This window comes from Homo sapiens, chromosome 11 (assembly GCF_000001405.40).
Source record: "Homo sapiens chromosome 11, GRCh38.p14 Primary Assembly".
NCBI classification, from domain to species: Eukaryota; Metazoa; Chordata; class Mammalia; order Primates; family Hominidae; genus Homo; species Homo sapiens.
In genome coordinates, this window is record NC_000011.10 from 69,920,124 (window position 1) to 70,474,979 (window position 554,856).

General features: G+C 49.9%; 5 protein-coding genes, 8 long non-coding RNA genes, 1 other non-coding gene and 2 pseudogenes across 105 annotated transcripts in view, besides 68 other annotated features; 7 read left to right on the forward strand and 9 right to left on the reverse strand.

The window, feature by feature from the left end:
- Nucleotides 11,990-12,966: an enhancer, noted in NCBI's record as "NANOG-H3K4me1 hESC enhancer chr11:69778215-69779191 (GRCh37/hg19 assembly coordinates)". NCBI's record gives its function as "activates a minimal SCP1, AML or CMV promoter by ChIP-STARR-seq in primed H9 embryonic stem cells {active_cell/tissue: H9 hESC(primed)}" and the evidence as "EXISTENCE:reporter gene assay evidence [ECO:0000049][PMID:30033119]".
- Nucleotides 23,060-23,961: an enhancer, noted in NCBI's record as "H3K4me1 hESC enhancer chr11:69789289-69790190 (GRCh37/hg19 assembly coordinates)". NCBI's record gives its function as "activates a minimal SCP1, AML or CMV promoter by ChIP-STARR-seq in naive and primed H9 embryonic stem cells {active_cell/tissue: H9 hESC(naive and primed)}" and the evidence as "EXISTENCE:reporter gene assay evidence [ECO:0000049][PMID:30033119]".
- Nucleotides 28,199-29,398: an enhancer, noted in NCBI's record as "P300/CBP strongly-dependent group 1 enhancer chr11:69794428-69795627 (GRCh37/hg19 assembly coordinates)". NCBI's record gives its function as "activates an origin of replication core promoter dependent on BRD2, BRD4, P300/CBP, MED14 and CDK7 cofactors, with strong dependence on P300/CBP, by STARR-seq in HCT116 cells {active_cell/tissue: HCT116}" and the evidence as "EXISTENCE:reporter gene assay evidence [ECO:0000049][PMID:35650434]".
- Nucleotides 44,642-45,425: an enhancer, noted in NCBI's record as "H3K27ac-H3K4me1 hESC enhancer chr11:69810871-69811654 (GRCh37/hg19 assembly coordinates)". NCBI's record gives its function as "activates a minimal SCP1, AML or CMV promoter by ChIP-STARR-seq in naive H9 embryonic stem cells {active_cell/tissue: H9 hESC(naive)}" and the evidence as "EXISTENCE:reporter gene assay evidence [ECO:0000049][PMID:30033119]".
- On the forward strand, nt 45,874-269,407 carry ANO1 (anoctamin 1). Of its 21 annotated transcripts, none has more exons than NM_001378092.1 (28): nt 65,784-66,043; nt 158,419-158,591; nt 167,629-167,961; nt 182,943-183,041; nt 183,876-184,027; nt 185,611-185,665; nt 188,230-188,281; nt 191,003-191,068; nt 191,584-191,639; nt 196,335-196,376; nt 204,227-204,291; nt 205,938-206,072; nt 211,796-211,956; nt 229,587-229,669; nt 232,327-232,338; nt 232,934-233,005; nt 235,788-235,865; nt 236,824-236,898; nt 241,038-241,239; nt 241,499-241,610; nt 243,160-243,217; nt 245,347-245,447; nt 247,119-247,264; nt 250,764-250,916; nt 259,881-259,933; nt 262,379-262,563; nt 265,467-265,572; nt 267,615-269,407. In NM_001378092.1, exons 1-28 carry the CDS (start codon nt 65,986-65,988, stop codon nt 267,879-267,881), a joined length of 3,150 nt encoding a protein of 1,049 aa, NP_001365021.1. In that variant the 5' UTR covers nt 65,784-65,985; the 3' UTR covers nt 267,882-269,407. The 21 variants fall into 21 exon arrangements, 20 of the variants coding, with proteins under 20 accessions (XP_047283141.1, NP_001365021.1, XP_047283137.1 ...); XM_047427183.1 differs by lacking the exon at nt 65,784-66,043 and adding an exon at nt 157,895-158,002; XM_047427182.1 differs by lacking the exon at nt 65,784-66,043 and adding an exon at nt 157,895-157,967.
- Nucleotides 46,210-46,993: an enhancer, noted in NCBI's record as "H3K27ac-H3K4me1 hESC enhancer chr11:69812439-69813222 (GRCh37/hg19 assembly coordinates)". NCBI's record gives its function as "activates a minimal SCP1, AML or CMV promoter by ChIP-STARR-seq in primed H9 embryonic stem cells {active_cell/tissue: H9 hESC(primed)}" and the evidence as "EXISTENCE:reporter gene assay evidence [ECO:0000049][PMID:30033119]".
- Nucleotides 57,308-57,807: an enhancer, noted in NCBI's record as "H3K4me1 hESC enhancer chr11:69823537-69824036 (GRCh37/hg19 assembly coordinates)". NCBI's record gives its function as "activates a minimal SCP1, AML or CMV promoter by ChIP-STARR-seq in primed H9 embryonic stem cells {active_cell/tissue: H9 hESC(primed)}" and the evidence as "EXISTENCE:reporter gene assay evidence [ECO:0000049][PMID:30033119]".
- Nucleotides 61,047-61,769: an enhancer, noted in NCBI's record as "H3K4me1 hESC enhancer chr11:69827276-69827998 (GRCh37/hg19 assembly coordinates)". NCBI's record gives its function as "activates a minimal SCP1, AML or CMV promoter by ChIP-STARR-seq in primed H9 embryonic stem cells {active_cell/tissue: H9 hESC(primed)}" and the evidence as "EXISTENCE:reporter gene assay evidence [ECO:0000049][PMID:30033119]".
- Nucleotides 61,770-62,492: an enhancer, noted in NCBI's record as "H3K4me1 hESC enhancer chr11:69827999-69828721 (GRCh37/hg19 assembly coordinates)". NCBI's record gives its function as "activates a minimal SCP1, AML or CMV promoter by ChIP-STARR-seq in primed H9 embryonic stem cells {active_cell/tissue: H9 hESC(primed)}" and the evidence as "EXISTENCE:reporter gene assay evidence [ECO:0000049][PMID:30033119]".
- Nucleotides 65,960-66,777: an enhancer, noted in NCBI's record as "H3K27ac-H3K4me1 hESC enhancer chr11:69832189-69833006 (GRCh37/hg19 assembly coordinates)". NCBI's record gives its function as "activates a minimal SCP1, AML or CMV promoter by ChIP-STARR-seq in naive H9 embryonic stem cells {active_cell/tissue: H9 hESC(naive)}" and the evidence as "EXISTENCE:reporter gene assay evidence [ECO:0000049][PMID:30033119]".
- Nucleotides 105,388-105,786: a silencer, noted in NCBI's record as "fragment chr11:69871617-69872015 (GRCh37/hg19 assembly coordinates)". NCBI's record gives its function as "represses an EF-1alpha promoter that drives an FKBP-Casp9 reporter gene in an ReSE screen in HepG2 liver carcinoma cells {active_cell/tissue: HepG2}" and the evidence as "EXISTENCE:reporter gene assay evidence [ECO:0000049][PMID:32094911]".
- Nucleotides 115,016-115,555: an enhancer, noted in NCBI's record as "H3K27ac-H3K4me1 hESC enhancer chr11:69881245-69881784 (GRCh37/hg19 assembly coordinates)". NCBI's record gives its function as "activates a minimal SCP1, AML or CMV promoter by ChIP-STARR-seq in naive H9 embryonic stem cells {active_cell/tissue: H9 hESC(naive)}" and the evidence as "EXISTENCE:reporter gene assay evidence [ECO:0000049][PMID:30033119]".
- On the reverse strand, nt 136,107-145,248 carry LINC02753 (long intergenic non-protein coding RNA 2753). 2 transcript variants are annotated; one of them, NR_120529.1, is made up of 2 exons: nt 143,800-145,248; nt 136,107-136,412 (listed from the first exon to the last, which is right to left on the reverse strand). It is a non-coding gene; the product is annotated as a long intergenic non-protein coding RNA 2753 (long non-coding RNA). The 2 variants fall into 2 exon arrangements; NR_120530.1 differs by having other exon boundaries at nt 143,560-143,801.
- Nucleotides 150,536-151,054, forward strand: LOC105369371 (uncharacterized). Its single transcript, XR_007062760.1, has 2 exons — nt 150,536-150,575; nt 150,697-151,054. It is a non-coding gene; the product is annotated as an uncharacterized LOC105369371 (long non-coding RNA).
- Nucleotides 152,037-152,214: a silencer, noted in NCBI's record as "fragment chr11:69918266-69918443 (GRCh37/hg19 assembly coordinates)". NCBI's record gives its function as "represses an EF-1alpha promoter that drives an FKBP-Casp9 reporter gene in an ReSE screen in HepG2 liver carcinoma cells {active_cell/tissue: HepG2}" and the evidence as "EXISTENCE:reporter gene assay evidence [ECO:0000049][PMID:32094911]".
- LINC02584 (long intergenic non-protein coding RNA 2584) lies at nt 152,311-155,225 on the reverse strand. The gene is made up of 3 exons (NR_103835.1): nt 155,199-155,225; nt 154,813-155,083; nt 152,311-152,816 (listed from the first exon to the last, which is right to left on the reverse strand). It is a non-coding gene; the product is annotated as a long intergenic non-protein coding RNA 2584 (long non-coding RNA).
- Nucleotides 152,759-153,372: an enhancer, noted in NCBI's record as "OCT4-NANOG-H3K27ac-H3K4me1 hESC enhancer chr11:69918988-69919601 (GRCh37/hg19 assembly coordinates)". NCBI's record gives its function as "activates a minimal SCP1, AML or CMV promoter by ChIP-STARR-seq in primed H9 embryonic stem cells {active_cell/tissue: H9 hESC(primed)}" and the evidence as "EXISTENCE:reporter gene assay evidence [ECO:0000049][PMID:30033119]".
- RNU6-1175P (RNA, U6 small nuclear 1175, pseudogene) lies at nt 155,240-155,346 on the forward strand (annotated as a pseudogene).
- Nucleotides 169,536-169,706: a silencer, noted in NCBI's record as "fragment chr11:69935765-69935935 (GRCh37/hg19 assembly coordinates)". NCBI's record gives its function as "represses an EF-1alpha promoter that drives an FKBP-Casp9 reporter gene in an ReSE screen in K562 erythroleukemia cells {active_cell/tissue: K562}" and the evidence as "EXISTENCE:reporter gene assay evidence [ECO:0000049][PMID:32094911]".
- Nucleotides 171,893-172,105: a silencer, noted in NCBI's record as "fragment chr11:69938122-69938334 (GRCh37/hg19 assembly coordinates)". NCBI's record gives its function as "represses an EF-1alpha promoter that drives an FKBP-Casp9 reporter gene in an ReSE screen in K562 erythroleukemia cells {active_cell/tissue: K562}" and the evidence as "EXISTENCE:reporter gene assay evidence [ECO:0000049][PMID:32094911]".
- Nucleotides 173,316-173,817: an enhancer, noted in NCBI's record as "H3K4me1 hESC enhancer chr11:69939545-69940046 (GRCh37/hg19 assembly coordinates)". NCBI's record gives its function as "activates a minimal SCP1, AML or CMV promoter by ChIP-STARR-seq in primed H9 embryonic stem cells {active_cell/tissue: H9 hESC(primed)}" and the evidence as "EXISTENCE:reporter gene assay evidence [ECO:0000049][PMID:30033119]".
- Nucleotides 173,818-174,317: an enhancer, noted in NCBI's record as "H3K4me1 hESC enhancer chr11:69940047-69940546 (GRCh37/hg19 assembly coordinates)". NCBI's record gives its function as "activates a minimal SCP1, AML or CMV promoter by ChIP-STARR-seq in primed H9 embryonic stem cells {active_cell/tissue: H9 hESC(primed)}" and the evidence as "EXISTENCE:reporter gene assay evidence [ECO:0000049][PMID:30033119]".
- Nucleotides 179,124-179,883: an enhancer, noted in NCBI's record as "H3K4me1 hESC enhancer chr11:69945353-69946112 (GRCh37/hg19 assembly coordinates)". NCBI's record gives its function as "activates a minimal SCP1, AML or CMV promoter by ChIP-STARR-seq in primed H9 embryonic stem cells {active_cell/tissue: H9 hESC(primed)}" and the evidence as "EXISTENCE:reporter gene assay evidence [ECO:0000049][PMID:30033119]".
- Nucleotides 196,133-196,633: an enhancer, noted in NCBI's record as "H3K27ac hESC enhancer chr11:69962362-69962862 (GRCh37/hg19 assembly coordinates)". NCBI's record gives its function as "activates a minimal SCP1, AML or CMV promoter by ChIP-STARR-seq in primed H9 embryonic stem cells {active_cell/tissue: H9 hESC(primed)}" and the evidence as "EXISTENCE:reporter gene assay evidence [ECO:0000049][PMID:30033119]".
- Nucleotides 196,634-197,134: an enhancer, noted in NCBI's record as "H3K27ac hESC enhancer chr11:69962863-69963363 (GRCh37/hg19 assembly coordinates)". NCBI's record gives its function as "activates a minimal SCP1, AML or CMV promoter by ChIP-STARR-seq in primed H9 embryonic stem cells {active_cell/tissue: H9 hESC(primed)}" and the evidence as "EXISTENCE:reporter gene assay evidence [ECO:0000049][PMID:30033119]".
- Nucleotides 203,240-203,878: an enhancer, noted in NCBI's record as "H3K27ac-H3K4me1 hESC enhancer chr11:69969469-69970107 (GRCh37/hg19 assembly coordinates)". NCBI's record gives its function as "activates a minimal SCP1, AML or CMV promoter by ChIP-STARR-seq in naive H9 embryonic stem cells {active_cell/tissue: H9 hESC(naive)}" and the evidence as "EXISTENCE:reporter gene assay evidence [ECO:0000049][PMID:30033119]".
- Nucleotides 208,668-209,500: an enhancer, noted in NCBI's record as "H3K27ac-H3K4me1 hESC enhancer chr11:69974897-69975729 (GRCh37/hg19 assembly coordinates)". NCBI's record gives its function as "activates a minimal SCP1, AML or CMV promoter by ChIP-STARR-seq in naive H9 embryonic stem cells {active_cell/tissue: H9 hESC(naive)}" and the evidence as "EXISTENCE:reporter gene assay evidence [ECO:0000049][PMID:30033119]".
- Nucleotides 214,216-215,415: an enhancer, noted in NCBI's record as "BRD4-independent group 4 enhancer chr11:69980445-69981644 (GRCh37/hg19 assembly coordinates)". NCBI's record gives its function as "activates an origin of replication core promoter dependent on BRD2, P300/CBP, MED14 and CDK7 cofactors, and independent of BRD4, by STARR-seq in HCT116 cells {active_cell/tissue: HCT116}" and the evidence as "EXISTENCE:reporter gene assay evidence [ECO:0000049][PMID:35650434]".
- Nucleotides 220,656-221,469: an enhancer, noted in NCBI's record as "NANOG-H3K4me1 hESC enhancer chr11:69986885-69987698 (GRCh37/hg19 assembly coordinates)". NCBI's record gives its function as "activates a minimal SCP1, AML or CMV promoter by ChIP-STARR-seq in naive H9 embryonic stem cells {active_cell/tissue: H9 hESC(naive)}" and the evidence as "EXISTENCE:reporter gene assay evidence [ECO:0000049][PMID:30033119]".
- Nucleotides 221,470-222,281: an enhancer, noted in NCBI's record as "NANOG-H3K4me1 hESC enhancer chr11:69987699-69988510 (GRCh37/hg19 assembly coordinates)". NCBI's record gives its function as "activates a minimal SCP1, AML or CMV promoter by ChIP-STARR-seq in primed H9 embryonic stem cells {active_cell/tissue: H9 hESC(primed)}" and the evidence as "EXISTENCE:reporter gene assay evidence [ECO:0000049][PMID:30033119]".
- Nucleotides 235,221-235,721: an enhancer, noted in NCBI's record as "H3K4me1 hESC enhancer chr11:70001450-70001950 (GRCh37/hg19 assembly coordinates)". NCBI's record gives its function as "activates a minimal SCP1, AML or CMV promoter by ChIP-STARR-seq in primed H9 embryonic stem cells {active_cell/tissue: H9 hESC(primed)}" and the evidence as "EXISTENCE:reporter gene assay evidence [ECO:0000049][PMID:30033119]".
- Nucleotides 235,722-236,222: an enhancer, noted in NCBI's record as "H3K4me1 hESC enhancer chr11:70001951-70002451 (GRCh37/hg19 assembly coordinates)". NCBI's record gives its function as "activates a minimal SCP1, AML or CMV promoter by ChIP-STARR-seq in primed H9 embryonic stem cells {active_cell/tissue: H9 hESC(primed)}" and the evidence as "EXISTENCE:reporter gene assay evidence [ECO:0000049][PMID:30033119]".
- Nucleotides 242,404-242,570: a silencer, noted in NCBI's record as "fragment chr11:70008633-70008799 (GRCh37/hg19 assembly coordinates)". NCBI's record gives its function as "represses an EF-1alpha promoter that drives an FKBP-Casp9 reporter gene in an ReSE screen in K562 erythroleukemia cells {active_cell/tissue: K562}" and the evidence as "EXISTENCE:reporter gene assay evidence [ECO:0000049][PMID:32094911]".
- Nucleotides 250,410-250,911: an enhancer, noted in NCBI's record as "H3K4me1 hESC enhancer chr11:70016639-70017140 (GRCh37/hg19 assembly coordinates)". NCBI's record gives its function as "activates a minimal SCP1, AML or CMV promoter by ChIP-STARR-seq in naive H9 embryonic stem cells {active_cell/tissue: H9 hESC(naive)}" and the evidence as "EXISTENCE:reporter gene assay evidence [ECO:0000049][PMID:30033119]".
- Nucleotides 250,912-251,411: an enhancer, noted in NCBI's record as "H3K4me1 hESC enhancer chr11:70017141-70017640 (GRCh37/hg19 assembly coordinates)". NCBI's record gives its function as "activates a minimal SCP1, AML or CMV promoter by ChIP-STARR-seq in naive H9 embryonic stem cells {active_cell/tissue: H9 hESC(naive)}" and the evidence as "EXISTENCE:reporter gene assay evidence [ECO:0000049][PMID:30033119]".
- Nucleotides 252,028-255,113, reverse strand: LOC101928473 (uncharacterized). Of its 2 annotated transcripts, XR_950276.3 has the most exons (4): nt 254,999-255,113; nt 254,692-254,780; nt 252,846-253,023; nt 252,028-252,221 (listed from the first exon to the last, which is right to left on the reverse strand). It is a non-coding gene; the product is annotated as an uncharacterized LOC101928473 (long non-coding RNA). The 2 variants fall into 2 exon arrangements; XR_247259.4 differs by lacking the exon at nt 252,028-252,221 and having other exon boundaries at nt 252,234-253,023.
- Nucleotides 254,330-255,035: an enhancer, noted in NCBI's record as "H3K4me1 hESC enhancer chr11:70020559-70021264 (GRCh37/hg19 assembly coordinates)". NCBI's record gives its function as "activates a minimal SCP1, AML or CMV promoter by ChIP-STARR-seq in naive H9 embryonic stem cells {active_cell/tissue: H9 hESC(naive)}" and the evidence as "EXISTENCE:reporter gene assay evidence [ECO:0000049][PMID:30033119]".
- Nucleotides 271,790-271,849: an enhancer, noted in NCBI's record as "active region_5161". NCBI's record gives its function as "activates an Ori minimal core promoter by ATAC-STARR-seq in GM12878 lymphoblastoid cells {active_cell/tissue: GM12878}" and the evidence as "EXISTENCE:reporter gene assay evidence [ECO:0000049][PMID:35858748]".
- Nucleotides 275,980-276,274: a silencer, noted in NCBI's record as "tiled region #13422; HepG2 Repressive DNase unmatched - State 12:CtcfO, and K562 Repressive DNase matched - State 12:CtcfO". NCBI's record gives its function as "represses a minimal TATA promoter and a strong SV40 promoter by Sharpr-MPRA in HepG2 and K562 cells {active_cell/tissue: HepG2 | K562}" and the evidence as "EXISTENCE:reporter gene assay evidence [ECO:0000049][PMID:27701403]".
- Nucleotides 276,608-277,107: an enhancer, noted in NCBI's record as "H3K27ac hESC enhancer chr11:70042837-70043336 (GRCh37/hg19 assembly coordinates)". NCBI's record gives its function as "activates a minimal SCP1, AML or CMV promoter by ChIP-STARR-seq in primed H9 embryonic stem cells {active_cell/tissue: H9 hESC(primed)}" and the evidence as "EXISTENCE:reporter gene assay evidence [ECO:0000049][PMID:30033119]".
- On the forward strand, nt 283,173-287,267 carry FADD (Fas associated via death domain). Its single transcript, NM_003824.4, has 2 exons — nt 283,173-283,622; nt 286,010-287,267. The coding sequence occupies exons 1-2, from the start codon at nt 283,337-283,339 to the stop codon at nt 286,348-286,350; spliced, it is 627 nt and encodes a 208-aa protein (NP_003815.1). The 5' UTR covers nt 283,173-283,336; the 3' UTR covers nt 286,351-287,267.
- Nucleotides 283,583-283,662: a silencer, noted in NCBI's record as "silent region_3699". NCBI's record gives its function as "represses an Ori minimal core promoter by ATAC-STARR-seq in GM12878 lymphoblastoid cells {active_cell/tissue: GM12878}" and the evidence as "EXISTENCE:reporter gene assay evidence [ECO:0000049][PMID:35858748]".
- Nucleotides 283,712-283,903: a silencer, noted in NCBI's record as "fragment chr11:70049941-70050132 (GRCh37/hg19 assembly coordinates)". NCBI's record gives its function as "represses an EF-1alpha promoter that drives an FKBP-Casp9 reporter gene in an ReSE screen in K562 erythroleukemia cells {active_cell/tissue: K562}" and the evidence as "EXISTENCE:reporter gene assay evidence [ECO:0000049][PMID:32094911]".
- Nucleotides 288,387-292,349, reverse strand: LOC124902705 (uncharacterized). The gene is made up of 3 exons (XR_007062761.1): nt 292,166-292,349; nt 289,027-289,134; nt 288,387-288,454 (listed from the first exon to the last, which is right to left on the reverse strand). It is a non-coding gene; the product is annotated as an uncharacterized LOC124902705 (long non-coding RNA).
- Nucleotides 292,676-293,485: an enhancer, noted in NCBI's record as "H3K27ac-H3K4me1 hESC enhancer chr11:70058905-70059714 (GRCh37/hg19 assembly coordinates)". NCBI's record gives its function as "activates a minimal SCP1, AML or CMV promoter by ChIP-STARR-seq in naive H9 embryonic stem cells {active_cell/tissue: H9 hESC(naive)}" and the evidence as "EXISTENCE:reporter gene assay evidence [ECO:0000049][PMID:30033119]".
- Nucleotides 293,486-294,295: an enhancer, noted in NCBI's record as "OCT4-NANOG-H3K27ac-H3K4me1 hESC enhancer chr11:70059715-70060524 (GRCh37/hg19 assembly coordinates)". NCBI's record gives its function as "activates a minimal SCP1, AML or CMV promoter by ChIP-STARR-seq in primed H9 embryonic stem cells {active_cell/tissue: H9 hESC(primed)}" and the evidence as "EXISTENCE:reporter gene assay evidence [ECO:0000049][PMID:30033119]".
- Nucleotides 294,296-295,103: an enhancer, noted in NCBI's record as "OCT4-NANOG-H3K27ac-H3K4me1 hESC enhancer chr11:70060525-70061332 (GRCh37/hg19 assembly coordinates)". NCBI's record gives its function as "activates a minimal SCP1, AML or CMV promoter by ChIP-STARR-seq in primed H9 embryonic stem cells {active_cell/tissue: H9 hESC(primed)}" and the evidence as "EXISTENCE:reporter gene assay evidence [ECO:0000049][PMID:30033119]".
- Nucleotides 299,646-300,346: an enhancer, noted in NCBI's record as "OCT4-NANOG-H3K27ac hESC enhancer chr11:70065875-70066575 (GRCh37/hg19 assembly coordinates)". NCBI's record gives its function as "activates a minimal SCP1, AML or CMV promoter by ChIP-STARR-seq in primed H9 embryonic stem cells {active_cell/tissue: H9 hESC(primed)}" and the evidence as "EXISTENCE:reporter gene assay evidence [ECO:0000049][PMID:30033119]".
- Nucleotides 309,225-309,725: an enhancer, noted in NCBI's record as "H3K27ac hESC enhancer chr11:70075454-70075954 (GRCh37/hg19 assembly coordinates)". NCBI's record gives its function as "activates a minimal SCP1, AML or CMV promoter by ChIP-STARR-seq in naive H9 embryonic stem cells {active_cell/tissue: H9 hESC(naive)}" and the evidence as "EXISTENCE:reporter gene assay evidence [ECO:0000049][PMID:30033119]".
- Nucleotides 350,152-350,701: a silencer, noted in NCBI's record as "silent region_3700". NCBI's record gives its function as "represses an Ori minimal core promoter by ATAC-STARR-seq in GM12878 lymphoblastoid cells {active_cell/tissue: GM12878}" and the evidence as "EXISTENCE:reporter gene assay evidence [ECO:0000049][PMID:35858748]".
- PPFIA1 (PPFI scaffold protein A1) lies at nt 350,567-464,273 on the forward strand. Of its 33 annotated transcripts, none has more exons than XM_006718716.4 (33): nt 350,567-350,791; nt 352,050-352,313; nt 404,279-404,380; nt 404,724-404,888; nt 405,377-405,451; nt 406,139-406,240; nt 406,474-406,695; nt 410,050-410,196; nt 411,837-411,971; nt 412,899-412,973; nt 413,347-413,430; nt 415,440-415,571; nt 417,242-417,304; nt 418,251-418,330; nt 419,048-419,183; nt 423,546-423,769; nt 428,066-428,297; nt 429,800-429,916; nt 430,871-430,900; nt 434,178-434,329; nt 435,516-435,688; nt 436,038-436,131; nt 441,972-442,053; nt 442,165-442,365; nt 445,250-445,312; nt 445,818-445,844; nt 452,092-452,267; nt 452,354-452,451; nt 454,795-454,970; nt 456,409-456,477; nt 457,907-458,072; nt 461,965-462,035; nt 462,880-464,273. In XM_006718716.4, exons 2-32 carry the CDS (start codon nt 352,050-352,052, stop codon nt 462,021-462,023), a joined length of 3,921 nt encoding a protein of 1,306 aa, XP_006718779.1. In that variant the 5' UTR covers nt 350,567-350,791; the 3' UTR covers nt 462,024-462,035; nt 462,880-464,273. The 33 variants fall into 33 exon arrangements, 32 of the variants coding, with proteins under 32 accessions (XP_006718779.1, XP_011543611.1, XP_011543609.1 ...); XM_011545306.4 differs by lacking the exon at nt 350,567-350,791 and adding an exon at nt 351,070-351,196; XM_011545309.3 differs by lacking the exon at nt 461,965-462,035.
- Nucleotides 350,742-351,171: a silencer, noted in NCBI's record as "silent region_3701". NCBI's record gives its function as "represses an Ori minimal core promoter by ATAC-STARR-seq in GM12878 lymphoblastoid cells {active_cell/tissue: GM12878}" and the evidence as "EXISTENCE:reporter gene assay evidence [ECO:0000049][PMID:35858748]".
- H2AZP4 (H2A.Z histone pseudogene 4) lies at nt 358,492-359,280 on the reverse strand (annotated as a pseudogene).
- On the forward strand, nt 363,832-363,947 carry MIR548K (microRNA 548k). The gene has a single exon (NR_031624.1). It is a non-coding gene; the product is annotated as a microRNA 548k (primary transcript).
- On the reverse strand, nt 377,742-394,849 carry LOC107984346 (uncharacterized). Its single transcript, XR_001748288.2, has 3 exons — nt 394,750-394,849; nt 380,954-381,042; nt 377,742-377,959 (listed from the first exon to the last, which is right to left on the reverse strand). It is a non-coding gene; the product is annotated as an uncharacterized LOC107984346 (long non-coding RNA).
- Nucleotides 382,146-382,645: an enhancer, noted in NCBI's record as "H3K4me1 hESC enhancer chr11:70148375-70148874 (GRCh37/hg19 assembly coordinates)". NCBI's record gives its function as "activates a minimal SCP1, AML or CMV promoter by ChIP-STARR-seq in primed H9 embryonic stem cells {active_cell/tissue: H9 hESC(primed)}" and the evidence as "EXISTENCE:reporter gene assay evidence [ECO:0000049][PMID:30033119]".
- Nucleotides 390,446-390,947: an enhancer, noted in NCBI's record as "H3K27ac hESC enhancer chr11:70156675-70157176 (GRCh37/hg19 assembly coordinates)". NCBI's record gives its function as "activates a minimal SCP1, AML or CMV promoter by ChIP-STARR-seq in naive H9 embryonic stem cells {active_cell/tissue: H9 hESC(naive)}" and the evidence as "EXISTENCE:reporter gene assay evidence [ECO:0000049][PMID:30033119]".
- Nucleotides 391,556-392,451: an enhancer, noted in NCBI's record as "H3K27ac-H3K4me1 hESC enhancer chr11:70157785-70158680 (GRCh37/hg19 assembly coordinates)". NCBI's record gives its function as "activates a minimal SCP1, AML or CMV promoter by ChIP-STARR-seq in naive H9 embryonic stem cells {active_cell/tissue: H9 hESC(naive)}" and the evidence as "EXISTENCE:reporter gene assay evidence [ECO:0000049][PMID:30033119]".
- Nucleotides 392,452-393,345: an enhancer, noted in NCBI's record as "H3K27ac-H3K4me1 hESC enhancer chr11:70158681-70159574 (GRCh37/hg19 assembly coordinates)". NCBI's record gives its function as "activates a minimal SCP1, AML or CMV promoter by ChIP-STARR-seq in naive H9 embryonic stem cells {active_cell/tissue: H9 hESC(naive)}" and the evidence as "EXISTENCE:reporter gene assay evidence [ECO:0000049][PMID:30033119]".
- Nucleotides 393,412-393,928: an enhancer, noted in NCBI's record as "H3K27ac-H3K4me1 hESC enhancer chr11:70159641-70160157 (GRCh37/hg19 assembly coordinates)". NCBI's record gives its function as "activates a minimal SCP1, AML or CMV promoter by ChIP-STARR-seq in naive H9 embryonic stem cells {active_cell/tissue: H9 hESC(naive)}" and the evidence as "EXISTENCE:reporter gene assay evidence [ECO:0000049][PMID:30033119]".
- Nucleotides 400,309-400,490: a silencer, noted in NCBI's record as "fragment chr11:70166538-70166719 (GRCh37/hg19 assembly coordinates)". NCBI's record gives its function as "represses an EF-1alpha promoter that drives an FKBP-Casp9 reporter gene in an ReSE screen in K562 erythroleukemia cells {active_cell/tissue: K562}" and the evidence as "EXISTENCE:reporter gene assay evidence [ECO:0000049][PMID:32094911]".
- LOC105369373 (uncharacterized) lies at nt 404,685-407,131 on the reverse strand. The gene is made up of 2 exons (NR_188532.1): nt 406,977-407,131; nt 404,685-405,004 (listed from the first exon to the last, which is right to left on the reverse strand). It is a non-coding gene; the product is annotated as an uncharacterized LOC105369373 (long non-coding RNA).
- Nucleotides 409,249-409,385: a silencer, noted in NCBI's record as "fragment chr11:70175478-70175614 (GRCh37/hg19 assembly coordinates)". NCBI's record gives its function as "represses an EF-1alpha promoter that drives an FKBP-Casp9 reporter gene in an ReSE screen in phorbol 12-myristate 13-acetate-treated (for megakaryocytic differentiation) K562 erythroleukemia cells {active_cell/tissue: K562(+PMA)}" and the evidence as "EXISTENCE:reporter gene assay evidence [ECO:0000049][PMID:32094911]".
- Nucleotides 421,303-421,881: an enhancer, noted in NCBI's record as "H3K27ac-H3K4me1 hESC enhancer chr11:70187532-70188110 (GRCh37/hg19 assembly coordinates)". NCBI's record gives its function as "activates a minimal SCP1, AML or CMV promoter by ChIP-STARR-seq in naive H9 embryonic stem cells {active_cell/tissue: H9 hESC(naive)}" and the evidence as "EXISTENCE:reporter gene assay evidence [ECO:0000049][PMID:30033119]".
- Nucleotides 421,882-422,459: an enhancer, noted in NCBI's record as "H3K27ac-H3K4me1 hESC enhancer chr11:70188111-70188688 (GRCh37/hg19 assembly coordinates)". NCBI's record gives its function as "activates a minimal SCP1, AML or CMV promoter by ChIP-STARR-seq in naive H9 embryonic stem cells {active_cell/tissue: H9 hESC(naive)}" and the evidence as "EXISTENCE:reporter gene assay evidence [ECO:0000049][PMID:30033119]".
- Nucleotides 442,521-478,339, reverse strand: CTTN-DT (CTTN divergent transcript). 2 transcript variants are annotated; one of them, NR_186321.1, is made up of 3 exons: nt 477,975-478,339; nt 452,070-452,411; nt 442,521-446,595 (listed from the first exon to the last, which is right to left on the reverse strand). It is a non-coding gene; the product is annotated as a CTTN divergent transcript (long non-coding RNA). The 2 variants fall into 2 exon arrangements; NR_186322.1 differs by lacking the exons at nt 442,521-446,595; nt 452,070-452,411 and adding an exon at nt 464,208-466,079.
- Nucleotides 464,237-464,743: an enhancer, noted in NCBI's record as "H3K4me1 hESC enhancer chr11:70230466-70230972 (GRCh37/hg19 assembly coordinates)". NCBI's record gives its function as "activates a minimal SCP1, AML or CMV promoter by ChIP-STARR-seq in primed H9 embryonic stem cells {active_cell/tissue: H9 hESC(primed)}" and the evidence as "EXISTENCE:reporter gene assay evidence [ECO:0000049][PMID:30033119]".
- Nucleotides 468,838-469,609: an enhancer, noted in NCBI's record as "NANOG-H3K27ac hESC enhancer chr11:70235067-70235838 (GRCh37/hg19 assembly coordinates)". NCBI's record gives its function as "activates a minimal SCP1, AML or CMV promoter by ChIP-STARR-seq in naive H9 embryonic stem cells {active_cell/tissue: H9 hESC(naive)}" and the evidence as "EXISTENCE:reporter gene assay evidence [ECO:0000049][PMID:30033119]".
- Nucleotides 469,610-470,379: an enhancer, noted in NCBI's record as "H3K27ac-H3K4me1 hESC enhancer chr11:70235839-70236608 (GRCh37/hg19 assembly coordinates)". NCBI's record gives its function as "activates a minimal SCP1, AML or CMV promoter by ChIP-STARR-seq in naive H9 embryonic stem cells {active_cell/tissue: H9 hESC(naive)}" and the evidence as "EXISTENCE:reporter gene assay evidence [ECO:0000049][PMID:30033119]".
- Nucleotides 471,151-471,920: an enhancer, noted in NCBI's record as "H3K27ac-H3K4me1 hESC enhancer chr11:70237380-70238149 (GRCh37/hg19 assembly coordinates)". NCBI's record gives its function as "activates a minimal SCP1, AML or CMV promoter by ChIP-STARR-seq in naive H9 embryonic stem cells {active_cell/tissue: H9 hESC(naive)}" and the evidence as "EXISTENCE:reporter gene assay evidence [ECO:0000049][PMID:30033119]".
- Nucleotides 476,736-476,924: a silencer, noted in NCBI's record as "fragment chr11:70242965-70243153 (GRCh37/hg19 assembly coordinates)". NCBI's record gives its function as "represses an EF-1alpha promoter that drives an FKBP-Casp9 reporter gene in an ReSE screen in K562 erythroleukemia cells {active_cell/tissue: K562}" and the evidence as "EXISTENCE:reporter gene assay evidence [ECO:0000049][PMID:32094911]".
- Nucleotides 477,702-477,771: an enhancer, noted in NCBI's record as "active region_5162". NCBI's record gives its function as "activates an Ori minimal core promoter by ATAC-STARR-seq in GM12878 lymphoblastoid cells {active_cell/tissue: GM12878}" and the evidence as "EXISTENCE:reporter gene assay evidence [ECO:0000049][PMID:35858748]".
- Nucleotides 478,022-478,071: a silencer, noted in NCBI's record as "silent region_3702". NCBI's record gives its function as "represses an Ori minimal core promoter by ATAC-STARR-seq in GM12878 lymphoblastoid cells {active_cell/tissue: GM12878}" and the evidence as "EXISTENCE:reporter gene assay evidence [ECO:0000049][PMID:35858748]".
- Nucleotides 478,172-478,681: a silencer, noted in NCBI's record as "silent region_3703". NCBI's record gives its function as "represses an Ori minimal core promoter by ATAC-STARR-seq in GM12878 lymphoblastoid cells {active_cell/tissue: GM12878}" and the evidence as "EXISTENCE:reporter gene assay evidence [ECO:0000049][PMID:35858748]".
- Nucleotides 478,406-516,452, forward strand: CTTN (cortactin). Of its 6 annotated transcripts, NM_001184740.2 has the most exons (19): nt 478,406-478,491; nt 485,142-485,238; nt 487,175-487,261; nt 487,395-487,468; nt 489,708-489,837; nt 494,419-494,529; nt 495,540-495,594; nt 496,890-497,000; nt 499,623-499,733; nt 500,277-500,387; nt 502,817-502,872; nt 505,209-505,278; nt 508,928-509,076; nt 511,068-511,157; nt 512,978-513,155; nt 513,524-513,595; nt 514,903-514,996; nt 515,343-515,621; nt 516,159-516,452. In NM_001184740.2, exons 3-19 carry the CDS (start codon nt 487,175-487,177, stop codon nt 516,283-516,285), a joined length of 1,905 nt encoding a protein of 634 aa, NP_001171669.1. In that variant the 5' UTR covers nt 478,406-478,491; nt 485,142-485,238; the 3' UTR covers nt 516,286-516,452. The 6 variants fall into 6 exon arrangements, with proteins under 6 accessions (NP_001171669.1, NP_005222.2, NP_612632.1 ...); NM_005231.4 differs by adding an exon at nt 501,347-501,457 and having other exon boundaries at nt 514,903-516,452; NM_138565.3 differs by having other exon boundaries at nt 514,903-516,452.
- Nucleotides 479,263-479,332: a silencer, noted in NCBI's record as "silent region_3704". NCBI's record gives its function as "represses an Ori minimal core promoter by ATAC-STARR-seq in GM12878 lymphoblastoid cells {active_cell/tissue: GM12878}" and the evidence as "EXISTENCE:reporter gene assay evidence [ECO:0000049][PMID:35858748]".
- Nucleotides 480,620-480,914: an enhancer, noted in NCBI's record as "tiled region #1776; K562 Activating non-DNase unmatched - State 14:Gen5'". NCBI's record gives its function as "activates a minimal TATA promoter and a strong SV40 promoter by Sharpr-MPRA in K562 cells {active_cell/tissue: K562}" and the evidence as "EXISTENCE:reporter gene assay evidence [ECO:0000049][PMID:27701403]".
- Nucleotides 484,056-484,235: a silencer, noted in NCBI's record as "fragment chr11:70250285-70250464 (GRCh37/hg19 assembly coordinates)". NCBI's record gives its function as "represses an EF-1alpha promoter that drives an FKBP-Casp9 reporter gene in an ReSE screen in K562 erythroleukemia cells {active_cell/tissue: K562}" and the evidence as "EXISTENCE:reporter gene assay evidence [ECO:0000049][PMID:32094911]".
- Nucleotides 495,102-495,303: a silencer, noted in NCBI's record as "fragment chr11:70261331-70261532 (GRCh37/hg19 assembly coordinates)". NCBI's record gives its function as "represses an EF-1alpha promoter that drives an FKBP-Casp9 reporter gene in an ReSE screen in K562 erythroleukemia cells {active_cell/tissue: K562}" and the evidence as "EXISTENCE:reporter gene assay evidence [ECO:0000049][PMID:32094911]".
- Nucleotides 499,422-500,621: an enhancer, noted in NCBI's record as "CDK7 strongly-dependent group 2 enhancer chr11:70265651-70266850 (GRCh37/hg19 assembly coordinates)". NCBI's record gives its function as "activates an origin of replication core promoter dependent on BRD2, BRD4, P300/CBP, MED14 and CDK7 cofactors, with strong dependence on CDK7, by STARR-seq in HCT116 cells {active_cell/tissue: HCT116}" and the evidence as "EXISTENCE:reporter gene assay evidence [ECO:0000049][PMID:35650434]".
- Nucleotides 523,764-524,597: an enhancer, noted in NCBI's record as "H3K27ac-H3K4me1 hESC enhancer chr11:70289993-70290826 (GRCh37/hg19 assembly coordinates)". NCBI's record gives its function as "activates a minimal SCP1, AML or CMV promoter by ChIP-STARR-seq in naive H9 embryonic stem cells {active_cell/tissue: H9 hESC(naive)}" and the evidence as "EXISTENCE:reporter gene assay evidence [ECO:0000049][PMID:30033119]".
- Nucleotides 535,320-535,389: a silencer, noted in NCBI's record as "silent region_3705". NCBI's record gives its function as "represses an Ori minimal core promoter by ATAC-STARR-seq in GM12878 lymphoblastoid cells {active_cell/tissue: GM12878}" and the evidence as "EXISTENCE:reporter gene assay evidence [ECO:0000049][PMID:35858748]".
- SHANK2 (SH3 and multiple ankyrin repeat domains 2) overlaps nt 547,731-554,856 on the reverse strand; it is a 785,381-nt gene continuing 778,255 nt past the window's right edge. For all 32 annotated transcript variants that reach the window (NR_110766.2, NM_001441030.1, NM_001441032.1 and 29 more), the window contains one exon: nt 547,731-553,316. Coding sequence is in view for 30 of the 32 variants with exons in the window: in NM_001441030.1 (NP_001427959.1) it covers nt 552,746-553,316 (571 nt within the window). In the remaining 2 variants the exon portion in view is untranslated. The remainder of the gene's footprint in view (nt 553,317-554,856) is intronic.
- Nucleotides 550,117-550,326: an enhancer, noted in NCBI's record as "active region_5163". NCBI's record gives its function as "activates an Ori minimal core promoter by ATAC-STARR-seq in GM12878 lymphoblastoid cells {active_cell/tissue: GM12878}" and the evidence as "EXISTENCE:reporter gene assay evidence [ECO:0000049][PMID:35858748]".

Below are 554,856 nucleotides of genomic sequence, written 5' to 3' on the forward strand. Positions count from 1 at the left end.
CCCTCCTGGGATGCGTCCTCCCTCCTGAGGTAAGTCCATCCTTCTCAGGGTGAGTCCTCCTCAGGGTGAGTTCCCCCTCCTAGGGTGACCCCTCCTTCCTCAACCCGGAGTTCCCCTCCTGGGGTGAGTCCTCTCACCTCTGGGTGAGTTCCCCCTCCTCAGGGTGAGTTCCCCTCCTGAGGTGAGTCCTCCCTTCTCTGGGTGAGTTCCCCTCCTGAGGTGAGTCCTGCCTCCTCAGGGTGAGTTCCCCTCCTGGGTGAGTGCCCCCCCCTCTAGATGAGTTCCCCCTCCTCTGGGTGAGTCCCCCTCCTTAGGGTGAGTTCCCCTCCTGAGGTGAGTTTCCCTCCTGGGGTAAGCCCTCCCGCTTCTGGGTGAGTCCTCCCTTTTCAGGCTGAGTCCTCCCTCCTGGGGTGAGTCCTCCCTCAGGTCCACCTCCTCTCCCCAGCCGGCTTCCATGGGGCTTCTTCAGTGGTTCCAGCTGGCGTGTGCCAGTCCCCCAGGAGGTCCAGGTCCTTTCTCGACATTTTCCTCAGCTGCTGGGGCTGCAGGGGATGCACCAGCTGCATGGACGGGGTGGCATTGCCTGATCCCACCTCCCACAAACGTCTGTGCACCTGCCCCTGCCCCAGTGCTGCAGCCTCAGTGTAGATGTGGCCACACAGGGCCTGCAACCACTGAGCTCCGAAGCCCCAACCTGCAGCCATGGGGCGGGGGGACATGAATTCGAAGCCCTGTGGCATCAATAGGGTAATGTGGCGGGTACCAGGTGGGGTCCTCCTGCTGCCCCAGGAGCGGGGCCCACCGCGGCCTGCAGCAGCCACAGGTGCAGGAGGGTGGGGGAGGCTGTCAGAGGCTATCAGTGCCCAAGCTGCCTTCTGCTTGGGGACAGCCCTCAGATGAGTCCCTGGGAGCCCGGTGCTCCTCAGCGAGGGCCTGGGCTGGGGTTTGGGGCTGCTCCCTGGCTCTGCCCATCAGCAGCATGACACAGGCAGGCCGGGCCACTCAGGGCTCCAGACTTCTCAAGGTGCAGTGTGGCAGGACAGCCTCCCTGAGGGTGTTCTGAGGACTCGGAGCTGCCTCTGAAGTTCCTACTCACTGTTCACTCCAATACATGAGGTTAGGGTCAGGTCGGGTAATCAGTGAGACACCAACCCCCTGCCACCCCTAGGAAGGTGGGGAGGGCCAAGTCCTGGCTGCTCATGGCATCCTGGCTTTTCAGGAGCCCTTCGGTCAAAAATAAAATGATCTGCTTGCCCTACAAGAAATAAAGCTGGGGTGACCCAGAGAGGCTGGGCTCAGCCTGGGAAAGGGGGTGTCCCAAGAGAAGGAGGAGGGTAAAGGGCTGTGGCCTCTCCGGAGGGGGCCACCGGGAGTCACCGAGAGGCAGCAGGACCAAGGGGGAGGCTCTGGGCATCCTGCCGAGAGCACCACAGGTTAAAAAACCCTACCCAAGGCCTTTGATCCCCTGCTGGGGAGAGATTGGATGTCCCTTGAACCCCAGGAGGAACCAGACCTCGGGCTGGATTTTATTCTGTGGAGACAAGTGAAGCTTCGTGACATCCACGGCGTGAGTCCTGGGGAGTGGAGCTGTCCAGCCTGTGGCTCTGGGCCTGCGTCACGCCACTTGTGGGTGGGCCTGTGTCACGCAGCTCACGGGACAGAGCCAGGACACCCCGAGGAAGGCTGGGGCAGGACAGCCAGGCCCCCATGCTCTCGCTGGCTTCACAGTCCAACTGGGAGACAAGAAAAATGAAAATCAAGGTTCAGGGCTGGCGGCACGAGGACCCTGGGGCTCCCTGGTGGCTGGATTTCAGCTATGGGAGGAAGAGACAGTGCGTTTCTGGGTAGTGAGGGGCCCAGCACAGACAAGGCCTGGAGGCTGGAAAGTTCGGGGTGTGCCCCGGGACTGGGGAGCAGGCAGGGATGGTGTGAAGTGGGTGTTGGCATCTCTACACCCGCCCAGGGCAGGACTCGGCTTGAGCCACGCCTTCTGGATCATGGGGTGCGGAAAGTGGGGCCCTGCTGTCTGCGGGGTCGGCGTGGGGTATGTGCCTTTAGGAGAAGATGGGAAAGTGACTCATGATGGGTGGCTCCGCAGCTGCCCCTTCCAGGGACTCAGGCACCTCCCGCTGTCACCATACCCCTCCCCACTTTCTCTACGTGGCTAAGGAGTGGGGATCTCAGGCCAGCGGGGGGAGCCCAGGGCACAGCTCCAGCAGGGCTGGCCCCTCAGAGCTTCCAGGCTGCAGCAGGCAGGGGTTGGAAGAGGTGAGAAGGAGCAGGGCAGTGAGTGTCCCAGGAAGCCCATTCCCGGAACAGCGTCCTTGGGTTGGTTCTGGGAACTGGGGACACCAGGAAGGCCCAGGGGAGTGGGGCTGCTGGGAATGGCCTGGGGGAGGCCACGAGGTGGGTCAGGGGTGGAGCTGGGTGTTCTGGGCGGGCCTTTGAAGCCCACTGGCCTTCAATGCCGGGCAAGCGGGAAGGAAACCCACAGGAGCTAGGGTTCCTCCAGCTGGGACCCAGCTCCCCTTGCCCCACACTAGCAAGTGCTGAGGAGGACGGAGGTCCTGGGGGTGCTCTGTGGGAATTTAGGCTGGGCAGGTGTTACAGGCTGAATTTCACCCACCCAAGCCCCATGTTCATATGCTGAAGTCCTAACGCCAGGACTCAGAACGTGACCCTGTTGGGACACAGGAGCGTTGCGGATGTGATTAGTGAAGATGAGGGAGCAGGGTGGCCCCTGATCCGATCTGTCTGGGGTTCTTCTTCTAGAAGGGGGAACTGCAGGCATGTACACAGGCGAACATGGCAGGGAGACTAGGGTTCTACTGCGGCAGGCCAAGGAGCCTGCAGAAGCCCGCAGAGCTGCTGGACACTGACCCTGCCTCCACCCGAATCCTGGGCCCTCAGCTTCCAGCGCTGAGTGTGCGTGTGTTTCTGTGGTTTGCGCCCCTCTATGGATGGGACTTAGTTGCAGGAGTCCTAGAATGCAGTCTGGCTCCAGAGTTTGCACCCTTCACTCTTTGCTATACTGCCTGAGAACCAGATGGATCAACACAAAGGGGCCATGAAGGATGCAGTGGAGTGTGCCAGGGGAAGAATGCAGGGAAGAACATTGTGCACAGTGGGAACAGCATAGGGTTGTGAGGCAGAGCGTGACCTGCTCCAGTCACTGGCGGGTGGTGGGTCTGGAAATGCATGTTTGAGTCACTGGGAGGGCTCTGCGTGGCTGGATGGAACCCGTGAGGGAGGAGGCAGGGACATTAAATGACTGAAGGGATCACCAGCAGCCCAGCTGCGAAGGTCCCCAAAGGCAGAGTTTTGACTTATTCCTGGGATGATGCGGCCCCAGCAGAGGAATATGCCAGATCTGGGTTCATGAAATGCAGCTGGAGCTAGGACAGGGAGGAAAGATTTGAGTTCAGAATACAGGTTCCATGGAGACGCTGAACTGACCAGGCTCATGCTCCAGCAGGATGGGTCTGGATTCGGGAAACCCACACCCTCCTGATCTCCCTTTCTCTCCAACTGCTCCGGGCCTCAGATTTCCCTCCTCCAACAGGCCCTCTCTAGGTGGACTCATGGGTCCTGTGGGTTGAACACGTCTAGACCTTCATGGTCTCCAAACTCATAACTCTACCCTCTCCCCTGATCACCGGCCCAGCCTCCAGTGTCTACTCCACAGCTCCGTCTGGATGCCTCAGAGGCCTCTCCAGCCCAGCCCCCTGATACGGAGCCCTGAGGTCCCTGCCAGAGCTGCCCCTGACTGTCTCCCTTCCTGAGGACTGAAGCTTGGGCCATCAGTGGCTGCAACCGAGAATCTGCGGTTCACCATTGCCCTCTTTTTCTCACGCCCTCAGTGAATCCAAGCAGATCCAGGAGAGGCCCCTTCTTATGCCCCTGTGCCATGCCCCAGGTTGGTGTGGACAGCAGGCAGCTGGAGGATGAGGCCACACTGGCTCTAGCCACCTTGGGTTGGAGGTTTCCACAGGGCAGCCAAGCAGGCCTGTCCGGCAGCAACAGAAGAGATTGTCTGGGGCTCGGCAGCGGGCAACTGGCTTGGGGAGAGGAAAGTGAGAGGCAAGCACCATCCCTCCTCATGGCTCCCCCTGGGACCACGTTTCATCACCCAGCCCCTCACCGACACCTGCAGCCACAAGGCCAGCTCCTGGCATGGGGGGTAGGCAGAGGGAAGAGGACCAAGCTGGGAGGGATGGAGATGTGTCCAGCTCCTGCCTTCAGTAGAGCCCATGAGACCCTCCATCCCAGCCTGCTGAACTTCCTGGCCTCCCAACACCACATGCTAAGCTCAGAGCTCTGCTCCAGTGGGCCAGAATGCCCCTCTGCTCCTCCCATACTCCAGACTCACAGACCTGCTTCCTTCCTCTGCCTGAGATTTCCCACCCCACCTGTTATAGGCTTTGCCGACACTGCCCCATCCTTCATTCTCAGCTTGCATGTCACTTCCTCAGAGAGGGTCTCCCAATTCCCTGTCACATGCTCCCTCTGCTTCTCCTTCTTCATGTTCCACACCTGCAATTTCTCAATGCTCCCCTCGCCTTCTGTCAGCCCCACTGTTGGCAGAGTCTGTCCTTCTTGTCATTGGGTCCACAGCAGCAGACCCAAAAGGGTCTGGTACCCAAATGAGACCCAAAGGGTCTGGTACATGCTGGGCTGCAGTAAATCTTTAATGAATTGATGGATGGATGAGTGGATGGTTGTATGAATGAATGGGTGGATAGATGGGTAGATGAATGGATGGATAGGTGGATGGATGGATGGATGGATGGATAGATGGGTGGGTGAATGGATAAATGGGTGGGTTGGTGAGTGGATGGATGGGTAGATAGATGAATAGGTGGATAGATGGATGGTTGGATGGAAGAATATATGGGCAGGTAGGTGGATATAAGGGTGGGTGGATGGATGGATGAATGGGAGGATGGTAGGATGGGAGGGTGGATGTATGGTTGAGTAGGTGGATGGATGGGTGGGTGGGTGGGTGGATGGATGGGTAGATAGATGGATGAATGGATGGATGAATGGATGGATGGATGGATAAGTGGATGGATGGATGGATGGATGGATGAATGGATGGATGGATGGATGGATGGATGGATGGATGGATGGATGGATGATTTAAGTGGGTGGATGTGTGGATGCATGGAGGGTAATTCCCCCTCTGGTCTCACTCCTGATCACCTCATCTGGAAGATGCTGGAGGTACAATTGCCATGATTACTAATTCAGGAGATACTCTCATCTGAATGACCCTTTTGGCCAGAAGTATCCAGACTGGCACTGGCTGCTGCGTTTGTTCAGTCATACTCCAGCAATTTCCCTGCCAGCTGCACAGTGTGGGATTTTTTTTCACTACTTGTCCCCTGACTTAGATATCCTGAAAAGCAATGGAGTCATCCCCGACCGTGCAAGACAGCGGCCTCCCAGACCACAGCAGGCATCCCAGACAGCATCGTCATGTGCCCCCAGGTGTCCTGGGGAGCCCACTCCAGATGTGCCAGCCTGAGAAGGGAGCTTTGCCTCACCGGCCCATGGCTCTGGGACAGATTTCTAGACTCGGCTCTGAGAAAAAATAAACTTATGACAGAGTTTATCTGAAGGAGGAAGCAGCAATAAAGCGTGACACCCAGGGAGCAATGAACAGAGAGCTCCGAGACAGACACAAAACAGGTACCGACAAATGTGGAACGCGTTATTTAAAATTCCCCGGGCTGACAGATCGGACAGCATAGCGGGCCAGACGCCGGTTCGAGGAGATGAAAAGAGTTCATTTCCTTCCTCCAGATAAACACACTAGCAGCCAGATCTCTCTGTGATGATAAATGGCTTCCTCCTGCCATCAGTGGGGTTGTGGGGGGGCAGGTCACACCTCATGGCTGGTTGGAGCCTGTGGCCATCAAAGGCAGGAGAAAGGCAGCCGTGGGGAGATGCGCCCACGTTGGAATTCCCACAATCCCGGCCTGTCCTCCAGCACCAGAATGCTGCTTATCTCATCCCAGGGCCCCCACAACTATCAAAATACATGAAGACACAGAATGAACTGGGGGATGTAGCTATGGCCTCCTGCTCTTCCCAGGGCTGTGGGATTTAAGGACCTCCCACCACAAGCTGGTTTCTAGGAGGGAAGGAGCCAAAGGCAGGAGAGGGGGCGGCCTGTTCACTCCCATGGGGTGCAAAGATATGGTGCCAGCCCCTTTTTCTGGAAGTCAGGACCTAGCCCCATCTTTAGCCTTCCTGCTCCCCAGGAACATGGACAGGCTTTGGTTGAAATCTGCATCCTCTGGCTGGTGGGAAGATGGTCACCCCACATAAGACAAGCATCACTGCCCAGCCCCAGGGCTGTTTCAGGAGGAAATTGGTCTTAAGGATAACCGGAGCCTGGAGCAGTCCACCCCGGCAGTACTCTCAAACAAAGTCCAAACAAAGCTATTTATAAAAAGCCAAATTGCTGGCATCTGCACTGACTCCTGGGGCTGGAGGGGAGGAAGGAGATGGAGCCCCAGCTTGCGGCTTGCAGTGATCCATTTGCTGCTTCTGTCCGTCCTCAACATCCGAGATACATTTGTGGTTTCCTGTGCCCAATACTCACCTGGGGGCGGGCAGGAGGACGCAGGAGAGTAGACGCAGGACCGCAGAAGAGAAGTCCTAAGGAAAGCCGAGGTCCCTTCCCGGGGGCCAGCATTCAGGCTGCAGAGTCTTCACTCCCCACTAAGAGGTGTCCTCTCAGTGTGGCTTCCCACTCTGTAGAGAGTGTATGTGGGAAACTACGAAAAGGAATGAAGCCCTGATAGCTGCTGTACGATGGATGCCCCTGGAACTAGTGTGCAGAAAGGAGCCAGACACAAAACGCCACATATTGCATGCTTTCATTTGTATGAAATGTACAAAAAATTAGCCGGGCATGGTGGCACGTGCCTGTAATCCCAGCTACTCAGGAGGCTGAGGCAGGAGAATCACTTGAACCTGGGATGTGGAGGTTGCAGTAAACCGAGATCATGCCACTGCACTCCAGCCTGGGTGACAGAGCGAGACTCCATCTCAAAAAAAGAAAAAAAAAGAGGCCGGGCGAGGTGGCTCACGCCTGTAATCTCAGCATTTTGGGAGGCCCAGATGGGTGGATCACGAGGTCAGGAGTTTGAGACCAGCCTGACCAACATGGTGAAACCCCGTCTCTACTAAAAAAAATACAAAAATTAGCCGGGCATGGTGGCACATGCCTGTATTCCCAGCTACTTGGGAGGCTGAGGCAGGAGAATTGCTTGAACTCAGGAGGTGGAGGTTGCAATGAGGCAAGATTGCATCATTGCACTCCAGACTGGGTGACAGAGTGAGACTCCATCTCAGAAACAGAAAAAAAGAAAAAAAAAAAGTCCAGAACAGGCAAATCCACAGAGACAGGACTCACAGTGTTGGTTGTCAGTGTGTGGGGTTAAGGGGTGGGATGGGAAGTGATTACTTGATCGGGAAGGGGTTTCCTTTAGGGTGGTGAAGATGTTTTGGAACTTAGATAGAGGTGGTGTTTGCACAGCACTGTGGATGTGCTGAGTGCCGTGGAACTGTGCACTGTAAACTGATTAATTTTGTCACGTGAATTCCACTTCCATGTTTTAGAAAACTGCATCTGGGATCAGCAGGGCCTCTCAGGAGGACCTGTGTGGGGCATCTGGCTCCTCGGCTCGGGCAGGTAACCTACGCGTACAGGTATGTTAGGAGAGAGGCACGGACGGCCAAGCCTTCGACGTCAGCCCCTCCTTCGGCAAATCCTAGCATCAGTATCCTAAGCTCAGGACACGGGACCTCCAGGGACTTCTGGACTCACACTCAGCTCCACCGCTGTGGGTTACTGGGTTGAATGACTAAACTTCAGGAGCCTCAGTCTCCCCATCTGTAAAACGGAAGCCACAGATGCAACGTCTGGAAAGCACGTAGCCCAGCCCCAGCACCACACCATGGTAGAGGCACAGGGCCATTTTTATCGCCTTGTTCCAAGCGATGGTTCTGATTTGGGTCCATCTTTCTCACATCCTTTCACACTGCCAGTTTCTCAGAGACAGAGATGTGCCTGTCCTGCTTTGCTGACCCCTGCAGCCAGGATTCCCAAATGCCAGGCAGGACAGGCTGTCAGCATCTCCTGGGAGCCCCTTCTGCAAAGTCAGATCCCTCGGCTCTCCCGCCAGACATTCAGCCTCAGTGCACCTGTGCGTGGGTGTGGGGGCTGGAGATCGGCATTTTAACAAGTGCCTCTAGTGACGTGAATGCAGAGCCCGGTTCAGGAACCTGCTCCCCTCCCTCCTGTAGTGAGGTGGGAAGGAGGGGGAAGGAGGGCAAGACCGTTGGCTTGGTTGGGTTTTGGTCATGCAGAGAGCTCACACCTGTCATCAGGGGTGGCTGCAACAGGCACCAGGCCCCAGGAGACATTGTTTGCCTTCACTTCCTCAACACGCAGCAGGATCCTGCCCTTCGTCCCAACAGGGAATGATCTGTTGGAAACTCAGAGGTATAAAAAGAAGCCTGTTAGGCTACTGAAGAAACTTGTCAGCCTTTTTTTTTTAAATGAGACTGGGTCTCATTCTGTCACCTGAGCTGGAGTGCAGTAGTGACATCATGGCTCACTGCAGCCTCAACCTCCTGGGCTCAGGTGATCTTCCTGCCTCAGCCTCCCAAGTAGCTGGGACCACAGGCGCATGCCACTACATCCAGCTAATTTTTGTAGTTTTTGTAGAGATGGGCTTTCGCCATGCTGGCCAGGCTGATCTTGAACTCCTGGACTCAAGCAATCCTCCCGCCTTAGCCTGCCAAAGTGCTGGGTTTACAGGCATGAGCTACCATACCCAGCCTAGCTTTTTTTTTTTTTTAATATGAAAAAAAAATGTTTGGAGCCTTCCCACTAAGGAACAATAAGATTAAGGGATTTAAAAGAATTGATTAGTGACATGCACATTGCTGCCCCAGGAGAAAATTCTGCTATTACTCATGAGAAGAGCCAGCATGAAGAGCTCTGTGAGGTCTGAGGTCACCCTTGTAACTGCGCTCGGGGATGTCAAAGTCAGCATTGACACAACTGTGACCATAACTCACCTGTTCCAGGCTCTCCTGTGTACTGCACACCCATCCTCCTTCTCAGTGTTCCCAGCAGCTGTAGGAGCTAAGAAGAGTGAAAGTAGCTATGAAAGACACCATCTGTAGTTTGTTTGTTCCACAAACTCCGGCCTCTTTCCTCTTGGGCACACACTAACCTGCGTGTCCCAGCCCCTGGCAGTTAGTGTGGCTGTAGCATGTGGGTGGAAATGATTCAGGTATGGCCCACAGGAAGCCCCCTGTCATTCTCCACGTCTGCCTCTTCCCTCATCTACAGAGGACTCAGGGAGGACTCAGCCACCTAAGAGAGCCAGAAGCTGGAAGGGAGCTGGATCCCTGAATGACTGTGTGGAGCAGAGTCCCCTCCTTACCACCTGCCTCCATTGGATTGTGACATGAGAGACAAAGAATCTTTCTGTGTGAAAGCCATTGCCATTTTAGAGTTATTGATCACAGTAGGCATCTCACTCCATGAACTAATGATCTTAGCTACAATCAACTGCACTCTTACCATGAGCCAGACACAGCCCTGAGCATTTTTTGTGTATTGACGCACTTAATGCTCACAGGAGGGGAGGGGACAATGCAACCCCTGCTTTCTCTGATCCAAGGTCACCCAGCCAGGAAGGGACAGTCCTGAGGTTGGACCTAGGTAGCCTATCCCTAGAGCCCCCTTTTGCAGAGGAGACAAATGAGACTCAGAATGGTCAAAGGCATATTCCCAGGGTACCAGCTGGTAGTTCTGGGGGTGCAGGATTTGAACCCCTGGCTCCAGTGCCTCCAAAGCTCATGCTCCGTGACCACTTTGCTGTTCTGCGAAGGAGGGAGCCAGGAGGAGCAGCGTGAACCTGCACAGAGGCCCCAGTGTGCCCACTGAGGGGAGTCTCAGAGTGGAGGCAGCCCCTTCCCACCCTCCTCTGGGCCAGCCTGGGTTCTCATTGGGGACAATCGTACTCCAAGCTGGGATGGGGGTGGGGGTTCCAGAGAGCCCTCTCCAGTGACAGCCCCATCAGCAGTGGCCTCACCTTACCTGCAGCACACACAGCCCTTCGCCCAAGGCCAGCAGGCCCTTCCCTTCAGGCACTCTGGCAGGCAACCAGCCAGCACAGGCCGAGTCCCAGGCCAGTGTCTTCCTGAGTCCATGGGCTGGCCAGAAGAGATGAGGACTTACCTGGCCATCTTGGCCACCAAACTCCCAGGGACCCCGGCCCCTCATCCCCATCAACATTCTCCTTATTGCCCTTCTCAGACACCAGCTGCGACCAGCTTAAACAACAACGGCATTTTTCAGATGCCAACTTGGCAGCCTGTGGGCCTCTCAGGAGCCTAGATCCAGGTCCCCCGGCAGGAGTCTCCCTGACCTCTAGTCTCGGCTTCTCTCTGTAGGCCACCACCGCCTCCACGGTGGCAGCTGCACACACACCTGCCTCGGGCTCATGGCACTGCGGTCTCCTCTTCCCTGACATCCCCCAGACCCCTGCAGGCCTCGGCTCCAGCGCCAGCTCTGAAAAGCCCCTGGGATACAGCCCCTTCCCCCAGGAGCCCCCTGGTCCTCCTGCATAGCCCCATCCTATTATCCATCTATTTGCTGCTGTCTCCCCCAACCTTGCCCCTGCCACATGGGAGCCTTCCAAGGGCAGAGACCCTGTGCATCAGAGGCCCTGATGCCCACAGCGCCTCGTCCCAGCACCGAGGGGCAGGGGATTGGCGTGCACTGCATGGTCTGGAAGAGCAAACCCGCCATGACTTTATGACCCTTGTTATCACCTCCTTCTGTGGTCCAAAGCCCTGGAGCAGGGATCTGCGCACACTACAGACAGAGCCAGGCCTCACCTGCCCAGTGGTTAGGGTGGGGTGGGGAGGTGGGGCCGCAGGAGGGAACACTCTGGGTTCCCTCCTCCTCCTCCCTGGGTGTGGCCTACCCCCACCCCCCAACCCTGGCCCCTGCACGGGGCTATCTTGGGCCACCCAGTGCAGGTGGCTGAGCCTCTGGCGATGGCTTGTGACTGGCCTGGGGCTCATCAAATGCCCGTTGCATGAAGCCTGCCTGGCTTCATGCATTGTTTTATGTGCATCTCAGGACTGGGGCAGCTGCCTGGGACAGAGATGCCTGCCAGGTCCCAGCCGCTGGGAATGGGGCTGTCTGACTCTCCTGCAGTCCCTGCTTCCTCTGGTCCTGGCATTCAGCAGGAAGGAGGCTCAGGGATCAGTGCCCAGGCAGAGCAGGGTCTCCAGGGTCCCAAGGACATGGGCCAACTAAGGTAGCCCAGGACATGGTCCCTGGAGTCGCCCTTCCTTGTGGCCCAGTATCCCCGGTCACTGCCATGTCCTCTGGGAGCCCATCTGACAGCCCTAGCCGCAGCCTTCCTGTCCTGCTCCCTGTCCCTGGATGAAGGACTTGACCCCAGTTAGTCAAGTCCTTCATCCTTGACTTCCAGACCAGTTGTGCTCTCAGCTGGCACACCTGGCCTGAGCCGTGGGGCCCTCTGCCCACAATGCCCCCCACCCATCTGCACAGGGTGGGATCCTAGGGATCAAGGTCACCTGGTGGAGATGCCCCCTCCCCATCCACCTCTTGGCTTCTCACGTCACAACTCCATGTGTGTTTAGGGCCTCACTCACTTGTGGAAAGGACCCTGATGAGGCTGTGGTGGCCAGGTCCCTCCTCTCCCAAGTGGCTTGAAGTCCAAGTGACTGGGGTGCCCACTGGGGTCCCCCCCATTTCCATCTGATTCTATTTCCTAGAAGAAACAATGTGCACGACAGCCAAAGAAGACAAACAACCACAAAATCAGAAATGTGTTGTTTCTGCTGGATTTTTTCTTCTCTTAGAATTTTAGGGGAAGGAGGGCTACCGGCCACCGGTCTCCCCAGGTGAGCACCCTGGGTCCAGGCACCTTGTCCAGGCCATATCAGAGCCAGCCAGACCCTCCAGTGGCTTTCCCAGCAGCAGACTGCTGCTCCCTAGCCTCTGCCAGCAGGGCCAGCGGGGGTCCTGGCCCTTCGAGGCTCTTTCAGTAACATTTGCCTGCAGCTCTTAGAGCCCCATTCCTTTCTCTCTCATGTAAGATCTTGTTGAGGTCTGATCTGGGGTTTTAGGGCAGAGTTGAGAGACTGAATCAACATTTCAACCTGTCTTCAGTTTTGTAACTTCACCTGATCCCTGTGATCCTGGGAAGGGGTGTTTAAGGCAATAAATGGCAAAATGCAAGCCATGCAATTTGATCCCAAAGCCCTGCTGACTCTAAGCAGCTCTTCAACTCATTCCTCCACGGTACACCCCTCCCAGCCCCAGCTTCTCTACCTCCCAGGCCGCTGCAGCCAGGCCGGTGCCCGCCACCTGCATTCCCACCCCTTCCAGTCCATTCTCCACCTGCAGCTGGAAGCATTAGGGCCTCGCCTGGGCCTGCCAAGGGCTGGATGCAAAGACAGGCTCTGACAGAGAAGAGGATTTTGGGGGAGGAAGCAGGAGAACATGAAAGAGGCTTCAGGCCACAATGAAGAGGCGACCCGCATGGAAGGAGAGAAGGAAGGAAACAGAAGTGGACAGGAGGAGTCTCAAACTGCAGTGCTGTTCCACTAAGGTTCAGCCCTGCTGACTCTTTCAAGGGGGAAAAAAAAGCAGCTAAACTGGCTGAAGTAATCAAGAGGAAAAGGGGATAAATGCATACACAGGCATACACAGAGTAAGAGAATACAAATAGAGAGATAGCAACAGACACAGAGAGATAAGAGCATCACAAGAGAATGCTTTGATCGGCTCTATGCAAATAAGTTTGTAAACTCAGATGAAACCAGTTCTTCCTGGAAAAAAAAAGAAGTAAGTCATAAAACTTAACTCTAGAAGAGACAGAAAAAAGAACAACTCCATCACCATTAAAAAAAAAAAAAAGTTCTTAATCCCCCTATCCCAGGCCGAAACATCACCAGGCCAGTAATTTCACATGGGAGTTCCATTGTCATTTGAGAGAACAGGAGATTTTAATACCATGTAAGCTGTTTCAAGGCATGGAAAAAGTAGAAGAGTTTCAAAAGTCTTTAGAAAAAGCTAGTGTAACACTGATACCAAATTCAATAAAGAGAGGACAAAAAGTTTTAAAAGGACCAACCAATCTCTTAAGAAAATTACAAATTTCTAAAATAAAATATTACTAAATACTACAGAGTGATCGATAGATGTAGGAAAAGCATTGAACATAATCTAACATGCTTTCATGATAAGATATTCAGAATCAATAAACCAGGAGCAGAAGAGAACTTCCTCAACCTGATAAGAGCCATCTATGAAATTCGTATCTAACATCGTACTTAATGAAAAAAGAACAAACGCCTTCCTCCTAAAATCAAGAACAAGACAAGGATGTCTGCTCTCACCCTTCCATTCAACATTGTACTGGAAGTTCTAGCCAGGGCGATTAGGCAAGACAATGAAATAAAAGACATCCAGATTGGAAAGGAAGTAAAAACTGTCTGTATTTGCAGATGACATGATCTTTTATGCAGAAAATCCTAAGAAACCCACTGAAAAAACTCTTCAAACTAATAAATGAGTCCATCAATGTAGCTGGAAGCAAGATCAATGTACAAAAATTAATTGTATTTCTACACACTGGCAGTGAACTATCTATCTAAAAATAACATTAAAAAAATCCCAGCATGTGAGGCAAGGTATAGGCAAATTAGCTTGATTTAGCCATTCCACAATGTATCCATATTTCAAAACATCTTGTTGTGTACCATAAATATACACAATTTTGTTTGTCAACTTACACAATAATAAAAAAATCCAATGGAAAAAAAGAAAAAGAAAACAACCCCATTTGTAATAGCAGCAAAAAGAATAAAACACTCAAGAATAAACTTAAACAAATACAGTACTTGTACATTAAAAACTGCAAAACATTATTGAAATGAAAGAAATAAAAGATTACAATGAATGAAAAGATATTGCTTGTTCCTGCTCATAAAATATCATTGCTGAGAAGGCGATACTCCTCAAATTGATCTTCAAATTCAAAGCAATCTCTATCAAAATCCAAGTTGAGTTTTTTGTTGTTGCAGAAATTGCCAAGGTGATCTTTTCTTTCTTTCTTTCTTTCTTTCTTTTTTTTTTTTTTTTGAGACAGAGTTTCACTCTGTCACCCAGGCTGAATTACAGTGGCATGATCTCAGCTCACTGCAACCTCCACCACCCGGGTTCAAGCGATTATCCTGCTTCAGCCTCCCGAGTAGCTGGGATTACAGGTACCTGCCACCACACCCAGCTAATTTTTGTATTTTTAGTAGAGATGGAGTTTCACCATGTTGGCCAGGCTGGTCTCGAACTCCTGACCTCATGTGATCCATCCACCTCGGCCTCCCAAAGTGCTGGGATTACAGGCGTGAGCCACTGCACCCGGCCATGATTCTAATAGTCATATGGACCCAGAGTAACCAAAGTGATCTTGAAAAAGAAAATGTTGGGGGGCCACACTTCCAACGGTTCCCTCTCCACAGGGGACAGATATAGCAGTGGGGTTGGCCAGGTGCTGGATGATGCCCACAGTTAACAGGACAAAGGAGGACGCATTGATTCTGGAATGGGGAATCTATTCCCACACAAGGCAGCAAGCCCAGGGCTGACTGTGAGGACTTGACTAGAACATTGAACTTGCTACAAGCTGCAGTAACCAAGACTGGCACCGGCATGAAGATGGACATAGAGGAATAGAACAAAATAGAGTCAGAAATAAACCCTCAGATTGACAGCCAGTTGATTTCTGACAAGGGCACCAAGGCCGTTCGTCAAGCAGGTGGGAGCTGTTGTTCGTCACCAGGTGCAGAGGTCGGAGCGCTGCTGCTGGCTGCATCTTGGTATCAGAGTCACCAAGAAAATCACAAGGCAGTCAGGCACTGGAGGGAAAACATTTCACTCACATGGAAAAGGGATGGAACAAGACCGGTCAGTGGTAGGCATTGGCCCCTCGTGGCCCAGTGGGTCCCTCTCAGCAGCCAATGCAGGGCAGTCGGCCTGCAGGCACCTTTCTTGTGCTGGGGTAGAAGGACCTGGTTCCCTCTCCACAGGGGACAGAAGGGGTTGGCCAGGTGCCAGATGATTCACACAGTTAGCAGGACAAAGGAGGACGCATTGATTCTGGAATGAGGAATCTATTCCCACACAAGCGGCAAGGCCAGCGCTGACTGTGAGGACTCGACTACTTGATGAGAAAGTGTGCCAGGCCCACAGCCCTTTCTTAGGTGGCTGGGCCTGGTCAGACTGCATGCAGAGACTGCCTTCCTGACACGATGTAATGAGGGAGGGACGGCTCTCCAACAAATGATGCTCAACAATCGGACATCCACGTGCAAAAGAAGGAAGCTGGACCCCTTCCTTAGATCACAGACCTAAATATAAAGGTTGAAATTACAAAACTCCTATAAGAAAATCTAAGAGTAGGCTAGGCGGGGTGGCCACGCCTGTAATCCCAGCACTTTGGGAGGATCACTTGAGGTCAGGAGTTCGAGACCAGCCTGGGCAACATGGTGAAACCCTGTCTCTACTAAAAATACAAAAATTAGCCAGGCGTGGTGGCGCATACCTGTAATCCCAGCTACTCTGGAGGCTGAGGCACAAGAATTGCTTGAATTCGGGAGGTGGAGTTTGCAGTGAGCTGAGATCATGCCACTGCATTCCAGCCTGGGTGACAGAGCAAGACTCTGTGTCAAAAAAGAAAGAGAAAGAAAGAAAGAAAGAAAGAAAGAAGGAAGGAAGGAAGGAAGGAAGGAAGGAAGGAAGGAAGGAAGCAAGGAAGGAAGGAAAGAAAGAAAGAAAAAGAAAGAAAGAAAGAAAGAAAGAAAGAAAAGAAAGAAAGAAAGAAAGAGGGAGGGAGAAAGAAAGAGAGAAGAAAGAAAGAGAAAGAAAGAAAGAGAGAAAGAAAAGAAAGAAAGGAGGAAGGAAGAAAGAGAAAGAAAAGAAAGAAAAAAAGAGAAAGAAAGGGAAAATCTAAGAGTAAATCTTGATCTAGGAAAGCCTTCTTAGATACAACAGCAAAAGCACAAGTAGGAAAACACAAACAGATAAATTGGACTTCATCAAAATTAAAAACTTTTGTGCTGCAAACAATATCATCAAGAAAGTGAAAACACACCCTACAGAGTGGGAGAACAAAATGTTAAGTCATATATCTGATAAGGGAGTCATTTCTAGAATATACAAAGATCTCTTACACCTCAACAATAAAAAGATAAATCATCCAACCTAGAAATGGGCAATTGAAGAGACATTATATTTGAATAGACATTTCTCCTAAGAAGATATACAAAATGCCAGTAAGCACATTATAGATGTCTAACATCATGAGTTTTTACAGAAATGCAAGTCAAAACCGCAATGAGATGATACCACTTCACACCCACTAGGATGGCTTAAATTAAAAAGACAGACAATAGCAAGTGTTGGCAAAGATGTAGAGATATTAGAACCCCCATTCATTGCTGGTGGGAATGGAAAATGATGCAGCCACTTTTTAAAACAGTTTGGCAATTCCTCAAAATGGTAAATGTAGAGTTACTATATGATCCAATAATTTTGATACCCAAGAGAAATGAAAACATATGACTACACAAAAACCTTTACATGAATATGCATAACAGCATTATTCATAATACTCCAAAAGCAGAAACAACCCAGATGTCTGTCAACTAATAAAGTGGAATATTATTCAGCCATGAAAAAAGCTGGAGTACTGATGACACGTTGCAACACGGATGAAGCTCAAAATCACTGGCTAAGCAAAAAGAAGCCAGTTACTGAAGAGCACAAATGGTGTAATTCCCTTTATTGCAGAATAGGCAAATCTGTAGAGGCAGAAAATAGATTGCATAAATGATTGCCTAGGGGTAGAGAAAGGGGAAGATGGGGAGTGACTATAAGGGCTATGGGGTGTGTTTTTGGGGTGATGAAATTGCCTAAAATTAGACTTTGGTCACTTTCTACAACTCTGTGAATGTGTACTTTAAATGGGTTAATTTTATAATATTTAAGTTATCACTCAATAAAGCCATAGAAAGAAAAGGAAAAAAAGGGTCAATTTTTCATATATATATATATATATATAAAATCCATGACACAAAAATGGATAAATTTGACTATACAAAAATTGTCATATATTAATGGCAAGGGATTCTGCAATGTCAAAAGAAAATAACTATATAAAATACAAGCCACTCGTAGCATAGATTGAGGGCTAATTTCTCTAATGAATAAGAGCTTTTATGAATTGATGAAACCAAGCGCCAGTGAATCTGGGGTAGGTTATGCAGCACTCACAAAACAGCCCGCAAATTGCAGTGGCTTAGAACTGCAAGGGTTTTTTCTGGCTTGGGGTACGTGTCTGTCTAGGGTTTGTGGACATTCTCTGCTCGTCAGGTACTCAGGGACCCCATCAAACGTTGCCAGTCCACCACACCAGGTAGAAAAGAAAGAGCTCCAAGGGCCTCCAACCGTCCATTAAATGTTCAACCTGGTAGTGAAACATTTGTAGTTACCCCATGTATATCTGTATCCCTAGGCAGCAAAGTTAATTGCAAACTTTTGAATTGTATATACATGGAAATATACCATGTGCTTTCTTCTTATTTTATTTCTTTTGAGACAAAGTCTTGCCCTGTTGCCCAGGCTGGAGTGCAGTGGCACCCTCAGCACACTGGAGTCTCCGCCTCCCAGGTTCAAGCGATTCTCCTGCCTCAGCCTCCTGAGTAGCTGGGACTACAGGTGCATGTCACCACACCTGGCTAATTTTTGTATTTTTAGTAGAGATGGGGTTTCACCATGTTGGCCAGGCTGGTCTCGAACTCCTGACTTCAGGTGATCCACCGGCCTTGGCCTCCCAAAGTGCTGGGATTACAGGCATGAACCACCATGCCCGGCCTACCAAGTGTTTTTTTCTGTTGTTTAGTTTTTTGTTTTGCTTTGTTTAACCTAACCCCCTGTTACCGACATTCATTCCAGTTGTGGCTGCACCAGTAATTCACTCATCGTCCTGGCTGCATAGTACCCCCAACGGCATGACCACGGCTGTGTATCCAGCCTTCTCCCACTTGGTTAATCCCAAGATTTTGCTGTTACAAGCAGAGAACAGCCTTGCCATGACAGCGTGCTCCGGGGACTCACTGGGTCGCAGCCCACGTGGCTACTTACAGCCCAGTGGTACCTATTTGTCTTCCAAAGTGTGATTCCAATGGACCCAGATCCCTCCACCCCGCTCTGCAGGTAGGATCTCCAGGTGCTTCCCAGCACTATTGTCAGGCATTGATAAAGGCAGACTCGTGACCTTTCAGCCGTCTTTTTGGTCCGTCTTTTTGGTACAAAATGGAATGCCTTTGTCGTGTGAATTCGCCTCCCCTAATTACTAATGAGCATTTCACCTGCTGACCGGCCACCCAGGCGTACCCTTCTCAGAGATCCCTGGTCACCTTCTTCTGTTCCCCTTTTCTATTAAATTGCTTTTCTTTTTTTTTTTTTTTTCTGAGACAGAGTCTCGCTCTGTCGCCCAGCCTGGAGTGCAGTGGCATGATCTCGGCTCACTGCAACCTCTGCCTCCCAGGTTGAAATGATTCTCCTGCCTCAGCCTCCCAAGCAGCTGGGATTACAGGCAAGCGCCATCACACCTGGCTAATTTTTGTATTTTTAGTAGAGACGGGGTTTCACCATGTTGGTCAGGCTGGTCTCAAACTCCTGACCTCGTGATCCGCCCGCTTCGGCCTCCCAAAGTGCTGGGATTACAGGCGTGAGCCACCGCGCCCGGCCTTAAATTGCTCTTTTATATCTTTTGAATTTCAAGCATGGGCACTACCTATTCAAAAACAAATGTAAAACACTGAATATATTATGGAGCTAATTGGACGTTAGAGTCCCCCATGGGGTGGGGTGGGTGATGTCATCATGCTGTGGCGTTCCCTAGGGACCTGGTCTCCACCCGGCCTCTGTCCTATCTCTGCTTTATTTTAACTTTCAAGGATGGATGTGACTTTCAGATGACTGATGGTTTCAGATTTTTTTGCTCCTTTTTTTTTTTTTTTGACATTATCCCCGGATCTTTTCAAAATAGTAATGACAGTAAAACAACAGAAAAGAACCATGTCAGAATTCTGATCACCATCATTATTAAACACACACATTCCTTTTCCTTCAACCAATACGGAGCACCTCCTATGTGCCAGGCCCCGATTTAAAGACTGCACATAAGGATATTCCTGAGCTTTTGCTTCTTTTTCTGAGCTACCTTAAGCATCCCTCAACACACACATTTCCCAGGGAGGCAGTGGCAGCTCAGAGCTCAAAGCCGTAGAGGTTCTCAGGGCCTAGAGCCCGCGGAGGCGGAACCTCAAAGCCGTGTTCATGGACTCAGGGAATTTTCAGGCTCTGCAGAGACAGTCAGACTCCCCGGCCCAAGCACCCAGGGTGTGCTGAAAGTTTAGATGTCACGTCCCTAAAACGTCAGCCTGTCTGTTTCCAGCCCACGCCGCCCCAGGCTGGACTTTGGGAAGTTCTGAACAGCCCCAGCTTCGCTGCATTCCCCAACTCCCTGCAACCCAGCGTAAACAACTCTGCACTCAGCCGCTTGGAGAGGTTGCTAGGATATTATCGCTTTGGGAAATGCAGGAACCAAGTTTGGAGAGGCTGCACAGCAGAGGGAGGGGACACAGCTGCAAAGCGCCCATCCTCCAGCCAGGCCCTCTGGGGGTTCGCCGGACCCTTGGGTGCCCAGGGTCCGAGGCAGCGCGTGGCTCCCCACCTCCCCTGGCACCACCCACACCCCCTGGCCTGTGTGCTGTGAGAAGGGGTCACTCAGTTCTGGGAGAGCCCGTGGATAGCCGAGGCCTGGGCGCTGGGCAGACTCCCAGGCTCGTTAGCGTGGCCATCCCTGGCGTATTTCCGGCCACAGTGCGAGAATGGGGAATGTTCTCTTTCATGGGCAGTGACCCCAGGATTTGCCATTTCTTATGTTTAAAGCTTGCGTTGATGGTCTGGCTGCCACCAACATTCTTCCCCCAGAGATAATGAAGTACAAAAGCCGGATGAATGTGAGCTGGGGACCCAGAGCACCCAAGGAAGGACAAGGGAACTCAGAAGAGCGGTCACTGCCCATCCCCTCCCTGGCTGTGCCTGGTCTGAGGGGCTCCAGGGCAAATCTTTCCCATTCTCCGCAGGTGCTTCCTCGGAGCCTGCACACGCACCTGGCCCTTCTCCCTGGGTTGTCTTCCATCCACCCCAAAGCCTGTGTCCACTGGGCAGGTGGAACTTCTGCTTAGGAACCTGCCCAAAGTGGGAGGAAGCTGCCCCCTGTCGCCCCCATGACAGCAGGGACCACACTAGGCTGCAGCTGCCCCTGGTCTTGACTCTGTCCCCCTGACATGAGCTCTTCCTGCACGCTTCAATTTATATTCTCCTTAGTATTCCTAAAGCTCAGCCACTGCCCACCACAAATTTTTTGTTTATGGATGTCCAGAATCTATTCAATCATTTCTCCTGTTTGTGAATGTTGAGGTTGTTTTTTGTCACTACATAAAATGCTTCAATATGTATTTCTCCAAAGTGGGATTTGAGATTTTAAAACGTGCTTATTTTTATTAGGCGTGGCCAAATTAGATTCCAAGGATTATGTAGCCCAAGCAATATCGAGCAGTATCTGTTTCCCTTATACTCCCACCAGTCCTAGGTGATGCTGGTATTTTTTGTTTTTTTAGTTTTTATTTCCTGGTTGTGTGATCGGTAAAAACAATACATCTTCGTATCGTTTTGTTTTGTTTTTAATTTTTTTATTTCCATAGGTTATTGGGGAACAGGTGGTGTTTGCTTACATGAGTAAGTTCCTTAGCGATGATTTGTGAGTTTTTGGTGCACCCATCACCCAAGCAGTATACACTGCACCCAACTTGTAGTCTTTTATCCCTCACCCCCTTCCTACCCTTTCCCCCGAGTCCCCAAAGTCCATTGTATCATTCTTATGCCTTTGCATCCTCATAGCTTAGCTCCCACTCATGAGTGAGAACACACGATGTTTAGTTTTCCATTCCTGAGTTACTTCACTTAGAATAATAGTCTCCAGTCTCATCCAGGTTGCTATAAATGCCATTGCTTCATTCCTTTTCATGGCTCAGTAGTATTCCATCGTATATATATCCCACAGTTTCTTTATCCGCTCATTGATTGACGGGCATTTGGGCTGCTTGCACATTTTTGCAATTGTGAATTGTGCTGCTGTAAACATGCGTGTGCAGGTATCTTTCTCATATAATGACTTCTTTTCCTCTGGGTAGATACCCAGCAGTGGGATTGCTGGGTCAAATGGTCTTTCTACTTCTAGTTCTTTAAGGAATCTCCACACTGTTTTCCACAGCAAATTTTTACAAAAGATGGAAAAATAGTGGACTCCTGCTCTCAGCCCCAGAGGGGCCAATGTGAGTGCAGGGGAATCACAGGAATCCCAAGACCAAGCCGCCCGAGACTGGGCTGGGCTCCCTGGGGGTGGGGCTTCTCACCCTTAGCACTACTAACACTTGGGGCTGGAACCATCTTAGTTGTAGGGGGCTGTCCCGGCCTCTCCCCACTACATGCCAATGGTACCACCCAAGTTGTGACAACCAAAAGTATCTCCAGACATAGCCAAAGTCCCCAGGGGGCAACTTCTTCCTGATGAAGAACCCCTGACCTGAGCAGCCCACCCAATCCCTGGGAAGCTCCGCAGACCCCAGATAGCAGGAAGGAGGGAGGGAGAGAGCAAGGGTCCTGTCCGGATGTCAAGCTCTGCCTACCGAGGCCCTGGCTGGGCTGCTACCTCCCCACCCACTCAACACAGGAGCCGGAGGCTCCTTCTCAGGCCAAGTGGTTAGGGTTGAGTGGGAACGGCAGGGCTGAGTGCACAGTGCCTGTCTGGAGCCGGGCAGAAAAGCAAAAGGCCTTTACGGCAAAGGGGTGCATAGGAGTCGGCCGAAGGAGGGCTGACTCATTGGGGGAAGCCATGGCAGGGCCCCATGGCCCAGGACCACTGCCTGGGCAGCATCGTCAGCTCAGGGTACCCCCGTCCACAGGCGGTGACCTTGGAAAAATCAGCAGAGCAAAGGCCAGGGACAGCCAGTGAGGGGGAGCCATGGCAGAGCTCAGACACAGGTGGTGACCCTGGAAAAATAAGCAGAGCAAAAGCCAGGGAAAACCGGCGAAGGGGGGCCATGGCAGAGCTCAGGCCGCATTCATGCTGGAGGTCAGGACCAGAGCCTGCTGCCACCTGGCTCATCTCAGGAGGGAAAGTGGCTCTGCAGAGATGGCAAATGTGTCTGCTCTCCCCCACCTGCGCCACACTGCCCCGCAGCATCACTTCCCGCCCTACACCTGCCATGACTCCCTAGCTGCTCACCCCACCTCCATCCTGCCCCCTCCGATGCATGCCCCACCCCAAAAGCAAACCCTGCTATGCCTTTTGGAGGCTCACCTCCTGTCCTCTGCAGCCTTCAGGCCTCAACTCAAGTGTGCCCTGCCCTCCCCAGCAAGGACAAATGCGTGCAGGTGTTGGGGACCACTCTGTCTCCATCAACTCCAGATGTTGTTTTCCACGTTTGTGTACATTTTTGATCAATGTCTGATTTCCCATTGGATTTTAATCTCCAGGAAGGTAGGCTGGGCTGTGGTTTGCTAAACTGTCTATCTCCAGCACCAAATAGTAACTGTACCATAGGCTGGGCTCCACAGTCATTGGGTGGGTAAATGAATGGATTAAATAGGCGTGGACAAGGGCTGTCTCTCCTGGCTGCAGAGGGCAAGATTCCAGACTGCAGTCAGCTCTTGAGGGCACCATGCAGCCCAGACACTGGTGCCCCAAGCGGCTTCTCCTCTAGATGGTGGAAACCTTTGAAGGCCGGCGATGGCACTGGGGGACCATCTGTAGGACAGTGGGGAGCCTGAGGTCTCAGTTAGGTGTTGAGGCTGAGCCAGGTGTTGAGGCTGAGGTCTCAGTTTGGTGTTGAGGCTAGATCAGGTCTACTCCAGAGAAGGGAAGGCCACTAGGGGTCACCAAGGCTACTGCCGTGAATTCAGTCCACTGCTGAGACCTGGCAGAGGTTGGGTGAAACTAGTCTGGCAGGCAGGAAGCAGGGAACACAAAGGGATCCGTGAAAGTTGAGCTTTGTGAGTGGAATTCCTTCAGAGCCTGAGGCCTGAGGAGTCTCCCAGTGGCCTGTGTGAAAATGGGAAGTGGCGTGGGGGGAGTGGATGTTCCCACTGCACAGGGAGGAGACACAGAGGACAGGAAGCTTGCTCTGCCCAGGGTCCCTCCTGCCTCCTGGGGAAGCTGACCTGAGCGAGGTGGGGGCCACATCCAAGGGGCCCTGAGGCCGCCTCAGCCTGCTGCTGTTTCCCACGCCTCGTCCTCAGCTGCAATGGAGAGACCAGGTCCCAGGAGGGAGGCTATTACAGGGCTTGACCCAGGCAAACCCGGAAGCCAGTGCCGGGAGTCTCCGAGGACCAGCCCTGTGAGAACAACCGTAAAGACTCCCCGCTGAGAGGCTTAAGAGACTGCCTCAGTGCCCACTCTGTGTCTGCCGGGCACTGGCCCCAGAACAAGGCCCTGTCCCAGGCTGGCCCCCGGGCTGGCTTCAGATCTTGGTCCCAGGATCCTGGAAAGCCCTTCCCAACTTCAACCCTTGGGCTCCAGTCATTGAAAGAGAAGAAGCCCGTTCTCCATGGGTGTGCTGGAGGTGCTGGGGGTGCTGAGGGTGTTGTTTGAAGGTGGGAGCCAGGGGAGGGCCCTCTGGGTTCTTCCAGCTCAGCAAAGGGTGGGGTAACAGCATAGAAACGTGGTGTTCTTTTTGCATGACCAGGTGGAAGATTAAAATCGCCCCTGGTAGAAAGGAGTCTAGTCTTGCCAGTGCTGCAGATTCTCGGTAAGATAACTTCAAATGCTTCTGCCACCAAGTCTCCCGACAAACACACATCTCCCTGGAAATGCAGACTCCCACTGATAAAGCCATCAGCACCTCACATGACAATGGGGTCCCTCCTTTTTACTCACTCTGGAACTGTGCCTGCTCAGGAGCCTGCAGGGTGCGGACAGGGCAGGAGGGTCACCTCCCGACCATGTGGTGCCGCATGCTTAGTGTCTAGGGAATGGAAAGGGCTGGCAAAGAGTCAGGCCCCCAGACCCCAGCCAAGCTGCACAGGGTTTTGGAAGAGGCTCCTAGCCGGGGTGCAGAAGGGGCTGGAACACTAGAGGAACTGAGACAGAAGCCCCGTGAGCAGAATGAGCACACACAGGGGAGTTCACAAAGGCTGCTGTTCTCTAGGGCTCCGGAGGCCAAGGTCCTCACTAGACCAACCCTTGGCAGCACCAGCCGATCCACCACCTGCCAGTGCCAGGGGCTCTGGGCTCTGGGCTCCAGGTCAGAGAAGGCCGGGGCTGGGAGAAGACCTTATCCCCCACACCATGGAGGAAAGCACTCTCAGGACCCCACGCCTGCTGTCTGTGGGCCTTCCTTCTCTCTGGTCAGATGTCAGGACTCCCTGGAGCAAAATGGTAGCAGCAGTGGGAAGTCTTTCTCAGTGTCCTCTGCACCTTCCGTTGAATCCCCGCCTCCCTCCTTCCTCCAGGCCTCATCATCTCCTATAAGACAGGGCTGGCTCCACTGCCCCACCTGCTTTCACATTTCTGTCACTTGGTGGAACCATGTATCACGTTAAGCATTTGAAGTGATCTTACCAAGAATCTGCAGCACTGGCAAGACTAGACTCCTTTCTACCAGGGGCGATTTTAATCTTCCACCCGGTCATGCAAAAAGAACACCACGTTTCCATGCTGTCACCCCACCCTTTGCTGAGCTGGAAGAACCCAGAGGGCCCTCCCCTGGCTCCCACCTTTATTGAGGGACCTCAATAAAGAAAGATTCATTTTACAGTCAACAATAAGCACGAACAGTAGAGATGACAGGTGCCTAGCAAGTATTTGCTGGATGGGTAGAAGGAAGGAAGAAAGGAGAGAGGGAAGGAAGGCAAGGGAAGGGAAATGAGGGAGGGGAAGGGAAGGGAGAGAGGGAAGGAGGGAGGAAGGAAGGAAGGAAGGAAAAGAGGAAGGAAATGAGAGTAATGGATGGATGAGTGGGTGGATGGATATGTGGATGGATGATAGATGGCTGGCTGGATGGATTAATGGATAGCTATGTGAGTGGATGGATGAACAGATGATGAATGGATAGATGGGTGGATGGGTTGATGTGTGAATGAATGATGGATAAATGGATGGGTGGATATGTGGGTAACTGGATGGATGGATGGATGGGTGGGTGGATGGATGGATGGATGGATGGATGGATGGATAGATATGTGGGTAGATGGGTAGGTGAAAGGCTGGGTAGGTGAGTGAGTGAGTTATATGTTTCAGGGATGCTCCAAATCAGGGAAACCCAACATCATAGAAAGGTGCTTCACAGTGGACTAAAGACTAATAAAAGATACCTTCCAACAGCAAGATTGCTTATGGTTTTAATTTTCTTCTTTGTGCTCCTCTGTATGAAACAAAATGGGGAAACTCTACTTACCAGAATGCCTGCCGGGGAGTGCAGATGTAATTAGAAGGCATACTATGGTAAGCCACGGGGGCAGAGGTGGGAGGGACATGACCCCTCCAAGCTGAGGCTTAAGCTTTAACATGGTGGTACCCCTGCTCTGTTAATAGGGAGGCCTCTCAAGGAAGCAGGCTTATCTTTGCTGAAGGAGATTTGATATCATGTGGGGGAGCTGAGGACTTAGAGAAGAGGCACTTGGCAGGAGGTGGGCAGAGAAGGTGGAGCTCTGATGGCCACAAGAGGGAAACAAGAGTAAGGACTCTACCTGTGGTAGAGAAAAGATGTGTTTATGGGAATGTTTGAGGCCATTTGCCATGGAGTGCTATGTGCTCGTCTGTCTTTTTAGCTTGATGTCTTGTTGCTGAGGGGCTTAGCAACAGCAGGCATTTATTACTTACATTTCTGGAAGCTGGAAGTCCAGCACCAAGGTTCTGGCAGACACAGTGTCTGGTGAGGGCTCACTTACTCCATTCCTAGTTTGCAGATAGCCGTTGATATGGATTGGCTGTGTCCCCACCCAAATCTCATCTTGGAATTTTACTCCCATAATTCCCACGTGTTGTGGGAGGGAGTCGCTGGGGGATAATTGAATCATGGGGCAGTTTCCCCCATACTGTTCTCGTGGTAGTGAACATAAGTCTCATGAGATCTGAGGGTTTTATCAGGGGTTTTGGCTTTGGCTGAAGGGGATCTGACATCGTGTGGGGGAGCTTAGGACTTAGAGAAGAGGCACTTGGCAGGAGGCGGGCAGAGAAGGTGGAGCTCTGATGGCCACAAAGAGGGAAGCAAACAAAAACAGACACCTGTGGTAGAGAAAAGACGCGTTTATGGGGGTGTTTGAGGCCATTTGCCTTGGAGTGGCAAATTCTCTGTTTGTCTGCTGCCATCCGTGTAAGACAGGACTTGGTCCTCCTTGCCTTCCGCCAAGATTGTGAGGCTTCCCCAGCCATATGGAACTTAAGTCCAATTAAACCTCTTTCTTTTGTAAATTGCCCAGTCTTGGGTATGTCTTTATAGGCAGCATGACTAATACAGCTGTTTTCTCACTGTGTGCCCACACGGTGGGGAGAGAAACAGAGACAGAGACACAGAGACACAGGGACATACAGAGACACAGAGACACACACAGAGAGAGACACAGAGACACACAGACACACAGAGAGACACAGAGACAGAGACACACAGGGACACACAGAGAGACACAGAGACAGAGACAGAGAGACAGAGACACACAGAGACGGAGACACACAGAGAAAGCATTTCTTTGCCTCTCTTCTGGTAAGGACTCTAATCCCATCATGAGGACCACAAGCTCATGACCTCATCACCTCCCAAAGGCCCCACCTCCCAAACCCATCTCATTGAAGATTAGGGTTTCCACATATGAATGTTGGGGGTACACGAACATTCAGTCCATAGCAACTCTTCCCCTCTGTTCCTTTATTAATTATTAATTATTAATTATGAGTTATTATTAATTATCATAGTTAATTATTAGTTATTAATAATCATAATATTAATTATCTATTAATTATAATATAATTAGTTATTATTAATTATATTTTTAAATATATAATTAATTATATTATATTTTATATACAATATATTTTAATATATTTTTAATATATTTTAATATATAATTAATTATAATAATTAGTTATTATTAACTATAATAATTAATAATACAAGTATTAATTATAATAATTAATAATACAAGTATTTATTATGAATTATGAATTGAAAATTACTAATACAACCTAAATATAAAACCTCCAAGTTCAGAGTTTGCCTGGATTTCAGTGGAAGCCGCGCCCCCACATCGGTATGCATTTTGCCTTGCAGGAGAGTGCGGCACCTTAGGAGCACTGTTCTCAGCACAGGCACTGCACCTCTGCATCTTTGCATGATTTTCTGCTGGGTGGAAATGGTGTGTCTTGTAGAAGGAGCACTTTGATCTGACTTGCATAAAGTTGCCACAACTCTAGAAGCAATCTAGAGGCAAAGCCACCTTTCGTGTGAGCTCAAGACAGAATTCAGAAGCCTAGAGGCAGGGAAACCCACGCGTCCAGATTCCATCCTTCCCAAATGTTCTACATTGTGAAACAAAGAGATGAAAACCCGGAGAGGTCAGTGGTCCCGTTCAGGCCCATTGAATACTCTGAAACATTGGGGCAACCCCAAGGCTCTGAGCATTACAGCTCATGGAAATCTCCCAAGGGCCTCAGCTCTGAGTGACACCCATCCCAGTTCACCTGGGTGTTCCTTGGCACAGGGAAAATGGCCGGCCTCGCCCCATCCCATGGCACCCACCTGAGCTGACCGGCTCGGCCCTGCAGCCAGCGATGGCCATATCCAGGCCACACGCCCCAACCTCCTGTACTTCAGGATCCTTCGAGAACTTTCTTGAAATCCCTGGAGAGTCTGGTTCTGTGGGTCTATGAAAGGCCCTGGGTACTGGTGCTTTTTTAAAACTCCCTGGTATTTTTGACTCACAGCCAGGTGGAGCTGCGGTTCCTCCTGGTTGCCAGGGCAGCCTTTGCCCCTCACAGTGAGCGTGCACGTGGCGTCCCAGAGCCTGTGCTGGGTGGGCAATGCTGAGTCCACAGACAGCCTCAGCGAGCCCCCACCCTACTGCTCTCCTAGACGTGCCCACGAGTGAGTGCGGAGTAGCTTCCCCAGCCCTGCTCCCCACCGGCCTCCAGGTCCTGGGTCTTCCCTGCTGATCTGAGCCCCTCCATTGCCTGACACCAGCGAAGGGGGCACAACTTCACACTGGGCTCACTTCGTCAAGGGGACCCTGAGTCACCAGGGTGTGTCCAGAGAACAAAGACCGGGCAGGGGAGGGGCAGGACAGGACAGGGTGGCTCAAACTTCCAGGAGCGCTGGGCTGGAGGCCTCCTGATATCTGCGAGGCTGACTCACGGTGGAGGGAGCAGCCGGCTGTGCTGTCCTCATGAGCAGGAGTGGCCGTGATAAGGGACAGATTTTAAACGATTAGAGAAAGAGCCCTCTGGCAGCCTGTGCTGCCCGGCCTCCTGGAGGAATGAGGCCCCATCCCTAGAAGCGTGCCAATAAGGAGGGGTGACGGTGACCCACCCGAAAGGGGGATCTGAGAGAGTGTAATGAAGGGACTATTATAAAAGGTGTGAGCAGAGAAAGGGGAAACCCAAGGAAGGGGGCGTGCCCAGAGCCCCCCCACTGGCAGCAGCAGGTGGGAGCTGTGGAGTCTTTCATCCCAAAGGGGGCCGAACAGGCTGGAGCCAGGCTGGAGGAAGGACCACCCAGGAGAAGCCACCTCCTTTAGCAAAGGAACCAGGCCATGGCAGACAGGGAGCCAGGGACACATTCCTCAACTTCTCTCTCCCCTGAAAATTATTCTCCCATCAGCCAAACTGAACAGAGGACACAGGGCAAGGAGGATGTGGGGGCATGCACAGCCCTGTAGGTCAGCGCCCAGGGCACAGGGCTGGGGAGGAGGGTGGAGGGTGGCTCTTAGGGACCTGGGGTGGCCCATTAAGTCCACTGCTGGGAAGAATTTGGGGTAAACCAGGCCCTGGCTCCTAGCAGGATCAGGATGCGGAGCAGAAGCTCACGGATGTGGCCATCTTCCCGGGCACATGCACTGCTTTGGAATTGGCCATCGGGGCTTATGGGTCAAGTTGGACTTGCTGGGTGATGTCACCCCCAGTGCAAAGAATCAGGCTCCCCACCGGGGACTTCTTGGTGACTCACACAGGCCAGCCCTCTCCCGGAGTGGTGAGGCAGCTCTTTGGATGACAAACTGGGCAGGAACAATGAGACAGTGTGGGCCTGCATTCCTGAGAATGAAGGGATTTCCCTTCCAAGTGCAAGGCTGTCCTGTGCTGGCCTCACCCATGACCCTACTCTGCCTCTGGGTGCTGCAGTGTGGCAGGTGCCCACACTGGCCCCCAGAAGGGCTGGAAGGAGGCAGGGAGGCTGGCTTATTGGCTCACCATTCAGCCCATGGAGCCAGGAGACCCTGAGAGTGACCGAGGGACCTTGTCGAACACTTTGGAAAGTCACAAGAACTGGATGCGGCTGACCAAGTTCCACAGGTCATGGGGGAAGAGAGAGAGAGCTGTTTGCTTCAGCAGGAAAATGCATCCCAGGAAAACAAAGTGCCGGGTCCAGCACCCACACACGTGCAGCCCATGGGGATACGACTAGCAGAATGACTAGGACCCACCTAGATATGGGTGCAGTCGCTTCCTAAACAATCGATTCATTTTCCAATTCATTGTACCATCATTGCCCATCTTAGCTGGAAGCCTAGACTCTTCCTCCTGAAGACTCACCCACTGATGTAGACCGTCCAAGAACATTAGGACTTACACAGCCCATAGGATTCACTCTGATTTCCAAGCCAAAGACAGAGGGCACTAGACCATCAATCCACAGAGCCCCTGGTTTGACCGAGGTTGTTTCTGTTGCCACCACAGGGTGTCGCTGTTGAACACTGGGTTGTGCATCCAGGCTCCCTGCCATGGGGGGACCTGCTCAGGCCCTCCTGGTGCCCCATGCTTGGCTCCAAAGGGCTGTGGATTCAAGGCTCGCCACTGTTCCCCATCAGGAGCCCCCATCGCTACATAGGCAGGACCAACTCCCTGCAACCTTGTGCTCAGCTGGGAAGCCGGTGGGTGGGGTCCCGTTGAGCACTGTGGGTTCTCAGGGCCCTCTACTGTCCGTGAACCTCAGTTGGAACCATTCTAGTCCATCCAAGAGTCTCTTAAGGGGGCCAGGGCTCCTACTCCCATCCCACCAAGAGGCTCCTTGCTCCCTGGACAGATCTGGCCACGTCCTTCCCAGCAACCAGCTCAACAGGGGTCCTGGAGAGAAGGAGATTGTCAGGCACAGAAGGTTCTGCTCTCATCCTCTCCAGACCCCACAGACCTAGCCTTTCTCCACGCCACCACTCTCTTTATCCCTCCAGTCAGAAAAGCAGATAGCACCTTCCCACCCTTCACCACAATAAAAAAAAGTGACATTTCACTCCACCTGACACCCTGCCAGTTGGAACTGAAGTCTGACGCTGATGATAACGGCCTGGATCCTGAGTTCTGGGAGTAGGACCCTGGGTTGGAGGTGGAGGAGGAGTAGGGGAAGCTGGGCAGGGAGAGGCACCGGGGGAAGGGAAGAGAAAGAGGAGGAAGAACAAGTTCTCCTTTCCTCAACTCAGGACCGCACTATTAGGAACATTTTGAAACAGAAGAAATGGGACTTTGTCCTCCTTCCTCCTTTATTTGGCAGTTTTGTTTGTCCCAGTGCTGCTTGCTCAAGCTCCCACGGGTAGCACTCACCTTCCTCCGTGTCCTGGGATCCCAGACACACCCCAAGAGAGCCTGTCCCAGCAGTGCAGGGCATCTTCATTTGGGTGTTAGCAGGAAAGCACACTGCACAAACAAATTCACACTAAAGTGAGAGTGGCTGATAGATAGTGACCCCTCTAAGAGCTAGGAGCATTCTCTACAGAAGTGGTTTCAGAGCCTAATTATTCACTAATTGGTGGGCTTCACACCCAAGTCAAAGGAAACATGGGCAGTGTTGGGGGGATACCTGGAGGGGGTGGGTGGAGCAGGTCACCCCTGGAGCCACAGCCTCAACATCACTCCTGCTCTTTGTGAGTTCCTTCCTCCTCTCGCCTCTGCACCGAATGTTTCTGTCCTGGCCCCCCATGAGGATAGGGGGCCCAGGTAGGATGGTGGACAGGTGGCCCTGGACTGAGGCCTCGAGGGACTGAGCTCTGGGCAGGTCAAGGGGATGCTGGCCTCCACACCAGAGACCCTAAAAGGACTGCCTTCTGTGGACCCTGAACTCCGCAGCACCATCCTGAGATCCTCGCTGCCCCCAGAAGACCCTCCGTTTTCACCGAAGTGAACTTGGCCAGAGTTAAGCTGCCCAGGAGTAGCATCCGGAGACTAATTTGAATTCCCAATGCCCCACCCATCCTCAGTGGTGGATCCAAAGTGGACAGAGCCTGCCTTTACCCATAGGGAAAACCACAGGGCTCATACCTCCCTGGGCCCCAGGAGCTCAAGCCCTTCTCAGCCTCCCTTGGACAGTTTCAGAGACATGGGGGTCACTCGAGTGACGCAGGGCCAGCCTTGCTTACAGAAGCCCATGACTCACCATGGTGGCGTCCGTGAAGGGCTCCCTGACCAACGTGGGCTCCTTCTCACAGGACCCTGCCTTCGGGGGTCAGGGACACGACCACCAGCTCCCCACCACTCGGCACCCCTGTCTCCTGTCAGCTGGGAGGTGGGCAGAGGGCCCCTCTGTCAGCTGAGCCCAGTGTCCTGGCATCTCCTGACTCAGGGTCAGGTCAGGCAGGTGAAGGCCCCACAGATGTCTAGGAAGCACCTGGTCTGCCTGGGCCAGGGCAGGGGTGGGCAGAGCCAGGCTCACTGAATCAGTCACTCAGATTCTCAGAGCTCCAGGTGCCTCATCTGGAGAACAGGGAGAATGAGAGCACCTCTCTGAGGATCCACGCCAGAACCCAATAGCCAAAGGGATTCACAGGAGCAAGGGAGGGTGAGTGAGGTCTGCAGCCCAGCAGGCAGACGGGGCGAGAGCCCGCGCGCCGTGAGCACAGCCAAGCACCGAGCTCATGTACCATATACGGTTTACGGGGTGAGAAGAGCTGGTGGGCTGTGAGCACAGCCAAGCACTGGGCCCATGTACCATACACAGTTTATGGGGTGAGAAGAGCTGGTGGGCCGTGAGCACAGCCAAGCACTGGGCCCGTGTGCCATACACAGTTTATGGGGTGAGAAGAGCTGGTGGGCCATGAGCACAGCCAAGCACTGGGCCCATGTACCATACACAGTTTATGGGGTGAGAAGAGCTGGTGGGCCGTGAGCACAGCCAAGCACTGGGCCCGTGTGCCATACACAGTTTATGGGGTGAGAAGAGCTGGTGCGCCGTGAGCACAGCCAAGCACTGGGCCCGTGTACCATACACACAGTTTATGATAAGAAGACGATGAGTGTGGTCATTATGGTTTCCCTGTTGTGGAGCAGGCAGATGAACAGGCAGCTCTAAAAAACAAGGAAAGATTTGAGAAGAGAGAGAGAGACAGAAGCAGACAGAGAGAGACACACACAGAGGGAGACAGAGAGACAGAAAAAGAAACAGAGACAGAGATAGCGAGAGAGAGAGAGAAACAGAAATACAGGCATAGAGAGACAGGGACAGAGAAAAGGAGAGACAGGTGAGAGACAGAGACTGAGATCGAGAAAGAGACAGGGACAGAGCAAGCTAGCCAGGGAAGCCCAGAACCCTTACAAGGAGGGTCTCCCAGATGGGGAAGGGGGAGAGGGACGGCATCATCTTCACAGACAATTCGGCGCTGGAAAAGACCAGCTTGAAGAGGAAGCGGGGACTTCTGAACTGTGGGAGAGGCATGTTGAAGCCCACATGGTTTGTCTTGGTGGCCAGGGGTTCCCCAGCAAAAGAGAGCCATGGTTAGGGTGAGGGAAATGTGGATGGGCAGGAGCCCATGCAGGAGCAGAATGTATTTTATCCTGTGGGGATGAGGAGTCCCTGAAATCATGAGCCAGCAGCACCTTTGGATGGAACAATCCAGTTTAGAGCTGGAGCTTTGCTGGCAAGACTGGAGGAGGGATGGAGGCTGAGTGAAGTCCGCAATCACAGCGCAGCTGGGCAAAGCAGGTGGTGCAGGAATGAACGCTGTGCTGAGGGACCTGAATCCTGGTGGAGGGAAGGCCCAGGCTGCTCCACTCTCCGGGGCAGAGGAGAGGCGGGAGGGAGCAGACACCTCGGTGCCCCACCTGTCACAGGGCACCCAGGTAGCAAAGTGGTCTCCTGTGTTGTGGCGCGAATGAATGGATGCATTTACTGGAGAGACATTCATAAGCAAAGAGCCCTGTAAGAAGGCAGATGAAAATCGGGCCAGCCTGGCTACATGGTTTGCAGGGCCCAGTGCAAAATGAAAATGTGGGGCCCCTTGTTCACAAAACAGAGAAAAGAAACATGACTCAAGGCACAAAAGTAGACAGCTTTTTCCTCTCATCTGCAGCCCCTTTCTTGGCTTCTTATGATGTTTTTTTGTTTGCCTTTCCTGTTGTCATAGAGCAAAGTTAAAATGTTAAATGATTGGCATGCATCTCAGCATGCTCATGTTTACCTTGCAAGATGCAACTAGAAGAGCATTTAACACACGTGTAGAATCATGGAAATTACACCATTCGGATCTCATAGCTCATACATACCTATATATTTTATTTATTTATTTTGAGACCGAGTTTCACTCTTATTGCCCAGGCTGGAGTGCAGTGGCACGATCTCGGCTCACCGCAACATTTGCCTCCTGGGTTCAAGCGATTCTCTTGCCTCAGCCTCCCGAGTAGCTGGGATTACAGGCATGCGCCACCACGCCCAGCTAATTTTGTATTTTTAGTAGAGATGGGGTTTCTCCATGTTGATCAGGCTGGTCTCGAACCCCGACCTTAGGTGATCCACCCGCCTCGGCCTCCCAAAGTGCTGGGATTACTGACGTGAGCCACCACGCCCAACCTGTTTTTTTGGTTTTTTTTTTTTTAGACAGGGTCTCACTCTGTCTCCCAGGCTGGAGTGCAGTGGCGTGATCTTGGCTCACTGTAACCTCCACCTCCAGGATTCAAACAATTCCCCTGCTTCAGCCTCCCAAGTAGCTGGGACTACAGCACCCGCCACCAAGCCCACCTAACTTATTTCGTGTTTTTAGTAGAGACAGGGTCCCATCATATTGGCCAGGCTGGTCTCGAACTCCTGACCTCAAGTGATCCGCGCACCTCAGCCTCCCAAAGTACTGGGATTTCAGGTGCAAGCCACTATGCCCGGCCTACCTGTGTATTTTAGATTCTGCAAGAGTAGTGGAAGCACAGCAGAAAATCATCTCAGCTGTTTTTATTTCACTTCTTTTCCGTCCCCTCTAGGTCACCATTTCCAGTGTCAGGGGCCGGCTAGCAGTAAGAAATGACAGGATGGCCTGCTTGGTCGTCTGTGTTTCTTAGAACTCTCTTGCCTTCTTCTGTGAATTCTGGCTTGAGTGGAATACGTGGCCCGAGGGGCTGTTAGGGTCCCGGGCACTCAGCCTTCGCACACTGACCTTGTCCTCACTTTGGGCTCCACTGAACGCCCAGGCATCGCGGGTGCCTCGGACTCTGTGCTTTATGAGTATTTGTACCAGGGACGCTGTCTGCAAATGGGTGGCAGTGAAGGGTGAACATCTTTGCACACCTGTATCCTTTGCTCTCGTGCACCCTCCATCAGCTCTCACTCAAAACCACAAGGTCAATGACAAAGTAATTAAGAGCTTGCTGAGCATGAAACCAAGCGTAGGGCCTGCCTGAGGCAGGGCTCTCTGGGACTGCAGGGGTCCCACGCCTGTGAGGCCGGCTCTGAAATGAGGCATTCTTCTCCTTACCTCTTGGGACCCCCTGGTCTGTGTGCAAGGCCAATGGGCTTACCTGAGATCCGTGTGCCTTTGGAGCCTATCTAGGTCAAAAATCCTATAAACGATACGCTCCTCCGTTAATGAGTACAGTTACTTCCCATTGGGTAAAATTAGGAGCACAGATTTAATTTAATATCTTTCTTTCTTTTTTTTTTAACATCAAGGTTTCTAGACCTAGTAGGTTCTTATTTTAATTTCAATCTGCTTTTATCCAAATCCCTGAAGACCAGGAGGAGAGCCGGCCCACATCTCCAACAAGCTTTGGTATGGGGTGGAAGGCGGAGATATGCGAGAGAGAGAGAGGAGGAAAAGAGAAAGCGTGGACCGGGAGCGGTGGCTCACGCCTGTAATTCCAGCACTTTGGGAGGCCGAGGCGGGTGGATCACCTGAGGTCAGGAGTTCAAGACCAGCCTGGCCAACATGGTGAAGCTCCATCTCTACTAAAAATACAAAAATTAGCCGGACATGGTGTAATCCCAGCTACCCGGGAGGCTAAGCCAGGAGAATCGCTTGAACCCAGGAGGCAGAAGTTGTAATGAGCCAAGATTGCACCACTGCACTCTAGCCTGGGCGACAGAGCAAGACTCTGTCTCAAAAAAAAAAAAAAGAAAGAAAGAAAGAAAGAAAGAAAGAAAGAAAGAAAGAAAGAAAGAAAGAAAGAAAGAAAGGAAAGAAAGAAAGAAAAAGAAAAGAAAGAAAGCAAGAATAGAAGGACATACCAAATAACTCGTGGGCAGAGGCAGGCACTTGGTAAGAGAGAGAGCAGGGGGCAAGCACAGGCTGGTCTGTGCAGGGAAGGAGGTCCTGGCAGAGGTGTGGTGGGGAGGGTCTGCAGAAGCCCAGACACACTTGGGCCAAGGTCAGGCCGGGTGAGGCCAGTCCATACCCACCAGGACGAATGAGGGAGCTGCCAGGTCCTCTGCAGGGCCTCCTTCGCACCCCATTTTTAACAGGGAGAAGTCAAAGCTGTTGCACAGCACCAGCGTGTGGCTCGTGCACCCTGGTGTTTGCAGATGCCTGCATCGGCGGGGCAGGCAGCCTGAGCACAGCTTGCGGCATTTATTTATCCTTTCAGCTTTAATGCATGAGCTTCCTGAGAAGAGACTGAAGGCTGTGGGATGGTGCATTCCTGGACGCTGGCATCACAGCTGAGGACCGGGCAAGGGTTGCAGGCACAGCTGTCACCAGGAGACAAATCAGTCTACTCCGGAGGCAGCCAGCTCTGCCACCTCTGACTCCTGGAACGGCTCAGGGGTGGAGCGGTGTGCAGAGGGAAGACCCGAATGTAGAAGCGCCTCTGTGCCCAGCACCACGGCCTCCTTTCTCTTCCTCCCCAGACGTTTCCCAGACTGTCTCCTTTGTTTTCATCATGGCCCTAGGAAGGACCAGGGACAGCTGGCGTTCACCGAGGGATGCCCGGCCACCTTTTGGCACATTTACACTCACAAACTTCTCTCTGCTGTGCAGCAGCCCTGGGAAGGAGGCGCCCTTATTGCCCCTATTTTACAGATGGGGAAACCGAGGCTAGTCAGTGAGGAAAGCAGGATGCGAGCCAGGCTGCCAGCCCAGTCAGTGGGAGCAGAAGCCTCCTCCGGGTGTTGGGCCTCTCAGTCCCCCACTTACAGGCCCAGGGGCACACAGCTGACAGTGGCTGGGGAGGAGCCAAACCTGGGTCTGGCACCAAAGTCAGGACTCCTTCCCCCAAACCAGATGGCCAAGGAGGCATGGCCCCTAAGATCACAGTGAGGAAGGGGTGACCGCACACTCCCCTCCACTCTTTCCCAGCAGGCCAGGCCCCAAGCTCCCCTTCCTTCATCCAGCCCAGCATGGCAGTGGGAGGGTGCCCTGGCCCTTCAGCTGCTGCTGGTTCCAATGGCTCCCACCCCAGCCTGCAGGGGCAGCTCAGATTTCCCTCCCCCTGCCTCTGACAAACACAAACCTACCTTCTGTCTCTATGGATTTGCCTATTCTGGGCATGTCATATAAATGGAGTCATGCATTGGATGGTCTTTTGCGACTGGCTTCTTTGAGTTGCACAGTGTCTTATAGGTTCATCCATGCTGTGCCCCATGCCAGTGCATTATTCCTTTTTTGTGGCTGAATAACACCCGACTGTGTGGATGGGCCACATTTTGTTTCTCCATCCATCCATCAATGCACACTTGGGTTGCTTTCACCTTTTGCCCGCTGTGAGTGGTGCCGCCATGAGCATTCATGTAGCAGCTTTGGTTTGAATGTCTAACAAGGCATCTAACGGGACGCCTGCCTGTCTTTGATTCTTTGGGGTATACACCTAGGAGTGGAATTTCTGGGTCATAAGGTAACTCTATGTTTGACTTATTGAGGAAGCACCAATCTGTCTTCCACAGTGGATGCACCATCTTATATTCCCCCGCCACCCACCCCACAGAAAAGGTATCTGAAAAGCTTCCCTTGCAGAGCTGCTGGGGAGACTATTAGCAACAGGTCAAAGCCTCTGCACTTTGCATCTAACAAATGGTGGAGAGTGGCTGGGGGGTGGTAGGACCAGCTGTGCAGGCACCCATCTACGCTCAAGCTCTAGCTCCAGCACTCCCAAGCTGTGTGCCCTCAAGCAAGTTACCCAACCTCTCCGAGCCTCGGTTTCCTTGTCTGTTCAATAGGGCTGTTGTCAGGACTGAATGAGCATGCGAAGTGCCTGCATCAGCTCCGGCCCATGGCCAGTGTTCCCCAAGCCTTGGCTCTCTGTACTCTTCCCAAGATGCTCAGCACCAGGGACTTCCTCTCTCTCTTTCACAGCCTCTTATCTTGTCCTGCACCTCTGGTGACCAGCACCAGCACCTTGCAGAGAAGGAGACAGTTCAGAGAGGTCATGTGGCTCACCCAGGCCACACTGCAGCCCCAAACTGTGACCAGATCCGCTGCTACCTCCTTTCCCTTCTGAGCTCAGCCTCCTAAGCCATTACCGCAGCAGAAACCGGAGCTCCGACATGGTGCTTAGAGTGACTGTTTAATGCCCATAAAATCCAAGGAACTCAATAATCCCAAATAAGGTCTCCTATGCATTCCCCCAGGATCCCAGCCCAGAAGGCAGAACCCGGGACGGTCTTAGAAGGGGAAAAACACTACACTTCAATTTTTCTCAAGTCTCTCAGTGTAAGACAGCTATGATGGTATCTCTAGGTCCAAACAAAAGCATCTAATGGGATGCCTGCCAAACCCTGCTAGCTTCAGGCATTCTTGCAGACAATTCAAAATAACCACATAATGTGTAGGAAAATGATAAGCAGGGTTCAAGTTTAATGGGCAGAATGAAATCCACTGTTCTTAGTTATGGGAAGGGTTTTTGGAAAAGGAGCAACTCTCAGATCAGATGTTTGTACCATGAGAGCCTCTCTACTTAATCACTTAATGACCAGGATTTTTTTAAGTTTCTAAAGAGATGTTTCTGGAAACCCAACAACCTCATCTCAACCAAGAATGAGCCCAGCCCAGCCAGGTGCAAGCTCCACTGTCCTCAGGGAGGCAGGGATGTCGGGACTGGTGGGGGTGGGGGGTTTCTGGCCTCCTCAGACTCAGACACCCCACAGCCTCTCAACACTGAGACTAGCCTGGAATATCCAAATCCAGGTCCTAGTGCCACCCCTTCACCAAGAGGCGATTTTGGTCAGTTGCTTAATTTCTTCAGGTGTCAGTTTTCTTACCAGCTAAATGGGTGTAAGTGGGTTTAAATGTCAAATGAGAAATTGAGGTTTGTAAAAGGGCCAGGCATCCTTTGAAGCTTTAGGAAGTGTCCACTGTCCAGCATCTTTATCATCATCAAGGTCACCTCCTTCATTTGACAGATGTTGGGGCACAGGCTCAGTGGCATGTGATGGCTCAGGCAACATCTCAGGTCATGGTGGAGATAAGGCAGCTCTGCATGCCAGGGTGGGGCTGCCTCCAGAACCCTCTGCTCTCCCACACTGCTCACCTGGTCTCAGCTCTGCCCCAGGTTTTTCACTTGTTTTGTCGTGACAACACACCCCAGAATATGGACCCGAGCATCACCTTATTCCACAGATGAGGAAACCAGAGTAAGGAAGTAAATAACGTCTCCAGAATCACACGGCTCACAAGGGACAGAGCAAGGATGGGAGCTGGGCATTTCTCCTCCCTGCCCCTGACACACGTGGGTCAGCCCAGCTCCATCCAGAGAGGAGGAAGAGGCAAGGCTGGCCTCACCGGGGGCTGGAGCCAGCAGCCGAGCCCCCAGGAGGCACTCCTGGCCTGGAGGTCAGGCCCTGGCAGGCTTCATCCCCAGCTGCGAGGCTGCTCTGGGGCGAGCCTCTGCAGCTGACGTTTCACTGTCCCAGAGCAGGTGGTGCAGGTAGCTCTGTCTGCTTACCCGGCCATTGCCAACTGTGGCCCGGCAGATGGGGTTCTAGGGAAGTGAGCAAGGCTCGGGCACTGGAGCAGCCAGGGTGGCACTTGGAGGGCTGCTCCAGGCCCTGCCAGCTTGTCATTCACTGGGGGCTCCCTTTTCTCCCAGGAAAAATGCCAAACTCCTCCCTGTGGCCTGTAGGGTCCTGCATGGGTGCCCCCATGCCTGCTTCCTCTCCCTCTTACTGCAGCCACACTGGGAGGCTTCCTTCAGTTCTCTAATGGATCAGTCTCCTTCCATCCACAGGGCCTTTGTGCCTGCTGTTTCTTCTGCCTGGAATTCCCATCGCCTCTTTGCCTCGCTAAGTCATTGTGTCCTTCCATTTGCAGCAACAACTTCCTTCTCTGGTATAGCAAGTCCAATAGTGGCCCCCCAAAAGACACGTTCAAGTCCTAGCTCCTTGTCCCTGTGAATATCACCTTATTTGGAAATAAGGTCTTTGCAGATGTCATTGAGGTAAGGACTACGAAATGAGATAATCCGGGATTAGGGTGACCCCCTACATCCAATAATGGCTGCCCTTGTAAGGGACAGAAAAGAATAAGACTTGGAGAGACATGCGGGGAAGGCTGTGTGATGCTGGAGGCAGATCAGACCCACATGTCTGCAAACCTGGATGGCCGAGGATTGCCGGCTACCCCCAGAAGTTGGAGCGTGGCCTGGAACAGAGCTTCTAGAAGGAACCCACCCTGCCGGCACCTTGATTTTGAGCTTCCAGTCTTCAGAACTGTTTAAACTGCCCAGTTTGTTGTGATTTGTTATGGCAGCCACAAGACATGAACACACTTGGAGACTGCCCTACAGTGACCAATCAGCCGGTTTTCCAGGATGAAGGGGGTTCTCTGAGATGTGGAACTCTCAGGGCTAAAACCAGGATGGTCCCAGGCAGAGCGGAATGGTTGGTCCCCATAGCCTGCCCTTACCACTCCTTTCTGGCCACCAAGTTTATGATAGCCCCCATTTCACACACCCGCAGCTCTGTGGGCGTCTTTGTGGTGCTTGTGGTCGTTACAATTAATTAGCTCATTGCTTTCATAATTATTCACACTGTAGTGGTCCTCACTAGAAAGTGAGCTCCTCGAAGCAAGGCCCTTGCCTGTTCCTGTCCCCCCACTGCCTAGTATAGCACTGCAGAGCTCAGGTGCTCTGGGAAGCTTTACCAGAATGAAATAATGAGGAGACTGGATCTCCTGGATGCCAAGGGGCAGACACAGGGTGGAGGAGGATGCCCCAAGGCATACAGTTGGTGCTCAGCTGTGGGAAATGTTTCACAGTATGGGGAGCTGGCCGAAGATGATCAAGCTGTGAGGGAGGTGGTGAGCGCCACGTCCCTGAAAGCATTTCAGTAGAGGCTGGGAGATGTCACGTGGCACAGCCCATGCTGGGGAGAGCTGCAACCAATGCTCTCTGAAGTCCCCCTCAGATCCCAGGATTATGTAAGAGTCCCACTCTGAATGCTGAAAACAGGGGAGGACAATTGGCCTGGGGCAGGGAGCACAGTGCAGGGGGTCATGGGGAGGGCTGGGTGTCCAGAGAGGACAGAGTGAGGATGCCAAATGGTGACAGTGGGTTCAAAGGCATCACTGCTGGGAGGGGCCAAAGACGGGAAGCTGAATAATAGTTCAAGCTGGACCCACTGTGAAGGTGAAAAACCAGCAGCAGAGGGTAAACTCACTTGTCCTTTACCCTGGAAATTGGATCTGGGGTCCTTACCTCACTTTTGCAGAGCTCCTCATAGTTCCCAAAGTACTTTTATGCACTGTCCTAGGCAAAGGAAACTTGTTCATTTTCCATGTAAAAATCCCAGGGTAGGCCTGGCCCGGTGGCTTACGCCTGTAATCCCAGCACATTGGGAGGCTGAGGCAGGTGGATCACCTGAGATCAGGAGTTCGAGATCAGCCTGGCCAATGTGGTGAAACCCCATCTATACTAAAAATACAAAAATCAGCCAGGTGTGGTGGCACACACCTCTAATCCCAGCTACTCCGTAGGCTGAACAGGAGAATCACTTGAACCCAGGAGGCAGAGGTTGCAGTGAGCCAAGATCGCACCACTGCACTCCAGCTTGGGCGACAGAGCAAGACTCTGTCTCGAAAAAAAAAAAAAAAATCCTAGGATGCACGAATGAGGATGGGTGCGCCCGGTTTCAGACACAGGCTTCTCACGTTTTGCCGCTCTGCGTTGCGAAGTCTCCATGCTCAAAGCCACTTCATGGCTTCATGATCCCAAATGGCTGCTGTGGCTCCGGCCATCACAGCCCTGCCTCAGCCAGAAGGCACTGGGAGAGGAAAGGGGAAGAGAATGCCCCTTTCTTTAGGATACTTCCTGGAAGCTGCACTCTCCTGTGCCATTAAAATGAACTGTAAGTGAAATAATAGGGAATTCTGGAAAATTTAGGTGGCCTTTTGTCATTTAATGTATTAATTAATCCCACCATCAATTTCGCACTACTGGCCTCTCTGCAATACCGATTCATCTTAGGAATTTCTCACTGCAGCCCTCCCAGGCAGGTCCCAGCAAGCCTACTTTACAGATGAGGAAACAGAGGCTAAGGAAGAGCTGACTTGCCTGTGGCCCCCACCGGGGGACGTGGCCCCCACTCGGGGACATGGCCAGACTGAAGGCTGAGCCCAGGGCTGGCGGATGCAGACCCCAGCTCCACCCCGCCCATTGCTTTGTGATGTCCTCCCGCATCCAGGCCACCCAATGAGTCATGGCCCCTTTGTACTTCCTCTTCCCTTCCGTGAATCACACTGTCCCCCGCCCCTGGGGCAGTGGTTCAGTCCATCCCAGATTGTCCCTTAGAGGAAACACCCAGGGATGGGAACAGCAACTGAGCCTACAGAGACCCCCATGATGGCTCCGACCTGAGGAGAAGGGCCCCCAGCAATAGACCACCCCTCAAGAGATGGCCACCAGGGAAGACCGCTTTTCCAGAGAGGCACAAGGGACTGTCCTATGCCTGCACCAAGGGGATCAGGCAGCTGGCCCCACAGGGAACTTGCACGGGGCCCTCTCTGGGCAGCCTCCTCAGCAGATAGCTACTCCTGGTGGGGAAGGAGAGTCCTCTGCTTGGTTCCCAACAGGGCCCAAGTTCAAGCCCCAGGGGCTCAGCACAACAGCCCCTCCAATGGAAACCCATCATCCCCTCCTCTACGTAATGAGCTCTGTCCAGGGTGCATGGTAAGTGGCAAGCCCTGAGCCTGATGGTCTTACTCTCGCTTGCCCTGCCCGGGTTGTGCATTCCCTAAACACCACAAAACCCCAGGGACACCTTCCATCCCTGAGCCCTGCTCTGCTCTGAGACACTCAGCTTGGCTTTATAAAATCTGTGTAAACTGGCCAGCCATGGTGGCTCACGCCTGTAATCCCAGCACTTTGGAAGACCAAGGCAGGTGGATCGCTTGACCCTAGGAGATCCAGACCAGCCTGGGTGGCATAGTGAGACCGCATCTCTATAAAGAATTTTAAAAATTAGCCAAGTGTCATGGCGCACTCCTGTAGTCCCAGCTACTGGGGAGGCTGAGGTGGGAAGACCCCTTGAGCTCAGCAGATTGAGGCTGCAGGGAGCTATGATGGCCCCACTGCACTCCAGGCTGGGAAAGAGCAAGACCCTGTCTCAAAAGAAGAAGAGGAAGAGGAAGAGGAGGAAGAAGACGATGAGGAAGAAGAAGGAGGAGGAGGAAGAGGAAGAAGAAGGAGGAGGAGGAAGAATAAGAAGAAGGAGAAGGAGGAGGAGGAGGGGGAAGGGGGGAGGGGGAAGGGGGGAGGGGGAGGGAAAAATCTGTGTAAGTTACCTATACATTGCACCAAAAAAAAAAAAAAAAAAAAACCCCACAAGGCTCTTCTGACACCTGATCTGGTTCTGCAAAATCCTCCAGGTCCTGGGATCTGGGTCCTTTGCTTCCCCAGTGCAGGCAGCACCCCCCGCTGCGTGCATGAAAAATGCACTAAAAGCCCATCAGACCCTTGGAACTCCATCCAAATGGGGGGCCTGAAGCCTGGGCAGCACGCACACTCCCACTGCCTGGCCAACAAGGACACAGAATTAATCGTTTCTCACAAAGTCAAAGGCAAAGAGGCCTCTGCAAGCGATAGGTTGGCTCTGTGACCAAATAAGGCAATATTACATTTCACTGTTTATAGCAGACCCTGGACAGGGCAGCTTGGAAGGCACTGGGAAGAAATGCAGTTCTCACTGGGGCTCCATTCCCAACATCCAATAACTCTGTCCAAGGCCAGTTATAATTTCTTTACAGAAACAACCATGTGTCACTTTTTAAATACACACTAAAACCCGAGAGGTGACCCAGTCTCAGCCCCAGGCCGTCGGTTCCCTTGAGTGGCAGCACCTGGCTTTGAACTTCCACATTCATGATTTAAAGGTGGGGAGAGCCCCTGAAAATTTATTTCAGGGCTTGAGTGAAAACAGAGGCATTTCTTAAAGGGCAAATTTCAGAGCTCCATTTGTGAGGTGCCTTTTTCTCCCCTGAGAATTTATTGCAAACTTTCTTTTGCAAATAAGACCTGTTGCTGCTGCAGCTAATAGCCTTGGGCAACATTTCTGTCCCGACAGTATTTATAAAATGAGAGACACAGTTGGCAGGGTGGAGTTTTAGTAATTGGTATTAATAATAAGACAAGTGTAAATGTTTAAAACCCATTAGGAGGCTTTAAATGCTAAACAAAGCTTCAACTTGCTGGCATTTGCACCCTGGATGGGGCCTAGCCTAACCTCCAGCTAAGAAAATTCTAAGGGGATTTCTAGCAGCTCCAGCAAAACTCTGTACTGTCTGCATAGACCACATTTACAGAGCCGCGGTGAGGGCATAGATTTACAAAATGGAACAGCATCAATCTTACCTTCAAAATAGGATTTTTACCTGTCCGGTGAGACCCCGGGCACTTCCTCAGGCACTGCATGAGGTTGGGAACTGCGTCTACTTTGATCCCTTCTCTCCATACCCGGACACCCTTTCCAGAACCCGTGGGTGCTCAGCAGAGGTTTTCTCTGAAAAGGAGAATGGACGAATGAGGGAATGAGTGAAATGTATTATTGCATCTTTTGCCAATGACAGCTTCTAATTTACCTTCCTCGAATCTCTGAGGTCATGTAGGATGGATCCGCAGTGGCTGAGGTAGCCAAGCAGAATAAAATTCTTGAGCCCAGAGTGGACCTCTGGGGAGGCCAGCAGCAAATGTGTCCTCAGCTGTTCTGCCTGCTACCCCCTGGCAGTCACCCTTCCAGCTGAGAGCTGCCCCCAGCCCCTGGAGGGGTCTCCCACCTCCTCTCTCACGGCCCCACCAGATGTGCACAGCTTCCCCACCAGGTGAGCAGCATGTGTGCAGGGTGACCGTGCTGTCACCGCCGTCACTGCTGCTAGGGCTCTGCCATCCCTGAGTCTGTGATGATGGTGACTGTCAGGCAGAACAAGTGGCCCATGGGGACAATGAAGGGCACAGCCCCTTGGCCACACCTAGCTACTGCTGCCTTAAACCCACCGCCCGAAAGAAGGGCAATGTACCTTCCCAGATGACCAATAATACCAGGGACCCAGTGTGACTTTTTTTTTTTTTTTTTGAGATGGAGTTTCGCTCTTTTCACCCAGGCTGGAGTGCAGTGGCAGCATCTCCACTCACTGCAACCTCCACCTCCCAGGTTCAAGTGATTCCTACCTCAGCCTCCCCAGTAGCTGGGATTACAGGCACGCACTACCACAACTGGTCAACTTTGCATTTTTGGTAGAGACGGGATTTCACCATGTTGGTCAGGCTGGTCTCAAACCTCAGGTGATCCCCCAGCGTCGGCCTCTCAAAGTGCTGGGATTACAGGTGTGAGCCACTGCGCCCAGCCCCCAGTGTGACTTCTTAAAGGAGCACATCACTGGACGTGAGACCCACCCGGGGCAAGCCTCTGGCCTGCACAGACCTTGGGCATCATCATTCATCCAACAGAAATTCACCCAGTACCGGCCACGTGCTGACCATCAGCAAGCAAACCAGGCCAGGATTCCTGGCCTGCTGGACACAACCCCATGACATGAAAATCAGCCAACATTTTTTGAGCACCTACTGTGTGCTGGGACCCCATGCTCAGCATTCTACTCTCGTTACCTCATTTAATCCTCAAGACAGCCCTGCAAAGCATGTGCAGCTGTGACCCCCGTGTATCCGTTGAGGAAACAGAGACCCCAAGGAAAGAAAGAACTTGCCCTGACGTGTTTTCTTCCTCGCTCCTAACCAGCTCTGCTGCTACACACAGCCCCTCCCGGGGCCCTACCCCAGGCCCCTCCCCAGGCCCCTCCCCAGGCCCTGCCACGCTGCTTCATGAGATGGAGATATACAGCTCCTCAGGGCAGGGTTGGTGAGAATATCCAAAAAAAAAGGAGGTTAAGCACCTGACACTGCTTGGGAAACAAAGGAGGCACTCAGGGTGGCCCCGCAATGGAAGTCGCTGCTCAGGGGGTTAATGCAGGCTGTGAAACAGGGCCACCTGCAACCGTGGCTTTTCAAAGCTGAAGCCATACCCTGGAGGGAGAGAGGATCCTTGGGCACTGACCCTGGCTGTCCACAGCTAAATGATCATGGGACACCCATGACCATGGGCGTGGCTGGAGGAGGCCCTGCCCTCAGGGGTCTATTGGCATCCAGGGGAAGTGTCTACGGGGTAATGATTAACCCACACCTGCCACCTGGTTTTCAGCCTTCTTGCCCTGCTGACTCATTTTGCAAATCCCACTTGCAAAATTTGGGAGCAGCCTGGGTCCAGCCCCCGCCACGCCACCTCACCTGAGATTCCAGCAGTGGAGGTGCTGCGTCGCCGGGTGGGGTGGCCCTGGCATTCGGACCTGCCACTGGGAAGCCCGAGGCCGGCATGTGGGAGGCGAGTGGGATGGAGGAAAGAGCGATGGAAGAGCTGGCGATGGAGGAGACAGCGCTGGACCCTCTGCTGGCAGGTAAGGATGGGGTTGGGGCGTTGGGGTGAGAGGCAGGGGACAAGGAGAGCATCACTTGCTGTCAACCCTGCCTAGGCAGAACACCCAGCCTGCCCCCTGGGACCCTGCAGAGAGCATGGGGAGGACCCAGAGAGCAGACTTCTAAGCAGTGTCCCACCCTGCCCAGTTGATTGAGGGCAAGAGAGGTGCCCCCAAGGTGGGCAGGGCCTGACAGTGGGTGAGTTGATGCAAGCACCTTCTAGGGTGGCAAACAACCCCTCCTGAGAACAATGATCACAAACCCTAGAGCTGCTCAGCCTCAGTACTGGTGACCCTGCAGGGGGACAATTCTTCATCTTAGGGGTGTTCTGGGCACTGGGAAATGTTTACAGCATCCCTGGCCTCCACGCAGTAGAGGCCAGTGCACCCCTACCCTCTGTTGTGACAACCTAAAAATGTCTCCAGACATTGCCCAATGTCCCCTGAGGGCACAGTCCACCAGCTCCCTGGAGAACCACACGCTGTCTGTATCGCACGTTAGCTAGCATCAGGCTCTGAGCGCCCGTATCGCACGTTAGCTAGCATCAGGCTCCGAGCGCCCGTATCACACGTTAGCTAGCATCAGGTTCCGAGCGCCTGTATTGCACGTTAGCTAGCATCAGGCTCCGAGCGCCTGTATCGCACATTAGCTAGCATCAGGCTCTGAGCGCCGGTATCGCACGTTAGCTAGCATCAGGCTCTGAGCGTAGCCTTCAGCCATGATGCACCTGAGCTTCATCAGGTCCTAGGAGGTTGGTCCGATGCTGGTGGTGACTCAAGGCTTTGGGGCCAGGCCCCCGCATTCCATCTCAGACTTCTTCTTCATGAGCTGGGCCACCCAGAGCCAGTTGCCTGGCCTGTCTCTGCCTTAGTTTACCCATCAGTAAGCGGGGCTGATAATGCCATCCACCCCAGAGGACTCTGGAGTAGGGAAAGTGCATAAATGAAAACATGTCAAGGGCTCTGAGCACAGGGCCTGGCACCTGCTAAATGCTGTCACGGCCCCCGTTTACACAAGAGTAAAGCTGAGGCCTGGAGAAATCCAGTCACCTGCCCGAGGGCCACACAACTGGTCCGGTGAGGGCTGTGAGTAACCCTGGATGTCCCTCTGCAGAGTCTTCTGTGCAGAGAAAGGAGACATTGAAAAGAGGGGCTGAGAATTCAGAGTCCTAGCCCGAGGCCTGCCCTGTTCTACCTGTGTGGCCTTGGGTAGTTCACTCCCCTCTCTGGGCCTGGGTCCCTGTTGGATGAGAGATTCCATTTTCAGCAACACTCATGGAGTGGCTGCTGGGCCTGCTGTGTCTCGCATTGATCTTGTCTTACAGGGACTCCTGCTCAGTGGAGGTGGGGTGTCTGAGGGCCTTCCTGGCATCAGGGGTGGGCAGGGAGACTTTGGGGTCCACTATATCTATCCGACCAGCCCCATCCTTCATCCCAAGGTTTATCGAGTGAATGAATGAATGGATGAGCAAGTGAGGAAGCTGACCACCTTCCCCTGGCCCTGTGGGAACTCGGGAACACTGGCTGGAACGTCCTCTCCTGTAGTACAAAGCAGGAGGAGGAGGCCATTCTTGGTGCCTCCCTGAGAGAGGCCTGAGCCAGGGGTGGTGGTGGGTGGGGAGCTGCCTTCCCAGAGACCCCTTGGGCCAAAGCAGGAACGACCCCCAGGGATGACCCTCTGCCTCTGGGGCCCTCTGGCCTCCTTTGGAAGCAAGTTCCAAAGGCAGAGGCAGACAGGGTGAGCATTTGCAAAAATGAGCAAATTCGCTGGAAAAGAACGGATTTTTATTTTTGGTTTGTTCTCGACGTGTCGGAGAGTCAAGACAGAGGGAGGAGGAATGTGAATTAAGCAATAAAATGTTTACCAAGGAGCCCTCGAATGACTCCGGCGTGCTGCCAAAGTTCTGTGATCCCTGAACTGAGATTGTTCGAGGACCCGTTTCTTCCTCGGTGGCCCCCGATGGCCCTGCTGAGATGCAGGGATGCGGTGGCATCGCTCTGTCATTCCTCAGGCAGGGTCCCTTCCCAGCTGGTCTGAGCCACTCACACCTAGAGGGCATGAGCACTTGGACCTCCAAGGGCAGAGGGGGCTCAGAGGCCAGCCTCCACCTCTCTTTCGTGGACAGGATTTCTGTCCAGGAGCAGCAGGGAATGGTACTCTTATGCCAACTACACAGCCCGCGGACTTTGGACCTAGCCTTCAGTATGTGCTGGCAGCACAGGGTTGTCCCTTGAGGGAGCCCTGGCAGGACCCTTTGTTGCACTGTTGGAAGCTGCACCCTCCAGTCTTCACTCCTTTGTCACTAACCTCTAGGTTCTCAGAGCCTGGATTACAGCTCCAGCCTCTCCAGAGAGGAGCAGTTAGATATGTGGCAGTCAGTCACACTCTAGTGTAAATGAAGCCAGCCGTGGTCTTTCTTGGTGGCTGCTGCCTGAATGGAAGTGGGATCCCCTTCAGGATGTTAGACAGCCACGGGACTGCAAGGGCTGCAGGGCCACGGGAGGGTCCCTCATAGGGGCCGGGGTGCACAGCTGCCGGTGGAAAGCCGTGCCCCTTCTCCTGCTGTCCCCAAAGCCCCAGGGAATCTCCTTCGGAGCCATGGGTAGCCTTCCTCCTAGGGCAGAGGCTGAGAAGGGTGGTAGGAGAACTACATGATCTGGTCTGAGGTGTGGCTGGATCCTGGTGCTGGGACTGACCTGGGGCAAATCTGGGGAGTCTCTCTGCACTCAGCTCTCTCTTCTGGAAAAATGGGAATGAGACTCCTGGAAGGACTGGAGTCAAGCGGCTGTGCTTTCTCTGGTGATGTTCACGGTCTGACGCTGGAGATGGAAGAGGCTTCTATCTCTGGCTACTGCCCCCGTCTCTCTTTAGACTAGGAACCTGAGCATCCAGCTCTCCTGGGAAAGTGCATCTCTCCTGCCAAGAGAAGTTGTGAAATGCGGCTGCCGGGTCGCAGGGTAAAGAGAAAGAGGCAGTCTGGGAGCCTCAAGAGACCCGGATGCGGCCAGGCACGGTGGCTCACACCTGTAATCCCAGCACTTTGGGAGGCCGAGGCGGGTGGATCACAAGGTCAGGAGTTCGAGAACAGCCTGGCCAATATGGTGAAACCCCGTCTTTACTAAAAATACAAAAATTAGCCAGGCGTGGTGGTGGGCACCTGTAGTCCCAGCTACTTAGGAGGCTGAGGCAGGAGAATCGCTTGAACCTGGGGGGCAGAGGTTGCAGTGAGCTGAGATCATGCCACTGCACTCCAGCCTGGACAACAGAGTGAGACTCATCTCAAAAAACAAACAAACAAACAAAACGAAAGAGAGACCTGGATGCAGGAGCATGGCCAGGATGAACTGTGTCCCTCCCCATCAATCAGAAAGGGGGTTCCCCGGTGTGAGAGGGGAATTGCCATGCAATTGCAGGGGTGAGGGTGACGTGTTCTCAGAGCTTCAGAGAGAATCCCTGCTAACAGGAAATGCAGACAAACAGGAAGAGAGGAAGGGGAGGGCAAAGGAGGGAAGGCTGGGGGAAGTTCTTTCTCCCGAGGAGACCCCAAAGAGGTGAGGCTCCACATCAGAAGCCCGAGCAGAACCCCGCGGCCACAGTGCGCACGGCTGCAGAGAGCCCAGGCACTGTGCTTCGGTCCCAGCCCCAGCCTTGGCCTCAAGGGAAGGGTTTTCTCAGACCCACGGGGAACAGCAGCCCCCGGAGCCCAGAGCTGAGCTGACAGCACCGTGGTGTTCACTTTCCAAGTGCCACCAGCCCCATCGATCAGTCCTCCTGGGAATGTCATGTTAGGAAAGGTTCGTGAACTGTGGTCCCGACCAGCACGCGGGAGGCAGGGGCTGTTTGCTTTAGCAACAACTTCACACAGGTCTGAAGCGAAATGTTTACATAAGGGGAACTCTGTGACCTCGGGAAGGTCACTCCCCTTCTCTGGGGCTGTTTTTTCATGTCTGTCATGATAAGGGAGGAGTTCAAATGTGGCCTCGCAGGGAGTGGGGACCCAGGGAAGGCCTCCATTGATTCTGCAGTGAGAGGCAGAAATGCCACCTTTAAAAGGGTGGAAGTTAATTTCTCTAACAGAAAACAAGTCAAGAGGTGGGCATTCCAGGATCCCAAGGCTGGTAGGGGCCTCATGCAGTCATCGGACACCCTGTGTTCTCTCAGGCCGCCCTCCCATGCTCAGCACGGATATCCACCTTGTGGCCCAAGATGGCTGCTTGGGCTCAAGTCATCACATATGCGTTCCAGCCAGCAGGAAACAGAAAGGGCAAAGAGAGGCACTCTCCCTTCTTGGAAGCTGCCCCCTGGCCTGAACTTAGTCCATGGCCACACCTGGCTGCAGAGAACAGGACATGCAGTTTTTGTTCTGGGTTGTCACATGTCAGGTAAAAACTAGGCAATCTCTTACTGAGAAAAAGGCCAAGAATAAATATTGGGGGTGGGGAGGAGAACTGTCAGTCTGTGACACAGGTTCAGGACAGAATTCCTAGTCCCTGTGCTGGGGGGGCACCAACTAGCTGGAGACCTGGGGTTTCACTTCTTCCCTCTGAGTCTCAGTTTCCTCATCTGTAAAAGGGGAGAGTTGGTCCCCATGGTCTCTGGGTCCTCTCCAGCCTAGACCACGTGTGATTCTATGTTCCACACAATTTGCCTCATGGAGCTTTCTAGATTTGAAGCTCTGCTAGGACAGAGAGTTTTGTGTGTTCTGTTCTCTGCTGTATCCTAGAACTGTGCCTGGCACGTGGTCTGTGTGTTTGCTGAGCAGCTGAATGATGGCTGGTGTTTTAACAGGTTGAATTTGTATAGAGGCCACTTGCTTTTGCTCTCTTCTTTAAAAAAGAGAAACTTCTAAAAAGTTTCTAAGAAAAAAACTTTTCATTTTTTCTTTTTCTTTTTACTCCTCCTCCTCCTCCCTTCCTTCTTGTTTGTTTTGTTTTTGTTTTTTAGATACTCAGACTTTTCCTCACTGGCTGCCTCCCTGTCTTCCTTCCCAGACCATGGACTGGGGCTGTCGGAGGAGGCCAAGTGAGAGAATCAAAGCTCACCCTCACTTTCAGAGCTCCAGGCCCGGGGAGGCCTGTGGCTAATGCTGGATGAGCTTTGACACCCAGTAGGGGTGTCCTCCCCGTGTGTTTATGTAACTCTCACCTTCACGACTGCCGGAAAGGTGACTCTTATCCCATCCTTACCTACTTTGCAGAGAACAAAACAGACACTGACTGCTTCAGTCTGTGAGATGACAGAAATGACTCCCATTGCAAAGAAAAGTGAAAGCGAGGCTGGGCGCGGTGGCTCACACCTGTAATCTCAGCACTTTGAGAGGCCCAGGCGGGTGGATCCCTTGAGGTCAAAAGTTTGAGACCAGCCTGCCCAATATGGCGAAACCCCGGCTCTACTAAAAAAATAAATAAATAAATAATACAAAAATTAGCCGGAAATCGCTTGAACCCAGGAGGCAGAGGTTGTAGTGAGCCAAGATCATGCTACTGCACTCTAGCCTTCATGACAGAGCAAGACTCCGTCTCAAAAAAAAAAAAAAAAAAAAAAAGTGAAGGTGAAATCAGAGAAACCAGTATGCCAGGGCATTGACCAACAGGCTACTGTTGAAAATGCCGGCGTTATCTCAGCCTAAAATGTACAGTATGAGCCGTGTGTGGCTAGACTGTCTTTGAAATGAGTGCCCAGTCACTCGAGGACACACTTTTCAGTCCTGAAAGTCAGGAGTGCCACTGCAAACACACAAGCAGCCGGCATCAACTCAATGATGAGACAACCGCCTTGCAGACAATGCAACGCCTCGTTTCCTGGGAGGGGTGTACAGGCACGCACCTGCTGTGTACGTATTTCCTTTGAAAACTGTAAAGTGCTATAATTAACATGATATGTATCGTCTTCCTGGAGCTGTGAAACAATTCATGACCCACTGGGTTTTGTTGTTAGTGCTTTCACTGTATTTTGATAAGACGGTCCTGTGTAAAGACGCTGTATCAACATTTGCCTGGAGACGTAGTTCACAACCCTAAGAAGACTCAGGTCCTTACCCTGACAGCACGCCTCAGAGAGTTCGGCATGTTGTAAGGCAACAGCCAGCTGCACTCAGGGCCTCTGCGTGGTCGAGATGTTCTTCCCCAGATGCCTGCAGATCTACCTGCCGGCCTCCATTCAGGCCTCTACACACACCCATACTCAGTGGGACCCTCCCTGGCCTGGCCCCTATCTGGCATTTTTTTTTCTTTTTACTTTTCTTTTTCTTTCTTTTTTTTTTGAGACAGAGTTTCGCTCTTGTTGCCCAGGCTGGAGTGCAATGACAAGATCTCAGCCCACTGCAACCTCCACCTCCCGGGTTCAAGCAATTCTCCTGCCTCAGCCTCCTGAGTAGCTAGAATTACAGGCGTGTGCCACCACACCCAGATAATTTTTGTATTTTTAGTAGAGATGGGGTTTTCCATGTTGGTCAGGCTGGTCTTGAACTCCTGACCTCAGGTGATCCACCCACCTCAGCCTCCCAAGGTGCTGGGATTACAGGCGTGAGCCACCGCGCCCAGCTCTGGCATCTCACTCTGTCCCCTCACCCTGCTTCATTTTTCTTCAAAACTCCCTCGTGATCTGGCATGATATATTTGCTTATTCTCTTTCTCCCCCATAAAAATATAATTTTCTTAAAAGCAGAGACTTTTTCAAAAAATCACTGTATCCTCAGCACTTCGACCTGCGTCCGAGGGATCGGAGGTGCTCCAGGAAATGCTGATTGGCTGACATCTTCCACTTTTCTAAATATTTTCCACTGGCCCTGAAAGACTCTATTAAACAGGAAAAATGCTTTGGCTCCTCCTGTCTCGGGCTCTAGGGAGTTATCCTTGCTAGGCGGTGCGAGGCATCATAGAGCATCTTCTACTTTATTGCAGGCCTTTAGATTCCTTCTGGTTCCTTAGCCGGGCGCGGTGGCTCATGTCTGTAATCCCCGCACTTTGGGAGGCCGAAGCGGGTGGATCACAAGGTCAGGAGTTCAAGACCAACCTGGCCAACATGGTGAAACCCCATCTCTACTAAAAATACAAAAATTAGCCGGGCGTGGTGGTGCGTGCCTGTAATCCCAGCTACTCGGGAGGCTAAGGCAGGAGAATGGCTTGAACCCGGGAGGTGGAGGTTGCAGTGAGTCGAGATCATGCCACTGCACTCCAGCCTGAGTGACAGAGCAAGACTCCGTCTAAAAAAAAAAAAAATTGGATTCCTTCTGGTTTCAAAAAGGTTGTAAGATAGCTTACCAACATATTTTTAATTCCTCAAAAAATAAGACAATCTGGAAGTTCACAGGAAAAAATGAGGCACAGGGAAGATAGGGTTCAGAAAGTCAGATATTAAAAATAATATTTAAGGCCAGGCACAGTGGTTCATACCTGTAATTCCAGCACTTTGAGAGGCCGAGGTGGGTGGATCACCTGAGGACAGGAGTTCGAGACCAGCCTGGCCAACATGGTGAAACTCCATCTCTACTAAAAATACAAAAATTAGCCAGGTGTGGTGGTGGGCACCTGTAATCCCAGCTACTCGGGAGGCTGAGGTGGGAGAAACGCTTGAACCTGGGAAGCAGAGGAAGCAGAGGAAGTGAGCCAAGATCATGCCACTGCACTCCAGCCTGGAAGACAGAGCCAGGCTCTGTCTCAAAATAATAACAATAATAACAATATTTAATTAACACTTAGAGATGGTTACTATGGGCAAGACACAGGCTGTTCCACCTGGTTTTGGTCACATGTTCTCCATGACAAACCTTGGGCTAGGTACTATCATGAACGACCGCTTTACAGATGAGGAAACTGAGGCACAGAAAGGAAAGGGCGTCTGCCCAAGACGGCTGAGCTGGTTCAAGGTGTGCAGCAGTAGTCTCTTGGCCAGCAGAACCTCATGCTCTTGGCCCTGACCCCTGGACCCAGGGATGGGGGACCCACCTGTGGATGACCTGGAGCCCTAAGCACCTGCTCAGTGTACCTCCCCACATTGTCTCTGAGCCTCCCAGCAGCCAGTTCTAGGAGAGAAACACAAGCTGTTCTACAATTTATGGTGCCTGTGAAATCTGGCCACACCTGTGGCTCAGAAGGAAGATGCCAAGACCAGCAGCCTTCCGGGCAGGAGAGCTCTGCTCTCTGTGGATCAGGATTCCTGGCTGCAAGCAACAGGATCGGAGTCCGGTTCTTATCTGAAAAAGACTAGGATGCCTCCGTCTCTAAAAAAAAAAAAAAAAAAAAGAAGAGATTAGGACACACACACAGAGGAATGACCATGTGGGGACACAGGGAGAAGGTGGCCGTCTGCAAAAAGACTAAACTGCCCTGAGAGGCAGCTACGGAGGCAGCCTGGGAGGGGCTGGAGCTGGAGGGGCTGGCGTCCCACCCCACGCTGCTGCAGGACAACCCCACAACCGCACGTGGCTACCATGGCCACTGACGGCACCAAGGGAATCCTAACCTGCTCTCTCCGGGTCAGAGGCTGAGCCTCTCACAGGTGCACCCGACAGGCCAAGCCTGGGTCCCATGTCCATGTTGTCCAGTTGGCCCAGCTGCCAGGGAGATGGAGCAGTGGCCTCCCTACCCCCTCCCCACAGTGGGCTCTGTACCCATCAATCTGACACCAGTGGGGGATCCCCCAGATGGAAGGAGAGTTTGGTGCTGGACAGCCCCCCTCCCCAAAATGGCAAATGCCTACTACGCCCTCCCTGTGAGTCCCCAGAGGAGAGCTGCCCGTGGACCCACTAACAGCCACAGGCTCTCACTGTCTTTGAAGCGGGGGATGAGGGAGCTGGCACCTATCTGTACAAAGGAGGATTCTAAACTGAGGGAGCTGAGCAAGCCCCTGAGGACCACCCCTGGAGCCCCCTTCAGGGGTGATTTGGGCTCCTTCTAGCACAGAAGCTTGTGGGCAGTTGGGGTGCCAGAGGGACACCCCCTCACTTGGTCCTAGGAAATGTGCAAACCATCCTTATGGGGTTTATCCCTCCCTCCACTGGCAGCTGTGGGACTCTGGCTCCGGGATCCGCTCTCCAGGACAAACTTCCACAAAGCAGCCCCCTGGTCTTGAAACCAGAGCTCACCAGCCAGCGAAACCTGTCACCACCTGGCAGGTAGTATAACCCACATTTTAGCGCAGCTGGTCCAGAATCCCATTGACTGGTAGGAGCACGGCAGTTGAACTTTGCATGATTTTGTTTTGGTTGATGGTGTTGCACACATAGGTGGGGACAAAACACTCATGTACCATGCTGTGTTGAGACCCTCGGTGCCCCCAGCCCTGCCCTTGGCCTTGCTGTCCTCTGCGCCCTGGGGTGCGGGAAGGACTGGCCCTTAGGGACCGTGCCCGCCTGTCCCCACCATGCTCTGGGCCTTGGATGCACTGCTGGTTGCCCTTCACCTGGGCCGTGTCTCTGTAAATGGTCCTTTTAATAAATCCTGTCATGAGTTGAAATCTGTCCCCTTACATTCCTGTTAAAGGCCTAACCTCCAGGACCTCAGCATGCAACTGTATCAAGTTAAAATGAGGCTGTTAGGTGGGTTCTAATTCAGTCTGACTGGCCCCTTCTAAGAAGGCTCACGCCTGTAATCCCAGCACTTTGGGAGGCCAGGGCGGGCGGATCATGAGGTCAGGAGTTCGAGACCATCCTGGCTAACACGGTGAAACCCCGTCTACTAAAAATACAAAAAATTAGCGGTGCACGGTGGTGGGCGCCTGTAGTCGCAGCTACTCGGGAGGCTGAGGCAGGAGAATGGCGTGAACCCGGGAGGCGGAGCTCGCAGTGAGCCGAGATAGCGCCACTACAGTCCAGCCTGGGCGAAAGAGCAAAACTCCGTCTCTAAAAAAAAAAAAAAAAAAAAAAAAAAAAAAAAAAAAAAAAAAAAAAAGAGAGAGAGAGAGAGATTAGGACACACACACAGAGGAATAGAGGAATGATCATGTGGGGACACAGGGAGAAGGTGGCCATCTGCAAGCCAAGGAGAGAGGCCTCAGGAGGAACCAGCCCTGCGACGCCTTGATCTTGAACTCCAACTTCCAGCCTCTAAGACAATGTCTATGGTTTCAGCCACTCTATCTGTAGCATCTGCTATGGCAGCTGGATAAGAGGAATGCAGAGCCCCTGCAGAGAGAGTCACCTTGGCTGCCAGGCCCTGACCGGCCCGGGCCATGACAATTACATGACGGCTAAGAATATCAGGGGCTTGAAATGGGTCAGGCCTGGTGTTTGCCGGGTCCCTGGCAGGGGTGAACGTCATGTTCATCCCCCCGGGAGATGGCTGCTCCAGGGGCTGCTGTTAATCCTGGAAGATGGATGAGAATTCTGCTGAGGGTCTCGCAGTGAGTGATGAGGCCAGCCCCAGGCGGTCTGATGCACACTCACTCTCTTCTGCTTCTCTAAGCGTGAGGGAGCTCATCTTGCAGAGCAGGGAGGCGGCCAACCAGCTTGCCAGAAATGGTGTGAAGTCCTTTAGGGTGAAATTAAAAGAGGGGGGGACAGGTGTAGCCCCCCAGGTGTCACCCAAGTTGTCATACCAACCCTGGCTTGCGTGACCCTAGCGAGTCCGGTTCTGTGTGCACGGTCAGTCAGAAGGTTCCAGTCCATCCCCAGTGGTCCCAGCCACCACACTCAAAGACCACGGAAGTAGTCCATATGCTGTAAGCACTCAGATGTTCTAAACCATGAAACGTGGTCACGAATGGACAAGTCCCACCCACAACCCCAAGCTCCCTGCTTGCAGCGAGGGCCTGAGCACCTGGGCGTGCTGCCGACAGAGCAGTGGGCTGACAGATCCTGGTGTGAGTGGGTGGGGGGCAGGGTGACCCTTTCAAAATGAGATGGCCCCCAGCCCTCCCAGCCTGCAGAGCTGACAATGAGCAACCATCAGCCATGGTGGAAGTGTGGCCCTTAGGTCTGAGGACTGGGCATTGCCTGGCTCCTTCCCTGAGTGAGAGATCCAATGCGTCCTAAGGGGGACAGTGCCCATCCCTGCCAGGGTGGCCTGGGGACACGGACTTACCCTCTGATTTCAAGGACAATGCAGCCAGCTCCTCACCAGGGGAGTCCCCCAGATGACTGCAGCCCCGAGGCTTTGTGTGCTGAGACCCAGCGCTCTGAAGACAGGGGCAGAGGCTGTGGCTGCTCTGAGCACTTTGGAGTGATCTGAGGTCGGGTTTAGCTTCTCCTTCTCAGATTCCCTTCAGATGTCTGGGAATGAATTATCTCCCCTCTCCAAAGCGGGGTTTTGTGAATGGTCCTCTCTTGAGGGGCTGTCATTTGCATACTGTGGCTGAGAGGGGGTCAAGGAAAGCTTCCCAAAGGGACACTTGAGGAGGGTTTCTGAGAGCAGAGGCGGGGCCGGTGTCCCCAGGGCAGCTTGGCCCGGTGTTTTCTTTCCCTGGGAACTGGCATCCCCTAAACCCACATTAAACCAGAGGCCGGGACCCTGGGGACAAACGCTGCTCCCTGTGCAAAGAACCCACGTAACTCTGAGCTGTGCTGTCCTGGTTTCTGGAAGGGGGTGGCATTTGGAGCCACTCCGTGGGCCTTTTCACCAGGCTGCCACCTCGGGTCCGACGAAAACAGCAAGTGTTTTTGTTGGCAGAGCACCTCCGAGAGGGCCCAGCCCTAGAAGCGGATGGACTGGGTGCCTGCAGGCTACCTTCTGTGTTTTTTCTTGTTTTTTGGTTTTTGGTTTTCTTGAGACAGGCCTCACTCCCGGTAGTGCAGGCTGGAGTGCAGTGGCACGATCTTGGCTCACTACAGCCTTGACCTCCAGGGCTCAGGTGATCCTCCTAGCTCAGCCTCCCAGGTAGCTGGGACTACAGGTGTGCGCCAACACACCCAGCTAATTTTTGCATTGTTTTTAGAGGCAGGGTCTTGCCATGTTTCCCAGGCTGGTCTCCAAATCCTGACCTTAAGCAATCCTTCTACCCTGGCCTCCCAAAGTGCTGGGATTACACGTGTAAGCTACCGCACCCTGCCCAGGCCTCCTTCTTGATTGTCCTATTTGTAAACTAATCTCCATGTGAGGTGTCCCCTCTCTTGAGTCATTCTCCCATGGACTCCTAGATGGAAGCCTAATCTCTCTATTCAGGACGAATTGAATTATTCCTGCAACCATGTGAGGAGAAAACCCCTCAAGTGTGTTCAATTACAGAAAGCACTTTCTATATGAAGCTACCATCCTCAAATAATGACTTACAAGCCTATTTAGAGTTCGTAATCTCAACTCTGTCTTATTGCCAAGAGTCTTGGCATTGGTGCTATTTATGCTGAAACAACCAGGCTGTGTTTTCTTTGATCATATATTGAGTGTAAATATTTGCACCATTAATTAGAGTCAGTTTAATTCCAAAAACTCGAGCGATGCGGGCAACCTCTAATGGTAAACAGGCCTCTAGATGTTAGTCATACCTGCAAGATTCCATGCTGAGAGGCCTCCCTTGAGCCTTTCACCTGTCTCAGCCCTACAAACAAACAAAGGTTGAAGAGAGGCCAAGGGTCCGGAGACAGATTTTGAACGTAGTGAATGACAGGGACTAAAGATGAGCTTTTTCCTATTATTTCCATACCCTTCTTTTTGCTCCTGGTAATAACATTTTGCAACTGGTGTATTGAGTTCACCCATGCCAATTCCAAATTCCAGAGAGATAAGCAGAAGGTTGGCATGGTGCTCTGGAAAGAGCTTTGGAGTTGACTAGAAATCTCTAGAATCAGTTGGACCCGGATTTTAATCCAAATTCTGCCGCTTACCAGCTGCATGGACTTGAGCAAGCCATTCTTCCTCTCTGCGTCAGTTTCCTGAGCTATAAATGGGGACAATAATTCATACTTCATACGAATGAGACAACAGAGATAAAAATAATAAAGTGGATATTTAATTCTAGCTGTATGGCATTGCCCAGGCTCTCTGAGCCTGGGGACTCCTCCCTACATCTTAAAAGGAAGATATCAAGTATGCGGGACTCAGGGTCAGCTCACAAAGCCTGCGTAACACACAGAAGCAATCCTCATTCTTCCTTTTCCTCCAAATGCAGCAGCCCAGCCATGAGTGTCCTGCAAAACACTTTTAGGGGCAAAGGGAGCCAACGTGAAGTGGCACAAGAACTTGGCCAACAGGAGAATTGCAACACGTGGTGAGAACGTAGTTCACTTGCCCTTCTCTTTCTGTCTTTCGGGGATGTCATGGAGAAAGTCTCAGCTTGGTGCCAGGAGGTCCATCATGCCTCCATAGCACACCCGTCTCCCTGGCCAACTGTGCCGTGCCGTGGTTCAGGGCCTCCCCAGGGTATCCCAGGGAATTGAATAACATTAGCTCATTTTTATGGTGCTTTATGAAACTTCCGTTCATGGCCAGTGCTTCTTCCTCTCCACTTTCAGTAGTGATATTGGGTTCTTTAAAAATAAAGTTCGATAAGCCCTAAAAAGGGAGGAAATTTTGTCACAGGCTACAACATGGGTGAACCTTGAGGACATTACACCCACTGAAAGAGGCCAGTCCCAAAAAGATAAACACCACATGTTCCAATTCATCTGAGGTCCCTAGAGCAGCCACATTCACAGAGACAGAAACTAGAATGGTGGTGCCAGCGCTGGGGTTAGGGAAGTGGGGAATGGGAGTGAGCATTCCACGGGTGCAGAGCTTAGGTTTTGGAAGATAAAAAAGTTGTAGGGGCCAGGCATGGTGGCTCACACCTGTAATCCCAGCACTTTGGGAGGTCAAGGCGGGTGGGTCATGAGGTCAGATCGAGACCATCCTGGCTAACACGGTGAAACCCCGTCTCTACTAAAAAATACAAAAAATTAGCCGGGCGTGGTGGTGGGCGCCTGTAGTCCCAGCTACTTGGGAGGCTGAGGCAGGAGAATGGCGTGAACCCAGGAGGCAGAGCTTGCAGTGAGCTGAGATTATACCACTGCACTCCAGCCTGGGTGACAGAGTAAGACTGTCTCAAAAAAAAAACAAAAAACTGTAGAGATTGATGGCTGTGAGGATTGCATAACAATGTGAGTGGTCTTAATGCCACTGAGCCGCACACTTAAAAATGGTGAAAATGATCAACTTTATGTCATGCACATTTTATCACAATTAAAAAATAAAGTATGGGCTGGGCACGGTGGCTCACGCCTGTAATCCCAGCACTTTGGGAGGCCAAGGCGGGCAGATCACAAGGTCAAGAGATCGAGACCATCCTGGCCAACATGGTGAAACCCCGTCTCTACTAAAAATATAAAAATTAGCTGGGTGTGGTGGCACATGCCTGTAATCCCAGCTACTTGGGAGGCTGAGGCAGGAGAATCGCTTGAACCCGGGAGGTGGAGGTTGCAGTGAGCCAAGGTCATGTCATTGCACTCCAGCCTGGTGACAGGAGCGAGACTCCTTTACAAAAAAATAAAAAATCAAAAATAAATAAAGAGTGACCTAGTGAGCTGGGTTAAAGAAAAATATGAAGGCAGTTATGGCACAGGAAGACCATGAATCTGGCTCAAACCAGGGACATGGAGCTTGGAAGACTGGCATTTTGGGAAACGCTGTGTTTCTACCTTACGGTAGCAGAGCACAAACTCTGGAGCTGGGCTGCTTATGTGCAAGCCCCACTCTCCCACTTACTGCTGTGTGACCTTGGGCAAGTCACTTCACCTCTCTGAGCCTCTGATTCCTTATCTGTAAAGTAGGAATGATAGGAGCACGTACTACGTAGACTTGCTGCACGGATTCGATGAGCCGATATTTATTAAGCGCTTGGAACGGGGCCTGGCACACAATAAGTGCTCTCTAAGTGTTTGTTAAATAAACAGACTTGCCTAAGGAGAAGCCCAGGCAGAGATCTTGCCTCTTCTGTCCAAGGGCCCCTCTGCAAGTTTAGCCTGCTTCAGCTGCAGGTCCTCTGTATCAGAGCGGAGGACTGTCACTCCAGCAACAGCGCTTTGCTGCTGGGAGCCCCTGGTATCAGTGGTGAGCAGCTGCCTCGGAGGCTGGGCTGACAGCAGCTGCCTCCAGCCCTCCTCTCCCGCTAGCCCTGCGCAGCCACTGAGCTCTCTGCCCAGCCCCACCCCAGCCCCTGCAGGCGCCTTTGTGGGCTCTCTCTAGTCCCTTCCAAAGACCCTTTGGAAACAGTCCAAATGGCTATCCAAGAAGAAATGGATAAACAAATTGTAGTACACCCAGACCATGGAATATTATTCAGCCATAAAAAGAAATGCGATTCTGATACATGCTATAATGTGGAGCAAACTCCAAACATAATGAAAGAAGCCAGACACGAAAGACCATGTAATGTATGATTCCATTTATATGAAATGTCCAGAATGGATAAATCCATAGAGACAGAAGGCAGGCCAATGGTTGCCAGGGACTGGGGGAGGGGGGAGATGGGGAGTGACTGCTAGCGGGTTCGAGCTGTACTCTGCGGGAATGGGAATATTCTGGATAGAAATGTGGGTGCTCAACACTGTGAATGCACTAAATGCCACCGAGTTGAACACTTAAAAATGATCAATTTTATCTTATGTGAATGTCACCCCAGTGAATTGTTTAATTACAATAAGACCCCCTTAACCCTGTTGAGTATAGCCACCAGGGGCCCCCGTTACTCGCCAGATGCCCCACCTGAACCTGCTACACTGGGCTGCTCCCATCCCTGTCTGGGTGCCCACTTCTCCACCTTGGTGCTTCCACCCAGCCTCTGCCAGAACCCCCTAAAAGTCACCGTCCACCTTGAAAAACCCACCCACTCTCCGGTTGCCCCAGGGCAGGGGCCACCAAGAGCTCCAATCGGCTCTTCTGGGAGCAGCCTCCACCTGCATTTCAGTGTTCTACCATGTTTCCCTGTCTGACTAGGATGAATATGATGCAAATAATAATGCCCTCTAATCCCTACAGCATGTCAGGTTTTGGGCTGGAAGCTGAATTCTTGTCCTATCCCTACAGAATTCCAACCTGTTGCCAAGACCCATTTTACAGATGCACAAACCCGGGTGCTGAGAAGAAGCTTGTTCCAGACGGGACTGACTCTGTTAGGCTGCAGAGGCCATAGGCCCGGCTTCTGCACCAGCTTGCTCACTCCTCCAGGCTGGAGGCTGGACCTGGAGGGCTGGGGCTTTGTTTTGCTCCCTTTGCGCCTCCCATTCCCCTTCCAACCTGAGAAAGGGCTCTACCCATGGCAGGCATTCAAAGAGCCAAGCCGAACTGAAAACAGACTTCCTGAGATCATGCGAAATCAGCATTTAAATGACCTGTGGCCTTGTATGTGTTCTGATGATGAGTGACAGTGGGGGCAGGGTGTACGTGACAATCTATCCTGTCCTGAGTCATCTGAGGGTCCAGAGAAGGTCAATGAGGAAAGGAGAAATGCACAGAGGGAGGCGTGATTGCAGGTGGTGCGCCTGTGGGCCGAGTCAGCTCTGAGCTGACATCTGCTGAGACCCAGCAGCATTGGGGAGCAGAGGAGACCTGCATGATGGTGCTGGTGGCCTTGATGAAACCACAGCAAGATCAGAGTCCCTGCAAGTCCCCAGCATCTGATCATGCTCCGGCTTGGGGTAGGTCTGTGCCTACCCCCAAGCCAGGCCCAAGGCCTCACCCTACGAAACCTATTTTAAACCCCGCCCAATTCAGGGGATGAGTACCAGTGCTGGCCTCACCAAGAGCTGCCTTCTCTCCCTCCCTCGCCGCCTCGCCAAAAAGGGAAACCATTTTTCTGTAATTACAAGCATTGTGCTGTGTGATTACTGTATTCCGTAATGACGGCTGTGTGTTGTAATGACAGGCACGCCACCTCCCCGAGCCAGTGCACTGGCCCCACTCTGCTGTTGACATAAATATCTTCCTGCCATGCCCAGGGTGTCGGGGAGGCCCTCAGCTTCAGAGGGTCTGCAGCGTGGGGTTCCCCAGAAAATAAGCAGGGTGCTCCGGGTGCTCCTCTTCCAGGCCACCCTCTCCTGCGGGCCACATGGGCAGCCCAGCCTTCCCCAGCCTGGCATCACTATCACGTGATGCCACTTACCAAAATAGCAGCCGAGAGCAATCTTTTTAAAAATGAGCTGGTTCAGGTATTTACTAAAATATCACTTTTAAACGTCTGGGTCTTCGACTGGCATTTTTGCATATGTTGGCCACAGCTGAAGGGTTTCATCCGAACGCAACTTAATTGGAGCCAAGAAAATGAAAAGAAGAAAAAGCGGCTTCAATCGGAATGAATCAACATCTATTAATGGCTGTTTAACATATTTCTGCTAATAATCATGCATTAAATAATGTGTGCATTTTAAATCTGGCTAAATATACAATAGTCCATCCCTGCCCCAAAAAGGTAAATAATGACAGTTAAAAATAGTCCCAGGACGTATTTACATTTTTTTTTCCCCCTGAGCCTTTTTGGTTTATAGTTCATCATTCCAAGGGTAAGAATTCTAAAATTTTCTCTGTGTATTTACATAACTGAGCAATTGCCATGTATCACATTGGCTATCAGACCCTTCCAAGAAAAATGAGTTTTTATCTCGACTTCTGCACAATGGTCAGATGGAAAAGTTCTGTGAAATGAATGTAGCCCCTGCAAGGGTCCAGGAAGGCTCTGATTTCCATCCATCCTCTTTTGCCCTCCTGGGGCACACGTCCCGGGGCTTCTTGGCATGCTCTCCTGAGGGTGAGCCTGCCGCCCACGGAGAATAAAATCCCACTTGAGTGCCTGTGTGGGATTTTGAGTCCGGACTGAAACGAGATCATTTCTGAGTCCGGACTGAAACGAGATCATTGCTAAGGAAAATGGCAGGTCACCTTTCTTTCAGACTCAATGCGAGGAAGGAATCTTGCCTCTCGTCTCCTTTTACAGTACAGCGCTGAGGTGGGGGCGGGGAAGGAGACCCGGCAGGAAACATGTCTTTGTGGGTTTGCCGCTTCAAGAGCAAGCGCTTTCCTCCTGGGGCAGTGTCCTCAGGTACCAATCCCAGCAGGCCTGGTGGGGAGGAGGACAGCTCCTCCTCCATCCAGATGCCTTCCGCGGGGATGTGGTCTGTCCTCCAGGGGTAGCCGGGTCTGTCTCCCTCAGGGCCCAGCCAAAGCTGGGCACTAGGTGAAGTGTTACCTTGGCAAGTGATCCAAGGGTCCCTGGCATGGGCTGGTCCTCAGCACCAAACCAGCTCCTCCCTTGGGGTGCAGAAGTTGTCAGATGACCTTTCAAAAGATGAGGCGGCTGCCCTGTCCCCCACGGCCTCTCCTGTGGTCACGGAGCCACTTAGCATTCTGTTTATGGTAGTTCTGCCTGAGAATTTATGGTATTTATCTGGAGATGTCAGGGGTGTGAGGTTTGTGGGTACACAAGGAGGCGCCGGCACTGCAGTTCCCCACGCCCGCCCTCCGTAGGGCCCACATTGCTGCTGTCTCTGAGGATGCTGAATTGTCCAGACCTTGGTTTCTAAACCCCACAGGGCTGGAGAGGGGCAATCCCGGCTTCCTGCCCTGAGCCCATGAGGCGGGGAAGAGGAAGGGTCGGGGACAGGCTGTGCATCAGAGTCCCTGCCTCGTCCCTGGATGCACCCCCGGGTCCAGTCCTCTTAGCCGCAGTTAACTGGAATCTTCACATAACAGGACATTCCCCCACTTTGAAACCCTTCTCACTTTATCCAGATTTCTACATTCTGCACAGGCTGTGGCTTGCGGGAGGGAACCCGGGGAGGGGAGGGGGGTGGGCAGAGGCGAATTTCTGGATTCAAGTTCAGGACCCCAGTGACCTGTAACCTCCAGCTCTCCTTTCCATCCCTGGGCTTCAGCCTCCTCGTGTGACAAATTGACAGTGATTCGTCGGGGTCCTGCCGCCTGGGGGAGGGGGCCAGGGCGCTCTTCTGATGCGGGAACCAGGGCCACTCACGGAACCGCCCCGCGCCCAGGGCTGCGCCCGTCTCTCGGGGGCTGGCTCAAGGCCCCCTCCTGTAGTCAACACCCCTTCCCTGGGGCCCTGGCTGGGGGTGCACCTCGCAGGGCCGCTCGGGGCCCCACTGCCCGCCCCAACTGATAAGACGGTCTGGGAGCGGTGGAGACGCGCCCCGCGCAGCGGGAGGCCGGGGGCGGGCCGGGACCTGGGGACCAGCCGCTGCTCCTCTGCAGCGTCCCGCGCCGCTCGCTGGGAGTCCGGGGAGCGCGGGGCGGGGCGAGGGCGGTGTCCGCAGGTAACCCCCGGGGGGTGGGGAGGTCTGCCCGGGACCCCCAGACCAAAAAGCCGAGGGGGAGGAGCGGCGCGGCCGTGAGCGAGGGCAGCCAAGTTTGGCTACAGCACGCGCGGCTTCGCTCCTGCCTCTGGGGAGGAGAGAGGGGACAGTCCCCTCCCGAGCTAGGCTCGGACCTTGGCCCCCAGAGCCGCCGCAGACCTCCAGGGGTGACTTCGTCGCTCCCTAGTCTGGACTCGCTAGGTCCCGGGTGCACCGGAGTCGCGCAGCGAACGCGCCATGCAGGAGGGCGACATCGGCCTGGAGGGGCTGCCCCCCAGGGAAGTCCCCACAGTCGGTGAGTATCCAGGGCGGCACGGGGGGTGAGGGACCGCGAGCGCGGCCGCAGTGGATCTGGGACGCCCCAGGGGCAGTGGCTTGCGGAGGACTCAGGGGCGCACGAGGAGCAGGAGGCAGGGACCCCCACCTCTGGTGGCGGGGACAGTCCTCCCCCCTCCGCGCTGCTCCCGGTGAAGGCGAGAGGGGAGGGACTGTGTCGGTCACAGGTCGCTGGGGCACTGACAGACAAACAGACGACAGACAGAGCCCCGGGGCTGGGCTGGGGCTGGGGGCGCCGCCGGGCAGGGGCCCCTGCGCGGCCCCTGGGGAGACATCTGCTAGGCCGGCCCAGGCTGTTCCCAATCCCGGGGGAGCGTCTTGCAGCGGATACGAGGTTTTCGGATGTTTTTACAGGCGCTATTAATACACATAATATTTCCGTGCTATTCTGGAGATTTATTTGTGATATAAAGTCACTACTATGACTCGAAATCATAATGGAAACTGAGAGGAACTTAGAGAGCCGGAGACAAATGAGGCCTGGACGCTAGGCCGGAGGGGGAGTCCCTGACTTCCTCCCCCCTGGCTGCACATAAATCACCACCCAGGATATTTTTGTACCAATAATTTTAAAATAAATGACCCAAGCCCTGTTTCCTGGATGATTCTCCCCTCCCAGTTCAGAGGTTATTAAATAAACCTAAGAGTGGGATAGTGACAAGGGGGCCGCAGTGTGCAGTGGGTTTTATTTAATTACACGCTGAGCTCTGCCCTTCTGAAGCCCTGGTTAGGAGGCAGTGCCCTGCAATCAGGATGCCACCGCCAACCCGGGACTGCTAACTATAGCATGGGAAGCCCTCCTTTTATTCTTCCCCCCTCCCTCCCCCGACTTTTCTTCTTTTCGAATTCCCATGGAGAAACTTATTCTGATGCGTGCCTTTCAAACAGCCGGGTCTGGCTTCTTTCTAGAAGTGACACTGTATACTCATCAAATTAAAGGCCCAGAAGAAAGAGAAAGGGGCCCCTCCAGCCAGAGCAGGCAAAAAACCTGGGCGCTGAAGTGGGCCACCAGGGCCTACTCTTGTGCGGCCAGGCTGTCCTGCCTTCCTGAGCGGCTTCCTCAAGCTCACGTGTAGAAATGATCCGTTCTGTGATCCACTGGAAACACAGCCCCAGCTCACTGTGTATGACCAGCCCACCAAGCTTCAGGCACTGATTCAAATGCTTCACACATTTATCCTCAGTGCTACCCTGTAAAGGGGTGTATAATCCTCCCCATTGTGCAGACAAAGAAACTGAGGCCACACAGCCAGTAACTGATGGCACCAAGATTAGAACGGAGGCCTGTTGTCCCGGGGCTACCTGAGGGGCTGAGGCAGGAGGATCGCTTGAGCCCGCAGTGTGCCTAGATCTTGCCACTGCACTCCAGCCTGGGTAACAGAGCAAGACCATGTCTCAAAAAAAAAAAAAAAAAAAAAAAAAAAAAAAAGACTAGAACCCAGGGTGTCTGAGTCCAGTTGCTGTGAGGCCACTGCCTCTCCCTTTCCCCACCCCAGGCAGAATCACCCAGCAATGCTTCTAGGACATCTTGAGGAAACCGTTCCCTGTGCATGAGGGTGTACTCTGGAGGCCTGTGCTTTGGTCTTTATAGGCTTTACATTTGGGCATGGGTCATGTCTCAGATGTGAGGACCTGGAGTGTTCCTTACTGGAGGATTCAGCTCATCAGATCTGAGCTGTAATCATGGATGGATGACGGCCACAGCCTCCACTCCCGGAGAGCAGGCCTTTCCTGTCCACCCCGCTGCACCTCGGCTGTGTGTGGGGTGGAATCGTGCCCCCTGCTGTGGGTAGCAGCCGTGTCAGGAGTAAGACCCCAGGACGGGTGTCCCAGCCTCGGTTCTTGGGTTTGCTGCCAGATGCACCATTCCACCGCAGTAGGCATGAAGAAATTCCATGGGAAGCCTCACAGCACCACGCCACTTTCGCTCTGTCCATGTCATTTACACCTGGAGGCCGTCAGTGGCTTCGCCCGTAAATAGGAAATTTAAAAAGCCACAGAGTTGGAGAACAGAAAGAGGTCTGGGTTCCCACTTTTTCCTGCCACCGGCACCCAGACCCAGAGAGAGGAAGCACTTATCTTGTGAAGTACAGAGAGCCCCAATTCTAGAGCCAGCCTCCCAGGTCTCAATCCCAGCTTTGCCGCCTGCAGCCCTGTGCCCTCGGCCAACTTACTTAACCACTCTATGCCTTATCTGTAAAGTCCGGAGGGTGGCTGTGAAAAGGACTTGAGTTCATAGCCTTTCCAAAGTGCCTGGCTCTGTTCTGTGCATGAGTGAGGATTATCATCATTGTCATCAATGTCATCACTGCAAGCTTCATCCATATGACCCAGGTGTGAAGTCACACCGAGTGCTCTGTGACTGATCCTATAACCTGCTCATTCTCGCTCCCCTGCAAAACCACAAGCCCACTCTCCCAGGGAGCAATTGATTGGTACAGATGCCCCCTCCCATTCTGCCTACTTAGCAGCTCCTTAGTTATTCTTTAATAAGCTACTTATTTATACGCTTGTGGTCTGAACCTCCCACAAGGGCAGGTGGAGTTAGGGTGAGGTCTGCGGCATCCCTCCACTGGGACATGTCTGCCCAACTCACTCCTGCACAACCCTCAAAACTCAGCTGGTATATCCCCTTCTCTTGGAAATCAACCCACATGCCTCTCTGCACTAATAGTATCCTGGGCACCAAGTGAAGGAGGGAGGGAATGAGGAAGGAAGGAATGAGGAAGGAAGGAAAGAAGGAAGGAAGGAAGGAAATAGACAGGGAAGGAGGGAAGTAGGGAGGGAGGTAGGGAGGGACGGAGGGAGGGAGGGAAGGAAGGTGATGTTAGCTAATGTTGGTTGAGCAGGTGACTGCGTGCCAGTCACCCATGGAAGCCCTGGTACCTGCATCATCATGTACAATCCCCACTCACTGTATGAGGTGGGTCCCATTGTTTCCCCCCATTTATGTTGAGGAAACTATGGCACAGAGAGATTATTTAAGGTCCTGTAGCTGGTAAGTGGCAGAGGCAGGATTTGAACTCCAAGCAAGCAAGCTGTTCATTTAATCATGGTGCTATCTTACCATTCAGGGAGGATAGAAAGAGTTGTCCCTCCTGAAGCTTTCACCCACAGAGCTATTGAGCACCTACTCTGTGCCATTGAGTGGGTGGTGTGGGAAAACACCTGAAAGAGATGGGGGAAGAACATTCCAGGCAGAAGGAACAGCCAGTGCAGAAGCCCCAGCACGTGCGTCTTCTTCTTGAGTGTGCTGGATGGATTCCAGAACCAGCCAGGAGAGGGAGGGAAAGAGGGAGCAGGAGGGGCAACCCAAGAGGTATGGAAGGTGTGGAGCCAGTGTGGGGGTCTCCAGGGCCACTGGAACCATGGGAGCTAAATAACACTCCCCACCCCCTCCCCACCACCTGCTACTGCAGTAGGGTTTGGAGCAGGGAAGGGACCTGAGCTGACTTGGGTTCTAACAGGTCCCTCTGGCTGTCCTACAGAGAAAAGGCTGATGGGCCAGGGGCAGAAGCCTGCTCAGAGGCTCTTGCAATAATCCAGGTGCACGAGGCAGGTAGGGGAGGGTGACCCTGGGTCTATTTTGAAAGTAGGGCCCACAGGAATTGCCAGCACATGGAATGTAGGGGCTGAGAGCAGGAGAGTAGTCAAAAATGGTTCTGAGATTTCCAGATTGAGTGGCTGGAAGAAGGAAAAGACCACAAGGAGAGGTTTGGGTGGGGATAAGTGAGAGGTTTACTACTTGTTGTTTTGTTTTGTTTAAAATTGTGTTAGATATTATATATACCATAACATTTTAATCATTTTAAGTGTAGAATTCAGTGGCATTAAATACATTCACGATGTCATACAACTATCATCACTATCTATTTTCAAAACTTTTTCATCACCCCAAGTAGGAATTCTGTATCCATTAAACAGTCACTTCCCATTCCCCACCCCGCCCTGCCTCTCCTAACCCCTGGTAACCTCTATCTATTCTAATTTCTGCCTCTATAAATTTGTCTATTCTAGATACTTCATATAAATGGTATCACAAAATATTTGTCCTTTTGTGTCTGGCTTCTTTCACTTGGTATGTTTTTAAGGCATCCGTGTTGTAGCATATATCAGTAATCATTAGTTTTATGGAGGAATAATGTTCCATTGAATGGATATACCACATTGCGTTTGTCCATTCATCTATCGACAGACATGGGTTATTTCCACCTTTTGGCTATTTTGAAAATGCTGCAATGAGCATTTGCATGTGAGTGTCTGTTTGAGTTCCTATTGTCAAATTTCTGAGGTATATACCTAGAAGTAAAATTGCTGGATCACATAGTTTTATCTTTAACTTTTTAAGGAACTGCCAAACTGTTTTACACAATGGCTGCACCATTTTACAGGCCCCCTACTAGTGTATGCGGGTTCTAGTATCTCCACATCCTTAGCAGCACTTGATATATATACTGTTTAATTACAGCAATCCTGTGGGTGCGAAGTGGTATATCATTGTGGCTTTGATTTTCACTGCCTAATCACTATGTCATTTATAGATCATTTGTTTATCTTCTTTGGAGAAATATCTACTCAATTCCTTTGTCTATTTTCTAATTGAGTTGTTTGTCTTTTTGGTTGGATTGTAGGAGTTTTTATAGAGCTTGGATATTAAACTTTTATCAGCTGAATGATTTGCAAATATCTTCTCCCATTCTGTAGGTTGTCTTTTCACTTTCTCCATAATGTCCTTTGATGTACAAAATTTTTAATTTTCATGAAGCCCAACTTACCTACGTTTTCTTTTGTTGCTCATGCTTTTGGAGTCATCTCTAAGAATCCATTGCCAAATTCAAGGTTGCAATGATCTACCCCGATGTTTTCCTCTAAGAGTTTTATGCTTTTAGTTTTTATATTTAGGTCAGTCCATTTTTAGTTAATTTTTGTATGTGGAGTACGCTAGAGAGCCAAATTCATTCCTCTGCATGTGAATATCCATTTGTTTCAGCACAATTTGTTGAAAAGACTGTTCTGTAGGGGTTTGCTTTTGAGCATGTTAATAATTACAACAATCACAAAAGCTGACATTTGGCACACTTCCTGCACACCAGCTGTCATTCAGAGCACTTGGTGTATTTGAACTTGGGGTAGGTTTGGGATGCCCTGTGGACATTCACGAGGAGACAGACTCAATGTTAACCCCAAGCCCAGAGACAGATTCCTCCATTGACAGCAGGGGTAGGAATGACCCATCTAGAGAGGAGCCTGCCCCCCTGTCCTCTGTGACCAAATGCAAAGGCTGGAGGAAGCATAGCCCAGGGGACCACCATGCCACCTGCAGTGATGGGCAAGTACCAGTTGTGAACAGAACCCGATGTTCTGTGGAAATAGTTCACACAGTGAGTTTCTCTTCCATATTGTGATGTAAATAACTGAGGAAACTTCTGTCTCTGCAATTGGATGCATCATTCAAATCAAACTAAACAGACATAGATGCATCTCCTTTAGGACAGTTACAGTACCAGAAATGAGGGATACAGTGTATCCACAATTCCAGGAGCTGGGATATAATGTAGCCATAGGACCAGAAGGTGGGGATACAGTGTAGCTATAGCCCTTGCTCTCATGGAGTGCAGTCTATGCAGCTTTATATTATGATCTGTGTTGTAGAAGGGTTCTAATTCTGGCTAAGTAAGCTCTGTGTGCCAATAGTGGGTCCACCCCAATATCCCAGGCCCCCTCCCTCTGTGCTGATGCCATGCGAGCTCAGCTCCCACTTCTCTTAGAGCATGCAGCAGCTTGGGTCTCAGTTAATTTCGTCCACCACTTCTGTCTCCCTTGATGGACTTGGTTTACTTGGTGGCAAGAAAAAAGTCTCGTTCATTTCTCTAGCCCTAGCCCAGGGCCTGGCCATGGCAGGCCTGGTGAAAGTCAGGTGGATGAATGGATGGATGGATGAGTGATGGGTGGGTAGATGAATGGATGATGGATGGATAGTAGGTGAATGGATGGATGGACGAATGGATAGATGGATGGATGGATGGATGGATGGATGGATGGATGGATGATGGATAAATGGATGGATGGACAGCTGGATAGATGAATGGATGGATGGATGGATGGTAATTGATAGTTGTTGACAACTCATTTTGTTCTAGGCACTATTGCAAGCCCTTTACTCATGTCATTCCCTTTAATACTCACGTTAAGTTATATTAGGAGCCACTTTGAACTCCAGACAAGGAAACTGAGGAACTCAAAGAGCAAGGAATGTGCCTAATTTCCCACCTCCAAGAGTGTTCTCTTGGTGAATCCATCAGGATGGGCCAGCCACACCTGGCTGGGCAGGGGAGGACCCTGAGACTCAGATGCTGAGAGAAAAGGCCTACCAGTTAGGTATGGCAGGATAAGGACTGCCACTCTCTCTCCTGGCTCCAACCTAGGTCCTCACTAATTCAGCTGCTGCCTCCCTAGCTCTCTGGAGAGAAGATATGTCTCTGTGATTGCCTTGTTGCTGCAGGAGCCACACTGGAGAGGCTGGACTGTTTGGTGAGGCCTTCGTCTCTCCCCGTGCCTGCCTCTGCCTGGCATTGTTCCCCTCGTCAACGTCTATCATGGCCCTCAGCCTTCAGCACTGGGCACACATGCCAGGGTTTTCATGCTGTGTAATGAAGCATTAAAAGCCTTCCCAGCCCTCAGAGATCCATTTGACAATGGTCACATGGCCATTAGGTAGACAAATTACTAGTTTCATCTATTTAGCCCTGGAAGGGGACCCACACATACAGTAGATGCCCTCCTGGTAATTTCAGCTTCCTTTCTCATGGCAGCTCATGGGGACATTTTGCCTCCTCTGGGCCTTTTGCCATGATTCGTCTGGGCTCTGGGTCCCCACATGCAGCCAAACCCACACAACCCTGGGAATGCCAGCCCCACCCCAATGGGGCCAGCCACCCCCTCCTGAGACAGCGCCCTGTCTTCAGCTGCACCCTTGTTTGCCCCTGGGTGTGGTGTGCAAACACTACCCTTGATACCCAAGACTTAATTCTTTCCCTTTTACACTTAATCAGAATTATTTCTGCCCACATATGGCCTCTGGTGTGTAATGATTTTTTAATGCATTTACATGGCACTTCAACACAAAAGTCTGAACATGGTGGAAATGGAGCTATTGATGTGAGCAATTAGAAAGGAGGCATAATCTGGCATAATGTTTATTGCATTGTGTTTCCTGGACCATCAACAGCTGGATATTGGGACAGACTGGGAATTCAGGGGAAAAGGGAGAGAGCCTCGGGCTATATTCCAGTTCCTGCTTGCCAAATTGATCAAGGTGTGTGCTAGGCCAAAGGTAGCGTTTGCTTCCTAGTCCCAGCTCGGTCTTCAGATCTCCCCAGCCTCCATCCCTTATTCAAGTCACAAAACTGTGGGCACCACTGTATCCTTGCCCCTTGGTTTGTGTCCCCACTTCCAGCCCACCACCTGGTGCAGCTGGCGCCCCTTCCTGTGCATTTTTCGAATCTGTCCACTGCTTTCCATATCTACAGACAAACAAGATGACTTCACTCTTTCTGTCTTCATGGCCTGCCTGCAGGCGGGGCTCACCTGCCTCTCCAGATTCCTTTTTCTCCCCCAGCTGCCCTCTCCATCTGGCCTCACTGGCCTTCCTATAGCCCTTCATCCCCTCTTCCCTGCTCCTGGGGCCTGGGCACATATAGCCCCTCGGCCTGTAGCTCCATCTCTCCCTCTGCAATGCGGCACAGGCCCCTCTCCCTGGGCACTCACGCATCTGCCCCACATTCATTTTCATGAGGAGTTGGTCAGTGTCACTCCCCCTGCACTTGATCAAGTTCCAAAAGGCAGGTCCAGGCTTGTTTTTGCCAATTTGATTTTACACCCCCAATTTGTCGTTAACCCCCCCCCACAGTCACAGCTGGAAGGGACCTAAGCGGTGCATGGGCTAGCTGAGCATCACCTCTGGGGTTCAGGAAACCCTTGCACCGTGTTCTTGGTCTCAGAAGACTCCTGGGAATTAAACCCACCATTTTGTTTCATTTTTGTGCTATATGATAAAGAAGTGATTTTAAGCATAAATATTTCATTTTGGATGCTGATCTATTATTGAAAGGTGTGAATTGGTGTGTTCATTCGCCTCTCCCTGGGTGGATGGGTGGATGGATGGGTGGATGAATGGATGGATGGGTGGGTGGATGGATAGATGGACGGATGGATGAATAAATGAATGGATAGAGAGATGGAAGAATGGAGGAATGGAGATAGACAGATAAAAGGAGGGAGGAAGAGAGAGATTTCTATATATTTTGAATAATATAGATAATCTCTATAGACATCATCTATATATATATGATGGCAATTTTTAATTTTCACTCATTTAGCAAGAAAAGCTCAGTGCTAACTCTCTTCAATACTTGGTAAACAGGAAGCATGATTTGTCAAATGCAAACAAGAAAGTTCATTTTATAACTGGTTTGAGGTGATGCTGTCACATCAAAAATAGACCCAAACTGCTTCCATCAGCTTGCATGTTACATTTCCAAAGTCAGCCAACTGGGTTTTGTCTTTTTCATGACTTGTTTCTACATAATGACACAAGTGGTGTGAGTTCAGACTGCTTTTCACAATCTCTTCCCCACCAGACACACACAGTAGGCATGAGACGGGCTCACTTCCAGCCAGGTATATTCACATCAGATTGTAATCATCACCATCATTCCTTTGTTTTTGTTTAAATAAACTTTTGCTTTTAGAACAGTTTTAGCTCTACAGAATTATTGCAAAGATAGTACAGAAAATTCCCACATACTGCACACCGTTTCCCCTGTTTTTAACATTTTATGTTAGTGTGGTATATGTATCACCACTAATGCACAAATGCTGGCACTGTTTTTTTTTTTTTTTTTTTTTTTTGAGATGGAATCTTGCTGTGTCACCCAGGCTGGAGTGCAATGGCGTGATCTTGGCCCACTGCAACCTCCACCTCCCCAGTTCAAGCAATTCTCCTGCCTCAGCCTCCCAAGCAGCTGGGACTACAGGCGCGTGCCACCACACCCAGCTAATTTTGTATTTTTAGTAGAGATGGGCTTTCACCATGTTGGCCAGGCTGGTCTTGAACTCCTGACCTTGTGATCTACCCACCTCAGCCTCTCAAAGTGCTAGGATTACAGGCATGAGCCACCATGCCCGGCCACTGGCACGTTTTTATCTAAAGCCCATAGTGTATGCAGATGTCCTTGGCTTTTATCTAACATCTGTTTCTGTCCTAGGATCCCCTCCAGAACACCACAGTGCATTTAGTCCTCATGACTCTTTAGGCTCCTCTTGGCCATGACAGTTTCACAGATTTTCCTTGTTTTCTGTTGACTCTGATACTTTTGAGAAGTGCTGGTCAGGTCTTTTGTAGACTGTCCCTCAACTGGAACTTTCTTCTCATTATTCAGCTGGGATTATTAGTTTGAGGGAGGAAGACCACCGAGGTAAAGAGCCATTCTCATGGCATCATATCAAGGGTACATACTGTCACCATGACTTATCACTGCTGGTATGGACCCCGATCACCTGGCTGCTTCTCCACCGTCAGGTTACTAGCACTGGTGTTTGAAGTACTGGAGATTTCAGGCCGGGCGCAGTGGCTCACGTCTGTAATCCCAGCACTTTGGGAGGCAGAGGTGGAGGCGGGTGGATCACCTGAGGTCAGGAGTTTGAGACCAGCTGGCTAATAGAGCGAAACCCTGTATCTACTAAAAATAAACAATTAGCCAGGCATGGTGACATGTGCTTGTAATCCCAGCTATTTGGGATGCTGAGACAGGAGAATCGCTTGAACCCAGGAGGTAGAGGTTGCAGTGAGCCGATATTGCATCATTGCACTCCACCCTGGGCGACAGCAAGACTTTGTCTCAAAACAAACCAACCAACCAATAAAAAATGAAGTACTGGAGATTTCTTAATAGACTATATAGAAGGATTTAGATTGGAACCATCAATCTATGAAACTTATGAGACCATCCTGAGCTGAATTTGCTGAACATTGATCACACTGGGATCCTCCTTAACTAGTATGTTCACATCAGCATTCCTCATTCCTAACTCATTAGAGTTATCAATTAAACAATAGGTGAGTAAGAAGAAAAACAATTTAAAATGCTCCCTTGGCCAAATCTCTGCAGGTGGTTAGAAGTGTTCGGCTGAACAGTAAGTTGTGCCCTGACTTCTACTGACCACCTCATGATACCCACAGAGGCTCTCCAACTTCCATTTCAAAGGGAGAAATGTTTAAATGATCATGTTATTGATTTTAATAAACAGTCATTGGAACAGGTGTTTTTCTGCCCTTAAAGAGGCTAATGAATGGCCTGCATTTCATCCAGAGACCCCTGAATGAGATAGCCAGGTCCAACCTCGTCCTTGAACTGGTAACAGGTGGAAAGTAGAGCTCAGAGAGGTTGAGTGATATTCCTCAGGTCACACAGCAGTTTGGTGGCAGGAATGGGTGTACTGGCTCCAAGTCCAGCATTCTCTCTCCCCAAATACCAAGTCAGATGAGGAGGTTAGAGTCTGAGGACAATAATCCCTGAAAACCTCTCAGGAAGGCCATCTTGGAGACCCATCTCTAACACAGATCTAGCACCTAAGTGTTTCCTCCTGCCTGTCTCTGTAACAGAATGCCAGATGAAGTTCTAAGCTTGGGTTTAGAGGGAAGCTTGTACGGAAAATGCACAGGTCACCTGGAACACAAAGATCCCAGGGTGTGGGGTGATGTCTGCATGCTGAGAGTCACCAGGCCATGAGACCTTAATGTGGAACAGTGGGGTCACCTCCTGCAACTCAGGCACCCTCTGAGGAGTCTGCTCCCTGGGTTGTGGGTGGTGGGTGGAACAACTTGCAGTGCTTAAATTTTTGCTTTTATCACTGTTCTTTTGGGGGAAAGCATCCATTCTAGTTAAATCTGAATATATTCACTGCATCCACAGGAAGAATAAGGATGGCTCCAAAGCATACTCTGAGCTGGTTTACATTTTACACTTCATTCTGCATTTTAAACATTACCTTGCCCTGTCCTGCCATTACCCCCACCCCCACCTCCACTGCATAAAATATTACAGTCAGTTTATATAGGCGGGTAAAATATAAGAAAATTGCTTATAAATTACATCAGGATGAAAGACAAAAATAAAAGAAGTCAAGGATGGGGGCAGGAAGGGAGCATGCCAGGAGTGAGCCCCAGGACCATGGCTCTGAGAGGCCAGACCTACTGGTCCCCCAGGCCACAGGGCCAGACATGAAAATCAACCCATGGCTCAGGAAAAGCTCTCCCCCAGCCACTCTCCCCCCGTCCCAACGGCAGCCACAGGGCCTTTGCACAAGCATTCTCCTCTGATATGGTTTGGAGCTGTGTCCCGCCCAAATCTCACGTTGAAATGTAATCCCCAGTGCTGGAGGAGGGGCCTGGTGGGAGGTGACTGGATCATGGGGGCCGTTTCTCATGAATGGTTTGGCAACCGTTCCCCTTAGCGATAGTGATAGTGAGTTCTCACGAACCAGTTTTCATCGGGTTGTTTTAAAAGTGTGTCATACTTCACCCTTTCTCTCTCTCTTGCTCCTGCTCCTGCCTGTGAGACGTCTGCTCCCCCTTTGCCTTCCGCCGTGAGTAAAAGCTCCCTGAGGCCTCCCCAGAAGCAGATGCTGCCATGTTTCCTGTACAGCCTGCGGAGCCATCAGCCAAATTAAACCTCTTTTCTTTATAAATTACCCAGGCTTCAATATTTCTTTATAGCAGTGCGAGAATGGCCTAATACATCCTTCCCAGAGCATCTTTCTCCACGCCTCCTCCTCATTCTCTTGGCTTAAAAGTCACCTGGACAGAGACCCTCCTGGACCACTCCATCCAGCTGTGAGCATGCATTCAGCACACTCCTCACACGGGTTTCTCTCCTGTATAGGACTTTGTAACTAGGTGTTTTAGACTGAGCTGTAATTTACATACAGTAAAATGTCCAGATCTTAAGTGAACAATTGGATCAATTGTAACACAAATCTAAACATCTACACCCCATTAAGATATAAAATAGCTCCATCACCCCAGAACGTGGCCTCTTGCCCCTTCCCCACCAATCCCCCCGCCCCATTGCCCCATGGCATAATTCTGCCTATTCTAGCTCTTCCTATAAATAAAAGCATGAGTGCAGATTCTCCTGTGTCCAGCGTCCTCGGTTCAGGGGAAATGTTTTGGTGTTCATGAGTAGTATGTCCCCCAGTGCCCCATTGTGTGGGCGTCCTCATGGGGTATCCATTCTTCTAGGAAGATCCTGGGGCTGTTTCCAGTTCGAAGCCATTATTAATAAAGCTGCAAGGAAGAAATATTTTTATGGATGTGTGTTTTTATATCTCTGATAAATATATTCAACTGGAATCATTGGGTGTATTAGGCCATTCTCCCATTGCCAAAAAGAAATACCTGGCCAGGCGCAGTGGCTCACACCTGCAATCTCAGCACTTGGGTGGCTGAGGCAGGTGGTTCACCTGAGGTCAGGAGTTCGAGACCATCCTGACCAACATGGCAAAACCCCATCTCTACTAAAAATACAAAAATTGGCTGGGCGTGGTGTCAGGTGCCTGTAATCCCAGCTACTTGGAAGACTGAGGCAGGAGACTCGCTTGAACCCAGGAGGTGGAGGTTGCAGTGAGCCGAGATAGCACCATTGCACTGCAGCCTGGGCAACAAGAGCAAAACTCTGTTTGAAAGAATAAAAGGAATACCTGAGCCTGGTGAGCCAAGATTGTACTACTGCACTCCAGCCTGGGTGACAGAGTGAGACTGTCTCAAAAAAAAAAAAAAAAGAGATTTTTTAAAAAGAAAGAAAGAAAGAGAGACCTGAGTCTGGGCAATTTACAAAGAAAAGAGGTTGAATTGGCTCACGGTTCTGCAGGCTGTACAGGAAGCATGGCGGCATCTGCTCAGCTTCTGGGTAGGACTCAGGAAGCTTACAATCATGGAGGAAGGCGAAGGGGAAGCAGGCATATCATATGGCCAGAGCAGGAGCAAGAGAGACAGCATGGAGGTGCCACACACTTTTAAATAACTGAATCTCATGAGAACTCACTTACTCTCATGAGGACAGTACCAAGGACACACTATTAACCACGCTTGAGAAACTGTCCCCATGATCCTATCACCTCCCACCAGGTCCCACCTCCAACAGTGGGGACGACATTTCGATATGAGATTTGGGCGGGGACAATGTCCAAACTATATCACTGTGTTATGACATAGGATGAAAGCGCCTTTAATGATTTAAGAAACTCCCAAACAATTTGCCAGAGTGCTTTGCTAGGTTCCGTGCTCACCAGCAGCATCTGAGAACATAACAGGATTCTAATGTGTTGGCTTTACGCACCATCTGGCCCTCCTCACCCGCTAACATAAACGCCAGGGGAAAAGGGCCATGTCTCTTGGGCTCATCTCTGAATCAATGCCTAGCACAGGGACTGTCACTTACTAAGTGCTCAATAAACATTTGCTGAATGAATGAGGCATTTGTACTGCAGCTTTTCTTTCTGCTGCAAATTGGCCAGGGACCCACGTGCCTTACTGAGGATCAAACAGGCTGGGGTTCCTATCCTTTTGTGAATGTGGAGGCATTGGAGGCAGGAGGGAGGGCTATCACATGGCCACCCTGGGGAGTGTCTGATGAGAGTACTAGGGGTTTCCCTAGCACTGGGAAAAAGGGAAGGGAGGCCCCAAAGAGTTCTATTCAGAGCACGGCCCATACTGCTTTATTGTGAAAGTTTCTGAGCCAGGTGTAACCAAATGCTCGCTGCTGCCAAGATAAAGTCTCAGGAAGGAACTTACAGAGGACTCCCAGGGGAATTCCCATAAGAAAACCTTTGTAACTGCAACCAAGTGAGGTCACTTTTTGGATGGAGATAATAAAGTGGGGACATAGCTACCCAAAATGAGCCCTTGGGAAAAAAAATGAACGGAGAGGTTTTCTTTTTGCCTGTAATTAGCTAGATGTTTCATTTGTGTGTTTGAGGCACTCACAGAGGAAGAAAATGGAATGTGACATCTGCTTTATAAGGGAAAGCTTGTTAGTGAAAGATAGAGATGGGCCGGGGGGGGATGCACACTCCCCACCAATCTAAAAGTCATGTCAGGTCACTAAAAAGCATTTTAAAGGAAAAGGCCTGATAAGCATAAGAAAAGGCACTCAAGTTCATTAGTCATCAGGAAATGCAAAGCAAAACCACCCTGAGATTACCATCATACACCCACCTGAGGGGCTGAAATTTCAAAGCGCATGAGATACCGAGCTTTGGCAAGAACATGGAGCAACTGGAACCCTTGCCTACTGCTCATGGGTGTGGAGACTGATACTCTGGAAGACTGATAGGCAGATTTACTATTGAACAAACACATAGTCTGTGGCCCAGCAAAGCCACCCCTGAGCAGTTACTCAACAGAAATGCACACACATCCAAAGCCATGAGTGAAAGTGTCCCCAGTAGCATTGTTCATGATAGCCCGCAACTGGAAGCTCCTGCAGAGACTGTCCACACTCAGACACTAGGATGGATGACTATCCCACGCTCCCTTCCCACCATGTTGCCCTCTACAGCAACAGGAGGAACAACCTGCAACTGCTCCCAGCAACCGCAGTGACTCTCACAAATCACACGTTGAACAAAAAAGGCCAGCACAAAAGGGTACATGAGATACCCAGCTTTGGCAAGAACATGGAGCAACTGGAACCCTTGCCTACTGCTCATGGGTGTGGAGACTGATATTCTGGAAGACTGATAGGCAGATTTACTATTAACAAACACATAGTCTGTGGCCCAGCAAAGCCACCCCAATCCCTGCACAAGGGTAAAAGGCCAGCATTAGGGCAGTTGCAGCAAATGTTGGACACTTCTGGAGGCTGCTCCTGGGATGTTCTATGGCAGAGCCATGGCCAGAGGCCACCTGCTCCTCACATACAGCTGTAGTCTGAGAAACCCCAGCTTGCTGCTTGGTCAGGCAGCTAGCTGGCCTACATTCTAAATAGAATGCTCAGTAAACAAAGAGGCAGAGGCCTCTACTCATGGGTAGTTGAGATGAGAAAACTGTACCAGACCCTTAAGTTCAACAGAAATGCACACACATCCAAAGCCATGAGTGAAAGTGTCCCCAGCAGCATTGTTCATGAAAGCCCGCAACTGGAAGCTCCGCAGGGCCTGTCCACACTCAGACACGAGGATGGATGACTATCCCATGCTCCCTTCCCACCATGCTGCCCTCTACAGCAACAGAAGGAACCACCTGCAACTGCTCCCAGCAACCACAGTGACTCTCACAAATCTGACGTTGAACAAAAAAGGCCAGACACAAAAGGGTACATGATCCCGTTTCTATCGCACACAAAAGCAGGCAAATGAATCCATGGGGATAGAAACCAGAAGAGTGCCCTGAGGGAAAGGAAGGTGCTGCCAGGTGCTGGGTGCATGGGCATGTGTTAGCAAAACATGCTGAGTTGCACACGTATTGCAGGTGCTTTTCTGTATATATCTGTGACACTTCAATAAGATGTGTGTGTGTGTGTGTGTGTGTGTTTTGTTTTTTGTTTTTTTGAGACAGATTCTCACTCTTGTCACCCAGGCTGGAGTGCAGTGGTGCAATCTCAGCTCGCTGCAACCTCTGCTTCTCGAGTTCAAGCAAGTCTCCTGCCTCAGCCTCTCCAGTAGCTCGGATTACAGGTGCCCACCACCACACCATTTTGGAAGGAGTGTTTAAATTACAGCCATGTGCTGTAATGATGTTTTGGTCAATGACGAACCACATACAGAGCAACGGTGGTCCCAAACCGTCCCATAAGATTGGATGGCCTCAATCTGTGCTATTACAATCTTAGGTGGTCCCGTAAGATTGTAATACCATATTTTTAATGTACCTTTTCTATGTGTAGATATAAAAATACTTACCAGCTGAGCGCAGTGGCTCACACCTATAATCCCAGCACTTTGGGAGACCAAGGCAGGTGGATCATGAGGTCAGGATCCCAAACCTGCCCAATATGGGACCAGCCTGCCCAATATGGTGAAACCCCATCTCTACTAAAAATACAAAAATTAGCCAGGCATGGTGGCATGTGCCTGTAGTCCCAGCTACTCAGGAGGCTGAGGCAGGAGAATTGCTTGAACCCGAGAGGCAGAGGTTGCAGTGAGCCGAGATAGAGCCATTGCACTCCAGCCTGGGCAACAAAGCGAGACTCCACCAAAAAAAAAAAAAAAACACCAAAAAAACACTTACGATTATGTTGCCTACAGTATTCAGTGCAGTAACATGCTGTGAAGGTTTGTAGCCTAGGAGCAATGGGCCACGCCATACAGCCTAGCTGTGCGGTGGCTACGTCATCTCAGTTTGTGTAAGAACACTCTATGTTCACACTATGATGAAAACACCTAATGACACATTTCTCAGAGTCCCTGTGGTTAAGTGGTGCATGACTGCATTTTCTAATTCAGTTAGAAGATATAGGTCAGGAAACAGCTTTAAAGAAGTCATGGGTGCCGTCGAGCACTTCCTCTGTTGGAAACGGCCAACAACCATTGAGGGTAAAGCAAACTCTGGTTCCTGTCTGATTCTATACCCCTAATACCCCAAAGTGAGTTCCAGGCAAAGTAAAGATCTGAGTGCAAAAAACAAAATCATTAAGTATAAAAATAAAATTATAAATATTCTAGAAGAAAATAAGATGGACACTTACATTATCTTCAGGAAGGATTTTCTGAGCACAATACTAAACCCAAAAACTGTCGAGGAAAAATTTTTAACTTCCACAGATTAGAAAAAAAGAAACAACACCGTAAACAAAATAGAAAGAAAAATATCAAGCTGGGGGTAACTATTTGCTGAGTATCCAATAAAGAATTGTTTTTATCACTCTAAAATACACATATTTACAGACCAATTTAAAATGAAAGACCAACACACCAATGGGAAAATCGGCATGACCACAATAGGCAACTTACCACCAAAATGGCTAACTATTTAGAAAAGACAGCTTTACTCATAATCAGAGAAATCCACATTATAGGATCTGAGATGCTCATCAAACAGGCAAAATCGGTCAATATTACAATGGTTCAGCCTGTGGAAAACAAGCTGTCTCCTGACTCTGATATGGTCCCACTGGTCTCAGGACAGCTTGGCAGCATGTCGTCACCAATTCTCCCACAGACTTACTGTGTACCTCCTGTATGCAGGGCATTCTTGTATGGAAAGTGTTCCCTTCCACAGCCCTCTTCAGGCTGCAGGAAGCTTACTCTGTGCTGGGAGGGCATATCACCCTTTATGTCCAGTGCTTAGCACAGAGCTGGGGCTTAATAAATTGTTGGTGGATGGATGGGTGGATGGATGGATGGATGGATGGATGGATGGATGGATGGATGGATGGATGGATAAATGGGTAGATGAATGGAATGGGTGGATGGATAGGTAATTGTATTGATGGAGAGGATGGAGTAAATAAAACAGATGTTTACCACTTGATCAAATCACTCCAATCCTAGAAACATATCCTACAGAATTGATTGAGCAGGTGGATAAAGACTGTTTCACATAGAACAGTGAAAAAGAAATGACCCTAAGTAGGGACTGGATGGCTACCTGTGGACACCCCACAGGGAATAGTGTGAGGCTGCTATATCCTGGCCCTCAGCTCCTGCCATGTTCTCCCAGCCTCCACGTGCCAACCATACAGCCTCTCCCCACTTCTGGAAGAATCCAGGCACACTGTCCCGTCCAGACCACCCACGAGCTCCTCCTTCAGCCTGAGGCACTTTTCCTCCTGCTCCGACCCTTTGGACCTCCCTCATAACCTCTTCCCAGTCCCCAGGAGCCCACCAGGGGCTCCTTCAGCGGCCCCCAAAGCCCCAGGTCCTCACACAGTGGTCTCACCACCCTGCACCCCACCTGACTTTGTCTTCACAAGGGCAGCGCTGTGTTCCCATCTTGTTGGCTGGATGTTTTTCAAGCATCTGGTCTGTGCTAGACGTGAGCTTTAGAGTAGTGAGATGTAGTCCAGAACACAGTTACATGAGAGAGAGTGTGTGCAAAAAGAACAGGTTACAAAAAGATACAGCTATTAGAAATTACAATGGCTAATATTTGCTGTGTGTGACCACACGCCGGATGCTTATATGTGCACTTTTACAGGGACCATCTCATGACTAGTCATTGTGCCCTTCGAGGGAGGTACTGCTCCTTCCCCAATTTAAGGTGAGGCAACCTCTCACATGGTTGTGATGTGGTGGAGCCAGTGCTCAAATCCACACAGTGGGAACACAGGGTTCCAGGCCACTGTCAGATGGGGGCTATGAGAATAAAGCGTGTCGCGACGTTACGCAGCATCTCCTGGCTCTCAGAGCTTGCAGCCACAGGCTTCTCCATCACACTGCCCTCAAAAAATATCGTGGAGCAATGGAGATATCTTTTGTGTGGCTGCCCTGCTTTCTTCTAGACTTGGCAAATAAGCTTTCAGTGCTACTGGGAGAGATTTAACACAGTGGGCACAAGTGAGGTTGATTTACACTAGCGCACCTTTGAACAGTCCTTGACTTGGGGAATTAGAATTGGTGACAGAGGCCGGGCGCTGTGGCTCACACCTGTAATCCCAACACTTTGGGAGTCCCAGGTGGGTGGATCACCTGAGGTCAGGAGTTCGAGACCAGCCTGGCCAACATTGCAAAACCCCGTCTCTACTAAAACTACAAAAATTAGCCAGGTGTGGTTGCAGGTGCTTGAAATCCCAGCTACTCAGGAGGCTGAGGCAGGAGAATTGCTAGAACCTGGGAGGCGCAGGCTGCAGTGAGCCGAGATCGTGCCACTGCACTCCAGCCTGGGTGACAGAGCGAGATTCCAACTCAAAAAAAAAAAAAAAATTGGTGACAGAAACATTCTTATCATGGGTGCATTACAAATGTCACCACTGGCTACTGAACATCTCTTTAGTCTTTAGAACTTTATTATGTGTTTATGTTCTCATTTACTCCACCCAAATCCCCTCACAGATTGATATCATTTTCATTATTTTACAAGTGAAGAAGCTGGGGTTCAGAGAGGTGAAGTAACATGGCAGAAGTCACACAGCCCAAACTGATATATCAGAGCATAAGGCTTTTCTCTGCCAGCTTCAGAACCAGGGAGGAGATGGCATGTTGCTTAAAATGTCAATGGAAATAAAACGTTCTTGTTGGCACACTGTCCTGAATTATTCTAGGACACATCTGTGAGAAATTCCTAGGGTTTGCAATCTCCGCTCCTCTGTGGAGTCAGCCAAACATGGCCTCATTGTTGATCTTCAGAGGCATATTTTTAGTGTGAGGTGGGTTGTGTTTATTTATTCGATGAATAGCAAAATGAGGTTTCTATAAATAAAGCCATGTCTTTCTCCCCCTCATTTTATTTCCTGTGCACGATTCACAAGTGAGTTGACCAATCCAATGAGTTTACCAGCTCCAAAGAATTCAAAATGGAAAAATTCCTGGGACTGACCGAGAAGGGACAGTCCAGCCTTTAAAGTGTCTCTCCATCTCGACCACCAAAGCTGTGGCTTTTGACTCCTTGTTAAGAGCAGACGTCTGTCCTGTCTGGGGATGGATTCTGATCATTTTTAGTAGTAATTACGTGAAGACTCTTCCTCTTTTAACTGACAGCAATAGAACAGTTGTGGACCAAGTGATAAATCCATTTCCACTTTTCAGTCTGTAAAACACTTTGCACCAGTCTGGGGAAATAAACACCAACACATACAAGCTTTGCAAACTCTGGGGTGGCAGGTGTAACCAGCTAGGCAACCAATGACCACGTTTGTGGGAAGAGACATCTTCAGCTCTTACCTACGTGGAGACACGCTCCGGTCCCTAAACACACCTACCCAGCTGTCTTATGTGCCATCTCAGGAGTGAGGATGCCCATCTCCACCTGCAAGCCAATTTCCCCACTGGGCATGTTGTCCAGTGAGCAGGAACTAGTCCAGGACTTTCACATCCAATTTGATGCTAAAACTTTCTTCCACCCAAGCGTGTGTTCCCATTGTCAACCTGGTTTTCCCCCTCCCATCATGACATTTTATCCCTCATGGCTTCTTCCTGCCTACAGCTCTTCCTTATCTGAACTTGACCCCAGCCCTGTAAGCAAATTTGCAAGTCCAGGGACTGCCTGGGGTGGGCGCGCCCAGGCTGACATGATGCTTGCCCACCCACCTCCCCTACCTCTGCTCTCTGCCCTGAACCCCACACACAGACCCTGGCCTACAAATGCTGATCTCTCAAACAGCCTGTATTTCACTCTTTCTTTCTTCCTTTCTTTCTTTCTTTTCTTTCTTTCTTTCTTACTTACTTTCTTTCTTTCCTTCTTTCTTTCTCTTTCTTTCTTTCTTCTTTCTTTTCTTTCTTCTTTCTTTCTTTCTTCTTTCTTTTTTTTTTTTTTTTTTTTTTTTGAGATGGAGTCTCACTCTGTGACCCAGACTGGAGTGCAGTGTTGCGATCTTGGCTCACTGCAACCTTCACCTCTCTGGTTCAAGTAATTCTCCTGCCTCGACCTCCCAAGTAGCTGGGATCACAAGTGCCTACCACCAAGTCTGGCTAATTTTTCTATTTTTAGTAGGGAAGGGGTTTCGCCACGTTGGCCAGGCTGGTCTCGAACTCCTGACTTCAGGTGATCCGCCCGCCTCGGCCTCCCAAAGTGCTGGGATGACGGGGGTGAGCCATCACACCCGGCCCATTTTAATCATTTTAAATGTACAGTACAATAGTATTAACTGTATGCACATTGCTGTGCATTAACTGTATGCACATGATGCTGTGCATACTGAAACTCTGTACCCATTGAACAGCAACTTCCCCCTCCCTGAGCCCCTGGCAACCATCATTTTACTTTCTGTTTCTGAGAGTTTGGTTGTTTTAGATACCCCATATGAGTGGAATCCAACAGTAACTGTCTTTCTGTATCTGACTTACTTCACTTCGCATAATATCCTCAAAGTTCATTCAACTGGTAGCATATTGCAGAACCTCCTTTCTTTCTTTTTTTTTTTTTTTTTTCTTGAGACAGAGTCTCGCTTAGTCACCCAGGCTGGAGTGCAGTGGCGCGATCTCAGCTCACGGCAAGCTCCGCCTCCCGGGTTCACGCCATTCTCCTGCCTCAGCCTCCCGAGTAGCTGGGACTACAAGTGCCTGCCACCACAACTGGCTAATTTTTAGTATTTTTATTAGAGACGGGGTTTCACCATGTTAGCCAGGATGGTCTCGATCTCCTGACCTCGTGATCCGCCGGCCCATCTTGGCCTCCCAAAGTGCTGGGATTACAGGCGTGAGCCACCGCGCCCGGCCACCTCCTTTCTTTTTAAGGCTTAACAATATCTCATTGTATGGTAGACCACATTTTACTTCTCTATTGATCAGCTGATGACTAGTTAGGTTGTTTCCACCCCTTGCCTGGCTATTTCCAATAACGCTGCAACGAACCTAGGTGTGCAGATGCCTCTTTGGGATCCTGCTTTAAATTCCTTTGGGGAGACACCCAGCAATGGGATTACTGGATCAATTTTTCATTTTTTTAGGAACTTCCATGCTGTTTCCACTGCAGTGACATTACTTTACATTCCCACCTCTAGTACACAAATGTTTCAGTTTGTCCACATCCTCATCCAAACGTGTTATTTTATGCTTCGGGTTATTATTACTTTTTTTAATAGCGGCCATCCCAGTGGGTGTGAGGTGGTATCTCCTTGTGGTTTGGCTTTGCATTTCCCTGATGACTAGTGATGTGGAGCATCTTACCATGTGCTTCTTGACCATTTGTGTTTTCTTTAGAGAAATGTCTATTAATTCTCTTGCTCATTTTAAAATCAGAGTATTTGATTTTGTTGTTGTTGAGTTACAGGAGCTCTTTATATATATTAGATATTAATCCCTTATCAAATATATGCCTTACAAATATTTCTTCTACTCAGTAAATTGCCGTTTCACTCTGTTTATTTCCTTTGCTGTGCAGAAGTTTTTGAGCTCGATACAGTCTCATTTTGCTTTGGTTGCCTGTGCCTGTGGTCTCATATCCAAGAAACAATGCCAAGTCATGTCATAAGTTTCTGCCCTGTGTTTTCTTCTAGCAGTTCTGTATTTGCAGGTCTTATGTTTAGGTCTTTAATCCATTTTGAGTTCACTTTTGTATATGGCGTAAGGTAAGGATCCAGCTTCATTCTTTTGCATGTGAATATCCAGTTTCCCAGCGACCTTTGGCAAAGAGATTGTCCTTTTCCCATTGAGTGGTCTTGGCACATTTGTGGAAGATCATTTGACCATGTCCAGGAGGGTTTATTTCTGGGCTCTCTGTTCTGTTCCATTGGCCTATGCGTCTTTCTTTCTGCCAGTGCCAACTGTTTTACTCCTTTAGCTCTTTTTTTTTTTTAAGGCGTGATATTTGCCTTCATCTTTGGCAACATGCACCTCAAACTGCTTCAATTTTTGCCCAACTTTTAATGAAACAAGTGCCCTTTAGATTTTGTGGCACATGATGACCATGGACACCTTACAAAGAGTGATTGTGCCATCCAGAATGCTGTCCAGGTCACTGGCCATAGGGAAGGCCGGCTCTCCCTTCCCTCTTGTTGAGTGGGGACCTTCACAGACACTCCAGGAGCACAGGTACCTGTCCAGGAGACCCACATGGATGCAGCCTGTGTCCCACACATCTGAATGGGAAAATGTCGAGGAATCAGTGGGATGAGCGTGGCCCAGCCTCAGAGTTTCCAGGCAGACTAAGGCCTGTTCCACATGAGGTTAACATTGGCCCCCGGAGAGTCCTTTTAGGACCTCCACAGACATTTCCCGCATTCCTGGTCATCTGGAGACAATGGAGTGTCCTTAGCAGGTTTTTATTATTTCCTTCTCTTAACACCCAGCAGAATTTATGCCAATTTGGAAATCAAAGGACAAAGGGACACAGTGGAGTGGTCTCTCCCTATGTCACCGAGCACGAGCCAAGACTAGCTGGGAGCCCACAGATCAGGGACAGTCTACGAATGTGGTTGTGTGAGGTCAAGCATCTCTTTCTCGGGGAGGGAGGATAGCAGCTCTGCCAGAGTAGTTCCTTGAAACTCTCAGAGGAGGCAGGTGAACAGTGCTCCATGACTGGAGTCCCTGGTGGCATCACCTGGGGCCTCTGACATCTGCTGCTGTCATGTCTGACTGTACCAAGTGACTTCTTCTTTCCCTGGACCTGAGTTCTCCATCCTCATGTGGGTCCAGCCACACTGCAGGGCAGTGGGAGGAAAGAGGATTTTGAGAAGCTTTTTGAAAAGGCCTGTCTTGGTGCATTTTGCGTTGCTATAAAGGAATGCATGAGGCTGGGTAATTCACAAATAAAAAGGTTTATTTGGCTCATGGTTTCAATGGTTGGGAAGGTCAAGACTGGACATTTGGTGAGACCTCAGGAAGCTTCTACTCATGGTGGAAGGCAAAGGGGATGAGCCTGTGCAGATAAATATGAGAGAGAAAGGCAGAGAGGGGAGAGGTGTTGGGCTCTTTTTAAATTATTATTTCAATATTTTGGGGGAACAGGTGGTGTTTGGTTACATGGATATGTTCTTTAGTGGTGATTTCTGATATTTTGGTACAGCCATCACCTGAGCAGTGTACACTGCACCCAATGTGTAGTCTTTTATCCCTCACCCTCCTCCCACCCTTCCCCCAAGTCCCTAGAGTCTATGATGTCATTCCTATGCCTTTGCATCCTCATAGTTTAGCTCCCACTTATAGGTGAGAACATACAATGTTTGGTTTTCCATTCCTGAGTTACTTCCCTTAGAATAATGATCTCCAACTCCATCCAGGTTGCTGTGAATATCCTTATTTCATTTCTTTTTATGGCGGAGTAGTATTCCATGGTGTGTGTGTGTGTGTGTGTGTGTGTGTGTGCGCGTGTGTGTGTGTATATATATATATATATATCACATTTTCTTTATCCACTCATCAGTTGATGGGCATTTAGGCTGGTTTCATATTTTTGCAATTGAGAATTGTGCTCAATTGCACACATGGAAACATATAAACACAGGTGTGCAAGTGCCTTTTTCACATAATGACTTCTTTTCCTCTGGGTAGATACCCAGTACTGGCTCTTTTTAACAACCAGTGGCTCTTGTGGAAATGACTAGAGTGAAAGCTCCCTCACCCCTAGGGAGGGCACAGATATATTCATGAGGAATCCACTCCTGTGACCGGGACACCTCCCATTAGACCCCACCTGCAACACTGGGGATCACATTTAAACATGAGGCTTGAGGGACTAACCATAGCAAGGCCTGAGGGCTTGCATCCTAGGCAGATGAGGGGCTCAGTGGTATACAGGAAGCTGCACAAAGACAGGGGCTGCAGAGAGGCCTGGGGCATCATGGGAGAGATGGACAGACAGTGACTCAAACAGCAATGGAATCAGTAGCCTCATCACTGTCCCTCAAACACTCAAAGCCCCCGCTCCCACCAGGGGTCCTGGTCCCTGCTATTCCTCCTGCCTGGGATGTGCTCCTCTGGAGAGGGGCACAGCCCATCTCACTTGGCACAGCCTCAGAGATGCCTTCCTCAACCTCCCACATCTTCTGAGGATTCTCCTCCCCTTCTCTGTTGTCCATAAGACTTACCACATATTTATAGTGGCTACTGTTTCCTCCACAACCATGTGTGCTCCCTGGGGCAGGGACTGCCTGTCTCGCTCACTACTGCACACCCAGTGCCTGAACAGATGTCTACACTGCTCTGTGAATGCAGATAGAATATACAAGGGATGTGCCCAGTGCCATGATTTGGTTGGGGGAGAGTCTGACATGATATGTAGAAGAGTACAGGAGGGCCTCCTGGAGGGAGTGACCTTTACTCTCACAACATGCAGAATGAGTAGGAGTTAGGCAGAAAGGTGCAGGAAGGGTGTCGAGGCAGAGGGAACAGCGTGTGCAATGGCCTGGGGTCGGGGAGTGGAGAGCAGGGTGGAGGAACTCAGAGACATGGAGTTTGGCTGGAGTGAGCAGGGGAGGGAAGGATGGGAAGTGTCCTTCAGCAGTTAAGTGGGTGTCAGGACATTTAGTGCCTGTCAGCCAGGTGAGTTTAGGACCTACCCCATCTCTGCCTGTCTGACCTTGCAGCTCACACAGGAGCACCCTTTGGGCTTCTGGTACCCACAGCAGCCATGCTGCCAGTATGTGCCAGCTTCCCACACACCCAGGTACTCAGACCAGAATCTTTTCACATCACCCACTCTGGTACTGGGGACATATCCTTCATCCATTTTCAATAAATTCCACTCTCCCACAACCCCCCACCTCTACAACTTCTATATAGCTGGAAGGCCTCATGTAGGGATTCTAAGATGAAGCATCTCAGTTAGGAGTATTTTCTAGGTGTTTCCAAACATTAGCAGTTTAAGAACATAAATATTTGAAGAGGTCCACTATTTGCCTCATCGATGAAAGCTTGGAAGTGTATTCTTAGATCATCCCCTGAAAATCTGCAGAGTGCTGAGTGTTGACTCATTCTTGCAGCATCCACGCACCTCAAAGGATCAATAGATGGCTGTAATAGCAAAGTCGTTGTAAATAAGAATTGTTACTTGTGGAAGATCTATTTACTGAGAATTGATAGCCACCAATCCAGCCATTTTTCCATAAGTTCATTCCTCCATCCATTCATCCAACCAACCAGCCATTCATCCATTTTTCCATCTATTCATCCACCCATCTATCCATCCATCCATCCATCTTTCCATCCATCCATCCATCCATCCATTGTTCCATCTATCTATCCATCCATTGTTGGATCTAACCATTCATTCATCTATCAATCTGTCTATTCATGCAGACATCCACATATCCATTTGTCCATCTATTCACTCATCCATTCTTTCATCCATCCATCCATCCATTGTTCCATCTATCTATCCATCCATTGTTGTATCTATCTATCCATTCATCCATCCAGCAATCTATCTATTCATTCACACATTCATCCATCCATTTGTCCATCTATTCATCCATCCATCCTTTCACCCATCCATCCATCCATTGTTCCATCTATCTATCCATCCGTTATTCCATCTATCCATCCTTTCCTTCATCCATCCATCCATCCATTATTCCATCTATCCATCCTTTCCTTCATCCATTCATCCATCCATCCACCCATTACTCCATCCATCTATCCATTCATTCATCTATCTATTTGTCCACAAATTCATCTATCCATTTGTACATCTATTCACTCATCCATTCTTTCATCCATCCATCCATCCATTGTTCCATCTATCTATCCATCCATTGTTGTATCTATCTATCCATTCATTCATCTGGCAATCTATTCATTCACACATTCATCCATCCCCTTTGTCTAGTCATCCATCCATCCATTGTTCCATCTATCTATCCATCCATTATTCCATCTATCCGTCCTTTCCTTCATCCATCCATCCATCCATCCATTATTCCATCCATCCATCCATCCATTCTTTCATCTATCTATTCGTCCACACATTCATCCATCCATTTGCCCATCTATTCATCCATCCATACATCTATTATTATTTCATCTATTCATCCACACGTCCATCCATTCATTTGCTTTTTCATCCATCCATCCTTTCATTCACAGTGAGCAGGGCGGTCCCACTGGACAACAAGACCAACCATGCCCTCAGAAAGTTCACTGTGTAGTGGGGAAGGCAGACAATAGGCAACAATATTTCATTTATTTCCAACTGAGAGGGGCGCAATGAAGGAAAAGGGCAGGTGCTTTGAGAATTTACACCAGAGGGATCTGACCCAATGTGGGATCAGGAAAACCTCCCTAACAAAAAACCACATTTAATCCGGGACCTGAAGGATGAGTAGAAACTTGCCGGGCAAAAACATGGAGAAAGTGTGTTAGGCAGAGAGGCCAGCAGTGCAAAAGTCCTGAGGCAGGAAGTGCCTGGCATGTTCAAGCAACTGAAATGAGGTCAGTGTAGCCACAGCAGTGGCCAAGGCTAGAGAGGCCAACAGGGGCCAGATCATACTGGCCTTCAAGATCACGTTGCAAATTTGGACTTGATCTTAAGAGAAGACAAGAAGCTAGGGGAAGATTGCAAACAGCAGGGCCACACCAGGCTTGCCTTTTTTTTAAAAAAGGAGGTTTTGATTGAATCTATCATACATAGAGAAAAGCACACATGTCCCAGGCATACATTATTGGTCATCGAGGGCTGCCATAACAAAGTGTCAGCTGGGCGTGGTGACTTACACTTGTAATCCCAGCACTTTGGGAGGCCAAGGCAGAGGCAGGGGGATCACCTGAGGCCAGGAGTTTGAGACCAGCCTGGCCAACATGGTGAAACCCCGTCTCCACTAAAACAAAACAAAACAAAACAAAACAAAACAAAAAATTAGCCAGGTGTGGTGACGCATGCCTCAAGTCCCAGCTACTCAGGAGGCTGAGGCAGGAGAATCGTCCAAACTCGGGAAGCGGAGGTTGCCATGAACCGAGATCGCGCCACTGCACTCCAGCCTGGGTGACAGAGTGAGCCTCCATCTAAAAAAAAGAAAAGAAAAGAAAAGAAAAAGTGTCACTGACTAGGCTTCAACAGCATGAATGTGTTGTCTTACAGCTCTAAAGGCTGGAAGTCTGAGGTCAGGGCGCTGCCAAGCCTGGTTCCTGCTGAGGCCTGTCTCCCTGGCTTCTAGATGGCCACCTCCTCCTTGGGTCTTCACTTGGCCTCTTCTCTGTGCACGGACAGAGAGAGAGAGAGAGAGATCTCTGGTGTCTCTTCCTCTTCTTATAAGAACACAGTCCTATCTGATCAGGGTCCCATGGGGCCGTAGTTTAACCTCAGTTTCCCCCTTAAAGGCCCTTTCTCCAAATACAGTTCCATTGCGGGTGAGAGTTTTAACATATCAACTGGGGGGGAAGCACAATTCACTCCTTAGGAGCTCAGCGTATTTTCACAATGTGAACTCACTCATGTGACTAGCACTAAGATAAAGGAAAAGATTGCAACCCCCCCACCCCCCCACCAAGGACAACGTGCAGGAGCTCTTCAGGGCACCCCACTCCCCGCCCCTGAGCCGCTCCTTTGCCTCCAACACCATAGAGCAGTTTTGCCTGGTTTTGATGTCAACATCAATGCCGTTGCAGAGCTTATCCTTGTGTGCCCGACTCCTTTCCCGCAAGCCCTCTGCTCCCGAGATTCCTCCGTGCTGCTCTGTGCAGTTCTAGTTCACTCACCGTCACTGCCGAGTCCTCTTGCACTTGGGAGTCCACCACACGTGGCCTGCCCAGGCTGCTGCTGCTGGTCTGTGGGTGTTTGGGGTGACTGGGAGCAGTGCTGCTCTATCTGGTGGTCTTGTGAAGGTCTCTTGGGGAACGTCTGGGAACACTCCTGTTGAGAGTATGCTGGGAGCAGGATTGCTGGGTTGTGGGTTCATACAGTTTCGGCTCTAAGAAATGATACCTCGCCGTTTTCCAAAGCAGCGGTTCCAGCTGATGCTCCCACAGCCCTGCAAGGGAGTTCCGGATGCTCTGCATCCTCAGTACTTGTTTGTCCTTTTTTATTTTTGTTTTTGTTTTTTTTTTTTCTTTTTTTTTTTTTTAGAGGCTGGGTCTTGCTGTCGCTCAGGTTGGAATGCAGTGGCACAATCTTGCCTTTATAAAAGATCGCTTTGGCTATGGCATGGAGAGTGGGCAACAGGAGTGGGAAGGCCAGACTGAGGGTGCTTCAGGGAATCCAGGGGAGAGAAGAGGTGGCCAGGTCTAGGGTGGAGGCCGGGGGGATGGAGACACGTGGACCAATAGCAATTCTCAATAATTGTGCCCAGGGCTCGGCAGGCCACTGTCCCTTTTGGCTCGTAAGTTTTTGTGCTAGTGTCCATCTCTTTGGTCTTTTTATCGTTCCATTCATGGAGCCATTTTGGGCGTTTTCATGGTTGTGATTGTCTGCTGAAAAACCTGAAAATCCCCAAGCCACAGAGAAAGGCAGGTTAAATACCAGAGAGTTAATTTCTCAGGAAATGTTTTCCCTCCTCTTTGGGCCCAGTGACTAGATATTTATGTATTGATGACCTACTCTGTGCAGGGCAATTTTTTTTTAAACAATCCAGGTGCTCCCTGCCCTCAGGGGGATATGATCCAGAAGGCACCGGGATATGGCCCAGCGCAGGTTCAGCCTCATCGCAAGAAGTGTCACCCGGCGTGCTCACTCACTGACCCGGAGGCAGCCCAGCCCTGGGCGGGTGGGGCAGAGGAGACCCTGTTCTTGATGTGTCTGAGGGTGGTGGGACTGCACTTTCCTTTGGCCCTGCCTTGGAGCTCACTCTGATACGGGCTCCTGCTGGTGTCACCACTTCCACGTGGCTCACTGGGCCATCTGGAGAGCTACTTTTGCCCAAGCTGTCTTCTCACCTCTGTCTAGGGCACTGTGCCGAGTGGTCGGAGATCACCTCCTCGGCTCCTGGCTCATCACTGGGAAAGATGGGAGCACCCAGGGACTGCAGCAGCTGTGGTCCCCAGGTCCTCGGATACGTCATCCTGCAGCCCCACAAGGGACCCAGAAGGGCCTGGGAGAGGGTGCTGGGCAGGGTCCACGCGACTCCACAAGGAGAGATGCTGAGACATGTCCACAGCCACACAGCCGTGAGCAATGCACTCCATTCCCGGACACACTATCCTGCCTCCCTGCCATCTGCGCTGGTAGACCTTACAGCAACAGGGGTGCAGACGATGAACTGCTTGGCTTCCTTGGGATTTCTTTTCCTTTCTTTCTTTTTTTTTTTCTTTTTTTTTGAAACGGAGTCTCACTCTGTTGCCCAGGCTGGAGTGCAGTGGTGCAATCTCGGTTCACCGCAACCTCTGCCTCCTTGGTTCAATGAATTCTCCTGCTTCGGCCTCCTAAGTAGCTGGGACTACAGGTGCACGCCACCACGCCCAGCTAATTTTTGTATTTTTAGTAGAGACAGGGTTTCACTATGTTGGCCAGGCTGGTCTCAAACTGCTGACCTCATGGTCCACCCACCTCAGCCTCCCAGAGTGCTGGGATTACAGGCATAAGCCACCGTGCCAGGCCTGACGTCCTTGCAATTTCTATGTGCATTTTGGCAAAAGTAATGGAATTTGAGAATGCGTGATGGGAGTGAAAACCAGCAATCGGATATGGTGGCGGCTTACCTATGCTGTTGAACCTGGATCTGGAAGTGAAGAGAAGATGAGGTGGTCCAAGCACCATTCCTCAGCCCCTCTGGGGTCATGTGATTGTGGTCACAGGACAGTGGCCAGCCTGGGATGCTGCGGATGGGGAATTCCACAGAGAGAGCTAAAACTAGGACGCTGTAGGGGCTCCGCTCTGCCACCGTCAGGCTTGGGAGCTCCTGGGAGCGCGGGGCATGCATTTCAGTGGCAGCCTCATTTGTCTTCCTGCACAATCCCGCCAGGGACCTCAGGGTCTGCAAAAGAGTTGCAGAGGGTCACGGCTCAAGCCAGGCCCCAAAGTAGGGCTGTGGGGCTCACCCTTAATCTGGCTGCACTCTAGACATTGTGGGCAAAGGAGATAGGGAATCTGCTATCGATACAGGGCTTCTACCAAGATCTGTGACTAAACCAGGCCATTTCCCAGCTGCTTGTCTCACACTGCAGCCCTCTGTCCCTCAGACATCCTGCCCCTGCTTAACTCTTCTACCAAGTGTCACTGTGCTTCGTACTAGAGATTCTACTTAGTTTACTTTCTTTCTTTTCCCGGTCTTTCTTCCCCTCTAGAATCCAGGCTGCCGGGGGCAAGGATTCCTGTCTGCAGGGCTCACTGCCCACTTCCTTAGAAAGATGCCTGGCACAGAGCAGGGCTCAGCCAAATACTTGTTTGATGAATGAACAAAATCCCACGCGGGCCAAGGTGTGTCTTCTCTCCCCATCCGGAGGAGGATGAGGCTTAGCGGTCCGAACAAAGGCCAGACGCCCTAATAATGCTTTTCTTGTGAACTTACAGTTTTTGTGGTTTCTTTTTCCCCTACCCCAACGGAACTGCAAAAAGTCTACACAATGAATCATAAAGGAAACTCTTTGGGGATCAAATGAAATTCTTTTTCAGCCCAGAGCGTGTTTCCCATTTTGATTTTCATTTTTATTTTTTTCACTTAAGGCCAGGAGTTCAAGACCAGCCTGGGCAACAGTTTTCTTCCTTCCTTCCTTCCTTCATTCCTTCCTTCCTTCCTTCCCTCCTTCCCTCCCTCCCTTCCTCCTTTACTTCCCTCCCTCCCTCCCTCCTTCCTTCCTTTCTTTCTTTCTTTTTTGTCTTACTCTGTCACCCAGGCTGGAGTACAGTGGCATGGTCATGTCTCACTGCAGCCTTGACTCCCAAGCTCAAGGGAGCCTCCCACCTCAGCCTTCCGAGTAGCTGGGATTACGGGTGTGCACCACCACACCCAGCTAATTTTTAAATTATTTTTGTGTGGAGACAGGGTCTCACTATATTGTCCAGGCTGGTCTTGAACTCCCTGGGCTCAAGCAATCCTCCCACCTCAGCCACCCAAAGCTCTGGAATTACAGGCATGAGCCACAGTACCTGGCCTATTTTCCCATTTTTAATGAAGCCTTTTACACAAACAAACCCATATGCCTATCCTCAGTGGCTCATGGGCAGGTTCTAGCTACCCCCTGCCTGCAACTCCAGCCCCCTTTCCCTGATGGTCTCTGAGAGTTTTCCTCAATCCCCTCCAAGAAAGATCAGCTTCCCCAACCATCCATCCCATCAGAACCAGTTACATAGTTTGTGGGGCCCAGTCCAAAACAAAAATGCAGGCTTTGCTCAAAACTTATGAAGAGGCCAGGCATGGTGGCTCATGCCTATAATTCCAGCACTTTGGGAGGCTGAGGTAGGAGGGTCTCTTGAGCCCAGGAGTAAGAGATCAGTCTGGGCAACAGAGCAAGACCCCATATCTACAAAAAAAATTTTAAATTTAGCTGTGCATGGGGGCACACACCTGCAGTCCCAGCTACTCAGGAGGCTGAGGTGGAAGGATCTCTTGAGTCCAGGAGGTCGAGGCTGCAGTGAGCTGTGATCACACCACTGCACTCCAGCTTGGGCAACAGAATGAGACCTTGTCTCTATGAAAAAAAAATAAAGAATTTCAAGACCCTTCCAGCATCATGGATGGATGGTGCTTCCTGGCCCTTTGTGGGCAGGTGGGCTGTGAGCTGGTCCTAGCTCTCAAGCCGTGAGTGGAGGTGACATGGCTCGCTTCTGAGCTGGAGCAGTTCTCCGCTGCTTCTAGACTCCACTGCACTCTCTGTGCCTGACAGTGTTTGGGACCGTAGCTGCACCACCTGCCCAGACCCTTCCAGACTACACTGAGCAGAACCCCCTCCCAACCTGGCTTGGACATTGGAAGCACAAGCAGAAAATAAAGTGTTTTTGGAAGTTCTGAGGACCAGGGCATGACTGTTGCTGCAGCAGGATGTAGCCCATCGGACAGATACTCCAAGGCAACGGAAAGACTGAAGAACAAACCTGGGCCTCAGGCTGAAGCCCATCCCCTGAGTCTGTGCCAGCAAGAGACCACACATTCATTATGCATCTGTTCATCTGGTGGGAATATTTACTGAGGACCTGCTAAGTGCTGGGCATGGAGCTCAGTACCGGGGACATGGCCAAAAATAGGCAGCCTCAGTCTCAGCTGCAGAGGAGCTTCCTCCCAGCCGTTCACACACAGTTAGAGTCCATGGAAGGGAGAAAATCCTGCGGCAATAAGTACGCAAAGTCCATGGCATTGTGCAGCCATGTGGCGGAGGGGGGCCTGTCCTCACCTGGGTGCCAGGGAGGGCTTCTTGGAGGAGGTGCCCCATTCATTCATTTATTCATTCGTTCAACAAATGTTGAGAGCCTGTTCTGAGCCAGACCTAAGCAGGCCTCTGTGGAAGGGGTTTAGCAGTGATCAAAATAGTGTGCTGTTCTCCTGCACCTTGGGATGCAGGGGAGGGAAAGAAGAACCCCCCCACACACACACACACACACATTCACTCCCCCGTCTATGGACTCACAACCCACGCTACACACATGCCATGCACATGCACACACACGCACGCACACACACATGCACACACGCATGCAAACATAAAATGTGAGGAGGAAAGGGATGTTCTAAAGGGAAAGAAAGCAAGGAAACCGTTACATTAAGGAACAGGACTCGAGAGGGTGCCGCAGGAAATGGTCCAGGTTTTCCCCCAGTGCCCCTTCAGACCTGCCCTCTGGGTGTGCAGGAGCCGGCTCACCCAATTCACACGGGCTCACCAGGACTCAGCTCACCCGAGCCAATTGTATCTTCCCAAGTATGCATTCAGTGACATCACCCTGGGAGCTTAAAATGGGCCATGATGGGAAGGTTTACACCTCCGCAATTGGCAAACACTCTAAGTCAGCTTTCATGTGTTTTCTTTCCAAGGGCCAGTTTACCCACCCACCACTGTCTGGGGCTGGCTCTTCTCAGCCCCTTGGGTAATTCTAGGGCAGGCCTCATGACTTCCTGGTCGTCTCATAATGAAAGCTTTCCCAGCCACTTTTAATCACAAAAACATGGTCTCATGTGGATCACTGAAATGTCCAGTCCCACGCACGTCTTCACTGAAAACCGTCATCTTCCTGGCTTCACCGGCCCAGCCAGCCCCAGGCTGAGGCCTCGGAGTGGGAAGGGGGCCGAGGGCCCCTGGCTCTGGGTCTCTCTGCTTCTGCTTCTCTTCCCTCTCCCCTCCCCAATCTCTAGGCTTCCCCCGGACCCTCCAAGGTTGGGGAGAGGCCAGCAGGGCAGGGAGGTCAGGCTTGGTGGGCGGGCGCTAGGTGATCTGGTGGGCTTCTATCCCCCCAGCTGGGGCAGATGTTTAAAGCTGACTCATTTGAGGGTACTCTTGTGGATTGTTTAGTCCATGGGGTAATGAAAACATCCAAATTGGACCCCATGAGCACATGTGTCTGATAGCGAAAGCTTGGGACCCCTCACTCCTGCCAGTTCCTGCCCAACAGCCCACTTCCTATCCACAGGAAATCCCCCACACCCTTCTTCCATCCTCACCACCCACCCTCATCATCTCTGCTGGTGGTGGGGTCAGTTCTCACTCAGGACAGCCGCACTCCACTGCACAGGACACTTATGCCACCCTCTTGCCAGATGCCTTTGAAGAAAGAGTCAGACTGGTCCACCCTCCCCCAGCCCCTGGGGCTCCTTGAGCCTCTCTCCAGCCTTGGCAGGAGGAGGAAAAGCAGCACCTCCCTCAGACAGCTGGAAAGGCCCTCTTCCTTCCCAGCTCAGTGGGTCCGGCCAAGGGTCACCAGACGGGTATTTGTCCCCACCTCCCTACCAACCCCAAGAACACACTCCACACCCCTCTTCGCTGCTGCGGTGTGAAGCTTCAGCCTAACCCAATCCCACAGAGTCCATCTCGACAGCCTGGGATGACATGGGTTCCCCAGAGGGGGACAGAGTGCTGGGTGTGGGTGCCAGTTTAGACCCAGGGGGCAGACTTAGAGGAAGCCTCCCAGAGGTGTCTCAGCAGAGAACTAAACCCAGAAACAAGCCCGAAACGCATTCCCATTCTCCAAGCATCAAAAGGCTGGACTATTCAAAACAAACAAAGAGCTAACCTTTTTAGAAAAACAGGCCCAGTGACCATTCAGCCTCTCATTCGTAGTCATCGTTCGCGGTCGTAACTGCTACTTACCGAGAGGTGCTTCGCTGCGGGCGTCGGGCTGGGTGCGTCCTTTACAGACAGGCCATAAGTGAGCACGTGGACTCGCTGTGGGAATTCATATTTCTTCTGCAAGGAAGAATGACTCATATCCAAACTCACTCAGCTGCCAAGGGGGAGGAGGGATTCGAACCCCCATCTTCTACGCTCCCAAACGCATGCCCATAATCCTCCTGTCCCCATGGAATTATCTAGTGGAGAAAAAATATTGATCAGCAAAAAGAGAAAGAAAAATGATAGAACTTCCTAATATGCCAAACATTGTCATCCCGCTTAAGACTAAAGCTCTGTTTCATCCTAAACTCCAAATGCCAACGTGCTCACTGACTTGACGAACGTTGGTTAGGCCTCGTGCATGCGAGGGAGCGTGGTGGTTGCAGGGGGCTGTCGTGACCTATACTTTTCACTCCCACCCCTTCTTTTTCTTTGTAAAGCTATATACCAACTTCAGTTTTTAGAATAAGGAGAGTGCTTTTTGTTGTTGTTGTTTCTTTTTTTTTTTTAGCTCTATCAGAAGAAATTAAACAGAAACAGAATGGAAAATAAAGTGTATTTTTAAATAAACTGAGGACGTGGTTCCCATTGTCCCCCGGAACCTGGTCCATTTAAAGCGGCCTCATTATTTTTAATGCATCCACTTCCTGGTCCCTCTCTTCCTCGGTTTTTCCCATGTCGATCGTCTGAGAAATTCCAGCGGTGACATTTGTTAAACATCAGCCCAAGGCTGGGCAAGGCCTCGGGAGCCAGGCTCTTGCCCAGGAAGGCTCCAGAGACTGAAGCCAGAGCCCTGTAAACTCATCCCTCTGTGTCCACTGCCCTGCCAGGAGCCCCTTCACATCCCACTGCCTGTGACATTCACAGGCAGGAGCGTGCGAACTGAATCCCAAAGAGTGCGCAGAGTATTTTAAAACTGAGCTGCTGTCACACAAGAACTTGTTCCCCCAAAGACCAGAATGTCCAAAAAAAGGAGCAGACGAAACCAAGCATAAGGTGTGCTGCTGTGTGCTCAGATCAGACCCAAACTGAGAGAGTCCTGCTTCTCCCTGGGGTTGGGCCCCTTCCCTCCTTGCTCCACTTCCTGCCGCTTTGACATCTCACGTTGGGCAGAAATCCCAGAGGAAAAAATGCTTTCCGAGACAGGCCCATGGAAGGCCCAACTCACCCTCTGGGACTTATTCAACTTGGATTCATCTGTCTGCTTTTGCCTCTATTTTAACCAAAAGACCCCATGAAGGTAGGGTCTTGGTATGGCCTCTTCACGACTCTGGACCTCAGCACACATCAAGGTTCTGGCACACAGTAGGTGCTCAATAAGGACTTACTGAATGGAAGCCGGGTGTGGTGGCTCACGCCTGTCATCCCAGCACTTTGGGAGGCCGAGGCAAGTGGATCACGTGAGGTCAGGAGTTCAAGACCAACCTGGCCAACATGGTGAAACCCCGTCTCTACCAAAAATACAAAAATTAGCCGGACGTGGTGGCAGGTGCCTCTAGTCCCAGCTACTTGGGAGGCTGAGGCAGATGAATTGCTCAAGCCTGGGAGACGGGAGATGGAGGTTGCAGTGAGCCGAGATCATGCCACTGTACTCCAGCCTTGGCAACAGAGTGAGACTCCATCTCAAAAAAAAAAAAGAATGCAAGAGTGAAGCCACTGATGGCCCCATAGAGCCAGCCTCACCTAGCTTGCTTTCCCCCAAATTTGAGTGTGTTCACTTAGTGGGTGTGGCAAGCAGAATCACGACCCCCAAAGATGTCTGTGTCCTGATCCCCAGAACCCGTGAATCTCTTTTATTACACTTCAAGGAGGAGTTAAGGCTGTAGATGGAATCAAGGCTGCTAATCAGCTGACCTTGAGGCAGGGAGATAGCCCCAGACTATCTGGTGGGCCCAACATCATCACAGGGAGCTTATAAGTAAGAGGAGGCAGGGGAAGCAGAGTCGGGGAAGACATGAGGACAGAAACAGAGGTCAGAGGGATGCACTGCCAGCTTGAGATGGAGGCAGGGGCCACAAGGCAAGGACTGCAGGTGGCCTCTAGAAGCTGGAGAAGGCAAGGAAACAAGCTCTCCCTGGAACCTCCAGAAGGAACAGCCCTGCTGACACCTTAGCTTTAGCCCAGTGAGATCCATGCCGGACTTCTGGAATTTAAGATAATAATCATGTGCTGTTTTAAGCCACTAAGCTTTGTTGATCTCCCGCTGCACAGTGGGAAACTCGTGCGCTGGGAGATGAGGGGAAATGCATGCCATGGCTCTGAGGCTTAATCATTGTTGGACCGGCATGTGTTAGTGCCTGCACCTTTCCGCATTGACTCCATTTAGCAGGAGCATGGCCATGTATAAGTCAGACTCAGTCTCTGCCCTCCAGAGCTCGCCATTTGGGAGATCCCAGGCTAAACCATGTCTAGTGGATTTGTTCATGGCACGTCTTGTCAGAGGCTTCTTAGATGCCAACACAATGAATGTCCAACAGTGCAGAATATAGCCTTCCCCAAATGTAGATGACCATGGAGCATTTTGGGTGGGAGTAGGGGCACTTTCTTTACTTCTAGGGGTGAGATTCGGCCCAGTACTGAGATGGTCTAGTCGCTGCCAACATCAGGGCTTAGGGAAGTTGGCTTTTGTTCTGTCCTGGTTTAGGAGTTGTAGCCTCATGCTCACACTGCAAGGCTGCCCATTGGGGAAGATCTGTTTCTTTTAAGAAATGCCAAATATTTAAACCATCAGTAGATGGTTAAACAATAAAGGCCATGTTAATGTACCTTTCCTTCCCAGCATCTGCATAGGAGTGTGTGTCTTTATCCCAGCCATGTGTGGGCCAAGAATCAAAGAAAGAAAAGAGTGGTGAGAAGAGGATGGGGAAGAAGACTGGCCTGTAGTTGCTCTGTGCTTTACATTTCAGGGATTTCAAGTTTACCAAAGTCTTGTCGAGAAAATGCAGGTGGTTCACTGCAACCTACCAATACTATCCAGGATTGCTTGGGTTGTAAAAGACAGAAAACCCAAGACCAGCTTCAGACATAGCTGAATCCGGGGGTCTAATGTTTCCAAATCTCCATCTCTCTCCTCCTCTTGGCTCTGCTGTTCTTTGGGTTGGGTCCACCCTCAGGACTACTCTCTTAGTGTCCAGATGGCAGGCACAGCTCCTGGCTTTCACCTTGGGCAGCCCCAGTGGACAGAGAGCTTGCCCCTGGGCACTCCAGCAGGGAGCCCAAGGCTATCTCTGACGGTCCTGCCTGAGGTCTTTGACCCTCCCTAAATGAGTCGCAATGGCCTGGGGGATGCTTAGCTGTGTGTACCCACTAGCAGATCCCTGAGACCATCTGGAGCGGGGGGACACATAGCCCATAAACCACATGGGCTGAAAGGGGGCAGTGGTGTTTCCTTAAGGAAAACCAGGACAAGAACGGCACAAGGGAGGGAGTGAGTGCCGGGCAGAAGACATTCGCCCGCTAGACCTGCTTCCCCTGCAGAGAATAGCTCTTCTCAACGGAGCTTCAGACAGTGGCCCAAAGAGTGGTCCCAGCTAAGGTTTCTTATGCCAGTGATGGGCTTGGCACTGTGCCAAGGGCTCCCTGGGCACCGTCTGCTTTCATCCTTGCAATACCCCTGGGAAGCTGGAGTTTGTGGCCCTCTCCCCAGTTCACAGATGGGGAAACTCGGGCTCAGAGACCTTGATTTTGACTCGGGCTCCCAAGTTCTTCGCCACCACCACCACTCTCAGCAGCTTGCAGAGCTGCCTCTGTCTGGATGGTCACCAGGCACAAAGCCCCGCTGACAGCCTGGACAGACATAGGCGGATCCCACCGCCCGAGCTGCCTCCCCTGAAAGGAGGACCTGGGCCTAGCAGGGGGGCACATAGATAGACTTGTCTGCTTCTCCTATTGACTATGAGCTTGTGAGACAGGGACCACACAGGCACACTCCAAGGGCAGCAGGGAAGCTCTGTTGAGCCAGGGAGTTGTGGGGTGGGACAGACAGCTGCAAGGACTTGGTGCTGAAATGCTGGGCTCCAGTGACATCTGAGCATCTGAGGGTCTCAGTTGGAGGAAAAAAGATGGACAAGAAAATGAAAATAAAAGCCTTCCATGGCTGTTCAGGAAACCACATGGGCTGGAGCTGTGCCTCAGAACACAGCTTTGGCCTCAGATCTGAATTCCATGCCCAGCTCTTCTCCTTGCCAGCTGGATGACGTTGGGCAAGTTACTTCACCTCTCTGGTCCTCAGACTTCTCATCCAAACAAGGGCATGTGACAGAATGTACAACTTATAAGGTGGTAGTGAGGGTTAGACAGTAGCATCCAACACCTTAGCACTATGCCTGTTATGAAGGAAGAACTGGTGTCTGCTGCAATCATGATCATGATAATGATGGTGGTGGTGGTGATTGTGATGATGAGAATAATGATGGTGGTGGTGGTGACAATGATGACGATGGTGCTGATGGTAATGGTGATGACAGTGAAGATGATGATGATGATGGTGATGGTGGTGATGGAGGTGATGACAATGATGGCGATGATGGTGGTGGTGATTGTGATGATGACAGTAATGATAGTGGTGATGGTGATGACAATGATGATGATGATGATGGAGGTAGTGATGACAGTGATGATGATGATAATGATGGTGGTGATGATGGTGTTGATGATGGTGGTGGTGGTGATTGTGATGATGACAATAATGATGGTGGTGGTGGTGACGATGATGATGGTGGTGGTGATGGTGATGATGATGGTGGTGGTGATGGTGATGATGATGATGATGGTGGTGGTGGTGACGATGATGATGGTGCTGGTGGTAGTGGTGTTGACAGTGATGATGATGATGGTGATGATGATGGTGGTGGTGATGATGATGATGGTGGTGGTGATGGTGATGATGATGATGGTGGTGGTGATGATGGTGATGATGATGATGATGGTGGTGGTGGTGACGATGATGATGGTGCTGGTGGTAGTGGTGATGACAGTGATGATGATGATGGTGACGATGGTGGTAGTGGTGGTGATGATGATGATGATGATGGTGGTGGTGATGGTGATGATGATGGTGATGATGGTGGTGGTGGTGATGATGATGTGGTGGTGGTGATGATGATGATGATGATGACGGTGGTGGTGGTGATGATGACGATGGTGCTGGTGGTAGTGGTGATGACAGTGATGATGATGATGGTGATGATGGTGGTGGTGGTGATGATGATGATGGTGGTGGTGATGGTGCTGATGGTGATGATGACAGTAATGATGGTGGTGGTGATGACAATGATGATGATGATGGAGGTGGTGATGACAGTGATCATAATGATGGTGGTAGTGGTAATGATGGCATTGATGATGGTGGTGGTGGTGGTGGTGGTGGTGACGGTGATGGTGGTGGTGGTGATGACAATGATGATGATAAAAATGACAACAATAATGATGATGACAACAGTAATAATGATGATGGTGGTGGTGGTGATGACAATGGTGATGATGGTGAAGATGGTGGTGGTGGTGATGCTGGTGACAATGATGATGATGATAGTGATGGTGGTGGTGATGACAATGATGATGATAAAAATGACAATAATGATGATGACAACAGTAATGATGATGGTGGTGGTGGTGGTAGTGGCGACTGATATCACCCTTGCTGCCATCATTCAAGAGACCAGGGTCACTTTCTCAAATTGATGAAACACACTGTAGTCAGGAGGTTGCAATGAGCACACAGACCTTGAATCAGAGTTCTGTTCCAGGCTTCTTACCAAGTGCTGAGCCTTTCTGAGCTGCGGATCCTGCACCTCCCCAGCTCTCGACTCTCCAAAGGCCCTGCCTGGTCTGGCACTGCCACTGTGCTGACCTCACATCCCAGGGCGTTTGCCTTTCACTCACCACCACCCACACTGGCCACCTTAACACCAGGTCCTCAAACACCAGGTGTGTTTCCACCCCAGGGCCTTTGCACTTGCTGCTGCCTCTTCCTGGGACACTTTTCCCCTGTATCCATGAAACTCATGGCCTCCCCTCATTCAAGTCTCTCTGCTCAAATGTGACCTCCTCAGTCAGGTGTGTCCTAAGTCCTCCTCAGGATGACAGCAACACACTCCACTGGACACTTTCTATGCACTTTGCCTGCTTCGTCTCTCTTCACGGTACTCATCACTCCCAGACAAACCATATGTAGATTCTTTTTAACTTATGATGGGGTTACAGCTCAATAAACTCATTGTAAGTTGAAAATATTGTTGAGTCAAAAATGCATTGAGTATGCCTAACCCACCAAACATCCTAGCTTAGCCCAGCCCACCTTACCGTGCTCCAAATGCTTACATTAGCCTACAGCCGGGCAGAATCATCTCACACAAAGCCTATATTATAATAAAATGCTGACTAGCTCATGTAACTTATTGAATACTGGAAGTGAAAAACAGAATGTTTGTGTGGGTACCCGAGGTACAGTTTCTACTGAAGGTGTCTCGCTTTCGTGCTTTGACACATTTGTAAAGTTGAATAATCCTCAGCGGAACTACCGCAAGCCAGGGCCCATCTGGGTTGGATGGCTTTTCATTCATCAAACTGCAAACACTTAAGCCACATGGAGGTGGGGACTCTGTTTTCCCCCAGCATGTGGAACAGGATCTCGCACACAGTAGGTCCGCAGTCTGTAATTGAATCAACAGCAGTTGCCATTTCTGTCACCTGGAAATAGTGACAGTCAGGTCTGGGCAGGAGGCACTGTTGTGGCCACGTGTGCCAGGGCAGGGGTGATTCCAGGGAGGTGAGGGATGACAGTGAGCTTCCTAGGGGTGGAACACGCCCTTCTTGCTAGTGGGGAAAGGTGAGGTGGTGCTTGCCTGCACTGGACGTGGTTAAGCTGCCACCACGGAGGCGCATCCTTAGAGCACAGCTTTAGGCACATCATAAAGATCTTCGTCTGTAGAAAGCCATTTCAATATTTGTGTTAAGTCATCTGGGTTTTGGGTCTCTGTGGTTTTTTGTTGGTATTCAAAATAATTAAAGTACACCCGTGGGTTTTTTAAGAAGCATTTTCTTTTTGTGATCTTAGAAAATCGATTTCAATAAAAGTTAAGGTACTACTGATTTCCCTCAGAAGAAATAGATCCGAATAAGCGCCAATTCTGGTTGCCAAAGGGAGATGAATACATTTTAAAATCTGTCAGGTGTGACCCGAAGTGTCTTTAAAGATGAGTCTGTCACATTTAGGCCCTACTAACTGTTGATAATTAGCAGGCAGTGCCTGGGGATTTAATGTTTATTTCAAGGGGGACCGCTGGGTTCAGTCCCCTCCCCGCTCCACCAGGCGCCTTTCTCTGATGCTGAGCTAAGGGTAAGGGCAGGTGCCTGTGCACCTCAGTCCATGTCCGGATGTCAAGCCCAGAGGTCCAATTCTGAAGTCCACACTCTGCCACCCCAGGGACAACATGCTGACTTCACTCCCCTCCTGACTGGCTCCTTCTGCCCTCCCCCACCCCCAGTTCTACTGCCTGATCCCTGACAGGCCAGCACTGAGACTTTAAAATGACTCAATTGATGGTCTCTCCTGGACAGACACTCCCTCAGCTCCATCATGTCTGAATCCCCAAAATCCAGCTCCTGAGTCTTCAGGCTCCCCAACCCCCACCACACCCCAGAGCTGAAGCTTCCCCTCCTTCTCCTAATAGGGCCTCCTTCCTCCCTGTCTGGGTCTTGAAGGGCGCGAGCATAGCAGGGGCAGACTTGGGTCCTCTGCTCCGTGCTCTGACAGATCGTGGAGGTGGGACCGCCTCTCTGTCAAGCCAGATCCTAAGTTTCTGGTGTTTTGCTTTTTGAGATGAAATCTTGCTTTGTTGCCCGGGCTAGAGTGCAATGGTACGACCTCAACTCACTGCAACCTCTGCCTCCTGGGTTCAAGTGATTCTCCTGCCTCAGCCCTCCAAGTAGCTGGGAAGACAGGCGCCCACCATCACGCCTGGCTAATTTTTGTATTTTTAGTAGAGATGGGATTTCACCATGTTGGCCAGGCTGCTCTCGAACTCCTGACCTCAGGTGATCCACCCACCTCGGCCTCCGAAAGTGCTGAGATTACAGGCATGAGCCACTGCGTCCAGCCCAGATCCTAAGTTTCTTGAAGGCAGGGCTCTGCTGGGTCCCTGGCAGCCCCTGTGGGTGCTCGATGCATGAATGGCACAAGCTTCACTGGGGTGATGGGTGAGCAAATGAGGCACGAGCAGAGCCTTCCATGCCTGGTGGTGGGGTTGTCCTGTGGTGCTTTCCCTCCTTTGCAGGCAAAGGGGCACCCTCTTCCCTCTGCACACAGGCCTGCTCTGCGCAAAGATGAGGCCTCCCCCATGAGCTGGGCCTGTGCAGTTGCCCTGCCCAGGGGAGAGCTGACTCATTCACAGCCCTCAAAAGCCCACTCGGCTCATTTGCTTCAAGAGCCATTTGTAGGGGGTGTTTCCTGGGGCCAAGTGCTGCTGCCAGCTGAATTGACTGGTGCTGGCTGCTGGCAGGGAGGAGTCTCCACCCCCAGATGACCTCAATCCTTTCTCCCAGCAAACTTTCAACCCACCAGTCACTGTAGCCTGATCAGGGTCAAAGCCATGAAGGTCACGGCCACGGCACAGGCCTCTGAGGGCGCCCAGGTGCTCTGGAGGGACAGTGTGTGTCCCGCTTCCTGCAACGACTGTAACAAATTTCCACAAACTGGTGGCTTAAGACAGCAGAAATGTGTTCTCCCACGGTTCTGGAGGTGAGAAGTCTGGAATGAGAGTGTGAGCAGGCCACACTCCCTCTAGAGGCCCTGGGGCAGGGCCCTTCCTGCCTCTTCGAGCTTCCCGGGCTCCAGGCGTTCCTCAGCTTGAGCTGCATCACTCCAGCCTCTTCCTCGGTCTTCACTGGGCCTTCTCTCTCCTCTGTGTGTCTGTGTCCTGTGTCCAAATTTCCCTCTTCTTATAAAAACTCCACTCATTAGATTAGGGCCACTGGAGGAGTGGGTCAAGAGGGCACTCCCCTCTGGGGAAGGCAGGCTGGCACAGCTTTTTGGAGGGAGGCAAATGGCTCCTAGGTGGTGCCACCAGGAGGGGTGGGGAGGGTACCTTTGCTCAGGGCAGAGGGAAACAAAAGCAAAAACCAAGTCCTGCTTGTGGGAGGCCCTGGCCCTCTCAGGGAAGCGAAAGTTGCTCAGTCTCCAAAAACACTTGGCCTGAGATGACCGAAGACGCCTTGGGGGCTGCAGCCCAGGCTTATTGCTTTGGAAGTCACCGGCTGTGGGAAATTGGCATCTGGAGCCGAGAGCCAGCCAGGGCTGCTGATGTGGCTGCCGGGGATGAGGACTGGGCAAAGGTATCGGGTTCTCCCTTCTCAGCCCATAAACCGGACTCCTTGAGCCCAGACTGTAGCTCGGAGCTGCTATGTTGGTTTCCTGGGGCTGCTGTAACAAATGAACACACACTTAGAGGCTGAAAACAATAGAAATTCATTCTTTTCAGCCCTGGAGGTCAGAAGTCCACAGTGAATCTTAGGGGGTAAAACCAAGTCATCCGCAGGACTGGTCCCTTCACAGGCTCCGTCCCTGCCGCTTCCAGATTCTGCTGGTGTCAGCGACGCTGGGCTGGTGGCTGCATTACCCAGCTCTCTGCCATGTCCTCTCTGTCATCAGCTCTCCTCTGCCTCTTGTGTTACAAGGGCTCTTGTGGTGACATTAGGACCCACCCGAATAATCTCCCCATCTCAAAGTCCTTAATGTCATCATATCTATTAATACAAAGCACTTTTGCCACGTAAGGCCACACAGTCACAGGTTCTGAGGATGGGAACATGGACATCTCTGGAGGCCAATATCCAGTCGATGGCCACCCCTCCACCAGCTGGAAGGATCCCACAGAGGCAGAAGGAAGAGAAACACCCCCCGTTTTAATTGACAAACTGTGGTTTTATGCATTCACGAGGTTCAATGTGATGTGGTGGTTTCGTTTTGTTTTGTTTCTGGCTTGAGACAGAGCCTCACTCTGTCATCCAGGCTGGAGTGCAGTGGCACAATCTCAGCTCACTGCAACCTCTGCCTCCTGGGTTCAAGTGATTCTCGTGCCTCAGCTTCCTTAGTAGCTGGGATTACAGGCATGTGCCACCATACCCAGCTAATTTTTGCGTTTTTCGTAGAGATGGAGTTTCACCATGTTGCCCAGGCTGGTGTCGAATTCATGGTCTTGAGTGATCCTCCCACCTTGGTCTCCCCAAGTGCTGGAATGACAGGTGTGAGCCACTGATCCAGGCCTCAATGTGATGTTTTCATATATGTATACAACATGGTATCATCAAATCAAGCTAATTAGCATATCTATCACCTCATCCTCCTTTCATTGTTTGGGGTGAGACATTTGAAACATTTGAAATTCTCTGCTATTTGGAAATGGGTAATAGCATACTATTGACTGCAGTCCCTCTGGTGTGCTATAAGTGGAAAGGCCCCGTGCCTCCTGCCTATCTGAAACTTTGTATCCTTTGATTGGCAATTCTCCTTCCCTCTTTCCCATCCCCTTGCCTCTGGTTGCCCTGGTTCCACTCTTTACTTCTGTGAGTTCAACCTTACTAGATTGCACACATTCAAGGTGAGCCGTTGAGGGCCAGAGTGGGGACCAAGAGACTGGTGGGAGGGAGGGACCTCGTGCCCAAGCCAGGGGGATGAGGGTACAGAGATGAGCAGGATAGTCTCCAAAGACCCCTTCAGTGCTCTGAGGCGCAGTGGCTGTCACTGCCGCTGTCACTACAGGTGTTGACCGGGCACCAGGGCACACCTGAGCACTGGCCAGGCCGCCAGCCGACTCTCAGGCATCAATTTCCTTGGATGCTTCCGACGTACATCCACACTGGCCAGCAAGCCTCCTCTGGCATCAGGGAGTGTCCTTCCTGCCTGCAGAAGCACCTTGAACTCCCGGGGCCCAGGGAATCTGTGTGGCACCGGTCCCCTCACTGGCACCCAACCCCCCCTCCTCACGGTCCATCATTTACTCACTGCTTCGTTGGACATATTCACTGTGGCTACTCTGTGATAGGCCCTCTGCAGGGTGCCAGACACTCAGGGAGAGGACAGACGTGGCCCCTGCCCATGAAGCTTGCAGTCCAGGGAGGAAGGAGGAGGCAGGAAAGGACCTGGGCTGTTAGAACCATTTCCAACTGTGGTCTGTGCTGTGAAGGACGGAAATGCAGGATGAGGTAGTGGGTCCTGGGAAGGCTGGGGCAGCATGACCCCAGATTAGGTCTGATCATCTCCTCTGTCAGGAGAGAAGCAGTCTCATTGTGGACGGACTGCAGGCCCAGGGCTGGGAAGGGCCTGGCAAGTTTGAGGACCAGAAAAGAGACCCCAGTGATGGTCGTCGGGGAGAGGCGGGTGCAGGCAGGTGCCCCTGGGAGAAGCTGGGAATCTACCTCAAAGGCCCAGGGCAGCCTTTTCAAGTAGCTGAAGAAGCTGGTGTGATTCTGTCTGGAGAGGACTCCCTGGGTGGGGAGAGGAGATTAGTGGGAAGGGAGCAAAAAAGATGGGAGAGTGAGCAGAGGGAGGCGGGAGAGGGGGGGGGTCTCTGAAGGGTAGAATCCGCAGAACCCACTGTGAAGGGGTGGGCAAGGGAGGAGCCCACAACAGTGTCTGAGTGGCCAGTGGTGCCGTTTACTGAGACGAGGCCCCCGGACTGTGGCTTCTGCCCATCTGGAAGAAGGAAGAACAGCTCCAGGGTCCTTGCGCTGATTTAACCTCATCTGTTCATCTGGGTGTGAAGGAGAGCTGCCTTTTTTGTCTTCAAATTGGGAAGATGATGCAGGTTCTTTGTAAAAGAAAAAACAGAACACATAGGAGGAGGAGGGAAAGAAGTGGAGGGAAAGAGGGAAAGTAGAAGGGTGGATGGAGGGAGAAAGAGAAGGAGGGAGAGAGAGAAGGGAGAAAGGGAGGAAGGAGGAATAAATGAACAGAAACTGAACCACCACAGAAGGAATGAGTGAAAGCCTCCCTGGGTGAGGACCAGGCACACGGCGTGCCCGGTTCCCTTATGGATGCTCTTTCACGTGGTACAAATTTGCACAGGTCCCTTTAACGACATCTTGTGATCTTGTGTCTCCAGCTCGATGGGTGTGAGCCAGGGAAAGACAAGAGCTCGGTGATGTAGATCCAGGGGTCAGGCTCCGGGTTTGGGGCCTTCACGGGGCGGTTTCACTTGATCTTCTCATCAGACCCTGCCAAGGGACCTGCTTGCTCCCGTTTTCCTGACAAGGAAGCTGAGACTTGGGGAAATGAAGTCATTTTCCCAAAGCCATAGAAGGCGCAGGTGGGACTGGACCCAGCTCTTCTCTGTGGTTCCAACAAACCCTCCAAGATCGAGAGTCTACATCAGCAAAACCCGCTTTCATTCATGATTCACTTCGCCACTGAGTGCGTATCTGTTCCACTCCTGCCTATGAGGGTCTGTGGGAATGTGAGGATGAATTCCACCTCAGTTCCCTCCAGGCTCCTGCCTTGGGTCTCTGATATCGTGTTGCACTATGATGCTTCTGTGTCCCCTCCAGCCTGAGGCGTCTATGAGGACAGAGAATAGCTTTCTCTTCTCCCTGTGGCCTTATGGTTAGCACATGCCTGGTGCATAGTAGGTGGTCGGCAAAGCTTTGTTGGATGGATGGCTGCAGGAGCACATGGATGGGGGATGCCTGCCTTCAAGGAACTCACAGATGTATAGAGCAGGGGATGGCAAACTCCCATCCATAGGCCATTTGTATAAATCAGACTTTATTGAAACATGGCCATGCTCATTCATTCCATATTGTCTGTCTGCTTTTGCATTAGAGTGGAGTCATTGCCAAGAGGCCAATACAGGTTCGCTTCGTGGGTATGTGACCTGTACAGTTGTATAGTTGTATGGGGTCTGTGTCACCATCTTGAACATCTGCTGTCACTATCTTGACCATCTGCTGTCACTATCTTGAAATAAGTAAGAATTCATACAAATGGCCTATGGATGGGAGTTTGCCAACCCCTGCTCCGTACATCTGTGAGTTCCTTGAGGGCAAGCATCCCCCATCCATGCGCTCTTGCAGCCATCCATTCAACAAAGCTTTGCCAACCACCCACTACGCAAACCCTGTAATTTCATTGCGCATGGAGCCCCACCCATTACGTAGCAGGTCCTCTGCATATGAACCATAAAGCCTAAAAATCTTACCATCTGGCCCTTTACAGAAAAAGTCAGCCGATACCTAGCCTAGAAAATCAAACAGGCCCCTGACTTATGACAAATTCAAGCTAGAAAGTGCCACATGCTGTCGGGAGGGGCAGGCACAGTGTCTCAGGAGTCTGCAGGACAGAGAAACCCCTCATAGCTGAGGGGCTCAGGAAGCTTTCTAGACGTGATGACTGCAGCAGCCCTGGGCACCTTGAGGCATCCGGCGGTTGGGTGGAAGACACAAATATGGACAGACCACAAGGGCAGCTCAGATACCACCATGCCAGGAGAGGGAGTCAACCTTTCTTCTTTCATGATCAAAGCAAAGTATGTAAAAAACCAACAAAAATTATTCATCTAGAAGAGAAGAGGAGCAATTATGCATTGATTTCTGTCCACCTGCCCTGGCATTTATTTTGCTGTTGTAGCCGCAAGCTTGGATGGTCTCTACTGCAGGAGAGGGGCTGGCTGCAGGCACTGCATATACAGAGGATATAGGCAAAGGGCATCAGAAGGAGAAAATCCCTGTGAGGATGAGCAGAGAGCTAAGGCACTCTTCCCAAACCCCCCACATAAAGAAGCGCAAGGTTCTGCACAAGTGATAGTTTAAAATATTGGGGCTTTTGCACTTAACGCAAAAGACAAAGACAAAAAAGAACATTTGAACACACAGGGGCAGCCAGAGGCAGGAAAGCCTGAACAGAGCCCAGCAGGGACTCTGCTTAGTCAATATTTGCTGTATTGACAAACTATTGTTCTTGCCGCATCCCAGACCAGGAAGGGGCAGAACAACAGGATCTAGTGGGCCACACCTTCCTCTCTGCAGCCAAGTGGGCTCCTATGTTGGGGGACCCCATGGGACTCGGTGCTGTTAGACACTCCAAGGACCAGGGGTGCAGTGGTACCACAGCCCCTCTTGGCCAAGCCTCCTTTTCTTTCCTGGAAATCCCCAGTGGGGCTGTGCACAGGGAAACAAGGTGCTGCTTTCCAGCCAGCCGAGAGCTATGACCCGTGGAGCTGCCTGGCAGCGGGACCAGGGCTAGTGTCAGGTCCAGCCCTCCAGGAGGATTGTGTCCACCCATGCAGACATCAGCTGCCGATGGCCAGCTAGGAGTGTGTTGGGAGAAGACTCAGCAGCTGAGCGTGTGGAGAGAAAAGGAAGGGGCCAAGCCCTGCGCTGGCGAACTTTTCACTTATTATGACCCTGCTTTTTTTTTCTTTAAGCAAAACCAAAATAATAATTCATTACTTTGTAGATTATTTCTTCTTTCTATACATATTACCTGACCTTTGTCCTATTCTTGCAAATTCTCAACCATTTTAACTGGTAGCCCAGTAAGCTGTTGCTATATATATATATATATACTTTAAGTTCTGGGATACATATGCAGAACGTGCAGGTTTGTTACATAGGTATACAGGTGCATTGGTGGTTTGCTGCACCCATCAACTCATCATCTAAGTTTTAAGCCCTGCATGCATTAGGTATTTGTCCTAATGCTCTCCCTCCCCTTGCTCCCCACCCCCTGACAGGCCCTGGTGTGTGAGTGCCCATGTGTTCTCATTGTTCAATTCCCACTTATGAGTAAGAACATGCGGTGTTTGGTTTTCTGTTCCTGTGTTAGTTTGCTGAGAATAATGGTTTCCAGCTTCATCCATGTCCCTGCAAAGCATATGGACTCATTCTTTTTTATGGCTGCATAGTATTCCATGGTGTATATGTGCCACATTTTCTTTATCCAATCTATCATTGATAGGCATTTAGGTTGATTCCAAGTCTTTGCTATTGTAAGTAGTGCTGCAATAAACATACATGTGCACGTGTCTTTATAGCAGAATTATTTATCATCCTTTGGGTATATACCCAGCTGTAGGAGTCTCCTGAGACTGTTGTAACAAACCACCATCAACTGGGGGCCTTCAGCAACAGAAATTTATTCCCTCACCATTAGGAGGCCAGAAGTCCAAAATCAAGGTGCCAATCAGGCCACACTCCCTTGGAAGGATCTGGAGTAGAATCCTTCCTTGCCCCGTACAGTCCCTGGTGACTCCAGGTGTCCCTTGGCTAAGGCACATCACCCCAATCTCTGCCGCTGTCTTTACCTGGCCTTTTCCTCTTCTACCTGTGTCTCTCCTCTGTGTGTCCTTTACAGTTGTCCCTGGATTTGGGGGTCACTTGGATAATCCAGGGTGATCTCATCTTGAAATTCCTAATTACTCTATAAAACCCTCATTTCAAATAAGTTCACGGTCACAGGTTCTGAGGTTAGGGCATAGGCTCAGTTTTCTGGGGTACTGCTCAGCCCACTGGTAAGGAAGGCCTGCTCGGTGACTCTTCCTCCTTGACAATAAAGACAAAAAGGGCTGAGGACCCTCTCTCTTCTATGCTGGCCCTGATGTCTGACTGTGTGTGGTTTGTTTGTGTTTTTGTTTTGTTTTGTTTTGTTTTTTTAAGACAGAGTCTCGCTTTGTCGCCCAGGCTGGAGTGCAGTAGCACGATCTCGGCTCACTGCAAGCTCCACCTCCCGGGTTCATGCCATTCTCCTGCCTCAGCCTCCCAAGTAGCTGGGACTATAGGCACCCGCCACCACACCCGGCTAATTTTTTGTATTTTTAGTAGAGATGGGGTTTCACCGTGTTAGCCAGGATGGTCTCAATCTCCTGACCTCGTGATCTGCCCGCCTCAGCCTCCCAAAGTGTTGGGATTACAGGCGTGAGCCACCGTGCCTAGCCTGTATGTGGTTTTTTACATGCCTGCCTTTCTCTCCCGAGGCTGGGGCCATGTCTCAGGCATGTCTGTGTGCTCAACATCTCAGGCAGCAGCTGTGCCTGACTGTCACTCAATAAACATGTGTGCAACGAACAAATGAATGACTTGTAGGGTTCCTTCCTCTCTCATCTGTCGGCCTTTAGTGCCATCCATCTTCCCTAACACAGAAGTCCCTGCCTTCAAGAGGTACACCCAGGTGGAAGTGCCTCTCGGAACTCCACCCTGAGAAATCCAGCTTAGGCGGCCCAGCCTGTTTTGCTCCTCCTGATTGAGATTTGCAGGCAGGGAAGGACAGGTGTGACAGGGACCTGGGCAATACTCAGTGGAGCAGGGCAGGTGGGGGTTTGGAATTGGTCTCAGGAGCTGTTGGGAACTGTGGAGAAAGAGAAGAATTGGGATTTGGGAATAGTTAATGTATAGGGGTGGTTGGAACAAATGAGCAAGATATGATTACAAATGGGGCTATGGAGGACCAAGCTCACCTTCTGAGGACACCACACGCAGAAAGCAAGCAGAGAAAGGAAAGGCAGGAGACCATCGCGGGGCAGAGGGAGGCCCAAGCATGAAGGTGGGTCACAGACGCCAAGGAAGGACCCAGGTGGCCTAGTGGGAAAACACAACCTTCAAGGGCAAGCCAGCATGGATGCAAACCTGCCTCTACTGCATGACAGCTGAGGGGTCCCTGGGAGAGGCGCTCCCTGAGCCTCAGCTTTGACTTCTGAAAAGGTTGCTTGAAGACTTGAAACTCTATACCCGAAGCACCTCATGGAACAGCTGCCAGGAAACCCGGTTTTTTCTGCTTGTTGAGTACTCACTAGGCGCTGGGCTCTGGGCAAGTAGTTTACCACATAGTCATTTGACTCTCACATCAACCCCTGGGATGAGCACAATTACTGCCATTTGCAGCTGGGGAAACTGAGGCAGGTAAGAAACTTGTCTATGGTCACTCATCTTATTCCATGGCAGGGTCTTGAATTACAACCCAAGGAGAAAGCAGTGAACTGCTACTCCTGCTGCAAAGAAAAGGTGAGTGAGCATGAGGATTAAAACGTGACTGTCGTGGCCAGTCGCAGTGGCTCATGCCTGTAATTCCAGCACTTTGGGAGGCTGAGGCAGGAGGTTTGTGTGAGGAATGGAGAAGTTCTTCTTCAAAGTTTCTTAAAACCATAAAGAGCTTGTCATTTCTTTGCTCTATGCATATCTATATATGTTCCAATGCAGCTGCTCTGACTTGACCTGGCATTCTTGGACAAGGTTAAGCAAGACCCAGACCATAGTGCATGCCATTCCTTATTTGGAAACCCTCCTGACCCTCTCATGACTAGCTTCCTCTTTTCTTTGTTCTCTTTCCCCTTTGCCTATTTAGAAAAGTTTCAAGCTGTTAGCCAATCGGGTCAAGCTTAGAATGTGAGGTCCCATTCCGACCAATGGAAATGTGACACAGCCATAGGACAATTGCATCAGGTTACAAAGATTATAAACATCCCCATCTCCTTTGTTCGGGTGTGCTCTCACGGCAAGACTGCTAGTGAGCAGCACCCTTTCTGCAGAAAGTAAACTAGCCTTGCTGAGAGATCCTTTGTCTCAGTGTTGATTTTGCGACACCGAGCACCCATTTCCAACAATTTGGTGGGCCATACAGGGACTCTGTTTCCCCTCTGGGACAGTCCTTGGTCCTCTCTTGTGGGGAGGTGCCCTGCCACCCTATTGCAGTGGCCCCCAGGGAGAGAGCCAGGACTTACCTGGTGCAAGAAACACATTTGGATTCTCAGCAATGCAGGGGAGAAGGAGAGACTTTCAAAACCGCAGGACCAGAAGACCTCGTGCATGAGCCAAGGTAGGAAAAACCTCAGAGGAGCAGTAAAGTACTTCCTTGATGGTCAGTTCTCGAAGGGAATGTGTGTATGAGTGAATGGTTTCAGTTAAGACAGAGTGAGTGTGAGAGGAGTGTGTATAACCTTCGGGAGAGAAAATAGAAGGGGGAAGGGTTATCTCCCAGGGAAAAAGCAATACAGGAGAAAAAATGGAAGAGAGAAAGGTTATCTCTCAGGGAAAAAGGATACAGGCAAGATATTTCTGGGGTAAGAAATTTAGCCTTAAAAAAGCCATTAAGGATAGGACAGGCAAGACATCCCTGGTCTGGAGGATCTGGGGGATTGAGTCTGCTGGGAAAGGTTTTCATCCAACATGGGGAATACTTCTAGTAAGTCTGGAATAGGAAGTAAGGCAGGTAACAAAGGAGATCAGAGTGATCGAATCCTTCCTGATAGTCCTTTAGGACTCATGCTTAAACACTGGAAAGAGAACAAAAGGACCAAACATAAGAAAAAGCAACTAATGATTAAGTACTGTTGCTTTCTTTGGACCCAAGAGCTTATTTTGAAACCTGCCATCTTCTGGCCGAAATATGGCTCAGATGAAGACCAGGTATGCCAACTTTTAATAATGTATGTTAATAGCAAAACTCCTGCATCCTCAATTATGCCCTATGCTGGCAGCAAGGGCAGGTTTCTCTTTATCCCTTGAAGGACTTAAAACAAGAAATAGATGCAGGCAAAAAGTCAGAAAGTATCCAGTAGGACCCTTTAAACCATCTTCCCCCTTTTCTAGTCCCACCTCCCCTTCCGCAGGTGGTAGTCCTACCTCCCCTTCCGCAGGTGGTAGTCCTACCTCCCCTTCTGCAGGTGGTAGTCCTACCTCCCCTTCCGCAGGTAGTAGTCCCACCTCCCCCTCCACCTCAAGTGACTATTCTGATTCTGGAAGAGGGCGTCCAGAAGTCCCTGAAGAGCATGATCGCTGTCATTTCTCTTCAAAATGAGGACTCCAAAGAGCAATAGAACAATGCAGAAAGGATATTCAGAATCTTCCCTTTCCTCCCACTTCCAAAGAGCCAGCTTTTCAGCTCTTTCCTCTAAAGGAAGTGCCACAAGGTGGGGGTGCAACTGGATTCATAAATCCCCCCTTAACTGCTCCTGAAATTCAGGGTCTAAAGAAAGAACTCAAGCCTCTGCTAGATGACCCAGAAGGAGTAGCAGAGCAAATCGATCAGTTTTTAGGTCCCCAACTATATTCCTGGACCAAATTAATGTCGATCCTGGGTATTCTCTTCTCAAAGGAAGAGTGAAACATGATTCACAGAGCTGCTATGGCAGCCTAAGAACGTGATCACCCTGCCAGCCAAGATAATCTGGCAGCGGATACCAAATTCCCTGCTCAAGACCCACAATGGGATAATAATAATGCAGCTCATTGGGAAAATATGGAAGATTTGTGTGAGCTAATCATAAGGATTAAAGAGTCTGCACCCAGACCACAAAACCTTACTAAGGTTTTGTGTCTTACTAAGGTTTTGATGTGCAGCAAGAGAAAGACAAAGGGCCCATGCACTTTTTAGACAGGTTGAGAGAACAGACGAGAAGGTATGCTGACTTAGATCCTAATAGTCCTCTAGGGCAAGGTATGTTAAAATTACATTTTGTTACAAATTATTGGCCAGATATTGCAAAAAAGTTACAAAAGATAAAGGAGTTCGAGAGTGGCCTGGCCAACATAGTGAAACCCGTCACTACTGAACACATAAAAATTAGTCGGGCATGGTGGCACGCACCTGCAATCCCAGCACTTGGGAGGCCGAGACATGACAATCGCTTGAGCCTGGGAGGCGGAGTTTGCTGTGAGCCAAGATTGTGCCACTGCACTCCACCCTGGGTGACAGAGCGAGACTCTGTCTCAAATAGAATAAAATAAAATGTGACTATTGGATGAGGCAGTTCAGAGCCCGGTCGAAGGACACTGACTGCTGCAGCACGATCTGTGAAGACAGGTCAATCAGAGCAGATGGAGCTGCCTTGGAAAGGAGACTATGAAGCCATCTGAAGGCCAGGGCTATGAATGAACAGCTGCACAGATTCCATGTGCTGTCAGAAAACAGAACTTAGAAGAAAAGGTGTAAGTCTTAAAGAAGCCATCAGCAAATGTCAAGTTGAACAAAGAACTTTCTAAGCATCATAGCTCGAGGGCCCTGTCAGTGGAGAGGTTCTGGGAGCTTGGTGGGGACCTGATGGACAGGGTTCAGGCACTGATTAAGGTTTAAAGAAGGGGGACTCTCCATTGCCCTCCAGCCCTGAGACTCCATGAGGCTGTGATGCTTTGGGGCACACCCACCCCACCCCATGTGTGACAGTAGGGGCAGGGGATGCCGACCTCAGCTCCCCTAAATCACAAGCAACATTGGCAACCACATCACATTTCAATTTATCTGCAAAAAAATAAATGGGTCTTGTGAGTGCTATTTGGCAGTTGCAAACAGGAGAGGGCAAGTAAATTAATGTTTTCTGTGAACCTTGACCCCTGGATCACAAAGCAAGGGTTTACCCCTCATACCAATATTTACTCTTTTTATTCGATATTTCACATCTGGGTTTGTGTCATTGATTTTTTGCATGGGGACATTTATACATGGAATATTGAGATTGGAGATTTAAATTTACACACGCACAACTATTTAGGCTGGGGGAAAACTGACCTCTAGACTCACACACACATTTAAGTGATGGTTTAAATTGCCACATTTCATCCAGTTGGCAGAACTATGTAGAAAGAACTAAACTGACTTTCATGAAAAGATGTGAGCTCAAATAACAACAACAGCAGCAACATAATAGCAGTAGGTATTCGTGTAAGCACCACAGGGGCAGACATTTTTGTCTGTTTTGATAGCTGCTGTAATCCCCAGCATCTAGAACAAACCCTGGTGGGAAGGAGGTTCTCGGTGAAAATATGTTGAAAAAACAGTAATCCTGCTGTACTTCCTTCCCTATTAGTAGAGGATGTTGGAGGAAATTTTCTGTAACCTGCAATGTTTTCTTTCAAGAGGAAAGAACAGGGGAACTCTCCTCAAGTTCCTGGTTATTTTCCTGCTGTGGGTTAAACGCATATGTCTTTAATTTCTATTTTTAAAAATTTACCAACATACCATCAGCAATAAGCATGCCTATTTACTTGGATTGTGGCTTCTAACTATCATTCTCCATAAAAAGGAACTAGGGCACCTCAGAGAAATGACTGATACCTGGGCTGAGGTAGGAAAAGCACAGGAGAGGCTTGAGCATCAGTGTGCATGAGAAAGCAGGGGTGAGCTCGATGGTCGTAAGAACACAGCAGAAGGATGCATGAGAGGCTCGCAATTCTGACCATAATGTAGTAACAGGGGTCAGACTTAATCTGTCCCTTCCCCAGCCTTAAGCAACAAACAGACAAAATATAGGAAGCAGTGGCTTTGAAATGTGGGACAGCAGCCCTGAGGCAGCTCAGGGCTGATTCCTGAGAAAAGTGAAGCAAACAAGTTGAAGGCATGAAAATTGTCCAATCTTCCTTCCTAGAGGTAGTTTTCAGGCTGCAGCACAGGGAGAGGAACTCAGGCAGCCAAGCAGTCTCACTGTATTGAAGACAAAAAGATTAGAGTTCAAGGAGCCCAAAAAGTTAAAGTGTGTGAATCAGAATACCCAAGAGGGGGATGTTGCATTCATGCATGCGTGCGTATGCACGCACACACACACATACATATACACAGAGAGAGAGAGAGAGAGAGAGAGATTGAGAGATTGAGAGAGAGAGAGAGAGAGAGAAATCTGCAGAGAGGTGCCCTTAAGTCTTTGGCTGAGTACTAATCTACATAAGCATGAGAGGAAACTACCCAGGGCTAGGGAAAGAACCACCAGAAGATAGTAGATTCAGCACTTCTGAGGGCTTACAGAGGGCTGGGAATAGCTCATGGTCTCACCAGCTGAGGTGAAAAGATCCACAGGGCATCACTGAGCAGGATTCCCAGAAGAGTATCATCGGGATTCAAGGCTTCTCTGTATCTGCCCTATCAAAGTGTAGGAGCAAACCCTGAATGGATTCGATGGATTCTAAGCAACTTAACTGCATGCTCATACAGATTCTAACACGAATTAAAGAACAAGCAACAAAATCTAGCACTCAACAACATAAAATTTTAATGTCTGGCATTTAATAAAAAATTAGCAGGCAAGCAAAGAAGTGAGAGAATATGACACATAACTAAAAGAAAAAATAATCAATAGAAACAGACCCAGAAATGAGACAAATGATAACACTGGAAGAAAAGAATATTAAAATGATTAAAAGTGTGCTGCATCTGTTCAAAAAAGTAGAGGGAATCATGAACTGATAAGGAAAAGAATGAAAGCTATTTTTGAAAAAATCCAAATGGAACTCCTATGGTTGAAAACTACACAGAATGGGAGTAACAACAGATAGGGTACGGCAGAAGAAAGGATCAACAAAATTGAAGACATAGCAATAGAAACCCTTCAAAATAAAACACAGAGAGAAAAAACACTGGGAAAAATACACAGAACACCATAGATTTGTGGAACAATACCAAGTAGTCCAACATACCTGTGCTAAAAGTCCAAGAAATGGAAGTGGGGTGCAGAAAAAAGTATTTGAAGAAAAAGTGATAAAAAACTTTCCTTTGTTAATGAGAAGTATAAGCCCACAAATCTAAAAAGCTTAATACATTTCAATCAGAAGAAACATGAAGAAAACACACCAAGGCACATTATAATCAAACTGCTGAAAACAAGTAATAAAAAAATATTAAGAGCAGTCAGAGAAAAAGGACATATTATGTAGGGGAAGAAGAGTTTGGCATGCTTCTCATCAAAGTATATGCTAGTCAGAAGACAATGGAACAATATCTTTAAAGCATGAAAGAAACAGAACGCCAACCTAGAATTCTATACTCAGCAAAAATATATTTCAAAAATAAAGGTGAAATAAAGACTTTTACAGAAGAACAAAATCTGAGAAAATTCATTGCTAGCAGACCTATACCACAACAAATGATAAAGGAAGTTATTCAGGCAAAAGGAAAATGATAACAGATGAAATTGGGATATACACAAAAGGATGGATTGTACCAGAATTAGTATATAATAATAAATGTGCATGTTAATATAAAACGTTTTCTCAATTTTAATCTCCTTAAAAGTTAATTAGCTGTTTATACCAAAAATAATAACTGTATTATAGCACTATGACATACATAGAAATAAAATGTAATAGGACAGTAGCACAAAGGAAGGAGAGAAATGGAAGTATATTGTTGAAAGGTTTTTAAACTATATGTGAAGGGGTATAATATTTGAAAATATACCATTATAAGTTTACAACTATGTTGTAAACTCAAAAGCGACCACTAAATAAAAGTAAAATAAAGCAAAAAGTGCTAAGAATCCAACAGTAAAGATAAAATGGAATAACAAACAATATCCATTTAATACAAAAAAAGCACACATGTGCTGTATATATATTATATATCAAAATGGTAGATTTATATGCACGTTTATTAATACGTTAAATGTAAATGGTCTACACACTCCAATTAAAAGGCAGAGATTATAGTTTGAATCAAAAAGCAAAACCCAATTGTATGCTATTTCCCTCAAAGGGACAAAGAAGTCAGCTGGAAGGTGCTACCATGGGCCAGGTATAGAACAAATTATTCATCAAAATAAATAATGATAGTACTTGATTGTAACCCACTGAGTAAAATAGGAATCTATTAGTCCAAATGGAAATAAATAATGAAGAAGGAAAGTTATTATTTACAATAGAATGCCAACTTATAAATATAGAAGGAAACAATCAATAGATTCTAAAGCTAGTACTGATAGTAAATGTTTGATGAGGAACAGGATATTTACATAGTCATGAAGTATCTCCTCATCAATTTCTTATTAATTACAAAGGTCAAAATAGTGGCTGGCATATATTCTTTAAAACTGTTATGATCACAAAGGCTGTTACGATGATAAAGGCTGAAACTGTTCCGGATTAACAGAGACTAAGAAGACATGACAACTCCCTGTAATACTTGATCTTAGATTGAATCCTGGACCTGGAAAAACAAGCTGTTAAAGACATTATTGGAACAGTGCATGAGATTTGAATAAAGACTATAGATTAGATTACAGTATTGCAATGTCTTCAAACATAAAGAAATATTCAGTAAAGTATGTAGTTTTTAAATTACACTCCCATGTTTTAGGGGAAAATGCATAGATATATACAAATATAAAGATAGAACTAGAAATGGGGATATGAGAAGACAGAAACATAAGATAGAAGGCAAGTAAGAAATATAAGGTAGAACAAACTGATAAAGAAAATGTGGCAAAGCATCAACAGCTAGTGAATCCAGGTAAAGGCTAAACAGGCATTCCTTGTGCGATCTTGGCAATTTTTCTATATGTTTGGGATTATATCAATATAAAGAGTTACCAAAAACATACGTGACATACACATTTTTAAAAATCCAATATTTCCTTTTTCATTGGTAGAAGTCCAACTCACAAGTACTCTAGAAGCAAAATTTCTGAAACTGCCATGATGCCCTAGAAGTAAAATCTCTGGAACTGCCAGGATGTTAAGAAGCTCTGCTTATATAGAAAGAAAACAAATCTGAAGAATACGTTTTCTTGAGAGAAAAAATATCATCAATAATCTTCCACTCGGCCCTAAAATTCTATGATTGGTGACATTAAAGAACAACAGCAACAAAATCAGAAAATATTCCAGGCCAGGCCACCAGGGCAAATGCTTGATCTGTTCATCGATGGAGGGTCTAGCTTGTCTGGATGTGAGGCTGGACATGACTCATACAACTGATTTTTTTTTTTCCGTATCATATGGGAAGGGTGTTTAAGGGAAGATCTTCACTTTCCAAGGCTCTCTTCCCACAATATCCACGTGAAAAGATGTTTCAAGATGAGCTCTCCTCAGCAGAGCCAGAACCATACTGGCTTCAGACCAAAAGGAGGACTCCTGTGTTGTGTGAGATGGAATGGACTCATGTTAGAAAAATTGAGAAAGATATGAATGTAAGATGGTGAGGGTTTTGTTCATTTGGGAACTGGACTTTAGAGAACAAGGAATGTGCCTCACCCCTCCATCCAGTCTTTTCTTGCTCTGGACATCTAACTCATGTCAACTTAGACGACTGTTCAAAAACCAAGTGAGGGAGAGGATGGTGGAGCTCAGTCCCCAGATCACTGGGACTCTGTCCTTGAGTCTGGCCATGATTCAAGTTAACATGGGCTGCAGAGGGATGAGCAAAAAGGACTCGATGCATGACAGAGGTGCAGGAATAATTATGAAACAAAGGTTGAGCTCATTGGGTTCAGCAAAAATGCCCAGTGTTAGTCTATGTCATTGTGCCAATTTTCTGATCTTTTTAATAAAAGCTTGTATGGTTCCCTGTAAAATGATTTGCAGGACTCTTGGACTCTTTTTATTTATTCAAGCATTTGCATGCCAGGGCAAGATGGCACACACCATAGCTGGTCATTGACTGCTGTCAATCTAAGACTTCACGCCTGGGGGTGGGAGGCTGTTAACATACCTGCAGCTCTGAGACCCCCGTATTCCAGTGACAGTGGACTTGGGAGACAGCTTAGCAAAACCTACCAGGGCAAAAGAAGAGGCTAAGAGTATCTCAAAAGCAGTAAAGTGTTTGGAAGAAATAAATAAAATGTAGCTTGTTATTTCAAGCTTTTCTAGGAATATGGCCATTTGAGATTCATGAGACTACCCGGCCACTGAGAGAAGTGGCCAATTCCAGGTCCCAGGGCGAGAAAGGACTTAATGATCCTGGAGGATTTTGCTCTTCCAGGTGGCAAAGAACTCCTCAAAGCTGAATGAGTCAGGTCAGAAAGACACAGGGGCTCTTGGAGGGGCTCTTCTTGGCCAAAAATGATGCAATTTGGGCATCAAAAAGAATAATGATGTAAAATGGGATCCTGGAAAGAAAAAGGACATTAAGCTGGGTGTGGTGGTTCACACCCATAATCCCAGCACTTTGGGAGGCTGAGATGGGAGGATCACCTGAGGTCAGGAGTTCAAGACCAGCCTGGCCAACACGGTGAAACCCTGTCTCTACTAAAAATACAAAAAATAAGAATTAGCCAGGCCTGGTTCAGGCACCTGTAATTCCAGCTACTCGGGAGGCTGAGGCAGGAGAATCACTTGAGCCCAGAAGATGGAGGTTGCAGTGAGCCAAGATCACGCCATTGTATTCCAGCCTGGGTGACAAGAGCGAGACTCTGTCTCAAAAAAAAAAAAAAAAAGAAAAAGAAAGAAAGAAAAAGGACATTAAGTAAAAACTAAGAAAATCTGAATGAAGTATGAGACTTTAATAATAATATATTGTGATTGAGTATAAGGCTTTAATAATAATATATCAGGATTGGTTCATTAATTGTAACAAATACATCATCCTAATGTAAGATGTTGACAATAAAGAAAATTGGGTGTTGGGTATGAAGAAGCTCTCTACTATCATCTTATTTTTCTATAAACCCAAAAGTATTCTACAAAAATAATTTTAATTATATGGAGAAATAAGAATTATGGCTACAATAGATTGAAACACATTGGAGATATAACAATCTTTGAATGATGAGAGAGAGAGCTAACATGAGAGGCCAAAGCTCTCATAAACTATGAAGAAGATAGAAAAATTGGCTAAAGAACTCTTTCCCTTCAATGGGGATAGAGAACAAAAGACCAAAGAAAGACTCTTGATCAAGAATAACTTCTGATTATATTTTGGATCTCTAAAGAGTTTCTTCTTAACTGAAAACAGAGACAACATTTTCTGTACAATGGTTTGAATCATAATGATTCTTTTTGCCATTCAGCCTTCTCATGACACTCTAAAATAATTTTGATGATTGCATAATAAAATCATTTTTTAAAGACCCAGAAATATCTCAAAAATGGAGGCATCAGCATCAATTAGAACAGTCCCCATAGGTCCTGCCTTTTTTACCTGAGACAGGGCAAATGACAAAAAGGAAGAATGGTATTTTCTTTGGAGACATTAGGGTTTTACAAGTACTGCAGTTACAGGCAGTTTCTGGCTGGTAGGACACTTTTTGAAATAAATTGTATCGTTGTGGAATGAGAATGTTTTAAATCATAATCAAAGCCCGCTTCCAAATGCTCCAGCTTCCTGGATTCTGCTGAAACCTTCCTTGCAAAAGTTATATTGAATCTAGGTGTCCAAATTTAAAATAAAATGGCTTTTCCAAATATTTTGGTGAAAATAGAAACTTTCCGTTTTATGAGATATTATTTTTGTCTTCCATTTGCACTCAAAGTAAAACAAAATATTAAGGCTTAATTCCATTTTATTTCAACTGTTTAACTTTGCCCCTGAACTTTTAGATAAACATTTACCCAATGGTTGAACTGGTGGATTTGAATTTTTGAAACATAGTAAACATTTTCCTATTTAATAATCTATCTAGTTTCTATAAACTCTATCAGATATTTATCAGATGTTTTAGCTTCTTTTAAGGTTGAATAAAGTTTAAGGTTCACATAGATTTTTTTTTTAACAGATCAGTTTCTATTCTTTTTTTCCCCCAACTTGTTTCAAAAATGGTTATGGAAGTCATCTCTGCTTGCGCTTAATCAAGTTTTTGAGATTAGGCAATGGGGGGGTGGTGTGGTTTATCGATTAGACATAAGATTGAAGTTCAGAAAATCCAAACCTTGAAATAAATTTTGTCCTGGGATGTCTCTGTCTCTCTCTCTTCCTCTCTCTCCCCCACCTCCCTCTCTCTTTTCTACTCTGTCTGTCTCTCTGTCTCAGTTTCTCTCTCTCTGTCTTCCCACACTTCCCGCCCTCCTCCCCTTCTCCCCCTCTCCCCACTCTTCTCCACCCCCCACCGCTGACCACCCCCCAGCCCTGGTTACTGATGCACAGTTACCTTTTCCGGCCACTAGGTGCTGTTTTGTGCGTGCCGGAGACCTCTCCACATTGGTGATTGGTTTCTGCTCCTCAAGAAATTATATCCCTTGGGGGGGCCTACTTGCCTCAGCAGAAAGTGGACAGACAGGATCCTGGACAGTGTGTTTGCCAGTGGAAACAGGTTCTTCTTGAATGTCGAGGGCCACGCCTGGTGTCTTTGGATCTGTGTGTGTGTCCTGTGAACAACTGGGCATACGCTTCCCGGACAAGCAGGATGCGTTTTCTTCCTGAACCACAACTGTTTTTCACAGCAATTGCCAATGATGCTGGCCCCTGATTGCTTTCTGGTGGCTTATGAGAGGAGCTGGCTGTGACATCTCCTAGGTGGAAATCTAAGATGCATAAAGATGCCAAAAGCCCACCTCAGCAGGCTAAACCATGACCCGACATGAAGTGGGAGCTGGAAGCTCAGCTCCCACCACCAGCGCTTCTCAATGCTCCCAAGTCACCCACCGGAAACAGCAGAAGCCCCTGTAGTCATATGGCCAGCCGCTCTGGCTTTGCAGTTGACAGATCAGGTTTCAAAGCCTGACTCTGCTGTTCACAGCCAGGTGACCTTGGACAAGTGACTTTGCCTCTCTATGCCTTGGTTTCCTCATCTGTCAAACGGGGATATGATTGTCCCTGACTCAAAAGTTGTCTTGAAGATGACCAGAACAACCAGCATGAAGTACAATGCCTGCCACATAGCTGGCATGGAATAAGTGGCAGTTGGTTCATTTATTCAGCAGGTCATGCTCTGAGCACCTCCTGTGTTCCAGGAGCTGTTATGGGCAATGGGGATGGAGGATAAATGCTAAAAGGTAATGGTGGGGATAACTATTCCAGGAAGTGAGTGAATGAACGAATAAGTAAGCAATATGTCTACCTAATCTTCTATGAATCTACATGCGGTCTATGTTTTTTTGTTTGTTTGTTTGTTTGTTTGTTTGTTTTGTTTTTGTTTTTTTGAGGTGGAGTCTCACTCTGTTGCGCAGGCTGGAGTACAGTGGCGCAATCTCAGCTCACTGCAACCTCCACCTCCCTGGTTCAAGCGACTCTCCTGCCTCAGCCTCCTGAGTAGCTAGGATTTCAGGTGCCCACCACCACGCCTGGCTAATTTTTGTATTTTTAGTAGAGACAGGGTTTCACCATGTTGGTCAGGCTGGTTTAGAACTCCTGACCTCAGGTGATCCACCCGCCTTGGCCTCCCAAAGCTGGGATTACAGGCGTGAGCCATCACGCCCAGCTGCTGTCTGTGTTTTAAGCAATAGAGATGGCACCCTGGGCTGTTTTAGGAATGACTCTTCCATCCCTGGAGATGACAGACTGCATTCTGGGAAAATCTCTTGAATGTTGCCTGGAGCTTTTCCTCCTGACATGGTCCCTTCACCTGGAAACCCCTGTATCCTATTCGGGGTGCAAGATACATAATGACAAAACTAGCCAAACCCTGAAATCCATGGCAGCTGTGGTAACAGAGCTGTTTAGTACCTGTCACAGGTGAGGTTTGAATTTCGGTGACTATTGACACAGAAGTGCTGGGAACAGGCTGCAGGATTGGAGGGCCAGGTCCTCCGCCCCACAGTACAGGTGCAGGCCACGGCCCACTTACTTAGTACCTGGTCACACCATTGCTCCTGCTGCTTCTCACCCGGAGCCCCCTTCCTCGTTCCCCAGGCAGCTCCCAAGCCCAGCCCTATGGCTCCTCCTCCCTGTAGGCTTTTCCAACTTCCCCGCTCCCTGTGCTTTTCCTTTCCTTGTTGAGCTTGGTCCCACCTCCACCATCCTCAAGGTAACTGCTGCACCACTGTTGGGGGCCCCAACCCTCTCTCCTGCGCTGCCCTCAAGCTTTTCCTCCTAACTTCTATAACATCAGGAACAGTGCTCCCTGAAGGCACCTCACAAATGTTTAGTGCTTATGGTTCTAGTTCCCCTCAGGAGTAGTTAAATTAAAAGGCAGAAGACGTGGTATTTGAAGATAGGACCTGGGTTCAAATCCTACTCTGCTATTCTCTAGCTTTGTGACCTAGGGCAAGTTCACTTACATCTCTGACCTCAATTTCCTCATCTGTCAAATGGGGATACTAACAAGGTTATAGGAAAACTAAGGGAGAGGACATGCTTGGAAATTCTCTTGAGGATGGAAAGCAACGTGATGCATGGCTGACCACCAGTGTCAGCATTTACCTGGGCTTATTTGTGCTTCAAGAAACTACCATTGCCATATGCACTTTTTTATTTCAGAGCAAACAGTTTTTATTGCAGTAGACATTCATGAAAGTGTACAGATCATAATTTTACAGTTTGATGAATTTTTACAACATGAATGTATCTGATGATTACCACCCAGATCAAGCTAAAGAACATTACCAGCTCCCCTGAAGCCTCCTTTATGATGCCCACCCACCCCCAGTCATTACCCTGCACCCATCACTGTGGATTCAACTTGCCTGTTTTTGAATTCAGGTGGAAGCAAGCTTTTGCTCTAACCTCATATGTTAGATTCTTCAACATAGTTACATGTAGAAGTCCTTTATTCTTGTTGTTCTAGAGTATTCTGTTGTATAAACACACCACAGTTTTCCTGTTGATGAGCATTTGGGTTGTTTCCAGTTTGGACTCCTATGTAACAGTGAAATTTCAGGGTCGTAAGACAAGCTTGTTTCCCTTCAGGAGTTGCTGCCAAGTTTTCCAAAGTGGTTGTACCAATGAAAACTTATGTCAGCAGGTGTGTGAGATGTCTAGAAACGCCACATCTTCCCTGCCACTTGACATTGTCAGGTTTTGTTTTGGGGTCTGGTTTTGTTTTGCTTTCAGCCATTCTGGTGTGTGTGTTGTGGTATCTCATTGTGGTTTTACGCTGTGTCTTTTGAGGACTAATGCTGGTGGTCACCAAATCATAGGCATATGGATCATGTGAAGAGCCTCTTTTGAGGAAGTGCTCATGCAAGAATTTTTTTAAATTGGGTTATTTGTCTTTTTCTATTCCTTTGTAAGAGTGGCTTACATATTTTGGAGACAAGTCCTTTGAGATTTATATGTATTTCAAATATCTTCTCCCACTCTGTCTTCCCTTTTCACTTACTTAATGTTGTCTTTTGATCAACAGAGTTTCTAATTTTATTGAAGATTTATCAGTCTTTTCCTTTATGGTTACTGATTTCTGTATTCTGTTTAAGAGATGTTTGTGCATCCTAAGGTCATGAAGGTAGCCTCCTGTGGTATATTCTAGAAGCTTTATGGTTGGCCTTTTTGCATCTGGAATTGGCTTTGTGTATGACATAAGGTCAAGGTCCAGCTTTCTCCCTATGACTCTCCACACCATTTATTGATTCCACACCATTTATTGATTCCACACCACTTATTGATTTCACACCACTTACTGATTACACACTATTTATTGAAAACACAGTCCTTTCCCACACTGCACTACAGCAGCACCTTTGCAGTAAATCAAATTGTGGAATATATGCAGGTCAGTTTCTAGAATCTCTGCTTTGATCCATGTATCCTTGAATACCACACTGTTATAACTATTGTTGGTCGATATGAATATCAGATAATATATGTCCTCTGACTTTTCCCTTGAGGGAGTCTTGAGTCTTGTTGGCCTTTGGCATTTCCACATAAATTTCCATATCAGCTTGTCAACCTCTCTTACACAGACACACACACATACACACATGCCTTCTGACATTTAATTGGGATCATATTGAATCTATAGGTCAAGACCAATTTGGGGAGAATTTCTTTTTCTTTTCTTTTTTTTTTTTTTTTTTTTTTTTTTTTTTTTTTTTTTGAGACAGGGTTTTTTTCTTTTCGCCCAGGCTGGAGTGCAATGGCGCGATCTTGGCTCACTTCAACCTCTGCCTCCCAGGTTCAAGCTATTCTCCTGCCTCAGCTTCCCAAGTAGCTGGGATTATAGGCAGCTGCCACCACACCCAGCCAATTTTTTTGTATTTTTAGTAGAGACAGGGTTTCACCATGTTGGCCAGGCTGGTCTCAAACTTCTGACCTCAGATGATCCACCCATCTTGGCCTCCCAAAGTCCTGGGCTTAAGCCACTGCGCCCGGCCCCAGTTTGGAGAGAATTAATGGTTATACTATATTGAGTCTTCCAATCCATGAACATGGACCATCCTGCCATTCATTCCAGTTTTCTTTTGTCTCTCTTAGTAATGTTTGGTGATTTTTCTTTATTGAAGTCATGCATCTTTTTTGTTTGTTCTTATGCATTTAATTTTTTTAATGTTGTTTAAAAAGGCATGAGTTTTTAGGATTTTGTTTGTTCTTAGTATATAGAAGAACAATTGACTTTTGAGTGTTAATCTTGTATTCAGTGACTTTGCCAAATTTACTTTTTGATTCCAATAGTTCATCTGGTTTGCCAAATTTACTTTTTAATTCCAATAGTTCATCTGGATTTTCTCCTTTCAAAATCATGCTTTTGGGGATAAAGTCAGTTTTATTTTTTCCTTTCCAATCCATAACTTTTTATTTCTTTTTCTTGCCTTATTACATCCCTAGAACATCCAGTGCAATGTTGAATAGGAGTGGACGTGGCAGACATCTGTGTTTCAATTCCAACATCAGGGTACAGCTTTCAATACCTTACTATTTAACATGCCATTTGTTGTAGGTTTAGTCATTTCTCTTTAATTTGCTAAGAGTTCTTATACACAGGTGTTAAATTTTACCAAATGCTTTTTGTAGCACCTACCAAGATGATCATTTGGGTTTTTTTCTCCTTTATTTTGTTAATTTTTGAGTATTAAACCAAACTTACATCCCTGAAATAAGTTCAGTTTGGTCATAATATTTTAACCTTGTTAATGGAATTGGTTTGCTGGTATTTTTGTTTAGGATTTATAAGATATATGTATATTTATAAGAAATATTGTCTCATCTTGTAATATCCTTTTCAGGTTCAAATTCATTGGGAAATGGTCTCTCTCCCTATTCCTGGAAGAGTTTCTGGAAGATTGGTGTTATTTCTTCCTGAAATGTCTAGAAAATTTTACCAATGGAGCTCTATGTGCCTAGAGTTCTCTTTGCAAAAACAATTTTAATTAGAAATCAAATTTATTTGTAGATATAGGACATTGTGATTGTTTACCTCTTCTTAGGCAAGTGTTGGGAAGTGGTGCTTTTCTGGAAAATGGTCCGTTTTCTCTAGATTTTCCAATGTATTTGAATAGTTATTAATAATGTACTGACATTATCTTTTTCCTGTCTGTAGAAACTGTCGTAATGTCTGCTTTCTCTTTCTTGTTATCTATCATTTGTGTCTGTCTTCTCTATTTCATACTCTGTCTCCAGTATGGCCCTCAGACCCAGGCAAGAGGGGCCCCTGCCCTGCTCTGGTCCTCCTCCTCCTCACCCCTCGTCACAGGTGTAAAGTCCATGGAGCTAAGGAAACTGCACACCCAGGGCCCACACACCCCTTCCGAGACCATGCCTAGATATTCAGACCATGCCTAGATGTTAATGGACCCCAGCCTGCTCCCAGAGCCTGCAAGTCATCCCCACTGGGTTTGTCCTTTCAAAGGCAAGCCATGGGAACATGGTGTAGGCCAAGAAGGTAGCTAAGGGGCAGATGTTGTGGGGCTGTGGTCAGACCTTGGAGGCACAGGCTCCTCACAGTGCAGGACGGTGCCAGGGTAGTGAAAGTGGGTGGCAGGCACCAGCTCCCCACCACCTCAGCTGCTGGCACACATCTCCAAGGAGTCTGAGACTCCTAAATTTGAACCTAGCCTTCTCTGTTGTAGGAAGGTATATTTGTCAAAGTAGAAACAGCAAATATGTCATTCAATTGTTTGCTAGCTTGATTTATAACTTAACTATTTAGACATGTGGCATGTGGTCTCCACTCTTGTGAGGGGCAGGCCTGAGTCTTGATTGAGTTTTATCAATTTTATTAGTCTTTTAAATAAGCAATTTTAGTTTTGTTGATTTCTCCATTATAAATTTGATTTCTAAATTGTTGGTTTCTGTTCTTTATTATTTGTGTCCTTCTACTTTGGATTTAATATACAGTCCTTTTTTAGCTTCCCGAGTCATAAATTTAGATCATTAATTTTCAGCCTTCTTTTTAGGCTCAAATGCATTTAGGGCTGTACAATTATTTTCAAACACAGATTTAGCTACATATGATGATACCATAATACGATATGGGATATCATATTTTCATGAAATCCAGTTCAAACTGTTTCTAAATTTTCACTGTGATTTAATTTTGTTTTATAGATAAGTTAGAAGAGTATCACTTAATTTCCAAACGCTGAGTTTTTTTATAGTTGTCCTTTTGTTATTGGTCTTTACTTGTTTCTGTTGTTATCAGAGGACAAGATTTCAGTCCTTTGAACTGTGTTGAGGCTGGCTTTATGGCTTAACATGGTCTATTGTGGTAAATGATTTTTTGTGCACTTAAAAAATATGTATATTCAGTAATTTTTGTTGATTTTGTGTGTGTGTATGAAATTCTATGATTTCCTGAAAGAGTTGTGTTAAATTTTAAGTTAAAATATACAATCACAATTAATGGTTTATTCCTTATTTTAGTTCTGTCAGTTTTGGGTTTATGTATTTTGATATATACATAATTTAAAATTATTATATCTTTCTGTTGAATAGATGTACCACTATAAAGCATCCCTTTTTATCTCTAGTAAAATTTCTTATTTTGAAATATATTTATTTGATATTTCTATAGCTGCAGCAAGTTTCTTTCAAGTGTTTGCATGGAATATTAGTATTTTTCCATCATTTGACTTTTAATCATTCTGGTTCTTTTTATTAAAGTGTGTCTTCTGTATATAGTATATAGTTGAAGTTTTAAAAAATTCAGTCTGATAACTTTGTCATTTAATTGGAATATTTAGACCATTTATATTTATTATAATTACTGATATATGTCTGGGTTTACAACCACTATATTACTATAAGTTTTATAGCTGTACCATTTGTTTTTTGGACTTTTTCACCTCCGACTTTTCGGTTAATCAATTCTTTTTTTTAATTGCCATATCTCTTCTATTATTTCGTTAGTTATACATTTCTTTATTATTGTTCAATTGGTTGCACTAGAATTGCCACATGCATCCCTGGCTTTTTAGAGTCTTTCTTAAAACAATATTTACACCACCTTTGGACAATGTGAAAACCTTAACTTTTAGAAATGCTTTTAACTTCATTTACCTTCCCTCCCACCCCACCTTTTGTTTATTTTTGTCATGTATTAATATTACTTACATTTAATCCCCACAAGACATTGTTATTGCTATTTTAAACAATCAATATTCATTTAGCTTTACTCACATATATATTTTCCTTTCCAATGTTCTTTATTCTCTTCTACCTTATCATACTTTCATATGGGATTATTTTCCCTCTGTCTAAAAATTCCTTTTACTATTTCTTTTAGTGCAGGTCTGCTGGAAATGAATTCTCTTAGTTTCTGTTCATCCAAAAACATATTTATTTTGTTTTCATTTTTGAAAGATATTTTCTCTAGATACAGAACCCTAGATTGGCAGTAATTTTCTTTCAGCAATTTCAATATGTCACTCTATTGTCTTTGGTTTCTATTGCTTCTGTTGAAAAGTCAGCCATTTGCCTTATTATTAATCTTTTGAAAATAGATGTCTTTTTCCTCTGGCTGTTTTGTCATTTTTCCCTTTTTTTTGTTTTCACCAATTTTGCTATGATGGGCTGGGATTATTCTGATAGGGTCTGGGCCATACTTTTCAACATTGTGCTAGATGTCCTAGGAAAAAAAATAACGCAAGAAAAATAAATAAAAAGCTATGGATTGAAAAGGAAAAAATAAAACTGGCATTATGCAAATATACCCTGTTTTGGGTTCATAGAGCATATCATATTCTTAACTAAACATGGCCTGGTGTCTCTCATCAGTTTTGGAAAATTCTTGGTCAGACACTTCAAATATTGCTTCTGCCCCATTTTCTCCCTTCTGTTTTTTTCAGAGTTCCAACTGCACATAGGTTAGGTATGTTCAAAAGACTTGGATGTCTCTCATGGTCTTTTCTGTGTTTTACATCTTTTTTTTTTTTTTTTTCCTGTGCTTCAATTTCAATGCTTTCTGTTAACCATCTTTCAGTTTAACTAATCTCTTATATTCTGTCTAATCTGCAGTTATACCTACCTTTTGAATTCTCATTTTTGGCTTTGGAATTCCCATGGATTCTATCTGTACATTCTCATTCTCAAGTGAAATTGTCCATCTTCCCATTTACTGTATTCATCATATTAACAGATGTGTCTAATTACCCCAATATCTGGATCTGCTGTTGGTCTGTTTCTATTGCCCTTTGGTTTTTGTTTGCTTGTTTTACTTTGTTTTGTTTCTGTGGTTCTTAATCATTTAGCTCTGCTTCCTGGCATGTGTGGTGATTTTTAATTGAATCTTGGATATCACGTGTGGACAATGCGGAGGCTCCAGATGATGTTCTCTTCTTCCGAGAGGATTCTTGTCTTTTTGGCAGGCAGAATGCAGAAAGACCAGCTGGTTTCTCTCAGGGTTGGAGATGATTTGAGATTAGCCTTAAGGACTTATGGAAAGCAGGTCTTTTTCTGAGTTCTTGATTGAAAGCCTGGAGAGTTTACTAGGACTCCACCTCCTTAGAGTACCCTGAACTCCAATTTTGTGTGTGTGTGTGTGTGTGTGTGATGTGTGAGCAATAAAGCTTTTTAATCACCTGGGTGCAGGCGAGGCAGACTGAGTCCGAAAAAGGAGTCAGCAAAGGGAGATGGGGTGGGGCAGTTTTATAGGATTTGGGTAGGCAGTGGAAAATTACAGTTAAAGGGGGTTTTCTCTTGCAGGCAGGTGCAGGGGTCACAAGGTGCTCAGAGGGGAGATCATGAGACTCATTGTCCAGGGGAGGAATGTCACAAGGTCGATTGATTGGTTGGGGCGGGGCAGGAACAAATCACAATGGTGGAAAGTCATCAGTTAAGGCAGGAACTGCCTATTTTCACTTCTTTTGTGGTTCGTCAGTTGCTTCAGGCCATCTAGATGTATACCTGCAGGTCACAGGGGATATGATGGCTTAGCCTGGGCTCAGAGGCCTGACAAAACAAAACAAAACAAAACAAAATAGTGGAAAAACAAAACAAAATAGTGGAGAAGTGTTGGGGCAGCAAAAAATTTTGGCTGTGGTATGGAGAGATAATGGGCGATGTTTCTCAGGGCTGCTTTGAGCAGGATTGTGGTGGCATGGGTAATTAGAGTGGGAGAGATTAAACTGAAGAAAGATTTTGGGGTAAGGGGTGATATTGTGGGGTTGTTGGAAGGAGCATTTGTTGTATAGAATGATTGGTGATGGCCTGGGTGTGGTTTTGTATGAATTGAGAAACTAAACAGAAGACACAAGGTACAAATAAGAGAAGGAGAAAAACAGGTATTAAAGGGCTAAGAATTGGGAGGACCCAGGACATCCAATTAGAGAGTGCCCAAGGGGGTTCAGCATAATTATTTACTTGGATGGCAAGTTTTTGGGCTCTATCCTTGAGTTTTTTTATGTTGTCATATACTAGGCCAGATTGATTTAGGTAAAAACAACACTCTTCATTTAAAAATATACAGAGTCCTCCTTTTTTAGCAGTGAGTAAGTCAAGGCCTTGGCGGTTTTGGAGGACAACCGCAGCTAAAGAGTCAACCTGGGCCTGAAGGATTAATAAAGTTTGTGATATGTCTGCGATGCTAGCAGAGAAGTTATTAGAGAAGCTACGGAAGGTTGTGAGAAGATTAGCAGCCTGGTGAATTTTCTGTCTAGCCTGCTGGAGGACTGGAAGATAGTTGCCCAGAGGGCTGGTGTCTGGAACAAGGTTGGGGCCAAGCAAGAAAGCACATCCATATAAAAGTTCAAAAGGGCTGTACCCTGTAGCATCTCAAGGACAGGCGCTAATTCTGAGAAGGGCAAGAAGTAAAAGTACTGTCCAGTCCTCTTTAAGTTGGAGGCTGAGCTTGGTGAGGTGTGTCTTTAAAAGATCATTAGTCCATTCTACCTTTCCTGAAGATTGAAGACGGTAAGGGGTATGAAGGTTCCACTGAATACCGAGAGCCTGAGAGACGGCTTGGGTGATTTGACTAATAAAAGCTGGACTATTGTCCGCCGAGTGCGGTGGCTCACGCCTGTAATCCCAGCACTTTGGGAGGCTGAGGCGGGCAGATCACGAGGTCAGGAGATCAAGACCATCCTGGCTAACACGGTGAAACCCCGTCTCTACTAAAAAAAAAAAAAACACAAAAAATTAGCTGGGCGTGGTGGCGGGCGCCTGCAGTCCCAGCTACTTAGAAGGCTGAGGCAGGAGAATGGTGTGAACCAGGGAGGCAGAGCTTGCAGTGAGCCGAGATTGTGCCACTGCACTCCAACCTGAGCGACAGAGCCAGACTCTGTTTCAAAAAAAAAACTAGCCAGGTGTGGTGGCAGGCGCCTGTAGTCCCAGCTACTCAGGAGGCTGAGGCAGGAGAATGGCATGAACCTGGGAGGTGGAGCTTGTAGTGAGCTGAGATCATACCACTGCACTCTAGCCTGGGCGACAGAGCGAGACACTGTCAAAAAAAAAAAAAAAAAAAAAGCCGAACCATTGTCAGATTGAATAGAAGTAGGGAGGCCAAGTCGGGGAATTATATCTGTTAGAAGGGAAGGGATGACTGCAGTAGCCTTTTTGGAGCTAGTGGGAAAGGCCTTGACCCATCCGATGAAGGTGTTGATCCAAATCAGGAGATACTCAAATTTACGGACACGGGGCATATGAGTAAAGTCAATCTGCCAATCTTGTGTTGGAGTAAATCCACAAGCCTGATGCGTAGGAAAAGGAGGAGGCCTGAGAAAGCCTTGGGGGCTAGTGGCATGGCAGGCAGAACATTGAGAGGTGATGGTCTTACGGATGGATTTCCATGAAGGGAAGGAGGAGGTGGGTAAGCCAGAGGCTTGTATCCCACGTAGAAGTGATCATGAAGGAAAGAAAGAATGGACTGAGCTTGTGAGGCAAGAAGAATGAATTTTCCATGATCGAAGGACCACTTGCCCTGAGTTGGAAAAGACTGGTAGAGCAGGTTTTCAGAAGAAGAGTAGGTGGGACTGATAAAGGAGAAAGAAAAATACTGGCCTTCTGGAGTGGGGGCTGGGATATTAGCGGGTGTGGAGGCGTTGGCCTTTTTTTTTTTTTTTTTTTTTTTTTGCTGTCCTCTTGGCATAGACATTTTCCTTTGCAATAAGATCAGTAGGTTTCTGGTGTCCTTTATAATGAATGACTCCAGCCTTGGCGGCAGGAGAGCAGTCTTAAGGAGAGCCTTTATTAGGGAGGCATTGACAATGAAAGAGCCTTGTGTGGTAAGGAAGCCTCTTTCGGCCCAGATGGCAAAATGGTTATGGAGGAAGTGGAAAGCATATTTGGAGTCAGTATAAATGTTAATGTGCATTCCTTCAGTGAAAGAGAGCACACGAGTTAAAGCAATCAGTTCGGCTTGTTGGGAAGTGGTGGAGGGAGGAAGTGCAGCAGCTTCCATAATGGAGGTGTGGGACACGACAGCATATCCAGCTTTAGCTGGTGAAAATTGATTGGGTTTAGAAGAACTGCCATCGATAAACCAAGTGTGGTCTGGGTTTGGAATTGGAAGAACAGAACCCTGAAGAAAGGGAGAAGATGCTATATGTATTAGGGAAACACAGTCGTGTGGTTCAGGACTTGTGTTGGGTGCTAAGTGAGAAACTGGGCTGAAATTGGGCCCATGGTAATAGCTACTGTTGGAGTTTCAACAAATAGTGAATAGAGCTGGAGGAGTCGAGAGGCAGACAATAAATGTGAAAGGTGTGAGGAGGATATTAATGCTTGAAGGTTGTGAGAACTGTAAAGGGTAAGTGGAGCATAGCCTGTGATTTTGAAGGCCTCTAGAAGTATTAAAGCGGCAGCTGCCACCACACGCAGACATAAGAGCCAGCCTAGAACTGTGAGGTCAACTTGTTCTGATAGAAAGGCAACAGGTCATGGGCCTGGGTCCTGTGTGAGGGCTCCAGCAGCACAGCCTTGGATTTCAGCTGTGTGTAAGGAAAAAGGATGGGACGAGTCAGGGAGTGCTAGTGTGGGAGTTGTCTCCAGGGCCTTTCTGAGAGAGCAAAAGGAGGAATGGGGAAAAAACTTAGGGTCTATGAGATCAGTTAAGTTACGCTTTGTGAGTTTGTAAAGTGGTTTGGTTAGGATAGCAAAGCCTGGTATCCAGATACAGAGTCGGAAATATCCAACAACGCCTAAGAACTAAAGAAGTTGTTGTTTGGTGGTGGAGATTGGGGTCTGGGACATTAACTGAACGTGCAGGAAGGGTGCATGTATGCTGATGGGGGATTATACCGAGATAGGTAACGCTAGGGGAAGAAATCTGTGCCTTGGAGGGGGATACTCGGTACCCCTTTGAGTAGAGATGTTGAAGAAGCAGGATAGTGTCCTGCTGGGAAGATTGGTAAGAGGGGCTGCAAAGAGGAAGATCATCAAAATATTGAATAAGGTGGGAGGCAGATGGGCGAAAAGAAAGCAGATCATGAGAAAGGGCCTGGCCAAATTAGTGTGGGCTGTCCCTGAAGCCTTGGGCAGAACATTCCAGGTGAGTTGTTGGGATTGGTGGGTGCCAGAACTCCAATTTTTGCCTCCTCTTTTCTCTCTCCTTCTCTCTCTCTCTCTCCCCACCTCCCCCTCCCCCTCTCTCTTTCTCTCTCTCTCCCCTCCTCCCTTTCTCTCTCTCTCCTCCAGAATGTTGAGCTTATTTCTCTGAAGCTCCCTTCTCTTAGCCCTCAAGTCCTGTCTGCCTTGGTTTTCTTCCAATTCCTTCTAGCAGCTACCTATAGCAGCTGAGTTTCTCTGTTTGTTTTTTAATCCAGCCTTTATAGATGTTCTTGACACAGCAGCTACTCTTTTGTGGCCAGAAGCAGAGCTCCCCATGATGCTTCTTAACAGTTGCCTACTGGAGCACCTTATGCCTTAGATGGTTGTACACATAAAGGAGTGACTGTGACAGCTAGAGCTTCAGACCGACAACAGAGGAAAAGTCTGATCTTAGGGTCAACCAATTAGGGGAGGGTCTCTACCTCTGTTGCTTCCAACTGCAAGATCTTGAGTAAACCACAGGAAGTGTCAGGGCCTCAGTTTCCTCATCTGCAAAATGGGTCTAATAATACAAAGGCCATGTAATTCATAGACTTTGTGTGAGGATGAGCAATAGAGTATGCAACCAATGGTACTTTGGAAATAGAGAGGTGATTTTTTTCTCTTTCCTTCTTTCTTTTTTTTTTTTTTTTTTTTTTTTTTGAGATGGAGTTTCACTCTTTTTGCCCAGGCTGGAGTGCAATGGTGCAATCTTGGCTCACTGCAACCTCTGCCTCTGAGGTTCAAGCGATTCTCCTGCCTCAGCCTCCCAAGTAGCTGGAATTACAGACGCGTACCACCACACCTGGCTAATTTTGTATTTTTAGTAGAGATGGGGGTTTCGCTATGTTGGCCAGGCTGGTCTCGAACTCCTGACCTCAGGTGATCCATCCGCTTCGGCCTCCCGCAGTGCTGGGATTACAGGCGTGAGCCACCACGCCCGGCCGAGGTGATTTTTTTAAATGATGAAAATACAATGGACTCCAAATATAGGGACACATTCAGGACAAGAACCATTTGCTGTGTGAGGATCCTGCACCCCCCAGTAGACACAGATGAAGCAGAACAACTGAGAACTTGTGTGCATGGGGGCCGCATGTTTTGAACGGACCATGCTGGGGTGAGCTGGGGGAGGGTTCAGGAGCTGCTTTCCCTCTGGAGCCTTGCCCAGTGTCCCCCTCCCCTGGACTACCATGTGCTCCGTGCCTGTCTCAGCAAGGGGGTTCTGGCATCACCGTCACCTGTGTGCATGTCTCTCCTCCATGAGACTGGGCAGGTTCCCAAACCTGCCTGTCCTCTGGGCCCACTAGGGACTGTTGAAAATCTCTGAGCGGGAAGTACTAGAATGTGGATATTTGAAAGCTCCTTGGGTGAAGCAGTGACTATCTAGACGAGCACTCTGTAAATATTGGGCAAGACGTTGGACTTCCCTGGGGCACGAAACTGCCATAGACCAGAATGTGTCTATTATGTTGTTTTTTTGTTGTTGTTGTTGTTTGTTGTTGTTGTTGTTGTTTGAGACAGAGTCTCACTCTGTCACCCAGGCTGGAGTACAGTGGTGCAATCTCGGCTCACTGCAACCTCTGCCTCCCGGGTTCAAGCGATTCTCCTCCCTCAGCCTCTTGAGTAGCTGGGACTACAGGCACATGCCACCACGCCCAGCTAATTTTTGTATTTTTTAGTAGAGATGGGGTTTCACCATATTGGCCAGGCTGGTTTCAAACTCCTGACCTCGTGATCCACCTCCCAAAGTGCTGGGATTATAGGCGTGAGCCACCGCGCCCAGCCGATAATGATTTTTACTGCATCAATTGATGTTTGTTGAATAAAGAGCAGGGAGGGGAGGAAAGAATGGGATGAGGGTAGAGAAAGGCAAGATCAGGGAGAATTTCAGCTCCTCGGGCCCAGACCTGTCATCTTATCAGAACAATCCCAATCCCCTGACAGTGGTCTGGAGACCAGTGACCCTTCGGCAAGAGCATTTTAGCTGAGGAATTTTTGCCTTTCTTAAAGATAAGATTAAATTAATGTGACTCCAAGTCTTACCACAAGGACATTGCCCTTTGCTGGGAAGCCGAGCATTCCCATGTACCTCACCTATGATGTTCTTGGTGCCTCATTACACATGGTAGCAAAAATGCCAAAAGCCCCTAAGAGGACCACTGTGATCCTCTGAAGATGGGGATTCCTAATCCCGCGAACCCAGTTCTTCAGAACCCCGTTTGTTCTGGAGAAATAAGAACTGGTCATACCTAGTCTTTGTTTCCCTCTCTTTTGATCATTTTTTGGATGAGTCAAAATCAGGTCACCACCAGCACCAGGATGTGACATGAAGGGACACGCCTCAGCCCCACAGGGTACATTCCTGCCCTCTTCCCAGACTCAGGTCTTCCCTGCCTCTGAATCTTGCTCTCTCTTTTCCTTGTTCTCACTTTTCTTTCTTTTATTTTCTGCCCTTCCTTTGTTTTCTTTGATTCCTCTTTCTTTTTTACCTGGGGAAAAAGTCTTCAGACTTCTGGAGTGGATTCATGAGTGTGAATGGGGTGTAGCCCGCCAACATCATTTTTTCCCAAGGCACAGAGGCTGTTTCTGTGGCTGGGCACAGCTGAGAGGACCGTCTCATTGTACTGGGGGATTGATGGCTGATGGAGGGAAGGAACATCAGGCAGAGTTTGTCCTGCTTCCCTCGGGCTCCCTATATCATGTTGATGGGGTTGCAACCCTGGCCTGCAGGAGTAGGTCTGGCCTGATGGAGGCTGGGACATCTGGAAGCCAGTGGCCTCTCAGCCAGCCCCTGGCTCTCACGCACACTCTCCGGGAAGAGCCCCAGGTCTCTTCTTCACCCTTCTTCACTCCCCCTCACCCTCCTGGTGGGGGTTCTCTGACCCCAGCCACACAGATGGGCAGGGAGGCATCTCCAAAGGCCAGACGCTTAGCTGAGAAATCATTTCTCAGTTCCTGTGTGGTCCCTTGCTCTTAGCCTTTTTCTCCTTTGTTCTTAGTCCTGTTTTTGCCCTGATTTTTCAGATGGGCGCCCTGGACTGAGGCAAACTTTAATATTGCCCCTGGGATCAGACACACGCTGGCCCCCTCTCTGGCTATGCTGGCCTCCCTGTTTGGGGCAGCAGGTAAGGAAGAGCTGGCTCAGTCCAGGCCAGATGAGAAGGAAATAAAAGTTTTCCTTGTCCCCCTTCCTCCAAGCCTCTTCCTTCTTCCCTTTCCCCTTGCCGTGGGAAGTTCTCTTCCTCCACTCCTTCCATCCCTCGCCGTCTGTGGGCCTGATGCTGATTGTCCTGTTCACTATCAAAATGATCTGGGAGAAGAAAGTCATTTATACTTTAGTATGAGTTTGATCCATAGTTTGTCTTTCCTTGGGCTATTTGCTCTGTGAGTCTCACTGGCAGATGAAAAGTTGAGGGATGCATTACAGACACTCGGGGCCATCACAGAAGAATGGGGGTGGGGGATGGGGAGGCGCTGACAGTAGAAGGACCCTCCAGAGCTCAAGCAGTCACACACACAAGCTGCCACCCCCAGTCCTCAATTGGTTTCCATGCCGTTCATAGTCTGGGACAAAGGACTTAAAAAATATGTGGTTGAGAGTGGCTCTGAGCCCAGCCAGGTACAGGGAGCAGGGGGACCTGAGGCTGCTTGGCTGGGCAAGGCAAGAATGCAGGGAGCTTTTTAAGACGGCTGACTCTGTAGCTCTGATTTTTTTTTCTTATGAAGGAGCAATCCTGTTTGGCTCCAAGCCTAGGGATGGGGCTGGCTCTGTGGAGCAGGTTGCCTTTGAGCCGGGTGGGGCTGCCCCAGGAGTCATCGGCTGCCTCTGGAGGTGGCGAGGTTTCCATCACAGCGGTTGGGGTCTCCTGGATTCAACCATCATTAGAGGAGGCTTTGCATATTGCCGGGGTTGTGCCAGATACCTGGGGGCCTTGACTAAAATGTGTTTCCTGGGCACTACCCCCAGCTCGCTGAATCCAGGAGCAGCCCCGGGATCATTGTGACCTCACAGTTCAGACAGCATCGGTCCCCTGTGGGGGCCACCTTTCCAGCCCCTCCTCCCAGCAGAGGATCCCAGTGCCCTCCTGGCCTGAAGGCCCTGCAGGCCTGGCCTTCCCAACTTCCTCTCTGCCCTTGTCCCCCGTCGTCCCTCTAGTTGGCCTGGCCCTCCCAACTTCCTCTCTGCCCTTGTCCCCCGTCGTCCCCCTAGTTGGCCTGGCCCTCCCAACCTCCTCTCTGCCCTTGTCCCCCGTCGTCCCCCTAGCTGGAGGGTGCCCCAGCCTGGCTGACCTCAGTTCTTGTCCCCAGCACACACAACTCTTCCCAGCCTCAAGGCCTTCACCTGGCTGTGCCGCTGCCTGCAATGTTCCTCCCCAGTCTTGTCAGGGCTGGCTCCTGGGGAGAAGATCTCTGCTCAGATGTCACTTCCCCGGAAGGGCCTTCCACGGCCACCCACGTCGTGTCTCCCCACGCCTGCCCCCACACTCGCTAGCCCGCCGTCCCCTCTTCCTGCTTCCGTCCTCCACAGCAGTCATCACCATCTGATATTCCTGTGTATGCATCGGTTTGCCTTTCTGGCTCCTGGTTTTGCTCTGCCTCCCCGCTGGAAGGTAAGCTCTGTGGGAGTAGAGCAGGGACTTGTTTGCATTGTTTATTCCGTGACCCAGCCCCGGTTCTGTGTCTGGCACATAGAAGTGTCGCTGAATGAATGAATGAATGAATGTCCATTGTGTGAATGAAAGAGTGACAGGTTTGGAGGTCACTGGAGCAGATGGCCAAGTCTGTGACAGCTGTGATAATAAACAGTGATTACAAGCAGGGGGTCAGATGCCGAGCTGCCCTCGTGGGCACTAAGGGTCCCAGGCCCTGAGCTTGCATTCCCAAGGGACCCCATGCTTGGTGTTTGGGGCCCACTCTTAACATCTCAACAGCCTGTCTTCTTATTGGGACTGAGTTGGAAACAGGGGTCCCAGAGCCCACATGACTTGTCCAAAGACACCCTGCAGGGTTGCAGGGACAGAGGGGGAGGAGGCCTGTGCCTGGCACCCATCATCAGTCTCTAGAAAGTTCCATTCTGATAGATGAGTCAGCCATGCCCAACAGTCTCCTGGGACAATCACCCCCACAAACATTTGCCAAATGTCTGCAATGTGTTGAGGGCACATGGAGTCCTCCTCTCCTTGGTGATTTGGTGGCGGGGGCGGGGTGGGTGGCAGCCCTGACTTTGGCCTCCCTGAATGACGGCACAGCAGAGACGTCTGGTCTCCCGTGGAGATTAGACCCCCTTCAGCGGCAGGGATGCTGCCAGCTCCATCACCGTAACTCCACGGTGGAGCAAAGCACCCCGGAGGCTGTCCTGGCACAACCTGACCACAGTCATAGACCAGTCAGCCCCAGGAGGGACACTCTGCCCCGGCCTGGTTGCTGCCAGCCAGGCCCATGGATGCTGCTAGTCCAGCCAAGGAAGTGCCTGTCCCCACTCCCAGGCCCATGCAAAGGGGCCCAAAACAAACTTGAAAAAGCAGCCCCCCAGCGGGGAGGCCAGTCTGTCCGGGGTGTCCAGGGATCATGACCGGCACTGCTGTTTTCCTAACTCATGTGACCAAAAATCCTTTTATTTGTATAAAAATGGAGCCTGGTTGTCTAAGTCTTCCCAAAGTTTCCTTATATCAAGCAGTCATGAAGGGCCCCCCACAGAGCAAGGTCTGTACTGGCCACCATGAGAAACTGCTGTTCCCACCTTCCAGCCATGTCCAAACCCCTCTACCCCGTGGGGCTTAACCACCTCTGAGCATCCCACCTGCCGTGTCATTTGCTTCTGTTTTGTCGATGGTCTGCCTGCCCCTCCCTCGCTGGACAGCAGCTCCAAGGGGACAAGGAATCGTGGGTGTTTTTTTTTTTTTTTTTTTTTTGAGACGGAGTCTCCCTCTGGTGCCCAGGCTGGAGTGCAGTGGCGCAATCTCCGCTCACTGCAACCTCCACCCCCTAGGTTTAAGCAATTGTCCTGCCTCAGTCTCCCGAATAGCTTGGATTACAGGCGCCTGCCATCATGCCTGGCTAATTTTTGTATTTTTAGTAGAGATGGGGTTTCACCATGTTGGCCAGGCTGGTCTTGAACTCCCGACCTCAAGTGATCCGTCTGCCTCAGCCTCCCAAAGAGTTGGGATTACAGGCATGAGCCGCCGCACCCGGCCTGTGCGTGTTTTGCTGGCTGCTTCTTCCCCAGTGCCCGGCAACCTTGAGAAGATGCTCACAGGCACCCGGTGGATGCACAGGCAGCCCCAAGGCCCTTCCCAGCCTTCCCGTCCCTCCAGACCTCCCGACCCCCTGCCCCGGCTTGGGCAGTCGACCCCTCCTTTTCATCTTCCTAGTTACCAGTGACCGTTTAGGATTCAGCTGAGAAGCCACTCCCTGTGCAAAGTCTTCCGGAATTGACCATGACCTTTCCTCCCCTGGTCCTTCAGCATTTTTCTGTGGCTGTCAGATTTCTGACTTCCTGGCAGACTATCAGCCTCACACCTGCGGGTCTGTGCCCTGGGCTCACAGCTTAACACGTAGAAGGACCTTAATAAATAGGCTGATTGCCCCTGTGGAGGGGACACGCTCCTGCCAGAAAAACCCAGCCCACCTCCTCCCTGGACAGGAGCCCTCGTATTGGAGAAGGCGGGGCTCTCAATGGGGCTTTTGTGGTGGGTGGCAGTGGCCTCAGCAGCTTTCCCCAGCAGCTCCACCAGCTGGAAAATGTTAAGACAACAACTCCATCCTTGCCCCTAGGGAGAACCTGTTTGTTTAGATTCCACAGCCTCCTGTTAAGAGGCAAGTGTCCGTGCAGGGGTTGGTTGAATCGGGTAAAAATTGACCTGTGGGTAAACTCTTCATTGTCCTCCACTAGGCGGGTGCTAGAATCTGTGGACACCGACAAAGGACATTAGCTCATTTGTTCATCCTTTCAAAGGATACTTTGCATACCTACTGTGTGCCAGGCTCCGCTGGGTCCTGAGAATACAGAGAAAACAAAAAACAAAGGTCCCTGCTTTCCTGGTGCAGGGAGAATAATAAGTTGTCAGATAACAGATGCGGGGAAGCAGTGGAAGGGGCTGGGAGTGGGGCCAGGGCAGACCCTGGAAAGGTGGTTTCTTAGCAGAAGGCTTGGAGACGTGAGCCAGGAGGGAAGGAGGGTCACAGCTCCCAGGAAACATGAAGTCCAGCCCAAGAGAATACAATTAACTCCTGGGAGGAGGAGGCCATTAGCCTATGTCTGCTCCATGGTAAGGGGCTCTCTCGCTGGCACGCCCCCTACTCTTTCCCTAGCCCACTCCTCCAACTGTTCTGAAGTGGTGGGAAGGCGGGTAGGGGCAGTCCCAGTGGTCATCTAAGGGAAAACTGTCCCCCTCTGTTTGGTCCCCAAGCTAAACAAGGCTGTGACAGGCAGCAGTAGGGAAGGAAGGCTGTTACCATGCTCTCTGCAAGCTGATGGTCCCCAATGTCACCAGCCGCTGCAGACTCATCCAGCTCCAAGGACCAGGGGGGCCCAGGCCCATGTATTTTCTTAGGTGCATCTACAAAGGCTGGGCTTCATGCCTCAGGACCTCCTTGATGAAAGAATATCCCCCTCCACAGGGTCCCCCTGCCTTGTGAAACAAGCCATATGAATCCACTCACAGAGGGCCCGGGGCCATCTCTGAGCATGGGCTGGGGGTTCTTTGCTTTTACCCTGGTTTCCTTTGGGAAAGAATTGGAAGCCCCACCATCCTCCCTGACCAAGGAAAGGGTCCGCTTTCTCTTCTGAGATGTGGCTTGAAGGAACCAGGGAGTGTGTTCTGCAGAGAGATCCAGAAGGAACCTGTGGCTTTGAAAGAGTCCCTCTAAGGTTGGAGGAAAGACTTCTCCATCAAACTGGAAGGAAACAGGAACAGAGGAGTGGACGGCCAAGCACGTCTCAAGGTGCTTGAGCTGAGAGTCAAATAGTGGAGTGAAAATTGACGAATAAACTCCTTCCGATGGGTTTAAGGGAAAACAGCCCCACTCTGTTTGGTCCCCAAGCTAAACAGATTTGAGATCTGTTTAACACAGAGGATCTGGGCTGTGATGAGCTTAAAGGGGGAGGAGGACACTTGATTTTTCAGAAAGCCTGATTTCAGACGTAATCGTTCATGTTTAAGAAGCAGGGATGCTGACTTGATTTTCCAGAAAGCCTGATTTCAGATGTAATCATTCCTGCTTAAGAGGCAGGGACACTGAGTCTTGGGAACAGCTTTTGGAAAACGATAATCTACGTTAGAGGCGGGGCAGGCAGCCCTGTGGCCCCTGGGCTCTATATGACTATGTGTCTTGGAGGATCTGGGCTGTGATGAGCTTAAAAATCTTAAATATCTGTATTCAGGAAGAGCTTCTGGATGGACACTAGAACCACTGATTATGCATGCCATTGGGGAGGAGATCCCATGTCGGGTCCATTTTTAACCCTTTGGGGATGAGTTGTCGTATGTGTATGCATGCAAGGATGTGCATGCATGTACTTACTAACCCTATATGACACGGATCTTTGGATTTTGTCTACATAAGCGAAGGGATTGAAATGACTTAATTAATTTGCTGTTGGCCATTAATGCATTTTGCAAAGACAGGCAGCCACTGTCTGTCACAGAGGCCACTCTGTCTCATGCTCTCTCTTCCTTATGTTTTAAGAGTCAATGCCTTGGGGCTCAACTTTGTTGGATAGCTGGTTCAATTCTGTGCATTTTTCTAGGTCTCTGTGGCTCACGTCATTTTCAGCATGAAAATGAGCGATCAAATTATGACAAAATCACCTGGAGCCGCCATTCTAGCCAAGGAGGGTGAGGGGAGGCAGAGGGAAAACAAGATGATGAAGCGAACTCCTCTGCAGATAAGGGGTGGCGGATTCTATGGAGAAATACAAAGTCAGGAAGGGATTTGAGGAGGTAGAGGTATAAGAGAATGAGTGAATGAGGCTGGGCACAGTGGCTCACACTAATCCCAGCACTTTGGGAGGCCAAGGTGGGCGGGTCACCTGAGGTCAGGAGTTCAAGACCAGCCTGACCAACATGGTGAAACCCGGTCTCTACTAATAATATAAAAGTTAGTCATGACGGGTGCCTGTAATCCCAGCTACTTGGAAGGCTGAGACAGGAGAATTTCTTGAATCCAGAAGGCAGAGGTTGCAGTGAGCCAAGATCATGCCAATGCGCTCCAGCCTGGGCGACAGAGTGAAACTCCAAGTGAATAAATGAATTGTGAGTGCATGGTGAGTGGGTAAGTAAGTGGGGAATGGGGTGAGCCAATGGGCGAGTGAGCAGGTGGATGAGTGGACAAACACTTGAGCGAATGAATGAGTATGTAGCTGAATGAACCCCTCACTCTACCAGAAAAGCCAGGGGAAGGGGCCTGAGCATCTCCTTCAGGGGTACCTGCCAAGGCGGAGTCCTGGAACCCCTGCCCAGAACTGCTCGTGGAGGGCATCTGCGTTAGTCCCCTGCTCCCCAGCGCTGCCAGCCCCTGCCTCAGATCTCTTACCCAACCGCATCGCTTCCACTTGGCAAGGTAGATGGCCCATGTACTGGGAGTACTACATGGTAGGATCCCTGGGAGGGTGCCCCTGGGTGTCCTCCTGGATCTCTTTCTGGTGTGAAATAGGGCGCTCTCTTGGCTTCTTCAGTTGAACACCTGTGTGACCAGCTCTGTCATCAGATATGTTTTGTAATTAAAGGCTACTCTGTCCTAATATTTCGGGAATGTGCTGTGATTGGCCTTTAGGCAAAGGTGGGTTTCTCTACATGTGTGCTGTACAGAGAAAAAGCTGTTCAACTATTTTTCCTTAAATAGTAAAAGGGTCCAATATGAGCCCACAGGTTACAAAGTGTGTCAGTGCCTTAAATAATATCACCCTTTCCCTACCTATCAACCTATTTCATGTCACTGCAGAAATCTTACAAAACAGAGGAAATGACAAAGCAGAAAATAAAAGCCATCCAATATAATTTTCCTTAAATAATAGGAAAAGGCTCTGTAGCTAAGCAGTCCAGCCTGGTCGCTCCTTCCCACATGTGACTTTGAGCCCTAGAAACGTGGCTTTTCTGAAATAAGATATGCCGTAAAGTAAAATTCACATACCAGATTTCAAATATGTAGTTGGAAAAAAGAGAATGGCCAAGGTCTGATTAATAACTTTTTTTTTTTTAATTTTTTTTGAGACAGGGTCTCGCTCTGTCACCCAGGCTGAAGTGCATTGGTGCAATCATAGCTCGCTGCAGCCTCAAACTTCTGGGCTTAAGCAATCCTCCCACCTGAATTTCCCAAGTAGCTGGGATTATAGGCACGCACCACCATGCCTGGCTAATTTTTTTTTTCTTTTTTAGAAATGGGATCTGACTGTGTTGTCCAGGCTGGTCTCTGACTCCTAGCCTCAAGTGATCCTCCACTTCAGCCTCCCAAAGTGCTGGGATTACAAGTGTGAGCCACCATGCCTGGCCAGGAACTTTTATACTGAGGACATGTTGAGATGATATTCTTTATATAACAGGTCACATAACATAGATTATTGATTTCCCCTGATTATTTTTACTCTTGTTAGCGTGGATAGTAGAATATCTCAATGACACACACTCCGCAGGGCCCAGTAACGCACACCTTTATTGTACAGAAACGTTGCATCAGGAGGACGAGGTCTTCGGCGCCAAACCCAGAGGGCCTTGAAGGTTCTGATTCCCCAGCGCAGGGTTGGGACAATTCCTCCACTGCTGGTGATGCTCCTGGCTCATGTTCCCATTCATTTCTCCCACAGACGTGAGGCCCGGAGTGTACAGCCAATGGTTGTCACACACAGTATCCCCCCAAGAGAAACCTGCAGCCCAGCAGCTCGGCTGCAGTACAGAGACCCCCAACCTGGCAGAGGCCTTGACACAAAACAGTTTTGCACCAAATGATGCATACGTGAAGGCACAATGAAGTGAACAGCAAGCGTTCAAGGAAAAGGCCTTGCATGGCATAACAAAATTCTGGAACATCTTTTATTCCAACCACAGGGTTTTGCAGGAAAGCGTCAGGATTTCCTATAAAGATAACTGAGCCTCACAGTCGGCCCAGGAGGTGTGGCTTCCTTGACTTTGGGGAGGGGAGGGTGTGATGAGGCCCCAGAGGATTCGCCCCAGAGTCAGAGGCTTGCTGCAGCCAGTGCCTGTAACGTTAGGATCCATCTCAGGCATTAGACTTCGGTCTTTAGGGAAATCAGGGGCTTGGGCCGGTCACCAACACCAGGGGAGGGATGCAACTTTGGTGCACTCACGCCCGGCGTACACCCCGTGGAAGGTACAGGGATGAGTCTGTGGCTGAGAGCGGCTCTCATGGGGTTCTTGTACTCTCAACAGTGCAGGGGTGCCAACCTATGTCCCAGCTCCACGGTCTTGGGACCTCAAGTCACCTTCAGCCCCTCAGGCCAGAGGACAGGAGGACCAGGACCTGTCCTTCTCTATCAGAAGCTGTATCATGTCTAGGGAGAAAATACATAATCAGGACAGGGGCTCAGAGGAAGCCATAAGGGTCACCCTTGTCTCCCTGGAGTGGCACAAGCTCAGACTGAAGCCGCCCGCCTCTGCGAGATGGAAGTTCCTTATTCTCAGGAAGTATGCTGGTGAAAGGAAATTGCCAGGCAATCTGGAACTTTTACTCTTTCAAGCCCCAGGAAGAAGAATTGAACCAGTGGCAGGCAGCTAGGTGCTCTGTTTGGCAGAGTGGGCAGGTGCTGTCCCGCTGCGGGGAGTCCGACCCTGTCCCCCTCGGCAGGGTTTCCGATACCAATGCACCCACCATCCTGGGGAGGAAGGCTGAACCTCCTGCAGAGTCACTGGGGAGGAAGCAGCTGTTTAAGATTTCGTCTAAACTTCTTCCCACACCTCATGAGAAAGGACCCAGGAGGGTGCGTCCGTCCGTGTGAATGCACTTGCAGATGGCTGTAATCACCCTAACCGCGCGACTTAACATTTGTAAAGAGCTTAGCACGGTGCTGGCTCATAGTAAGCGCTGCGCAGCTGCTTGTTAAATAAATAAACATAAATGGGGAACATCTATAGTGTGCCAAGGATGGGAAGGAGAGTAAAGAGTGCAGAAATGAAGCCCAAAAAACTGAGGATGGTGGGCAGAAGGGAACGTGAGTGGCTGGAGTCGAGGATGGAAGGAGCAGAGGTGAGGGATGCCGTCTGAGCTGGACCAGAAAGGCTACCAGGAGGAGGTGGCCTAGCCAGGCTCTCAGCTACCCCAGGTGAGCTTTAAAGCTCTTGGGATTCTCAGAAGGCAGGCCTTGTGTTCACAAAACACATTAAGAATCTGAAAACCCTCCTATGGAAACTGGATGTCCATGGATTCTGTTGGAGGAAAAAAAAATCCGCACCCTCCCCCCGCCCCCCACCCCCAAGACAGAACTTCATGCTTTGGCTGCGTTTCTGAGCTTCGGCCGGCAGTTTCCGAGCCCATGGAGTCCCGCCGTCAAGCTGCGGTTGGCCGGCCTCTGCTCGGGCACTGACATCATGCAAGGGAAGGAAATGACAGTGGTCCCGTCTCCCGCCCACCATATCTCAGTTGTAAATTCTCCAGGCACGTCTTCCCCGGGGTAATTATAGCCCAAGTTGCTTTTAGGAGGTGATATCATTTACCTGTTTGGCCTCTGTTTCTGTCCTACGCGGGTTGCCGGGCAGCACGGGGCTGGTGTGGGAGTGGGACGGGTGGCCATTGGCGCTCACAATGGCCTTGAGTCATGACTGCTCACTCCTTCCATGCTCCTTTCCCTCCCCTGGGCTGCTCATGAGTCAACAGCACTTATTAAACCCCTCTGAATGCAGAGATTTGTACTGGGCCAACCGAGGGGCAGGGCAAGCTCAGTGCACCCGGGCTGTGTGGGTGCCACGACCTCTACCAATGGAGGGCAACCCTGGGCACCTGTGTATTTCTATTTTGTAAAAAGAAACCCAATCTCCTTTCTGCCACCTCTCTAATTCTAGATTGTGTGTTGAATTCATGGAGTGAGCTCTGGTTTGAGGGGTGGGGGTCAGGAGAGCTAGACTGAAAGCCTAGTTTGCTCTCCTGCCTGACCTTAAGCCAAGTACATCACCTCTCCAGGTGTGTGCACCTGTGAAATGGGGACTGATAAAGCTGGCCCCCCCAGGTCCAGTTGACATGCAGGTGAGGGCTGCTGAGAAATCTGAGAGCAGTGGTGCTCAACTGGGGCTGGTTTTGTCCCCTGGAGGATATTTGACAACATCAAGAAACATTTTTAGTTGTCACACTGGGGCTGGAGGCAGAGGGTGCTGCTGGCATCTCATGGGTGGGTAGAGGTCACCAGGGTGCCTGCAAAATGTCCCACACTGCACAAGCCAGCTCCCACCACAGAGGATGATCCAGCCCCACACATCCACTGTGCTGAGACATCCACTGTGCCCCACGCTAGAGCTCCTTTATTAGAAGAGACCTTTGCCTCCCTGGCCTGGACTCACCACCGCCAGGCGCTGGGCCTCTTGGTCCTCGCCTACCATCCAAAGGGAGACACTTCAGCCTCACTTTACAAAAGAGGAAATCTAGGCACACCAAGGCCATGCGGTTGGTTAATGGGGAGCGAGGTTCTTGTTCCGGTCCATGGTCTTGGTAACCAGTCCCTGTGTCTCCATAATTTGGGGCACCTCGTTCTTCCTCCCTTTGTAAAGTTTGGTTTGTTCAACTTCCCACTGAGTTGCAGACAGCTTGGCCCGTGCTCTGAGGTATTCTTCCCTGTGGGCAATGCCAACGGGATGGAAATAAAATATCGTTGAAAAGGGCTCCCCTGTGCTGCCTCCTACCAGGAAGCCACCCTCCTGACAGCTTGTTGGTCTGCGCTCCTTGTCACCTGATGCTTGCATCCCCGGTGACTATTAAAATGTCCGCAAAGTGCTCGCTTCGGCAGCACGTATACTAAAATTGGAATGATACAGAGAAGATTAGTATGGCCCCTGCGCAAAGATGACACGCAAATTCATGAAGCATTCCATATTTAAAAAAAAAAAAAAATCAGCAAAGACACCTGTACCTGTATCTGTTGGCACATGCCATCAAATGACACTGAAGAGCAACACTGTGGCCAAACAGGCCAGCTGGGAGGCCCGGAGCTTCCCATAATGAAATGCACCATCTAGACGAATTAGACAAGGGTTTTACTAATTCATGAGCAGGGAATTAATCCTGCCCACAAAATCTGTCCCTGTGGGGTTTTAGTGATAAAAATCACTGAGACAAAAAGAAAACTGGGTGCAACAGTTTATGGAGAGCCCCCACGTATAAGCAGTTAGTGACTGGAGTGGAGAGAGAATCCCAGCAAAGTGACCCATAGGACACAGGCGGGGACAGGGAACCAGAGAAGAGAACCATCTATGGAACAAAAAGGACCCTGTAAACTTGTCCTGGCTTGGGAGATATCTCCAGCTACAGGAATTCTTTTCCCGCTCCTATTTTGGGGGGCTATTGTTTTTACTTTGTGTCGGTCCCTGAAATCCCTAGACCCACGAACCCCCGGCGAAGGCCACGAGAGGCCTGGAGGCAGAACTGGTCCTCTCTGGCCCTTGCTGCACAGAGGCCACGCTGCATTTCCTCTGCCCTTGCTGTGGCATGTCCACACTGTCCACCTGGGAAGACTTGGGGAAGGGGCGAGAGGAAACAGAATGTGGGGATACTGGAGAGAAAAAAAGAAACATAGTGGCAATAGCAAAGAAAGTGGAGTCTTACAGGCAAGCAGATGCCCTGAGCCTGGCTACAGTATAAATCACAGAAACTAGAGGTTAAGCACTGTTTCTTGAGTAAAGCCGCAAGGGGTGCTGTTGGGGAGAAGGTGGGGCCACCTTGCCTAGGAGATGGCCCCCCAGCAGGCAGCCCCCAAGCCCCAGAGCCCTCTCAGGCCAGAAATGTCACTTCCCAAACCTTTGGGAGCACCAGTGTGTCCAGATTTGGCCAAGTATATTTTTACTCTTTTTTTTTTTTCATGCAAACTGCACCTCATAGAGCTCTGGAAGGTCTGTTGGCACTCGAACACAAATTTGAAAAGACAGTACATTAGTATTACACAATGTTGGTTGTTTACCAACAAAGATAAGTGGATGGAGTTACATAATCCTCTGTACATGCGTGTGGGATTCTCCCAGCCCTGGACACTTGAACTTTTAAGGAGCAGAGGCTGTGGAGCACTGTTCCTGGCATGGATTTGGCCAGCCTGGGGCACTTCTCCAAACCCTCTCTCGCTGTCCAAGGTGCAGACAAAGGGTCCTTTAGGGCCACTCAGTGCCCGTTGGCACCACCAGCCTGAGAACCAAATAGCCTTCCTGCACCGCCCCAAGTTCAAGGAAGTCACAGACTTGTGCCTAAATGGGAGAGTCTCACTGAGGCACCAGGAAAGGGTAGGTCATGACAAGATGACATTAGTAGTGACAACAGTCACCATTGCTAAGCCTGGCAGCTTCAGGCACGCTTAAAACTCCCATGAGAAGGCAGAGGCTCTGAGGCCCAGGAGGCTCTGAGGCCAAGGAGGCTGGCACAAGGTCACAAGGCTGGAAGGTGCCAGAGCTGGAGCTAGACCCCACCCCTTCTCTCCAACCCTATCCTAGCTGACTCCAGGTTCCATGCTTGGAACCATGGCACGCTGACGACATCGTGGCCTTTAAAGACAATTTTCTAATCACTTCTGTAGGCCTTGAATGTTCCCCAGTGGCCATTTAACAAGCAATTATTGAGCATCGGCTGTGTGAACCTGGTAGACAACCCACTGTAAAATGAGACGGAATAAATGAAGTGCTAGTTGGGGTTCAGGCAGGTTCTTTGGATAGACAGGAAGGCCTGCATATTTGGGTGGGAAGGGGACAGTAGGGGAGAATCCAGCAGGACTTCCTGCAGGAGGTGCTATCTGATGCACACCGTGAAGAACTCATAGGATGTGAGAGGCAGAGGGACACTTTATTTCCACTGGATGTGGTGGCCAGCATGGCCCCTGGGGCTTAACCTGAGTATGGTCGTCCCCTGGGGACCTGCCTTATTCTCCTTAGGGGAAGAAGACTTGAAGATCTGCAGTGTGCCAGACCCCTGCTAGGTCCGGGGGTAAGAGAGATCAAAGCCACCATCCCCCCCGCTCCGCCCCTCCAGAAAGCAGGACAGCCTTGCCCAGCAGTGGGGAAAGCTCTGCAGGAGCCCCGCCCCACCTCAGAGGATGCGGACTGGTCCTTGGCCCTCCTAAGCCTGAGTGTCCTCTGCAAAATGAGGACCCGCATTCCAACCTTGCAGGTGCGGGGTTAAATGAGATGATACACACTCACGCCCTACATCAGGGACGCTGCACGCACCTGGGCACAGAACACTAAGCACTCCGTAAACTCGGGGGCACCGGTAACATCAGTGGGCTCCAGGGAGATGACTGCCCCGGGAGAGACTCCCCCAGGAGCGCGGGCAGCTGGAGGGGGCGGGTCGGCAGGAACCAGGCAAGCTCCCCGGAGGAGGTGAGTGCTGAGTGACAGCAGGAGTTTGCCAGGGTGGAGGGAAAGGGGCAGAGATCCAGACTCCAATCTCAGAAGCTTCACTCCCCCCGGAGGCGGAGGTGACGCGCCACAGAAGCGCCTGCCACTCGGGGACTTTATTTCAGGTGGGGCTATTGAAAGTTCCCCCCTTTCACACCCGGTATGAAAACCCTCAAAAATCCAAAGGGGCACTTTCCCTGGATAAAAATAAAACTTGGAGGGGCCCGCAGGAATGGAATACTTTTTCTTCCTGTGTTTAAATTTCTACGGAAAATCTGACCGGCGCGGCCACCGCCCCTGCCATAGGCGGGCGGAGAGCGCTTATATCTTTAAGGCAAAGGCGGGCCGGCTGGCGTCCAAGTTCCTGACCAGGCGCGGGCCGGCCCGCGGGACCAGCAGCCGGGTGGCGGCGCGATCGGCCCCGAGAGGCTCAGGCGCCCCCCGCATCGAGCGCGCGGGCCGGGCGGGCCAGGGCGGCGGGCGGAGCGGGAGGCGGCCACGTCCCCGGCGGGCCTGGGCGCGGGGAGGCCCGGCCCCCTGCGAGCGCGCCGCGAACGCTGCGGTCTCCGCCCGCAGAGGCCGCCGGGGCCGTGGATGGGGAGGGCGCGCCGCCCGGCGGTCCCAGCGCACAGGCGGCCACGATGAGGGTCAACGAGAAGTACTCGACGCTCCCGGCCGAGGACCGCAGCGTCCACATCATCAACATCTGCGCCATCGAGGACATCGGCTACCTGCCGTCCGAGGGCACGGTGAGTGCGGGCGGCCGCGACCCGGGCGGGAGGGCCGCGCACCTGCGCCTTGGCGAGGGCGGGAACCGGGCGGCGGCAGGGCCTCCTGGGACCCCAGGGCGGGGGCCGCACCCTCCGCGCAGGGTTCGCGGCGCCCACCCGCGCACGTGCGTGCCGGGAAGGGCGCGCCGGCCCTGGCCAAGTGCGTGCGCCCCGCCTGCGCTCTGAGCGTTCCGAGCGCGGCGCCCACTCCGCCCAGCGCAGCGCCGGGCCCCCAGGCATGGCCCGGCCTCGGAGCTCTGCGGCCCCGAAGCCGCCTCACCCGGGGCTGCAGCTCGGAGCCCAACCAAGAGCTCACGGCTGGCGCCCTGGATGGGACCTTCCCTTCCTGGCTCGCGGCCAGGGGTACCTGTTGGGGCAGCCAGGGTGAGGGTGATGGTGGGGGTCTTGGGTGAAGGCCAAGTTGGTCGCCACTCCACGATGATGGTAACTGCCAGGCCCCACTGCTTCACTATCCTCTGGGGCCAGAGTCCCGAGTCCTCACTTGCCAGAAACGCATATTGTGCCCAGGGCACTGGGCCTGGTACCCTGGCATTGGCACCGAAACTCTCAAAGCCCAGGGTGTCAATCATTGGAGATTGCTTTCTACCCTCGCCCCTGTCTCCCCTGGGCGCCCAGGCCTGGTTCAGGTGGGGGCACTGGTTGGAAGCCAGTCATGTAAGTTGGGGACCCCATCCTGAGGTCCCCAATATCCCCACCACCCTCCCCAGGGCCAGACCCAGAGGTCTAGGTAACCCTATGTTTTAGAGAGGGGGGCAGAATTCTCCCAGGAAGGGTTTGGCTTGAAGGACAAAGTTTGCCGGAAGAGGATAGGACAGGGCTGGGACTGGCTATCTCCTCTTGGGGTGAGGGAAGCTCTCAGCAGCAATTTGTGGGACCTAAGGACAGAAGCTCCCTTCTACCTTCTTCCCATGCAGACCCCATCAAAGCCCCTCCCCAGGCGTCAGGCCCAGCAGGGCTGCTTCAAGCAGGATGAGGATGGCCCTGGCCTGTCCCTCTAGTCTCTGGAGCTCACAGAGAGGCAGGGAATGAAGCGGGAGCAAAGCTCCTGCTTTGAGTCTCTGTTCCAGCGACAGCAGGGACTCTGGCCTTGGTCAGGCCTTGCACCCCTTGGGTCACAGTGGAGGGGGGTGGCCTGGGGGCATCTCTTCAGGAAATGAGATTGCACAGAGCTGCCAGGAGCACTGGGAACAGGTGTAGATGGAGAGGGAGTCTACCTGTGACTCACAGGACTGGCCGGAGGAGCTCAGGGATTGCCATTTGATCAAAGCCATGTGCCAGGCCATGCTGGCCCCTGGGCACCCTCAAAGAATGAGACAGGGAAGGCTCCGCCCATCTGGAGCTTACTTAAGAAATGGTGATGGAACGTTACCCGTTATCCACGGCAGTGACAGGGACTATTCCATAGTGCTGGGCCAGTGCTGTGTCTTAGCTCATTGAACTCTCACAACGTGTGAGGTAGGTGCTATTGCTACAGGCAAGGAGACTGAGGCCCAGAGGGGCAGGTGACCAGCTCCAAGTCACCCATCAGCTGGGAGGACAGTTAGGAAGGGCCCAGGACACAGACCAGGTAGCTGCAGAAAGCCTGCCTGAAGAATAAACATTCTGGAGAAGGAGCTAATTCTACCCATAATGGGTAGGGACTGAGTCTTTCAAAAACATTGCATACTCAAAGTCCCAAAGGTGGGACCATGGAGGTACCAGCCAGGAGCCAGGGGATGGTAGTGGTGGCCAAGGTGATGGAGAAATGGATGCTCTGGGGGTAGACTAGACAAGACCTGATGGTGAACTGAATGTTCAATAAGAAATGGAGCCTGTCATGAATAGCCCCCGGTCTCTAGAGTTTTTGTTCCAGGACCCATTGCTTATCCAGACCCAGAAACTATCTGCCTCCTGCAAACCCAGGTGAAGGCCATAAAGTCTGCAAAGAGGCAGCTGGGCCCAGATGAGACCATCAGCTCCTGGGTTCCACACAACACTTCCGTTACACATACTTTGTTTTGTGAGCTTGGAAGGCTGAATCAGAGGCGCGCGCTGTGGGAGGCAGACCCTGGGAGCAGCATCTGCCGGTAGATGGCCAGACAGGCTGGAGGCTGCAGCCATGGAGCAGGGGCCTGTTGGTGCAGGGCAGGCAGCATGGCAGGGAGAGCCTCCCAGGGCATCCCCGGCACCACTCAAGCCAACAGTTGTTGCTCAGTCATTACCCTGAGTCACCCAACGAAGGCGGCTCTGTACACACGAGGGCCAGAGGGCGTGGGCTGCATTTCAAAAGTTCCTATCCTGTTCTCAGGTGTGAAACTCATACATGCACAAGTCAACCACAAGATAAGTTCATCCAATTCAGGCTGCGGTTCCCAGCCTGTGACTTTTGCCTCTCTTCATTCCCAAGTTCAAGGGTGGAAATGACTTCATTGTTTCTGTGCAGAGATATAAGAAGAAATGACTTGAAAGCCAGAGGCCAGGTTGAATGCAATTTGTTTCCATTTCCCTCTGTTAATCTTTGAGTGTTTCTACTTTCTTCCTTGAAACTGGTGGTTGTCCATGGTCTGGGATCTGTGTGCCCCAAACAAGCCCAGACACTCCAGAGATACCTGATTTGCTGGTATCTGCCCAGTATTTCCTGGCTTATCTGCTGTGGGAGATGATCTGCTTGTAGATTATGGAACGTGCCCCATAATCGTACATTGATATGTAGTGACCTGGTTTTAAAATTTTTTTAGAAGACAAAGGAAGTTTAAAACTGATGTTCCCTTCTTAACTATAATTTGAAGAGTCTCAAAACCAAAAGAAATTTTACAGGCCACTGATTTCATTTAGCCCATTTTCAGAGAAAGTGAACATTGTAGATTCCCTTGAGTGATCAAGATATTTCATATGGATATGAATTCAGTTCCTGGAGTACCAACTCCAGAGACCAGCGGAAGAAACCAGAGCCCAGAGTCCCAGGACAGTATTAAAGGTTAAAGGACATAGGATTGCTTTCCCCCTTCTGCCCTTTTGTTGGAGTTTGAGGAAGGGGTTCATAGAGGCAGGTGTGGACCAGATATAGGCTGCCATTCATGGCGCCTGGGACAGGTCTTCCAGGACACTCCTGCTGTGAAGGGAACCTTTGTCCTTCACATTTTCCCATGTGGCCTCAGGGAAGTATTTCTCTTCCACCATATTCCTATCTTCCTTAGGGAGGCACCTTCCAGGAGTACCTCCCTCAGTTATGCAGAAGGAAGTCTTCAAAATACCTTCAGATCATCGATCACATTTTATCCCCACAAGAATCCTGTGACCTAAGTCCAGATGTCTTTGTCGGCATCTCACAGATGAGAAAACTGAGGCTCCCAGTTGGGGGTTGTGGTGTTTAAGTTGCTGGCCTGCCTGGGTCTCAGCTTCTGTATCCTTGGATCTGATGGCCACAGCCAGCCACAGTATACAAGACCCAGCCTCTGTTGTTCATTCACACATGCCTGCATTCATTCATTCATTCAGCAACCACATATTCAGTGCTAACCATCAAAAAGATGAATAAGAGGGCTGGGTGCCATGGCTCACACCTCTAAATCCAGCACCTTGGGAGGCCGAGGCTGGTGGATCACCTAAGGTCAAGAGTTCAAGACCAGCCTGGCCAACATAGTGAAACCCAAGTCTCTACTAAAATTATGAACATTAACCAGGCATGGTGGTATGCACCTGTAATCCCAGCTACTTGGGAGGCAGAGGCACAAGAATTGCTTGAACCCAAAAGGTGGAGGTTGCAGTGAGCCAAGATCGCACCACTGCGCTCCAGCCTAGGCGACAGAGCAAGAATTCGTCTCAAAAGAAAAGATGAATAAGAAACTCCTTACCCTCAGCAAAGGTGCACCGAGGGGTTGCTTGCCCCTTTCTTAAGAATACAGAAACAGAAATGTTCTGAAGCTTTCCCAGGCCTTCGAATTTGGAAGTTATGCACAAAGTCTCACCCACATCCCTCCCACTGCAATTACATCTTTGCCTTTTTGTCCCGTTCTACACAAGAAAGGCACCCACTCCACTGCTCCGTGGAAGGGCACCATAAAGTCACACGCACTGGTCCTTGCTATGCATTCACCTCCCGACTCTCTCCAAGCCCAGCTCAGGATTGCTCTCCAGACCCTAGGAGCCTCCCAGCCTTTTAGAGTGTAGACGGGAGAGAGCCCACACCTTAAAAACTAATACCTAAACAGACAAAGCAGCTTATCCAGGGTCACACAGCAAATCAGTGACAGAGTCAGGCGCTGGGACTCCCACACCTGTGCTTGGTGCTGCCTCCTGCTGGTCCCAGCATCACATCCAGCTCCTTTTGTAACTTTTTAAAGTCTGGATTTGGCACTGCTACCATCTTTCACTTGTGGTCCACTCTGGCCACAAGATTTTTTTTCCCCTGTCCTCCCCTAGTTCTTTATGTGCGTGTGTCTCAGTTCCCAATTAGAGCAAACTTCTGTTGAAGGTTCACTCTATGCTAGGCCCTGTTGGAAACTCTTTACAAGATATATTAACAGGTTTCATCCTTCCAGCAACCCCATGAGGGAGGTCATATAACATGAGGTAGGTCTTAGGGATATGGAGAGACAAAAACACGAAGCTGTGTGCCTGGGGTCACACAGCTGGTGAGTGGCAGAGCTGGTGTTTGAACACAGGTAGGAGGATGCCCACTCTTGATCAGGCCCCAGTGCTGTCTCTCCCTCCACCATGCATGGGAAGTTAGATGATGTTTCTGCTCTCCCAAAGACTGTAGGCCCCTGAGGGTAGGTGTGTCCCTTGATAGGCCCCCAGTGGACAGATGATGGGGGTTCGTATTGAACCTGGTAGCCTTCCCTGTTTCAACTTGATAGAGGATTTTTGGCCACTCCTTAGTGTAATTTCCCTGCTTTCTGGCTTGGAGGGATCCCTGTGGAATTTCCTCCCTGTCTCTAAGGATTTGTTTGCTATTATCATTATCCCTGCCAACCAGGAGTGTTTATGGAGCCCCAACCAGGTTCTCAGTCCCTGTGTACTGAGGTCAGGTTGGAGCTCTGTCCTAACACATCTCTAGACAGTCCCTGGCCAGGCCTCCGGGGTCCTGCCATCCAGCTTTGGGGCTAATTTGCAAGTTAAGAACTTGTGGGTAGATGGCTCAGAGGCAGTCCCAGCACAGAGAGACCTGCAGAGGCCAGAGGGGCTGGCCACCTTCAGATCCCAGAGGATGCTGGATTTGCCCTGTGCCCTGAAAACCAGGTTGAATTACAAAGGGCTGAGAAGGACAGAAAGGGCGTACAGGGAGGGACACAGTGTCTGCAAAGGCAAGGAGGAGGGACTGGGGAAGGCCTGGGGGAGGGGGAGAGGAGACTGGGGAAGGCAGTATGGGGAGGAGATGAGGAGGAATAGCCGAAGCCCTCAGGCGCACCTGGGACTCAGGCAGGTGTGCCCTCCGACCCCTCGAGACCCTGCATTCACCTGCTGGGCACTGGCACATTCCCTGCACATGGGCTTCTGTCTTCCAAGAGCAGCTTCCGGTCGGGCTCTTTTGCCCCCTCAGCCATGGGGAGAGAAAAGCACCTTTAGTCACCAGCTCCCTGTAACCCTGCCCTTGTTTGACCTCCCTGAGATGTTGAGGGGAAAGCGTATCTGCCATTGGGTGGCCATCAGGGTGACGGGGATGGCTCCCAGGTGCCTGGCCCCAGAATTAGATGGAGCGTCCATCCTGGCACGTTCTGGTCAGTGTGTGCTGAGCTTAGCAGAGACCATCATCCCCTCAGTGAAGCCTCCCGCTGCTCCGCATTTAGCAGAAACCAACCCTGGGGCTCAGAGTGTCCAGAGCCTCCCCCAGGCCTTGCAGCTGGAGAGGGGCCAAGCCTAGATGTAGACCCAGGTCTGGCTGACTACACGGCCTGCCATGAAGCCAGTGCCCTGTCCTGGGCTGGCCTCACCTGCTGCCCCACACTGTCCAGACATACCTGTGGCCTGGTGTTGCCCAAACCTCCCGACTAGCCTGTGCTTATCTGCTGTCTCTACTGGCCCTGCTTAACCACTGCCCCAGGCTGGGACAGAACTGAGGCCTGCTAAATTGCTGCACTCTCCCCATGCCCCTCAGCACCAGAGACAGAGCCCTGCACTGGGGTCAGCCAGCAGGAGTCTGGTACTCAGGGCCACTGAGCTGGGCAGCTCACCCGTGGGAGCCTCAGTTTCCTCCAGGTCAAATGGACCTAACTATAGTAACCCCCTCATAGGGTCAGCTTGTGGGGACTCAGCGAGATGACATACCTGGGCCGAGAAACAGCGTCACCCTTAGTCGCGGCTCCTACTAAGGGGGGCCGCACCTTGGGCGTGCAGATGGGACTTGAGGCTGAGCTCAGCCTCCCGCCTGCGCTGTAACCCGGGCTCTCCTGCCCTGCTGGGCCTCAGTTTCCTCCTTGGCGAATTGAGAAGAATAGCTCTTTCGTGCTTCTCCTGCAGAAGGAATGCAGGCCCCCCGTGCTGGCTACAGACTTGCGATACTGGGGTCTTCCGTGAACCCCGTCCTTCATGGGGCTGGGCATGGGAACCCACTGCCCTCAAAAGCCAGCCCTCCCCCACCCTTCCCCCTGAGCCCTCCCAAGCCACCCACCCACATGGGCGTGGTCGTGGCCCCTAAGCACCCTCAGACTTTGTCACAGAGGGCAAGGTGGGCGGGGCACGCACACTGAGTCCAGGTCCTCCTGAAGGTCACCAGCACAGCGGGGCCCTGTGTTACTGTAGAGAGAAGTCAGTTGCTTAGTTTCAGCCTCCTGCCGGCACCAGATGCTGACCAGGCCCTCCCAGGTGGTGAGCAATGCTGTTTCCAGGAGAGGCATCCTAGGGCCAGAGAGGCCAAGGTGCCAGGGACATGGCCCCAACTGTCCCCTAACCAGGGGTAGAGGAGTCTAGACCCTTGACATCAACACCTATGAAAGGTGGGGCAGCCCCCAACCAGCAGCCCTGGCCCAGAGCCTCCTCTCTCCTTCCCCTACAACTAAAAAGGACAGCCTCCACTCGAGGCCTTCCCTCCCCCTCTCCCCCACTGCAGTGCTGACTGTTTGGGGAGGGGCTCCACCCTCCGGCTTCCCTGATACACTTTGGGTTGTATACAGCCCACCTGCCTCGAATGAGGGATTCTGCCTGCCCCTTTTCCCGACCAGTGCACAGCCATTTAGAGCCATGGTGCAGCCGGAAGCTGCCCAGGGGCTCCAGGCGACCACGTGGGGGGACCCTCCAGGCCAGCGAGGCCCAAGCACAGCTCTGTCCAAAGGCCACAGGTGCTCGGGCCCTGCCTGGCGCAGCATGCCGTCCCTGCACTCCATCAGGGAGGCCCTCTTCTCGGATGATGCCCCTCGGGAACTGATAGTGCCCTAGGGAGCGTCCTCACGTAGCCACAGGAAACTGAGGTGGAAACCAGGCGGCCAGCTCGAGGGATGAGGCACAGCTCTGTGGACCATTAGCAGCTTGGAGTTGCCTGTTAGGTTCTACCCAGCATGGCTTTTTTTATTTTTTCTTATTTCGGAAACCCAGATTGCTGATCGACCTGTCTGTCTTGATAACCGGCCAAACCCCTCGGGAATTCCAGCAATGCAGGCTTGGCTTTAGCAATGGTCCCATCACACTGCCACTGTGGGAATATCTGGTTTTTAAACAAACTGCTCCATACTGCTATCTCCCGTGGCCCCCTAGAGTCCTTCAAACAAATAAGGAAACTGAGGCAGGGCAGGCCCTGTTGGAGCCCTAACCCCGCCCCCTTGGTCACCCCAGGGCACCCACCAGCGGTGCCCATCCATACCAGTGGCTCACTGTCCTCTGCACCCAAAGGTGACTGACCGTGCAGGTGCTGCCGCAGGCCACGTGTGGGGAAGGTGCAAGCGCAGGGTCATTAACACCCCAGGAGTGACCCCCAGCCAAGAAAGGGCCAGAGCGGGTGCATGATCACCCAACTTCCTCACCCTCTGGGTACTGGCAGTGGGATGTGCCCTTCAAGGTCACTCCGAGGGTCCCCAGCAGGACGGACCCCAGCTGCACATAGCGGTGGCCGCTCCTTAACCCACCCCTGTCAGCCTCCCTCCCCTTCACCCTACTCTGGCACCTGAGATCACCTCCCAAGTAAAACGCTTGCACCCCTGGCCTCTGCTCAGGCTCTGTTTGGGGGAGAGCCCTGACTAAGACAGTGAAAGCCTCACCTCTGGACACACAGCTAGTTAGTGGCCCTGTGGCCACCTTGACATGGCACTGCCTCTGACACTGGCCATCAGAGATTGAGATTTGCACGCACAGAACCTGAGCTCAGCTCTGCCTCAGCCCCTATCCATGTGCATGGGGAGCCCTCATTCACTTGGTAGCTTTTGCCATAGCTTTTGTTGCTGGGGGATATTTTGTTTGTTCATTTAATTTTTAATTTGGGTGGGTACATAGTGGGTGTATATATTTATGGGGTACATGAGATATTTTGGTACAGGTAATGCAATACGTAATAATCACCTCATGGAAAACTGGGTATTTTCCCCTCAAGCATTTATCCTGTGTGTTACAAACAACCCAGTTATGCTCCTTTAGTTATTTGTCCATGTACAATTAAATTATTATTGATGATAGTCCCCTGTTGTACTGTCAAATACTAGGTCTTATTCTTTCTCATTATTTTTTGTACCCATTAACCATCCCCTACCATAGCTTTTTGCAAGCAGCCAGGGAGGTTCCTGACATCCAGCCTGCTCTAGTTCCATAGACCAGGAGGGCTTCTGGGGGACCATATGTGGCTTGGCACCTTCATGAATGATTAGCAGTGAATACCTCCTTCTCGAAGTTCAGCTCCCTGAAGGCAGGGTCTTCTGCTGTGTTCCCAGGTGTATCTCAGGCCCTAGGACAGTGCCTGGCCCGTGGAGGGCGCTCAGGGAGTGTTTGTTGAACGAGTGAGTGAGGAGTGAGTGGATGAAGGGAGCAGCGCACCCTCCAAAGGCCCATCACGAGCAGCTCGATGGTGAATGGGTGTCTTTTCTTCCACCCTTAGCTGCTGAACTCCTTATCTGTGGACCCTGATGCCGAGTGCAAGTATGGCCTGTACTTCAGGGACGGCCGGCGCAAGGTGGACTACATCCTGGTGTACCATCACAAGAGGCCCTCGGGCAACCGGACCCTGGTCAGGAGGGTGCAGCACAGCGACACCCCCTCTGGGGCTCGCAGCGTCAAGCAGGACCACCCCCTGCCGGGCAAGGGGGCGTCGCTGGATGCAGGCTCGGGGGAGCCCCCGATGGACTACCACGAGGATGACAAGCGCTTCCGCAGGGAGGAGTACGAGGGCAACCTCCTGGAGGCGGGCCTGGAGCTGGAGCGGGACGAGGACGTAACTATCTCACTGCGCGCTGTTTGTGGGGGGTGGGGGGTGGGCTGCGTGGGGGGCAGTAGGGGGGCAGCTGCTTCCATAGTCAGAGGGTGCGAGGCTGGTATCTTGTTTTAGCTTTAAGCTGTTCTTAAAGAAGGGGCAGACGGGCCAGACGCAGTGGCTCACACCTGTAATCCCAGCACTTCGGGAGGCTGAGGGGGGTGGTTCACGAGGTCAAGAGATCGAGGCCATCCTGGCCAACACGGTGAAACCCCATCTGTACTAAAAATACAAAAATTAGCTGGGCATGGTGGCATGTGTCTGTGGCCCCCCTACTCGGGAGGCTGAGGCAGGAAAATCACTTGAACCCAGGAGGCAGAGGTTGCAGTGAGCGGACATCACGCCACTGCACGCCAGCCTGGCGACAGAGTGAGACTCTGCCTCAAAAAAAAAAAAAAAAAAAAAGAAGAAGAAGACAGGGCAGCAGACAAAAACACTGTTCTTGTTAAGGTGGGGTAGAAATTGCTTTTGAACAGAGTTAGGGAGCCCTGACCTGCTCCTCTGGCCATGTCTGCTCTGGGAGAGGGTCTGGCCTTCACAGCCATGACCTTCAGAGTCAGAGCATCGCCTGCTTCTGGTCAGCTCCTTTCCTGGGAAGATTTGCCAATCGGGGGAGGGAGGACAAAGCTCTCCTGGGAGTCTTCCTGGATGGGGTCGGCCCTTCTCTGGGCCTCAGTTTCTCGTCTGTAGAGTGAGATGTGGGTCCAGCTGAGCCCTGGGAGTCGTTGGTGCTCTGAAGTCCGTGGCTCTGTAACACTGTGCTCTGAAGCCCTGCTCCCTAGCAAAGCCTACGAATCTTCCTAGAAGAAAGATTTCAAAAGAGAACAAAAGGTCGACCCCCCTCGAGTGCCTGGCTGCTGCGGGGCCGAGGGTGCAGCTGTGTGCAGAGAGAATGACTTTAGCAGCCCTAGCACAGCGGTGCTTCCTTCAGCGGCTCTGCTGGCTGCTGTGTGCTCTCTGGCTGTCATCTTAACCTCTCTGTGCACGGGAACCCTTCCTTCCATGAATATTGGGTGAAGGGCCCCAGCCTACAGAGCCATCACTGTGCGGATTACCCAAGAATCGACAAAGTCTCTAAAACACATCGAAAACAGAAAAAGTTGTCGGCAGGTTAACTTAGAAACCATGGAGTCCCCAGTGGATGTTGAAAATGAACGTTGGCTTTGGTTTGAAATTTCATCCACAGGCACCACCATGTCCTTAAATGCTTTTGGTCCAGTGATAAGAATGTCCTCGGAGTATTTAGACCAAAAAGCAGGTTAATTAGGGAACCTGGAGTGGAAACGCCTCTGTTTTGTGACAAGTAGATATGACTTTCCTTGAAATCAATGGAACGTGCTCCATGGGGCCTCCCTGGACCTTGGCCTAGTGAGTCAAAGGGTCTTGTTGAACCTGGGGCATCTGTCTGGGTCTCCTTTCACCTTCCTGAGGTCTGGCCACCCGGCAGGAGATTGTGAGTTCGGCCACCCAGATGGGTCCCTCTGGAGTTTTGAGGGCAGGTGAGGAGCCTTACAAGTTTTGATGATCAGGAAGCAAAGTTTGATCCTGACAAGGATTCAGAGACTTTCTCCCTGCCTTTGGGGGCAGCTGCCAGGGAACAGTGTCCTGCCCGACTTTGTCTTAGACACTTGGAACAGGCGAGCAGTGGATTCCTGATGGGTTTTCGCACGGTCCTGCCCTCCAGCCCTGTGGCTTTCAGAACAATGCGGCTACTATACAGGGTTTGTTTCAGCATGTCAACTTAGAACTGGAGGAAGGAATCGGCTCCATCAGGGAAGCTTGGCGGCCGAGGCCACTCTCTGGGAGCTGAGGCCGAGAGAGCTGGATTTTGAGCTTCATGGTCCTTGTGTCTCATCTGTTCCCCAGGGTTTGTTTGTTTGTTTGTTTGTTTGTTTGTTTGTTTGTTTGTTTGTTTTGAGGCGGAATCTCACTCTGTTGCCCAGGCTGGAGTGCAGTGGCACAATCTCGGCTCACTGCAAGCTCCGCCTCCCGAGTTCACGCCTTCTCCTGCCTCAGCGGGACTACAGGCGCCCGCCGTCACGCCCAGCTAATTTTTTGTATTTTTAGTAGAGACAGGGTTTCACTGTGTTAGCCAGGATGGTCTCGATCTCCTGATCTCGTGGTCCGCCCGCCTTGGCCTCCCAAAGTGCTGGGATTACAGGCGTGAGCCACCGCGCCTGGCCCCTCCCCAGGGGATTTTACACTCCATCCTCATTCTTTCCTGACTACAACTTTGAGATCTTAACGCTCAACAGGAACTTCTGGGGTCTAGTAATTCTGACTGACTTCTGCCAGATCCCAGACCCTCCACTTATCCTGATGGAAAAGCTAGGCCTCAGTTTCCCCATTTGTAAAATGGAGATAGCAAGAGTATTTGCATCACTGAGTTATCATAAGTAACCTTTGCAAAGTGCTTAATTCAGAGTCTGGCCTGTGGCAGATGCTTGGCTGATATTGTGTCATATATTATTGTTCATACTGAAGCGGCAAGAAGGACGAGAAAAGACCCTTTCCAAGTCTCATTAAATACTATCTCATAAATATCTTTTTAAATATTTTATATTCTCTATCATGACTTTGAGCTAAAAAGCAAAACATAAGGACATTGGTTACTGTCACCAAAATGATCTAGTTTTTAACCAGTGAAATGACCCCAACTTTTCACTGGTAACTTGGCTCAAGGGCTAAAAGAGGCTTTTCAGCAGTTGATCTGGCCATGTTTAAGATGAAACCGTGATTGTGGGGTAGAAACGTCCATTCAAGTTTTCAAAGGGCTGAAGTTGAGATGTTCCCACATCCCTGCTGGAGCCTCTCAAATCATAAGCTGTTTTATGAAGGCTTCCTGGAAACCCCAGAGCTCTCATCTGAGCTGCACCAGCCCCTAGGGCTGTTGGAAGGAGCGATGGTTTGGGCGGCCTGTTCTCCTGGAGAGGGGCAGAGCCAGAATCTATTAAAAGGCTGCTTGGGCACACGCAGCGTCTGAAGTGTGTGTGGGCCCCTGCCAGCGTGGTTAGCAGACAGAGCTGCTGCCGTGTTCATTTCAGGGGGAAGAAGCACTCTTGGGAATGAACCTTTCCCGGAGGGGTGCTCAGATTACAACGAGCAAAGGGTTTGCGATTTTGAAAATAAGATCACCTCCAAGAGAGTCCAGTTGCACAATCTTACCCAACTGGAAGCAAAATTCAGGGCTTATGTGAGCTTTCCTGGGGAGAAAAATCCACAGAGTCTATCAGATTCTCACACTGTCTATGACACCCACCCCCAAAATTATGACTGGTTGCTTTGAAGCAGGTGATATTTAACAGCATCCCCGGCCTCTACCTGGCCAGTAGCACCTCCCTCCCCAAGTTGTGAAAGCAAACCAGAAATGTCCCCAGACATTGCCAGTGTACGTGGGGGGCAAAACCACCCCCAGTTGAGAATCCCTGCACTGAAGGCTGGATGAGGAGGCAGAGGGAGAAGAGGACATGGAGGGAGAGAAAGGGGGACAGATGAGCAAGACGGTCCCCTGAGGGGTGCCAGCCACCTCTGGGACCATCTGCTGTGGCCAGGACTGTGCAGCAGTCATGGAGGCCACTGGCTGTGCAGGTGTGACCTGGCCTTTGTTCCTGGGGCGCCGGTGGGTGGGACACACTGTGTCACTCCTGGGCAAAGTGTGCTGCGAGCCCCACACAGGAGTGAGCAACCCCTATGCCCCGTGCGTGCCTCCTCACTGAGTCGGGAGGTTCATTGTGTTGAGACATCTTGTGACAACCTGGCAGATGGGCTTGGCTGAGTGCACAACGGGGCCAGTTCTTGGAGATCGGATAACAGCTATGTCATGCCCTGCACCTGCACAGGCTGGGGGCTTAAAACAACACAGATGGATGCTGTCATAGCTTTGGAGGTGAGAAGTGCACAATCAAGGTGCCAGCAGGGCCGCGCTCCCTCTAAGACTCCAGGGGAGGATCCTTCCTGCCTTTACCAGCTCCTGGGTCTCCAAGTGTTCCTTGGCTAGTGGCCGCATCACTCTAATCTCAGCCTCTGTGGTCACTCGGCCCTCTCTGTTGTGTGTCTCTGTTGTGTGTCTTCTTCTTGTAAGGACACCAGTCATTCTATTTGGGGCCCACCCCTACGACTTTATCTTAACTCGGTTACATCTGCAAAGACCCTGTTTCCAAGTGAGATCACATTGATAAGTGCCAGGAGTTAGGACTTGAACATATCTTTGTAGGGGACACCACTCAGCCCACTCCAGTAGCTGAGATGCTGCACTGGGCAGGTAATCCTGGAGTTGGCTGCCTTGGATGGGGCAGGCTGGAGCACGCGGGTAGCAGCATGGGGCAGGGTCATGGCTGAGGGCCAGGGAAGGTCTGGGGGAGTGACAGCTTCCAGCTTTGGCCTGGTCTGCCTTGCTGCAGGACCCAGGATGCACACAGGAACTCCTGGGGGTCTTGTCAAAATGCAGGCTCTGGCTCAGCTGGTCTGGGGGACCCAGCACCTGGGGTGGCTGAGGCTCTGGTCCTTCCCAGACCATGCTTTGAGATGTGAGGAGTGTGGGAAGGGCCTTTTGCACAAGCCAGGAGAGGCTTCCCCAGAGCAAGACCCCCAGTATCCACATGAGCCCCTGGAGCACTGTGTGGTACCCCAAGGGTGACCCCAGACCAAGACCCCAGGGCCGGCTCCAGAGAGCCAAGAGCCTGTTGAGGTCGGAGCCATGTCCCAAAGAGAGACCCAGGGGTGGGTCAAGAAGGCATGGGCACTCAGATCCACAGGGCGGCCTTCAAAGTGGGTTTACAGGAGGGGCCCAGAGACCTCAGGACAGCACTGCAGGGCAGGAAAGGGCAGGAAAAGAGAAGGGCCCTGAGGCAGGGCCTTCCTTCTCTCTCTCCCTCCTTCTCTCTCTCCCTCTTGATCTCCCTTTCTCTCTGTCCTCCTCCTCACCTCTTATTCACCTCTACCTCTCTATCTCTCTCTCTCACTTCTCTCTGTCTCTCTCCCTCTGTCTCTCTGTCCTTTCTCTTTTCCTCTCTCTGTCTCTCTCTCCCTTCTGTCTCCTCTCCCTCTCTATCATTCCCTTTCTCTCTTCTCTCTCTCCTTTCTTCCCCCTCTCTCTCTCTTCCCACCTCCCTCTTTTTCACTCTACCCCCTCTCACTTTCTCTCTCTCCCCCTCTCTCTCTCCTTCTCCCTCCCTCTCTGTCTCCATCTCTTTCCCTCTCCCTCCCCTTCTCTCTCCCTCCCTTTGACAGCCATGGGGTCAGCTTTCAGGGTTCCCATTAAAGGGACTAAAGAAGATATGGCCAACATGTTTTCTTGCAACTAAGACCCATTAGCCTTTTTGAAGTCCAGCCTCAAAGCCTGCTGGACATTATTTATGTCCATGGGGTCATTGCGGAGAACGCCACACACTAAACTCTTGGCTGTGTGTGCTGGGGGGCGGCTGAGGCCCACACTGCCCTGATGTTGAACCTGACCCAGGCTTTGGTAGATCCTGAGAAGGCCGTGGACATTGGAACCCTATAAAAGTCTGTTTGCTTTCATGTCGCTGCCCAGGGCTCAAGTCTGTACCCCACTGGCTCGCCGCTGGTTCTCCACATGCATCCCCGTAGTGGGTGGGGCTGTCCCCGCAGCAGCATCTGTTCGCCATCTTCATGGATGCTGCTTTTGAAAAGCAAGTGAGGGCGGACTCCATGGGAGAAGGGCTGCTTTCAGACAAAGCCCACGGCTGGATGCATAGGTGGTGGAGACGCAACCTCGGGGCTCCGAGTGCGGGTTCAGACCCCGCCCAGCCCCTCTGAGAGCCCGGTATGCGGATGTGGACCCAGCTCAAACTTCCTGGCTGAGCAACCCTGGGCAAGTGGCTTCACCTCTCTGGGTCTCAACGTCCCCATCTGTAAAATGGAGTTGATAGTGTGACCTTCCTTGTGGAGTGGTGGGTGAGGGTCAAGAGAGTTAATCCTCGAGCCCACAGAGGGACAGAGCTGGCCAGCGTTGGCTGTAAACGCCCCTTACCCACAGGCCTGGGGCAGAGCCCACTCCTCACCACTCCCAGGGCCTGACCCTGCTCCTGCCAGAGGGGAACCGCAAGTCCCCCTTGGAAGAGAAGGGTCTCCCTGCATGTGGAGACCCCGCCCCTGCCCGCCGCCAGGTGACCAGGGAGGGTGGTGGCAGGGTTGCCATGGCCTCAGGACAGGGAAGGGCAGCCATTTCTTGCCATTTCCCATGGAGGCCTTGTGGATGTGGGCAGGTGTGGGAGGCAGTCCTGGGGCTGCATTCATTGTCCACAGGGCCCTGGGCACTGGCAGGGGCTGGGGAGAGGCCCTCACAGATTTGAGAATCGGGGGTGGGGGCCTGGAATTTGAGGAGTCTCGGGCCTAATCCCAGCTCATCAGCACAAATAAAAGCAATAAACATGCTCATGAGACTTGTCAGTTCCCCACTCCGTGTGGGCTTCCTACCAGAACCATGAGTAGGTAGGGCAGAATTTCGATCCTGAGCTGAGAGTGGCACGTCTGGCCTTTGAACCTGGCCCCTAACCTCACCCAGAGACTCTGCACTAAAACTTGCAGTCCCCGTTCTCCCCCAGGGGAGGAAGAATGGGCCTCTTGCACGATGGGATGTTAGGAACCTCTAGTCTATTCATGAAGCTATTTCTCTGCTCTTCATTCCACTGTTACAGACTTCTTTGGTCCCTAAAGATTTTATGCCTCCCCAGTCTTCAGCTGAGGCGCGAAACAGATTGGATGACTTTTATCATGGCCTGATTTTCTTTTGGCTTGTCTTGGTTTCATGGAAACATATTTCTTTTAAAGTGAATTCTGGGCTGGGTGCCATGGCTCATGCCTATAATCCCAGCACTTTGGGAGGCTGAGGCAGGAGGATCACCTGAGGTCAGGAGATCAAGTCCAGCTTGGCCACATAGCGAAACCCCATCTGTACTAAAAATACAAAAATTAGCCGGGCGTGGTGGCTGGCGCCTGTAGTCCGAGCTACTCAGGAGGCTGAGGCAAGAGAATTGCTTGAACCCAGGAGGCGGAGGTTGCATTGAGCCAAGATCGCGCCACCACACTTCAGCCTGGTTGACAAAATGAGACTGTCTCAAAAAAGAAAGAGAGAGAGAGAGAGAGAGGAAAGAAAGAAAAAGAAAGGAAGGAAGGAAGGAAGGAAGGAAGGAAGGAAGGAAGGAAGGAAGGAAGGAAAGAAAGAAAGAAAGAAAGGAAAGAAAGAAAGGAAAGAGAAAGAAAAAGAAAGAAAGAAAGAAAGAAAGAAAGAAAGAAAGAAAGAAAGAAAGAAAGAAAGAAAGAAAGAAAGAAAGAAAGAAAGAAAAGAAAAGAAAGAAAGAGGGAAAGAAAATTCATTCTGGACCTTTTTAAAAATTCATGTTTTTAAAGTGACCCCAAGACCATCATTGCACAGCTCTGCCACAGGGCATCCCAGGCTGCTGGGGTGAAATCTTTGCCATTCTGGCTATAGTTCTGAGGTCCTCATCTGTGTCCAGGCCCATGGTGTGCTGGAGTCATGTCCTTCTGGAATTCTGCAAGCTGGTTGTTACCCGTTGCTGGCTTGAAATAGGCCACGGTGGGGTATTTACACCATGGGAATTGGCAGATGCTGCAAATCAGGGCTTCCCTCGCCCCCGCAGGAGCCCCTCACCCCCGCCGGAGCCCCTCACCAGCATCTTCTTGCACCAGCCCCATGTGCCTTCTTGTCTTTGGAGGGGTTGAGCATTTCCCAACATATCTGTTGAGTTTTTAACTCTTTTTATGATCTTTTTTATTTCTAGGAGTTCTATTTGGTTCTTTTCCAAGTCAGCTATGTCATGTTTTAATAGTTTCCTGTCCTTTGCAGTTCTTTTCTATCTTGAGGTTTATGTCTTTAAACGAGTTAAGCATAGCTGATTTATTACCCAGCTCATCCTTTGCTAATCCCAAGCTGAGTGGGCCGATTTCTATCTCGGTCACTTCAGCTGGTTCTCCTCCCGGGGCTGTCTCTTGCCCTGGTGGGGGCGGGTCTGCTTCGCTTGTCTGCTAGTCATTGACCTTTTATAATCTGTGGGGTTTCCCAAAGCCTCTGATAAAGGTGACCTTGTCCAGAAAGGTTTGCAGCGTTATAGATGAGAGCCACCTTGAACCAAAGCCACAGTCTGAGGTGCCCAGGTCTTCACAGGCGCCATGGCTGTAGGGGCCAGAGCTTCTCAGGGTGGGTTCCAGTCCTCCTTTTCCTTCTCTTTCTCTCCTCCTCCTCTGCTGGGCACCCGTATCGGTCCGTGGCCTTTTAGGAACCAGGCCCCCCAGCAGGAGGTGAGTGGTGGGCCAGCGAGCATTCCTACCTGAGCTCTGCCTCCTGTCAGATCAGCAGTGACATGACATTCTCACTGGGAGCCCAAACCCTGTTATGAACAGTGCATGCGAGGGATCTAGATTGTGTGCTCCTTGTGAGAATCTAATGCCTGATGATCAGAGGTGGAACAGTTTCAGCCGGGAGCGGTGGCTCATGCCTGTAATCCCACCACTTTGGGAGGCTGAGGTGGGAGGATCACCTGAGGTCAGGACTTCCAGACCAGCCTGGCCAACATAGTGAAACCCCGTCTCTACTAAAAATACAAAAATTAGTTGGGCATGGTGGCACATGCCTGTAGTCCCAGCTACTTGGGAGGCTGAGGCGGGAGAATTGCTGGAACCTGGGAGGCGGAGATTGCAGTCAGCCAAGATTACGCCACCGCACTCCAGCCTGGGTGACAGAGTGGGACTCTGTCTCAAAAAATAATAATAATAATAATAATAATCAAGGGGTGTAACAGTTTCATCCTGAAACCCCAGCATTGTCCTGTGGAAAAATTGACTTCCACAATACCAGTCCTCCCTGGTGCTAAAAAGGTTGGGGACCGCTGTTTCAGGTCATTGAATTTCTTGTTTCTTTTCCTGTGGTGCATTCTTTACTATGTATCCTGGGAGGGTTGATCTGAGTAATCTACCACCTTCAACAGAAGCAGGAATGTGAAATGATATTTCTGCTGACTTACCTATCATTTATTTCTTTAACAAGACATCACTGAGCAGGCCTAGGACCAGACCCCATGGCAAGGGCTGGGATTAAAGATGTCCACAGCCCAGTCCCTGCCCCATGCTTGGGGAAGAGCAGTGGCGCCTGATCCACCCACGGCTGCATTCCTTGGGTCCTCAGCTCGCCTGAGACTCGAGTCTGGAGACTGCGTCAGGATAATGGGGGATGTATGCTTGCTCCAGAAGCAATCCCTCAACTGTGCTTCATAGCAGTGTCCCTGCTATGGGGAGCCAGGTCTTCCTATGCAGTGTGGACGTGATCAGCAGTAACTGTGGCGTGGGAAATACCAGGCACCGGCAATGACCTCTCCAGGCAGACCCCTGCCCAGGGACTGAGAGCATCTCCCATCTTGCCCGCGTGCCCTCTGGAGCCGTGCGGGTGGAGGGTAGGAGTGAGCATTGCAGGGTCAAGGTCAGGCTGAGATTCCTCCACATCTACTGTTCATGGGCCTGGGACAAGGGGCTCTGGGCCTTCCCTGCCCCCTCGTCCATATTTACTGAAGTGGACACATCCATAGCTACCAAAAGGTTGGAGAGAAGGCGGATGGTAGTCTGAAAGCCGGGGCTGTCCTAGGCTGGCACAGAGTAGGCGCTTTATAAAGTCGGGTGCCTTCCCTCTGCCTTCTCCCTCACTCAGTGGACATCACTGAGCCTCTGCTCTGTGGCCACTGCTGTTCCCCGTCCTAGGGATACATCAGTCAGCTAAACAGATAAGCCTGGCTTCAGACCCAGTGTGCCAGCTCCTATCCGTGCTGGAAGCTGGTGCCAACGGGGAGAGACAGGCAGATGCCAGGGCTGCTGAAAACTCGCCTGGTCATGAAGGGCTGACCAGGGATGTGGCACTGGGCGTCACATGCCCCAAAAGCCTATTTATGGCAGAGAATGTGAACCCCTTGGGGCACCCGCCAAGGCTCCTGGTGTCTGCCCCCGAGTCCGACGGCAGGAGGATTAGACCACAGCAGCCCCGCGTCCTCGTGGACAGACAGGGTCAGAAGAGTCCTGTGCCTTCCTAATGGGGCCACACGGCTCCCCGCAGGGCTGGGTGTTCTCCTCCTTGGGAGCTGAGGAAGCTGCAAACAGGGAAACGGGGATTTGTCCAGGTGTTCTGTGGGTGCTCGAGGGCCTTCGGGCCCAAACCCCACCAACGATGAGGCTCCTGGGCTTTCCCCTGCACCCAGTGGCCTGGACTGCTGTGCACAGCACACACCCATGGTTCCTGCCCGATATGGGAGGTGCCTGGCCTGCTGTGCACGGCACACACACCCCATGGTTCCTGCCTGACACGGGAGGTGCTGTCTGGGGAGGCCCCTCTCAGTAGCACTCTGACCTTCAGGCTTCAGCCCTCCAGCACCCCGACGCCATGATTGAGGGCCAGACATCCATAGTGAACAATGCCCTCCAGGGTATGAAGCGGCCTGTGAGGACCAGGGTAGGTGAGGAAAGAAGCTCACCCCCTAGGAAGCCAAGGGCAACCCGAAAACCACCCAGGTCTGATCTTTAGGGGTGCAAACCTTCAAATCTTCTAGCAATTTCGAGCCCACGCTCCAGCTGCAGGGAGTCCCATCCGTGGCCAAGACTGGATGATAGAAGCACACAGGGCCACCGCGTGGACTGAGGGTCTAGGCCCTCGGGCCACGGGGGCTGTAGCGGGGACCCTCAGCATCCCTGCCCACTGTGTATCCACCATGGGGACTCACTTCTCCTTTCTGTTTGTGATTTTCTTCTTTCTTCTGAAACGAAAATGTCAGAAGCAATTCCAGGAAGGTCAGAGTTCTTCTGGGCTGGGTTCAGAGGGAGGTTTCCGCCGGCATAGTTAGTCACTGCACTAAGGTCAGCATCTTCTGCCCCCTCTGGTTGGGGGCTGTCTGGGGGGCTGACTCTGTCCCCTTGCAGAGCCCCATGGTCTGGCCAGATGGGGCCTCACCACCCCCACGGCCGTGGCTCTCGACAAAGTAGGTTCATGAACCTCAAAGACCCCAGCTTGAGGGCCAAGAGTCGGGGCAGAATGCACTCCTCAGGGCGCTGGCTGGGGGCGAAGGGGACACGGCTGTCACTCCCAGTGTCTTCCTGCTGGGGACAGGCTGTGGTCAGCCCGGGCACCATGCTTTAAAACATCCCACATGTGTTTTTGCCGAACTGGTCTCATGACCCCTTTCCCGAATCTCACCAGATGTTTCCCTGGGAGAGACCCTGTTGCTCATGTAAACGGGGGTGCATGTTTTCCCAGGGAGGCCAGCAGCAGCCACCGGCTCCTTGACCACCGTGCAGAAATCCTCATGGACTCAGAGGAATATATTTTGGGTCTTTGCATGTGAGTGAGCAGAGCCCAGAAATAAATCTGTGTCTGCAACAAGAAAAGACAGGCTCTCCCACACGTGGGCTGTCTTTTCTCCTGACTCAGAGGTGCCCCATGAAGTCAGTGCTGTTCCTGTGGGTCACCAGGATGGAAGACCTCCACCTCTCCAGCCTCAGTGCCCTCCGTGGCTCCCCAGCACTGAGGAGGTGGCTTCAAGCTTCTTGGCCGAAGGAGTCTGTGCTTGCACAGGCAGGGGCTCAGCTGGACCAGGGCTGCCAAGAGCACCAGAGGCTCCCCTGCTGGGAAACAGGCCTTGTGATACCCAGTTTGCGATGAGGAAATGTAGGCTCAGAGAGATTAAGTCACTCTGTGGAAACCACACAGGGGCAGGGCAGGATTCCAGCCCAGGCCACGCCGTCCCAGGCCTCTAAGCACAGTGCCCACTCAATCTGCCCCTCGAGGGCCACAGAAGGATCTGGGCTCATCTTGCCGGAGCCCCTGGCACTGCCTCCTCCAGTTCACGCTGAGATCATCAGTTCTCAGAGGGAGCCCAAACCCACACCTTATGTCCTTCAGCCCTGGGCTCCCCTACAAGGGTCCCCACGCCGCACATTCTCCAGTCACCGTGCCTGGGGCAGCCTAGTCCTGCTGTCTCCCTGAAGCAGCTTCAGGCCCCCGCTCCTGGGTCCGTGCTCCTGCAAAGCTCCCCTAACCACTGGGACAGGCCCCTGCACAAAGCCCTGCAGGACCGCAACCTGCAGCTTCAGGGTGGGAGCAGAGGCTGAGCGGTGGCCCCCGATCCACATGCTCCTGGAGCCTGCGAACGTGGCCTTGTTTGGAAGAAGGGTCTTCGCAGAGGGAATGAAGTTAAACATCTCTGGATGAGATCATCCTGGATTTAAGGTGGGCCATAAATCCAATAGCAGAGAATGGCAGAGGGAAATTTGAGACCCAGCGAGGAGAGGAGGCCATGCCATCAAGGAGCCAGCAGCTGGAGCGATGTGGCCACAGCCAGGGGACGCCTGGAGCCCCCGGAAGCTGGGAGAGGCAGGAAGGATCCTCTCCTAGGGCCTTCGGAGGGAGCATGGCCCTGGAGACACTTTGACTGTGGACTTCAGGCCTCCAGAGCTGAAGGAGAATGAACACCCACTTTGGGGTCACGTGTTACAGAAGCTGCAGGAGGATCCCGCAATGGCCAGCATGGCACACGCCTCAGGGCCTCAGTTTCCCCAGCTGTGAAATGAGGATGATGACAGGACCTGCCTCACAGGCTTGCAGTGAGGATAAAATGAGTTGATATGCATGGAATGCACGCAGCAGGGACCGGCACGGAACTGACATTGAGTGGATGTCAGCCTCTGTCAACATTACTATTACTATTACTGTATTATTGCCCTTCGTTCGTTCATTCCATAAATATGTGCAAAGCGGCTGCTCTGAGCCTTCCGTGGGCAGCAGGGCAGCACAGAGGAGGCCTGAGCGGTGGTGCTGGGGAGAGGATGGCGTAGGGCAGGCCTCGTGGACGCAGCCGGGGGCCTCACCATCAGCATAAGCGACCACGGTGGGCTTCAGAAGGAGCGATGAGACAGGATTCACCCCATTGCCATTTGCTTTTCTATCGGATCAGGAAGAAGCATGGGATGAAGCTGGGGTGTCAAGGAGGGTCTCCCTTCCTCGGTGGTCACCTGAGGTGCTGGGGCCCCACCTTTAACTCTCTCTGCTGGACCTGGAAGCTTTGCCCAGGTCCCTGGGACCGTCGCGTTCACAGGCTTCCACCGAGGCTCTCGCTGGGTACATTGACTTGACCCACTTCAGATTTTGTTTTCTTAAAACTCATCCCCAAGTACACTTTGGGAGGCCGAGGCAGGCAGATCGCCTGAGGTCAGGAGTTCCAGACCAGCCTGGCCAACATGGTGAAACCCCGTCTCTACTAAAAATACAGAAATTAGCTAGGCGTGGTGGTGCATGCCTGTAATCCCAGCTACTCAGGAGGCTGAGGTAGGAGAATCGCTTGAACTCAGGAGGTGGAGGTTGCAGTGAGCTGAGAACACGCCACTGCATTCCAGCCTGGGAAACAAGAGTGAGACTCCATCTCAAAAAAGAACAAAAAAATGATTAAAAACCAAAAAAAAAAAAAAAAAAAAAACTCATCCCCAAGTGACTTTGGCTTCATTGCTTTTTGTCAACAAGCTACAATGAACCTATGTACTTGTGTCAGACACTCAAGGGGTCCAGAACCCAGGTCAGGCCCTGAGCCTGCACCTGGTCGCTCTGCACCCGGAGGGGATGGATGAGGTCCCGGCCGGCACTCGCTCTTCCTCCCGTCTGCCTTTTTGCCAAGACTTCCCATCCCTTCCTTTAAGGCTCAGAATTGTGGAAAGGAGACGTGGATGGGACCTCAGTCTGGAAGCCTCTGTCTGACCCCCAAGCCCCGGAGGACCAAGGCCCCCACTGCCTTTAGGCAGCTCTGGCTCAGGGAGACTCGGCACTGTTTCCCTTCTCGTTGCGTCAGCACCCTGGGCAGCTGGGTGGTCTCAGGGTGACAGGAAGGCCGACTGATGTGACATGTGTCTTTGATGGGGAAATACGTTGTGGCTGCAAAGATGCTGCTCATTTGCTAAAGGGACTCTATTAAACGCGAAATCCAGAGGGGAGAGGGAAAGCTAGAGACGCTGGGGCCATCTTTGCATCTGATCCCCGATTAAGAGTGGGGAGTCAGGGCAGTGCTGCCTGTGTTTGAGCACAGCTCCACCCTGCTAGCAGCAAGACTGTAGGCTGTGGTGACTTCATCTCCCCCAGCCTCAGTGTTCCCATCTGTAAAGGGGGCCTTTCTCATCAAGCTGGCCATGAAGGTTGATGGAGTCGGTTCTCATGAAGCCCCTAGCTGGTGCCGCATCCTCGCCAGCCAGCGCTCGGTGACTCTCTGCTGTTCACTGTTGCCATTGAGGACCAGAGAGAGGTGACTTGGCCAAGCTGGCAGCTGTTTAGGGAGGGCACTGGACTTGAACTCGGGCCTGCCTTCAAGCCCATGCACCAGGCTGCCATTCTCTTTAGGATGAAGTCAGTGCAGATACAAGGGAACCCGGGCAGTGGACCTGGAGCAGGCAGAGGTGTGGCCCTGACCCACAGGGGAAGATGCCCAGAGGGGGGACCATCTTCAGTCGTCCCCTCCTCGGCACTGCTCAGGGACCCACAGGTCCCTGAGTGATTCCAGGTGGAGGCCGAGGGGCCTGGGCTCTGCATCCTGAAAGGTCCTCTTTTGTGGCCTAGCCTGCTTTGGGGGCCCTTGGCTAAACCCTCCTGAAAACTTCCCTGGTGTTTTGGAGTCTATACCCACCGGGGATCCTCCTCTAGACCCTCCTGGCTCTTAAAGTTTCCCGTATGACCTGGGGGAGCTCCCACAGCCCCCTGCACTTCCTCCCACCTTCTGCTAAAGGGAATTCTAGCTTTGCCTCAAAGTGTTGTCAACGTGGAATGAGGCCGCGGTAAAAGCAGCCATGCACAGTAGCTGCTCGATAAATTGTGGTGGCCTCTGAAGATCAAGGTGGTTTTCCACAGAGATGCACCGCCCCCCCTCAACCCAGAACTTTCCTTCTCTCTCCAGACTAAAATCCACGGAGTCGGGTTTGTGAAAATCCATGCCCCCTGGAACGTGCTGTGCAGAGAGGCCGAGTTTCTGAAACTGAAGATGCCGACGAAGAAGGTTGGTGTTGATGGTCCTGCTCCGAAATGAATCGCCAAGTCTAGAGGTCACTTGGACGCCTGGCAGTGAAACATGCCGACCTCGAGGCCCTGAGTTTTATAAAAAAAAAACCCAGTGGGCTTCACGGCTACCCCTGCAAAGACCATGTGGCTCGATGTGACAAGGCCCCCAGGCTCTGGGGTCCTGACCGTGGTGAATATGACCCAACCCTGGGTGATCTTTAGAGACCCCAGACCAAACCCCACCAAGAGATGGTGCAGGCAGAAAAGCCCACCTCTCGGCCCCCGGGGAATTTACTGTACTTGCAGACACAGTTACAGTTCGGGCCGTGGTGCTTTCGTGTTTGTGGCATCTCAGCTAATTTATCAGATTCATTTTAATTACATTTTCTGGCTTACGGGGATTTTTCTTTTTAATCTGTGAAAACTTTGTATCTAAAAAGCAGTTTGACAGTGTGTTCCCAGAAGCTTAGCTTGGAGTCGGTATTTACTCTGGCAGGCGGACGGGTGAAGCCGGGCTAGGTAGTAAATCAGCCTCCTGCTTCTCGCGTCCTCAGAGACCACTTGGATTACCTCTTTTGAAGCAAAAGTAAAGTTTAGCGGGGAAGTTCTCTGGAATGCATTGTAATTGTGCTTTTGGCTGGGCGCTCCTGAAACTCTGGGCTTTCATGGCGTGGGCGGGGTGGGGCGGTGCATTCTGGCCCACCCAGGTGCTCTGCTCTCAGGACGCCCCGTTGCATGGGGTGGGATGGTTCTCTGACCATCCGAGAACAGATTCCACGGATCATGGTCCAGCAGGGTGACGCAGCTCCCCGGTCCCTTGTCTTATCTGCAGATGTACCACATTAATGAGACCCGTGGCCTCCTGAAAAAAATCAACTCTGTGCTCCAGAAAATCACAGATCCCATCCAGCCCAAAGTGGCTGAGCACAGGCCCCAGACCATGAAGAGACTCTCCTATCCCTTCTCCCGGGAGAAGCAGCATCTGTAAGTGGGGACCCCCAGCCTGCTCCCCAAAGGGTCCTGTGTGTGGGGATTTAACCTTCTAGCATGAGAAATGCAGATTGATTATCTGTCCCCCAAAGAAGAGCGTGTTCTTGTAAGAGCTTTGTGGTTGCTGAGCCCAGAAGAGGCTGTGGAAATGATTTCTAAGATCACCGTTAACTGATGAGTTAGGGGGACACAGCATCTTGTTCTGCTTGGTGACGCAGGAAAAACTTCTTTGGCCTGAGTGAGGACCCCAAAGCAGTGGTCTAGACATGCCTTCCCACCCGCTCCGCACCCCTGCCCCGCCACCCCATCCCCCTCCAGTGTCTGGCCAACCAGGCCTCCTGCAGCCCAGGCAGCCTTGAGCCCCAGTAAGTCTCACTCCTTGTGGCAGAAATTGAAAAGCATCCCCAGGCAGGAGGCCTGAGGCCCCAGGGACTCACCGCCAGCTGGCTTGCCTGGCAGGGCCACGTCTATTCTGGAAACTTCCCTCCTCCCGAGGGGCAGTGGGGCGTAGCCACCTGGGTCAGCAGTGACTGCAAGGCCTCTGCTGGCCTCACTGGGCGGAGCTGGAGTGTGAGCAGAGGTGGGAATAGAAAGCTTGAGTCATGGGAACCCAGAGGGACTTTGGATGGAAGCTCTGGCGGGCAGGAGGGCTCCTGGACAGTGCTGGCCTCACAGGGTCGGGGGCATGGAAAAGCAGACAGGGAGGACGAACAGGTGCCTCAGCTCACAGGGGCCCTTGCTTATAAATGTAGTAGGGGTGGAGCCATGAGCATCACTGGATGCATTTACCAGGTCCTGATTCCTAGAGCGGACAGGACATGCCACCAGAGAGAAGGAAGCAACCCCCAAGCCCAGCCCTCTCCTCCAGATCCAGAACAGGGGCTTGGGGCATTAGAGGAAACCGCCCTCCTTCCAGGACCCCCGCCGACCTCCCTCGTCTCTGCCCTGGGTCGACTCTGTCAGCCCTGCTGCCTGGACAGGGCTAAGCTCACCTCCAGGCTCCGTGGAGGTGGAAACTGGCCCAGCCGCCCTCCCCAGCTCTCCCCGAAGTGCCTTGGAGAGCAGGGAGAGCAGGGAGTGTGTTCCCAAGATGCCCCTCCACCCTCAGGAAGCCTCGGGCCATCCCTATGCAGCCCATCAGGACCCAAACCATTGGAAATACAGGGAGATTGTTTTCAAGGTTGGAGCTGTCTGATGGTGGCGGTGATACTGCCCCTGTCCCCCGCCTTGTTGAAACAGAGACTTTCAAAACTGCCCACTGAGGATGTCATCAAAAGGAAGCAGGGATCTTCTGGGGGGCTGTGGGGGGTGGGGGGCTGGAGGGTGGTCTGACCGTACTCGCCTCCTAGGTCACTTCCCACCTATGTGGGTCTCAGGCCTCGCCCAGGTGCGGGGGCAGTGAAACAGTCTGTTCCAAATGCCCAGGGGCGGACGGGTCATACCTGGCGTGCGGACAGAGTTCTGTCCATTTCACGGTCACGGCTAATGGGGACAGTGTGGTTTCCCAGGGCCTTGAAACCCAGAGAACTGCCAGCTCTGGTGAACTGTGTCTTGTTTCCTTCCCGATATTTCCACAGATTTGACTTGTCTGATAAGGATTCCTTTTTCGACAGCAAAACCCGGAGCACGATTGTAAGTATCGCACGCGCCTGGAAACGGCTCACTGGCAAGATGGCCCTGGGGATCCAGATGATAATTTCATTTTGGTGAAACTCCTCCCGGTGGAAGCCGGCTCTAATTGTCTGTGACAGAAATAATTAGAATAATGAAAGGGAGAGGGCAACGAGGGGCCCAGGGGATGGTCGTGCCCCAGGCAGGGGCAGCTGAGAGGAAGGGAATCAGCACAGAGCTTGGGAAAGCAGGAGGGAAGCCAGACCCCTGGAGTGATTTCAAAGGTCGGTGTTTCTGGATCTGTGCAGCTCCCAGCACATGTCTCAGAGCCGCCTCGTGGTGGGATTGTGCGTGCCTGACCATCAGGCCACGATTCGGGGCTTTCAGGGCAGGCAGGTGTGGGCAGGAGGGAGGGTTGGTGGAGGCAAAGGCGCGTGGGTTGAGATCTCTTTCCAGGCCTTTGCCAGAGGAGCCAACTGAGGTTTGAAATCTGACCAGGCCACCCTGCCCTATTCAAGGCACTGGCTTCATGTTTATCCAACCTGTCCACCAGCCAAGCTGGGGCTGTGCATGGCTCAGGACCCAACTTCTATCTAAACAAGAAATTAACCTGGCAGCCAAACTTTCGCTGTTATTCTCTATTCCCTGCCCAGAAAGCCCAGCCTGGCCGGGCAGAGACAGAGGGCTGGGAGGAGACAGTCAGGGTGACCTTGTCCAGACAACTACTCCTCATGACCACCACCTGAGACTGGCAGGCAGCCAGCAGGAGGTCGGTGCAGGTCGTACCAGCACGGGGGGTTCTGAGCCACTGCTGGGACAGACAGATCTGGGGCAGGGAGGAGGGCATCTCTCTCCCAGAGACCCTGGAGGCCAGTTTCTAAATGGCCAACATGCTCCAAAGAAACTGATAATTCATAGCTTTGGCCTTGGTTAGTCAGGCCTAATAGTCATCAAAATCCAACAGCCTGCAGGGTTGGCTGAGGTTCTAGGCAAAGCCGTGGAGAACTGACAGCCCTTCCCCACTCCTCTCCTCCACACCATTCAATCTGTCCTGGCATTGGGGTGGTCCAGTGTGCAAGTGGATAGGAGTCAGAGAACAGCAGTACTCGATAGGGAGAGGCCCACTGTGCTGGTCTTGGATTTTAGACCTTTGGCCTGTGGGCGCTGGGGAGCCATAGAAGGTTGTGGAGCTAGGTTGAGGATGTGGTGAGATCCGTTCCAGAAGGATCACTGCCAGTGGCCAGCTGTGGGAGGGTAAATGACTGGTGGATGAGGGCTGGTGGCAGTGGTCATAAACATGGGCCATAACTGCATGTGGAAGGGAGGAGGTGGTTACAGGAGAATCAGCAAGGTCAGAACCGATTAGATCTGAGGGATGATGGGGAGGGAGCCATTGAGAACAGCCTAGTGGGCGATTCCTTCCTTCATTCAGCAGGGATGTATTGGGCACCTGCTGGGTGGGAGAAAAGAGGCACTGAGGACATTTATAATCCGGCAGGTGGGGAGAGGCAAGCTGAGCTAGAAGACAGAGCCACCGGGAGGGTGGTGGCCTCAAGGCCTGGTTGTTAAGGGGACCCTGGACCTATTCCAATCTGAAGGGGACAAGTGCTTCTGGGAAAAGGAACAGCCAGGGCGGAGGCCCTGTGGCTGCAGGAGTGAGTTTGGAAAGTGAGAGAGGCAGCCAGGGGGCGGGGTTGTTGGGACAGGTGGGTCCAGTGGAGGCGGCGGGGCGGGGAAGCGGTCAGATGGCCTGGGCCAGGGGGAACTGGAAGGACGCTGGCCTTGCCTGAGAGAGTGGAGGCAGAATTGGCATGCTCTGAAATGCACGTCTGCATAGCACGACCAGTTCTTCTCACCCCAGTTTACAGATGGAAAAACTGAGGCCGGGAGTGGTGATGTCGCTGGTCCAAAATCACACAGCTGCAAATGGCAGAGCTGGCGCCAGGTTCCAGGCAGACAGACTCCCAAGCCGGAGCTGCTGAGGCCACCAAACAAAACACGTCACTAGTCAAGGGGCAGGCAGCCGGGGGGGAATCCCTTCAGCAGGGCTCTGCCCAGGCACCAGGAACCCAGAGCCCGATGATGGCCGCCTCCTGCCACCGTGGGGAATGGATCCCAAGGCCCGCCCCACCACCACCACCCCTGATCCCCCAGAGTCCTAGAACATTCAGGGCTGTGTCCCAGAGTGGTGCTGTTCCAACTCAGCTCTCAGCACGAGGGGACCGTAAATCCACCAGGCAGGGTACGTGGCACAGCTGTGACACAGGACACCAGCACTAGGCCCAGGAGGGCACGGCAGTGCTTTGCTGGGGCCAACTGCCATGACTCCCACGTTGGGAGGTGAAAGATGGGAACTGCAGGTGCACCTGTTTCTCCCTGAGAAGCTCAAGCCTTTGACAGTGTTGAGAATCCGGAGCTGGGTCAACCCTCCCTGAATAAATGCCATTGTCTTTCCTTGGAAGATAGCACCAAGGAGGTCTTCATGCGTAACGTGTGACCAGGTCCTCTCCAGCCACAGCAGACTGTTTCTGCTCGTGGAAGGTGCCTTAAGTAACTGCTCACCCCCCTTCTTGTCTCTGCAATAGGTCTATGAGATCTTGAAGAGAACGACGTGTACAAAGGCCAAGTACAGCATGGGTAAGCACGTTTTTGGGGCTTGAGATCAGCATTGGTTTCCAAGTCGGAATCTCACCTCCGAGTCATCTCTGTGGGAGGCAGGCAGCCGGCTTGGGGTGTTTAAGAGGGTTTTGATTTAAGCCTGTGTAACAGTTCCAGACAAGAGGGCTGGGTTGGGAGCGTGCAGGGCAGTTTTATGGCCCAGCACTTTTAAACACAAATGTATCCTTCACTTTGGCCTGAGGGGTTTGTGAGCGTGTGGACAGGCTCTCCCTGCACGGGTGGTAAATCCAGGCTGGAAACAGACCAGTGTTAGGGATGACCGGGGGATTCCTGGCCCTCTCTTGACCCTCACGGTCCAGTGGGAAGTAATTGGGGTTCCAGCCGGGGCGGCATCTCCATGTGGCTGTTCCGGACCCTTAAAAGCACAGCTGGGCTTGCTGAAAGCAGCGCCCCCTGACCAGGCACCACCAGGTACAGACAGCCTAATTCCGGAAGCTGCCACAAAACCATCCTGACCAGGCTTTCTGGGTACCAGTTTCCAGAACCCCTTAAGCCGTAGATACAAAATCTTCCCAATTAAATTGTGTAGCTGGGAACCACCCCCCACAGTGGGTCCCTTGCCCACAGCTGCAGGCAGTTTGTGAAAGCCAGAACATTGCAGAGCAAAGGAATGCCATTTCCAGCCTTTCCTCCCCTCCTTCTTGAGCTGTCTTATGACCTGCTGAGAGCCGTGCCATAGGGTAGCATCCATCACTCTGTAGAAGCCTCTGAAAGGATGAGGCCATGGCTCCCGGGGGACACAGCAGGTCTGGTGAAAGCTGGAGTCTGTGCATACAGGAGGGACCATCTTGCTGCCTTGGCTTCCCGTGGTGGCAGGAATGCTGTGGGAAGTAAAATGAAGAGCAGTGGGAGTCAAGGGCTCGGAACTGGAATTCCTGAGGTCAGGCCCGGGAGACAGAGAGAAGACGAACCCTCGACAGCTCTGGTGGCTGCTTGGCCCCAGACCATATGGCCTGTGTTCACTCACAGGGATACCCTTGCAGGCCTGAAGTCTCTAAGTCCATGTCCTAAGGCAAGGGGAGTGTGGAGGAGTCCCATCCAGGGTCAAAAGGACTGAGATCCTCTAGAATGGCCAAGCCCTAGTACACACGACTGCAGTGAGGTCAGGCGGAAAGGAAGGTGACGTTGGGAGTTTGGGTTTTTGAAATTGCTCCTCTAGGTCACCGCTGCCAGGGCACAGCCTTGGAAAGGTAACTAGAGGTAAGGAGGAGGCATGGTTCTGGTCCCAGGGCCGGGTCTTGGACCTCGGTTTCCCCCCTGGGTCCCTGCAGCGTTCCTTCCAGTAGAAACGTGTATGGTTGCAATAGAAGTCCAGCGTCTTCAGGCTGCATGGCCCAGGCTGATTCTCTGCTCGGGTGGTCCCTGGGGACACAGGGTCTCTGTGTTCCCACCGGTTTTGTGGCGGGGCTGGTTCCCTGCACCTGGTGACGGGGCAGATAGATGCGGGTCCTCCTCTTCAGCCCTGCTTCACCATGACACCTTGTCTGAGAGTCGACCCACCTCTAAATTCATCCGCAAGTGCTGAGGATTCCCGTCACCTGCCAAGTTGTGTCCCATAGTCTTGCAGGATGAGCAGGGTGGGGCTAGCTGCGGGATTTAGGAACTGTGATGAGAGAAGGCCTTCCAGATGGAGGGAGTGGCACATGCAAAGGCCCTGCGGCAGGCAGCACCAGGTTAGCAGCATTCCAGCAACAGGAAGGAGGCCAGCGAGCCTGGCTGAGGGCCTATGTTCACTTTCTTTTTTTTTTTTTTTTTTTTTAGACAGAGTGTTGCTCTGTCACCCAGGCTATAGTGCAATGGCACAATCTCAACTCACTGCAACCTCTGCCTCCTGGGTTTAAGCAATTCTCCTGCCTCAGCCTCCCGAGTAGCTGGGACTACAGGCGCCCGCCACCACGCCTGGCTAATTGTTTGTATTTTTAGTAGAGACGGGGTTTCACTGTGTTAGCCAGGATAGTCTCGATCTCTTGACCTCGTGATCCACCTGCCTCAACCCCCCAAAGTGCTGGGATTACAGGCGTGAGCCACTGTGCCGGGCCCCCATGTTCACTTTCTATTGCAGACAAACTTTTCACTCACACATGTGGCTTAAGCCCCTTCCTCTGGTTTTGACTTCTAAGCATCCCTTAGTCCCCTGATCATTCCAGGTCATTGACCACAGAGATGGCCCATTTTCAAGGGGATTTCGGGAGGTCATTTTCCCGCCGCTATCAGGTGGAGTCTCAGAGGGTGGTCCGCCCAGGCTGCTGTGAAAAACTTAACGCTCTTACTGCCTAGGAAGCCTCTTCAGCCAAGCAGGGGGTTCCATGAGCAGCAAAGGGCCCCATGGAAACGCCCCCGCCTGGCTGGGCCCCCACGATGTATTTGGAGCAAGATCTGATTTCCAGGAAACCCTTCCCCACACATGGCCCTGGCTTTCCGGTCCTCTCTCGCAGTCTCCTGGGGCTGGGCGCCCGCATGCGCACCTGTTAGGACACACAGGCATGGTGTTTTTATAATGTGCCCAGTGCAGGCCCTGGGGGCCACGTAAAAAGGGGCCCTGCCAGCATTCCACTGCCTCCAGGAGCACTGGACGGCTGTGAGTCCGCCAGAATCACTGGCCACTGACGCTTGCTGCCCCAAATGTAGCTTTGATCCTGTCAGGCCCTTCCACCTCACTAATAGCCAATGTATAAACAGGGCAAGGCGAGGGAAGAAAGAAGGACTCCGCCCTTCTAAGTAAAAGGCGGAAATGTGGGAAGTATGGTAAGTGTGGGCCTCCTCCGGCTTTCCCAATCAACCTAAAATCTAATTCCAAATTGTATGTGTGTTTTCTGACACCATCAATTTTTCCATCCGTATATTTCCTCATGATTCAGCTTCTCTAACCACTTACAATCCACCTTCCCCATCTGCAGGCTTGCCCTCGGACAGGTGGGGGGAGCCGGTGAATCGGAGGCTTGGGGTGACAGTGAAGCCATGGTCCGCTCACACCGCCTGCCTCTGAGACAGAGCCGCCTCTTGGGGTTTTCTCTGTGTCTTCCTAATTCTGCCAATCGAGCATGTGTTTCGTCATCTCCTAGTTGATAGATCAATAACCCAGCTGCACCCTGTCATTCCTGGGGAAGAAACCCCAGAGGTGGCCGGGCTCTGCGTAGTCAGGTTCGTTTCATTTTGAGAAGCTCTTAGTGGCTGAGATGGCCCTGTGACCGCTGTGACTTTACAATGGGAAGCGGGAGACCCGCCTGCCCCATAACCTTCTCTCTGCCTCTGTTTTTAAGGCATCACGAGCCTGCTGGCCAATGGTGTGTACGCGGCTGCATACCCACTGCACGATGTAAGTAACCTTGACACACGATTTATCTCTGCGTCATTTGACTCCCCAAATCCCGCCGGGCCACACCCCCCCGGGAGCTGCAATTATCCTGTGGTCACAGCTTCCTGCTTGGCTCTCGCTGTAAATGTCAACTGTACACAGGCCTTCCCTGTTCCCCGGGTGGGGGCCAAGAAGTTACACACAGGGCCATCTTTTCTTGCAAAACAATCCCACCAAAACGGGGGCACGGGTGGCAGCTGCTCCTGCCTCGACTTCCTCTGAACCTCGTAGCCAGCGGGTCCACAGAATGTCTTTCCTGGCCTGGGCTCCCCTACCCCCAGCTGGCCCGGGGCTCTGGCAGAATGACCAGGGCTCTGTACGTGTCTATTTCTGCAGAGCAAGTGGCCAGCTTCCTGAGCTGAATCTCCAGATCCCACTGGTATCCCTTTGACAAATATAGCCCATGTCAGTGGCTGACTTGGGGTGGAGAGAGAGAGAAGATTGTCTTCTTGTTGTCTCTATGGAAACAGGGACTCAAGTTCAGCAGGGCACTGGGAATGGGCCTCCGGGCCTGAGCAGTGTGGGAATCCCAGACAGAGGAGCTCTGAAACTTTGCAAATGTGCAAAGGCCAGGAGCCAAGAAGCAGGAGAGAAGGGACAGGCCTGGGACTAAGGAGACCCAGATTCCAGTCCCGGCCACTTACCTGCTCCTCCGCCTTGAGTGGTGGAGTCAGCCCCTTGTCTCACTGAGCCTCAGTGTCCCCATCTGTGGGTCAGGAATCATAACTTGTCCTAACTCCTCTTTTCTTTTCTTTTTTTTTTTTTTTTTGAAACAAGACAGAGTCTCGCTCTGTCATCCAGGCTGGAGTGCAATGGCATGATCTCGGCTCACGGCAACCTCCACCTCTTGGGTTCAAGCAATTCTCCAGCCTCAGCCTCCCAAGTAGCTGGGACTTCAGGCGTGCACCGCTACACCCAGCTAATTGTTTGTATTGTTAGTAGAGATGGGGTTTCACCATGTTGGCCAGGCTGGTCTCGAACTCCTGACCTCAAGTGATCCACCCACCTCAGCCTCCCAAAGTGCTGGGATTACAGGCGTGAGCCACCGTGCCCAGCCTAATTCCTCTCTTCTTGAGGAAGAAACAATGGATTAGACAAACTTGAGGTGCAGGGATCCCGCAGGGCAGTTCAGGGGTGTATTCTCCAGACGGTTGACCCCAAGGGAAGGAGTCTAGGCAGATCTGCTGCCCGTCACCTCGTCGCCTCCCTGTCAGGGCCTCCTCCTCACTGTAGGTCCGGGGATTGGGGTGGTTGAGCAGCCCCGCTTCCTCCCTTCGTGCATTCACACATGCTGTTCCTTCTGCTACGGTACTCTTCCCCGCCCCACCCCACCCCAGGCGGACAGAAGCACCCACACCACGCCTGCCTGTTGCCTTCCTCCCCAGGACTAGTGGCTTCTTCCTCCCTTCTCTGGGCCTCAGATGGTCCCTGTCCTGCAAAGACACCACCGTCTGACCACCTTTAGTTATGTGTGTCATCTCAAGGAAGCCCAAGCACTCAGCACTTAATAAGTGCTCAATAAACGTGGTGTTGATTGAGATTGGATTGAGTCGGTTTGCCTCGGCCAGCGACCTGCTGTATGGGGAGGTTTCAAGGGCAGAGTTCAGGCCCCTAGACCAGGGCAGTGGCTCCGGGTTCCTGCCCTGAAGCCCTGAGTCTGGAGGAGCCCACTCCTCCATTCTGTCAGGCTTTCCTCCAGAGGACCCAGCCGGTCTGGTTGTTCTGTCCCACCCTGTGTAGGCTCCGGCTGGGTGCCAGGAAGACAGCCCTGCCTGGCACAGCCCATGATCCCAAGAAGGCAGCCTAGAGCTACATCCATGCTCCTGATTGACCTTTAAGCAGGTAATCCCTGCTGAGAGGCTGAGGCACCGAAGCCAAAATGTTTCCGGCCCTCCCTGCTTGTTTTGAGTTAGCCCTTTAAGTCTTAAAAGGGAAAGGGGAGAAATGAACGTATCTGAGCACCTACTGTGTGCAGAGCCCTCTGTTTAGAAGGAACTGTACCTCATATAACCTGTGCAGACACAGAGACTCAGAAAGGCTTAGTAATTTGCCTGAGGTCACACAGCCCCTTTGGAGGAGCTGGGGCCAAAAGCCGTCCCTAGTGACACTCTGCAACTCCAGTGCCTCGCTGTGTCCCCACCTCATCCCGTCATGGAGGCCAAATGCATCCCTCTTCTTGGCAGCCACTACTGCATTTGTCTTAGGGATTGACTGTCAACAGTTTAAATTGACTGGCGCAAAACTCCCTCATCAGCTGGATCTATTTATTGTCAGAGAGCCAGCCTCACAAGAAGCATCTCCAAGATCCATGCAGACAATCTCCTCTTTCAAAATCTTCATCGTGCCTTATGCAGCCATGTGGGGTCTGTTCCCACCTTAAAGATGGAGAAACAGGCTGGAGGAGCTCAGACCACTTGCCCAGGGGCGCACAGCCCAGAAGGAGTGGAGCTCGGAAGCCCTAGGCTGTGGGTGGCAGGTATCCTTAGGGAATATGGAAGTTTACAGCCACAGATTTTCCATATGACTGAAGGGCGCCCGTGCTGCTAAGTACCAAAGCTGATGTTTAAGCATTTGGGGAGATGACTGGTTCTGGCCTGAGCCGCGTGCACCCATGTCCTTACCCAGAATACTGACTGCAGGGAAGTTCAGGCTGGCCTCGGTGGCCATGGTGAGGCTCTCACTGCATGCAGTGTAGTTCTGGCTTTACATTTTTGCTTCCATCTTCCTCCCCATGAAGCTGTCCTGCATCTTACCCCCTTCCAATCCTGTGCTTACTGCATTCATTCATTCATTCATTCCTCAAGAATATCTGGTCGGTTGGGCACGGTGGCTCACGCCTGCAATCACAGCACTTTGGGAGGCCAAGACGGGTAGATCACCTGAGGTCAGGAGGTTGAAACCAGCCTGACCAACATGGCGAAACCTCATCTCTACTAAAAATACAAAAATTAGCTGGGCATGGTGGCACATGCCTGTAATCCCAGCTACTAGGGAGGCTGAGGCAGGAGAATTGCTTGAACTCGGGAGGCGGATAACAACCTGATAGAGTTGTGTGTGGGTAAGAGTCACATGCTCCAACTGAGACCCTGAGGAAGTCTCCTGGAATCAGAGTGTATCACCCGTACTGAAAGGACTTTGATATTTATGTTGGCTACTTGGCGGCCTTTTGGCTTTCTTCCTGACTAACGAGGTCACCAGCATAAGGACCTCCGTATAAATGAGGTGCTGCTGGGATCGCGTGGCTGTCTCATCCATGGAAAGAAACTGGGAAACACTAAAAGGAGTCAGGCTTGGGTGGGTGAGGATCCCCTGAAGACTTAGGAGGAAATTGGTTAAACTGCTCTCAGAGCGTCTTCGTTCCAAGACCACCTGCATTTGGTTGCTTGCTTGAGTGTGTGGTCAAGTCGTCCCCACCTGGCAGGGGTTAGAAGGGGTCATGGAAGTTGCTGGTGAGGGGAGAGGGCACTGGACAGACCCCCAGGAGCCCCATAGCTTTGTCTGCCTGGATATTCTTAAAACCCATTGGCCAGGCCAGGCGCAGTGGCTCACACCTGTAATCGCAGCACTTTGGGAGGCCGAGGCGAGCGGATCACTTGAGGTCAGGAGTTTGAGACCAGCCTGACCAACGTGGTGAAACCCTGTCTCTACTAAAAATACAAAAATTAGCCGGGTGTGGTGGTGGGCACCCGTAGTCCCGGCTACTTGGGAGGCTGAGGCAGGAGAATCACTTGAACCTGGAAGCGAAGGTTGCAGTGAGCCGAGATCATGCCACTGTACTCCAGCCTGAGCGATAAGAGTGAAACTCCATCTCAAAAACAAAAACAAAATCAAAACAAACAAACAAAAAAAACTATTAGCCAGGCCAGGCCAGCCATGCCCTGAACCTCGACAGGGCCGCTCCCTTGCTGCTCCTCCCCAGTTACTTTTGTCAACTGTAGTTATTTGGGGCTCACTGAATGACAGTTAAGTATCATTTTGAGTGTTTGTGAGGGTAACGTGCACATAGCCATAGGCAGTCTAGACCCATGATGTTCCAAGATGGGCTTTCAACCCTTAGACCCTTCTCTTCCTTTAGGTTTGAAGGTCTGGATCCAAGTCAGGGTCTGACCGAACTTAGGTGTGTGTCCTCAGAAATGTCAGTTTGCTTCTCGGAGCCTCAGTGATTCCATCTGTAGAATGGGAGTTTTGGACTCACTGATTAGATGACAATGACCTTGTCATTTACTGTCCCTCTTGGGATGCTCCACAGTGAGAAGGGAGCAAGACACGGACTGTCCCAGCAGAGTGGGACATATACGCACCCTATTGATACGACTCTTCCTGCCTCCAAAAGCCCCCTTTCATTTGTGTTTCTGGTTCCAAGGACCCGACCGTGGATCCTCTCCTAGAGTCCCCTCTGTGTCGAGGGAAGAGGCGGCTCAGGCCGTCCTGGTGGTGGAGGCCAACAGGGCGGCCAACAGGGACGTGCACGGCCTTTCTATCATAACGGGGGCACACCTGGGCAACCCTCACACTCTGTGTGAAATGTTGCCCCAGGATGATCTTAATTTGTGTCAACGAGAGCTGCTGGGGTTTATGTTTTGAAACATAATGGATGTGAGCGCCTCCAAAGCTCCATTGGATGATAAGAACGTCCCTTTCCTCTTTTTTTAACAGGGAGACTACAACGGTGAAAACGTCGAGTTCAACGACAGAAAAGTAAGTTGATGGAGCGGAGCAGGAGGTGGCTCTGTCAGAGCCTGGAGGCGTTCTGGGGCGGGGTGGGCCTGCAGCTGGACCGAGGACTTACCGGCCTCCAGGGCCTCCCCAGGGCGCTCGCTGCAGGGGGCTGAGAAGCGGGTGTCCCCTCTCACCTTTTCAGGAGAAAAGTCCGTGAGCTTTGTGTGGCTGGTTTGTTTTCCTCTTTCTGATTGTCAAAAATGCCCTTGGCAGGTGACCGTGAGCATGGGAAAGGGAAAGCTGTCCTCCCAGAGCCCACTCCTTGCACGCTGTCCTTCCCTTATCTTCTCGGGACAATCTGAACTGTGCCTGGGCCTCCAGCAGTCCTTGCTGGCATGTGGCCTAATCCCACAGGGCTCCCAGGCAAATAAACTTGGGAACCACTGACACCAGGTGCACAGAGAACAATGGCCCCCAGCAGCGCATTGGGGAAACCTGTTTGATGGTGGTCAATGAAGTGTTTCTCAAATTTACCTGACCTGGAACCCTTTTAATGGAGAAGTTGTTGAGCTAGTGTTCTAGGGAACACACTTTGGGAAACACTGGGTGACCCCTTTATTCTTTTTTCTTTGTTTCTTTCTTTTTTTTTTTTTTTTTTTTTTGAGTTGGAGTCGCACTTTGTCACCCAGGCCCTCTGCCTCCCGGGTTCAAGTGATTCTCCTGACTCAGCCTCCAGAGTAGCTTGGATTACAGGTGCCTGCCAGCAGGCCCAGATGATTTTTGTATTTTTAGTAGAGACGGGCTTTCGCCATGTTGGCCAGGCTGGTCTTGAACTCCTGACCTCAAATGATCCACCCTCCTTAGCCTCCCAAAGTGCTGGGATTACAAGCGTGAGTCACCGCACCCAGCCAGCCCCTTTATTCTTTAGTGGCTGTTGCTAATTTTCCTCACTCCCCAAAGCGTTGGTCCCCACCCTCTACCCCTCACTCTGAGCATGGGAACTCCACCCTTCCCACCCAGGCTCCCCAGGAAGCTCTGCTTCTCTACCATGCCCCCGAAAAGAACATGTCCCCACCACATCCATTTGCTCTTCCCTCCTCTCCCATGGGCCCACACCCGATACCAGCCTTCCCCCCAGGTCTCCACGTCAGCCTCTGTTCCCCAAATGTGCCCAGCTTTCCCTCTCGGGAAGCAGTCCTTCCTGGACCCTGCATGTGCAGCCCTTGCCCTATCTGCTGGTCCTTCCACAGGTGGTGGGTAGAGATGCTTCCCTGACAACCTCACAATAGTGGCCTTGTCCCAATTCCCAGGGGCCAGGACCTCTGTGTATGGAATGTTCTTCATTTCAGCCTCCCCCACAGGCCCCCATACATGTTTTTAAATCTTTGGTACTTGATACAACTTGCCCGCCTGGGAATCCAGATGAAGATGCTATCTAACTTAGCACAAAAATTACATATTTGGTTATTTTTAGTGTAACATCTGGCATCGTCTGGGACCCCATGACTTGCAGAACTCCCGACTCCAATCCTGTTGGAAAAGGACCATCCCCTCCACAGGCCTGTCCTGACCAATTCCAGCCTCAGAGTCCAGCCCCCTTCATCCCTCCGCACCCCTCTGGCACTTGGCAGATGCCTATCCTCCCCCTAAAAATGCTTCTTCCATGGACACCAGTAGTCCCTTTCTAGCCGAATTCAGTTCTCTGGGTCACAGGCCCCTGAACCCTACCCCCTCTTCCCCCTCCTCCCCCTCCTCCATTCTCCAGCCACACTGGCTGCTTTTCTAGTCTCAGGATTGCTTGGCTGATGGTCACGTCAGTGCCAGGACTAGCTCATTCAGTTACTTATTCATTTGAGAAATACCTACTGGGCACTACTCTGTGCCAGGCCCAGCAAACACAATGCGGGTTTGTCCAGGCCCAGCTGTTTACTCTACCTGGAATGATTCCCACTCCCCATGTAATTTTAGGTCCCAGCAGTGGATACAAGGCCTGGCCCATGGGGGTAGTCAAGGAGTAATGAATGACAGTTGGGTGGATGGATGGATTAATGGATGATAGATGGATGGATAGAGATGGAGATGGATAACTGAATGATGGATAATGGATGGATGGATAGATGGATGGATGGATGGATGGATGGATGGATGGATGGATAGATTATGGATGGGTGAATGGGTGGACGGATGAATAGATGATTGATGGGTGGGTGGGTGGGTGGATGGATGGTGGAGAGATGAATGATGGTTGATGGATGAGTGGGTGGATGGATGGGTGAATGAGTGGATGGACAGATGGATGGTTGATGGATGGGTAGGTGTGTGGGTGGATGGATGAATGGATGCTGAAGGGATGAATGGTGGATGATGGGTGGGTGTGTGGATGGGTGGCTGATGGAAGGATGAATGATGGATGATGGGTGGGTGAGCAGGTAGGTGGATGGATGCATGCTGGAGGGATGAATAATCAATGATGGATGGATGGGTGATGGGTGGGTAGGTGGGTGAATGGGTAGATGGATGGATGGATGCTGGAGGAATTAATGATAGATGATGGGTGGGTGGATGGATGATGGAAGGATGAATGATGGATGATGGGTGGGTGAGCGGGTAGGTGAATTGATGGATGCTGGAGGGATGAATAATCAATGATGGATGGATGATGGGTGAGTGGGTGGGTGGATGGATGGATGCTGGAGGAATTAATGATGGATGATGGGTGGGTGGATGGGTGATGGAAGGATGAATGATGGATGATGGGTGGGTGGAGGAATGATGGATGGATGGGTTGATGGATGATGGGGGGGTGGGTGGGTGAGTGGATGGATGCTGGAGGAATTAATGATGGGTGATGGGTGGGTGGATGGATGATGGAAGGATGAATGATGGATGATGGGTGGGTGGATGAATGATGGATGGATGGGTTGATGGATGATGGGTGGGTGGGTAGGTGAATGGATGGATGCCTGAGGGATGAATAATTAATGATGGATGGATGGATGGCCGATGGAAGAATGAATGATGGATGCTGGAGGAATGAATGATGGATGATGGGTGGGTGGATGGATGGATGGATAAATGGATGGATGGGTGCTGGAGGAATGAATGATGGTTGATGGGTAGATGGGTGGCTGATGGAAAGATGAATGATGGATGCTGGAGGAATGAATGATGGATGACGGGTGGATGGGTGGATGATGGAAGGATGAATGATGGATGATGGATGGGTGGAGGGGTGGGTGAATAGATGGATGCCGGAGGGATGAATAGTTAATGATGGTTGATGGTTGGATAGGTGGATGATAGATGGATGGGTGGATGGTTGATGGGTGGACAGGTAGGTGAATAGATGGATGCCAGAGGGATGAATAATTAATGATGGATGATGGATAGATGATGGAGGGATGATGGATAGATGCTGGAGGAATGAATGATGGGTGGGTAGATGGATGATGGAAAGAAGAAAAGGAGGGAAGGAGGGAGGATTAGATGGGTGTTTGGGTCCTAACTCAGAGCTGCAGGGAACTCTGCATTCTGCCACGATGGCTCCACATCACAGCCTGGTGCCAAGTTTTTGCCTTTCCGGTGACAGACTCCATGGCTTCTCCATTATTGTTCTAATCAGTGGCAGGAGCCCCACGTGCCTGACCCTGGATACCTCACAGGGCAGAAATGAAAGTGCAGCCAAGGACATTTCAATGACATTTTCCTGTGCTGAGCTGGAGGGTGGGCAGAAGAGAGTGTAGGGAAGTTTAAGCAGGAGGCAGGTCTGGGCAGGGCAGCCATCACTCTTGGCCTGATCATGGGGCCACAAACATGTAGGAGTACTTGGGAGCCCCTTCCTCCAGGACCGTGGGTGAGTTCACACCTACACAGAACTGAACCCCAGGTGAGCAAGGCACGCCCCCAGAGCTGTCTTTGGATGTGCAGAAGGTGTTCTGGTGGGCAGCTGCTGCCTCCCCCTGCCAGGGCACTGGAAGAGTAGGACCACCTGGGCCCTGTTGGGGAGAGGGGTGGCTTGGGTTGTGGGGGATTGATTCCAGGTGTGGACTGAGGTCTGCTGCATCCCTGGGCTGGACTAGGAGCCACAGAGCCCAACATGTCATTCATCCATCCATTCATCCATTCATTCAACAGTCACTTAGTGAAAACCCACAGGCCCTGTTGGAGGCATGGAGGGTGAGAAGGACCAGACAAACCTGGTCCCTCTGGTGTCTCCATTCTAGAGGGAAGGGCAACGGGCAAGGACATACACCAATTAAAGATTGCATCCATGTCACCAAGGGCCGGTGGCAGCCATGTGAGTCCTGGCAGGGGGTTTCGACAAGAGAGACGCCTGAGGGTTGTTGGGATCCCTCCAGGGTCCGGATGCTGGAAGGCTCCCAGGTCACAGTGACTGGAGCCGCCTGGCTGGCCTTGTTCTCCAGCCCACAGCCCCCATGGCTGGACGCCCCCCTGCCTGCTCACCGGGGCTAAGGTGCCACCTTGGATTCCTTCCAGCACTTCAGTTGGATTTCTTTGCCTTGACAGTGCAGAGTGACTGATGTCGCCTCTTGGCAGAAAGAAAAGTCCACCGAGGTCAAGCGGTATATGTAGAAAGCTGGGAGTAGGCCCCCTCCACACGTCTGTCAGAAGGTGGTGGGAGCCACTGAGGGTGGGTCCCTCCTCCCCCGGTGCAGAGCTTTGTCCTTTCTCACTGTCCCTGTCTCGCTCCCTCCCTCCTTCTCTCCCCGTCTCCCTCCCCCACTTCTCTCTGTCCATCTCTCTATCTCTGTCTCTCCATCTGCCTCTGTCTCTGCCTCTCTCTCCATCTCCCCCATGTCTCTCTGTCTGTCTGTCTGTCTCTCCATCTGCCTCTGTCTCTGCCTCTCTCCCTGTCTTCCTCCCCCACCTCTCTCTGTCTGTCTCTCTGTCTCTGTCTCTCCATCTGCCTCTGTCTCTGTCTCTCTCCCTGTCTCCCCCACCTCTCTGTCAGTCTCTCTGTCTCTGTCTCTCCATCTGCCTCTGTCTCTGTCTCTCTCCATCTCCCCCACCTCTCTGTCTGTCTCTCTATCTCTGTCTCTCCATCTGCCTCTGTCTCTGTCTCTCTCCACCTTCCCACCTCTCTCTATCTGTCTCTCTGTCTCTGTCTCTCCATCTGCCTCTGTCTCTCTCTCCGTCTCCCCCACCTCTCTGTCTGTCTCTCTGTCTCTGTCTCTCCATCTGCCTCTGTCTCTCTCTCCGTCTCCCCCACCTCTCTCTGTCTGTCTCTCTATCTCTGCCTCTCCATCTGCTTCTGTCTCTGTCTCTCTCTCCATCTCCCCCACCTCTCTGTCTGTCTCTCTATCTCTGTCTCTCCATCTGCCTCTGTCTCTGTCTCTCCATCTCCCCCACCTCTCTGTCTGTCTCTCTATCTCTGTCTCTCCATCTGCCTCTGTCTCTGTCTCTCCATCTCCCCCGCCTCTCTGTCTGTCTCTCTATCTCTGTCTCTCCATCTGCCTCTGTCTCTGTCTCTCTCCACCTCCCCACCTCTCTCTGTCTGTCTGTCTCTGTCTCTCCATCTGCCTCTGTCTCTGTCTCTCTCTCCATCTCCCCCGCCTCTCTCTGTCTCTCTGTCTCTGTCTCTCCATCTGCCTCTGTCTCTCTCTCTCTCCGTCTCCCCCACCTCTCTCTGTCTGTCTCTCTATCTCTGTCTCTCCATCTGCCTCTGTCTCTGTCTCTCTCTCCATCTCCCCCACCTCTCTGTCTGTCTTTCTGTCTCTCCATCTGCCTCTGTCTCTGTCTCTCTCTCCATCTCCCCCACCTCTCTGTCTGTCTCTATCTCTGTCTCTCCATCTGCCTCTGTCTCTGTCTCTCTCTCCATCTCCCCCGCCTCTCTCTGTCTCTCTGTCTCTGTCTCTCCATCTGCCTCTGTCTCTCTCTCTCTCCGTCTCCCCCACCTCTCTCTGTCTGTCTCTCTATCTCTGTCTCTCCATCTGCCTCTGTCTCTGTCTCTCTCCACCTCCCCACCTCTCTCTGTCTCTCTGTCTCTGTCTCTCCATCTGCCTCTGTCTCTGTCTCTCTCTCCGTCTCCCTCACCTCTCTCTGTCTGTCTCTCTATCTCTGTCTCTCCATCTGCCTCTGTCTCTGTCTCTCTCTCCACCTCCCCACCTCTCTCTGTCTCTGTCTCAGTCTCTCTCCCTCTTTCCCTCCCTCCCCCTTCTCTCTCTCTGTCTCTGTCTCTCCATCTGTCTCTGTCTCTCTCTCCCTCTCCCCTACCTCTCTCTGTCTCTCTCGCTGCCTCTCTCCTTCTCTGTCTCTCCATCTGTCTCTGTCTCCCCCCTTCCTCCCTCTGTCTCTCTGTCTCCTCCTTCCCTCCTCCTCACTCTCTGCCGCATCTTCCACCTGTCTATGGCATAAATCAGCAGCTTGACTCTAGGTGAGAGGAGGAAGCTGCCCAGGTTAGCGATGGCTGCTTTGCTTTTGCAGAGGTGTGGCTCCGCTTCATCAAGGTTTGCTGGCCGAGGCTTCCCTATGTACACAGTAAAACTGTGGCCTTTTCATCGTTATCTGCCTAAGGAAACGCACTGATGCAGAAACACCCTGTACCTTTCGCACATCACTAACTCGCATGAGCCCATCTGCCTTCTCTCCATGCCCTGGGAGGAGAGATCGCATCCTTCAGTGTAAAGGAGGAGACAGGGATGGGGGAAGGGGTCTGCCCAGGACTCTCGATTCGGGGGTGGGGGAACCTTCCCAGGGCCGCAGACAAGTCACAAGCCCCTCCAACCATGGCCATGCTTAGCTGCAGGTGAGGCTGGTGGTTTCGGGGGGCTGTGCAGCAGCAGGCGGCCCCTCTATGGATCTCAGGAATACGCCCTCCACCTGTGAGTTTGGGTGGGGGCAGCCGTGGGTACACCTGCACTGTTTCCCCTCCCTGTTTGTCAGTGGGGGGTCTCTATAGTGCACAGCCCGTGTTACCCCAGAGGAGACGCTCAGGCACGCGAGGCTATGTCAGCTGTGGAGATGGCTCACACTCACTTCCTGCCCTCCAGGCACTGGAGGAGTTATGGAGGCTCCAAGGGGTTCCCTCGTCCCCCAGCCATGACCTTGACTCTGAGTTTGGGAGGCAGCTTGGCCCCAGAATGGGCTCTGAGCTGAGGAGGAGGGCAGCTGCCCCACCTCTGGCTCCTGGTGGGCAGCTGCTCTGTCCCAGGACAGCCTCTGGGCCCCTCAAGGTACCTGAATCCTGCCTTCCCTGAGTGTGGCCCTGTAGCCCTGGGCGGGCATGATGTATGAGCCTGGGCTTTGAGTTGAGGTCTGTAAAGCATTAACCACCCACATGCGCGGGTTTATTTTTTTATTTTTTTACTAGCAGTCCTAACCCAGCATCTTCATCAGGACACCCTTTACATGTTCACACAAGGCTTCCAATCCACCAAACTCATTACTGTCCCTGCCCAAAGCCTGGGGGGGTAACAGGGTGTGTGTCAATTTCACTTATTTCATGAAGAGCTGTTTTAATCAGACAGCCCATCTCAGGAGATAAACCTCGAGTATCTTTGCATCCCGTGAGAGTTTTTAAAATTTCACCACTGGTATTTCTCTGCTCAAAACCCTGGTGACTTTGTGACCTTTATAAAGAATGGTTTGGTGTCTGATGGGGATGACCAAAAACCCTAAAGGTAAGAAGCCGTACAGCGTCTGGCCCATTTAGATCAATTCCAGGTCAAATCACAAAGAGCTCACATTCCATAACCTGCCAGAAGCTTCTTTCCCATCCCCACGTTCACAGCCCACACAGCCCACTCTCAAGAAGTGTTTATGGGATGAATGAATGATGTCACGGAGGCTCAGTCCCCGCAGCTCTGCGTTCCGGGGAGCAACCTCGGAGTGCCACATTGTCACCAACCCCACTGCTTCCTCCCCCTCAGCTCCTGTACGAAGAGTGGGCACGCTATGGAGTTTTCTATAAGTACCAGCCCATCGACCTGGTCAGGTAAGAACGCGCCACAGCCTGCGGGAATCAAGTCCCTACTCCGATGGCAGTCGGATAACATCCCTGTGGGTTTCAACCGCTCTGAATGTTCAGTACCCGGGAACGTGTTTGAACTCAAAGAGCTTGTGTAGGAAGACCCAAAATGTCCCTGCAGGGCTGAGAGCCTGGGCCAGCATTAGATGAAGCAGTTTATTCAAATTCCCTGGAGGTCGGGCCCTTTTCAGTCACATTTACCATCTCCTAAATTCACTGCCTGGCCTGGCCTCACTGGGCGGCGGGAGGGTTTTCCGGATTTGAGACGTGGAGGGGAAGGAAAGAGCTGCCTCAAATGTGGAAGGATTTCTTCTCTCCCAAGAGGATCTCTGTCCTCACAGGGCAGGAAGGAGGGGCCGACCAGGTTAGGCAACTTGCCCGCCAGAGCTCGACTGGTAGAAATCCATTCAAGCCATCAAACTGCCAACCACGCTTAATATGAGGAGCAATTGGTTTTCTTGGCACCTCCCGGCCAAGGTTCTTTCCAGTCCTTATGCTGAACAGGGCTTGGAATGGAGCCCACAGCCTCAGGGGAAGTAGGCCCACAGCCATCAGCATGGGCCATCGCACACGGAAAAGCGCCCACCTTCCCAAGGCACCACAGAGAAGTGGGGACCGGGCGCGGTGGCTCACGCCTGTAATCGCAGCACTTTGGGAGGCTGAGGCAGGTGGATTACTTGAGGTCAGGAGTTCGAGACCAGCCTGGCCAACATGGTGAAACCCCGTCTCTACCCAAAATACAAAAGTTAGCTGGCAGTGATGGTGCATGCCTATAGTCCCAGCTACTAGGGAGGCTGAGGCAGGAGAATCGCTTGAACCCGAGAGGCGGAGGTTGCAGTGAGCCGAGATCGCGCCACTGCACTGCAGCCTGGGCGACAGAGCAAGACTCCATCTCAAAATAAATAAATAAATAAATAAATGCAATGGGCGTGGTGGCAAGCATCTGTAGTCCCAGCTACTCAGGAGGCTGAGGCAGGAGAATCGCTTGAACCTGAGAGGCGGAGGTTGCAGTGAGCCGAGATTGTGCCACTGCGCTCCAGCCTGGGCAACAGGAGCAAAACTCTATCTCAAAAAAAAAAAAAAAGAAAGAAAGGAAAAGAAAAAGAAAGAGAAGAGGCTGGGCACGGTGGCTCACGCCTGTAATCCCAGCACTTTGGGAGGCCGAAGGGGGCGGATCACGAGGTCAGGACATTGAGACCATCCTGGCTAACACGGCGAAACTCCATCTCTACTAAAAATACAAAAAATTAGCCGGGCGTGGTGGCGGGCTCCTGTAGTCCCAGCTACTCGGGAGGCTGAGGCAGGAGAATGGCGTGAACGCGGGAGGTGGAGCTTGCAGTGAGCCGAGATAGCGCCACTGCACTCCAGCCTGGGCAACAGAGCGAGACTCCATCTCAAAAAAAAACAAAAAAAGAGAGAAGAGGGGAGGGCTTCAGAAAAGCAGAGAGCACCCCCAACCTGATGGGGCGGCCCAGGACCCCACTCTCTGCTTCTGGGATGAGGGAACCAGTGCCCCTGGTTTGAGTTGCTCTTGCTGGGGAGGGCCTGTGACATGTTTCCCTGCTAGTATTGAATGACAGTGGGCTTGACTCTGCTCTGCTCCCCTGGTGTAGGAAGTATTTTGGGGAGAAGATCGGCCTGTACTTCGCCTGGCTGGGCGTGTACACCCAGATGCTCATCCCTGCCTCCATCGTGGGAATCATTGTCTTCCTGTACGGATGCGCCACCATGGATGAAAACATCCCCAGGTAGGCGGCAGCCCACCCCCACCACCCCGCAGTACACAGAGGAGCCCTCTCCTGCCATCCCAGCTGCACAATTCATTGGGACACTGGCCTCTCACACCAATTCCTGTACACATGAAACCTCACGCCAAGCCACGAGCCGTCAGGAGGAAAGGACATGGTTCGAAGCCATCTAGGAGTCTGGGAGTCCTTCTCAGGCCCATCTGTGCTAGGCTATGTTTTATTGTTAAGAGAAAGGCATAAAAGAAACATCTGACCATTTTCATTCTTTAAAAGTTGTTATGGTTGGCTTGTTCTTTTTCACTGTTGGTCATTAGTGACAAGAAAGTTTTCTGTTTCCTTGTGTGGCCGGGAGGTGAGGCATGAATGCTAGGGGCTTCAGTGTAGGCTGGTACTTGCGGGAGGTGAGACATGGATGCCAGAGGCCTCAGTGCTGGCTGGTGTTCGCGGGAGGTGAGCATGAATGCTAGGCTTCGGTGCAGGCTGGTACTTGCGGGAGGTGAGACATGGATGCCAGAGGCCTCGGTGCAGGCTGGTGCTTGCGGGAGGTGAGCGTGAATGCCAGACTTCGGTGCAGGCTGGCACTTGCGGGAGGTGAGACGTGAATGCTAGAGGCCTCGGTACAGGCTGGTGCTCCCAGGAGGTGAGACGTGAACGCTAGAGGCCTCGGTGCAGGCTGGCACTTGCGGGAGGTGAGACATGAATGCTAGAGGCCTCGGTACAGGCTGGTGCTCCCAGGAGGTGAGACGTGAACGCTAGAGGCCTCGGTGCAGGCTGGCACTTGCGGGAGGTGAGACATGAATGCTAGAGGCCTCGGTACAGGCTGGTGCTCCCAGGAGGTGAGACGTGAACACTAGAGGCCTCGGTGCAGGCTGGTGCTTGCGGGAAGTGAGACATGAACGCTAGAGGCCTCGGTGCAGTCTGGTGCTCCCAGGAGGTGAGACGTGAACGCTAGAGGCTTCGGTGCAGGCTGGTGCTTGCAGGAAGTGAGACATGAATGCTAGAGGCCTCGGTGCAGGCTGGTGCTCCCGGGAGGTGAGATGCGAATGCTAGTGGCCTCAGTGCAGGCTGGCGCTCGTGGGCTGTACAGTAGGTTCCACCTGCCCAGCTTCCTAAGGCTGCCTGCTTCCCTTATCTGCACGGCCCCGAGAAATTCTGCAGGAACTGTTCCATAAGGGAGGATTGCATCCCACAGCATAGGCAGGCATCTGAATGTAGATCCGATGTGCCTTCTGCTGTTCACCAAGGGTATGTCAGACGTCAGGGAGCTCGGAAAAGAAGGCCCAGACCTGAGACAGCCTCGCCTCGCTCAGGGGCCCAGTTCCCCCACATGACTTCAGAACAAGAGTCCAGTTTTGCCTGGTGCGATGGCGCATGCCTGTAATGCCAACACATTGGGAGGCTAAGGTTGGAGGATCCCTTGAGCCCGGGAGGTCGAGGCCACAGTGAGCCATGGTCTCACCACTGCACTCCAGCCTGGGGGAACAGAGTGGGGCCCTGTAGCCAAAAAAAAAAAGAGTCAAGTTTTGAGAAGCTCAGCCTCAGTGTGCAGAGTCCCTCTGGTGCTTGCTTTTGTAGCTGTTTCTTAGATTTCCTGACATGAACCTAAGGATAATTCCAGGCTCCCAACCTCTGGCAGGGTTTCTATGCCGACAGGCAGTGCCTTCAGCGTGCAAATCGCTCTGCCAGGGAATTGACTATAAAGGGGAATTTGGGCTGACCCTGCCCTGCAAGGGCTCCAAGTCTCAGAAAAGCCCTAAAATGTTAGTTTGGTTATTTTTCGAACCACTCCTGCCAAGTATCTCTAAAGCAGAGGTATAGTTTAGAAAATGTATCCACTGAGCCTGTCTGTAAAGACCCAATCAGTCTTAGGAAAGAAACTGACTCTTTGCAGCACAAAAAGACCATATCTGGTCAATTTTTGTTTAAGTGATGTTTTGATACATGAATAACACCTAAAATATTCCACCCCACCCCCACCCCCGAATCAAAGCTCTGAGGAATCTGGCTTATCTCCCTTTTGGTGTTAATTTGGTCCTAGGCAGGAGAAAGGTTTCCCTTTGTTTGCTAATATGGTATGAGGTCCTGGGCACTTGGGTTTGGTTGTGGTAAAGATCAAGGTAGTCCAGACTTGGTGGGGATTGTAAGGCTGGCTTTAGGCTAGGAGCTCAAAGCCGGAGGAAAATGGTGAGTGTAAGGTGAGGATTCTCCCCATGAGCCCTGGAGGAAGCCTGGGGGACCTCCATCTTCCTTCCTTCCTTCCCTTGGAGGGTGGCCCCAGCAGGGAGGCTCTGCCAGCCCAGGGGTTGGCCATGCCAGCTCGGCCCTTCCACCACATGGTCAGAAATGCAAACAGCAGTTACTCAGGATTCAGCCGCTGTGGGCGGAGATGAGGCCAAAGCCAAGGCCTCTGCCCAGCAGGCGACCTGGAGCGAAGCGGGAGGTGCGTGCTCCCTGCAGCTTCCGCCCCATCCCCACCAAGCTTGCAGGGAAGCCCCAGCATGGAGCCGCCTGCTGCCCTTGTACCTCCGGTCCTCTCTGAAGAAGAGAGCTTCCTGCTCTTTGTATTTTGGCTAAAGGCGGTGAAGTGAGAGGCGGAGGGGGATTTAAAACCAGCAGAAAAAGGCTTCTTGTTGGGCTGATGGTGTTTGTGCGAGAAGCTGAGGTGGGCAGGGAGGAGAGCCTAGGAGAGCGGTAGGGCTCATGGGCAGGCCGTTGGTGTACGCCTTGGCCCTGCCTGTCCCCAGTCCCACCACTGTGGACTCCAGGCCATCCTCAGTCCAGGTGGTCACTGTGGCCTGGGCCACATGCTGGCGATGATGGGGATGGCCTTCCACATGCCTGTTCTCTGGAAGAGGGGCTCGCGTTGTGCCCAACTGGGGACGTCCTGCCCCCAACCCCCCAAAACGCTGCTTTCTTCTGCCCTCAAGAGGCCCTCAGAAGAGAGGAGGCTGAGTGAGGGGCATGAGATAAACCCCGAAAGGCCGGCTCCTGGCTCGTGTTTAAAACTCACTGCTGCTGCAAAGTGCTTGGCTATTGCATAATAATGACAACAGCGTTGGTGACCACGTGATGGCCGAGGGGTGCCAGGCACTGTTCCAAGGGCCACACTCGTGTTGGTTGTTGGTTGTTTAATCCTCCTGACAACCTATTAACACGGCTTCTCTTCACTATCAGCAACCCCATTCTGCAGCCGGGAAAACTAAGGCCACACGGATCACAAAATGCAAGAGCTGAGATACAAACCCAGAGCTAGCTGACCGTAGAGTGCAGGTTCTCCCAACGGCTGTGTGTGCCTACTCACCCTGCCCGACCCCTGCTCCCATGCACACACACACACTTCCTCCATGCTCCAGGCTGTGGCTGCAATGAATTCTTCTTAACCTATCCATCTTTTGTGCCAGATACATGCAGTACCTACACCCCACCCCCCGCCTTTTTTTTTTTTTGACACAGAGTCTCACTCTGTCGCCCAGGCTGGAGTACAGTGGTGTGATCTCGACTCAATGCAACCTCCACCTCCCAGGTTCAAGCAATTCTCCTGCCTCAGCCTCCCGAGTAGCTGGGATTACAGGCTGGGATTACATGCCAGGCTAATGTTTGTATTTTTAGTAGAGACGGGGTTTCACCATGTTGGCCAGGCTGGTCTCAAACTCCTGACCTCGAGTGATCTGCCTGCCTCGGCCTCCCAGTGCTGGGATTACAGGCATGAGCCACCGTGCCTGGCCCTACACCACTTTTTAATAAATGTTTAGGGACTGTACCTGAAGGAAGAGAATTGAACCAGAATGCCCATGATGCTGGGCACAGAGGAGGCCCTTCAGAGCCTTGCAAGGGACGTTTATTAAGCACCAGCTGCTGTGGACCAGGCATGGTTCTGCGCATAAGTTCAGCATATCCAGAAAGTCAAAAAACAAACACCCACTTCAGCATCCCCCCACATCACCCTCCGACCCAACCAGCCAGGGTGTGTACTTAGAGCCCAGAGCCTTGTCCAAGGCAGCAGAAAGGAGAAAGTTCAAAGCAGGCCAGAGCAGGAAGGGACCTTATTCTGACCCCTCCTCATTTTCCAGAACGAAAAACTGAATCTGAGGCTAAAGGACTTGGCCAGGGCCACGGAGGGTATGAGTAGTCAGTTGAGGGCCCAGTTCAGGCCACCCAACTTCCACAAGGAGCCCCCCATGGCCCTTGAGCAGTAGATGAGAGCCGGCAGTGCTTGGGCTTTGAAGATACACACAGACCAGGATTCCATTCCCACTCTGCTGCGTGGCCCTGAACAAGTTACTTCCCCTCTCTGGGCTCTGGGATTGCAACAGTCCCCAGTGCTGGTCCAAGTGAGGTGGAACATCTGTGCCTGCCAGTAATGAGGCTCCTGCTCTCGCCGCCGATAGCCTGGAAGTATTAGTATTTTCTAATATTAGTGGGAGTAAGTCAGTGCTGGGGAGGAGGCACAGAGATGAGTCTCAGGCATCATGAAGATCCTCTCTCCTGGCCACAGTAGTTGGGATCTGGCCCCAGGCTCACCTGTGCTCAGCAAAGCAGAAGCCTGCACTGAGCGGGACCCATCATCCCTGGCAGGCCCCCCCGGCTTCCCGAGTGAGCCTACAGGGTGGGCCTCCGCTGCACCGGGCAGCTGGGGACCTATTCCTTCCGGCCCAGCCCCCGTTCTCCCAGAGAAGAGTCCTGGGATCCCCGTTTCTCCACCTCCTGTGTCCAGAGCACCCAGGCCACGTCCAAGGCAGCCGCCCCACCAGGCGGATGGAGATGCTGTGTGAACCGCTCATAGACGGCGCCTGGCACAGAGCAAGGGCCCTCATCATCTCACTGTTTTCCAAGGCCTTATAACATAAAGACCTGGCTAGCATTTGCTATTGGCACAAGCCTTGACCGTGCCTGCCGATTATATGGGGGCAGGCTGGGAACTCTGCCTCTCCTAGAAGTGGCTCAAGGATAGGCTGCAGAGGCTGCTGCCTCAGGGTCACCCCAGAGGTGAATGTTCCAGGGCCCATCTACCACAAAGCAGGTCTGGGTGAGTCCACCTCCAAGGCCGGCAACAGAGGTTGCAGGGCCCCATGCAAGAAGAAAATGCAGGTCTTTAGTTCAAAAATCAATGTGTGTGTGTGTGTGTGTGTGTGTGTGTGCGCGTCTGTGTTGAGATGGAGTCTCGCTCTGTCACCCAGGCTGGAGTGCAGTGACGTGATCTGGGCTCCCTGCAACCTCTGCCTCCAGGGTTCAAGCGATTCTTCTGCCTCAGCCTCCCGAGTAGCTGGGATCACAGGCGCGTGCCACCATGCCCGGCTAATTTTTGTGTTTTTAGTAGAGACAGGGTTTCACCATTTTGGCCAGGCTGGTCTTGAACCCCTGACCTCAGGTGATCCGCCCGCCTTGGCCTCCCAAAGTACTGGGATTACAGGCGTGAGTCACCACGCCCGTCCCATTGTGTGTTTTAAGGCAGCAACAGGGGAGCATTAAACCAAGCATGAGGCCCTGCTGAGCTCAGGGCTGGTGCAACAGCATGGGTCACACGCCTGTGAAGCTGCCCTGGATGGCAAGGAGGGACAGGGCATGGCTAAGCACCCGGCTTATGTCCACTATGGCATGGACCTGAGGGACCCTCGCCAACCCCCAGCTTGGGCCCAGCGCTTTCTCCCAGGCCAGCTCGGCACCCAGGAGGTGCTCCATCATGGCCCAACAAGGTGACTCCAGGGCTGCCCCCTCTCTTGCAGCATGGAGATGTGTGACCAGAGACACAATATCACCATGTGCCCGCTTTGCGACAAGACCTGCAGCTACTGGAAGATGAGCTCAGCCTGCGCCACGGCCCGCGCCAGCCACCTCTTCGACAACCCCGCCACGGTCTTCTTCTCTGTCTTCATGGCCCTCTGGGGTAAGCAGGGCTCCAGAGCACTGGGTTTTTGGGCAGTGGTGAGTCTGAGTGGTACCTAGGCTGCTTCTGTCTGTCTTTGCGAAATCATCCTCAGGCAGGGGTTGTCGGGAAAAAACATAGGGGAAGGGGGCTGGTGGAAACGACCCCTGTTTTGTGTTCAGGTTACTGGGGTGCGCAGTGCATCAGGAGAGACACGGGTTCTCCTGACCCAGCAAAGAGTCCCTTAGGAAAAGCCTAGGAGGGACGTTTTGCTCTGAGAAATCCTGACACCAGGGTATGCTGGCCTGTGAAGGGCAGCTGATTTAGAGCAGGGAGGCCCGAGGGTCCTGCCTCCATCCCTGCTGCAGCTGGCGACCACCACAGCCTGAAGGAAAGCTGACCTGGGCCAGGTCCCGGAGGCACCGTGTCTCACTAGAGCCCTCAGCATCCCTGCAGGCTTCATGTGCCCATTTTCGGATAAGGAGGCGAAGGCCTAAGAGAGTTGGGAATCGCCTGGGGTCACTCAGCTCCTGATTGCCACTGGGCTCCACTGCCATGCAAACCTAAGGCACTGGCCTCCTCCTCCAGGAAGATTCCCTAACCCCAGTCCTACCCGACTCCCAACTCCAGCTTTCGGGGCTTGGGAGGTTGGTAAGTGGTGGCTGAATGCATTTCTACAGAGGTTCTGGGTGAGCAAGCAGGCCCATTCTGTCCTCTGCAGCCCCGTGTCTCAGCCTGTGCCAGCTTTGAGATGCCCACAGTGGGCAGCCTGTGCTGAGCCATCTCCCAGGCCTGGCCCCACGCCGGGCACTTAAGCCCCCATCCTTACCTGTGAGCTCCCACCTTGTAGGAGATGGGGCCAGGCACAGAGACAGCGCTGGAGGGAGTTCAGGAGGGCTTTCTGGAAGAGGTGTGAGGCCCTTCAGATGAGTTGACATGGGTGTGGGGGAGGCAGCATTTGTGGCAGAGAGACCAGGTGTAGAGACAGAGGGGCCTCTCCGTCCCACCTCGTACCCCTGCTTGGGGCAGGCTCCCGGGGCCAGAATAGCGCCACCTCACCTGCAGCTGTACCCGCTTGGCACTGCCCTGTGTGCTCTGTGGGTAGGCAAGGGGCAAATGTGGACTGAAAAGGCAATTGTTTGACCAGTGAGGACAGAGGCCAGCCAGGTTGCGGGGCTCTGTGTGGCCCTTACCCGCCAGCGTGCTGATCCTGAAGATCAGACCTAGGATTCAGTACCGTGCCCCATCAGTAAGCAGAGCATTGGCTGGCATTGCCAAAGCCTTGCCAGCATCCTCCATGGAGAGCACCTCGAAGTATGGCCTGTGATTCCGGCTCAGGCACCTCCTGACCAAGGAGCAGCTGCTCGGGGGAGGCTGGAAACCTAGAGGAGGTTCAGAGGATGAAGGTAGAGCCGGGTCTCTGGCCTGCACAGAAGCACCCAGCAGGTTGGGCAGAGAGGGACTGAAGCACCAGCACCCAGCTCTGGGGTCTGCATGCTCCTCCCCTCTTCATCCTTATGGCGCCTCCGTCCTCTCCAGGCCCGAGCCCTGTCCCTACACAGCTCGGCAGCCTCCTCCCCTGCTCCGGAGGCTGCATTCGGGGCTGGTGTTCTCTCCAACAGTGCATAAGAGAATTCCCCATGAAGCCGAGGAAGCCGACAGGCTCAGGTTATCCTCCTGCTTGGCGCAGATATCCTGCAGCTGGGACTCAGGGTTTGGCTGAGCCTGTGTGGTTTGCGGGTGGGTGTGCACAGCAGAGCCGAGGTATGTATCAGGTGAGGTGAGGGAGGGGAGGCCTGGCCCACCCTCTGCAGCTCCTGCTCCAGCCTGGGCAGCTGGGCCGGGTCCTCTTGCCTCGGCTCACCAACACTGTATCTCATTCCTACCCTTCCGGAGACCCGGGACAGAGGCCGCCAGCTCTGAGCATGGGTGCCGGCAATGGTGAGAGTTGGAGCTTCTCCATTTAGATGCTTTGTGGACGGCCACCTCCCTCAAGACCCTCCTCACCCTGGAATCTTATTGGGCAGCTCCGTGTCCTTAGCAGAGTTCCCTCCACAGAGGCCTCAGCCCCGAGGCACCTCGCTGCAGCCCCACCCGCTGTGTGCGCAGCTGGAAGGGCCTGGCTCTCATGAGCGCTTCCTCCACATGGTCGCCAGCAGCTCTGTTTCCTCATTTGGGACCCCTGGGCCTGTGCAGCCACTGAGACAGTATTTCAGGTGGTCCATAGCATGACCCACAAGTAAGTGTGACCCCTGTAGCACTGAGCCCCCTGAGCCACTAGAAGATTGTTCAGTGCCGCCTGCTGTGGTCAGCCCTGCTGCCCCGTGTACATTTCTATAGCGCCCCCGGGGCTCAGACTCCCGCTCTGCCAGTTCCCACCTCACTGCTCTAAACCTCAGCTTCCTCATCTGCAGAATGAGGCTGCATGAGGATCAGAGGCGACGGACATGAACTCTCAGCCGAGGCTTAGCACATAGCTTACTCTAAATAGGTGGTCACTGCCGTCTTACCACATTGGAGCATGTGAGAACCAAAGAAAACCTATACGAGAGTGTGCGTGCGCCTGGTGTGTGGGAGGTACTCATCAGCCACGTGTACTGAGCACATGTGTCCCACCTGCATGAGGATGTGCACGTGCCTGGTGTGTGGGAGCTACTCATCGGCCCATGTGTACTGAGCACAATGTGTATCCCACACTGTGCCGGGCCCCAGGGGAACCAAGGGAAGCAAACCTGATGTATCCGCTGCTCTAAAAGCTGCAGCGTAGGTTTCAAGAGAAGGCCCCATGGGAAGGGTGCGGGGCTGTGGCAGGAGCTCCAGGTGCAGGGACCAGGTGAGAGGGGTGTCAGAGCATCCGGAGAGGTCAGCAAGGACACGCTGAGAAGAACTTAGTGTGCTGGCTCAGAGGAATCAGAACCCAGTGCCATCAGCTGCTGTGTCAAAGATGCTTTCCTGTCTTATGCTCGAGTCGGAGACCGCAAGTCTAAGAGGGAGCTTGTGCAGTGATTAAGAGAGGGGTGACACAGTGGGGGCCCAGCTCCAGGAAGGGCACCTATGGGAAGGTGTGAGAGAAGCGATTGGGAGCCTCATGGCACCCTCCCTCCCTGGCCCTGGGGACCCTGATTTCATCCGTCTGTTTCCTCTTTCCCTGCTGAAATCCCTGGGAGGAATTCAGCCCTTAGACTCCCTGTAGCCACTTCTCCAAAGAAAAGGCCTCCGATGGAAAAGAGAGACTTTAGATTATTCCAAAGGACTCCACACTTTGTTTTAGCTCTCATGCTATTCCCATGAGTTAAGGAGACGCTGGCGGGCTTGGCCGAGCTGGTCTCATCTGACACACAGGGTTATGAATTACAGCTCCCACATTTAACCATGAATAAAAGGCTTTTAAGGGCCCTGGAGAAAGCAGCCACCACGTCCTTCCACCCCACGCTCTGCCCATCCCTGGCATCACCTTAGGATCTGGGAGGGCACAGCCGTCTGAGAACCCCTGGCTGGTGTTCTTCTCTACAGCGGACTCCAAAGGCACCCACTTTTGTGGGACTCTCCAAACGTCCAGTAATTCCTGGGTCCACAGAACTGGGCCTCCCTCCTCTGCAGAGAAAGAAGGACGTGGTGTTTCATTTTCTCCTTCTCCAATTACAGGCATGCCCAGTAAGAGCACATTCCCAGGGGAAGGGAGGAGAGAGGCTGAAGGAGCCCGGATGAAGAAAGAAGCCGTCTTGGGCTGTAATGATCCCATTTCGAGCTTAACACGCCGGGCGATAAGAGGTCTCTGTGATAAGCGCCTGTTGCGGCTCTTGTTTTGGGAGCCCAAAGCGCTACGTGGCATTCTGGTCACTGCAAATTCCTTCTTCTGAGTGCCAGAGCATCACCCAGTCACGCCTTCCAGGTCACCTGTGGGAGTGCCTACTGGGCAGGCATGGGTGCCGCAGCCACAGAACGAGCCCCTCCCCCCAGACCTCCCTCCTTCTGGGAGTTCCTGCTGCAAGGTCGTCCTTTGAGAGGATGCAGGCAGCGCAGATTGGTCAACACCCTGGTTGTTTGGGGAGAAACCCTCAAGGGTCTGGTCCCTCATGCGTTGGGCTGGCTAGCAGCCCTGTGGCCCCCAGGCCTGTGGACCCTCCAAGACTAGAGCGTCCAGGGCTGGCTGACCCTGCTGGAGGCTCTAGACCTGGGCCTGATTCCCAGGGGGCAGCAGCTCTGGGCTTGTCGGTCCCCTGTGGTTCTCAAACTCGGTCCCACAGGCCTCTGCAGGAACCCGCACCAGTCAAGAGGTTTAAGTGCAAGGGAGGGATGCCTGGGTACAGCATGGATGTTGGCATCTCGTCTTAGGTGCCCATGACCCTGAGAGTGAGTGTCGTGGGACCTGCAGCACCAGCACCTCCCTCGCCTCACCCTGGCCTCAGTCCTGATTTAAATGAACATCGTCCTTTGGCCGATTTCATGTTTGGGGCTTCTGCCTGGAGTTTGTTAGGGGAAGATGGGAGTTCCTCTGCTGAGGTTCGAAGGCTCAGCCAGGGCCTGCAAGCCTCTGTGAGCAAGTGAGGGCCCAGGGAGAGTCAGGAGAGGCCTTTCCTGGTGAGGTCAGGTGCCTGTCGTCGGCGTCTGCACTTGCCTGGAAGCCGCCCTCAGACACGCTCAGCTCCACCACACGAGGGTGTGGGCAGAGCAGTGTGAGGGACAGGTCTTGCTTTCCCGGGATTCCAGTCACAGGTGGGGACAGACACGCACAGAAATCAGCATAGCCTCGAGATAAATGCAGTTGTTTCTCTTCGTGGACAAAGGCGTTCGATTTTCCAGAGGAGGCCAAGAATGGGAGCCGTGGGTCCGTAGCTTGGTGTAGGGCGTGAGTTCCAGTGGTGAGCAGTGAGACACGCTGAGCTGGGCTGGCCAGGGAGGGGGTGAGCGCCCCGTGCTGGGAAGCATTCAAGCTGAGGTTGGAGGACTTCTTGCTGGGGCAACTGCAGAGCATTGGGAGGTGATGTCTATGTGTGATCCAAGGCCACGTGGCTTATTGGGAAGATTCCCAGGCCTACAACCCAGCTCTGGTTTTTAATTTGGGGATCAAAATGTATCGTAAATTTAGAATTATAAATGTAGGGTCAGCAGCAGTCTGTCACCGCTGAAGCACACGTGCCAGAGCTCCCGTTGTTTATCACACTGTATCCGAACAGCGGAGAACCTGTCCCCATTTCACAGAGGAGGAAAGTGAGGCTCCATTGGCACAGCCGGGAACTGAAGCCACATCTCTCTGAGCCTGTCCTCTCTCCCCTGCCTGCCCCTGCCTGCCCCTGCCTGCCCCTGCCTGCCTCCCTGGACGCTGCGTCCATCTGGAACTATCTCCACAAACCCCCCACCCCCCCACCCGCCATCACCGCTGTCTGCTGCTCCTTCCCTCCCTCGCCTTCCTAGAGACCTCAGCACCGGTCAGATCCCTCCCTGTCTCCCTCTCTCTGATCATGACCCAGGAGGCTGTGACTCCCCAGCCTCCTGGTGCCCCAGCTCCAGGCTGGGAAGATCCACCCAGCGGGGCCCGGCCTGCCCTGGCAGCCCACTTGACGGTCACTGGATTACTCAGGCTGACTTGGCTGCGTAGTAGGACGGTTAGATACAGTCAAGGGGTTCACAGTGCCAGCTCCGGGGCCCGGCTCAGGTTCAAATCCCAGCTCTGTCACCTGCCAGCCCTGTGACCTGAGAACTTGCTTCTACTCTCTGGGTCCCAGGTTCGCATCTGTAGAACGGAGACACAGTCCCACCCCACAGGGTTGCTGGGAACATGGAAGGAGTCACTGCATGCAAAGTTCTTAGGGCCATGCCTGGCTTGTGCCTGGTGCCAGTTGCTACGTTGCACTGGCTGTTAAAAGTGAGCTGTTGCTTTTTGAAATTTTGAAAACGTAGCCTTGGGTCCTAGGAGATTGAGCTTAAACCTAACCTCTCACCTTGTGCTTGGTGGCCTCTGTCCATTCAGTGACTTCTTCTCCTTCAGAAAAGAATAACAGCTGGCTGGGCGCGGTGGTTCACGCCTGTAATCCCAGCACTTTGGGAGGCCAAGGCGGGCAGATCACCTGAGGTCAGAAGCTCAAGACCAGTCAGGCCAACATGGTGAAACCCCGTCTCTACTAAAAATACAAAGATTAGCTGGCCGTAGTGGCACGCGCCTGTAGTCCCAGCTACTTGGGAGTCTGAGGCAGGAGAATCACTTGAACCCGGGAGGCAGAGGTTGCAGTGAGCCAAGATCACGCCACTGCACTCCAGCCTGGGCAAAAAGAGTGAAATTCCATCTCAGAAAAAAAAAAAAAAAAAAAGGCTGGGCGCAGTGGCTCACGCCTGTAATCTCAGGAGACTAAGGCAGGAGAATCGCTTGAACCCAGGAGGCAGAGGTCGCAGTGAGCCAAGATCACGCCATTGCACTCCAGCCTGGGCAAAAAGAGTGAAAGTCCGTCTCAAAAAAAAAAAAAAGAAAAGAAAAGAATCACAGCTGAAGGTAGGTGAGCCTTATTTTGTGCCAGGCACTGTCATGAGCATCTCCCGCGTGCTGACTCACTAACTCCCCCCGAAGGAGGTAAATAGCTCTATGACCCCATCTGGCAGATGAACAAACTAGGGCAACCTTCCCAAACTTACACCCGCTCGTAAGCAGGGCTTGAACCCCAGAATTCTGGTTTCTGAGCCCCAAATACTTTTTCATAACTTTTTTTTTTAGTTGCAGTTTTTTTTTCTTTCCAACTTTTATTTTAGGCTCAGAGGTGACATGTGCTGATCTGTTACATGGGTAAACTGCGTGCCGTTGGTTTGGTGTACAGGTTATTTTGTCACCCAGATAACCAGCACAGTACCCGACAGATAGTTTTTCCATCCTCACCCTCCTCCCACCCTCCACCCTCGAGTAGGCCTCGGTGTCTCCTGTCCCCTGCTTTGTGTCCCTGTGTACTCAATGTTTAGCTCCCACTTAAAGGTGAGAACATGTGGCATTTGGTTTTCTGTTCCTGCATTCGTTTAGTCCGCTTAGGATAATGGTCTCTAGCTCCATCCATGTTGCTGCAAAGGCCTTCTTTTTATGACTGCGTAGTGTTCCCTGGTGTATACGGACCACATATTCTTTTTTATTTTTTATCTTGAGACAGAGTGTCTGTCGCCCAGGCTGGAGTGCAGTGGCACAATCTCGGCTCACTGCAAACTCCGCCTCCCATGTTCAAGTGATTCTCCTGCCTCAGCCTCCCGAGTAGCTGGCATTACAGGCACCTGCCACCATGCCCGGCTAATTTTTCTATTTTTAGTAGAGACGGTGTCTCACTCTTGTTGTCCAGGCTGGAGTGCAGTGGCGCGATCTCAGCTCACTACATCCTCTGCCTCCCATGTTCAAGCGATTCTCCTGCCTCAGCCTCCCGAGTAGCTGGGATTATAGCCGCCCGCCACCACGCCCAGCTAATTTTTGTATTTTCAGGAGAGACGGAGTTTCACCATGTTGGCCAGGCTGGTCTTGAACTCCTGACCTCAGGTGATCTGCCTACCTCAGCCTCCCAAAGTGCTGGGATTACAGGTGTAAGCCACCACGCCCGGCCTGCACCAAATATTCTTTACCCAGTTAACCATTGATGGGCATCTTTGTTGATTCCATGTCTTTGCTCTCATAAGTAATGCTGCAGTAAACATATGCATACATGTGTCTATGGTAGAACAATTGATATTCCTTTGGGCATATACCCAGTAATGGCATTGCTGAGTTAAATGGTACTTCTGTTTCAAGTTATTTAAGAAGTCTCCATCTTGAGCCCCAAATACCTGACTCTAGGCCCTACTCCGCGGGCATTACTAACTGGCTCCGGCTGGCGTGTGTGCTGAACACGTGCCTTGCTTGTTCCTGACTGGATTACCTCCAAGTTTTTCTCTCACCTAGAGTAGTTTCCCCGTCTGACTCCACAAAAATACACCTCCTTCCCTTTGGGAGCTGCGCTGAGGACTGCCTCCGTGCCAGGCCCCGGGCTAAGGGCTCTACACCGGCTCTCTCTGTAACCCCACAGCAGACCAAGGCTCTGTTCTTTTCTCTGTTGAAGACGCTAAAGTGTTCCCAGAAAGGGGTCTTGAGCCACACCCCAGGAGAGGGTTTTTGGATCTCACACAAGAAAGAATTCAGGGTGAGTCCACAGTCTAAAGTGAAAGCAAGTTTATTAAGAAAGTAAAGGAGTGGCCGGGCTCAGTGACTCACATCTGTAATCTCAGCACTTTGGGAGGCCAAGGTGTGTGGATCACCTGAGGTCACGAGTACAAGACCAGCCTGGCCAACATGGTGAAACCCCCTCTCTACTAAAAATACAAAAAATTAGCCGAGCGTGGTGGCAGGTACCTGTAATCCCAGCTACTCAGGAGGCTGAGGCAGGATAATCGTTTGAACCCAGGAGGCGGAGGTTGCAGTGAGCCGAGATCATACCATTGCACTCCAGCCTGGGTGACAAGAGCAAGACTCTGTCTCAAGGAAAAAAAAAAGAAGAAGAAGAAGAAAGAAAGAAAGTAAAGGAGTGAAAGAATGGCTACAGAATAGGGCATTCCCAAAGTAAGAGGAGGACCGTGCCTACCCTAGGTACAGTGCTTGTTTATGTAGAGGATAACAAAGAAAATCATGGGGAGATATACTCTGCTACAAGGGTTTGTGATAAAGGATTAATTGTCTTAATTACTATATTTTGTGAGAATCAATATTATTATCTCTAAAGCGAAATTAGGAATGCTTTTGTTCTCAACATCTCGGGATATCAGGACATTCCTGAGTCTGGGTCTGCTTAGTAAACATTATCAATCTGTCCCTTAATGTAAACATCTAGAGGCTGGGAATGCCTCACTTTCTGGGAATACAGCCCGGCAAGCCCCGGCCTCATTTTTCCTAGTCCTCACTCAAGATGGAGTCTCTCTGGTTGGAATGCCTCTGATAGAAGCACAGAGAGGGTAAGCGACTTGCCCAAAATCACACAGCTAACAGGTCCCTAACAGACGTCTCAGATGCGCACCCCGGCCCATCTGCCTCCAAGGTTTCAGCACGTGCCCTGGTCCCACCTCTCTGTCCAAACGTTCCCTCATGCAGGGCCCTCTTGGGGTAGCAGGAATGTACCGTAAGCCAGTAGCAGGGGACATGTAGGCGTAGTGCTACTGAGCGCGCCGTCCCCCATGGGCTGTGGCCGTTCATTTGGTGGCCCTGTTTCGAGAAGCCAGCTTGCCTGTTTTGCAGTTCTTCACTGCACACCTAGTGCCTTGCGCCCCAAGAGCTGCGGGCCAGCCCCTTCGTAGCAGATGGCTACATTCCCCCGACTCTGGGAGTGGGGGACTCTGTGCCTGCTGACCCCGCGGGAGGCTTTGCTGCTTGTCTCACCCCTCCCTAGCTCCACTTCAGCCCTGGGAGACAACAAATGTGCCCCGACTGTCAAATACAGTCAAGTACAAGTTCCGTCTGCACGCTCCCATTTTGAGCGGGGGCGGGGGGAATTCACAAAAAAGCCAGGCCACTCCCACGAAGCATTTGCTTTAGAGAAAAGGAGCTTATTCTAAATCAAGACAGGAGCAACAGGAAAGAACCTACTGCGGCTGAGAGGTGTGAGCGGAGAGGGGAGGGACAAAGCCCCCATCCCGGGCCCTTTTCACACTGGCTGTCAAGGGTAATTACCAGGGATCTCTCCTTGTGTGTTTTTTAATCCCTTATTCAATTATTTGTTCTTTACCCTCTAAGGGATTATTTTTCCTCTGGTGTTTCTTCTCCGCTTGTGTCCTTTCTTTTCCGGCCTCCAGCTGTTCACATTTCTGCTCCTACAATGGCAAAGAGACAGAAACCTGTTACTGCCTGGCAGCCGGGAGCCTGGTCGTGGCCACCCGCCCGCCGGGGTGTGGGGGTCCGTATTCACGGTGGATGAATCACCTCCAGCCTGCTGTTTTAATCTTTGCTTCCACTGCACCGTGGGGTCCAGCTTTCCTGGAGCTGACACGTTGGTCCCAGAGACTTCAGCTTGCTGCTGTCTGGAATTTCTGACATTTGAAAGCCTCAAATAAGATGTCTCATTAAGCAGCCTTGAGCCCTATTTAGCTATTCACTTGGATCCATTTTCTGAAATTATAGCATAATAATGGGGTTTTAACTGCTTGTCAGTTCCACGAAGAACAAAGGAGTTTATCTGATTTGAGCCTGGCTGCAAAAAGCCGGAGAAAGATGGTCCCAACTTTAATGAAATGCCAGAGATGGAACTGGAACCCCTCCCAGGGGCTGGGCCTGAGATTTTACATGGAGTTGACAAGTCACCCAGCTGAGTCACTCCCAGCTAGGTGGGGACGAAGGGGATGCACTGTGATCGTCTGCGGGAACTAAACTTGTTCCAGGGATAAATAGGTAGGGTGCCCGGTGACTCAGAGCGAAAGAGAAGGCTGGAGGCCTTTGTGTCCCACCCATCTCTGCCGAGCACTCTCGTGCAGGACCAGAGCCCTGCCCCCGCCCCGCCACTCCCCAGGAGACCCCTCTCTAACCTCTAGTTCATGGAAATGGAGTCTGCACTAAGCAAACATTGCACTTCTCGGGAACTGGAGGTTAGCAAAGGGTGGTTTCTATTCCCAGGGGGTGGGTGTCTTAGTCTGCTCCAGCTGCCATAACCAAATACCACGGACAGGTGCCTGCAACAACAGGCATGCATTTCCCACAGTTCTGAGTATGGAGAAGTCCAAGATCAAGGTGCCAGCTGATTTGGCCCACGCCTTGGCTTTCAGACAGCCACCTTCTCCCTGTGTCCTCAGGTGGCAAAGGGAGAGACAGGAAGCCCGTTCTCTGTTGTCTCCTCTTCCAAGGGTACGAATCCCATCACGAGGACCCCACCCTCATGACCTCAGCTAAACCCGATCAACCCCCAAAGGCCCCATCTTCAAATACCATCACCTGGGGGGTCAGGGCTTCCATGTGAATTTGAGAGGATGCAAGTCAGGCCAGAGCAGGGGGTCACATTTCAAGAAGGGAAATGGATAGGGACCCCACATGCACAGTCCAAGCAGGATGCACCCCTGCTCTGTGGTCATGTGTGACTGTGCCCTGCCTGCTTCCCAGAGCTGGTGGGCTCAGGGGTGGAGGGCAGAGGCTTGGAAGACGCGACCCCTGCCCGTGAGGAGCATGGATCTCACTGGGGAGATGGGGCTGTCCACTGGGCAGCTACAGAGCGGGTTGCAGCTCGCTCAGGGGAACCAAGAGAGTGTCAGATGAAGCACCTGAGATTGTGCCCTGGTTTGGGCAACAGCATCTCAGGGGAGAGAGAGCTCAGAAAGGGAGTCCGCCAGCCAGCTAAGGAGGTGCCGCGAAATTAGGGAAATTGGAGTGAAGCCTGAGTAGTAGAGACATTGGCATAAGTTGAGGCGGGGTGGGATGCAGCCTGGGAGGAGAGGCAGCTAACCTGATGGATGGAGGGATGGTTGGAGAAGGACGGCAGAAAGACGGAGGGGTCGGTACTTCCAGATGCCTGCTGGCAGCCTACGGAGCTTGTTCAGAATGCAGATTCCGGGGACCCTGGGTGACTCTGTAGGTCAGAGATCTGCATTTTAACAAGCTCCCTGGGGAGATTCAGAAACACCCCAGATTCCCAGACCCACACTGAGAAATCCCGGATGAAATGGACAGATTGCCCCCCGCCACAGGTAACCACACATGTGTGTGTCCCTCCGGCCCATTCTCCTGTGATTCCTCCAAGATGTGGCAGGTGCACATTAACACATAAGGGGAATCTACGCTCATCATTCTATCACTAGCTTTTTGTAAATTGCAGTGAAATTCACACAACATAAAATTAACCATTTTAGGTGCACAATTCAGTGGCATTTAGCACATGTTATGCATCCACGCCTCTGTCTAATTCCAGAACATTTTCATGACCTCAAAGGGAAACCCTATCCCCATGAAGCAGTCGGTCCCCCTTTCCCCCAACCCCAGCCCCTGGCAACTACCAATCTGCTTTCTGTCTCTCTGGATTTACCTGAATCAATGGATTCAGATTTCAGGGGGGCTGGGCTCCTCCACTGCTCCAGAGCAGCTACATAAAAATTTACCATAAATATTTATATTTATTTATATATATTTACCATAAATATTCTGGGTATTTTATACAAACGGGGTGGTACAAAATGTAGCCTCTGTCCTGTGCTGAGCCTCTCAAGGGGACACGTGGAGATCCCTGCGACCGAGCTGGGCCGTAAGAGCAGTCCTCTGTCAAGCCCTTAGAGATGCGGGCCCTGCCCTGAGCACCGCTTGTGGATGAAGTCAGGGACACCCTGTGATATGCGGGCCCTGCCCTGAGCACCGCTTGTGGATGAAGTCAGGGACACCCTGTGATAGACCCTCTCAGGCAGGCACTGGTAACAAGCCCATTTCTCAGATGTGGAGACTGAGGTTGGCAGCAGTGTGGTCAGCTGCCCATGCTCACCCTGATGAGATCCCATGTAGACCTAGAGTCTTTCGCTCAACTGCTGCCTCTGGACGCCTCTATGAGGAGTTTGTGTGACTCTGTGCTGTGAAAATCAATGTGGGAAGGGACCATAGCCCAACTATCCGCTCCCGCCAGGCCTGGCTTCTCGCTCGCTGCCACCCTCTGTGCTGTGTGCTGTGGTGACTCCTGGACTCCAGATTTCAGGGGGATGGGCTTGTCCCTTTGGCCACCTCGTAAGGCTGCTGCACTCAAGGCTGTTTCTTCATTGTACACTCATGTGGGTGGGAAGCCCCGTCCCTAATGCCAGCCTATCTGGGCATCAGAAGGCCTGGGTCCAGGTTTCTGCCCTTACTTGATGAGTCCCCTGACGTCTCAGAACCTCAGCTATGTGTCTATAAAATGGAGTGCGTCGTCCCTGCGTGGAGGGGGCCGGGGCAGGATCCGAGGGGATCAGGCGTGGGAAAGCACCGTGTCCAGCGCCTGGCAGCAGCTGGGTATTATACAACATTTGTATGAGGTGGTTGGCACATTGGCAAGGAGGACCAGGATTGGGACCCTCGGAGGGCAGGAATCGGAACTCGTGTGGGTGAGGAGGGAGGGCTCAGGAGCAGGAGAATTACTTGAGGAGGATGGAGCTCAGGGTTCTTCCTGCCTTCGCTCACTCCACTAGAAGGTGGTTCTTCACACTGCTCACAATGCCAGCTTTGAGGACTGGCCACCAGGCGCAGCACGAGCCTTCACATTCCTTTCCTGCTGGTGAAGCCTGGACTCCACAGCTCCACCCCCACGCTCACTGCCCACAAAAGCCAGACAATAGGGCATGGTGGGGTCTGTGGCCAAGTGGAAAGGTATGCCCAAGTTTTGACAAAGGGATGATCATTGCTTAGCTCCAGCCTTCCGCTGCCAATGCTTCTGGCTTTTAAAGGAGAAGCAGGAAATGCATAATTTTTATGTCAAATGTCTTTATTTTTTAAACGTGTCTGAGCCAAACAAGCCACATCTTTGTAACATCTTCACCCTCCACCCCACCCCCAGCCGCCAGGTTACATTCTAGGCTCCAGTCTGGGTCCTGGCCAATCTACAGACACCTCCAGGACAGGGCCTTTGCTTCTACCTGAAGACACAGTACAAATTTTAGAGCAAGAATACCACGGTTCAATGCCAGGTGCAGTGGCTCATAACTGTAATCCCAGCACTTTGGGAGGCTGAGGCAGGCAGATCACGTGAGGCCAGGAGTTCAAGACCAGCCTGGCCAATACGATGAAACCCTGTCTCTACTAAAACTACAAAAATTAGCCGGGCGTGGTGGCATGCACCTGTAGTCCCAGCTACTTGGGGGACTGAGGCCAGAGAATTACTTGAACTCAGGAGGCAGACGTTGCAGTGAGCTGAGATCACACCACTGCACTCCAGCCTGGGTGACGGAGAGAGACTCCTTCTCAAAAAACAAAAAAAAAAAAAAAAAAAAAAGAAAGAAAGAATACCAAGGTTCAATACCAGCCACCAAGCTCTGTGACCTTAGGCAAGTTACTTAACCTCTCTGTGCCCCCATTTCCTCATCCATAAGATGGTATGCTTTAATAATCAGATTTGTGACGCTACAGCTATTATTTTCTTAAGGAAAGTTAAATATCTGCACAGAGAGTTGGTCCAGTATCGTGGTTCTGTGAAGACTCTGGAGTCAAAGAGAATGAGGTTCAAATCCAATGGCTGCTGCTCCCCTGCAGCTGACCTTGGGCACAGCACTCAGGCCTCTGAATCTCAGTTTTGTAAATGGTCTCCAGTTTGTAAATCTATGAACGGGAATCCTCCTTCCTGCCTGCGGTCGTTGTGAGGATGAGATTGACTGATATGTGTAAAATGCTAGTGCACGGATACCTCCTCGTGAACTGGTGACTGTTGTTATGCTGCAAGCTGGCCAGTGCAGAGAGGGCGAGCCGGAGCGGTAGTGGGGTGAGTGTCATAATGGAGGCCAAGTCTGGGAAAGAGGAGGAGCTGGGGAGGCCGGGACAGGGAAGGTGCGTGAGTCAGGGTTCTCTGGAAAGACAGAACTAATAGGATATTGTACATATGAAAGGGAGTTTATTCAGGAGAATCGACTACTCACATGATCACAAGGTCAAGCCCCACAATAGGCTGTCTGCAAGTGGAGGAGAAGGGAAATCAGTAGTGGATCAGTCTGAGTCCCAAAACCCCAAAAGTAGGAAAGCCGACAGTGCAGCCTTCAGTCTATGGTTGAAGGCGTGAGAGCCCCCAACAAACCACCAGTGTAAGTCCAAGAGTCCAAAAGCCGAGGAACTCAGAGTCTGATGTTCAAGGGCAGGAAGCATCCAACATGGGAGAAAGATGAAGGCCGGAAGACTCAGCAAGTGTGCTCTTCCACCTTCCCCTGCCTGCTTTTTCTAGCCACACTGGCAGCAGAGGGGATGGTGCCCACCCAGATGAAGGGTGGGTCTGCCTCTCCCCCTCCACTGACTCAAATGTTAATCTCCTGTAGCAACACCTTCACAGACACACCCAGAAACAACACTTTGCATCCTTCAATCCAATCAAGTTGACACTCAATACAAACCATCACAGCGGGTAAACAGGCCAACTCTGCAGGTGTGCGTGGAGCAGCCCTCCCGGGCAGTGCTCGGCCCCAGAAAGCGTCGTAAAAGGGCGTTGTTGGCCTGGGCGGGCAGAGGAGGACAGAAAGAGGCAGCTCTCACAGCACAGTGGAGGAGACATCGGGGGCCTTGCAGACCAGGCAGAGACCAGGGAATGGATGGCCTCCTCCACTGCTCCAGAGCAGCTACAGGGGCCAAAGGACATCTTCAAGGAGGCAGAGACCTCCCCGCATTGCCTCCTGGGGAGGGTGCCCACCGCAGACAGGCTGCTCCCACCGTCTGCCTCCTGAGGGTCAGGGGCCCTGGGGGTTGGGGGCCTCCTGCTGGGCCCCCTGTGGCCCTCCTCACCAGCCATGGTGCTCAGTGCGTGTCTGCTGAGTGGCTGGGTTTCCAGCAGGTGTTTCAGCGATAGCCATTCCCTCACCTGCTCAGCTCTGCATCATGGGGAGGCGCGTTCCCCAGGCTCCTGGCTCTCCCTCTTCCCAGTAGGTTCAGCCAGTGGGAAGCCCTTTTGGGAAATCAGAAGGTGGGAGGAAGGGAGCAGCAGAGATATTGCTCCCCATCTCCCTCCACTTCCTGGGACATCCCCAGCAATGACTGTGTCTTCTCCAGACTCTGACTTCCCCTGGGAAGCCCTTCCTCCGTGATCCCAGCTTCTTCTGGGCAGCTCCAATTTCTGGCTCCAGCATTGGCGCTGAGCACCTCCTACTGTCCTGCCATCCTGAAACGGATGCCAGCTCCTGCTGTGGGTCATCTCTGGGTGGTCCCACCATCCCCCGTGTGGCTTCTCAGCTTTTCCATTGCCTGTGCGAGCAAGTCTCAGGATTAAGTTACTCCGCTATGAAAAGACCTGGGGTCGGCGGGGGGTTCCTATTTCCAGGCTGGGCCGGCCGATACAGTAGCCATCCTAGACAAACCCGTGCATCCTTGGAAGCCCTATTCGCACCTCGCCTTAAAGGGAATGGGATGTGTTATGCATAGACTCACGACCTCTGAACCAGGTTCACACCCATGACTTTCGTTCTTTCCTGCCACACGCTGCCTTCAGTTAAGGGCCACATTTGTGAATTCACTCTGCACGGTCACCGTCGCACAGCCCATTTTATTTGCACGTCAGTGCTGCTGCTTCTCGGAGAAGCCATTTGATCCCTCTGAGCCTCAGTTTCCCCCTCTGTAAAATGGAGGGGATGGGAATAGCGCCTACCTCCTATGATCACCGTGAGGCTTAAATCACACTGATACTTCCTCACTGATACTCCCAGTCTGATTATTAGAGGGCACCATTTTATGGATGAGGAAACAGAGGCACAGAGAGGCTAAATAACTTGCCCAAGGTCACAGAGCTCAGTGGCTGGTATTGAACTCTGGTATTATTGCCCTAAAATTTGTACTAAGCATCTTCAGACAGAGGCAACGGCCCTGTCCTGGAGGGGTCTGTAGATTGACCAGCTCCCAACAGTGCCTGGCAAGGAACAGCTCGAGAATCGTGAGCTCTGAGAAACTCTGTGGCCTTCCTATTCCTCTGCCCCTCAGCCTCTGCTGATTTTCTTCTGCAGGGAGAAGCGTTCAGGATAAACAGTTCAGCCAAGGGCATCTCCTTTTGCAAGCTGTGTGCTCACAAAAGTTGCTCATTCGGTGCCCACTCGAGCACCTGTCTGTCCCAGGCACCTCTGGGAACTGGGGGCCCAGGGGAACGAGGCCCCATCCCTGCCTCACATACAAGTCACGGGACGGGGATCCTGATGGAAGGCAGCACTGACACCGTGGGCAAGACAGATGCAGGCTGAAGAAGGTCCCGAGAGGAGCTGGGTTTTTCTCACATTGAGGGGGATGATCTGTGGCTTCCTGAAGGAGGCGGCATTTGAACCATGCTCTGTCTGTTGGGAATATGAAGCTGAATGCAGCAGCTGCCAGTGCGATTCAGCAGGCAGACCCCTGGGGTGGTTTGAAGCCCGAGTGAGTGAGTGGCCTGGGCTCAACCCTCGTTCCTCCTGACCTCCGAACCGGGGCCCCCGAGAGCAATGGGGGAGGATGGTTGAGGCACGGGCTCTCAGACCATGCTGCCCATCCCTCACTGACTAGCTGGGTAACCTCGGTCGGGACTTGAGTGTCCTATGCCTCAGTTTCCTCATCTGTAAAATGGGAGAATGACGGCTCTTGCCTCACAGGATTGGCGGGAGGGCTGAACACGTGAATTCACATGAAGTTCTCAGCCCAGGATGTCACCCTCTCTCACCAAACACTGATAAAGAAAAGAATGCCTTGGCTGGGCGTGGTGGCTCACGCCTGTAGTCCCCACACTTTGGGAGGCCAAGGCAGGTGGATCACCTGAGGTCAGGAGTTCGAGACCAGCCTGGCCAACATGGTGAAACCCTGTCTCTACTAAAAATACAAAGATTAGCTGGGTGTGGTGGCGCATGCCTGTAATCCCAGCTACTCGGGAGGCTGAGGAAGGAGAATCGCTTGAACCCAGGAGGCGAGATTGCAGTGGGTGGAGATTGCGCCATTGCACTACAGCCTGGGCAACAAGAGCAAAACTCTGTCTAAAAAAAAAAAAAAAATGCCTTTATGTCATCAGAGACTCTGGTTTTGCCCCTGCCCGCAGCTGCCACCTTCATGGAGCACTGGAAGCGGAAACAGATGCGACTCAACTACCGCTGGGACCTCACGGGCTTTGAAGAGGAAGAGGTCAGTGGGTTTGCCGCCGTGCATATCACGCCCTTCCCCCACGTTCCCCCTACCCCAGGACCTCCTTGGGACTTACACGGAGGCCCGAGGTCAGAAAGCACTTCTGGTCCAAGCTGAGGCAAGGCCGCCCCCCATCCCCCACCCCCTGCCTGCCTCGCCACTCAACACCCTGGCGTTCCGAACACCCTCCATGGCCAAAGTGACCACTCCCTGTCTGCTGAAGTGTTTTCATCCCCATGCTCACATGGACACCCAGCCACCAGCGTGGTCTCAGGCACATGCCAGGGCTCACCACACTGACCTCATCGCGTCTGGGGGCTGCCTGGGCTGTCGGCACCACCCGTGGGGGTGGAGAGGAAATGGACACTGCCCATGGGTCTCCAAAAGTGGCCGTGAGCATCTGCCTCCCCGGGTGCCAAACCCACGTTCCCTGGAGCCAGCTCTGTGCCTGCAGCTGGGCGTGGCTGACAAGAGGGAACGGATCCTTTACTAACATAGAGGGAAAGCCAGTGTTGGGCATCTTCATACTCCAGAGAGAGGGACATTCAATATTACGTAGCCCCTGGGATGCCAGGTGAACCATACTCCCAGGGATCCCAAGTCCAGCAGGAATTCCCTTCAGGGTAGGTGGGAATGAAAAGGAGTAACAGTCCCCACAATTAGCCTTGGTGCACAACAGAGGCGACCTCATGCACGCGCTGTAAGGTGCAACCACACTGACCACTATTTAATTTTATAAAACATGCTCCCCACTTTTTGGGAGACAGGGTCTCCCTCTGTCACCTAAGCTGCGGTGCAATGGCATGATCATAGCTCACTGCAGCCTTGACCTCCCGGGCTCAAGCCCTCCTCCCATTTCAGCCTCCCAAGTAGCTGGGGCTACAGACACACACAACCATGCCTGGCGAATTGTTTAATTTTTTTGTAAGAGTCAGGTTCTTGTTATGTTGCCCAGGCTACACATGCTCCCTTTTAAAAAAAAAAGAACTTTTTCATGCATTTTTATTGTAATGTAGACATTTCTTTCTAAAGATATTTTTCTTTTAAAGGCCTTTTTTCTTTAAAAAAAATTTTTTTTAACTTTTCTATTGTCTTTTCTCACACAATCTGCTCCCTCTCAGACTGAACCCAAGGGTCACTCTTCAGCCAAATGTGCCAGCTTTGGGTTGACAATATTGTCAACAGACAAGGGGATTAGAGTTTTCTGGGAGAGGCACAGCAGCTCACAGGGTATAAGACGGGCCTCTGGGGCCAGGCTGCCAGAGTTCCATCCAGATTCGGCACCAGCCTTGCTGTGTGACCCCAGGCAAATTGCTTAACATCCCTGTACCTCAGTGTCCTCACTTGATGGCATTTGTAGGGTCTCAATGGATCAATAGATATAAAGCACTTAGAACCTGACCTAGCACACAGTCAGTGCCCCATAAACGGCTGCCCGGCTAGTGGCCACTGGGCGACACCTTTATCTGCCCAGACAACAGCCTCCACCCTCTTCCTCAGCCGATCTCATTATCCTGTCCACAAATGACCAGACAGAGATCAATGCAACCTGTCCACAGCACACAGCTCTGCAGGGCAGAGCGGGGGCAGAGCCCAGAGCCCTGTCCATGGAGGGAGCTCTCTGGGTGGTCTCTTCCCTTGCCGTTTCAATTAGAAAGATTCAAATAGAAAAAAAAAAGCAGTCACCATCTTGTTCAGAAGTCAATTTCAAATGTCCCTTCTGTGATGTCCCTGTGGCTGGGGAAAGTTGGCGGTGAGGCCCAGTCCCCTTTGTTCAACCCCTTGGGATCCCATTCCCTGATCTCCTGACCCTGATGGCTTGGGATCTTGATTTTGGGGGTGATAACCGAAGTCACTGGGCACACACAGTGCCAAGGAGCCCGAATGAATTTCCCAAAGTGAGCCACTCGCACCCCCAGCGGCTGGTCAGGGACTCCTTTGGGAGTAATAACCTCAGGCGACAGGGGCCGCCCCTCCACATAGCCTGAACCCCAGACTTTGGTAATGAAGCAGAAGGACACTTGTCTCCTATCATGTGACCCATGTGTGCCTTAGCTGAATCTGAGATGTTTCAGTCCAGCACTGAAATTTGGAAATTTGGGGAATTTCCAAAACCATGGGAAAGGCCACAGCTACAAAGGCCACAGTCCACAGTCACCCTCAAGCAGCAGTAAACCTTAAAGGAACCCAGGGTCACCCACCCATCCCGGCTCACCTGTATCCATTTACCTTCATCCTAATTCTTAAGAAAGTTGTCTTTAGGACCGGGCGCGGTGGCTCACGCCTGTAACCCCAGCACTTTGGGAGGCCGAGGAGGGCGGATCACGAGGTCAGGAGATCAAGACCATCCTGGCTAACAGGGTGAAACCCTGTCTCTACTAAAAATACAAAAAATTAGCCGGGCGTGGTGGCGGGCGCCTGTATCCCAGCTACTCAGGAGGCTGAGGCAGGAGAATCACTTGAACCCGGGAGGCAGAGCTTGCAGTGAGCTGAGACCGCGCCATTGCACTCCAGCCTGCTCAATAGAGCAAGACTCCATCTCAAAAAAAAAAAAAAAAAAAAAAAGTTGTCCTTAGTGGACAGGTCCTATTTCTAAAATAACAACCTAAGTAATGACATCTTTGTGTTTTTGTTTTTACTTTTCTGGTTCCCTGAAGGAGGCTGTCAAGGTTTGGAACTTTTTGTCGCTCCTCTATCTTCCCACAGCCTATCTCCCTGGGAGAGGGACCTTCTCTTGCACCTAATCTCTTTCTACCACGCAGTTCCCGCAGTTCCTCCACGCGGGTGGGGTCTCTGCTTTCTCCCCACCTCCGGTCTCTCCTAACCTGTTCTTTCCTTCCAGCACCCTTCGCTGACCTGCGCTGAGCTCCCCAAGGCCTGGCACCTCTGGGCTTCCTGCGCTTGCCGACAGTTACTGCGTCTCTTCTGACTCCCACAGCTCCCCCGTAGAATGTTCTCAGGGCCAGTTCATGGCTGGGTGTTCACTGCAGCCTGGTACAGGCTTCTCCACCTCCAGGAGGACACAGAGGCCAGATTCGGTGGCCCTCCCAATGGGCTGGGGTTCCCCACAAGCGGGATGATCCTGGGTCACTATCCAGACCACAGATGGGGTGATTACACTGGAAATATTCAGCAGCCAACTATGAACTGGACCCAAAGGGTGCCCGAGGCTAATACATGGACTGATTTGCCAAGTATGCTCACGCTGAGGAGCTCAGACTCAAAATTAACAAGGACTCTGTCTTGACTTGGTTTCATTCACAGGATCATCCTAGAGCTGAATACGAAGCCAGAGTCTTGGAGAAGTCTCTGAAGAAAGAGTCCAGAAACAAAGAGGTATGGTGGCCACTGTGGGTTAACTTTCCCAGCAATAAAACACTGTGTTCATCAACCATGTAGACCTGGGATCAGCCCAGAGAACAAATATTGTAGGCTGTGTAACCCCGTGTTGCGGCTGCTCAACTCTGCCATGGTAGCGGCAAAAGGAGCCATAGACAGTAGGTAAACACATGGGCCTGTGTTCCACACACTGTGTTCCAATAAAACTTTATTTGCAAAAACAGACAGGGGGCCAGATTTGGCCAAAGGGCTATAGTTTGTCAAACTTCCTCTAGATCTCTTGTCATGATGTATCCTGAGGGTGATCTCAAGTTTTAGCCAGCATTTCAACCACAGGAACCACGTGGCTTTGAAGCTTCAAAGCTTTTTCACAGTACACCCCTCCTGTTCTATGCCGAGCAATGAAACAGAAGCCTTTGCCAAACCAGCACCCCTGAGCAAATGGCCAGTTCCTTGTTTCACTCAGACTGTGAGAATGAGGGTGAGACATGTTTTGCAATGTTCTTGAGGTCATCGTCTTTTTATAATAATTGCTTTTCTTTTTCCCCAAATGTCTCATTCAAATTAAGTCATATGTGCAGCCAGGACTCTCGAAGACCTCCAGAGGTGCTTGCCGGCTTTGTTTGTTTGTATGTTTGTTTGTTTGTTTTTTGAGACAGAGTCTCTCTCTGTCGCTCAGGATGGACTGCAATGGCATGATCTCGGCTCACTGCAACCCCCGCCTCCCGGGTTCAAGCAATTCTCATGCCTCAGCCTCCCGGGTACCTGGGACTACAGGCGCGTACCACCGTGTCCAGCTAATTTTTTGTATTTTAGTAGAGACGGGGTTTCACTATGTTGCCCAGGCTGGTCTCGAACTCCTGACCCCAAGAAATCCACCCGCCTTGGCCTCCCAAAGTGCTGGGATTACAGATGTGAGCCACCGTGCCCAGCAAAGTTTATTTAATGGTGTTTTTCACATGATGTGGGACAAGCAGGCATGGAGCTCCTGGCCTTGTCAGCCTCTAAAGGAGGCTGGAGATGCCCGCACTGACCCTTGGAGGGATGAGGGCAGTCGAGGGAGCTCTCACAGGTCCTGACCTTGTGTCATATCTGCACTTTCAGCCTTGGGGACTGATCAGGACAAACCCCTGGGTTTGTCTTTCCTTGTCAATGTGTCAGGGGACAGTGCTCACAGGTCCAAAGTGGCCGGGGGTTACAGTTGCCAAAATCCCATCTGGAGGGTAAAGTGGGTGCTCTAGAAAGCCTCCTCTCAAGGCCCAGCTCTTCAAATACAATGAGAATCTGGGGTACAGCTCGGTCCTCCTATAGCCAGGAAGGAAGTATGTCTTTTTTTTTTTTTTTTTTTTTTTTGAGAGGGAGTCTCGCTTTGTAGCCCAGGCTGGAGTGCAGTGGCGCGATCTCAGCTCACTGCAAGCTCTGCCTCCCAGGTTCACGCCATTCTCCTGCCTCAGCCTTCCGAGTAGCTGGGACTACAGGTGCCCACCACCACACCCAGCTAATTTTTTGTATTTTTAGTAGAGACGGGGTTTCACCGTGTTAGCCAGGATGGTCTCAATCTCCTGACCTCAGGTGATCCACCCGCCTCAGTCTCCCAAAGTGCTGGGATTACAGGTGCGAGCCACTGTGCCCAGCCAGAAGTATGTATTTTTAAACACCCCTGAGGGTCTGAGCAGGACTCAACAGAATACAACTATAAAAGCAGGAGTTATCGCCCTAAAATAAAGAGACTGTCTGTCTGACTTAACACATCGGATGTGCACGCCCGGGTGCCAGCTGCCCTCTGCCCCGGCCCTTCAGGCCCTCTGCGCCCCTCATTCCCTCCTGGGAAAGCAAAAGGCCTGGATGCCATCATCTCTAAGGCCCTACAAGCATCCGGCGTGTTTTCAGGGCGGCATCCCGGCCCCCAAGCCTGGGTGAAGATGTCTCAGGAGTCAGTGTATGGCCTCCAAGACAGCCCACCCTGTAGTTGTGTGGTCGCACCTCTTGCAGTGAGCATAGGTGGGTATTTAATTCCTTCCTAAGGGGCAGAAAAGGGCTTTTGTGACACACACTATGTCCATTTAAGGCAAGGGACCTAACCAAGCCACAACAGCGAATCTGGGCAACAGGTGCCGGAAGGAAGCCACCTCTTGGATACAGGGTCCCTCCGCCTCTGTGGCCCGTGGCTTGGTTTCAGCCCAGGCTCTCTGATCACATGAAAGCAACAGAGGCATGGGGGTTTACTTTTGCAGAGCTCAGAGGCACCCCCAGGCCCTGTCTGCTTCTGACGGGCCGTACCCTTTATTTCCTCCTCTGTTTCATTTGGCTCCCAGTGGCTGCTCTGCGGTTTTGATTTCCCTCCAGCTATGGCACTGAATTCATTTATGGAAAGAGACCCACCACCTAATTGGCGGATGTGCTTGGGCTTCTGGGTGTGGCTTCCTTCTTGCTGTCATAAGATGCTGGTGGTGACCTGCACATTTGGCCACTACCTCCCGCTGGAATCCAGCCACCATCTGTGAGATGGGGCATGACGCGGTCCAGTGGAGGGTGCGTGCTGGAGTCTCTCCCGTCTCCACCACCTTTGTTACAGATGTTCTTTCCGAACGTAGGTCTCTGCCGTCTCTTACTTGTTTAAAACGCCCAGAACCCGAGTCAGCCTTGGCAGTGAGCTTACGGCCCGCACCAGGAGGGGCCAGCCTGCTGCCAAGATGGGGACGGTTCCCTGGGCCCCGCGGTCTGCGGTGCCGCCTCCCACTTCACCGCACGGTGCTCTCTTTCCCCCACCCCCCCTCAGAAGCGCCGGCATATTCCAGAGGAGTCAACAAACAAATGGAAGCAGAGGGTTAAGACAGCCATGGCGGGGGTGAAATTGGTACTTTTCTATTTTGCGGGCAGCGCGCGTCTTGACTGTTTGCAGGCAATCAAAGTCGATTGTGTTTTTCCTCAACAAACTGTTGTATATATTTTTTTTTAACATTCACATCCGTGTTTCTCTGTCTTCCTTCGGCACCCAGTGAGCCCAGCATGTTGCGATGGCACTGCATGGCTATGGTGGGTCTGCGGTGGCGGGGACGGGGGTGGGGCTCTGGCTTGACTTGGAGCTCGTGAAACGTGCTTGTCACAACTGCCTGCAAGTGTTTCTTGGTCTCCTCGTTAACATGCATGCCACCCACCCCAGAACGAGTGGCCTCCGGTGTCATGCCCGTCTGCATTCTGTGACCTAATACATGCATTTTCCCATGGAAAAATCCACCCCCATTTGAAACATCCCGGATTAGTGATGAGCTTCTACCTAGGGTTTCTCCAGACCAAGCCAACCCTGGGTTCTGAGAGCCTTCAGGACATGTGTCACCGCAGACGACGTTTTAACTTGTAGTGCTAGCTGCTTGTTTCAACTTGCTCCACAAAGGAAAAATAACTATTATGGTCTGGGTGGCACTGGGAAAACATCTTCCATCTTCTAGACCTAGAAGTGAGACTTTTAGCTGAAGAAATGGACTCCAAGTCCAGGTTTCTCCCAGACGTGGGTCCAACAGTCTTTAGAAAGGCAGCTGGCATTACAATGTCCTACACACAGAGGAATCACAGTGTTAAACGGTTCTTGCTCCCGTTATCCTGTGACATAGGTGATAAACCCCGAAATGCTTCTTGGAACCCTATGCGTTTGCACTGGCTCATCACCTGTGGGCATTTTTGAGGTTTTTCTGAGTATTTCTGTTGTTCAAGTTGTCCCTGGGCCCATGCACGCACGCACATGCACCCACGCTGACACACAGAGATGTCTCATCGTGATGGTTCCAGACAGTGACCGGCATTGTTTTGTGTTGTAGACTGACAAAGTGAAGCTGACATGGAGAGATCGGTTCCCAGCCTACCTCACTAACTTGGTCTCCATCATCTTCATGGTAAGTTCCAGAAGGTTAAGGCCAGACGAAGTCAGGGGAAACCGCAAGGAAGTGATTGGCTTCAGCCGGGCGTGGTGGTTCACGACTGTAATCCCAGCACTTTGGGAGGCCGAGGCGGGCAGATCACTTGAGGTCAGGAGTTCGAGACCAGCCTGGCCAATATGGTGAAACCCCGTCTCTTACTAAAAATGCAAAAATTAGCTGGTGTGGTGGTGCATGCCTGTAGTCCCAGCTACTCAGGAGGCTGAGGCAGGACAATTGCTTGAACCCGGGAGGCAGAGGTTGCGGGGAGCCAAGATCACACCACTGCACTCCAGCCTGGGTGACAGAGCAAGACTCTGTCTCAAAAAAAAAAAAAAAAAAGGATGCGATTGGTGTCCTCCAAGACCTGATTCAGCCTTTCACACGGTGGTGCCACTGGTCCCAGGGTGCGCCGGCCCCATCTCCTCAGGGCAGTGGGTGGGGAAGACTCACCACTACCCCTAAAATGGGAAGAGACCAGGGTTCCAAAGTGACCCCCAGTGGGGGCTTCACACGCCAGGGAGTACATGAGATGATTTCTGTGGTCCCTGATACACAGCTTTCATTTTGAGAGACACAATTATTTGAGTATCTAGTAATTCAAGCCTGGGATTCAAAGATATCATTTAAGATGAAACTGAAGACTTTTTAAGAAAACCATTAAATGGGCCGGGTGCAGTGGCTCACACCTGTATTCCCAGCACTTTGGGAGGCCGAGGCAGGAAGATTGCTTGAGCTTAAGAGTTTGAGACTAGCCTGGGCCACATGGCAAAACCAAAAATACAAAAATTAGCTGGCGTGGTCGTGCGCGCCTGTGGTCCCAGCTATTCGGGAGGCTGTAGTGGGAGAATTGCTGGAGACTGAGAAGTCGAGGCTGCAGTGAGCTGTGGTCACGCCACTGCACTCCAGTATGGGTGACAGAGCGAGACCCTGTCTCAAAAAAAAAAAAAAAAAAAAAAACCTGTTTATGTTTATTTTGTGACCAAAACATGACTTGAGCCCTGATACAGGCATCAGCATTAAATTAAGTAAAAACAAATTTTTAAAAATTTTAAAAAAGAAAACTATTAAATAAATAACATGCAGACAGGACACGATAGTGCTACTCAGGGACCACAAGTCTGTGACGTGGCTTGTGGGCAAACATCTTGTGGCTTTTAGGGGATTTCAATCCCAGGGACTTCAACCCCCAATGGATTCGGCCTTGGCCGCCTGCTAGCTGTGTTTCCATCACCCCCCAAGTACTCGGAGCCAGCCGTGGTCATGTTACAAATGACCCTGCCCTCGTCCAGCCCAACAGCTTGAAGGCAGCGCCTCCTGTGGCCACCTAGCCCCGAGTCCTGGTACTGGAGCCCAGGTTGGCAGCTGTGCACTGAGGGCCTCACCAGAGCGTCTCATCACTGGCCAGTCCTGGTACCATCCCCCTCCTGCTGATACAGAAACTAAAGCCAGAAGGCTGCACTTCTCCTCCAGTGCCAGCCAGAGGTGGTGGCTGTGGTCACCATGTAGTCACTGGCATATGCCTGCAGAAGCTGGTGCCAGTCAGGCTGTCTGCTCCAAGATCCATGCCATTCTGTAGGAACTTGGAGAGACAGAGGCGGGGGGCTGTCTTTGTTTTCTGGGTTGAGTGAGGGGCCAAGGGCCCCCTGACCAAGTCATGGAAGAAGTGGGAAGATCCAGTGTCCCCTCATGCTCTTAGGTACAGTAAGAGGGACGCTGGCCGACATAAAGAAGTCCAGAGGAGGGTGGCCTCAGTGGTGGGGCCTGCTCATCCCCCTTACCTGGAGAAGGGGACCCCCTCGGTGGGGGCTGGGGGCTGGGGGCTGTTGTGCTCTCGGTGACTTGGTGGGAGGGCACCCGGCCTCGTGCTGAGGGGATGTGTCCCCTCTGGCCAGGTGCCAGGCTAGGGGGTTGGGAGATAACCGGAGCCTCCCCATCCCTCACCCAGGGGAGGCTAGCCTGAGGTTCAGCCACTCCCACTGCAGAAGCAGCAGCATTGTCGCAGAAGGGCCAGTGCGGGGCCGGGAAGGAGGTGGCCGTCTAGGGCTGGTCTGGTGGCCCCACGATGCCATCAGAGTCACTGGCTTCTCTGACCTTCTGCTAGCCTGTCCTAGGAGTGGGTCCCCTCTTGGTCACAACATGGCTGCTGCACCTCCAGCATCACTTCCACTCTCCAGGCTGGAAGAAGGGGAAGGGTGGGGGAAGAGATGGGCCAGGGGTGGCAGCCCCTGTCTGAAGGTGCTTTCGCAGAAGACCCACCACACCTCTGCTTGCATCTCATTGGTCAGAACTGTTTCACGTGGCCACCTCCTCTGCAGGGAGGCTCAGGAATGAGCACACACTGCCATCTCAGCAAGGCGGGATGGTAGAGGAAAGACAGAGGATATTGGATAGGGAAGTAGCCGGCTCTTTTCCCAGCCTTGACGTACTGGTAAACCCCTGTCACAAGGGCTTCATAGGGTTGAAGAGGACACAGCTTTGTCTTCAACTTGGGAGTTTCATTCAGCGAACAAACGTTGGTTGAGCACCTAGGATGTGCCCCACACGCCCCTGGTCCTGGGGATGCGGGGGAGATGGACCAGGGAGACTGGAAGGGAGCCTGCTGCAGGGCGTGCCTGTTGTGGGCCCGACTGCCCCATGGCAGGGCAGGGGACGCGCCCGCTGGGGTGGAGGGCCTCCCTCGCTGAGTCACCCACAGGCCTGGCGCTCCAGCTGCACCTCCGCATGCTGGCACGGGGACAGACATCCTGGAGGCCTCTTGGCAGGACCGAGGGGTTTTCCAAGGAAAGCCCTTGTTCCCCGGAGCTGGCCAGGGAGTGGTCCCCACGCCTCGCAGCAGGGCTTCTCCTTAGTCAGGGTGTGGTGAGGGCTGCAGGCATTTTCCTGGGCAGGGTGCAGTCACCATGTGTCACTGGCAGATGCCTGCAGAAGCCGGTGGTAACGGCCCAGAACATGAAATAAGAGCTTTTCTAGGTTTCTGAAAGCTGCAGACACCCTCTGGGGCAAACAGACCCATCCCAGGCTGCAACTGGGAGACACACAGGGCAGCCCCAGGCCTCCTGGGCCTGCCTGTCCTGGGAGCCACCTGTGACTGTGCCAGCAGGGACCGGACCTGCCCTCTGCACCCTTGCATGGGAGCAAATATGCGATTTCCTGGAACACGGGGACACAGGGTGACAAGACAGCCTGTGTCCTGCGGGTGGTTTCACGCCTGGGTGAGGAGCCTGGCTTTGCTGTGTGCTTCTCCTGCCCAGCCCTCGGTCCATCCATCCTCAATGAGGGCTCAGAATGGGGCATCCACACCCCTGGGCAGGGCGGGGCAGGGCAGGGTGAGGGAGCCCAGACAGACAGACAGACAGAGGTGTGTGGAACAATCTTGTCATTGTAGCCAACTCCCACCACGGTTTCTCAGGCAACCACCAACCCAAGTTTTATGGAATGTTCTGGTCCCACGGTATGTTTGGCAAGAGGAGGGGCTCACTCTGGTGGGAGAGCTAGAAGGGTGCTGCTGGCTGGGAGAAGGGACCCAAAGCATCTCCAGCCAGACCCAAAGCCCTGCCCCATCCCAGGCCACACCTGCCTCCTTTACCAGGGGAGTCCCTGGGAGGTGGCTGTGAGAGAGGCACACCTCAGCCCTGCACCACCTGAGGATGTCCCTGAGCTCACCATGGGTTGGGGGAGAAGCCCCATCCCGCAGTCAGTCTGCTCTGGGACAAGCCACTGGCATGGCGGCCATACTGTGTCCTGGGCTGTGCTTGGGGATGGTGCCTGGGCTCCGGGAAGATGGTAGCACAAAGATCTTGTGAACTGCAGGCTTGGGCAGACCGCCTGGTAAATCCCAGCTCCTGAGCTGGGTGACCTGGCCTGTCTACGTAACCTCTCTGAACCTCAGTGTCCTTGTCCATGGAACAGAAACTAGCCCCTCATCCATCTGTCTCTGGTGGGTTAATGCACAGAAAGCCCCTGGCATTTGGCAGGTGCCCAAGAAATGTCAGTGCTTGTTTTGAAGCAGAAGAGCGGGAAGGTTGGGGGACAGCTGGACTGAGGGAGCAGATGGGGCAGGCCCAGGAAGGTCCTGGGTGGGCCCCCAACCAAGAGTGCCCCTTTCCCCCCTGCAGATTGCAGTGACGTTTGCCATCGTCCTCGGCGTCATCATCTACAGAATCTCCATGGCCGCCGCCTTGGCCATGAACTCCTCCCCCTCCGTGCGGTCCAACATCCGGGTCACAGTCACAGCCACCGCAGTCATCATCAACCTAGTGGTCATCATCCTCCTGGACGAGGTGTATGGCTGCATAGCCCGATGGCTCACCAAGATCGGTGAGTGCCCATGTTCCAGGTACTGTGGCCTGGACTCAGGCAGCTGGAGTCGCCTGCCTCTTGCTGTGCATCCTTGAGTTTGTTGCTTAACTTCTCTGGGCCCCAGCTCCCTGGTTCTCAATGGGTATCCTGAGCACAGGCCATGGTGCGCCTATGAGAGCCGACTGAGTGACTGTGCCAGTGGCCAGCCAGAAGCTGGACCAGGCTGTTGGGGGCCATCCCAGCCACAGCCTCAGTATCATCCTACCCCTCCCTCTAGAGGTCCCAAAGACGGAGAAAAGCTTTGAGGAGAGGCTGATCTTCAAGGCTTTCCTGCTGAAGTTTGTGAATTCCTACACCCCCATCTTTTACGTGGCGTTCTTCAAAGGCCGGTAGGGACATCTTCAGCCTTTCCCCAACCTCGCTTCTCCCAGGTCCAGGAGAGGGCTCTCCCTCCCCACAGGTTGGGGGCACCTGGAGCCCAGGGCAGGGCAGACACCGTGGCACCCGCAGCCAAAGAGGGTCAGGGAGAAGGCCTGGGCCCTGCTGAGGCTCCAGAGCAGCGGGACCCTGGGCAGCAGGGAGTCCAGGTGGCAGGGAACCCAGGCAGTGGGGACCCCAGGCAGTGAGGACCGGGGAGTGAGGACCCGGGAGTGAGGGCCCTGGGCAGTGAGGACCCTGGGCCGTGGGGACCCCAGGCAGTGAGGACCGGGGAGTGAGGACCCGGCAGTGAGGGCCCCGGGCAGTGAGGACCCGGGAGTGAGGGCCCCGGGCAGTGAGGACTCTGGGCAGAGAGGACCTCGGGCAGTGAGGACCCGGGAGTGAGGGCCTTGGGCAGTGGGGACCCCAGACAGTGCAGACCCCGGGCAGTGGGGACCCCAGGCAGTGAGGACCGGGGAGTGAGGACCCGGGAGTGAGGGCCCCGGACAGTGGGGACCCCGGGCAGTGGGGACCCCAGGCAGTGAGGACCCTGGGCAGAGGGGACCCCAGGGACTCCAGGCAGTGGGAAGCTCCAGCAGCAGGAAGTCCAGGCAGAGAACCCCAGAAGCCAGCTCCAGGTGCTCCCACGGCAGGTAGGGAGGAGTCCACGTAGGGAGGAGTCCACAAAGTGGGGACAAGGAGAGAGGAGGGTGTGGAAATGCGGCTGCTGGCCACTTGAGCCCTCTTCACAGCTCCTGGAGGAGTGAAACCTTCCACGCCTGGGCCCTCTGGAGCCATCCCAGGCTGCGGTGGGGCCTGCGGCCCACCCACAATGATGCCCCCCACCCCCACCACCACTCCTGCAAGGGACTGGCTGGTCTGATCTCAGAGCCCCCAAAAAGGCTGCCTCCTCCACATCATGTGATTCACCAGTGCCATGCCCGCCCTCCTGGCCCAGGGTCCCAGGGCCCCGCCAAGGGGTCCAGTGCCCCCTGAGCGCATCCAGGATGGAGCAAGCTCTTGGAAGCCTACACGCCCCACACCAGCCCCTAGAAAGCCGAGAGGTTGTCTATCCCCACCCAGGGTGGCCTTTGGCCACCACCTGCCCCAGCTGCCCAAGGTCCCCAGAGTGCTTCTGTGCCAGCTGTCCATGGACCCCACCGTGCCAGCGGCACATCCTGAGTCCCAGGCAGCTAGCGCAGCAGCTTGCAGTCTTCAGGCCGGGTGGTCTTTGCCTTAATCCCCTCCTGGGCCCCTTCCCGCTGCCTCTCAGTCTCGTGGCCTCTCATTGAAGAAGTTCCTTTTTCTGACCCCTCTCTGGGTTTGGGAATCCAACCTTTGACCAATGAAAACCACTGTGGTCATCTTTTAGCAGATGCACCAGGCAGGGAGAGCCGCCTGTAGATACCCTCGAGGCTCAGCCTGCAGGACTCACACGCTGCACAGTCCCCACTTGGGGGTCTCTCCCCGAGCTGAGCCAGGGGCTCATCTTTTCTCTAACGACCTCCCCCATCGTTTCAGGTTTGTTGGACGCCCGGGCGACTACGTGTACATTTTCCGTTCCTTCCGAATGGAAGAGGTAACCGAAATTTTATTCATCTCTGGCAGCCCCTTCTGTCTTGCTTACGATTTGTCTACACCATGCACTTGGGAGAAGCAGCTGCAGCACATTTGTTCAGCAAAGAGCAGCAGGTTTCTTTCCTTCTTGCTGGAAACTTTTCTGTTCCCCTGATGTGGTGGGGTGGGCTTTAATCTTATCTGGTGTGTTCATATAGAATCACCTAGAAGGATAAAGTCGCTGTAGAGTTAATGAAAGAAAAACACAACATCTGGTTTTCTTTTCTTTTTTTGTGAGACTGAATATTTCTCTTCTGGTTAAGATGAATTAATGAGGGACGGGTGCAGTGGCTCATGCCTGTAATCCCAGCACTTTGGGAGGCCGAGACTCGTGGATCACCTGAGGTCAGGAGTTCGAGAGCAGCCTGGCCAACATGGTGAAACCCCATCTCTACTAAAAACGCAAAAAATTAGCCGGGTGTGGTGGTGCATGCCTGTAATCCCACCTACTCGGGAGGCTGAGGCATGAGAATCGCTTGAACCTGGAAGATGGAGGTTGCAGTGAGCTGAGATTTCGCCACTGCACTTCATCCTGGGTGACAGAGCAAGGAACCATTTCAAAAAAAAAAAAAAGAAGATGAATTAATGAGGACAAAACAGAACTTGGCTAACTTTTTTTTTTACTCGACATTGAAATGCTTGTCTCTTTACCCTCAAACACCATGCTGGTGGCATGTGCTTTCTGCCCAGCGATCCTGGCCATAGAAGGTCTGGTTGTGCCAGCCTGGTTCAGCCTCTGTCACGGCCCATGGACTTGCTCCACTGTTTGTCCCACAACCAGGGGCTCCATCAGACCAAGCCGGGGCTTCAGAGCCTATCAGTGGTTCTGGTCTCAGCATTTCCAACCCACAGAGTAATTCAGCTGATCAGAAAATAAGAGGGTGAGTCTTCTTGAAAAAGACCCTGTGGAATAAGATATCGAGGATGGGGTGGACATCAGGTACAGGATTATCTGGCTGTCTGGAGTGCAGCCTAGAGGTTCCACTACCTGAATGCAGGCCCCTGGGCAGCCCAAGACACGGGCCTCCTCCACAGTAATGGGCATCTGCGCCAAGCTTCTGAAATGCTCTTTCCTTTTTACATGATGATCCCCTGTCACACTCGTCCCGGGTCAGAAAGTCATATAATAAAGCAGATGGTGTAATTGCTTTTTCCAAAAGCATGGCTCTCCAAGACAAGTGTAGGGTTTGTTAGGTTTTATTTGGAATGCAGAACAAGTTTACTGTGCCTCAGGGGTCACCATGCATCACTGGTGTTCCCTTTGCTTGGACAAGTTAAACTTCCAGCCCACATAGGTTTCTGACTGTCACCTGCTTGCCGGGTCCCAGGCCTAAGGTGGCAAAGGCCCACTGAGTCAGGGACATTAGGCCTCAGAGGGGTGGCTGCTGCCTCCTGTGGGGCTCAGCCTGCCATGGTGGTGCAGAGCCAGTGGATGCTGACTGGTGCATGGGACCGGCCAGTGGCCCTGGAAAAAAGGAGGCGCCCTGAGGCCCTGCCCCACCCCTGCTTACTCCCTCCCAGTGCGCTCCCCGCTCCCATCCACAGCCCCAAGCACAGCAGCCTGTAGGCGGAGTGTGTCCGTTTCCTGGGGCTGCCGCAACTCGATCCCACAGACTTAAAGTAACAGAGATGGGGGTCTCACAGTTCTGAAGGTCGGAAGTGCAACATCCAGGTGTTAGCCGGGCTGTGTTCCCTTCAAGGGTTCTAGGGGAGGACCTGCCTTGCCTCTCCCAGCTTCTGGGGACTACGGAAGCCCTCATGGTTCCTTTACTTGCCTCTCCACCCTCTGCCGCCATGTTCACGCTGCCTCTTCCCTCTGTGCCCGCGCCTTCTCTTTTTCTGAGGACATCAGTCCTCAGATGGGCGCCCCATCTGAAAACACCCCAGCATGAAAACACCCTGACTTGACTACATTTGCAAAGACCCTTTTTGCAAATAAGGCCACGTTCCCAGGTGGCGGGGATTAGAACCTGAGCGTCTTTTTTTGGAGGACGCAGGTCAACCCACAGCATGAGGGTGGGCCTCCCTGCAGGGCTGGGGTCCCTCTCTCGGTGTCCCTGTAGCGTGGCTGATGCTGCTCTCTGTCCACAGTGTGCGCCAGGGGGCTGCCTGATGGAGCTATGCATCCAGCTCAGCATCATCATGCTGGGGAAACAGCTGATCCAGAACAACCTGTTCGAGATCGGCATCCCGTGAGTGTGCTGCAGCGGGTTAGAGCGGCAGGGGCGGGGCCAGGCGGAGGGGTGTGTGGGTGGCTCCTGCGGGGGTCTGGGTGGACGCGGGGCCTCAACCAAGATGGGGGCACTAGAAGCAGGGAGAGAAGGAGGACACAGAGGGAAGGTGGGGCAAAAGCCACCCCAGGCCAGGCATGGTGGCTGACGCCTGTAATCCCAGCACTTTGGGAAGCTGAGGCAGAAGGACCATTTGAGCCTAGGAAATCAAGACCAGCCTAAGCACAAAGCGAGACTGCACCTCTACAAAAAAATAAAAAGTTAGCCAGGTGTGCTGGTGCGTGCCTGTAGTCCCAGCTACTCAGGAGGCTGAGGCGGGAGGATCGCTGGAGCCCAGGAGTTGCAAGCTGCAGTGAGCTATGATTGTACCACTGCACTCTAGCATGGGCCACAGAGTGAGACCCTGTTTTAAAAAATAAAAACAGGGCCGCGCACAGTGGCTCATAAACTGTAATCCCAGCACTTTGGGAGGCTGAGGCAGGCGGATCACTTGAGGTCAATAATTCGAGACCAGCCTGGCCAACATGGTGAAACCCCACCTCTACTAAAAATACAAAAATTAGCCGGGCGTGGTGGCGGGCGCCTGTAGTCCCAGCTACCTGGGAGGCTGAGGCAGGAGAACCCCTTGAACCCAGGAGGTGGAGGTTGCAGTGAGCCGAGATCGCACCACTGCACTCCAGCCTGGGCGACAGACCGAGACTCCGTCTCAAAAAAATAAATAAATAATAAAAAACATTAAAAAATAAAGCCACCCCATTTTGGACGAAGGAGGGAGAGGAAGTCAGAATGACACCCCACTCCCCATGCTGGCTGAGGATGGGGGGGTACCACCAGGTGCCCCCAAGCCCGATGCTGGCTCCCCAGGGTTTCCAGATGGAGGCTGGGGGACTTGGCCTCGTTGTTACCTTGTACCCTTCGGAAATCCATGTCCCATTCCCACCTCCCCAGTGGCTGCTGGGTCTCTGGAGTCAAGAACTTGTCGGGCCATTTTCCATGATCTGTGTCCTTCCCCAAGAGTCCACTTGGGCATGACCAGCCTCCACTGTTCTTGTGTCCCTGATGCCTGCTGGGCCCTCCTGTGGTTCACAAGTGGTCGTTTGCCCTCCCTGCACCTCCGTTTCCTTCTGTAGCCAGCAAAGCCATGACACTTGCCCCCTGCCTTTTGGGGAAAGGGCAGAAGAGATCATCGACAAAGAAATGATGGCAAACAAGTAAATTCTGGATTTAAAGCAGAAACTTAGAAATATCACTGGAGGCCAGGCGCGGTGGCTCATGCCTATAATCCTAGTACTTTGGGAGGCACAGATGGGCGGATTGCCTGAGCTCAGGAGTTCAAGACCGGCCTGGGCAACACTGTGAAACCCCATCTCTACTTAAAATACAAAAAATTAGCCAGGCGTGGCAGCATGTGCCTATAGTCCCAGCTACTCGGGAGGCTGAGGCAAGAGAATTGCTTGAACCAAGGAGGCAGAGGTTGCAGTGAGCTGAGACAGGGCCACTGCACTCCAGCCTGAGCAAAAAGAGTGAAACTCTGTCTCAAAAAGAAAAAAAGACACATCACTAGAGGTGCCAGACCCAAGCCCCCAAATTCACCCTCCTGCAAACCTAACTGCATGATGTCTCATCTCTCAGGAAGATGAAGAAGCTCATCCGCTACCTGAAGCTGAAGCAGCAGAGCCCCCCTGACCACGAGGAGTGTGTGAAGAGGAAACAGCGGTACGAGGTGGATTACAACCTGGAGCCCTTCGCGGGCCTCACCCCAGAGTACATGGAAATGAGTGAGTGATGGCCGGGGCAGGCAGGTGACATCAGGATAGAAACAGGCCAGCATGCCACCTGGAGTGGGGAAGGGCTGCAGGGGCATGATGCCCCCAACCCTGCGGTGCCCAGCGTCCCTCCATAAGCATCAGGCAGGGAGAAGAGAGATGCAGACCCTGGGATCCTAGTGCTGCCACCCCCTTGGGTCGGTGAGCATGGCTGCTCTGGATGGAGTCCTGTGTTCCAGAGGCCCAGGTCAAGCAGCCACCGTCCCTAGGCACGGTCCCCAAGCATGGTCCCCAGCCACAGTCCCCAGGTATGGTCCCCAGCCACAGTCCCCAGGCACGGTCCCCAGGCACGGTCTCCATCAGCGCAGCCCGACACAGCCTGGGTTGTGCAGCTCTTCCTCCTCCCTTAGTCTCCTCACCAGCCGAGGGCCCGGCCCTGCTAAGCTGCAAGATCGTCCTTACTTGAAACCCCCCACAATCCAAGGTCCCTCCTCTCAGCTCCAAGGCCCTTCAAGCATCCTACTTTGGTTCCATGACTCATCTCCCCTTCCTGGTGGTGAGCTCCTGAGTTGCAGGAGCCACGACTTGCTCACCTGTGGGCTGGCGACAGCTGCCCCCAGCACAGAGCAGGCGTCTCAAAGGAGACCCAGGGATCGAGCCTTACCCCCCTCAATCACGTGGCTGGCCAGGAGGATGCCGAGAGGTGGCACATACCTTTTGGGGGTGGCCAAAGAGAACTGGGAAGAGGCCAGGTGTGGTCCGCACAGCTCTGGACTCTCCCTGACCTGGTCACTTACCTCTCCCTCCTGCCTCCTGCACTCTGCACATGCTGGCCTCCTTGCTGCTCCCCAGCCCCGTGGAGCTCAGGCCGCCCCAGGGCCTTTGCACGAGATGTGCCCTGCTGGAATGCCCTCTCCCAAATACCTGCATGGCTCACTCTCTCCCTGCCTCCCAGGCTCTACTCAGAATGTCCCCCAACAGAGGGGTCTTCCCTGATCACTGTGTTTGAAAGGGGCAGCCCCTCCCCGACACGGCCACGACCCCCACCCCTCCTCTGCTTGGTGTTTCTGCTCCCCAGCAGACAGCCTCACCCCGTCATCCCTCTTCTGTCTCCCCCCGGTAGGACGGCAGCCTCACCCTCTCTTGTTCCTCATCCCATAGCCCTACCCCTAGAGCAGGTCCAGGTATACAGTGGGTGCTCAATGTGTGTTTGCTGACTGAATGGATGAACAAAGGCAGTCAGGAAGACTCCTGCAGAGGGGGGGTCCCAGCATGCAGTGCCCTGGCCACCAAGGTCAACTTCTCTAAAATGCCCGTTCCCAGGCTTGTTCCTGGTCTGCTGGAGGTGAGACCTGGCAGGCTGCATTTTTAAAAAGGGCCTGGGGGTAAGGGCACCTTAGAGGGTGGGGAGCGTTTCTGTTTAATTTCACCACAAGTGCTGCCGTCTGCCCCTCCTGTTAGCCGAATTGTCCACATATGTCGCTCCTGGCTCCCCAGACAATCGTGCAAGGAGCACCTTGCCATTGACTCAGGAGGAGAGGAATCTTCAGTGTGGCGTTCTGTGGCTCCTCTCTGTTTTCTCCTGGAATAAAGTCCAAGCTGAACCAGGGTCAGGCCGGTAGGCAGAAAATGGCTCCCAGCTGTTTAAACTCAGCATTGGCCATGTGGCCAGGAGGGACGGGGTCTGGGAGGTGGCTTCCCCTGCCTGCAGGGTCGCTCCTTCCACAGGAAACCCTAGGGAGAATAGAGCCCAAGACACGAGCACAGCCTGCAGTGGGCCGCGAGAGTGGCAGCCCCTTCCCTGGATTTATTTTCCTAGTGGCTGGACATCACGTCCCGAGTTCCTGACGGGTTTGGACAAAGGGGACTTCTGGAGCAGGCGCCTCCTGCCCACATACACGGGGAGTGGCTCACCCGTTCCCCACACTGCCCCCACTGACCAAGGCACATTTCCACACCCACTGACTTTCTCCCCACCCCATGGGCTGCCAGTCTGCTCCTCCCAGGAAGTCTCAAGCCACAGATGTGGATAGATGGGGAGAACAAGCTCATCTGGAAATGCCCCACCTCCCCGCCCCCCTGCACCCTCCCTCCCAGGCCCCAGCCCTGGCAGCGCCTCCAGCTCCCTGGTCATACCCTTAGTGCCAGAGTAGGCAGCGCCTCTCGGAAGTGAGGAAGCCCACCCTGCTGAGTGACCCACAGCCTCAGGCCTCAGCAGCCCCTGGCCCTCATGCACAGCACACACCGCCCCACATAAGCAATGCCTCATCCCCTCCAGGGGCCTCAGGCAGGACCAGAGGCCTCCCACTCAGCCCACCTTGCCAGGGCTAGCAAGACAGCCCAGGGAGAGAACTTGCAGGCCATTCCCCGCCATGGCCCATCCTACCTGCTAACAGTGCTCACACTCAGGGCACCCCGCACGGCCCACCCCACATGCTAACAATGCCCACACTCAGCCCGCCAGGCACACGGTGACATTCTGCTGGCTTCCTTGTTTACCGCCTGGCACCAAACGCCCTTGGACTGGGTCCTGCTGTGCAGTTCCCGAACCAGCTTTCCTGCTCAGTTCCACTCAGAAACCTTTTCCTGACCTTCTCCTAGAGCCTAGCCCCATGCTGGATGCAGCATCCAAAGCCAGAGAAGCCCCAGAGGCAGCTCCCGGGTGGGATGATCCCCAGGGGGAGGGCCGCAGGGGCAGAGGCGAGGGACTGTCCTGGGCAGTGGGTCCCCACCCGGATCCAGGAGTCCTGATGCAAGGGGAAGTTTGGGCTCTGGAAGATTCAGCCATGCAGGCAGGTCCCCCAGGTCCCAGGGAGCCCCCATGATGGAAGCAGCAGGGCCACTGCCACGTCCCTTCCCAGCATGGGCAGGGGGATGACCACAGGCTGGGCCTTTGAGCTCACGATGGTCCTTTTCCTTTTGGCGATGATTTTTTAAAATTTGACATGGGCTGGCGAGGTGGCTCATGCCTGGAATCCCAGCACTTTGGGTGGATGACTTGAGCTCAGGAGTTTGAGACCAGCCCAGGCAACATAGCAAAATCCCAGCTCTACAAAAAATACAAAAATTAAGCAGTCATAGTGGTGCATGCCTGTGGTCCCAGCTACCCGGGAGGCTGAAGTGGGAGGATTCATTGAGCCTGGGAGGTCAAGGCTGCAGTGAGCCATGGTTGTGCCACTGTACTCCAGCGTGGTGACAGATCGAGACTATCTCACAAAAGATTAGCCATAGATAAGGGAGCATTCCCGTTACTCAAGAGTCAAACACTGAGATTCAGAGCAAAATTTGGAATTCTGCCTTCAGCCCACTCCTGGCCTGGAGGTCACCCAGGGTCATGGAGGGTCCATCCCAAGAGCTCATCTAATGCATCTGCAGGTGGGGTCCATGCAGGTGGGCTCGTTGGAGGTGGGGCGGCAGCCAGACCTGTGCGGCTCGGCACACGGGGTGGTGGAGTCCCCCCTTATGGGCTGTGGCTCACGGGGTGCTGACTAGCACTGGGCTCTCTCTGCAGTCATCCAGTTTGGCTTCGTCACCCTGTTTGTCGCCTCCTTCCCCCTGGCCCCACTGTTTGCGCTGCTGAACAACATCATCGAGATCCGCCTGGACGCCAAAAAGTTTGTCACTGAGCTCCGAAGGCCGGTAGCTGTCAGAGCCAAAGACATCGGTGAGTGACCCCACGGGCCGGCAGAACCGGTTCCGAGTGCGTGCTGGGTTTGGGGAGGGGGTTGCTCCTCTCCAGAAGCTAGAGCCAGAGCTGGCCAGGTGTCCCTCCTGGGGCTCTTCACTCAGCCTTTGCCGGGTGGAGCCTGGGGGCAGGTGACACAAGATGTGGAGGCTCGCTTAGCCCTGTCCCCACCCTTCCCCTCCCAAGATGCCTTGGTCACAGAGGATGTTTGGAAAGAGTGGGTCCCAGACATCTGAATGTCTCAACAACCTGCTGCTTTAGGAGGTACAAGAGACTACATTTCCTCTCTGATGGCTGGCGACACCCACCTGTAGCAATTGTGTGACCCCCAGAGCCAGGGCAAGACCAACGGGAAAGGAGTGTTGGCTGTTCAGCAAGTGCCCTCCTACATGGCATGTCATGGCATCATTTAATGTTCACAAAAGAGAAAAGGAAGGAAGGAGCCCCCATCTGTAGACAGGGAAGAACAGTCCCAGTCATTGCATGGCTTGCCTGTAGGGATCAAAGCCAAGATGCAACTCAACTCCAGCTTTTTCACCCCGTCACTAAGACACCTTGACCATGTGGAGAAGGGGTGTGAGTTTGGGAGAATGTATATTTAAGGTCAGCGTAAAGAATAACTTGGGCTGAGCACCGTGGCTCACTCCTGTAATCCCAGTGCTTTGGGAGGCCCAGGAGGATACATAGCTTGAGCTCAGGAGTTCAAGACCAGCCTAGGCAACATGACGAAACCCTGTCTCTACAAAAAAACACAAAAATGAGCTGGGCGTGATGGTGCGTTCCTGTAGTCCCAGCTACTCAGGAGGCTGAGGTGGGAGGATGAGTGAGCCCACATAGGTTGTGGCTGCAGTGAGCCATGCCCATGCCTGGGCAACAGAGTGAGACCCTGTCTCAAAAAAACAAGTAAAATTTAGCTGGATGTGGTGGCACAGACCTGTGGTCCCAGCTACTTGGGAGGCTGAGGCAGGAGGATCATGTCAGCCCAGGAGGTCAAGGCTGCAGTGAGACGTGATCATGCCACTACACTCCAGCCTGGGCAACAGAGAGAGAACCTGTCTTAAAAAAAAAAAAAAAAAGAAAAGAAAAGAAAAGAAAAAGAGTAACTTTAATAGTCAGAGGTGTCAAAAACAGAGCAGACTTCCTTGTGGATTAGTGAGCTCCCTGTTACCAGAGGCATTTAAGCAGAGACAGGGTGACGATCTGTCCAGGAGGGTGAGGGGTATGGGAGCCCCACGCAGGCTTCCACCGGAGCCAGCCATCACAGGAAGGGTGATCCCATCTTGTCTTATAGTAGGACCAATTTTCAGGGTGAAAACAAAATTACAAAAATACATTGATTTTATCTCAAATTTAACACAATTTTAGTTAAAATAGCACCTGCGTACTAATTATTGGAATAAACAAAAGGTTGAATTACATATTGGGGATATCACCTTGCTGAAATAAAGATTCCATACCAGCTTGATAAGATAGCTTTGGGTTGAGCTTTTGTAGGCCAAACATAATCTTAAGAAAATGTGGGAAATTGACCAGGCGCAGTGGCTCATGCCTGTAATCCCAGCACTTTGGGAGGCGGAAGCAGGTGGATCACCTGAGGTCAGGAGTTCGAGACCAGCCTGACCAACATGGTGAAACCCTGTCTCTACTAAAAATACAAAATTAGCCAGGTGTGGTGGGAGCCTGTAATCCCAGCTACTCAGGAGGCTGAGGCAGGAGAATTCCTTGATTCCAGGAGGCAGAGGTTGCAGTGAGCCGAGATCATGCGATTGCACTTCAGCCTGGGTGACAGAGTGAGACTCCATCTCAAAAAAAAAAAAATGTGGGAAGCTTTATCAATTGTTCCAAGGGCTTCTCCAGTCCTTGGTATTTGTGTCATTCTCGTTGGAAACACCCTTCAGATCATCTCACCCCAGTACGTGTTTTCTCCTTAAGTTGTTAGCGGTTCTGGCTGGAAGCTCCTTGATCCACACCTTGGCCCCTAGTGGCAAGCCCAGCATCCACTGGTGACCAAATTCACCAATCCTCCACTGTCTGGTTCCAAGATAACTTCAACTCTGGCTTCTCTTACGCTTGGCTGTCTTGTAGACTAAAAGAGATGAAATCGTCATTTTCACAGGTCAAAGACCATCAGATAGCAGTGATTCACCCGGCAGCTTCACATTTGCACTGCGTAAGGCCCTGGCTTTGAAAGGGGCCTGGAAACATTGGTGCTTTGTAGGGAGGGACATCCCAGGGCTCCTGGGTAAGAGGTCATGGCACTGTGTTTGGACACTTTTGCTTCCCTACATCACCTCTTCTCTGGGTGACCCAGGTAATGAAGACTCAGAACACAGACACTCTATACTAAACTGCCCTGTGAGATTTTGTTTAAAAATTTCAAAGGCTTTAAAAGCCATGAGCTAACCAACCCTCCGAAGACCCTGCTAACCACCAGCATCCCTGTTTTGCGTCTGCTGAGGCCACGGGTGAGCCCCTTGCCCCTCATACCACAGCCCTCCATGGCCAGAGGTGGAGCAAGGGTAGAGTGCTGATTTGCTGGTGCTCTAGGTCAGAGGTTTGCACTTGTTTTCTGTTAAGAGCCAGAGAGTGAACGTTTTAGGCTTCCTGGACCCAGAGACAATGTCCTCAAGTCTTAGGCAATGGTTCTTACCCAAAGGCTACGCTTTTCATACATTTTTCATTTCACACTTTAAAGTGAAAAAGGCCAGGGCCGGGCGCAGTGGCTCACGCCTGTAATCCCAGCACTTTGGGAGGCCGACGCAGGTGGATCACCTGAGGTCAGGAGTTTGAGACCAGCCTGGCCAATATGGTGAAACTGCGTCTCTACTAAAAATACAAAAATTAGCTGGGCATGCAAATTTTTGTTGTGGCAGTTTTAATTTTTTTTTTTTTTGAGATGGGGTCTCACTCTGTTGCCCAGGCTGGAGTGCAGTGGCACAATCTCGGCTCACTGCAAACTCCGCCTCCCGGGTTCACGCCATTCTCCTGCCTCAGCCTCCTGAGTAGCTGGGACTACAGGTGCCCGCCACCACGCTTGGCTGATTTTTTTGTATTTTTTTAGTAGAGACGGGGTTTCACCATGTTAGCCAGGATGGTCTCGATCTCCTGACCTCATGATCCACCCATCTCGGCCTCCCAAAGTGCTGGGATTACAGGCGTGAGCCACCGTGCCTGGCCAAGCCATTTTTAATTTTTAATGTTGGCATGCACCTGTAGTCCCAGCTACTCAGGAGGCTGAGGCAGGAGAATCGCATGAACCCGGGAGGCGGAGGTTGCAGTGAGCCGAGATCGCACCACTGCACTCCAGCCTGGGCAACACAGCGAGACTCCACCTAAAAAATAAATTTAAAAAGCCATTTTTAGCTTTTAGGGACAAGTGAGAAAGAGGCTGTCGAAAAACAGGCCACCATGGCCGTCTTTGCACACCCGCTCTCAAGAGCAAGGCGAGATTGCACCCCAAGCTGTGCCTCAGCATAGCGCTGCTTTGAAAATTGGCATCACAGAGCTGCCTCCAACATGAACTTTCCTCAGAACCTCAGCCTGTTGTGTCCTCCAGGGAACCCCGGGAGGAAGCCTGGGTGAATCCTCCCTCAGTCCCACTTTCCAGATAGGAGGCCGAGGCCCAGGCGGTAACAGTGCCGAGCAGGAACCAGAGAGCTCAAGCCCTGGGCCTCCTGCATGCGTAGAGGGTTTGCCTCTGAAAACCTCACCCTGTATACCGAAGACCCCAAAAGGGGACCCTGGGTCTGCTCACCAGGTTCTCCCTGCAGTCCTCGGAAATTCTGGAGCTCCCTGTCCCATGGCAGTAAAGAAAAGAGTGCCATCCCATTCCAGCAGGTACAGCTAAAAAAAGAAAAGAAAAAAGAAAAGAAAAGAAAAGAAAAGAAGAGTGCAGCCCACACTGAGTCCTCACAAAGGCCTGATGCTCAGGCAGCCGACAGTACCCCACCCCCGCCCGCCACCTGCCACATCACAGTGCGCGTGTGTTTGCTCTGGCACCCTCTGCTTCGAGAAGCTCTGGCTGTCCCCAGACAGTGGCTGAATGAAGCTTGCAAACCCACCAGGGTGAAAGGGAGCAGCAGCTCAGTGGCCCTGGCTTCCCGCAGTCCCTCTGCAGGCATTGGCGTCCCCACCAGCAGCAGGCCTTCCGCGTGCCTCTTTGGACTCTTTGCACCTGGCTGGTTTTTGCTCAGTTCTTACGGATCAGCTACTCACTTCCTGGTTCCTGTCCGGTTGGCTGAAGGCATAATCTGCCCTCCTTTCACGAGTTTGTTTATGGGTTCCTTAACCGTAACCTTTCCTTGAAGAGGCTTTTGTATTCCTTCTGTGATCCGTGCAGGGCCCCCAGGCGAGCTCCTTGAGAGGACAGAGAGGGCCCCTGTGGCCCCTGTGACCTGCGCCCCTGAGGCCCTGGGTGGCTGGGGGAAGCTGTGCCACAAAGCGCAGGTGCCTTGATCACCCTGTCGTCCAGCGGGTCACAGCAGGGACCCAGCCGTGCGTGGGAATCTGCTCCAGGTCCCTAGCCCTGGTTTCGACTTCCTGTTTTCTTCCTGGTTCTTCAGAGCCTGCTGGTGGGAAAGTGCAGCCTCCATTCAGCTCCCGGGCACTGCATGTGGGCAGGAGTGGTGGCCTCGCCAAGTACCTGGCTTTATCCAAATACCTCCCTGTTCTGTTCCAGAAAATGGCGCTTAGCATCCCCTAGAGTGGGAAAAATTCCTTGGGAAAGAAACCAAGGAATTTACTTGGGGAAGTAAAAATGAGGCAATTTTCCCCAACAGGGCTTTCATAAAAGAAGCCCACCCAAAGAATATTCTAAAAGCACAGCATCCCCTTTTACTTAGAGATGTCAATGAAAAGAGTCAAACTCTGTCAAATATTTGAAGAGATTTATTCTGAGCCATGAGTGACCATGGCCCATGACACAGCCCTCAGGAGGTCCTGAGAACATGGGCCCAAGGTGGCCGTGGTACAGCTTGGTTTTATACATTTTAGGGAGACATGAAACATCAATCAGATACATCTAAGGTATACATTGGTTTGGTCCAGAAAGGCGGGACAGGGCGACTTCCAGATTATGGGTATATATATATATACACTTTTTTTTTTTTTTTTTGGAGACAAGAGTTTCACTCTTGACACCCAGGCTGAAGTGCAATGGCATGATGCAACCTCCACCTCCTGGGTTCAAGCGATTCTCCTGCCTCAGCATCCTGAGTAGCTGGGATTGCAGGTGTGCGCCACCAGATTTGGCTAATTTTGTATTTTTAGTAGATACAAGGTTTCACCATGTTGGCCAGGCTGGTCTCCAACTTCTGACCTCAGGTGATCTGCCCGCCTCTGCCTACCAAAGTGCTGGGATTACAGGCATGAGCCACCACACCCGGCCTATTTTTAAAATTTCTGATTGTCAATTGGTTGAGTTATTATCAATAGAAAGGAAAGTCTGGGTTATGATAAGGGGTTTTGGAAACCAAGGTTTTATTGTGCAGATGAAGCCTCCCGGTAACAGGCTTCAGAGAGAATAGACTGTAAATGTTTATCAGACTCAAGGTCTGTGTTGATGTTCATGCTGGTCGACTTTTGTTGAATTCCAAAAGGGAGGAGGGCATGAGGAGGCCTGTCCGACCCTCCTCCCGCCCCCTGCTTCCTGTCATGGCCTGAACCAGTCTTTCAGGTTAATTTGGGGGTGCCCTGGCCGAGACGATGAACCCCATTCAAATGGTTCGGGGGACCCTTAGAATTTTATTTTTGGTTTACAGAGATCCTTAGAGCAGTGAGTGTCACCCTGGAATGTGCGTCAGAATAACTCGGGGCTCCCAGCCCCACCCCAGGAGAGGCGGATCCCGTGGGCTGGGGCTGGGGTGCCGGTTCAGCATTTCTCTAACACACCCCGCGGATGTGCAGGGCCACACGGAGAGCCATCCGCCTGGACGTAGATATCCTGCAGACCTGTCAGGACAGGCTCCATCGGGGCCCGGAAGCGAGGAAGACCCCGCTCCCGGCTCCATCTCATCCCCGCCTCATCCCTCCCATTTCCTGTTGTCTCTCTGGGCCGGTTGGGCGATCACCTGGGCGGACCCCCTTGCCTGCCTGAGTCCTGCACTTCGACGGCCCTGAACTCAGGAGCCACGTCCCTCGGGAGCCCCAAAGACTTCAACCTCCACCCCAGGCCCACCGCACCTCAGCACCCCACTTCGGAGGTCTCAAACTCAGCGCCCCAAGGGCCAGGTGGGCCACACGCGCAAGTGAGACTAAGTCCTGGGAGTGTTCTTCATGGCCACAGAGCAGTGTGCCTGTTCCCACATTTCTTGAAACGTTCAACTCTCTAGTGGGGGTCTGGGTTTAGATGCTAAGGCGGCCATAATGGAGGTCGGAGGTCGCCGGGAGGCCTCAGCACAGACAGCAGAGCTGCGGTGCACAGCCCAGCCTGCAGGGGGCGCCCCCGGGCACCACAGCCAGCTGTTGCCAAGGAGACGCACCAGCCAGCCAGGACCAGAGCCGAGGAGTCTCGATTTTTCTTTTCTTTTTTTTTTCTTTTTTTTTTTTTTTTTTTTTTTGAGACAGAGCCTCGTTCATTCTCCCAGGCTGGAGTGAAGTGGCGCGATCTCGGCTCACTGCAACCTCCGCCCCCCGGGTTCAAGCGATTCTCCTGCCTCAGCCTCCTGAGTAGCTGGGATTACAGGCGCCCGCCACCACACTCGGCTAATTTTTGTATTTTTAATAGAGCGGGGCTTCGCCATGTTGGCCAGGCTGATCTCGAACTCCCGACCTCAGGTGATCCACCAACCTCAGCCTCCCAAAGTGCTAGGATTACAGGCGTGAGCCAATGCGCCCGGTCTTGATTTTTTAAAATACATTTTCCTGGTTTTTAAGCATCCGTCTGCATTTTTAAGCAGTAGACAAGCACAACAAGATGGCCATGCTGCCTGGATGGGGCCTGCCTGCCACCGCTTTGCAGCCTCTGCTCCGGCACCAGAATCTGGTTGGAAAGGGCTTTCTGCACTCGTGCAGTCACTCAGCAAACATTTACCCAGCAGCACCCACCTTATGTGCCAGACACCAAGCTAGACCCAGAATCTACAGGGATGTGCAATTAGCACCCTGCCTTAGGAGCTCGGAGTCCACGGAGGGCCCTCAGCCCTGACACCCAGCCAGGAGAAGCCGGGTCGGAAGTGTTTCCACTCCTAAGGGAGTGCTTCAGTGCTGACTTTGTAGGGCTGTGCCATCCAACCCTCACCTGCATTCCCAGGTGCTTTATTCAGCATGGGGTGGCCTTAGGGCTGCTAGTGTGCAGAGCCCATGTGACTGCCCCACCACCTGCTCCAGCAGAAAAATAAACTGAGGACCACTGCACTCGTGCAAAAGATCAAACGGAGCTACAATAAACTCCTCATCTGGGATAAGGCGATAGTCCCCATGGCCCGAGGACTGGAGACAGGGGTCAGGGAAGTGTGACTGTCACTTCTCAAATTGCCTACCAGCAATGGGTTGCAGTGGGTATTTCTCTTTTTTTTTTTTTTTGAGACAGAACCTTTCTCTGTTGCCCATGCTGGAATGCAGTGGCGTGATCTCGGCTCCCCATAACCTCCGCCTCCCTGGCTCAATCTATTCTCGTGCCTCAGCCTTCTGAGTAGCTGGGATTACAGGCATGTGCCACGACGCCTGGCTAATTTTTGTATTTTTAGTAGAGATGGGGTTTTGCCATATTGGCGAGGCTGCTCTCGAACTCCTGGCTTCAAGTCATCTGCCCACCTCAGCCTCCCAAAATGCTGGGATTATAGGCGTGAGCCACCACACCCAGCCCGCAGTGGGCATTTCTGATTGATGATGATTGTGACTGTGATCTATCATTGAATTGACACTGGCTGGGGCCAGGGAGCAAGAGATCTTGGTCTCAGAGGTTTCATCTGAGCCTGTGGTTTCTAGCTCGGGGCCACACAGGGGCCTGAGCTCTTGCTGCCTTTGCAGACCACCAGCATGCACCCCAAAAACGGGGACTGGGAGGCTCCCCTCAGCTACTAGGGCAGAAGCGCTATGTACAGCTCTCCCTGTAGCCTCCTGCACAGGTAGGATGTCCACTTGCTCCATCCTGGCCGTTTCTGACGAGTGCTGGTTATCACCCATCTCAGAGCTGGCTCAGGGCACAGAGAGCAGGCCCCAGGATTGGGCTCCCAGCCGAACCGCTGCACACAACATTGCTGGGCATGATAGGGTGCAGTTAGGGTGAGGCGGGGGTCAGCCCGGGACACTGGACCATTTCTAGGAATTGCAACACTGAGGCCCTGCTTCCTGGGCCATTGAGGGCCTCCTTCCTGGGCCCTGCTAGTTCTCATGGCCACTGGGAAGACGAATGGAGAGACCAGCATGGCCCTGGGCGCTGTGTTGTGATCCTCTTGTTCATCTGTGATTTGGTGCACCCCTGGGTCTTGGAGTAAAGGGAACAAGGGTGTGTCTAGATAGGGAACGGTTCAACCTTCACTGCTGTGGACTCAGTGCCTCCAGCCAGGGGCCCTGGCACTGTTCCTCAACAGCAAAGCCATGTCTGGCCTATCCCTAAATACAGGTATCCTCCGCCAGAGCTTTAGGAGCTGCACCCCAATTGAATCTTGGTCAGTTTAGGAATTAAAAAAGGTTTCATCTAAGCGAACTAGCATTTAAACAGGTGCATGGGGAGATTGTGCAGAACCACTGAGGGAGCAGCTGTCTTTAAGCACCTCTTTTAGAAGCTGGTGAGCTTGTCAGAAAGGGCTGGTACACACCAGGCCCTGGCACTGGCCTGGCTTCCTCAGGACCTGAACAAATGACTCTTGGTTGCCATAAGCCTCTGACTGCTGTGAGAAAGCCTGGCCCCTGCAAGGGTGGTACCCGCTCAGACTGCTGCCTGGTAGCTGGAATGACTGAGAGTGTAGGGCTCTTTAAAACTGTGACTTCTTCTTCCCCCAGGAATCTGGTACAATATCCTCAGAGGCATTGGGAAGCTTGCTGTCATCATCAATGTAAGTGACATCAGGGACCTTGGCAGAATGGAAGTCCCGGCTGAACTGCCAGGTGGCCGGGGCCCTGTGGAGAAGGAGCTGGGCATGGGTCTTCTGCCTCTAGCCATGGTGCAGCCCCAGGCTGCCCGGATTCTCTAGTTATAAATGTCCCTTGACCGCATGGCATGGGGAGGGTGCACTCTGGGGAGGCATAACAAATTCTCTTCAACCTTTTTCTGCAAGTTTTTTTTTTTTGAATCTGAGTTTCACTCTGTGGTCCAGGCTGCAGTACAGTGGCACGATCTCAGCTCCCTACAACCTCCGCCTCCCAGGTTCAAGCTATTCTCGTGCCTCAGTCTCCCAAGTAGCCGGGATTACAGGCACCCACCACCACACCTGGCTAACTTTTATATTTTTAGTAGAGACGGGGTTTTGACATGTTGACCAGGCTGGTCTCAAACTCCTGACCTCAGGTGATTCGCCCTCCTCGGCCTCCCAAAGTGCTGGGATTACATTCACGAGCCACTGCGCCCAGCCTTTCTGCAAGCTTTGAGCAAAATTCTCCACCATGCCCACCTTCGCCCCTAAGTCCACTGAGAATAAACAAGAGACAGAGATAGGTGGGAAGACAGAGACAGAGATAGGAGGGAAGACAGAGACAGAGATAGGAGGGAAGACAGAGACAGAGGGAGAGAAACACAGAGATTCCTTATTGGCAATCTTTCTGTTCTCTTATTTAAAGAAAAAAGTTGATTTTTCTCCTTAATCTGAAACGTATGGCTGCTCTGTAGAGAAGGTTTGGGAGATGCTGAAATGGGGCGAGAAGGGAGCACTCATCAGCCTTACACACGGCTCTGCTAAGGATCAGGGCTCCAGGCCCCTCAGCCTCCTCCCCAGCATGGCAGCCCCTTCCAGCCTCTCCTATCCCCAGGCCTGCAGGCTAGGATGGCCCGGCCCTCAGCCTTCCCCATCGGGGTCTGTCTGACTCTGCCCATGGCCTGGATCTCCCCGGGTTTAGCTGTGCCCAGCTGTCCCCAGTACATACTTCAAGCCCAAGGCTGCATCCTAGACATGAAAACCCGAGGCAGCCATGGGGAGTCTGCTGTGCCAGGGGCCCATGGCTCTCGTCCCTTCCACCCTCTGGCTGAGCCCAATCCTCCCCGCCAAAAGTTGACACCATGCACATGAGGGACACGGGGTGGCTCCCCAAAGCTGACGGTCGACGCCCCTGCAGGGCCGTGATGCCAAGTCAGGGTCTCAGCAGGCCCTGGGACTCAGTCCCCACAGAGGGCAGGGGGTGACACTCAGCCCCGGAGAAGGGCCCCTCAGAGCCCTCTGACAGTGCCCTTTCCCGGTGGGCAACGCTTTCTGCCAGGCATGCGCTCCCACCAGATTACAGGAAGGCTGCAGGCAGAGTGTGCACACCGGGATGGCCCCTTATCCCGCCCAGACAAAGGCGCGCAGGGCCCTGAGGCAGGGCCCATGCTGTGCTGGAGTGGGTGGAGCTGGGAACAGAGGTACGTCCTGCCTGCAACAAGCGGCGCTGTGAGCAGCTGCGGAGCACAGTGGGCATCTCCTGAGGACAACAGCAGCAACAACAATAACAGCAGGCTGGGCCCGGTGGCTCACACCTGTAATCCCAGCACTTTGGGAGGCCAAGGCAGGAGGATCGCTTGAGGCGAGGAATTCAAGACCAGCCTGGCCAACATAATGAAACACAGTGAGACCATGTCTCTCTCTCTGAAAAAAAAAAAAAAAGTAGTAGCAGGAAACATTCACGAGGCACCTAGAATGTTCTAGAACCTTCTAAGCTCTTTCCACACACTAGCCCACTGGTCTGCAGACAGCCCTTGAAGGCGAGGACTGCCATGGCCCCATCTTACAGGTAAGACACCAGAGGCACAGAGAGGTTAGGTGATTTGCCCAAGGCCACACAGCCATGTGAGAGGCAGCCGTTGGGCCTTGGTTTCCTCTCTTGTAAGGGCACCAGCCAGAGCCGGTGCTATAATAGAATGAGCCGGGTGAGGACTTGAGAGCTTGCAAAGCACTTTCCCTTCCTGCCTCATTCCCTTCTCCAACAAGCCCAGAGGCACAGTGCATACATGGTGTGGGTGTTGTTAGCCCTGTTTTGACAAGAAGAAAATGGAGGCACAGAGAGGTTGGGTGATTTGCCCAAGGCCACACAGCCAGCAAGAGGCTGCCAGCGTCTGCCTGGTGCCTTCTCTCCTAGAAGTGCACTGTTCTGGCCACCAGGCACTCTCCTTCAGCTGCCAGGGGGCTGAGAGGAACACCCGCGACCCTGCATCCATTCACTCAGCATGCCGAGGCTGTGCGGCTATGGTCCCCGCCAGAGGCAGTGGCATATGGCCAGGGTCCAGTGTAACTGTGGATGGGTCACCCCCTGTTGCGGCCGGCCCTTCTGCGCCCAGGCTGGGGGTCCCCCTCACTGCCATGTCCCCTGCACAGGCCTTCGTGATCTCCTTCACGTCTGACTTCATCCCGCGCCTGGTGTACCTCTACATGTACAGTAAGAACGGGACCATGCACGGCTTCGTCAACCACACCCTCTCCTCCTTCAACGTCAGTGACTTCCAGAACGGCACGGCCCCCAATGACCCCCTGGACCTGGGCTACGAGGTGCAGATCTGCAGGTACTGCTCTCTGCTCCCCTCTTTGAAAAGCCACGTTTATTGGGTTTCTGGGAGAGCCTGGGTTTGGACGGGGCTCAAATCAGGAGCAAGTCATGAAACAACGCAAACTTGCTTAAAAAGAAGAAGAAGGAAAAAAAAAAAGGCTGGTGCAGTGGCTCACACCCGTCATCCCAGCACTTTGGGAGGGCCAGGCAGGAGGATCACTTGAGCTCAGGAGTTAGAGACCAGCCTGAGCCACATAGTGAGACCTCATCTCTACAAAAAATTTTTTAAATAGCCGGGCGTTGTGGCACTCACCTGTAGTTCTAGCTACTCGGGAGGCTGAGGTGGGAGGATCAATTGAGCCTAGGAATTTGAGGCTGCAGTGAGCTATGATCGCACCACTGCACTCCAGCCTGGGCAACAGAGTGAGACCCTATCTATAAAGAAATAAACAAATGCCTAAGGGGAGGAAATTAGAGGTGATTTACCAGTTCCTGTAACTAAGAAGCCCAGGATAGCTTCAGGCATGGCTGGATCCAGGAGCTACAGTTTGCCATCAGGCTCCACTCTGGCACTGCCTCTCCACTTTGATTTCCTCTGTGTTGCATTGTTCTCTTGCTGATGAAAAGGATCCCTAGCAGCTCCTGGCTTCAATCCTTTCTGCTCTGCAGCCCCTGTGGGAAGACCTTCTGTTTCCCAATAGTCAGTGAAAATCCAGGGACTGAGTCTTACTGCCCCATCTTGGGTCAGATGTCCATTCTTGAACCAACCACTATTGCCATGAGGAGGGGGGCTCTCCTTGGCTTGGCCTGGGTCATGTGCCAGGGTGTGAGGTCACAGAGAATGGGGGGGTCCTAGGGAAAACTGGGGTGCTATGACTTGAAGAAGAGGAGACAGATGCTAGCAGGCAAAGCCTTGAGCACAGAATAAAGAGGAACGAGCTGGTGCGTGTGGCTTCTGACACTGGGAGGACAGGGCTGCTTGTTCCCATGGGAAAGCAGGTTGTGCAACTTCTGCCTGGCCCAGCAGCTGGCACCAGAGCCGTGGCCCAGCCTGATCCTATCTCAGGAGTTGGCAGCTCAGTGCTGAATAGGCCCTCGGAGACTCCCATCCAGCTCCCTCCAGAAATCAAGCTCCGTAGGCAAGGGCCCTATCTGTTGTGCACCGCCCCCCACCCCGGAATTCTCCATCCCTGGGGTGGGGTCTGGCACATAGTAGTTGGTCAATAAATGCTTGTGACATAAGTAAGTGAGGGAATGCCCAGACTGAGGCCCAGAGAGGTCAAGTGATTGCCCAGGGGACACACAGCAAGGTGGTAGTCGGAGTGGGCGAGCACCAGGGATGTGGGTCCAGGCCAGGGCTGTGCCTGCAAATCCAGGTGGCCCTTCTCCTAGCCTCCCCGACTGACCTCAGGTTTTAGTGACCAACAGGGGCACAAACGGCCCCTGAGCCCCTGGAAATCCTGCCCCTCATGGGGGCATTTTCTGTCCAGCTTTGGGAAGCTTTTCCAATGCAGGGTGGGGACGTCAGCTCCATTCAAGCTATGTTCCAGCTGATGTGTGGCATCCCCCAGATTCAGGGAGCTGTGGAGGGAGGGAGGCCCTAGGCAGAGACCTCACCCTGCCCCCACAGACCCTGGGCATCTCTGGGTCTCTGTGAAAAGAGGAAGGGGCTGGGGAGAACTGGAGCACGGGCAGTGGTCATGAATGGGGCAAGCCTCCTTCCTGAGGCTCCAATCATATCCACGAAGAGCCAAGGTCAGTGGCAGGACCTTGGGGAGAGGGGTGTGAGTGAGCTTGACTCTCCAAGCAGGAGATCAGTCAGCTACATCTAAAGCTGGTAATGAGAACCAGGGGCAGTTCCTTCAAGATAAGGAGGTGAGGACCAAGCAGCAACCCTGGAGGAGGAAAAGCAGCCCCAGACCCGGGTAGGGCAGGGCGGGCCAGGCCGGCTGCCTGACACGCCTCTGCCTGCACCAGCGGAATGCTTAGCTTCGTTCTTTCGCAAATGTTTGATAAACTGCTTAAGTTACTTTGATAAAATGTTCAGGGTATTGTTTTGCTGTGTTTTTTGGTTGTTGTTTGGTTTGCTTTTTTTAGAGACGGTCTCACTTTGTGGCCCAGGCTGAAGAGCAGTGGCGTGATCAAAGCTCACTGCAACCTCAACCTCCCGGGCTCAGGTGATCCTCCCACCTCAGCCTCCCGAGTAGCTGGGAATACAGGCGTGCACTGCCAGGCCCGGCTAATTTTTGTATTTTTTGCAGAGACAGGGTTTTACTGTGTGGCCCAGACTGATCTCTAACTCCTCAGCCTGAGATTACAGTGCTGAGGTTACAGGCACGAGCCACCACACCTGGCTAATAAAGTGCTCAGAGGTTTTTCTTTGGTAGATTCCCTCAAAGAGGGGATGGACTGGAGGGGTGTTTCATGGAACCCATTCTGAAGTTCTGTGGAGCATGGGCGTTGGGTTGAGGTTCAGGAGGTTCAAGCTTAGGGAACCCCCCCGACTTCAACCAAGTAGGCTCTGCACTCTTGGGGCCTATTGGAGTTTCCAGTGAGACCTTTTGGGAACAAAGGCTCCACTGCTTTTAAAAGTTTGCAACCTCCTGGACCACATGGTCCCCACCCTTGATTCTGTGAGCCCACGGCTGGGCCTGGGGATACTTCCTGCCACATGTGTTTTACATGAAGCCCGTCAGGTCCTGCCTGGCCCATGGGGGATCCTGACCAACCCCCTCCACTGTGGAGAGAGACTCCGTGGGTGCGGGGCCATGGGCTGCTCGCCCAAGAGAGGGCTGCCCTCCCGGAGGCAGCCGCACACCAAGCTGAGCCTCTCCCAGGCGTCCCTCGAGCTGCCTGACTCCAGCCAGAGCCTGAGCCCCACCGAAGTCCCACCCTCGACTCCACCACGGTCTTTTGCAGGTATAAAGACTACCGAGAGCCGCCGTGGTCGGAAAACAAGTACGACATCTCCAAGGACTTCTGGGCCGTCCTGGCAGCCCGGCTGGCGTTTGTCATCGTCTTCCAGGTGCGGTGGGTCCCTCTTTGTTTCCGGTTTGAAGATGGGAGCATTTAGGGACCATCCTGTGCCTACAGTCTGGAAGTCAGGAGCTGCTAAAGCCAGGGGTTCAGAGACTCCTCCAGAGGCTTGGAGAACTTGCTCTGGGACACCCGAGGAGGGGACTTGGCCGACCCCAGGCCCCCTGCACTGACAGGGCCCAAGACAACCTCATGAGAGAGGAAGGCCAATAGAGGGGCCGGATGAGCACCGGCAGAAGGGTTCTGACTCGCTGGTGGGTTTAATCCAGTAGAAGTGTCTTTATTGAAAGAGACAGGGGCCAGGCACAGTGGCTCACACCTGTAATCCCAGCACTTTGGGAGACCGAGGCAGGTGGATCACCTGAGGTCAGGAGTTCAAGACCAGCCTGGCCAACATGGTGAAACCCTGTCTCTACTAAAAATATCAAAAATTAGCCGGGTGTGGTGGTGCACACCTGTAATCCCAGCTACTCAGGAGGCTGAGGCAAGAGAATCACTTGAACCCAGGAGGCAGAGGTTGCAGTGAGCCGAGATCGTGCCACTACACTCCAGCTTGAGCAACAAGAGTGAAACTCCATCTCAAAAAAGAGAGAGAGAGAAAAGAAGGAGAAGGAGAGGAGGAGGAGGAGGACGAGGAGGGGGAGGGAGGAAGGAAGGAAGGAAGGAAGGAAGGAAGGAAGGAAGGAAGGAAGAAAGACATGGAGAAAGGGGACCCCACCTCTGTCCCTCTCATTCTCACACCATGTCTGTGGTAGCAGGCAGAGTCAGGACAGACAGGAGGGCAGTGGGCTGTCAGATGACCCCAGCTGCAGCCAGCAGCCAGGGGACCCAGCCCCAGCTGGCCCAGTCTCTAGGGAGGGGTCTGGGCCAACTCTCTGAGGCCAGAGGGACTCCCAGTGGAGCGGGACCCCAGGCTAGGGTGCCAGCTGTGCACCGGCAGCTGAGGTCCCAGAGAGGCAGTATCCTGGGCTGTGGGCACCGCCAAGATTCTGCTCGCAGGTGTCCCTCTAGTCTCGATTAAGTCGATGCTAGGAAGGCAGTGGGCCAAGGGCTCTGATTCTGGAATCCCCAAGACTGGGTTCAAGTCCCAGTTCTGTCACAGGGCAGGCCCTTCCACTCCTCTAAGCTCAGTGGCCCCATCCATCAGCTTTTCACAGCAAGCAGTGCAAAAGGTGTGTGGGGCTGGGTTCCGCAGACCAGAGCCTGAGAGCCCAGCAAGGAGGGGTCTCGGCCAGAGACAGCCCAGCCTTATCCCAAGGGAGCCCCGGAGCAGGCATGGCACCCCAGACCTGGCCTCACCTGGAGGCAAGGCAGCCCCTAGATGGACCAGTCACTGCTTTGGGCTGACCAGGCTGGGAAGAGGGAGATGGGATGGGGCATAAGTTCTGCAGCTGCGAGCGTGAGCAGCCAACCCCAGCCCCAGCTGGGGACTGGGAGCACCAACCAGGAGAAGACACCAATCCAGGGGGCACCAGCACCGCCCGTGGCGGGAACCTGCTCAGCCGGGGGTGCTCACACGTGCTTGCTGGACAGATGTTCAGCAAACAAGAAGATTCCGTTTTTCCATAAAAACTGACTTATGTTGCCTTCTATCCACCAGAAATGTCTCCGTGGAGGTGGTAGATGTTCAGGGAGACCCTGGGACGCTTTGCAAACTGTAAAAGTTTGATCCATTTGTGGCTATTTCCAGTTTCATGTTTTTCCCCAAAGGCTCGATGCTCGTTAGATTTGGCGATGTGTGATCCATCAGGTCACTTCCTGAGTCTCCTGATCAAAGAATTCAGAATGACTCAGATGATTTTCCCAATTACTGAGTTCAGATTTGTTCGAGAAAGTCGGCCAACATTTCCCAGAGGCCTGCCGGGTGGTTCTATGCCTCCTTTATAGCTTCTGGAAAACTGAGGCCCAGGGAGGTCAATGGGCCAGGAGGTGGTGGGGTGGCACTCCACCAGATGGGGGCCAGGCAGAGAGGTCAGGAGCACTTCCCCAGGCGCCATCCTCCCTTCTGCCACGCGTTGCCTCTCCTTCCAGAACCTGGTCATGTTCATGAGCGACTTTGTGGACTGGGTCATCCCGGACATCCCCAAGGACATCAGCCAGCAGATCCACAAGGAGAAGGTGCTCATGGTGGAGCTGTTCATGCGGGAGGAGCAAGACAAGCAGCAGCTGCTGGAAACCTGGATGGAGAAGGAGCGGCAGAAGGACGAGCCGCCGTGCAACCACCACAACACCAAAGCCTGCCCAGACAGCCTCGGCAGCCCAGCCCCCAGCCATGCCTACCACGGGGGCGTCCTGTAGCTATGCCAGCGGGGCTGGGCAGGCCAGCCGGGCATCCTGACCGATGGGCACCCTCTCCCAGGGCAGGCGGCTTCCCGCTCCCACCAGGGCCCGGTGGGTCCTGGGTTTTCTGCAAACATGGAGGACCACTTTCTGATAGGACATTTTCCTTTCTTCTTTCTGTTTTCTTTCCCTTGTTTTTGCACAAAGCCATTATGCAGGGAATATTTTTTAATCTGTAGTATTCAAGATGAATCAAAATGATGGCTGGTAATACGGCAATAAGGTAGCAAAGGCAGGTGCTTTGCAGAAAGAATGCTTGGAAACTTGAGTCTCCCTAGAGGTGAAAAGTGAGCAGAGGCCCGTAGAAACCCTCCTCTGAATCCTCCTAATTCCTTAAGATAGATGCAAAATGGTAAGCCGAGGCATCGCGCAAAAGCTGGTGCGATGCTTCAGGGAAAATGGAAAACCCACGCAAGAATAATGATTGATTCCGGTTCCAAAAGGTGTCACCTACCTGTTTCAGAAAAGTTAGACTTTCCATCGCCTTTTCCTTCCATCAGTTGAGTGGCTGAGAGAGAAGTGCCTCATCCCTGAGCCACACAGGGGGCGTGGGAGCATCCCAGTTATCCCTGGAAAGCTAGAAGGGGACAGAGGTGTCCCTGATTAAGCAGGAAACAGCACCCTTGGCGTCCCCAGCAGGCTCCCCACTGTCAGCCACACACCTGCCCCCATCACACCAAGCCGACCTCAGAGTTGTTCATCTTCCTTATGGGACAAAACCGGTTGACCAGAAAATGGGCAGAGAGAGATGACCTCGGAAGCATTTCCACAGATGGTGTCAGGGTTTCAAGAAGTCTTAGGGCTTCCAGGGGTCCCCTGGAAGCTTTAGAATATTTATGGGTTTTTTTTCAAATATCAATTATATGGTAGATTGAGGATTTTTTTTCTGTAGCTCAAAGGTGGAGGGAGTTTATTAGTTAACCAAATATCGTTGAGAGGAATTTAAAATACTGTTACTACCAAAGATTTTTATTAATAAAGGCTTATATTTTGGTAACACTTCTCTATATTTTTACTCACAGGAATGTCACTGTTGGACAATTATTTTAAAAGTGTATAAAACCAAGTCTCATAAATGATATGAGTGATCTAAATTTGCAGCAATGATACTAAACAACTCTCTGAAATTTCTCAAGCACCAAGAGAAACATCATTTTAGCAAAGGCCAGGAGGAAAAATAGAAATAAATTTGTCTTGAAGATCTCATTGATGTGATGTTACATTCCCTTTAATCTGCCAACTGTGGTCAAAGTTCATAGGTGTCGTACATTTCCATTATTTGCTAAAATCATGCAATCTGATGCTTCTCTTTTCTCTTGTACAGTAAGTAGTTTGAAGTGGGTTTTGTATATAAATACTGTATTAAAAATTAGGCAATTACCAAAAATCCTTTTATGGAAACCATTTTTTTAAAAAGTGAATGTACACAAATCCACAGAGGACTGTGGCTGGACATTCATCTAAATAAATTTGAATATACGACACTTTTCTCACTTGAATGCTGTCTGCCTGACGTCTGCCTGGGAAACTCACAGGCCGTCCCCAGAGTCCAGTGACCCTGCAAACTCAGCACTGACGGACAGGCATCTCTTTCCTTTGGTGCCGGCCTGCGCATGGCTCTAAATGTTCTTGGGACTTCATCTTTCTGTACGTGTGTGCATTTGTGCATGCACATGTGTGTGCCTATTCATTTGCATGTGTTTTGCATGCATCATGTGCACGCATGTTCGCATTTGCTTGTGTGCATGTGCCTGTGTCTTTACATGTTTGTGTACATCACGTGTGTATGTATGCATTTGTATTTGCTTGTATTTGCATATGGGTGCAGGTGTGTGTGCATGTGGACACGTGTGCATATATGCATGTGTGTGTATATGTCTATGTGTGCATGCACGTGTGTATACAGTGCGTGTGTGTACTTGTGAATGCCTGTGTTTATGTGTTTGCATGGTTTATGTATGTATTATCCGTTCTCACACTGCTATAAAGAACTACCTGAGCCCAGGTGTGGTGGCTCACACCTGTAATCCCAGCACTTTGGGAGGACAAGGCGGGTGGATTGCTGGAGGTGAGGAGTTCAAGACCAGCCTGGCCAACATGGCAAAATCCCATCTCTCCAAAAAAAAAAGTTACATAAAAATTAGTCGAGCATGGTGGCGCACACCTGTCATCTCAGCTACTGGGGAGGCTGAGGCAGGAGAATCACTTGAACCTGGGAAGCAAAGGCTGCAGTGAACCGAGATCATGCCATAGCACACCAATCTGGGTGACAGAGTTAGACCCCATCTCAAAAAATATATAAATAAATAGAACTACCTGAGACTGGATAATTTACGAAGAAAAGAGGTTTAATTGACTCACACTTTTGCATGCTTAACAGGAGGCATGACTGAGAGGTCTCAGGAAACTTAACGATCGTAGCAGAAAGCAAAGGGGAAGCAAGCACGTCTTCACAATGGTGGAGCAGGAGAGAGCGAGCAAAGGGGACAAGTGCCACATTTTCAAACCATCAGATGTTGTGAGAACTCACCCACTATCACAAGAACAGCATGGCGGAAATGCGCCTCATGATTCAACCACCTCCCACCAGGTCCCGCCCTCGACACGTGGGGATTACAATTTAACATGAGATTCAGGTGGGGACAGAGCCAAACCATGTCAGTGTGCATCACCCCAGGGTTCACACACGTGTTTGCCTTTGCCTGTGTTTGTATATGCATATGTGCTGTGTGTGTGCATATGTGCCGGTGTGTGTGCATATGTGCTGGTGTGTGTGCATATGTGCTGTGTGTGCATATGTGCTGTGTGTGTGTGCATATGTGCTGGTGTGTGTGCATATATGCTGTGTGTGCGCATATGTGCTGGTGTGTGTGTGCATGTGTGCTGTGTGTATGCATATGTGCTGTGTGTGCATGTGTGCTGGCGTGTGTGTGTGCATGTGTGCTGGTGTGTGTGTGCATATGTGCTGGTGTGTGTGTGCATGTGTGCTGGTGTGTGTGTATATGTGCTGATATGTGTGCATATATGCTAGTGTGTGTGCATATGTGCTGGTGTGTGTGTGTGCATGTGTGCTGGTGTCTGCATATATGCTAGTGTGTGTATGCATGTGTGCTTGTGTGTGTGCATATGTGCTGGTGTGTGTGTGCATATGTGCTGGTGTGTGTGCATATATGCTAGTGTGTGTGTGCATGTGTGCTGGTGTGTGTGCATATGTACTGGTGTCTGAGTGTGCTTGTGTGTATGCACAGATGTACCACATATTCCTCTGTGTTTGTGTGTGTGTGTGTGTGTGTGTGTGTGTGTATGTTGGGATGGGGGATTGTGGTCACACTTTCTAGCAGGCTCTTCCAAGAATCCCATATCTCGACCTCTGATCCCACAACCCAACAGACTAGTATTTAGGGTTTCATGGACCCCAAATTTCTTCAAAACGTTTTGGGACTGACCTTGGGTTGTCAATGTTTTCATTTGGGCAAGTGGGGACATTTTTTTAGAACCGTCACCTATAATCACTATCACTTCATAAAAGAACGTATATTTTTAACAGCGTCAGCAAAGCAGTATGGCGCTTCGGGCTGGGGACAGTGTCCTTGTGCGGCCCTCGGCGTCGGCCACCTTCCCTTCACCGCCAGGACAAGGCAGGGCCTCTTTCGACCTGTGGCAGGCCTCGGGCGCCCCCTTGTGCTGGCTCTCCTCAGCACAGCGCCTTGCCACCTTGGTCAGGCGCATCCTCCTAAAGCTTGGGCCCCACATTCTCGATCCTGTAGGGAGGGCCCAAGGAGAACGGCACCCACTTTCTCAATCCTGTAGGGAGGGCTCAGGGAGAACGGCACCCAGGATTGGCATCGCGGGAACCCCTTCCCTCTGCCCTCCTGTCTCCATGGGTCCTCCCAGAGCCTGGGAGGGCACAGGTGGGGACCTTCAGCCACATCTGATAGATGAGGAAACAGGCTCTTGACCAAGATCTCAGGGCGCTTTAATGCCAAGTCTGAAGGCCAGACCTCATAAACATGTATGGAACATTCAAGAAACATTTATTGAACTCCTACTGTAGGCCAAGTGCAGCGGCTCATGCTGGTAATCCCACATGAGGGATTACTGCATTGAGAGGCCCAGACAGAAGGATTGCTTGAGCCCAGGAGTTCGAGACCAGCCTGGGCAACATAGCAAGACCCTGTCTCTACAAGAAATAAAAAAATTAGCTGGGCATGGTGGCGGGCACCTGTGGCCCCAGCTACTCGAGAGAGTGAGGTAGGAGAATCACTTGAGCCCAGGAGGTCAAGGCTGCAGTGAGCTATGATTGCATCACTGCACTGCAGCCTGGGCAACAGAGCAAAACCCTGTCTCAAAAAATAAATAAAAATTAGACCAGGTGCAGTGGCTCACGTCTGTAATTCTAGCACTTTGGGAGGCCGAGGTGGATGACTTGAGGCCAGGAGTTCAAGACCAGCCTGGCCAACAGAGTGAAACCCAGTCTCTAAGTAAAAAAAAAATATATATATATATATATATATATATATATATATATATACACACACACACCAAAAAAAAATGAACTCCCACTGTGTGTCAGGCACTAGGACGAGAAGGGTGAAGAACAAGGACACAGCCCCTTCCCTCCCACATGACATTCTCACAAAGGAAGTCCAATGCTGAACCAGAAAATCAACCGTGGAACCAGACAACTTCAGAAAAGGGAGCGCTGATGAAAATCCAGCAGGGAGTGTGACTGACTGAGGGTGAGTGACTACACTGCGCAGGGAGGCCCCTTGGGACTTGAGCAACAAGGAGCCAGAAACACACAACAGTCGGTGCACAGGCCAAGGCAGCAGCTGCTGGACGAGCTCCAGGAGCAGAGGGGCAGGGAGGTGACAGGAGACGCAGGAGAGGTGGCTAGAGACGACTCATGCAGGGCTCCGGCTGAGTGAAGACTTTGAACTTGGTGGTAGGTGCCATGGGCAGGGCTGGGCAGTGTCTATGAGGGCAGTGATGGGATCTGACTTATGTTTGGGGTCATGGCTGCTGTAGGGTGGAAACTGCAGCCAGTGCCGCTATTATACAGATGGGCACAGGAGGCTCAGAGAGGCTCAGGGCTCCACTGCAGCCATCCACAAGCTGGCAGCACATCACCCCTTGGACCCAGGAGCCTGGCACAAAAAGTCTTCTACTACTGGTCCCTAGAGTAGTGTGGCTGGGGGCAGGGTTGGGGGCGAGCCCAGCGGGCCCTGAGGTCTGAGGGCACCGGCTGCACCACCAGGCCTGGCAATGACACACTGGTGGCCGGCCATGCAGGTTCCGCTGCTCTCCTCTGAGGGTGGAGGTGGACCATGAATAGCATCAAGCCCAAGACAACCTCTGTTCGGTAGGTTCAGCACATGTTAACTTTTGAAGTTAATTTAATATATGAAAACCAGGCATTTAAAGTCCACGTTTGCATGTTCTGCTGAGAAATCACACCTTCTGCTGCACAGCCCCACGTTCGCCAGGTCTCATGCTCACATTCGACTGCAGCCCGGTGGGGCCTGCCCTTCCTGAGTCTCCTCACCCTCCCAAACATGCCTGCCCACTGGCTATGGGGGCAGCTGAGGCTGGGGCCTCCCTAGACAAGCCTCAGACCAAGGTCCCTGTCTGTGGATCTGGAACCAGCAGTGGGATTGAGAGCTTGGCCAAAGTGTGTGCTTGAAGCAGGGCTGTCTCCACCCCAAGGCTGGACTCAGAGCCCTGCCCAAAGCACTCACATCACCAAATCCTACACACTCATCTTCAGGCCCCCAGGAGTCATTTGTGTGCCCCTGACCCCAGGTGATATGTGTCCTCACATGTCAGGCAACATTTACCTGCCCATGTTTTGTAAGAGCCACAGCAAAGAACATAAATGCTAACACTTACCAGAAAACAGGCCAGAAGGAAGTACTGGCACAGTGCCAGGCACAGAGGAGGCACCAGAAAGTGCTGAATTAATGAATAAGCAAGCAAGGATTAGATGGATAGATGGATGGGGGATAGACGGATGAACGTTTGGGTGGTGGACAGATGGATGGATGGATGGAAGCATGGATGGATGGATAGATTGATGGATGGATGTGTGGGTGGATGGATGGATGGATGGATGGATGGATGGTGGATGGGTGGATGGATAAATGTGTGGATGGATGGATGGATATGTGGATGGATGGATGGTGGATGAATGGATGGATGGATGGATGGATGGATGGATGGATGGATTGGGTGAATGAATGGATGTGTGGATGGATGGATGGATTGGGTGAATGAATGGATGTGTGGATGGATGGATGGATGGATGGATGGATGGATGGATGGATGGATGGATTGGGTGAATGAATGGATGTGTGGATGGATGGATGGATTGGGTGAATGAATGGATGTGTGGATGGATGGATGGATGGATGGTGGATGAATGGATGGATGGTAGATGAATGGATGGATGGATGGATGAATGGATGGATGGATGGATGAGTGGATGGATGGATGGATGGATGGATTGGGTGAATGAATGGATGTGTGGATGGATGGATGGATTGGGTGAATGAATGGATGTGTGGATGGATGGATGGATGGATGGATGGATGGATGGATGGTGGATGGTTGGATGGATGTGTGGATGGATTGGGTGGATGGATGTGTAAGTGGATGGATGGATTGGGTGGACGGATGGATGGACTGGGTGAATGGATGGATGGATGGTGGATGAGTGAATGTGTGGGTGAATGGATGCATTGATTGAATGGATGTGTGAATGGATGAAGGGATCGAGTGGATGGATGTGTGAATGGATGGATGGATGGTGGATGAGTGAGTGGATGTGTGGGTGAATGGATGCATTGATTGGGTGGATGGATGGATGGATGTGTGGATGGATGGTAGATGGGTGGGTAGATGGTAGATGGATGGTGGATGGATAGATGAATGGATAGAAGGATGGATGGATGTGTGGATGGATGGATAGATGGATGGATGGATGCTGGATGAATGGATGGATGGATGGTGGATGGGTGGATGGATGTGTGGACGGATGAATGGGTGAAAGGATGGATGTATGGATGGATGTGTGGATGGATGGATAGATGTGTGGATGGATGGGTGGAAGGATGAATGGATGGGTAGATGGGTGAGTAGATGGATGGATGGATAGGTGGATGGACGGATGGATAGATAGATAGGTGGATGGATGGATGGATGGGTGGGTGGATGGATGGATGGATGGGTGGATGGATGGATGGATAGATGCATGTATGGGTGGATGGATGGAAAATAGACTGACAATTGGGTCTTTTTGCCTTTGAGATGAATGGGCCTCAGGATCAAGTTAGCAGGAGTGTTGGTGGAGGAGGTAAGGGGGTAGTGGAAGGTAAATCTGATGCCTTCTGACCTGAAGACATGCTCACAGCAAGCAGTTCACCCCCACTCACTCACACAGCCTTGGCAGAAGAGCAAAAGGCAAAGAGACAGCTTATGCCTGGAGACATGGGACCAGCCCAGGCATTTTCATCTGGCTTCCTCAGATGGGATGGTGTCTGCTGCCCCTGCCAGAGCCTGCCCAGAATGCAGCCATGGGGCAAAGGCTCAGCAAACACCTCATTTCCTCAGCCCTGCCAAGTCATGTATTTACTATTGTCCATTTCCCTTCCCTTCTCCCCCTCTTCCTCACACAATTTTCATTAAAGTAAAACATAGAGAAAATTGCACAAAAGTGTACAGTCAAGCAACTTCCACAAAAAAATACACACTTTTGGGGCTGGGCACAGTGGCTCACGCCTGTAACCCCAGCACTTTGGGAGGCTGAGGTGAGAGGAGTGCAGTGGTGCAACCTTGAGTTCAAGAGTTTGAGACCAACCTGGGCAACATGGCAAGACCCTGTCTCTACAAAAAATAAATTTTTTTTAAAAAAAAGCTAAAAATTAGTCAGGTGTTGTGGCATGCACCTGTAGTCCCAGCTACTTGGGAGGCTGAGGTGGGAGGATGGCTTGAGCCTGAGAGATCAAGGCTGCAGTGAGCCGTGATTATGTCACTGTACCCCAACCTGGGCAACAGAGAATTTGTCTCCAAAAACAAAAACAAAATCCCACTTCTGTAGCCAGGACTCAGACACTGAATGAGCACGTCCTAAATATTCCCTCAAACTCCCTTCTCACAGTGGCTGTAGCCACTACCCGGACCTGGTTCCAACCTCGGCAGCAGAAATTCTTTCTCCTGCTTTTGCTTGTTGGTGGCTGCTGCCCTCTTCTGGCTGCCTGCAGGAGCTGCACTCAGGGAAGGGAAAGGCCCCGCACCTGGCACCTACCTTAGTGTTGTTGTGTAGTGTTGTGTTGTGTTGTGTTGTGTTGTGTTGTGTTGTGTTGTGTTGTGTTGTGTTGTGTTGCGTTGTGTTTTTTTGAGATGGAGTCTCGCTCTGTTGCCCAGGCTGGAGTGCAGTGGTGCGATCTTGGCTCACTGCAACCTCCGCCTCCCTGGTTCAAGTGATTCTCCTGCCTCAGCCTCCCGAGTAGCTGGGACTACAGGCACCCGCCACCATGCCTGGCTAATTTTTGCATTTTTAGTAGAGACAGGGTTTCACCATATTGGCCCAGCTGGCCTGGAACTTCTGACCCTGTGATCCGCCCGCCTCGGCCTCCCAAAGTGCCGGGATTACAGGCGTGAGCCACTGCACCCGGCCTTAGTTTTCTATTAGGTTGGTGCAAAACCACGATTAGTTTGCACCAACCTAAAATATTTGCTGTGGTGGCAAATGACCACCAACTCTGCGGCCCAAAACAACACGAATTTATTCTGTTACTACAGGTCAGGTTTCTGGCACAGGCCTCACTAGGCTAAAATCGACGTGCCTGCACAGCTGGCTCCCTCTGGAAGCTCCGGGGGAGGTCCGTGCCTTCTCCAGCATCCAGAGGCCCTTGTCTTCCCGTCTGTGACCCCTTCCTGGCCACGTCTTCGTGCTGCCTCTTCTCTGGTTCTTCTTTTATGAGGCCTCATGATTAGACTGGGTCTGCAGGGTTAAACCAAGAAAACCAAGACGATCTCCCCATCTCAAAGTTCTTAATCTTCATGGCTTTTTTTTTTTTTTTTTGAGACGGGGTTTCACTCTTGTCACCTAGGCTGGAGTGCAATGGCACAGTCTCGGCTCACTGCAACCTCTACCTCTCAGGTTCAAGGGATTCTCCTGCCTCAGCCTCCCAAGTAGCTGGGATTTTTGTATTTTAGTAGAGATGGGGTTTCATCACATTGGCCAGGCTGATCTTGAACTCCTGACCTCAGGTGATCCGCCCACCTCGGCCTCCCAAATTGCTGAGATTACAGGTGTGAGCCACTGTGCCCGGCCTCTTCATGGCATCTTAAAGTCTCTTTTGCCATGCTGACGAACATAGCTGCAGGTCTGCGCATCAGGGTGAGGGCCGGCAGGGATGTGGACATTTGGGGTATTCTGCCTACCACAGAGCCCTGCCCCTCAGGAAGCAGTCTCTTTTTTTGGAAAAAACACTACCCCCAAGGAGAGCCAAGGATGCCCACATATTTAGAATAGCCTTGGACATTAATGACATTATTCTAAATATGCCCACATATTTAGAATAGCCTTGGACATTAATGACAAAGACCAAAATGGGCCAGGTGCAGTGGCTCACGCCTGTAATCCCAACACTTTGGGAGGCTGAGGCGGGTGGATCACGAGGTCAGGAGATCAAGACCATTCTGGCTAACAAGGTGAAACCCCATCTCTACTAAAAAATACAAAAAAAACAAAAAATAGCCGGGCGTGATGGCAGGCTCCTGTAGTCCCTGCTACTCGGGAGGCTGAGGCAGGAGAATGGTGTGAACCGGGGAGGCGGAGCCTGCAGTGAGCTGAGTTCGCACCTCTGCACTCCAGCCTGGGTGACAGAGCGAGACTCCGTCTCAAAAAAAAATAAAATAAAATAAAAAAAGGCCAGGCGTGGTGGCTCACGCCTGTAATCCCAGCATTTGGGAGGCCAAGGCGGGCGGATCACCTGAGGTCAGGAGTTAGAGACCAGCCCAGCCAACATGGTGAAACCCCATCTATACTAAAAATACAAAAATTAGCTGGGCATGGTGGCACACACCTGTAGTCCCAGCTACTCAGGAGGCTGAGGCAGGAGAATTGCTTGAACCCGGGAGACAGAGGTTGCAGTGAACCGAGATCACGCCACTGCACTTCAGCCTGGGCAACAGAGCGAGACTCCATCTCAAAAAAAATAAAAAAGAAAAAAAATATATATATATATATAAAATAATAAATAAAATAAAATTCATATAGCAAGACAGAGGCCCTCGAATAGCTAAAAGAATCTTGACAAAGCAAAATACAATGGGAGAAATTGCTGTAGCCAGTATTAAGGTTTACTATATAGCTACACTAATCAAGAAAAGGTCATATGGTGCTTTTTCAGCCTCCCTCACTGGCTTCCCCACATCTCCCAGCCCCTTAAAGGTGGACACCCCTAGGCTCATCTGTTGGTCATCTTTATTCTTTTTCTTTTTTCTGAGACGTGGTCTCACTCTGTCACCCAGGCTGGAGTGCAGCGGCATGATCACAGCTCACTGCAGCCTCAACCTACTGGGCTCAAGCGATCCTCCCACCTCAGCCTCCCCAGTAGTTGAGACTACAGGCGTGTGGCACCACGCCCAGCTAATTTTTTAAATTTTTTGTAGAGATGAAGTCTTACTGCATTGCCCAGGCTGGTCTCAAACTCCTGAGCTCAAGTGATCCTCCCATCTTGGCATCCCAAAGTGCTGAGATTACAGGGGTGAGCCATTGAGCCCAGTTGGTCATCCAGTCACCTTTTCTATCCCTCTTCATAGGTGACTGCACTCTTTTGGTTTTTTCAACACAATCTATCTGCAGGCAACTCTCAAATTCACCTCTTCTCCCTGTCATCTCATGCCCCTCACTGACCAGTCAACATCTCCACCAAAACATCTAATAGGTATCTGTATTAGCTTTCTGTTGCTTATAGCAGAATACATGAAACTGAATAATTTACAAAGAAAAGAAATTTCTTTCTTTTTTTTTTTTTTTTTTTTTTGAGACAGGTTCTCACTCTGTCACCCAGCCTGGAGTGCAGTGGCTCGATCTCAGCTCACTGCAACCTCTGCCTCCCAGACTCAAATGATCATCCCACCTCAGCCTCCAGAGTATCTGTGACTACAGGTGCATACGCGGCTAATTTTTTTCTGTATTTTTTTGTAGAGATGGGGTTTCACCATGTCGCCTGAGCTGGACTTGAACTCCTTAGCTCAAGCTATCCACCCTCCTTGGCCTCCCAAAGTGCTGGGATTACAGGTGTGAGTCCCTGCACCTGGCCCAGAAATTTCTTTCTTATAGTTATGGAGTCAGAGAAGTCCAAGGTCAAGGGTCCACTTTCGGGGAGGGTCTTCCTGCTGGCGGGGGCTCTCTGTGGAGTCTGCAGAGTTTTGAGGCGATGCAGGGTATCACGTGATGAGGGAGCTTAGTGTGATCCTCCCCCATAATAACTCATCAGTCCATTAACCCATTAATGGAGGAGACAAACATTCAAACCATAGCAGCATCTCACACACACATCCCAAGCCAATCTCGGTCCTCCCTCAAGCCCACCCCACCCGCACCTTCCCGGTTTCCATCAATGGATGGACCAGCCTTCAAAGTTTACAGGGTATCCTGCATTCTCTAGTTTATGCGCATCCCCAATCTAAAGAAGGCTGCCCTCTCTCACCACCTCCACTGCTACCTGCCCTCTGGTCTGAGTGCACTGCCTTTCATTCGGATTATTGTAGTCCCCTGGCTTCTAACCAGCAACCAGCGTGATCTTTAAAAATGTAACTCGAGGTATGAGAATCGCTTGAACCTGGGAGGCGGAGGTTGCAGTGAACTGAGATCTCGCCACTGCGCTCCAGCCTGGGTGACAGAATGAGACTCCATCTCAGAAAAAAAAAAAAAAAAAGAAAAAAAGAAAAAAAGCTGGGCACGCTGGCTCATACCTGTAATCCCAGAACTTTGGGAGATCAAGGCAGGCAGATCACCTGAGGTCAGGAGTTCCAGACCAGCCTGGCCAATATGGTGAAACCGTGTCTCTGCTAAACATACACAATGCAGGAGATTGGTCAAGGTGGTAGGAGAAATTATAAAGATAAAGTTATAGGAAATAGACACAAACTTTCTTGGAAGGCCGGAAGGTTTGCATAGCTTCAGTAAAAGATTTGGCTGAAGGTAGCTGAATTCTCTTAAAAGTTTAGGGCGTAGATACATAGGAATGTAGAGGAGTTTATCTAAATAGCTTGTTCACTCATGTTGTCCTAAAACAGACCTTTGATCATTCACGGGCAGGACTACTCTCTCTGAGGGAGGGCAACCAGATTAATTACCCACAAATGTGTTGACTCAAAGCCTTTGTCATTAAGTCTGTGCTGAATAAATGCCTGCAGGACCAGCTAGTCAGGCCGCGGGGCTGGAACAACTCTTTTTGTGAAAGGTCCAGCCCCCTAGCCAGCTCTTTCACTGAATACTGGTGTCTGAGTACATTATTCATCTGTAGTGCAGCCCAGGTCTGTGGGTCAGACCCTGGCAAGTTAGCCGGATGTGGTGACACATGCCTGTGATCCCAGCTACTCGGGAGGCTGAGGCACGAGAATCTCCTGAACCCAGGAGGCAGAGGTTGCAGTGAGCCAAGATCGTGCCACTGCACTCCAGTCTGGGGCAACACAGTGAGACCCCATCTCAAAAAAAAAATGTAACTCAAGACCAGACACGGTGGTCACACCTGAAATTCCAGCACTTTGAGAGGCTGAGGCTAGTGGATCACTTGAGCCCAGGAGCTCAAGACCAGCCTGGGGAATATGGCAAAATCCTGTTTCTACAAAAAAAAAAAAAAAAAATGAAAATTAGCCAGGGGTGGTGGTATGTACCTGTAATCCCAACTACTCAGGAGGCTGAAATGGGAGGATCGCTTGAGCCCAGGAGGCTGCAGTGAGCTATGACTGTGCCACTGCACTCTAGCCTGGGTGACAAAGCAAGACCCTGTCTCAATAAATAAATAAACAAAATAAAACTGTAACTCAGTGTTCATAGCAGCATTATTCACAACAGCCAAAAAGTGGAAGCAAAGGCAATGTCCATCCTCCGATGAATGGATAGACACACTGTGGCACCCAAACACCCAGACAGTGGAATAGTATGCATCCATAAAAAGGAAGGAGGCTGGGCACAGTGGCTCACGCCTGTAATCCCAACACTTTGGGAGGGTGAGGCAAGAGGATCACTTGAGGCCAGGAGTTTGAGACCAGGCTGGCCAACATGGCAAAGCCCTGTCTCTACTAAAAATACAAAAATTAGCCTGGCATAGTGGCACACACCTACAATCCCAGCTAGTCAGGAGGCTAAGGCACAAGAAACGAGAGTCGCTTGAGCCCGGGAGGCAGAGGCTGCAATGAGCCGAGATTGTGCCACTGCACTCCAGCCTGGACAAAAGAGTGACACTCTGTCTCAAAGAAAAAAAAGGAATGAAGTACTCATATGTTCTACATCATGGATGAACCTTGAAAATGATGCTGAAAACAGCCAGACACAAAATGCCACATACTGTATGGTTCTGTACACATGGAATGTCCAGAATTGGCAAATCCATAGATTTTAAAAAGTAGATTCGGCAGGGCACAGTGGCTCACGCCTGTAATCCCAGCACTTTGGGAGGCTGAGGCTCACTTGAGGTCAGGAGTTCAAGACCAGCCTGGCCAACATGGTGAAACCCTGTCTCTACTAAAATACAAAAATTAGCTAGGCATGGTGGCAGGCACCTGTAATCCCAGCTACTCAGGAGACTGAAGCAGGAGAATTGTTTGAACCCGGGAGGTAAAGGTTGCAGTGAGCCCAGATCGCACCACTGCACTCCAGCCTGGCCATAGAGCGAGACTCTGTCTCAAAACAGCAAAAAAAAAAAAAAAAAGAAAGAAAGAAAAAAAAAGTAGATTCGTGGTTGGTGGGGGAGGGGAGGAGTACATGCTAATGGGTTTCTTCTTGGGGTGATGAAAATGTCCTAAAGTTAGACAGCAGTAAGGGTTGCACAACCTTGTGACTACACTAAAAACCACTGAAGTATAACTTTAAAAGGGTGAATTGAATGGTATGTGAATTATATCTCAAGAAAACAAACTCAGCTGGCATCAGCCCCTGCCCCACCCTGTGGTAAAGCTGGGTCCTTGTTGGCTGGTGAGGGCTCTCCTAATCTGCACCCCCTCCTCACCTCCAGACCCACGGCATTGCTGCTCCTGGAACCCCAGCCGTCCCCTGTGCTCTGCTCTTCTGTTCTCCGTGTGCCCAGCTCTTCCCCCCACACCTAGGTACCCGGCCCCTCCCAGCCTTCACCTGCGCCTTTACAGAGGCCCCATCAGACCACCGGGCCCCCCACCCTCCACACGCCCACCCCGTGAAGAGACTCCCTTTCCCCTGGCTCTTCTGAATTTCTGGCATACTATACGATTTCCTTATTTTTCCTTATTTTTATTTTTTAATAGAGACGGGGTCTCACTATGTTACCCAGGCTGGTCTCGAACCCCTTGTCTCAATCAATCCTGCCTCAGCCTCCCAAAGTGCGGGCATTGCAGGCTGAGCCACCACGGCCGCCACGACCTTCTCTTCTGGAGCGTGTCGCTTTTGTAATTATGATGTAAACTCCGGGCACGCGGGGACCCTCGCGCTTCGCTCACTAATTTGTCCCCAGACCCTACTACCTGGCACAGTAGGCGCTCAATACTGTTGATTGAATAAACGACTGCTACTTTGGAAATCATGTATTATTTAAATCACATGTTTAAACGCACATAAACTTCTGAGTAGTGTTTTCTGCACACACAAGATGTCTCCAGGGGCACCAAAGAATGCATTTTCCACGTTTGTCCCTAAACGTTAATGCATAAGTAACCTTGGTCACCAACAGATGTGAGGGCACGTGACGTTCGGGCTGCGCCCTCCCCGCCCCGGCCCTGCACACAGTAGGGCCGCACCGCGCTTTGCAAACAGGTGGACTCGGCAGAGGCGCGACCGCCCTCACCGCAGAGAGCTGGGCCACCTGCAGGCTCTCAGGACACCCAAGGCCCCACCTCCCACCCGGAAAAGAGACGATACGCCGGGCGCAGGCGCAGAAGCCGCGCCCGTCCGCGGCGCCGCCAGCCAGGGCGGAAACGGCTGCGGCTTCGCTAGGGACGCATGCGCGGGTCCCTTAGTTTTCGCGAGATAACGGTCGAAAACGCGCTCTTGTCGATTTCCTGTAGTGAATCAGGCACCGGAGTGCAGGTTCGGGGGTGGAATCCTTGGGCCGCTGGGCAAGCGGCGAGACCTGGCCAGGGCCAGCGAGCCGAGGACAGAGGGCGCACGGAGGGCCGGGCCGCAGCCCCGGCCGCTTGCAGACCCCGCCATGGACCCGTTCCTGGTGCTGCTGCACTCGGTGTCGTCCAGCCTGTCGAGCAGCGAGCTGACCGAGCTCAAGTTCCTATGCCTCGGGCGCGTGGGCAAGCGCAAGCTGGAGCGCGTGCAGAGCGGCCTAGACCTCTTCTCCATGCTGCTGGAGCAGAACGACCTGGAGCCCGGGCACACCGAGCTCCTGCGCGAGCTGCTCGCCTCCCTGCGGCGCCACGACCTGCTGCGGCGCGTCGACGACTTCGAGGCGGGGGCGGCGGCCGGGGCCGCGCCTGGGGAAGAAGGTGGGCGCGGGGCCGGGCCGGGGGAGCCAGGGCCTGGTCGCCCGGCTGTAGGTGCTGCGAGGCTCCTCCGGTTGGCCTCCAGGCGCCTCCCCTTTGCCGGGTTTGATTTGCGTGGGTTTTCTCCGTACAGCCCTGGTTTTGCAGATGGGAGAGCCAGAAACGCAGAAAAGTTAACTTATTCGAGGTTGCAGGGCGTGGACACGCACAGTCCTTTTTCCTCCACCCACTTCTGCCCGGGTAAATTAGAAAACTCACTGAAGAAAAGATGAGTCAGAGAAGGTGTGGGGGAGGGGCAGAGGTTGGGTGAGCCTGCCTCGCATCATTTCCTTTCTGTCTCGGAATATGCTTTTCACGGCTGTCTGAGAGTAATACTAGCATTCAGTAACTCCTACCCAGGGGCTTACAGTGTGCCGCTTACCCTTGTAACTGCCAAATACAATTTTCGCAGTAGCCCTGTGGCTTAGATACTGTTAGCTATCACTGTTCCCATTTTACAGAGGACAGGACTGTGGCTCACAGGTTAAGTGGCTTTGTCGAAATGCGCAGCCGATAACTGACGGAGCTAGGCTTGAGCCAAGCAGTCCGGCCTCCGGATGGGTAGTGTTAGCCACTACACTGCCTCTCTGGTCAAGTTCATTGTGGAGTGGCTTCCTGTCCTGCTCTCGGTCACTCCCTCTCCACCCTCGCCTGTGGATTGCAGCAGCTTCCAGGATAAAAAAGAAACCCTGAGTACAGCAGAGTTTCTCAGCCCTACCCCCCTTGTTCTCAGAGTCGGGAGAGGCTTGGGAGTGCTCTGGGGACGCCTCTCAGAGGCTTCAAGCTGTAGCTTGGAATCAGCCATTCAGTCACCAATCAGATAGGGCCTAAATGTGTCACCATGGGTTTCACTCTGTAAAGACTGGTGCCTGTTGGGGACAGGATGGACAGAACAGCTCTCTGCCTGAGAGCAGTCAAGTCCAGATTTTAAAAAAAATCAGTACTGAACAAACAAAACAGGACGTAGAAAAATCGGGTTTTATGGATATTTAATGTCTGGAAAAACACTGATAAATTGCATTTTAAAGGCGGTCTACGAAACATAGCTGACATTTGAGATGTATGTGTGCTTGGTTTTATTTATATCGTCATGTAGTTACTGTGTGCTGGGAAAAGTACACCAGAAGGTGAGCGGTGGGTATGGACAGGTTGGTAGCGGGCGACTCTGCCTTCCTCCCCAGAAGTTCAGCATAGCGGTTAAGGGTCGACTCTGGCACCACACTCTTAGGGTTTCAGAACATGGCTCTGCCATCGTCTAGCTACACGATCTCAGGAATGTCCATTAGCTTCCCTGTGCCTCAATTTCCTCATCTGTACAGTCATGGTAACACAGTGCCCAGCCCACAGGGCTGTCAGAGCTGCGGGAGCTGGTACACCTGCCAACGGTGTCTCAGAATTGCCAGTAGTCCAAGCAGCACCCTGTCCTGCCTCTCCTTTCCTCTCTTCACATTCCAGAAGCGGCCTTTTATGGTCTTGTGACCAGCTCCCTGATCTCAGTGGTGACGTCAGCAGATGAGGAGTATGGTAGCCAGGGACTGAAGACTGGTGGTCACTCGGGGCAGCTTTCTAAATAACAATTGGAGTGCCTACTAGTTTCCTGTGATTGCCATAACAAATGATCACAAATCTGGTGGCCTGAAGCAATAGAAATCTACCCCCTCAATCTGGAGGCCAGAAATCTGAATAAGCAGGGTGCCACAGACCGGCACACCCTCGGAATGCTGTTGGGGAGGCTCCTTCCGGGTCTCGTCCGCTTTGTGGTGGCTCCAGGCATTCTTTGACTTGTGGCCGCTTCACTCCAGGCTCACACGGCCTTCCCTGTGTGTCTCCTGCAAGGATACCTATCATTGGTGCATCCAGGTCATCCAGGATGATCTCCTCTCAAGACCCTCAGCTTACCTTTGCAAAGATGCTTTTTCCAAAGAACATTCATGGTTTCAGCAATTTCACGTGAACATACCTTGGGGTGACATCGTTCAGCCTGCTGTAGGGCAGGATGTGGGATCAACCCTATTTTCTTCCCTCCCACAACTCCCCAGCCCCTCCCTCAGTGTCTCCTGCTCTAAGTAGGTAGCTCCACTACAACTTCCTTTGGCACTTGAGTCTTCAGTGGGCCACGCCTCCTAGGACAGTATTAGAGAGCAGGGGGTTTGGCTGAGGTGGAATCAGGCCACTCTTGGGCATTTGGTGCAGCCCCTTTGCTGCCAGGCGACTCTAGCCTCTACAGAGGACCTCGTGTAGGCACCTCTGTCCACTCAGCACTTGGCGTCTGTGCTGAAAAGCCCTAGGGAGGATTGTGGGGTCGCTTGTCTCCAAACCTATGGTAAACCGTTCTGTTCTTTCCTTCCCAGACCTGTGTGCAGCATTTAACGTCATATGTGATAATGTGGGGAAAGATTGGAGAAGGCTGGCTCGTCAGCTCAAAGTCTCAGACACCAAGATCGACAGCATCGAGGACAGATACCCCCGCAACCTGACAGAGCGTGTGCGGGAGTCACTGAGAATCTGGAAGAACACAGAGAAGGAGAACGCAACAGTGGCCCACCTGGTGGGGGCTCTCAGGTCCTGCCAGATGAACCTGGTGGCTGACCTGGTACAAGAGGTTCAGCAGGCCCGTGACCTCCAGAACAGGAGTGGGGCCATGTCCCCGATGTCATGGAACTCAGACGCATCTACCTCCGAAGCGTCCTGATGGGCCGCTGCTTTGCGCTGGTGGACCACAGGCATCTACACAGCCTGGACTTTGGTTCTCTCCAGGAAGGTAGCCCAGCACTGTGAAGACCCAGCAGGAAGCCAGGCTGAGTGAGCCACAGACCACCTGCTTCTGAACTCAAGCTGCGTTTATTAATGCCTCTCCCGCACCAGGCCGGGCTTGGGCCCTGCACAGATATTTCCATTTCTTCCTCACTATGACACTGAGCAAGATCTTGTCTCCACTAAATGAGCTCCTGCGGGAGTAGTTGGAAAGTTGGAACCGTGTCCAGCACAGAAGGAATCTGTGCAGATGAGCAGTCACACTGTTACTCCACAGCGGAGGAGACCAGCTCAGAGGCCCAGGAATCGGAGCGAAGCAGAGAGGTGGAGAACTGGGATTTGAACCCCCGCCATCCTTCACCAGAGCCCATGCTCAACCACTGTGGCGTTCTGCTGCCCCTGCAGTTGGCAGAAAGGATGTTTTGTCCCATTTCCTTGGAGGCCACCGGGACAGACCTGGACACTAGGGTCAGGCGGGGTGCTGTGGTGGGGAGAGGCATGGCTGGGGTGGGGGTGGGGAGACCTGGTTGGCCGTGGTCCAGCTCTTGGCCCCTGTGTGAGTTGAGTCTCCTCTCTGAGACTGCTAAGTAGGGGCAGTGATGGTTGCCAGGACGAATTGAGATAATATCTGTGAGGTGCTGATGAGTGATTGACACACAGCACTCTCTAAATCTTCCTTGTGAGGATTATGGGTCCTGCAATTCTACAGTTTCTTACTGTTTTGTATCAAAATCACTATCTTTCTGATAACAGAATTGCCAAGGCAGCGGGATCTCGTATCTTTAAAAAGCAGTCCTCTTATTCCTAAGGTAATCCTATTAAAACACAGCTTTACAACTTCCATACTACAAAAAATTTTCTATTCCTGTTGGTGGTTCTTTCATTTTGGATATGCTGGATATTCCCAGTACAGCCAGTTTGAGGATCCCTGTCAAGGGCTCCAACCTGGGAGGGGTGGCTGGATTTCCTGACAGCTCGCTAGCTGCTCATGAGCAGTGTCTGCCCTTAGCAAACAGTGGTCTGCTAGGGTAGCTTTTGCCGCTCTTAGAATTTGCCTGCACCACCAACAGTATCAGAATCAAAGCCAAGTGGCTATTCTCTGTCCCAGTTCACCAGCTATGACCTTGGGAAAGTCCAGTGTGCCGTCCCATAGGTGGGATCTTAGCCAAGGCCGCAGGACACTGTCCCCAGTAAGCCGTGGACCCCGGCCTTTAAGCCCCTCCACACCTTCACCTGACGCTTCCAGGTGCCAGACTCCTTGCTAGGAGCAAAGGCCATAGGAGTGAATGGGACAGAAGTGTAGCCCTGCCCTGTTGGCCTCAGAAACCTAGCAGAAACAAGCTTTAACCAGTTCATCACTAGCTTGGGGTGCTGCCGTGGCGCTGAGCTGGTTGCTATCCCAAAACAGCGTGGCCTGACCTACACACTGTACACCCCCGACCCGGCGCATGCCTGCTCTCAAGGCGCAGGTCAGGGTGAGTTCTATAGAGAATAGACACATCGCCCCTCACTGTCCCTAAGTGTGAGCAGCTTGGCTTTGGGGAAGAGATTTTCTTGGGGTGCGTGGGAAAGTATTCTTTTTTTTTTTTTTTTTTGAGATGGAGTCTCACTCTGTTGCCCAGGCTGGAGTACAGTGGCATGATCTCGGCTCACTGCGACTTCCACCTCCCAGGTTGAAAGGATTCTCCTGCCTCAGCCTCCCAAGTAGCTGCGACTACAGATGTGCACTACCAAGCCTGGCTAGTTTTTTGTAGTTTTAGTAGAGACAGGGTTTTACCATCTTGGCCCGGCTGATCTGGAACTCCTGACCTCAGGTGATCCACCTGCCTCGGCCTCCCAAAGTGCTGGGATTACATAGGCGTGAGCCACCGCGCCCGGCCTTGGACATGGATTTCTTAAAGCAACTTGAAAAAACAAATTCTATGTTCATTTTTTTTACAATCAGGTAGAATTTGTGTTTCTGGAAAAGGTACGCACAAATCTTGGGCTTACTTGAAAGCTGGAGGTAACAGCCGTCTCTTGCTCTCTGACTCCTTTTTCCCCTAAGACAGAAGAGGGAAGACAAGTCCAAACGTCTGTGCTTTGCGGGAGACTTCAGGGGAATTTGATCAAGCGTTTCCTGGAACAAAGGGTCAACCCTCTGGTCTTCAGGTTCCCGCAGCCTCCCAGCTGCCTGCCCTTCTGCCTTCTGTTACACAGTGCCCCCTCCACGCCACACTCACACTCGCTCCCAGATTCTCACAGCCACCCCTCTCCAGGACTCACTCCCTGGTGCTCCTGAGACCACACCCCACACAAACTATTCTTGCTGAAGTCACAGGCTGCTGCAGCATTTTTGTTCTACCTGAATCTCTAGGGCCTCTGACACCTTCCGTGACCATTCTCTCCAGGAGCTCTTCTCCCTCTCCGCTGTCCTCCTCTCAGGTCCCTCACACCCTCCCCCAGCCTCAGCCTCACCCCTCCTCTAGGGAGCACAGCCCTTTCTTAGCCTCACCCATCCTAGGTCCCTGGTACCTGCCAGGTATCTCTAGCCCAGATCTTTCTCTTGCCCCAGACCCCAACTGCCTAGGGGCAGCCTCACAGTGGCTGCTATAGCAAACTACCACGTACTTACCGCCTTAAGCGGCACAAGTTTATCTTATGGTTCTGGAGGTCAGAGGTCCAAAATGTCTCTCCCTGGTCTACAAATCAGGTGTCAGCAAGCTGGTTCCTCCCGGAAGACCTAGAAGAGAATCCGTGTCTTGCCTTTTGCATCTTCTAGAGGCTGCCTGCATTCTTTAACTCATGGCCCCTCCCTCCATCTTCAGGCCCACAGATGAGCATCTTCCCATCTCTCTGACTGATTCTCCTGCCTCCCTCTTACAAAAACTCTAGTGACTACACTGGGCCACCTGGATAACCCAGGATCCTCTTCCCATCTCAACATCAATTTAAACACATCTGCAGAATTTCTTTGCCAGGTAGGGGAACATATTCACAGATCCCAGGGATTAGCACATGGGCACTGTCAGAGTCATGCAAGCCACACCCCAAATTCAGCCTCCCTGCAACCTGCGCCCCGTTCCGTGCCTGACACCACCATCTAGTCAGTAGCCCAAGCCACAAACCCTCCTTCCTCTCCCCACTGTCACTCTTCCCTCAATTAAAACTGGGCGCTAGGCCAGGTGCAGTGGCTCTCATCTGTAATCCCTGCACTTTGGGAGGCTGAGGTGGGAGGATTACTTGAACCCAGGAGTTTGAGGCCAGCCTCGCCAACATAGGGAAACCTCATCTCTAAAAAAAATAAAAATAAAAAAAATGTAGCTGGATGTGGTTGTGTACACCTGTGCTCCCAGCTACTCGGGAGACTGAGGCAAGAGGATTGCTTGAGCCCAGGAGGATGAGGCTGCGGTGAGCCATGATCACACCACTGCAATCCAGCCTGGGTAACAGAGCAAGACCCTGTCTCAAAAAAAAATAAAAGTAAGCACCAGGTCCTATACTTTGTAACTCACAAGTGTCTCTCCCATCCACCTCTTCTGCTACCTGCCGCCACCCCCACTCCCAGTGGGGCCTCAGCCCTTTCCACTGGACAACCACAGTGAGTGACCTCGCAATTCATCTTCCGCCTCTGCCCCGCCTTCCACCCATCCAGCCCATCTCCCATCAGCAGCCAGAAATAAACTGAGTCATAACACAGTCCCCTGACTCTTCTTAGAAGCCACGAACTCTGTCCATATTTTTTTGTTTTATATTTTTATTCCCGTGATAATTAATCTGAGTCATCTTGCTGACTGCTTTCTAGCCACACAAATCCTGTGTGAATTGCATTTGGAATCAGACAGGCAAACATGACGTGGGGTAGCATGTGCTCATGCCAGAGTGACCCGTCCCCCAGTGTCTGCTGAGATAAAGGCAAGACTTCTCTTTTACAGGGAAATTTGCAATTGAAAGATACTTCCATCAAAGAAGCTCTTAGTTTCTTGAATCATTTACTAAGTTGAGACCCCGTGGCAAGAATCATGGATGCCAACCCCAGTAATGGTCACCAAGGAACAGAGGCCAATTCAATGCATGAATGGGGTCCTCATGGAAAGCCAAATGACATATGATTTAAGTTTTTGAGGTGTGGCTCAAATAGAAAAAGAATATCGTGGACCATTTGAGTCACCCCCAGGCACATGGCAAGTACAAGGCCTTCCAAACTCCCACGCCTCCTTGATGACAGTCTGTAGACATGAAGCTACAATTTTGTTTCAGCAAAACAGCATCATACATACTGTTTAATGATTAAACAGAATGCACTTCTGTTTGGAATGAATTAAAAATGCTGAGCCCGGCACAGTCGTTCACGCCTGTAATCTCAGCACTTTGGGAGGCTGAGGTGGGAGATCTCTTGAAGCCAAGAGTTCAAAAGCCTGGGCTGCAAAGCAAGACTCCATCTCTAAAATATAATAATAATAATAAATAAATTAGGCCGGTGTGGTGGCTCATGCCTGTAATCTGAGCATTTTGGGAGGCCAAGGCGTGCAGATCACATGAGGTCACTAGTTCAAGAACAGCCTGGCCAACATGGTGAAATCCCATCTCTACTAAAAATACAAAATTAGCTAGGTGTGTTGGTACATGCCTGTAGACCCAGCTAATCAGGAGGTTGGGGCAGAAGAATTGCTTGAACCTGGGATGGGGAGGTTGCAGTGAGCTGAGAACACGCCACTGCACTCCAGCCTGGGCAACAGAACAAAACTCTTTCTCAAAATAAAATTTAAAAAAAATAAAATAAATTAGCTGGCCACAGTGGTATATTCCTGTAGTTCCAGCTACTTGGGAGGCAGGAGGATCACTAGAGCCCAGGAGTTCAGGGCTATAGTGAGCCATCGTTGCGCCACTGCACTCCAGCCTGGGCAGCAGAGCAAGACCCTGTCTCAAAAAACAGAGGAAAGAAAAGAAAGGAAAAAATAGTAATCATACCTGACGTTAAATATGTTATTAATCTGAATTCTACGAGTTTTGTAGGCTTCTCTCTCCCCAATTTGCAATTTTATTGGCGATTTATAGTTTCCAAGGGCTAGACACATGGGCTTCTATTCCACATCTGGCTATATATTTGTGCCTATTGATGTTTCATTATTGAAATGAAAACCTGGTCATCATGGGAGTCTGGGCAATGTTTTACTACTTCCAAATCAGTTTCTGGCTGGAGAACCCCAGCTACAATGTCCCCATGTCCCTCAGGATGAAATCTTTTTTTTTTTTGAGGTGGAGTCTCGCTCAGTCGCCCAGGCTGGAGTGCAGTGGCGTGATCTCAGCTCACTACAAGCTCCGCCTCCCGGGTTCACAGCATTCTCCTGCCTCAGCCTCCCGAGTAGCTGGGACTACAGGCATCCGCCACCACACCCGGCTAATTTTTTGTATTTTTAGTAGAGACGGGTTTTCACCATGTTAGCCAGGATGGTCTCGATCTCCTGACCTCATGATCCACCCACCTCGGCCTCCCAAAGTGCTGGGATTACAGGAGTGAGCCACCGCGCCTGCCCAGGATGAAATCTTAATCCATGCATCATCATGCATGGGACGGGGTACACAACTGTGCAGAGCCCAGCCCAGTGCCATGTTCCCTCCACAGCAAGACTGTCACCTCACCCCCTCCCACCCTCCCCCGCAGCCCTTGCCCCTGCTGTTTCCTCTCCCTGCAGCCTTCCTCACTATCCACCCCAAGCCCCCCAGCTCAGAAGACATCCTTCTGATGCAGGCTTGCCCATGCACCCACTCACAGTGGGATCCCTGCAGCCCCCACTCCTGCCCGGGTCCTGCTTCCTCTAGCGCGACTCCCTGAGGGCTGCTTCCAGCACTTTCCAGCGGCTTCTGAGTGAAGGCTTATTTTGTGTTTGCTGAGTGAATGAGTAAACAGCAGCGATCAAAGGCCCACTAGCGTCTCTCAGGGGCCTGAGTTCCTTGCAAGCAGGAAAGCAAAAGATGCCTCCGCCCCAGGGTTTCAGATTCCTGGATTCCCCTTCAGCTTTCACTTTTGGTTGGGCTTCCCAGCCCAGTCAGTCGGACTGTGAAAGCACCTGCCCCGCAGTAGGCACGGGCAGGGCAAGAGGGCATCTTCTCAGGGGAGCCAGGTATGCCCCTTGGTCTGCCACCCATGCATCATATGCCCCTGTTCCCTGAGCCTCTGCTCCCCGCCCCTGGTCCACATACCCCCGCCCCGGTGCCCTTCACTCTGACCAGGCCCAGTGAGCTCCAGCCAGGAACCCCAGGGAGGAGTCCCCACCACCTGAGTCACTGCAGGCCATCCCAGGGGTCCTACTCGCCAGGAAGGGTTGACGCCCACGTACACATACACCTCTGGGCTCCTGGCACTCTGAGCTGTATGTTTCATTCTGGTTCATTCACCATTCATTCATTTACTCGGTAGATTCTTAGCAAAGGGCTACCAGCTCAGACCGGGAGTGGCCAGCTCTTCTCCCTCACCAATGCTCCCTCTCCCAGCAATGTTGTAAGGTTCAATGAGATGTGGTGTGGCGAGGTCTGGGGGTGACAGCCCAGGATAAACGTCACTAAATGTCATCATTGTTACTATTCTTAAGGAACTGCCTGTTTTAAAACAAGCAGCCTTAAAATTAAAGTGTAGGTATGGGGCCAGGCACAGTGGCTTACACCTGTAATCCCAGTACTTTGAGATGCCAAGGTCGGCATTTCACCTGAGGTCAGGAATTCAAGACCAGCCTGACCAACATGGTGAAACCCTATCTCTACTAAAAATACAAAAAATGAGCCAAGTGTGGTGGCGGGTACCTGTAATCCCAGCTACTTGGGAGGCTGAGGCAGGAGAATCACTTGAACTTGGGAGGCAGAGGTTGCAGTGAGGCAAGATTATACCACTGCACTCCAGCCAGGGCAATAGAACGAGACTCGGTCTCAAAAAAAAAAAAGGCCAGGCACAGTGGCTCACACCTGTAATCTCAACACTTTGGGAGGCCGAGGCAGGCCAACCACTTGAGGTCAGGAGTTCGAGACTAGCCCAGCCAACATGGTGAAACCCTGTCTCTACTAAAAATACAAAAACTAGCTGGGCATACTGGTGGACACCTGTAATCCCAGCTACTCAGGAGGCTGAGGAAGGAGAATCACTTGAACCTGGGAGGCGGAGGTTGCAGTGAGCCAAGATTGTGCCACTGCACCCCAGCCTGGGTGACACAGCAAGACTCTGTCTCAAAAATAAATAAATAAATAAATAAATAAATAAATAAAAGTGTTGTTATGGTAAATAAATAAATAAATAATAAAACAAACCCTGTGGCGGCAAGAAATACCAGATTTAATAAGGTAGATCTAATAGACTGAACTCTACTACTAAGAGGCATTGCGTGGCCAGGAGGCTGGCCTCAAGCCGCCACCTGGTTTTGAGTCTCAGCTCTTCTACTTAGTTTCACTTGCGTCCATGTAAAGAGACCACTAAACAGGCTTTGTGTGAGCAATAAAGCTGTTTATTTCACCTGGGTGCAGGCGAGCTGAGTCCGAAAAGAGAGTCAGCGAAGGGAGATAGGAGTGGGGCCTTTTTATAAGATTTGGGTAGGTAAAGGAAAATTACAGTCAAAGGGGGGTTGTTCTCTGGCGGGCAGGAGTGGGGGTCACAAGGTACTCAGTGGGGGAGCTTTTGAGCCAGGATGAGCCAGGAGAAGGAATTTCACAAGACAATGTCATCAGTTAAGGCAGGAACAGGCCATTTTCACTTCTTTTGTGGTGGAATGTCATCAGTTAAGGCAGGAACCGGCCATCTGGATGTGTACGTGCAGGTCACAGGGGATATGATGGCTTAGCTGGGGCTTAGAGGCCTGACATTCCTGTCTTTTTTTTTTTTTTTTTTTTGAGACGGAGTCTCGCTCTTTCGCCCAGGCTGGAGTGCAGTGGCGCTATCTTGGCTCACTGCAAGCTCCGCCTCCCGGGTTCACGCCATTCTCCTGCCTCAGCCTCCCAAGTAGCTGGGACTATAGGCGCCCGCCACGGCGCCCAGCTAATTTTTTGTATTTTCAGTAGAAACGGGGTTTCACCGTGTTAGCCAGGATGGTCTCGATCTCCGGACCTCGTGATCCGCCCGCCTCGGCCTCCCAGAGTGCTGGGATTACAGGCGTGAGCCACCGTGCCCGGCCTCTGTCTTCTTATATTAATAAGAAAAATAAAACGAAAGAGTGGTAAAGTGTTGGGATGGTGAAAATTTTTTGGGGATGGCATGGAGAGATAATGGGTGATGTTTCTTAGGGCTGCTTCAAGTGGGATTAGGGGCAGCGTGGGAACCTAGAATGGGAGAAATTAAGCTGAAGGAAGATTTTGTGGTAAGGGGTGATATTGTGGGGTTGTTAGAAGAAACATTTGTCGTGTAGAATTATTGGTGACGGCCTGGATATGGTTTTGTATGAATTGAAAAACTAAATGGAATAAGAGAAGGAGAAAAACGGGTATAAAAGGTCTAAGAATTGGGAGGACCTAGGACATCTGATTAGAGAGTGCCTAAGGAGATTCAGCATAGTCCGGTCAGCAAAGATTCTTTATTTACTTCAAGAGTTAAGAGTGGCAGTTTGGGGATAGCACCAGGAGATATCAGCTGTGATGGCTTGGAGAAACAGTGTAAACCGGCAGTGTAAACAAGAGCAGGGCATGTATGAGTAGTTGAGAACGGTGAATAGGAGTATGACTAGACAGAAGATAGTAGGGATGACAAGTTTTTTGGGGGCACGGTCTAAGTTGGTCTGGTGTCTGGAATAAGACTGGGGCCTAATAAAAAGGAGTGTCTCTACAGGAGCTCAAATGGGCTGCACCTTGTAGTATTCTGAGGACAGGTCTGACTTCTGAGAAGGGAAAGTGGTAAAAGTATTGTCCAGTCCTTTTTAAGTTGGTGGCTGAGCTTGGTGAGGTGTGTTTTTAAGACTATTAGTCTGTTCTACTTTTTCTGAAGACTGAGGACTGTAAGGGATATAAAGGTTTCACTGAATACTAAGAGCCTGAAAAAATGCTTGGCTGATTTGGCTAATAAAGGTGGGTCTGCTATCGGACTGTATAGAGGTGGGAAGTCCAAACTGAGGAATTATGTCTGACAGAAGGGAAGAAATGACCGCAGTGGCTTTCTCAGACCTTGTAGGAAAGGCCTTTACTTATTCAGTGAAAGTGTCTACTTAGACTAAGAGGTATTTTAGTTTCTTGACTCGGGGCATGTTGAGTAAAGCTAATTTGTCAGTCCTGGGTGGGGGCAAATCCTTGAGCTTGATGTGTAGGGAAGGGAGGGGGCCTGAATAATCCTTGAGGAGTAGTAGACTAGCAGATGGAACGCTGAGAAGTTATTTCCTTGAGGATAGATTTCTACGATGGAAAGGAAATGAGAGGTTCTAAAAGGCAGGCTAGTGGCTTGTACTATAGCATAGCCTGTCTTTGCTGGTGTGTGGCGAGTAGGCCTGGTGGAACTGCCATCAATAAACTAAGTGTGATCAGGGTGAGAAACAGGGAAGAAGGAAATGTGGGGAAATGAGGTGAACATCAGCTGGATCAGAGAGATGAAGGAGCCGGGGAGCAGAAAGTATATGCATCAGGTGTGAGGAAGAAAATAGATTTTGGAAATTATGAGAGCTGTAGAGAGTGAGTTGAGCATAGTTTGTGATTTTAAGGGCCTCTGAAAGTATTAGGGTCAGTAGCCACTGCACAGAGACATGATGGCCAGCCTAAAACAGTAAGGTCAAGTTGTTTGGGCAAAAAGGCTACAGGACGCGATCCTGGTCCTTGTGTAAGAATTCCAACTGCACAGCCCTGCACTTTGGCTGTGTGTAATGCAAAGGGTTGGGATGAGTCAGGGAGAGCTCAGGTGGGGGCAGTCTCTAAAGCTGTCTTCAAGGAACAGAAAAAGGAGTGGGGAAAGGATTTAGGATCTGTGGGGTCAGCTAGGTTTCTTTTTGTGAGTTTATATAATGATTTTGTTAGGATGGCAAAACCAGGTATCTAAAGTTGAAAGTATCTAACCATGCCTAGGTTGTAGAAGGTGTTGGGGTTTGAGAGATCAGTCAGACACGATCGGCAGGGAGAGCGCGTGTGTTTTTATAAGAATTACGCCAAGACAGATAACAGATGAGGAAGAAATTTGGGCTTGACTGAAGTAATGGGGGCTGTCTGTGAAGCCTTGCAGCAGTACAGCCCAGGTAATTTGCTGAGCCTAATGGGTGTCAGGGTCAGTCTAAGTGAAAGCAAAGGGAGGCTGGGATGAAGGGTGCAAAGGAATAGTAAAGAAAGCATGTTTGAGATCCAGAACAGAATAATGGGTTGTAGAGGGAGGTATTGAGGATAGGAGAGTATATGGGTTTGGCACCACGGGGTGGATAGGCAAAACAATTTGGTTGATAAGGCGCAGATTCTGAACTAACCTGTAAGGCTTGTCTGGTTTTAGGACAGGTAAAATGGGGGAATGGTAAGAAGAGTTTATAGGCTTTAAAAGGCCATGCTCTAACAGGCAAGTGATAATAGGCTTTAATCCTTTCAAAGCGTGCTGTGGGATAGGATATTGGCATTGAGCGGGGTAAGAGTGATTAGGTTTTAATGGGATGGTAAGGGGTGCATGATCGGTCGCCAAGGAGGGAGTAGAGGTGTCTTATACTTGTGGGTTACGGTGGGGAGATACAAGGGGAGGATGTGAAGGAGGCTTTGAACTGGGGGAAAAGGTGGCAATGAGGTGTGGATGTAGCCTAGGAATAGTCAGGGAAGCAGATAATTTAGTTAAAGTGTCTCCGCCTAATAAGGGAACTGGGCAGGTGGGGATAACTAAAAAGGAGTGCTTAAAAGAGTATTGTCTAAGTTGGCACCAGAGTTGGGGAGTTTTAAGAGGTTTAGAACCTGGCTGTCAATATTTACAACAGTTATGGAGGCAAGGGAAACAGGCCCTTGAAAAGAAGGTAATGTGGAGTGGGTAGCCTCCGTATTGACTAAGAAGGGGATGGACTTACTTTCCACTGTGAGAGTTACTTAGAGTGTCTGTGATGGTCCTGTAGGCTTCCAAGGCGATCGGCAGTGCCAGTCTTCAGCTGCTAAGCCAAGAAGATCTGGGAAGGAGTCAGACGGCCTTGGGCCAGAGTTCCAGGGGCTCTGGAAGTGGCTGCCAGGTGAGTTGAACAGTCCAATTTTCAGTGGGGTCCTGTACAGATGGGACATGGCTCAGGAGGAATCCTGGGCTGTGGGCACTTGTAGCAAGCTCCTGGGGGAGGAGGTTCTGGAGGAACCCCTGGCAGCTGCGGTTCAGGCGTTTGGAGTTCTTGTGTGCTGGAGATGTGGCTGGGGTTTGTCTCACAGTGGAGGCAAAGAGTTGCAACTCAGAAATATGTTGCTACTTGGCTGCCTCCACTCTATTATTGTACACCTTGAAGGTGAAGTTAATTAAGTCCTGCTGTGGGGTTTGAGGGCCAGAATTTAACTTTTGGAGTTTTATTTAATGTCGGGAGCAGACTGGGTAATAAAATGTATATTGAGAATAAGACGGCTTTTTGACTTTTTAGGGTCTAGGGCTGTAAAGCGTCTCAGGGTTGCCGCCAAACGAGCCATGAACTGGGCTGGGTTTTTCATATTTGATGAAAGAGCCTAAACGCTCACTGATTTGGGAGAGGTCTGATAAAGAAAAATGAGTATTAACCTTGACTATGCGTTTGGCTTCAGCCACCTTTTTAAGAGGAAATAGCTAGGCAGGTGGGGGAGGGCTAGTCATGGAATGAAACTGTAAGCCGGACTGGGTGTGAGGAGGGGAGGTGATAAAAGGATTATACGGTGGAGGAGCAGAGGCTGAGGAAGAATTGGGACCTAGCTCGGCCTAGTGAGGAGGGGAGAGGTCAGATGGGTCTGTAGAAAAGGAAGATTAGAAAAACTCAGCGACACTTGGGGTTGGGACTGAGGAGACAGGCAGGAGGGAAAGAAGGAAGATTTGGGACTAGTTGCACTGGGCAGAGAGACTAGGGAGGGACAGATGTGTAAAAGAATGCCTGGACGTCAGGCACCTCAGACCATTTGCCTATTTTTCGACAAAAATTATTTAGGTCTTGTAGGATGGAGAAATCGAAAGTGCCGTTTTCTGACCATTTAGAGCCATTGTCAAGTTTGTATTGGGGTCAAGCGGCATTGTAGAAGAAAGTAAGGCATTTAGGTTTTAGGTCAGGCAAGAGTTGAAGAGGTTTTATGTTCTTAAGAACACAGGCTAAGGGAGAAGAAGGAGGAATGGAGGGTGGAAGGTTGCCTATAGTGAAGGAGGCAAGTTTAAAGAAAAGGGAGAGTAGAGACATGGAGGGAAGCGGTTCGGGGGTTCTTACCTTCCAGAAAAGCAGGAAAGGGGTCGGGGCACAGAGATACGAGGTTGGGGCACGGAAATAAGGGAGCAGGGTGCAGAGATATAAGAGGTTGGGGCACAGAAATAAGGGATTGGGGCACAGAGATATAAGAGGTCGGAGCGTGGAAATAAGGGATCGGGGCGCAGAGATACAAGGTTGGGGTACATGCCCCTCCCCCAGAAAAATGGGACTTGCTGCTAAGGGTGAAGGAGAAGGGGCTGGGGGTTTCTTGCCTTACAGAAAGGTGGAGAAGGGGTAGAGACATGAAGAGAAGGGGTTGGGGTACTTGCCCCTCCCCTAGAAAAGTGGGACTTGCTGCTAAGAGTGAAGAAGAAGGGGTTGGGGATTTCTTGCCCTCCAGAAAGGTGGAGAAGGGGTAGAGACACAGAGAGAAGGGGTTGGGGTACTTGCCCCTCCCCCAGAAAAGCGGGACTTGCCGCTATGGGTGAAGGACCAAGGCAGGCGTCCTTGCGTGGTCTGACACCTCTGAAACATGGGTGAATAATCAGAGAGGTGTCCTTGCAATGATTAAACACCAAGGGAAGGCTGCCTTCCTAGTCCGTGACCAGTGCTGGAGTTTTGGGTCCACGGATAAAACGTGTCTCCTTTGTCTCTACCAGAAAATGAAAGGAATTGAAATTAAAAGAAGGGAGAGATTGAAGTGTGGCGCCAAGATTGAAAGGAGAAACAGGTTGAGGGATAGTGAGGGAGGTTGGAGAAGAGAGTAAAAAGAGGCTGCTTACCGGATTTGAAATTGGTGAGATGTTTCTTGGGCTGGTTGGTCTGAGGACCTGAGGTCATAGGTGGATCTTTCTCACAGAGCAAAGAGCAGGAGGACAGGGGATTGATCTCCCAAGGGAGGTCCCCCGATCCGAGTCACGGCACCAAATTTCACTCACGTCCGTGTGAAGAGACCACCAAACAGGCTTTGTGTGAACAATAAAGCTGTTTATTTCACCAGGGTGCAGGTAGGCTGAGTCCGAAAAGAGAGTCAGTGAAGGGAGATAAGGGTGGGGCCGTTTTATAGGATTTGGGTAGATAAAGGAAAATTACAGTCCAAGGGGGGTTGTTCTCTGGCAGGCAGAGTAGGGGTCACAAGGTGCTCAGTAGGGGAGATTTTGAGCCAGGAGAAGGAATTTCACAAGACAATGTCATCAGTTAAGGCAGGAACAGGCCATTTTCACTTCTTTTGTGGGAGAATGTCATCAGTTAAGGCAGGAACCGGCCATCTGGATGTGTACATGCAGGTCACAGGGGATATGATGGCTTAGCTAGGGCTTAGAGGCCTGACACTTAGCATCTGTGTAAACTTAGACAAGTAAACCCATCCACAAAATGGATGATTACAGTAGCTACCTAGAAGGGATGTTGTGAGGATTCTGTGACTTGTTTGTAAACTACAGAGTAAGTACACCAGTAAAGATGTGTTCAGCCTCTCTTGTTACAGGTGTGATCACACCATCATGATGTGATTTTGTAACAGGATGATTTTGTAACACGATGACATTTTGTAACAGACACAGAGCCAGGGACAATACCACTGAGCTGCTGAAGCAACCCGCCCTGCTTCTGGCCTCCAAGTCACATGAGCTAATACTTTAAAAAAAAAAAAAAAAGCATTATACGGGCCAGGCACAGTGGCTCACACCTGTAATCCCAGCACTTTGGGAGGCCGAGGTGGGCAGATCACTTGAGGTCAGGAGTTCCAGACCAGCCTGGCCAACGTGGTGAAACCCTGTCTCTACTAAAAACACAAAAATTAGCCAGGCATGGTGGCAGATGCCTGTAATTCAACCTGGGAGGCTGAGGCAAGAGAATCACTTGAACCCAGGAGGCAGAGGTTGCAGTGAGCCAAAATTGAGACACTGCACTCCAGCCTGGGTGACAAAACAAGACTCTCAAAAAAAAAAAAAGTATTATACAAGACAACAGATTCACCAAGGTCAACGTGAAAGAAAAAAAATATCAAAGGCAGCTAGAGAGAAGTGTCAGGTCACTTACAAAGGGAACCCCATCAGGCTAGAAATGGACCTCTCAGCAGAAACTTTACACACCAGAAGAGATCAGGGGCTGTTTTCAGCATCCAAAGAAAAGAAATTCCAATCATTTCAAGAATTCCAAGAATTTCATATCCCACCCAACTAAGTATCATAAGCAAAGGATAAATAAAATCTGTCTCAGAAAGCAAATGCTAAGGGAATTCATTACCACTAGACCAGCCTTATAAGAGGTCCTTAAGGGAGTGCTAAACACAGAAACTAAAGAAGGATACCAGCCAAGCATGGTGACTCATGCTCTCCATCCCTCCACTTTGGGAATCTCTGAAGCCCAGGAGTTGGAGTCCAGCCTGGGCAACATAGTGAGACCCCGTCACTACAAAAAATAAAAAAATTATCCAGTCATGGTGATGTGTGCCTGTGGTCCCAGCTACTAGGGAGGCAGAGGCAGGAGTATTGCTTGAACCCAGGAGGTGGAGGCTGCAGTGAGCTGTGTGTGATCATGCCATTGCACTCCAGCTTGGCGACAGAGAGAGACCTTGTCTCTTAAAAAAAAAATGCACATGTACCCTAAAACTTAAAGTATTAAAAAAAAAAAAAAGGCTGGGCAAGGTGGCTCACACTTGTAATCCCAGCACTTTGGGAGGCCGAGGCAGGTGGATCACGAGGTCAGGAGATCAAGACCATCCTGGCTAAGATGGTAAAACCTCGTCTCTACTAAAAATACAAAAAATTAGCCAGGCACAGTGGCGGGCGCCTATAATCCCAGCTACTCGGGAGGCTGAGGAAGGAGAATCACTTGAACTCGGAGGGCAGAGGTTGCAGTGAGCTGAGGTCATGCCACTGCACTCCAGCCTGGGTGACAGAGTGAGACTCCATCTCAAAAAAAAAAAAAAAAAAAAAAGAACAATATCTGCTACCACAAAAACACACTTAAGCACATAGCCCTCAGACACTATACAATCATGTCTACAAAACAGCCAACTAACAACACAATGACAGAATCAAAATCTCACACATCTAGCCGGGTGTGGTGGCACGTGCTTGCAATCCCAACTGCTTGGGAGGCTGAGGCAGGGGAACTGCTTGAACCCAGGAGGTGAAGGTTGCAGTGAGCTGAGATTGCACCACTGCACTCCAGCCTGGTGACAGTGCAAGACTCTGTCTCAAAAAAAAAAAACAAAAAAAACTCACATATCAATACTAACCCTGAATGTCAACAGGCTAACTGACCCCACTTAAAAAGGCATAGAGTGGGCCGGACACGGTGCCTCACGCCTGTAATCCCAGCACTTTGGGAGGCTGAGGCGGGCGGAACACAAGGTCAGGAGATCGAGACTATCCTGGCTAACACGGTGAAACCCTGTCTCTACTAAAAATACATAAAATTAGCTGGGCGTGGTGGTGGGTGCCTGTAGTCCTAGCTACTCGGGAGGCTGAGGCAGGAGAATCACTTGAACTCGGAGGGCAGAGGTTGCAGTGAGCTGAGGTCGTGCCACTGCACTTCCAGCCTGGGTGACAGAGTGAGATTCTGTCTCAAAAAAAAAAAAAAAAAAAGAATAATATCTGCTACCACAAAAACACACTTCAGCACATAGGCCTCAGACACTATACAATCATGTCTACAAAACAGCCAGCTAACAACACAGTGACAGAATCAAAATCTCACACATCTAGCCGGGCATGGTGGCGCATGCTGGCAATCCCAACTGCTTGGGAGGCTGAGGCAGGGGAATCGCTTGAACCCGGGAGGCGGAGGTTGCAGTGACCTAAGATTGCGCCACTGCACTCCAGCCTGGTGACAGTGCAAGACTCTGTCTCAAAAAAAAAAAAAAAGAACTAACATATCAATACTAACCCTGAATGTCAACAGGCTAACTGACCCCACTTAAAAGGCATAGAGTGGGCCGGACACGGTGCCTCACGCCTGTAATCCCAGCACTTTGGGAGGCTGAGGTGGGCAGATCACAAGGTCAGGAGATCGAGACCATCCTGGCTAACATGGTGAAACCCCGTCTCTACTAAAAATACATAAAATTAGCTAGGCATGGTGGCTGGTGCCTATAGTCCCGGCTACTCAGGAGGCTGAGGCAGGAGAATGGCGTGAACCTGGGAGGCAGAGCTTGCAGTGAGCCGAGATCACGCCACTGCACTCCAGCCTGGGTGACAGAGCAAGACTCCGTCTCAAAAAAAAAAAAGAAAAGAAAAAAAAAGGCATAGAGTGACAAGCTGGATAAAAAGACAAGACCCAACTGTTTGCTATCTTTCAGAGACCCATCTCCCATGTAACTACACCCACAGGTTCAAAGTAAAGAGGATAGAGAACCCAGAAATAAAGCCACACACTTATAACCATCTGATCTTCAACAAAGTCAACAAAAACAAGCAAGGAGGGGAAAGAAGCTCCTATTCAATAAATGATACTTGGATAACTGGCTAGGCATATGCAGAAGAATGAAACTGGACCCTTGCCTTTCACCACATACAAAAATTAAAACAGACTAAAGATTTAAATGTAAGCCCTCAAACTACAAAAATCCTAAGAAACTCTAAGAAATATCCTTCTCAACACCAGCCATGGCAAATAATTTATGGCTAAGTCCTCAAAAGCAATTGCAACAAAAACAAAAATGATAAGTGGGACCTAACTAAACTAAAGAGCTTCTGCACAGCAAAGAAACTATCAACAGAATGAACAGACAACCTACAGAATGGGAGAAAATATTTGCAAACTAGGCATCCAACAAAGGTCTAATATCCAGAATCTATAAGGAACTTAACTCAACAAGCAAAAACAAATAATCCCATTGAAAAATGGGCAAAATACATGAACAAATACTTCTCAAAAGAAGACATATAAGCAGCCAACAAACACATGAAAAAATGCTTATCATCACTAATGATCAGAGAAATGCAAATCAAAAGCACAATGTCGCATCTGTAGTCCTAGTTACTAAGGAGGCTGAGGCAAAAGGATCACTGGAGCCCAGGAGGCAGAGGTTGCAGTGAGCCAAGATCACACCACTCCACTCCAGCCTGGGTGACAGCAAGACCCTTTCTAAAAATAAAAAAATAAAATAACCTACAATGAGATACCATCTCATACTAGCCAGAATGGCTATTATTAAAAAGTCAAAAAACAACAGACGGTGGCAAGGTTGTGGAGAAAAGGGAACACTAACTTATACACTGTTAATGGGAATGGGAATATGTACATTAGTTCAGCCACTCTGGAAAGCAATTTGGAGATTTGTCAAAGGACTTAAAACAGAACTACCATTTGACCCAGCAATTCGATTACTGGGTGTATACCTAAAAGAAAATAAATTATTCTACAAAAAAGACACAAGCACTTGTATGTTCATCGCAGCATTATTCACAATAGCAAAGACATGGAATCAATCTAGGTGTGCATCAGTGGTGGACTGGATAAAGAAAATATTGTATGCCAGACACGGTGGCTCGTGCCTGTAATCCCAGCACTTTGGGAGTCCAAGGTAGGTGGATCACCTGAGGTCGGGAGTTCAAGAGCAGTCTGGCCAACATGGAGAAAACCCTTCTCTACTAAGAAGGCTAAGGCAGAAGAATCACTTGAACTTGAGAGGCAGAGTTTGCAGTGAGCCAAGATCACACCACTGCACTCCAGCCTGGGCGACAGAGTGAGACTCTCTCTAAAAAAAAAAGGCTGGGCGCTGTGGCTCACACCCGTAATGCCAGCATTTTGGGAGGCCAAGGTGGGTGGATCACCTGACACCAGCCTGGCCCAATGGTGAAACCACGTCTCTGCTAAAAATACAAAATAGAAAAATAAAAATACGAAAATTATCTGGGCTTGGTGGCGCATGTCTGTAATCTCAGCTACTTGGGAAGCTGAGGCGGTAGAATCACTTGAACCCAGGAGGCAGAGGTTGCAATGAGCCGAGATCACACCACTGCACTCCAGCCTGGGAGACAGAGTGAAACTCCGTCTGAGAAAACAAACAAACAAACAAACAAACAAACAATTGAAGCCAGTTTGAGTTGAGCTTTCTGATATTTGCAGTGAATGGCATCATAGTGCTACATATGGAAATTTAGAATATGGTAAAATGCTGTTTCAAATGTATAAGAACAAATCATTAATGGGATTGGCACAGTGGGAAAAATTGTAGCATTCCTACCTCACTCCTTCTACCAAAATAAATCCCAAATGGATACAAGATATGAATGGAAAAAAGAAAAAGAAGCTGCAAACCTGGGGGAATTTCCTTATAATTGTGAACAGGAAGGAGAGGGCCATGAAATAAAACCCTGACCAATTTGATTGCTTAAAAAAACTAAAAATGGGCCAGGCGCAGTGGTTCACGCCTGTAATCCCAGCACTTTGGGAAGCCAAGGCGGGTGGACCACCTGAGGTCAGGAGTTCAAGACGAGCCTGGCCAACATGGTGAAACCCTGTCTCTACTAAAAATACAAAAATCAGGTAGGCATGGTGGCAGATATTGCAGTGAGCGGAGATCGTGCCATTGCATTCCATCCTGAGTGACAAGAGCAAAACTCTGTCTCAAAAAAACAAAAAATTGTAAACAAATTTAAGAGGCAGACAATCACTTGTGTTCCCATTTTATAGTGAAAGAAACGAAATGTAGGTTACATAGCTTCCCCAAATCATTCGTTCATTCACTTTTTGACAAGTATTTATTGAGCACCTACTAAGTGATAAACATGGCCAGGACCAGAGGGATGTCCCTGCCTTCATGGAGTTCCCATTCGAGCAGGAGAGACAGGCTTAAGTCCACTAATCACACGAACAGAAGTGATTACACTTGGGCTATATGGGGCCTGGCCAAGGATGGGCGAACAAAGCCAGCTTCTCTGAGGAAAGATGGTGGCAGTCAGCCAGTTGAAAAGGGCTGGGATAAAATGCCTTCCTGGCAGGGGTCCAGCCTGTATGGGGGACAGCCTGTACACAGCCTGGAACCAGGAGGGAACAGGACTCCTAGAAGGAACTGAAGAGCCAAAGTGGCCAAGCTGAGGGCTGGGGCGAGGCTTGGGTGGGGTGGCATAGCAGCGGAGGTTGGAGGGCAAAGGTCCCTCTGTCATTCTAAGATTCAAGGAAGGAGGGGCCTACCCATCCGTTGCGATGCCCTGCCCGTGTCTAAGAAATGAGCCAGGCTCCAGGTCAACCTTGTGTGCCAGCCTCCTTTGCAGCTTGAGCTGGCAGGAGGCCCCAGGACCCAGACAGGGCTGGTGACACAAGCAAGCTCATTTCCCAGGCCGGCAGCAGAGATGTCAGGGTTTTGAATATGCAAAGGCGCTGTGTTGGCATTTGGTGGCTGGCCTCCGTGGCAGAGGCAGCTCACTTTTCCTTCCGACCAGCTGCCTACTGTCCTTTGACCACTTGCTTTTCTGCTTAAACAGATTCCAGCCCTGTTCTATTTTGTCTTCTGGTTTTGTTTTGCAGTTAGAGCCTGCATGAGCTTGGTTTTGTCCCAAGGGCCAGGGCAGGGCCCTAAAGAAGTCCAGGCAGGGAGGTCAGATTTGCATTTTTCAAGCCTCAGCCACAGGGTAGGCTGCAGGGAGCAAGGGAGGATATGGGAAGCCAGGTTAGGAGGCCGCTGGAATGGCTGGGGGGTGGGGGATGGTGGCAGAAGGAGGGTCATGGGGCAGTTTGTAGTGAGGGCATGCATTTGAGGGGTGTTGGGGGCTTGGCATGGGTGTGGGACATGAGAGGGTGGGGGTGGCATGAAGGAGGCTGACAGGAGGGGACACAGAGACCATGTTCAGGGTGACAACAGAGCCACAAAGGTGATGGCCTGGTTTTGATCAACCCTGAATATGAGGTTCCCCAGGAGGTGTCTGGGGGCAAGGAGGTGTGTCCTAGGGCCTGGAGAATTTCCTGAGAGTGGGAATGGCTGGCCAGGGAGAGCTGGGCAGACCCCATGAGGGCCTTTCAGGACAAGGACAGGGGGATGAGGTGTTGAGGGCTGGGCAGTGACAGCTCAGGAATCAAGCCCTGTACCCACTCCACGCACACATGCAGCTTCAGTTTCAAAACATGCGTGGAAGGATCTTTTGGAAACACGCCCAGACTGCAGACACCCAGGTCCCTCTACCAGGGAGTCTGACTCTGTCCCAGGTGGGGCTCAGGAATGACTGCAGCACTGCCCCAGGCAGAGGGACGTTTTCACCTTCAGCTGTTAAGCACTACTAATTGCTCTATCTCATCTTCCCAACCAAATTGTTCAGGATAGACGTTGTAACTCCTCTTTGATCTCAGACTGCTGGTGAAAAGCAGGTTTTACAGACCAGGGCCATGTGGGGGCGTCCTGCAGAGACTCCAAGTGGCGCCCAGGCTCCCAGATGACCATCCTCACCCTTTAACCCCCAGACTTGGATCCCCGAGGGCACACAGTGTGTTTCCCGGGGAAGTGGGTGGTCTGCTGGTGAACTGAATGCCCAGAAGAGGTGAGCCGCAGATTTAAAACCTGCCTAGTGGCCGGGCGCAGTGGCTCAGGCCTGGAATCCCAGCACTTTGAGAGGCCAAGGCAGGCGGAACACTTGAGGCCAGGAGTTGGAGACCAGCCTGGCCAACATGGCGAAACCTCGTCTCTACTAAAAATACAAAAAGTAGCCAGATGTGGTGGTGGGTGCCTGTCATCCCAGCCTCTCAGGAGGCTGAGGCAGAAGAATGGCCAAGATTGCGCCACTGAACTCCAGCCTGGGCGACAGAGTGAGACTCTGTCTCAAAAAATAAAGTAAAACCTGCCCCACCCCTCCATACACCGTGGAATATGACCCAGTCATAAAAAGAAGGAAATCCTGCCTTTGCAGCACCATGGAGGGAGCTGAAGGCCATTATCCTAAGTGAAATGATGCAGAACCAGAAAGCCAAAGCCGCCTGTTCTTACTTATAAGCGGGTGTTAAGCATTGGGTACATGTGGACACGCAGACATACACTGGAGAAGGTGAAAGGGTCGGACATGCCTCGTTACTCCCCTCCAGCATCAACAGCAACACAGACCTCAAGTCTAATAAGAAACATTTAAGCGGCCAGGCACAGGTGGCTCACGCCTGTAATCCCAACACTTTGGGAGGCCTCAAGTGGATCACTTGAGGCCAGGAGTTCAAGACGAGCCTGGTCAACATCGGGAAATCCTGTGTCTACTAAAAATTCAAAAAAATTAGCCAGGCATGGTAGCATATGCCTGTAATTCCAGCTACTCGGGAGACTGCAGCACGAGAATCGCTTGAACCCAGGAGGTGGTGGTTGCGGTGAGCCGAGATCACGCCACTGCACTCCAGCCTGGGTGACTGAGTGACATTCTGTCAAAAAAAAAAAAAAGAGAGAGAGAGAGAGAGAGAAAGGAAGGAAGGAAGGAAGGAAGATTGACAGGAGGGTGTCCGGTCTTTCAGCTTCTCTAAGCCACATTGGAAGAAGAATTGTCTTGGGCCACACAAAATACACTAACAATAGCTGATGAGCTAAAAATAAAAATCACAAAAAAATATCATAATGTTAGCTGGGCACGGTGGCTCACGCCTGTAATCCCAGCACTTTGGGAGGCTGAGGTGGACAAATCACGAGCTCAGGAGTTCAAGACCAGCCTGGCCAACATAGTGAAACCCCATCTCTACTAAAATACGAAAAAATCAGCTGGGCATGGTGGCGGCCGCCTGTAATCCCAGCTACTCAGGAGGCTGAGGCAGGAGACTTGCTTGAACCCGGGAGGCAGAGGTTGCAGTGAGCCGTGATCGCACCACTGCACTCCAGCCCAGGACAGTGCGAGACTCCATCTCAAACAAACAAACAAAAAACAACTCATAATGTTTTGAGAATGTTTACGAATTTGTGTTGAGCTGTGTTCAAATTTGTCCTGGGCCACATGTGGCCCGCAGGCCACCAGTTGGACAAGCTTCATTTACAGTCTATTCTCTCTGAAGCCTACTACTTGAAGCCTTCATCTGTATGATACAACTTTGGTCTCGCCTGTAATCCAAGCACTTTGGGAGGCCGAGGCGGGCGGATCACCTGAGGTCGAGAGTTCGAGACCAGCCTGACCAACGTGGAGAAACCCCGTCTCTATTAAAAATACAAAAAATTAGCAGGGCGTGGTAATCCCAGCTGCTTGGGAGGCTGAGGCAGGAGAATCACTTGAACTGGGGAGGTGGAGGTTGCAGTTAGCTGAGATGGCGCCACTGCACTCCAGCCTGGGCAACAAGAGTGAAACTCTGACTCAAAAAAAATGAAATAAATAAAATAAAATAAAACACTTTGGTCTCCACGACCCGTTGTCATAACCCAGCCATTCCTTTCTATTGAAAATAACTCTTTCAACCAATTGCCAGTCAGAATATGTTTAAATCTACCTATGACCTGGAAGCCCCTGCCCCTTTGAGTTGTCCCGCCCTTCTAGATCCAACCAATGTAAATCTCACATGTATTGATTGATGCCTTATGTCTCCCTAAAATGTATAAATGCAAACTATACCTTGACCACCTTGGGCCCATGTTGTCAGGACCTCCTGAGGCTGTCACGGGCACGTCCTTATCCTTGGCAAAATAAACTTTCTAAACCGATCCAGACCTGCTCAGATGCTTTTTGGTTTACAGGTGCTACTTGGTGATTTGAGTTCTTATTTATCCTGAGATAGTAACGCAATATCCCCATGCTTTTTGGGACTGGGAGGAAGGAGAGGACCCCAGGATGAATACAATGCAGTTCCAGACCTTAAGGAGTTCCTATTGGGAGAGACAAACAGGGAAATAATCCCACGTGAAAAAAAACTGAGTCCTGAGAGCTGAAGTGATTTATCAAGTCCCAAGGTGCAGCTAGGACTTCAACCCAAGGCTCCTGACTCCAAGGCCCATAGAGTTTCCAGCACACCAAACCGCCTTTCCAGAGAGGGGGCCCTTTGAGTTGGCTTCCTAGGACAAGGAGGAGTTCATCAGGCGGCAAGCAGCTCAGACACAGGGAACAGCAAGTGCAAAGGCCAGGGGCACGGAATCAGAGGTGCCTCCCAGAGGCGGCAAGCTCTAAGCAAGCCGGTTCCAGAAAGACTTAGGAGAGGGCTTGGAGCCTGGAGGTAGAGTGAGGGCCGGAATTTTATCTTTTAAACACCAAGGAGCCGGCAGGCCGGGCGTGGTGGCTCAAGCCTGTAATCCCAACACTTTGAGAGGCCGAGACAAGAGGATTGCTGGATCCCAGGAATTTGAGACCAGCCTGGGCAACATGGTGATGCCCTATCTCTACTAAAAATTTTAAAATTAGCTGGGCGTGGTGATGTGCATCTGTAGTCCCAGCTACTCAGGAGGCTGAGGCAGGAGGATCACTTGACCCAGGAGGTCAAGCCGTGATCGCATCACTGCACTCCAGCCTGGTGACAGAGAGAGACCCAGTTTCTTTTTTTTCTTTCTTTTTTGCTTCTTCAGGACATTTATTCCATTACAGTATACCGATGCCACAGAGAACCTCAAATTTGACCTCGCTTTCTCTTTTGATCTGCCAACACAGGTCCTAAGTCCAATCAAGAGCTGCTTTTGATAGGAAAAAGAGTTAATAGAGTGCTATTTCTGCCTTTTATAAATCCTCCAAGGGGGTTTAGGCAATACTGAGTTCCAGGCTTTGAAGGTACAAACTTAGGAGCTGAATGAGAAACTCAGTTCCTTAAAAATAAAAATAAAAATAAAGGAGCCAGCAAAATCCTTTACGCAGGACAATGACATGATGAAAGAGTGTCCCACTTTATTAGAGATCCAAAGCACGTGGTTGTTCACTGGAAAATGAGAAAAGAAAACAACTAGATTCCTAAAGGTTGTAGTCAACTTTCTGGCTGTTATGGGGAACGCGTAATCATATATTATCACTTAGGAAGAATGGCCTGTGTTAATTAAGGCTGCCTAGTAACTTTGTTTTTTCCCCAAAGTTCTTTGAGGGCTAGCATCTCATTTTAGTCTCAGGGGAATCTTGAGCTGTTATTAAGGAAGGTTCTGCTTGTCCCATTTGACAGGTTTGGTGATTAGCATGGGGGTTGCCCCCTAGGAAGTGGAGGAGTGTGGGTTGGGACCCAGACCACCTGGATGTTCTGCAGGCTGCCCTGCCCTGCACAAGCTTCTAGCTCCCAGACAGGCACGGCAGGCCCAGACAGTGGCCCAGCTTGGGGCAGGGGCAAAGCCCATCGCAGTCCACAGTCCTTGGCGGTTTTCCGTCCCTTTCTGGGGACTCCCAGGGAAGACTGACCAGCCACTGTCCCTGTCTTACAGCAGGCAGTCACCAGGAGCATGAGGGACCAGGTGACTTCACAGCAGCATGAGAATAGCCATGAAAACTAAAACAAGGCTTGTGGACACTCCAAAAATACTCCACTGAAAGCGCCAGCCAGCATCGAAAATAAACCTGTCTGCTGGCTGCCTGCACAGAGGAGCCAGGGAGGGGCCACTGAGCCACACTTCCGGCCCCACACCCTTTTATTTTGGGAAAATCAAACCCTTCCCACCATGAGCTTGCCTGTGGGAGGGAAGCTGAGGCTGCCGTTGTCCTGTGAGATTTCGCTGGACGATGCTCAGGTGCAGAAGCGAGAGCTGACCCTTCCATTCATTCTTTCGTCCACCCGCAGGCACGTGCGCCTCCCTCTGTGTGCCAAGCGCTGTCCGTGGCATCAGGGCAGATGGAGCAGGGGCCGCCAGACTCGGCTTGAATCTGCTGTGCTGTGGACAGGCCTAGAGAGCTCGGCAGCACTTTCCCTCTAGGAGATGGGAGTGGGCTTATTGTGCTGTGAGGGGGTAAGGAGGCAGGGGAGATCTTGTCTGTGCCAGGCACGTCCTGGGCCCCATGCAGATGACCAGCCTCATTAGTTCGTTATCTGCACTCGCTCATGCAGCCTCACCTCTGTGTGTGGCAGAGGACCCTGGCCTTTAACATTCCTGCCGTCTTACAGCCCCACCTGCTTCAAAGCTTCCGCACGCTTCTTAACCCCTGGACAGACCTGCAACCCCCGCCTGTGGCCTTGGCTCCCACTTCCAAGACCCTGATGAGTTTTGCTGGGAGGGCCTGGTCGCTGCTTTCTTCTCAGAGGAAAGTGGCCCCTTCCCACCTCACTCAGCCTCCTGCTCCCCTGCCCTGGCCCTGGCCGGCTCACTTCTGGAACAAACTCCTTCCTCCCAGCCTTCCCATCTCTGGTCTCTTCCTGATCTGGATCCTTCTCTCTCTCTCTCTCTTTTTTTTTTTTTTTTTTTTGAGATAGGGGCTCACTCTGTTGCCCAGGCTAGAGTACACTGGTGCAATCACAGCTCATGGCATCCCTGACTTTCCAGGCTCCAGTAATCCTTCCATCTCAGCCTCCCAAGTAGCTGGGGCTACAGGCCCGACTAATATTTGTATTTTTGGTAGAGATGGGGTTTTGCCATGTTGCCAAGGTTGGTCTCCAACTCCTGAGCTCACACTTGAGCTCCACCTGCCTTGGCCTCCCAAAGTGCTGGGATTACAGGCATTAGCCACAGTGCCTGGCGACCCAGATCCCTTTCTACCTGGGGCCAGAGATTTCCTCCTAAATAGAAAACCTGACCCCACCCTGGTCTTTGGGCGAGACACCTCTTTTGCTTTTTCGTAGTTCACAGCTCCTTTCCCAAAGCTCAGTGACTCAAGGGTCAGCTTGGCAATTTTTGCCTTAGCCATGTACCCTCTGTCGTTTTTTTGTTTTTTGTTTTGAGACGGAGTCTCAGTCTGTCACTCAGGCTGGAGTGCAATGGCGTGACCTCAGCTCACTGCAACCTCTGCCTCCCGGGTTCCAGCGATTCTCCTGACTCAGCCTCCCGAGTAGTTGGGATTACAGGCACCCACCACCATGCCCGGCTAATTTTTGTATTTTTAGTAGAGATGGGGTTTTGCCATGTTGGTCAGGCTGCTCTCGAGCTCCTGACCTCAGGTGATCCACGCCCCCCTCGGCCTCCCAAAGTGCTGGGATTATAGGCGTGAGCCACCACGCCTGACCTCCCCCTCTCGTTTTATCTACTTAGCTTTTTCTTGAAAGCCTTGTCCTTTTATCTACTTAGCTGTATCTTGAAAGCGACTCTCTTAAAAATTTAAAATTTAAAAATTTTTAATTTTTTGTGTCTCTGTTACAAAAAGAAAACAGTCTATGGCAAAGATTGCTGGTGTCACCCAGTATCTTTTCATCCCTTCTCACTTTACACAAGATCCCCAATTTTTAGCTAAGCAGACAGTCAAGGCTGCATTTCCCAACCTCCCCTGCAGCCAGGTGTGGCCCTTTGACTAAGTTCTGCATATGTGCAGAAATGGAGTGTGGAACTTCCTAAAAACAGCCTTAAAGGAGGGAGAGGATTGTGCCCTTCAGCATCCCTTTATTCCTTCCTTCTGCCTGGAATGCAAGCATGATAGCTGGAGCACAGGCAGCTATATTGGGTCATGAGGAAGCAATGCAGCAGGATAGAAGGATCCTGGGTTCTTAAAGATTACAGAGCCTCCCTGCTAGCCCTAGAAAGCTTACATCAGGGTTGCCTTTGTATGAGAAAAATAAACCCTCATTGAAGTCACTGTGATTTGGAGACTTCAGACACTTACACAAAGCTAACCTTGATTGAAACACAGTATCACTTGGAATAATCAGGAGGTGGCTATGAAAAGGAATGCAATAAAAAAGTGACATTCTGAAACTCGTCATACACTCCACTGCCTTCCAGGCTCTGAAACTGAGGGCTACTCACTTTGTTTAAGAAGACATTAGTCATCACTAGCCCGAGATGAAATCTCACTTTGTTCAGAGGGACTGACCGATTGTTGAAAAGGGAAAGACGTTCTCACCGTGTGACTCAACACTGTTCAGTGCCAAGTTCCTCACCTCACCATTAACTGGAGTCATTGACTGTCTACACCTGCAGGCTGAACGCACCGCCCCAGGATGAAGTGTGAGTCCTCGGCATCCCAGGGAGGTTAGTGTCCTCCTGCGAAGCTCCAGCCTTGGGGAGTGCCTCCACGTCCAGGCTGGAGCCACCTCCCTACTCCCTCTCCCCAGGGCCTGGCACGGTCAGCCATCATGAGTGTCCCAGCTAGAGTCAACCAGCAGATGATGTTTAGTGCCTCTCTGTGCCTTCAGAAATGCTTCCCACCCTCAGGAATTCCAATGCCTGCTTCTCTCTCCTGCTACACTCCTACTCATTGCCCATCTCTGCGTAGATGCCCCAGCGGATCACCGTTCAGTCGACATTTACCAGGCACTCCCTGTTCGGGGGTGAGTGTTGGCTATGGAGTTAGCCGCCAGGAGCCTGCCTCCTGCTGACTGGGCGATCTGGGCAAGTTATTTAGCTTCTCCGCCTCAGTCCTTCCTATCTGTAAAATGGGGATAGGAATGGCACCTTCCTCAAGGGTGTTGGTGAGGGTTAGACCAGTCGATATGCTAAGTGCTTAGAACACATTAACCCCCTGGGACATCTCAGGTGCTGCTGTTGTCTGTCAGGCTAGGAGGCTAAGGGATCTGCTTTCATGGGGGGGATGGAGTGACCTTCTAGAACCTGCTGCAGATAGAGCTTCAGCTTCACCCTCTGTATTAAGCATGCCCCATGGGGGTATGGGTTGGATGGTGGTCGACTTACTTTTTTACTGGCCCTTCTTCCTTATAGCCTGGGGACCTGGGATGTCAGGGAAGCCCATATCCTACTCACCTTTGACTTTTTTTTTTTTTTTTTTTTTTTTTTTTTGCAGTGGGGTCCTGCTCTGTCGCCCAGGCTGGAGTGCAGTGGCGCGATCTCAGCTCACTGCAGCTTTCACCTCCTGGGTTCAAGCGATTCTTCTGCCTCAGCCTCCCAAGTAGCAGGGATTACAAGTGCCTGCCACCACACCCAGCTAATTTTGATGGGTTTTTGTTTGTTTTTGTTTTTTTGAGACAGTCTTGCTCTGCCTCCCAGGCTGGAGTGTAGTGGCGCAATCTCAGCTCACTGCAACCTCTGCCTCCCAGGTTCAAGAGATTCTCCTGCCTCAGCCTCCTGAGTAACTGGGATTACAGGTGCCCGCCACCATGCCCGGCTAATTTTTGTGTTTTTAGTAGAGATGGGATTTCACCATGTTGACCAGGCTGGTCTCGAACTCCTGACCTCTGGTGATCCACTCACCTCGGCCTCCCAAAGTGCTGGAATTACAGGCATGAGCCACCACGCCCAGCTAATTTTTGTATTTTTAGTAGAAACGGGGTTTCACCATGTTGGCCAGGCTGGTCTCAAACTCCTGACCTCAGGCGATCCGCCCACCTCAGCCTCCCAAAGTGCTGGGATTACAGGCATGAGCTACTGTGCCCGGCTGCCTTTGACTTTTATGTACCCACCAGCAGCCTGGGCACACCAGGTACTTAGGAAACAATACTAATAAAGGAATCCCTGTGAGATACAGGCTGGGTGAAGGGACTAAGGCTGAGACGCTAAGGAGGCCCAGCTCCCAGAATAGCAGAATAGTCAGCATACAAGGCCTGGCCTTCCCATCCAAGCCTGGCTGTGTCCCGACTGCTTTCATATGAAACGACTTCAAGGGGCTTTCTTACTGGTATAGACAAAGTCACTGACATGCATTCGTGCATAAGTTCAGGTGCAAAGTGGAGCCCAGACCTTGAAGTCACAGACTGGGGTTAGGTCTAGACTCTCCTATGTATTTGCCAGGTGATCTTGGACAAATGTACTCCAAAGGTACACTCTGAGCCTCATTTTCCTCACCTGAGAAATGGACTGATGTTCCAATGATCTGTTTCTGCATGACAAATCACCCCAAAACTGAGTGGCTTAAAACCCCAGTAAGTCTCTTGTGTCTCAGGGCTTCTGTGGGTCAGGAATTCAGGAAGGGCCCCACTGGGTGGTTCTGCCTGACGCTCCGGTATGGGCTTCCTCCCAACATGACAGCCTGAGGACAGCTAAATTGCCCACTTGGTGGCCTGTGAGTCACAAACTCACCCAGGTTCAAAATCAGGAGAATTAGACTCCAGACTTTTTGTTTTTGTTTTTGAGACAGGGTCTCGCTCTGTTGTCCAGGCTGGACTGCAGTGCTGCCATCTCGGCTTGTTGCAACCTCCACCTCCCCACATCTGGCTAATTTTTGTATTTTTTGGTAGAGACAGGGTTTCACTATGTTGTCCAGGCTGTAAACTCTAGACTTTGATGGGGCAGTGGAAAGGTGGAAAATTGGAAAGGTGGAAAAGTGGAAGAGTATATGGGACAGGAGACACTGCTGCAATAACCTTTTGGGAGATACAGTCTGCCACAGATGATAGCTCTCACGTCCACTGGGAGGGTTACGGATGTAAAGCAACTGGAATATCTTTTTTTTTTTTTTAAGAGATGGAGTCTTACTCTGTCACCCAGCCTGGAGTGCAGTGGCGCAATCCTGGCTCACTGCAGCCTCGATCTCCTGGGGTCAAGCAATCCTCCTTCCTCAGCCTCCCAGATAGCTGGGACTACAGGCTTGAGCCACCACATCTGGTGCCTGGAATATCTTACCTGCCCATAAGGGATCTCTGTGGTGACCACAGCTGTCATTGCAGGTTGGCTGTCCACATCTGTCCCTTCTCTTCCTATCCCTCCTCGGTGCAAGTCGCACCCTGTTTATGGCCCATAGGAATCAGCTCACAGGAGACAGTTGGACAAGCCAAGAATCCATTGGTCCACTTGGAGTGGCCAACCATTAGGCCAACCATTAGGCAGAGGGCAGTGAATGGGGCACTGAGCCCAGGCCAGGTGAATGGGGGGAGGCACCTGGGACCAGCAGAGGATGTTACATGGGAGCTGGGCATTCAGAAGAGGCCTCTCCATCAAGCCGAGTGAGCCCGTGGGGCCACGCGCCCCCACCTCCTCCAGGAGAGAGGGATCCATCATCAGCATGGGGCCTGGGAACCCTAGCAGCCTATTCCAGATCCTGGCAGAGACCGACCACTTGATTTCATCCCCCTTCCAAAGTAGTGGCACTTAATTAAGAATTTCTAGGTCAGGCATGGTGGCTCACATCCACCATCCCAGCACTCTGGGAAGCTGAGACAGAAGAAAAACTGGAGGCCGGGAGTTCAAGACCAGCCTGGGCAACATAGTGAGACCTGCCCCTGTCTCTACCAAAAAAAAAAAAAAAAAAAAAAAAAAATTTTTTTTTCATGAGCAGAATGTGGTGGCGTGCACCTGTGGTCCCAGTTACTCAGAGGCTGAGGCGAGAGGATCACCTGAGCCCAGAAGTTGGAGGCTGCAGTAAGTTATGATTGTGCCACTCACTGCACTCCAGCTGGGTGACAGAGCACTACTCTGTCTCTAAAAAATAAAATAAAATAAAATAAAATAAAATAAAATAATAAATAAATAATTTGGGAAAAGACTTACTACCTAAGAAATCTTTCTCCTGCACCCCCAGGCCCCTGGTTTACTTTCACATCTCAGGAAATAAGAATCATAAAAAAGTCACTTTCCTTGACTGGAGGGAAGAAGGGAAGGCAGGCTGGACCCCAGGCCTCTGTCTCCTCCCTCCGTCTCAGCCATCTGGACAGAAGGGGCCTTTATTTAACCGGATGCTTCTCCATAGTCCTGTCACCCAGAGCTGCAAACTTGTCCTGTGGTCTCTTGTGGCCTCTGACATGTGAATCAGGATCAGCAGTTCTGAAGCTGATGGTCCCCTTCTTTAAAATGGTGGTAAACACATGTAACATACACATGTAACATACAAATTACCATCTTAACCTTTTCAAGTGTATAGTTCAAGGGCCTTAAGAACATTCACAGCTGGGCACAGTGGCTCACGCCTGTAATCCCAGCACTTTGGGAGGCCGAGGTGGGCAGATCACCTGAGGTTAGGAGTTCAAGACCAGCCTGGCTAACATGGTGAAACCCCGTTTCTACTGAAAACACAAAAATTAGCCGGACATGGTGAAGTGCGTCTGTAATCCCAGCTACTCGGGAGGCTGAGGCAGGAGAATCACTTGAACCCAGTGGGTGGAGGTTGTACTGAGCCAAGATGGTGCCACTGCACTCCAGTCTGGGCGATAGAGTGAGACTCCCTCTCAAAAAAAAAAAAAGAAAAAAAGAAAGAAAAGAAAAGAAAAGAAAAAAAAAAAGGAACATTCACACATTCACACTGTGGCACAACCATCACCACCATCCATCTCCAGAATTCTGTTCCATCTTCCCAAACGGAAACTCTGTCTGCATTAAACACTAACTCCCCATTCCCCTCTCCCTGAAACTCGCGACAATCAGCAGCTTCTTTCTGTCTCTGTGAATCTGACTACGCTAGACACCTGGTGTAGGCTGAATCTTACATTACAGTCAGACTCCCATGTCCATGTGTCCCAAATCCATGGATTCAAGCACCCACAGATTACAAATATTCTCAGGCCAGCCGCGGTGGTATACACCTATAATCCCAGCATTTTCGGAGGCTGAGGTGGGAGGGTCACTTGACCCCATCTCTACAAAAAAAAAAAAAAAAATTATTATTATTATTATTGAGACGGAATCTTGCTCTGTCTCCCAGGCTGGAGTGCAGTGGTGCGATCTTGGCTCACTGCAACCTCTGTCTTCTGGGTTCAAGCAATTATCCTGCTTCAGCCTCCTGAATAGCTGGAATTACAGGCACCTGGCCACCACACCCAGCTAATTTTTGATTTTTAGTAGAGATGGGGCTTCACCGTGTTGCCCAGGCTGGCCTTGAACTCCTGACCTCAAGTAATCCACCTGCCTCAGTCTCCCAAAGTGCTGGGATTACAGGCAGGTGCATCCATAGTCCTAGCTACTTGGGAGGCTGAGGTTGGAGGATTGCTTGAGCCTGAGAGATCAAGACTGTAGTGAGCCATGATCGTAGCACTGCACTCCAGCCTGGGTGACAGACCACATCCCTAGCTAAAAAAAAAAAAAAAAAAGAAAAGAAAAAGAAAAAAAATGCACAAAAACTTTTTACAAAGTTCCAAAAAGCAAAACTTGAATTTATCATTGCATTAAATCCATGCAAATGAAGTGATGCGTAGACATTTTATTAGGTGTTATGAGTCACCTAGAGATGATTTAGAGTCTACAGGGGGATATATGTAGGTTATATGCAAACACTACTCCATTTTATATAAGTGACTTGAGCATCTGAGGATTTTGGTATCCACAGGAGGTCCTGGAATCAACCCTCTGTGGACATGGAGTTGTATTTGTCTCTTTGTGTCTGGCTTATTTCACTGAGCATGATATTCTCAAGGTTCATCCATGGAGTAGAATGTGTCAGAATTCTGATGCCCCTTTTTATAACCCACATCTTGTACAGTTCTCTTTACTCTCTCTCTCTTTTTTTTTTGGAGACAGGGTCTTACTCTGTCTTGCAGGTTGGAGGTGTTCAGTGGCACAGTCTTGGCTCACTGCAGCCTTGACCTACCAGGCTCAGGTGATCCTCCCACCTCAGCCTCCCGAGTAGCTGGGACTACAGGTGTGTGCCACCAAGCCCACCTAATTTTTGTATTTTTTGTAGAGATGGGCATCTCACTATGTTGTCCAGGCAAGTCTCAAACTCCTGGCCTCAAGTGATCCTCCTGCCTCAGCCTCCCAAAGTGCTAGGGATTACAGATGTGAGCCAGCACGTCTGGACCCTCTTCGCTCTCCTGAAATGAAATGTCTAGAATGATCCAGAATGCTGCCCTCCCTTCTGCCAGTAGATGTCTAGTAGAACCCACCATGATAAGCAAGCCCCCATTCCACATTTCCAAAACGTTCTTTAACTGTCATGCAGTGTGACCCCCAGACTACACTGAAAACCACTCTCCCAAATGAAGTTTTTTCCTAAGGAGCCCAGAGCACTTTGTTCCTCATTACCTTCCCCAAGTCTTAGGCCCCTGACATCCCTATAAAGAGTCTTCCTTGCCGGCAAATAGCATGTGCAAAAAGGTTCCATGGGCGGCCCACCAGCCCTACAACCAACCTTGGCTTTGGCTTGGCTGAGAACCCACCCACAATTTCCCCACTATCATCAGTGACCACTCTCATTTCAAAGACGTGGAAAGTAAAGTTCAGAGACAGATGAAGACGTCGGGACTGACATTTCCTACACGCCTTCTAGGTGTGCACGCAGTGTCTTACTGCTCCCAGCATCCTGGGTAGAGAAGACATCATCCCATTTTACAGGGCTAAAAATTGAGGCTGGGTGTGGTGGCTCACACCTGTAGTCCCAGCACTTTGGGAGGTTGGGGCAGGCGGATCACCTGAGGTCAGGAGTTCGAGACCAGCCTGGCCAACATGGTGAAACCCCGTCTCTAGGAAAACTACAAAAATTAGCCAGGTGTATTGGCTGATGCCTGTAATCCCAGCTACTTGGGAAGCTGAGGCAGGAGAATCGCTTGAACCTGGGAGGCAGAGGTTGCAGTGAGCCGAGACCACACCACCGCACTCCAGCCTGGATGACAGAGTGAGACTCCATCTCAAAAAAAAAAAAAAAAAATTGAGTAGCAGGGCACCAAGGACCTTTTCTCTGGGTCACAAAGCTATTGGTTGACAAAATGAGAACTGGGAGGTAGGACCTGTAATTCCAAGCCACTGCACCCTCCTGCCTCTATGACAAAGGATAGAGGGGCTGGGACCCACTCTTCCCCACAGCAGCTGCAATCGAATCAGAAAGCAGGCAGCGCATCTGGATGCTGTGAGTCAGTGCTCAGAGGAGGAGGCCGTGGCACACAGGGCAGTCACCGCAGTCCTGGCACAGCCGGGTCTCTGCCGTACACTGCCACAGCCCACCTGGCTCTGTGCGTGGGCAGGAAGTCATGTTCCTTCCATGAGCAGGAGGTGATTAACGAACACCGGGTGAGGACGAGCGGGTAGAACAAGGTCAGAATCTCAACTAAGCCTTCGAGATCGTGTCGGGCTCATTTCCCTGCGATGTCTGGTCTCCGTCCCACTCTGGGGTGTCAGCTTCCCGGAGACTCGCCCAGGTCTCCTGCCTTCCGAGCTCTTGCCTTGCTGCTGCTTTTAGCCCTGCCTTTCACAGCTGCTAGTTGCCCACTCCTTAGCCTGGCATTCAAGGCTGCAATGCCAGCTTCAGCTTCACCCCCATTTCCTGCCACAAACCCTCCACTCTGGCCAAATTCCTCCCATGCCATGACTTTCCTGCCTCTGAGCCTCTGCCTATGATCCCCCCCACCACCCCCCAGGCCTGCCCTCTTCACCCATTTCACCTGTTAGGCTGACAGGTCAGGTTTGAGTCCAGTGAACCTGATTCCAATCCCTGACTTTGCCAACTTATCAACCTGTGAAGCATCGGGCAACCTCCTGAATCTCTCTGAGCTTCTTCTTCTTCTTCTTCTTTTTTTTTGGGGGGGGACGGAATCTCATTCTGTCACCAGGCTGGAGTGTAGAGGTGTGATCTCGGCTCAATGCAGCCTCCGCCTCCCAGGTTCAAGCGGTTCTTGTGCCTCAGCCTCCCGAGTAGCTGGATTACAGGTGCCTGCCAACACACTGGCTAATTTTTGTCTTTTTAGTAGAGACGGGGTTTCGACATGTTGGCCAGGGTGGTCTCGAACTCCTGACCTCAGGTGATCCACCCGCCTCAGCCTCCCAAAGTGCTGGGATTACAGGTGTGAGCCACCGCGCCTGGCCTATCTCTCTGAGCTTCTGTGTCTGCACATAAAATGCCACTGGATTCAACTCATTTTTATTGAGCTCCTACTGTGTCTACAACAGTCTGAGGATTTAGCAGTGAAGAAAGGTGATTTTTTTTTTACTGCTTATCCTTGTGTACTTTTAAAATGCTGTACCACGTGCAGGTAAAATTTATTTTTAAATTTTATTAAAATGAAAATTATCAAGGTAATGAGACTTAGGAAGAGGGAAAATATTAATATCTTACTCCGGTGGTTTCTACGAGGATGAAGGGAGGCAACCCAGTCCAGTGCAGGGTCTGGGGCCCAGCAAAGAAGTGCTCACTAAATTGCAGCCATCGTCAAAATGCTGCCTTCTCCAAGCCTCTAAGGAGCCTCCTGCAGTTAAACCTGGCCTCACCCCCACTGGAGTGTGATGGCGCCTTTGTTTGTACTATGTCATTTACTCACCTACCCATCCACCCACCTGTCCTCCATCCATCCACTTACCCACCCAGCCATCACTCATACTTTCACCCACTCATTGATTACTTATTGCAAACCACCTTAGCCCATTTTATGCTGCTATAACAGAATAGCATAGACTGGGTAATTAATTAATTACTTTATTTATTTTTATTTTTATTTATTGATATATTTTTTGAAACAGAGTCTCGCTCTGTTGCCCAGGCTGGACTGCAGTGGCATGATCTCAGCCAACCGCAACCTCTGCCTCCCGGGTTCAAGTGGTTCTCCTGCCTCAGTCTCCCGAGTAGCCAGAATTATAGGCACACACCCCCACACCCGGCTAATTTTTGCATTTTTAATAGAAACAAGGTTCCACCATGTTGGCCAGGCTTTTCTTGAACTCCTGACCTCAAGTGATCCGCCCGCCTCGGCCTCCCAAAGTGCTGGGATTATAGATGTGAGCCACTGTAATTTATAATTACAAGGTAATTTATAATGAACAGAAATGTATTGGCTCACAGTTGTGGAGGCTGAGAAGTCAAGGGGCCACATCTGGCAAAGGCTTTCTTGCTGTGTCATCCCATGGGAGAAGGCCCAAAAGAGGGTACGGAGTGGGGCAAGAGGGAGCTAAACTAGTCCTTTTATAAGGAACCCAGTCCCCAGTAATGGCATTAATTTATTCAGGAAGGCAGTACCCCCATGACCCAAATACTACCTCCCATTAGGCCCACCTCCCAACACTGTCACATTGGGGATGGAGTTTCCAACACATGAACTTTGGGGGACACATTGAAACTATGGCACACACCAGCCATGTGCCAGGTCTTCTGCCAGGTGGGTAGGAGTGAATGATAAAACAGTTCCAATCTTTCCCCTCATACAAGTTTCTGCTGGGTAAGGGAGAGATGACCCACCATGGAAAGTATTTGCTACACAACGTACAAGCTTTGTAGATTATATGCAGAGTACATGTGCTCCATAGAGCAGGTGGCAGGGGCAAAGGACTTGCAGAGAAGGGATATCAAGTTGAGACCTGAAGATGGTCCCGGCAGATGAAGGCAGAGGAGAGGACATTCCATGGGCAAGGCAGGAGGTAAGAAGGTGTGTAGAGAAGATAAGAACAGCCGGAATGTTGAGTTTCATGTTGAGAGCAGCAAGGGGCTGGAGAAGTGACCAAGGGCCTCACAGATTATGTAAGGAATGTGATCCTTGTCCCAGGAACAGGCTTCAGAGGGCTTCCAGCAAGGGAGGGACATGAGAAAGTTCTGGCGTTGGAGAGAGAACTCTGACTGCACTGTGGTCACCAGGTTGGAGTGGACAGGATTGGGTTTGGCAGTGACGGTGTGTAGAAGCCAGCTGGCAAAGCTGGAGCAGAGATTCCCCAGGCAGGAGGGGTGCTGGGGGTCTGCAGCAGAGCAGGGAAGTGGGAGCAGAGAATGAGGAAGGTCAGAAGATTACCCCAGTCTTTTTTTTTTTTTTTTTTTTTTTGAGATGGAGTCTTGCTCTGTCACCTAGGCTGGAGTGCAGTGGTGCAATCATGGCTAACTGCAACCTCTGCCTCCTGGGTTCAAGCAATTCTCCTGCCTCAGCCTCCCGAATAGCTGGGATTACAGCCACCACCACGCCCAGCTAATTTTTGTATTTTTAGTAGAGACAGGGTTTCACTGTGTTGGCCAGGCTGGTCTCGAACTCCTGACTTTGTGATTCACCCGCCTTGGCCTCCCAAAGTGCTGGGATTACAGGTGTGAGCCACCGCGCCTGGCCTCCCCCCAAATTTCTACCAGAAAAATTCTTACCTTCCTGAAAAGTTGAAAGACCAGTACCACAAACACATTTTCTTCTACCTAGAGTCAACAATCATTGATATCTCCAGCTTTGCTCTCTCAAGACACAGCAAAGTGGGTGGATTTTCTTTTTCTGTACCATTTGAAAGTCAGTTTCAGACATGGTGATGCTTCACCCTGAGCTGCATCTCCTGAGAATGAAGGCATTTTTCTCCTGAATCGCAGAACCAGTATCGCACCTCGGAAACACAACAGGAGTGACGTCTGCTGCCCAGTTTGTGTCCAGATGGATGGCCTTTCATGGTTGGGTTTTTGTTTTGAGAGCCGGGGTCCCATCAAGATGCCAGCGTCGCATTTGGTTGTCTCTTTAGTCTCCAAGAAAGACTCTGGAGGTGGAATGTGTAGGGCTTGATGAGTCACTGGGTTTCAGGGGTGGAGGGCAGGGAGGATCCGGGCGATGACCGGGTTCTGGTTTGGGCAGCCAGTGGTGCAATCCTTGGCATGAGGAATTCTGGAGAGGGAACAGATCTCAGGGGAGAGTGGGTTTTGGAAGGGCCGAGTGTGAGGAATTGTCTGGCTGTCAGGTGGGAAGCTCAGGAGATGGTAGCGAGATACAGTGAGGGCTGTGTTAGCTTCCTGGGGCTGCCAAACAAATGACCAGAGATGGGGTGGCTTAAAGCAACAGAAATGTGCTTTCTCTTAGCTCTGGAGGCTGGAAGTCCAAAATCAATGTGTCAGCAGAATCCTGCTTTTCCCAAGGGCTCAAGGGAAGAATCCTTCCTTGTCTCTTCTAGCTCCTCGTGGTTTTCGGCAGTCATTGGCGACGCTGCGCTCCAATCTCTGCCTCCGTTTTGGCACATGGCCACCTTTCCTCTTGTAGTTCACATGGCCCTCTTATAAGGACACCAGTCATTAGGTTTAGGGCATACCTTCCTGCACTGTGACCTCATCTTAATTTAACTAATTACATCAGCAAAGACCCTGTTTCCAAATAAGCTCACGTTCTGAGGTTCCTGGTGGACACCAAATTTGGGGGGCACATTATCCAACTCAGTATACGGTCAGCAGCATCTAAATGGTGACTGAGACAGCAGGAATGGCTGCAACTAGCCAGGGAGAGCAGATGGAGGAGGAGGAGAGGGAAGGAGGGGAAGGGGCCCTAGAAAAGAACCAGGGGGCTTAGTCACAGTCTGGAAGGGAGGAGGGCGTGGCTCTACAGGGTCAAGTGCTGTGGGGTGTCAAGTAGAGAAGGGCTGAGCCGCATGCAGCCTCTGGATTCCACGATGAGCTGGCCGGAGACTTTGGCAAGAGCAGTGTCAGGAGACCGCTTGGGGAAAACCCAGACTGCATGGAATTTTGTTTTTACATTTCAGACCCTGGCCTCATAGACCTCTTTTTTATTTGTTTGTTTTTTGAGACAGAATCTCGCTCTGTCACCCAGACTGGAGTGCAGTGGTGCCATCTTGGCTCACTGCAACCTCTGCCTTTTGGGTTTAAGCAATTCTTATGCCCCAGCCTCCTGGGTAGCTGGGACTACAGGGGTGCACCACCACACCCGGCTAATTTTTGTATTTTCACTAGAGACAGGGTTTCATTATGTTGGCCAGGCTGGTCTCAAACTCCTGGCCTCAAGTGATCCACCCGCCTCAGCCTCCCAAAGTGTTGGGATTACAGATGTGAGCCACGGTGCCCTGCCCTCATAGGCCGCCTGAAGGCAAGTGGAATAAGTGGCTCTTCTTACATATTTATCTTGCTGTTGTCAGTTCTTCCGTCGGGCTGTAAGCCCCTCCAGATTAGGGGCTAGATTAGATTTTGTTCCCTGTAACTCTCCCAGACCCCTGCGGGACCCATGGCCTCCTGTGAGCATCAGCACTCACAGCCCCAGCACGTCTGCCCCAGGGCGGCCACCACCTGTGCTGAGAGAGGGTTCCTTATAGGATAGGAAGGTGCCAATTTCAGCTGCAACTATTGACCCTTTTTGCATGACTTCACATGCATGGATTTGCTCATTGAACCCTAACCCTAACCTCTAGTAGTAGGAGAGTACTATAGTACTAAAATACTACAAGAGTACTATTGTTACTCAACATAGCAGATGAGGAAACCAAGGCACAGAGAGGTCAAGTGGCACAGGAAGTGAGGGAGCCAGGATCCAGACTCGGTGATTTGGCTCCGGAGAGCGCAGTGCCTTGCAGAGCGCATGGCTTCACACTGACCATTGAATGGGCTCCAAGGTCATCAGCAGATCTCAGGTGAACCTGTGGATGTGCTCCTGGAGCTCCCTGGAGTTCTTCTGGGTCTGACCTCACTTGGGGCCTGGCTACACGCGCTGTTCTTTACTTCCTGGGATAAAGAGCAGACATTGGCCCTGAGCACTGTGTGTCATCAGAAGGGCAGGTGCAGGCCCAGAGCAGGGGGCTTCCAACCTAAGCGTGACCATTCTCCTCACAGAGCCCCTGCAGACTGGAGACTTTGACCCCACAGGTCACTTGCAGCTGCCCACCACTTTCTCACCTCACCTTTCATGTCTCAGGTGTGTTTCTTTCAGCTGAAAGCCCCAGAGGGACCACGCCTGGCCCTTCCTGGCTCAGCTGCCCCATAGTGGTGAGGTTTTCTGGTTTATTTTTTCAGTTGTTATTAGAGGTCGTCGTTATCTTTCTCATGAGTGACTAAAGCCTATTATCCCTAGGCAAGTTCCTGCCTGGCCAGTGGGTGGGAGCCTCCAGTGTCTGCATCTTCCCCCACACCACCCCCGGAGCCTGAGCTCACACAGCTGGGGTGGGGAAGAACCTGCCTGCGGCCCGTGGGAAAGCTGGGGAAGGAGGGGAGCCTTCTGTCCATGCTGAGGGGGCAGCTGCCGTGCAAGCCCGGCCAGGGGGCTCTTCTCTGCTGTTCTCTGGGTGTCCTGGAGACCACAGGCTGCTCCCAAAGAGAAAGGGATGGGACCAAAGAGAAAGGGATGGGACAAAGGGATGTCCTTACTCCCTCTTGCAAAACTTCTTGCACCTGAGGTAGAGTAAATCTGAGCGCTTCTCCACCCCAGATCTTTGGGAAGAAGGTAAGGGACCCATGCCAGGTGCAGTGGCTCACACCTGTAATCCTAGCACTTTGGGAGGCTGAGGGGGGTGGATCACTTGAGGTCAGGAGTTTGAGACCAGCCTGGCCAAAATGGTGAAACCTCATCTCTACAAAAAATACAAAAATGAGCTGGATGTGGTGGTGCATGTCTGTAATCCCAGCTACTAGGGAGGCTGAGGGAGGAGAACTGCTTGAACCAGGAGGCGGAGGTTGCAGTGAGCTGCGATTGCACCATGGCACTCCAGCCTGGCAATAGAGCAAGACCCCATCTCAAAAAAAAAAGAAAAAAAAAAAAAGAAGAAGAAGGGAAGGGACCCTGTATTAGGCCGATCTCACACTGCTGTAAACAACTACCTGAGACTGGGTAATTTATGAAGGAAAGAGGTTTAAATGACTCACAGTTCCACAGGCTTAACAGGAAGCATGACTGAGAGGCCTCAGGAAACTTACAGTCATGGTGGAAGGTGAAGGGGAAGCAGGCACATCTTTGCAAGGTGGCAGGAGAGAGAGAGGGCAAAGGGGGAAGTGCCACACACTTGCAAACCATCAGATCTCGTGAGAACTCATGCACTATCATGAGAACAGCAAGGGGGAAATCCACCCCATGATCCAATCACTTCCCACCAGGTCCCTCCCTTGACCCATGGGGATTACAATTTGACACGAGATTTTGGTAGGGACCCAGAGCCAAATTGTATGAGACCCCAGCCTCAGTGGACACCGTGTGCCTGCCGGCTTTCATGCTTGCTTGTCCTCTGCCAGGGGCCCTCTCCCCACTCTGCTCACATGACAAGCTCTTACTCATCCTTGCTGTTTCACCTTCAAAGTCGCTGCTTCCAAGAAAACCTCCCTACTTCCCCCATGCTGCCAGAACACCGTGCCCCCTGCCTTCTGTTTTTTTCACCATGGAATTTAGCTTCCTGCAGGGCAGAACCTGTGTCTCGTTGCCCACCCTGTGTCCTCAGCACCTGGTATTACAAAACAGCACAGGTTTGCCACGGTTGAATCGGCAGGTGGCCTGGTCATTTTCCTCTCCTTCCCCTCCCAGAGCCAGGCTCATCTCCTCATGCCTGAGGCTCCTGGCTTCCCTCCCCAAGAGGGACCGAGGCCAGCAGTGAGCAAACAGTGCAGGGAGCAGAAACAGTGCCAAGCCAGAGGACAGGGCTCCTTGGCAGGATGACCTCCTGGAAGAGGTGACTTCATGGCCCAAGAGCTGAGTGGCTGCAGGATGTCAGCCTCGTGAAGGGCTGGCTCAGAGTGTCCTGGGCAGGGAGAGAAATGAGTACAAGGGCCCTGGGGCAGGAACCAGTGTGGCAGATCTGAGGGCCACAGAGAAGGCCAGTAAGAGTGGAGTGAACTGTAGACTTTACCCCAGGTGTGTTGGAAGTTGGGGAGCAGTGCCGTAGGGAGGTGTTCTTGATGCCGGGGTGGCTTGATGAACTAAGGCTGAGGGCCTCCTCACAGCTGCCTCTGCCATCCTGCAGACGCTGGCCAATTATTTGGAAATATTCACAGAAAACACAGCAAGAAAAGCATCCAGTGTCTGGGAGCAGTGAGAGCACTTCTCACCTATCAGTTCCTGGTGTTCATATTAGAGTGAGAAATAGGCCAGGGGCAAAGAAACAGGCCAGGGGCTAAGAGAATCTGTTTTTCAGCCACCCACAGGGATGGAGACAGCAGCATTATGAGGATTCCAGCCCCTTCTGGGTTTAAGTTATTTACACAAAGGTATAAGCCATGTCATAAGAAGGTATCAGGTTATATGGCCAAAAGAGCCATTCTTCTCTCTTAATGGAAAGGAACTGAGCTGCTATAGAGACCAGCTACGTGCTTGGATGCTCACGGACTGATCACATGTGCCCACCTGCCTGGGTACTGATTTCTCCAGTGCTGAAAGGAGGCACCATCACGGGCCCTGCTTGCTCATTGAGGAAACTGAGGCTTGGAGAACTTTGGAGACCTGCCTCAGCCATAGGCCAGCACAGGCAGACAGTGAGCTCAATGCCTGGACTCAAATCTTGTGCCCTTTTTAAAAACCTTTTATTATGAACGATTTCATTCATTTGCCAACAACAGAGGTGGTGTTTTGCAAGATGAAAATAATGATCACATAACGTGGACACCCACGCACCACCGTCCACTTAAGAAATAAAACATGCTGGGACCAACCATCCTCCTGTTGCTCCTGATGGCTGCGTCACCACCATTCGGCCCCTAGGTACCCAGGACAACTCTGAAGTTTACTTGTATCTTCCCCTTGCCCCATGCACCTCTTGCTTTCTGCCAACTGCTTTGTGGTTTCATAGTGTACATAGGATATTACCATGGACTACTCAATGTAGAAATGCATAAATTTGTATGAGAGTGTGTTCATTTCCTGGCCAGGCACGGTGGTTCACGCCTGTAATCCCAGCACTATGGGAGGCTAAGGTGGGAGGATTGCTTGAGCTCAGGAGTTCAAGACCAGCCTGGGCAACATGGTGAGACATCGTCTCTACAAAAAAATGCAAAAACAAGCCAGGCATGGTGGTGCACGCCTGTAGTCTCAGCTACTTGGAAGGCTGAGGTGGGAGGATCGCTGGAGCCTGGAAAGTCGAGGCTGCAGTGAGCCATGATTGTGCCACCGCACCCAACCTGGGCAACAGAGCAAGACATTGTCTAAAAAACAAACAAACAAACAAATAAACAAACAGTGTGTTCATTCCCTGGGGCTGCCGTAATAAATGACCACAGACTGAGTAGCTTAAACAACAGAGATTTATCCTCCCAGTTCTGGAGGCTGGAAGTCTGAAGTCAAGGTGTCCGCAGGGTGGGTTCCTTCCGGAGGCTCTGAGGGCATATCTTTTCCAGGCTTCTCCCAGCTTCTAGGGGCTGCTGGCACCCCTCAGTGTGCCCCGGTGCATGGCCGCACCCCTACAGTCTCTGCTTCTGTCTCTCATGGCCTCGTCCCTGTGTGTCTCTGTGTCTGTGTCTCTTCTTCTCCTTCTTTTTTTTTCCTTTTTGAGATGGAGTCTCACTCTGTTGCCCAGGCTGGAGTGTAGTGTCATGATCTCGGCTCACTGCAACCTCCATCTCCTCGGTTCAACCAATTCTCCTGTCTCAGCCTCTCGAGTAACTGGGATTACAGGCACATGTCATTATGCCCAGCTAATTTTTGTATTTTTGGTAGAGATGGGGTTTCACCATATTGGTCAGGCTTGTCTCAAACTCCTGATCTCAGGTGATCCACCCGCCTCAGCCTCCCAAGGTGCTGGGATTACAGGTGTGAGCCACTGCACCTGGCCTCTGCGTCCTTTCTTCTTCTGATAAGGACACAGTCATTGTATTTAGGGTCACCCTAAATCCAGGATGCTTTCATCTTGAGATCTCTAAGTCAATTACCTTTGTAAAGACCCTTATTTTTGTTTGTTTGTTTGTTTGTTTTTGAAACGGAGTCTCGCTCTGTCACCCAAGCTGGAGTGCGGTGGTGCAATCTCGGCTCACTGCAACCTCCAACTCCCAGGTTCAAGCAATTCTCCTGTCTCAGCCTTCCTAGTAGCTGAGACTGCAGGTGCATGCCACCATGCCTGGCTAATTTTTTTGTATTTTTAGTAGAGACAGGGTTTCACCATATTGATCAGGCTGGTCTCAAACTCCTGACTTCAGGTGATCCACCCACCTCGGCCTCTCAAAGTGCTGGGATTACAGGTGTGAGCCACCGTGCCCGGCCAAAGACCCTTATTGTACACAAGGTTGTATTCACAGGTACCAAAGGTTGGGACATGAACATATCTTTTTGAGGGCCACTATTCACCTACTACTTACAGGAAGGCACTCAAAATTTACTTAGTGGTCAAAGTGCTTGATCAAAAATTTAGGGCCCCCTGTGGTGTGAAGATGTTTGTGTTATTGTCTCTGTCTTGGGGCAGGGGCCACATCTCATGCCCCCTCCAACCCCACTGGCTGCTCAGTAGGATGGAGGAAAGGGGCCTCTGGACTATGGCCTGAGTTTGCCAGGATGCAGCTAAGAATGAGAGTGGGGGCCGGGTCTTCCCTCTTGCGCTGCCATCACAGAGCCCACTTGCCCACCGCCCTCCCCCATCAGACTAGCTCAGTGCTTGCAGTGTGGTTCGCCCCAGTTGTCAGCTCTCCTTGCACCCTGTCCTTGTTCTGTGGGGCACGTCTCACCTAGTAATGAAGGAAATCATGGGTGTCGTTTGTGTTTAAGGCTCACGTTCTCCCCAGATACTGCCTTCCCAGTTCTTCCTTTGTAGACCCTCAAGAGATCATTGTCACCTAAATGAACAAGGTCCTGTGCGGTGATCTGGACCCTTCTTTGCCTAGTCCAAAGGAGACCGCAGGGTGTGCTGTGTCACAGTGAGGTGTCCAGCCAGCACAGGAGGAAGGAATTACTGTAGTTCAAGTGGATTTAGCCTGCTTGGCCTATAGAGCCGAGAGCACAAAGCAAACAGCTGCTCAGACACCTTGGCTGGGAACCTAGGAGGCCCCCATGGGCAGTAGTTTCCCCAAAATGATGGCCAAGCACCTGCTTCGTGCTGGAGACCGAGACAGGAGTACACACAGATGGAGGCACGTGGATAGACTGCCTCTCTGGCCCTGCTTGCAGTACGATGAAAGTCCTGCCTCCTGACCCCAAGGCCACCCCTGCCCTTGGGCCCTTCTCCCACTCTACTTCGGCCCTGAGCTACTTTTTTTCTTTCTTTTTTCTTTTTTTTCTTTCTTTCTTTTTTTTTTTTTTGAGATGGAATCTCCCTCTGCTGCCCGGGCTGGAGTGCAGTGGCATGATCTCGGCTCACTGCAATCTCCACCTCCCAGGTTCAAGCGATTCTCCTGCCTGGTCTCCTGGGACTACAGGCGCCCCCCCCCCCCCCCCACCACGTGGCCCTGGGCTATTTCTAACCATCTGTGTGCTCAGGCTTGGGTGAGGAACGCCTTTGTCTGCAGTGGGAATGTTCTACCCTACAACTTTACCATGTTGGGAAGCGGCTTGGGAATCCTCGTCATGATTCCCACACGTGTTCATTCCATTCCGCCCATGTGAAAAGCCTGGAGCCATCGAGTGCAACGAGCTAACAGGGTCCGGCTTCCCCGGGGAGGCTGTGGCGCTCAGGGGTTTAGGAGCCCCCAGTCTGTGCGTTCCCAGAGCCAGGGCTGGGAGCCCTGCCTGGCTTCTCTTTGAGAATCAGTTCTTGGAAATCTGCTGTGGCAACACTTCCCGGCACAACCATGGGTTCCTTTTGTGTCCCAGCTGGAGCCATCTCGGGGGTGGTGTTGGCTGCTGGCTTGAGACGACGCGGGCCCCACTCTCCCAGGAGCTCCGTGGCTCCTTTCTGCAGCTCCGCCTCTCCCAGCGGCTCCTAAACCCCAGGCTCAGGCCTTCTGGGCTCCATCCTTGTGCACAGGTGCCGCCTTCTCTGGCACAAGCCAACCATTACTCACAGCTAAAAACTTCAATCCAAATTAAAAAGAAAAAAAAATCCCCACCTCCACTGCCCAAGAAACAGGCCTCATTTCTCCTTTATTCTGAATCACAGCCAGCGGGTTCTCAGAATACTGGGCTAGAGGAACAATATGATGTCCTCCATCCATCCTGGCCACATTGTGAGCAGTCATTTCGCCATCCCAGGACCAGGAGAAGGTGTGGCGGGAGAGGCTTCCAGGCCCTGAGGCATCAGTGGGGTCCTAGGCCGTTGGGTTGAGGGGAGATGAGGAGGGCGGGCTGGGGGCCAGGGGACTCATGCAGCATGAAAGAGCAGGCTCTTAAGGCCCCATTCATGGGACACGTTTCCTTGATATGTGGTGACTTTTTCTGTTTTTTTTTTTTTTTTTGAGACATAGTTTCACTGTGTCGCCCAGGCTGGAGTACAATGGCACAATCTCCGCTCACTGCAATCTCTGCCTCCGGCGTTCAAGCGATTCCCCAACCTCAGCCTCCCGAGTAGGTGGGATTACAGGTGCCCGCCAGCAAGCCCAGCTAATTTTTGTATTTTTAGTAGAGATGGAGTTTCACCATATTAGCCAGGCTGATCTCAAACTCTTCACCTCAGGTGATCTGCCTGCCTCAGCCTCCCAAAATGCTGGAATTACAGGTGTGAGCCCCTGTGCCTGGCTGATATGTGGGGACTTTTCACATTTGAAGAGACCCAACCAACCTAAACCTACTGACCTCCTGCAACATAAAGCACAGATCCGTGAAGATCTGTAAGGCGCACATAAAGCACTGATGTGTGAAGACCTGTAAGACCACAGCTTCCTTTCCGAACACAGTGTGAACACAAGGCCGTGGAAAGACAACAGCCAGGATCAAGAACCCGATACCCGCTACATGTGAAAGCAAACTGTGGCTAACAACCTACAACTCCAGCCGGGCGCAGTGGCTCACGCCTGTAACCCCAGCACTTTGGGAGGCCGAGACAGGTGCATCGCTTGAGCCCAGGAGTTTGAGACCAGCCTGGGCAACAGGGTGAAACCCCGTTTCCACTAAAAATACAAAAATTAGCTGGGTGCGGTGGCATGTGCCCCTGGTCCCAGCTACTTGGGAGGCTGAGATGGGAGGATTGCTTGAGCCCAGGAGTTCAAGGCTGCAGTGAGCCATCATTGCACCACTGCACACCAGCCCGGGTGACAGAGCAAGACTCTGCCTCAAAACAACAACAAAAATGACACATATGGCGTAAGGGAATGACTCTCCAGTAATCTTTAAGGCATGACAGTGAAAAATATCATGTGAAAATAGGGATTTACCCTGACAGATAACACTGCGATTGCTCGGTCTCTCGGGAAATATGGCATCATCTGCAGAGAATCTGATTCGTGAGATCTATATCATTGGAAAACGCTTCAAGGAAGCAAATAAAGGCTGGGCGCAGTGGCTCATGCCTGTAATCCCAGCACTCTGGGAGGCTGAGGTGGGTGGATCACCTGAGGTCAGGAGTTCAAGACCAGCTTGGCCAACATGATGAAACCCCATCTCTACAAAAAATACAAAAATTAGCCAGGTGTGGTGGTGGGTGCCTGTAATCCCAGCTACTCGAGAGGCTGAGGCAGGAGAATCACTTGAACCTGGGAGGCGGAAGTTGCAGTGAGCTGAGATCGCACTACTGCACTCCAGACTGGGTGACAGAGCAAGGCTCCATCTCAAAAAACAAACAAAAAAAACCAAAAAGGAGCAAGTAATCTCCCATCATGGCCCTTCAAATTATCCTTTTCACGAGGTGGATGAAGAAAAAGCCCATCCATGTTACAGAAGGTGGAGCTGCTGTCAACAGGGAAGGCCAGATCAGCAGGCTTATCAGACGGGTGAATTAAAGTGTCTGCCATGATTATTATTGTTATTATTTTTGAGACGAAGTCTCGCTCTTGTCCCCCAGGCTGGAGTGGGATGGTGCAATCTCAGCTCACTGCAACCTCTGCCTCTGGATTCAAGCGATTCTCCTGCCTCACCCTCCCGAGTAGCTGGGATTATAGGCATCTGCCACCACGCCCGGCTGATTTTTGTATTTTTAGTAGAGACAGGTTTGCCATGATTATTTTTGTAATCTGGTCATTTAATAAACAGTGACTGCTCTCAAACTGAAAAAGTGTGTGTGGGGGGATCATTTAGCCCAAGAAACTACTCCCAACTGGGGTGTTCTCGGTTTTATTTTTATTATTATTATTTTTTTGAGATAGAATCTTGCTCTGTCGCCCAGGCAAGAGTGCAGTGGTGTGATCTCGGCTCACTGCAACCTCTGCCTCCCAGATTCCAGCAATTCTCTTGCCTCAGTCTCCCGAGTAGCTGGGACTACAGGCGTGTGCTACCATGCCTGGCTAATTTTTTGTATTTTTAGTAGAGATGGGCTTCCACCATGTTGGCCAGGCTGGTCTTGAATTCCTGACCTCAGGTGATCCACCCACCTCGGCCTCTGGAAGAGTTGGGATTACAGGCGTTGAGCCCCTGCACCCGGCCTCCTCAGTGTCTTTCTTTTTTTTTTCTTTTTTTTTGAGACGGAGTCTGGCTCCTCACCCAGGTTGGAGTGCAGTGGCACAATCTCAGCTCACTGCAAGCTCTGCCTCCTGGGTTCACGCCATTCTCCTGTCTCAGCCTCTTGAGTAGCTGGGACTACAGGTGCCCGCCACCACACTCGGCTAATTTTTTGTATTTCTAGTAGAGACAGGGTTTCACCGTGTTAGCCAGGATGGTCTCAATCTCCTGATCTTGTGATCCGCCCACCTCGGCCTCCCAAAGTGCTGGGATTACAGGCGTGAGCCACCGTGCCCGGCCTCAGTTTCATTTTTAAAATGAGGGTCTCGATAGGGTAAAATGTATTCTGGGATCTTTGAGTCTCATCCCTGGCGGTTCTGCTTTACCCTTGTCAGCTGTCTCGCCTGGAAAATGGAAATGTGGTATCCAGGCGCTGATGCTGAAGGTGGGGGAGGAGTCCCATGAGTCTCACCAGAGATGGCCAAGGACGCCGTCGAGGTGGGCTGTTACGGCCTGAACTGTGCCCCCACTTTCTCCAATTCCGATGTTGACGTTCTAACCCCCAGTACCCCGGAAATCAACTGTATTTAGAAATGGGGTCTTTACAGAGGTGATTAAATTCAAATGAGCCTGTTAGGGTGGGTCCTAATCCCATATCCCATATGACTGGTGTCCTTATCAGAAGAGGAGATTAGGACACAGACATGCACAGAGGGACAGTCATGTGAGGACACAAGGAAAAGTCGGCCATCCAGGGAGAGAGAAACCAACCTTTCCACGCCATGATCTCGGACTTCAGCTTCCAGAATGTGTGAGGATAATCGTCTGTTGAAGCCACCCCATCTGTAGTTAGTCCCCTGTGAGTTTGTCTGCCTCTCTGATTTCTTTTGGGAGCAGCTCATCGTGTTTCCCATGTGATGGGAGGAGCTGGAGGGCCCTCCCTTCTTAGGAAGACTGATCGGAGCTCACAGCCGCAGGGCAAGCTCAACTCTGTGGCCTCCATTTCGCAGATCCAATTAACATGCACCCCTTTAAAGAGCTGTCACTACCTGCAGCACACACCACTTTTCAAACCAGATTACACATTTTTTGCTTCTTCATCTGTTTAGCCACCGAGACTATGCGTTCTGATGTCTTGATTTACATATTTTTTACTTCTTCATCTGTTTAGCCGTCAAGACTGTGTGTTATGATGTCTTGATTTATTGATGTACTCTCAGCACCTGGCCCGGTGCCTGGCATAAAGTGGCTCCACACCAGAATGTCTGTTGGATGAATGAATGAATAAAATTACAACATCTAACAGTTGTCACATCCTCTCTATACATACTAAAAAAAAAAAAAAAAGTAATTTTAAGAAGTGTCATTGGCCAGGTGTGGTGGCTCACGCCTATAATCCCAGCACTTAGGGAGGTTGAAGTAGGAAGATCCCTTGAGCCCAGGAGTTCAAAACCAGCCTGGGCCACATAGGGAGACCCCATCTCTACAAAAAATAAAAAAAAATAAGCCCAGCCCAGTGGCACATGCCGTTAGTCCTAGCTACTCGGGAGGTTGAGGAGGGAGGATCCCTTGAGTCCAGGAGGCCAAGGCTGCAGTGAGTTGTGATCATGCCATTGCACTCCAGCCTGTACAACAGAGTGAGCCATCTCAAAAAAAAAAAATATATAAAAAAACATTTAAAAAAGAAAAAAGAAGACAGGAACTGTGGCTCACGCCTGTAATCCTCGCAATTTGGGATGCTGAGGTGGGTGGATCACCTGAGGTCAGGAGTTCGAGACCAGCGTGGTCAACATGGCGAAACCCCATCTCTACTAAAAATACAAAAATTAGCTGGGTGTGGTGGTGGACGCCTCTAATCCCAGCTACTTGGGAGGCTGAGGCAGGAGAATCACTTGAACCCAGGAGTGTGGGGGTGGGGGGTGCGGAGGTTGCAGTGAGCCGAGATCGCGCCGCTTCACTCCAGCCTGGGTGAAAGAGCAAAACTCCGTCTCAAAAAAAAAAAAAGGTATTTTAAGAAGTGTCTCATCTGTCAAGTTAGCTGGTATTAAATAAATAAAAAGAAAAAGCATCACTTGTTGGGCACAATGGCTCATACCTGTAATCTCAGCACTTTGGGAGGCTAAGGTGGGAGGATCGCTTGAGTTCGAGATCAGTCTGGGCAACATAGTGAGGCCCCCACCACCACCACTCTCCCTGTTCCTTGTCCCCACTCCCAATCTCTCTCTACCAAAAAAAAAAAAGAAAGAAAGAAAGAAACTGCTAGGAAGAAAGGAAAGAGCTTTTGTGGTTGTACTGCTATGCTATTGCCTACAGCATCAAACACTCAACTAACAGAAGGTGCCCAACACAGACACAGGTGTTTACTATTCACTTAACAAGCCTGCTAGGGGGCAGCTCCCAGTGGGCACAAGCCTTCCAGTAGTCTTTCCTTAGCACATTAGCAGACACGGTTTCCAAATTCCCAACAGATATTAATCTTCAAGACTCGAGAATGTCATTCAAAAACAAGGACACAGCCTGAATTCTAAATGCCAGGTTGTACTAAGGGAACACCTTGATCTTTGAGTCTTGACTGTGTTGTTGGGTTTTTTGTTGTTGTTTTTTTGTTTGTTTGTTTGTTTGTTTTTGAGACGGAGTTTTGCTCTGAGATGGAGTTTTGCTCTGTTGCTGGGCTGGAGTGCAGTGGCGCAATCTTGGCTCACTGCAATCTCTGCCTCCCGGGTTCAAGTGATTCTCCTGCCTCAGCCTCCCAAGTAGCTGGGACCAGGCGCGCTCCACCATGCCTGGCTAAGTTTTGTGTTTTTAGTAGAGATGGGGTTTCACCATGTTGGCCAGGATGGTCTCGATCTCTTGATCTAGTGATCCGCCTGCCTCAGCCTCCCAAAGTGCTGGGATTACAGGCATGAGCCACCGCACCCAGCCCCTTGACTGTGTTTTGTTCAGGGCATTCTTCGTACTAGTTGGTTGTGGTTATAAAACAATTAGTGGGCCAGGCACGGTGGCTCATGCCTGTAATCCCAGCACCTTGGGAGGCCGAGGCGGGCAGATCACAAGGTCAAAAGATTGAGACCATCCTGGCCAACATGGTGAAACCCAATCTCTACTAAAGATACAAAAATTAGCCGGGCGTGGTGGCGTGCACCTGTAGTCCCAGCTACTCTGGAGACTGAGGCAGGAGAATCACTTGAACCCAGGAGGCGGAGGTTGCAGTGAGCTGAGATCGCGCCACTGACTCCAGCCTGGGTGACAGAGCAAGACTCTGTGTCAAAAAACAAAACAAAAAAAAAAACACACAAAAAAATTAGCGAAACAGCTTACATTCATATTTATTTTATTTTATTTTATTTATTTATTTATTTATTTATTTATTTTTGAGATGAAGTCTCACTCTGTTCCCCAAGCTGGAGTGCAGTGGCATGATCTTGGCTCACTGCAACCTCTGCCTCCTGGGTTCAAGCAATTCTCCTGCCTCAGACTCCCGAGTAGCTGGGATTACAGGCACGCGCCACCACGCCTGGGTAATTTTTGTATTTTTAGTAGAGATAGGTTTCACCATGTTGGCCAGGCTGGTCTCAAGCTCCTGACCTCAGGTGATCCACCCGCCTTGGCCTCCCAAAGTGGTGGGATTATAGGCGTGAGCAACCGTGCCCAGCCCAATTTTCGATTCCATACTTCTGCCCCATGTTGTTTTGTCTCAGAATCCATTTCTTTAAAAAATAAATCTTTTGCAGATGTGGAAAAAAAAAAAGATATGGGCATGAGATATCAGAATTCCCCAAACCCTAAGTTATTTTGTATTTATTAAAAACATTGTGTTTACTTGCTTGTAAAGAATGGGTGACCATAATAAGCAGGTTCAGAGGTTTTCTGTAAAAAAATTTTTAAAAATCTGAAGTGCATGGTTCTTATTATAAACCAATATATTTTGACAATATTGTTTTTTTTTTTTTTTGAGACAGAGTCTCCAGGCTGGAATGTAGTGGCATGTTCTCGGCTCACTGCAACCTCTGCCTCCTGAGTTCAAATGATTCTCCTGCCTCAGCCTCTGAAATAGCTGGGACTACAGTAATGCACCACCACTCCTGGCTAATTTTTGTATTTTTAGTAAAGTCAGGTTTTCACTATGTTGGCCAGGCTGGTGTTCAACTCCCGGCCTCAAGAGATCTGCCCGCCTTGGCCTCCCAAAGTGCTGGGATTACAGGCATGAGCCACTGCGCCCAGCCAGTATTACATATTTTAATAACATAAAAAACCTCCATCTGATACAGATATTTGATAATAAAAAAATTAAAAGAAAAGAATATTAGTAAACAATAAATGTCAAATTAATTTTTAAAATCTTAGAATAATTCCACAAATATCCAACATTTAAAAGCTTAATTGTCCTATCTCATAATCTTGATCTTTGTTTCATCATAAATATTCCAGTTGTGGAAAAATTTCTTAGGACTGTGCCCAAAAGCATCCTCAAGTTGGGCAACAGGAAGAGTATAGGGTTGTTTGTTTGAGACAAGGTCTTGCTTTGTCACCCAGGCTGGAGGGCAGTGGTGCAATCACAGGTCACTGCAACCTCAGGCTCCTAGGCTCAAGTGATCCTCCCACCTCAGTCTCTAGAGTGGCTGGGACTATAGGCTCATGCCACCATGCTCAGCTCATTTTTTTTTTTTTTTTTTTTTTGAGATGAAGTCTCGTTCTGTCACCCAGGCTGGAGTGCAGTGGTGCAATCTCGGCTTGCTGCAACCTCCACCTCCTGGGTTCAAGCAATTTTCCTGCCTCAGGCTCCCTAATAGCTGGGATCACAGACACTTGTCACCATGCCTGGCTGATTTTTGTATTTTTAGTAGAGATGGGGTTTTGCCATATATTAGCCGGGCTGGTCTTGAACTCCTGACCTCAGGTGATCTGCCCACCTTGGCCTCCCAAAGTGCTGGGATTACAGGTGTAAGCCACCACACCTGGCCTCATTTTTTATTATTTTTATTTATTTATTTATTTATTTTGAGACAGAGTCTTGCTCTGTCGCCCAGGCTGGAGTGCAGTGGCGCCATCTCGGCTCACTGCAAGCTCTGCCTCCTGGGTGCACGCCATTCTCCTGCCTCAACCTCCCGAGTAGCTGGAATTATAGGTGTGCACCACCACACCCAGCTAATTTTTGTATTTATAGTAGAGAAGGAGTTTGGCCATGTTGGCCAGGCTGGTCTTGAACTCCTGACCTCAAGTAATCCACTCACTTCGGCCTCCATTAGTGCTGGGATTATAAGCGTGAGCCACCACACCTGGCCTTCGTTTTTAAATTTTTTTGTAAAACAGGGTCTCACTATGTTGCCCTCACCGATAGAGATTTTTTGTTTGTTTTTTGTTTTTTAATTTTGTGGTAAAATACACATAACACAAAATTTACCATCTTAACCACTTCTGAGTGCACAGTGCAGTGGCATTAAGTACTTTCTCAGTGTTTCACTGCGTGCAACCATCACCACCATCCATCTCCAGGATTTTTCTTTTCTTTTCTTTTCTTTTTTTTTTTTGAGATGGAGTTTCACTCTGTCACCTAGGCTGGAGTGCAATGGTAAGACTCGGGTCACCGCAACCTCTGCCTTCTGGGTTCAAGCGATTCTCTTGCCTCAGCCTCCCGGGTAGCTGGGATTACAGGCATGCGCCACCACGCCTGGCTAATTTTGTATTTTTAGGAGAGACAGGGTTTCTTTATGTTGGTCAGGCTGGTCTCGAACTCCTGACCTCAGGTGATCCACCCGCCTAGGCCTCCCAAAGTGCTGGGATCACAGGCATGAGCCACTGCGCCCGGCAGTCTCCAGAATTTTTCATCTTGCAAAACTGGAACTCTGTGCCCATTAAATAGTATCTCCCCATTTCCCTTCCCCCAGCCCCTGGCATGCACCATTCTACTGTCTGTCTTTATGGATTTGACTACTCTGGGACCTCAGGTAAGTGGAATCACACGGTGTTTACCCTTTGTGCTTGACTTAGTTCACTGGGCATAATGCCTTTGATACTCATCCGTAAGGTTACTTTTTATTTTTTTTTTAATTTTATTTTTTCTGAGACAGGATCTCACTCTGTCAGCCAGGCTGGAGTGCAGTGGCACGATCACCACTCACTGCAGGCACAACCTCCTGGGCTCAGGTGATCCTCCCACCTCGGCCTCCTGAGTAGCTGGGACTACAAGCGTGCACCCACCACACCCAGCTATGTTTTTGTATTTTTAGTAGAGATGGGGTTTCACCATGTTGCTCAGGCTGGTCTCAAACTCCTGGGCTCAAGCCATCCGCCCGCCTTGGCCTCCCAAAGTGCTGGAATTACAAGCATGAGCCACTGCACCTGGCCCAGATTACTTTTTTAATGGTGAAACTATTTCATCTGCTTCACAAAAAAACTATAGCCCACAGTGAATACTCAGACTCTGGAATGCCAGCAAATACACTGGGTAGGATTCAAATAACACGAACATTGAGATCTGTTAGCAAGGTTCACAGTGCTAATATTCAAAATCACACGTTGAAGTTGCCGGTTTGAGGACTTAGCTGCTTATTTCTTAGAATACCACTCATAGGATTTGGATAAAATACACTATGTGTGTAAACTCAACAACATTTATTTTCAAGAATAACTCACCATTTGGCAGAGGCAGGGGCCAGGGCAGGCATACACAACAGGGCACAGCCACAGGCAAGATGGACTGGTTCTCTCCCACATACTTCTGTCCCAGTTCTAGGAATGTTGGAATGTTGACCTTAACCTTCAGCTCCACGTGTCAGCGCTTCCTACTCTAGCTTTTTTTTTTTTGGAGACGGGGTCTCACTCTATTGCCCAGACCAGAGTGCAGTGGCATGATTACTTCTTCTGTTTTTTTTTTTTTTTTTTTTTTTTTTTTTTTTTTTTTTTTTTTTTTTTTTTTTGAGACAGAGTCTTGCTCTGTTGCCCAGGCTGGAGCGCAGTGGTGTGATTTCAGTTCGCTGCAATCTCTGCCTTCTGGGTTCAAGTGATTCTCCTGCCTCAGCCTCCCAAGTAGCTGGGATTACAGGCATGTGCCATCACACCAGGCTATTTTTTGTATTTTTTGTAGAGACGGGGCATGTTGACCAGGCTGATCTCGAACTCCTGACCTCAGGTGATCCACCCGTCTCAGCCTCCCAAAGTACTGAGATAATAAGCATGAGCCACTGTGCCCAGCCTGCCCTAGCTTTTTTTTTTGAGACGGAGTCTTGCAGTGTCGCCCGGGCTGGAGTGCAATGGCGCTATCTCGGCTCACTGCAACCTCCGCCTCCTGGGTTCAAGTGATTCTCCTGCCTCAGCCTCCTGAGTAGCTGGGATTATAGGTGCCTGCCACCACACCTGGTTAATTTTTTGTATTTTTAGTAGAAACGGGGTTTCACCATGTTGGCCAGGCTGGTCTCAAACTGCTGACCTCCTTATCCGCCTGCCTCGGCCTCCCAAAGTGCTGGGATTACAGGCATAAGCCACCATGCCCAGCCCTGCCCTAGCTTTTGGCTTGACATCAGTGCATTCCTTAGAGCTGGTAACCTCCCTCTATGTTAAGTTTGTTTCTCCTGTGGGAATCCTACTCTTCCCTTTTTTTCCCATCTATCAACTGATTTTTTTTTTTTTTTTTTTTGAGACCGAGTCTCACTCTGTCGCCCAGGCTGGAGTGCAGTGGTGCGATCTCGGCTCACTGCAGGCTCCACCCCCCGGGGTTCACGCCATTCTCCTGCCTTGGCCTCCTGAGTAGCTGGGACTACAGGCACCTGCCACCTTGCCCGGCTAATTTTTTGTATTTTTAGTAGAGACAGGGTTTCACCGTGTTAGCCAGGATGGTCTCGATCTCCTGACCTCGTGATCCGCCCGCCTCGGCCTCCCAAAGTGCTGGGATTACAGGCGTGAGCCACCGCGCCCGGGCTTGCTTTTTTTTTTTTTTTTTTTTTTTTTTTTTGAGATGAAGTTTTGCTTTTGTTGCCTGGCTACAGTGCAATGGCGTGATCTCGGCTCACTGCAACCTCTGCCTCCCAGGTTCAAGGGATTCTCCTGCCTCAGCCTCCTGAGTAGTGGGGACTACTGGTGACTGCCACCACGCCTGGCTAATTTTTTGTATTTTTAGTAGAGACGGGGTTTCACCATGTTGGCCAGGCCTGACCTCAGGTGATCCGCTCACCTTGGCCTCCCAAAGTGCTGGGATTACAGGCATGAGCCACTGTACTCAGCCTTATTGACTGATTTTTCTTGTTATTCAGGATTGGGAAAGGGACCGATTTCCTGTGAGATGGTGGGAAGGAATTTCCTGGAAGCACAGTGGGCAGAATCTTTCCTTATGGTCTCACAGCAGCTGCCACAGTCCCCAGTCCCAGTCCTCAAGGACAGAGGCCATGGGGCTTTCTTCTGCTCTCTCTTTCTTCAGAGAGGGAAGTCCCAGGAGTCTCCGCACACTTTCCCTTATGTGTCACAGATGAGAACAGGACTCTAGCTTGTCAGGGGCAAAGGGGAAGAAGATGCTAGCAGAGTTGGTCCAAGCCTGATTCATGCTGTGGGGACGGGCATGGCGCAAATATAAAAGACTTCCACCAGTGATAATACTGTTCATATGGCGCTTCCCAACTCAACCCTCACGGCAATCCTATGAGGTGGTGCTACCATCTTTGCTTTACAAATGAGGACATTTGGCCCAGAGAGGCCAAGCAGCTTACCTAGGAGTACACAGCTACGGCAAAGAAGCAGAGCCAAATCTGACACAAGCTACCTGTCTCCAGGGTCGGCATCCACACCCACTGTGCAGAGTGTCTTCAAAGAGGGCACGGTGACCAGGCAGGGGACCAGCTGGGGGGGGCTGCTGCAGTCAACTCTCATTTCCAGCCGTAAGAGTTCCTCAGCGAATATCGCAGGGTGGTCTGTGGGTGTTATTATCCCCATTTGACAGATGAGGAGAGTGAGGCTTAGTAGAGGTTAGTGCCTTGCCCCAGGGCAAGGTAAAGAGCTGGGAGTGCAGCTGAGACCTCTGAGAGTTGGACTACCTCTGTCTGGGCTCTTCTCCCTATAACAGCGGGACATTTTTATTAGGTGGCTCTGTTTGATGAACACAATGAGGTTGTCAAGAGAAGCAAGGTGCAAAATGCTTGACTTCCCTTTGAAATATAATTATACACATACATTATATTATGAATGAGACTAAAGTCTTCATGTCCAAGCAGGCAGCCAGGAGATGCCCAAAGGATTGGGAACCTCCCTATACCTGGCGTTGGGATAGGGGCAATGGAGACGATTTCAGACAAGATGGATCAGGAAGACAGATACAGAGACCAGGGCTCAGTACCTTGGTGTCCCACCCCTGGTGGAAGGGTTTGACTCCTGCTTTGGGGGCCTGGAGATAACTTTTGATGTAGCAGCAGGAACATTGGCTTTGGAGCCAGAGAGTTTTGAGCTCAAGTCACTGTTTTTACCAAATCATAAACTGTGGGGTGTGGGGTATGTTATCTAATCCTTCTAGGTCTCAGTATTTTCAACTGTAAAAGGATGCAGGATATACTTGTGAGGATTTGGGGAGTTAGATGGGTTAAAGATTTTTTGTAAAATGCTCTGGAAATTGTAAAATGCTCTGTAATTTTCTTATTATCACTTCATCCAGAGGTGTCCGTGTCCGTGCTCTTCGGACTGACCTGAACAAACCAAGTCATAGTCACTGATGGACCAATTTTCTTTCTTTTTTTTTTTTAGAGATGAAGTCTCACTCTGTCGCCCAGGCTGGAGTGCAGTAGCACAATCTCGGTTCACTGCAACCTCCGCGTCCCGGGTTCAAGCGATTCTTGTGCCTCTCAGCCTCCCAAGTACTGGGATTACAGGCGAGTGTTACCACGCTTGATTAATTTTTGTATTTTTTTTGTAGAGACCGTGTTATGCCATGTTGGCCAGTCTGGTCTCAAAATCCTGACCTCAAGTGATCCACCCGCCTCAGCCTCCCGAAGTGCTAGGATTACAGGCGTGAGCCACCGCGCCTGGCCAATGGACCAATTTTTAATTAATCGGTTTACCATGAGGCATCGAACTGCCATGGAAACCAGAACACTCAGGCCAATGATCTCCCCAGCTTATGGCCACTAGGGGCTCAGTTTTCTCATCTGCAAAATGGAAAGAATACAGGCATAGCCATGGGGAGAACTATTTTTTTTTTTTTTTTGAGATGGAGTCTCACTCTGTCGCCCAGGCTGGAGTGCAGTGGCACCATCTTGGCTCATTGCAACCTCCGCCTCCCAGCCCTGGAGAACTATTTTAAGAATGAAATGGTGGCCAGGGGCGGTGGCTCACACCTGTAATCCCAGCACTTTGGGAGGCCGAGGTGGGTGGATCATCTGAGGTCAGGAGTTTGAGAGCAGCCTGACCAATATGGTGAAACCTTGTCTCTACTAAAGATACAAAAATTAGCTGGGCGTGGTGGCGCATGCCTGTAATCCCAGCTACTCAGGAGGCTGAGGCAGGAGAATCATTTGAACCTGGGAGGCAGAGGTTGCAGTGAGCTGAGATCGTGCCACTGCATTCCATCCTGGGCGACAGAGTGAGACTTCATCTCGGAAAAAAAAAAGAATGAAATGAGATGAATAAGTAAAATGGTAGCTCTTGGCCCTGGGAATTGAATTATTTCGGCTGCACTGCAGACCAACTGGTAAAATGTTTTCTCTTCAGTTGTTCCTTAAAGAGGCCACTCCTTGATCACAACGACGTGGGGACAGGACGGGGAATTGAGAGCCCTGGGTTCACTCAAGGCTCCACCTCCAGCTCTGCCCCAAACTCTCTGAGTGTCTACAGGGAAATCTGTTTTGCATCTCTGGGTTTCAGCTCCCTTCTCTTAAAGGAACGACCACATCCTCCACCATCTACTGCCCTAGGGCTCCTCCAGCTCAGACCTCCCCCTGAACTGTGTTGTCACAGCACTCATTCATTAGGTGGCTTTACATGTTCTGGGTAGATTTGGGCACATCCTGATCTCTATGATTGAGGTCAGACCACAACGATCCCCGCAGGAACCTCCTTCTTAAGCCGCTTACATCTCTGGAGTGGAGAGGTGTCCTGAGTGATGCTCATGGTTGACAACTAACTGCATCATCCAGGCACCTTCTAGAGAGCAGAGGCTGGCTGACCTCCACCGCAGCCACATTTGCAAACATGAAACCCCAGGAGTAGTGATAAATTCTCTGCTCCCTCCTCACTCCTTCTATCATAATTTCTTTATCAAGTCTTTTACAGAAGAACTGGAGTGAAAACATTTTCCATCTTCACTGTTTTCCTGACAGAGCCTTGGGTGACAGCATGTCACCCAAGCTCTGAGAAATGTTTTCCAGATAAATACTTCTGGGAAGTAGTTTAGCTGGGTGGTATGAGTAAATCCATCTGAAAGTCATGTTAGCTTCCTGAAAGCAGTTCTCCATGGTTCTCACTTGTCCAGATTGAATTTTAATGAACATTTATTGGAGGTTTTCCTATTGATTATAATAATGACGCACATTCATGATAAAGTATCTAGAAAATAAAGACTAGCAAAATGAAAGAAATGCAGCTTCCAACCACAATCCCACTTAAAGATAACCACCGCGAACATTCTGATGGATCTCCTTCCAAGAATATATACATATATATATGCGGGAAGTGGGGAAAGATAAAGAACTAATTGACTACAGTAACAATATTTTCTTATGTAGACATATGTTTTTCTTTCATAATTTGAAACTTAAAATTTAATTTCTCATTTCAAGAATAGTTCATGTCATATAAAACTCATTTTATTAAAAATGTATCACCTTAACATTCTAGAGTTATTCATCTACAAGGTAAATTTTACATAATACATTCTTAATCTAAACACAGACTGTTTTCTTTTTCAAATTGGGGTTCACACTCTGTATACTTGTTTGAATTTGCTTTTTTAAAAAAGTTTTTGTTTATGTATAAAAATTAAGGCATACTCTACATATTAATGTACAGTTATTTGACAAACGTATATAGTAATGTAACTACCACCACAATCATGATATATGTAGTTATCTAAAATATGACTGTGGGCCAGGTGCGGTGGCTCACACCTGTAATCCTAGCACTTTGGGAGGCTGAGGTGGATGGATCACCTGAGGTCAGGAGTTCGAAACCAGCCTGTCCAACATGGTGAAACCCAGTCTCTACTAAAAATACAAAAATTAGCCAGGTGTGCCTGTAATCCCAGCTACCCAGGAAGCTGAGGCAGGAGAATCTCTGGAACCCCAGGAGGCGGAGGCTGCAGTGAGCCGAGATCACCCCACTGCACTCCAGCCTGGGCGACGGGGCAAGATTCAGTCTCAAAAAAAATGACTGTGAATGTCACCAAGTTTTCTGTCATTTGGAAGTGCAATAATTTAACCAATCTTGTTTTCTTGGCCATTTAGGTTGTTTACGATTTCCCCCTTACTGATTTTGCGATCTGGGGGAATGAAATAATAAATGAATTAAAATGAATGAGGGCCATGAGTGGTGGCTCATGCCTGTAATTCCAGCACTTTGGGAGGGTGAGGTGGGAGGATTGCTTGGGCTCAGGAGTTTGAGACCATCCTGGGCAACATGGTGAAACCTCTTTTCTACCAAAAATACAAAAAAGTTAGCCAGGCATGGTGGTCTGCGCTGGTAGTCCCAGCTACTTGTTGGGGAGCTGAGGTGAGATGACTGATGGGCCTGGGAGGTAGAGGCTGCAGTAAACTGTGTTCGAACCACTATATCCCAGCCTAGGTGACTACATGAGACCCTGTCTCAAAAAAAAAAAAAAAAAGAGAGAGAAAAAGAACAAAGGAAGGGTAAGGGGAGGGGAGGGAGGGAGAGAGAGAGAGGAAGGAAGGAAGGAAGGAAGGAAGGAAGGGAGGAAGGAAGGAAGGAAGGAAGGAAGGAAGCAAGGAAGGAAGGAAAAAGAAAGAAAAGAAAGAAATAAAATGAAATTCAGAATTCTCATTTTCCTGGAGCTATACCAACTGGGTGTCTCCCTTCTCCGCTGGAAAAATCCCACATCATTCAAGACCCAGCTCAGATATTGCCTCCTCTATGAAGCCCCCATGATGCCAGCTGGAGAGCGGGTTCCTCCCTTCCCTGTGATTCCACAGCACCAAGTCACACACTGTTTACGGGACAGACATTGCAATAGTCTGTTTTTCTTCTCTTTCTCCAGACTGTGAACTCATACTAGAAGTGATGTCTTAGCTCTGCGTTCCCAAGACCTAAGCCATGCTTGGCTCATACATGCTGCACAAATATTCATGAAATGAATGAACATTCTACCCTGCCGAACTAAATTTTGATCTTGAGCCGATTTTTCTTTTTTTTTTTTTTTTTGAGATGGAGTCTCGCTTTGTTGCCCAGGCTGGAGTGCAGTGGCGCGATCTCGGCTCGCTGCAAGCTCCGTCTCCCGGGTTCACGCCATTCTCCTGCCTCAGCCTCCCGAGTAGCTGGGACTACAGGCGCCTGCCACCACGCCCGGCTAATTTTTTGTATTTTTAGTAGAGACAGGGTTTCACTGTGTTAGCCAGGATGGTCTCGATCTCCTGAACTCGTGATCCGCCTACCTCGGCCTCCCAGAGTGCTGGGATTACAGGCGTGAGCCACTGCGCCCGGCCTTGAGCCGATTTCTTAGAAAACAGACACTTTATGAGCATGGTGCAAACATAAGCTGGCTGCATTAAGCAGGTACCCCTAAGGAGAGCTGGAAATTTGCTGGTTTCAGACAGTGGTTCAGGGGAACTTGGGAGTTGTGCAGAATTGCTGGGGTGTGGAGAGGTACAGGGTACTTGCAGAACACCTCATCTAAGCGATCAACTTTACAATTTTATTATTTTTGAGACAGAGTCTCGCTTTGGCACCCAGGCTGGAATGCAGTGGCACAATCACAGCTCACTGCAGCCTCGACCTCTCAGGCTCAAGCGATCCTCCCACCTCAATCCCCCAAGTACCTGGGACTACAGGTGTGGCCCACCTTGCTGGACTAATTTTTAATTTTTTGTATAGACATGGGTCTCGATATATTGCCCAGGCTCAAGCAATCCTCCCACGTTGGCCCCCCAGCGTGCTGGGATTACAGACGTGAGCCACTGCACCTGGCCAATGTTTTTTTTTTTTTTTTTTTTCTGAGACAGAGCCTCGCTTTGTCTCCCAGCCTGGAGCGCAGTGGCATGATCTCCTCATTGCAACCTCCACCTCCCAGGTTCAAGCTATTCTTCCACCTCAGCCTCCTGAGTAGCTGGGATTACAGATGCCCGCCACCACACCCGGCTAATTTTTGTATTTTTAGTAGGGATAGGGTTTCACCATGTTGGCCAGGCTGGTTTTGAACTCCTGACCTCAAGTGATCTGCCCACCTGGGTCTCCCAAAGTGCTGGGATTACAGGCTTGAGCCACCGCACCCGGCCTCACCTGGCCATTTTTACACTTTTAAAATAGCAAGAAACTAGGGGCAAAAAGTACATATTCATATCTATGTGTAGTCAGTCAATAAATATTTATTGAATGAACGAATAAATTAATGGAAGGTGTTCCAGATCCTGGTAGGCGAGAGTCAGTCGGAGGGAGTGCTTGTTCTTGGTGCACTCACAATGGAGAATCAAGGAATTCACCTTGGACGGGCTCATTTCTCCCTCTCCTAGGCCCCGTGCAGCCTCTTCTCAGACTTACTAGTTCTGAGGGGCTCCTGGCTGCCTCACACCAACAGCAGTGGCCAGTGGACACTGGCGATGGTGTCCTGACATTTTGGTTTGTGAAGAGTTTGTGCTCCGAGTCAAATCCTGGGAGGAGTGGGGAGGGCATCCGCTTTAATTAATTAGAGGTGTCTCTATTCATCTCCGTATCTGCAACATCTAGCACAAGACTTGGCCCATAGTAGATGTTTAAAAATTCTTGCTGAGGCCGGGCGCAGTGGCTCACGCCTGTAATCCCAACACTTTGGGAGGCTGAGGCGGGCAGACCACCTGAGGTCAGGAGTTCGAGACCAGCTCGACCAACATGTAGAAATCCCGTCTCTACTAAAAATACAAAATTATCTGGACTTGGTGGCGTGCGCCTGTAATCCCAGCTACACGGGAGGTTGAGGCAGGAGAATCACTTGAACCCGGGAGGCAGAGGTTGCAGTGAGCCGAGATGGCGCCATTGCACTCCAGCCTGGGTGACAAGAGTGAAACAACGTCTGGAAAAAAAAAAAAACTTGCGGAAAAGATGAAATGACCAAGACTCGCGCAGTGCTGCCCGTCAGGCTCTCAACTAGTCGCTCTTCACATCTGATTCATGTCTTAAAGCAGCCTCGCAGGTAGGTCTGCATCATTTTCCCATCCTACATCGGAGGCGCTGAAGCCCAGGCGGGTTTCCCGAGTCGCCCGGGCCCACGCTGCAGAGTGAAAGCCACAGCGGCAAAGCCTGCACTCTGGACGCTGCGCCGGGACGTCCCCAGGTGCGGCAGGCAGCGCTCCGTAAGTGGGTCCTGGCGGGAACTCCGTCCTTCTGAACCCAGATCAGGCCCAGGGAGACCGTAGGGGCGCCGCGGCGGGCGGGGTCTGGGTCCTCGGTGGTGACTGAAGCCTCGGTTCGCTCTTCTGCAAGGTGCGAATCCAGAGCCTCCAGCTCGGGAGGGACCTGACGTGCCGGACGCGTCCAGCTCAGAACTCGAGGCGCGGTAGACACTCAGCAAAGGCCTCCGGCGTCCCTGCAGCCGTGGGGGGAAACTGGGGACGCCCGGAGGAAGACGCTGACCCGGCGAGCACCTGAGCGCCCACCTGTGGCTCATCCCGGAGACCGCCCCCTCCCCCGCGACCCGGGCGGGGCCTGGGGGGCGTGGCTCCCGTCTCGCTCAGCCAATCAGTGCCCCGGGGCCGCCTCCCGCCCCCTCCTGAGGAGACAGCGCTTGCGTACTCGGGCCAAGGTGCTCCTCGGGCCCCGCCCCCGGGGCGGTGCTGACGCTCGCGCCGACGCGCTCGACGTCGGGCACGTAGACGCCGGCGCCGCGCAGCCGGGCCCGCTCCTCCTCCGCTCCGCCAGTGTCCGGCCGCGGGCCGGCCTTAGTGACTGGGGCGGCGGGCCCCGGGGCCGCGGCGTGGGGCGGGCAGGCGGACGCCGGCCGCGGGCTGCTTTCGTCGGCTCCCAAGCTCTCCCGGAGCGAGCAGCCGCCCGCGAGCCGCCGCGGAGCCTCCTCGCCCGCTCCCGCCGGCGAGCAAGGTAAGGGAGCGGGACACTGAGGCAGGCTCGGGGCCCAGGCGTCACCGGCGCGTCCCGGTCTCCGCGGCGGCCACGCAGCCGATTAGATGTCTCCGCGGGGAAGGGTGCGCTCCGGGACGGGTGGGGGCGAGGCCGCGGCGCCGGGTCGCGCTGGGAGAGCTCCGGCGGGACACCCGCGCCCCAAGGGACGGCTCCGGGGACTGCGCGCTGCCCCTCCCCGAGCCCCGCGCCCCGTGACCCGGGCGCTGGGGCGAGGGGCGGGGACCTGTGGCCGCTGAAAGCCCTGGCCCGAGCGGGCTCCGTTGTCAACGGTCCTCACCCCCCGGGGTTCGGGGCTTCCGCCGCACCTGATACAGGAGGGGAGGAGTGCGGCTCGAGCAGGCTGGAGGTCACCATCCCCATCAGGTGCGCCGTCTGGGGCATCCCCCTCTCAGGGGTCCACCGCGCCCCCAGTACTGCCCGAAAGGCTCAGAAGCGACTTCCCCTTTCCCTGGCGCTGTCTTTATATCCCAGACACTTAATAGACTCTCGTAATCTCACCTTTCACTTTTCCCTCTTTCCTAGCCGCCCCCGGCTGTATCGACCTGCTATATTTCCATTGTGGATTTTTTTTTTCGGTTGTAAACTTACGTAAGTTAGGTTGACCAACCGTTGCAGCCATTGGAAAACACTTCTACCAGCGTTTAACGAATCCGGTTCCTTTTAGTGCTCACCAAATCCAGCCCAAGAATTCAGGGAGCCGTCAGTTCTTCCCGGGAGCTGACTGCACACATTCCTGCAAGATGCCTGATGGATTTTGTACTTGTCAGTTTTGCTGGTTGTATGCTCCTTCTGTGCTTTTCCTGAAAAATGATTGGGTGACATGTGTTTTGACTTTCTCCCCCCCTACCCCCCCACCCTCCCCACCCCACTGGGAAGTAAAAAAAATAGGTAACAGAAGCACACTTGTTTTCAGCAAAAACAAGTACAGCTTTGCAAACAGACTACCCCAGGGCTTGCCCTTTTTTGTGAGGGTAGTCCTTTGGGATCTTGACCCCTTCCCTGGATTTTTGTCTGTGTTAATGTCTTCATGTTGTGTATTTTTGCACTTAATATTTGCCCTGTGTATGTTTTCCCAGCTTATTTACACACAAAGCATAACAGATCTGAGCATAATGAGACTGCCCATCTTTTTAGCTACAGATACCTGTAAAGTTGCATATTTGTGGGAACCTGTATTCTGAGCTTAATTACTGTAGCCTGGGTCTTTCATTTCAAGATGATGTGCGAGGTGATGCCGACCATCAGCGAAGCAGAAGGCCCCCCTGGAGGAGGTGGAGGCCATGGTTCCGGCTCCCCTTCACAGCCAGATGCAGATTCACATTTTGAACAGTTGATGGTCTCCATGCTAGAAGAAAGGGACCGCCTTCTTGATACACTGAGAGAGACTCAAGAAACGCTGGCCTTAACCCAGGGGAAGTTACACGAGGTTGGTCATGAAAGAGATTCCTTGCAGAGACAGCTCAACACGGCACTTCCACAGGTATGAGTGCTTTTAACCTGAAACTATAGATTTTTCTCCACTAAATGTTTTTTTATTAGTGTCATCTTTTGTTAATGTTTCAGATGAGTATTTTCCGTAACGATTTGTGAAATGATAGTTTCTGGTGTTTGTAAGTCAAATACAAAGTTCCTAGGGATTAAACTTCTTAGGGAGAACAAATCGTTGTACTCTAAAGTCATGTGAAAATACCTCATTATTTTCATTCCTATCTTTGGGAACTGCCTAGGTTCAGGAAGTTCTCCAGAGTTTTTGAAAAAGGGCTCTGAAGCAACCAATCTATTTGGTGCCTCCATTCTGTTGTCTTAAGCCTTTTCTGGCTAAACTTGTACTTCCCATGGATTATCTCATGTATTTCTAATTTCCTAATGTAATTTAATAGACAAATAGGATTGATTTCACGGAAAAAAAAAATTATTTTGATAGCCCACCTTTATCAGAACATCTAGGTTTTGTAAGTCACATTTGTTTTAGGGGATAGAAGACTCGAGATTGATTCCTTAGGAACTTTTTCCTTGGCAGATGAGAATTTTAAAGCTTAGGCCGGGTGTGGTGGCTCATGCCTGTAATCCCAGCACTCTGGGAGGCTGAGGCAGGCGGATCACCTGAGGTCAGGAGTTTGAGACCAGCCTGGCCAACATGGCAAAACCCTGTCTCTACCAAAAATACAAAAATTAGCAGAGCGTGGTAGCGCGCATCTGTAGTCCCAGCTACTCAGAGGCTGAGGCATGAGAATCACTTGAACCCGGGAGGTGGAGGTTGCAGTGAGCCAAGATTGCACCACTGCTCTCCAGCCTGTCTCAAAAAAAAAAAAGATTTTTAAAGCTTAGAACAACTGAAATTGTTTCTCTGAGTATGTTACATTTGGACCAGTGTTTGAAAGACTTTGCTCATGGAGTTGAATGAGGATTTACTTAATGGTAGGTAAAGGGAGAAAGTAAAAACTAGAAGAGTGTAAGGTGAGTGGCACGGGGCATAGTGGGAGAGAAGTGGGTTATTTATGTGTTTCAGAGCTGTCTAGGCGCCACGTTACTCATCATAAGTGCCTTTGGGGTGCATTCAGGTAGACCCGCATAAGCACACATTTATACTCGCATGATGGGTCTGCAGTGATAAATTAGTAAATGAATAAGTACTAGCCTTAATGTGTTTCTTGGCTGTAGTCAGTTCTCCTGAAAGATTGATAAGCCAAACGTGGGTTTCCTTTTTAGCAACAATAATTTGACGTTAGCGCTCTATGTTCCTTTTTTGTTGGATTAAAGAATCATTAAGATTTTTCTTATTTCAATCTTATAAATTACCAAGTTTATTTATGTTGAATTTTATTACTACAATTTTAAAAGAAGTAGCCAATTTATGTTTTACCAGGATTTTATTGTATTTGTAATTTAAGGTACACGTATTGAAGTGTATATCAAATACTAATATACTTAATAAGGTAGGTTTTGGAAAGAATGGGCACACAAGACATGTCAGGGAAGTGACAGGAGTTTTGTACAGTTAGTCGCAGGCTGTGGAGGTTGTCACACACACTGGTGACATGGTTGCTCAGTGATTTGTTTCTGGCACTGCTCAGTGTAGCAGCCTGGGAATGCCTAGTTCAGTGGATAACATGATGATGCCAACGGTTCACGTTACCACCTGAGCACCTGATTCCAGCCTTTCAAAAATGGAAACTATTAAGTAAACTTGTTTTGGACCCTTCCCTTTCCTGGCATCTGGTTCATCTTTGGTGGCTGGTAGTGTGACCAGATAATGAGTCCAGGAAGTGCATTTGTGCTCCTGGCACATTGTGGAGGCAAGTTAGAGTGTACTTAAAAATATACATAACTATAGCATACAGCAGAAAAATTCACAAATCGTAAGTATACATCTCAGTGGACTTTTCACAAAGTTAACACACTTGCATACCACCACCCAGATCAAGAAATGGAACATTATCAGGCTTCCTAGAAGTCCCCTCCTAACTATTCCCAGTAGTTGTCCCCCAGAGCTAACCAAGGTCTTGACCTTTCACCATTGATTACTTTTGCCTGTTCTTGACTTTGTTTAAGTGAAGTAAAATAATCTGTATGTTTTGCTTCTTCATTCTGTCGTCAGCATCATGTTTGTGAGATGCAGCTTGCTCATTCTCACCTGCTCTCTGGTCATCCCGTGCACGAACAGACAGAACTTATTCTTTCTACTGCTCACAGACATTTGGGGTTGTTTCCAGTTTTTACACGTGCTCCCCTAATATTGTTTGTTTTTTGGTGCAGATGTCTATAAACTTTTTTTTTTTTGAGATAGGGTCTCACTCTGTTGCCCAGGCTGGAGTGCAGTGGCATGATCTCGGCTCACTGTAGCCTCCACCTCCCAGGTTGAAGCGATTCTCCTGCCTCAGCCTCCCAAGTAGCTGGGAATACAGGCACGCATCACCACCCTCCGCTAATTTTTGTATTTTTTGTAGAGGTGGGGTTTTACCATGTTGCCCAGGCCGGAGGATATGTGTACACTTCTGTTGGATTTCTACAAAGAAGTGGAATGCAAATGATGGTGTGTGCATTTGTTCAGCCTCAGTAGAGAGTGCCAAAAGTGGTGGTTGTGACAGTTTGTACTACCCCAGCAATGTATGAGAAGTCAGTTGCTCCTATGCTCTTCAGCACTTGGTATTGTTGGGTCTTTACATTTTAGCTGTTCTGGTGGCTGTTAGCTGGTAGGTGGCTCAGTATGGTCTGAATTTGCTGCTCCCTGATGGCCAGGAACATGCAGAGGTAAAGCATCTCTACCTGTGTTCACTGGCCACCTGGATGTCTTTTGTGAAACGGTTATCTTTTGCCCATCTGTTGATTGGGTTGTCTGTTTTGTTTTTTACTGATTTGAAGGAGTTTTCTCTATATTCTGAGTACATATGTGCATGACAGATTGTTTTTAGACTCTTGTGTTTGCCTTTTCACTCTCTCAGTTGTATCTTTTGATACATAGAAGTGTAAAATTTTTAATGTAGCCCAGTTGATCCATCTTTTCAGTAATGTTTAATGCTCTTTGTGTCCTGTTTAAGAAATTTGCTTGGTCAAGTTCATGAGATATTCTACATTGTCTTCTAAAAACTATTTTTTAATCTTCCATCTGAAATTGACTTTGTTTATGGTATGCGATGGGGCCAAGAGTCTCTCTTTCTTTTTTTAAATGGATATCTAGTTGACCTTGCATAATTTCTTAAAAGACTATTCTTTCCCCAGTGTACTACATGCAGTGTCATCTCAGTCCAGTGACTGTAAGTGTGTGGGTCTGTTTCTGGACTCTCTTCTGCTCCTTTGATCTTTTTGTCATCTTTGCACAAATAGCACAATGTCTAAATTCCCATAGATATAGTCTGTCTTGAGATCTGGTAATTTAAGAAAAGGGTACTCACTCGGTTGCCCAGACTAGTCTCCAACTCCTGGTGTCAAGCGATCCTCTCACCTTGGTCTCCCAAAGTGCTGGGATTACCACTGTGAGCCACCACACCTGGCCCTGTAGATATTCTTTATCAAAATGTAAAAATTCTCCTCTTCTTAGTTTGCCAAGAGTTTTTTAAAAACCATGAGCAGGTATTAAATTTCTTAACATGGATTTTCTGCATCTTTTGAGACAGTCATGTGATTTTTCTGTTATGTGGGAATTTAACTGTTTTTGTTTGTTTATTTTTGAGATGGGGTCTTGCTCCATTACCCAGCCCGGAGTGCAGTGGCACCATCATAGCTCGCTGTAGCCTTGAACTCCTGGGCTAAAGTGATCTTCCCACCTCAGCCTCTCAAGTAGTTGGAATTATAGACGCACGCCACTGCGCCTTGCTTTTTTTTTTTTTTTTAATTGCATATTGTTTGTAGCCTGGGGAAGCAACTTCAGGAGCTCCTGAGAAAGAGCACCTCCCTTTTAAAAAAAATTTACAATTGTAGAATAATTCCAACCTGATCTTGATGTATTCTCCTTTTACTGGATTATATTTGGTAGTATTTTGTTTAGGATTATTGCATTTATATTCACGAGAAAGATTGACTTATAATTTCAGTTTCCTTCAGTACCCTTGTTGGGATTTGGTATCAAGGTTATGCTGGTTTCTTAAAACAAGGTGGAATGTATTCCTTCTTTTTCTACTCCCTAGAAGAGTTCCTACGAAATTTGTGTTTTCTTCCTTAAATGTTTGAAATAATTCTTTGGCAAAACCAGCTGGTACAGGGTTTTCCTTGTGAGAAGGAAAAATTTTAGAATTAATTTTATAGGTAGATGTAGGATTTTGAATATTTCTTCATGTGTCTATTTAGATAAAGCATTTTTCCCCGCTAGAGATTTGTTCAGGCCACCCAGACTTTCCAATTTGTAAGTTTAAAGTGGTTTGTAATCCTTATTATCTGCAAGATCTGTAGTGATGTTCCCTTTTAATAATTCTTGATATCAGTAATTCATATATTATCTCTTAATCAGTCTTGTTGGGGGTTTGTCAATTTTGTAAGTTCTTTTAAGGGACCAACTTTCGGCTTTACATTTTTTTCTACTTACATTTGTTTTCTATTGCATTAATTTCTACTTTTTTTTTTTTGCTTTTTTTTTGTTTGATTGAGATATATATATATATATATATATATTTTTTTTTTTCCAGGCACAGTCTCATTGTGTCTCCCAGGGTCAAGTCCTTAGATACTTGAACTGGATTTAACTCCCTCCTACCTTTTGTGTCATTGTTTTATATATTTCAGTTTAATTTATATTTATTTTTAAAAATAGAGACAGCGTCTTGCTGTATTGCCCCAGCTGGTCTTCAACTCCTGGCCTCAGGTGATCCTCCCCCCTTAGCCTCCCAAAACAATGGGATCCAGGCGTGAGCCACTACACGCTTTTAGCTGCATCTTACAAGTTTATGTACTTTAATTTTAGATATACTTTTGCAGTATCATAATTATTTTGTACAGTTAATGTTTATTTAGATTTATCCTCTTAGTTACCATTTTTGTTGCTCTTCATTCTTTATTGTTGTTTCATGTTTCTGCCGGGGATTATATTTCTTGTTTTTTTTTTTTCTTTTTTTCTTTTTTGAGACAGAGTCTCGCTCTGTTGCCCAGGCTGAAGTGCAGTGGCACGATCTTGGCGCACTGCAACCTCCATCTCCCATGTTTGAGCGATTTTCTTGCCTCAGCCTTCTGAGTAGCTGGGACTATAGGCATATGCCACCACATCCGGCTAATTGTTGTATTTTTAGTAGAGACTGGGTTTCACCATGTTGGCCAGGCTGGTCTCAAGCTCCTGACCTCAAGTGATCTGCCTGCTTCAGCCTCCAAAGTGCTGGGATTACAGATGTGAGCCACTGCGCCCAGCCTATATTTCTTTTCCCTGAAGAACTTTCTACGGTATTTCTTTGAGTTCATATCTGTGGATAATGAATTGTCATTTTTGTTTGCCTGAAAATTTTCTATTTTGCCTTTAGTTTTTGTTTTGTTTTGTTTTGTTTTGTTTTTTAAGATGGAGTCTCGCTCTGTCGCCGGTCTGGAGTGCAGTGATGTGATCTTGGCTCACTGCAACCACCGCCTCCCGGGTTCAAGCAATTCTCCTGCCTCAGCCGCCCGAGTAGCTGGAACTACAAGCACGTGCCACCACGCCCAGCTAATTTTTGTATTTTTAGTAGAGAAGGTGTTTCACCATGTTGGCCAGGATGGTCTCTATCTGTTGACCTGGTGATCTGCCCTCGTCAGCCTCCCAAAGTGCTGGGATTACAGGCGTGAGCCACCATGCCTGGCCTTTTTTTTTTTAAATGTGATGTTTCACCATGTTTGCCAGGCTGGGGTCAAACTCATTGGCTCAAGCAGCTGCCTGCCTCAGCCTCCCAAACTGCTGGGATTACAGGTGTGAGCCACTGTGCCCAATTTGCCTTCAGTTTTGAAGGATGATTTTGCTGGGTATAGAATACTGGGATCGTGGTCATTTCCTTGCACCATTTTGTAGCAGCGAATTCATTGTTTTTTTAGCTCGCTTCCTTTTTCTTGACAAGTCAGCTTTTGGTGTTATTGTTGTCCCATTTGAAGTAATACTTCTTTTTATTTTCCCCTCTGGTTGCTTTTTATTTTTATTTTTTGGAGAGGATATGACTTTTACTGAGTTTATCCACCAGAGTGGAAATAATGTTTGTGCAAAACCAAATGTTTGTTACTATAACTCTCCATCACAATTAAAATCCAAACAGTTTTTTGAAAACAGTCAACTCAATCAAAACCCACTACTTCAGAATCAATAGCTTCTTTGAAGCCACAGTAACAAATATGGTTAAGACTTGAATGTAGAAATTTGTTGGTTGGAAAGCTAATTAAACTTCCAACTTGCTCAAGTAGAATTACAGAAAGGCAGAATTGTGTTTTTCACAGAGATATAGTTCACTGGAATCAGCCACACTGGACAGCTGGTAGAGTGTTTAGGGTCCTGAGATAATAAGGAATCCAGGCAGCCTTTAGACAGTCTGCTGTTGTCCTTTCTTCCCAATTAGAGATTTGTGGATGTGTGGAATGACACCTTTACCAGCAATTGTAGACTTGAAGAGAGAGCCCAATTCTTTATCTCCACGAATGGCAAGTTGCAAGTAATGAGGGGTAGTATGCTTTACTGTGAAGTCTTTTGACGCATTTCTTGCCAGTTCAAGTACCTCTGCGGTGAGGTACTCCAGGATGGCTGTGCTATTCACAGCGGCAGTCGCGCCCACACGTCCAGGACTGATTGTCCTAGATTTCAGGTGTCAGTGAATACGGCCCACCAGGAACTGCAAATTGGCTCTCTTGTGAGTGGGAAGCTGCCTTTGTTGGCCTTTCTGGAGTCCTTCCCAGCCTTACTGCCAGCCATTTTCAATTCTGCTGAAGCTCAAACAGGCAAGGCAGAGAAAGGACTAATCAGACACACAGCAAGATCTCACCATCTACTCATTCCTCACACCAGGATTTGAAGCTGCCTCTGGTGGCTTGTAACATTTTCTTTGCTTCAGGCATTAGCAAAACTTGGTATTTGTTGTATTGGTGGCCTGGTTCCTAATCAATTTTGGAAGTTTTGGCTCTTCTCTCTATAAATATTCCTATTTTCCACTCATCTTCACTCAGAGGGCCTCCATTTTTGTGTACATTAGGCATTTTTTTTTTTTTTGAGATGGAGTTTCGCTATTGTTGCCCAAGTTGGAGTGCAATGGTGTGATATACATTAGGCTTTTATCATGTCCTATGTGTCTCTTGTGCTCCTTTCCGTATTTTCTAGACCTTTTCTGTGTATGTGTCTAGGTGTGTGTGTGTGTGTGTGTGTGTGTGTGTGTGTGTGTGTATTTAGTTTTTAGAGACTGGGTCTCTCTGTTGCCCAGGGTGGTCTTGAACTCTTGGGCTCAAGCAGTCTTCCTGCCTTGGCCTCCTAAACTGTTGGGACTACAGGCGTGAGCCACCGTGTCCGGCCTGTGTGTGTGTGGGGGATGTGTGTGTGTGTATATTTTTGGGACAGGGTCTCGCTCTGTTGCCCAGGCTGTAGTGTAGTGGTGCAGTCTCAGCTCACTGCAGCATCTGCCTTCTGGGCTCAAGCGATCCTCCCACCTCAGCTCCTGAGTAGCAGGGACTACAGGTGCGTGCCACCACACCTGGCTAATTTCTGTATTTTCAGTGGAGGTGGGGTTTTGCCATGTTGCACAGACTGGTCTCAAACTCCTGGACTTAAGTGATCCACTTGCCTCAGTCTCCGAAAGTGTTGGGATTACAGGCATGAGCTAGCATGTGTGTATATATGTGTGTATATATATATACGTACATACATATATATATATAAATATATATGTATATAAAAATTTTTAAGAGACAGGTGGCTGGGTGCAGTGGCTCACGCCTGTAATCCCAGCACTTTGGGAGGCCAAGGTGGGTGAATCACTTGAAGTCAGGAGTTCGAGACCAGCCTGGCCAACATGGTGAAACCCTGTCTCTACTAAAAATACAAAAAATAGCCGGGCATGGTGGCACATGCCTGTAATCCCAGCTACTTGGGAGGCTGAGGCAGGAGACTCACTTGAACCTGGGAGACGGAGGTTGCAGTGAGCCAAGATCACGCCATTGCACTCCAGCCTGGGTGGCAAGAGCGAAACTCCGTCTCGGGGAAAAAGAAAAAGACAGGCACCCTGTTGTTGCCGAGGCTGCAGTGCAGTGGCGCGCGTGATCACTGTTCACTGCAGCCTCAAACTCCAGGGCTCAAGCAATCCTTCTGCCTCAGCCTTCTGAGTAGCTGGGACTATAGGTATGTGCCACTGTGCCCAGCTAATTTTTAAATTTTTTGTAGAGGCAGGGTCTTGCTATTTTGCCCAAGCTGTTCTTAAACTCCTGACCTCAAGTGAGCCTCCTACCTTGACATGTCAAAGCACTGGGATTACAGGTGTGAGCTATTGTGCCCAAAATCTAAAGTCCAGATTTTTTTTACTGACCCATCTTCCACCTCACTCATCCCCTCTTCATTTGTGTCCAATCTGCTGTTTAGCCCATAGATTGAGTTCTTAATTTCAGTTATAATTTTCAGTTCTAGAGTCTGCTTAATTCCTTTTACTATTCTAGTTCTCTAGTGAAATTTTTTCCTTTTGTCAAGTATATTTTTGAATAGTTGACATTTGCATCTGATAACTCTATTATATGGGTCACCTCCGGATCCATTTCTGTTTTTCTTTTTTCTCTAGGTTCATTTGTTGATAACGCCCATTTTTGTTTTTTTAATTGAGTCAGACATTATGTATGAAAAACTGTAGAAAGCGCTGGGTGATGCTGTCTTCCTTCAGAAAGTTTCCCTCTGTCATCTGGCACATGCCCAGAGTAGGGACAGATCATCTCAGCTCAGTCAGGGCCTGGGTGACCAGAGGCTGGGATTCAGTCAGTAAGCGTCAGTTGAAGCTGCCTTCCCCCAACCTCCTGCTCCTGGTGTAACCATCCGGGGGTTCCATCTGAAACCCTGGAGTGTTTCCCAGGGCCCCTCTTTCTTGGCGTGTCCTGGAGCCCAAGTTTTGTCTCCTTAACGCCATGAGACTACTGAAAGCCCAGCTTCTCGGCCAGGTTTGCAGAGTGTTGGGCTCATTTCCTGTGTCTCCCTTTTCTCTGGGATCTTGGCCCCTTAAGTCCTGGCTGACTGTCAGGCCTGTACTTCTTTTTGTCTCCCCAGACCCTTGGGGCTTTCTAGAGCTCTGTAGCCTCTACTTTCTGCTGAGTTTTCTTCCCAGTTATCAGTGTACTGCCCCCAAATCCTTCCAAATTGTCAAATGCACTGACAGAAAGAGTGGGGGCTCTGAATAGTGGACTCACCTCAGTGGGCCTCTCTTTGGTTTGGAATGTTGGTCCCTTCATTTGTGGCTGCCTTGGCATCTCTTTGATGCCTGCAGACTTTCAAGTCATACTCACCTTTTCTAGTTTTTGGTGGGTTGCCGGGCTACAGGCCACCCCGCGTATCACTGAAACTGGAGCTGAAGCGGGCGTGCTCTCTCTGTCTGCAGCATATGCGGAGTCTGGAGACATTGGTTATCATTACTTGATAGGGAGCATACAGAACCCACTCACCTCGCTTAGGCTACCTTGTCCAGTTTCTTTTTTTTTTTTCCAGTCTGCTTCTCATGACATTGTCCAGTTTCTAATCAGAATCCCCCATTTGCCCCTGCCCAGTCACTTAACCACTTAAAGACAGTAGAGCAAGTGGCCTGCCCAGCGGGAGACACAGCCCTTGGCCTCCAATTCCCGTCTTGGCCACTGTGTGGGCTGTTCCACCCTGCTGTAGTCTCTACTCTTCCCCATGCCCTGTGTCAGACCGAGGGAGGGTTTGTGATGACATATCTGGCAGTGGCAAAGAAGGAGGCTAGGGAGGTAGGAGAGGTTGTGTGCGTGGTGTTTAGTCTTACTTTGGAGATGGGGTCTTGCTGTGTTGCCTAGGCTGATCTCCAACTCCAGGGCTCAAGCCATCCTTCTGCCTTGGCTTCCTGAGTAGCTACCACTACAGGCATGAACCAGTGTGCCCAGCTACCTAATGTTTATTCTATGACTTGATCCCATGTATGTTTCCTTTTTGAGTGCTGATTTTTTTTTTTTTTTTTTTTTTTTTTTTGAGATGGAGTCTTGCTCTGTCACCCAGGCTGGAGTGCAGTGGCGTGATCTCGGCTCACTGCAAGCTCCACCCCCTGGGTTCACACCATTCTTCTGCCTCAGCCTCCCCAGTAGCTGGGACTACAGGTGCCCGCCACTACATCCAGCTAGTTTTTGTTTTGTATTTTTAGTAGAGACAGGGTTTCACCATGTTAGCCAGAATGGTCGCGATCTCCTGACCTCATGATCCACTGCATGCCTTGGCCTCCCAAAGTGCTGGGATTACAGGCGTGAGCCACCGTGCCTGGCTTTTTTTTTTTTTTTTTTTTTTTAAGAAGGAATTTTGCTCTTGTCGCCCAGGCTGGAGTGCAATGGTGCGATCTCAGCTCACTGCAACCTCCATGTCCCAGGTTCAAGCGATTCTCTTGCCTCAGCCTCCTGAGTAGCTGGGACCATAGGCGTGCATCACCATGCCCGGCTGATTTTTGTATTTTTAGTAGAGACGGGGTTTCACCATGTTGGTCAGGCTAGTCTTGAACTTCTGACCTCAGGTGATCTGCCCGCCTCAGCCTCCCACAGTGCTGGGATTACAGGCATGAGCCATCATGCCTGACCGACTGACCGAGTGCTTTTTTTTTTTTTTAAAGCAAATATTGCCTTTGGGCTTCTCTCTAATTTCATTTTAAAGTTTCAGTTGCATTTTCAAATGGAGATTTTATTTTAAACTGGAGTGCAGTGATTTTTACAGTCTTTTTGAAAGCAACAAATGAGATTTTTAGAAGACCTCTTGCTTGAAGAACTCTTTTGTGTGAAACCTAGAAGAGAGACTGTTCACCTTTCATTGCAGGTGAGGTCCCAAATTTTGCCAGTCTCTCTCCCAATCTGCCAATCCCTGAAGCAGGGGGTACAAAACTCAGAAGATTCTAAGGAATGAGGTCTTCAAATCAAATCCAAACTTAGTGAAAAAGAAGTCTACCTGTGTCAGGGGTGTTCCCTGTCAAAGTGATGGGTGAGCTTCAGCTGGTTGCAGTGGAAGGTGTGCTGGATGGATTGAGGAGGCGAGAGGGTGCAAGACAGCCCATTTAGGAGGCAGTTCCTGCAATGTGGGCATGAAGTGTTACAGCCCAAACTAGGATGCTAGAATCCGAGGGCAGAGGGCAGTAGAAAAGAACAACCTGGCGGAATTGTGTAGGACTAGAGGATGACAGCCGAGTGGCAGATACCAGGGTCAAGCTTGCGGGGAGAAGGGGGACGGGGGTGGGGGAGAGTAAAGAGGAGACGCTGGTGTTTGGTGGTGTTGAGAGGTATTTGTGGTTGTCACAGCTAGGGCAGGGATGCTCCTAAACATTCTGCAGTGGAGCCCCCTCAACAAAGAATTATCTGGCCCCAAATGTTGGAAGTGTCCAGGTTTAGGTATAAAGAATCAGAAGCTTTTCTCAAGTATTGCTGTTAGGTTGGTGCAAAAGTACTTGCGGATTTTGCTTTACTTTTAATGGCAAAAACCGCAATTATTTTTGCTTCAACCTAATATGATGCAAAATTGGCTACAACTGTAATTTGTTGAGTGCTGCAAACAAGGTACTTGCTAAGCTTAACTTTAGTGAACAAATTAGGAAGAATTGGAATAAGGTAAAACTAGCTAAATGACTCTTCCCTGAGAATAAATACTAATGACTGCCCCTTCAGATGGTGCCCCCTCATCTGCTTTACTGACTGTTTCTTAGTAGTAGTTGGCAAAACACCTCTTAAAATACCATACTTGTTTTCATCGTCTTTGGTGTATGAAATAGTTGAATATATCCTTTCAGAATAATATTTGGCCATTTACATCTCTCTTTTGCACACACTGAATTTGCCATCTTGTCTTCCTGTTCCTACACCTTTAATTGTCAGCAAGGAGACAGAGTCCTTCCTCCTATTTTGTTGAGCCCTGTGTGAATATTACCGTTCTAGGCTCCTGCAGTCAGTGGTAGAGACAGGGTCTCTGCCTGCAGAAGACTTTCACAATATACCCATGCTCAAAGCAGGTGCAGGTTGCGAGACACATCCAGATAGAATGAAGTGGTTCAGAAGAAATCCATGATCTCGACTGAGTGGGGTGGGCTGCCAGGCACACTGTGGTCCAGAAAGGTGAGGCTTTCGAGGGGATTGGCTTAGAGCTGAGGGATGAAGGCTAAGAGGAACCAGGTATGAGAGCTTTCTTGGCGGTGGGGCTACTTGAGCAAAGGCCAGAGCAAGGGAGAGCTTAGCATTTAGCTGAGTCAAAGCTGGGGTCTGTGGCCATGGTTACTTGGCCTGGAGGGAAGGGAAGAGTGAACATGGTAAGGTTGGCTAGGTAGGTTGGGATGGGATCAGACAGAGGTGAAGACTTGCTTGTTTTTGTTTTAAGTACCTTAGGGCTTCAGTACTTTGCGTGCATCGTGGCCTCAGGGGAGGGAATGATGTGATTTAGCTGCGTTGTTATTTATTTATTTTTATTTATTTATGTATTTCTTTATTTAAGATGGAGTCTTACACTGTTGCCCAAGCTGTAGTGCACTGGCATGATCTCGGCTCACTGCAACCTCTGCCTCACAGGTTCAAGCGATTCTCCTGCCTCAGCCTCCCAAGTAGCTGGGATTACAGGCGCCCGCCACCGTGCCCGGCTAATCTTTAGTAGAGACGGGAGTTTCACCACGTTGCCCAGGCTGGTCTTGAACTCCTGACCTCAGGTGATCCTCCCTCCTTGGCCTCCCAAGTTTTTAAAAGATCATGCTATGTGGATAATGAGCTGGGGATGGAGGGAAGAATGGACCTAGGGTGGAAACCACTGGTTAGAGTAGAGCCACTTCAAGTGCATGGGTTTGGGCTATAAAGTTAGTGCTGTGAGCAAAAATTAAAAACTCTTGCCGGGTGCGGTGGCTCATGCCTGTAATGGGAGGCCGAGATGGGCAGATCACGAGGTCAGGAGTTCGAGACCAGCCTGGCCAACATGGTGAAACCCTGTCTCTACTAAAAATACAAAAATTAGCTGGGCGTGGTGGTGCGCAGCTGTAATCCCAGCTACTCGGGAGTCTGAGGCAGGAGAATCGCTTGAACCTGGGAGGTGGAGGTTGCAATGAGCTGTGATCGCACCACTGCACTCCAGCCTGGGGGACAGAGTGAGACTCTGTCTCAAAAAAAAAAAAAAAACCTCTTAACATCACCCATCACATAAGGCACAGAACAATGTGTACTTTTTAATTATCATATACATAAATGCATACTGTTTTCATGCAGTATACATAATGTTTATGTATATAGTGTATACATGAATGTATTCAGGTATTTTGAGTGTCTGTATGTGGCATGCACCGTTCTAGGTGCTGAATATTCCATAGGTAAAAAGGGTTATTTAGCCCACATTTTTTTCGTTGTATGAAGAGAAATGGAAAAAACCAAACTTACATAGTTCGGTTTGAGCAAGTTAAATGCATGGATGATGTAATGTGGGAGCACTTTCCACTTTTCGTTGATGTTTGTGTAGGCAGAACTAGGGAGGTGGTTTTCCTTGGGAGTTTCAGCTGCCCACTGTACTCCTCCACTCTTGGCCACTGTGCCTCGCAGGTGCCTTACCTGACTGCCATGCTGTGTACTTTCATTTGGGCAGGCTTTGGGCTCCTTAAATTCAATATTGGCTCAAACCATCTTTCCCCCGCATCCGTACCCCATCCTGTGAACGGTAGTTTTCTACGTAGTCAGGTGGCTATGTCTCTTCTTTTCTTTTGAGATGGAGTCTCGTCCTGTTGCCCAGGCTGGAGTACAAGGGCACAATCTCAGCTCGCTGCAATCTCTGCCTCCCGGGTTCAAGCGATTCTCCTCCCTCAGCGTCCCAAGTAGCTGGGACTACAGGCACATGCCACCGCGCCCTGCTAATTTTTGTATTTTTGTAGAGACGGGGTTTCACCATGTTGGCCAGGCTGGTCTTGAACTCCTGACCTCTGATGATCTGCCCTTCTTGGCCTCCCAAAGTGCTGGGATTACAGGCGTGAGCCACTGCTCCCGGCCCTATCTCTTTTCTGCGCTAACCTTATCCTTCTAGTCTCCAGGACCTGTGGGATGGACCTTTCCATCTCTTGGAGGTTACCCCTGAGGCCCACTGACTCTCAGACCCGAACCCTTTGTCTTCACCGGGTTGACTCCCATGGCCCCTGTTCTGGAGCCTCTCTGCAGTATCTTATCCCTTTTTGCAGCAAGATCTTTCTTTCTTTCTTTTTTTTTTTTTTTTTTTTTGAGACAGGGTCTCACTTTATCACCCAGGTGGAGTGCAGTGGTGTGATCGGGCTCAAGCAATGCTCCTACCTCAGCCTTCTAAGAAGCTGGGACTACAGGTGTGCGCCACTATGGTTGGCTAATGTTTTTTCTGTGTGTGTATACACACATATATATACACATATATATACACATATACTATATATATACATATACACATATATGCACATACACACACACACACACACACACATACATATATGTAATTATTATTATTTTGTAGAGCAGGGGTCTTGCTATGTTGTCTAGGCTGGTCTCGAACTCTTGAGCTCAAGTGATTCGCCCACCTCAGCCTCCCAGAGTGCTGGGATTACAGGCGTGAGCCACCACGCCGGGCCAAGATCTTTCTAAAATGCATGTACAGCTGCCTTTCCTTTGCTCAGAACACTTGAGCTCTCCATTCCTCCTCGGGCTGAAGACTCCTGTGTCATCACATCCTGGCCCAGCGCCTCCCTGCTCTCCCAGTTGTGGATAGTTCCTCACTTGCAGACTCCTTTTTTTTGTACAACTTTGTAAATAAGCCGTTGTCTGAGATTAGGCCTTTCTTATCTTCTACTTGCCAACTTCATTCTAGCTACAACCAAGTAATTTGGTGCAGCTCTTTCAGCGATCCGGTTTTGCCCTGTGTATACTGATTCTCAAAAATGCCCATATTCTGATGCAGTGGTTTGACTTCAGCTAAGTTTTTTTTTTTTTAGTAGATACAGGAGTCTTTATGTTACCCAGGCTGGTCTCCAATCCTGGTCTCAAGTAATCCTCCTGCCTCAGCCTCCCAAAGTGTTGAGATTACAGGCATCAGCCACTACACCCGGCCTTTTTTTTTTGTTTTTTAAAAAATTTGTTTTTAGAGATGGGGTTTCACTCTGTTTCCTAGGCTGGAGCGCAGTGACACAATCACAGCTCACCGTATTCTCAGCCTCCCTAGCTCAGGCAGTCCTCCCACTTCAGCCTGTTGAGCAGCTGGGACCACGTGCATGTACCGCCACACCTGGCTAATTTTTTGTTTTATTTTTGTAAAGATGAGGTCTCCCTATGTGCCCCAGGCTGGTCTTGAACTCCTGGGCTCAAGTGATCCTCCTACTTGGCCTCCCAGAGTGCTGGGATTACATAATGATGTTGGCCCTAACAACTTGTATGGTTAGATTTTTAAATTCAGGCGTTTATAAGAGTTAAAGTCTAAGTGTGTATAGGTCCCACTGCGCTGGGGCTCAACATCTCTCACTTGCTCTCCAGCCATGCCTCATCTCACCTCTGCTTTTTTTTTTTTTTTTCTTTTTTGAGACGGAGTCTTGCTCTGTCGCCCAGGCTGGAGTGCAGTGGCACAATCTGGCTCACTGCAACCTCTGCCTCCTGGGTTCAAGCAGTTCTCTGCCTCAGCCTCCCAAGTAGCTAGGCTTACAGGTGCCGCCACCATGCCCGGCTAATTTTTGCATTTTTAGTAGAGATGGGGTTTCACCATCTTGGCCAGTCTGGTCTTGAACTCCTGGTGTTGTGATCTGCCCGCCTTGGCCTCCCAAAGTGCTGGGATTACAGGCATCAGCCACCGCGCCCGGCCTCCCCTCTGCTTTTTGTATCCCTTCGAGGCTCACAATTCCCAGAGCTCTCCTTCTTGGTGATAGAAAGTGGGGCCACTGCCTGAGGTGTGATTGCAGACCTCTCCTTTGACTCTTTCTCTGCAATTACTTGTTCCTGGGAGACCGTCAACCTCATGGTTTTAGTGTCCATGGTGTTCCCTGCTCAAATCACTTCTTCCTGGAAGTTGCAAAGAGGTGATTTTTCCAGCTGTCCGTCCGTGTACAGTGATGAACAGATATTCCTGTGTGAAGAAGAGTGTTCTCCTTTGTTCACTTTCCAGCTCTCTCAGTCACTGAGGACACTGCATATTAGAGTCAGGCGTCGTCATTACTCCTTGGATGCTCATATTGTCCCTTTCAGATTGGCTCCTGTGTCTTTTTGCCAAGACCCCATTAGTTCTTGAGTGCTTCATTGCTTTCTGGCACAGAAATTTGTCCCAGGCCTACTTTGTACTTTTCCTGCCTCAGATCTGAAATCATTCCTCTCAGGAGCCCTGGTTCCCTTTAGTGGGAAGTGGCATTTAGAAATCAGCATTTGGGGCTGGGTGTGGCCACTGTCACGGGGGTAGCATCTGGTTGTTTTTTTTTTTTTTTTTGGGGACGGAGTCTTGCTCTGTCGCCCAGGCTGGGGTGCAATGGCGCCATCTCAGCTCACTGCAAGCTCCGCCTCCCGGGTTCAAGCAATTCTCCTGCCTCACTCTCCCAAGTAGCTGGGATTACAGGCCCACACCACCATGCTTGGCTAATTTTTTTTTGTATTTTTAGTATTGATGGGGTTTCACCATGTTGGCCAGACTGGTTTTGAACTCCTGACCTCAGAACTCCACCTGTCTTGGCCTCCCAAAGTGCTGGGATTGCAGGCATGAGCCCCTGTGCCTGGCTGAAGGTAGCATCTTTTATGTCCTTTCATTGGACAGAGCTAGAAAAAAATGTTCATTAAAAAACCTCCAATTTCATACTGATTCTTTAAAATAAAAGTTTTTTCCCCTTATTTTATATTTACACAGCTTAAACTGATGATTTTGATTTCTAATAATATTAACATTGTTTTCCTTATCTATGATATTCATAAAATGGGTTCAGCATTTTAATACATTGTTCTTACAAACAACCCTTCGAATGAAGTTTAGGATTCCTTAGCAATTCTTTTGGCTTTAGAAATAAATACATCTTAAGAATATATAGTTAGAGTAATGGGTTTAAAACAATTTGTTGTAACATAACCAAAGTAATTACCAATTTGATAAACAGGTTCATTTGTTCCTATTTATTCTTAATTCAGAGTTTGCATTTTATAAACTTTTTAAGTAGCTGGGACTACAGGCATGCGCCACCACGCCCCAGCTTTTTAAGTGTTGGCATTACAGGCGTGGCTCACTGTGCCCAGCCAAGTTTATTCTTTTTCAAACCAGGTGTGGTGGCACACACCTGCAGTCCAAGCTACTTGAGAGGCTGAGGTGGGAGGATCGCTTGAGACCAGGAGTTGGAGGCCAGCCTGGTTAACATAGCAAGACCCTGTCTCTCAAAAACACATTTTTTTAAAAAGTTTATTATTTTTCAGCCAGGTGCAGTGGCTCACACTTGTAATCCCACACTTCGGGAGGCTGAGGCAGGTGCATCACTTGAGCCCAGGTGTTCAAGAGCAGCCTGGGCAACATGGTGAAACCCCATCTCTACAAAAAATAAAAAAAATTAGCCAGGCTTGGTGGTGCACATCTGTAGTCCCAGCTACTCAGGAGGCTGAGGCACGAGAATCGCTTGGGCCTGAGAGATGGAGGTTGCAGTGATCCAAGATCATACCACTGCACTCCAGCCTGGGTGATAGAGCAAAACCTTGTGTAAAAAAAAAAAGTTTATTATTTTTCAAACACACAAAACATTTACATGGTTCAAAAGACCAGAACTTTGTAAAAATGTAAACTCAGAAGTCTTGCACCTAGCCCTGTCGCACCCACCTCCGATAGGTGGGGTGAGGACGTGTCTGGTTTGCATGGAATAGTCCCGGTTTTTGCCTGTTATCCTGGAGCAATTAGTGACAGTGCCTTCTTTCACTCTCAGAAATGAAGCATAGCTAAGGCTTTGTTGGCGCCTGCTAATGCTAATTTAGAGATGTGGACAAAATGTTTCCACTTTGTGGATTTTTTTCCCCTGTAGCTAAAAGTAAGGGCTTGGCTGAATCCTGTAGACTTGGATTGAGGTTCTCTTGGCAGGGGAGGTCCAACCATGGAGTTCATACTCTTTTCACAGAGTCTCATTCTTATTCGGAGGAGGAAATTTCATTTTACTCTGAAAATTTGGGAGCTTGAAGCATATTGTACATTTCCAAGTTTTTCTGCTTTGCAAAGGGCCAATTATTCCTCCTGCCTATGTAGTTTTAAACCTTTGCCAGTACTAATATAAAAATTGATTTCAAGTAGTGACATGCTGAAGTTGTTGAATCATATAGAAAAGTTAAAGTTCTACTTGAGATGAATCAGTGTTTCTGAGCGATTGATCTCTTGAAATCTCTTTTTTTTGAGACAGTTTCACTCTTGTTGCCCAGGCTGGAATGTAGTGGCACAATCTTGGCTTACTGCAACCTCTGCCTACCAGGTTCAAATGGCTCTCCTGCTTCAGCCTCCCGAGTAGCTGGGATTACAGGCATATGCCACCACGCCTGGCTAATTTTGTATTTTTAGTAGAGACGGGGTTTCTCCTTGTTGGTCAGCCTGGTCTTGAACTCCCGACCTCAGGTTATCCACCAGCTCCCGGCCTCCCAAAGTGCTGGGATTACAGGCGTGAGCCACCACGCCCAGCCGATCTCTTGAAATCTTAAGGTGCTGTGAGGAAGCTAGTGCAGTCTCTTCCACCTTAAAAATAATTTGTGGGGGAAACATGAATGACAGCCGAGGTCATGGTATCCTACATACCCTTAAAGAGAGATGTGGCAGGATGAGATGATTTCGAATAGCCTGAGTATTAATTTGAATAGTGTGACGTGGTATTTCTTTTCATACAAATTAAAATCTAAAGAACTTCACTTGTGATTAAGTGTGAGATCCCATTGATGCAGAAAGGCTTAAAGAAATTCCAAGTAAAATTTTACTTAGCAGCCCTGTGGCTCAGCTCATTTTCCTCCACCATAGATGCTGAGGCGTTCACACTGGAGGGCGATCTCAGCAGACAGGCATTGTGCTCTTTGTGTTACCTGAAGGCACTTTACAAACAGGAATTCAGTGCATTGCCCTTCCTCTGTTTCTTTTTGTGATTGATGGAGATCTGCTGACTTAAATGAATAGTTTACTTATTTATTTATTTTTGAGACAGGGTCTCACTCTGTCATCCAGTCTGGAGTGCGGTGGCATGGTCACAGCTCACCACAGCCTCCACCTCTCTGGGCTCAGGTGATCCTCCCACCTCAGCCTCCCCAGTAGCTGGAACCACAGGCATGTGTCACCACGCCTGGCTAATTTTTTTTTTTTTTTTTTTTGAGACAGTCTTGCTCTGTCGCCCAGGCTGGAGTGTAGTGGTGCGATCTCGGCTCACGGCAACCTCCGCCTCCCATGTTCAAGCGATTCTCCTGCCTCAGCCTCCCGAGTAGCTGGGACTACAGGTGCGTGCCACCACACCTGGCTAATTTTTTGTATTTTTAGTAGAGACGGGGTTTCACCATGTTAGCCAGGATGGTCTGGATCTCCTGACCTTGTGATCCACCCACCTCTGCCTCCCAAAGTGCTAGGATTACAGGCGTGAGCCACCGCGCTTGGCCAGTCGCCTGGCTAATTTTTGTATTTTTTTGTAGAGACAGGGTTTCCCATGTTTCCCAGGCTGTTCTTGAACTCCTGGGCTCAAGTGACCCCCCTGCCTAGGCCTCCCAAAGTGCTGGAATCACACATGTGAGCCACCACACTCGGCCAGTGAATAGTTTAGAAGCAGGCCATGTGCGTCCTTTCTGCCTGCCTCTGTAGGTAGATTCCACTCCGCCTCCCCTGTGTGGATTCCCACATTGGAGCGCGGGCTGGGTGGGTGGCAAGGAGAGCAGTAGGTTTGTGTGGAGCATGGGCTTGGAGCCAGCTGGACTCGCATGTCCCCTTTCCCTTGTTACCTTTGTCACGTTCCCTCATCACTGAGCCTTCTGTTTCCTCACAGTAAATTAGAGATAATAATCATTTGGGTATTTTTTAGCAAATTCGTATTGTCTACTGTGTGTAAGGTACCGTCCAGGGGCTGGGTATATGGATGTTTGGGAGATAGAATGAGATCATAGTGAATGTTTATTGCCTCTAAGCCTCTTTATAGGAATGAGCCCCCACTGAAGCCTCGTGACAGTGCTATAAAGCAGGACACTGTTATGACCCCATTTTCTAGATGAAGAAATTGGAAACTCACTCAGGATCCCATAGATATTACATGGTAGAGGCTGTATTTGAATCCAAGCAGTCTGACTCCAGAGTTCTTCAACTGCATGAAAAAGTGGGCACAACAGTATCCTTCAGACCCCTCTGCCCCCTTATAGTATTACTGGAGTGCACACACTTATGGTTCTTTAACGGAGGGACTTGTCTCTCAGTTAGATCCCCTTCCACTCCTTGCACCTACTCCACCTTTGAGCATCCGGGGCAGCTGCTTGGGCTTCCCCTGCCTGGGATGGGAGCCTAGTCTGAGCAAGGTGCCTGCCCATGTGGCCTGCTGCCTGGTGCTATTCTGTCCCCAGTGTTGAGCGTAGCCTCTGGCACACAGTAGACACACACACAGTGATGCATCCTAGAATGATGAAATAATTTCCTAAACGGGATCTTTTAACGGTTACCTACCTGTTCTTCAGTGGCTCATCTAATTCTGTTCCTAGCTCTTCCACGTGGTTAATCCAAGGCATTCAAAGTTTCAGTTTTTTTCCCCTTCTTCATTGCTTTTTCCAGAAACTTTTTCACAGTGCAGAACAAGGGGATTTAAGTGTGCTATATGTTGGCTTCATAGCAAGTGTGTGACACTATTGTTTGGTTTCCCATCAATCAACTCTTGGCCCATCATAACGTTAAAATTTGCTAACCTGCAATTTCGTTGGTATTTTGATGATTACTTGAAACAAATCACTGGAACAATAGAGAAGCAAATAAAACCAATGGCTTTGAAACATAATAGAGTCGCGGTGGCAAGGCCAGTCCCCTACCCCACTGCCTTTGGCACGTGGTAGCTGCTGATTAGCAAAGTGTGAGAGCAGGTGGCTCAGGAGCCAGTGGCGTCTTCTGGTCTGCCATCACTTAATCTGCTGGAGCCTTGTGTTACTTCTCCACATATATAAACTGGGTGGACTGGGCCCTGTAGTTTAAAGCTTTCTGGAAGAAGCCAGTCTCCGAAGGGTCTTTTTCCATAGGTAAAACCATGCAGAGTGGCTCAGGGCAAAGTCAGCTGCCCTGGGGAGCCATTTGCTGAGACCCTCAGCCTCTGCTTTACCCTGCCCTCGAAGGGGTCCTAGGAAGACAGTTGGAAAGCCCTAGGACTAGCGATTGGATCCCTTTCAGCTCTCTGATTCTTTAAATACTCTGTAGTTCCTGCACAGTTCTCTCTCTCTCTCTTTTTTTTTTTTTTTTTGACAGGGTCTTCCTGTGTCGCCCAGGCTGGAGTGCAGTGAGATCAAGGCTCACTGCAGCCTCGACTTCCTGGGCTCGAGCAATCCTCCCATCTCAGCCTCTCGAGTAGCTGGGACCATTGGTGTGCAGTGCACCACCATGCCCAGCTGAGTTTTGTATTTTTTGTAGACACAGGGTTTCGCCATGTTTCCCAGGCTGGTCTCAAACTCTTGGCCTCAAGTGATCCTTCTACCTCGGCCTCCCAAAGTGCTGGGATGACAGGTGCGAGCCACTGCACCTGGCCTGCACAGTTCTTTTGTTGCAAATTGTAGAGAAAGGTAAACTTTGATTCCAGTATTCACCTGCAGAAGACCTGAGTGAACGTTTGGAGATGGCGAGGTGATGGAAGTTGGCGAGGGTCAAAGGAGAGGAACACTGGGAAGGAAATCCAGTGTTTCTGCTGAAGGGATATGCCCACGTCCTTTAGACATGGGACAGAAAGCAGGATTTTGGTGTCTTTGAATGGGGGATGTAAATCCTACCTTGAGTGTAACGAGGCTTTGTGACAAAGGCAAAAAGTCAAAAGGGAAATGGTGAGAATTTTCTTTCTTTTTTTTTTTTTAATTTTTATTTTTATTGATCATTCTTGGGTGTTTCTCACAGAGAGGGATTTGGCAGGGTCATAGGACAATAGTGGAAGGAAGGTCAGCAGATAAACAAGTGAACAAAGGTCTCTGGTTTTCCTAGGCAGAGGTCCCTGTGGCCTTCCGCAGTGTTTGTGTCCCTGGGTACTTGAGATTAGGGAGTGGTGATGACTCTTAACGAGCATGCTGCCTTCAAGCATCTGTTTAACAAAGCACATCTTGCACTGCCCTTAATCCATTTAACCCTGAGTGGACACAGCACATGTTTCAGAGAGCACAGGGTTGGGGGGTAAGGTCACAGATCAACAGGATCCCAAGGCAGAAGAATTTTTCTTAGTACAGAACAAAATGACAAGTCTCCCATGTCTACTTCTTTCCACACAGACATGGCAACCATCCGATTTCTCAATCTTTTCCCCGCCTTTCCCCGCTTTCTATTCCACAAAACCGCCATTGTCATCCTGGCCCGTTCTCAATGAGCTGTTGGGTACACCTCCCAGACGGGGTGGTGGCCGGGCAGAGGGGCTCCTTACTTCCCAGTAGGGGCGGCCGGGCAGAGGCGCTCCTCACCTCCTGGGTGGGGCGGCTGGCCGGGCGGGGGGCTGACCCCCCCACCTCCCTCCCGGACGGGGTGGCTGGCCGGGCGAGGGGCTGACCCCCCCACCTCCCTCCCGGACGGGGTGGCTGGCCGGGCGAGGGGCTGACCCCCCCACCTCCCTCCCGGATGGGGCGGCTGGCTGGGCGGGGGGCTGACCCCCCCCACCTCCCTCCCGGATGGGGCGGCTGGCCGGGCGGGGGGCTGACCCCCCCATCTCCCTCCCGGATGAGGTGGCTGGCCGGGCACAGGGGCTCCTCACTTCCCAGTAGGGGCAGCCGGGCAGAGGCGCCCCTCACCTCCTGGACGGGGCGGCTGGCCGGGTGGGGGGGCTGACCCCCCCCACCTCCCTCCCGGACGGGGCGGCTGGCCGGGCGGGGGGCTGACCCCCCCACCTCCCTCCCGGATGGAGCGGCTGGCTGGGCAGAGGGGCTCCTCACTTCCCAGTAGGGGCGGCCGGGCAGAGGTGCCCCTCACCTCCCGGACGGGGCGGCTGGCCGGGCCGGGGGCTGACCCCCCCCACCTCCCTCCCGGACGGGGCGGCTGGCCGGGCAGGGGGCTGACCCCCCCACCTCCCTCCCAGACGGGACGGCTGGCCTGGCGGGCTGACCCCCACCTCCCTCCTGGACGGGGCGGCTGCTGGGCGGAGACGCTCCTCACTTCCCAGACGGGGTGGCTGCTGGGCGGAGGGGCTCCTCACTTCTCAGACGGGGCGGCTGCCGGGCGGAGGGTCTCCTCACTTCTCAGACGGGGCGGTTGCCAGGCGGAGGGTCTCCTCCCTTCTCAGATGGGGCGGCTGGGCAGAGACGCTCCTCACCTCCCAGACGGGGTCGCGACCGGGCAGAGGCGCTCCTCACATCCCAGACGGGGCGTCGGGGCAAAGGCACTCCCCACATCTCAGACGATGGGCGGCTGGGCAGAGACGCTCCTCACTTCCTAGATGGGATGGCAGCCGGGAAGAGGTGCTCCTCACTTCCTAGATGGGATGGCGGCCAGGCAGAGACGCTCCTCACTTTCCAGACTCGGCAGCCAGGCAGAGGGGCTCCTAACATCCCAGACGATGGGCGGCCAGGCAGAGACGCTCCTCACTTCCTAGACGGGGTGGCGGCCGGGCAGAGGCTGCACTCTGGGCACTTTGGGAGGCCAAGGCAGGCAGCTGGGAGGTGGAGGTTGTAGCGAGCCGAGATCACGCCACTGCACTCCAGCCTGGGCACCATTGAGCACTGAGTGAACCAGACACTGTCTGCAATCCCAGCACCTCTGGAGGCCGAGGCTGGCGGACCACTCGCGGTTAGGAGCTGGAGGCCAGCCCGGCCAACACAGCGAAACCCCGTCTCCACCAAAAAAATACGAAAACCAGTCAGGCGTGGCGGTGCGCGCCTGCAATCGCAGGCACTCGGCAGGCTGAGGCAGGAGAATCAGGCAGGGAGGTTGCAGTGAGCCGAGATGGCAGCAGTACAGTCCAGCTTCGGCTCAGCATCAGAGGGAGACCGTGGAAAGAGAGGGAGAGGGAGACCGTGGGGAGCGGGAGACCATGGGGAGAGGGAGAGGAGGGAGAGGGAGAGGGAGAGAGGGAGGGAGGGAGGGGGAGGGAGGGAGAGGGAGAGGAGAATTTTCTTTATCACATTTGTTTCTTTGCTTATGGAGAGGATTGCTTGTTAATGTGGTGTGATATTGAGGTTGTGTGTAAGAGCATGGCCTCTGGGTCTGCGCTGTCCCCTTAGCTCTCCGCTGCTCACTGTGAGACGTGCCTCACAGACTCGTGGTGAAGATAGTTAATTCATGACGCTCTCAGAAGAGAGCCTGGTATTTAATAAGCATTCAATAAATGTTAGTCATTCTTCTGATAGTCATTATTGAATGGGCTAAAGAAGTTTGGTTTTGGCAAAGAATGCTTTTCCCTGTAATTCCCAAAGTTAATTGTGATCAATAGAAAACAAAACCAGAGAGGCCGGGCACGGTGGCTCACGCTTCAGGCTCCCAGCACTTTGGGAGGCTGAGGTGGAAGGATCACTTGAGGCCAGGAGTTCGAGACCAGCCTGAGCAACATAGCAGGACCCTACTTTTACAAAAAATCAAAAAGTTATTTGGGCGTGGTGGTGCGTGCTTGTAGTCCCAGCTACTCAGGAGGCTGAGGCGAGCGGATCGCCTGAACCTAGCAGGTTAAGACTGCAGTGAGCTATGATCATACCACTGTACTCCAGCCTGGGTGACAGCAAGACTTGTCTCTAAAATGAAAAAAAAAGAAAAAATGAAAAAAGATGTAAACAATATGGAAACATATGGTGTCCACAGTAACAGTCTCTCCTTGTACTCAGTGTGTCCACAGTGGGTGTATTGTCTGAAGGGTGCATTCATGTGTGAGAAGAATGGATGAAATTCAAAATTACTCATATTCAAAATATGAGTAATGGGTAAAATAAGCCTGCTAAGTCAAAGGGCTTGTTACACACTACCTGTGTGATCTGCACAGAAAAATTATTGTAAGGATTCTGACTGGGTCACAGTGTCTCTGGGAAGGTGGAGAACCAGGTTTGGAGGACACTGGTTAGCCAGGCCCTGCTAGCCGGGCCCCATTTCCCCGTAATGTCTGTGCTCCGAGGTTGTCACCAGCAGATGCAGGAGAGGCTGGGAGAGCAAGTTTCTGGTGCTTTCAGCCCCTCGTCTGGGCCACTTGCTTTTCCTCAAGAGTGGACCATTTCCCATCCATAGGAAGAGGCTCAGATGCTGGGTGGCCAGCATGCCTGACAAATGGCAACAGCATGATAAAACCCTTGACAGCTGTGCCTCGAGATCTGAAGAGAGCAGTTTCGCATTCGCTTACATGGTGGTGGTAATGCTCCTTCCCTCTAGAATTATCAGGAAAAAATGCCATGTGATTCTCTCCTCTCTGCTCTGACTTTCCTCTAGAAAGAAAAAAGAACACATATTGAATGAAAATCCAAATCAGATGTTTGGGTTTCCTTCCTTCCGTCAACTTTTCTGTTATATCACTGCCCATGTTACTTTTATTCCTGTTCCTGATTATTCCATTTCAAGGAGAAAGGTTCATAAACAAGAAATATTGCCTTTTTGGTTGTGTGTAGTGGGGTGCTGAGCTGAGTGGTAGAAGGCCTATGCAGGAGGCAGTAGTGGGTGGGTAGAATAAAGGTTTTACATCGGAAAGAATCTACATTCCAAGGTTGTTTTCTTGTGCAAACCATAGAAATACTTGTTCCTGAAACAGTTTGATGATGAATTAGGAGACTGCTTAAAAGCACATTCCTGTAGATAGGGTCTGGGTGCTTTTCACAAACCCATGAATGCCTGGCACTTTCTTTTTTGTGTTCCCCAAACTATTTTTACTATAAATGGTTGTTATTAAAAGGCCCAGGTGCTGCCAGGAAGTGACATTTTCTAGAGTGTACCTAGAAGTGTTCATCCCAGAACCTGTTCATTAAAAGACTTCCAGGCTGATCTGTCCCACGGTGCTGGCCTGAAAACATCAGCTGCTGCTCAGAGGGCTTCCCTGGGCTCGGGGAAGAGCTTCCCTGCCTCCCCACCTTAGAGTGCTGGTTCTCCTGTGCTGTGACTCACTATGGGGATTGCTGTTACATTCATCTTTACGATTCTCTTAGAAGTTTACAGTGATACTGCATAAAGAGATACGGACACTTACCATAGTAAGTTACAGTCACTTTTTAAACTGTCAGTAATTTAGAGGGTAAGTGTCTAGATACAGTTATTCTGTCATCATTGAACAATTTTACCATGCCTTTTTATTTAAAGGAACATGTTCTGGGCCGGGCACAGTGGCTCACACCTGTAATCCCAGCACTTTGGGAGGCTGAGGCAGGCGGATCACTTGAGCTCAGGAGTTTGAGACCAGCCTGGGCAACATGGCAAAACCCCGTCTCTACTAAAAACACAAAAATTAGCCAAGCGTGGTGGTGCACACCTGTAGTTCCAGCTATTTGGGAGGCTGAGACAAGAGGATCACTTGAGCCTGGTAGGTTGAGGCTGCAGTGAGCCAAGATTGCACCACTGCACTCCAGCCTGGGCAACAGAGTGAGTCTCCGTCTCAAAAGAAAAGAAAGAAACAGGTTCTGGGTAGGCCTTTTGTTAGCTGCAGCTTTAGAATAAAATGGTTTTCTTTTTCTTACAGGGGTCAGACACCATAGGATAAAATGTTAATACCGTGCTTCTGCTGACATCTCTCTGTTTACTACTCAACACTGGCAGGCATTAGGGATTTCTTTTCATGTTAGGTAAACCCCTGTGAAAAGAATCAAGGGAAAGGTAGCACTTGCTATCCACAAAGATACTGTTCTCGGACAGTTACTTTCATCTGAACAAACCCTCTCCTCGGCCCCTCCAGCAGCCTTTATCGTGGGGTCTTCTTCCCTTCTGGATGCTCCGGGGACCTCAGCCCTGTGTTTTGTGATTGTTTCAGACGTGTCCATTGGGTGTCCTGCTGTCTCTCCTGCCAGAACTGTGCTCTCCTTCCCTTCCAAGTCAGCATTGCCCTCTGCCTCTCATCCAAGCTTCGCTCTTGGCCCCTCTGCTCCCCTGCTGCCACTCAGAGGCTCTGTCAGGGGTTTCTTTCCTGATCCCCCTGATACACACTCGCCTTTGATGTTCTCGTCTCAGAGCCGGGACCTCGGTGCCTGTGGTCCAGGCTGTGCTTCTGCACTCTCCCTTTGGAGTCCACCCAGCACACTTGCCACAGCCACCAGCCTAACCTCAGCCATCGCTTTGGGAGGGTTTGTTCAGTGTCTGTCTAGGCGCAGGAACAGAATCTCGACTTGCTTAGCCCGGCTACCGACTCCGTGTTTTGGCTCCCTCCACCTACCCCACAGATCTCCCTCCATCAGTGCCAGCCATGCCCTCTGCCCCTTCCACCCGCCCCACAGATCTCCCTCCATCAGTGCCAGCCATGCCCTCTGCCCCTTCCACCCGCCCCACAGATCTCCCTCCATCACTGCCAGCCATGCCCTCTGCCCCTTCCCATAGGCCTGGACTCCCTTCTCCTGAGATGTCCCGCAGACTCCTCTTCATTACCATGCGCCCCTCAAAGCCAAAGTCAAGCCTGCATGGTTTCTTCTCACTCCTCATAGGTGCTTTTTCTCCGCCAGTTCCTACTGGGATTCAGGGGCTTGGGGCTGATTTTACTATTTATTCCTTTTATGTTTACTCAAGCTTTTATTTTTTTAATTTTTATTTATTTATTTTGAGACGGAGTCTTTCTCCATCATGCAGGCTGGAGTACAGTGGCCCGATCTGGGCTCACTGCAGCCTCCGTCTCCTGGGTTCAAGCACTTCTCCTGCCTCAGCCTCTCAGTATCTGGGACTATAAGCATGTGCCACCATGCCCACCTAATTTTTTTTTTTTTTTTTGAGATGGAGTCTCGCTCTGTCGCCCAGGCTGGAGTGCAGTGGCGTGATCTCGGCCCTCTGCCAGCTCCCCTCCTGGTTTCATGCCATTCTCCTGCCTCAGCCTCCCAAGTAGCTGGGACTACAGGCGCCCGCCACCACGCCCAGCTAATTTTATGTATTTTTAGTAGAGACAGGGTTTCACCATGTTGGCCAGGATGGTCTCGATCTCCTGATCTTGTGATCCGCCCGCCTTGGCCTCCCAAAGTGCTGGGATTACAGGCATGAGCCACCGCGCCCGGCCTACTCCAACTTTTAAAATGCTACCGGCTTTAAGAAAAACACAGATGAAATATTAGGATCAAGATAAGCCATGAGGGGGCAAAAGAAACCACCAAAAGATACCCTGGGAGGTGAGGCCAGCATGATTCTCTCCATTTAAGGTCATGGGTTTACTGTGTAAACAGGCCCTTCATTTTTACTAACTGCTGCAATGGCAGTCTGTTGTTTTCTGCCCAGTCACTCCTTGTTCCCTCTCGCCTACATACCTGTTAGAAGTTTTGGGTCCTCTGCGTACCAATTTTCTGATCTTGGCCAAGATAGTTCACCTCTAAGACTGTTTTGCCATCTATAAAATCTGTAAAATAGAGATACTACTTATTACCCAATAAGTAGACTTGATGAGAACTAACATAAAGTATCTACCATGCTAGCCTGCACAAAGTAGACATTCATTTGATGTGAGGCATGTCTCTGCAAACCACTCAACACAGCCCCCAACACAGGGAAGATGGAGAGAACTCAGCTTCCCTGCGCACTTGGTTTTGGTCCTCACCATGGTATCTTCCCCTGAAGATAACATCTGCATTGGGCTGCGAGTCCCAAGCCACTTACTAGCTGAGTGACCTTTGTACCTCTCTAATCTGCCTGGGTCTGTATTCTAATTTGTAAAATAAGGTAATTATGAGTGCCTTACTGGGTTGCTGAGAGTAAAATGTGATAAAATATATGAAAGTATTTTGAAAATCATAAGGCATTAGACAAATATAGTTATTGCAGTTTACATCTTTTGAGTACCTAGCATATAGCACCTTAGAAATATTTTTTTGTTCAGGAAAGTGCTTGAATTAATAGGGGTACTTGTTCTTAAGCTTATATGTCTATTTAGTAAGCTTAATAGAACCACAGAGAGGAAATTCTTAATAAAGGACCTTCGTTTACAGTTGTGTATCTGAATCTTTGGCTCATTTTGAGATGCCTTCTTGTTAAAGTAGAGGGTGAAACCATTCATAGAGCTCTCGTCAGACTGCTTTGCCAGACGCAGTACGCAGCACATGAATGTTTCACGGGACCACCGTGCAGTAATGTGAGCTGTCAGTATTACTCAGTTAATTCCATATGCAGTGACCGTGTGAACATGGCTGCTTTGCTCGGTTCCTTGTTGTGGCTTGGGGTTTTAACAGTGATGGGCACAGCCTTTCAGCTGGGAAGCATGGAGTCTAAGTGGACTCACGAAAGTGCAGTGAAGCGGTGGCTGTGCAGTGGCACAGTAGACAGAATCCAGCATAGCACAGGAAAGGAGCTGGCCAGGTTGCCCTCAGGGGCCAGAAGAGCCTTCCCAGAGGAGGGGGAATGGTTGAACTGAGGGTTGTGAGGTCCCATTCAGCATCAAGGGGATCGTGGGGATGGCAGCAGTGGGAAGAGAGGCTCGATTGGAGGAGGGAGCAGCCAGCAGCTTCGTAGGGTGGGGCAGCCACACTGGTCCTTAGAGGGGATGCTTCCCCAGGGAGCAGTGGGAGAAGGGTGGCTGACCAGGAAACAGGAAAGGCATGGAGGGCTGTGAGCTCACAGGAAGGTGGCTATCCAGGGCTGGAGTGCATTCTCTGAGAGCCTCGTGGGAGGATGGAGATGGGCAGTGGAGTCTGGGCGGGCAGAGGGAGCACACTGCGGCAACAGAGCTGTGAGCTGGAGACAGGGCACTTGAGACGCTTCCTTGGTTGACAATAAACCCTTTCTTTTTATCATTTCTGCCAGTCAGTTATGTCGTTTTCTGGTAGGCAATGTCATGCTTGTTAAGAAAACTGCATGAGACAGAATCAAAAGCTTTAACAAGTCCATTTATATTTATACATTCAGCCTTAGCTGTATGGTCTCGAACACTAGAGTGTTGTGTTTTCTTGACTCATCAGCAGAATATCAGGAATGTAAATGTAAATGTAGCCGTAGATACTCTCAACACCATTTTTTTTTTTTTTTTTTTTAAAGACATGTGATCCCAGTATGTTGCCCAGGCTGATCTTGAACTCCTGGGCTCAAGCAATCCTCCTGCCTCGGTGTCCCAAGTAGCTGGGACTACATTTGTGCCACCACACCACAGGAAGAAATCCCTAATAAGGCGTCTTTCAGTTACAGCTTTATACGTAGACCTTTGATTCCTCTGAGATACCTGTTTATTAAATTAGCAAACTTCCCAATTTTGACCTGACATCTCTAAGACCATGTCACAGGCTGAAAGGAAAGTGGCAGCCCAGTTTTCCTTGGTCTTGCGTATGCTGAGGCTTGAGTTTTCAGTTGTGGTCTCCCATGTCTGTTAAAACACTGGCCAGCGTTCTCAGTTGGCGTACCTTGCATTCTTTCAGCATTGCACTGTGGTTCTAGACCCCGGTCTGACGCAGTGTCGGGCAGCCCTACCGCGTGTTCGAGTGCTGCTCTTCGGTAGCACTTGGTCTAGCAGAATATACCGAGTCCTGTCTGCAGAACCTTGACAAGTCTTGGAAAGCGGTCTCAGAATGCTTACTCACACACATCTGGGACATTTCCAATTTAATAAATGTCACGGAAAAAGTTTGGCAGATTGTTTAATTACATGTAAAAGCTGCTTGTGGCTTTCCTTGCTAATATGAGCCTGAAAAATGCTAACTACAATTGTTATGAAATCAGGGAAAGCTTGTGCATACCCTAAGGTTTTTCTGGAGAATTGCTTACCTGTGAACTCTAAAGCCATTCCTGAGCGGTGCCAAGTGTGATATTGTAGCATAAGAAGAGATGTACATTTGGTCTGTGCCCTGGCCCCTGGCACAGAGCTTCTCAAGCTCCTGGACTCTCTGGAGTACTGAGAGTGTCCTTATGTGCTGATCAGGTGACTGGTGACTGGCTACCCCCTAGGTAGCCTCAAGGTAAGGACTGGTAACTGGAGGCCTGGCACGGTGGCTCATGCCTATAATCCCAGCACTCTGGGAGGCTGAGGCAGGCGGATCACTTGAGGTCAGGAGTTCAGGAGCAGCCTGGCCAACATGGTGAAACCCCGTCTCTACTAAAAATACAAAAATTAGCCAGGCGTGGTGGTGTGTGCCTGTAATCCCAGCTACTCCGGAGGCTGAGGCAGGAGAATCACTTGAACCCAGGAGGCGGAGGTTGCGGTGAGCTGAGATCGCGCCACTGCACTCCAGCCTGGGAGATAGCGAGACTTCGTCTCAAAAAAAGAAAAGACAAAAAAAAAAGAAAAAAGGAGTGGTCACTGGAAAGACCTAGGCAGGATTAGAGGGTTAGGACTTTGAGCTCCATGCCCTAGCTTCTGTTTGAAGGTTGGGTTATCCAGTGGCCAATGATGTTAATCAGTCATGCCTATGTAACAAAGCCTAAAACCCTAAAAGGATAGGATTCTGGGGGCTCTGGGTTCCTGAACATGTAGCAGTTTCTGGAGGGTAGTGCCCTCAGAGGGCATGGAAGCTCTGCACCCCTTCCCACATACTTTGCCCTGTGCATCTCTCCTTCTGCTGTTCACCTGGGTCCTTTGTGATAGCCTTTAAAAAAAAAAAAATTAGAGATGGGATCTCACTATGTTGCCCAGGCTGGTCTCAAATTCCTGGCCTTAAGCAGCCCTCCCGTCTTAGCCTCCCAAAGTGCTGGGATTACAGATGTGAGCCAACATGCTCAGCCTGTGATATCCTTTATAATACATGGGTAAATGTAAGTAAAGTGCTCCTCTGAGTTCTGTGAGCTGCTGCAGCAAATTTAATTGAACCCGAGAAGGGTATCATGGGAACCCTGATTCATAGCTGGTTGGTCAGAAGCACAGGTCACAACCTGGGACTTGTACTTGGCACCTGCAAAGGACTGGGGGAGTGGTCTTGTGGGACTGAGCCTTACCCTGTGGGATTGATACACTCTCCAGCTGGACAGTGCAGAATTGCATGGAATTAGAGGCACACAGCTGCAGAACTGCATGGAATTAGAGGCACACAGCGGCAGAATTGCTTTACACCCCCGACATCTGGTGTCAGCAGTGGTGGTGTGTGTGGAAGTAGGGAAAACACTTTGATTTTTCCTATCCTCATTAGCCAGGGAGGTCAGCACCCCCTCATTTTACTAGAGAAGTGGGGATGTTAATCAAGTGCCCTGCCCTTCTCAAGTTCAAGGTGCCTGAGACACTGGCACCCCTCCTGTCACCTGCATATATTTACTTCATGTTTTGATTGTCCCATCACTGCCAGCATCACCAGGCATGACCACCGTGTTCCAGAGCATGGTGGCAGTTTGTGAGTGACAGAGTGGCAGCCAGTGGCCTAGTGTCCCGCAGGCAGAGCAGACTCTTTGTTTCTCCAAGGCAAGGATGTGGCAGTGCCACCAAATGGTCGTGTCAATTGATGCCCAAATGGCTCACCAAAAGCTGAGTGACAGTTGCCACAGCAAAAAAAGGGGAGAAAACATAGGTTCAGAATTTCTTGGAAATGTTTGAAATGCATGTGATAGAACTCTAGGTGGGAAATTGGCTTGTTAGATACAGTAACTTAGCATGCAACTAGAGTAAACAGTTTGACCTACCAACCCACCGACTCATCTGTTTATTTTACTTCTTTTTTTTTGAGACAAGGTCTCACTCTGGCCAAGCTGGAGTGCAATGGCATGATCACGGCTCCTGCAGCCTCGACCTCCTGGGCTTAAGCGATCCTCTCACCACAGCCTCCTAAGTAACTGGGACTGCAGAGGCACACCACCACGCCTGGCTATTTTTTTAATTTTTGTAGAGATGGGTTTTCACCCTGCTGCCTGGGCTGGTCTCGAACTCCTGAGGTCAAGCAGTCTGCCTGCCTCAGCTCCCAAAGTGTTGGGATTGCAGACGTGAGCCCCTGAGGCTGGCCCCATTTGTTTGTTCTAATAAAAATGTAGGACTGAATTTGACTCACAGTTGACTAATTTACATTCTAAAGTGGCCAGAAAACTTCTATTGGTAGTTTCCTTCATAGGAAAATTGGGAGGTTCTCACTCAAAATTGGCTTATATTTGGGCATATGTTAGGATACATGTAATGTTTAAGTAAAAGTAATACTTTGAATATCAAGCTAACTAGTGATAAGTTTATGGTTATTTATACTGTTAGGTAATAGGGTATTTTAATCTACCCCTTATTGCCATGGGGAGGTTTAAAAAAGCAAAATTCAAAACGGAGAAATTGTGCTGACATTTGAACAAAATAAATGGATTATTTTTCAAGTAATGTTTTGTTTTTAGAAATAGTAAGGCAGCCCTCATTTTGCATGGTGGTACTGTGGGACTAGAAAAATGGCCTTTTGGGGCAAACTGGTGCAAAGTGACCTTTTTCTTTTGGAGTAAAACATGCACGCACACATGCACGCTTACTTGCGAAGCAATCTTAATCGTCAATGGAGAAATGGATTGCTTGTGATCTTTAATTTTTTTTTTTGTTAAGGCACAAAAATCTCTTACTGTAAATTGTAAACGTATAGGGGAGTGACAAGCAGTAAAACATTGATTAAATACACTGTAATTTATAACATTAAAAACATTGATAGTTAAAGTACGTAACCCTTTGACGCAGCAGGTTCATTTCTAAGTGGATAGCTTAGAGCAATCTGGTGTCTCCTTTTAATAGTATTTTAAATTATAATTTTTATCATAAAATGACATTCATAAAAAAACCCTACCTAAACACATAATTTTAGAAAAATCAATACAATGCCTCAATTGTGATGTAAAATAAATAAGGGGAAATTAGTTTACAGTAAAATGTTTTGTTGTATAAATGCTTGGGCATGACAACCCTAGAAGGCATAAGGCCCGATGTGTGTACTTTCTGATAACGAATGTTTGGCTTTAAGAGAAGATTGTCAGAAGCTATTACAAAGAAGAATATAGCAACACAAAAGAAGAGGTGACTCTGCTGGATAAAAATGTGTTAGGATAGGTAAAAGCAGACCAGTCATTTATACGTAATAAGAGAAAAGGTAAATAATGAAGTTAGAGATAACATGCCATTCATATTATAGATTGTCACCTGGAGAAAATGAGGAAGTATTATAATCTCACAAAAAAACCCCTGAGCCTTCTTTGTTTCCAGTGAAACGTCAGAATCCTTCCCTGGGTCATGACAGACTCAGAGGAGCAACAGGGTATCACAGAAAACATATTGCTTCCCACCTCTCCCAGCAGATGGCCAGACATGCACCCAGTTGAGTACATGAAGAGATTTTGGAGATTCCTGTATGATAGGCAATGGCGAATGGAGAATGGATCTGAAAAAAGGGAAAATTAACCTCAAGGTTTAATAACACACCAGGGTGGTAAGCCACAAGGAAACAAGCATTTTATTATGTTGCTGGCCTACTGGGGATAATTTCGCAGTATCTTTTAAATTACAAATTCCCTTTGACCCAGAAATTCTAAGGTTTTATCTTACTGGTATAGATGCACAGGTATAGAATGATGTATTTACAAGGTTATTCATTGCCATATTATTTGTAATCGCAAAAGATTGGAAGCAGGAACATAAACCTCATCAGTAGTTGAACAGTTAAATTATGATTCATATTCTTTGTATGCCAGGAAGCTGTAAAAAGGGAGGAGGATGTTATGCACCGATATGGAAATATCCTTAACTGAAGAAAAGCAAGGGCGAAAGAATAGATTTGCTCATATATGCATTAAAAAATCTCTAGATAAACAGGAAAGGCACAACTTTAGTTACCTACTGTGTGGAAGAGTGAACAGGGCTGAAAGGGAGATTTCTCTATATACACCTTTATTACTGATCCAAAAAAATTAAGTACTTTTTCTAAAGGTGTGTGTAAAAAAAAAGAAAGAAAAAGGTCTGTTAGGCTGGGTGTGATCGCCCCTGTAGTCCTAGCACTTTGGGAAGCCATGGCAGGAGGATCCCTTGAGCCAGGAGTTCAAGACCAACCTGGGCAACATAGACAGACCTTACCTCTACAAAAAAAATTTTTTTTTAAATTAGCTGGGCATGATGGTGTGCACCTGTGGTCCCAGCTACTTAGGAGGCTGAAGTGGGAGGATTGGTTGAGTATGGGTGTTCAGGGCTCCAGTGAGCCATGGTTACAGCACGGCACTCCAGCCTGGGAAACAGAACAAGACTTTGTCTCCAAAAGCAAAGAAAAAAGCTCTGTCCTAATCCCCTTTCCTTTGCTGCTGCTACCACTGTTTTTAAACCTTGTTAGGGCCAAAATGTATTTAGAAATATGGGTTATACACTGACCTTAGTGATGGCTTATTTATTTATTTTGAGATGGAGTTTTGCTCTTGTTGCCTAGGCTGGAGTGCAATGGTGCGATCTCGGCTCACCGCAACCTTCGCCTCCTGGGATCAAGCGATTCTCCTCTGTCAGCCTCCTGAGTAGCTGGGATTACAGGCATGTGCCGCCACGGCCAGCTAATTTTGTATTTTTAGCAGAGACGGGGTTTCTCCATGTTGGTCAGGCTGGTCTCAAACTCCCGACCTCAAGTGATCTGCCTACCTTAGCCTCCCAAAGTGCTGGGATTACAGGTGTGAGCCACCACGCCTGGCCAGTGATGGCTTTAGACTGTCAAGTTCAAACAGGCATTTTCTGATTTCATGCTTTGAAGACAGTTTATGATTCATTGATTTTTTGGCACATGCATAGGTCTATTAAATATTTGAAATTGAAAAATATTTTATATTCCTGTAAGCATGATCAATGCCAAAAGTCACATACTTGCTCTATTGGGAACTTTGAAAAATACTATAAATATAAACTGGATGTCATATGTTTGTATTTTGTTATTTTCTAGTGTTTTAAATGTATCCGAAACTCTTAAGTGAATATTCTTTTAAAAAATTGATCGCAGAGGCTGGGCGCAGTGGCTCATGCCTGTAATCCCAGCATTTTGGGAGGTCAAGGTGGGAGGTTTGCTTGAGGCCAGGAGTTCAAGACCAGTCTGGGCAACATAACATCTCTTAAAAAAACAAAACAAAACAAAACAAAAAAACCCAACTTGAACATTGTGGTGCACGTCTGTAGTCCTAGCTACTTGGGAGGCTGAACCTAGGAGTTGGAGGCTGCAGTGAGCTATGATTGTGCCACTTCACTTCAGTCTGGGTGACAGGGCGAGACTCTCTCGAAGAGATAAACAAATGTAAGAATAAAAAGGTGATTGTAGAAGGCTTTCATTTCTGTTGGAATCAAGGGTTTCTGCCCTTTATTTATTTTTATTTTGTTGGTTTGATTCTGCCCCTCCCCTCAGGCTGTTTAAACATGTTAATTAGAATGTATTTTCTTTGGGTTTTTTTTTACTAATATATACTTGAATTCTGAAGTATATGAAATATACATTCTCAGTAATATTTCAGGTTGTTTTGAAACATACATGCTAACTTTTTTTTTTTTGAAATGGAGTCTTGCTCTGTCACCCAGGCTGGAGTGCAGTGGCGCGATCTCTGCCGACCGCAACCTCCGCCTCTCGGGTTCAAGCGATTCTCCTGCCTCAGCCTCCCGAGTAGCTGGGATTACAGGCATGTGCCACCACACCTGGCTAATTTGTATTTTTAGTAGAGACGGGGGTTTCTCCATGTCAGTCAAGCTGGTCTCGAACTTGCGACCTCAGGTGATCTGCCCGCCTTGGCCTCCCAAAGTGCTGGGTTTACAGGCATGAGCCACCATGCCTGGCTGCTAATATTTTTAATTGTCTTGCTTGCTTATTCTATGCAATTATATGTGTTTAAGTATTGAAATGCTAACAACAACCAAAGATAGTTTGGTTTGCTCTTAGCAGAATGATAAAAGTACAGGAAGCAAAACTTAGAAACTCCCATGAAAAAATCCCAGTTTTGCCTAAAAAAAAAAAAGTTTTCCAAAAAATAAAAAGGAATAAAAAGGAGTGGAGCTACCATATGCTACAACATGTCCGACCCTTGAAAATACTATGCCAAGTGAAAGAAGCCAGGCACAAAAAGCCACATAGTGTATGATTCCATTCCTGTGAAATGTCCGAAACAGGCAGATACACAGAGACAGAAAGCAGATTGGTGGGTGCCTAGGGCGGAGAGGGGAGGGAGGGTCGGTGGTGATTGCTGATAGGTATGGGGTTTTTTTGGGGGGTGACGAAAATGTTTTGAATTAGATAGTGGTAATGGTAACACAGCATTGTGAATATACTAAAAACCACTGAATTGTACACTTAAAATGGTTAGGATGGAGAATTTTATGTGACCTTTATCTTGACAAAAATTTTAAAACATAAAAGCAGTATGGTCATAAATTTTTTGAATGTATATTCACATCAGTATTTCAGTTACTATGAAGTAATGCAACTCCCTTCAGAGTCAAAACAAAAAACAAGTTAAATCATTAAGGATAATATAGTTTCAGAGCTGACGGACCAGATGGATTATAAATTGTGTTTATTATAAAGTGGCTGGCAATGCCACTGTAGCTGGTGAAGAGACCACGTCTTGAATTAAGGTTTCTCAGGTTTGACCTTCAGTGATACTGATTTGACATTTAGAAACACACAAATGCACCCTCCTTAGTTGCTAAGCCAGAAGTTAAGAGAGAGGCACAGTGCATTTTTATTTCATCCATGTACTTTTTTTTTTTTTTTTTTTGAGACGGAGTCTTGCTCTGTCGACAGGCTGGAGGGCAGTGGGGCAATCTTGGCTCACTGCAACCTCTGCCTCCTGGGTTCAAGCGATTCTCTTGCCTCAGCCTCCCGAGTAGCTGGGACTACAGGTGCGCGCCACCACGCCCAGTTAATTTTGGTATTTTTAGTAGAGATGGGGTTTCACCATGTTGGCCAGAATGATGTCCATCTCTTGACCCCGTGATCCGCCTGCCTCAGCTTCCCAAGGTTCTGGGATTACAGGCGTGAGCCACCACACCCGGCCCCATGTACTTTTCTAAAAGCACTAAGGGCTTTTTTCCTCTTTTTCTCTTCCAAATGAAAACCCCACTCTGTTTTTGTTAAGTTCAAGCTGCGGTTGGTAGTGGTGAGCTCCTTGTCATTTAACGGAGACTGAACGAGTTCTGGAAGACAGGACCAGGTTTGAGGGCTAAGTGCTGTTTGCCGTCCATCCACAGGCCAAGGACCCAGTATCGGGAGAGCAGAGAGGCCGAGGACACACTGGTTCTTAGGAGCGCTCAAGGTTGTTCACCCTTGGGAGCAGTTTGTGAGCAGTGAAGGCAGGAAGGCAGGCCGTGAGCACCCAGGAAGCAAAGGCAGAGAATGCAGACATTCTTGGAGGATTTTTGTTAGCAAAGATAAAGGCTTCGGGAGGCCGAGGTGGGCGGATCACCTGAGGTCGGGAGTTCGAGACCAGCCTGACCAACATGGAAAAACCCCGTCTCTACTAAAAATACAAAATTAGCCAGGCGTGGTGGTGCATGCCTGTAATCCCAGGTACTCCGGAGGCTGAGGCAGGAGAATCGCTGAACCTGGAAGGTGGAGGTTGTGGTGAGCCGAGATTGGGCCATTGCACCCCAGCCTGGACAGCAAGAGTGAAACTCCATCTCAAAAAAAAAAAAAAGATAAAGGCAGGTGCAGGGTAGGCTAGAAATCCAGAAAGTTGTCCATAGACTGACAGTGATGAGGGCGTGTGTGATCATTTTCCACTTCATGCGTCGGAATGCACACAACTGCTTTCTTCAAACTGTTAACAGTACTGCTAAGAACTGAATTAACAGTTGAGATATTAAGTAACTTTATTTTAGCCATGTGGCAAAAATCAACCAGTCCATCACAGGCCAAGGATTTGCATTTGAGGAGCAGACAGAGAGGAGGTGTTAATGTGGAAGGGGCTGCGGGACACCTGTCGAGCTGCTCTCCTGGGTTAGAGGGCTGGTGGCGATACTGCCTTTCAGTTGAATGGCACTTTTGATGGTTTTCCCATTTGATTGTTACGGTTGTGGACCATGGGTAGAGTGTAGCTGTCTTTGCACACATTTTGTGGATACATAAACCAAGAGGAATAATAACTTAAGTGACATGTTTGAGGTTGGAAGGGTCAGTTTGTTTCAAACATGGAAGGACAGTGAGTCAGCTTTTTTTTTTTTTTTTTTTTTTTTTTGAGGCAGGGTTCACCTTGTCACCCAGGCTGGAATAGAGTGGTGTAGACACAGCTCACTGCAGCTTCAACCTCCTGGACTCAAGCAGTCCTCACACCTAACCTCCCGAGCAGCAGGGACTACAGGCATGCACCACCACGCCTGGCTATTTTCTATATTTCTATTTTAGAGATGGGGTTTCACCATGTTGCCCAGGCTGCTCGAACTCCTGGGCTCAAGTGATCCTGCCTGCCTCAGCTTCTCAAAGTGCAGGGATTACAAGCGTGAGCCACCACTCCTGGCCGTGAATTAGCATTTTGTTGTCTTTTTTTATTTGTTTTGAGACAGGGTCTCAAAACAGCCTTGAGCACTGTTGCCCTGGGCACTGTTGCCCAGGCTGGAGTGCAGTAGTGTGATCATAGCTCACTGCAGCCTTGACTTCCTGGGCTCAAGTGAGGCTCCCACGTCAGCCCGCAAAGTAGCTGGGAATACAGGTGCGCACCACCACACCTGGATCATTTTTGTATTTTTGGGAGGGACCAGGTTTCACCATGTTGCTTGGGTTGGTCTCAAACTCCTGGCCTCAAATGATCCTCCCACCCGAGCCCCCCAAAGTGCTGGGATTACAGGCAGGAGCCGCTATGCCTAGCTAGCGAATTAGCATTTAAAAAATATATACTTCCTGGTTCCCCCTACAGGAGTGTTGATTCAGCAAGGTGAGGCCCAGGAGTCTGCATTTGAATCAGCTCCACAGGTGGTTACTGTGCAGCCAGTCTGTACTTCCCGTCTTGCCTGTGCCGCCTCAACATCGTGGAGCCTGCGTGTTTTGCTAACTCGAGAGCCCAGGTGTGCAGTGCATTATTTTTCCTGATAGGCAGCATTCTGGTTTTGTGAATGGGTGTGCCTTTGGTTCCATTGCCATCATCTGGGCTGCGGACATTGACTGGGTTCCCCCTGGGTGCCCAGCACTTTGTCACAGGTCTGGGCTTCTGCTTTTCAGAGTAGAGTGGGGAAGACAGCTGGACATGCAGCCGGGAAGTGAGGAATGCCGGGGCTGGGGGCGGGTGTGACCACCTAGCAAGGGGACCTGTCCATGCCCACGTGGGAAGTAGAGGAGGCCTCTGCAGGAAATGGCCTCAAGCTGTGAACATCAGGTAAGTGGGAGCTGGTCAGGGAAAAGTGGCAGCTTCAGAGGTCAGAGGGAACAACCGTGGTGTGGAGGGCCAGCAGAGGAACAGACGGCATGTTGAGCGAGCTGTAGATTGCTGTGACCGATGTGCTGTGAGGCATGAGGTGAGGAGGGAGACGCTGGAGTCAGAATGGGCGGAGCTGACTTCTAGAGCGGCCACTCTGACCTCTCTTCTGTGTGCTCATGGTGTCACCTGATAGAGTATCAAGGTCTGGATGAGACAATCCATGTTAAGTGCTTAGAACAATGTCTGGCAGATAATGCAACAGAAGTGTGTGTTATGACTTCTCATTTGGGTTAGAAGTTATTAGGGGGGCTTTGGGCTTGACCTTAAGGGCAATGGGAAGTTACTGAAGGATTTTAAGCAGGAAAGTCAGAGTCTGATTTGTTTCGGAAAACATAGAGAATGGATCCGAGCGGGGAAAGATTGAAGGCAGGGATGAGTTAGGCAGCTTTTTTAGTAGACCAAGGAGACACAGTGGCTTGGATAAAGGAAGCTGGGGCGAGGAGGTAGAGGAGTGGGCAGTTCTAGAAGATATGTGTGTGAGGGCGAATGAGGGGTCCTCAGCCAGTGGTTACTGTGGAGGAGGAGGCGATGTGATGTCTCAGTGTCTGACTTGGACAACTGGATGCTGATGTCCACTGCGTGAGAGCTTATGAGGAGTTGGGAGCTTGGGCAGGAAGATGATGATGAGCTCAGTGTGGACAAAGGTTTTTGAACCTCCAAGATATCTTGCCTGTAATCCCAGCACTTTGGGAGGTGGAGGCAGGAGGATCACTTGAGCCCAGGAGTTTGAGGCCAGCCTGGACAACATGACAAACCCCCATCTCTCCAGAAAATTAGCTGGGCATGGTGGCGCATGCCTGTGGTCCCAGATACTTGGGAGACTGAGGCAGGAGAATCACCTGAGCCTAGGAAGTCAAGGTTTCAGTGAGCCGTGATTGCCCCACTGCACTCCAGCCTGGATGAGAGATTGAGGTCGTGTCTCAAATAGAAATTTTAAAAAGTGCGGTTGGGCATTTGCCTAGGGTAGGTGATTGAAGCCACGGACACCGGCCGGATCAGGCAGGCACACTGCATAGGGTGAGCAGCAGACCGGAAATGTGGAACCCCAGGAGCACCAGCATTCTGTGAATAGACAGACAGGAAACAGGGTGAGGTGAAGAGATGGGGGTGAACAGTCAGAGGCTACCCAGTAGATGAGGACTGGAGCTGGCCTTTGGGTTTAGCAGAGGAGAGGTGGTGAGTGCCATGAAAGCAGCAGGCGCTGGAGACAATTGCAGTGGTGAGTAAGGGGCCAGGAAACAGAACTGAAGACCGAGACAACCCAGGCTGGGGAAAAGTTTCTGAACAAGTTACGTGTCCATGTGGACACCGTGTATTCTGGTCATGTCCTTGGGTTTAGCATTGTTTAGAAAGACAGAAAGGAGGACTGATCTTTTTTGTTTTTAATACTAAGCAATACAGACTTAAAAATTAAAACAAAAAAAAATTATCTTACTTCCAACTCTCATTCCCAACTGTAGTGGGTAACCAGCATCAGCAGCTTGGTGTGTATCTTTCTATATTTTATCTTATATATACTTGAAAAATACATAAAAGCGTGTGTTTGCTTTTAACCAAATAGGATCATATGGAAATGCGGTTCTGTACTATGTTTTTTTAACTCAATATTTATGTGGTCCCTAAATACTAGGTTTGGGCATACATTTTTTCAGCATGTATTTCTTAAAGAGAAACTGACAGGGAAAATAAATAAGATATTGTATTAGTCCGTTCTCACACCGCTATGAAAAAATACCAAGACTGGGTAATTCATAAAGGAAAGGTTTAATTGACTCACAGTTCCGCATGGCTGGGGAGGCCTCAGGAAAGTTACAGTCACAGGGGAAGGCAAAGGAGAAGCAGGCACCTTTTTCACTGGGCGGCAGGACGGAGTGCATGCAAGCAGGGGAAATGCCAGACACTTATAAAATCATCAGATCTCGTGAGACTCACTCACTATCACGAGAACGGCATGGGGTAACCGCCCTCATGATCCAGTTACCTCCACCTGGTCCTGCCCTCAACACATGGGAATTAGGGGATTATAATTCGAGATTTTGGGTGGCTTCACAGCCGTATCAGATATATTGGAACTTTAAAAATGTTTATGTAATCTGTTATACGCAAATATTGTCCAGTGATTGAAAAGCCAGTGCTACTTCAGTCACAGTGGCTTTGAACATGTTTAGAATTCAGTGAGATGATGAGACCAAATTTTTATAAAATTTATAAAAATGTGAAGTTTGTGGTCTTCTTTTCTAGTGTCCTCCTGTCCCCCTTTTATCATTAGGAGTGGTGCACCCTGCCATCTATCTATGGACTGACGGGCAGATAGATATAGATGTTTATTAGCATACTTTTAATCGTGGCACCAGGGTTTCAAAACATGATTTGCTCATTCATTTTAATATATAAACTTCTAATTTTCTTTATTTCAAATTTGACATGCTTTTAAACCTAGACTGAGGCGAGTAGCTTCTACTGCCTGAAGATCACAGTGTGAGCTCTGCATGCCGGTTTCTCATGTCCTTGTGTCCATTTATTAGACGTCTTTTTGACTGAGAAGACACAAGACTTTGCCTTCTGTGAAGTTCTTTTTTTCTGTTTTTTTTTTTTTTTTTTTTTTTTTGGTGGTAAAATACATGTAAGATAAAAATACCATCATAACCATTTTTAAGCACCCAGTTCACGGCATTAAGTATATTCACATTGTTGTGCAACCATTACTGCCACACATTTCCAGAACTTCCTCATCTTCCCAAACCGAAACTCCATCCCCATTAAACACCAACTCCCTATCTCACCCTCCCCACCCAGCGTTGTCCAGACACCTACCATTCTATTTTCTATCTCTATGAGTTTGACTGCTCTAGAGACCTCATATAAGTGGAATTCTACAGTGTTTTGTCTTTTCGTGACTGGCTTATTTCACTCAGCCCAACATCCTCAAGGTTCACCCATATTGTATTATGTGTCAGAATTTCCTTCCTTTTTTTTTAAATTTTTTTTTCTTTGAGACAGAGTTTGGCTCTCATTGCCCAGGCTGGAGTGCAGTGGCGCAGTCTCGGCTCACTGCAGCCTCTGCCTCCCAGGTTCAAGTGATTCTCATGCCTCAGCCTCCCAAATAGTTGGGATTACAGGCATGCACCACCACGCCTGGCTAATTTTTGTATTTTTAGTAGAGACGAGGTTTTGCCATTTTGGACAGGCTGGTCTTGAACTCCTTGCCTCAAGTAATCTGCCTACCTTGGCCTCCCAATGTGCTGGGATTACAGGCATGTGCCACCATGCCCTGCCAATTTCCCTTCCTTTTTATGGCTGAATAATATTCCACTGAGTGAAGTTTTATTTCATTTTCAGCAAAAGGTTAGTGAAATGTTGAAAAGCAGTTAAAAAGCAAAACAGAGCTATTGAAGGAGATTATAGAGAGTAAGAGATGTGGAATTGTAACATGGCCAAGTAAAGAAAACGGGAAGAGGAAAGGGTAAGGGGTGGGGCCCAGGCACCCACGTGAGGTTGGGGACCATGAGGCTCTGTTGCCCCTTTCCCACTGGCGATGGGGCTACTTCGAGGCATTGGGATGATGGGAAGAGGGCCCAGGCACCCACGTGAGGGTGGGGACCATGAGGCTCTGCTGCCCCTTTTCCACTGGCGATAGGGCTACTTCAAGCCATCGGAATGACGGGAAAAGATGGATCACTTTTGGCAATAAATGTCACATCTGATCTTAACTTGAAATTGACCTGATTGTGGCTTTTGAGTAATAATGTCTGGTCTATATAATATGAACCTGTTAGCCAGATCTAAACCTTTCGTTCAGAAGTGATAAACATCAGCATTATCAGGCATTATGTGAAACCAAGTTCTTTAGCTGATTTTAGTGTTACTTTCTGTTGTCTCAATCCTAGATAATGTCAAATAGAAATACATATTTGCATTCTTCAGATTTATATTTTAAATGAAAATATTCCGGTAATTATTGCATCTATTCTATTTCAGAAAATACTTGACACTTTAATTATTAAATAGAATGTCACTTTAAACTAGTGATATATTTGACTTACAGTATTTTTAAACTTAACATTTTTTTTTCCTAAATAGGAAAAAATGTACACTGACAATTAGATTCCTCTGATGTAATAAGGTAGATCATTTATTGCACATATTTGGGGTTCCTACTATTTTTTTTTCTGCAATAATAATGCAAGCAGTACATACAGGAACATGCTTTTGGGATCTTAAACTTTGGAATGTCCCGTCTAATGTTTACCTAAACTGCTAAGTTTAAATTTGCTTTGATATATTTTCAGTTGTTGGATTCTTCTGAGCAGAGAGAAAGGTTTTTTTCTTTAAGTGGAGTAATCATGAACGTCTATGAATTCGTTTTCTACTGTAGCCACAGCAGTATACCATAGAATAGTTTTGGTAGTTGAATATATTGGGAATACTTACATTTAACCAAAATAATAGAAATTCCCTGTATTCTCTTTGGTTTTAGAGGCAAATCTAAAATCTGGAAGTTGAAATGAGGATAGTTTGGGGTTCTTAGGAAAACCTTAGGGAAACTGTATGAAACAGAAAAAGGCTTGCTGCTGGTGCCGGAAGAGTGACAGCGTGCTGGGGGGTTTGTGCATGAGTGAAGGTGGGGCCAGGTGGGAGCCTTCCTGTTTCTGGATGGATGGTCTGTGCAGTAGTAACTCAGGCTGCATGGTTCTTGCATCATCCGAGTTGTGAAGTGCTCTTCCTCCACTTCCAGGTCCTCCTTGTTATGAGGACTTAGGCTTTGACTAGGGCTTTCATTTAAAGGTGACGAAATTTGTTCATAATAGACTTTTAAAAATAAAACACCGATATTCCACCTTCCTGGGACCGACAGTCCTAGGACCCTGCCACCTTGTCAGGATTCTTCATCTCCCCTACTGGTCCATTATTACCCTCCCAGCCCTGCCAGCCTTTCAGCTCCCTTGCCTCTTCCACTTCATTGCGCTTACCTGGCAGAAACCACCCCATTCAGTCCGTTCTCCATGCCCATTCACCTCCACTGACCCGCAGAGGCCCTAAGTGCCGCCAGCATCTCTGTTAGTGCATCCCGCCCTCTTTCTTCTACGCGGCATGCTGCCTACCCGTCCTCTCTTCTAGATGCCATTTCATACCTTCTCCTCTCCTATCTTCCCCAAATGTAAATGCAGAATGATGACATTGTGTTTGTTTTTTTCTGTGTGAAATTGGAAGAAATCAGAAAAGAAGTTCCACCAACTCCCACCACACCTCTGGATCTGCACCCCGCACCCCATGTCGTCTGCCCTCTTTCCCTTTACTGCGGGTGATCTGTGTGCCCCAGAAAAGGTCAGCCTCTCCTCTTAGTCACTTGACTTACCTGCTTTCAGCTGGACTCATCAGTTCCCACCTCCCCACTGGATTCTTGCCCTCACTATGCAAATGTCTGTCTCATCCTGCAAAGGTCTTTCTTGACCTCATATCTTCTCCAGCCACTGCACTGTTTTTCTTCCCCTTTACTGCAGAGTTCCTTGGAAGAATTTTCTGTACTCCCTGCTTTACTTCCACTCTTCCCATTCTCTTTGAACTCAGTCCAGTGAGGGTTTTGACCCGCCACTGCAGCATGCTGCAGATGTCACAGTCACCATCGATCTCCATTCCAGCAAGTCCGACCAACAAGCATCAGTCAGCTCATTTGATCCACTGGCATCAGTGAATACAGTTGATCATCCTCCTGGAAATAAGGATCTTCAAAGATCTTGAAGGGTTTCCTGGTTTTCCTCCTCATCCCTGATTGCTCCTAGCCTCTTTTGCTGATGCCCCTCAATGAGACTGTTGGGGGCTTGATCCCCATCTCTTCTCACCCTCCACCCAGGGCCTCACTGACTTGCATGGAACAAAATGATTATCCCCATTTGCAGTCTCTACAACACACCCAAAAACTCCAGACTGTGAATTGCGCTCAACTGTCTAATAACCATTTCAAATTTAGCACGTCCAAACCCAAACTTTTACACCTTCCCTTCAAAACATACTCTTCCCGTAGTCACTCCCTTCTCAGGAACCAATGACTCCATCCTTCACTTGCTTCCGCCAGAATCCTTGGAGGCATCCTCGTGCCTTTCTTTCTCTGCGATCTTTGACCTGTCAGGAGCTCCTGCTGGCTCTGTGGTGAACAGGTCCAGAGTCCCTGCTTCTCACCACCTGCGGTGAGCCCACCCTGGTCTGCTGCATAATTGCAGTCATTTCTTACCCATCTCCCCACTTCTGGCCTCACCTTCTCACAGGCTGTTCTGAAGACAGCATCCAGGGGAATCCTTTGAAAACGGGTGAAGGGCACGGCTCATGAGAATCCTTACTTAGGCTCTTTCTTTTCTCTAATATTGATTTTAGTTCAGATCCTCATTAATCCCTGGGATTATTGCAGTGAACTCACTGCTGATTTCCCAGTCTTAATCTCCTCCAGCCCGGGGGTAGCAGTGCTTCCAGCGACCTTTCATTGCTCCAACACACCCATTTTGAGCACATCCCTTATGCTAATGACTGACTGAGACTTTACCAGTTTTGCCCCATTTTCTGTTCAGAGTCCTCAAAGCCTGTAGATAAGGTGATTTCTATAGCCTTCAACATTAAATCCAGGTTTCATGCTGTGTGCTGTTGTTCTCTGAATGGCTGCCCACTTATGACCTCACCGGCTTCCTCCATACACGCTGCCCATGCCCCAGCCCTGCTGAAGCCCTTGCTTATCAGATACCTTCTGCTTTTGTGAAAGAGGCTCTCACTGGCTATACAGCATGTTCAGAATTCAGCTCAATTCAAGTGCTGTGTCCTTCAGCAAACCTTCCGAGAAGCACTCCCACTTCCCATCATGGATGGCTTCAACTCAGCTCCCGCAGTATCCTGGTCACCTCTCACCCAGAGCACGTACTGCTCTGAGGTTCCTGCCAGCTCGTCTGTCTGTTCTTTAAAGCATCCTGAGGAGTGGACAGGCCCTGTTTCTGTGTTGCTGCAGCGGCCAGCATAGACGAGATATGCACTATTTCTTGAAAGAACTGTAACGTCCGATCGAGGTGGAAGCACTCACTTGTGCTTTGATGCATCTCCCCTCCAAACACAACAGTGAAAAGGTACAATTTAAGTAGAGAAACAAACCAAAAAGCATAGCCAGCCCACCAAGCAAGAGAAATACCCTTCAGTACACAAACAGACTAGAAACCTAGCATGGTAAGCCTGAATTGACTGGATTTCACTGGCCACTGAGCCGCAGGCTCCAAGCAGGCAGTGTCAGTAGGAAAGTGGGTTCTTACAGGGGTAAGGGTAACAGGGACTAAAGTGTTCAGTGGAGTTAGAACTAGATGTAGCTACTTTTTTTTTTTTTTTTTTTTGAGACGCTCTCGTCACCCGGCCTGGAGTGCAGTGGTGTGATCACGGCTCAACCTGCTGGGCTCAAGCAGTCCTCCTGTCTCAGCTTCCTGAGTAGCCGGGTCTATGCTACTGGGTCTACGCATGGTGTGTGCCACCATGCCCGGCTAATTTTTTATGTTTTGTAGAGATGGGGTCTCACTATGTTGCCCAAGCTGGTCTTGAACTCCTGGGCTCAAGCAGTCCTCCAACCTTGGCCTCCCAAAGTGCTGAGATTACAGGCAAGAGCCACCATGCCTGGCCTTAGATGGTTTTTGGAGCTGGAGTTAGATAAGGTTTCCCCATCTAAGGCAATTCTCTGCTATACAGATTGGGGCTCTACTGGCAGTTGTGGTCCTAGGGAGGTAGAATGCAAGGCCTGGGATGAGCCATGCTATTCCATGGTTCTCTACCAGGGTCTGCACTGTTGGTGACATAACCACGCAACAGAATCCTGCATCACCATGGAAAACCTAGTTCTGGACGGAGGCCTTGGAAGGCTTGGAGGGCAACAACCACAGAACACTAGTGCTATGGGCTGAATACTTTTGTGTTCCCTGCTCTGCCAAAGTCATATGCTCAAATCCCACTCCCTGGTTTCACTGTATTAGAAGGTAGAGCCCTTGGGAGGGGATTAGGTCATGAGGGTGGACTCCTTGTGAATGGAATAATGTGCTTAGAAGAGACCCCATAGAGATCCCTGGTCCCTTCCATCATGTGAGGACATAGAAGCTGGCAGTTGGGCCCTCACCAGACACCAAATCTGCTGATGTCTTGCTTCTGAACTTCCAGCCTCGAGAACTGTGAAGAATGAATTTCTGTTGTTTAAAAGGTAATGGGAGTTAGTTACAGCAGCCTGAATGGACTGAGCCACTAGACAGGGAGGAGAGCACCAGCAACAGAAAACCTTCTGTCGCGATGAGCCCGAGACCCCAATTCCTCTATGCTCAAAGACCTCTAATACACATCCTCACAGAGCTGATGCCTTACAGAGCTGTGCATTTACTGCATCGGAAATTTAAGGACAGTCTGGCAAAAACTGTCAAAATAAGTATGTTTAAGATGCTTAAAAAGATAAATTAGCATCCATGAAAACAAACAAGAAATTGCCCAAAAGGAAACAAGAGTAAGAAGATATGACCCAAAAAAGAAAAAGAAAAAGGAAGAAGAACTTGAAATCTAGTAAATGAAAAGGATATTAGCCAGGATGATAGACTCTGGACCAGACATAGTCAAAGACAAAATTAGTGGATTGGCAGTTACTTCACAAAATTGACCCAGATGACAGGGACAAGATGGAGGGGCACAATGATAAAATTCAAGGTCCTGAATTCAGGCAGGCCTGTAGCCGACTCTGTACTTTGACTTGACAGTTATGTGCCATATTATGGCTATTTATTAATTATTATTTTTTGAGATGGAGTTTCGCTCTTGTTGCCCAGGCTGGAATGCAGTGGTGCAATCTCGGCCCACCGGAACCTCCACCTCCCGGGTTCAAGCGATTCTCCTGTCTCAGCGTCCTGAGTAGCTGGGATTACAGGCATGCACCACCATGCACCACCATGTCCAGCTAATTTTGTATTTTTAGTAGAGATGGTGTTTCTCCATGTTGGTCAGGCTGGACTCGAACTCCCGACCTCAGGTGATCTGCCTGCCTCGGCCTCCCAAACTGTTGGGATTACAGGTGTGAGCCACCATGCCTGGCCTAATAATGGCTTTTTAACTGAAGCTAGTTTGAGTCTGTTTGCTTTTTGCCTGCAAGAGAAATAATCTTTCCTCATGTACGAACCCCTTCATGAGATGACAGTGTTTCGTTAAAGTTAGCCATTAGATGATCTGACAGTCAGCTAGAGTTAATTATCAGAGATGTAAATCGGTATTTGATATGATTAATATTGGCACATAAGAAATCTCTGAAACTTAGGAAGGAAAACAAACTTGGTGGGAGGACATGGACAGAAGACCGGTCTACTTGGCGGCCTCTCCCTACCCTCCTCCCGCACGCTGCCCAGCCCAGGAGCCCGCTTCTGAATGCTGCGTTCGATCTCTGAAGAGGTTTCAGCACTTACAGATCCTTACCAGGTTTTAAGCCACATTTGGGTGATCTTCATTAGTATTGTTGGCATTTCTTTGTGTTTGCAAGTATGCACTGAAATACTGAATTGAAGAGCTATTCATGTTCTTTAGCTAATTTTATGGTCTCAGGAGCAGCCTTGTCTCCAAAACTCACTGTATAATATGTTTATAATGTCTATATATATTTAATTGCAATAAAATATACTAAGATAAAACTTGCCAGCTTAAGCAGTTCAGTGAATGCTAGATTCATGTAGTGGAATGTGCTTGTGTCCCCTCCCCACCCCCGCTGTGTTCAGCCTCTGCTGTTACTCCCCAGCCAGGCGCAGCTTTGGATGTGTCCACAGTCACCCTGCTGCTGTCTTCCACTCTCTCTGACCACACTCAGTTCTGAGCCCCACATATGTTTCTGTTGTCTTCAGCAGTGCCCTGGGATAATTAGAAACCAATTCAGTGAAATTGTGGCTAATTCTAAGAAACAGTTTCTGAAGTCATTTTAGGAGATTTGTTCCTACTCTGGAGGGCTCCTGCAGCAAGAATTCTCCAGCTCTCCCTGCTGACTAGCCAGCCGCAGTCCAGGCTGTGCCTCCATTAAACCCACACCTCCAGTTGCCTTCACTAGGACCTCCACTGCTCCTAGGTTTAAAGAGAGTGCCCAGGGTTTAAATGTTAGTGCCCTAACATTTAAAGAGGTTTAAATGTCACCAAACTCGTTTCTCCCTGAATGACGCCCCTGGTCTTATGGCGGCAGCCAGGGCCCTCTCAGCTTGTCACTCCAGCCCTGCAGCTACCGTCTTACAGAGCCAGGGCACAGCTGATCAGGACCCCCAGTATTCTCAGCCTGCCACACTCAAAGTTGAGCCTCCATTCCAGAATGGAGGCTGGACAGAGGTAGGAAGGCCCACTTTGCCCATGACTCCACTAGCCAGGATGCAGCATCAGCACCACGTAGCTGGGGTGGGGTGGAACTGGGGGAGAGGGCACTACATTATCAGCTGCAGCAGTCTGGAACAGAGTCGCTGCCTCACTGACCTGGAAAGGGGAGGCAGGGAGCAGTCTTGGTTCAAATACAACAGACTCTGGCCTTTCTTACTGAATTTTCAGTTGTTTGCTGTGAACCCTTAGAACGATCTCCAGAGTCTCAGAACAGTTGTTTTCTTACAATGTTCACCTGTTTTCCTTGGGAGCAAGCAGGTCAGTGGAGCTTCTTGTGCTGTCATGCTAGAAGTTGATTACCCACAGTAGGGATTCTTGCAGAAGAAATATTACTTTAGAAGAGAGGCTGGGCACGGTGGCTCAAGCCTGTGGTCTCAGCTACTTGGGAGGGTCACTTGAGCTCTGGAGGTCAAAACTGCAGTGAGCCATGGTCACACCATTGCACTCTAGCCTGGGTGACACAATGAGACCCTGTCTCAGAAAGAAAAAGGAAGAAAAGGAGGCTAGGACAGGGGTGGTGGCCTTCTAGGCCATCTTTCCTCTCTCTCCAGCAACTCTAGATCACATGTCTGTGAGTCATTTAAAATGTCTTCATTCAGTTCATGTCAGGATCCTGTTCAGGAAAATGTTTTGGACTTCTCTGGCTGCTGAGAAGGTGGACTTGGATTCCCCTTCTTTCCCTGCTGTCCTTGTCCCAGGGTGCAGGGATAGAGGGAAGTCAGATGGTCTGTCAGTGTTGTGATTTGTTAGGGAATCTGTGTGGTCCATTGATGCCCTCTTTCTCTGGAGGATCACTGAGATCCCTTCCCCATAACTTGTAATGAGGTTGCCTTTGTGTGAAGACTGTGGAGCCTTGATGAAAGGCTTTCTTTAGGGGGTCTTTCTTATTTATTTAATTTTGTTTTGTGATTTTCTAGGAGTTCGCAGCACTTACTAAAGAACTCAATGTATGCAGGGAACAGCTCCTTGAAAGGGAAGAAGAAATTGCTGAACTGAAAGCAGAAAGGAATAACACCAGGGTGAGTGTGACCTTTCTGTTCACTGCCTGCCCCTGGAGCCACTGTCAGGAGGAGGGGCGGTGTGTCAAAACGAAAGGACGACCCACTCTGTCTGGCCTGAAATACTTTTCATACCTTTTCCCACTGAGCAGACTGTGATTAGTCAGCATGATCACACATTAATGGCTTGAAATTTGTGATGAGAATTTATGATATTTTAATACAATTGAGAGGAATTTGTTTTTCTGCGGAATTGAAGGGACTTCATTTTAGTATGAGACTGTAAAGGAGTTATTTGCCCCAGATTCAATCATGAAATTAAAAATGCTGTTTAACAAGTCTTTATTTTGGCCTTTTATTTCAGCTGCTGTTAGAGCATTTGGAATGCCTTGTCTCCAGGCATGAGCGGTCTCTTAGGATGACCGTGGTGAAGAGACAAGCGCAGTCTCCAGCAGGCGTGTCCAGCGAAGTGGAAGTGCTGAAAGCACTGAAGTCCTTATTTGAACACCACAAAGCTCTGGATGAAAAGGTGCCATCAGCCACATAAGTCTTGGTTTGTGCACATGCTGTGTATTAGGCCAGCTTCACAAGTGTTGGTGTAACTTTTGTTTTTTGAAGCTTCTTGAATTCTTGGAAATAACTTCTCTAAGAAGACAGGGTTTTGTAGGTTTAAAAAGTACTAATTGGCTTAAATGTCTTAAAATTACTAATGTATATTGATTTGCTGTTACAAATTGGGTAGTATTAGGTTGTTGCAAAAGTAATTGTGGGCAAAACCTGCAATTACTTTTGCAACAACCTGATATTTCGGGGGAAGATTTATTTTTCTGAAACTTAATTTAGAGCCATTAACAAGTTTTCTTGACAGTAAGATCAATGACAGACATTAATGGTATTTTATTATGTTATATTACACTAATATATACATTAAGTGTATATATTACACTTAACTATATATTAAGAATAAAATAAACAGTATACACACACACACACAAACTCAACCCCTTTTATTTTCAGGTGAGAGAGCGATTACGAGTAGCACTTGAAAGATGTAGTTTGTTAGAAGAGGAATTAGGTGCCACACACAAAGAGGTAAGCTTGAGACTTCATCATGAGTTGAATTGGGGGGGGGTTATTTTTATCCTTTAATTATTAAAAGCAGCATAAGGCCAGACGTGGTGGCTCACACCTGTCATCCCAGCACTTTGGGAGACCGAGGCGGGCGGATCACCTGAGGTCAGGAGTTCCAAGACCAGCCTGACCAACATGGTGAAACCCCATTTCTACTAAAAATACAAAAATTAGCCAGGAGTTGTGGCATGTTCCTTTAGTCCCAGCTGCTCGGGAGGCTGAGACATGAGAATTGCTTGAGCCCAGGAGGTGGAGGTTGCAATGAGCTGAGATTGCACCATTGCACTCCAGCCTGGGTGACAGAGCAAGACTCTGTCTCCAAAAAAAAAAAAAAAAAGTAAAAGAAGTATAAGGACTGTAGTTGTACATATCACATGTTACTTATCTTCCCAATTGAGGACCAGCCTATCTGAGTCATTTTAAGGACTACAAAATGATGGTTACCTAAGGACTCGTCTGGCCAGTGGATAATAAATTCCATCTTCAATGATCTGGTTATTTTCGGATTGGGTAGCATTGCCATATGCTTTCTCTTTTATACTATGTTAAGCAGTTTTTAGTTGTGTTTTTCCAAAAGGAGTTTTGCTATCTTTACTTATTTCTCTTATGTAAGGTATTTTACACTCATATTCAATTTTTTGCTTTCAGCTAATGATTCTTAAAGAACAGAATAATCAGAAAAAAACTCTAACAGATGGAGTGCTGGACATAAACCATGAACAAGAAAATACACCAAGCACGAGTGGAAAGGCAAGTCTGTAGGCTTTGTCTTTATTCTGTTTGATTTCATTTGTTCACAGTATGTGTCGGGTTATGTGGAAAACAGTTGCTAAAGTACCGGCTTAGAGCTGAAGTGGTCATGAAAGTTGTGTAATCCAACAGATTGCATAAGTCAGTTTTGATTTTAGCTATTTCCTGGAAGTATTTTTATTTTATAGCTCACCAAACAAGGGTATTTAAGGATTTTTTTTTCCCCCTATCAGAGATCTTCTGATGGTTCTTTAAGCCACGAGGAAGACCTTGCTAAAGTAATTGAGCTCCAAGAAATCATAAGTAAGCAGTCAAGGGAACAGAGCCAAATGAAAGAACGCCTGGCTTCCCTTTCCAGTCATGTGACAGAACTGGAAGAGGATCTGGACACGGCTAGAAAAGATCTCATCAAATCTGAAGAAATGAACACAAAATTGCAACGAGATGTCCGTGAAGTGAGCAATAACAAAAACTACAGTCTTGTCATGAAGTTGTATGTTTGGGACGTTTTAGTTAAATGATTTTTTTTCTCTGTTTGTCTCTTACTCTCCCAATTACTTTCAACCTTTGGATTATTGTATAAGTTATATTGAAAAAGAGAGAGTGCTGTGAAACTGCCATAAGCTACCTCCCCATTTTTGTTGTGAAATCTCCTGTCCCTGAGCTCTTCAAAGTAGAGAACTAGTCCCACTGACTGACATGGCCATGAAGTGGACGCCACACTGGCCTCTCCTACCTGTGCTGCTTTAATATTCTTTAATGTCCTTGTTTGTAGATTCTTCATCTGTGCAATTTCTAGGCTGTCTTAATTTGTTCTTATGTTCAGATTGCCTTCTGTTGCACACATACTTAGCAAGCAGATATTGATACTGGCTGTGCTAGCTCACGTAGGGCAATGTGAGTATAGTCTCTTAACTGTGGGAGGGGGCGTTGCTGGCGGTCTTCTCATTTTCTGACCTGCTCCTTCAAGGAATTTGTGGCGTTGAATATTAATGGTCAAACAATCAAGAGTGGAATTTGCTTCTACATGGGTCATCAGGATCGTATAGCAAAAATATGTCACAATATACTCATTGCTGACAAATATTTCTGCCATTATAACTGTGAGAAACTATTTGATCATGAATGCCGGGCGTGGTGGCTCACGCCTGTAATCCCAGCACTTTGGGAGGCTTAGGCGGGCGGATCACGAGGTCAGGAGATCGAGACCATCCTGGCTAACACGGTGAAACCCCGTCTCTACTAAAAAATACAAAAAAATTAGCCAGGCGTGGTGGCGGGCGCCTGTAGTCCCAGCTACTCGGGAGGCTGAGGCAGGAGAATGGCGTGAGCCCAGGAGGCAGAGCTTTCAGTAAGCCGAGATCGGGACACTGCACTCCAGCCTGGGCGGCAGAGCGAGACTCCGTCTCAAAAAAAAAAAAGAGAGAAACTATTTGATCATGAAACAGTGAGGCTGAGTGCTTTCTCAGGTGCCCTTCCTGTCACTTTCTAACCTGCGCTTTGTCCCTTGTCAGGCGCCTCAACCGTTGAATGTCTGCTTTTCAGTTTGGTAGTTTGACGTTGAGTAATTTCATGTAGGAATTCACCACAGGAAGAACATTTGCATGTAGTATGTCACCTAAGGTTCTATTCTTTGGCTACAGCAGGAGATTATGTGGCAGAGATTAATATGCAGAGAATTTTGAAATTCTTTTAAGACCTATCACTTTTATTTTTTAATTTTTTATTTTAACTTTTAAGTTTGGGGTACACGTGTAGGTCTGTTACATAAGTAAACTTGTGTCCTGGCGGTTTGTTTTACAAATTATTTCATCACCCAGGTACCAAGCCTAGTTATTTTTCCTGATCCTCTTCTTCCTCCTATCCTCCACCCTCCACCCTTTGATAGGCCCCAGTGTGTGTTGTTCCCCTCTGTCTGTCCCTGTGTTCTCATCAGTTAGCTCCCACTTATAAGTGAGAACATGAGGTATTTTGTTTTTCTGTTTCTGTGTTTGCTAAAGATAATGGCCGCCAGCTCCATCCATGTCTCTGCAAAGGACATGATCTCATTCTGTTTTATGGCTGCATAGTATTCCATGGTGTATACGTACCACATTTTCTTTATGGAGTCTATCATTGATGGGCATTTAGGTTGATTCCTTGTCTTTGCTGTTGTGAATAGTGCTGCAGTGAACATACGTGTGCGTGTGTCTTTATAATACAACGATTTATATTCCTTTGGGTATATACCCCGTAATGGGATTTCTGGGTTGGTATTTCCATCTTTAGGTCTTTGAGGAATCTCCACACTGTCTTCCACGATGGTTGAACTAATTTACCCTCCCACCAAGAGCAGGAAAACATTCCTTTTTCTCCACAACCTCACCAGCATCTGTTACTGATTGACTTTTCCACAATAGCCATTCTGACTGGTGTGAGATGCTGTCTCATTGTGGTTTTGATTGGCATTTGTCTAATCGGTGATGTTGAGCTTTTTTCCCCTATCACTTGTAATATTTAGACTTTGCTAACTTTAGTCATTTTATAAATAGGGAACAACTTGAAAATAGTGAATTCTGGGGGTGGAGGACAGGTATTTCTCAAGCAAAAAGTTCTGGTCCTAGCCTTAAGTGTTTGAAACTGTATAGTAATCATCTTGTAGACTTCAGGTAGTTGCATCCAATTAAATTAAACTGGTACTTCTGTTTCCATTTGTCAATATGCTTGAGTCTTGTAATTGTATGAGAGTTCATCCAACCCTTATCCTAGAAAGTGAGACTTGTATCTCACTACTGTGTCCACTGAGAGAGGCCGCACCCTGTCCTGTGTGAGACCATTTGTAGCGTGAGGCAGACGTAGACTGCGTCTTCTTTGAGGACACTTTCACCTCCTTGAAAAATATTTAGATATTTGAGTGTATATATTTTTATAATATTATGTAGAAACAGGAAAGCTTGGTCAACTGAGTGGCCAGACATAGTATTAAGAGAGACAAGTCTTTGTTAATCGTATAGGTGAATATTTATGGTATTTGAGGTAGTTACATTTTCATTCACATTTGAGAAAATTGACATCTTCATCAATTTAATTTTGAGGACATTATTATTTATTTATTTATTTTTGAGACAGGATCTCTCTCTGTTACCCAGGCTGGAGTGCAGTGGCGCCATCATAGCTCACTGCAGCCTTGAACTGCTGGACTCGAGCAATCCTCCTGTCTCAGACTCCCAAGTACCTGGGACTACAGGGGCGTGCCACCATGCGTGGCTAATTTTTGTTTCTTTAAAATGTTTTTGGCCAGGGACACTGGCTCACGCCTGTAATCCTAACACTTTGGGAGGCCAAAGGAAGGCCAAGGAGGATCTCTTGAGCCCAGGAAACTCAAGACCAGCCTGGGCGATATAGTAAGACCTCTATTTCTACAAAAAATTAAAAATTAGTTGGATATAGGAGTGTGCGCTTGTAGTCCCAGCTACTGGGAAGATTGAGGTGGAAGGATCCCTTGAGCCTGGGAAGTCAAGGCTGTGGTGAGCCTTGATTGCACCACAGCATTCCATCCTAGGTGATAGAGGGAGACTCTGACTCAAAAAACAAAATAAAATATTTTTGTAGAGACAAGGTCTTGAACTCCTTGCCTGAAGCCATCCTCCCGCCTTAGCCTCCCAAAGTGCTGTGATTATAGGAGTGAGCTGCTGTATCTGGCCTGAGGATGCTAATTTTTAATTTGATTGGAAATTTGGGATTTACTTCAGTTTTTTTCTCTCTTAAGTATCTTAATGTGTAATCGTTAATTACCTACTTTTTTGTCCCCTCTGAAATACCTAATTTAGGCCATGGCCCAAAAGGAAGATATGGAAGAGAGAATCACTACTCTTGAAAAACGCTACCTCGCTGCACAGCGTGAAGCCACATCTGTGCATGACCTCAATGATAAACTTGAAAATGAAATTGCAAATAAAGATTCTATGCATCGACAGGTAATGGATTTTATCGACCTTTGTCTGGCTTTAGTTAATTATTAATGAAGTTAAAGACCCTTTTTCTCTCACTTTCATGTTGGAAATCAAGTCCAAATATCAAGTTTTTATGACCTTAGAATATTATGTTCAAGACATGTGGGAGTTCCTTCAGTTTAGAGGTTTTGATTACGTAGGATTTGATTTAACCAATTTTGTCCTCAGTTTTTTCTTTTGTTGTAATTGAAAGTTAATCTATTGCTTGTTAGCATTTTTACCAAAGGAGCAGAGAGTGGCAAAGAACTTCAAGGCAATTGGCTATTTGTAACTAAGTGGGAGCACTATGATACATGAATAGTATGACAAATGAAGTCTTGGTCGGATGCGGTGGCTCATGCCTGTCATTCTAACACTTCGGGAGGCTGAGGTGGGAAGATCGCTTGAGCCCAGGAATGTGAGAACAGCCTGTCTCTACAGAAAATTAATAAATTAGCCGGGCATGGTGGCATGTGCCTTTAGCCCTAGCTACTCAGGAGGCTAAGGAGGGAGGATGACTTGAGCCCTGGAGTTCAAGGCTTCATTGTGCTATGATTGTGCCACTGGACTCCAGCCTGGGCCACAGAACGAGACCCCGTCTCTAAAATAAAAAATGCGGCCAGGCGCGGTGGCTCACACCTGTAATCCCAGCACTTTGGGAGGCCGAGGCAGGTGGATCATGAGGTCAGGCATTTGAGACCAGCCTGACCAACATGGTGAAACTGCGTCTCTACTAAAAATACAAAAATTAGCTGGGCTTGGTGGCGCGCATCTGTAATCCCAGCTGCTACTCAGGAGGCTGAGGCAGGAGAATCGCTTGAACCCAAGAGGCGGAGGTTGCAGTGAGCCGAGATTGTGCCACTGCACTCCAGCCTGGGTGACACAGCTAGACTCCGTCTCAAAAAAAAAAAAAAGGCAGTGAAGTCTGTAGTAAGAAATTGGGTCTCCTGTGGTTTCGTAAACCATACTTATTCTTGTAATTACGAGTATCACTGTATTCCAGCCTGGGTGACAGAGCAAGACTCTGTCTTTAAACAAACAAAAAAAAAGCTTCTTAAAAGTTATTTAGGAAAAGCAAACACTTTGACAAGAGGTGTTTTGCACATTGAAACCAAGACCAGGAAAGTGGGCATGTACTCCTGGCAGCAAGAAAACCTTACCCAGGCCGGGCACAGTGGCGCACACCTGTAATCCCACCACTTTGGGAGGCTGAGGCGGGTGGATCACTTGAGGTTAGGAGTTCAAGACCAGCCTGGCCAACATGCCGAAGTCCTGTCTCTACTAAAAATACAAAAATTAGCCAGACCTGGTGGCACATGCCTGTAATTGCAGCTACTCAGGAGGCTGAGGCAGGAGAATTGCTTGAACTCAGGAGGTGGAGGTTGCAGTGAGCCAAGATTGTGCCACTGCACTCCAGCCTGGGTGACAAAGCGAGACTATGTCTCAAAAACAAAAACAAAAACAAAAACAAAAACAAAAACCTGACCCAGAAGCAACTCCCATCACTGTAGCTCTTCCATCATGACTCTCTTAGTCTGTATCTGCATTTCAGTTTGTTTCAATCTGTTAAAAACTGATCAGCTAGAAGATTTGTTGCATTTTGATGCTTTGCTCTCATTTTATAGACTGAAGATAAAAACCGCCAGTTACAGGAGCGCTTGGAATTGGCAGAGCAAAAGCTGCAACAGACACTGAGGAAGGCAGAGACGCTCCCGGAGGTGGAGGCGGAGCTGGCCCAGAGGGTGGCAGCGCTTTCCAAGGTAGTGCCATGAGCTTCATTCTGGTTCGGCTGCCAGGCCTGTGACTGTGCCTTGCCTGTGTACCTTGTTTGTCACTGTTCTTATTACATCAGCACCTAAATCCGTGGAAGAGCACGGATTTGGTTTGAGTGCTCTTTCATCTGAGATTGGAACACTTTGTAAATGCCAGACATGATCCTTTTATCCCGAAGTCTACCTTGGTTTTGTGAGCTGTATACTATTTGTCCACGGCATGTGTGATCTGAGAGTTACTGCTTCTTAGAATTGTTTTGGTCACCAGCTTAAGCATAGGATAGAAGTCTCTGTAAAAGAAGGGTAGTTTTTCTCAGAAATAGGAAGATGCCGTTCTTTTAAAAACACCATCAAGATAAATTCTTCATAAACACATTTTTAAGTAATTTTATTATTTTGAAATTACTTAAAAATGTATTTTTAAGTAATATTTATTATTTTGAAATTACTTAAAAATGTGTTTTTAAGTAATATTTATTCATTTGTCCAACAACTGTTGACTAGGCATGTGCAAGACACAGTCCCTCCAAGTTCTCCCCATTCATGAGGGAAGCAGCTAAAGAGGCAAATGCTGTCATAGGTCCTGGGATCGGCGAGTACCCAGGGAGCGCATCACCGGGCACAAACCCAGCCTCTGGGGCGTGGGGAGCCCAGCACTGCAGTGCCAGGCAGGCGAGCAGCAGGAGCTGAGGCCCCTGTCTGTCGTCCTGAGTCTTCTTGCTCAAGCTTTTCAAGCTGCTGGGGAGGGCATCCTTCTGGACCATTCAGATGGTTTTAGGGCTCACACACCTGTTCCTTCTAGCAAGTTTGTTGCTAACAGCTGTAAGAACCTATCCTCCCACTCCATGATCTGCTTTTAAAGTCTCGATTTCTTTTCTCCCCTGTTATCTTTCCTGTCCCTTGTCGGCTTTGTAGTCTGACCTTTTGTCTTCTGGGAGCTCTGCTGCTAAGGAAGCTAAACTGTTGGAACTTACTTCCAAGCTTAGGAAGGTAGAATGGGTGCACTGCTCCTTGCTTGTGCTTGCCGCTGCTTTCTGCTTTCCATGCTTACTAACCAGAAGCAGTCCAAGGATGGGAGAATCACGACTCCATTGAGATTGGGCATAGGGGTTGGGGGGAAAACACCCAGTCAGTCGCCAGCAGCAGCCATGCTTCAGAATCACCAACACAAGAGGGCTAGCCACCTCATGGCCCAGCACGTGAAGCCCCGTAGGCTGTGTTGATGGATGAGTACATGCTTTCCATTTAGTATGGCGGAGCAGCCCACGCAGAGCATGTTGTGCCTGTTGCCACTGCAGTGGTATGCAGCATGTCGTTAATGAAGTGTAAGGATGACGTCAGCGTACGCTGTTTCTGCTGACAGGCTGAAGAGAGACACGGCAACATTGAAGAAAGGTTACGACAGATGGAAGCACAGTTGGAGGAGAAGAATCAAGAACTGCAGCGGGTGAGCATGCAGCCCTGAGGGTGGGGGCGCTGAGTGGGTGCTGCAAGGTCATTGCTCGGCTGTGGGGAGCTCAGGGCCTCCCACCCCTGACTGAGATGTTGGTCCTCCAGCTCAGTTCTGGTCGCGTGCATTTGTTTTGCACCCTCATCTGTGAGTCGCCTGCTAATGCGTACATCCCACACAGTAGTTGTTTTCAGTCAGTATTGGGAGCTGCGGAAGAAATTTGAGATCCTAGGCAGTACTTCAGGTGTCCAAAAATGCTTCTTGCTTGTCTAGCGGCCTATCAGGGGAACTGTTCTAGGTAGCTGTGGTACCGGCGTGGCCCCCCTACCCCCTGCAAATGTAGAGGCAGGTCCATTGTCCTGAATGACTAGTCCACTTTTCTAGGATATGGCACTGAATTCCCACATGCAGGTCAGAGGCCTGACCTCTGTCCCAGGTTAAAATACTCCAAACATAATGGCGTGTTGGAATGAATGTTTCTAAGCAAGAGCAACACCGTAATTGAGCTACAATAAAAAGCACTAGGAAGGAGTGTGGCAGTGGAGACTTCTGTCCATTGAATCCTAAGATTGTTTTCCTGAAAGAGTTGGGTGGATGTCAATATGGAACATCCAGGAAAAAGATATAGCAAGAGCAGTCCCAGGGCCAGCTGGTACCAGGCCTGGGGTTTGGGGTAGATTTCTCTTTAACAAGTAGGTGGAGAAAGGAAGCATGCAGCGTCTAATTTTAGAACTCTTGCACCGTCACATCAGCCCACTTTATAACATTAATTTAAGGCTACTAGATTTTGTTTTCACCAGAAATCTGTATTCTTGGCCATGCCCTGCAGAGAATCAAAGGAGCTTCTGGGAAACGACGATTCCGACTCCCAGTGAGAGGGTGCATTTTAGGCAGTCCCCACCTCCCCTTCCAAAATGCACACTCATGCTCACAGACACAACAGTGAACTTTAAGCTGTGTTCTTTAAAAATTATTTAAATGCTGACGGAAAATAAGCACAAAGAAGGATATTGTTTCTTTCCCAAGAGGAAGTATGCGATACTCCGTATGGCACATGATGTGCTGGACCCTTTCAGGTAATGATAGTTGCTACATGTTAGACCTTATGAGAAAAGGAGAGGTCACTACCCATGTTTTCCCAGTGCAGAAATTGGGCGCACGGGGTTCGAATGCACTGCTGATGGCGCGGTCTCATGGCTGTCTCCTCCTGCCTGGGCAGCATGACTCGGGTGCACGTCGTAACCCCGTGCCATTGCCTCCTGCCTGGGAGGAGCCCCCTGAGCACTGCAAGGGCACTTGGGCGATGAGGGCATGGAGGTGCCACCTGGACAGGTGCCACCTACTGACACTTCCTGTCCCTTTCTGCCTGTCATTTGAGAAACAAAGGTTTTAAACCATGAATTTGATTATGGTTTTATAAAATAATAGACATGTCAGTTTTGTTACTACATATTAAAATTACTTAAGGTAATTATTTATAATTTTTGAATGTAAATTTCCATTACGAGAAATTTAAGCAACATAAAGATATAAAGAAAAAATATGAAGGTCTCTCTAGCACAATTTTTTTTTCCAAAACAAACTTTTTAACTTTTTTGCTTTGTAAATTAAGTTCACCCTTCCTCCCCAAATCCAGACCCAAGCTTTTAGTTACACAAGGGGAAATTCCTCTACCAGCGTGGAGACAGGCTCATCCTCTAAATATCTGCTATAAATCTGCTCCTTAAGTCCCTCTGACAGTTAACAACTAGTGACATTCCTGAGGAGTCCTGTGGCAGGAGCAGTGGGACCTTCTAGTTAATGACCTTTCCAAGACTTGTCCCGTGCTCCCTGTGTCCATGAGTTGGTTCTGGTCACCATGCAAAAGTCCACTCAAGATGGCAGTGTGGGGAGCAACTGGGGGAGGGGAGGGCACACATGGGGCTCACCCTGTTGGTCCTTGTGCTTTTAAAATAATGATCGAGGATTTACGTGAGGTTTATAAGACTTTGTTTCTCCTGCTTTAGGCAAGGCAAAGAGAAAAAATGAACGAAGAACATAATAAACGTTTATCAGACACTGTTGACAAGCTGCTTTCAGAATCTAATGAGAGGCTTCAACTTCATCTTAAAGAGAGAATGGCTGCTTTGGAAGATAAGGTAAGTTAGATAACACGGACATGCTGGAGCTTTCCCACCCTCTGCCAAAAGATTGCTCATCTGCCCCTGAGCAGGCGTGTGTAACAGTGGTTAGCAGCTGTTACCGAAAATGGGAATTATTCTTTAAAGTGGAAAAGGTATGCACAGTTATCCAGTCACTGAATTAACTTATTGTTTGCTAAGTCCATGCCCCATTTGTGTGTATGGGAAATTGTTTATCATTCTTATTCTCTAGAATGAGAGTAGGTAAGTGGTTTTTATAAAGGGCCAGATTGTAAATATTTTAGGCTTTTAGTAGTTATGAGTAATTAAATAATTTTATGCCAATCAAGTCATTAGCACAAAAGCAGCCATAAATAACGTGTAAATGAATGAGTCTGGCTATGTTCCAATAAAATTCATTTGTAGAAACAAGCAGTGGGCTGGTTTTGGCCGTCAGGTTCTAGTTTGCCAGCCCCTGCACTAGGATCATTTTTTGGGCCCAACCCTCACCCCTTTATTATTCATGCATTGGAAGTTAATTTCTGGCTGGGCGTGGTGGCTCACGTCTGTAATCCCAGCACTTTGGGAGGCTGAGGCAGGCAGATCACTTCAGCCAGGAGTTCAAGACCAGCCTGGCCAACATGGCCAAACGCCATCTCTACTAAAAATATAAAAATTAGCCAGGCCTGGGGGCACCCGCCTGTAGTCCCAGCTACTTGAGAAGCTAAGGCATGAAAATCGCTTGAACCCAGGAGGTGGAGGTTGTAGTGAGCCAAGATTGCGCCACTGTACTTCATTCAGCCTGTGTGACAGAGCAAGATCCTGTTTCAAAAAAAAAAAAAAAAAGTTAATTTCTGTCTCATTTATAAATAGGTCACTTAGGTTGTATCGTGTACTAGAAAGGGTTCAGTCAGCTGAAACCAAATAAATATTCCAACCTCTACCTTCGTTCTTTTTCATTTGATTTGGAAAAAGTTTAAGCCTGGACTCTGAGTACTGTCATCATGGAAACATGTTAGCTGTCACCAGAGCGAAGGGATATCCTAGAATCTGTGTCGGAGAAGCTCTAATGGGCAGCAGCTGGATTCCCGTTTGATAAAGCCTGTCCTGACTGTGCAGTGTCCCTAGCGATGGGACTCAGAAACTGCCCTGAGATTGGTTGTTAGGATTGGGGTCTGCTCATCTGAGAGACTAATGATTCCCGCTCATTGCATGACACGTTTATTTACACGGTGCTGACCATGGAGGGCATTTCCAGAGACCATACAGAGTCATTATCCCACTCACCTCCTTGATCAGTGGGTCAGCCTTAATGGAGCAGTGTTTTTATCTTTGATTTTAATTATGCATTTGAAACTTAAATTCAGGTTTCCCAAGTGACCAAGAAATTGTAAAGCCTAAAAGTTAGTATAAGCCAGTTTAACTGATTAAAATGAACTTGCACCATGAACTTGACATACCTACCTTTAGGAAGTTCAGTTGGTGAGGAGTAGATATATTAGTAAGAGATATAAGAGAAGGTGTCGCCGCCTCACGGTCTAACCCTGGGACTACAGCAGTGCTTGCTGGTGTGCTCTTTTACTCCGTTCCCTTTGTGTGGTCCTTTTTTTTTTTAAACGAATACAGCCATGCTATATTTAAATGGGACATTTTAAAGAAACACTAAAGGACTATCTGTCTTTTTTCAGAACTCTCTTTTAAGAGAAGTTGAAAGTGCAAAAAAGCAGTTAGAAGAAACACAACACGATAAGGTACTGAAATCTTCTCTAAATCCATGAAGAGCCAAGTTGAACTGAGTTGATGATGATGATAGTTACTGCAGATGTCTGACAGTGGAGAGCAGCTTGGTTTGTGGCTCTCATAGTCCACTGCCATAAGTTTCTAGCACTCTCAGGCTTGTATGTTGAATGCCTTTGTATTTCAGGTGATTTTGAGTCTGGCTATGCATATGGTTCAGAATTCGGAGTCCTTTCTGGGTTTATTTGAAGCTAAAATATTAGCATCAATGACAGTGCTGTCCAACAGAAATATAATATGAGCTGCATATGTAATGTTTAATTTTCTAATAGTCATATTTTAGAAAGTAATAGGTAAAATCTATTTTATTTAATTCAGTATATGCAAAATGTTATTATTTCATAATGTATTAATAGAAACAAGTGAGCTACTTTGCGTTCTTTTTCCACTGTGTATTTCCTAGTCATAGCACATCTCCATTTAGACTAACCCATTACAGGGCTCAGTAGCCACGTCTGGCCAGTGTTGGACAGCACAGCTCTAGAAATGAGATCAAGTATACCCATGACACAGGGATGGGTGCATACTTGATGTAAGACAATTAAACACAATACAGAGATGCACAGGACGTGAATATTGTTCCCCTTCTCCTCTAAAAGAGTCTGCTTCTCTACGAAACTAATAATTGTTAATCATTTGGTGTTTATCTTCTGAAAAGCTTTTCTATGACTAAGACACAGCTTTTCATTCATTAGGGCTTACAAAGTTAATATAGTAGTCTGAGTGTTTATGTTTATTGCAGTACTCTTGGAGAAAATTTTCCCAGAATTAAAATGTTTGGTATTTGTAACTGCTGATTTAACCTGTTAGGGTTATGCCCAACATCTGAGCACATTTGAAGTAAGTGGTTTTAAAATCTAAAAGAGATAGCAGTAATGTAAGTCTTTTGCTTTTCTGTAGGATCAGCTTGTCCTAAACATTGAAGCACTGAGGGCTGAACTAGACCACATGAGACTAAGAGGTGCTTCACTTCATCATGGGTATGGTATTAACCAGTGAGCAGCCATATTGTCAGCACCTGTGGCAGGCCAGTTCTTGGCTATGTGGGCAGCCTAACTGGATGTGGCTAATGGTGTGACCTCAAGGAGCCTGTAGCTTAGTAGGAAGCGAGAGAGAAAAGTAACTCAAAGGTTAGAGCTTGGTACTGAGGAGACACATCATTGGCGAAACTCCAAAACACAGGAGGAGTTTTGATCAGTTAATATTTGGATATCTTAATTTAGGTGCCCAGCAGAGTGTGACACTGATGATGTAAGAGCAGAATGACAGATCCCAAGATCTCACACCACAGATGCTGGCACGGGTGGGACAATTGCAGAGCAGTTGAAGGCCAGCAGTGGCGTGTGGCTGTGTTTTTCGTCAGCCCTGGGAAAGTGGAGCAGAAATGCAGAGCCAGACACCTGGACCCAGAGGAGGGGTCTCTCTCATCCTAGACAGCTGGGCTCCTTGTGGCTCATCACCTTGGCTGTCTGCACAGCTTTTCCTGGAGAGCTTTCTACCTGGTAGGGCTGAGAGACTAAAACTGTTGGCCTGGAGCAGGCAACATGTAGCTCTTGGGGCAGATGAGAGCAGTGCCCTCCCTGGAGACCCTTTCCTGTGTGGAATAACTTTTCCAAATTGATAGATTCTGCCTTAACTAAAAGAGAGTTTATTTTCTTTTCTTCTAATAATGATCATTCTTATTTTTCATGTTTCAGCCGACCCCACTTGGGCAGTGTCCCAGATTTCAGGTTCCCCATGGCAGACGGCCACACAGACTCCTACAGCACCAGTGCAGTGCTGCGGCGCCCACAGAAAGGCCGGCTGGCAGCCCTGCGAGATGAGCCTTCCAAGGCAAGGTCTTTGTGTGAAATACCTCTGCTTACGTGAAAGTTACCTACTTATCCCGTGGCTTTCAGACTACTTTGGGATAAAAATGTTGATAGGTCATTGCTTTCTTGCCCTCCTCTCATTTTCTATTTTCTGACTAAGAGTTTAGCTTTTAGAGCATTTTTTAAAATAGGGTTTTGTTTTTGTTTTTGTTTTTGTTTTAAAGAGGTAGGGTCTGTGTTGCCCAAGCTGGTCTTGAACTCCTGGCCTCACACAGTCCTCTTGCCTCGGCCTCACAAAGTGCTGGGACTACAGGTGTGAGCCACCGTGCCTGGCCTCTGTAGTTTTTTTTTTTTTTTCCTTTTAATAGGAATTCTTATAAAAATACAGTCACTTTTAAATACAATGATAATCATGGATTTAAAGTAGTGATTAAAAATAAATGAGTAGGCCAGGTGCAGGTAGCTCACGCCTATAATCCCAGAACTTTGGGAGGCCAAGGCGGGTGGATCACCTGAGGTCAGGAGTTTGAGATCAGCCTGGTCAACATGGTGAAACCCCGTCTCTACTAAAAATACAAAAAATTAGCTCGGCACAGTGGCAGGTGCCTATAATCCCAGCTACTCAGAAGGCTGAGGCAGAAGAATCGCTTGAACCCGGGAGGCGTTGCAGCGAGCTGAGAAAGCACCATTGCACTCCAGCCTGGGCTACAAGAGTGAAACTCCATCTTAAAAAATAAAATAAAAAGCCGAGTGCAGTGCCTCACACCTGTAATCCCAGTGCTTTGGGAGGATCGCTTGAAGCCAGGAGCTTGAGACCAGCTTTGGCAACACAGGGAGACCCCTGTCTCTATTAAAAAAAAAAAAAAGAAAAAATTAGTTGGGTGTGGTAGTGTGTGCCTATAGTCCCAGCTACTCAGGAGGCTGAGGCAGAAGGATCCTTTGAGCCCAGGAGATTGAGACCAGCCTGGGCATCATAGTAGGACCCTGTCTCTACAAATAAAGAAATTAGCTGGGCATGGTGGCATGTCCCTGCAGTCCCAGCTATTCTTGGGGCTGGGGTAGAAGGATCCCTTTGAGCCCCGGGAGGTCAACGCTATGGTGAGCTCTATGATTGCACCACTGCGCTCCAGCTTGGTCAACAGAGTAAGACCCTGTTTCTACAAAATAAAAGAAGTAATTGAATACATATATTCGTCATTTAGTGAAAAGAATTCACCTTTGAACGTTTACCTTCTTTCTTTGGTCTGTTCAGCAGCATTTGTTTCAATACACGCAAGTATAATTTTAGCCCCCATCGTCACTCAACAGCTAGTTTGGGCCAGGCCGCATTACAGACCTGTAGAGTCCTAGGCCTGCAGCAGTGTGTAATAAAACAGGAAGAATGCCTGCATCCCAGAGGACACAAACAGTCGACAGATAGAGTCTGGTAGTGTGTGTGTGTTGACTATTGGTGTGGAACAAATTACTACGGAGCTCAGTGGCTTAAAACAGTGAACATTTCGTAGTTCACAGCTCCTGTGAGCACAGGAGCAGCAGAGCAGGATAGTCCCGGCTCAATCTGGCAAGGCTGGAGCCACAGAAAGACCCAACTGGGGCAGGAGGCCTCGGGGCCATCAGCCACCACTTGGAACTGGCCACCGGGGCTGCTCTAGGGTCCTTGCATTGTGATGCAAGCAGCCCGTACTCTAGGAGAGGGCGAGGAGAAAGTCCCACAGCCTTTCCAGTCCTGGTCTTGGAAGCCACAGCCTTCACTTCCTCTCTATTCTGTTCATTTGAGTGAGGTGCTGAGTCCTGCCCACACTCAGCGTTTGGGGTGAGAATCACCCTCCACCTCTTAAAGGGACGAGTGTTAAAAGTGTTTGTGGACATATTTTTAAACGATCCCTGTACGTCAGATGGTAATAAGCATGGAAGTGGGACTCAGGGCGGCCCTGAGTTGTGGAGTGAGCAGGGAAATAAGAATTTTAAGAAGGGAGGCCAGGGAGTCAGTATAGTGAGGGTGACGTCTGAGCAGGGGCGTGAAGGAGGAAGGAGAAGGAGCACATGGAGCGTGTTCAGTGTATTGTTATGGAGTGCCAACAAGATTTGCTGAGGGATTGGATCCAGGGTGAGAAGGAAAGAGAGGAAGTCAAAGATGACTCCAAGCCTTTGGGCTTGAACAGCCGGAAGGATGGAGTCTGTTTTTTGAGATGAGGAAGACACTGGCTTAGAGGAGACTAGGAATTGAGCCAGGGCCATGTTCAGGTTGATGGGACTGTCAGCTGTCCAGGGGAGGTGGCAGGTTGGCTGTTGAATATCACAGTCTGGAACCCAAGAGACATCTAGAACTAGAGATGAAAATTGGGGCATTTTGCGCATATGGATGGTATTAAGAAACATGAGACAAGATGACACCACCTCATGGGTGCCTGGATGGAGACAAGGTCTAAGAATGGAGCTCTGGGGTGCTCCAAGGCCATCGGTGGGGAGACTGGGAAGGAATGAGACAGAGGCATGACCAGCGAGGGGTAGGGTCCTGGGACCAACTGGGTAGAGTGCTCAGGGAAGAGAGGAGAGCAGCGGAGCCCACCCTGCTGATGGGCCAGGTCAGGTGGGAGACGGGACAAAGGGACAGCTGGTGGCCTTAGTAACGGGGAGCACGTTGGAACTGCCATAGAATAGTCCCGCTGGCAGGGAAGTAAGCGCTGAAAGCTGGCCTGCAGCAAGGTCTAGAGAAGTGGGGAGAGGAAGACAGAATGGAGGTGGCTCACCAGGATCTTTTACTCTGGTTGGGAGCAAAACAGTGGAGGCGTGGGTGAAAGGAGACCCGCCCGGGCAGGGACTGGGGAAGGGCCTTGGTTTCTGCCGTGGTGTTTTAAGGTGAGATGGGGGAGAAGATGTCCTTATGCTAATGGGACGAGCTAGTGGAACTTGCTTATCCAGAGAGGGAGCTGTGATGGCCGGAGATCCGGGTGTGAGCCAGGGCTTGAGGCTGCTGCCCAGCAGGTGGGGCTGACCTCAGAGAGGAGGAAGGCCGAGTGCAGGCCTTGGTTTTGTCTCCATGAAATGGGAAGGTCGCCAGTTGGGAGTGAGAATGGGAGAGGAGGTGTTGGGGGCTTGAAGAGTGAGGTGGCATGAAAGAATCACCCCTGGGGGGATTGCGTAGGTCCCGGCACACACACTTTTCCCTCTGCATTCTGATGACATACATAATGCCTCAGTCAGACACGGCCACTCAGCACTGAGCTGCCCATGCCGCATACACTGCCATTCTTGAGGTTGCCCTTGATTCTCTCAGTTGCTGCTGCCCTCCTTTTCCTCGTTCGAGCTTGGTAGTGCCAGCCTCAGGTAGGGCGGGATGTGGACACGCAGGTTGGTTAGAGGGAACTTGAAAACACTTATGAAATTTACGGCAACTGAGTGAACTCAGTTGATATGGATTTAAATCTTTTTTATTTCTGTAACTTTCCAGTAGCATGTATAATTGGAGTAAGGTGTATTTTTTTATTGATCCATATTAAGTATACATATTTTGGGGATATATGTGATAATTTGATACATTCGTATAATTAAATCAGGGTAATTGGGATATCCATCACCTTACGTATTTCTCTTTTCTTTACACTAGGAACATTCAAGTTATTCCCTTGCAGCTATTTTGAAATGTACCACCTTTTTTTTTTTTTTTTTTTTTTTTTTTTTGAGGCAGAGTCTCTTTCTGTCGCCCAGGCTGGAGTGCAGTGGCGCGACCTGGACTCATTGCAACTTCCACCTCCCAGGTTCAAGCAATTCTCCTGCCTCAGCCTCTCCAGTAGCTGGGATTACAGGCATGAGCCACTACACCTGGCTAATTTTTGTATTTTTAGTAGAGATGGGGTTTCGCCATGCTGGCCAGGTTGGTCTCGAACTCCTGACCTCAGGTGATCACCCACCTCAGCCTCCCAAAATGCTGGGTTTACAGGTATGTGCCACCACGCCTGGCGTGTATCACCTAGTAATGTTAACTTTAGTCACCCTGCTGATCTGTCCAACACCAGGTCTTATTTCTTCTAAGGCTATATTTGCAGCCATTGATCAGCCTCTCTTCATCCTCCCCCTGCCCACCCTTCCCGGCTGATTTTCGGTTTTTGTTTCTGACTCTGCCATCTCCCAGTTGTGTATTTCGCCATGGAAATGCCACATGTCCATGTTAGGGCGTTAATATCACAAGGGTCCAAGGAATGGATTGTTGCCCTCCCCAATTTCTTAAATACTGCCTGCTTCATGTCAGTACCTTATAAGCATGGCCCATCTTTCTAAAATCTTTTGGGCTTTCATTAAAGAATTCCTAAATTTCCGATAGATTTATGTTTCTACAACTAATGTTGTTACTTTATCTACTGAGATTTGGTTTTCTTGTTTATAGGTACAAACTCTTAATGAGCAGGATTGGGAACGTGCCCAGCAAGCTAGTGTCTTGGCAAATGTAGCACAAGCATTCGAGAGTGATGCTGACGTGTCTGATGGTGAAGATGACAGGGACACTCTCCTCAGCTCAGTTGACCTGCTATCGCCCAGCGGGCAGGCCGACGCGCACACACTAGCCATGATGCTTCAGGAGCAGCTGGACGCCATCAACAAAGAGATCAGGTGTGTGCAACCGTGCATGACACTCACCACACGCATGGGTGTCTCTGAGGAATCTCATCTTGCCTGGAAAAGTCTGGATGAAATACTATTAACATTTTCTAAGTATTACATAATAATAGAACTTACTTAACTTCTGTTTTAAGAATTTTAAGGTCTGAAATTGCCCTTGAATATAAAATTCAGGTAACCAGGGCACTCTCCCCACAGTTACGGCACTAGTACCTTTCTGTAGGACATTGTGGGACCTGAGAGGTCCTTCCCCTGAGAAGCTCGCCACATAGCTGGAGGGTGCTGAAGGGGCTCAGCCCAGCTCCCACTGCCGTCCTGAAAGCTGCACCTGGAAGGCCACATGAGCTGAGCACATCTGGAGGAGGCTGATCGGCCTACCTTCCTGATCCAGAGTGCAGATGAAAGGTGTGCACGGTGGTGGGCTGGGAAGAGATGACGGACTGAAGCCTGCCTTGAATGAATAGCAGTGGCTGCCTCCACAGGCCAGTGCCACTCACCAGAGAGACCAGCACTCAGAACACATGCACACCGGAGCGGGCGCATATGGTGGGAAGCGGGAGGAAGGGTTGCTTATCAACCCTCTTCTGGTCTTAGTGTCCCTCCTTGACCCTGAACCCTGAAAGGAGCGCGTTGCTATCACCTGCCGCATGTGCAGCCTCCTGCACAGAAGAGGCTGTGTGTAGTGACGTTTAAAAGTGTAGAACGTTTACCTTCTTACTTTGGTCTGTTCAGCAGCGTTTGTTTCAATACACGCAAGTATAATTTTAGCCCCCATCGTCACTCAACAGCTAGTTTGGGCCAGGCCCCATTACAGACCTGTAGAGTCCTAGGCCTGCAGCAGTGTGTAATAAAACAGGAAGAATGCCTGCATCCCAGAGGACACAAACAGTCGACAGATAGAGTCTGGTAGTGTGTGTGTGTTGACTGTTGGTGTAGAACAAATTACTACGGAGCTCAGTGGCTTAAAACAGTGAACATTTCGTAGTTCACAGCTCCTGTGAGCACAGGAGCAGCAGAGCAGGACAGTCCCGGCTCAATCTGGCAAGGCTGGAGCCACAGAAAGACCCAACTGGGGCAGGAGGCCTCGGGGCCATCAGCCACCACTTGGAACTGGCCACCGGGGCTGCTCTAGGGTCCTTGCATTGTGATGCAAGCAGCCCGTACTCTAGGAGAGGGCGAGGAGAAAGTCCCACAGCCTTTCCAGTCCTGGTCTTGGAAGCCACAGCCTTCACTTCCTCTCTATTCTGTTCATTTGAGTGAGGTGCTGAGTCCTGCCCACACTCAGCGTTTGGGGTGAGAATCACCCTCCACCTCTTAAAGGGACGAGTGTTAAAAGTGTTTGTGGACATATTTTTAAACGATCCCTGTACGTCAGATGGTAATAAGCATGGAAGTGGGACTCAGGGCGGCCCTGAGTTGTGGAGTGAGCAGGGAAATAAGAATTTTAAGAAGGGAGGCCAGGGAGTCAGTATAGTGAGGGTGACGTCTGAGCAGGGGCGTGAAGGAGGAAGGAGAAGGAGCACATGGAGCATGTTCAGTGTATTGTTATGGAGTGCCAACAAGATTTGCTGAGGGATTGGATCCAGGGTGAGAAGGAAAGACAGGAGTCAGAGATGACTCCAAGCCTTTGGGCTGAACAGCTGGAAGGATGGAGTCTGTTTGTTGAGATGAGGAAGACACTGGTTTAGAGGAGACTAGGAATTGAGCCAGGGCTGTGTTCAGACCAGCCTTGGCAACATAGGAAGACCTCATCTCTACAAAAAAAATTAAAAAAAATGAGCCAGGTATGGTAGTGCATACCTGTCACACCAGCTACTTGGGAGGCTGAGGCGGGAGGATCCCTTGAGCCCAGGAGTTCGAGGCTGCAGCGAGCTGTGATCATGCTGCTGCCCTCCAGCCAGGATGACAGAGTGAGATCTGTCTCAAAAAATATAAAAATTAGGCCAGGCACTGTGATGAGTGTGCGTACATCAGAGCCTCACATGTTCAGGTCCCGTCACACAGTGGCCTGGTACAGAACACTGGAGCTCTTCAGGAGTGCACGGCTCCACTCCAGTGTTCCTTTCCCTGTGTGAAGTTAACATGGACAGTGAGTGCTCAGATTGCAGGTTTGAATCTTTCTTGTCTCGTCAGTATTTTAAAGGGTTTTTCTTTAGCAACTTTAGCAGTTATAATGCAGAACTTACAAAACGGGCCAACTGTAGAATGGAATCCAAGAATTGCTTTTATATTTATGAAGAGACCGGTAAACCCTGCCCACGCTGGCTTGGCCTAGGGACACAGCAGTGTGACCAGGGGGTGCCTGGGATCTACCCTCGGGCCCTGGCCTGACGTGCTGCTTGGCTAGCCTGAATCCAAGGGAGGAGCAGGTGTGTGTGTGGAGTCCTGCAGCAGGTCTGGGTGGGGTGCTGCCACGACTTGCTTGTGAAGTTTACGTGGGTGGAGGTGCCAGTCCTGGTCAGAGAGAACAGGAGGTAAAGAAGAGAAGGTTGAGAGAAACATCAACAAGAGCTGTGTTACTCCAGCTTTTTTTTTTTATTAAAAAGAAAAAAATAGGGCTGTACATTCTGAAGTAAGAAGTTGGTGTGCTGCCTGTGTTTTTGACTTTATAACTCCCATTTCATGTGCCACCTTGAAAACTGGCGAAGAGACCTCTGCAGCATCTGTTGCCAGGCATGGGGGCCCTTTGAAGGAGGAGGTGCAAAATAATTAGTGTGATGAAGCGTTCAGAAAGATCGTCTTTCCTCATCATTATGGGAGCTGGGAAAGGATTATATACCTTTTGTTTTTATTTCTTATGATGTATAGCTAGATAAAAGTGTTTCCTCTTTATGCAGAAAGTTGACCTGATGTAAGTGTTCTGTCCACTGACTTGTGGATTTTCTTCTATTAATAATGATCAAAAAGCACTTTTCTTAGAAATGTAAGTAGAACTTTAATTGGAAGGGTTATTGCAAGGTTTCTATATTTTAATACTAGAATAATTATTATTGGCACAGTCAAATATTAAAACTGCTGTCTAGTGATCCATGACACTCTAGGAGAGAGGAGCGTTAATCTTGAATTCCAAATTAATGTAGCATGGTTGGCATGAATCCAGAAATTTACATGAGGATGGTAGAGAATCCCATCAGATAACGCTCTGGTTCAAATTTAAACTAAAAAAAAGAACCAACTCAATATTTTCGTTTAGTCTAAACAGTTAAGTGTTGGGAAACTCCTAATTGTTTTGTGCATCTGTTCTTTATATTAGAGTTCCTGATTTCCAGTTGAAGAAATCTGTAGATTTCTTCAGCTTTGCTCTAAGAATAGGGGAGATAAGGGTCATAAAATTTTAAAATATCACTTAGTAAGGAAATTATTAATTGCAACCATAGGAAAAATTGCCATCCAGCCTTCTCCAGAATTTTTGTGTAAATAAGTAAAATCAAATGTTAATGATATCCAGAACCAACAAGACTCAATGGAAGGTTTACTTTTTGTTGTTGTAAGATGTAGTATATTAAAAAAGATTGAGGCCAGTGTGGTGGCTCATGCCAGTAATCCCACCACTTTGGGAGGAGGCTGAGGTTGGAGGATGTCTTGAAGTCAGGAGTTTGAGACCAGCCTTGGCAACATAGGAAGACCTTGTCTCTACAAAAAAAATTTTAAAAGATGAGCCAGGCGTGGTAGTGCATACCTGTTGCCCCAGCTACTTGGGAGGCTGAGGCAGGAGGATCCCTTGAGTCCAGGAGTTCGAGGCTGCAGTGAGCTGTGATCATGCTACTGCACTCCAGCCGGGATGACAGTGTGAGACCCTGTCTGAAAAAATAAAAAATTTGGCCAGGAGCTGTGGCTCGCGCCTGTAATCCCACTACTTTGGGAGGCCGAGGCAGGCGGATCACGAGGTTGGAAGTTCGAGACCAGCCTGGCCAACATGGTGAAACCCCGTGTCTACTAAAAATACGAAAAATTAGCCGGGCATGGTGGCACGCGCCTGTAATCCCAGCTACTCAGGAGGCTGAGGCAGGAGAATTATTTGAACCCAGGAGGCAGAGGTTGCAGTGAGCCGAGATCGCGCCACTGCACTCTAGCCTGGGCAACAGAGCGAGACTCCATCTCAAAAGAAAAATAAATAAATAAAAATTTAAAAAGAGTAGAACATTTTTGCTGAAGTGTTCATTGTTTGAGCAGCTTATTACTGGAGTTTACTCATAGTAATACAGAGTATAAGCATGGTTTTTCTCATGCAAACACATTAATCTGTTTGCCGAAACAGGAGGACTGACTGCTTTTGTTTTATTTTAGGTTGATTCAGGAAGAAAAAGAAAATACAGAGCAGCGGGCAGAGGAGATTGAAAGTCGAGTTGGCAGTGGAAGTCTAGACAATCTTGGTCGTTTTAGATCAATGAGCTCCATTCCCCCCTACCCTGCTTCCTCGCTTGCTAGCTCCTCCCCTCCGGGCAGTGGGCGCTCCACCCCACGAAGGATCCCTCACAGCCCAGCTCGGGAAGTGGACAGACTGGGCGTCATGACCCTTGTACGTATCCGCCCTTTCCCTGCTGTGGCTGCCCTCAGCATACCTGTATGAAATCTTGGACACTACAAATCTACCCACAAGAAAATCAAGTACATTCGTTATTCTAAGAGGTTCAAGATTATAAAAACTAGTTACTATTTAATCATTCAGTTATGACAAACTAATTTTAATATCTGGGGCCGGGCGTGGTGGCTCATGCCTGTGATTCCTCACACTTTGGGAGACTGAGGTGGGCAGATCACTTGAGCCCAGGAGGTCAAAACCAGCTGGGCAACATGGCAAAACCCCATCTTTACAAAAAGTAGCTGGGCCTGGTGGTGTGTGCCTGTAGTCCCAGCTACTCTGGAGGTTGAGGTGGGAGGATCACCTGAGCCCAGGAGGTCGAGGCTACAGTGAGCCATGATTGCATCACTGCCCTCCAGCCTGGGCAGCAGAGTGAGACCCTGTCTCAAAACAAATCCCAAAAAATATAAAAAAAAATTTTAATATTTGGATGACCAGGCTAGCATTACACCATTTGTTTGTGTGACATTAGGCATGACATCTGTGCAAAGTACAGCAGCCAGAAGGGGAAATATTTTCTGTTTTATAGGAAAAACCACTTAGCAAAAGTAAATAAAGGCAGACATCAGAGCATATGGGAAAATGCACAAAGTGGGTCAGTGCATTTCTTTCCTTTCGGAGTGCCCAACCAGCTTCCTGGGCATCTACTACCAAAAAAAAAAAAAAAAAAAAAAGGAAAAACATGAAATGGGTTCTGCATTTGAAGCCGTGAACAAGCCAGCTGCTTCGTGGCTCCCTAAGGAAGCAGATGGGCTTCTTCCCTTCACAGCTTAGGGTCACCTCTCACCTGGAAATGCAATGACCTTCTGGTGTTTGGTGTTTGCAAAGTGTGCAGATCTGAGGAATGTTTAAAACTTTCCTTTGGGCCTGGCATGGTATTTCACGCCTGTAATCCCAGCACTTTGGAGAGGCCAAGGTGGGAGGATTGCTTGAGCTAGGAGTTAAGAGACCAACCTGGGCAACATAGTGAGAACCCCATCTTTATCTAAAAAAAAACCAAACTATCTTGTATATTTAGAATTTGTCAGTGTGTTGTCAATGAAATATTTCATATTTACACCATTTGCTTTTTAACTGTGCTTCTATCATATTTTTTCCCGTTACCATCTATTTTCGTTTTTAGTTGTGTTGTTAGCCAGCATGCAATTAAATCGACGGTGAATCATTTTAGTGGCATATGAGGTGGTAACTAGTCTATTTTGCAGTGTTTTGAAATACTGTTTTTATAATTTACATCATCTACTAATTAGGTAACATTTTAAACTCTTTGACTGTTTTATTTGTGGGCTTGTGCTTATTTCTGTCCAGAGAATTCGTAAAAACAGTTGTGTATGTATATATATTTTTTCTGGTTTTGTAATTCTGTATGCTGGCTGACAGTCTCTATGCTTCCGTCATTGGTTTTGATTTCCTGTCATCCTTTTGTTTTATTATTTTAGCCATCTCCAGATTCATTTTTAATCCAGACCTCAGGTCCCCATCAGTCAGTAGTTTACTCATCCACCTCCCCTCCCAGTTCCACCCCATGCTATAGCGATTCTTCACAGCATGCTCAGGTAACCACGCAACTGTGTGTGTTCGATCATGTTTGTGAGTTTGTGCTGTGATGACTTTATTAATGGGTTGTTTTTTTCTCAGTTAAAAGTATCTTTTTCTCAATGGTAATTTAAATTAGTGTATTACTATATAGTAAGTATGGATACAGGCAAGACATAGGTGTTTAAGAGTTTTTTTACTCAAATTATGTAGGATTTGTGTAATTCATAAGTGTTTCCTACATAACTAATCTAAGCGTAGAATTAATGGAAGCTGTTTACACAAACAGTATGCTTTCTGGTTCTGATGATTGTGTTCAAGACTGTAAATCTCATCAGCCTGTTGAGTCTCATCAACTATCTCTAATAGGTTATTTTTAAATTAAAATATCTTATGTGAATCATAGGATGGATGTAAAGATTCTACCTAATATTATGCTAGCTTTTGTTCTTATATATTTTCACAGGATACCTTGCTTTAAGCAATAAATTTATTTTTGAAAAGTGGTAAATCAAATTCTAGGTAAGGATTTTACATTAATGTCCAACAGGTGATTAACTAAAAGTAGGTTTGTTCAGTTTTATAATTGGTATTGCAGTAACTTCCTCATCCGTTGGAATATTTTTAATTATAACATGGATTTTATTAAAGAAAACTAAGTTATAGAGAGGTTTGGCTTAGAATAGATGATTGTTAGGGCCTTTTATTATATAGAATGCCATATTTTAATAAAACACATGAAATAGAATTTTATCTAAGTAATAATTTATAGTGTTTCTCTAATAAACCTTTAATAACTTATATTTAAATTTTTTGGTGAAAAAATGGTTCTGTATCCAGTTACATTTTCTCTAAATCCTGTCTCCTGTCATTTCTATTTTAATATATTTGCTTATACTGATCCTTGAATTTTTAACTTCAAAGTGTATATAGTAAATCTGGTTTCTCTTCATTTCTTTGCATGCATCTATCAGCCTAGTGATTTAAGGAAACATCGTAGAAAGGTAAATTGTTTAGTAATTTAACATATCTTTGTATCTCCATAATGTATTGAAGAGTACCTATCATATTTTCCATAAATGTAGCATTATGTAGTTGTATAATAATGAATGGTTGGCGTTTTAATGGAAGTGTTTAAAGTGACCTAGCACCTTACTGACAATTGTTCTATTGGAAATTGGTCATTAGCGGTTTTCACAGAACACTGGGACAAATGTAACAGCTTGCCATTCTCTCACCTTTTCAGCCTTCTGATCATTACATGCTTATTCATAGATGTAGTAGTTTTAAAAATAAGAAATTACTAGTGCAAAGCTATAGAATGTAGATGCGGGGGGACCCATTTTCATAATAATCACAGCTAGCATTGGGCTCTTGCTGTATGCCAGGCACTGTGCTGAGTGCTTTCCCAGTCTGGTATAGGCTGAGTGTCCCTGATCTGAGATGCTTAGGGCCAGAGGTATTTCAGATTTCAGATTTGTTTAAATTTTGAAATATTTGCATTACACTTACTAGTTGAGCCTCTCAAATCTGAAAATCCAAAATCTGAAATGCTCCATTGACCATTTCCTTCAAGCATCATGTCAGCACTCAAATTATAGATTTTGGAGCATTTTGAATATCAGATTTTTGGGTTTGGGATGCTCAACCCGTATTTAATCCCCATACACATCCCTGTGAGGTTACTGTTGTTATCCCCATTTTACAGATGTGGAAACTAAAGCTTAGAGAGGCCCCACAGTGCACAGTGCAGATTTGAGTTCAGATTTGTCTGATTTCAAAACCTGACAGTTGACCACTTCACCATCTAGCCTTACTTGTCTCAGATACTCTGACCTCCCTGGCAGCGTTCCTACAGAAGGAGGTCCAAGGCCACTTCTCTTTAGAGATAACTGTGGATTGGGCCTTCCTGTTCTCGAAGGAAGTAGAGTACATTAGGAGGAGATCTGCTCAGCAGCTGTTCTTTATGTTGACCCCAAATCTCTCCCTCATAACTTTCATGCTCTGGTCTGTATTCTGTGCCCCTGTTTGAAACCCGCCTGATGGTGCAGTGACTGGACAGCTCTTCAGAGATACCTAAAGGCAGCTGTCCTCTGACAAAAGTGTGGGACCTGGTCAGCAGCTGTCTGTGAGCTGCTCTGTTGAGTGATTTAGTGAAACTGCTTGGGTTCAGATCCTAGTTCAGTCACTGATGAGTTTGTGACCTGGAGTCTGTTTGTACCTTGGTTTACTCTCCTGAGAAGTGAAGATAATGATAGAACAGTGCCACTTAAAGTGGCATTGGACCTGTGGCTGTCTGTGGTGAGATAAGGAGCTTACACCAGCAGCAACAAGACACAGAGCACGGCCTTCAGTTCAGCTGACTTCTGTTGGATTGTTTTTTCTTTATTTTTTGATAGCAAGATTTTCTCAGTGAAGGAAGTAGCATGTTGATTGACACTTAGGCATGATAACCTGGCCCTGTTGGTCACTGGTAACTTCAGCGTGCTACTTGGTGTCTTTGAGGAGCCTAGGCCTCGGGTGGTTGTGAGGTTAAACCAGGGGTGCGTGCAGAGTGCCAGGCCTTGTCTACAAGAGACTGTCGCCTTCCTTCTCTGTGTCAGTGGTGTTGGTGTAGACCAAGAGGACTTCCCTGCTTTCTAGTAGGCCTGAGCTGGGATGGAGGCAGAAGTCTGGCACGTGACAGCACTACAGCGTGTGGAGGGGTGCGGAGGGCGGCGTGTGGAGGGGTGGGAGGGCGGCGTGTGGAGGTGTCGGAGGGCGGCGTGTGGAGGGGTGGGAGGGCGGCGTGTGGAGGTGTCGGAGGGCGGCGTGTGGAGGGATGAGGAGGGCAGCGCTGGCCAGGCTCACGGGGCTTTCCCCAGACCCTGTTACCAGCTTATAGCTGGCTGCGTGTCAGCTTTCTCTGTACTCTGTTTTTGGTTTTGTTTTTTTAAAACAGATGATTGTTTTAACCTGAATTTTGAAACTTAAGCTTCATATTGATAATTTCTAGCTTTGAAAGCCTTTCATTGTTTTGTGATTGCAACTGGAAATTAGGAAAGGATGCAGGATTCATTTGCATTTTAACTGTTAGTTGAGATTCTGTCCTAAATGAGCACAGCTCCATTTTGCATTGAATGCACTTGGTCCTCCCTGAGCCACAGTGGGGCTACAGTAGGATTGATACACTTTACACAATCCCATTTAAGAAGCAGAAATTCAAACTGAGCCCAGTGGTACGTGCTTGTAGTCCCACCTACTTTGGAGGCCGAGGCAAGAATCAGTTGAGCACAGGAGTTTGAGGCTGCACCGCACCATGATCACACCTGCAAATAGCCACTGCAGTCCAGCCTGGAATCACAGCAAGAACCTGGCTCTTAAAATTTATTTTTAATAAAATAAAGTTCACTGTTCAAGTCTTGCTGTTTATAGTAATGCTTGCTGAACATGTTTTATGAAATCCAGTCCCACTCAAAACCAGAAAACACAAATGTATAAGCAGGATCTGCCTAGACCCTGCAGGGGTGAGTCTGTTCACTGTTGTTAACCACCATCCTGCTCCCTCAGCACATGGGCGTATTCACGTTCCACTGCAAAAACAAAAAAACCCTGGGAGTCTGACAAAGATCATCTTGTAATGATAAGCCTAGAAGTATTTTCTTTTAAGCTATATTGAACAAAAATGTTTAAACTGCATAAAAGTGCTTGAATTTATAGTGTCCATCCAAACATTGAGAAATATGAGCCATACACATGTGTATGGGGGTCATGGGCTGTTCCTTGTTTATTTTTACCCCGTTCAGACAAAAAAGGTATTTGACAATTTTGCCCAAGTGGTTTCTTGCCCTCTCTAGTGTTTCTTTTGAAGGACATCAGGAGATAAACGTATTTGTTACTGGCTCTTCATTAGTGCAAGTTAATGCTGTCTCACATTTGTAACGATGTGGTTTATCGGTGTTGTTCAGATCTCTGCTGCCCCTTCAGAGACTGTCCTCATGATGTGCCTAGGATTCCGGGGAGGGCAGAACCTTGGGCTGCATGGAGGAGGCTGAGGATGAGGGGCATACCTGTGTCCTGTTGGGCCCCAGCGCACGCTCGTGGGGAGGCAGACCAGGAGTCTGACAACTCTGTGGTGCTGTGCTGCGTGGCCCTTCAGAATGGTGCCAGACTGAAACAAGACTTTCTGTGCTGGCAGAAAGCACAGCAAATCGATTTTCAAAGAAGTTTATGGCTATAATTTAAGGCCTGAGTTTTTCACAGTCTGCTGTTAACTAACTTTGCACTTCTCTCACCCCTCAGTTGCCACCTTCCAGAGAAGAGGTACGAGATGACAAGACAACCATAAAGTGTGAAACCTCCCCGCCTTCCTCCCCGAGAGCCCTTCGGTTAGACCGGCTGCACAAAGGGGCGCTGCACACCGTCAGCCACGAGGACATCAGGGACATAAGGAAGTAAGGAGCCTGCAGCAGCCCCATGCAGAGCGCACCTGTCTTTTCGTTTCTGGTGTTGAGAAATCGACAAATCTTTCCTTGAGTAAAACAGTGATTTTGTAGAATTACCCATTAATTCAGTTGAGTGTATTTACATGTTACACTTAGAATGCTTACCACTGCTCTGGGCTATAGTGAAATCCAGCAGAAGATGCATATCTGTTTGGGCAAGCTTAGTTTGGAAAGAAAGGAGTTAAATGATATCAGCAAGTTTTGGAAAAACTTCATGTCTTCAGAGTCTATAAATTGACTACTTTCTATTCTTGATGGAGAGTTTGGCAAGCAGATGACAGGCTTGGTATTGGAACCGCTCTCTAGGACAACCCGTGCCTTTCTTGTGCCTTTTGTAAACTGTGGAGAGTTCCAAGTTGTACTTACCAATTTAGTGAGTGTCCCCTCTCAGGAAACCAATCAGCTGTTTTGTTACTAGTATGCTATCTATGCTATCTTTTTTTTTCTTTTTGAGATAGAGTCTTGCTCTGTTGCCCAGGCTGGAGTACAGTGGCATGATCTTGGCTCACCACAACCTTCACCTCCCGAGTAGCTGGAACTACAGGCGCACACCACCATGCCCGGCTAATTTTTGTATTTTTAGTAAAGATGGGGTTTCACCATGCTGGCCAGGCTGGTCTCGAACTCCTGAGCTCATAATCTGCCCGCCTCGGCCTCCCAAAATGCTGGGATTACAGGCGTGAGCCACCGCGCCCGGCCCCTCTTTTTTTAAATTCCATTGGATTTCGGTTCTGTGCCAGGCAATATGCAGGGGAGGCATGTATATTAATTTTTGCAGTAACCCCTCAGGCAGTTAACATTGCCACGGTTCTCAGCTGAGTAGAGTAATGCTCAGGGCGGTTGTGGGAGCTGCTGGAGGGGAAGCAGGCAGACCATTGGGCTTTGGCACCTGATGGCGCGGAGTCAGGGCCTCCCCTGAAGGGGAGGGGAGCTCCATGTCAGAGAGAGTCTCAGCTGCCCAGAATGGGTCTCCGCGCTGGCCTCGCCGGGAGTCTGCCTTTATCATGCATGATGCACTTGGTGAGGAAGATGTGTGTGAAAGAGACTGGAAGTGCTTGTAGGGAAGTTTGCGACTGTTAATATGTGAAGTATCCTACAAGGGCACATAGTAAAGATCCGTTTTCTTTCCTCGAAGCTCCACAGGCTCCCAGGATGGTCCCGTGAGCAACCCCAGCAGTAGCAACAGTAGCCAGGACTCGCTCCACAAAGCCCCAAAGAAGAAAGGCATTAAGTCCTCCATTGGCCGCTTGTTTGGCAAGAAAGAAAAGGGCCGACCTGGACAAACTGGCAAAGAAGCATTAGGACAAGGTTGGTTGGTTTTCCGCACCCTTCTCAGCACCCAGGGGTCGGGGAGGAAGGCACTGCCTTCGGTGCCATCAGTTCCCACGCGGTGCTCCAGGAGCCGTGTGCTCTCCAGGGAGCAGCAGCTGTGAAGGCATGGGAGCTAGAGAGCAGCAGTTTATGCTCACTTGCCACTCAGGTACAACACATTTCCTGTCTTGAGCATTTCCGTCTTGGGCATTTGGTTGTCTAGTCAGAAACTTAGCCTTAAGAAATGATTTAAATCTGAACCTGCAAATATTCATCTGCCTATTTATGAAAACATAGAGCTTTGTCATGCTGATTTTTACTTCTGGGCTGTTCTGCTTCCTCACAGCTGGTGTTTCCGAGACGGATAACTCATCTCAGGATGCCTTGGGACTTAGCAAATTGGGGGGACAGGCTGAAAAAAATCGTAAACTTCAAAAAAAGTAAGCTTTGTGTTATTTCTTCATCTCATTGAATGGTTTTCAGTTGTGCCTAAGCTCTAACTAGTGTTTGTTAATTATAATAGCTAGCTATGTATATATACATTATATTCTGAAAGCTTTACCTACAGCCTTAATTAAGCCGTACTTTCTGGAAGATTTAGTGTTTGTGAAATTTCGAAGAAACTCACACTGGTATCCCTATCATCTTGGAAAGCTGTCCAACCAGGAGATAGGGTGGGTGAGAGTTGGACTCAGCTGCCTGAGCACTGGAGTCGGCCCTGGCGCCTGCCCAGGTTCACTTTGTGACGTTGAGGAAGTGGCCTAGCATCTCTGTGCTTCAGTTTTCTCATCTGTAAAGTGGGGATCCTAGTAGTACATACCTTGTATGGCTTTTATGAGAATTAAATGGGATAATGTGCATACAGTTCTTTAAACAGTACCAGCAAGTCATAAACAAGTTGTAGCTGTGGCCAGTGCAGCGACTGTTGCTTGCCAGCATTCAGGATTTGCTCTTCATACTGCTGGTCTGTCCGAAACAGTCGCCATGCTGCATTTTTCTCTCTTCCGTAGATCGGGTAGTTTTATCTCAAATAGACTCCTGATTTTATAGCCCGTTTATTCAGCTTTAATTCTAAACTAAGTCTGCTTCTGACAATAAGCTCTAATATTTGGGATGGCTTTGAACAAAGGAGAACAGGCATTGTGATGCCCCAGGGTGAGGACGTGGAGGAATCGGGTTTCTGTCCCTGGGCCTTCTGGGATGCGGGGTGAGTTGCGTGTTGGCTGACTGTAGATGAAGTAGATAGGCTGAGACAGTGCCCAAGTGAGCCAACAAATGTAGAACAAAACTAAACCCAGTTCTGCAATAAAATAGGCAGTTTGTGTAGTCCATGGGATAAGGGCTGAGCTTGAGCAATGTGGAAGATGGTAATGCCAGGCTTACAGGGTGAAACTTGACGGGCTGTATGATGACTGTGACTGTGGGAAAAATCATCTGGCCACTTTTAAGTGCCCTGAGAAACCAGTGCTCATCTGGAAATTGGGGCCCAAAGATGCACCAGAGCCTATGGGGACCCTCTCCCCTAGAGGCCCCTTTGCCTTTAGCCCCTAGAGTTGCCAGCTGATTTTTTTCTGTTGTGAAATCTATCTCATTTTAGTTTTCTTTTCAAAGCCTTTATAAATGCTGTATTGATTATATTTTAGGTAAAATGCTTTTATGTTAACAGTACCATAGGAATACTCAGTTTTTTGGTTCCCTGTAAATGGAAATTTATAGAAACCACGTAACAGCAAAATCTGATTTGAACATTGCTATGCTTGAACTGTGTAAGAATTTTTTTTTTTTTTTTTGAGATGGAGTCTCGCTCTGTCACCCACGCTGGAGTGCAGTGGCGCAATCTCAGTTCACTGCAAGCTCTGCCTCCTGGGTTCACACCATTCTCCTGCCTCAGCTTCCCGAGTAGCTGGGACTTACAGGCGCCCGCCACCACACCCGGCTAATTTTTTGTATTTTTAGTAGAGACGGGGTTTCACCATGTTAGCCAGGATGGTCTTGATCTCCTGACCTCGTGATCTGCCCGCCTCAGCCTCCCAAAGTGCTGGGATTACAGGCGTGAGCCACCGCGCCCAGCCAAGAATGTTTTCAAATAACTTGGGTAATTGCCATTTGGCCCTGTGAAACTTAATGTTAGAGCTAAACTTTCTGCCTCCTGGAAACATGCTAGGAAAATTTCATTCCTTAGATTTTGCTAATGTTACTGTTTTTATGATAGTAAGTATGAGGAAGTGAAATAAAACTTCTCTGTCCTTTATGTTGTGCTTGGGATCCATGTGGAAGTTCTGAAATGTACCAGCTCCTTAGTGGGGAAAATTTCCAAGTACAAAGATTATTTGTCTGACTATAGAGGGCAGTTTCGTTTCTTTCACTTAAACTGAGATAAAACTGATTTTAGAAAAAGTGCTTTATTTATTGATTGATTGATTGAGACGAAGTCCCTCACTCTGTCGCCCAGGCTGGAGTGCAATGGCACGATCCTGGCTCACTGCAACTTCCGCCTCCTGGGTTCAAGTGATTCTCCTGCCTCAGCCTCCCAGCAGCTGGAATTACAAGCGTGTGCCACCGTGCCCAGCTAATTTTTTTGAATTTTTAGTAGAGATGGGGTTTCACCATGTTGGCCAGGCTTGTTTCGAATTCCTGACCTGAAGCGATCTGTCCACCTCGGCCTCCCAAAGTGTTGGGATTACAGGCGTGAGCCACCACGCCTGGCCTAAAATGTCTACATATAAATGTGAAAAAAAGTTTGCGTTTTCCAGAAAAAGTATTGTGTGAATACAGTTTAATATTTATGCCATCTTAAGAACGAACGTATATTTCTCAGAATTATTTTCTTCTTATTAACCCCTGATTTAACTCAAAGGTGTGTTTTAACTGCAAAATTTACACAGCCAGATGCTTTCACTTACAGAGAACTTAAGGAATCTGGTGAGTTTGGTGGCAAGCTGATTTCAAGTTTTGTAAGACACAGCATGGTGGGCGCGTTTGGTGCCTGGGATACGTAGTAATGAACCCGCAAGTCGGGGCTGGCTGTCCTAGAGCCATTCGTCAGCTTTGATAGCGCATAGTGCCTCCACAGCACTTTTAGAATTCCCCAGCGTTCTTGAAACACCATCTCTTGAAGTAACCTTGCTTTTAAAGTGTTCCCTTTTCATGTTCTCCTTTTTGTCTTCGTAGTGCTTTCTCAGGGTAAGCAGACTCGGGAGATTTGCTGGGCTGAGTGTGGGCAGTCACCAGCCACAGGCTCTATGCTGAGCTTCCTGAGAGGATCTTTTTATTTTTTTATTTTTGCCCTTGCAAAATAAAAGAAGGCCCTTGCACCGTTGCCCAGGCTGAAGTGCAGTGGCGCGTTCACCACTCACTGCAGCCTTGACCTTTATTTTTAGTAGAGACAGAGGTCTCAATATGTTGACCAGGCTGGTCTTGAACTCCTGGCCTCAAGTGATCTTCCTGCCTCTGCCTCTCAAAGTGTTGGGATTACAGGCATGAGCCACCACACCTGGCCCAAGGATCTTTTTAGTTTTGCATGAGAAATGCTGACTCCATCCATTTCTCATCAGGGCGACCCTACATCTTTCCTCAGGACTCTGCCAGTGTGCCATGGCAATGGAGCATGGGAGGGGCTATGCCTGGGTCACAGAACTGTACTTGTGGTGGTGGTGTTTTTTTATGGGTTTTGGAGAGGGTCCTGCTCTGTCACCCAGGTAGCAACTGTACCTGTGAAAGCAAGTCTTGTTCACTCTATGCAGGGTGCCAGAGGATTGAAAAGCTTCAGTCTTAAGAAAGTAAGGCAATATATTTAGTTTCGATAGTTGAGAGAAAGTACTTCCTCCCATCCCTTACATACTGTTTGATCAGCAAAAACTCACACAAGCTTCTCATTATGAAAGACAACTTTACCGTTATGCTATGTCTTAATTATAAAATGCACAACATTATTCACAAATTATATGACCTTTTTGCATTATAGCATTCTCAGTAGCAAGTGAAAGAGCCAAGTCTGAGATCAAGCAATAAAGGAGGAATGTAGTTGTTCATGTAAATGAACGGCCCAGAGGGCCAGGGTGGAGTGGCTTCAGCCATCTCCAGGCTCTGGACTCTGCATCCCCTCGACACAGGGGCCTTCTTCCCGTGATTGGAACAGTCCCCCCAGAGAAAACAGGGGCTCTGGTGTTCCCACCTGGAGTGCCAGCCCAGGGGCATGGTCCCATGTTTGGTCTTACAGATCATGGACTGGTCTGATAGGGGAGGGGAGCCAGGACACACACCGAGGCCTGGGCCCGCCACCCAGATGGGGTCTCCTCTGCCTTCTCCCTAACTTCCTGTGACTCTTAGACACATCCGTCTACCTCCACTGTCTTAACACTGTTTCCACTGTTGCCTCTGGACCCAGAAGCATCTCCATTCTGGAAAAGACTTTTTATAAAAGCTAGTGATCATTGCCAGGAAGAGGGTACTGGTGAAGTCTAGGACAGTGTACACCAGTCTCCAAGTAATAGAAGTAAAGAATTATTTTTTGACAATTATTTTTATTTACAGTGAGTATCTATTACATGTTAAAAAACGAAGTCTCTGGCAGAGTGCCAAGGCTGAGCGTAAGTTGGGAACCCTCCTGACTTGGCAGCAGTCAGATCCTCCCTGCGCCTTGGCCAGGCCCCGGACGCTCAAAGCCTTAGCAGTTAACCAGATTGTTAGCGTTCAGAGCTTTTTCTGGGATTGATGTGGCAGGAATTACCTGTACTACTTCCTAGACCCACTGGTGTGTGAAGGAAGCTCTACTGGCTGTCTTTGAGTGGCATTTGTCCCAAGGGAACGGAAGGCAGGGTTTCAGCCACCACCTGGTGATTGGCGCCATGCAGCGCGCCCTTCCTCCCAACCTCTTCATTTCGCATCTTGCGATACCACTTCATACTCCTAAGAAAAGTCTGCTGCTATTGAAATGTATTGAAGAGCCAATATCAAATTTTTAAAAATAAGAGATTCTATGGTATATGTCTTATGAAATTATTATAGAAAAAATGGACTAAAAGCAGCCTAGGGATGTTTGAATGACTTGGGGATATCTGTACTTGCAAACCAAATGTATGTGTCCTCTCCATTACAATGACACCTTCTCTCTGAGACTTTTTATTTTTTAAAACAATTAGCCTCTTTGAAAGCCTTGTAGGTAAACACTTGAGAAATAAGATGAGATTCACCAAGCTTATAGTGTTATTTCTGAAATACCTATGTTAGAGAGCATTATGTTAACCTCTGATTCTGTAAGGAGACGGGGATTCTGTAGAGAGTCAGAGGGAGTCATTCAGTATTTTCTCACTCAGGCATTCTTTGTAGTATGCACAGAACTAGTGTGAAATGGATGGTGTTGATACTGTTAAAGCTGTAGAAGATGAAAGGAAAATGATGAGCATGTATAGTCGTCTCTCAGAGTCTATGGGGGATTGGTTCCAGGACCCCTCCTGAATACCAAAATCCATGGAAGCTTAAGTCTCCTGTATGAAATGGCATGGTATTTCCGTATCACGTAGGCATAATCTCCTGTAGACTTCAAATCATCTCTAGGTTCTTTACAATACCCAACGGAATGTAAGTGCTATGTAAATAGCTGTTGTACTGTATTGGTTTTTTTTGTTTTTTCCCACTGAATATTTTTGATCTGCAGTTGGTTGACTGTGTGGATGTGGAAGCCGCAGATACAGAGGGCAGACTGTATACTGCTAGACTTTTGCAAATGCTCAGAACACTTCGTTAACTAATTTTATATATGTGTATAATAGTGGTTCCTTGATTTTGTTTTTGCTGGTTGTAATTTTTTTTTTTTTTTAGAGATAGGGTCTCACTCTGTTGCCTAGGCTGGAGTGCAGTGGCACAGTCATGGCCTACTGTAGCCTTGACCTCCTGGGCTCAGGCAATCCTTCCACCTCAGCCTCCCAAGTAGCTGAGACTACAGGCATGCGTCACCATACCTGGCTGATTTTTTTTTTTTTTTTTAATTTTTGTAGAGATGCATCTCATTATATTGCCCAGGCTGCTCTTGAACTACTGGCCTCAAGCAGTCTTCCTGCCTCAGTCTCCCGAGTAGCTGGGACTACAGGGGTGTGTCACTACACCTTGCAAATTTTTAAAATTTTTTGTAGAGTTGGGGTCTCGCTGTGTTGTCTAGGCTGGTCTTGAACTCCTGGGCTCAAGTGGTCCTCCTGCCTTGGCCTCCCAGAGAGCTGGGATTACAGGTGTGAGCTACCATGCCTGGCTGATTCTTTAATTTTCAATATCTTCTCCTTTATAGGCATGAATTGCTGGAGGAAGCCCGGAGACAAGGTTTACCTTTTGCCCAATGGGACGGGCCAACGGTTGTGGTCTGGCTAGAGGTACATCCTTCATTTAACATGCAGTTGCGTGGGTTACAGTATGTGAACTTACTGTTCTACTTTGTAGACTGTACCTCACTGTGCTGCCTTCCTTCCGCTTTCCGCCTCCAGCTCTGGGTTGGGATGCCAGCCTGGTATGTGGCTGCCTGCCGAGCAAACGTGAAAAGCGGGGCCATCATGTCGGCCCTGTCCGACACAGAGATCCAGCGTGAGATTGGCATCAGCAACCCCCTGCACAGGCTGAAGCTGAGGCTGGCCATCCAGGAGATCATGTCGCTGACCAGCCCGTCTGCCCCGCCCACATCTAGAACGGTACGTTCAGAGACAACCCCTGCATTCTTTGGAAACAGGGAATGCCTCTCTGAAGGTATCACTGCCCTGTTTACATTGCTTCTCCAGTTCCTTAACAGCATATGAAGTATAGTTCTAATTCAAAATTTTAGCATCACATACATTAGAACTTTTAATTTTGGGGAATTGGATGGTCAAAAGAAACTTTATTAAATGCTTTTATGAAAGATTGGCTAGAATGGCTTCATAGTATAAAAATATGAGCTTTTTTAAACATAGAAAAGCAATTACAAATTTAAATATGGAAATATGAAATACGAAAATACCAAAAAAAATTGGTAGAGATGGGGGTCTCGCTGTGTTGCCCAGGCTGGTCTTGCACTCCTGGGCTCCAAGCAGTCCTCCCACCTCAGCCTTCCAATGTGCTGGGATTACAGGCGTGAGCCACCACACCCAGCTGAGTTTATCAAAATTGAATCAGTCTAAGGGCCTCTTGAAGGAAAAAGTTAATATTTTAAGGACACATTTTATAATTAAATGTTTTGAATTTCATTTTTCAGTTTTCATGATTCAAACTGAGTAATTAACATTTGTACTATATATAAAGATATTTGCTAAGCCAATTATAGTGTATTTTTAAATGTTACTGGAATATAATATACATATAGAGAAATGCACGTATGAGTGAACAGTTAAATGAATCTGTAAAGTCAGCATCCCCTGTGTGGTCCACACCTACATTGAAAAATGGGATCTGACCAGGGCTCTGGAGGCCTCCTGCTCCTTCTGAGGCACTGCCCCTTCCCTAGGGATGAGTGCCTGGCTCCTGGTGCCATAGACTGCTCTGTTAGTTTCGTTCTTCATGTGTATAAACAAGATCATGTAGTATTCACTCTCTTGTGTCTGGCTTCTTTCACTTAATGTTATGTCTGTGAATTCATCCGTATCATTCCATGTGTAAGTAGCATCTTGAGTAAAATTTTTCTGTCTAGTTCAGAGGACTGGCTCTTCCAGGCTTCTTAGAAGCACCCATTTATTTATTTATTTAAGTTTTTTATTTTTTGGAGGCAAGGTCTTACTCTGTCACCCAGGCTGGAGTGCAGTGGCTCAATCGTAGCTCACTGCAGCCTCAACCTCTTGGGCTCAAGCGATCCTCCCACCTCAGCCTCCCAAGTAGTTGGGACTACAGGTGTGCACCACCACACCCAGCTAATTTCTAAAAACTTCTTAGAGACAGGGTCTTGCTGTGTTGACCAGGCTGGTCTGGAACTCCTGGCCTCCAGTAGTCCTCCTGCCTCAGAGTCCCTGAGTGCTGAAATTACAGGTGTGAGCCACCATGCCCAGCCAGAAGCATCCATTGAAATATAGGTGACATACTAGTAAGAGATACTTGTTATCCCACCGTCAAAACTGATCCCTAAGGAATTTTTGTATTTTTTGTAGAGATGGGTCTCACTTTGTTGCCTAGGCTGGTCTGGAACTCCTGGGCTCAAGCGATCCTCCTGCCTCAGACTCCCAAGTAGCTGTGACTACAGGCATGCACAGCCATGCTTGGAAAAGGTCCCTAAAGAATTCTAATCCTCCCTTCCCCATCATTCCAGTTTGCGGACATTTTTTAAAATAAAAACTAAAGGGGAAAATAAAGATGAGATCACTGGTTGCCTTGTAACCAGTGTTTTACTGTATTTGATTTATTTGGCCTGTAGGTGTTTTCCATTTGGGGAGCTAAAGACCCTGGGAGCTCAGGATTTCAAGCAGTTCACAAATCTGCAAATGTTCATCCAACATGAGCTGTACTTATACAGTTTCTCTCCATGTGGGAAGTCCCTCAAAGTCCTTAAGAAGGGTTATCCTACTTGAAAAAGAAGAACTATGTTAATAAAAACAAGAATGGTTATTGGGAGATAAGGGCAGGCCAACTCCAGATTTATAAAGTTGAGACTTTTTACACTGGCTGGATTCCCAGTCTCTGCTTTTAGTCTCCTCAGGAGAAAACAAATTCTTGTTGCAATGAAGAGCCTCACACATTTCTCCAAGGAGCACGTCAGCGCTGGATTTAGGGCTCCCAGTTACCTTACAAAAAAAGTTTTGAGGGGTTTTACTTGTTTTATTTATTTTTTTCTTCTTAATGAACAAATTATGGTGATGAACAATAAGCTTTGTCCTCCCCTGTTGCTCCAAGAGCTCCTTTCCCACAGCCTGCCTCAGGAGCAGTGTCTGAGCTCTTCCCTGGTTGTTTCACATGACAGTGGCCTTGCTGAAAATGAAGGTGCTGAGTGGTTTCTCCCATGTTTATCCACTGTCTTCAGTAATGATGGAGAACACCTCACATAAGGCAGACTCTTCACACCATGTCAAAATGCAAGGAAAAAATCTCCCTCAAGTAGACACACAGGCCACTGTCTGTCTCGTGTCTGGTTCTGATGGCTGCACAGAGCCATCGACACTGCTTAGCAGTGACCCCCTCTGCCCTGTGGCCTGCCTTCAGCCTTTCAGGCCGTCACGGAACATCTGCGAGAAAGCCCTCCAATAGCCAAAGCAAGAGTTTCATGCTGGGTTCTTTGTTGTTAATCTGCTTTAAATATATTGAATCAATAGTTACTTGAGAATTACTCAAAGTTTCCAGAAGTACACAACGTGTTTTCTTCTCTTGATATTTCACATACCTCGGGTAAGCATGGCATCTAAAGCTCTCGTCATCGTGTGCTCTTCTCCTGATGGTGTTGACGACCCAGTGTTAACAGGGAATGGTTATTCTGTACGGGCATCTGAACTGAAAAGTGAGAAGAGCGAACTTTGCCTCCTCGGCCCCTTCTCTGTGCCTGTGGCTTATGCGTGTGCCCCTCTCCTCTTTGTCACTGCTTCCCTTGCCCTGGATGTGGTTGGTGCACTGGGGTCACCTTAGACCACAGGAAATGTCTGGTTAACACACGAAGAGATGGAAACGCTCGCAGCCACGCCGCAAACGGTTAGTCACGCCCCACAGCCTGCACTCCTCCCAGCGCGTTTTCCACTTAAGACCGTCTGGGTTCTTTGCCTTTTTGTTGAAAACAAAATGTTGTTTTCCATTCAGTCGTTCCAGATAAGTATTTCCTTTAGTTATTAGTTGAAATGTGTAAGTAGAATTTGTATTTTATTTTAGATTTTTTCCAGGAACTTCAAGTTGGTAGACTCTGTCTTTTAGAATAGCTTTAATCTAGCTCTCCTTTTGGAGAGATCTCAGTTGAGCCTCCATGTGACTGACTGTGTGGCCCTTTCTCCTTCCATGAATATGCTTGGCACGGAGAGAGTCTGCTCCTTGCATGAGAAGTTGAAATTGTTGGTTTTGCATGAGTTTTGCATGATGCTTTGATAGTCTGAACTTTTTCACTCAGTGAAGCTGCATCTTCCCTGCAGAGTTGCGTTGCCTGCATTACCGAGCTCACCAATACTAATAGTTATGTTCTTTTGCATTCCTAACCACGTAACCCCAGGAAGATGAGGAGGGAAGCTGGGCTCAGGTTGGAGTCTTTCTCTAATATATTCTTCACTACATGTACAGCAGCAAAAAGCAATTGGAGTATGAAAACTTGTGTAATCTACTTTTTTTGATGTTTATAGCATCTTAGTTTATTCGGAGTACAGGATTGTTAATGATTTGAAAGCACTGGTCAAGCAAAACATAGCATCAAAGAGTACGTCTCATGGACAATTTTGAACATTTCTCATATGGTGCCATGGCAGTTATTTTTAATTAATATAGATTGCTTTGTTTAACATATGATCTTGTATACAAAGTCTTGTGGCTTAGGCAGCTTCTGAGATTATGTATGTAATTTCCTGGTAGGGTAATGTTATTACAAGATATACTGATAGGGAAATTGTGCTCTAATAAATTTCCAAACACAAAAATTGGCATAATGACTTTTCCTCTGTGCCTTTGTGTTGATTTTTTACTAAATACTATCCTAATACTATGTCCACTTAAAGATTTTCTTACTAATGGAATCCTAAGGAATTAAGCCTCTTCTTGAGTACTGTATATTTGAATTTTCAGCTTCTCAATTCTTTAACTCACCAAAAACTCTATCCCAACTGTTTTGCATTCTGTATGTTCAGACAGCTTGCCGAAATGTCGTGCGACGCCACTGGCCTTCTGTGGTCAGGGTGTATGTCTCAGTGGCACATTGCAGCCATGAGGCGTGGACAGGCAGTTCTAGAGGCTTTCCCGAATGGACTGTATTTGAGGGCTTCAGAATAATCATTATATATCTGAAAAGAATCAAAAGGATTTTAAATCATAATTTTCCTGATTACGAGGTGATGGTTGAAGCAGCTGTTTCCTTCTCTTGGTACTCCTAAAATCTAGCTCATTAGACTGTCCCCCCACCTTTTTTTATTTTTATTTTTTATTTGTATTTTTTAACAAAATAGAGTAGCTATAATGTGATTCTGTGGGCTTTTTTCTCTCTTGATTTAAGCATTCTGTGCCTCTCCTCCAGATAAATAACCTCATTGTTTAACTTGTTAGATATCCCTTTATAGGACCAATAATGACCATAAATGAATTATACAGGGTACATTTCATAATTACTTAAATTTCAGTATATTTTCCACCAAGGAGCAGAATTTGGTTAATACTTCAGTATGAAATTGCCTGAGTCAGGGACAGGAAGTGTAAATTAAATAAGCTTAACCTTGCTCTTTGCGGTGGAAATATAAACAAGACTGAGCTGTGGTGATGACTCCAGAACTAGCCGACATGCAGTCTAGTGGAAGCTCGTATCACTTTTCCCTCCTTCCTGTCTTCCAGATGGGACTGCCACCTGCTGCCAAGGGCAGTACACAGTGGCCAGCTCTTAAACCAGGGAGAACTTTGAGCTGCGCCGAGAGACTAGGGGAGGAAGACATCAAGGCGTGGTCAAAACCATTTATACCTCATTTAACAAAATTAGTAAGAGTGCTGGCTGCGTGGAGCATCTATGAGCAGGACACCCATGGTCCCCCCGTCATGGAGCTCCCATTTTATGGAGTTCATAAGACTGGGTTGTACTTGTGGCTGTTTCAGTGCTGGGAGTAAACACTGTGCAGTGGGTGTCTCTTCTAGTTCAGATGTTCTCTGGACTGACATCACCTGGTATGTTTTTTTTCCAGAAGGCTGCTAAGGCAGCCCAGGAGAAGAGGTGGGTCTCCCTGGGATGGAGCCTGATCCTTCTGGGAGTTCATGTTATAGGCCACTTCAGGAGTCTGAGCAGAGCATATAATGAGGAAACAGAAACAAGTAGGGTTCTGCTTCCATGCAGTTTTCTATTTAGACAATTCCTTTGTTTAATTTCCCCATTTAAGAATACATAATCAGCAAGCAAGAGAATAATACCAGATATCCCTGCTACATGTATCAGGCCTAGGCCAGGTGTAGTGGCTCACACCTGTAATCCCAGCACTTTGGGAGGCTGAGGCAGGTGGATCGCTTTCAGCCCAGGAGTTCAAGACCAGCCTGGGCAACGTGGGGAAACCCTGTCTCTACAAAAAATATAAAAATTAGCCAGGTATTGTTGGCTTGAGACTGTAGTCCCAGCTGTTTGGGAGGCTTAGGCTGGAAAATCGCTTGAGCCCGGAAAGTGGACGTTACAGTGAGCCGAGATCATGCCACTACACTCCAGCCTGGGTGACAGAGCGAGACCCTGTCTCTAAATAAATAAATAAATATCAGGCCTGTAAGGGTAAGGTTTAGAAGAGTGAATCAAGCATGGTGATGCTGTTAGATAGCTGATAATTACCCAAAAATGTTTGGCATATTTCTCTCTTTTTAGAGAAGGTAGTGAAGCATTTTTTTCTAGTAGAATTTAAACATTCTTTGTTTAAATTAGAGAATTTGAGTTATTGCTTAACTTAAATTTAGAATTTGAGTTATTGCTTCTAGTTTGGACCAAATAACAAATGATACTGGAAGCCATAGTTTCAAGACCAACATGGTGTTAGTTGAGAGTCACTACAAAGATACCATAAGGTAGCTATGACTGGTGACCATAACTTAGTCTTCCTCAGCTGCAGACTTCAGGTACCTCGGGTACCTTCCTTCGATATGTGTGTGTATAGAATGTGTTAGTTCTTTTTCATTGTACACATTTTGCATGCATTCTGTTAGATTTATCCCTGAGGATTTTGCAGGTTTTGATGCCACTGTAAATGATACTTTTTAAATTTCAATTTTCAGTTCATTGCTAGTATTTAGAAATATAGTTCATTTTTATAAATTGGCCTTGCATCCTGCAACTTTGCTTAAACCCACTTATTCTGATAGCTATTTTGTAGATTCCTTTTCTACACTGATAATTTTGTCATCTTCAAATAAAGACAATTTTATTTCTTTTGCAATTTATGTGCTTTTTATTTCTCTTTCTTGACCTCTTACAGTGACTGGGATTTCCAGTACAGTGTAGAATAAAGTGGTGAGAGTGGACATCCTTCGTTTGTTCCTTATCTTAGGAGAAACACAGTCAGTCTTTTTTTTTTTTTTTTTTAAAGAGACAGGGTCTCACCATGTTGCCCAGGCTGTTCTCAAACTCCTGACCTCAAGTGACCCGCCCACCTCTGCCTCCCATAGTGCTGGGATTATAGGCATGAGCCACCATGCCCAGCTGAGCAGTCTTTTACATTAAGTATGATGTTCACTGTAGGGTTTTTGTAAATGCCTTTTATCCAGTTGAGGCACTTTTCTTACATTTCCGGAATGCTTGGAGTTCCATAAATGATGACAAATCTTGTCAAATGCTTTTTCTGCATCTTTTGAGATGATATGGTTTTTTTTCAATCTCTTCATATGGTGAGTTTCATTGATTTTTCTTTTCAAATGTTGAATCAACTTATGTTTCTAGAATAATAAGCCATACTTGTCATGATATCTTATTGTTTTAATATGTTGTTGACTTGGCAATATTTTGTTACATATTTTTGGATCTGCCTGAGGGCTACTGATCTATAGTTTTGTTACATCTTTGGTTTTGCTCTCAGGATGATGCTGGCCTCATAGAATGAGATAAGGTGTTTCAAACTTTTTTGGAACACTTCGTGTAGAATCGTGGTTATTTATTTATTTATTTATGTTGATAAATGTTTGGTAGAATTCACCAGTGAAGCTATCTTGGGTAGAGATTTTCTTTTTTGTATGTTAGAAGATTTATGATTACAACTTCAGGTTCTAATAGAGATACGTGTTACCTGTTTCTGAGAAGCTTTGGTAGTTTATCTTTTAAGAAATTTGTCCATTTCATCTAAGTTGCTTAAAATTGTTCACAGTATTCCCTTATTCTTTCAATGTCTATTGAATCTATATTGATGTCCCCTCTTTGTTGTCATTTTGTGTTTGTTTTTGAGACAAGGTCTCGCTGTGTTGCCCAGGCTGGTCTCAGACACCTGGACTCAAGCCATCCTCCTGCTTCAGCCTCCTGAGTAGCTGAAGTTACCGACATGGCCACCATGCCTGGCTGCCCTCTTTTACTCTTTTTTTTTTTTTCTTTTTTTGAGATGGGGCCTCGCTCTGCTGCCCAGGCTGGAGTGCAGTGGCTCAATCTCAGCTCACTGCACCTCCGCCTCCTGGTTCAAGCAATTTTCATGCCTCAGCCTCCCAAGTAGCTGGGATTACAGGCATGTGCCACCATGCCTAGCTAATTTTTGTACTTTTAGTAGAGAAGAGGTTTCGCCATGTTGGCCAGGCTGGTCCCCTCTTTCATTCTTGATAGTGGTGATTTATATCTTCTGTTTTGTCTTATCTAGTCCGGCTAGGGTTTGTTAATTTGATTGATATTTATGAAGTACTAGATTTTCATTTCACTGGTTTATTTGCTGTTATTTTTCTGTTTTCTGTTTCATTGATTTCTGCTTTTTTACCTTGTTCCTTCTGCTTGCCGTGGATTTCATTCGTTCTTCTAGTTTAAGTTTTAATTTTTTTTAATTTTGAGACAGAGTCTCGCTCTATCTCCCAGGCTGGAGTGCAGTGGCATGATCTTGGCTCACTGCAACCTCCACCTCCTGGGTTCAAGCCATTCTCCTGCCTCAGCCTCCTGAGTAGCTGGAACTGCAGGCATGTACCACCATGCCCAGCTAATTTTTGTATCTTTAGTAGAGATGGGATTTCACTATGTTGGCGAGGCTGGTGTCGGAACTCCTGACCAAAGGTGATCCGCCTGCCTCGGCCTCCCAGAGTGCTAGGATTACAGGTGTGAGCCACTGCACCAGGCTAGTTTAAGTTTTTAAAAGCAGACTCTTGGATCACTGATTTTCGAGGTCTTTCTCATTGATAATCCTTTGTCGTGATTTTTGCTCTCACGGTATTGTTTTAACTGTTTCCCACAATTTTTGAATTTTTTAAAAATTTTCTTTAAATTAAAAATATTTTCTGGTGGGGCAGCAGTGGCTCACGCCTGTAATCCTAGCGGTTTGGGAGGCCAAGGTGGGTGGTGGATCACTTGAGGTCAGGAGTTTGAGACCAGTCTGCCCAACATGTTGAAACCCCGTCTGTACTAAAAATACAAAAATTAGTCAGGTGTGGTGGCTTGTGCTTGTAATCCCAGATACTCGGGAGGCTGAGGCCGGAGAATGACTTGAACCCTGGAGGCGAGGTTGCAGTGATCCGAGGTCGCGCTACTGCACTCCAGCCTGGGCGACAGAGGGAGCAATTTCCCCTTGTAATTTCTTGCTGTGAATTATTTAGAAGTATGCTAATTTTTAAATATTTAGTAGGGGGTTCTAGATAGCTTTTTATTATTGATTTCTAATTTCTGTTGAAGTCAAGAGAATGTACCTTGATTTCAGTCTCTTTAAGTATGTTGAGATTTGTCTGTCTTTGAGAATATACTATACAGACATTAAAAGCATATATATTCTGTTGTTGGGTGGCATGTTCTATATTCTGTTGTTGGGTAGAGTGTTCTATATTCTGTTGTTTGGTGGATTGTTCTATATTCTGTTGTTGAGTGGCGTGTTCTATGTTCTCTTGTTGGGTGGCGTGTTCTGTATTCTCTTGTTGGGTGGCGTGTTCTATCTTCTGTTGTTGGGTGGCGTGTTCTACATTCCATTGTTGGGTGGAGTGTTCTATATTCTGTTGTTGGGTGGTGTGTTCTATGAAACGTCAGGTCAAGTTTGTTAAGGGTTGTTAGTTTAGGTTTTCTATATTCTTAATTTTTTTCTTTTTTTGCTTCTTTCATCAGTTGCTATGAGAAAGAAGTGTTGAATTTTTTCAACTATAATTGTGAATTTGCCTGTTTCCCCATTTAGTCCTGTTGGTTGTTGCTTTATCTCTTCTCTAAAACTATATTTTAACTGACTTTTACTGATTTTGAAATGGATTTTTTCTTTAGGAAAACAAAGTGTTAAAATGTAAACCAACCAGAGATAATTTTAGTGAGCAGTGTTGAATTGAGCCTTCAAACTTGTTCATGAGTCGTGATCAATCTTTGTCACATTATTATACTAAAAACTATCTCAGAGAGGAAATTTATAGCCAGTTACAGTTTTTTTGTAGTTTGATTTAAAAGTTAAATTTATCACAACGAATCATATATTTTTCATGTTACTATTCCTGTTGTATAAAAATTTTACTAACAAATTTAAAAGGTGAGAAGAGATCAAATTATTTTGCAATTATAAAATTATCATTAGTTTAGCCTTTGAGAATATAGGTAATAGATTAAAAATTCATTTTAAAAATGATATAAACTACTTTTGAGACTTCCTCTGTAACTGACCTTTTCCATTTATGAAAAGCAGACACTCGCCTATGGGGACATGAACCACGAGTGGATCGGCAACGAGTGGCTCCCCAGCCTGGGCCTCCCCCAGTACCGCAGCTACTTCATGGAGTGCCTTGTAGACGCCAGGATGCTGGACCACTTGACCAAGAAAGACCTTCGAGGGCAGCTGAAAATGGTCGACAGTTTTCACAGGTAACTTAATGGAGATAGTTCTTAATAATTGGCTAAGATTTTTCACTGTTACCATCTCTAAATCATCTCTCTTTTCTTCCAAATAGAAACAGTTTCCAGTGTGGAATTATGTGCCTGAGAAGGTTAAATTATGACCGGAAAGAACTGGAAAGAAAAAGAGAAGAAAGTCAGAGTGAAATAAAAGGTTAGTACATGACATTTAATTGATTCGGTTTACTCCTACTTGCTGGTGTGTTTGGAGCCTCAGTGACTTCCTATTTTTCAAAAAATCAAGAAAGGCTAAATTTAAGTGGAGAAAACTAACTAGTCTAGTGTCATTGCAGAGGAGGGCTGGATGAAGTTGAGTGCTTTTGAGATTCTCTTCCACAGCTAGAGAACTGTTCCCTGTGTTCTCACACATCAGTCTGGAGGTTAAATGTCTCCGGCTAGTCGTTTCCTGTGAGTTGAGAGTTTTCCTTTGGTCATGCCCTGTGTACTCCTTCACTCCGAAATGCTGTTCCACACTGTTAGATAACAACAGAGCAAAGCTCACTTGATGATTCAAGTGTGAGAAATATGACTGGGGGCTTATCCAAGGGGTTCAGGAGAACAGGAGAGCACCGTGCAGTTCTGCTCCCGGAGGGGAAGGAGAGGCAGCGTCTGCATTTCAGCTGGTCCTTGAAGAAGGAGGAGGAGCTGCTTAGGGTAAGGAAAAGGCATTTCAGTTGGAAAACACAGGCCAGGGAGGCGTTAGAGGATGTGAGACATTCATCCAGAAGACGTGGAGTTGGTTCTCTTCTCCGTTGGGGAGTCCCTCACTCGTACTCAAATTTATTTGTTTGTTTGTTTATTTATTTATTTAATTTATTTTGAGACAGGGTCTTGCTCTGTAGCCCAGGCTAGGCTGGAGTGCAGTGGTGTGATCACAGCTCACTACAGCCTTGAACTCCTGGGCTCAAGTGCTCTTCCTGCCTTAGCCTCCCTAGTAGCTCCTGGGAGTACAGGTGTGCTCCACCATGCCTGGAATTTTTTTTTTTTTTGTAGAGACAGGGTCTCGCTATGTTGCCTAGGCTGATCTCGAACTTTTGGGCTCAGGGGATCCTCCCACCTTGGCCTTCCAAAGTGTTGGGATTACAGGTGTGAGCCACCACACCCAGTCAGAATTTGCTTTTAAAATTAGACAGTAAACATTAAGCTCAGAGTAATGACTCCCAGAATTCCTGGAATGCAAGGAAGTCACCAATAACAATAATGATAAGAAGAGGCCAGTCTTACTAACAGTGAGTAGGTGCCAGGTGGTGTTCTAAGTACTCAGGGGTTGCTTTCTTTCATCTTTACCTTAGCCCTGTCAGTCTAAGTGCTGTTTTCATCCCCACTTTATACTAAGAAAGAAACTAAGGATAAAAATATGGTTGGGAGATGGCCCAGTTGAAGGGAAGTCTACTTGTGATTGAGTTAATGTGAATCAGGAGAAAAGTCGTAAGTCGACATTTATACAGTGTGTGTATATGTATGGACTTTTATCCAGAAAAGGGCATTGGCAATGAAATATGTCCATCTGTTTTGTTTTCTGTATCTATTTTACATCTTTTTCCAATAGACAAAGATCTTTGGAAGTGTCTTTGGAAGTGATTGGTGATCATCTGCATATATTTTTAGAGTGGCTATTTTTAGATCTAATAGAGCAAATTGAATAATTTGTTAATTTGCATAAGATATTGTGGCTGGGCATGGTAGCTCATGCCTGTAATCTCAGCACTTTGGGAGGCCAAGGCAGGAGTATTGTCTGAGCCCATGAGTTCAAGACCAGCCTGGGGAACATAGTGAGACCCTGTCAGTACAAAAAAATTAGCTGAGCTTCGTGACACACGCCTGTAGTTCCAGCTCCTCAGGAGGCTGAGGTGGGAAAAATCACTTGAGCCCAGGAGGTTGAGGCTGCAGTGAGCTATGATGGTACCAGGCTGTATCCAGCCTGGGTGACAGAGCAGGACATTGTCAAGAAAAAGAGAGGAAAAAAAAAGATTTTCTGCAAAGTCTCTAATGTGCTGGATGATATTGTTAAGTTTCTCTCATTTTAAAATGAGACAAAGACTTCGAGATTAGAAATGAGAGGTTTCTGTTGAATTGAGCAAAGTGTTCATATTATTATGGAGCCAGCTCCATCCGTGATGAAGTATTTCAGAAGACTCTCCAGTCTGTGTGTGAAGCATGTTTATACATGTTAGGTATTCAAGTTCTTGCAGTCCTCTGGCTTCTGATCCCTGGATCCTCATCATCTTCTTTTCTCTAGAAATAATAACTTCATTCCTCTCGTGCTCACTGGAAGGATGAGTTCTAATGGGAGAGTCTCCCTGAGAGTGGAGCAGGGCCAGGACACCATTGTCTCAGTGCAGCAAATGGTTGTCTATTTAGCAGTGTCTCCCAGCACTTTTCTCAGGAGCCGAAGGATTAGGAACCATGGTAGGAATCTTTCTCCTGCATTACAGGGTACATGTGATAAAGATGGCTTTCTGAAGCCACTTTTATAATTGTCTTTATTCTTTTGCAGACGTGCTTGTTTGGAGCAATGATCGAGTGATTCGCTGGATCCTGTCAATTGGCCTTAAAGAATATGCAAACAATCTTATAGAGAGTGGTGTTCACGGAGCACTTCTGGCCTTAGATGAAACCTTCGACTTCAGTGCACTGGCACTGCTGTTACAGATCCCGACGCAGAACACACAGGTGACGCCAAACCTGTCTGTGTCTGCACTCATTGTTCAGTTGGCACCCTGATTATAGACAGCTAGTTATTCGAATAGAAAGAAACTTTAAAAAAAAAAAAAAAAAAAAACTTCAGACAACTAGTTTTTGGTTTTTTTTTTTTTTTTTGGTCTATTGGCTTTCCCTTTTCTGTTGGAAGCATGAGAGTCCTGCAATAAACCAGATAAGGACGATCTTTCATTCCAGCCCATGTGCCTGATCAGAAGAGTGACATATATTTAGTTCTTACATGGAAAGAGAAGTGTTTTTAGGTGTGCCACATGAAGATTTTATTAATTTTGTTTTTATGGGTAATTGCCTTATGCCATTCTTTTTGACTCATGGGCTCATTTGAAAAACAGGGAACTTTTATTCCTCTACAGAACATTGAATATGCCAGGCAAGGTGGCTCATGCCCACAATCCCAACACTTTGGGAGGCCCAGGTAGGCAGATTGCTTGAGTCCAGGAGTTCGAGACCAGCCTGGCCATCATGGTGAAGCTCTGTCTCTACAAAAAAATACAAAAAAATTAGCCAGGTGTGGTGGCACATGCCTGTAGTCCCAGCTACTTGGGAGGCCAAGGCAGGGAGATTGCTTGGCCCGGGAAGTGGAGGTTGTGATGAGCTCTGATTGCGCCACTGCACTCCAGCCTGAGTGACAGAGTGAGACCCCCATCCCAAAGAAAAAGGAAAAAAAAAAAAAAAAATTGAATATCTTTGGCCAATACCCCTGACCAACCCACACAACACACCCTTGTTAATATGACTCCAAGGATCATGGATCCCTTTCTGCAAAAGCCCATCCATTGACTCCACATTAGATGCCCTGATTTAAAATATTATTATGGTTCAATGTAGTCATAGCAGTGAGGGAGTTGTTTTTTTGTTTGTTTTGAGATGGAGTTTCGCTCTTGTTGCCCAGGCTGGAGTGCAATGGTGCAATCTTGGCTCACTGCACCCTCTGTCTCCCAGGTTCAAGTGATTTTCCTGCCTCATCCTCCCAAGTAGCTGAGATTACCGGCACACGCCACCGTGCCCGGCTTATTTTTGTATTTTTAGTATAGATGGGATTTCACCATGTTGGCCAAGCTGGTCTCAAACTCCTGATCTCAAGTGATCTGCCTGTCTCGGCCTCCCAAAGTACTGGGATTACAGGCATGAGCCACCACACCCAGGCCCTAATTTTTGTATTTTTAGTAGAGACGGGGTTTTACCATGTTGCCCAGGCTGGTCTTGAACTCCTGACCTCAGGTGGTCTGTCCGCCTTGGCGTCCGAAAGTGTTGGAATTACAGGCGTGAGCCACCAGACCCAGCCAGCAGTGAGGGAGTTTAAGTCTTGGTTTAAAAAACAATTACGATGCTAACACCCTTCAAATTAGATTTGATGAAAGTTTTATTTGTTTTTCTTTGGTTATTTCAGGCTCGTGCTGTCTTGGAAAGAGAATTTAACAACCTTTTGGTCATGGGGACTGATAGAAGGTTTGATGAAGTAAGTTTTTGGCCTAATGTTCTTTAAATGTCTGAAATGTGTGTAAATGTTTAAATGTGTGTGAAATGTAAGCTGTTATTATTATTATACTTGGGACATCATGTAGCTAGGCAGTCTCTCTGGATGTTAGAAGTCAGGCTTTGCTCTTATACATTTATTCACAAATGAGCCTTTAAAAACTAATACCTGGGCCGGGCACGGCGGCTCGCACCTGTAATCCCAGCACTTTCGGAGGCTGAGGCGGGCGGATCACCAGAGGTCAGGAGTTTAAGACCAGCCCGGCCAACATGGTGAAACCCCATCTCTACTAAAAAACACAAAAATTAGCCGGGCGTTGTGGTAGGTGCCTATAATCGCAGCTACTTGGGAGGCTGAGGCTGGAGAATCGCTTAAACCTGGGAGGTGGAGGTTGCAGTGAGCTGAGATCGCACCACTGCCCTCCAGCCTGGGCGACAGAGAGAAACTCCATCTCAAAAAGAAACCCCCTCCCCGCAAAAAAAAAACCCACAAAAGTAATACCTTCAAGAAGGTAGTTTTGTTTTTATTTTTGCTATTTAATTTTTGACATCCCTCAAAAATGGTTTTCACATCATAAAACATTGGTTGCAGCTTAGGAACAGAGTCTGTAAGTTGGGTTTTGGGGACCAGTAGTTATCCTACCCCAGTCCAGAGTGTACCCCCATACTCCTGTGCATGGGTGGGGTGGCATGTTTCAGAAGTATATTAAAAACACAAAATGTTAATTTCCCCTTAAAACCATGACTCATTTGTTCCACACGATTAGGAGTCTCTTAATTGGACCTTAAGAAAAGTTGAGTTTGACAGAGAGAATAGAAGACCACCTCTAAAGATGAAGCACTTGTTGCTATATCCTGGCATAAGATAAAATTGTTTCTAGTTAAAAATTGTTTGTAGAGCTGCGTGTGGTAGGGGCACACCTGTAGTTCCAGCTACTTAGGAGGCTGCGGTGGGAGGATGGCTTGAGCCCAGGAGTTTGAGGTTACAGTGAGCTATAATCACACCACTGCATTCCAGCTCGGGCAACAGATCTAGACTCTGTCTGTAAAAACATAAATAAAAATGAAAAATAAACTATTTTTAAGATAAATAAAAACGTATTACGTTGCAAGAAAGTGATTCCTGCAAGGTGTAAGAAGTAGAACATGATGCTGTGGAGAAGGAGCACATCCTCATGGCCCAGCACCGACCTCATTTCGCCAGCTGAGGCCCAGCCGGACCATCACCATGCCCCGTTTCACGCTGAAGTTCCAGGTTGGGCAATATATTGTGTGGTCATCAAGAAGGGATTAAATACATGTGGACAAGAATACATTCTCGAGATCAGCAGTCATTTTAAAGGACATGTAACTTTACATCTCTGACCTTTATTTTTTAAATGAATCTTGTTTTTTGTTCCTTAATTTACCAGGATGATGATAAAAGCTTTAGGAGAGCACCTTCATGGAGAAAAAAGTTTAGACCAAAGGACATTCGTGGCTTAGCTGCTGGGTCAGCAGAGACTCTCCCTGCAAACTTCCGGGTGACTTCTTCTATGTCTTCCCCCTCTATGCAGCCAAAGAAGATGCAGATGGACGGTATGTGATGGGTCACACTAACCTGTCACTTGTTGGGAGCATGAGCAGCTTTCTGTCTGGAACATTAATAATGATCTAAAACGGCCTATTTAATATGTTACAAGGCACTTGAGTATGGTTGCATGTCCAAATATAAATGTTTTTAAATTAACTCTAACATTTGTTTATAAAAGTTTAACCATAATAATAGAATTTTTAAAACACGCTTGTCTGGTTGAATCTTAGCATATTTTTCCAACTAATAAAGCTCAGTATTCGTCTGTGTTCTCAGAGAGAGACTGAGGCATACTTGTAAATTTGTGTCTGTGACAGGCCGTGCTAGAAAGCTCTTTCAGGAAATAGTAGTGTAGTAGTAGCTTCCAAACCACATAATTTACTGCTCTCCACACCAGAGAAAATAACTGAGTACATTTTTAAGAACACACAGTTTCCAGCTTGTGTGAGCTCTGCCTATGCTTTCTGCCCTCCCTGCTGCTGCTGTTCCGTGCAGTCACATGTCTACCCATTAGAGGGCAGGGAAGGGAGGAAGGTGAACCTCCAAGAAGTCCCCAGTGGAGCGAGGCAGCTATTGACTATACCAGCCAGAGAGAGAGCATCACTGCCATGATTTCACATGCAGTTTGGGATTTTCCCTTAGACGGCCACTTTGATTTGAGGTTAACAGTTGACCATGGCTTCCTTACAGGTCTCTCAACTCTGCCCTTGTACTCATCTAATGAAAGGCAGTGCACAGGTTGAAGAGCCAGGCTGCCTAGGTTTGACTCCAGCTCTGCCACTAGGAGGTGCATGACCCTGAACAAGTCATTTAACTACCCTGGCCTCGGTCTCCCCATCTGTAAAATGGTCGTCATGGTAGTGTCTTCCTCATAGAGTAGTTGCGATGATTGAATGCCTCATTCATTAAGCTGGTGAAGTTCTGAGCCCGTGTCAGTCGGGGCTGTTTGGCAGCCCCTGTGCTACACACAGGTCACTCATGCTCACTTCTGAGGCCAGTGAGCAGACTGGAGGAAAGGAAGTGGCATTAAAAACTGTGCTAATCCTTGAGGCCAGGAGTTTGAGACCAGCCTGACCAACATGGCGAAACCCCGTCTCTACAAAAAAAAAATACAAAAATTAGCCAGGTGTGGTGGCACATGCTTGTAATCCCAGCTACTTGGGAGGCTAAGGCACAAGAATCATTTGGACCTGGGAGGCAGAGGGTGCAGTGAGCCGAGATTGTGCCGCTGCACTCTAGCCTTGATGACAGACTGAGACTCTGTCTCAAAAAAAAAAAAAATTTTTTTTTAAGTGCTAATTAGGGGCCAAGCATGGTGGCTTATACCAGTAATCCTAGCACTTTGATAGGCTGAGAGGCAGGAGAATCACTTGAGCTGAAGTTTGAGACTAGCCTGGGCAACACAGTGAGACCCCATCTCTAAAAAAAAAAAAATAATAATTGAAAACTGTGCGAATGGGGTTTTTGCCAATTTTTTTTGTCATCAGTCCCTCCCGTACGTAGGTTCATAAATTTTGTTCTCTATCACCTGTATAAAAATAAAAAGAAAAGTACATTTAAATAAAACCTTAGTTAAGCTGGACGCTTTGGGTGAGAATAGCTTACTTTGTGGCATTTTTAGTAAAAAGCTGTATTATTTATTTATTGTTTGCCAGAATTTGATAATATACTCAAGGGGGAAAACCCAGTATATCTTTTAACTAGGAACTTTTTACAAATTAGCATTTTTCTTCCAAGAGTCATGCATATAATTCTTAGAAAGCAGAACTGTGACTTGGCCTTCAGCTCAAGCTCTGTCACCTGGAGTCCACGAGTGCTTTCTTGTTTTACTTGTGGCTTCAATTTCAGTTTTCCTTCTGATAAATCACATCTCCCTTGTTAAATGTTAACAGGAATATTAAGAATGAGAGTTTGGATGGATGAAAAGTAAACCTAGGCCGGGCGCGGTGGCTCACGCCTGTAATCCCAGCACTTTGGGAGGCTGAGGTGGGTGGATCAGCTGAGGTCAGGAGTTCGAGACCAGCCTGGCCAACGTGGTGAGACCAGCCTGGCCAACGTGGTGAAACCCTGTCTCTAGTAAAAATACAAAAAAATCGGCCGGGCTCGGTGGCTCACGCCTGTAATCCCAGCACTTTGGGAGGCCAAGGCGGGAGGATCACGAGGTCAGGAGATCAAGACCATCCTGGCTAACACGGTGAAACTCCATCTCTACTAAAAATACAAAAAAAAAAAAAAAATTAGCTGGGCACGGTGGCAGGCGCCTGTAGTACCAGCTACTCGGGAGGCTGGGGCAGGAGAATGGCATGAACCCAGGAGGCGGAGCTTGTGGTGAGCCAAGATCACACCACTGCACTCCAGCCTGGGCGACAGAGCAGGACTGTCTCAAAAGAAAAAATTTGCCAGGCATGGTGACACATGCCAATAATCCCAGCTACTTAGGAGGCTGAGGCAGGAGAATGGCTTGAACCTGGGAGGCAGAGGTTGCAGTGAGCCGAAATCATGCCACTGTACTCCAGCCTGGGCGACAAGAGCAAAACTCTGTCTCAAAAAAAAAAAAAAAGTAAACCTAAAAGGTATAGGGAATTTATTATAAAGAAGACTTTTTACCCTTACATTAAATAACTCAGGCACAAGCCTGCTAAAGGGATTATTATTATTATTGAGACAGGGTCTCACTCTGTTGCCCAGGTTGGAGTGCAGTGGCTCAGTCTCGGCTTACTGCAACCTCAGCCTCCCAAGTAGCTGGGACCACAGGTGTGGTCCCATGCCTTGCTAATTTTTTGAATTTTTTGTAGAGATGGGCTCTCACCATGTTGCCCAGGCTGGTCTTAACTCTTGGGCTCAAGCAATCCTCCTGCCTTGACCTCCCAAATTGCTGGAATTACAGACGCGAGCCACCGTGCCCAGCAAAGTTGACTATTTTAATGGCTTTTTAATTAAGGGAATGTGGGGTAAACTCCAGCAGGTCTCCCAGGTTCTTAAGAGTCAGAGGGTTTGTGAAGATCATCTGTCCTCACCAACAGTCCCAACTGTCTTAATGTCTTTGCTGGAACCATGCAGGATGTTGATTAAGTGTTCCTGGTATACCTGTGGGAAAACAAAAAACATAACCGGGAGCAGCCAGTACCTGCTTCCGATTTGCAAAAACTTAAAATCCCAGTTGTTAATGGAAATCGGGCTTACTTATGGCCACACTGTGTTTCTTGAACAAGAACCAAAATCTGTGGTCTCTATGATTAATATTTCTGGTAGGAACTGAGACTGGGCTTCAGTTTTTAGATCAGCTTTCACCCCACTCCCTGGCCAACGCCCCACCCCTGCAGCCAGATCTCTGCACCTGCTCTGCTCCTCCCCAGGAGAAAAGGGCACCGGCTTCCCAGACACCCAGCTAGTGCTGGGTAGCAAGGTTCTCTCCCTCCTCTTAGACTGGTCTTGTACCCGACGTCGTTGGCCTCTGCGCTCAGTGGGGCTGGGCAGCATCAGCAGTGCCGCTTGGTGTTTCCTTCATACCAGTGTTAGAGATGGAGCACTTAGGGCAGGGAGAAAGCCCCATTGGTCTATGAATGCAGAGTTTAGTAAGAGATAAAGGGATCACTCTAAGTAGGGGTCATTTATGCAGATGTACATTTTGAAATTGTTACTGTACCATTTGGTGCTTGGTATTTCGGAGTAGTGTTCCAGAGTCTCCCGGGGCTCTTTGGGAGCTGGGGAGAGCCACCACTGGGTGACACTTGGATCTCTCTGGCTCCATCCCGCCCACTCAGGCAGCTCCCCTCAGGTCCCTCCGTAGGCACTGCTGTAGGTGTGAAGATGTGTGTCTACTTGTGCCCTCATGTGATGTTCTAAGACTAACTGCACGCTGTGTTTGCACGCTTCCTCTCGTGGCTGTTGAAACAGGCAATGTATCAGGAACACAGAGGTTGGATTCTGCTACAGTCAGGACTTACTCCTGCTAAAGTCTCCTGTTGGTGAGTAGAGAGCACCACAACCCCTAGAGATGGCTCAGAGGCACAGCAGGAGTCATCGGAGCTGCAGTGCCAGACTAGGGGTGTGGACCATGAAAGCCAGTGCAGTTTTTGGGGAATTTAAAATATATATAGACACAAGCTCTCCGTACCCATTAAGATCATTTTGTTGTTACAATTGATCATAAAGAGGTTAGTGTGTCCTCTTTTTTTAAGGAAAAAAATGTATTTTCACCTTTTCCTTAAACCTGAAAATGCTGACTCATTTTAATTGTCTGTGGATGTCATGGGGGTGGAGTGGGGAGGAGAGCAGAGCATGGCAGAGAGCGTCAGGGGAGAGTCTCTCCTCCTGACGTCGTTATGCACATTGCTGTGATTCCTAAGCTTGCTTTGTTTTAAATACACATTCTTGAATGAAACAAGCCCAAAGTTTTGTGGTTAATTATATATTATACTAAGTGTGACACTAATAGCCTTTCAGTTTGGAGAGACTGGTTCTTAAAACTGCGGACTCTGGCTGGTGAGTGGCCCGCCCTCTCCTTGCTGTTCTAAGCAATTTTAAGGTCTCCGTTGGAATATTTGACTGGTTTGTTCATCTTTTATTTGTAATTGGTAACATGGAGACGTAAGCCAAAATGAAGTCAGCCAAGGAGCTGTCTCATTGATGTGCATAGCCCTTGATGTTCTAGCCAGTGATTCTCAGAGCAGCTACGGCACAGAAAGTGAGGGGTCCTGGAGGGGAGGGGTCAGTGTCGGGGGGACGTTTGGGCCCCAGCATCAGAAGTTCCCGTTCGTCAGTATGGCCCGGCCTGTACTGAGTGGTTTTTTGTTTGTGTTTATTTTCCAGTTTACCCACACTACTTCTACAGATGATTATGCAGCATTTGAATCCAACAAAGACTACATTTTGGAATCCAGTGGAATCTTTAATCTTGTTAATACTTGTTATATGGACCCTAAGATATTTTATTACAGAGTTTTTAATTAGTGAAAAATTCATGAATACCATAGAGAAAATATTTTAGAATTTAATGTTTCTTATATTTATGTAAACTTATGACTCTTCATTTATATAGTTACTTACTTTTTCATGTATATCCAGGCTATAAATATCCTTTCAAATCATGTTCTTATACCTAATTTTAGTCTTTCAAATGAATGTACTGTAATGCTTGTATGTATAAATCCTATGAATAGAGGGCTTTTGTAAATTATGCATTTATTGTAATTATCATTAATTTTTTAATGATAAACCATGACAAAGGATTTTACGTTTATAAAATTATGACAGAAGCCATGTGCATTATCCTTTACGGACGCAGCCTAGCTCTACAGCAATCATCCTGAAATAAGCATACCTAATTTCAAGCAATTGTTGTATTTTCATGACTGACCTTAACTGTACTTTTTCTAGCAAGAGATGCTTTATTCTGCAGCATGAACAGATTTAAAATGGCTGGTGTTAAATATCAGCTCCTAATAAGATGTGGACTGAAAACACTATCACAACACTATGAGAAGCCCCTAGCACTGGTTAACGCTTTCCTAGCCTAGTCTCTGGATTTGGGGAGCTTGTCTTCAGTGGCTGAGACTGTGAGCTGGGAGCAGTTCTCTCAGCTGGAGAGACTCGGGATGGGGTAACCTGGGGACCAGTCTAGCCCCTGCACCCTCTTCCCTGCCTCTGCTCCTTGGGAGCGGGTGGAGAGACACCCATGTGGCTCCCCTTAGGGCCAGCACCAAGCACCACGCTCTCATCCTGCAAGTCGGCGCACACAGTGGATGAAGGCAGGAGACCCAGAAAGCAGTGCAGTGCAGCTCTAATAAAGGCCTTATTTTTCTTATGTAAATCATCTTTTTACATTTGTTTGTAAACATGTTTAAAGAACGAACCTAGTGGGACATTTTTAGACTTTGATGCTCTAGCCATTTTGGATTGTGTAAGTTGCAGATGTGGCTTTTACTTTTTAAATGGCATATTAACAAGCCAGCAAAGTGTGTCAGACCATGGCGTGGTATTTATTGTGCAGCAGATCCAGAGACAGAGGCAGCCTGTCTTTTCAGTTGGTTTCTGCTTTTAATTTACTTGTACAATTCATTGTTACTGTTCTGTTTTTCTATTAATCTTTTGTCAACTTCCTGATTATGTAACAAAGTATGTACAGTCTACTTTTGAACTATTTTTATCACAGTATTATTTATTGCTTTCTTTCAATAAAGTACTGAAGCATTTTCCACTGCCAATGAAGAATACTGAGAATAAGCTCTAACTGTTTTGGAAGGCAGTGTCACCATATGGAAATTGTATTACAGAAGTCAATTGACAGAATAAAGCAGCCAGGAGATGAAGTGCAGGTTCAGGGCGTCATCCTGCCCGCTGCTCTGGAGGTCCCGAGCCTGCATCACTGCAGGAGACAGGTGCCTGGTGTTAAATTGTTAAATGCAAATGTGGGGGCTCACATACACAGTCGGTGGGTAGGGCCCAAAGGCAGAGCCTAGGCCGTGGACCGCGCGCATGCACGCATGTCCCTTAACACCGTTTCCCAGCTCTGCTTCCTTCCTCGGTGCTGGCTTCACACTCCCACCTGCTCTCCCTGCCTGCTCACAAAGGTGGCTCCCAGGCCTGCACCCTTCCACACTGATGGCCTCTGGAAATCAGGAAGCCTGGTTCCCTAATAGCTCACATCCGGTCCTGAGTTGTGAAGCAGCCCAGGGTGGCAGAGGGGAGGCGACACGCTGACAGGCTGGGGGAGTCAAGCAGGGCCCACCCATGGAAGTTGGTGAGCTGAGGCTGAAGGGCTGGAAGCTGATGCCCAAGAGGAAAGCCAGACACCAGCAAGTGTCCCTTCCCCTCCTCCCACCTCAGTGTTGCCATTGAGCCTGGGATTCGCAGAGCCCATGGCCACCACCACCCCACCTGGAGCAGGCATCAGCGGCCACTGCCGACGTCACCTTGGTCTCCGTTTCCTCATTCTGTCTCCGTTGCTGACACCTCGTCTGAGTGGCACGTGCTGTCACGTGGGTCAGTGTGTCCTGGGACGTTTCTCTCAGGCAGCCATCGGGTGTTCAGTGCTTTCCTGTTTCGAACCTGTGTTTGCTGATCTTCCTGCTTAATGTAGGGAAAGCCTTGTTTTCTGTACTTTCTAGTTCTTGAGGTTAACTTCAGTGTGAGCTTTAAAACATAATGTAGTGCCTCCCTGCTTTTTTCCATTTAATAGTCCCTTTTGGCTGAACAAAGCCAAAGGCATGCGTCGAGTATCTTAAAACTTCCAGAAAAAAAGAGACTGGGCAGGGTGTGGTGGCTCACGTCTGTAATCCAGCACTTTGGGGGGCCGAGGTGGGCGGATCACGAGGTCAAGAGATCGAGACCATCCTTCCCAACATGGTGAAACCCAGTCGCTACTAAAAATACAAAAATTAGCTGGCCTGTAGTCCCAGCTACTCGGGAGGCTAAGGCAGGAGAAACGCTTGGACCCAGGAGGTAGAGGTTGCAGTGAGCCAAGATCGCACCACTGCACTCCAGCCTGGCAACAGAGCAAGACTCCATCTCAAAAAAAAAAAAAAAAAAAAAAAAAAAGGGACTGGGGGCAGTGGCTCATGCCTGTAATCCCAGCACTTTGGGAGGCCAAGCTGGGAAGATCACTTGAGGCCAGGAGTTCAAGACCAGCCTGGGCAACGTAGTAAGACCCCCTTCTCTACCAAAAAAAAAAAAAGTGAAGACATTTTAAAATAAAACGACACTTGGCATGCAAATAGGTTTGACGTCTAGGACCGTTAATCTTCAAACTTGAGTGTGCGAAGCATCACCTGGCAAAAGATGCAGTTGTGGGCATCCCCTCTCCATTCAGAGCGATTCAGCACTCATTCATTGAGTATCTATCTACTCTGTACCAGGCTCTTTTTGGTGCTGGAGAGACCGTGGTAAGAACATTATTTCACCCTTCCAGGAAAAAGAAACGTTTCTAAGCCTGTACATCCAAGAGACAGCCCAGGAGTACAAGTTGCGCCATGACATTGGCATGGAGGGAGGGAGAAGTCCTCTGGGGAGGCCTGCATCACACAACATCAAATGCTGAGAACCATTTCATGTTCACGCTACATATTTACTGTCTCCTATGAATAAAACTCCAGACAGGGTTTCAGAGAACACCAATGCAAATGGACCTGTATTAGGTAATATGCCACCTTTCTTCATGTGACCTGTCATGCACCAGCTCTTGTGAGGTGGTTTTTTTTTTTGAGATGGAGTTTCACTCTTGTTGCCCAGACTGGAGTGCAATGACACAATCTTGGCTCACTGCAACCTCTGCCTCTTGGGTTCAAGTGATTCTTCTGCCTCAGCCTCCCAAGTCACTAGGATTACAGGTGCACGCCACCACACCTGGTTAATTTTTTGTTATTTTTAGTGGAGACGGCGTTTCGCCATTTTGGCCAGGCTGGTCTCGAACTCCTGACCTCAGGTGATCCACCCACCTCTGCCTCCCAAAGTGCTGGGATTACAGGCGTGAGCCACGGCGCCCGGTTGTGAATTTTTTTTTTTTTTTTTTTTTGAGACGTCTCACTCTGTCACCAAGGCTGGAGTGCAGCGGCGCGATTTCGGCTCACTGCAAGCTCGCCTCCCGGGTTCACGCCATTCTCCTGCCTCAGCCTCCTGAGTAGCTGGGACTACAGACGCCCGCCACCATGCCCAGCTAATTTTTTGTATTTTTTAGTAGAGACGGGGTTTCACCATGTTAGCCAGGACGGTCTCGATCTCCCGACCTCGTGATCCGCCCGCCTCGGCCTCCCAGAATGCTGGGATTACAAGCATGAGCCACCACGCCCAGCCACTGGTCGTGAATACTTTAAATAGGTCTTGCCAATCGACCTCAAAAGAAGCCAACAGAGCACAATTTTTCACTCCTGATGAAGGGCGGTCGACAAAGCACGACTCTGCCTTAACACTACACGGTTCTCATCTTCAAATAGACCAAAATGTGCTCATTAAACAAAAGCAATATAATTTAGGAATGGGGGTATTACAGAAACTGTAAGTCTTGAGGGAGTTGAATCACCAATTCTCCAACACCCTATTTTCATTTTTAAGTTTTTTGTTATAATCAAAGTCATACATGCACATCATTTAAAGTAAAAACAAGCCGGGTGCAGTGGCTTACGCCTATAATCCCAGCACTTTGGGAGGGTGAGGCGAGTGGACTGCCTGAGGTCAGGAGGTCAAGACCAGCCTGGCCAATGTAGTGAAACCTCATCTCTACGAAAAATACAAAAAAAATTAGCTGGGCGTGGTGGTGGGCACCTGTAATCCCAGCGACTAGGGAGGCTGAGGCAGGAGAATCGCTTGAACCCAAGACGCAGAGGTTGCAGTGAGCTGAAATCACACCATTGCACTCCAGTCTGGGCAACAAGAGCGAAACTCCGTCTCAAAAATAAATAAAAATAAAAAAAGAATAAAACCAGCAGCCCTTGCCCTTGCCCTTCCTCTCTTTCTCCCTGCTCCCTAGACCATGGGGAATGGATTTGGCTATTCCTTCTATTTGCTTTCTTACTCCCAAATGATATGCGCTCAGCGTGGCGTCCTGCTTCCTCCATTTTGGGCCATGTCTTGTGGCTGATGAGAATTTGAGCACCTGGCACCTCCCTTCCCCTCTCCCAGTCTCCCAGCTGAGGTTAAGTCAAGTTGTTGGGATCAAATCCATGTTCTCTGTTTTCATTATTATGACTATATTATTTATTGGTGAGGCAAGTGGGATACTTTGATTATAACACAGGGGGGCACATGGTAAGACTATATTCCCCAGTATTCACAGATGAAATAACACGATGTCTGGGGTTTGCTTTAAAATAATCTTAGGGGGCCGGGCGCGGTGGCTCACGCCTGTAATCCCAGCACTTTGGGAGGCCGAGGCGGGTGGATCACCGGGTCAGGGGTTCGAGACCAGCCTGACCAACATGGTGAAACCCCGTCTCTACTAAAAATACAAAAATTAGCTGGGCGTGATGGCGGGCGCTTGCAATCGCAGCTACTCAGGAGGCTGAGGCAGAATTGCTTGAACCCGGGAGATGGAGGTTGCAGTGAGTCGAGATTGCACCACTGCACTCTAGCCTGGGTGACAGAGCAAGACTCGGTCTCAAAAAAAAAATATCATCATCATCATCATCATCTTAGGGGAGGGAGGGCTTATGGATTGAACAACACTGACCATGTGGATTGGTGACTGTTGAAGGTGGATGGTGCATTCATGATGGTTACATTAATCCACCTTCACATTTGTGTGAGATTTTCCATAATAAAATGTTTGCTGGGTGCAGTGGCTCACACCTGTAATCCCAACACTTTGAGGCCAAGGCTGTAGGATTTCTTGAGGCCAGGAGCTCAAGACCAGCCTGGGCAACAGGCTCTGCCTCTGCAGTAAATTTAAAGATTAGCGGGGTGTGGTGGCACACGCCTGTAGTTCCAGCTATTCTGGAGGGTGAGGTGGGGGACCACTTGAGCTTGGGAGGTCGAGGCTGTAGTGAGTTACGATTATGCCACTGGACTCCAGCCTGGGCAACACAGCAAGACCCTGTCTCAAAAAAATAGTCCAAAAAACAATTTTTAATAGTTGTCTCAGGCAGACCCTCTATGTGATAAACTGTCTTCGTCTTTGGATGTCTGAGAATACTGCTGCTTACCCCTTCACTTCATTACGGTAATTTTGCCCAGTTTCAAACTCTAACTGCAGCCCACAGCTGAAATATTTTATATCACAACCCAGCATGCACACACTACATTTCATCAATTCTGCTGTGAACATTTTTTCATGTTTTGGTATCTTAAATTAGGATGTGTCTTATAAGCAATGATACTGAAGCACTCTGGGAGGCTGAGGTGGGTGGATTGCTTGAGCTCATCAGTTCGAGACCAGCCTGGGCAACATGGCAAAACCCCGTCTCTACAAACAACACAAAAATTAGCTGGGTGTGGTGGTGTGTGCCTGTAGCCCCAGCTACTCAGGAGGCTGAGGTGGAAAGATCGCTTGAGCCCAGGAGGTGGAGGTTGCAGTGAGCTGTGATCAGGCTGCTGCACTCCAGCCTGGGCAACAGAGCCGGACTGTGTCTCGACAACAACAGAAACATTTACTCCAAATTGTATTTTTGACATTATTTGTAATGGCTGTTATAGGGCCAACAGATGAAGTGGCCCTGCAAAGCTGTCTATTGTCAGGGCAATTTGCATCTGTAGAGAATCTCCATTACTGCACCCAGGCCTTATATAACACCTTGAAAAGTCTGAAAAGAGCCGTTTATCATCCCTGACGACTTCTACTTGTGAGGTTTCATCTATGTAACAAGACCCCGTTTGCTAGCCAGACCTCTTCCTCCCGTCTTCCCAGAACCTCATTTGCCAGGATCCAAGCCCTCATTCATTCTGTGGCCTCAAGACCTGACAGTGGTGCCCAAGGAGAGAATACAGTCATGGGTTCCTAGTCTCTTTCTGGTTGGCCCAGTAAAGCCCCTTCCTTATCCCTCTTTTCTACTTATCACTAGAGACAGAAACTCAAAACCATGGCGTTGGGCTGCCAAAAGCCTAGAACAGAACAACAAAATAAGGCAGGTTGGACAAGCCTGGATAAGCTCCTGTACCTCCTGGGGGGCTGGGTCTCTATTCTGAAGGCTCCTGTGTATACATGGTAAATACATGTGTGTGCCTTTTCTCCGATTAGCCAATCTGCCTCATGCCAGTGATTTTTCAGCAAACCTTTAGGGGGCCAAGGGCCTTGGCTCCCACAACATGTTAGACTTGATGAAACACATACAGTATGTGACAAAACATTTAAGACAGGCTGCAAATTCTCTGCTACTCCTCACAGTGAAAGGTAAGAGTCTAACTCCCCTCCCTTAAACCTGGGCTGGCCTTAGTGACTTGCTTGACCAAAAGAATGCAGCAGACATAACTTTGAGACCTGGAGCTAGGTCACAAGACGATTTCCTGGGTTTTGTGGAATTCTCGTTCTGAAAGAAACAAGCCACCAAGTGGCCGGGTGAGCTGGCTCACGCCTGTAATCCCAGCACTTTGGGAGGCCGAGCCGGGCCGATCACAAGGTCAGGAGATCGAGACCATCCTGGCTAACATGGTGAAACCCCGTCTCTACTAAAAATACAAAAAAATTAGCCGGGCATACTGGCGGGCGCCTGTAGTCCCAGCTACTCGGGAGGCTGAGGCAGGAGAATGGCATGAACCTGGGAGGCGGAGGTCGCAGTGGGCCAAGATCGCGCCACTGCACTCGAGTCTGGGTGACTAGCAAGTAATAAGTCCTATTACTCCAAGACCACCCCACTGTAAGGAGGCCCAAGCTAGCCACATGAAAAGACTGGAGAGAGCTGTCTAGTGTCTGTCCCCAGCTGCTCCCGCCATCCTATTCGAAGTGCCAGCCATACACGTGATGAAGCCAACTTGGACATGCCAGTTCTCACAGCCGTGCTGGAGGAGAAGCCATTCTGACGTACCCAACATTCAGAAGCGAGGCCCAGACATAGAACCCCGGTCTTCATCGCAGCCATGGCTGACCAGATGAGCCACTCCAGTGGAGACCATTGAAATGAAGGTAAGCCGCTCCCACATCCCCCATCTGACTCACAAAATTATGAGCATGATGAAAGGTTTCACCAGTAAACACCACCACCTTTTATGGTTTATTATGTTTGGGGTGGTTTATTATGTTACAGGAAAGAGGTCCAGATCCAGGCCCCAAGAGGGGGTTCTTGGATCTTGCACAAGAAAGAATTCAGGACAAGTCCACAGAGTAAGGTGAAAGCAAGTTTATTAGGGGAGCAAAGGAACAAAAGAATAGAGCAAACCTTTAGAATAGAGCAGCCCCAAGGGCTGCTAGTTGCCCATTTTTATGGTTATTTCTTGATGACATGCTAAACAAGGGGTGGCCGATTATTCATGCCTCCCCTTTCTAGACCACATAGAGTAACTTCCTGACGTTGCCATGGCATTTGTAAACTGTCATGGCGTTGATGGGAGTGTAGCAGTGAGGACGACCAGAGGTCACTCTCGCCGCCATCTTGGTTTTGGTGGGTTTTGGCCGCCTGCTGCTGCTTTTTTTTTTTTTTTTTTTTTTTTTTTTTGAGATGGAGTTTCACTCTGTCACCCAGGCAGGAGTGCAGTGGTGCGATCTCGGCTCACTGCAACCTCCGCCTGCCGGGTTCAAGCAATTCTCTGACTCAGCCTCCTGAGTAGCTGGGTTTACAGGTGCCCGCCACCACGCCCAGCTAATTTTTTTGTATTTTTAGTAGAGACGGGGTTTCACCATGTTGGCCAGGCTGGTCTTGAACTCCTGACCTCATGATCCACCCACCTCCCAAAGTGCTGGGATTACAGGCATGAGCCACCACGCCTGGCTATGGCCGGCTTCTTTACCGCAAGCTGTTTTATCAGCAAGGTGTTTATGACCTGTATTTTGTGCTGACCGCCTACATCATCCTGTGACTTAGAATGCCTCAGTCATCTGGGAATGCATCCCAGTAGGTTTCAGCCTCATTTTACCCAGCTCCTATTCAAGATGGAGTTGCTCTGGTTCACACGCCCCTGACAATTACACAGCCATTGATACGGTATGTAAACCAAAAGTGACTCTTAAGCACCCCCAACCAACTGAATAGACCCTTCCCCCTTGGCCAAGAGGATGCCAAAGAAACCTGAAAAACTGGCCAGGCACAGTGGCTCACACCTGTAATCCCAGCACTTTGGGAGGCTGAGGCAGGTGGATCACGAGGTCAGGAGTTTGAGACCAACCTGACCAACAGGGTGAAACCCCGTCTCTACTAAAAATACAAAACTTATCCGGGCATGGTGGCACAGGCCTGTAATCCCATCTGCTCAGGAGGCTGAGGCAGAGAATTGCTTGAACCTGGGAGGTGGAGGTTGCAGTGAGTCGAGATCATGCCACTGCACTCCAGCGTGGGCAACAGAGTGAGATTCTGTCTCAAAAAAAAAAAAAAAAGAAAAGAAAATCTGAGTCCACCTATGCCCTGTAAGCCCCCGCTTTGAGTTGTCGCGCCTTTCCAGATGGAACCAATGTATACCTCACATGCACTGATTGATGTCTTATGTCTCCTTAAAATATATAAACCAAAGCTGTAACCCAACCACCTTGGGCCCATGTTCTCAGGACCTCCTGAGGCTGCCTCATGGGTCATGGCCCTTGCATTTAGCTCAGAATAAATCTCTTTTAATACTTTCCAGAGTTTGGCATTTTTTTGTCAATATGTATATGAAATATACCCTTAGGTTTTCTGTCTAATATGTTCTATGCTGTCCCCTGCTCCCACCCCACGATCATCTGCTATATTTTCTTATCCGTTGCTGTTTAAAGACCCACCCCAAAATGTAACAGTAAAAAACAACCAAGATTTATTGCTTCTTTTGATTCAGTGGGTTGGCAATCTCGGTGACTTTTTTCCTTTTTTTTTTTGTAGATGGAGTTTCACTATTGTCACCCAGGCTGGAGTGCAATGGTGATCTCGGCTCACTGCAACCTCCACCTCCCGGGTTCAAGTAATTCTCCTGCCTCAGCCTCCCAAGTAGCTGGGATTACAGGTGCCCGCCACCACACCCAGCTAATTTTTGTATTTTTAGTAGATACGGGGTTTCACCATGTTGCCCAGGCTGGTCTTGAACTCCTAACCTCAGGTTATCCTCCCACCTCGTCCTCCCAAAGTGCTGGGATTACAGGCGTGAGCCACAGCGCCCAGTCCCATTCCCATTTTTTTTAAATCAGAGTCACTCTGTCACCCAAGCTGGAGTGCACTGGCATGATTATAGCTCACTGTACCCGTGAACTCCTAACACCTGGGCCTAAGGGATCCTCCCACCTCAGCCTTCTGAGTAGCAGGGACTACAGGCATGAGCCACATGGCCTGGTTCTAAACATAATTTTAAAATCATACTCATGTTCTACAATATAAAATTCAACTTTAATAATTCATGTTCCCATTGTTCACAGTATTGGCTTTCTTATTTATTTTATATTTTGAGACAGGGTCTCCCTCTATCATTCATGCTGGAGTGCAGTGGCGAAATCATGGTTCATTGGCAGCCTTGACCTCCTGGGCTCAGCTGATCCTCTTGCCTCAGTCTTCCAAGTAGCTGGGACTGTAGGCACAGGCCACCACACCCAGCTAATTTTTTTAAAGTTTTGTAGACACAGGGTCTTCACTATGTTGCCCAGGCTGGTCTTGAACTCCTGAGCTCAAGCAATCCACCTGCCTCGGCCTCCCAAGGTGCTGGATTATAGGCATGAGTCACTGTGCCTGGCCTTTGGCTTTCTTATTTAGTATTCATTTTTACAATCCCTTTGGAACTTACATTCTAGGTTCATTTTAATTAGGAAATGTTTCATTTTCTCTCTTCCTCACTGTGTGTGACGCTGTCTGTCTCCCTGTTCTGCAGTTGCCTCAACCTCTCTGTATTAGGGTGGGCTAAACATCTGGAACAAATGGACTCCAAACGCAATATCTTAAACACAACAGGATTTTCTTTTGCTTTCACGTAACAGGGCAGGGTGTATGTCCAGGTCAGGCAGAGGAGGAGAAAGGGATAGTAAGGAAGATCTGTTCCACGCAGTCTTGGAGGGATGCAGGCTGGTGGGCTCTGCCATCCTCAAAACAGGGCTTCCAAGGTTGTACCTGTCACCTGTAGTAGGCTGAATAATGGCCTCCAAATATGTCTGCATCCTAATAGTCAGAACATGTGATGTTGCTTTACATGGCAAAAAGGAGTTAGCAGATGTCATGACATTAAGGATCTTGAGATGGGAGGATATTCTGGGTGGGTCTGAAATGGGATCCCAAATGTTCTTGTAATAGGGAGGCAAAGAGACATATCCGTACAGAGAGAAAACAGGTGTGAAGATGAATGCATGGGTCTGAGGGATGCAAGAAGCTAGAAAGGCCACAGATGGTTCCTCCCCTAGAGTCTCCAAAAGGAACAAGCCCCACTGACACCTTGACTTTAGCCCATGAAACTGATTTCAGACTCTGGCTTCCAGAGCTGAAGAGCATATATTTGCATTGTTTTGAGGCACTGAGTCTGTCATAATGTGTTGCAGCAGCCTAGGAAGCTGGTCCACGGTAGGAGGCAGCCCCGGGGAGGAATGATGGTCCAGGCTCAGAAGCCATGCATGTCACCTCCCCTCATGTTCCATGGGCGAGAACCTGGCCACATGGCAGCTCCCAACTCCAAGGGAAGCTGGGAAATGTAGTAGAGCTGGACACCCACATGTCCACTTAGTACCGAGGAGGGTGGGGGCGCTGGGTGGACAGCTACATCTCCGTCACACGTGTTGTATTGAGTCCTACAGCCCTGCGTGGTGGTGCAAATGCCCCAGGTCCCATCTGCACTCTAAGTCAGGGACTGGTTTGCTCAGGTCCTGGACATAAGGCTGTCTGGACATCCCTCTTTGGCTGCATGGGTTTTTAAAATTTTTCTTTATTTTTATTTTTTTGAGACAGGTTCACACCATGTTGCTCCAGCTGGTCTTGCACTCCTGGGCTCAAGTGATTCCTCCCACCTCGGCCTCCCCAAGTAGCTGGGACCACTGGTGCGCCCCTGGCTGCGTGCTTCTTTTACAAGCGTGGGTGACCCAGGCCCAGCAGCTTTGCAGTTGCAGGCCCACTCAGCACTTTGCATTTCTCTTCATTTCTGGCTCACAGAGATATCACTTTTGTTTTGTTTTGTTTTGTTTTTTTGATAGAGTCCCGCTGTGTCTCCCAGGCTGGAGTGCAATGGCGCGATCTCAGCTCACTGCAACCTTCACCTCCCGGGTTTGAGCGATTATCCTGCCTCAGCCTCCCAAGTAGCTGGGATTACAGGCGCCTGCCACCATGCCTGGCTTATTTTTGTATTTTTATTAGAGACGGGGTTTCACCAGGTTGGTCAGGATAGTCTCGGACTCCTGACCTCAAGTGATCCACCTGCATCGGCCTCCCAAAGTGCTGGGATTACAGGCGTGAGCAACCACGCCCAGCCACCAGTTTTGTTTTTGTTTTTGTTTTTATTTTTTGAATTTTAGTAGAGATGGGGCTTCACCATGCTGGCCAGGCTGGTCTCAAATTCCTAACCTCAAGAAATCCGTCTGCCTTGGCCTCCCAAAGTGCCGGGATTATAGGCATGAGCCACGGCGCCCGGCTTCGACCTATTTTTGAGCACAGCTATACTTCTTGCTTTGCAAATTTTACACTGTATGTGTAATTCCTGTGGCCAGCCTCAGTCTCTGCCACACATTCTCCTGGGGAGCACAATGGGCATGTGGAAGAGTGTGCTGCCCCTTTCTCTCTGGGAGCCACTCTGAAGCACCCTGCTCTTCACCGGCAGCAGACTGGTCTTTCTAAGCCACGAACGCTGCCCTCCTGCTGAAAAGTCTGCAGTGAGCTTTGTCTTTCCTTCTCTGTAAAATTAGCCCAGCTAATTTTTGTACTTTAATTTTAGAGACGGGGTTTCACCATGTTGGCCAGGCTGGTCTTGAACTCCTGACCTCAGGTGATCCACCTGCCTTGGCCTCCCAAAGTGCTGGGATTACAGGCATGAGCCACCGCGCCTGGCTGCTATATTTTCTTTACATGTTTTCTTGAATAAAATACATTTTCTTCAACCTAAAAGTTCATTTTTCCAATTTTAATAGAAATAAGAACATTTCCGTGGGCGCCCAAAGATATGTCCACAGCCTAATCCTCAGCACCTATGACTATGACCTCTTATGGCAAAAGGTGTGACACAGTGAGGGACTTGAGAGGAGGGGTTTGTGCTGGATCAATACAGTCACAGGGCTCCCTCTGAGATGGACACCACCGGCTATGCCTGCTTTTTTGACTAGATGATTTCATACCTCTGTAGAGGCAGAAATTAACCTTTAAAAAACAGGCAGCAATGTGGCCTGGCAATGTGGTGGCTCACACATGTAATCCCAGTGCAGGAGGGTCACTTGAGCACAGGAGTTCGAGACCAGCATTAGCAACACAGCAGGACCCAGTATCTACAAAAATATTAAAAAATTAGAGGCCGGGCATGGTGGCTCACGCCTGTAATCCCAGCACTTTGGGAGGCCGAGGCGGGAGGATCACCTGAGGTCGGGAGTTCGAGACCAGCCTGACCAACATGGAGAAACCCTGTCTCTACTGAAAATACAAAATTAGCCAGGCAAAGTGACGCACGCCTGTAATCCCAGCTACTCGGGAGGCTGAGGCAGGAGAATTGCTTGAACCCGAGAGGCAGAGGTTGCAGTGAGCTGAGATGGCGCCATTGCACTCCAGCCTGGGCAACAAGAGGGGAACTCCATCTCAAAAAAAAAAAAATTAGCTGAGTGTGGTGGCACGTGCCTGTAGTTCCAGCTACAGCTACTTGGGAGGCTGAGGTGGGAGGATCACTTGAGCCCAGGAGATCGAGGCTGCAGTGAGCCTTGATTGCACCACTGCACTCCAGCCCCTGTCTCTAAAGATTAAACAAACAAACAAAAAAAAACAGTCAGCAATGTAAAAAAAAAAATTTTTTTTTTCAGAGATGGGGTCTATATTGCCCAGGCTGGTCTTGAACTCCTGGGCTCAAGCAATCCTCTGGCCTTGCCGCTCAAAGTGCTGGTATTACAAGCCTGGCCAACAATCCTTGTGCACAGAAAATGCAAATTAGCTGTGTCCAGTTAAATGCAATTGACCTTTGCACTAGAGATAGAGCAGTTTTTGCAAATTCATTTCAGCATTCGTCTTCCGTTTTTTTTTTTTTTGACACAGGGTTTCTGTTGCCCGTGCCGGAGCGGTCCTTTTGCCTCAGCCTCCAGAATAGCTGGGACCACAGGTAAACGTCACCATGCCTGGCTAATTTTTTTCTTAAAAAAAATTTTTTTTTTTTGGTAGAGACAGGGTCTTGCCATGCTGCCCAGGCTGGTCTCAAATTCCTGACCTCCAGCAATCCTCCTGCCTTGGCCTCCCAAAGTGTTGGGATTACAGGCGCGAGGCACTGCATCTGGCCAAATTCTTTAAACAATTTGTAACAACTTATGATGTATTCATTATCGAGTTAAATAAAATATTTGACGTGTTCATTTTATATGTGTATGAAGGTCATGATTTTACCTTTAAAAAAATGGTCAACACCTGACATTTCCTTCCGCCACCCGCACTTCCAATTCATCCTCACATCTGACAGTTTAGCTTTCTAAATGCCTCTTGCATCTATCCACTTCTCCCCATCTTACCTGCCACCAGCGGTCTGCCCGAATTGGCTACATTAGGCTCTACCTGGCCCTTCTCCCATCCATCTTCCACACAGCAGCCAGAGTGATCTCATTACAATTCAAACTTCATTATGTCTTATTTATTTATTTAGCGATGGCGGGCGGGGGCGAGGGTCTCACTATGCTGACCAGGCTGGTCTCGAACTCCTGGCCTTAGGCGATCCTCCCATGTCAGCCTCCCAAAGTGTTATGATTACAGGCGTGGGCCACTGCGCCTGGCCCAAACTTCATGATGTCTCTTATCAGCTTAACTTCCTCCGAGGACTTCCCGTGTCTCCCAGAATAAAGACCGAGGTCTTCGCTGTGCTCTATCGGCCTCTGCATGACCTGGCCCCTCTCACACCACAGCTCCGCTGCACCACTAGCCCTCTACCATGCTGAGCTGAGCCTCCTCCAGTTCCCCTGCTGCAAGACCGTTCCTGCCTTGGGACCTCTGTTGGCCCTGCTGTTGGAACCTGCTGTTGGCCTGCCTGGAAAATTCTTCCCTCCTTACCTTGTTTACTCTTATAGGGCCTTCACATCTTGGCTAACATGTGAATCGCCCAAAGAAACCTCTGGTCTCCCAGGGGTTCAGGTCCTACCGTCTCCCCAATACGATGTTATGAAACTCTCACTTCTTGGCATTTATCTCATTTCCCAGGTGAGTACCCATGTGGTTTAACGCTTGACTCACCTTCTAGGCTGCTATGTCCCTGTGGCCGGGGCTCGCGTCCCTGGCACGCATGTGGCCCTTTCTTGGAGGGGAGGTGCATGGTGAGCGGACGAGGACGGCTGAGGGCGCGCGCGGAGGGAGGATGGAGAGATGAAGAGGCTCCCCGCTCCCGGACTCAGGGCACGTGCGTCTCCTCGGCTGGCTTCCTTCCCCCGGCCCCGGGCAGCGCCGCGGATCCTGAGACCCCGCCGCGGGCTGTGTGCTGCTCAGCGCCCATCCTCTGCGCGCGCAACGCTACTTCCGGGCGAGCTCTGCAGACTCGCCACAGGCCGGGCTAGCGCTTAGCCAGCTGCGGGCGGACCCCCGGGACTCTTGCGGGCCAAGACGCGGGAGGAGGCGGGGCAGGGGGCGGGGTCGCGCGGGGACCCGGATGCGGCCCCGCCCCCGCCCTCGGAACCGGAAGTAGAGCCTGGTGCCTGGGAGCGGCTGGCGCGGCGGAATCCAGGGCCGACCCGGGCCGGACCGACCCCAGGCGGCGGTGAGCGAGCGCGGCGTCCGCCCGGGGTGCAGGCCGGGCTCTGCTTCTTCCCTCCTGTGGCGTCGCCTGGCCGCGAAAGGGGAAGGAAGCGGCGGCCGCAGCGGTCTCACCGCTCTTCCGCTTGCGGTTTCGGGGGCCGGGGCAGAGTGGCGAGGCTTTCCCGGCCTGGGGCGGGGCAGGGCGAGGGCCGGGGGTCCGCGAGGGCCACGAGGACGGGTCTGGGCCCAAGGAGGCCGGGCAGGGGGCAAGGGGGCACGGAGGGCTTGGGGCTGGGGTCCGCGGAGGAAGGTTAGAAAGGGGCCAAATTGGGGTATCAGCTCTGAGGGGAGGGTCCCTGGGCGCCGGGGGGCTCCAGGGCAGGAGAGGGGCCAGGCTGGGAGGGGTCTTGGGTCCGAGGGAATAGGAGAGGGGGATGGGCTCCGAGGGGGAGGGTATTAGGGCCCGAGGGAGAGGGGCTGGGCCTGTGGGGTTCGGGGGTCTGAGCGGAGGGGGCCGGGGTTCGAGGGGCCAAGGAAGGTGGGTGTGGGGGGTCTCAAGGAAAGGGCGAGGGGTCTGAGAGGGAGGTGTCTGGGTGCAGAGGGAAAGGGATGAGGTCCGAGGGGAGGAGATTGGGGTCTGACGGGAAGGGGTCCAGGCGCAGAGCTACTGGGATGGGGTCCGAGGGAAGGGAATTGGGGTTCGAGGGGAAGGGGTCGGGGCTCGGAGGAAAGGTATAGGGTCCGAGGGGAGGGGATTGGGGCTCCAGGGGAAGGGATCCAGGCGCAGGGAAAAGGGATGGGGTCCGCGGGGTCAAGGCGGTTGGGGTGCGCGACTTTGAGGGGCTCGCTGTGGGACGTGGCGGAGCAGCTGGGGATCCGCCCGGCCTGCACCTGAGCGGAGGTTTTGCAATCAGGTCAGTGGAGGCAGCGAGGCGCGGCTGCAGCTAGTCGTGAGGCTCTAAATTTGGAACCGTCCCTCCTTCGGGGTGTGTTTAAAATCACCAGAACGGTGCTTTGGGGCTTTCTGTTACGTTTCCATCACCTGGATAGTCTAAGGGATGCCTGATCCCTGAAGCTGGAAGGCCTTGGGTGAGAAGGGACAGGGCTTCCTCCCGCTGGAATCTGTGGACGTTTGGGGCCCCTTGGGGAGGAATTCATTTTCTGCTGAAGGAAGCTCCGGAGGCATCCGGTGAGCGCTCCCTGGAATCCCATGCGCTCCCTTTGGGCTCAGTGTTGACTTGGCTGCGCAGGCTCTGTCGGGGGGACTTCACCCACTAGGTCCTTCAGGCATGATCCAGCCCTCAAGCCCGGCCGGGCCCAAGGCCGTGGCGCAGGAGGGGCTGGCCGCCTGCCCCTGTCTCCATTCACGTGTTTGACCGTGTGGGTGAGTCACTGGCTCCAGAGCACTGAGTCAGTCCTGTTTCTCCTCTGGTTAGAGAAGTATTCGCCAGATACTCAAGGAACAAGGAAGAGTCTTTTAAGTGGGACTCAATAAAAAGTTGGGGAGGCAGGGTTGTTTTGATATTAGGTCCCCTAGAACTAGAAGCTAACCTTCTGCTATATCTTACTGAAAAGAAATTTCTTTTGACCTGGGGCAGGGGTGCGGTGGCTCACACCTGTAATCCCTGCACTTTGGGAGGTCAAGGTGAGAGGATCGTTTGAGGCCAGGAGTTCCAGACTAGCCTGGGCAACACAGGGAGACCTTGTGTCTACAAAAAAAGAAATTCGCTGGGCATGTTGGCTTGCACCTGTTGTCCTAGCTACTTGGGGCGCTGAGGCAGAGGATCTCAAGCCCAGGAGTTGGAGGCTGCATTGAGCTCGATCGCACCACTGTACTCCAGCCTGGGTGACAGAGCGAGACCCTGTCACCCAGGCTGGAGTGCAGAGGCTCTTCACAGGTGCCATCTAGCACACTGCAACCTTGAACTGCTGGCCTTAAGCGATCCTCCCACCTCAGCCTCCCAAGTAGCTGGGACTGCAGGCCCAGCTAAAGCTGACTTTTAATTGTAGCATTTTGATGGACTTGTTTTTAAAACACTTTTAAAATGACAGCACACATAATCGGCAATTCAGATCTTCAGTCTGTGCCACGCAGTAGGTGCTCAGAAAAGGTGTCCTGAGAGTGTGAATTGCTGTGAGCGCTGGTTGCTGCCTTGTGTTGCAGTATTCCCATGGCCTGGGCCAGCCAAGAGCAGGGGACTGTGCTCCAGGAGCAGGCTTGGCTTTCACTGTGGCCCAGGCCCACCCCATCTGCTCACGCACTGCTTTGAGTAAACGGAGTAAATGTTGGGGGCGGGGTTTCCCTTGAGTAAGTGTGGTGTAGGGAGTGTGCCTGTGATGGTGATTTTGGCTACGCAAGTGTCTGTTTCCTTTCTCCTCCTGCTCTGCCATAGATGCTGAGGCTAATGGAAAGCTGATGGTGGACGGATGGTTCTGTCCTGTCATTTAAAACATTCTTCTGCCAGGCTCGGTGGCTCACACCTGTAATCTCAGCACTTTGGGAGGCTAAGGGCAGGTGGATTGCTTGAGCCCAGGAGTTTCGAGATCAGCCTAGGCAACATGGGGAAACCCCATCTCTGTTAAAAATAGAAAAATTGGCCGGGTATGGTGGCTCACACCTGTAATCCCAGCACTTTGGGAGGCTGAGGTGGGCAGATCACGAGGTCAGGAGATTGACACCATCCTGGCTAACACAGTGAAACACCGTCTCTACTAAAAAAAAAAATACAAAAAATTAGCCGGGCGTGGTGGTATATGCCTGTAGTCCCAGCCACTCAGGAGGCTGAGGCACCAGAATCGCTTGAACCTGCGAAGTGGAGGTTGCAGTGAGCCGAGATCACACTATTGCACTCCAGCCTGGGCAAAAGACTGAGACTCCATCTCAAAAGAAAAAAGAAAAAGAAAAATTAGCTGGGTGTAGTGACAGGTGCCTGTAGTCCCAGCTACTCAGGAGGGTGAGGCAGGAGAATCGCTTGAACCCAGGAGGCAGAGGTTGCGGTGAGCTGAGATCACACCATTGCACTCCAGCCTGGGCAACAGAGTGAGACTTCGTCTCAAACAAAAAAAAACAAAAAAAAAAAGAGAGAGAAAAATCAGCTTGGTGTGGTGGTGCATTCCTGTAGTCCTAGCTACTCGGGAGGCTGAGGTGGGAGGATCACCTGAACCTGGGACACAGAGGTTGCAGTGAGCTGAGATTGTGCCTCTGCACTCTAGCCTGGGCCACAGTGCAAGACCCTGTCTCAGAAAAAAAAAAGAAAAAAAAGGCTGGTGGGGGGCTTTTAGGCGCGGTGGTTCGTGCCTGTAATCCCAGCACTTTGAGAGGCTGAGGCTGGCAAATCACTTGAGGCCAGGAGTTGGAGATCAGCCTGGACCAACATAATGAAACCCCATCTCTACTAAAAATACAAAAAATTAGCTGGGTGTGATGGCGCATGCCTGTAATCCCAGCTACTCGGGAAGCTGAGGCAGGAAAATCACTTGAACCTGGGAGACAGAGGTTGCAGTGAGCCGAGATCGCGCTGTTGCACTCCAACCTAGGCAACAGAGCAAGACTGTCTGAAAAAGAAAAAAAAAGTTATTGTGTAGAGGAATTTTTCACTCTGTCTAGACAGCAAGATTACTTCACGTTTGTGCAATCTTGATTTGTACACTGACGTTTGCAAGGAAGGTTTAATGTTGAGGATGGACAGAGTCATTATCTTCTTTTGAACCGTATTGTAACAGCTTTATCGAGATATAATTCACATACCATACAATACGCCTGTGTAGTGTGTACTCTCCACTGGTTTTTAGTATCTTCATGCAGTTGTACAACTGTCACCACAGTCAATTTCAGAATAATTTTATCACCTCAAAAAGAAGCCCTTGTACCTTTTAGCCATGACCTCCCTATCCTCACCACCACCATCCGCCCAGCCCTGGGCAACCAGCAATGTATCTTTTGTCTCTGTAGATTTGTGAACTCCAGACATTTCCTAGAAATTGAATCGTATAATATGTGGTCTTTTGTGCGTGGTTTTCCTTTGCGCAATGGATTTGAGGTCCCTCCACGCTGTAGCAGGTGTCACTGCTGGATCCTCTTTGTGGCAGAATAAAATGCCTTTGTGTTAGGTAGACCACATGTTATGTATCTATCAGTTGATGGACATTTGGAGTGTTTCTGTTTTTTGGCTGCTATGAATAGTGCTGTTCTGAACACTCACGCACAAGTTTTTGTGTGCTTATACTTTATTTCTCTTGGGCATAGACCTAGGAGTGGAGTTGCTGAGTCATACAGTACCTGAGTTTAACCTTCTGAGGAACTGCCAGACCTTTTCCATTTAACATCCCTGTCAGCAGTCTATGAGGCTTCCAGTTTTTCAACACTGTTGCTGAGATTTGTCATTGGCTGTTTTATTTTAGTCATCCTAGTGGGTATGAGGTGGGTTCTCATTGCAGTTTTGATTTGCATTTCCTTGGTGGTTAATGACATTGAACAAACTTTTCCTGAGCTTGTTGGCCATTTGTATATCTCCTCTGAAGAAATGTCTCTTCAGATCCTTCAATCATTTTTAAATGGGGTTATTCGTCCTTTTTATTGAATTATAAGAGTTCCTTTTTTTTTTTTTTTTTTTTTGAGATGGAGTCTCACTCTGTCGCCAGGCTGCAGTATAGTGGCGCAATCTCGGCTCACTACAGCCTCTGTCTCCCGGGTTCAAGCAGTTCTCCTGCTTCAGCCTCCCAAGTAGCTGGGACTACAGGCATGCGTCACCACGCCCTGTTAATTTTTGTATTTTTCGTAGAGACGGGGTTTCACCATGTTGGCCAGGATGGTCTCGATCTCTTGACCTAGTAATCCGCCCGCCTCGGCCTCCGAAAGTGCTGGGATTACAGGCGTGAGCCACCTCACCTGGCCAAGAGTTCTTTATATATTCTGGATCTACAGTTCAAAATACTTTTCTCTCAGGATCGTCTTGTCACCTTCTTGATGAAGCACAAAATTTTTAATTTTGTACAATTTATTTTTTTCCTCTAGTGTTTTGGTGTCATATCTAAGAAACTATTGCCAAATTCAAAGTCACAAAAATTTACACCCTTTTAGGATTTTAGTTCATTTTTGAGTTAATTTTTCTGTATGGTTTTGAGGTAGGGCTCTAGAGGCTTTTTATCTTTGGATCCACAAAACAATCAAACTTATTTCCTATTGGTTATTTTTGTGATTGTTTTTTAAATTTCCAATATTGAGAGTATAAAATTGTGGATCTGAGCCTATCCTTAGCTGCTCATGAGTAGATTTTTATTATTTACTTTATGATTGATTTATGTATGAGACAGGGTCTCTCTCTGTCTCCCAGGCTGGGGTGCAGTGGTGTGATCATGGCTCACTGCAACCTTGAGCTCCTGGGCTCAAGCAGTTCCCCCACCTCAGCCTCCTGAGTAGCTGGGACTACAGGTATACACGACCATGCCTGGCTAAATTTTTAGGCAGAGTTGTATAGATGCTTGCCGATTACACTAATAACTGCAGTAACCAGAATGTAGCAAGCAATCTGTAGAAGTTAGGATTGCCGAAGGGAACTGGGGAGAGAGATGGAGCAAACAGTTGGGTCAGAAACCAGATAGGAAATTAATTAATTACCAGGAGGGCCAGCCAGGCACCATCCCCTAGTTCCTAATGCGTGAGAAACCACTCTGCCTGTGACCGGCTTGTTCCTAGGGACAAGGGGATTTCATTCGTCCATGTGTGTTGTCTAGCAGTATGGTGTCCAGTTGAGGCTGATGTGTGGTCCTAGGGAAGGGGTCGTGTGCTTGGCCACCCTCTGGGGAGCTGGAGTCTTGCTCCCTGCGCGGTAACCGTGTACGTTCATTAGGAATGCAGCCCGCCTCCTCCTCGGCTCTCCAGCTGCCAGTCTCATGTCTTGATAGACAGTCACCATACTGGTTTTTCCTCCCGGCCATATCATGATCCTCTCAAGGAGTGTTTTTCTTATATTATTGTTTTAAAAAGCTCACAGTAACAATTTTATTTTATAATGTCATTAATTAGAATGAATAAAAAGTGAAAATCTCTAAGAATTATGGCAAACAGTAAATGCATACTAGCAATTAAGGCAATAATTTCTGTTTGCATTCATAAGAAACATCATGTAGGCCGGGCGCCATGCCTCACACCTGTAATCCCAGCACTTTGGGAGGCCAAGGCAGGCGGATCACCTGAGGTCGGGAGTTTGAGACCAGCCTGACCAACATGGAGAAAACCCGTCTGTACTAAAAATAGAAAATTAGCTGGGCGTGGTGGCGCCTGCCTGTAATCCCAGCTACTTGGGAGGCTGAGGCAGGAGAATCACTTGAACCCGGGAGGTGGAGTTTGCGGTAAGCCGCGATTGTGCCATTGCACTCCAGCCTGTGCAACAAGAGTGAAACTCCATCTCAAAAAAAACAAAACAAAAAAGACAAAAAGTCATCATGTAGTTAGAAATCTTTTAAAACTTATTTCTTTAGTTTCTCTCTGTTGAACTTTTTTATTAGTAAAATGCAAGTCTTCCCATCCTCCTCTCAGATTTCATTACAAAACCTTGTTACGTTTGGGAAGATTTCTGAAGTTTTCTAAAAAGATCTCCACACAGAAGGGTTTGCCCAGGGAGCTGCTCAACATACATCCTTCTCAGCTTTTTACCCTTAATCTTTTTACAGACGGAATCAGTCCCCAATGCCTGGAAATTCCTCATTGGATTACTGTGTTTTAAACAGAATTTCGTGAACAGCCTTTTATCTCCAAGCGGAAAGAAAGGTACTTGTGCATTGTGAACATCCTAACATTCTTTTCCTGTGGATGGTAAGGGCAAAAATCCCTTTAACAGGAAACGGGGGAGGTTGCTGTTTCTGTGGATTTACTGGGAGAGAGATGATAATATTCTGGAAGGAAATTTCATTGTTTAAAAAATAAAGTCAGGTTTCTGTTGCATATGACTTAGAGGAGACAATTGCAGAAAACTCTGGAATTGAGGAAGAGAACCATTCCTGTCCTCCCTGAGGGGAAATCTGGCCCCTTCCCCACCCCATGAACATGGGTGGGGCCCCCAGGCACAGGATTGTGAAGCTCGCAAGTGCCCACCCCGCTCGCTGGTGAAGCTGTGTCCGGGAAGATGAGCAGAGACTGTGCTCTGCTAATCTCTCCCCGATGAGCCTGAAAAAGTACCAGGCAAAGACACCTGCCGCCTTTCTCCTTTGCCTTGGGGGTGAAGGTGGCCTCGCCAGCCCTGCAGGGACTCCCATCCTTTCTTGCAGCCACCTTCTCAGTGGTGGGAACCATGGGCAGCTGAAGTCCTGCAGGCGGGCAGCCCCCTCGCCAGGGCAGCATGGTGCCATGGGGCGGCCGGAGACCAAGCATCCCGTTTCTCTTTCCTGCAGCCGTTGCTTCATTTATAAATGGGCGCGTTGGGACAAGATGGACTGGTTGTGCCTTTCCGTTCTGAGATTCTAGTTCATCTGTTTTCTAAAATCCTGGCAAAAGCAGATCACTCTGGAAATTCTTGCCATGCTTTGGGCATTGACAGAAGGTTCCAGGGGCACTGTTAGTCCTGCTACACCCCTTGGCAGACGGTTCTTCCCCAAGAGACAAAGTCGCACCTAGAAATTTGAGAGCACGCTGCCCTGATTGGTCCCTCACTGTCACATTGGATTTGGACTTGAGACCCAGCCAGGCTGGAGGGAGAGGAGCCAGATGGGACATTCTCAAGCTGCGAAGGGGTTTTGTCCAGTCCTGATTCAGGGCGCTAGAGTCCCAACATGGCACCTGAGAAAAAGTGAATTGGGTGTCCTCAGTTCAGACCCCTGGGCACAGCTTATGGTTGTTTGATTTAAAATAATCTCTCAGTTGCTCTGTGGCCTATGTGTAATTGTATTACTATTTCTGTGGAAAAGGAATCACTTCTTTTTATACATAGTTTGAAAAAAAAAAAAAAACCTTAAAATTTTATATTTTACCACTGCAGTTACAAGAATTGTCTTGTTAGGGTTTACAGATGTGCCATTGTTCTGTATAACAGAGAAAACCTTCCAGTCTTCAAGGGCTGAGGGAGAAGGTGGCTGCCCACTTGCAGAGCTGCCTGATAGAGGAAAAGGTGGCATTTTATATTCCTGTTTTCTTCCAAGTAGAGAGTAAAGCAATTCTCCAATAAACTACTTGAAACATTTATTAAATTGTAAGTCTGAATTAGGAAAATTATTGTTATGGTTTCAGTAAGCACTTGAAATCAAAATGGGTGCACTTTTTAAAAATGTGTGATAAAATACACATACCATGAGATTTACCATTAGTAACATTTAGTATATTTATAATACATAATCCAAAATGGTGCTTTTATTTTTGGTTGGAAACTATCATCATATGATTGAACAGAACAGGAATATGTTCTTAATGAATAAATAAGTGCACACACGACTTTTTTATTTTCCAGAAAATTTTCTCACTCAAGGTGAAGCCAAATAGTATTTCCAGTATATTTCTGACGTCAGGTGACGGCAGTGTTAGAACCCCGAGGTGAAATTTCTTTTACTCCTGTGGTTGTCAGTCAGGCTTATGGATCATGAAGGATTGGCTGGTCCTGCAGCCTCGTCCTCCTGGGTTGCCTAGAATCTCGGTAGTTTTGGCCAAAGGGCTCATCTGCTGGCCTCTGTGGATGGCGCCCTGAGGCCTCCGTAACCCTCCCCGGCTGCTCTTTCAGATGTGGAAAGCTTCAGCAGGCCACGCTGTGTCCATCGCCCAGGATGACGCGGGGGCCGATGACTGGGAGACCGACCCTGATTTTGTGGTAGGAGCCGCCAGCCTTTGCTTTCCTCTTTCATGAAGTGGAAGTGGCTCTCCTGGGTTTTTCTTTGATGGGGTGGTGGTTTGTCTGTGTCACAATCCAGGCTGTGAGATTTACTGGTCGCTTTTCTTTTCAGAATGATGTGAGTGAGAAGGAGCAAAGATGGGGTGCCAAGACGGTGCAGGGCTCCGGGCACCAGGAGCATATCAAGTAAGAGGCGTCGCCACCACCCTCCCGAGGGCCCCTCTGCGGATGGAGCCCCAGGTGCAACAGGGCCCATGGTCATCTGTGGAGGGACAGCCCGTGTGGAAACTGCATTTATCTTCTTGACCTGATACCCATGCAGTAAATGAATATAAGACACACACATATATGTGTATTTGTGTAATGTGTGTGTTTATATGTGTATATTTAGATACTTCTGTGCTCAGTAATTTTTAAATTCCCATTGCAAACAATTTCCGTATTTATAATTTTAGAGTGTCCGCTTCTCAGTATTGTGGCTTTTATCAGGGAACATTTGTCCCTAAGCTCTACCTTACAAGCGAGAGGTTTCTAAAGTATGAGATGTCTGAATAACTGAGACCTTAAATGCCCTGTCCCTTTTTTTATTATCTGGAAATGATTATGTGTTAATAGTGAGGTACTGTGAGCTTTGTGTTCTTATCGAAAGCCCAGAGTTGGGCACTGAGTGAACCCTGTCATTGTTTCTCACTTGGCACTATCTAAAATGCCAGCTCTTGGGGCAGTTTTTTTTTTCGTCAGAAAGTGTAGATAAAAGGAACTTTTAAAATATGCTCAGACTTTTATTTTAGGCCACGCTGGGTTCAGAGTGGATCCTCCTTTCCCTGGCTGTGAAGGCAGCACCACTGACCCGGTGACCGCCTCAGTATCCCGGGAAGACTGTCCCGCTTGACCACGGTCCCTTCAGCTGAGAAAGATTTAGTCCTTCCTCCAGAAAAGAAGGCACAGCCTGCACAATGGCTTTTTATTTTGTTGTTAAAGATTTATTTATTTATTTATTTATTTATTTTGAGACAGGGTCTCACTCTGTCACCCAGGCTGGAGTGCAGTGGTGCAATCATAGCTCACTGCAGCTTTGACTTCCTGGGTTCAAGCGATCCTCTCACCTCAGCTTCCTGAGTAGCTGGAACCATGGGCGCACACCACAATGGCTAGCTAAGTGCTTTTATTTCTTGTAAAGATGAGGTCTTGCTTTTGTTGCTCAGGCTGGTCTTGAACTCCTGGGCTCAGGTGATTCTCCTGCCTCAGCCTCCCAAAGTGCTGGGATCACAGGTGTGTGCCGCCGCACCTGGCCCCCAGTGGCTTTTTATACACAAGTTTTAGTCCCTCTCTGGCTTGCTCAGCACACTCCCTTCCACAGAAGCAGCTTCGGAACTCCGGTGGCCGTGCGGCTGCCCAGGACAAGAGACTGGAATGGGGCTGACTTGGGAGTCCACTGTAGCCTTGGGTATTTGCTATGGCGTTAAGCAGACTCCTGAATTCGTTGAGTCATCATACCTCTTCTCATCTCTTCTGTTCCCTGTGGCTTCAAAACATGTCTCGGAGGGTGGCTTGGAGAAAAAACAACTCTCCAGTACAAAACCCTTGGGCTGGTTAGGATTCAGAGAGGAACACATGGGGAATAAGCCCATTCTTCATGCTCTGGGGCCTTCCCAGGTTTTAGGAGTGGTGTCTTTCTTTCTCCTGCTCATAAGGGTATTGGGCGGTTTCCAAGCCTGGTTTGTATTTCATCTTCAATTCTAGGATTGTCGTCCAGATGTCAAAGGTGGCGTCCTGGTGTCTCCTGGGCAGAAAGTCCGAATGCCAAAGTGGCCTTCTTATCACTCTGGGGTCTCTCAATGACAGCTGTGTCTGGCCTACCAGATTTGAGCAAACCTTGTCATCTGTTTCATTATCTGCTGTATTAAAATTTTTTAATGGCATTTAGATGTTAAATTCTGAAACGCTTTCCTCTCATCTTTGAATGTATAAAAAAGCTGGAGTACTTCAAGTACAGACGAATCATCTGAATGTTCAGCACCACTGGACTTCTGCCAGTGGCCGAGGAAGGGACCATAGCCTCGTGTTTCCCCCTCTACCTCTGGATGATTACAGACTAGCTTTCCTATTTTCTGCGTGTGAAATAAAGGTCAGGCTTCAGTAGAGCCATCTTTAGCGGGGATTTGGGATGATCCCAGTGTCTGCCTTCAGATTCGTGTTCTGTCTCCCACAGAGCATGCGTCTGATACTGCAGACTGCCGAAGTGGGTGTACCAGCCGGCAGAATAGTCAGGAAGGCACAGTGCAGGGAGAGAATCGGTGAACATCAGATAAGCAGATTTACAAATTTACAAAGATAATGTCACCTGTTCTTATTTATCATACCAGGAGGCAAAGCTGCACGTCTGTTTTATTGATCTGTTCCTATTTTCATCTCTTCCATCAAGCATACACAAGCTGAGGGAGAATGTCTTTCAAGAGCATCAGACCCTTAAGGAGAAGGAACTTGAAACAGGACCAAAAGCTTCCCATGGCTATGGAGGGAAATTTGGTGTGGAACAAGACCGAATGGATAAGGTAAGTGGCCCGCGGCTGCCTATGCCAGGCTCCTGGTGTGCTTGGACCACTAGACTGGGTGGCAGAGTCGTCCCTCAGTCTTTCCTTAGATCAGCAGTTTTGAGTCCATCTGCTGAGGTTGCGATTTGCCCGGAGTAGACCCCTGTTGATTGGACTTACTCATGAAGTACTCTAGCTTTCTTCAAAGCTCTTTAGGAATCCTCAGAGGTGCTGGAGCACGGGTGTTAGTGGGGAGGCCCAGAGAGGGAGATTGGCCCTCAGAGGCAGCCTTGTGATAGGACAGAAGTCCAGAAGCATCCTGGCTCTAGGTGTCATCACTGTCAATGCCTGTGGTTCCAGTCTGTAGCCTAAGTCATGCCAGTCCGAAGACCAAAGTCAAATCTGTAGGTCCCCATGGTTCACAGCACACACGGAATCCAGCCAAAGGCCTGGCTAACATCCTTCATGCGTTCAGTGACCATCAGAGCAGTCTCCCTCGTGTAAATTCGGCGCGTACCAGGCTGGGGACAGTGCTCACTCTATTCGAGAGGTCTGGGCAAGCCTCCCAGCAGCTGTCATTGATGGGATGCAGACTGCCACGCAGACGTTGATTGAGGACGTTGGCCAAATGCATCCGGCTGCACCCGTGCTTTAGGTCCTCTCTACCTTAAGAAAGGGAGCCACGTTAGCTCAGGAGGGCTACCTTTTCCTTCCTGGAGAGAAGATGGAAGAGATCGCAGTGTGTTTGCATGTTTCTTCAGTAAAACAGACATCCTGGAGGTGAACTTTTGAGTCTGAGCAACATAAGCTTGTTCTGACCTGACAGATGCTTGCCTTTACTCTGTGGAAAGAAGTGTGTTAGCCAGTGTCGGATTCCAGCCGGTAATTCCATACCCCTCTCCCACCTCATGCACCAGCCAGATGAACATTTGAGCTGGGCACGGGATGATGTTGCCGTGTCACAGTGAGCTGCACCTTGCTCTGTCCCCCGCAGAGTAGATGATGTGGTGGGCCGGCAGGGCACCCCAAACCACGACCATAAATAGCCTGGGGGAGGAGTGGGGTGAGGGACCTTCTGCAGGAAAGAGACATGGATGTTGCTGCGTCACTACCACAGAGATGCCCTGACACCGAGAAGAGCAATGTGTGCAGAATCATCATCTTTGGAGTCTAAAAAAAGTCTGGTAGCTTTTAGGAGTGTAAACAGGCAGACGGACCCCTGAGTTCAGTGCAGCGAGCGAAGCAAGTGCACACGGACAGACGGAATCCATGTGTTCAGTGCAGCGAGCGAAGCGTGTGCACACGGACAGACGGAATCCATGTGTTCAGTGCAGCGAGCGAAGCGTGTGCACACGGACAGACGGAATCCATGTGTTCAGTGCAGCGAGCGAAGCGTGTGCACACGGACAGACGGAATCCATGTGTTCAGTGCAGCGAGCGAAGCGTGTGCACACGGACAGACGGAATCCGTGTTCAGTGCAGCGAGCGAAGCGTGTGCACACGGACAGACGGAATCCATGTGTTCAGTGCAGTGAACGAAGCAAGTAGATAGGAGCCTTTCCCACTGCAGACTGAGGCGAGCCCTGTGCTTAGGGGGCTTGTGGGGAGTTAGCGCAGAGAGACATTTATTCTAAAAATGGGGCTCCCTGCTGTGGGTTGGGAAAATTACATATTGGGGAAAAGAAAGGCAACGTGTCAGGAGAGCCTGGTAGGGAAGCTGCTGTGGCTTCTCTGCTGCTGCTCGGCCTGCACCTTTTTTCAGCGCGAATCTCGCTCACCCTAGAACCTGCAGCTCAGGCCTTCCCGAGTGCCAGGAGCTCCCTGGAAGAGCCCTCACTTCCCTCTCTCCTGTGCGGTCTCCACAGCAGCCTCTGCTTCCCTCATGAGCTGTCCTTGCCTCATCCTGCTGTCCTTCCCAGGGAGACTCCCCTCCGGGCTGGGCTTTTCAAGGGTCGGGACTTGTCATCCTCACCTTGTGCCTGGCTCAGTGCCACGTGCCCCCCCCTTAGGCCAGTGCTCTCATGGAACCAAGGAGGCTTATGGAGCCTTGCTCTCACCTCTCAGCCGGCAAGTTGGAGAGCTGTCCTAGCAGGGCGAGTCCAGCAAGGGATGCTGCTGCTGCTCAGTCCCAGCTGGCATCGGGGCCAGGTTAGCGCTCAGCTCAGGTCAGCACCATGGGACAGATACGTTGTCAAAAATAACTCAGGGCCAGGTACGGGACTGGCACCTGTAATCCCAGCATTTTGGAAGGCCGAGGCAGGATGATCTTATCAGCCCAGGAGTTTGAGACCAGCCTGGGCAACATAGCAAGACCCTATCTCTACAAAAACATAATTAACTGGGCATGGTGGTGCACACCTGTAGTCCCAGCTGCTTGGGAGGCTAAGCTGGGAGGATCACCTGAACCTGGGAGGTGGAGACTGCAGTGTCCTGTGATCGCACCATTACAGTCCAGCCTGGGCGACAGAGAGAGACGCTGTCTCAGGAAATAAATAGATTAAACTCAGATTCCAAACCGAAGGGGAAACGGCTTAAGTTATTTGTAACTTGCCCACTCCAGAAACTAAAAAAAAAATAAAAAATTGAAATCTCTGCGTTAAGACTTGAGGAATATGTGCTAGAGACTTCCAGAACAAAAGAAGACATTGAGGACAAGCACACGCGAGAGGAGCCTGGACGGGCTGTCAGGATTCTGTTTATGCTGGGGCCTGAGCACACTGCACCTTTCCCTTGCGGCCAGCGGTGGCTGCATCCATCACGCGGGGCAGGCTTCCTTCTTGATCCCTTGTCTCCTTGCATCCCGTAGCCCTGAGTCTACATATTCAGGCTTCAAGATACAATCTCCCCAGCGTGATTGTTTAATAACAGATTTTGTCAATGTGAAATCGAAGGCAATTTTGGAGATGAATCCCTTTCAATCAAAAAGCTGGAAACTTTGCCTAGTTGTCATTCTGGGCATGTCTTTAGATCAGTTTTCCTGTAACTTCCTTCTGATGAAAACTCATGCTGGGGAATCCCTTTGGCACGTCTGCCTCTGCCACTCCTTCATCTCTGTTTTCTGGGTGAGACCCCGGAGGACACGGATGGGCAGTCTCTGCCACAGAGGGTTTGGAGGTGATGGCTCATGTGGAAAGAGAGTCAGCTGCCAACCTCAAAACAAACGTGGGAAGAAGAGGGCGCAGCACAGGCCCAAGGCTTAGGGCAAGACCTGCTTTTTCAATAGGGGAAATAGTGGACACTCTCTGAGTTGCCTGCTGCGTCAGCACCGGTGTGGGATGCTGCTTGGGTTAGCAGGTTAGCATGAGTGGCTCCACATGCTAGAGGGAGTGAGAAGAGGGGTCCCGATGTGCCGTGGACTTTCTCCACGCCCTCTGCTGGGCCATGTGCCCGCACTGTCTGTGAAGGAGTCCTTGACCCGGCTCTGCTGTGAGGAGGGAGCCTCAGAACCCTGGGGCCTCGGTGTCAGGACTGGAGCAGGGCCAGTGCTTTGAGGTAGGAGATCTTTTCCACTTTGTGGACCAGAGGGTCTCTCAATAGAACTGCCGAACGGAGTTGCTGAATCACACAAGCAGCTGTGGACAGCACACCTGTGAATGGCTGTGGCTGTGTCCCAGAGGCGTTATTTACAGAAGAGCTGGGTGCCGGGTCTGGAAAGCCCAGGGGAACCTTGGGCTTTACCTGCTGGCTTTGGCGAACAGAAGGTCCCCAAACCTGTGTGCGCTGATGGGGGCTGACGACATTAATGATGCTGAAATGAGCTGGCATGGGAGCCGGCAGCTGGCTCCTGCCTGAACAGGGTGCTGCTCAGCGGAAATCCAGTGTGAGCCTGTGTCTTGCAGACTATTTTTGTTTATAGTCTATTAGAACAAAATAGTTTGCTGGCAGACTATTTTTTGTGCCGATTCTTTGGTCATGTGATTCACAGAGGTCCCACTTCAGTAGATGCCAGCAGTCTCCACACCAGCGGGTCTCACGGATCCTGCCACAGGCTGCCAGCTCTGTGTACCTTCTTCATGCCCGGTCGTGTCAGAAATCCCCACTGGTGGCCCCGACCTGTGTCCAGGGTTCGTGTGCAGCTTCCAGGAGCCCAAGGGCTGGGGTGGGCCGTGAAAGCCTGCACCAAGGGCTGGGCGCGGTGTCTCACGCCTGTAATCCCAGCACTTTGGGAGGCCGAGGCGGGTGGATCACAAGGTCAGGAGATGGAGACCATCCTGGCTAACACGGTGAAACCCCGTCTCTACTAAAAATACAAAAAATTAGCCAGGCATGGTGGCGGGTGCCTATAGTCCCAGCTACTCGGGAGGCTGAGGCAGGAGAATGGCGTGAACCTGGGAGGCGGAGCTTGCAGTGAGCCGAGACCCCGCCACTGCACTCCAGCCTGGGCAACAGAGCAAGACTCTGTCTCAAAAAAAAAAAAGCCTGCACCAAGGACCCGGGCCTCCCAGGAGTCGTGTCGCCTTCCTTGGCTCCCCAGATGGGTGTGTTAATGTAAGGTTTCCCTGCACTGACCAGGATGTGGCCTCCCCCAGCCCTGCTCTGGGAGGAAGTGAAGCGCCGCAGTGTTGTTGGTGTCTAATGCTTTGTGTTTGAACCCTGTTCCAGTCAGCTGTCGGCCACGAATATCAGTCGAAACTTTCCAAGCACTGCTCGCAGGTGGACTCGGTCCGTGGCTTCGGAGGCAAGTTTGGTGTCCAGATGGACAGAGTTGATCAGGTGAGTGATGTGGCACTGGGACTGGGGCAGGTTGGGGCAAGGGGGGCGTTCCCCGTAGATCTGAGCCCTGTTGGGCCACTTGTAGTAGCAGGCAGGTGCCCTCCAGCTCTGGGGGACTGCAGAGAGGGGCATCTGCCTCCCAGGATGCTCTGAGAGCCTGGGCTCTCAGAGAGAGGAAGCAGGATGCGGCGGGCTTGCTGTAGCAGTCCCTGCGGTCGCTCTTCACTACGTGCCTCAGTACTGGATGGCCCTGTGTCTGTCCCAATGTGCCAGCAGGGACCGTTTCCACCCGTGTTTCTCACATGTGTGTTACTGTGACAGAGTGACATCAGAGCCTATACCGGGGGGGCAGGATGCGCTCGTGTCCAGGACCCAGGCTTTGCGTCCAGGTGTTGTTGCAGTCATCCTAGGCCCGAGCCTCTTTGATTCTCTTCGGCTCGGGTCTGTTGGCTCTTTTGTTTAATAGAGGAGCGATCAGGAGCCTGGAGGGAGCAGGGAGCTGATGCTGGTCGCAGATTGTGGCTTTGTGACATATTAGCCACGGTTCTGAATTTATGTGTCTGTGAAAGGAGGATGATCATACCTATCTCACGGGTGTTTGCTCAGATGCCCATCGCAGTGCCTGGCTGGTGGGAGTGCACCCCTGGTGGCCACTGCTATTCTCATTACTAATACTAATGTTCTCAGCATGACTTATTTGAGAAGCGAGTTTTTGTGAAGCCCGTGGAATGAATCAGCTGAGCATTCCCTGCTGCCGCATGCTGGGGAGGGCAGGTCACCAGGGATATGGCTTGGCCTGCGCCGCCCACTGGGCCTTGCAGTGGGCCTGTCCGTTTAGGATGCCAGAGCTCTTGCGTCACTGCCACCTGCACCTGGCTTAGGAACCCAGAGGTCACAGCATCATGTGTTTCATATTTTTTTAAATGTCATGTCATGAATTCAGAGAGATTGTTTCAGGGACATTGGAAAGTATTTCTCCCCACTTTTTCATGTGTTTTTGGTCGTCACAGTCTGCTGTAGGCTTTGAATACCAGGGGAAGACTGAGAAGCATGCCTCCCAGAAAGGTAAGACGCGAAAGGTGCAGAAAGAGCCCGCTCCGGGGGCCCCGATGGGGAGAGTCACAGCCACCTGAAGCCGTTTCCCCGCGCTCCGGGGGCCCTGATGGGGAGAGTCACAGCCACCTGAAGCCGTTTCCTGAGCGGTGGCTGTTGCCACAAGGAGGACTCTGCCCTCCTCTTCATGTTTCTGGATCATCTGGATACCACATGATGGATGTATTCCCCGTTACACATCCCCCTCGGAGCCCTGGCATCTGCTGTCATTGTGGGGCTTCTCCCCCTTGTAGCGGAAGCCGCCTTCCCTTCATCTGGGCAGCGCTCCTCCTGGAAAAGAGAGCTCACAGATTGATCGGCAGAAAGCTAACTTCCCCCCAAGGCTAGAAACCAGAGTTGTTAAATTCTTGTTTTCCTTATACACATACGGTCTTAACTGCTGGTGATTAATCTTGATTACATCATGCAGTCTCTTTTTTGAAAGACCAAAGCATATCGCCACCTTAAAGTTCTCAGTTTATTTTTTGCAAGCTTATTTAGTTCTTCCTCCTTTGTGTCATTGCATCATCCGCGGAACAAGCTCTCAGTCCTTACGCAGTCTCGGTGCAGTCTAGGTGGAGGTAGCTGTGGTGTGGGCAGGCGGAGGATCAGGGTCTTGTCTCCCATGTTCAGCTGCATGGCTTTCTTCATATGAGGCTTTCTCTTTCCATTTTTTTCATTTTGTTTTGTTTGTTTGTTTGTTTTGAGACAGAGTCTCGCTCTGTTGCCCAGGCTGGAGTGCAGTGGCACGATCTCGGCTCACTGCAACCTGCGCCTCCTGGGTTCAAACGATTCTCCTGCCTCAGCCTCCCAAGTAGCTGGGATTACAGGTGTGTGCCACTACCCCTGGCTAGTTTTTCTATTTTTTAGTAAAGATGGGGTTTTGCCACGTTGGCCAGGCTGGTCTCAAACTCCTGGCCTCAAGTGATCCGCCCACCTCAGCCTCCAAAGTGCTGGTTCTTTGTATGAAGCTTTCCAGCTTTTACCTGAGCAGTTGATTTTCAAAGTGGGCATGCAGCGTCATTTCTGACTACACAAAGGAACTGCCCTGTAACAGCTGACAGGGCCCAGAACCCCCCCATGCACCTGTTGTGAAACAGGGTCCAGCGTCACCTGTATGGAGCAGTGGGTGGCTTGTTGTACATTTTAAAATGTGCGCTTGATGTGTTTGTGAGTTGTAACCCCTACACACTTTTGCTTAGTTTAACAAAAGGAACAGTGTAGTTCGTCCTCAGGCCCCCGTGCTAATTGCTGCCCTGTCTCTCCAGACTACTCCAGTGGTTTTGGCGGCAAGTATGGCGTGCAGGCCGACCGAGTAGACAAGAGCGCGGTGGGCTTCGACTACCAGGGCAAGACGGAGAAGCACGAGTCACAGAGAGGTGGGGCGGACCCCACGGTCTGTAATCACGCGTTTGCTCCAGAAACACCCACGAGGGCATTTTCTCTCTGCACACGTGATTGTTGTAGATTTTTTAACTGAAAATGTTTGGTGTTCTTTTCGTACCAGTGTATGTGGGCTTTTCCTAATTCGAATGGCTGCACAGTTCCCCATCGTATGAGGATTCCATAGTCCATGTAACCATTCCTTTTTTGAATGTGGAATTTAGGTTATTTATTTATTTATTTATTTATTTTTGGTAGAGATGAGGTCTTGCCGTGTTGCCCGGACTGGTCTTGATCTCCGTGGTCTCAAGCAATCCTCCCCCACCTTGGTTTCCTTAAGTGCTGGGATTACAGGTGTGACCTGTAAATTTTTTTTTTTTTTCTTTTAGACGGAGTCTCGCTCCGTTGCCCAGGCTGGAGTGTAGTGGCGTGATCTCTGCTCACTGCAACCTCCACCTCCCTGGTTCAAGCAATTCTCGTGCTTCAGCCTCCCGGCTAGCCGGGATTACAAGCACACGCCACCACGCCCAGCTAATTTTTGTATTTTTAGTAGAGACGGAGTTCTGCCATGTTGCCCAGGCTGGTCTTGAATTCCTGACCTCAGGTGATCGCCCTGCCTTGGCCTCCCAAAGTGCTGGGATTACAGGTGTGAGCCACTGCGCCCAGCTGAAACTTGACTGCAGGGAACATTCTTGTACCTGTGTTTTGTTCACAAGTGATTATTCAAAAGAATCAACTCCTAGACATGGAATTGCTGGGTCGAAGGCTATTGAATGTAAAATTTCCATAGATACTGCCAAGTTGTCCTTGGAGGCTGTGCTGAGTTCTTCCTTCCCCACTGCATAGCCTGTACACCATCACTCAGAGCGTTTCCCAGGGCTGCAGAGGCTGTGGCCTGCCTGTTTCCCTGTGCCTCTTGTTTGGCCTGCACATTTAAATTTTTAAAAATATTTGCCAACATTTGAAAAGTGAGAGCTTGACTATTTAAAAACTCAAAAAAAAAAAAAATTACCCCAAAGCAAGAAACACCACTGGAAGATCCGACCATGCTGGCTTGGCATTTCCCTGAGGAAAGTGCCGGTGGCCTGGAGGGCAGCTTGGCTTGTAGTTTGTCGCGGCCTGGCCTGGCCTTGCCTTCCTGCCGGTCAGGCCTTGCCTGCCGCACAGAGCTGCTTGCCTCTGCTCTCTGCCTCTTTCCTGGGAACAGTCCATTCCTCCTCTTCCCGACACCACACAGTTGTGAGCAGCGCATGCTCCGCGAAGCTGCATGAGTGTGTGACTCCAGGGAGCCAGGGAGCACAGGCCGAGCACCTGGGCAGACGCAAGGCTCCTTGGATGCTTCAGGCCTTCTCTCCCAGGCCTTGATCCTCTGCCTTGTGCTGTTAGTGGGTCCATGAGAGAGTCATGTTTTGGTGTCACAGTGACATGCTAAATGGCTTCATTCTGAGTAGAACTGAAGTTTCTGGAGGATGCTGTGTGTGTCCTATTTCCTGGCATCCCCCTGCGTGCTTCAGTTTGTGAAGAGTGGCCTTTGAAAGCCTTGCCCTTCTGCTGCCTCCTGAGCTTAGAGCCTTATCATAAACTCTCATCTCCTGCTAGCTTCTGGATGCAATGGATGATGTTACAGGAATTCATCTGCTGTACTTTATTTCTTTTTTTTTTTTTTTTGAGACGGAGTCTCTCTCTCTCGCCAGGCTGGAGTGCAGTGGTGCGATCTCAGCTCAGTGCAACCTCCTCCTTCCGGGTTCAAACAATTCTCCTGCCTCAGTCTCCTGAGTAGCCGGGATTACAGGCATGCACCACCAAGCCCAGCTAATTTTTGTATTTTTAGTAGAGGCGGGGTTTCACCATGTTGCCCAGGATGGTCTTGATCTCTTGACCTCATGATCCGCCCACCTTGGCCTCCCAAAGTGCTGGGATTACAGGTGTGAGCCACTGTGTCCAGCCTCTGCTGTACTTTAAAAAAAAAAACTTTTTTTCTTAATTCTTTTTTTTTTTTTGAGATGGAGTTTCACTCTTGTTGCTCAGGCTGGAGTGCAGTGGCGCAATCTCGGCTCACTGCAACCTTCACCTCCTGGGTTCCAGTGATTCTTCTGCCTCAGCCTCCCGAGTAGCTGGGATTACAGGTGTGGGCCACCACGCCCAGCTAATTTTGTATTTTTAGTAGAGATGGGGTTTCATAATGTTGGTCAGGCTGGACTTAAACCCCTGACCTCAGGTGATCCACCCACCTCGACCTCCCAAAGTGCTGTGATTACAGGCGTGAGCCCCCTCCCCCAGCCTGTTTTTTGAATTTTTAAAATATTAGCTAATGATTTAACTTAGAGATGGGGTCTTGCTATGTTGCTCAGGCTGGACTCCGCCTCCTGGGCTCAAGTGATCCTCCCTTCTCAGCCTCCTGAGTAGCTGGGCTGCAGGCACACACCCCCACCTCTGGTTACCACTGTTTGTGTTTCTGTTATTACACATAAATAGCACCTTTAAATACTGTCTGTATTATTCAGTGGTCCTACAGTGGACCTGAAAGATTTTTGTTTTTTTAATCAAAGGATAAAATACTTGCATGTTCACTGATTTCGTTGCTCCTTTTAAAGTAGTCCTTTTTTGTTTGTTTTTAGATTACTCCAAAGGTTTCGGCGGCAAATACGGTATCGACAAGGACAAAGTGGATAAGAGCGCCGTTGGCTTTGAGTATCAAGGCAAAACGGAGAAGCACGAGTCCCAGAAAGGTGTCTTCCGTTTTATCTTACCCTCCAGCCAGCAGCTAGTAATGTGACAGGTGGTAGCCACACCGGAAAAGGAAAAACAAAGCGTTATTGATAGCCCTTAACGTAGATGTCTCTTTTTCATGAAATGCCCAACTTGAAAACGGCACATCCAGAAACACAGCTGCTAAATAGGAACTCGCAGCTTGAGTGTTATGGCGCTCCAGCCCCAGCGGCGTTGCTTATCGTGGTGGCCACACCCCGCACGTCTGTGTTGCCCGTGTGAGCCTGTGCTGTCTCATGGTGCGGGTGGAAGCCGCATGCGTGGGAGCTTCCATGGGGTCCTGTCTGGCTTAGTCACGATGCTGAGGTCATAGACTAGGTTATTTCCTGCCACTCTCCAAGGAGGGCCTCTTCATGGATGTTATCTAAAGTATTACCAAAGATCCGGAAGGGAAGAGTAGATTGAGTGAATCATATGCGTTTAACTGTATTGAAAACATACTTTCCACCTGTGACCTGCACTACCTGTTAATGATGGGTTCTGGCCTTTCATTGTGCATGTAGACTATGTGAAAGGGTTTGGAGGAAAATTTGGTGTGCAGACAGACAGACAAGACAAATGTGCCCTTGGCTGGGATCACCAGGAGAAATTGCAGCTGCATGAATCCCAAAAAGGTACATTCACTCTGCCTGTATGCGAGATGGTTTTAGAAGTTTGTTTTTGTTCCTTGCGGGGTCAGTTGGTATGTGTTGTGTCTGCGTGTGCCTGCTGCACATTGTTTTGTCTTCACTGTTTGAAGTTGTCCTGTGTGCCCCCCCAATCCCCCAGTTCCCTCCAGCTAGTGTAGTCACAAACCCTCCCTGCTGACACGGGGTGGTACCCCAGAGAGCTGGGTTTACCTGGAAGTGGGTTGCACGGGCCAAGCCTGCAGCAGGGGGCTGGGTTTACCCAGGAGTGGGGACATGGGTCAAGCCTGCAGCGGGGGGCTGGGTTTACCCGGGAGTGGGGGCATGTGTCAGGCCTGCAGCGGGGGGCTGGGTTTACCCGGGAGTGGGGACATGGGCCAAGCCTGCAGTGCTCCTCATCCAGGCTTCTTGTCTATAAAGTGGGCCACGGTTTTTGGCAGGAGATACTTACTTTTGAACCGAAAGTGTTTTCTTGTTGGAATGGGTGCCCCTTCCCTGGAAAAAGGAGCCTGAGGGGGCTGAAAGCCTCTCAGTGTGACCCAGCCCTGAGAGAAGCAGGAGCGGGGCTAATGGGGCTGCAGCGCCCTCCGAATCTGCAGGGTCTCTCCTCCCGTGTACACAGATACGCACACTCGTCTGCAGTGTGCGTAGGACGCTAAGAATGAACTGCACAGCCGGGAGTGCCTTTACTGAATTATTTGAAGTACAGTTCTTAGGCTGTTCCAGATCTTCGCTGAATGTTCAGATTTTAAGTTCATTCTTTAACGTTGACCTCTGGAGCCACCTTCTGGCGCTGAGCCTGGGAGTAGGATCTCAAAGGCCCTAAGCTCAGGAGAGCCCTTGCTTTCTGGAAACTGTGTTTGATTTTTGCGCATGCTCATGCAATTCTAACCCAACTGTGTTTCCTCTTTTGGTTGTTTTCCCCACCGTTGCTTGTGGATTTTCAGATTATAAGACTGGTTTTGGAGGCAAATTCGGTGTTCAGTCGGAGAGGCAGGACTCCGCTGCTGTGGGGTTTGATTACAAGGAGAAGCTGGCCAAGCACGAGTCCCAGCAAGGCACAGTTGCCACCAGCCTCCTACCCTCCCCCCGACCCTCCTGTGCGGCCACTTCTAGCACAGACTTCAGGGCTCACCGTCAGCACCTGCAACACAGTCCTCCTGTGTCACCACTTGTCAGCTGTCAGGCTGTTCGGCACTTTAAACCCATTTCTAGTAGAGCGACACTGATTTTGAGTGGTTCACTTTCTTCCCTGTGAACTTGTGATCTGTGTATGGCAGGATGCGCCAGTTAGTGTGTGGGTGCCATCTTTCTAACCCGGTGACCCATCCAGTCTCTGGACTGGGGCATCTCCGGTCTCCAGCAGCATTCTGCCCGAGGCTGTTCTGCTGTTATTGGTGACTGCCGTGAGCCACTGAGTCAGGCCTTCCAGATGAGGAGAGAGGTGTTGGTTCAACCAAACCACTGGCCATTTGACCAGGGGCTTCGTAGCAGCAAGGGCCAGGAGACAGGCGTGTTCTGTGTGGTTTCTGTGTTTCATTTGTGGTGGTGTTTTTGGCCGGGGTTGGGAGGTTTTTTGTTTGTTCTGTTTGATGACACCATATGTGTGTAACATCTCCACACAGAGCCACACAGTATGTACGTGAAGCCAGCTCTGCATCCTTCCTTAGAGCAGTTATGTTGTTACCTTCAAAATTTGGACTTGGTTATTAGAACCTGAACACATAATTGGAAAAACAGTAATTCCCTAACCTTGCAGGGAAGACTCTAGGCTTTCCACCTGCAGCGTTAGAAACACACAGCAGTGTTCAGGTGTGGGCAGGTAGACACACCTGGGGTGGTCCCGCAGACTGCATGGAGATGGCAGTGGCTCTCCGTGGCATCACTGCTGCATGACAGTGTGACTTTCATGTGGATCTGTGTTGCTGCAACGGAAGTCTTTGGCTGGTAGAATTTCCACATGGATTTTTTTTTTCTCTTAAAAAGCAAGAGAACAAACTGCGATTGAGCCTCTTTTTAGCGCTCAGTAGAGCAGGCGCACAGGAAGCAGATGAGAATAAGCCCGTGCTGGTGCGGAAGACTGTGCTATTGAAGTGGCGCGTTGCAAAGGCCTGTCCGTGCCCTCTTTCCTCGCTTAGCTCCTGCCTGCTGCCCGCCGCCCCTCCTGCCCCTCCTGCCCCTCAGGGAATGCTGAAGCCTCTGCCCCTGGCCTGTGCTCTGCTTCTCACTGCCTGTGTCTCACGACCATGGGTGGAAGCAAAACTTGCCTTGCAAGTGAAGCCTCGCTTGGCCATTCTCGTTTCTTCCCGCTGTGGTGCACCTTCTTGGGCTGTTTCTGGATCTGTCTGCATGCACCCACGGCCACCCCCATGCTCGCCTCCACCTCAGAGTAAGTGTTGTGTTTTGCCACGTTTCAGACTACTCCAAAGGATTCGGCGGGAAGTATGGGGTGCAGAAGGATCGGATGGATAAGGTAAATATTCCAGCCCCGGAGCTTAGTGTCTTCTGCCTGCAGGGGCTCTTGGTGGGCGTGGCTCACCGTGCTGGCCAACATCCACGCGCTGGGGTGGGGCACAAGTGATTTCCGTCGTGGTGGTGGTGGTGGTGGCGATGACTGACTCGGACAGTCTTGTGCTCCTCATGGCCGTGCTGTGGGATAGGCGCTGGCACCGGCCCACCTCCTAACTGGGGGCCCCAGGCCAGGCAGGCTCAGCACCTGGCTGCAGCCATAGGAACCCAGATGTTTAACATGAGAGGTGAGAGCCTCGAGGGCTCATGTCCATTTGAACTTAAATTCTTAATAGTAAATCAGATTGGAACCTGAGTGTGTTAGACTGCGTGTGGGGCTACCTCGCTGGCAGCCAGCGCTGCGTGTGCGGTGATGAGCCATGTCTCCCGTCTTCAGCCTCGTAGAGACGCGGGCTCCACACTGCCTGCTCCTGCGCGTGGCCTGTGGTCAGGGGTGGCAGGGTCAGTCCTTGCCTCGCAGCTGACCACACAGCACCATCCAGGGGCGTAGGCAGGCAGAGCAGGTGTTCGGGCTGGGCTCCCCAGGGAGCAGTAGCCTGGGCTCATTTCTGAGGGCAGGCGCGAGTTCACCAGGAGAGAAGGCTCAGGAGACCACGGAGGGGCGAGGTGTGGGCCTGGGTGGGACAGGAGTCACTGCAGGTTCTCAAGGAGCCTAGCTGCAGAGGGAGGGTGGGGAGCGGGGATAGAGCTGGCCCTGGAGAGCCCCACACACCACAGAGCATTCTGCATGTCGTGACATGCGTCACACACCACAGAGCATCTGACGTGCGTGGCCCCAGAAAGGTTAGCAGGCAAGGAACACTGGGGGGGTCTACTTTGAGAAGCCCCCGGCCTCAGCGTGGAGTCTGGGTTGTGGGGGTTGGCCTGGGCAGAGGGGTGTGGTCCTGAAGAGAGCTGGAGGGGCTCGGGTGGTGGAGAAGCAGGGCATGGTGTTTGGCGCCAAGGGACGCAGGGGAGGGAGCAGTCGGGTGGATGTGGGGTGGACGTGGGGCCAACTGTGGAGCCGAAGAACTGGGAGGAGCAGATGTGGGTGTCAGCGAGAGAGAGCTGGGGTAGGGCCGGGGCCGGGTCCGGGTGGCGTGCAGAGTTGGGAGGGGAGTAGGCACGCGGTCAGAGGACACTGGGCAGGGGGACCCAGTGAGGTAGCAGGGGCCTTGCAAGGCACTGGGACAGACGGAGGGAAGGAGCTCCCCTGTGGGTGAGTCAGAGGTTGTGGCTTTGAGGCCGGAACCTGAGGGACTGCCTGTGTTGTGGGTGTCTGTGGTCAGCATTGCTGGTGTTGGCGGTGACCGCTGAGCTTGTGAGCACGTGAGGAGGCAGTGTGTGGGTGTGGCCTTTCGTGTCATTGTCTTTCATCCAGGAGGGGGTGGAGCTTCTCTCTCTGTTTGCTGTGTGATGGAGGAGTCCAAGGCTTAGAGAGGGTGACGTAACTGCCCGGGTCCCCATACATTGTGGGGATAGGGCTACAACCCAGGCTGGGAGGTGAAGTTGCCCCCTCAGGGCAAGGTGATGTCTGCAGAGGGCCCAGTGGGTGATGGGACCCAGTAAGGCTGATGGCCTTGCCTTTGAACAGGTGCAAGCAGCTCAAGGGACATGGAGTAGACGCTGGAGCTGACTGATGGGAGGAGGGAGCGGGGTCCGAGGAAGGACAGGCGGGCCAGGAAGGGGGCAAGCAGGAGGTGCTGGGCAGAAAGGGGCCATGGTATGGGGGCTCTGGTGGCTTCTGAGCCTCAGGTGTTCTCATCAGAGGTAGTGAAACCCACAGTGAAACTGGGTACGGCCACTGGTCTCCATGAGCCCTGACAGTCTCCACCTGAGTCAGCACGTAAGAGTCATCGCCGTCGCTTGGTCAGACCATAGTTGAGTCCCCTGCAATGCAGAAAGGTGTGATTGCACCACTGGGTAGTGTGTAGGACGGGCCACTGGAGGCTTGCATGTGTCCCCAGCGTCTTCGCTTCCTGTAAATGCTCACACCTCTGGGTGGCGACGGAGGGTGGGGAAGGCTTGAGGCTGATCCCAGAATTGGTTTGTGGTAGAGCAGATGGAGATACATGCATTTCTTATGCTAATGCTGACCCACGATTGCCTGCAAATGTGGTTGGTAATAGTTTTCATGCCTCAGTTAGTTTGCAAAACCGAGAGGCCATGAAGAGTGCTCTGGGCTGTGTGGCTGGGCCTTTGGGAAGATCTGGGGAAGGCATTTGCATCTGGCAGGAGCTACCACAGGGCATGGAGAAAAGAGAAAAGTGCTCTCCTGACGCCCATGTCCTGTCTCTGCAGAATGCGTCAACCTTTGAGGATGTCACCCAGGTGTCCTCTGCCTACCAGAAGACAGTACCTGTCGAAGCTGGTGAGTCCCGGCTGATACCAGGAGCACCGTGTGGTTTCCCAGGAAAACACTGAGGGGAAGGACAGTTGTGAAACAGCCAGGAGCAGATGCACCACTAGTTGAAAGCGTGGTTGTTGCTGCGTATTTTTGGGAAAGAAAATGATCGTTCTGATGAAGATCTTGTTTCTCCTGCAGAGGTTTAGAGTCACCTTTTAGACGCAGCATGGTGCAGCCGTTTCAGTGGGGCCCGTTTCAAGGGGCTCTTCCCAGAGCAAAGGGGCTAAGTGCACATTCACAAGGGCCTCCACACTGCCAGTGACCAGCTTCTGGGAGCAGCTGGGGCCTGCCCAACTCCCTGAGCCGCTCGGTCGCAGCTGTGACAGGAGGAAGACATCATGACGTCGATGTGCAGGCGACAGCAGACATTCTCTCTGCTGCTCGTTCTTGGGCCCTTGACAGGGAGCTCGAAACCTGTCCTTTTCTGTGCTGGACACACGATGGAGTCAGATGTGGGCCCTGCCCCGGAGAGTCAAGTAGTTGGGGAAAATGTTATACATACATGAGAGCAAGTGCTAAATTTAACACAGGATGCAGAGAGCCACCACTGACTTCCTTCAGGGGCTATGGACCCACAGTTCTCAGAGATTGAGGGCCCAGGACGCTTTGACACTTTGACCACTCGTGAGAACCCCCAAGATGTTGATGTATTTGATGACATTGACTATATTAGAAATTAGAGGAATGTGGCCCGGCACAGTGGCTCATGCCTGTAATCCCAGCACTTTGGGAGGCCAAGACGGGCGGATCACGAGGTCAGGAGATCGAGACCATCCTGGCTAACACGATGAAACCCCGTCTCTACTAAAAATACAAAAACAAAATTAGCCAGGCATGGTGGCGGGCGCCTGTAGTCCCAGCTACTCGGGAGGCTGAGACAGGAGAATGGCGTGAACCCAGGAGGCGGAGCTTGCAGTGAGCGGAGTTTGCGCCACTGCACTCCAGCCTGGATGACAGAGCGAGACTCCGTCTCAAAAAAAAAAAAAAAAGAGAGAGAGGAATGGTTTATTTATTTATTTATTTTGAGACCGGGTCTTGCTGTGTCATCCAGGCAGGACTGCTGCCTCAGTCTCCTGGGCTCAAGCAGTCCTCTTGCCTCAGCCTCTGGAGTAGCTGGAACTATAAGCGCATGCCCCCTGCCCAGTTAAATTTTTTTTTTTTTTGAGACAGAGTATCACTTTGTCGCCCAGGCTGGAGTGCAGTGGCGCGGACTCGGCTCACTGCAAGCTCCGCCTCCCATCCCGGGTTCACGGCATTCTCCTGCCTCAAGCCTCCGGAGTAGCTGGGACTACAGGCGCCTGCCACCACGCCCGGCTAATTTTTTTGTTGTTGTTGCTATTTTTTAGTAGAGACGGGGTTTCACCGTGTTAGCCAGGATGGTCTCGATCTCCTGACCTCATGATCTGCCCGCCTCGGCCTCCCAAAGTGCTGGGATTACAGGCATGAGCCACTGTGCCCGGCCAAATTTTTTTATCTTTAGTAGAGATGAGGTCTCACTGTGTTGCCCAGGCTGGTCTTGAATTCCTGAGCTCAAGTGATCCACCTGCCTCGGCCTCTCAAAGTGCTGGGATTACAGGCATGAGCGACATTGGAAAGTTATTAATTGGTTCACTTAAAAAGAATAAACCTTGGCCGGGTGTGGTGGCTCATACCTGTAATCCCAGCACTCTGGGAGGCCGAGGTGGGTGGATCACCTGAGGTCAGGAGTTTGAGACCAGACTGGCCAACATGGTGAAACCCTGTCTCTACTAAAGATACAAAAAGTAGCTGGGCATGGTGGTCCACGCCTGTAATCCCAGCTACTCAGAAGACTGAGGTACGAGAATTGCTTGAACCTGGAGGCAGAGGTCGCAGTGAGCCTTGATTGCGCCACTGCACTCCAGCCTGGGCGACAACAGCTAAACTCCATCTCAAAAAATAAAAATAATAATATAACTGGCCATGCACAGTGGCTCATTCCTGTAATCCCAGCACTTAGTGAGAAGACCGGCATTGTTTTGTTTTGTAAATCTCTTTAATAGAAGATGGCTGCACTCTCACATCTGCCTCTGCAGTCTATCGATGTTACGTTGTTTAGGAAGAACATGTGGAATCACCTAGGTAGGCGATTGGGAAAGGGAGGAGTGTTTGTAACCTTGAGGGCAGCGTGGGTGTCCTTCTGCGACGCCGCCCAAGCGTGCCAGGCAGTGGTGGTCCTGCAGGCCGGCTCCTCTGGCCCTGTGAGGGACTCGCTACCCACTGTGCTTGGGCAGCACTGTGTGTTGGTCATTTGGAAAATGCTGGGTCTCTGAGTTGTGCTCGTCTTCCAGTTGTGGACACTTCTCATTCCACAATACCAAAAAAAATCACATTTGCTGTCATCATCTATTTCATCTGCAGAAGCTGAGTGGAAATCAGCATGTTCATGTGGCAGCCTCACATTTTTCAAAATTCTGTCTTTTACTTGAAAGCTGGAATTTTCCCGTTGGCAACAAATACTCCAGTAATTTTTCTTGACACAATAGGCTTAGTTCATTCACTTGGGAGAAAACTGTTGCCAGATACCCAGCTTTGCATAACCATAGTTGGACTGTCAGTTGTTATTTCAGGGAAAAACGCTATTCCATGAGAAAACAGTCAACTTGCAGCTCTCATGGTTCTATTCATGGTCCTTGAGACACAGACAGCCACCGCCACAGTCCCGGACACAGCAGGGAAGGCTCATGTGTCTTCCCACTTTTTTTTTTTTTTTTTTTTTTTTTTTTTTTGAGACAGAGTCTCGCTCTGTCGCGAGACTGGAGTGCAGTGGCACAATCTCGGCTCACTGCAACCCCTGCCTCCCAGGTTCAAGCGATTCTCCTGCCTCAGCCTCCCGAGTAGCTGGGATTACAGGTGCCTGCCACCAAGCCCAGCTAATTTTTCTATTTTTAGTAGAGACAGGGTTTCACCATGTTGGCCAGGATGGTCTTGATCTCTTGACCTCGTGATCCGCCCACCTTAGCCTCCCAAAGTGCTGGAATTACAGGTGTGAGCCACCATGCCCGGCCATATTCCCCACTTTTGACTTAAATTTTTATCATTTTTTCTTAATAGACACGGGGTCTCACTGTCTTTCCCAGGCTGGTCTCAAACTCCTGATCTCAGTCTTCCCGTCTCAACCTCCCAAAGTGCTGGGATTACAGGCATGAGCCACTGCCCTCTTTTCCATTTTTGTCACACACAATATAAAAAAATGTATACTCTGGTTGAGATTTACTATACTCAGTATACGTCAATTACAGTATACATCAGTACCTTAACTGCTTTATCAAGGACAGATGTCTTTAAGGGAAATTGGCTGTTTTTATTTAAAAAGGTGAGTGTGGTGGTGAAGATACCGTCTTATTTAGAGATCTTCCTGATGCCAGGCTTAGGGGGATTGCCAGTCCCACCAGGTACGCAGTGCCCTGCGGCAGGTGCCCAGTGCTGGCTCCGGACCAGTGGGCTGAGCTGGCAGCTGCAAGAACCTTTCCCTCCTTGGGGGTTAGGGGGATGACCGGTTCCTGGGGAGGTCACTCTGTGTGGGTGGGGCTGTTGTCCAGGAGCAGTGTTTTTGCTGTGCTCAAGGCACACGTCCTCCCTCCTTCCTCTATAGTGACCAGCAAAACAAGTAACATCAGAGCTAACTTTGAAAACCTCGCTAAGGAGAAAGAGCAGGAGGACAGGCGGAAGGCGGAGGCGGAGAGAGCCCAGCGGATGGCCAAGGAGCGGCAGGAGCAGGAAGAGGCCAGGAGGAAGCTGGAGGTGAGTGGCAAGGAGTGGGCCGCAGCGCACCCTCCCTGGGACCTGTGCCGAGGGGATTGGGAGCTCTGGGGCCTGGGCGGGGCTTATTCTCTCCTGGCCAGGTTTTCCTTGGAAGGCATGTTTAACTCTCCTTTAAGGCTCTCCATTAAGGCACTTGTCACTTGCAGCCACACATAGGCTGAGTCTCTGGCCACAATGCTCCAGGCAGCCGGCTAGCGCTATCCTGGTCTTGCCGGTCCAGCCCCAGGACCCGCCAACCTGCCCTGCCCTCTGTCCCTGAGCTGACGGCAGAGTCTTGTCGGCTTCCACCTCCACGGGGCTCCTGTCCAAATGTCAGCCTGAGTCTCTTCTCACCCCTCCCCCTCTGGAAGCCCCTCCTTTCCCAGGTGGAAGTTTGGGGTTTGGAGGGGACTCTGTGCAGAGGCAGCCTGCTCTCGGGGCCTGCTTCTGCTTGGCCAGCCCAGCCCCGCTCACCCAAGCCCCTGGGCTGTGGAGAAGCGCTCCCAGAGAAAGATGCCAGAAGTGCACCCCTGGCAGGGGCGGAGCACGAGCCTGTGTCTGGGTGCTTTGGGTCTAGCCTGGGTGGCTTGCCACTGACAAGGACTTTCCTTGTGCTCAGCTGGATCAGGGGGGTTGTGAATAGAGCCTGAGGCCTACAGATGTGTGTGTGTGAAGTTACCAGGTGTGGTTCTGCAGCTGGGGCATCTGCAGTGTGGGGCAGGCCCAGCCTGTCTGGAAGCCTGGGCTTCTCCTATCCACCCCAGGCCCTGCCCCTGCAGGGCCACACAGGACGTGCTACTTTGGGTGTTTAACCTGTGGATGGCATCAGGTGACGTGGGAATTTACAACTGTCCTGTTGGGGTCAAGCAAGGCCATAGATGCCAGGAACCGTGCTAGGGTCTCAAGACCAGGGGTGGTTTTCTCTTCAAAAAGACAAGACAGCACTACCATTGTTCCCGTTAGAGCAAGGCCGCCTGCAGAGGGAGAGGAGGGAAGGGGTTTGGAGTGGACACCTGGGGTTCAGATCCTGCCTGGGCAGCTCCCTGGCCAGTGTGCCTGTGCCTGCCACCTCACCCTCAGACTCAGCGTCTGGCACTGGAGCCCACAGGCTGTCAGTGAGTTTCCTGTTGCTGCCGTAGTCACCACCACACACAGCACACAGCTAGTGTCTTATAGCTCTGGAGGTCAGAGGTCCTCAAAGATGTCAGCAGGGCTGTGTTCCTCCTGGTGGCCCCTCGGCCCTGTCTTCCCATCTCCAGCCTCTGCTTTTGTTGTCACCGCCCCTCCTCTGTCCCTCACACTCCTGCCTCCCTCCTCTCAGGACCTTGTGATTACATTGGGTCCACCCAGGCAGTCCAGAGTTCTCCCCATCACAGAACCCTTAGTTTCATCACATACACAGTCCCTCCCCATGGGGTCTGGGGACTGCGATGTCAGCAGCTTTGAGGGGCTATTATCCTACCCCAGTTCATCCTTTGGCCCCTAAAGCTTCATGTCCATCCCATGTGCAAACATACTCAGCCCATTTTAAGGTCCCCAAAGTCTCAACCCATTGCAGCATCAACTCAGACTCCCAAATCTGTGCCTAAACTATCTAATCGTGTGTGGGCGAGAATGAGCTGTGGCCCAGTCCCGGCACTGTCGCGTCACTGGCTGTGTGATCTCGGCCTCAGAGCACACCTGCCCCTCGAATCCTGCCTAGGTGCTGGTGGGATCTGAGGCTTGGTGCTCCAGCTCCCCTGCCCCTCGGATCCTGCCTGGGTGCTGGTGGGATCTGAGACTTGGTGCTCCAGCTCCCCTGCCCCTCGGATCCTGCTGGGGTGCTGGTGGGATCTGAGGCTTGGTGCTCCAGCTCAGCCTTGGTGTGGGTGTTTTCCACTCCTTTCCCCAGAGCATGCCTAGAGCTTGCACACGATCTTCTGAAACACGGCAGGCGTGACAGTGCAGAGTGTCATGGCAGCATTCTGATTGCTGTTTGTTTTCAATCACAGGAGCAAGCCAGAGCCAAAACGCAAACGCCCCCTGTGTCGCCCGCACCTCAGCCAACCGAGGAGAGGCTGCCCTCGAGCCCCGTCTATGAGGTTGGTGTCTTTGGTGTTTGAATGAGCGTGAGTGACTTACTGCCAGAGCCCAGGTCCTGTTTGTGGAGTGGAGGAAGCCCTTGCAGGCAGGCAGTGTGGCGTGGGTGTAGAGGGCATCGCTGCATTCCACGCCCGGAGAGGGGTGGGCCAGGAGCGCCTGGGGGGTGGGTGACATGCCTCAGTGCTGTCAGGGGATAGCTGTGCAGGCCCACATGCCATCCTTTCACCCCTCTGCAGCCTGTTGTAGTCTGGCCACTGTCACTGCAGTCCCTGCTGTAGTCACCTGCTATCAGATAATCAGATGGGGGTGTCTTCACCCCACTTGCTCTCTGCTGTGCAGGACGCCGCCTCACTCCCTAATGGCAGTGCTGCCCTCCTTCATCACTGAGCCCCTGCCTCCCGCACAATCTGCCTTCTATGCCTGCCCCATTCAGCTCTCCAGCCTTGCAGCCCCTCATGAGTGTGGCTGCAGACATGCTGTCCGGCCCCTCCCTGTGCTGCTGACCCCCTCTCATGGGTCCCCCAGTGTTCCGTCCCCATCCCTGAGTTACGGAGCCGCCTGCCGATGCCCCGCCCATCCCTGACTTTGGGTCTCCTGCTCCCCGCCAGCACCTCTGCGCTAACCACACCCTCTACCTGTAACCACCTCTCCTGTCCCCAGCCCTTGCCCTTTCTCCATCCCATGGCCATCATCCTGGTCTATGCATTCATCTCTGCTCGCCCAGGAGCCAGTCAGTTACAGGGGTCACACTCCAGACCATGGTAGTTCAGGAGCCCAGAGAGAGCCCTGGAGACAGGCCGGGTCTGGGATCTGGGCCTCGATGGCCGTGGCCTTGTCACCACCCGACTGTCCCTCCTTGGCTACGCTGCTGCCTGCTGCCTTTACCCTGCCGGGCCCTGGGGGGATGTGGTAAGTGAGGCCTTGCAGCTTGTCAGGAACCGGCCTCCCCCTCTAGTCCCTCCCCTTGGCAGCCAGCGCCATCTGCCTCAAGGAAGCTCCGACCCTGCCCCTCCCGTGCAGTTCAGCCCTTGTGTGGTTCCTGGTGCCTGTGCTGAGGGTGGAGTCGCTCTCCCTGCCCGATTACTCTCCCTGGCTAGCAGCTCTCCACCACTGGCTCTTCCCAGATCTCCTGGGTGCGCGGTTCTGAGCTGTCGGCATTGCTTTCTTTCAGTCACTGCCGGTGACATCAGGTGGACCCTGGTCAGAAACATTGATTAAAGCCACTGTCGGTGATAAGCAGTTCAGAATTTTCGCTGGGGCTCCGAAGCGGCAGTGGTTATAGATAGAGAGGTGTTCCACTGCGCACCTTTGTAGTTGAATGTGATTCTTTGGCGATGCCCTGTCTGTAGGCTCAGCTGCTCTGGAGCCACGTGGTGAAGCCGCTGTCAGGCAGGGCCAGGGTCGAGCAGCACAGGCAGGAGGGTGGCCGCTCGGCCCAAGGGTGCCTTGTGTGGCCTTGGAGATGAGGCCTAAAAAAAGAAATCAGCCAAATTAACCCAACAAAGACAGGCTCTACCCCCAGGCAACAGTGTGGGCAGGGGCGTGTCTCCTAACCTGCTGTGTGGGCGTGGTTATTGCAGGACTGGAGTGTCGGTGGTGAGGACCGGGTCATCATCGGGAAGGAAATGGCATGTGGGCACTCACCACCATGGTGAACACACCGGCAGGCCTGGCCTTCCTATACCGCGTCTGTTTTCTCAGTCCTGGCTGGGACTGAGAATTAGATGGCCCGTGGGTTTCTGCTGGCTGTGGCAGTACAGCTACTGCTCTCTAGAAGCCAGCATGGGCCCCGTGCCATGTGCGTGTGACCCTTCCCCAGGATGCGGCTTCCTTCAAGGCAGAGCTGAGCTACAGAGGCCCTGTGAGTGGGACGGAGCCGGAGCCCGTGTACAGCATGGAGGCCGCTGACTACCGAGAGGCCAGCAGCCAGCAGGGCCTGGCCTATGCCACAGAGGCTGTCTATGAAAGCGCAGAGGCCCCGGGCCACTATCCCGCAGGTACTGGGGCCCCACGCTGCAGCGCCCTGCCCAGGGCAGGGAGCTCCCGGGACATCCTGCTCGACCTGTGGCGTCGTTGCGAGGAGCGTGGGTTTCCCACTGACACGCCTTTGCTTGCTTGCTATAGGGTCTTCTTGTCCCTGGAGGGAAGTGCTCTAGGCACATTTGGGGCATCGGCTCCTGTGCTGGGTCCCAGGAAGATCCCCATTGTGCTGGGGACGGGTGGGCAGGGGCAGAGGAAGGGAGGGTTTCAGCTGCCGCCCTGTGTCCTTGAGACAAAATCTTAGGAAGTGTCGTCTAAAACTTGAGAAGGCTGGGAACCTGTGTGGGACTTTGTATTGTTCAGCTCTGTCATGGCTTTCTTTTAGAGGACAGCACCTACGATGAGTACGAGAACGATCTGGGGATCACAGCCGTCGCCCTGTACGACTACCAGGCTGGTGAGCGGCCTGCAAAAGCACTTGGAGGGGAGACCCAGGCAGCTGCGCCTGCCTCTGCTTGTTTTCTGAGAATTCACTTCTCTAGCGTTGTTAGTTTTAGAAGTAATTTATGTTGAGATAATTTCAGAGATATAGAAAAGTTGCAGGTATAGTGCCAAGAACTCCCATGTTCCCTACCCGGATTCCATCTCTGCACACACACGCACACACCCCCTGTTATCTTTAGTATTCTCTGAACCCTTGGAGAGCTGCAGGGGTGCTGCCACCCCCAAAGACTCCAGCGTGTTTCCCAAGATCAAAGATGCTGTCCCACAGGGACACCCCACCCTCCAGGTGAGGGGGCCGCACAGATGCCTTGATGTTCGAGACCCCATTCCTGCCTGTCCTGCCCCGGCCGCCAGCTCCCGTGTGGCCTGCACGTTCCCCTGAGTTCCCTTTGCGGCCTTGGCAGTTTAAGAGCAGCCTCAGCTCCTGGGCTGGCCTCAGCCGCCCGCCCCGTGTTCCCTCAGGGCCAGGCTGAGCTGTGCTCTGGTGGCGGTGAGGTCTTGGAGACCATGCGGTGGGGCTCTCTGCTGGGCCGCATAGCATCCACTTGTCCCTCTGTCTCAGCCACCACCTGGTCCACAAAGTCACCACCACCCCTCTGCAGTTGACAAGCATCTTACGGGTGGCGTGGGATTCCCCTCAGAACCCCCGGCCTCTGCCTCTTGAGTGCTTCCCGTTTGCAACTTTCCATCAGCGCGGAAGCTGGCATTCTACCATAAGTGAGCGCTGGCCGTCCCCGTTCAGTGCCTTTTGCACACGTGCATTTGCGTACACGCATGTGGGTGTGTCTGTGGCATCTCGGCACCTGTGCGTGGATTCTCATCACCGTGGCTTTTGCCCTCCATTCCCATTTCAGCCATCACCTCGGGCTTCTCTCCGGGTGTCCCCTGGCTGTCCTTCCACTGCGGCCTCCGCAGCCCATCTCCCCACCCCCTCCACAGACACGTCTGCCAGAGAGAGGGGAAGGGAGGGCAGGCGGGGCTGGAGTTATGTGGTGGAAACCTGCTCCTGAGGAAGGGGTCCGGGTGGGGTTGGTGCTTGTGTGAAGGGCTCTGTGCCTCTTTGTACTCTCTCGGTTCATGTTCACAAATCCTGGCCTTGGTGGCATGGGAGAGGCAGCAGGAGCCTCCGCGGTGGTCCGCATCTCTGCAGGGGGCATCTCTGAGCAGGCTGCCTGGGAGCTTGCTCTGGGTTGTGCTTTTTTTCTGGCAGACCAGGAAACGCTTGCACTTCAGCATCTTTCTCTGTGTTCTCTTCCCCAGCGGGCGATGATGAGATCTCATTTGACCCTGATGACATCATCACCAACATCGAGATGATTGACGACGGCTGGTGGCGCGGGGTGTGCAAGGGCCGGTACGGGCTCTTCCCAGCCAACTATGTGGAGCTGCGGCAGTAGGGCCCCCAGCCCCCCCCCGGAGCTGCGCCCTGGATCCTCACACTACAGATCAGGCCTTCTTTGGTTCTTGGGTGGTTTTGGGTTTTTTCTGTTTTTTTTTTTTTTTTTTTTTTTTTGAAGGTGGGGAGGGGAATATACACATTGCTTTTATATTTAATACTTTTGCTGATGCTTTTGAAAATGTTTATGCCACAGAATTTGCTAATATATTGTAATCACATTCCTTAGGAGGACTTTGGTAATTGGTTTTATGCATTGATGGTTTTTTTTTTCTTTTTTGCCAAATTGACTGTCACGCGGCAGCTTCAGGGAGCTCGCATTCTCTTGTGTTCGTGTTGCCCTCGTGCCCATCAAGTGCAGTCGGGACCTCCCAGGACAAGCACGAGGCCTCAGGTCGGCCCTGTGGCGGGTAGGCAGGAAGGACTGTCCCAGACGAGGGGCTTCCTCTAGAGTCTCACTGCTGGGGAGGAGAGGACTGGGCCTGATGGAAGTTAACCCGGAGCTAAGTCACCCAGAGCACAGGAGCTGCCATGTCAGATGGGAAATCTGCCTATGTCATACCGTGACAGCCCGCAGGATCAGGTGACTTCTAGCAGAGACCCTGGTTTTTTTCCTGTGCCCACTCCGGCTTGTCCTCATCTCTACCCATCCCCTGATGCCCAGGTCACCGGGAGGGCTGCTGGGAGCCTCTCCTGTCCCCGCCGGGCAGTGTCACTGAGTCCTTGAAATCCTCCCCTGCCCCGCGGGTCTCTGGATTGGGACGCACAGTGCAGTTGAGGTCTGCGTCGGGCTTGGCTTTTCACAAAGGCTGATGTCTTAACTGTCACCCATATGGTCCCTGGGCCACCGGGCAGCCTGGGGCGGTGTGTGTGCCATGTCACAGCATGGCCTCTCGGCCTTGGGAAGGAAGGCAGTGCCTGCTCTGCTGTGAGCCGCCAGGAACCCTCCTCCTGTCAATGGGGGTGTAGTATTTTTGCCAAAATATCATGTTCAATTTCAGTAGTTTGATCAGTTGAAGGCTAGAAGTGTGAAGTGCAGATGAGTGTGTGTTCTTCCCCAAGGTCCCCCCACAGCTCCAGGACACCGCTGTCCTGGCATTTGTGGCCACTCACTTTGTAGGAAACTCATCTCCTTCCTGAGGAGCCGGGAGGCTGGACCAGTCCCGTCGTGCAGTCAGGTGGGCGGTGTGTCTTTCCAGAAGGTCACGTGGAAATGTCTCGGGACTTGGGTCCCGGAGTGCCCGTGAAGCGTGTTTTTGCTCCTGAGGTGCATTTTCTCATCATCCTTGCTTTACCACAATGAGCAATGAGGTCGGGTTTTATATGCAACTTATTGTATCTGAATTCCTGTAGCACACCTCATAGGTATGATTTTTTTAAATTAAAGAATTCAGAATAAACATTTTTTGATCCACTTGCGTGATTTGCTTTGGTCTGTGGTCACTCCGTTCTGCAGTGGAAGCTGCGTCGACACTCTCGGTGTCCTGCGCCCCGGACCTGGGCTGGCGGAGGCTCTCCTGCCGTCCAGTGCGTCTCACGCGTTCTGTTCTGGCTTTAGACCGAACCGTACGTTCCCTTTTCAGTGTTCATTCAAAGGTGCTGCTTATGAACTGAAATGTGTTTACTCTGGCAGATGATTCAGTTTTTTGCACAAAGGTTCCAAGCAAAATAAAACACTCTGTGCTTAAAAGTCATTTCTGAATTACAGTTCTCAAATCCTGAGGGGGATTTTGCTCCCAGTCTCGTTTTGCTCAGGGGCACCAGAAGTTAAAGGCTAAGGGGAACAGTGGCACTGAGGGAGCAGGTGTGCCCTCGGGAGCCGGGGGTGCTGGGGAGCTGGGTTCCGGCTCACACTTCTGCCCATCAGGTGCTCCCAGGGAGCTTTCGGCTACACGACATGCCTGCTACCCCTTCCAACCTGGGTGGTGACGGAGCACTGCCTCCTCCCTTGGGCTGTCCCACACCTGCCTCTGGCTTAGGAAACAGTGCCTCTGCCAGCTCTGCCCACAGGAGCCTAACGTGAGAGTGCCCCCGCCCTCCTGCCACAACCGGGCTGCTGTGGGTTCTGCATCACAGGGTTGCAGCCCTAACGGCGAGCCCCGTCCCACACAGGGCCTGTCTGCTGGGTGAGATTGCAGCCACCTGCAGGGAGCTGAGTCCTGAAGAAATGAGGCATGAAGGCTTGTGAACCAGGGGAAAGTCCCAGCCAGGGTGGGCAGACGGGGTCAGGGGGCTGGAGGACAGGGTGTGACGAAGGGAGGGGGCCATGCAGAAAGGGCCCCCGCTGGCCCACTGTCTGCCCAGTCGGTGTGTGCCTGTGCCGCCTGCGGATGAGCATGGCAGGGGCTCAACAGGAGCGGGACACATCTTGAGTGGGTCTGTGTTTCTGTTCTATTGGTGGCCAAGCGTGGCCTGGCAGCTTGAGTGCCTGGAGCCAACCACCTGAATCTTAGCCGCTTTCTTTTTAGATGTGGTTGGGGTTTTTTGTTTCTGTTTCTTGAGAAAGGGTCTTGCTCTTTCGCCCAGGCTGGAGTACAGTGGCGTGATCTCCGCTCCTGCAACCTGTGCACCCAGGGCTCAAGCAATCCTCCCACCTCAGCCTCCCAAGTAGCTGGGACTACAGGTGCATGCCACCACACCTGGCTACTTTTTGTATTTTTAGTAGGGACGTGGTTTCACCATGTTGCCCAGGCTGGTCTAGAACTTCTGACCTCAAGTGATCTACCTGCCTCGGCCCCCCGAAGTGCTGGGATTACAGGGATGAGCCACCGTGCCCAGCGTAGATGTGGTCGTTTTAATGTCAGCTCACCGTGCCTTCTGTCTCAAAGTTGGATTCACTCCCCAAGTCCCCTCTGGCCTGAAGAACAGCCTAGGGGCATGCTTGCCTGGGAGCAGCTTGCTCTCAGCCTGCTGGAGGAGGGAGGGCAGGACATGGACGTGCTTTTCTCTCTTGGTGCCCAGACATGGAAAACGATTTTGTGGCACATAGGGAGCCGTCGGCACACAGGCACCTCCAAGAGCCACTGGAGCCACTGCTGGCCACTCTGGGCGCTCAGATGTGGGCACAGCATGGAGAGTGCTTTGTCGGGGTGAAAATGCTTACTTTGCTCCTGGAAGATATGCTGGCGAATGCTTCTTCAACCCAAGATGTTCAGAGTGGCTGACATGGTATTAACTGTGCACATACTGTGTGCTGGGCCTTGGAGGGGAGATGTTGAGTAAGAGAGATGGCTCAGCACTGGGGAAGCTGACACAATAAATCTGATTCCACCACTGTGCTGATTTTTATTTTTTTAATCAATTTATTCTTTTTGAGACAGAGTCTTGCTCTGTTGCCCAGGCTGGAGTGCAATGGCACAATCTCAGCTCACTGCAACCTCCACCTGCCAGGTTCAAGCAGTTCTGCCTCAGCCTCCCGAGTAGCTGGGACTACAGGTGTGCACCACCACGCCTGGCTAATTTTTGTATTTTTAGTAGAGACAGTTTCGCCATGTTGGCCAGGCTGGTCTCAAACTCCTGACCTCAGGTGATCAGCCTGCCTCAGCCTTACAAAGTGCTGGGATTACAGGCGCGAAGCCACCGCGCCCGGCCCCCACCACTGTGTTTAATTCTAACCAAGGAGAAGAGGAAGTTCTGAAAGGAGAACAAGGAGATCTGAGAACACGGCTCGGGCCTGGCCAGGGGCCTCTCAGAGGAAAGCTCTCCCTGTTGCGTCCCTCCACGCCAGGGCCTGCGTGGAGTGGGCACGGTTTTTGATACCTGCCTTGCTGACCTTCAGCTCCAATTTCTTCATCTGAAAGTGAGGATAAAAGAATTAACCCCTCTTTCTAGTCAGATGCCTGCTAGATCCATTTACCTGCTTGAATTTGAGATGTATTGCCAGGATACACCTCCACAGTCTGATGGAACACACTGAAGATATCTGAACAACAAAAGGTAACAATAGATTTTAATAATTTTTACTTGTTTTGCCTGAAACATGAGGATTCTCCCCTTTTCTCATCTCAGTCCCATGTTTTTTGGTTTTGGGGTTTGAGACGGAGTCTCACTCTGTTGCCCAGGCTGGAGTGCAGTGGCACAATCTGAGGTCACTGAAGCCTCCGCCTCCCAAGTTCAAGCAATTCTCCTGCCTCAGCCTCCTGAGTAGCTGGGATTACAGGCACCTGCCATCATGCCTGGCTAATTTTTGTATTTTTAGTTAAGATGGGGTTTCACTGTGTTGGCCAGGCTGGTCTTGAACTCCTGGCCTCAAGTGATCTACCTGCCTCAGCCTCCCAAAGTGCTGGAATTACAGGTGTGAGTCACCGCACCCGGCCCCTCAGTCCTGTGTTTTGAATTCTGTTGTTTCTTTTCTCCCATTTTCCCTCTGATTATTTCTTCTGACCTGTTTGACCTCCCATGGGAAGACGAGCTCTGCTTTTGATGATGATTGTGAAAATGCACACAGACAGCAACATAGTCAAAGAATTCTATGTTGTGTGATAAGGTGCTTTTTTTTCCTACCTACTGTCATTGTTATAATAGTGCTTCTTCGATTAAAAACCATTTGAGACAGCTCCGTTGTCATTTGTGAGCTGTCAGCTCGGCCCAACTTAGCTATCTCTGGATTTAATGTTTGTTCATATTTTCTGTGAATTACACCTCCTGCTATTACCTAGGAATAGAGCTGTCCCTCGGTACCTGCAGGGGATTGGGCCCAGGACCTCCCTCCTGTACCCAAATCTGCACATACTCAAGTCCCCCAGTCCCCTGCAGAACCCACATCTATGAAAAGTTGGCCTTGTGTGTGCAGGCTTTGCATTCTGTGAATACTATATTGTTTGTTGTTTTTGAGACAGGGTCCCTGTCACTCAGGCTGGAGTGCAGTGGAGTGACACCATCATAGCTCACAGCAGCTTCCACCTCCCTCACTCAAGCAATTTCCTACCTCAGCCTTCTGAGTAGCTGGGACCACAGGTGCACACCTGCCATGCCTGGCTAATTTTTTTTTTTTAGGTCTTTGTAGAGACGGCATCTCACTATGTTACCCAGGCTGGTCTTGAACTCCTGGCCTCAAGCCATCCTCCTGCCTCAGCCTCCGGAAGTGCTGGGATTACAAGTATAAACCACTATGCCCAGCCCGAATACTGTATTTTTTATATGTTTGATTGAAAAAATATGCGTATAAGTGGACGCTCACAGTTCACACCCTTGTTCAAAGGTCAGTTGTGTTCTCCTGAGTAGGTTGTGTGAATGAGATGCACGTGAGTCCCTGCAGGCCCAATCTCCCTCTGGTGGGCAGAATCCTGGCCTCCCAAAGATGTCTAGATCCTAATCCCCAGAACCTGTGATGATGTTACCCCGCATGGCCAAGGAGAATTAGGTAGCAGATGGAATTAATGTTTCTAATCAGCTGGCCTTCAAATTGGGAGATTATCTTTTCAGCACATGGCACTGGGAAAGTGAAATTCACATGCGAAAGAGTGATGTTGGTCCCTTACCTTTCACCAGACAGAAAAATTAACTGAAAATGGATTAAAGACCTAAACACAAGACCTAAATCTATAAAACTCTTAGAAGTAAACGGGGAAAGCTTCATGACATTCATGATTTGGCAATGATTTCTTAGATACGCAACCAAAAGCACAGACAACGAAAGGAAAAATAGCTAAGTTGGGCCGAGCGTGGTGACTCACGCCTGTAATCCCAGCACTTTGGGAAGCCGAGGCGAGCGGATCACTTGAGGTCAGGAGTTTGAGACCAGCCTGGCCAACATGGCAAAACCTGTCTCTACTAAAAATACAAAAATTAGCCAGGCGTGGTGGCACGTGCCTATAGTCTCAGCTACTTGGGAGGCTGAGGCACGAGAATCGCTTGAACCTGGGAGGCGGAGGTTACAGTGAGCCGAGATCACGCCACTGCACTCCAGCCTGAGTGACAGAGCAGGACTCCATCTCAAAAAAAAAAAAAAAAAAAAAAAGGTAAGTTGATTGTCATTTAAAAAACAGCATTGAAGGACATAACAATGAAAAGGGAACCTAGAGAATGGGAAGAAATATTTGCAAGTCATACGTCTGATAAGGGGGTAATGTCCAGAATATTTAAGGAACTACAGCTAAACAACAAACCCAAAGCATTTAAAAACGGGCAAAGGATTTGAATAGATGTCTCAAAGAAGATACACAGATGGAAAACGAGCAGGAGAAAGGATTCCCAGCATCACCCATCATTAGTGAAATGCAAATCAAAACCACATGGAGGCTGGGCACGGCGGCTCACGCCTCTAATCCCAGCACTTTGGGAGGCCAAGGCGGGCGGATCACGAGTTCAGGAGATCGAGACCATCCTGGCAAACACGGTGAAACCACGTCTCTACTAAAAATACAAAAAAATTAGCCGGGCATGGTGGCGGGCGCCTGTAGTCCCAGCTACTCAGGAGGCTGAGGCAGGAGAATGGCGTGAACCCAGGAGGTGGAGCTTGCAGTGAGCCGAGATCGTGCCACTGCACTCCAGCCTGGGCAACAGAGCAAGACTCCGTCTAAAAAAAAAAAAAAAAAAAAAACAACAACAAAAACCACATGGAGGCTGGGCAGGGCAGCTCACACCTGTAATCCCAGCTATTTGGGAGGCTGAGGCAGGAGGATCACTGGAGCCCAGAAGTTTGAAACCAGCCTGGGCAACATAGGGAGACTTTGTTTCTACAAAAAATTAAAAATTAGCTGAGTGTGGTGGGACCCGCTTGAAGTCCCAGCTACTCAGGAGGCTGAGGCAGGAGGATTGCTTGAGCCCAGGAGGTCAAGGCTGCTGTGAGCTATGATTGTATCACCCCACTCCAGCCTGGGGGACAGAGCCAAGACATTGCAGTAACATCTCACACCCATGAGGGTGACTACCATGAAGAAGATGGTCACAAGAGTTGGCGAGGATGTGGGGAAATTGAGCCCCTCATGCACCGTTGGTGAGAAGGTAAAATGTGGCAGATGCTGTGAACAGTATAGCAAATCCTATTAAAAAAAAAAAGTACCATATGATCCAGCAATATGTCTTCTGGGTATATACCCCAAATAGTTGAAAACAAGGTCTCAAAGAAATATTTCTACACCCATATTCATAGCAGCAGCATTATTCTCTGGCCAAAAGGTGGAAGCAACTCACTGTCCATCTGTGGGAAAGTGGGTAAATAAAATGTAAATACATAAATACAGACGGTGGAATATTATTCAGCCTTTGAAAGGAAGGACAGTCCTAGCTATTCAGGAGGCTGAGGTGGGAGGATCCCTTGAGCCCAGGAGTTCAAGGTTACAGTGAGCTATATAGTCCCGCCACCGCACTGGGCAACAGAGTGAGACCCTGTCTCTTAAAAGAAATCCTGACATGCTACAACACAGATGAACCTGAAGATGTTATGCTAAGTGAAAGAAGCCAGTCACAAAAAGACAAATGCAGTATGATCCCACTCGTGAGGTCCCTAGAGCAGTCAAATTCACAGAGACAGAGAATGGTGGCTGCCAGGGCCTGGCGGGCGGGGTGGGGGGTGTGGAGCTAACGTTTAATAGGCACAGAGTTTCCATTTGGGAATATACCTTAGTCTCTTTGTGTTGCTATAAAGGAATACCTGAGGCTGGGTAACTTCTTTTCTTTTTTTTTTTTCTGAGACAGAGTTTCACTCTTGTTGCTCAGGCTGGAGTGCAATGGTGCAATCTCGGCTCACTGCAACCTCTGTCTCCTGGGTTCATGCGATTCTTCTGCCTCAGCCTCCCGAGTAGCTGGGATTACAGGCACCTGCTGCCACTCCCAGCTAATTTTTTTGTATTTTTAGTAGAGACGGGGTTTCACTACGTTGACCAGGCTGGTCTGGAACTCCTGACCTCAGGTGATCCACCCGTCTTGGCCTCCCAAAGTGCTGGGATTACAGGCATGAGTCACCGCACCCAGCCAAGGCTGGCTGATTTCTAAAGAAAAGAGATTTGGCTCAGGGTTCTGCAGGCTGTACAGGGAGCATGATGCCCATGTCTGCTCCTGGGGGAGGCCTCAGCTGCTTCCACTCATGGGGGAGGGGAAGGGGAGCCCACGTGTGCTCAGATCACGTGGGGGAGAGGAAGCAAGGGGGGCAGGTGCAGGCTCTTGAACAACCAGCTCTGGAAAAAACCAACAACTCCCTCCCGCCCCTGGGTAGGGTATTAATCTATTCACGAGGGATTCGTGCCCATGACCCAAGAACTTCCTTAGGCCTCACCTTCGATATATGGGATCAGTTCCAACTGAGGTTTGGAGGAGTCAGACAAACCCTCGCGAACTCTAGCGGAAGCTGCGGGCGTTCTGGAGCTGGACGGCGGCGACGGCAGCGCGACAGTGTCACTGTGCTGCAAGTCAACGAACTGTTCATGGAAACACGGTTAAAATCGTGATTCTTACGCTTTGAATATTTTACCACATTTTTTTTTTAAGGCAGATTCCTTTCAATCATCTGAGTGAGCCCAGTGCAATCTGAAGAGTCCCTACAGGTGGAAGAGGCAGGGGCCAGGATCCAAGGAGCACCACAGCCTCTGGAAGCCGGGCAAGGAAGTGGACACCCCGGGAGCCTCCAGCAGGAAGGAAGCCCCGCGGACGCCCTAACTTCAGCTCAGCAGACCTGGTCAGATTTCCGGCCTGCAGCTCTGTTAAGGGGAGACGTTTGTGTTGTTTGAGGCCACCGAGCCTGGTCATCTGCGCCGGCAGCCGCAGGAGCCCAGGCCACCATCCCCACGAGGTCCGTATACTGTGATGTCTGCCTGGGCATTCTGCACAGGGTCTTTATTTTCTCTTCCCCTCCCCTGCAAGGTCAGTCCCGGGAGCCCAGAAGGTGCTTGATGAATGATCTGCAGCTGATTGAGCGAAGGAACGAGTGAGCCGAGCCAGTCAGCAGCATTAGTGTGATACGTGTTGCTTTTCAATTAAAGCTCTCTGCCTCTCGGTTGAGCAACTCTGAGAGCCGGGGTCCCCACCCTTCTGTCCCCCTCATGGTGGGTCTTGTACCCAACAGCTTGCCAGAGCAGAGAGCCATGAATAGGGTTTGGTTTCAGGAAAGATGACCAGGAGACTCAGCCCAGGAGTCAGCCTGAGTTCAAATCCTGGCCCCACGCTTCCTGCCTTGTCACCCTGGGCATGTGATTCAGTTCTTGGTTCTTGTACATTTGGGTGGAAACTGACAACTGCCTGCCATGGGGAGAACCAGCTTGCCTGCCTTCTGCACCACGGCTGGCACTGATCATTAGCAGGTTAAAAAAAAAGCTTTGCCAATACGCCGGGCACAGTGGCTCACACCTGTAACCGAAGCACTTTGGGAGGCCGAGGTGGGGCGGGGGGGGATCACGAGGTCAGGAGATCAAGACCATCCTGGCTAACACTGTGAAACCCCGTCTCTACTAAAAATACAAAAACAAAAAATTAGCCTGGTGTGGCAGGCGCCTGTAGTTCCAGCTACTCGGGAGGCTGAGACGGGAGAATGGTGTGAACCCAGAAGGTGGAGCTTGCAGTGAGTTGAGATCGTGCCACTGCACTCCAGCCTGGGCGACAGAGTGAGACTCCGTCTCATAAATTTAAGAAAAAAAAAACAAAAAACAAAAAAAAAACCTTTGCCAATAGGTTGAGGTGGTCTCATATTGTCGGTTTAATGTACCTCTCACTATGAGAGAGTAACAGCTTTACATTTGTTTAGGAAAGATTTGTTTTTCTCTATGTGCTGTATATTTATAAGATTTGCCTACCTTTCTCCCCTATTTTTCCATTTGTCTTTCACTTTGTTTACGGTAGGATTTTTTTTCCTGCAGAATTTTAGAATTTTGATGTGGTTTAATTAATCTGCGGTGCAGGGCTCAGAATTCATCTTCCCATAGAAACAACAGTCTAAGCAATGGTTTGGTTTCCAGACCAGCTCACTGAAACGGATTTCATTCATTGTCTAATGCGAACACTATACACTGTGCGGTGCGGACTTCAGCCTGACCCTGAGTGAAATGGGAGCCACTCCAGGGTTCACAACCAAGCAGGGAGATGAATTTGTGTTCAGAAGATCTTTAGGGGGGCACAGGAGGAGGAAGGAACCCCAGTTAAGAGGTCAGTTCAGTAACCCAGGCAAGAGGTGTGGAGGCGTAGACAGGGGTGGCATCAGCGGAGCGGGATACGCGGGCCTTAGCATTTGGCTGTGCTTTAACGATAGACCCAGCGAGAATTGCTAGCAGATTAGACACAGCAAGAGGAAAAGAAAGGAGTCAGGATGATTCCAAGGTTTTTGGTGCCTGCAGCAGGAAGTATGGAGTTGCCTTTTATTGAAACGGGAAGGACTGAGGGAGGTTCCTTGACTGCCCGTTAGACATCCAAGCACCTGCTGGAATTCCGTGTGGGGTTCAGGGATGAGACCCAACTGGGAATGTAAGTGTTAGAATTGTAAGCATGAGTTAGACCCATGGATTGGATTAAACCCCTAGATGTGGGTATTTGCAGACTGGGAAGATGGCCAAGGGTGAAACCCGGGGCATCCCAGGATTTAGAGGTCAGGGAGAAGAGAAGAGACCCCTAAAGAAGACCCAGAAACAACAGGCAGTGATAGGATGATGGGGTCCTAGGAGCTGGTGGCCAGGGCATCCCAAAGAGGAAGTGCAGCCGCGGTGTCAGAGGCTGTGGCGGACACAGGGGAGATGAAGATAGATCTGACCGCTGCTCCAGCATGGGGGTCACGGGGACCTTGAGCAGGAGGCTGGCGCAGCAGAGGGAGGGGAAAGCTGGTGGGAGCAGGCTCCAGGGAAAATGGGAGGTACACTAGCCCTAAAGGAATGCAAGAATATTTCTCAAAGCCATCATTCCAGCCCCAGCAATTACAACCAAAGAAAGTAATTCAGAAGCTGCATTTCTCTTGAGTGTTGCACCTTCAGAGCCTGGGATGGGGGAGCAGGAGGGTGTGGCACAGTCTGAGGGAGGCCTCTAAGCAATTGTCAGACCTTTTTATTTATTTTACTGTTACTTTTCTGACTGAACATATTTAATATAAAAATATGAGTTCAAGCCGGGTGTGGTGGCTCACGCCTGTAATCCCAGTACTTTGGGAGGCCGAGGCGGGCGCATAACCTGAGGTTGGGAGTTTGAGACCAGCCTGATCAACATGGAGAAACCCCATCTCTACTAAAAATACAAAACTAGCCAGGCGTGGTGGTGGGCCCCTGTAATCCCAACTACTCAGGAGGCTGAGGCTGGAGAATCGCTTGAACCCGGGAGGCAGAGGTGGTGAGCCTAGATCACACCATTGCACTCTAGCCTGGGCAACAAGAGCAAAACTCCATCTCAAAAAAGAAAAGAAAAGAAAAAAAAAAATATATATATATATATGAGTTCAAAAGCAATCCAGACAGTACAGATCAGTGTAACTTGAAAAAAATAAAGCCTTCTTCCTCTTTTTTCTCCCTTCCTAGAGGCGACTTTGTCAATAATTTATGGGTAATTTTATAAATTTTCTCTGCATATAGGAGCATGTATGTATAGTACAGAAATCCCTTTTTATATACAAAGGGATCATACTGTACTTCACCTTCTACAACGTGCTTTATCAATGTGATATATTTTGCCCATCTTTCTCTCTCTTTTTTTTTTTTTTTTTTGAGATGGAGTTTTGCTCTTGTTGCCCAGGCTGGAGTGCAATGGCGTCATCTCAGCTCACCGCAACCTCTGTCTCCTGGGTTCAAGCGATTCTCCTGCCTCAGCCTCCCAAGTAGCTGGAATTACAGGCACCTGCCACCACACCTGGCTAACTTTTTGTATTTTTAGTAGAGACAGGGTTTCATGTTGGCTAGACTGGCCTCGAACTCCTGACCTCAGGTGATCCACCCGCCTCGGCCTCCCAGAGTGCTGGGATTACAGGTGTGAGCCACCACGCCCAGCTTGTCCATCTTTCTCTGTCTCATTCTTTTTGTACCCTCTGCAGAGAATCTCATTTGTGTGTGAAGGTCAGGTCAGCCCCATCAAGGGACATTTACTGGCTTTCCGCATCTTTCTGTTACCACAGCGCTGTCCTGTCCTGAGACTCAATGCACACTTGTGCGCCTGAGTCTGGAGGGTGAATATTCAGCAGTGGGATTGCCCAGTGTGACACTAATAACCAATATGCCTTCCCTGCTCTCCTCTTTGTTACAGTCCCAAGTTTCTTCAGCATTGCAATGCGGTTGAAAGACTACAGTTGTCTGTCACTTGTCATCTGATTTAGCTCTGTGACTGTTCTGGAAGCAAAGCTCAATTGTGGAGGATTTCTGGGACTGGTCATTAGAAGGACAGACAGCTGGAGTATCCTTTGATCTCACCACTCTTCCCATTTCTCCCTTCTATTCTCTGGAGTGTGGGTGTGATGGCTGATGGCTGGAGCTCTGCCAGCCATTTTTGACCATGAGGCATCCTGAAAGATTTTAGATTCATGTTTGCATCATGGAGCTGCCGCACTGGTCTTGCCTGCTTTAGGACTTTTTTTTTCCTTTGAGACATGGTCTTGTTCTGTCACCAAAGCTGGAATGCAGTGGCGAGGGCTCAAGCCATTCTCCCACCTCAGCTTCTCGAGTAGATGGGACCACAGGTGTGTGCCACCATGCCCAGATTTTTTTGTTTTCATTATTATTTGCAAAGATGGGGCTTGCTATGTTGCTCAGGCTCGTCTTGAACTGGGCTCAAGCGATTCTCCCACTTTGGCCTCCCAAAGTGCTGGGATTACAGACATGAGCCACCACACCCAACTTGCTTTAGGATCTTTTTAAAAAGTGAGATGGAGAAGTAAAGCTTCTATTTTATCTAAACCATTGTTATTTCTAGTCTCTATTATGAGTCCAAGTACGAATCCCAATTGATCCACTGAGTCAGTGAGTACAAAATTTCCCTCTAGCATGTTTGGCACTCATTTACATGTGAGAGCATGTTTCTTCTTATTTTTGCAGAATTCAGGTATAAAAATTTTAGGCTGAGCATGGTGGTTTACACCTGTAATCCCAGTACTTTGAGAGGCCAAGGTAGGAGGATCACTTGAGCCCAGGGATTCAAGACCAGCCTGGGCAATGTAGTATGACCCCATCTCTATGAATAATAATAATAGTAATAAATTAAGCTGGGCATAGTGGTGTGTGCTGTGGTCCCAGCTACTTGGTAGGCTAAGGTGGGAGAATCACTTGGGCCCAGGTGGTCAAGGCTGCAGTCAGCTGTGATCATGCCACTGCACTCCAACCTGGGTGACACAGCAAGACCCCATCTCAAAAAGAAAAACCTCTTTGCCAATCTAAGATATCAAAATGCATATTATTTTTGTTGCTTTATCTTTAATTCTGCTTCCAAAGAATGGGCCCCTCTTTCCCTCCTCCTCTCATTTAATTTTCTGTTTGCTTCCTTTCTTACAAATACACAAGTGATTCATTACATGCTCATGGTGAAAACTCAAACAAGGACTTTCAGTTCTGGAAGTATTTTTAACTAGACATTATGAAAACTCTTTTGCCATACAACACCAAAAATGGTAGATAAATTGTAATAGGTATCTTTTAAATGTAAAGTTGAGCTTGCAAAAAGATCAAGAAAATCTTCAGGGGGACAAAGGAAAGAGGAAGCAAGAACACAGAATGGAAGGCCAGCCCTGAAGTCTTGATCACCGTGAGACCATCCAGGCATTTTTCTGGATGTCAAACAGTAACAATATACTAGAACTTTGAGCCTTGGGGTTTAACAGATGTGTGGGGGCAGGAGTGCGCATTTGGAAAGGGTACCTGAATAAGGCTTGGTCCTGAAAGGGATATGACCTCAGGGAAAGGGTGGGAGAGTGAAAAATCTGTCCGTGGTCGAAGAGTGATATTGACATAATTTGTTTAGTCATCTGATCTGGGTGGGGAAAAAGAAGTTGTGTGATATTTGAGCAAGATTTTGCCTAAAGGAGATTAATGACTGGTGCAAGAAAATACAGAAGGCTTGCTGGATCAGGATCCCCAAGGGGGCTGGAGCGACCTGAGATGGGGAAGAGAGATTGACTGACATTTCCCACACTAGCCACTAGGTGGGGCCACTAACTCAGGACAGCTTGGTTGCCCTCTCATTGTACAAACTGGATTTCCCACTCCCACCTCTTTGCTTAAGAATTGGTGATGGAAGGATAAAAGAGACAATCTCAGTAAATCCAGAGACAGAAATCAGACTCGTGGTTGTCAGGGGCTGGGAGAAGAAGGGAGTGGGGAATGACTGCTAATGGGTACAGGGTTTCCTTTTAAGGGTGATAGAAATGTTCTGGAACTAAATAGAGGAAGTGGTTGCACACACTGTAAATGTACTAAATGCTGCTGAATTGTGCACTTAAAATGGTTAATTTTTAAAAAAGCAAATAGAGAATGATTCAGTCTTGAAGTTTGTGATGTAGTGAAAAACAGACAATTTTGATACTACATGAAAGGTACAGAGGCCAGGGTCACTCAGAGGAAGGAGGGTGGATTCAGGGGAAGATTCTGGGAGAAGGTCAGGAGTGAGCTGAGTCTGAAAGAACAAGTTCAAGTAAACCAAGAGAAACAGGGAAGTCTGAGTAGCAGGAGAGGCAAGGCTGAGACTGTGTGTGTGTGTGTGTGTGTGTGAGTGTGTGTGATCAAGGGCTTCGATGCAGCTGAAGCATCCGGCACATGTGGAGAATAGAGACACAGGCAGGGGCAGATCAGAAAGGTTCATAGGTCATCTCAAGACAATTGGATTTCATTTTAAATGCAGTGAGGAGTTACTGAATTTTAAGCAAAGAAGTGACCCGATCTGTATTTTGGAAGGATCATTCTGTCACTGATGTGGACAAAGATTTAGAGGACACAAAAACTGGTGACAGCTTTATTCAGGGGCTTCTGCAGGATCTGAGGGGATATTATACTAGGAATGAGGGGGGCCATGCTGCTGTTTGAGATCATGCATTTATACAATAAATCCTCACTTAATGTCCTTGATAGCTTCTTGGAAACTGACTTTAAGCAAAATTACTTACTGTATGCTGTAAGAACTTAACTCTTGTTCATATGAGTTAGTCTATGGTAAATTAGTTTTGTTATACAGACCATTATTTCACTTAAAGTCAGTTTCCAGGAACCTATCGACTGTGTTGTGCTAAAACTGACTGAAATTTCAGTCTATACTTGTTCATTGCTGGTATTTGGGAAAGCAAATGGCTTTTGTACATTAACTTTGTATCCTGCAACCTTGGTATAATTGCTTATTAATTCCAGGAATAGATTATACATTTATAGTGGCATTAGTTTGTATGGCCGTGTGATTTTTCTGGTGTAACCAGGACTCAGGACTTGGCAAGGTGAGGGAGTGGGGGTGAAGAGCACACGTGACTTTTTTAGCCTTCCAGCAGTAAGTGGGGATCTGCATATTCAGGAGAATAACCAAGGCCGGTGCTGCAATACAACCCTAAAAATGGATGTCTGTGTTATCTAAACAAGCAGCAGCTAAGCTGGGTCTCTCAGAGGCCTTGTAGTTATGTGGGCCAGCTGTGATAGCATTCTGTCTCTCCTTTAATTCACTGTACCTTTTCTGTGAACATCCTGGGAGCCTCAGATTGACCCACACCAGAGAAGGTTTAACTTCTTGCATCAGATAGAAAATGAGTGATAAAAGTTGCAATCAAACTGGCTGAGGCAAAGAAGGGAATTTGTTGGCTTGTGTATTGGAAGGCCAGAGGTACCTCTACCTTCAGGTAGGGTTGGATCCAGGATCTCTGCTGTGTTCTCGGGCCTTGGTCTCTCTATTTCCTGGGTCTGTTTTGCCCTGTGTCACTTCATTTTAAGGCAGAGTCTCCTCATGAAGGGACGGGCAATGCCTAGTGGTACATAGCATGGGACCCCATCAGCGAGAGCCCTTCTCCAGCCCAGTTGTTCCAGTGCAGATCTCTGGATTTGGACTTATTGGTTTGACTTTGGTCATGCACCCATTCCTGAACCAATCCGTATAGCCAGGGATGGAAGATACTAGCCAGGCCAGGTCACATGGGCCATCCCTAGAACTGGGGGCTGTGTGCAGGGGAGGGGCTCCCACAAAGGAAAGCCAAGGTGGTCTTAGTGGAGGGGAGATACCCAACAGGCAGGCAAAGCACCAGGGCCCTCTCCCCTTGCACTGGGCAGTCCTGTTTGGTTATAATTTCAATATCCTCGGGAGTTGCTTCGCATGTGGCCAGCTGTGGCTATCCAAGCATTCATGTGCTCTGTGACAAAGGAAAGGTCAGAACTTCACCGTGACCAGGACTCGCATCCACTTCCGTCCCACACTCTCACCAAGTGAAAGATGGTTTTTTAGAAATAGTGGCTGGGCATGGTGGCTCATATCTGTTCTCCCAGCACCTTGGGAGGCTGACACAGGAGGATTGCTTGAGGCCTGGAGTTCAAGACCAGTCTGGGCAACATAGCAAGACCTCGTCTCTACAGAAAATAAAAAAAAATAGCTGGGTGTGGTGGTGTGCGCCTGTAGCCCCAGCTATTTGAGAGGCTTAGGGGAGAGGATCACTTAAGAGACCCTGTCTCTTTAAAAAAAAAAAAAAAAAAAACTGATGCAGAGGTTTTTTTTTGTTTGTTTGTTTGTTTGTTTGTTTGTTTGTTTTTGAGACGGAGTCTCACTGTGTCTCCCAGGTTGGAGTGCGGTGGCGCGATCTCGGCTCACTGCAAGCTCCGCCTCCCAGGTTCACGCCATTCTCCTGCCTCAGCCTCCCGAGTAGCTGGGACTACAGGTGCCCACCACCATGCCCGGCTTATTTTTTGTGTGTGTTTTTTTAGTAGAAACGGGGTTTCACCATGTTAACCAGGATGGTCTTGATCTTCTGACCTTGTGATCTGCCCACCTCAGCCTCCCAAAGTGCTGGGATTACAGGCACGAGCCATGGCGCCCGGCCACCTCAGCCTCTTGAGTAGCTGGGATTTCAGGTGCTCACCACAATGGCTTATTTTTGTATTTTTAGTAGAGACGGGGTTTTACCATGTTGGCCAGGCTGGTCTTGAACTCCTGACTGCAAGTGATCCACCCACCTCCGCCTCCCAAAGTGCTACGATTACAGACGTGAGTCACTGCACCAGCCTGGGTTTTTTGTTTTTTTTTGCTTTCAGTAAATGAAATATGAGGACCCCTTTTTTTCTATAGCATACACAAAGTGAATGGGTAGTAACTCTTGAAATACAAAGGATTAAATTCTAAAAATTTGTTATTATTATTTTTTTTTAATTTTAGACAGTCTCGCTCTGTTGCCCAGGCTGGAGTGCAGTGGCACAATCTTGGCTCACTGCAAGCTCCGCCTCCCAGGTTCAGGCCATTCTCCTGCCTCAGCTTCCCGAGTAGCTGGGACTACAGGCGCCTGCAACCACACCCGGCTAATTTTTTGTATTTTTAGTAGAGACGGGGTTTCACCGTGTTAGCCAGGATGGTCTTGATCTCCTGACCTCATGATCTGCCTGCCTCAGCCTCCCAAAGTGCTGGGATTACAGGCGTGAGCCACCGTGCCCGGCCTAAAAATTTAATTTTATTGATGATACTCATCTTTAAGGACTTTGCTCCTGAGAAGTACAACACTGACGTCCCATGGGAACTCCCTGTGGGTTCTGGGGCTGAGGAGTGCCCAGCAAGCTCCTGACTCCCAGCACTTGGTGATCCCCACCTCCTGCCTGTTCCGTGTCACTGCACTAGTCCAGCTCATCCAGAGAGTGACATTGATGAGGCAGGGCTGCGTGCAGGAAACCCATGTGGTGCCAACGAAGAGCCCACAAGGATGGAGGGTCTGCCCACTGTGCTCTTCCAGGGGCTGAGATTTTAGTATCATTTAAATTTACTTATTTACTTTTTTTTTTCTCATTCAACACCTTCGGTATGTGTCATTTTTAGGTTTTTTTTTTGTTTGTTTTTTGTTTTTTGGGACGGGTCTTGCTCTGTCACCCAGGCTAAAGTGCAGTGGCACAATCACAGCTCAACGCAGCCTCGACCTCCTAGGCTGAAGCGATCCTCCCACTTCAACTTCCCAAGCAGCTGGGACTACAGGTGTGAGCCACCAGACCTGGCTAATTAAAAAAATAAAATTTGGGGGCCAGGTGGAGTGGCTCACACCTGTAATCTCAGCATGTTGGGAGGCCAAGGTGGGTAGATCACCTGAGGTCAGGAGTTTGAGACTGGCCTGGCCAACATGGTGAAACCCTGTCTCTACTAAAAATACAAAAATTAGCTGACTGTAGTGGTGCACACCTGTAGTTCCAGCTACTCGGGAGGCTGAGGCAGAAGAATTGCTTGAACCTGGGAGGCAGAGGTTGCAGTGTGCTGAGATCATGCCACTGTACTCCAGCCTGGGTGACAGAGTGAGACTCTGTCTCAAAATAATAATTTTAAAACATAGAATAAAAATAAAATTTTATAGAGATGGGGGTCTCCCTATGTTGCCCAGGCTGGTCTCAAATTCCTGGACTTAAGTGATCCTCCCTTCTTGGTCTCCCAAAATGCTGGGATTACTGGTGTGAGCCCCCTTGCCTGGCCTTTTTTTTTTTTTTTTTTTTTTTTTTTTTTTTTTTTGTAGCAAGTTTTCTAGAAAGTTTTTTGGTGGATTCCTTGGGATTTTCTACATAGACAATCATGTCATCTGCAAACAGGGGGTTTCAGTTCTTCCTTTTCAGTGTGTATCTTTCTGATCTTTTATTTCTTTTCTTGCCTTATTCCAGTGGCTAGAACCCTAGCACTGTGTTGAGTAAGAGTGGTGAGAGTGAACACATTTGTTATCATTCTTAGGAAGAAAGCATGCAATCTTTCACCCTTAACGTATGTGTTACCTGTGGGATTTTTTTGTAGATGATTTTTTTTTTTTTTTTGAGACAGGGTCTCACTCTGTCACCCAGGCTAGAGTGCAATGGCATAATCTCAGCTCAATGCAACCTCCACCTCCTGAGCTCAAGTGATTCTCCTGCCTTAGTCTCCCAAGTAGCTGGGACCACAGGTATGTGCCACCATGCCTGGCTAATTTTTGTATTTTTTGTAGAAATGGCGTTTCACTGTGTTGCCTCGGCTGGTCTCAAACTCCTGGGCTCAAGCGATCTGCCCACCTCGGCCTCCCAAAGTGCTGGGATCACAGGCGTGAACCACCTCCCCTGGCCTGCCTTATTGTTTTAGATCATTAGCTCCTCGAGAAGCCAGCGCCCTGTCATGAGGACACTCAAGCAGCTGTATGGAGAGGTCAGTGTGGTGAGGAACTGAGGCCCCCTGCCAGTATCCTGGTGAGCAAGCCGCTTTGGAAACAAATCCTCCATCCCCAGCAATCTCCTCCATCCCCTCCACGTCCTCTCTCATGAGAAAGTCAGCCAGCCTCACTCTCATGAATCATGACTTTCTGTTTTTCATCTCAGCTGAAATCTCATGAGACCCTAAGCCGAAACCACCCAGGTAAGCTTCTCCCCACTTCCTGACCCTCAGAAACAGCAGAAAATAATACACATTTAGGGCTGTTTTAGGCTACTACCTTTTGGCATAGTTTAGAAAGCACTGCAGGGGAGCCAGAGGTCACCTCCTGCCCGTCTTTAGCTGTTAGTGGGCTCTTCAGCCAGCTTTAGAAACTAAATCAACACCAGGCAGATGAGCAGGAGAAAAGCACACATGCTGTATGAGTTTTGAATGCTTGTGGGGATCTTCACAAAGGAGGGAAGCCTGGAGATGTAGCCCAAGCGAGATGCTTTTACTTTATTTTTGTCCTTTTCTTTTTTCTTTTCTTTTTTTTTTTTGAGATGGAGTCTTGATCTGTCCCCCAGGCTGGAGTGCAGTGGTGCGACTTGGCTCCCTGCAACCTCCGCCTCCCAGGTTCAAGTGATTCTCTTGCCTCAGTCCCCCGAGTAGCTGGGATTACAGGTGTGTGCCACCACGCCCAGCTAACTTGTTTGTGTGTTTTTGTAGTGGAGACGGGGATTCGCCATGTTGGCCAGGCTGGTCTTGAACTCCTGACCTCAGGTGTACCACCCGCCTTGGCCTCCGAAAGTGCTGGGATTACAGGCCTGAGCCACTGTGCCCAGCCTCCTTTTTCCTTCTTTCTTTTTTTTTTCAGACCCACCCGAGAATACAAAGATGCTTTTATGTTTTTTAGGCAAAGAGTAATAAATTTGAGAAGAAACGACAGGACAAAGAAAATCTAGCTGGGGCAGTCAATTTTCTGGGGGAGTCACTTGGAGACGTACAGGGGCATGTAAAGTAGGTGGAAGATGAGGGCTACTGCATTATCTATGTTTATTCAGGCCCATTGCAGCCCCCGATGTCCAGTCTCTGGTGATAAGGGCTGCTTTCTTGCCCTGGCACAGAGAGGGGACCCCTCCCAGAGGCATCCTTATGCTACCTGCATGCAGGAAGTGACAGGTCACCTCACCCTTTCTGAAACTACTGGTCATGGTTCCCAGGCATCATTTCTCCAGTTTTCAGTTCCTCCAGTTTTCAACATGAAATAATTGTAAACCAAAAAGTGTCTGAGACAGGTCTCAATTTATTTAGAAGTTGATTTTGCCAAGGTTAAGGATGTGTGCCTGGAAGACAGGCCTGTGCCTTCCTCCAAAGGTGGTTTTGAGGGCTTCAGTATTTAAAGGGAAAAGCAGGCAGGAGGGGAAGGAAGGGAGGGCGTGGCCACGTTTCGGAATTCCCATGATGCAAGAGAAAAGGGGCAGTAGGGGAATCGTCAGTTACATATTCGTTACACAAAACCCGGTGAACAGAGTGGAGACATTTCGCCTTTTATCCGTCACTCTCTGCTTGGGAACAAAAGGAAAGGCAGCTTCTTGCACGACTCAGCTCTCAGTTTAGTTTTTTCCTTTGGGTGGAGTGGATTGGGGTCCTGAGTTTTTCTTTTCCTTTCACGTAATCGATATACCAATCTGGCATACTGGGGGATGGTGTGTCCTTCACTCCTTCAGCAGCAATGGTAACTGTCAGAGATGTTTGCATTTCTTATTTGGATCCAGCAAAAAATGGGCATGGGTTCGCGCATGGAAAATGTTGCCATTGCTGATGTGCGTGCCTGATACCATCTTGTGGGAGGGGGGAGGGGGTGGGCAACAATTAAACATGTCCTTCAGCTCACAGTTCGGCTTCTAAGGATTTATCTTCGCTACAGGAGCATGTTCATAAAGGAGACAACTTTTTTTTTTTTTTTATATTTATTGATCATTCTTGGGTGTTTCTCGGAGAGGGGGATGTGGCAGGGTCATAGGATAATAGTGGAGAGAAGGACAGCAGATAAACACGTGAACAAAGGTCTCTGGTTTTCCTAGGCAGAGGTCCCTGTGGCCTTCCGCAGCGTTTCTGTCCCTGGGTACTTGAGATTAGGGAGTGGTGATGACTCTTAACGAGCATGCTGCCTTCAAGCATCTGTTTAACAAAGCACATCTTGTACCGCCCTTAATCCATTTAACCCTGAGTGGACACAGCACATGTTTCAGAGAGCAGGGGGTTGGGGGTAAGGTTATAGATTAACAGCATCCCACGGCAGAAGAATTTTTCTTAGTACAGAACAAAGTGGAGTCTCCTATGTCTACTTCTTTCTACACAGACACAGTAACAATCTGATCTCTCTTTCTTTTCCCCACATTTCCCCCTTTTCTTTTCGACAAAACCACCATTGTCATCATGGCCAGTTCTTGATGGTCGCTGTCTCTTTGGAGCTGTTGGGTACACCTGCAGAAAGCCTGTCACTTCACACTTGGAAGATTACACAGCGGCCAGGCAGAGGCGCCCCTCACCTCCCAGATGGGGCGGCCGGGCAGAGGCGCCCCTCACCTCCCAGACGGGGCGGCCATGCAGAGGCGCCCCTCACCTCCCAGACGGGGCGGCCATGCAGAGGCGCCCCTCACTTCCCAGACAGGGCGGCCATGCAGAGGCGCCCCCCCCCATTTCCCAGACGGGGCGGCCCGGCATTGGCGCTCCTCACTTTCCAGACGGGGCGGCCATGCAGAGGCGCTCCTCACCTCCCAGACGGGGCGGCCCAGCAGTGGCGCCCCTCACCTCCCAGACGGGGCGGCCGGGCAGAGGCACCCCTCACCTCCCAGACGGGGCGGCCAGGCAGAGAAAGGAGACTTCACTGCCCATCCACGAGGGCTGGTTGCATACACTGCAGAACATCTGTGCAAAGGAACTGGACAGCCTACAAAGAACAATGATGCCTGGGAACCATCGCCAGGCTACACTGTTGACTAACAAAGCCACGGGCCCCGCAAGAAACAATTCAGTAATTTCCACAGGGTTGGAGATGACTCAGCAGTTCCACTCCTGCACGAGCACCCGAGAGTTGCCCTGATAGCCGTGCACTTGGGCGTTCATCACAGCATTTGCTTCTTACATGAATTTTTAATTTTGGAATAATTTCAGATTTACAGAGAAGTTACAAATCCAATACAGAGAATTCTTGTATACTACCCTGCTCAGTTTTCTCCTACAATTAACATCTTAATCATGATACATTTATGAAAACCAAGAAATTAACATTGGTAGAATGTTATTAATTAAATGACAGATTTTATTTGGGTTTCATCAATTTTTCCGCGAATGTCCTTTTTCTGTTTCAGGATCCAATCTAGGATCCCACGTTACATTTAGAAAAGCATTGGTTTTGGTTTTCTTTTTCTTAAAAAATAGATTTATTAAGATAATTTGCATACCATATAATTTACCTATTTACATTGTACAGTCCAATGGTTTTTAGTGTATTGACAGAATTATGGAAATATCATCACTGTTTAATTCCAGAAAATTTTCATCACCCCAGAGGAAAGGCCCTACCCATCAGCAGTCCCTCCCATCCTCCTCCTCCCGCCACCCACACTCCTGGCAACCACTTGTCTACTTTCTGTCTCTATGGATTTGCTTGTTCTGGACATTTCCTGTAAATGGAATCATATAATATATGGTTGTGACTGGGTTCTTTCATTTAGCATAACGTAGAAAATCAATGTTTTAAAATTTTTATTTGAGTTTTTTTTTTTTTTTTAAGACAGAGTCTCCCTCTTTTGCCATGCTGGAGTACAGTGGCACGATTTCGGCTCACTGCAACCTCTGCCTCCCAGGTTCAAGTGATCCTCTTGCCTCAGCCTCGTAAGTAGCTAGGACTACAGGCATGTGCCACTATGCCCGGCTAATTTTTTATTTTTAGTAGAGACAGAGTTTTGTCATGTTGGCCAGACTGGTCTCAAACTCCTGACCTCAAGTGATCCTCCCGCCTTGGCCTCCCAAAGTGCTGGGATTACAGGCATGAGCCACTGCACTACCCAAGACTAATTTTTTTTTTTTAATAGCAGTTTTAAGTTCACAGTAAAACTGAGTAGAAGGTACATAGATATCCCATATATTCCTGGCCCCACACACAGCAGCCTCTCCAATGTCAACGTTCCCCACCAGAGTGGTCCATTTCTTACAAGCAATGAACCTACATGGAAACATCGCCATCACCCACCTGCCAGTGGTTTACGTTAGGGTGCACTGTTGGTGGTGTGCATTCTATGGGTTTGGACAAATGAATAAGGACACGTATCATACAGGATAGTTTCACTGCCCTAAAAATCCTCTGTGCTCCACCTAGCCATCCCTCCCCCTCAAAATAGCATTGTTTTTAATAGTGAAAAATTGGAAATAATTTGAAGATCCATTGACAGATGAATAGCTAAATAATTTTGATATATTCACAGAATACTATTCAGCTGTGAATATAAATGATTTAGACTACATCTGTCATCTTGGATGGATCTCAAAATGCTAGTGAACAAAATAAGCCAGCTGCAGAAGGATTCGTGATTGCCAATAACTATAATATCAATGATAATTGTGGCCAACACTTAATTGAGTGATGACTGTGCTGGGCATGGTTCTCTTCATAAGGATTGCTAATTTATTATGCATGAGCTAGAGGCCATTTATATAAGGTTTTAAAATGAACACAATAATACTACATATTGTTTATAGAAGCATACATAAGCAATAAACGAATAAAAACAGGCACAGAAATGATGAACGCCAAGTTCAGGGCAGTGGTTACTTCTAGGGTAGGAGGAAAGAGGGTGGAATCTGGACAGTATGAAGGATTTGTATTGTACCTGTAATGTTTGATGTCTGAAGCTGGGTGGTGGGCATGGCTGTTTGTTATTCTCCATCCTTTTGGTATGCCTGATACATTTCATAATAATTTTAAAAAGGACAAGACTATTGCAGAGAAATGCATAGAGTGAGCTCTGTTTGGGTTTTTAAAATGATTCCTACATCTATGCTTGCAGATGTAAGCACCAGCCCTGGAAAACATTGCAAGGGATTCTTAGTAGGCCCAAGCTTTGGGAAAGGGCCCAGGGGGCTGGGGAGTTGATTAGGAGGGGATACATGCTTTTTCCTGCTGCCTTTTGAATTTTGTACCACACGTAGTATTACTTATTAATTAAAAAATAATCTGAACTAGCCAGGCGTGGTGGCACATACCTAGTCTCAGTTACTTGGAAGGCTGAGGCAGGAGGATCACTTGAGCCCAGGTGGTTGCGGCCAGCCTGGGCAACATAGTGAGACCCTGTCTCTTTAGAAAAAACAGGCCAGGCATGGTGGCTCACACCTGTAATCCCAGCACTTTGGGAGGCTGAGGTGGGTGGATCACCTGAGGTCGGGAGCTCGAGACCAGCCTGACCAACAAGGTGAAACCCCATCTCTACTAAAAATACAAAAATTAGCCAGGGATGGTGGCAGGCACCTGTAGTCCTAGCTGCTCGGGAGGCTGAGACAGGAGAATTGCTTGAACCTGGGAGGCGGAGGTTGCGGTGAGCCGAGATCGTGCCACTGCACTCCAGTCTGGACAATGGAGCGAGACTTCATCTCAAAACAAAACAAAACAAAAAGCACACAAAATAATTCAACCTCTAACCATATATTTCCTTTTGCTTTGCTAGGTAATTTCCTACCCAGGACCTCATTTGCTCCCACAAAGGCCCTGGGGTTCCAGCGACTGTTAGCCCCTTTGAGATGAGAAGGCAGAGGCGCAGACAGGTTCCTTGCTTCCTTGGTCAGTGGTTGGTGTAGTCTTGGAACCCAGGTGGCTGGTTCCCAGCTGAGGTTCGTCCTGCCCTGGACAGTGGAGCTCAGTGGGAGGGGTACCCTGGCCAATCCTCAGCATCAGAGGCCACAGTATTCTCTCTCTGGTGTTCCTTGTGGCCAGATGAGCTGCTGCAGAGGTGTCCACAGGCAGAGCTTGGGCAGTGCTGTGGTGCGGCCCCTTCCTCATGAGGTGGCCACTGCCTCTGGGACTGTGGGGCAGTGCTCAGTGCTGCATGGCCATATGGGAAACCACAGTGGCTGCAGTGGTCCCCCTGTGTCCCCTGATGTCCCACAGCTGGAGGTTTGGGGGAGGTTTATACTGCAGGAATGAAAGTTTTTATGTGCTCAGACTTAAACAGGCATGGGATCACCTGGAGGGCTTGCTAACACACAGCTCACTGGGCTGTGCCCGGAGTTTCTGATTGCGCGCGCGCGCGCGCGTGTGTGTGTGTGTGTGTGTGTGTGTGTGTGTTGGGGGTCAGGGGAACTTGCATTTCTAACCAGCTCCCAAGTGATCTGATCTGCTGCAGCCAGTACAGGGACCACACCCTGAGAATCACTGCCTTAGAGCCTCCTCTTCTGTAAACTAGGGGCTGATGGAGCCACAGGGGACTGCCAGACAGCCGGTATACAAGCTGCCCTGCCACTAAAGTCACCCATGCACCCTGCACTCTGAGGGCCTGTGGCTGTAGCACTGGTGTCTGTCACCCACCCCTTGCCCCAGTCAACTGAGGATGGGGTTATATGGAGCAGTTTCTCCACCTTCCCATCAGACTCCCCTGGGAGCCTGTTGAAAACAGATTCCCAGGCTTCCTTCCTACTGAATCCGAGTTCCCAGAGGACGCCTGGGCATCCCCCTTTTCACAAATGCCCCCTCCTGTGCTCAGGGAAGTGGAATGCAGGGATGCAGACCTAGCCTCGCCAGCAGTGCCTGGTGCGTGTGGGAGACGCAGAGTCTCTGACTCTCAAATCCATCCCCAGTGCCTGTGCTGCACACAGGAGTGAGACGGATGGAGCTTGGCCCCTTCCCAGCTCAAACATAACTCTCCCGGAGAGATGCGGCAGACAGAAATGGGAGCCCCCATGCACTCCAGGCGGCATGTCAAATGGTGCCGCCATTGTAGAAAACAGCTTGGCAGATCCTGAACAAGTTCAACATTGCAATACCACAGGACCCAGCAGTTCTACTTTTCAGTATACGCCCCCCCAACCCCCGCCAAATTGAAAATAGGTGTTCAAACAAAAACTCATGCACAAATGTTCACAGCAGCCCTATCCACGATAGCCAAAAGGTGGAAAAAACCCAAATATTCATCAACTGACAAGAGAATAAACAAAATATGATCTACTCATTCAGTGAAATAATATTCAGCCATAATAAAGAGCAAAGTTCTGATACCTGCCACAACTTGGATGAATCTTGAAATACTGCAGTAAGTAAATAAGCCAGTTACACAAGGACAAATATTTCCTGATTCCGTTTATAAGAAATGCTCAGAATAGGCAAATCCATAGTGATGTTAAGTAGATTTGTGGTTGCCTGCAGCTGGGGATGGGGTGGTGGCAGGAACAAGGAGGGCCTGCTCACTGAGTACGGGATTTCTGTTTAGGGTGATGGAACTAGGTAGTGGTGATGGCTGTACAACATTGAATTTATCTAATGCCAATGAACCATACACTTACACATGCTCAGTGAGGACACTCCACCTGAACACACTCTTGCTAGCATCTGCCACGTGCCCACCCATTGTCCATTCCCCTTCTGCCTTGCTAACATTTTGTCCTCCATCCCACCCACCCCATTTTGTTCCTGGCAGCACAGTGCCAAGCTAACCACTCACTCTGCCAGTCTGCCTTGCTTCTAATTTGCTGCAGACACCATTGTGGCTGATGTGTTGGTAGACATTTCTGGGAAAGCATTGACTTTTCTGTTAAAAGAGAGAGACTTGGCTGTCATAGTCTTGTCCCTTCTTCCTACCTTGGAAGAGAATGTCGTGTGTGGAGTGGCAGCAGCCTTTGGGTGCTGTGAGGTGGTAAGTTTGAGGGAATCTGAGACTTGACACTGTTGAGCTGTCAGACCAAAGCCGGGAACCACCCACCTCTTCTCCAGCACATACTAAGAACATCCTATTCTAGGTGCTGGGGCAGTGAACAAGACCGACAAATCCAGGCCCTTCTGGAGCTTACATTTTTGTGTGATATGAAAAGAATAAACCATTATTTGTTTAAATTGCTTTTAATTGGAGTTTCTGTTATTTGCAGCCAAACATGATATCAACAGACACAACTGTTTACTTCCATTGTTTGATCTACGTCCAGGGGTCAGAGTGAAAATGTTCACATCTGTGTTAAGGTGCCCTGGCCACATAGCTAACAAGCTCCAGAACTTGGATGAGGACAAGAGTTCTTTGAGGCTGGAGCCCTGACTCTGTTTCAATACATGTCCTCTTTATATCTGTCCCACCGCTCTGCACAGACCCTGCCTAGGGTCTGTCTCGTGGGTTGAAGTGTATGCAGCAGCACCATAGTGATGTGAACACCACACCTTCAGAGGACTGGATGTAAGATGATACCGTAATAGCGAAAAGTGGTCGTTATCCCGAATGCCAACTAAAAGGACATTGTCAAGGACATCACACCATACCACTCAATGGGATCTCACACCACCATTTCCATGAAGGGCTGGGGACTGACGGCCATGCAAGCAAGGTTTGGGGGCTAAACGGAAGCCAAGGAAGCAGGAGTGGAGGTGTAGGTGCGTCATGATTCAATGCAGGGAGAAGGTGGGTGTTAGGACTGGAGGTGAACTCAGCTTGGTGGCAGGGCTGTGGCAATTCTCCATTTTCCAGGGTGTGCCTAATGTGGTTACATAGCTTTGAAATTCAAAGCCATAACTCTTAAACAAACCTCAAACATGTGCACCCCCACACTGAAGGAGGGACTTCTCACTGCTCCCTTAGGAGGATACAGGCACCTAAGGGGACATCAATATCCCAGCTCCCTCCCAGGGCACCTGCCTCGTCTGTGGACCCGCCTCCTGGTCCCAGGGATTGGCTGATAGCTGCCCTGCCTACTCTAGCTCAGCCAATCGTGGATCCCCATTCTTTGCCAGTGATTGGTCAATGTGAGGCATGTGACCAGTGGGCCCAGAGTCCTCTGCCCGCCTTGTTCAAAGGCGGGAGTAGAGTGCAGGCCAGGCTCAGAAGGTGGGATGGCGGCCGTGGGTGGCTGCATCCTGCTTGGGACCTGGGTGAGGTGGCGCGGGGGTTGTTGGGGGGAAAGGTGGGCCTGGCTTTGGCCCCTTCCAGAGTGGGGGCCCCCAGTGACCAATCTCCTCCCCGTTCTGTGGCCCTCGCCCTCACCCAGATCCCTGGCCTGGGAGCCGGGGGCTGCGGGCCACGAGGAGGGCGAAGGCCCCGCCGCTGCGGCGTGAGGACGGCTTCGCACGCGGGAGCAGGCCCGGCGCCACCTGAGCTCGGCTGCCTGCGCGGAGGCGCCCTTCGCCTACTGAGAGGAGAATGAGGGTGAGTAGGGGCGCAAGTGGAGCGTGCCTCGGGGCTGTGGGTGTGGATGCGCTGGCAGGTGTGGCGGTTTGGGTTCTGCAAACCCTCCCTACGGCGGCTCTCGGGTCCTGGAGCGAGACGCCGGGTGCACGACGCCAGAATCACTGAGGTGCCGGCTCCCCGCGGTGAAGGCTCCAAGGAACGCGCCTGGGCCCGGCCGGCGCGGCTGGAGCAGCAGTTCTCCGGCAGCCCTGCCCTTCCTCGAGTTGGGCCTTTGAGGGGCCTTGGGGCCTCCCGGGGCGGCGGCCTTGAGCCATTAGTGTTGGCTGAAGTCTTAATGACAGGCGAGAGGTGGGCGGAGACATGGGGTTTGAGAGGCTGTCGTTTCCATAGGCCGAGGTTAAGCCTAGGCCAGGTGAGGTCTCCGAGGCGCCCGGCTAGAGTCGGGCCAAGGCTGGAATCTTTGTCCTCATTCAGGGACGCCTTTGCGGTCTTTGAAGCTACGCTCAGGTGAGCCGAGGGCAGACACTGTGTCTCCTTCCGGAAGCTGGGGGTTGCGATACGCGACCCCAAACACCTGATTTTGGGAGAATGGCTGCACTCCCAGCCCCTCCACTGTGGGCCTCGGTGCACGAGTCGCGCACCCTCCCAGCATCCCCTTAGTACCCCAAGGAGCTGTGGGACTTTCCACTCACTGAAACGGGGCCAGTCTATACAGGCGTCTTTCCCTTGTGGAGCCCAGCTCCGTGTGCCAGAAACAGACTCGTGGGGTTTGGGGGTTTCAGCCCAAGCATCCGCCCAGAACACAGTCTGCTTCTGCTGCGGCCGCTGAGAGGACTAGGGAAGTGTTCCTTTCCACACCCTGGGACAGGACGGGCGAAGTCCGTGGGTCTGGTGGCCTCGGGGAGCAGGGCAGGTGGAAGACTCCCAGGCACTTTCCAGGCAGGGGACTAGGAGGGCCCGTGGAGGGGCAGGCAGTGCTCCGAGCCTTTGGGGAATCCCCTCTTCCTTACCAGGTGTCTGAGGACCAGATGGAAGCTGCAGGAGTGGGAGTGGCCACAGCATGGGCACAGCTGCAGTGGGCTGAGGCTGTGAGGGGGCCTCTAGGAGGGGCTGTCCCTGCAGACATTGCCTGGGCCAGGGTTACAGCAGTGCATGAAACAGGCCGTGCCTCCCCCACGGGGATTGTCTTCCAGAGGCATGTGTGGGCGGGGTGGGGCGGTGGGCACTAATCAGTGAGCAAGTAAGTAAAGCAATAAGCCAGTGAAGGTGGCAGTAAGTGCCCTGGGGATGTGGGAGGGGGTGATGGCAGTAAGTCCCATTCTAAATCAGGTGATCTGGGAAGCCATGTAGGTACGGGGACCCCACAGGGAGGCGGCGCTGAGGTGGCACTGTGGCTGGAGCCAGGTGAGCAGGGAGGAAGCCCGAAGAGGAGGGTGGGTGGGGCCAGATGGCTCTGGACCTGGTGGGCAGAGTGGCAGAGCTGAGGTCAGTGTGGCCGTCTCTGTGTCGCTGCTATGAATGCACAGGTGGCTTGTGTTTCCTGCTATTTCTAGACCTCTCTTTTTGTGGTCTCCTTCCTTCCCACCACACTCTCCACTTAGCCCTCCTGGGGCCTACCGGAGAAAGCTGGTCCCATGCCTATTGGCGAGGGAGGCTGGTCTTTCCCAGCAAGCATGCTGGGTGTTAAAGGTCTCAGGCTGTGTGGTTTTCCCTGGAGCCTCGATGTCTCTATCGGGCACCTTGTATAAACTCCCACTTGTGAAGATGGAGCGTTTCTTAGCTCTCCCAGGTGGCTCCAAGGCCAGGAGGGCAGCTGGCCATGCCCTTGGCGTTAAGTGGAGCTTCACAGCTGCATGGGGCTGGCAAGCCATTTCCAGGCTCACTCGGGAGCCATGAGACCCCCATCTCATTCTTCATTAGCTCCGCCTTTCTCTTCTGCCAATGGGGGTGACAGTGGAAGGAGAGGAAAGGGCTGCCCCAGTTCTGACTGGCAGAGGGAGGCCGTGGGCTGTGGGAGAAAACACATCATCATCGTGGGGGGCTAGGAGCTCTGTCATATGGTGGTTGTAAGCAACAGAAATGGGCTCTGGCTGGCTGAGGCCACAGAGGTGTGTGTTGGGAGGGCTCTGGGCAGTTCACAGCCACAAGAGGAAGGCTTCATGGAGGACCTGGGAAGGACTGGCCTCGGGCAACTCTGCCCCCATGGTGAGGGCCCACAGTCTGGGGATAACTTGTGTAGGTGCCTGGAGGCCATGGGCAATGGCAACTGGTTCTCCAAGCCTCGGTGTCCTCGTGAGAAAAGGAGATAGTCACCTCAGTGATGCTTAACCTCATAGGATTCTTGTGGGAATTAAAGCAGATCCATGTGTCACATGCCCTCTAAGCCAAGGGGACTTTACAAATGTTGGGTCCTTTCTCTGAGAAACAGGGGTTTCTAGGTCTTGGTTCTCCTGATCCCAGTGGAGTGAATTAAGGTAACCAGATTGCCACTGAATTCGGTCTTCGTTTTCCACAACCCTGAGGTGATTCAGCTGGTAGGGACTCCCCCCTTGCCCCGCCTCCTGAATTCTTAGCCCTGCACATATGACGTCAGATGGGGCAGGGAGAGGAAGCACCCTGTGGGTGGAGCAGATTCGGAGCCAGCGATGGTTCCCAAGGCCCCGGGCTGGGTTCTGTCACCTGTAGATAGACTTGGGAAGCTGCACAGCAACCTCTGCTTCTCCACTTGCTGTGGACCTTGGCAAGACTTAGTTTCCTCATCTGGGAAATAGGGCTTTAGTTGTTACCTCACAGGGCTTTTAGCCACGTGGTGGGTGCAGTGATCTGAACGGTGCCCGTCCCAGATAGCACTAGGTAGACTGAGTGCTGTTTCCAACCTGTACCGCCTCTTGGGTATACACACAGAATGCTTGTGCTTGTGGCCACCTCTGCAGGGCTGCAGGGGCTATGTGTTTTTCCCACTCCCCGGGTTCTGGGGTTTGGAGAACACGCTTAATTCTGTTTTTGCAGTCATCTTGGGCAGAGATGACTACAGTTGGGCAATGGCAGGATGGCTTGCCTTCCAGGAGCACCGCGTCAGAGGGGCCGGCCCCCAGATGCAGGTGGCTGGTGAGGGGTCTCCACACTCTGTCCTGTGAACTGGGCCATTTCCGTGGTCCCTACCTCATGGGGGCCTAGGGCCTGGCTGCCAGGTCTTACCCAGTGGCTGTGAGCAGTGCCAGGGCCCCTCCTCTGGCTCTCAGACACATGCTTCATACTTGGAGCGGAGGTAGCAGCACATGTGGAGCAGGGTGACCAAGAAGCTTTGGCCACATCTCCCTGAGCACCCTGCAGGTTCTTGGATTATTGGCTGCATTGTTGCCTGAAACTACACAGTCTGAATTCCAGTGGACTCTTCTGGCTGGTAAATAGCCACACCGATAATAGTCTGTGAGCTGAGCAGGCACAGTGGGGAGTTCTGGATCTGAGTAGCTCCTCACTCCCTGGAGAGATGTGTGTGGCAGGACAGCCTGTGGCAGTGCTCTGCCTCCAGAACTTCTGCGGCCTGTTTGCGGGGGGGCCCCCGAGAAGATGGGGCTGCTGCCGCTCCCATCTGTCCGGAATCCCACAAACGCTCACTATTGCTGTGGCTATTCTGGTCCCACAGGCAGATGGCAGCCCTAATATGCTCACTACACCGCAGGCTCATCCTCTAGAAAGGCAGAGGCTGCTCAGGGAAGCTTCGCACTTAAAGCAAATGGAGCATGACAGCATTGAGACAAGAATTACACTGATGTACTTCTCACATCGTTTTTTTGTCGAAAGAAAAACACACATGTTGCCACTTTCACTTGTGAAAAATGGAAACAGTTTTCCTGCAATGAGTGGCCTCAATCACTAAAAATGAATTTGTGTATATTTATAACAAAACGTCGAAATGATTGATATTGATGGCTTCGTTAAGCATTACCAATGAGTACCACCGGGGGGCGGCACAGCACAAGGGGAGTAGGTCAGAGAGCCCAGGGCTCCTGTGGTTAAACTTTTCTCCTTTCCATGAAAATCCTCAAACACATTTTGTATTTTAATTAAATGAAAATACTGAAAATGATACAGTAGAGAGCACTTTTAATGGAAAATTAATTGATAACACAATCTTATTTCAATTTACTTTTTATTTTTAACTTAAACGACTGTGTATTTTCCACAGTCTTATGATGAGAAAGGCTCCAGAATCACGTGTAGGTGTCCTCAACATTTCATAGCTCGAACCGTCCTTTCTTTACGTTGTGCATTGATATGGGCTTCTCAGTTCAGAAAACAAGGCACTATAACTATTTTATCAGCTACATTAATACATTGAAGATATATTTATCCTTTCATGAAAGATACAGCATTTGAATACAATATGGTTTTATGCAGATCAGGTTCAAAACACCCAAGGCACACACTTTATTTTTTTTCCTTTTTTTTTTTCTTTTCTGTGTTTATTTGAAGGCTCGTATTAAAATTTCAAAATTGGCATGAACAAAGAGTTCCAGAGTGGAATCAATGGACAGGGATTGTTGTAATTTTGAACATAAAACGGTAAAGACTGTGGAATGTAGAACAAGTTACAGGAACGATAAACAAAATCACCAATACAGCATGGATTAGAAATCAAAGTGATGAGATCTGCGGAAGTCTGAGAAACAAGTTTGGAAATTCTCTGATTCCCCACAAAGCACGGGCAGTCCTGTCTGCATGCAGCTGCTGTGGTCACCCAGCCACTGTGGAATGTTCACCTACTTGCATGGGTTCATGGTTGTCTACAAATACAGAAACACATTCCAGTTCGCCAGTTATTAAAATGCCTCCAATTTCAAGTAAAAGAAAAAATCTTCCAATAATTTTCCTAGTAAGGTAAACGAATATATTCATCTAGGAAAAGTGGTCTGGAAGAAACCATTGGAAGCAAAGTCTAGGGGGGTGCCAAGGTTTGGGAGAAACTATTGGATGGTGAAGCGGGAGAGCTTGAGGGTGAACTACAAAAGATATGAGGACTGGAATTTTTCCTGAACGTGGAAGCATAGAGGCTGCTGCTCAACTGGGGAATGTGCCAAAGTAGAAGAAACTTTAGGAACTAAAGACAACAAGTTTTCACTGGTGAGGCCAAAGAAGAAGTTCAACGTTTAGGTTTAAAATATGCTTCCCTAAAGCGGAGGGATGGCCCATGTCTTCCTGGCTTAGTTCTTTGCCAATAGACACAAATTCTCTCTTGCTCCAAGCCTTAGCATGTGGTTTGCTTGTCAACCAGAGAGGCGGCCCAGTTCTGCCACTCCCTTGGCCTTATGGCTAGAAGACACCCTGCTGGGGTGTGGGGAGACTGGACCCTAAGGGAAGGGTCCGGATCTGGCTGGCCCTCCGCGGCACCGCTGCTTCCACCCAGAACAAAAGGAAAAGCCGAGCCTCAGCTCCACGCCTATAGCAGCGGTCACAGAAGCAGATTTTGACGTTTTGCATAATTCTGAAATAACATGCACGTATCCATTGATAAATTGAGAATAAGGAAATGGAACCAAGGCAGATTAGCTCAGTGACAGGAGCCTGTTTACTCGATGAGAGAGATTTTTCTGGTCAGTTTTAGAGAGGCAGAGCTGGCCACAATGCCTGAGATAATCTACATTAGATTGCAAGTCGGGCAGCTTTTTGTTTAATTCAGACAGTGTTCACTGTTTGTTTGCAATCAGAACCACAACCTTAGTGCAATAGTATATTTATTTTTTTACAGTAATTTTGGTTGCCATACAAGAGATTTAAGGATTGGGAGAAAGTGCAAATTACAGGAGCTTTTTTTTTTTTTTATAAAGTCTAAAAAGAATAAAAGCACAAAAGTAACAGCAACATAGATAATGCGAACACGTGTTGTTACACAAACTATAGTGTGAAACATATTAGTATTTAAAAAACAAAAAAAAATTGTTAATGGGAAAATCAATATTGTGGCCCACACACAAAAAGTCATTGCCAGATCAACTGGATAATGCTTGCTTGTTCAATAACTGAGAAAAAAATTTACCATTTTATTAACTAAAGTATCACAAATAATTCACTTTGTGATATGTAAAGTTCAGCAAATCAACAGTCACATTGAGTAATTTTTATATTATGTGAATTAACTTAAAATGTGCGCAGACACCCTGGAAAAGGTATCTTGGCAGGTATACATAATTTACATTTTGAGAGATTTGGGTTTTGTATACACAATATTACAGAAACTAGGCATGTAAATGCAGTTTATTTAAATTACAGTATGTAACAAAAGTTGATCTTAAAACCTGGAATAATATCAACATGATCTTTAGATGAGCAGTTTAACATTTGTTCCACCATTAAAGAGGGGCATGGAATAGGGCCTCGTCCTAACATGTCCCAAAGGGGGAGAACAGTGGGTGGTGATTTGAATGAGGAACTATTGCTTTCAGTACCAAAATAAGCAGATAGAGATAGAGACCGATTCATCTTGGCAACATGTGTTTATTTGTTGGTCAGTGCAGGTTCTGATAGGTCTATTACTTCTCTATAATAAGACAGTGTAAAAATAAACTATGTTATCAGCTCTTTAGTCTTGCAGCCAGCTTGCTTGTGGTTAGTGGCATGTGGCTTGGAGTATCTTTAAGAAAGGGAATAACATCTGGCCCTCACCAACTGGCTGCCAAAGTTCAACAAACCGAAGTCACGAGTTTCGACTGGTTATCGTCTGCCAGCGGTTTCCTTGACTCTCCTTTGAGCTAGTGTTTTGCCTGGCACTGAGCACAGAGGTAATACCAACTGTAGGCCCAGGGAAAGTGCCATGCCAAAGGAATGGACTCACGGAATTTTGCGGTATCATCAAATGGAAGACAAATTAATGGCCAAACCACCATTTTTACATTTTCTAAAATATGGGGCAGCCTCAGCAGGCCACCTGTAGTATCCTGTCTTGAAATTTATCTAGAGTAATGCTCATTCATCTCATGATGGAAAAACTGAAAGCACACGGAAGTAAAGCGCCTTAATATTCAATTGACTTCAAGTTGGATTGGATCATTTCAAATACAAAGATTGACCTGCAAAAGGTTTTGGAACAGAAGGTCCAAAAACTTGGTTCCAACATCAGGGGTGTGTGACTGGAAAAGCGCGTGTGTGTGGTGTGTGTTTTGTTTTTGTTTTTGGAGAAACTGCTGCATTATGAATTGTAACCACTTTGAAGAAATTGTCCTTCAATGACGAAGTTCTAGCAAAGATAGAAAATATAACACAGCTCTGCTGGTTCAGATGCATCCAAATAAGGTTGATTTAAAAAGGTCATACTTTTATAATTATTCCACAGAAATAGTATTATTAAATCACAAAAGTTTTTTTTTCTTTAACTTTCTAGCACTGAAGTGGCACAAAGGCTGCCTAGTAGACCAGCCACTTTTTTTTCTTAAAATATTGTGCTTATAAACTATCTGTACAACTATTTAAACTTGCAGTAAAGAAAGATTTTAAATTGCTAAATTTTATGTGTTCATTCTAGAGCTGTTCCAGACCTAATCAAGAAAAAAAGGAAAAAAAAAAAACAAAACCATGTTTTATAATTAGAGATGGGCTGAGCTAGTTCTGAAATAATAATAAAACCAAAAACCTGACATTCGAGTATCCTCCAAATGGGGGAGAATGTGCTGGAAGCCTGACTGTGTGTTTTGCGGCCCATGTGCATCTGGTGACCTCTTTTGGAAATTCGAGGTATTGTTATGGGGTGGAGGGACTCCGGGGAAAGAAAGGGGCGGGGCTCAAGAAAGCCTTGCCAGAGAGGCTGACCTGGCAGCCCAGGAGACCTCCCTGCTTTCCTCTCCTCACGCCTCTGCTTTCACTCTGATCCTGCCGCCCACCTTCTGTTCTCAACCCTGGGTTCTGTCTATACTCCATACCCACTGGGTCCTCAAAGAAGCTGTTGTACTGTTAAGACAAGCTGGTGGGATTCCTAGACACCCAGAGCGATAGGGGAAAAGCCTCTAAGTACCATCTTCCCTGGCCTCCGAGAGCAAAAGGACTGTCTCAGCAGAGATGCTCACCCTTGGCTGGGCACAGAACTGAGGATGCTGTGCCCGCCCAGCTCCCAGAGGAGACGCTGTCTCACTGGCAGCCGCATGTGCCCGCCATGAGCCATGCGTCTTCTTGTCCTTCATGTCAAAGTGGATGCTCACCTGCTCTGATCTTTGCAGAGCTCAAGACATCTTCAATTAAAAAGAATTCTGAGAGGCAGAGAAGCCCTTATTCTCCATCCTGGATGGGTGCTCATGGCAGACAACTGCTCTTGTCCTGGAGACCTGGAGCTTGGGCAGTTGCACGCTGGCTGGCTCCCTTGGCCAGGTCTCCCCTCCATTGTGGAATCGTGACTTTGTGCTTTGACTAACTCCATGTGACATCTGCTTGGCCACCTTGGAATTATGCTAACAGATTTGCAGAAATAAAGAAAGCTAAGCAAAGCTGGGCACGATCCCATCCAAACTCCCAGCACTGCCAGGAACCTCATGGCCAAAGAGCCATGGATGCAAACCACAGGAGGAGATGGGGAAAAGAATCTGTGTAGGAAAAAGTTTCTCTGCCTTTCAGGCCCATGATGGGGCACTGGACAAATGCATCTGGGAGCATCTCACTGCAAGCCAAGTGCAGGAGAAAGAGGGGCAGGTGAGCATCAGGTGTCCTCTGAGAGGCCACAGGACTGAGGAAAGGCCTCATGCCGGGGCCTGGGGTGGTGAGAGCTGCCCGGAAAGCAGAGGACGGAGGTCTCAGGAGGTATCTAGAGTGCACTGGTGTCTGCCTACAAGAGCTAGGATCCCGTGCAAAATTGACGGGGAGCCTCTCGGACCCGGCAAAGCGAGGCCACCTGCATGCTGGGCGGCAGGCTGAGAATCTTTTTCCATGTTAGAAAAACTCCCTCCCCTTGTCCCATGTGTGATAGAAACTGCCCAAGACACCCACATGGTGAGCCAGGGGTCTGAAGACCCAGCCATGTTGTGGACACAACTCAGTATTTCTTTGGGTACCAGGAGACAAACCCATGGAGTGGGGTTGATGCTCACAGACTTCGCTTGGCATTCAGATGTTTCAGCACGAGCCCATCTCTACTTATAACAAGAGCAGTCTGCGAGGTGGAGAGCAGCCGTCCTTATCTGTCCAGCAGCTGTTTCAAAGCCCTTTCTATGTTCATTCTGTGCCCGACTCGAGTTACCCCAAGATCGATGAGGTCCTCCTTCTGCAGGTTTGGTAAGTGACTGCCATCGATCTCATTGTCCATGAAGGCCTCTTTATGTTCACCCAAGTTTAGACTTTCCAGCCAATCGGCCACATCTGGTTTAGTCCACAGGTGGACAGGTTTAGTTGTAAAAGGCTTATTTGAGATTGGCTGTTGCAGTATCGAGGGGGATGGCGACCTACTGCGTCCCGCTGGGTTCAAGCCAAATAGATCCCCAGAAGGGGGCTGGCTTGGAAGGCTAAAGACATCTGAGAGAGCGGGAGAAGGAGAGGCGGTGGCAGCAGACAGGGGGGCGGGCAGGGTCTCTTTGTTCATCTCTGTTGGCGAGACCACAGGGCTTGGGGCACGTCTTGTTCCTGAGGTCCTGCTTTCATAGTCGGGGGGCCGGCTCTGCAGGGTGATGGGCTGGGAGGTGCCGGGGCGAACAGTGAAGGTGACCGTCGTGCTCCGTGTACCTGAGATGGTGCTCATGATCTCCGGGCTTCTGAAACAGCAACACAGAGAAAACCATCACAAGGCAGGTCACCGAGTCAGGGCAGCTGGCTGCAGATCACCCAGGAAGGCGAGGGAGACGCCCAAACCATGCCAGAGTGTCTAGTGGCAGATCCACTGGCAGTGAACGAATGATTTGCCATGCCAGGGTGGGGGAGGGGGAGAAAGGGGCCAGAGCAAAGTTGGAGACACCAGAGCACACCACGTCAGCCCACTCACCTGAACTGGGACAGAGGGGCTGGGGGACCTGCCTGTGCTGGGGGGAGCACACCACGTCAGCCCACTCACCTGAACTGGGACAGAGGGGCTGGGGGACCTGCCTGTGCTGGGGGGCAGGGCCGGGGGACCCTCGGGAGGGTGGCCACTGAGGCATTTGGAAGGGGTCCCTTGAAGAGGGCACGGAGACAGGGACAGAGTGGGGTCCTGTCACCTGGGTAGAACGTGCCAGGCAACATCTCCAGCGCCTCAGCTTCAGCAGGTGGGAAGGAGCACACCTGGAGGACAGGCCCCTCAGCCGCCTGGCAGCCTTAGGCTTTTTGGGTAAATGGACAAGAGCAGGGCAGGATCCTTCCCAGGTGGCCCCTTTCAGTAACTGGAACCCCTGTAGCTACGCAGGGCACTCAGGGGTTGAGATCACCCGGAAACCCAGACAGCAGGGCGTGGCTTGTGTGGCCAGTGTGGGCTGCGCTCACCTTCCTGAGGCAGCACTGTCCAGCGCCCACCCAGTGGACAGTTTTGTTGCAGAAGGAGCTGGGGTACCCTGTGTTATTTTTAGCCCCTTTCATGTGAGAGGCTCACTGGTAGGACACACGGGCCTTACTGAAAAGCAGAACGCGTGAGGAGCCCTGTCTTCCCCAGGGTGGCCATGGGCGTCCCCGAGGGTCCCCTGTGCCTTGCCGCTCTGGCTGGGCAGGCAAAGCCCTCAGAGCTCAAGTCAGGGAGGACGACCCTTCTAGCTCCAACCTTTACTGGCCCCAGGGTGGTGGCCAGATGACTCCCACAGGCAGGAGGTCCCATCTCAGTGCCAGAGAAGTCCAAGTCCTCACGCTTACCCACGTGGAGGTGGCCTTTCACACACCACTCCCTCACGGGCTCTGGCCAAGGCCTGTGGCAGGCACTCTCCACACCAAGAGAACTGCCACTCTGGGCCCTAGTGCATGTTTTGCTGTCCCCACACTGAAAGCCCATTCATCCTATTGTCCCTAGGAAAGCCACAGCCACTGGGGAGGGGAGGAGAGGTGTGGGTCTCTTGCCTTTTGGGCCCATTCACGTGGATATGAACGGCCCACCCACCGCTTCTGAAAAGATCCATCCTACCACGGCTCTCTCTTCAAGACCTGGACTTGAGAGATGTCTGCTGGAGCCCTGGCTCTGTCAGATGCCAGCTTGGGTGCACTTTTCTCCTGTCTCCACATCTTCCCACATGAAGTGGGCTCCTCTCCCTCCTATGTGGTGGGTTACCCTGGGTGGAGGGGCTCTGGAGAGCATGAGGAGTGCACTGGTGTGACATCGTGACCGTGAATGGTGGTGGG

Coding starts and splice junctions, on each gene's coding strand:
- ANO1 (NM_001378092.1), top strand. CDS start 65,986: ATGCAGGAGGGCGACATCGGCCTGGAGGGGCTGCCCCCCAGGGAAGTC. Junction 158,592..167,628: donor ACCTGCCGTCCGAGGGCACG/GTGAGTGCGGGC, acceptor TTCCACCCTTAG/CTGCTGAACTCCTTATCTGT. Junction 204,292..205,937: donor CAGCCCATCGACCTGGTCAG/GTAAGAACGCGC, acceptor CCCCTGGTGTAG/GAAGTATTTTGGGGAGAAGA.
- FADD (NM_003824.4), top strand. CDS start 283,337: ATGGACCCGTTCCTGGTGCTGCTGCACTCGGTGTCGTCCAGCCTGTCG. Junction 283,623..286,009: donor GGCCGCGCCTGGGGAAGAAG/GTGGGCGCGGGG, acceptor TTTCCTTCCCAG/ACCTGTGTGCAGCATTTAAC.
- PPFIA1 (XM_006718716.4), top strand. CDS start 352,050: ATGATGTGCGAGGTGATGCCGACCATCAGCGAAGCAGAAGGCCCCCCT. Junction 418,331..419,047: donor GGTGCTTCACTTCATCATGG/GTATGGTATTAA, acceptor TTCATGTTTCAG/CCGACCCCACTTGGGCAGTG. Junction 442,366..445,249: donor CCCCGCCCACATCTAGAACG/GTACGTTCAGAG, acceptor GGGTCACCTTAG/ACCACAGGAAATGTCTGGTT.
- CTTN (NM_001184740.2), top strand. CDS start 487,175: ATGTGGAAAGCTTCAGCAGGCCACGCTGTGTCCATCGCCCAGGATGAC. Junction 513,156..513,523: donor CCCGGGCCACTATCCCGCAG/GTACTGGGGCCC, acceptor GCTTTCTTTTAG/AGGACAGCACCTACGATGAG. Junction 515,622..516,158: donor GTGACAGCCCGCAGGATCAG/GTGACTTCTAGC, acceptor CTCACTTTGTAG/GAAACTCATCTCCTTCCTGA.